The sequence below is a fragment of the Schistocerca nitens genome, chromosome 9 (assembly GCF_023898315.1).
Source record: "Schistocerca nitens isolate TAMUIC-IGC-003100 chromosome 9, iqSchNite1.1, whole genome shotgun sequence".
Taxonomy (NCBI): domain Eukaryota; kingdom Metazoa; phylum Arthropoda; class Insecta; order Orthoptera; family Acrididae; genus Schistocerca; species Schistocerca nitens.
In genome coordinates this window covers 380,582,174-381,158,889 of record NC_064622.1, presented here as the reverse complement: position 1 = coordinate 381,158,889, position 576,716 = coordinate 380,582,174, and the positions used below count along the sequence as shown (strand labels likewise).

Below are 576,716 nucleotides of genomic sequence, written 5' to 3'. Positions count from 1 at the left end.
AACTGTCCAGAATTTTCTTCAAACCAATCACGAACAGTTGTAGCCCTGTGTCATGGTGCATAGTCATCTACAACAATTCCATCGTTGTTTGGGAACGTGAAGTCCATGAATGGCTGAAAATTACCTGCAAGTAGCCGAACATAATCATTTCCAGACGATGTTCAGGAGGACCAGAGGACTCGGTCCATTCCGTGAAAACACTGCCCATACCATTATGGGGCCACCATGAGCTTGAATATTGTCTTGTTGACAGCTTGGATCGATGGCCTCGTGGGATCAGCGCGACACTCGAACGCTACCATCGGCTCGTACCAACTGAAATCGGGAGTCACCTGACCAGGCCACGGTTTTCCAGTCGTCCAGGGCCCAACCCCAAGAGAAGCGTTGCAGTCGATCATGTGCTGTTAGCAAAGCCACTTGTCGTTCGCCTGCTGACATAGGCCATTAACACCAAATATAGCCGTCGGCCACAACAGTATTTGTTCGTGGCTAGAGCTAATTCCCAAAATTTGCTATTAACGGCCCTCTCGTGGCACTGTGGATCTCGGAATAATGAATGCCCTAACGATTTTCCAAATTGAATGTCACATGTGTCTGGCTCCAGCCACCATTCGGTGTTCAAAATCTCTTTATTCACGTCGTGCGGCCATAATCACGTCGGAAACCTTTTCACATGGATCGCCTGAGTACAAATGATAGCTACACCAATGCACTGCCCTTTTGTACCCTGTGTACCCTATACTACCGCCATCGTTATAAGTGAATAATGCTATCCCATGAATTTTGACACCTCAGTGGATATCGCTTGCTGGTAAACTAATTCACCTTCTAAACTGTAAGTTGCTTATAAACGGAATGAAATAAAAGTCGGGATATTGCTGTTCCTGCTTCCGGGTAATTAAATATGATGGGTCATCTTTCGTCCTTGTACCAATATGGTACTTCAAATCCAATTCGAGTGCGCACCCATTATTGTGAGATTTGCGCACCGTCAGTTTCCACTCGTCTGCTTTGACACATAACTTCTTACTCGGAATGAACAGCATAGTACGAGTTGCCGAGGGAAACACAAATAACCTTTAATAACAGGCTCTAAATAATTTCAGTACTTGGATGTATAATAAGAGTAGATGGCGCTGAAGACATACGCTATAAACTGCATTGAAGCCAGTGCCACAATATTAGTAGGCCCTAAACATTACAATTGATTGCAGTTATTACTTTACAATTGATTGCAGTTATTAAAGTTTATCATGTTCACGCAAAAGTTGTTTTAAATAGTAAATACTACAGTCCTTTCGTGGTCTAATCGGCGTAATTGATCCAGTAATACGACGCATTTTTGCCTGGTTAGTGTAAATTTATTTTTGTTACACGTTTAGAATAACCAAGGACCGAACTGCGTTATGTGAAATGGCTGTTTTCGTAATCAGTATTTTCCTTAACTAAGAATAACGAAAATGGTGTTCCGTCTATTTACTCTTCCTGAAAATGCTGAGAACATATTTCGCTATGTCTTTACGGTTTACAACATTCACAGCATTCATCCAGAGCACTCTTCGAGTTCTATAGATACGAAATCTATGAACAATTTACACAAATGAAATCACTGATGGAAAAAGTAACCACCGCAATAGCAATTCATATACATACAAGAAAATATAATTTCGACGAGTCCACTTGCGAATGAAACTTGCTTCCTTTACACCTTAAACTATAACCACAAGAATTGAAAAGTATTTTCAATTTGCGTTTCGTGGCAGACATATGGTAACTGGGCAAGAAACGAAATACGGACATCTTTGTCACGTTGAGACGACTGGGTTCGACAGTCAGATACTATGGAGATCACGTCATGCCGCTTACACGTTTCAAGATGGTGACCAGAAGATAGAGCACTACGACCGCAAACGAACGTAAGAAACACGCGAAATATTTGTCACCGAAAGAAATGAAACCAACGGTCAACCGAGGCAGTTACATGTTTTCTGACGTGGCCACACCAAAAATACTATAATAAGACTATCGTTATTCCAAAGCAGCCTCATAATCGAAAAGCATAACAATTCCTCCACAATATACCGAAAAAAAGAAGCAGTTGGAATCGAATATTCCACTAGAAGTATATAACTCAAACTCCGATGCGACTCCCCCCCCCCCCCACTCCCCCCCCCCCACCCCCCACGTCCACACTCTACAAAATAAAGAAACTACAGATTTGAAAATCCTCATCTCAAAGAAATTTCTCTTCCGTAAAGAAACTACAGTTTCACAATGAATAAAAAAAAATATACTATGGCAAGCAATCCTGGGCTTACATTTCAGCAAGGCGATGCCTCCTGCACATGGCGAGAGTTTCTGCTGCTTGTGTTGGTACTTTTCAAACCCTACCTTGGCCAGCACGACCACCGGATCTCCCCCCAATTGAGATTGTTTGGAACATTGGCAGGGCCGTCAAAGCAGCTCGGTATTTTGACAGTTTATCGCGCTAATTGTATAGAATTTGACACAGTCTCCCTCAGGAGCACAGTCAACCACTATATCAATCAATGTCAAGCCGAATAATTGCTTTCACAATGGCCAGAATTGAACCAACGCATTAATGACTAGCTCAAATTGTGAAGCTCGTTTCTCTTGAATAAATCATCCAGCTTTTCTTGAACTGTAATCATATTAACAAATTTGCGTCCGATTCGTTTCAGCTAAGTGCTTCTTGGCGCGTTTTTCTATCTTTTTTTTTTTTTTTTTTTTGCTTAGACTGTATATCGATTGCAAGCGATCTTGGAAAATACCAAATTCGTCTAAAATCGTTAGCATCGGCTATAAAAATGAATTAACTCTTATAATAATGTAAAATGTGTTGTTCAACTCACCACGCTGACGTACTGGATTTGTCGAACTATGCTTATACGAGCGAATATAGAGATTTCTTTGCATGGGAAATTGATAGGAGAACATATGATTTGTAGTAGTTTGACTTTTTTGCGATCCCAAGATTTGTGATGTTATTGCTCTTTCCACGAAAACTACTTCTGCCAAACTTTAATAAACAGATTAGATAACAGGATTGCAAAATCAAATTACCCTGATTATTACTGTATGTCAATGATTTCAGTATTCCTCAATTATACACGTCTATAAGAACTTATGTTATGCGTCCGCAGAAAGGTGCAATCGATGAATCCAGAGTTTGGAAGCCAATGAAATGCGGATCTCAGACTTTTGTTGATGTGTTTCCTTCTCACTGCTATCGTTGCTCAATGTTGTAACTGCGTTTCATGGTCTTTTAAGATTTTGCTGAGTGTGCACGGACTGATTGATGTTGCTAGCCTCCTCTCTTACTGTTGCTAAGCAACGGCGTGGGCTACTGCCGTGATTCGTGTATTGTGGAGAAATGCGCCAGGCGTACTGAAGTATAAATAAGGAGAACGATCGCCGCACTATGAAGTAAACTACCCAGCAGTAATAGTAGGGGCGTAACTGGGCTGGGCCGATCGTTGAAATGCCACAGGAGTAAGGCACTACTTCAGTTAAGAAAGAAATGAAAATAAAAAGAGGAATAAAATGTGGGAAAACTAAAATGGAAAGGAAACATGGAAAATTTAGTACAGCCAATTAATCAAGAAAAGTCTTATGCTATTTTAATATTATGAAAGATTGTTTTGGAAATCTTTTTGACTCAAGGATATTCGGAGCATACCCCTCCTATATCCAGTTTAAAGCTCAAAAAAAATGGTTCAAATGGCTCTGAGCACTATGGGACTCAACTGCTGAGGTCATTAGTCCCCTAGAACTTAGAACTAGTTAAACCTAACTAACCTAAGGACATCACAAACATCCATGCCCGAGACAGGATTCGAACCTGCGACCGTAGCGGTCTTGCGGTTCCAGACTGCAGCGCCTTTAACCGCACGGCCACTTCGGCCGGCTTTAAAGCTCAACCTGGATTGGGACACGAGTATCTGTTAATAGAATATACAGGACAAAAACGGCTAGACGGGAGGGTGGGTTTCGGTCAAGGTTATGACGGAAAATCCATCATTAATGGCGTACAGTACGGTGAGCAAGAAAGATTAAAGCCACAGTTTTAATTTAATCCTTAAAGGCTCTGTACATTATACGGGGCTTAGACTCTCCCAAAGTCGCCGCCATACTCACCGGCGACGTTCATCCGGAATAGTGCAGAGCTGCGATCTTTGCTGAACGTCACGTGACTCCATTCATCAACAGTCCATGCGGAGCGCGGTTGTTCGTATTGTGGCGTTAACGGAAACCTACGCATAGGGTCGTAATTCTCTACACTGCCTCTAACTAGCCTCCGACCAGTGGTCAGGGATAACATAAAATATTACATACAGTCCATATTTCTCCGATGGCAGACACAAATGTTCTTGGTGTACAATATGCCGATGTTCTGTTTTGGTGGTCAGATGTGGTCGACTGGAATCTTGATGATGAGTATGTCTAACCTCATGTTGCCCCGCAAATTTGGATATTGAACGACTAGAGCAACCGGCCAAATGGATAACTATAATCCTTTCATCATAAGAATAAACCTGATGTCGACAAACACAAACGCAATGATTGGTCAGAATCGTAGCACTGGTGTTGCTACACTCTTGGAAATAGGTCCTACTAATGTATTAGATATCTTATTACTAAGTTACGTTAAATGAAACTTTAGGATATTCAATTGTATTAAAAACCATCAACGTTTTTCTTAATCATGGTTTAGCTACGTTGTTTTTATTTCAAAAATCGTGTACAGTCACAGCCTCTGCAGCGTTGTGCCTGATCGTCGCGCTGTTAATGCGCAGTATGAAAATGGCTGAGGAAGCTTTCTGTTCCGTAGTGAAACACGTGCGTGGAACACGGTTAAAAAGTGCCGGGAAATAGTCTGTTCTTAATGTTTTTCACACATTTACGGAGATAATCGGCTCTGAAGTTTTCCCAGTGTTGTATATATTGCAGTTGATAAACTCACATACAACGCGCAGCGCAGGCGGTAGCGTCATGGAATATCTGTACCATAGATCCAGTCTCCCGAGTATCATATTTTTTTCTTGTGCAGTTTGAAATACCTATATCTCGTAATTATAAAACTCATCATCGTTTTTATGAATAATCCACGTCTTCTTGTTCCTGATTACATATTGGACGCGAAATTCCTGTTTCCATTTCAAATACAAATTCTTAATTGTCTATGTTTTATGAAAAACTATCCATGAATGTTGTTTAAGTTAATAAAACGTAACAATTTAATTTTTAAGGCAAAAATTAAAAACCAAATCCTCTTTATTTGGACTATGTCCATCGCCTTGTAGCACAGAGTTAGATAAGTATCGTAGAAACATGAAAAACATCGATTTCACAGCGTCGAGCACGTCATAGAAGTGCTGCATTTTTACATTTGCTACTGTAGCATTACAGTGTGAACCAAACAGAACTGATCTGGAGCCAAGCTGCGGGATTTGGCCCGAGAAGTATACAAAATGTTAAACTACCAGATGTACTGGAACTAACGCACGCAGCTTTTTGACATGTCCCTGCCGAACGCTGGCGGGATATAGAACGTCTCATCATAAAATAAGAAGAGAAATTGCTGCGCCTGGTTGGCTTAATGGATTCTGTTGTCAATAGGCTCGTTATCAACGCAGCAGGTTACTCTTCCAGAACTGGAATGTGTTTCTCGGACTCGGATAAGAAATGAGCTAAGAGAATACCAGACTGTAAGTAATTCTTTCTGTAACTTCAATATTCAACTATACCGTGAAATCCTTCAATACTCTCTTACGTTACAGGCAGCTTATGCAGTAAAATTACCGTCTGGTTAAGTCAGGAATTTTCATCATTCTTATATTTTAATTAGAATGGTACGTTAGCTAAAAATGATAACGTGTTGTGGTTTTCGTATAGTCGTCTAATGAGCGTATTGTGGGAGATCTGCAGGGTATTATTTCATTCTGCTTAAAAAATAAATGACAATCGAAGCTGTTTGGTCCTCTGCTTGTCTCTTTCTACGTGCGAACTGCAGCTGCCCAGGTCACCGCGGTCTAGTTGTACCAGCCGATCGGCCAGCGCTGTCCAAGTTAAATGCGCCGGTAAAGCTGTTGTCCCGTACTATTGCTAAGTTAATATGCGCGTAACGCAGAGCACAAAACGTACCCTTATTATGGTACTTGACAGTACTCGAGACAGCTAGGCTGCAGTCCCACGTGAAACGGAAATCCAGTGAGGTTCGAGAAAACGCGGAAGAATACATAGTGCAATGTTTACATCAGGTTTATTCTTATTATGAACTGATTATACAATTAGACACCTATGAAACTCTGTTAGATGCTGGTAAGGATGTCCATGCGAGTACGTGGTATCTCCGAGGTCTTCTCCTCAGTGTTCACTCAAAGTGTGATGCCGTCCACGCCCTAAAGGGTTATCTAGGTGGAGCGTCTTTGACTAGTAACTAGAACGTCCTGTGTCCTGGATTAGAACCCAGGCCTTGATTAAAATTTAAATAAAAAACACCACCAATAACACTATCGGCGTAAGAAATCATCCTCGTTCTGTCAAATGCTCTTGTCAAAGGTGGCGCGAGAACGGACAGAAGTTCAGGGCACTCTTTTTCCCTTGGGTAGGGAAACTGTCTCTTAACTCTGGGAAAAACAGGAATCGTCAAAGGCGTGAGGACGCTGACGGCAATGTAAATCACTTCATTAAAAACACATAACATGTAACTGAAAGAGTGTCATGATGATCTTTCCATTCGCAAAAGATTCTGGACTAGTTCTCCATTCGGATTTCTGGGAGGAGATTGCCAAGAGGGCGGTCACGTTGAGAAAAAGATTGAGTAACCAACGAAAGGGTACCTTTCTACGAGTCGGGGTGTGGAAGTCAGACGTTTGAAAGTGCTAACGAAACTAGAAAAAACTGAAGTGGCAAATCCTAAGACTCAGCCCAGATATAGTAGGGGGTCAGTGAAGTGAAATTGAAAGAAGACTAGGATTTCTCGTGAGGCGGGATAGTGTAATATCAACAGCAGCGGAAAAGGGTATAACCTGAGTAGGGTTCATTAAGAGTAGGGAGGTTAACCATAGAGTGAGTTACTGTGAACAGTTCAGTGATAGGGTTGTTCTCATCAAAAAAAAAAAAAAAAAAGAGCAGACAGCAATAGTATAGGTATATTTTCAGACGTCGCAAGCTGAAGAAGAGATAGTGAAAACGAATGTGGATACTGAACGGGTAACTCAGTACACGAAGGGAGACGAAAATCCAATAGTCATGGGGTATTGGAATAAAGTTGTGAGGGAAGAACCAGAAGAAAGGTTTTCGGAAAAACATGGGCTTAGTAGTTGGAATGGGAAAGGGTAAAGAGTAATTGGGTTATACAATAAATTTCATTTTATAATAGCGAATACCCTGTTCAAGGCTCACGAGAAGGGAAGGTGTACCTGGAAAAGGCCGAGGAATGTAGGAGGATCTCAGTTAAATTACATCATGGTCGGCACAGATTCCTAGATCAGATACTGAATTGCAAGACGTTCCCAGCGGCAGATATAGACTCATATCATAGTTTAGTAACGATGAGGAGTAGTTTTAAGATGAAGAAACTAGTCAGAAAGAGTCAGAGCACAAAGAAGTAGGGTACTGAAGTACTAAGGAATGAGCAGATAGGCTTGAGTTTCTCTGAGAATGTATGTACTTCCATAATGAACAATACAGTATATAGTTCTCTTGACGAGGAATGGACTTCTCTGAAACGGGTCATCACAGAAGTGGGAAATTCAGGAATACAGGAATACAAGTCACTTATGGATGAAAGGAGTACGAAACGTAAGGAAGCTAAGGATAATTTGTAGAATGAAAAATGTGAAACAATAAAAAAAAGAATAATTGTTGGAACGACATACCCAGTACATAAAAAAGTCAAACAGCTTTCGTTGAAATTAAAAGCAAGGCCGGAAACATTAAGAGCACAATGGGAATTGCACTGTTAAGTGCAGAGAAGAGAGCGGATAGGTGTAAAGAGTAAATCAAATGCATCTATGTACGGAAGGAGTTGACAGAAAAAGAAACAGGAGAAGTTAGGCAACAGACAGGGTATGCAGTATTATATCCAAAATTGAAAAGAGCATTGGAAAACTTAAGATCAAGTACGGCATAAGGGACAGACAACATTCCATCGGAACTTCTAAAATCACTGGGGGAAGTGGCAACAAAACGATTATTAACTTTAGTGTGTAGAATTATGAGACGCGATATACCACCAGACTTCAGGGAAAACATAATCGACTCAACTGAGTAACTTGTCGAAGTAATAGAATTATCACGGAAGACTGGGAAAGAAAATAGAGGATCTGTTTATGACGATAAATTTGAGTTTAGGAGAAGTAAGGCACGAGAGAGTCAGTTCTGACGTTGCGGCTGATAATGGAAGGAAGAAGAACAAAAATTGAGACATTTTCATAGGATTTATCGACATGGAAACAGCATTCGAGAATGTGAAATGGTGCAAGACGTTCGAAATGCTGAGAAAACTAGGGGTAACCTATAGGGAAACCAGGGTGATACACAAAATGCACAAGAACCAAGGGGGAAATGTAACCCTAGAAGACGAGGTACCAAGTGCTCGAATTAGAAGACTGTGGTGTAGCCTTTCGTCGCTATTGTTCAGTCTATACACAGAAGATGCGATGACACAAATAAAAGAAAAATTGAAGAGTGGGACTAAAATTCGAGGTGAGAGGACGTCGACGATACGATTAGCTGATGCTGTTGCTAACCTCAGCGAAAGTGATGAAGAATTACAGGATCTGTTGAATGGAATGCACAGCCTAATGGACGCAGTACATGAACTGAAAGTAAATCCAAGAAAGACGAAAATACTGAGAAGTAGCTGGAATAAGAACAGCGAGAAACTTAACATCGGAATTGGTGGTAACGATGTGGATTAATTTAAGGAATCCTGCTACCTACGAAGCAACATAACATGTGGCAGGTGGGCATGGACACAAAAAGCAGAGTAGCACTGATAAAAAAGGGCATTCCTGGCCAACAGACGTTTAGTGAAATAAAACATAGGTCTTAATTTGATGAAAAACTTTCTGAGAATATCCATTTGGAGTACTGCATTGCGTGGTTGCGAATCATAGGAAGTGCAGAAAACTGAAGAGTATCGCGACATCCGAGATGGGATGCTAGAGAAGAATGTTGAAAATTAGATGGACTGATAGGTTAAGGAATGAGAAGGTCCCCTGCAAAACCTGCGAGGAAAAGAATGTATGGAAAACTCTGACAAGAAGACGGGAGAGGATGATAAGGTATATGCTAGACATCTGGGGATAACTAAAGTGGTACTAGAGCGAGCTGTGGAGGATAAAAACTGTAGAGGAAAACAGAGACTAAAATATATCGACAAATGAAGGAGGACATAGGTTGCAAGTATTTTTGTGAGATTAAAAAGGTTGGCACAGGATTGGAATTCTTGGAGGGCCACATCAAACCATTCAGAAGTATAATGAACCAGAAAAAAATGTAAAAATAAACTATATTGGGTGAGGTGGCGTTTCTGCCTATCATAGAGAATTGCTGCTATTAATAATTTATAACACGGCGACGGTGCGTATGTGTACGAAGTTACTTTGACATATTGACATATTTGACGTCTTCTGAATTTTGTACTTTCTCAGCCAGGCGGTGTATCTGCAATAAATTTTTGAATCTAGCTACAAATCTTGTACGATATTCGATAAGCGCGCATTATATAATCACAAACCGTAAGAGCAGAACAGTAGTAAATGCTTTCCTGAATACAAGGAACACGGCATCAATCTATGCGCCCATGTCTACAGTGTACAGGATCTCATGCAAGAACAGAGCGAGCTCACTTTTGAAATATCTCTGTTTGCTTAATCGATATTGAATTTAAAGGAAGAGATTTTAATCCTCCAAACACGTCATAGTGTCTTCAGTCGGTTTCACGACCATCTTGAACAGTCGAAAAAATAGCCCACCAGGAGACGTAAATCGCATAACATCGATCTGACTTTTACCACGGTATGTCCCAAGAGACTCATCCAGTGGAACAGACAACTTTGCTGCGTATGGGATGTAGACGTAAGGGTTCGTTTCGTGAGTAGCCTGGTCTTCGGGGTTACTTGAATCAGATTTTGTTGTTTAGGATGTGTTGCGCAACTTCCACTTTAAACTGGTAAGTCAGTTGCTGTTATATTATCAGCATGTTGGTAAACACGAAACAACCTGCAGACAAAACGGTTTATATAATATTGCAGAGACTGATCTGTAAAGCGTGAGTAATATAAAAAAATCGTGGGAAGTCATTGCCGATCACAGTTTCCCTATCAGAAAGGTGGTACGAGTCATCTGCTAATCTGGTGCCATATAAAGTGGTTATTTCTTCACTTAGAAGATGTTTCAGAGCTTAGATGATTAATTTAAAGAAAAAGAGACATAGTGAAGGCTACAAACAATAAAAGCTAGCGAACTCAATTAATCATATATGTACTGCAGGAAGACAAAAAAATACGAGTTACCGTTTCGCAGTGTTATATGGGAGTCACCAACAGTTGTGATTGATTGGCTAAATGCTGACTACCGTACAATGGGCAATGAGACAAAAAAAGGACGTCAAACACAATGAAAACCTAAACGAGAATAGGCCCTACTGAGGAGAGAAATAGTAATTTTTACCTGAAACGTATCAAGAAACTAAGAGTTGCTAGCCATGAGTTGCTTCTTACGGGCACGTAGGCACGGGCGGAACGGCAGGACTTATCACATCGCCATCAGTGGAATAGCGAGGCCGGATTCTCAAGGTTGAAAATGGCGTGATAGCACGAAAGCAACCACTGTAATAGCAGCGCATTTCCTAAGCAGAAACGTGCTGACCAAACGGGACGGTCTTATCACAAGGTTGCTCCTATGGAGGTGGCAGGCAATGCTTGCGTACCAAAATTGCGTTAACCGGCGCACTTCTCTAATCTCTGTAATGTTTACTCGTCCAAGATCAGCAAACGAATAGCTGTGAAGAGGGGCTCACGGGTCTATATGTAAAACTGGACGCTGCTCACCAGTGTGCGTCCACAGTTAGTAAATAATTTCCCACAGCTAGATTGATACGAGGAAGGGGCCAACAGTTGGCGCAGTATCCCTCTGGCGGGTGGCTCGCTCTCACGGGCTCAAAGGTTGCGATACGTGTTTCGGTGCGAATGAGGGAGAAAATGATATGCCTACGACACTGGGTGGTTTCACCTCAAATTCATATACTGCGATTCAACTGCCCCTACCGATAGGGTTTATGCAAGCCACAACGTCTTAAAAAGCCACATCCGAGACTTTCCTTAGTCTCTCGCTCGCTACATGCCAACTATTAGTCTCCCAGAAAGCATGAACAGGACATTTTTGTAGGAAATTGATGTTCTTAAATTTTTACTGGGATACAGAGGCCAGGGTGTTCGTGTTATTCAAGAAAGACGCTTTTGAAGATAATTTTTGTACGATTTTCTTGAATGAATCGAAAACCATGGCCTCTAGCGAAAATGAAAGCGTGTAAAAATTTAATAACCTTAAATCTCCTGCAAAATGGTCCTGTTCATTTTTTTCTGAAGCGTAGCGAAAGAGAGAATGTGAGATTTTTTCACATGGTACTTTAAGGCGTTGCAGGTTGCATAAAACCTATGTACAGGGGCTGCTGGATGACCCAGTATGTAACGGCCGAAAACTACAAATGAAATCGCCAATTTCAGCATTTACTACATTACACATATAGAGTATATGGGCATTACTTCGCCCCTCCTCCATGCCTGCAATTCATCGGCGATACTCGTTGGCTGGGAAAAGTTAATCTAACTACATAAATTCATCGAATTAGGTTTGATGTATTATTAATTATTGATCAATCCGATAGGAGATTGTTATCAATAAGCTTGAAATTTTGTAGGCAATCCGAATGTGAGGTAGAAATTATCAAATTAATTTTATTTGGCTCCCATTCTTTATGGCAGGACCTTGCCCGGATAGCCTTTGTGACTGCTCAACGTACGTTGTATGACCTCGAAAAGTCTCCGCTTTACAATGTAAGAATGAGTGCACATTTTTTCCCGAGTTCTTCCAGGGCTTGTGATCAGTGCAGTTCGTTCCGTATATCAGTTTTGTAAGTGTTATAAAACAGCGTGGGTTGCACGATGTTCATTAAGGATATTTCCGCATTGCCTTCATTCAAGACATCATCTTTACCCCAAATTTTATAGGAACACATTTAGTCACTTAACTTCAGACAAGTTGGTGTCGTTATTTAAGCATTGCAATGCATATTTATGCAGATTCAGAGAGCCATATTTCTGTGGTCTATATCCCTCCGCAAGCACTAATGTTCCTGTCGTGAAAATGTGTGCTTAGCACTCGCCAAACTACATAATGGTGTAGCACTCCTTCTTCCATTTCGCTACCACGTAACGAAATGATAACCTGTGTATTTTAGTAATGGGACTCATAAAGTGAGTCAGTCTTATGTATTTGTCCTTCTCTGTGGGACTGTGAGTGTGAGAGATGTGACGGTAGAGCAGACTGTATCACATATGTATTTCATATTTTACCTTTTGAAACCTAAATCCAAAAATTTTAACCACATTTGTCACAAACGAGTTCAGTAATGACTCTGATGACTTTACTGTTAGGGACCCTAAAAATTCAACCACACAACTAGGATACAGTTACGAGTTGTTGGACCCAGTGTATACTCAATAAATTTAGACGTTTCTACGTTGTACGGATTTGGTAGATTGACCGAAAGTATTATAAATTTATGAATTAATTTTACTGTTTCAGTCACTTTTATTAATATTTATTAGTGAGATATGATTCGGCAACATGCTCCCGCGATTAAGTGCATTACAGTTATATTTGCATTTATCTTCAGAGTGATTAGATTCCTTTTCTGAGTGTAAAAGGAGGTAACGTCTGAAATTTAGTCCTGTGCAGAAAGATTCACTTATTTCAGCGTATACCTAAGTGAGCTGTGTGTTTACATCATCCCACTGATACCATTAATTAACATTTTTGCCGGATGTTTGTTTGTCTGGCACACAAGGCACAGTAATAAGCACAACACCACCACTTAACATTTTCGATTCAGTTATTTACTTTTAATAGAGTCATAACTGCTAAATGAACTGGTATTTGTTGCTAGGATAGTATGAAAGAATGAAAACATAATATTTTTTTGGACACGTCAAAAAATGCTTTACATCACCCCAGTTCCTAGAACTCCTGAAGATAGACGTTTGCTGTTGATATTGTATCACAGACACAGTCCCTTTGACTGTTAAGAGATGTCACTAACCCGCCCAAAGATGTAAACAACCATGCATGAGCAGCGCCTATTAGACGCAGGGGGTCCGACAGCCGATCAGTTCCACTCATTCCACCAGGAAGGAGGTACACGGCTTGTCTTGTCTGTAATTCAACCCTGCCTGGACGGTCAACATCGCGGTTCGATCGCGTCCGCATCGTTATTTTGTGCCAGGAAGGGCTCGCAACAAGAGAAGTGTCCAGGAGTCTTGGAGTGAACCAAAGCGATGTCGTCCGGACTTGTAGGAGATACGGAGAGACACGAACAGTCGATGAAATGCCTCCCTCAGGCCGCCCAAGGTCTACTACTGCTGTGGATGACCGCTACCTACGGATTATGGCGCGCAGGAAACCTGACGCCAAATGTTTAAAATGGCTCCAAGCACTATGAGACTTAGCATCCGAGGTCATCAGTCCCCTGGACTTAGAACTACTTAAACCTAACTAAACTAAAGACATCACACACATCCATGCCCGAACCAGGATTCGAACCTGCGATTGTAGCAGCAGCATGGTTCCAGACTGAAGCGTCTAGAACCGCTCGTCCACAGTGGCTGGCGAAACCTGACAGCAACGCTACAACGTTGAATAATGCTTTTCGTGCAGCTACAGGACGTCATGTTACAACTCAAACTGTGCGCAGTAGGCTGCATGATGCGCAACTCCACTTCTGACGTCCATAGCGACGTCCATCTTTGCAACCACGACACCATGCAGCGCGGTACAAATGGCCCCAACAATATGCCGAATGGACAGCTCACGATTGGCATCACGTTCTCTTCACCGATGAGGGTCGCATATGCTTTCAACCAGACAATCGTCGTAGATGTATTTAGAGGCAACCAAGTCAGGCTGAACGCCTTAAACACACTGTCCAACAAGTGCAGCAAGGTGGAGGTTTTTTGTTGTTTTGGGGTAGCATTATGTGGGGCACACGTACGCCGCTGGTGGTCATGGAAGGCGCCGTAATGGCTGTACGATACGTGAATGCCATCCTCCGATCGATAGTCCAACCATATCGGCAGTATGTTGACAAGGCATTAGTCTTAATGGGCGTCAATTCGCGCCCCTATCGTGCAGATGTTGTGAGTGATTTCCTTCTAGATAACGACATCGCTCGACTAGAATGGCCATCATGTTCTCCAGACATGATCAGTATCAAACGTACCTGGGATAGATTGGGAAAGGCTGTTTATGGACGACGTGACCCACCAACCACTCTGAGGGATCTACGCCGATTCTCCGTTGAGGAGTGAGACAATCTGGACCAACAGTGCCTTGATGAACTTGTGGATAGTATGCCACAACGAATACAGGCATGCATCAATGCAAGAGGACGTGCTACTGGGTATTAGATGTACCGGTGTGTACAGCAATCTGGACCGCCACCTCTGAAGGCCTCACTGTATGGTGGTAGCAACATGCAGTGTGTGATTTTCATGAGCAATAAAAAGATCGTAAATGATGTTTATGCCATTATCTATTCCAGTTTTCTGTAGAGGTTCCGTAACTCTCGGAACCGAAGTGGAGCAAAACATTTTTTCATGTGCATATAAGCTTGATGATACAAACATGTTTACACCACGGCGCATATGGTTATCCGGAAACGTTAGGAACAGTTTTTTTTTAACTCAGCACATTAAATTAATGCGACAAGCTGTATACATTGGAGAAATCTGTAATATGTTGTTACTTCCTCGCGTACCTCGCGCCTACGTAGCTGGCGCACTCATCTGCTCGAAGTGATACGGAGTGGTCAGGCGCCAGAGCTGCGATGGAGAGCCGCGTGTTGCATCTAACAAGGGACCGTATGTACTTGCCCTCATGTTGATAGGGTGTGAAGCGTATGGCTAAAACTTCATCGTACGTAAAGAAGAATTCGCAACTGTCAACCATTTTCGAAAAAACTATGTTTGAATGTTGTGTGGTCGCTAACAGGAAAGGATACGTAGATATAAAGCAATTACCACGGAATTGACGGCATACCGTATGAATTTTACAAACTATTCTGGTCGTAGAAACATGTAAAACATTAAATATTGTGGCATACAGCACACATAACGTGCGCCGAGTTTCAGCATCAGCATGGGTTTTTCAATGATTTTATTGAAAAAAAGGATGGCTTACGTTCATAAACGGTTCTCGGTCATCACACAGTTTTGCGGCGTACCACGAATTTGGGTACAGACAATTGATGGTGTACGATTGATTTCTGTGAAATCTTCTCTTGAAGTTGTCTCTCGGTTGTGCTTATGATGTAAGAGCAACTTTGCAGTCTCTTTACAAGGTTCTTCACCCGCCTGTATAAATAAGTGTCACACGGAGTACATTTTGGAGGAATTACTTTAATACTGGACGTTCGCAGATCCTCTCTATCTTGAAAAATTTCTTCGTCGTCGTCTGTCCTCCCCATGAATCGAGGAGCAAAGGAAATTGCTCTTCTCTCACGTATGGCTTCAAGATGTCAATTAGAAATTTCCTGTATAGTACTGTTGAGGGTTTGTCGGACACTGAAGATGTTATCATAATGTGTTTGTGTTACTGTGGGTACTTATCAGTTGCTTTTTGCACTCATGATCCAAATGAGAAAGCGCTCTCTTGCAAGCAAACGAAGGACGTTGGTAGTAATTTTCCGGACAAGTCGTATTTTGGTATAGGGATTCGAGTCTGCATTCGGAAATTTACTGCTCCATCAAGAACGTGTTGTAGTGAAGCGCTTGTCCTCTCGAATACAGACTTGGTGATTTTTCTCTGAGGCGTCCGATATTTTCTTTATAAGAGCACGACGCACGGGTCAGATGCTGAAAATTAAATCATGGAATTGGCTAACAACGGCAAGAGGGCTTCCTGCAAGATTTCTCGTCGTCACATGCTGATTACATTCTCGAGATTGTATGAAACGCTCATAGGTCCACGAATCAATAGTTTTGAAGTTTTTGACGCCTTGTTACACGTTGTGTTATATGCCCTTCCCGTATTTCGAAACCTTCAATGCTTTTGAACGACTCTACGAAGAGTGGCCAAACTCCATCCTGGATACTCTCTCTCTAGATTGGTGACCCTAATCCTGTGACGAGGCACAACGCAATCGCAGTCCATTTTCGACTGCTTCTCTTCGATCTCGCAATCTTCTGGTGAAGATGAAGCGACTTCTTCAGGTTCTTCAAATACACGTCCGTCATCGATGTCTTGTGGGCAACTAGTTCGTCTTGTACCTAGAATTCTTTCTCCGGTAGCATTCTGAACATTCTGCAAAATATTTCTTCGCCAGTTCCTCTGTTCTTGGGTTGTTACTGCATACTGTTTCGGAGCTATGGGACTGTTTTGTAGACGGAGCTGTTAACTGTACACAAGTGCCGTTTTAAAAGTACTTTTGAAACTTCATTGTAAAGCGATTCGGCTTCACAATCAGCTTCACGTTCCCTTGTCTTGCTGTCAAAGTACCAGACACGCCAATACATTTACTCGTAAAATCAAACATCCTGGAGCGTTGACATGTAACTATCCCGGAGGAAAATATACGAGATAAGTAGTCTTCGTGTTTGTAAACAATGTTCCCTTTCTCCCTCCGACAACCAAAAGTTATTTGTGCATATGCAGCTGTTTCTGGTGGGTAAAAATTAACTGCATGGTTTTCCGGAAAAATGAATTCATACGGTGAGTCGTACCATACGTGTACCTACACTGATAATACAAACGTTATGGCCACTGTTCACCGCAACGTTGGATACCACTTAGTGGCGTTGTGGGCACGTGACGCTGTAACACAGTCATGTAAGTGAAGCAGACATGGACAGAATATCACACTAGCGAAGATATGGGCTACAAATGGGGAAATATATTGAGGTGAACGACTTTGACTAAGGACACCTTATTTTACACAGTGCCTGTGAAGGAGTATCTCGAAAACGGCGGAGTCGGTCGAATGTTCACGTGCTACTGTCGTGAAAAGAGGTAAATGGACAGTGAAATAACCACCAGGCGTTAAATGGTAGTACGTCCACGACTTTCCACAGAACGTGGGGTTCGGAGACTTGTCAACTCTGTAAAGTAGGATACATCGTGATCTGTGGCATCTCTGCTGGAAGAGCACTATTCTAGTGCAAGCCCAAGTGTTTCAGAGCACACCACTCATCGTATATTGTTGAACATGAAGCTCTGCAGCAGCCCACCCTTACTTTCTCACCGGTTGAGGCAACGACATGGTCCATTACGATTGCGATGGGCATGGAACCGTCGGAATTCGGCCGTACATCATTGGAAATGTATTGGCTCCTTGGGTGAATCACATTTTTGTACACATGGTCTAGGTCGTCTCCACAAACGCCGTCATTGAGGTGAACGGTGGCTCGAAACATGCAGCGAAGCAAGGACGCAGGCCGATGGGAGCAGTGTTATGCAACGGGAAAGATTCTGCTGGGCTCGCATGGGACCTGCAGTAGTAATCGAAGACACGCTGACAGCGGATAGGTCCTGAATCCCATGCTTAATGTCTTCCCCCGCGTCCCTGTCAACTTTGACCAGTATAATTGTCCATGTCTGTTTTAAAGAAGTTGGAGGAGTATTATAGTGAACTGACGTTGATGTCTCGGCGACCAAATGCACCGGCTGTAAATCCTATGAAACTCATCTGGGTCTCTGTCGGACGCCGTCCGCAAATCAACCGCCCATTATTTATTGGAATTACATGACCTGTGAGAAGACATTTAATGCCACATATCTTTACATACCTATCGAAAAACTGTCTGATCCCTGATGCGCAGAATCAGTGAGGTATTTCGTTCCAAAGACGGACAAACAAGCTACTAGGCAGGGAGTCATCATATTTTGGCTCGTCATTATATATCAAGAAAATGAGCTTAAGGTGCGTTGAAACGTACCTGAGGAATACCGTTATAATGGTAAACTACTTCCAAAATGTTAGAGAAAAACCGGAATTTTCAAGGTGGAGATTACGTCAAAAATATTTCACTCCTTAGACACCGATAGTATGCAAAATCATGATCCGCACATCCTGTCACTTAGAATCAAATCATTGAGGGAAAGTAGGTACGGGCCCTAGTAAGAGACTTATCCTTAAAGATCAACATGGATCACAGCTATACAAACAACAACTTTACGTTTCACCTTTTCTTAAGATTTCGCCTGCCCCAAGGTGCTTGTCATCCATCGTTTTCTTCACGACGACGTTTCAATACCACCACAGCATCTCACTGGAATCGACCCGTCCATAGTTAATAGTACCGTGTACGTCAAGATGATTCACAGCGCAGCGTGTGAGAGGGGGCAACGGAAGGCCAAGAGTGAACTAATGTATTTTTCTGTCATTCCGTCTGCAACTTAGGGCACGCTACCGTCAATCACTTTGGTCTCGGCGTATGAACGATGCGGATATTCGAACTGCCGTTGGAACTACCCACGGACACCGTCATTCCCGAGCTCTGATCCTGCGACAACGTCCTGTAACAAGTCGCTGAGCGGTGGGTGCAGTCCTGAACACATCCCGTCTTAAATGGTATCAGGCATGTTCGTATCGATTTGCAGAGTGATGTATCCTCCTATCTTCGTATCATAGCCCGCATCTCGTGGTCGTGCGGTAGCGTTCTCGCTTCCCACGCACGGGTTCCCGGGTTCGATTCCCGACGGGGTCAGGGATTTTCTCTGCCTCGTGATGGCTGGGTGTTGTGTGCTGTCCTTAGGTTAGTTAGGTTTAAGTAGTTCTAAGTTCTAGGGGACTTATGACCACAGCAGTTGAGTCCCATAGTGCTCAGAGCCATTTGAACCATTTTTTTTCGTATCATATTGTATGACAGTTCGTCCCGCACCTGTTCTGGTTGCGGTCAGGGGGCCATTCGAAGTCTGACAGCGTCCAACGACGTATCGAGCAGCTCTATTGTCAGAAGCTTAAGTGTGACTCACGCTGACCGTCGTACCAGTGCCTTATGCAGTGGTCCTCGCCACGCCTGTGACTTCACCCAACCCATTGAATGGAGTCTCCGATGGGCACGTCTTGTCATCCCACCACACTTTGGACGGTGCTCGCTCCATCTCATGTCAAGGTAGCCACATAGCCTCCCACGGTGGGCGCCATGGAGGCAGGCGCCTCTCCACAACACCCGCTTGACTCTGTAACTCCACCGACGGATGCCTTTGAACCAGATCGACGTTCATCTCTTCCACTGTCCGACACCAAACTGCACATGCGTAAACAACGCTCACCGTGTTGGTGCAGATGTCGTCACTGCTCGCTCATGGGTCCTCACGACACTCTTAGCCAAAACAATTGAGATTCTGTCCAACCAGCCGACGGTCCATTACAGATGTCGGCAGATGGCACTAGTGATGACCAACACATTTTCACGGATGGGTAACTAGTCGAGGCCACCACAAACATAGTTAGGACAGGTGCGCAGGCTGAGGCGCCTGTCTTCCTGCGGACGCCTATTGATCTCTCTCACCAACACGACGTTCACGTAGGCATAGACCTCGCCGGCTCCAACTCGTTAGTATAGGAATAGACACATGATTGGCTCTTCTTGTGGCCCACACCCCACATCGCACCTGGCGTACCGAGGATTGGCCTTAGAATACACCGCTCAGAATATGGTCTTCAATTGGTCGCTCCATTACCGTTGAAACTTTGCAGGATATCCCAGCAGCGACTTCCTTGCTCTCCATTCCCATCTCCCCCTCCCCTGCCGCTGTGTATACAGAAGGGTGTTCAAAAATGGTTCTGGGCACTATGGTACTTAACTTCTAAGATCATCAGTCCCCTAGAACTTAGAACTACTTAAACCTAACTAACCTAAGAACGTTACACACATCCAAGCCCGAGGCAGGATTCGAACCTGCGACCGTAGAGGCCGCGCAGTTCCAGACTGTAGCGCCTAGAACCGCTCGGTCACCCCGGCCGGCTCACAGAAGGGTGTGCCCATGTCCCCATTTCATTACACATCCTTGATCACCTTCCACCGTAATGTGCCCCAACGTGTACAAGCCAACGACTGGATATAATACGAACACAAAAAACAATCCTTGTTTCATGGTTATAGGGATGTCGTATGACTCATTCCTATCGCACTTAAGGATTGGTCATCGAACGAGTGCCCCATTTTAGTTATCTTACTTTCCTTAGGTGGCGGCTAGATTTAGTTGTAGTTAACACTGTAACGCCTGAAAAGGGGTGAGATTATTTTTGTTTGGTAGGGAGGCAAGTTGCAGTGGCCCTGGGGATCAGTCTTCCTTCCTTTGTTTTCTTTTACTAGGTATTCTTAACGTACCAATCGAAAAATAATGTGTGGTAACCTCGCCCGACTGCAATGTGTGTGACGTGGGTTCAATTTCCGGTACTACTAGGGATTTTTGTTTGGTTGCTGGACTGGAACGATGTGCACTCAGCACTGTGAGGCCAACTGAAGAGCTAGTTTTCCGACCAGTAACGGTTCCAATGTGAAGAAACACGGCCGCGAGCAAGAGAGGTTCGTGCTGACCCCATGCCCTCCATACCACATCCAGGATGCACGTCGATCCGTCAGCCTCGATTGGCCCACGTATGGCGTTTACCTTCTAGCTTATCAATTAATAATCCGTTAGCATGTGTTGTACCATAAATAAAATTTTCTATTTCAAGTCGATTTAGTGTCAATTTCCACTTTCTTTTTAATTTAATTTATCTTCATTTTATTTTTTAAACTTTGACCGTGATATCCAGGAATGTGTTAACAGTATCCTGCTGCTGGTTTAGCACAGCTGTTTGTCTGACAGATATGTAGGTGATCGTAGTACTCGTTTTGGAATTGTCTCTCAGTTTTGCCTATTTAGGGTGTTACAAAAAGGTACGGCCAAACTTTCAGGAAACATTCCTTACACACAAACAAAGAAAATATGTTATGTGGACATGTGTCCGGAAACGCTTACTTTCCATGTTCGAGCTCATTTTATTACTTCTCTTCAAATCACATTAATCAGGGAATGGAAACACACAGCAACAGAACGTACCAGCGTGACTTCACTTTGTGACAGGCAATGTTCAAAATGTCCTCCGTTAGCGAGGATACTTGCATCCACCTTCCGTCGCACGGAATCCCTGATGCGCTGATGCAGTCCTGGAAAATGGCGTATTATATCACAGCCGTCCACAATACGAGCACGAAGAGTCTCTACATTTGGTACCGGGGTTGCGTAGACTAGAGCTTTCAAATGCCGCCATAAATGAAAGTCAAGAGGGTTGAGGTCAGGAGAGCATGGAGGCCATGGAATTGGTCCGCCTCTATCAATTCATCGGTCACCGAATCTGTTGTTGACAGTCGTAGGAACACTTCGACTGAAATGTGCAGGAGCTCCATCGTGCATTAACCACATGTTGTGTCGTACTTGTAAAGGCACATGTTCTAGCAGCACAGGTAGAGTATTCCGTATGAAATCATGATAACGTGCTCCATTGAGCGTAGATGGAAGAACATGGGGCCCAATCAACACATCACCAACAAAGCCTGCCTAAACGTTCACAGAAAATCTGTGTTGATGACGTGATTGCACAATTGCGTGCGGATTCTCGTCAACCCACACATGTTGATTGTAAAAATTTACAATTTGATCACGTTGGAATGAAGCCTCATCCGTAAAGAGAACATTTGCACTGAAAAGAGCATTGATACATTGTTGGACGAACCATTCGCAGAAGTTATCCGTGGAGGCCAGTCAGCTGCTGATAGTGCCTGCACACGCTGTACATGGTACGGAAACAACTGGTTCTCCCGTAGCACTCTCCATACAGTGACGTGGTCAGCGTTACCTTGTACAGCAGCAACTTCTCTGACGTTGACCTTAGGGCTATCGTCAACTGCACGAAGAATTGCCTCGTCCATTGCAGGTGTCCCCGTCGTTCTAGGTCTTCCCCCGTCGCGAGTAATAGGCTGGAATGTTCCGTGCTCCCTAAGATGCCGATCAATTGCTTCGAACGTCTTCCTGCCGGGACACCTGGAAATCTGTCTCAATACAAACGTACAGCCCGCATCTCGTGGTCGTGCGGTAGCGTTCTCGCTTCGCACGCCCGGGTTCCCGGGTTCGATTCCCGGCGGGGTCAGGGATTTTCTCTGCCTCGTGATGGCTGGGTGTTGTGTGCTGTCCTTAGGTTAGTTAGGTTTAAGTAGTTCTAAGTTCTAGGGGACTGATGACCATAGATGTTAAGTCCCATAGTGCTCAGAGCCATTTGAGCCATTTGAACAAACGTACCGCGCCACGGCTATTGCCCCGTGCTAATCCATACATCAAATGGGCATCTGCCAACTCCGCATTTGTAAACATTGCACTGACTGCAAAACCACGTTCGTGATGAACACTAACCTGTTGATGCTACGTACTGATGTGCTTGATGCTAGTACTGTAGAGCAATGAGTCGCATGTCAACACAAGCACCGAAGTCAGCATTACCTTCCTTCAATTGGGCCAAATGGCGGTGAATCGAGGACGTACAGTACATACTGACGAAACTAAAATGAGCTCTAACATGGAAATTAAGCGTTTCCGGACACATGTCCGCATAACATCTTTTCTTTATTTGTGTGTGAGGAATGTTTCCTGAAAGTTTGGCCGTACCTTTTTTTAACACCCTGTATAGTACAGTGCTTCGGCCACTGTAAACAGTAATACAGTACGGAGTTGTGCTGCAGCCTGATGTGGTACGCAGTGAGCGGGCTGAGCGCCTCGCAAACCGGCCCGCAGCAGGTGTGAAGTCACCGTGGAGAGGCTCGCCTTGACCGCTCCCGCTGGCCTGGCCCTACTCCGGCGTCCCTCTTATAACACGCTCTGCAGACCTGCGGCGCACAGACGGCAGCCGCTCACCACGCCGACATGACCCTCGACAACACATCCGCCGCCGCGTCGGCTCTGCTGCTGCTGCTTGTGTTCGCCGCGCACGCCTCGGCAGCCCCTGGAAAACTGCGTGAGTTATCTAAACTAGCCTCCAGTTCAACAGTGTTATATCAGCAGGACTTTTGCGTCTCCATTTCCTACGATCCATTACTCCCTTCTTAATGTTCCTGTACACTGGGGTTACGAAAGTAATGGGATGCCTCCTAATATCGTGTCAGATCTCCTTTTTTCTAGCATAGCGCAGCAACTTGGAGTGACATGGACTCCAAAAGTCGTTTTATGCCCCTGCAGAAATACTGAACAATGCTGTCTCTATAGGCGCCCATAAAGACGGCTGCCGGTGTAGAATTTTTTGCACGAACTGACCTCTCAATTACATGTTCGATGGATGGCCAAATTATTCGCTAGAACAGTCCAGAATGTTCTTCCGGCCTGTCTCAAACAACTGTGGCCCGGTGACACGGCGCTTTGCCATCCTAAAAAAATTTCATAGTTCTTTGGGAATATAAAGGCCATTATTGGCTGCAAAAGGTCTCAGGTAGCCGCACATAACCATTTGAAGTCAATAATCGATTCAGTTTTAGTGGACCCCGCCCATTCCACGTAATTGCAGCCCACACCATTAGGGAACCACTGCCATTCTACGACCTATTGAACCCTACCATCATCTCCTAACAGCTAAAATCTGAACTCATTTGACCAGGTCACAATTTTACTGTCGTCTAGGGTCCAACCGATACGATCACGTCCCAGGGGACGCGCTGTAGACGATATAGCGCTTTTAGCAAAGGCATTCATCCCATTCGTCTGCTGCCACATCCCATTAACGCCAAATTTCACTACACTTTCTAGACTGTCGTACGTCCCACATTGATTTCTACGGTTAACTCACGAAGTCTCGCTTGTCTTTTAAAACTGGCACCTCTAAGCTAAAATCGTTCGCCTCCATCGTTAAGTGAAGGCCATCATCCATTGTGTAAGTAGGCTGTTTATGTTTACGTATTGGCAACGTTACGTAGCGTTCTGTATGAAAATCACTGGCTGTGTTGTGTGCAGTCTGTGGCTAGTTTGCATTGTTGTCTGCCATTGTAGTGTTGGGCAGCTGGATGTGAACAGCGCATAGCGTTGCGCAGTTGGAGGTGAGCCGCCAGCAGTGGTGGATGTGGGGAGAGAGATGGCGGAGTTTTGAAATTTGTAATACCGGATATCATGAAGTGCTATGTATATATATTATGACTATTAACGTAAATACATTGTTTGTTCTCTATCAAAATCTTTCATTTGCTAACTATGCCTATCAGTAGTTTGAATCTTTTATTTAGCTGGCAGTAGTGGCGCTCGCTGTATTGCAGTAGTTCGAGTAACGAAGATTTTTGGTGAGGTAAGTGATTTGTGAAAGGTATAGGTTAATGTTAGTCAGGGCCATTCTTCTGTAGGGATTTTTGAAAGTCAGATTGCGTTGCGCTAAAAATATTGTGTATCAGTTTAAGCATAGTCTTGTATAATTGTTCAAAGGGGACGTTTTATATGGATCCTGGCAGGGTCGCCATATAAAACGTCCCCTTTAAACAATTATACAAGACTATGCTTAAGCTGACACACAATATTTTTAGCGTAACGCAATCTCACTTTCAAAAATCCCTACAGAAGAATGGCCCTGACTAACATTAACCTATACCTTTCACAAATCACTTACCTCACCAAAAATCTTCGTTACTCGAACTACTGCAATACAGCGAGCGCCACTACTGCCAGCTAAATAAAAGATTCAAACTACTGAAGGCACTAACTACTGATAGGCATAGTTAGCAAATGAAAGATTTTGATAGAGAACAAACAATGTATTTACCTTAATAGTCATAATATATATATAGCACTTCATGATATCCAGTATTACAAATTTCAAAACTCCGCCATCTCTCTCCCCACATCCACCACTGCTGGCGGCTCACCTCCAACTGCGCAACGCTACGCGCTGTCACATCCAGCTGCCCAACACTACAATGGCAGACAACAATGCAAACCAGCCACAGACTGCACACAGCACAGCCAGTGATTTTCATACAGAACGCTACGTAACGTTGCCAATAAGAAAACATAAACATCCTACTTACAGTTGAATTATACGTGCTGAAAGGTAATGCCTGAAATTTGGTATTTTTGGCCCTTTCTTGACACTTTGGATCTCGGAATACTGATTTCCCTAAGATTTCCGAAATGGAATGTATCATGCGAGTTGCTCCAAGTAAGTTTCGCGTTCAAAGACTCTTAATTCCCGTCGTCCGGCAGTAAGGACTTCTAAAACCTTTTCATACGATCACCTGAGGTAGCTCCGCCAATGCACTGCCAGTTTATGCCTTGTGTTTTCGATACTACCGCCATCTGTACAACGCTATCCCACGACTTCTGTCACCTCACTGTATATGCTTCATCGCCCGGGATGTAATATCTCTCCCACACTCGGTTCCTCTCTCTTTCCAAATATTCTTCTAAGACTCTTTGTGCAAGTCCCATTCTTTTTACGTTTCCGGACCTCAGTCGGTATTGATCACTTTTTATCTGCTGAGGCTCTGTTTTTCAGGAAAGGCTGTTTAACGCACTGAAGTCTACGGCACCTTTGCGTTGTAAGACTTTTACGTTTATAAATTAATGCAATGAAAAGATATGGTTATTTATGCCACATATTTTGATCCGCGCAATGTCATTTTTCAAAACCTAAAGGGTACTTCCCACTGGCCTGTAATCATGAAACTTGGCAAGAAGAACGATTTCACAATACAATTAAAGAAGAAAGTTGTAATATTGTCATTTGCTATGCTTCTGTATGTCCGTCCGTCTATTAAGACCCCTTATTCTCAGGGACGAGTGGAAATTCGATCCACGTACTACTGTCTATGGCTTCTCGGCGGTGTAAAATCTTTAAATCCTTACGTCAGTACAGTCAATCGAGATGGCCATATATGTAATTTTGATATGTCTCCAGTATTGATATCGATAACTGGCGAAAATCGTCGAAATTCTCCAGTCATGGGATGGATAAACTATCTACATACATAATTAATTTTGAACAGAACCATCTGTGCGGGAGTCCTACCCGTACTTGTACTGAAACTTTCTTAATGTACGTTAAATACAGTTTTATTTCCTTCTTCTTATTACATCCAGTACTCTATCTATCCAACTTATTCTTTCCATCCTCCTACATGTCCAAGACTTCAGTCTTGCTCTTTATTTCTTCCTCAGGGTCCACGTTTCAGCCCCATACACGAAGATACTCCGTACAAATCTCTTTAACTAGTATTTTCCTCAAATCAGCGACCACACTGCTGCAGAAATTTCTCATTTTCTTTCAAAATGCCTTTTTCGCAATCACTATTCCGGTTTACATTTCTGTGCTGCATTTCCAGTCTATTTTTCTCCTGCTGCTGAGGGATTTAAAGCTCTGCACATGTTCTAATGCTTCTCCATTCAGCGTTATCTTTACCTATTTATTTCCTCTTAGTGCCATAACTTTGGTTTCCTTTGCATTGATTTTCACTTCACAAATTTTTTCTTTAACTTCAATTTTATCCGCTATTCTTTAATGTTTTTTCACCTATCGGTAAGGTGATCATGTCGTGTGCAAACCTGAAACACCATGCTCTTCCTCCTCCAACATTTACCCGCTTAACACATAGAGGGCAGTGAGCAAATATTTTCTGAGTATAGATTCAAAAGGATTGGAGAGAAACAGCAAATTTGAAAGCTGTGTAAAGCACAACCCGGTGCCAGTATACGACTGAAGGTGGGAAGTCTCCCAAATTACCCTAAACTTTGCCAGTAAGACTCTCTTTTAAATCTCTTGGACTGAACCAGGGGCACTTTTTCTCAACTCAGTGTGACACGTTACTGAGTAGCCACACCAAACAGACTGCAGAATTCATAACTCTACGATTGTATACTGCTCTTTATTGCACTCCAAAGAGTACGAGAATCTCCCAATTTGTGGAGAAGACGTCTTTCCGCCCTTGAAATTTCACGTTTGTTGTCTTTCTTTTTTTTCTTTTTTTCCTTTCATTTTTTTTTTTTTTTGTAACACGCAACGTTGTATTTTATTTTTATCACTGGTGCATTTCGGTTCGTAGATTAAATGTGGATGTAGACATATGCAGCCCAACAGATCTGGTTTCACAAAACGAACGTCTTCTTCCCTTCAGGGACTTTGAGTTTTCCAAGTAAGTCCTTAATACTCGTGTATTGTTCGAACTTACCAATAACAAATATAGCAGTGGGTCTCTGAATTGCTTTCACGTCTTCCTTTAACCCGACCCGATGGGAATCGCTAGACCACGTCGACGATGCAACGCTACAAAAACTAGCTGAAGTGGTTGCAATGAGTTAAACATGCTAGAATGGAGACTTCGCTTGTGTGGACATATCGTACTGACGCCAGCTACTTCAATCGTCAGTTCAGCCTATCATCTCACTGTCAAAAGCCAGAGACAAAGTGGGAGACCTATATTACGTTGGCTAAGCACTTTAAAAGCAGATCTACTGTCAAGAAGCCTAAACACATACTATGAATTAGACCGAAGGAAATGGCGTGCATTCACCAAAAAAACGGAATACCGTTCGACTGGAATGGCACTAAGAAGAAGGAGATTAAGAAGAAGAAGGATATCCTAAAAACTCGTCCGAGGATTATTTAAACCGTTGGCGGCCATATTACGCTCTTCAGTTGATAGAGGCCGTATTACAATCTTCAGTAGTTAGAGGGCGTATTACGCCCTTCAGTTGCAGGCAACTGCTGTCCACCAGTGTAGTAGTGCATTGTCTCTGCCTACTAATGGAGCGATACACCTGGAGTGAGTACACCTGATATGGTTGGTGCGTACTACATAGCCTTACAGCGTGTTTATCAACAACAGTATCCTAATCGCTGTATACTGCATCATACGGACTTTGATGCTGTGTACCAACGTCTGCGTGAGACCAGGTCGTTTAGCAGATTACCTGGACAGGGATGCCGTCGCACGGTAAGAACGCTGCAATTTGAGGAAGCTGTCTTGCAGCATGTTCAGCGGGATCCTTAAATCAGAACTCGTGCAACTGCACGTCACATGGAGGACGAATCAAACGAATGTAAGAACAGTTCTTCGAGACCAATTGTTACGTCCATTTCACTTACAGCGTGTCCACAATCTGGAACCAGTTGATTATCCCCCCCAGAGCACAGTTTTCGCAGTGGTACCTGGAACAGTGTGAAATGCATCCTACATTTCTATCCTCTGTGTTGTTTACCGATGTAGCAACGTTCGGGCGTGATGGAGTCTTCAAAATGCACAATTCGCGTGTTTGGAGTGAGGAAACCCACATGCCACAGTTACTAGCGCTCATCAAGTGCGGTTCTTCGTTAATGTGTGGGTCGATGGTGTTGTAGACTGTTTAACTGGGCCGTATCTGCTACTTAGTTGTTGTCTCTTGGTCATAAAAAAATGAAAAAGTGTTTGTTGGTTTAATTAATTTGCCGCCAGAGAAATCTTCCTCTACCGGTTTAAATACTCCTAATAGGAAAAAATGACATTAGGGAAAAATATTTGTTTTGATGTCCCCTACAACCTCCCAGAGTTTGTCGGTGTAAATACATTTCACCCTGTATATGTGCCTCAATAAAATGAAGTGGATCATTCGTCTTCCCCTGTCTCCTTCCATTCCATGCCGCTTTGCAGTCTTACATCCAGATTGTTAACTGATGTCACTATGTCAAGCTGCACATCATTAACACTGTATTAGAACATTATAGGACTATTTCTTCTGCTAATCAGCATTTGTTTACATTTTTCGATGTTTAGAACACGCCGCCATTTTGTCCGCATCACCCTGTCTCCTCCTACACTCTTTCAGTGATGATACCTTCTGGTACAATATAATTCAATCAGTAAACACTTGTAGACTGCTGCTCACCTGTGTCATTTCCTGACGATGATGATCTCTCGCCGTCAAGCGAGAACTGAGACCAAGTCTACCGAAGACGGTACCACTGGAAACACTTACCACAAGCCGACATTCTCACGATGCTGTAGTTCAGTACTTAAATATTAGTACCTACTATTCTGCTACAATGGGAACAGAATTTCAAGATCTTTCTCTGTGTAGACCAGATACGATTCGTTGTGAGTGTAATTTGTTACATAACGGTGACGAGAAGAGTTCTGGAGTTCTCTATACATGTGATACAATGAGCATTCAGTTTGTGTGTAGTTTTACTTTTCCTTTCTGCTGTTGAGCGTCCGATAACGTGGCTTGTGACAGTGACCGCTTCAGCACAGTTCTTGGGATGCAAGTGTTGTGGCCATCCAGGGAACCGTATAGTGGAACGCTTCCGACGGAGCAAGTTTCTTCCTTCAAGGTCGAGAACGCCAGTGGTCAGGTTAGTTTCCGGTAAGAGGCGAGGGCCGACCACAGTAATCATGCGTGGCTGTAGCAATAGTATTATCTTACACAAAGCATATTCTCGCATTAAAATCAAATTTCTCTATACTGTTTGATTTAACATTTCCAGGTTTGACGTTTAATTACTCACCTTTAAATGACTTTCTGTTATTCTTCTCGGGCTGTTACAAATCAGGTTTCATGTTCTCACATCTCTGTCGGATCACTGAACTTCTCATTATAGAATGGATACCAGAGCTTTTCAGTTCAAGAGCGCAAAACAAGCTGAAGGACATTTTGAGACAAAATACGAGGGCCGTTCAGAAAGTAACCTCCGGTTGATTTAAAAAAATACACCAAGTTAAATAAAAATATTTTAATATATACATCTTACAACTAGATCTTTGCACTATTTTTCTACATAGTCTCCATAGCGATTGAGGCACTTATCGTATCTCTTCACAAGCTTTGAAATTCCTTCTGCATAAAAATCACCCGCTTGTGCCTGGAGCCAGCCTGTGACCGCATCTTTGAGCTCTTCGTCGTCATCAAACCGCTGTGACCCGAGCCATTTCTTCAAATGCATGAAGAGGTGATAATCACGTGGTGCCAGGTCTGGGCTGTAAGGTGGATGGTTGATAACGTCCAACTTGAAGGACTCAAGAAGGGCCGTTGTTCTGCGAGCAGAGTGAGGACGGGCGTTATCGTGCAAAGAAACGATACCGGAAGTCAGCGTTTGTTCTGTATAGCCCGTCGTAACTTTTTTATTGTTTCACAGTACACGTCTTGATTAATGGTCGTACCACGTTCCATGAATTCAACCAACAACACCCCTTTGGTATCCCAAAACACCGTTGCCATCAGTTCTCTGGCAGAAAAATCTTGCGAGGCTTTTCTTGGTTTGGTAGGCGAATTTGAATGTGCCCACATCTTTGATTGTTCTTTTGTCTCAGGGTTCACGTACTTAATCCAGGTTTCGTCACCGGTCACGATTCTGTTTAATAATGGTTCTCCTTCGTCCTCATAACGTGACAGAAAGTCTAATGCGGAGGCCATTCTTTGAGTTTTGTGGTGGTCGGTAAGAATTTTGGGCACCCATCGTGCACAGAACTTACGGTAACCCAATCTTGTTGTCACTATCTCGTACAAGAGAGTCTTAGAAATCTGTGGAAAACCAGTAGACAACTCCGACATTGAGAAACGTCGATTTTCACGAACTTTTGCATCAACTGTCTGAACGAGTTCGTCAGTCACCAATGATGGTCTACCATTCCTCTCTTCATCATGAACGTTTTCTCGTCCACTTTTAAATAAACGTACCCATTCACGGACAACTCCTTCACTCATAGCTCTTGGTCTGTACACGGCACAAAGCTCACGATGAATAGCTGCTGCAGAATATCCTTTGGCTGTAAAAAACCTTATGACAGCACGCACTTCACATTTGGCAGGGTTTTCTATTGCAGCACACATTTCAAACTGCCACAAAAACTAAACTAGCGCAGGTACGACGTTCACTCGACCACGGCTTGATGCCGACTGACCTGTTGAGTGCGTGAACGCACAGATGGCGTCGCTACTCCCCCTACAACCCGCACTGTGACCAATCGGAGGTTACTTTCTGAACCGCCCTCGTAGCTATTTAACTGCTTACGCGTGATATATCTTTCTTATTAATATGCCAGGATGTTCACACTTTTGTACAGTTATCCTTGGTGTCTCTTTGGTGTCTTTTTGAAAAGAGTCCACACCTTGTGCACCAGCAGTCAGATTTATATTATGCGGTGACTTTTAAGCAGATTCTCTTCAAATGGAAACGGACATTTTTGTTATGGCGCACATACATTGATGAGGCAAATCATTTTCAGTGCTCTCCACCGCGAGGCTGAGTGCTGCCACCTGACATTCCAGGTAATGTATCGCGTTATGAAAGTATGTCAGCGGAGCGTGCAAGAATGTTTTCGTTACTACATCGCAAGTAGTCCCAAGAATCCCGTGTCATGCTCATGGTGCACTAATATATAATTTTCAATGACTGGAAAATTGTTAACACCTCCGTACTCCTTTTGTCTAAATACAAAAAAAATGGCTCTGAGCACTATGGGACTCAACTGCTGAGGTCATTAGTCCCCTAGAACTTAGAACTAGTTAAACCTAACTAACCTAAGGACATCACAAACATCCATGCCCGAGGCAGGATTCGAACCTGCGACCGTAGCGGTCTTGCGGTTCCAGACTGCAGCACCTTTAACCGCACGGCCACTTCGACCGGCGTCTAAATACATTTGTTGGTTCCTGTGTAGAAGAGGGGTACTACATATTACAGTGAAGTACCAAACATCTTTGTCCCCCATTCCTCGTACTATCACCTATGACAGACACAGAAAGACACGCACACAGCACTCACTCACACACACACACACACACACACACACACACACACACACACACACACATACAAACACACACATCCGTACACAAATACATACACACATTTTTCAGATTTAAAAAAAAAGGGCACACTGATGAATAGCTATAAAGATTTTCCACAGGTGTTTGTACACTGAACGGTGAAACATAGTTTTTTGCTTTAAGATGTAGAACACAAAAGTAAAGCCATACCCCTAAACGAGTGGCGGTAACAATCGGAGGATACAGCACAACTATACAGGTGGTGTTTTGCCATTGTCTTCCCTCGAAGTACACAGATGAGTCAAATCAGTTGCTTTGATGTTTGGATGAAAGGTAACAGCTTGAAAGAGTAGCAATAGTGCCCTGTACTGATGAATGTGTGTCATCTGCCGATTGCTCACAATCAACCATCTTATGACCTCATACCAAAGACTTTGTCGGAACATTTTAACTTTAAACCACATCACTGACTTGCAATCCCGTTATCGAGAACTGCATGTAGTCACCTCTGTTACAGTTACCACCTGATTAAAGGTATCCCTTCCAACAGTATTGCAGCATGTTATATGCCGCTCAGCTGAATTATCCTACACACATTGAACGATGTAACTTCTTTTTTTTTTAATTGCACTCTTGTTAGGGCGTATACGTAATGAAATTCCTGGCATAAATTTACACTGTCAAATTATGAATGATTTTCTTCAAATAAATACGTTTTCAAGAGGAATCTATCTTCACAAATGAAGCTTTCTTGCTATTCACCCACATACGTTAGACCTATAAACCGTAATTCCAAAACTGTATATATTTTCCTGTACTTATACATGTTATTCGACACAAAATAAAATGAACCTACCGAAGATGGTAAAAATTCACCGAAACATGTATGAGTGAAACAAAAAAAGTTAGGTTTGCTATAGGAATAATACTTTTCGAAACCTTTTCATGTCAACGGAAGGTTAGTTCACGAGGAGAACATGCCAGCTGCCATAAACCGACTTCCCAGAAATTTCTTTCAGAGGAAGAGGAGTAAGCGAACCCGTGTTTAGGCTTATCCGTAGCTACTCGACCGTTTTTGAGAAAACAATAGTTAACGTTTAGTGCACGCCAGTCTCAGCCGAAATGGTGACACAACAGCCGGTATCACGATTTCTAACTTTTAGTATTCCATGTTCGAAAGTGGATTACTGTTCATTTAATATATTTTTTTTGTTTCGTTTCATTTAACTACTGATGTCCGTTGAAGACTACTAAAAGATTGTTGCTTCTCAAGTTAGAGGATACATTGGTTTTACGTTAATTATAAAACTACAACTGGGCTTCATAGGAAATGGCAACATATATCTTATTATACATGTCAGTATGGTATTTTCAGAGGTTGAAAAATTTCTGATTTTTCACGTTTTTATGTTTTATTCTTATGTCAGTTCTTATATTCCTACATTTTATTATCACGTTTATTCTTCAGGAATATACACTACAGAAATTTCACCGAAAATAATTTCAATTTTCTCATTCACTTATTGCTTTTGTTTAATTTATTCAGCAGACATAAACGTTAACGATAACGTTATTTCAATGCACACTGCAAAACATTAGTGTAGTAACCTTCTACGGAAGTGGGTCGATAAATGAAAAACAAGAATAAAATAATGATCGTGTTTCGAACACAGGCTGCAAAAGTGTGAATCAGTGACGTTAGCCACTGCGTGACACCTTCGATTGAATTATTTATTCGCTAGAAGGCACATAAAGTTCCTCGAAATCTGTGAGTGTTGCTTTGTCAGGAACAGTCGAGTATCCACGGATAATCCCAGACACACGTCCGCTTATATTGACCGCTTAACCACTGAGCGAATTTTCTCTGAAAATGGATTACGGCACTTGCCGTATTCCCTTGTCAGTAAGTAGTACGTTGCAGCAACACAACATGCTATCGGGAAGCACCGTTGAACACAGCTGCAACTGAGCGGGTTAGCCGACTTTCACTCTGTGAAAATGGTAGCGCCCTTCTTTGCGTGGTATTGGAATATCCTTGACGCTCTGGCAGATTTGCCGATCTCCTTGAAACAACACTATTAAACCTTACAAAACTTTCTTTAAAAGCCGGCCAGTGTGGCCGAGCGATTCTAGTCGCTTCAGTCTGGAACCACGCGACCGCTACGCTCGTAGGTTCGAATCCTGCCTCGGGCATGGATGTGTGTGATGTCCTTAGGTTAGTTAGTTTTAAGTAGTTCTAAGTTCTAGGGGACTGATGACCTCAGATGTTAAGTCCCATAGTGCTCAGAGCCATTTTTTTCTTTAAAATAGTGCTTGCAGACTCCTTTAAATCAATTCTTTGATAATACACTACTGGCCATTAAAATTGATGCACCACGAAGATGACGTTCTACAGACGCGAAATTTAACCGACGGGAAGAAGATGCTGTGATATGCAAAGGATTAGCTTTTCAGAGCATTCACACAAGGTTAGCGCCGGTGGCGACACCTACAGTGTGCTGACATGAGGAAAGTTTCCAACCGGTTTCTCATATACAAACAGCAGTTGACCGGCGTTGCCTGGTGAAACGTTGTGATGATGCCTCGTGTGAGGAGGAGAAATGCGTACCATCACGTTTCCGACTTTGATAGAAGTGGGATTGTAGCCTATCGCGATTGCGGATTATCGTATCGTGACATTGCTGCTCGAGTTGGTCGATATCCAATGAGTGTTAGCAAAATATGGAGTCGGTGGGTTCAGGAGGGTAATACGGAACGCCGTGCTGGATCCCAACGGCCTCGTATCACTAGCAGTCGAGATGACAGGCATCTTATCCACATGGCTGTAACGGATCGTGCAGGCACGTCTCGATCCCTGAGTCAGCAGATGGGGACGTTTGCAAGACAACAACGACCTGCACGAACAGTTCGACGACTTGCAGCAGCATGGACTATCAGCTCGGAGACCATGGCTGTGGTTAACCTTGACGCTGCATCACAGACAGGAGCGCCTGCGATGGTGTACTCAACGACGAACCTGGGTGCACGAATGCAAAACGTTATTTTTTCGGATGAATCCAAGTTCTGTTTACAGCATCATGATGGTCACGGTGAACTCACATTGGAAGCGTGTATTCGTCATCGCCATACTGGCGTATCACCCGGCGTGGTTACACGTCTCTGTCACCTCTTGTTGACATTGACGGCACTTTGAACAGTGGACGTTACATTTCAGATGTGTTACGACCCGTGGTTCTACCCTTCATTCGATCCCTGCGGAACACTACATGTCAGCAGGATAATGTACGACCGCGTGTTGCAGGTCCTGTACGGGCCTTTCTGGATACAGAAAATGTTCGACTGCTGCACTGGCCAACACATTCTCCAGATCTCTCACCAACTGAAAACGTGTGGTCAATGGTGGCCGAGCAACTGGCTCGTCACAATACGCTAGTCACTACCCTTGATGAACTGTGGTATCGTTCTGAAGCTGCTTGGGCTGCTGTACCTGTAGACGCCATACAAGCTCTGTTTGACACAATGGCCAGGCGTATCAAGGCCGTTATTACGGCCGGAGGTGGTTGTTCCAGGTACTGATTTCTCAGTTGCGTGAAAATGTAATCACATGTCAGTTCTAGTGTAATATATTTGTCCAATGAATACCCGTTTAACATCTGCATTTCTTCGTGGTGTTGCAATTTTAATGGCCGGTAGTGTATTATCGTAGAATAAAACTATTTAGTTAAAATTTTAATTTTTTTTACATTAAACCTAATTTTATGTCCTATAAATGCACCTAATTATGTACTGAAGGTTGCAATTAATTGTACAATATTAAAAGTTTATACCAACATATACCAGGTGAAAAAATTTGAGTTTCTTTATTTCCCTCGCCTCGCCTTTTTTAATTGAAATACTTATTCGAAGTCTTTGCAGTGGCATATCGTATGTTACAGAATCTTATATCTAATCTTAAAAAAATAGTAGTGGAATAACCGTATCCTGTCTCTTGTTACAGCATCGTCGTACAAGACGTGCAAGCAGAATGACCCAGACTTCAACGGCTGCCTCAGGGCAGCGCTCCAATATGCTGTTCCATCGCTCAAGAAAGGTACACTTCACGTCAATATGTCTCAATGGTGTTTCCAGAAAATGCTATAGTATTTACACATTTCTTGCGGAGTGAGTTTCAGGAGTAAACAACAAATTTCGTATAACATATATCCATTTCTTATTAGTTGCAGCGATGCAGGTGTTAGAATGTAACCCAAACAAATACTCACAAAAGATACTGCGTAAGGGTAAATGACAACTTTCTAAGTTTATTTTCATAGATTTCACCTCAGGCGTAATGCGCTTTTGAATACTTATCACAACACCACGTGTAGCTCGTCTTGTGTTATTTTACGGAAGCAGTACTGTTCACAATAGGAACGGTCAATTAGCCTCTTGATTTTTTCTTTGTACGGTTCGTTTCAACCACCACCACAGGCAAACATTTAAAATGCTAAGGTCTACGGACGTTGATGGCCAAGAAACGTGCGTATTACTATCGATCAATCTTCCGGGTTGTAATGTAAGTGCCGGCTGGGGTGGCCGATCAGTTCTAGGCGCTACAGTCTGGAACCGCGCGACCGCTACGGTCGCAGGTTCGAATCCTGCCTCGGGCATGGATGTGTGTGATGTCCTTAGGTTGGTTAGGTTTAAGTAGTTCTAGGGGACTAATGACCTCAGAAGTTACGTCCCATAGTGCCCACAGCCATTTTTTGTAATGTTAAGTGCAGACAATGTGTCATCTGATGACAAGGAAGTACAGGGGTCCTTAATGTTGGAAGAACATACCCATTCGTATAAAGGAACCTCATCCAGTACTGATAGAAGCACATTTTCGAGGAAGCCTAGGTAATACGGCCCCGTATTACAACACCGTAACCCAACAGGACCAGCCAACTGATTGTATTCTATCATATTACATGACATATTTACGGAGAAACGTTCCTCAAAATGCGTTTCTATACAGGAGCGTTGGTTTCGCGATTTAGGAGTGCCTTAAATACCGTGGGTCCGTCAATAAACGGTATTAAAGTGTTTATTTTGCGGTTTGCAACCTTCTGGTGTCAATACACCTGCGTCTCCTTTTCGAAAGTTTTGGATGCCCTGAATATTATACGCCGCTATGTTGCATGTGTAACGTCAGTATGTATAGAAATTTTGTGTGTGTTTGTTGAAGGACAGAGTTTTACCAACTGAATAATTTCTCCGCGTTTTTTTAATTTCTACAACATAACTGTTGGGTAGTGCCGCAATCTTACACGCAATATACTAATAACACAAGTAAACACTGCTGAATATGGCACTTTAAGGTTAGGAAATCGTCTCTTGTGTATACATCGGTATACTCAGCCCTTGTAAATACAAGCTGCGTGTTTAAACAACACAATAGAATTTGTCTAAAACTCGCAATTACAACCTCAGAACGTCCAACCACAAATAATAGTCGTTAAACAAGCCCTCAGCAATTGGAGAACGAATAAGCGAAATGGAAATTTATCTCAGTAACAGGCTGTTTGTCTGTAACACATAGAAATTAGATACTTGTTATATGGAATGTTTTATTCGAATTAATCTGTACTACACCTCCTAAATTATTTATTTAGTCTGAAAGTCTTTTTATATGATAATACTTTGGGGTTGTGTATTGTTTGCTATAGTGCGTTTCGCATTTATAAAAATTATAAGGCTTTGTCAGTGACTACGAGTTTCCTCATAAATTTATCGCAATCACTTTGTATTCGTTCATTCATAGGTTCACTCTCGACGGTTTGGTAACAACGGTGGTTCTAAAACTGACTTTAAGTAAAAAGTGTGAAAAAATTATGGTACGTAAAGTATGGAAAACCATTAGAAGGATTCACAGTCACCTCTCACGACCACTAGCACCAGCTGTATAGTATTGCCGGTGACTTCGAAAGACACCGAGTGACATCTCAAGGACACTGGCTGAAATTACTACCGTCTGCAATTTTGTCTCTCACTCGCTATCAGATGACAATGCATGAGGGTAGTCATAACATCTTCCAGCTGTTAGGTGGTCACTTTTATCAAAAAATTGTCACCTCACATGCTTCGGAATATTTTTATGCTTATTTCTCGCGTTCAAGTAGTCGATCATTAACACTGCATAGTAACTGCAATCGAGAATCAGTACCTCCAGTGACTGTATCTTGTTATTGCTTTCTGTTCACTTATCTGTTTAGGATGGGAAAGTGACTGCACGACTGGGAGCCTACAAGCTGGTTAGCAAAAGACGGAACTCGGAGTGGCTGTGACCACTGGCCGACGAGTTCCCCCTTTAGCGAAAAGCAGCCAAGATACAGAGCGCCCAGAAAGCACATGCTTCACTTTACGGAAGGTTAAGACTTCGCTATAGGCTATGGGAAAGTAATGACGGAGGCACCTGGAAAAGCTATGGCGTGAGCCTTGAGGTCACAGAGAATGAAGCTTCCATTCGAGTAATGGGGGCAGAGAGAGTCCTGAACTCAAGAATATCCAGCCACTACTGCCGTTGCCTTCTGCATCAAGCTAAAGAGTATGGTAAAATGCGACATCATTGCGATAACCGATTTAGTAGTTCACTCCCTTCAAAAGCTAGTTATTCCATTTTAATACTTCGCTCCTTCGTTTGCTTTCAATATATCCTTTAACCATCTCTCTGTGGTTCGAGCATATTTCCCTGTGGTTTTCCCATAGTTTACTAACCACGCTTACAGTCATTGGACGCAGCAGTGTGTTGCTCAGGTTATAGTTCACCGTTAAAATCAGTGCCCAAGTATTTAATGATCAATTGTTTGTTCAGTGCCTTACTTTGCAGTAAATGTGATTCCAATAGTGACCACTTGTTTCTGTTATAGATTAAGTGATCCCTTGTCTCTAATTAATTTCTGTATGTGCGCGGTGTCGTACCTGTATTGTTATGTTTGATTGGGTCACACCTGTTATTTATCGTACGGTACACTGTGTGATATTATTTCCTTTAATTAACTTGCAAAGTCATGTGAGGTGATTTCCTCCTCTCTAGGTGTACGCAAAACAGCACAACTCGATGCAGCATACCGAGGAGTAAAACCACCTATTTCTTCTGTAGGAGCTGTATCCTGCTTTTCCCTCAACTCGTGACACTGATGACATCGATCTCGCTAAAACGTTATAATCTGACTCTAATGAATTCCTCCAGCTGTTTGATGAATTTCGGCTGACTACCAGAGAAAAGCTAGACTGCTAGTCATTTCGGCGCAACCAAACAAAGTAAGCAGCAGTAACACAGTCTACAATGTGTATACAGGTTATGATAACGCAAATGATTTCTCATTAATAAACCACGTTTCAGTGTTGATATGTCAGAACTCGACAAATGCGTTGTTTGTGCCTACTGAAACGGCATTTTATTGTTCTCTGATGTTTCTGTACGTGCTGGTTTCGATTCCACGACTGTCGTGCTTATCTGGCAACGATGGGTTCAGGAAGGCGATACTCCGCGCCATTCATGATCTGCACGGCAATAAGTGAATTCTGCCTGCGCAGATAGGTGTATTGTTCACTTGGCAGCGTGGTATCATATTGCCACATGACGTCCCTTGTGAGGAACCGGCAAAGTGAGTACCCACATGGACCGATGACCACGCTGTCTGGTCTCCTTCCCCAAACAACCAACCAACCAACCAACCCACATGGACAGTACACCGACGTCTGAAGCACCAAGAACTGCCATCCTCACTGTTGCAGCTTTCCCTCATATGGCTGTGGGGAGAGGCAGCCAGACTTTGCACTGCCGGATGATCCCATCATCTTTTCAGATGAGTATCAGTTTTCCACATAGCATCACGATGGATGCCTCCATATGCAGAGGTTCCGAGACGAACGAATGTTATCAGATTGTTTTTGACAGTATCGTGATAGCCCAACACCTGACATAATGGTATTGGATGTCACTGGGATCAGCTTTGTCCCGCATAACCGCTAATTTGGAGGCCGACAGCAATATTTCTGACGTCTGAAGAGCAGTAGTCCTATCCCACCTTCGAGTCCTCCGTGACTTCACCTTGCAAAAAGACAACACTGGACCTCACACTGTTTGTGGCTTCCTGGTCTACCTTGACCCAGAAGGTGTTCGACCGCTGCCCTGGCCAGCGCTTCCTCCAGACACTGCTCCCACTGAAAATATCTCATCAGGCGTTTCTGAGAGCGTGGCATGCTACTACTCGCTAACTGCTGTGACTCATGAACTGTGGCATACATTTGAAGCAGCATGGTATCTCTGCTAATAATAACCATTGAAGCTCTTTGGAATTTTATGTCTAGATAGGTGAAAGCCATTATTACAGACAGAGTTGGCAGCTCTGTGAAACAAATTTTCGACTTTGCAAACTCCAAATGCACAAACAAATCTGGGGAACGTGGTCGCTACGTGTTCCGGATGTGAAAATTGGAGTGCGGGAGTGTGGTTCGCGCGACATGCCCGAGGTCGTCTGCATGACACTGTTGGTGTGGAAACATCTGTTGTCAGGATTTATACAATGTAAAATAGCTTGTCCTTGGAGTTGTCTAGCTGCGGGCAGGGCGGCAAGCATGTCTGAGATTTACTGATCCATACAACTCAGTAGACGTCGACGTTACGTTGAATGGTAAGAGACTGTGAAGTCGGCAAGCACTCACGCAGGATACCATCCCACGGGCCTGTAGGCGTTGCCCATTGTGCCGGGACACTAAGGGCTGGGCAAACTCTTCAACCAAGGTGCTCTGATGGTCGTCGCGGTCTGCATCCTAGTTGACGTCCAACAGTTCTGCACCTGTTGTCAGTACCTGCGTAGAAGTATGCTATGGCCTGCCAACAAGATAAGACACCAATAGCTGCTCACAGTATAGCGAAGGGTGGCTCAAATGCGCCTCTATAAGAGGCTGTGAGGTCGGCATGCCGTCGGTCATCCTCGACAGACCCCAGGGGTCACTGTGGAAGCCGCTCAAGTCTTCACTTCAGTGGCAGCAAAGGCTTCAGGGACGGAAATCCGCGGCAGATGAGTGGATCAGCTTGGCTGGCAGGTGTCTTGTAGTTGAAGTCATCATACGAACGACAAGCAGCTCATGACGGAACAGCTCTATCGTGGATTCACTGTAACTTGCAAGACTGTCATACCGGCTGAACCAGTGTTTGAGAAGTTCAAGTATTTATTCTGGATAGTTCGTACCTACGATGTTATCAAATCGTGGAGATAAGAGAACATTCTAGCAAAATCTTGTACATGGCTGCACGTTCAGAAACCGTGAATAGTTACAATTGAAAGAAAATCAGCCCTCGGTCACTATTTTTAATAAATTAACCTGGTTTCGACACTGCTAGGAGTGTCTTCCTCAGAATTTAAATCAAAGAATGGTCTACATTCTATAACATGGTCACAGAATTATGGCTAAAATCGTATGATAGAGTATATGTACGGAATCGTCGTAAAAGTCTGGCAGGACTTATATGTCATTTATGAAATAATAAATATGCCAAAAGGGCATTAGTCACAAAGATATTTAAGATAAATAAAACTGTGATGGCGAGCCACTAAGGGCTGCTCGTTACTTGCGTGGTGCAGGTTGCAAAACGGACTTTATAAATGACATATAAGTACTGCCAGTCTTTCACGACGATTCCGTACTTTATCATACGTTTTTAGTCATAATTCTGCGACCATGTTATAGAATATAGACCATTATTTGATTTAAATTCTGAGGAAAACACTCTAGTAGTGTCTAAACAAGGTTAATTTATTAAAAATAGTGACCGAGGGCTGATTTTATTTCAATTGAGAATATTCTAGGTTTCTAAGCGCTCTATACAGCACTGAGGTGCCCCAACTGTCGCTTCCAGATACCCGTTTGGCAATTGCTGCAACGTCTGGACGTTGTAGAGGCGTTCTTGCTTGTGCGTTCCGCGGTCTTAATTAACCTTGCGGTGCTGTAAGAATGACGCTATAATGTGGTCATTCCGCTGCTGTCGCAATCTCCACTCTCTGCTCTAGCTGGTGTGGCAATACGCTAGCGAGGTGCCTCGCAATTTGCAGCAGCAACTTTCGTTCCTAGTTTACATTCCGATTGAGACACTGCGTTCGGGCTTGTCTTATCTCGGCTATGTGCTTGCTGGAGCAACACTACTATGTGTACACATATAAGTAAACTGTCATAATATGCTATGCTACCTGTTGTTGCAGTTTGAATTGTTAGTCGTGCGTTATCGTGTACTCGTTATTGTTGATGCTGACATGAGTAAAAACAAAACTGATAGGTGACATTTTTCTGAGGAGGAAGAACAGTAGAGATGTACATTTCTTAAAGGGAAAATGAGCTAGCACAAATGAAATCATATTTCTTTTGTTTTGCATTTTTCAGATTTAACCTGAGGCACCCATTCGAATTTCCAGTACTAGAATTTCATAGGCTGTATGGATAGATATTAATTATCATGACGTTTAGTTGGCAGAACATGAGTGTATATGTTTCATCTCGTACAAGGCACTATGAAGTCCAACTAAAGAGTTACAGTTCTTTATTTTAATATTCAGCGAGTTCTCACGTTAATCTGAATATATAAAAAGTGCAAAAAACTTTTCAGAGAAGATATTATGCGAAGTACAGTTATGTGTGCTCTGCAGGAATTCAATGTGTGCGATGTAGGTGGATGGACCGCTCAGACCTCAAGAGTCATAGATTTTATTTATTTTAGCGTACAGCATCTACAGAGTGAAATTTCACACATACTATTAATTAATGTAATAAACGAAATAAAAATATATTATTAAATGATTGATTGCAAACAACAATGTGCGAAAGATTAGGGAGACAGCCACTGCAGCTATTACCAGTACACATCTAAGCAGGTCACCCACTGAACAGCACGAGAAGTAAGCATTCATGATATCCCTCCATTCTCCTTCAATCATCCTCGTAGGGCATTCGAAGATCGGGTGAGAGATTGCTTGTTCTTCTACACCAGAGTCGCATCGTGGATCATCAGTGAGTTTTTATTTGTGGAGAATGGCCTTACACCTGCAGTGGTTAGTCCTCACATGATTAAGTCTGCACCAAGTTCTTCTGGGCATTTGCATTCCTTCCACCGGTATCGAAGGATCAAAATCGGGGATGAGAGGATGGTGATTATTCAGCGACCAGTATTGCCTCCGTTCGCTTGTTATGTCGTACCTTTCTGGGAATATGAGGATTTCGTCTTCTCCTATAGGTTTCCTGGATTTTAGGCTGGTAGTTGGTAGATGGTCCAATATTTTTCGGGTAGGTATATTTTCAGAGACAGTGGGGTCATTAATTTTCTTCCATTCTCGGGTACCTGCTTGTTGCCTTCTGAGGGAGGGAGAAGCTATATTGCAAATGGCATGAAGCCAGGTAAGTGGAGTTGATTGCAGAGTTCCTGAGACAAGCCTCATGGTGGCATTAAGCTGGACATCTATTTTCTTCGTGTGTGTGCTCTTGCACCAGACTCGGGCGCAGTACTCTGGCACAGAGTAAACAAGAGATTGTGCTGCGGTGCGTAGGGTGTTAGCTTGAGCACCCCAGGGGGTTCCAGTCAGCTTTCTTAATATGTTATTTCGATTTTTTTAAATCTTTTGACTGGTTATTTCTAGGTGTTTTTATAGGTTAGATACTTTGAATGGCTGTTGTGCGTCAGTCACTCATTGCAGAATGTAATGAGTCATAGAATGTATCCCTGACGCAGCTGTGATAATTGTAAAAAAGATGATGATATATATTTTTGCCAGCGATAACGCTACAAGTTCAACACAAGGTGCATTCAAAGATGCTTTAATTTTCATAAAACAAAATGAGAGGGCTTTATACGAGAACTGGATGGAAATATCATGCAGTTGGAATCAAGTGCCAGCCCTTACGACAGTTTCGTTCTGCTGGTAAAAACTCACCAGGGAGTACATATCGGGCAGCTGCAGGTCTGGATACATTTCGTGCCTGGAATGAGGTTCTCAATAACCAGTAGGACAATTCCACTCGATGTACAATGACGATCCTTTCTCAGAAAATACTATTCAAGCATGCGAAGAGGTCCTGCAAACAGAATCAACAACGCGAACGGAAAGCTGGTACAAACTGCCAATGAATCTCGAAATGAAACAAAACAGCCAATGAGTGTCGAAGTTAGTAAACAAACGCTGCAACGATCCTAAAACTACAGCACCTGATGGAAAAACTTCCGCTACGATAGCTCTGTTAAATTGGAAAATCCCATGTAAACCTATCGAGCGTGCAATGTGCAGTCGTTTCCATGTTGTGGCTCACGACTACACAAAAGACACCTGTCGCGTGGGTTCTGAGACAATCCTCAGTTCGTACAGACAACTGGCGGCGATGGCGAAGGCTGTTGACCTCAAACGCGGGGCGCAAGCAGAGCTCGCAATTTGCTGCATCGTTCCCAGAGTTGATCGGGTTCCTTCGATTTGGATCCTACTGGAGAGTCTCAGCCAAAGGCTTCGTCGACTCTGTGACGATCTTGGCTGCAGATTTCTATACCTGCGTTACCGTGAGGTGATTTGTAGGACTCCCCTTGTTAGGCGAGGAGTGCACTACAAAAAGGAAGCAGCTACTTGGGTGGCAGAGTACTTGTGGAATGCACATGAGAGATTTTTAGATAATTTGGTAATTTTTGATAAGGTCTTAAGGGACCAAACTGCTGAGGTCAGCGCGGTCTAAGGCGCTGCAGTCATGGACTATGCGGCTGGTCCCGGCGGAGGTTCGAGTCCTCCTTTGAGCATGTGTGTGTGTGTGTGTGTGTGTGTGTGTGTGTGTGTGTGTTTGTCCTTAGGATAATTTAGATTAAGTAGTGTGTAAGCTTAGGGATTGATTACCTTAGCAGTTAAGTCCCATAAAATTTCACACACACTTGAACACTTTTTGCTGAAGTCACTGGTCCCTAAGCTTACACACTACTTAATCTAACTTAAACTAACTTACGTTAGCACGCACACCCATACCGAAGGAGGACTCCAATCTGCGACGGGGTGAGCCGCGCGGACTGAGACAAGGCGCCCCTGACCGTGCGGCAGAGATTTTTGGGCTAGCCTGTAGCTTGAGGTGCTCTGATGAACACTGGCCAGCCGATATGTAGCAAGTGAATTCAAACGGCACTCAGAATAAAGACACTTCGACTGTCAGAATTTTGTCAGTAAACTATCGAAGTATTCGTAATGAAGTTGCTGAATTTACTGCCCACGACGAAAGTTCTCGGTCTTAAACTATTTTTGGGACCGACAACTGGCTGAAACTCGAAGTGGAAAACTCTGAAACATTTTGCGAGTCGTGAAACGTATATCAGAAAGAGAGATTAAAGGCCATAGGACTGGAAGCGTTCATTTCAATTGACAAAAATATTGACCCTGTTGAAATCGAAGTTGTATAACAAGTGTAAGTGAAACCATGTTAATCTTGACATGGCTTAAAGCTACAAAAATCTGCACTTAATAATGGCCTAACGCCGAAATTGCAATCGTAAAATAAAGAAAGTGTTACTGCCACTGACGTAAATATGATGTCTTTTAGTTGTTGGATGTTTTTAACAGCCACCCGATTCCGCTGTGACAGTCCAAGGCTCATTCGAAGAAAGTCTACGGTTAATAGCGCGTAAATACCCAGATCATGCAATATGGGTTGGAGGCGACTGTAGTTTGCCGAGTATAGACTGGGATGTCTATGGATTCACTACGGTGGATACAGACAGACAGTCATGCGAAGTACATTTGAACACGTTTGCTGAAAACTGTCTTGCGCAAATAGTTCGGCGGCCCACGCGCAGTGGAAATATCTTAGACGTTGTAGCAACAAATAGGCTGGAACTTATCAACATTGTCAGTATTGAGATTGGGATCGGCGATCATGATGTCACTATAGGTATTATGACCACGAAAGTTAATAAATCAGTCAAGAAGGCTGGGAGAGTATTTCTACTAGACAGAGCAGATAAGCAGTTATTAAAATCTCACTTGCGTAGTCAACTGTCATCACTTAGTTCCAGTAAGATTGATGGAGAAGAATTGTGGGCAAAGTTTAAGCAGACTATAAATCATGGTCTGGAGAGCTATGTGCCTATTAAGTGGAAAATTTCCACCAAAGTTTAATAACGAAATTGGGTGGATGCGAGGAATCAGAGGCGGTTGCACTCTCAATTATAAAGAGAAAGCATAAATGACGTCAAATGAAGGTTACTAGAGACATGTGCTTCTCAGGAAGGATCTACGTGCGTAGCATACAATAACTACCATCGTCACACCTTAGCAAAAGATCTGGCAGAGAACCCGAAAAGTACTGGCAGTATGTAAAATCGCTAAGCGGACCTAAGACTTCCATTGAGTCCCTTGTTAGCCAGTTTGGAGTGGCAACAGAAGGTAGTAAAACGAAAGCTGAACTTTTCAATTTTATGTTCAAGAAATCGTTCACACAGGAGAACCGTACAAACATACCGCCATTTGACCATCGCACAGACTTCTAAATGGACGATGTAGTATGATAATAAACCTACCTGACGTAGAGAAGCAACTGAAAGATTTCAAGGCAAATAAATCACCAGGTCCGGATGGACCCCAATTCTGTTTTACAAAGGGTACTCTACTGGCTTTGGCCCCTTATCTGGCTTGCATTTATCCTGAATCTCTCACCTAGGGCAAAGTCCCAAGCGACTGGAAACATGCGCAGGTGACTCCAGTACATAAGAAAGATAAAAGAACGGACAGCCCAAGTTACAATCCAATATCCCGAACTTCTGTTTGCTACAGATTCCTTGAACATGTTCTCATATCGAATCAAATAAACTTTATTAAGAAGCTTATGTGCAAGAATCAGCATGGTGTTAGAAAGAATCGCTAGTTCGATACTCAGCTTGCCCTTTTCTCACGTGATATACTGAGACCTAAGGATGAAGGGTAACAGGCCGATTCCAAGATTGCATATTTGTAAATTTCCGGAAAGCATTTGACACGTTGTCTTATTACAGGCTTTTAACGAAGGTACGAGCATATGGAATAAGTTCAGAGATATTTGAGTGTCTCGAAGACTTCTTAAATAATAGAACCCAATATGTCGTCCTAGACGGCGACAAGGGCATCTTCAGGGCTGCCCCAGGGAAGTGTTCAAATGGTTCAAATGGCTCTGAGCACTATGGGACTTAACTTCTGAGGTCATCAGTCCCCTAGAACTTAGAACTACTTAAACCTAACTAAACTAAGGACATCACACACATCCATGCCCGAGGCAGGATTCGAACCTGCGACCGTAGTGGTCGCGCGGTTTCAGACTGTTGCGCCTAGAACCGCTCGGCCACTCCGGCAGGCCCAGGGAAGTGTGATTAGATCGCTACTGTTCTCTATATACATAAATAATTTGGCTGACAGGGTGGACAGCGAACTGAGATTGCTTGCTGATGGCGCTGTAGTGTACGGTAAAGAGTCGAAGTTGAATGACTGTAAGAACATACAAAACAACTTAGATAAAATTTCCAGTTAAGTGTGATGAATGGCAATTAGCCCTAAAAGTCGAAAATTGTTAATGCGGATAAGTTGGAAGATCGAGCTTGTAATGTTCAGATACGGTATTACTATGGTCTGCTTGACACAGTCAAGGTGTTTAAATATTTGGGCATAACGTTGCAAAGCGATGTGAAATGAAACTAGCATGTGAGGACTGTGGTAGGGAAGGCGAATGGTCGTATTCGGTTTACTGGAAAAGAGTGGTACATCCGTAAACGAAACCGCGTTTATGCTGGTGCGACTTATTCTTGAGTACTGCTCGAGTGGGATCTGTACCAGGTCGGATTGAAGGAAGAGATCGCAGCAGTTCAGAGGAGAGTTGCTTGATGTGTTACCGGTAGGTTCGAACAATACGTAATTGTTACAGAGATGCTTCGGGAACTTAAATGGGAATCCCTGGAGGGAAGGCGACGTTCTTTTCTAGAAACATTACTGACAAAATTTAGAGAACTGGCATTTGAAGCTGACTGCCAAACGATTCCACTGCCGCCCACATACATTGTGCGTAAGGACCACGAAAATAAGATACGGGAAATTAAACATGAAGGCATACAGATAGTGTTTTTTTCCCTAGCTCTATTTGCGAGTGGAACAGGAAAGGAGTAGTATTACAAGGTACCCTCCGCCACGCACCGTATGTTGGCTTGCGGAGTATCTACGTAGATGTATAAGTGAGTGAAAATCAGAGTGGTGTGACTAATGAAGTGATGAAGTGGACGCCCTAACCACACCAATCAGCACCGAAAAGATGATCGATCCACCAAATGAAGAAACACATAGCTTCTGATGTGGATTATATCAACACATAACAAATGAAGCATTTAAGGACCTTAGACCTAAAATGGATTGCACCGTTAATGAATTTTGTATCGCTACCACACTCATTCTGAAACTCTGGAAGAAAGCCACGGCTGTAGACCTGCTGAAACCAGAGAAAAAACCTATAGAGCCACAAAACTTCAGACGTATGCCACTTATGTCGTTCGCACAAGGAACTTGAAAGAATGGTTCTTGAAATAATTTTTGGCGCAATGGAGTCCAAAGCCATACCAGAACAAACAGCATTTATGACTGGTAAATCGTTTTGTGGCCAAATACTAGATGTCTGCCAACCCGTAGAGCCAGACGATAGCTATGAACGTTCTGCCAAGAGCCCACGAGGTTGAAGAGCTAGAAAACTGATGCTAGCGTCACACATGTAGAGTGACGTGGCAGTTGGTATTTGGACGCCTAGTTGGGGTTGAAGTTGCCTCCCACGCACAATGCAACTGCCCATCCAGGAAGAGAGGCTTAATCACCTCAGAGAAGGTCTGAACCACATGGCGCATATGTGTTGATGATCCTGACGATACCAAACGTGAGAGCCATACTTCTCACATCCGGGAGACAGGCAACTGTATCAGAGACGATACAATCACATAAGAGGATCATTATCTTACTAACACTGAGGCAGCATGTGAGACATGCGCCGTAAAGTCTAGTCGAGCACAAAAGCTGCAACATGAAACTCCTGAAGGAGGGCACTGTCAACATCAGCAGCACGTGTCATTTAATGGAGAAGACCAGTTTATGGAACATGTGAATGGCACTGACAATGACCACGGCAATGCAAAAAGTTTCTAAAGCTGCCATCACCAGATGTGCAAGCTATGCAAACACAGAGGAAGCACAGGAAACTCCCAATTCATGGAAGGATATATCACTGTGATGGAGGGGGAGATGACCCCTTCAAGGGGGTTCCATCATCCTGTATAACTCCAGAACGTCCATCCTAATATTGACGTCATCCACCTAAAAGACAGACATCGCATCAGAGCCGTTCAGTGGATTACTTTCAGAGGTGCACCCACAGGCAACGTTAGACACAGAAGGGAAGTAAAGCCATCAGTCGTAGGTTGGGAAACATCGTTGTCTGTACATGGGTGCTGACTGTACACGGTGGCAAGGAGAGACGCCGCATCGCCCAGTGAGAGTGCGTCGGAGTGCAGTGTAGCATCAGTGGGAGGGTCATCCACAAGTCCGATGGAGGCACTCATAAGAAGGAGTACAACGGGCCGGCCGAAGTGGCCGTGCGGTTAAAGGCGCTGCAGTCTGGAACCGCAAGACCGCTACGGTCGCAGGTTCGAATCCTGCCTCGGGCATGGATGTTTGTGATGTCCTTAGGTTAGTTAGGTTTAACTAGTTCTAAGTTCTAGGGGACTAATGACCTCAGCAGTTGAGTCCCATAGTGCTCAGCGCCATTTGAACCGTTTTTGAGTACAACGCTCTCTCTTCCGCTTCCTCGGCGACTGTTGCTTCCTAACATGCTGTTCCATGTCGGATGGTGGTTAGCTGTCGTCTGACATGCGGCCAGACAGCATAAAGCTGGAGGTGAGTACAGCTCCATGATCCACAACCATGGGGTCGGGACAGATGTCCTGCCATTTCTGACGGCCACCGTGGCAGCAGTGTAGGATAGACAGGGTAAATGTCCATCGCTTCGTCGAGAGCTGTCGACTCTGGTGTTGACTGGTTCAGCGTGGGTGCAGCAGGCAACCCCGCCATGCACGCACAAGATAGGGTTAAAACAGTGGGTGTCGTAGGGAGGGTTACATCTCCCATTAGCATCTGAACCAGTCTGCGTTGGAGACATCCTGAATGGACGTAGCCTTCTTGACCACAACCTGAACAAGTGCGCAGCTCACCATCGTATGCAATACCAGCCACACAGATGGTAGTAAACAAGTAAGAACAACCGTGTTTCATCAGATCAAGTTTGATCTGACTAACGCCATTGAGGAGACAGTAGGTTTCGAACGCCTTCCACGTTTCAGAAACTTGACGACCTTGTCGTAAAGTTCAAAGGCATCTGCCACAATTTCCGATGGTACCTGAAATGGGAGTTCGAAAGCCCCACAGAACGTTCGGAAGCTAAAACCATCATGACAGCCCTATATGGCCATCAGTATTGGAACCTGAGAGCGTGACCTTGGTGCCGCACAACGTTGACGCACAGCTCTTCATTTGACATCTTCGTATATACGGTGCTACTAATGACTGAGAAAGGAAACCTGAGAGCATCAAGTGGTGGTAGACGTATTTCGTCCTGTGTAAAACGTTCGACTTCATACGTGTTTGCCCTTGCATGACCCAAAGGAAACTAAAATTTGCGATAGGAAAAACGCCATGATGGTCGATGAATACAGACATAAAGATAAACCGCCAGTAAACAAAGGTACACTCGCTCTAAGCAGAACAAGACGTGCTCACCGCGTTACTACCGAAGGCAGACTGGACCATACACAGTGGTAACCACGCACACAGACTACCATAGACATGTCTGGAAGAACAGACATCGCATATGTCACTACAGGAATTTGCGACAAATGCTACAGCAATTTTTCTGACCCAAAAGTCATTACCCCTGCGACAGTGCCACCTGCTATAATCACCTCAATTAATCTGTAAAATTCTTTTTACAGCGCATAGCAGGTGGAAACATAATTTACGAGTGACACTATCAGCAGCTCTTTAAAAAAAATGTTACCAGAGGTCTTTAGTCCACAAGTACATTGTGGGGCTTATCAAAGGGTATCTCTCACGTAACCTCCAGGCTGTAATAACTCACTGAATTTTAACACCGCACACTATTTCCAACTACCTCTCCTCTATTCAGTGACTAAGAATCGTAGGAGTTCATAGAGAAACTGTATGTACTAATTTCACAGTCATCAGGTTCGACTGTTTTAATGCCTTTTTATATGAGCTTTGACATGGTTACAGTTATCTGCCGACCTCTGTGCATAAACTGGATTTTCCAGTTCGATGACTGATTGGTTGCCGAAAAATACAATAAATCTACATTTACGTAGTGTTTCAACAAATTTTGAACTAGCCCCACAGATATAAATGAATACCTTTCACTAGCTATTGCCTTTAATTCCTTTCCGCAGTGATATATTAGAAAAGTGATCATCATCAAATACCTGTTCTAGATCTGGATATCCTTCAGGTAGGAGCTACCACATGCTGAAAATTACACCTTTTTCAGTCTTTTATCTCGGAACACTTTGCATGCAGCACTGAATCACTGTAATGCATATGCGATTACAGCAAGCTTGGAGTCTTTAGGCAATTGTTGTCAACATTTTTTTCCAAAGGAATCACAAAACACTCCACAATACAAATTTTAACTTGGGTGAAGAAATTGCACACAGATTCTAGTAATATGAGTGAACCTATCAATAATCGTCGATTTACCGTGTCGAACAAAAGTAAGAATTCAATTTCAAAACTTGTTCAAAAAATTGCAGATTTGGCAGATTAGATGGAATGTTTCAGTTCCCTTTTCGTAAAAACGTGGTAGTATGCAATGAAAACTTAAAATACAACACAAGTCACAATTAGAAGGAAATAAAAAGTTGTTGAAATGAGATACCTAGCATTTTAGAATAATATACTTTCTACAAAGCTCTGATAGACGGCCATACAAATCAGCGCTCATATGTATACTGTAAACATGCGATATTTCTAAGGTATCTGCAGGGGAAACCATTTTTTTTTTGAAAAATAAAAGAAACATGGTTCAAGTAAGTGAAGAGTTCTCGGGCTTCCAGCCAAGTCGCTGTGTCTTCAGACTGTGACGTTTCGATCTTCGCCAGAAGATGATGAGTATGTCTCTCGTCGAAACGTCGCAGTTTGAAGACACCGCCACCCGGCTGGAAGCCCGAGATCTCTTCACCGGCTGTATACGCCGGGAAAGCATACATTCAGAATTATGGTTCAAGTATTCTAAATAGCGGGATTAGGTCAAACAGAGATAGTAATAAAATTTAAATCTACCTTCTTTCGAAGTTAGCAGGTTACTACGCTGTTGTGCGGCAGCTCGTTTCGGCCCATTCAACATCTGTCCTTCAAGTGTAAAGAGCGAGTAACGGAGTTTATATTTCATACCTGCCACAGCAAATTTGTGTTCGTGGGGTCTCTATTCCAATTCGAACGTTTGACTTACGCTATACGTATTCGTTTTGGAATATCGTTTCTACGTCTTCCGTTAACCATACGTGTTTAACATTATGAAGACAATTAGTAACATTTGTGAAATACAACTTTGTTTGCGGAAAACATAATGATGTTCGAAGTCGCCAGTTTTTCCACAACAAACGACGTTCAACAACTTATTATATGCATAATCGTTGCAACTGATTGCCGGGAATTATATATATATATATATATATATATATATATATATATATATATATATATATATATATATATATGTGTGTGTGTGTGTGTGTGTGTGTGTGTGTGTGTGTGTGTATATATACACATTTTATTTACAAAAAACAAATACTAAAAAAAAAGGTTGCGTGGCGTGTGAATCGATCCGGCGACCTTCGGATTACGAACCCAAGCGCTTACCGCTGTGCCACGACGCTGTAGAAAACTATCAACCGTAGAGAGTATTTCACCGCAACGGTTTCTTTTAACTGTCGATTTTCTCGACAACGGCTGAGAAGTGTATCTTGGTGCTTTGCCACATTACACCTCTGGCCATGAGCTTTTATTATGCGCAGTGTGAATCGAACCTGAATTTCACAATTGGCGGCCTCCCCTTGTTAAACGATACGATGTGCGATATGACACGTTGCAATAAAGATCGCGTAACTCGAGACTTATCGGTGCGGCACTCATGCCTCACAGAGTTGATAGGAGCGGCAACAGAGTACGCTATATATCTCGCTGTACGACAAGCAACAGTAGAGGACGAATGAAGTTTGTGTTCCAGTTACAATTGCAATCACGATCTCTTCTGAAGAGGACGTTATTGTGGCTTACTATTATTGAAAACTCAAGAAAAACTGAAACGAGAAAGAAGTACTGTGTGTACACGTACAGTAGGAATGCACACAGCCAGAAGGCTCAGTGTGGTGCAGACGTGTGAAGCAAGCAGGCAACCATGCTACAGAGATGCACTTGTGTTTCCTAGAACCAACTTAGCGACTTAGAAAGGGATCAAACTGTGACCTACGAATTGGTGGAATCGTCCCTTCGAAGTGCTGACACACAAGTTGGACGTGCTGCGTCAGTGTCACGATGCTGGAATCAGAGCTTACGTCAACATTCTCATATTAGTAGGCAACTTCCTGGACGTTCACATAGCACGTACTCTCTCCAGGATCGTCATATCGTAAGGGCAGATAATACTCCTACCAGATCGCTGATAAAAGGGCTCTTGAGTCCAGACGTGTCAATATGAACTCTTGTGAACAGCTTATTAGCAGTGGGGCTATGAACTCGCACACCCTTAGCCCATCTTTCACCCATGACAGATCATCGACGTGCACGGCTCTGCTTGTGCCGTCTGAGGATCACTTTGAAGATGGAATGGCGCGCCGTTGACTTCAGCGATGAAAACAGATTCTGGCAGCGCGTACAACGTAGGCCTGGTGAGCGCTTTCTCGTAGAGTATATCCGATCAAGACACTTTGGCCCCACCTAAGGCCTAGTTGTCTACGGTGCGATAAGCTACAACTAACGTTCACCTTTGTTGTTTCTGGATGGGACGCTAACAACAGCTGTTGTTAGCGCCTTTTTTTCCTTTTGCCGTTCTTACAGCATGAAGGTGTTGTTCCAACAGGATAATGTCGGCATACATACTGTCCAGGATACTCAGCGTGCTCCGCAAGACGTGCAGCAACTTCCCTGGCCGGCATAATCTCCGGAATTGTCTCCATTTGATCACGTCTGGGATGCGATGGGACGAGAAGTGATTCCTGTGACTCGTCAACCAACAAGTCTTACAGAACTACTTAAGCAGGTAGAACAGACGTTGCACAACGCGTCCCAGGAAAGTATTCGGATCTGTACGGACGACTAGTATTCGCCATCTGTACGGTCGACTAGATGTCAGAATCAGAGCCTCCATTGCCGTTCATGGAGACTACACCACGTGCTAATATGGGTGTTTCAGCATCGGTTGATCCCTGGTACCTCATAACCGATTGTGCTGTTGATCTGTAAATGCAATCATTTCATGTTATTCTGATGTACTGCTGCAACAATTAATCCTGAGTAAAATGCAAATCTTTAAAGGGGTGTACTAATTTTTTCTAGCAGCGTAAAATACACTGCTTAACAGACACTTGTTAGGTGCCCATTTAACTAAGTTTAATCTATTAATCTCCTTGCGCGATTGTATTTCTTTGAAAATAATGTTGCTTTTGAGTTGTGTATCCATTATTTCTCACAAAATGTAAAACTGATCAAAATATTTTTGTGTGTTGATATGCACCCCTGTACCTGCTGTAATTTCCAAGGTTATTTCTGATGTGAGTAAGTGACTTGTAAACTTACTCATAGACTCCAGCAAAAATCCACAATGTTTTGAAGATATCACCACAGTTCGAGCGATTACTAATTTCGTTACTATTAGTGTGGTATTTTCACTTAGTTTGAAAACTGTATCCATATTTGCAAATTTGTTCAGCAGAAAAATATTTCATATTTAATAATGAAGTATACAAACAAATAGAATGTCACTCCGAGACAGTTGCCCCTCCACCCCGATTATGGACTCGATGGGAATTACATGCCGATGACATTCTTTTCCCAAGTATTTTTGCGTGTTTACACCATTTTAACCGAGAGTCGATATTCATTGCTAATATTTTGTGTTAATAACGCAGAATACAGAAGTATAATGCACGTTGAATTTAACAGTGTCATTGTCTCTCTCCAAACTGAAATTTTTGGCTTTGGTTTTCTATTTATCAGTGTAACTCGGCCGGGTACATGCCAACTGCTATCTCTGCATTGTATCCTCTTGCTTTCTCAGAGCTTCATGTAACTTGTCATTAGCAAGGAGAGTTTTGTTCCGAAGGCTGAGATACTGGAAAAGGCTTTGATGTAACAGTAATAATCCTGACATGGTATCCTGAGGAACACCTAGGAACTACTGTATTAATATATTTTAGATTTCGGAAGTGTTGCTTTAAAAGTGTAGTATTTGGGGTTTGTGTTATCTATGCCCTTTTTACCGTAACTGCTATGTATGATCAGGATGAATCATTGTTAGTAATATTCCTATCATTAATCTTACTAACGTACGTTTGGAAATTTTAAAATTACTGAAAGTCGATTCAGGGACTAGTTTATCACAATATTCCAGCAGATATGTTATACATTGTCAGTTTTTAAGCACTTGATATTCGTGTAGACGGTGTGTTCTCAATTGACATACTGTAATGATTGGTTTTTGCACAGGTATTCCCAGTCTTGGTGTGCCGTCAATAGATCCGATGCCATTCGCTAGCATCAAGATCGAACACGAGAACAAGCAGAGACCAGTAGCAGCAGACCTCGAGTTCGACAACTTGCTCGTCTACGAGATGTCGCGCGGCTCCGTGGAATCCGTTGAGTAAGTATCTCTCTGACTGAAGCACTAACGTGTAAGGGATGGAGTACCTATACGTCTGGAAACGAATCATGATATTATTTTCGTTACTGAGCTTCACAAGGAAGAAGTTAGTTTACAGTAGTCTAGACTACCTACACTGGTAAAACAAAAAAATTTTGGTCATGACCAGTAGCGAGATTAAGTTTCGCGTGGTATATGAACGGAGCGCTGATGAATTGAAATCATTCGAGGGACGATACAGGCAGCAAACGAGGAAATCCACTAATATAAAGGACCTAGGCGCAGTGCAGCTTGTTACGGTCCGGACACTGGGAACGAGGATCTCGGAAACGGCGAAGCTGGTCGGATGTTTGCTGGCTACAGTCGAGAGGATTTGTATAAAATGGTGAGAACTTAGTGAAAAGATTAGCAGTTGACAAAGTGTTGAACGTATACGCCTCATCACTGAATCTAGAGGTTGTAGGCATACAAGCTCTCTGTAATGTAGAATAGGTAAAGATGTGTGGCTGATATGACTACCGATTACAATGCTATGTTCCCATATTCATCCAACGGCATCGTCACTGCGGTATCAAGGGTATCATCAAGCTTATGGCGTGGATCAATGGAAACTTGCCACCTGCTCGGATGAATAACCTTTCTTTCTAATACAAGGTCGATATTTTTCTCCAGATACGCCGTTATTCAGATGAACGGATCCTTGAAACTTGCACCGTACAGTGGATGGTGGCCATGGGGAACATCAATATGGGCTTCCTTTGGGCCTATGGTAGTAATCAAACACACCACAACGCCTATGTACTATGCGAAAATGTCTGCGGACCACGTGGATCACTTCTTCATATTGATGTCATCCCCGAGGGCGATGGCATCTCCCAGAAAGATAACTGTCCGTGGAAGAATCCCAGAATCGTACAACAGTGATTTAAGGAGCATGATAATGAACACACATTGATATCATAGCCAGGAAATAAGCCTCAGCTGAGCTAGATAGAGCACATCTGAGGACTGTCGGTTAGCAAATTAAATCCCACGACGCACCGGCCAGCTGTTTACGGTAACTGTTATCTGAGGGCAGACTTCTTGTGTCACTCACTATAGGACAAAAAGAAAAAAAAAACAGTGTACCATGAAGGAGTTATCTAAATTAGACAGAAATCGGTTGCTGTGATGTACACATACTGACAAACAAATGATTACAGTTTCAGAAAAATTGGACAATTTATTGAAGAGAAAGAGCTTCACAAACTGAGCAAGACAGTAACGTTACTGTCGAGCTGTGGATCTTATACGAGCAGTTATTCGGCTTGACATTAATTCATAGAGTCGTTGAATCTTCTCCTGGGAGATATAGTGCCAAATTCTGGGCAGTTGGCAAGTTAGTTCGTCAGAATCACGATACGGCTGAGGGGCCCTGCCCTTAATGCTCCAAACGATCTCAATTAGGGAGAGATCTGACTGCCCTGCTGCTCAAGGTAGGGCTTGGCAAGCATGACGAGAAGACAGATTTCCATCTCATTCATTTGAATAGAACGGTCGTTGGTGATGCTTAGAACCGAGTCCAGATTACCACCCCATATGTGTTCGGAAATGCATCGGATAGCGGTGGAATACCAAACTCACTGTTGACCGTTATATGACCTGAGAACCACGAGTGATGTTCTAGGGTACCGCTTCGTTTCACGGGTGGGCCCCTTTGTTCGTCATCCTCAGCACCCTGATAGCACAGCGGTACATCGATGATGTTACACGCCCCCATTTTGTAGCCCTCCTCGTCTTATGTTTCAGCAAGATTATGCGCGCCTGCAGTTGAGAGGAGTTTCTGATGCTTGTTCTTGTGCTTTCCAAACTCTACCTTCAGCAATATTGTCACAGAACCTCTCCCCCACTGAAAATGTTGGGAGAATTATGGCAGAGCCCTCCAGCAAATTCGGGATATTGATGATTTAACGCACCAGTTTCCATAATTTGGCACGACCTGTCTTAGGATGACATCTAACAGCTCTATGAATTAATATCAAGTTGAATAACAAGTTAAAATCTTCTGGGTTATTAGGCCGCGTCATATTTCTACTAAAATGATTAACGTTTCGGCCCCTCTGGTGGGATCTTCCCCAGGATCCCAGTGTTCTAGCAGTGTGGACACCATAGGATCCTGAGGAAGATCCCAGCAGAGGGACCGAAACGTCGATCATTTTAGTAGAAACATGACACGGCCTAATAACCCAGAAGATTTTAACTTCAGTAACAATGGCCACGAAAGGCTGCAGAATTACATAAGCCGAATAACTCCATGCATAAGTATCAGAGGAGGACCAATGTGTTATTGACTTGCTGAGTTTCTGAAAATCTTACTCTTAAATAAATAACCTATTTCTTACAAAACTATAATCACATGTTATCTGTATATGTTCACCGCACCTACCCACCGACTTCCGTCCCATTCGGATAATTCCTTCCTTCGCGGTGCCTCGTTTCTTTTTTTCTTAGACTGTACACCTGTAAACCCACTCATGACTTTACGAATGCGCGCTGCACACAATCGCGTCTCCATTGGTTTTTAATGGTGGAACAACAACACTGTTTGCAGGTTGTCATAATATTTTGGCTCATCAGCGTATTTTATAATGCGACCACTTAGTCTCTATACAAAGTAAAAAGCTAAACAGACCAAAGAGAAATTTGGAAAAGAAATTAAAGGAACGAAATTAAAATATTAAGATTGAAAGAGGTAGTTGTTAGACTGAGTCTGTCTTATTTGAATAAAAATAGGATCTTGCTTCGGGACTTTAGTTAGGAACGGACTCACAACATATGCAAATTCACAAGATTCAAATCACAGGCCCACCTTCATCTTAAATGTACTAGTGGTTGTTTCTTGTAGCAGCATAAAAACAAACTTGTATGCTATTCGGAAACAAAGAAATATTTTGAAGCGAACTGTATGACGCGCGCAGTAAACAGCACGCCAGGATAGTTAGGAGCCACATTCCGCTTTTAGTGAGAAGGGACAACGAGGGGTGGTGACCACTTACTGACCGAGGGCTGGCAGAGATTTATGTGATGTCCTGTTGCACCGTTATGTGAATTCCACAACTGGAAGAGCTTCCCATAGCGACCGCTTGCGAGATCATCCCAGCAGAAAGCGCAATTAGCTGTTGAACATTGCTACTGATTTTCGTGAGAGACACCGGAGATCACTACTGAGCACGCGAAATAAGGCCTCCAGTCTTTGAAAACCGAGGGATGTCACTGAATGGACCGCTCTTACAAAAAAAATCTGTTTAAAAACGAAAGAGACATGCACTTGGGTTCCTTTGGAACTCTTCGCAGGGCCACTGAGAGCACAGTAACGCCAAAAGGAAGTTCCTTTATTAGCTGAAGAAAGAGAGGAAGAGTGCAGAACAACTTTTTCCCGACGGAGTTGTTAGGAAGGATTTTGGCAACATAGGCAAGGGAAGAGGATCTTCGCTCTCAGAGACGCATCTTTAGCGGTTGGAGCTCGCAAGAAACAGCGCACTGCCAATTAGGTCTAATTTGTAACCAGAAACGCAGTAAAGTGAAGGTTCCTTGACAAATGCTGCCGCACAGTAAACCCGCGATTCATCTCCTCTTCTCTCCTTCTGGTAGTAAGGGCGTGTGTGTTTTTCTCATAGCACCAAATTACTCCTATTTGAAGCATATCCATTGACATACAAAGCCATCAGGCAAGGTATATGGATAATTTTTCAACCACTTGGTTATCAAAAGCAGGTACAGGTAACCATTAAATTTTCATGTACATGTGTCACGTTTTTCTAGTTGTCTGGGTAGAATAAATATTTCAGCCTGCTTGAAATGAATTTCAGTGTCACTGTTTCTCTGTTACCCAATCTATGTTTCATGGGATACGTCCTAATCGTTTTCGTTTGTACAATGTGTATGGACCCATTCATTTATTTTTTTTTATTAAGGGAAGAATCATTTCGTAAAGGGCTCTACCGAGGTATACATTGCATGTTTGATTAATGATAGATTCATAGGTCCAAAAGTACTAGTATTTTGAACGTCCACTATCTTTTATTAATAGACGATTTTCCTCTGCTTCTTAAATTTAAATTATCTATTCACGAGCTGGGGGAACCACATGGTGCTGGATATACTTTTAATCTTGAGTTTCAATCACCAATTGCACAACTGGCTCAGGTCAGTCAATTATTCAGAATTAAATCTATTGATCAGTGAATTAGTGTGCAAACCAACACTATGTACCAACGAGTATATTTTAATGGCGATCCTGAAGTAAATCTACAAGGGGCAACAAAAGTTTCCCTTGGAGCGCGTTGCTGAATCCTGCAGCACGTCTCCGACGATGGTGTATACGCACCGACTCATAGGCAAGGGATTTGAGTGGAATTTGTGTCTTCACGACCAGCGTTCTGTAAATACGGAAATCTAAATTATGCGACGTTATTACCAAACGCGATCAAACAGGGCCAAGATGCTGTTATTCTTTCCTTGACCGTGCAAGGACAAACGCCGGTAGACGGCTACCGGATAGTGAAGAATGTGTATGGGGCAGCAGGTCTGTTGAAAATAACCGTTGCGGAATGTTGTGGGACAAGGGGTGCTGCTGCTCCATGATAGCACACGTTCCCACATCGCTAATGTCGTAAAGCAGAACTTATGCCAACTCAAGTGAGATACATTCTACCACACACCCTATAGACCTGAACTCTACCCACGAGGTTATCACACATTTGGTCTCTTAAAAATGCCTTGAAGTCTGCAGCAGGCAGTCGGATTCTTCTTCACGCAGCAGGATGCGGTGTTTTACAAACTGGTATCTTGAGGCTGATGAGTCGGTGAGATGATTGCCTCAATACTCACGGCGATGTTGCGTACTTTGCATAAGGATTCTAGACGGTATGGTGTTCGGATGGAAACGTTTAAGGTCTTTCCTTATATACTGAGATGGATCTTTAATGAAGAAAGTCCTATAGCTACACATATCTTTCAATATTACACTAGTTTTGTGTGATTTTGGTCTAATAATTTGGTAATTGTTTAAAAGAAGTCAGAAAACTACATGGTAGTAGCAAGTGTAGCCAAAGCTGTTGTTGTTGTTGTTGTTGTTGTTTTTGTTGTTGTCTTCAGTCCTGAGACTGGTTTGATGCAGCTCTCCATGCTACTCTATCCTGTGCAAGCTGCTTCATCTCCCAGTAACTACTGCAACCTAAATCCTTCTGAATCTGCTTAGTGTATTCATCTCTTGGTCTCCCTCTACGATTTTTACCCTCCACGCTGCCCTCCAATACTAAATTGGTGATCCCTTGATGCCTCAGAACATGTCCTACCAACCGATCCCTTCTACTAGTCAAGTTGTGCCACAAAATTCTCCCCAATCCTATTCAATACCTCCTCATTAGTTATGTCACCTACCCATCTAATCTTCAGCATTCTTCTGTAGCACCACATTTCAAAAGCTTCTATTCTCTTCATGTCCAAACTATTTATAGTCCATGTTTCACTTCCATACATGGCTACACTCCATACAATTACTTTCAGAAACGACCTCCTGACATTTAAATCTATACTCGATGTTAACAAATTTCTCTTCTTCAGAAACGCTTTCCTTCCCATTGCCAGTCTACATTTTATATCCTCTCTACTTCAACCATCATCAGTTATTTTGCTCCCCAAATAGCAAAACTCCTTTACTACTTTAAGTGTCTCATTTCCTAATCTAATTCCCTCAGCATCACCCGACTTAATTCGACTACATTCCATTATCCTCGTTTTACGTTTGTTGATGTTCATCTTATATCCTCCTTTCAAGACACTATCCATTCCGTTCAACTGCTCTTCCAAGTCCTTTGCTGTCTGTGACAGAATTACAATGTCATCGGCAAACCTCAAAGTTTTTATTTCTTCTCCATGGATTTTAATACCTACTCCGAATTTTTCTTTTGTTTCCTTTACTGCTTGCTCAATATACAGACTGAATAACATCGGGGAGAGGCTACAACCCAGTCTCACTCCCTTCCCAATCACTGCTTCCCTTTCATGTCCCTCGACTCTTACAACTGCCATTTGGTTTCTATACAAATTGTAAGTAGCCTTTCGTTCCCTATATTTTACCCCTGCCACCTCCGGAATTTGAAAGAGAGTATTCCAGTCAACATTGTCAAAAGCTTTCTCTAAGTCTGCAAATGCTAGAAACGTAGGTTTGCCTTTCCTTAATCTAGCTTCTAAGATACGTCGTAGGGTCAATACTGCCTCACGTGTTCCTATATTTCTACGGAATACAAACTGATCTTCCCCAAGGTCGGCTTCTACTAGTTTTTCCATTCGTCTGTAAAGAATTCGTGTTAGTATTTTGCAGCCGTGACTTATTAAACTGATAGTTTGGTAATTTTCACATCTGTCAACACCTGCTTTCTTTGGGATTGGAATTATTATATTCTTCTTGAAGTCTGAGGGTATTTCGCCTGTTTCATATATCTTGTTCACCAGATGGTAGAGTTTTGTCAGGACTGGCTCTCCCAAGGCTGTCAGTAGTTCTAATGGAATGTTGTCTACTCCCGGGGCCTTGTTTCAACTCAGGTCTCTCAGTGATCTGTCAAACTCTTCACGCAGTATCACATGTCCCATTTCATCGTCATCTACATCCTCTTCCATTTCCATAATATTTTCCTCAAGTACATCGCCCTTGTATAGACCCTCTATATACTCCTTCCACCTTTCTGCTTTCCCTTCTTTGCTTAGAACTGGATTTCCATCTGAGCTCTTGATATTCATACAAGTGGTTCTCTTTTCTCCAAATGTCTCTCTAATTTTCCTGTAGGCAGTATCTATCTTACCCCTGGTGACACAAGCCTCTACATCCTTGAATTTGTCCTCTAGCCATCCCTGCTTAGCCATTTTGCACCTCCTGTGGATCTTATTTTTGAGACGTTTGTATTCCTTTTTGCCTGTTTCATTAACTGCATTTTTATATTTTCTCCTTTCATCAATTAAATTCAATATTTATTCTTTTACCCAAGAATTTCTACTAGCCCTTGTCTTTTACCTACTTGATCCTCTGCTGCCTTCACTACTTCGTCCCTCAAAGCTACCCCTTCTTCTTCTACTGTGTTTCTTTCTCCCATTCCCGTCAATTGTTCCCTTATGCTCTCCCTGAAACTCTGTACAACCTCTGGTTTAGTCAGTTTATCCAGGTCTCATCTCCTTAAATTCCCACCTTTTTGCAGTTTCTTCAGTTTTAATCTACAGTTCATAACCAATAGATTGTGGTCAGAGTCCACATCTGCCCCTGGAAACGTCTTACAATTTAAAACCTGGTTCCTAAATCTCTGTCTTACCATTACATAATCTATCTGAAACCTGTCAGTATCTCCAGGCTTCTCCCATGTATACAACAAAGCTATGTATCGAAAAACGAGCTGCAGCCCTTGCCCCTTCCACCCTTTCACCAACCTCTCTCCAGGGACTGGGTTCGTTGTTAATGATCGCACAGAGACCCTTACTAATTTACTCAGTACAACCTGTCGAGTTTGCAATGATAAGAAAATTATCTTCCGGACCCCCCCCCCCCTCTCATCCTCCTGTCGTTATAACTTTGAGTGTAACTTTGAATGTGGCTTAATCATCTAGTACCCTGAGTACATTAGAGGTATTTTCCTTTTGCTGCAGAATGGTGCCTGGAAGCTTCCGCCTGAAGGCACACTTGCGCGCCGATGACCCCATCTACATGATCGGTACATACAAGGTTGATGGCAAGGTGTTGGTCCTGCCCATCAAGGGAAAGGGCGCCTGCAACATCACCACCGGTAAGTTTCAGTTTGCTTAGCTGCGCACGCAGAATAAAGTAATTACTGTATACGGCAACAACCAACTTCATCAATTAACCGCCGCGCGGCGTCCCCCGTCGGAGGTTCAAGTCCTCCTTCCTCGGGCAGGGGTGTGTGTGTTGTCCTTAGCGTAATTTAGTTTAAGCTAAATTAAGTAGTGTGTAAGCCTACGGACCGATGCGCTTTGCAGTTTGGTCCCACAGGAACTCATCACCATCAATTAATCATTCATGCTGATTAATGAGGAGGCTCACTGTAGCGATACGGCCTTGTGTGTTTACATTTGGTCAGTACATAATATGCGAAATGCGTCTGCCAAACACGACTTTACGTGGTAATACATAATCACGCAGCACATGCTGAGCTGCAGTCACTATGACCTTGTACAACAAATTAAGTCTTACAGGAGAGAGGGACACCGTTAATCTTACAGCTGCATAAGCCTGTGAATCACATAGCGGTTCGACTGGTTGTAAATGAGTTTAACTCACTGAGCGCCAGGCCCGAAGATTCTACGGACCGCGCTCCTTCCAAAAGCGCAGAGCTCGTAGGTTCTACTTGCCAGTGTATTTTGTTGAGTAAAATACTTTGCGTGATGTTTTCGAGCCTCTGACTATAGGTATACGATGTCTATTCTGTTACTCATTAGTTGCAAAGACAGATGGCGTGAAAGTGCTTCTTGTTTTCGCGGTATTCCCTTCGTCATGAGCCATTGCTTTCGCCAGCGCACAGAGCACATCATTTGTACTCTGTGTAAGAAGATTAGCGCGCCATGGTTTATTTGATGAAGAAATTGCCGATTTGCTGAACTTTGGAGACATTGTCGATGCTCTAGGTAGCGAAGATGATTTGGACGATACAGGTGTCTTTGAAGGCAACTCCAGTACAATTTGTTCAGGCACAGGACTGTTACAATGATGGCGGAAACTGTTTTTGCACTGGCTCTTACTAGGAGTATCGAAGGCATTTTGGTTACACAATGCACTTCAGACCACGAAAAGAACAATAATTGATTTCGTTACCAGTCCTGACAACTGCTTCAAAAAACCAAAACGGACCTGTAGGGTGAGTGACACACATATTTCCTGCAACATTTACCACCCACAATCAAAGAATATGCCTCCCGTGTATGTTACACGGCTTTTCTAATTTTACGAAAACAATGCCACGTACAGTAATATAATTTATTCATGTTGTACCAGACAGGATTTTATTATAGTTGCATCTTAAATGAGGCAAAATGGGCTTGAAGTAGCGTTAATTTGGTATTTTTATGTCCCATATTTTCCTAGATATAAATTTTTTAACACAGCTAGAACAACCTGGATTCTGCAGACAGAGATAATTGTTGGGCCAGTAATGATAATGTTAACACACTGTATAGAGTACTGTCGTGTATGTACACAACGAAAAAAGAAATAATTTTGGAAAAAAATAAAGCAGTGATCTGTCCATTACCATCTTTCACTTTTCTATACTTTATACGACACAAGCACAGGAGCGCTTCACAACGGGGCAGTGCCGTATCTGATTTAGACAAGCCAATGATAATCTTCAACATGTCAGTAGATCAAAAGAATAGAAAATGAATCACTATGGAATCTGTAAAATCATCCCGGTAACTGGAAGAGGGGGAATGTCACAAGCTTTAATTGTCATTTCTTCACAAAATTCGTTTTCACCGCTTTTGTATTTTCAGTACTGTGTTGCCTGTCTCTAGCCTAGTTTCCAGTACCAGATCAGGGACAAACTGTTTCAAACATCCATTACCAGATGGCGCATAGCCTTAGTGCCATTCAGTGCATGCCTTCTGGATTTGTAAGTGCCATGTATCAAGTTCTCCACTTCGTTGACCCACATTTTGTGTGGTAAAGAGAGTGCGCGTAAACTTTTGTCTGTATCAGTAAAATGTCTTTGTAATGGAAGGGATAATTTGGCTTTCTAAAATAGTAAACAAAGCACGAAAAAAGATATGTGAAATAACGTGTGTAGTCCAGGCGTTTTTTCCTCAAGATTTAGTCAGCTGGAGCTATCAACCCACTCAATATAATTCGACTACATACAAATAATGTCTTTGATTTTAGAAGTGCTGCTGCAGGAGTATAAGATCTCCAAGTGAAGTATGGTCAAAGTGTCTCATACTCATCTATCTCAAATATTAAAATATTTTACTCTGAAACAGAAGAAACGAAAAATGTCAATGCACCCAAGGGAGGAAAGACGATGGTTGATGTGTGACATGCCGTGCTTCATCTGAGGGAGCACTCATGTTTATCAGTTGCTACACAGAACAGCCAGTTGATGATGTCGCCGTGTCTATCTGTACAGTAAATTTCGTAGCATCTGATTCAAGGAATGCAATTTTGTAAGAAACAAAATTCGATAGTAGTGATTTAATTTTAATATACCTTTAAAAAATTGAAAAGATATGGTAAATGGTTTTTGTTGACTAGCATATTTTTATACTAGTTAAAACTTTAATACTGTATTCTTGTACTTGTGTTATCATAATTAAAACGTACTGCCTCGGTGGTAACGGCACTTGAAAGAAAAGCTTTTTATTGACACTTGGAACCAGGTATTTCCCTAGTATGGCACCTAGTATTTATTATTGATAAAGTATTTATTTTCCATTTTGTCACATTATATTCTGTGGTGATGAGGTTAGTAGGATAATTGTGTGGTCTCATTTTTTCGGAACTCTTAAGTGCACAAAGAGCTACATTGTTTTTCGATTCTTTTGACAAATGGATGGTGCGGCACTTACAAAGTTTGACATTTCCACTCTTCACCTGAACATTAGCTTTACATCATTCACTGCAGAATGTATTTTTAGGTACACTTTTATTTTATTTGAACATTACGAAAATATCAACTTCGCATTGTAAAATGCTCATGCGATTTGTCCCGAATAGAATTTCGAAAAGTAAGGAAAATCATTCCTTCCAAATTACATATCAAATATGCTAGCAAAGTAAAAATCTTTGGCACAAAATGAAACACAATTGACACAAACACACACAAAAAAAAAACACTAAACGCTAATACGACGCTGAATAGCATCGTAGTCAGATAACGCAACACAGTTGAATCACATCATCTATAAAGCGGCAAACGGAGGGAGAAGATACGCTTTCTTTTACAGAAGTGAGTTAGCTAGACCTAGTGCATTCAGACTCACATAATATGACGGTCATAATGATCAGTGGAAATACATAAAGATGGAACAGTCGTGATTGTGCTAGTGTTAATCTACAATGTCAATAAGCTGCTTAGTGCAATTCAGAGAAACAGTATTTGAACAAATAAGATAGTGTGTAACGTCAGTGCTAACGAATATTTACAAATTTTCAACTTTCTTTTGTTAGTCGGTAACTGCAATGCAGATTACTTAATAATCTGGCCCACGACAATTAGTTTTACAAACGGAAGGAATATTAAGAAATTTTCAAATATCCTATGTGAGTCGGTAACTGCAATAGTGATTACTTAATTATCTCGCCCACGAGAATTTGTTTTACAAACAGAAACGAAGTAACAACTTCGAACACATGGATTTTACTGAGGCTCCAATGTATTCTCCAGAAGCATGGATACTGATTGAATGGATTAGGTTCACAGGCAATCTAGGGCTGGCCGGTGTGGCCGAGTGTTTCAGTCTGTAGCCGTGCGACCGCTACGGTCGCAGGAACGAATCCTGCCTCGAGCATGGATGTGTGTGATGTCCTTAGGTTAGTTAAGTTTAAGTAGTTTTAAGTTCCAGGGGACTGATTACCTCAGATGTTAAGTCCCACAGTGCTCAGAGCCATTTGAACCATTTTTGACAATCTAGGCCGTATCTAAAGCTGAAGATCGTATTGCAGATGGTATAGAGCCAATGCAGATCTTCACTTCAGTTTCAAAATTATTAGCAAGCCATTTAAACAATACGGAATAGCTTCTATCTTCGTGGACTACTATGACAGTCCGATGAGGATTTCTAGTGTGCTTGTCGCGGTGTTTGGACAGTAAAGTTACAGCCATCTGTTCTTGATAACTGGTGAAACTATAAATTGGCTCAAGAATCAGAATACAGAGTCGGCTACAGTTTTTACCCGGCCACGTACTGGAGGAATTTACAAATATATGGTCAATGTTTCACTTCATAATTTTACGTAGATCAAATCCGACAGTCTAATTTTGTAAAATAAATAAACAGCAATATTTTAGAATGCAGCATTGTGGACTGAATCATATTGTTCGTTAACACTCACTATTGTATATTCAGTTTATTGTATCTATTTTTAAACCCCATTGTCATATTCTTCAAGCAACTTACTCAGCTAATAGCTAAGACTAGTCATTAGCTTCGACAGTTATCATCTAGTCATCAGCGAATGGGGGAGAGTACTTTTTATCGTTGCCCATTGAAATTCTCATTAGACCAGATTTACCTATTTGTATATTTAATACTTCATCCTGATCATTTTTTAAAAACAATAGGCCCCAATGTACAATCCTTTTAACCCCTCTGCTAATTCGGAGTTCCTCTCATCACCCATGAAGCACCTCCATGGAGCTGGTAGAACCGCAGTTTATGGGTTTAACGGCATTAATGTAGGGCTTTGAGACACATTTTAAATATCTTGGTATAAGTATACCTGCGAATGGAAAGTTACTTAAAGAAATACTGGAAAAGTAAAATGTGTTATTCAACAATGAAACTAAATCCCTTGGTGAAACAATACAGCTATAAAAGCTAAAACTCCTGTGGCTGCATACAAAACAGCAGGAGGTCTTACTATAGAACAGAATAAGTCGTCTGTATTTAGAAGATAGTTAATGACATATCAACTATAGCAAGAATAAAGATTATTAGTGTCCATGTACACACTTGTTATCTCTCTACATCCTTCTTTCAAAATGAATCTTCATATCTTTCCAGTGTTCTTAGCTAGTGCAGCCTCCTTAAATTTCCTTTGCCCAGGATGCGCTATATCAGAAGACATCTATCTTACACACCTATAAATTTCTTATATATCTGCCACTGTCATTATTGTCATTGATATTAAACTTTATTATTATCAATACTATTACCACTATTAGTGACACCGAGAGAGGTTGTGTACACTGGACTCCCATTTGGAAGGACGAGGGTTCAAAACCGCGTCCGGCCATCCTCATTTGTGTTTTTCGTGATCTCCTTACATCACTCCATTCGAATGCTGGGCTGGTTCCTTTCCACAGCACTACTTGTTTCCCTCCCCATCTTCGAAACAATCAGAGCGATTGCTCTGTCTTTAATAATCTGAATGTCGACAGGACGTTAAACCCTGATCTTCCTTCCTTTCTTTGTTTACTATTAACAGCAGGTGTAGTAATACAAATAGTGCAAGTATTAACTTTATTAGTTCGTAGTCAATAATATTTACTCATATTACCACTTCAGACATTCAAACCATTTTAACACTATTTGTCATATTCAGATCGTTAGATCAGATTAATACAGTTATTAAGTGTATGTACATATTGGTTAGACGTTTGGGGAAAAAGCAAGAGTCTCAAGATTATACTACGTCAGAAATGAAGAGAACCGAAAAAAGAAATGGTGAAAGTGGAGGGTAACATAGTGGAAGAAACTGAAAGTTGATATTATTGTCATAGGGCCTTTTAGAACGAATGGACGAAAACAGATGAAGATGACGTGTAAGTGGATTTGAGAACGAAAAAGATATCCGGTCGATCGCCTAGAAGGTCGGGGGCAGTTGTCAAAGAAGCTGTGGTTTCCATAAAGCTGTAAGAGGATCATTGGGAAAACACCCGGTTTCAAGTGTAAAATTTGCAAGTAGTTTACAGCTAATGCCGATCCTCGCTTCTTAGCCGCCACAGTTACGCTCTTTCACAAATCTCTTTCTTAGAGATTCCTGGACCTCATAATTCCTTTAACAAGTACGAATTTGAATGAGTCACTTGCTTTTCATTCAGTGTTCTCGCTTCTGGTTCAGGTTATATTTTCGGGTATTCCGTTTTTCTGTGTCGTTATTTCAGTGCATCATAGCATCCACTTACGGCAGTAAATGACGCCCCTGTTCGTCCTTAAGTGTACATACCTTTCAGTGAGAAGGCAGCAATTAAAACATTTGGTGTAGACTGTTAATATTAGATATTATAAGTTCTAACAGATTGAGACGTATTTGAAATTGTACAGGTGACTTTATAAGACGATTATAAATAATAGAGTTGTTTTCTCTGAAGCTTCTGTGATGTGACAGTGTATGAAAATCATCACGGTGTATGATGGTGTGATATCTGCTTGAATAAGGCCGCAAGAGACCGGTATCACGATTCATGGAATGAAGAGATAGGAAATGTGACCAGATGTGCTGGGGAGAATGGGGTGAAGCCAGCATAAGTTCTCTTAGTTAAGGCTGGTAGAAAGCGTGTGTATGAGTATGGATTTAGTGGTGGTTGAGTGAGAATTGGCTGAAGTTTCAGAGGGATAAATGGATAAAGCATGGGGGTGAACAGAATGTGGATGATGGTGCAATGGTACAGCAGGATACATAGATGGCTTATTACTGGCTGGAATACGGAGTCGGGGCATTTTAGTCAAGGTTTCATGGCGCCTAAGTACGAGTAGAAGGCATGGGAAATGGATTTCTTAATATGGGTTACGATTTTAGATTGTAAGCATATGTGGTAAGGTAGACGAAGGACACAACTTGCTTTTGAATAAGTGACTTACGGAATCCTCAGAAATTATGGGTCAAGATCGCCTGACTGCGATGTTCATATCTTAACCATTGCACTACATTAAACTCTCGCTAATAAGGTCCTCAGTGGTCCGACCTTTCAGTAATCCGGCACACTTCCAGCTTCTATTCGTTCAACCTGAAATACGCCTACAAAAATGAAATTTCGTCTGCAACAATGTTGTTAGTTAATTACGATGTTTAACGTTCCTGTAAACTTTGAAATTGTGGCTTTCCTTGCGGATTATTATCATGGCTTCTAAAGGGAAACACGTTATTCTAGACCTCAAGCAGAAACTCGATATTAGATAGAAACTGAACTGAGGTTCGTCGCAGAATATCATTGTTGCTGGCAACTATTTACGACCAAACTTCAGCAGAAAAGAGGCATTCATAAGGTCAAAGGAAAGTTACGATGAAACTGATGAAGAAGATGACATAGGAGGAGAGAACATCAGGATATGTCAGACTGCTAGTGCTGGAGTCGTCTTCCTGGAGTAGATTATGCAACAGTCAGAAACATGGCAGGACCAATGAAATGCTTGTAAAGCCGTTGTGTAATAAAGCATACTACCGCCTCATATATCATCATGGTGACAACTAAAATTTTGGGACATGTTCCATAGTGAATGTCGAGTGAAACTAATATGCCTATACACACTCAAGGACTAAGTTTTCTGTAAAATTGAATGTATCTTTGATTTGATAAAGTACAATCTCTATGTGTTTAGATTAAATTTTAGACACCTTCAACAATCCGGCACTTCCACTAATCCGGCACCCATATGTGCGAGGAATGGCCGGTGTAGCATGAGTATAGGGTATTTTGTTTGGAGGGCATACACAATGATTTCCTGTCAGGAATGTCGCAGTTCGTAGTAATAGACGGAAAATCGAGTAAAACTGAAGTGATATCCGGTGTTCCCCAGGGAAGCGTTCTGGGACCTCTGCTGTTCCTGATCTATATAAATGACCTGGGTGACAATCTGAGCAGTCCTCTTAGGTTGTTCGCAGATGATGCTGTAATTTACCGTCTAGTAAGGTCATCCGAAGACCAGTGTCAGTTGCAAAGCGATTTAGAAAAGATTGCTGTATGGTGTGGCAGGTGGCAGTTGACGCTAAATAACGAAAAGTGTGAGGTGATCCACATGAGTTCCAAAAGAAATCCATTGGAATTCGATTACTCGGTAAATAGTACAATTCTCAAGGCTGTCAATTCAACTAAGTACCTGGGTGTTAAAATTACGAACAACTTCATTTGGAAAAACCACATAGGTAATATTGTGGGGAAGGCGAGCCAAAGGTTGCGTTTCATTGGCAGGACACTTAGAAGATGCAACAAGTCCACTAAAGAAATATCTTACGCTATACTCGTTCGTCCTCTGTTAGAATATTGCTGCGCGGTGTGGGATCCTTACCAGGTGGGATTGACGGAGGACATCGAAAGGGTGCAGAGAGAGGGGGGAGAGAGTGTGGCAGATATGGTACGCGAGTTGGGATGGAAGTCATTAAAGCAAAGACGTATTTCGTCGCGGCGAGATCTATTTACGAAATTTCAGTAATGCGAAAATATGTTGTTGAGCCCAATATACATAGGTAGGAATGATCATCAAAATAAAATAAGAGAAATCAGAGCTCGAACAGAAAGGTTTAGGTGTTCGATTTTCCCGTGCGCTGTTCGGGAGTGGAATGGTAGAGAAATAGTATGATTGTGGTTCGATGAAACCTCTGCCAAGCACTTAAATGTGAATTGAAGAGTAATCATGTAGATTTAGATGTACACGATGAAGTTTTCCAAACAGATTATAAGTGCAAAAATTAGTTGTCCCGAAGATTAACTTTCTAAAGATGGTCGAAACACCGGTTTTAATAGTGCTTTTAGTTTCAGAATTACAAAGCTCTGCACCCATAAGGGTGTTATTGAAATAGATGATAAGATGTGTCTAACATTATTGAATCGTGTGATATACTGTTTACAATTAGTGTAATTCCTTTTCAGTCATGTAGTTTCGATACCTTGTTCACCGTTTCTATAAATAGAGGGACCGATTTTGATCTCCTCTGCCATGGATAACGTAAATCACACTGCTTATACATATATAAGTAAGGAGACCTTCGTGGATATGAGGGATATCAAAAAATACAATAATATGTATCCTATGATTTAATTTTCATTCCTCAAAATGTTGGTGAAGAGGCCCTGAAGGATTTGAGACAAATAAACTCTAATTTTCGTCCGCAGTCGAATAAAATAGTCGCCACAAGCATGAAACAATATATGAGCAAATTAAATAACCTTACGGCTATTGCAGTCACACGTTGTCAAACGAAGAGAATTCTCAGTGGATACTGCTGAAATTAAAATGTTCAGAATCCAGATATAGCACGGAACTCACATTATGGTATTTTAAACAAAATTAGTCCATATAAGACTTTCGTTGTTAAAATGTAAGGAGCTGACCACAAATAAATCATTCAGTATCACTATAAATCGTAATTTATTATGGTCGCTAGCATTGTACTAAAAAAGTGTGCTCCTGAATGATGGACAATTCCTGTACTGAATTAAATTTATTTTCTATCCCGAAATAAAACTTCTTTAGTTTTAGTATTGTGTCTGTTAACTGAGGTCTAGAGTTGAAAATGGGAAGAATTATTAACGAATTTTTCCTTTAGGACTATAGACACTGATATGCAGTAGGCGGTATAGCCGGTTCTTTTGTACTTCATTGTTGAATTCACATCACAAATAAGGGGGCTTGGGAAATCGTTACCTTAGATGGAGGAGGTACCCAAAATTGACTATCGTTATGAAATTAAAATGAGCAAACAGAGTCACCTTTGTTTAGTTTCAAATCACCTGCTTCTATAAACTTCTGCACTGCAAATAAATGTTTCGTTAGCTGTTTTAGTAATTCCTTGGTACGTTCCACCCAAGTGAATTTACTATCAAATATTGCTCACAAAAACTCATAGTATCTACGTTTTCTTACATTCTACCGTATAATGCATGTGCTAGGAAAAAGCCACTCAACACCCCACCCACATATTCTCTCCAAGTCACGGTGAGAATGAATGAACTACAATATTTTGTTAATGTCAAAAAATTTTGTACCTGGCGCATGTAGTAATTTATCTTGATACTAATACTGACTGATGATGTAAATATGCAGAAAAAGGATGAAACCTAGTTAAAACAATCGTTCAGTTACTTAAGGCGATCACTTCGAACAACAATTCAGCTCAAGTAATTGGGCATTTCAAGTCCTACGTCAAATGTATCTTCTTACAATTACATTATTTTCTTGCAGTCGGTTTACAAGCTGATTTGGAGATGTGGGGAGAGCCTTTGGAGCGAGATGGAGAAGTGTACTGGAATATCACGAACTTCACAGTCAAGATGGATCTTCCAAAGGTCTACATACATCTTGACAACCTGTTCAACGGGGACAAAGTATTGGGTAAGTTGCCAATATTTACTTGTAAAATTACTTTCTGCAACTGTATTAATCGGTCAATAAAACGAAAACAAAATCGGTTTATTGAAAGAGTTACGTGTGGGATCATATCAGCACAAATTACGAACAACGACCGAACGTAATAGCATATTTCACCGATAATTAGTAATCAGTTGGATGTAATGTACTTTAATAAAGCGGGAAGCGATGAGCTAAATTACCATTGACTTATCGAAAAGCAAGGGTTGATTATAATGCATTAACGACGTGAAATGGAGAAGGACCAATTCCCTCTACTGGAACCCTCATTACTGTAACTCATTCCATGCGTTGACTGCACTGTGTACGGGTAACATCAGTAGATACGTAGTCAAACAAAACTGTCTGTACTGCACGCCGTTTCAAAGTTTCTGGCTAGCAAAACTACCTGTATTATCACCACGTTTAATATCACTACAACAATTATTTAGTAGTGGATTATTTAGTAGTGGATTCCGTAGAAATTTTGGAACACGTGAGGCAATACTAACCTTACGACTTATCTTAGAAGCTAGATTAAGAAAAGGCAAACCTACGTTTCTAGCATTTGTAGACTTAGAGAAAGCTTTTGACAATGTTAACTGGAATTCTCACTTTCAAATTCTGAAGGTGGCAGGGGTAAAATACAGGGAGCGGAAGGCTATTTACAATTTGTACAGAAACCAGATGGCAGTTATAAGAGTCGAGGGGCATGAAATGGAAGCAGTGGTTGGGAAAGGAGTGAGACAGGGTTGTAGCCTCTCCCCGACGTTATTCAATCTGTATATTGAGCAAGCAGTAAAGGAAACAAAAGAAAAATTCCGAGTAGGTATTAAAATTCATGGAGAAGAAGTAAAAACTTTGAGGTTTGCCGATGACATTGTAATTCTATCAGCGACAGCAATGGACTTGGAAGAGCAGTTGAAAGGAATGGACAGTGTCTTGAAAGGAGGATATAAGATGAACATCAACAAAAGCAAAACGAGGATAATGGAATGTAGTCAAATTAAATCTGGTGACGCTGAGGGAATTAGATTAGGAAATGAGACACTTAAAGTAGTAAAGGAGTTTTGCTATTTGGGGAGCAAAATAACTGATGATGGTCGAAGTAGAGAGGATATAAAATGTAGACTGGCAATGGCAAGGAAATCGTTTCTGAAGAAGAGAAATTTGTTAACATCGAGTATAGATTTAAGTGTCAGGAAGTCGTTTCTGAAAGTATTTGTATGGAGTGTAGCCATGTATGGAAGTGAAACATGGACGATAACTAGTTTGGACAAGAAGAGAATAGAAGCTTTCGAAATGTGGTGCTTTAGAAGAATGCTGAAGATAAGGTGGGTAGATCACGTAACTAATGAGGAGGTACTGAATAGGATTGGGGAGAAGAGAATTTTGTGGCACAACTTGACTAGAAGAAGGGATCGGTTGGTAGGACATGTCCTGAGGCATCAAGGGATCACAAATTTAGCATTGGAGGGCAGCGTGGAGGGTAAAAATCGTAGAGGGAGACCAAGAGATGAATACACTAAGCAGATTCAGAAGGATGTAGGTTGCAGTAGGTACTGGGAGATGAAGAAACTTGCACAGGATAGAGTAGCATGGAGAGCTGCATCAAACCAGTCTCAGGACTGAAGACCACAACAACAACAACAACAACAACAGTGTTAAATATTATCGGTGTACTTGTCGCATTAAATGCCTGTGAAAATCCAATCTCCGACAGTATCCACCATTGCCTGCGCTTCGAAATTGACTATTGGCGAAGAGTAACAGAATTACACAGACATAATGAAGTACTACCGGTACTAGTGCCTACTGAGATCACTGGTTACATGGGTGCTAAGGATGAAACATCATCCTTCACGATGTAAAGTCTGTGTACGTATATCTCTGGAATTAGCATTGCGTATTGTATGTTACAGCAACATTGGTTGTCAAACGTCTTCAGTATAATGTTCGAAGACTGTCTTTAACGTTACGTTTATTTGCCCTGTTTTCATATATTTATTTCAGTAACAGCAATGGTCAATAATTATTACAGATGCAAATTTAAAAACGTAAAACGAAGAAAATTTACTTTTCATAGATACATACCGCATAGGTCCCCTTATAGCTATCATTTACTTAAAATCTCTTGAAGAACTCGTGACACAATGTAATATAATTAATACTGTAAGAGTAATTTGTATGGCTGTATCATGAGATATTGATGAAACAAGTGTTAGATACGGTCGGTAGTGTAGGAGTATGTTGGCAATCTATGCGCTGAATGTGTCCCCGTTTCGAGCAGTTTTCAGTGTGGATGAAATTATATAGATACAGTGACAATAAAAGTGAAGCACGCAGAAGAGAAGGAGGAAATGAAACGGGACTGTACACGTTTAGAGGATATCTGACGTTAACTCAGTGATCGAGTGAAATTCTGCCAGTGTGAGCACACTTGTCAGTATAAAGTTGCGCCCCTTTCTGGCCTGCTTGTATGATCTGAGTCGTTTTGAGAGGGCGTCGTAAAGGCATTATATCCTCTCCTGAGCCTTTGCAATTTGTCCATGATATCATGGTGCACTGGGACAGAGTTGACATACAAACTGGTCCCACACATGCTGTATTGGGAAAATATCCGGGTATCTTGCTACAGTTCATAGAGACACGTGCCACGTGTGTACGACTATTGTCCTGTTGAAAAATGTCACCATGATACTGTCACATGGAAGGTAACACAGGATCATACCCGTGACGTGCGCTATACGAACAGTGTTCCATCTGTCACTACTGCCCTTGACCTAACGTCATACGCGTTGGCTTCCCACATCATGAAAGGAGGAGTAATAACGCTGTGCATTTTCAAAACATTAGTCGTTGACGATGGACATCCGGGGTAGTATATACCAGCACTTCCTTACTGGACGCTATGCAATGTCATTTATAAGCAGTCCATCCACCCTAAAATAGCGTAGACTATCCCTTCTTTCCCTGTAACAAAAAAGATTTGCCACATGTAACCTGTAACAATTGTGAAACGCAGGCAAAAGACCTTGCAGCTATATTCACAAAACTTAAGGCGAATTCATTGTACATGTTGAACCAAAGTGTTAAGATGTCTACGAAATTTATATACAGAACCCACAGAAGTTTTTATTGTGACCTGTGTGTGTGTGAGTGATGTAATGACAAAGCGCTAACGGTTACGCGAAAACCGTTCGATGTACTATTCTCAATTGAAGTGACAAACGTCATTGTATAGTTCTTAATATCGAGTTGGACCTCCTTTTACCCGGCGTAATGCAGCAATTTGACGTGGCCTCTATTCAACAAGTCGTTGGATTATTGAGGCATGCTGTCTTTATATAACCGTTCATTACTGCGAAAGTGCTTCAGGTACAGGATTTTGTGCAGGATCTGACCTCTCGGTTACATCCTGTTAATGATCGATAGGATTCTCGTTGGGCGATTTGGCTAGCCATCCATTCTCTCGAATTGTATAGAATATTCTTAAAACCCATCGAGAACTACTGTGGGCTGCTGACATGGCACATTGTAATCAGCAAATTTTGCATCTTTGTCTGGGAACATGAAGTTCATGAAAGGCTGCACATAGTCTACAAGTAGCTGAGCATAACTATTCTTAGTCAATTATCTGTTCAGTTTGACCAGAGGACCGGGTTCATTCCACGTAAACACAGCCCATTCCATTATGGGACCTCCACCAGCTTACACAGTGCCTTGTCAACAACCTGGGTCCATGACTTCGCGGGGTCTGCGCTATACTCTAACCTTAGCATGAGCTCTTACCAACTAAAATCCGGACTTACCTGACCAGGCCCTGGTTTAACAGTCGTCTACGGTGCAACCGATATGGTCATGAGTCCAGGAGAGGCGGTGCAGACGATGTCATGCTGTTAGCAGAGGCATTCGCACGTACTACATTGATTCCTGCGTTGTTTCCCTCACTGTTGCTTGGCTTTTACCACTGACACCTCTACACAAACGCCACTGCTCTCCGCCGTTTTGTGAAGGCCGTCGGCCACTCCGTTGTCCATAGTGAGAGGTAATGCAAGAAATGTGGTATTCTCGGCGCACTCTTGACACTGTGGATTTCGTAATATACTAACTTTCCTAATGATCTCCGAAATGGAATTTTCCAAGCGTCTACCTCCAACTGCCACTCAGCGTTCAAAGTCTATTAATTCCCTTCGTGCGGTCAGTAGTCACGTTGGAAACCTTTTCACTTGAATCATCTGACTACATATGTCAGGCCTCTCAAAGAACTGCCGTTTTATCCCTTGTACACACGATACTACCGCAATCTGTATACACTCCTGGAAATTGAAATAAGAACACCGTGAATTCATTGTCCCAGGAAGGGGAAACTTTATTGACACATTCCTGGGGTCAGATACATCACATGATCACAGTGACAGAACCACAGGCACATAGACACAGGCAACAGAGCATGCACAATGTCGGCACTAGTACAGTGTATATCCACCTTTCGCAGCAATGCAGGCTGCTATTCTCCCATGGAGACGATCGTAGAGATGCTGGATGTAGTCCTGTGGAACGGCTTGCCATGCCATTTCCACCTGGCGCCTCAGTTGGACCAGCGTTCGTGCTGGACGTGCAGACCGCGTGAGACGACGCTTCATCCAGTCCCAAACATGCTCAATGGGGGACAGATCCGGAGATCTTGCTGGCCAGGGTAGTTGACTTACACCTTCTAGAGCACGTTGGGTGTCACGGGATACATGCGGACGTGCATTGTCCTGTTGGAACAGCAAGTTCCCTTGCCGGTCTAGGAATGGTAGAACGATGGGTTCGATGACGGTTTGGATGTACCGTGCACTATTCAGTGTCCCCTCGACGATCACCAGTGGTGTACGGCCAGTGTAGGAGATCGCTCCCCACACCATGATGCCGGGTGTTGGCCCTGTGTGCCTCGGTCGTATGCAGTCCTGATTGTGGCGCTCACCTGCACGGCGCCAAACACGCATACGACCATCATTGGCACCAAGGCAGAAGCGACTCTCATCGCTGAAGACGACACGTCTCCATTCGTCCCTCGATTCACGCCTGTCGCGACACCACTGGAGGCGGGCTGCACGATGTTGGGGCGTGAGCGGAAGACGGCCTAACGGTGTGGGGGATCGTAGCCCAGCTTCATGGAGACGGTTGCGAATGGTACTGTGGAGACCTCACGCCCCACGTGTTGAGCAATTCGGCGGTACGTCCACCCGGCCTCCCGCATGCCCACTATACGCCCTCGCTCAAAGTCCGTCAACTGCACATACGGTTCACGTCCACGCTGTCGCGGCATGCTACCAGTGTTAAAGACTGCGATGGAGCTCCGTATGCCACGGCAAACTGGCTGACACTGACGGCGGCGGTGCACAAATGCTGCGCAGCTAGCGCCATTCGACGGCCAACACCGCGGTTCCTGGTGTGTCCGCTGTGCCGTGCGTGTGATCATTGCTTGTACAGCCCTCTCGCAGTGTCCGGAGCAAGTATGGTGGGTCTGACACACCGGTGTCAATGTGTTCTTTTTTCCATTTCCAGGAGTGTATGTACCTACTCGTATACCACGACTTTTGTCATTCCTTTGTATACTGCCAACAAAATTTCTGTTCTGTCCACATGAGGGCTCACTTAGTAGTCATTCCTATGCAAAGCGTATAATCCGGGAAATATTACTTTCCATTATCTATGTAACTGCGTTCCTCACATATCTGGCGTGCGATTTGAGGGTAAAGCCCAAGTACTTGTTATACGTACCTCCAAACTGTAGTGACGGAGAACGTGGATAACACACTAGCAAATTCTGAACAGCCGTCGAGACATCCCGAATATAAGCACATGGAGCACACTCGTTATCGGTGGGCATCCACAAAGCTGGTCTGTTCCTTCTGCAAATAATACTAGGTTGTTACTAAGCTATTATGCAAAATATCTTTTATACCAGGAAAGACAACCTAAAACGATAGTAGAAAGCGTCTACAAAGTTTCAAAGGTATATGAGAGGTCCTGGAAAGCATAAGACCTAAGTCACAAAGTGAAACTGTTGGTATGTCCCATTCGGTTGTCACTGCTCACAATGTTAAACGTGTTTAGATCCACATCTGGCAATCTTAATCTGGTAGTCTTAAGCTACATTTTGTTACAGAAGAAAGAAAGAGTCGTTCTAGTAGCACGACCTTGGAATCAAGACTATTGTAATCCTTTTTATATTCTTTCGAAGTTTATCTAACGTTCAGTAGGATTAGTAGTACGAAACTGCATATATATTAATTTTATCAAATCCTGATGGAGAATACGGCACACACTGAGTTTCTCATCATAACAACAATTTACATCTCAACTGTTGCTAGATTTATTTATCTCACATTTGTGATGTCGGCGTGTGTCCCTTTATCGAATGATAACGCTAATAACATACAATTCGCTAAAAATTATTTTAGTCTAGGAGACACAATACATTCTAATATTTCTTGAACAATGTTTTTTTTTTCAAGTTTACCTCTTCATACCTCAACAAGCAGTGTAGCAGTACATAGTTTTGTGGTAAATAGGACAAATTTCATTTCGTCTGTATAACAATAAATAAAGTTCTTGTCATTTGTATAAAGGGAGGTTCTGAAACGTCGCTACAAACAAGAAAAACTGAAAGTATTATATCTATAATAATTATTATTATTAGTCCGCAGCTCGTGGTCTTGCGGTAGCGTTCTCGCTTTCCGCGCACAGGGTCCCTGGTTCGATTCCGGGCGGGGCCAGTGATTTTCTCTGCCTCGTGAAGACTGGGTGTTGTGTGTCTTTCAACATCATTTCATCCCCATCGACACGCAAGCCGCCGAAGTGGCGCCAACTCGAAAGACTTGCACCAGGCGAGCGGTCTACCCGACGGAAGGCCCTAGCCACACGGCATTTCCATTGTTATTAATTTAGACGAAAAGGTAGTAGAAACAGAGCAGGAGGAAGATCAGTTTAGATTCCGAAAGAATGTAGCCACACACGAGCAATTCAGATTCTGCGACTTACTTTAGAAGACAGACTGAAGAGTGAGAAATCTGATTTCATGGCAGTTGCTGATTTAGAGAAACGTTTTAGACAATGTTTACCGTAATGCAAAGCCAGAAATTCGGAAACCAGCAGGGATAAAATTCAGAAAGCAGACTGCTGTTGTAAGAGTAGAAGGACACGAAAGAGAGGGGAGTGAGAAAGAGCTGTGGCCTATTCACGATGTTATTGGTTCTATACATTGGACAGACGGTGAATGGGACCAAGGATGATCTTATAAACGAAATAAAATTTCAGGGACAACAAATAAAACCTTTCAGGTTTACCGATGACAGTGCAATTCCGTTACAGACGGCAAAGCAGTTATAGAACAGCTGATGGTAGTAAGTAATTGTGTAGTCAGAAATTACAAGAATATCACCAAGAAAAGTGAAACCAGGATAATGGAATGTAGTCGAATTAAATCAGGTGATGCTCAGGGAATGAGACTAGTGATTAAAACACTGAAAGGAGTAGATTAGCTCTGCAAATTTGGCAGTAAAAAACTGTAAGTGGTCAAAGTAGAGAGAAAATAAAATGAAGACTGGCAATAGAGAGAAGCATACTTCTGGAGAAGACAAATCTGATAGTATAAAATGTAAATGTAAATCTGAAGTAGTCTTTTCTGTCGGTAGTTGTATAGCGTGGCCTTATATCGCAGTGAAGTGTGGATGGTAGACAGTTTATACAAAAAGAGAATAGAAGGTTTTGTAACATGATACGTAAAAAAAATGCTGAAACGTAGATGCACAGGTCGGGTAACCAATGAGGAAGTATCGCAGTAAATAGGGAAAGAAAAAAATTTCTGGTACAACCTGATAAAAAGAAAGGATTGGTTGACGGGACGCATTCTTATCTACATTTTCTCACATTCCCAGCAGCTGAGGTAATAAACACCATATTGTTGCTATTTGTCTTGTTTTGGTTACAATTTTGGGATATGTTTTTATTATGGTTCATTTTGTATGAAATACTTATTTTTTACTATATTAGCTATTTCAACGCGAGTTTTTTGTTCAATGTCGTTTGGTAATCCGTGAACCTGTAACTGCGTTACTTAATTTATTTATGTTACCATCTATACCTATTTTGTCAGAGAGCCTGCATGTTTCTGCTAGCGCCGGCCGGAGTGGTCGTGCGGTTCTGGGCGCTACAGTCTGGAACCGTGCGACCGCTGCGGTCGCAGGTTCGAATCCTGCCTCGGGCATGGATGTGTATGATGTCCTTAGGTTAGTTGGGCTTAAGTAGTTTTAAGTTCTAGGGGACTGATGACCTCAGCAGTTAAGTCCCATAGTGCTCAGAGCCATTTTGTTTCTGCTACCGTTTTTTGGTTAGTTTGTTTCATATTTTACGGTTAGGGGGTCCTACTGAATATGTTTAATGTGGATTGGACTGCCGTTTGTACTTCTATCGGTGGTTTAAGCTGGCATCTATTACTGCGTCTTTTGTTGTGGGAATCTGTGTATCTCAAAGACATGATCGTGATGGTCCGCTCTACTGGTTATACCCAGGAAGTTCAGTTTGTTTATTGTTCTACTGGTATTGTAAAAATTAATGTGTTTATATATTTCATGAATGTTTCTCCTTAGTTATTGTATCCGGGTTGTTTCACCTACTATGCGTATTATGTCTTCAGCGTATCTGTTTCAATAACGGATGTTATGCTGATACAACTTCTAGTACTAGTTATTCTACCTGATTAATGAACATACCGACTAATATTCATGTAAAGGAATAATCAGTTTCGTAGTGGTGGGAAGTGTGGGTGAGGAGGTCAAGCCTTGAGTACAGTAAGCAGGTTCAAGTAGAAGCAGGCTACAGGATATAGGCATAGATGAATAGGCTTGGAAAGGATGGAGTAGTATGGAGACGCACATCAAACCTATCTTTGTACTGAAGACCTCAACAACATTTCGCTTGGAAAGGGCACACACGTGTAAACTGTGAGATAAAAAAATGGCTTAGTAACAATCCAGGCGGAACACTTTGTTGTCTCTGAAACTGTTAAGACAATGTACACAAGTAATTAGAAGGTAATATTGATAGCTGTTACGTGTTCTATTGCAGGAGAGAACATGAACAAGTTTTTGAACGAGAACGTGGACCTGGTGGTGGAGGAACTGAAGCCGGCGATTGAAATGGCCCTGGCAGCCACGGATATGGACGTGGCGAGGCGGCTGTTCAGCAAGGTGCCCTACAACTCCATCTTCCCGCCTTCGTGAGCGCGATCAGCAGCGCGCCACCCAGTTACTGCTGGAGCAGTGCGGGGTGTCTCATTGCACTCACCACCACCAAAGCAATTCGCACTGTATGCTCTTGCACACTGGTTTTAATAAAGTCTTCACTCCAATTAACTGTTTTTATTAATGTTTTCTGAGCCTACCGAAAACAAATAAATACTTGACAATCACTTATCACCTTGCACATATTGTGAATACGGTTGAAAAGTAATTATCAACAGATTTTATAGCATACGACAGAAAGCTCTCATAGATGGAAATTTGAATCAAGTATTTTGCTATTCTGAGGTGAGTACTAGAGGACTGCAATCTCATGCCCTTCCTGTGTGAAGTTCACTCGGCTGCGGTGTGTGTGTGTGTGTGTGTGTGTGTGTGTGTGTGTGTGTGTGTGTGTGTGTGTCTGTGTGAGTGTGAGTGTGTTTGTTTTTGTGTGCGTGTGTGTGTGGGTGTGGGTGTGTGCAGAGAGAGAGAGAGAGAGAGAGAGAGAGAGAGAGAGAAGACGAACAGACTTCTCACAGCTTGGCGCAAGTTGCTGGAGATTGAAGCCGCTACCTTGCCACACGCGAACGGTTTCTTTGATGATCCAGAGCAGCACACCAGTTCCGCGGACATCTTTCACGGATTCTACCTATCGATTTGTTTCCGTCGATTTTAACTAGGTTAGTTAAAATCGAACAAATCGATAGGTAGAATCCGTGGAAGATGTCCGCGGAACTAGGTTAGTTAAAATCGACGGGAACAAATCGATAGGTAGAATCCGTGAAAGATGTCCGCGGAACTAGGTTAGTTAAAATCGACGGGAACAAATCGATAGGTAGAATCCGTGGAAGATGTCCGCGGAACTGGTGCGCTGCTCTGGACTATCAAAGAAACCGTTCGCGTGTGGCGAGGTAGCGGCTTCAGTCTCCAGCAACTTGCTCCAAGCTGTGCGAAGTCTGTTCGTCTTCTCTCTCTCATTCTCTCTCTCTCTCTCTTCACACACCCACACACACACTCACACACAGACACACACACCTGCAGTTTTCAGGCCCTACCGATCGGATCTAGTCCCCAGATGTGTCCGGAGAGTGGGTCGTATCGTGTGTGGGGCAAATCATCGGTGCTTTGCAAGTTATCCGCGGTTTCAGAATTGTACTGCATGCTTAACAGGGGAGTTGTCGCAGGAGACTGATTCCATCAGTTGCTACTCTGTCTCGTGGAAAGTAAGCTACAAAGCGCGGCGTTTCTAACCCTTTGCTGTAGTACATTTTCAGATATAGCGGATTTTGAAATACATTCCTATCTTGGAGAGAAAGTTAGTATGGGCATTGGCAGGAAACAATTGTGACAATCGCCAAATGATCATGCAATTTTCGAAAAAAAGTCATACAGAATGGTAAAGAAATTGATTGCTGAAAATCAACATTCCAATTGTATGAGTATCATTCAGGGGCTCACAGATCGGCGCCTGACGACTGAAAGGAATAGTTAAGAATGAGTTAGTAAAGTTCTAGGTGAGTACAATTCATTTTTGTCAGCACTCGGTAATCTACAAGAAATATGTACTACAGCATATGAGAATAGCACTCAAAGTAAAGGGTCAGTGAAATGAAAACGAGACAAATGAAATAAACGTAAGTAAAGTGTTTGTTATTTCATAAGTTATTTCTAAAAGACTTGGCAGGAATGTAGCCAGTGTACATGATTAATGGCAGCAGTGGTCACGAGAATGTACGGTCTCAAGAAGACCGGCCTCTGGATGGCCACTTGGGGCTACAGAGAGGGGAGACCATCGTGTTCGACACACCTGGCACACCGTAGTGCATAATGCGGCACCACTGTGACACAGTGAAATGTTACAAAACGGTGACTTCAAGGACAGCTTCGATCTGGATGGCCGTAGCGTGCATTCCACTGACAGCAAACCACTGTCATTCGCGACTTCAGTGGTGCCAAGTGAAAGCTCATTGGGGGGTAGGTTGGAGATCTGTTGTGTTTTCTGATGAAAGCTGCTGCAGCTTCGCTGTCAGCGATGGCCGTGTGTTGGTTAGAAGAAGGCCAGCTGAATGCCTACAATCAAACTGTCTGCGGGCTGGGCTCACTGGACCTACACATGGAGTCATGGTCATGGGTGCGATTACGTTTGCATGACTGTAGAAGCACTATCGTAACCATCCCATGTACCCTGACTGCGGATTTGTACGTCAAGCTGATGATTCGACCTGTTGTGCTGTCTAACATTATAACGCTCGCCAGGTAGTGCTGTTTTAACACAACATGCTCTACGTAGTGGCAACATGTTGCCTTGAGCTACTCGATCACCATCTCTGTCTCGAGTCCAACACATATGGGACGTCATCGAACGACAAATCAAGCGTCATCCACAGACAACATTAACTGCCCCGTTACTGATCGACATAATGCAACAGGCATGTACCACCTCCATCCCACCAACTGACCTCCAGCACATGTACAACACTGTGCATGTACGTTTGCATTTCGCGGTTTCATTAACCTGTCATCTTGCAGTATTAATCGCTTACATATTTCACCTAGACGTATGTACTACCGAAATTTCATTACTCTGCTTTAATAACTTTCTGGAGTTGTTATTTTTTCCCGTCATTATAGACTCGTGAAACTGTAATCAATGAATACGTCAAAATAAATCTACTTACCACTCAATGCTTGTCAGAAGGAAAATAAGTGCTGTTTTTACTTCCTGCTCTTTCGTCTAATTTCTCTTTACATCAAGATATCAAGTATTCCGTAGTTCGGCACTGTAATCGATCTAGTTTCCTTCTGACTTGCAGCACTGCCCGTTTTCTGGCGCAGAACGCAGATGAGTAGAGCATCGCTAACGTTTACTTACGTTCTTTGAATTAAACGTATGTTTTTGATTTTTGTGTGTGTAGAATCACCAATATTTGTTCGAGTCTGCTTTCCTGAAAAAAACATTTTCTTCATCTGTATGTTGCTACACCTGTACTATGCCGGTGTATTTGAATGGGGTCAAGATGTAGTGTCGAAGCTGATGACGGACGTACAAATGGAAGGGGGAAAGAGACGACTACAAAACCGTGAACACTGAACGCAAAAGAAATGAAAGTTACAGTTTAGATATGATGAAATGTTCGAGGGTGAAGTTAGACGTAATATATAAGGAAATAGCAGAGAGAGATACAGAGAGAGAGAGAGATAGAGAGGGAGAGGGAGAGGGAGAGAGAGAGAGAGAGAGAGAGAGAGAGGGGGGGGGGAGGGGGGAAAGAGAGAGTGAGGAGAGAGAGAGAGAGAGAGGGAAGGGGGAAAGAGAGAGAGTGAGAGAGAGACAGAGAAAGAGACAGATAGTAGAGAGGGAGTAACGATGCTCAATCAGGTAATATGTTCAATTATTTTGTATATTCTTGGATTCTCAACGTTTTTTCGTTCATTAGCCAGCCGTTTGTTGTGTTAACATTTTGTGTATATCGTACCTTTCGTGATATGTGAGATGTTTGCTTTTACCGATCCTTAGTGAGATCACAGTTTTTTCTGTTGTGCTTCTTCTTGGCTTGTGACGTTTCTATCTAAAGTCGTCTGCAAATGTAGAATGACTCGTAATGTATATCCATGCCCTGATGTGTTCCTTGTACCCTGTGTCAAAAGTACTGCCATTCATCCTTATGTAAATTTTCTCACATTCACAGCAGTTGAGGTAATAAGCACCGTATTGTCGCTATTTGTCTTGTTTTGTTACAATTTTGGGATGTGTTTTTGTTATGATCAGTTCATTTTGTATTAAATACTTATTTTTTACTATATCACCTATTTTATAGACGATTTTTTGTTGAATGTCGTTTGGTAATCTACGAACCTGTAACTGCGTCACTTGATTTATTTTTGTTACCATCTATAAGTATTTTGGCAGAGAGCCTGCATGTTTCTGCTAGCGTTTTTTGGTTAGTTTGTTTCACATTTTACGTTTAGGGGATCCTACTGAATATGTTTAATCGGGATTGGACTGCCGTTTGTACTTCTGTTGGTGGTTTAAACTTTCATCTATTACTGCGTCTTTTGTTGTGGGTTTCTGTATATCTCAAGGAAATGATTGTGATGGCCCACTCTACTGGTTATACCCACAAAGTTCAGTTTGTTTCTTGTTCTATTGGTATGTAAACATTGATGTGCTTATGTATTTCATGTAACGTTCTCCTTAGTTATTGTAGCCTGGTTGTTTCACCTACTATGCGTATTATGTCTTCACTGTATCTGTTTCAATAACGGATGTTATGCTGACACAGCTTCTAGTACTAGTTATTCTACCTGATTCATGAAGATACCGACTAATATTCATGTGAATTACTAGGAAGATCTTCATCTTTTTTGTACTTTTATATACTCCCTATCGAATTCAGTATAGTTATGCTGTGTTATTTACTGTATTGGTTTTAGTTCTTTCTTGATCACAAGATACTGAGCGAAAAAAATGCACCGGATTAATTTCAATTCTCTTCACAAGGTCTCATGGAATGAGGAGATGTGCCACTATTGGTAATGAAATGTTCTTGAGATGGGTGGGGTACGCTCGGCGCCATTTGTGCAACTTGAGAGCAATATGACATTTTCTGGAACGGAGTTTCATTATACAAGTACTTTTTCGTCCCTTAATTTGTGAAAATATGAGATACATACTTCACACTTTATGATACGTCAGATGGAGGTAACCGCAAACCACCTCCCTCCTAAGAGTTTAGAACACTTTCATACTGACTAAAAACTATACTTTTGTTGTAGAACACATTAGTAAATTTAGTTCCTTATTTCGAAACATGTGCCTTAAATTTCTAATAAACTGTTAATTTACATTGTTGTAATTGAGATGATTTGACATTAAGTTTTTCTTCTCCATATTTTCTCCATATTTCCACTGGAAAGCCATTCATTTCTAAGCCTCTCCACTGGTTACGTAGTTTACATTGACTGCGTATTCCGTCTGTACACATGTTTTCTGTTGTCACTCTTATTTAGAGTAATTCATCTTCATCAAGTTCCACCAACGACGTAATCTAAGGATTGTACGATATGTAATGTTCTGTACACCATTATCCTGCAATTATAGTAACCCGTAATCTGACGTACATTTTTTCCTGCTCTGAAATATCGTTCATCGTTGCTGATAAAACTGTCGTCTTTGTGTTTTTGTAATCATCTAGAAATTTTCACTCTTACGCTTTTGTTGCATTGATCTAAATACTGACGCTTTATTTCCTACATAATAGAGCATTATGTTTCGTTTTCTTCATTATGGTGAGTTGGTTACTTCAGATCTTTGCTCTCGGAAGCTGTTCCCTGTTTCTGTTAAAAAGTAGTCTGTGCAAACTTATTATTTCTGCTGTTCTCCCTCATTGATTCCACATACGAAAATAAAAGTGAAACTGAGACATTAGTCCACTGAATAAAGAAGATATCAAAACAATTACCAGTTCAATAAATTAAAAAGTAATGTTTAATAAAAGTTTAGAGAGCAACACCAACACCAATGTTAAATTGAAATGAGCCACGAGCGACAGAAAAGGTTTTGAGCTTAAATGCGTTTTCTAAGAGATTTATATTCAAGCAATGTCAATGACCAACGCCACATATTACGAAAATTTTCAAGGAGACTTTTGGGAATGTATGATGTGGATAGAATAGTGAGATCTGTAACATCAGAACGAAAAGGGAAAATGAGAAACGCAAAATTAAATCACAGAGAGAAATGAAGAAAAAGTCTTCACAGAAATGTGCAACGCCTTTAAAAGAAGCACTGGAAACAACATGAAAGATTCAGTGTATGTGTGGAAACCAGTTTTTTTTCCGAATGTAGGACTCCATTTCCTTTACTAAAACAACACATTTTTCAGTACTAAGGATTTTTCATATTTTATACATTGTTTAATGGCGAAATGTCTGAACGATATCTTGGTGAAAGATCATTATGTAAGCCAATCAAGATGTCAAAATTGGTTTATATATTGGAATTGTATCCAACATTCCATACTAGCGGTGACACTCTTGTGAAAAATATTATTTTCTCTTACTAACTGTATGTGATTGTATACAAACTGTTTAAAATTTCGCCTCATATTTTCACTCATTATGATGAGTAAACGGCAATGCAGAAAGTATTCGATTAGTAATGAATTCTTAGAAATACAGTACTTATATTGACTACAGTATATTGATTCAAAACATTGGAGTTACAGGAAAATGTGTACAGAAGAACGTTAGCAATGGTGCCAGGTGAGGAAGGAAGTAAGTTGCAGAACAACATAACTTTTATCTGTTGACTTATAGTTTGCAAAATCACATACATGAACAGTCAAAATCACATTGGATATTGACATGCAACTGGATACGTTCTCAGTATGTATGAGATGTTAAATACACCTAAAGAGATAATGTTCGTTATGTCTACCAGAACTTAAGCATAAGTTTCATTAGCTTTTCTTCCCATGTAATATTTTTTTGTGATCAAGAGATATCCAAAGCATTTCGTATTTTTCAGAGCTTTGGAATAATGATTATGATGCAAAACCACAACCAGTGAGGCAGTGTGCAAGCACTGACCTAAACCATATTTTCTCTCTGGTGAAAAATATTCCCTGTCGAATATGCAATAAATATATTTTGTGCGACAACAGATATATAACATATTGTCATCTTGTCAATAAGGATTGCTTTTATTTCACATCATTCTGCTAAGAAAGTAAATCAGTACTATTTAATCAAAGAAAGAGAACAAGGCAGACACTAAAACTGGTTTATTTTCCAATCAGCTTACCAAGGCAATGAGAAACTGATATGCCTGAGCTGTCTACATAAAGCATAAAAAAATCTAAACTTATGAGGCATATTAAACATTTATGAATATACATTTCAGAATTATAATGCCAGCTTCCAAAAAATACTTTCTCCACACTATGAAAACAGGTAACTTCTTTTTTGTCTTACTAAACTCACAAGAGTTACTAAAATTACTGTTACACATTTAAAATATATTTTATATTGTATGCTCATAAGTATAAATATACATCCAGGTGATTTTGTACACTGTGGGCATAACCTCTTACCCTCTATACAGAACAACATCACATATGAAAACTACACAAACTTGGTTGTATGTACAGTACATGAACATGAATTATCTCATTATACAGAGGACAGTTTTGTTTCAATTTCATTGGTACCTACAACATCAATTTTCACTGCAGTTCTGTATGGGATTATTCACTGAACTGTGGTTGCCTCATCAACGTGACACACTTTTAGAACTACTACTATGAGTTCTATAGATGCTCTTCAATCTATTCACAGGGAGGAGATCTGTGCGTATAGAGTCATATTATTTATGTTTAGAATTTTTTAAATCAGCGTCAGTGAATCAACCACATACAGTGTGTTTTATAAATAGAAGTATACTTACAAGGTCTTTGTTAGTACTTTACAACCTAAATCATTTTTAATGGGTACAGTTTTGGGGAAAATGTGAGACATATAACATTGTGGGTCATTCTGTAAGAAAACCTGAGCTATGTTCTGTTTAAAAAAAATTTTCGTTTAGTACATATATTTTATCTTTTCATACTTTAATGTCCATGCAAAGCATGAAGACAAACTTTTAGAGGCTTGAGATTTCATTTAGAAATAGATAAAGTGTCATTATTGATGTTGATCTGGCAGATGTTTGCAAACAAGAATTACGAAATATTTATTACTGGACTGAAATTAATTTAATGGGAGCCTGTTGACTTTCACTAAATGATGCACTTTCATTTTTCCCATAAGTGCGAATTTATGTTACGAAAAATGCTTTTGAAGCTTTCTATATTTTATCACTTATTCTCAATGTTTAATTTTCTTTGTGTTTTGGTCTTTATTGTTGCATTATCCAAATTATTTTTTTTCTTTTCAGAAGTTTATTTATTGTGTAAGTAGTTGAAATTCTTATTTTTGCTTTTCATGGACACTAAGTTAAAGATATTTGAAATATTCTGCTCTGGGAACTACACTTCTACAAAAACTAGATGAACAGCTTACTAGCTTTACACAGTTGAGCAAATATGTAAAAGATAGTAAAAAATCATTAACTGTAATTGGTATGTATAAAATTAAGTAATTCAACATATGCTACTCTCCTTATGGTAAGTTTTGTGTTTAGTTAAAGTATGCACATACTGAATGTGGATTACTTACAAAAAAAATGAACCAAGTAAGTTACATAAGTTATTTGAGATAACTGAACACATGCCTACTGTAGATTATTTGTGTATCCCCAGTTTGTTCTCTTGCTTTACAGTGAAATCAACAGTTAAGGAAAAACTATTAACGGCTCATAGGGAACATCAGATCAATACAAATAGCAACAGTGCATCAGATTAAGATAAAATGTTAGATAGTAAAATATTCACATATATAAAAGCAGCACAGAAAAGTCATGAATATCGTTAATGGATGGCATTCTAGCACAAATGCAAATTGCTGTTAAGTCACCAGAGAAATACAGCAGACACCTTATTGAAATATGCCTGTATAAGTTTCAAAACAAATTAGTATGTTTTAGCTGTATCAAGAAGGGCAATCTTTACATAAGTGAACAGAAGTATTTTTCTCGTTACAGAATTGTCTCACAAGAGAAAATAACTACAAATATTTAAAAATGTCGATCTTCACAATAATGAGCTAAGAACCATTCTCTCTGTGGCTACTAGCTACTGTATACACATACATGTCCTGTAAGTTTCCTTTTTGTTCTATTTATTTCCACAGTTTTGGACAACTCCGCTAGTAATCAATAGCTATGTGGAAAATTAGAATTTAAGCTGTTACTGATAGCACAGTAATTACATCAATTATGCCCACATTTAGTATTTGGGTATGGTTTGAATAACATTTACACATTTTAGCAGTTTTAAAAGCTAGTTATTCCACATTTAAACTTTTTACATACTAACAAATCACTACTAACACCCATTATCTAAAACACACACTCTTACAGAATGACCCAATTAACTTTTATGCTGACTATTCTACTTTACAAGTACATAGTCTTCTCTTCATGGTACTATGGCACAACATTTAATCTGTAACATTCAACAATAGGCACTACAATTTCATAGATTTTCATTTCAATCTACAAACTGCTCAATCCATATCAGTTGCTTCCATAAATCAAAAATCATCATTTAGTTACTAGGTTATTCACAGACTCTTCCTGTGTCTTGAAGTCGAATGGCTCATGTATTCTTTGACATTCTTGTGTAATTCAGAACTACGTTCTCTTTCTAATAACGACTAAAAGTTCACTTGTTATTGTTAATATGAAGCTGTATAGTAAAAACTCAGATGTAGTGTATACCTCTGAAGTTTTTGCAGTCAGAACATGGAAAGCTTGTCTTCATTACAAACCTCAGAACAATGATTATGTATATTGGTTTCTATAACAATGAAGATATTTTTGTTTTTGGGTTCATGTGCTGTAATTCTAAACAAAATATATCATATCAAATGATCAACAGTGATAATTATATGGCTGTACATGAAATAAGACCTATTCTGCAAATCTTTTCTAGTGCTGAAATTTTGAGCTTACTCTATGGCAGACACATACCGAAATAAAATACGTTATTTATATGTTCCACTAAATGCGACGTGTGGAGCTCATAAATTTAACAAATGAATTTTCCAAATTCTGAGGCCAGAAGAACAGGAAGGATTATTGTCATTTTTAAAAGCTTTTTTCAGGTCAGTACAATCAGTTTGTCATACTAAATCACAATTTAAAGAAAATAACATAAAAATTAAATGATATATGTTCTCACACTGCTAACATATAAAACATAGTGTCTTAGAAACATACAGTGAGGGCATTTAAGAGAGAAAGCCGCATAAATATGTAAGGTATAATGTAGAGAGAGAATAAAACTGAGTTTAGCTTTCTCATAATGAAGTTAAAAATTTACATACAAGAAGCATTAATAATATTGCTGTGTTCAGACTGACACAATGTGAATTAGATCACAAATGCAATTACTCTGCAATATGCAAATTGAAATCAGGATATTAGAAAGAAAATAATCTATGATGATAAATGCAGTTTTGGGGGAAAAGTTCTTGTGGGGCATTAATTTCTGAGATATGTTACACTTTGATGTAACTTTCTTGTGTTGTTTGGCATTGTTTGTGTATCTATTGGAAGTTAAATTCAATGAATCACTGATAAAATCCGCTGAAACTTGTGAAACAGATTATTATAACTTTTGTGGCCGTCTTCCAGCCTTGTGTATTACAGAAATAGCCATGATTATTTATTGTATGATATTAATATGGGCCATCATAATGTACTTATTGTAAAGCCTGTTATATACTAATATTATCTACTTCTTTTTTATGCCATTCCCTCTTCTTACTTGATGATTGAAAGTATTTAACTTGGTGCTGTAGGTGAGAATAATTTCGTTTTGTTCTTTGTGATGATATCATTAATATCGATTTTAGTCTGTTTATATTGCCAGGCCTCATTGATAATGCAACATATACTGCATGGTTACTGTGGGCATACACTACTCCCAGCGTCTGTGAATATTTCTAAAGTTATGGCCCTAAACCTCCTCCTACATTGTTCAAAGCTATATTCTTGTTTTTGACATGAAAAGTCTCACATGGGAATAAGGAAAAACTGTAAGAGAGTTATTGCTAAGATTGTGTTTTCTGTAGATAAAATAGAAGAGTGGATAAGCATGACTTGGAATACATGCTACATTGTTTCCATATCACAAATAAAAAGGTAGCTTTTAGTAAATAAGTATTGATAAAAATTATAATGCTATGAAATAACATTGCACTGAATTAAGATAGAGTTAACATGCTTTGCTTGTGAACACATTAGTACCTACAATATTTCTTTCATTGTTCTGTACAGGTAAGTCTATTAGCGTTTATTAACTAAAACACAGTTAATAAGAAGCGTTGAACTCAAGCACTATAGTAACTGATCAGCTTGATGCTTATAAAACATATTAAAGTTGCAATATGTATGAATTTTGAGACTGAGCTTATGTCACCTGAATTTTAAGACAGAGCTACAGCAAACCATAAACTTAAAAAATGTAATATTGTCAGGATAGAGAGTAACAGGCACATTCAATAATATCAGTGGGCAAGTCCTTTGAAGTTTCTGCAGTATACTGAAAGATGTACCAAATAAGGAAGAAACGTTTATTCCGAAATCACAGTCCAGCTTTATGCAGAATAATATAAGTTATTGGCCCCTCTAAAATTTGTTTGAAATAAGATTAAGTTGTTGTCTTATAATCTATACTCATGTGAAACACATGTTCTATACTTAGGTTATTTTATTCATTTTTTAAATATAGGACAGTAATAGCATACTGTTGTTACTATAATCATATCTATAAAACAGATCCTTTGGTGGCTAACAAAATTCGTAATTGGTTCATTACATCTGATAAAAATGCGACTTTTATACATCTACATGCATTAATCAAGTTCTGATTATCACAGAAATTTGTTCGATTGTAGTATAGTATTTTGAGATAAAGTCTATGGTAGTTGTCATTCCAACAATTCCAAGCTAATTATGAAATGAAATCTTAGATTTTTTCAGTGCAGGCGATAAGTAACATAATAAAACCAAAGTTCATATATTACTGATTTATGTGGAAAATTTTCACATTTGATTGATACCTCTTACAGTCTTTAATATATTCCGTACACTGGCTCTCATAGGTCACAGTAAACAAATAAAAGTACAGTCTAAAGATTTCACAAACAGCAACTTTTGCTCTTTTCAGAGACATTAAAATATTAGAAATTACATAGCCATCTCTTAGAAAATTAAGAAATAATTATTTATCAGCTGTGGAGTTATAGAACGATTCATAACAAGCCAGAATGTTAAATAGTCAAAGCTGAACAAATTATTCCCTGTGTATGTAAATGAGATATTTTAGAAAATGTCATATATGACTTTCATTTTCATACATCACATAAGTTACCTTCTTCTTTTTCAGAATCAATGTGTTACTCATACAAGATTATAGATAAATATGTTGCAGTAAATAAAATTTTTTGCTTTAACAGCAAATAATTGGAGAAAGCAAAAATGCTGTGGAAAGTAATATTCGTTTTCAAAAATATCTCAAACAGAATGTAGAATTCCTAAAATTCCAATCACTGTAATTAACAATTCCAGGATTACTAACTTTCATGCCAGGTATCGCATTTTAAGTTACGTGACGAAAATAAAGAAGTATTTTCGTTTGAGATATTGTCTACTGGATTACTGAAATGAATCAAAGGTTTATGATAACAGGATTGATTATTTGATTTTGCTCAATAGAACGTTATGACAATGAAGTTTTCTTACACTGACATGCAAGTTAAATAAACATTATGTACATTTTAACTGTAAGAAGCCTTACATTGAAATTAATTTTAAATATGTATAATTACATGTAGCACTTTTGTTGACAGACATTTATTATAAAAAATCTCTAACAATCAGATAAAAATGTACACAACAAGAAATATGTAACAATTTATGTGTTACATCACTTTTAATAATTTGTGGTAAACATAACTATGCAACTCAAATCAGATTGTATTCAGTTTTAACAATAATTGTCTCTGTGTTAATATTATCCCCAATATTCTCTTTCAGCTTTACTCTTCCTGCTATGTAATTTTTGCTGGTGTAATGATCACTTTTATGCTATATTTGAGAATTTATGTTAAAAGGGATACTCTCTTGAGAATACATGATTTTTTTCCAAAAAAGGGGAATTTTAAGGAGAGGGTCACAATTTGAGGGGCACATATACCTTCTTCAATAGATATTTAAAATACATAAATAAATAGTATTCCAGAAAAATTATTTCACACTACCATTACGCTACTTATTTGCTAATCTGGTTATGATACATCAGATAGACTATAAAATTTTCCACTTACTTGTAAACAGCATTACACTCATAGCTGATGATAATAATACAATGTCAGAGAGAGATCATGTATGTACATATCGAGCACAGAAGTATATGGTACAGTGGGATAAAATATGCTCCATTGTCAAGCATAAAAGGTTTTATAGTACTCCAGAGAAGCCAAAATAATTATGTGGCCTAAGAATAAAATTAACATGATATCAGTTCATGATATTAGTGGTATAACTATTAACACTGCAAGGTGTAGCAAAGGAATTACGTTTCGGACAGCTGAATAACAGATGATCAACAGATATATAAGCATGCAACTAGTCTTAGACACAGATGAGTATAGAGAGACTACATCATCATTTTATATGTACACATTTTTATAATTCTTACTTTATTTCCCAGTTCTCTACCGTATTTACTGCACAATATATTTGCTGTTGTGGTAAACAATTCCAAAATCAAACAGATATATGTACTAGCAACAGCGGGAACAATGGTATGGGAATGTTTATTACTGTGAATGGACCGACAGTGAAGTTTCCAAAGAGATCAGAGTTCATACTGAAACAAATTAAAACAATGTAACTGTAGCAGTATGGATTAAATTTTCTAAAAGAGAATTTCTTGGGCGACTATCAACGAATACATGTATGTAAATTACGCAGGAAGCAAACAATTACTCTTCATCAAGTCAGGAAGGACGTGACACAAAAAAATAGTAAATACGGTAGTGAAATACTGAACTACTGCCCTTATTCTGGTTTCAGTCGATGCCACTGTACAATTGTCTGTCGGGGTTTTGTAATCATGTCTTGCCAGTGTTTAGTCTCGGTTGCTCCAGAGCCATTTTTACCTAAAGATAATAACATTTCTTATTAGTTTCAAGATGATTAAGTTAATGACTGCATCTGCAAAGTGTTGAAAAAATAACTTACATTGAATAGTGTACAAAAACAATTAAATTATGTAAGGGTATAAGGAATTACGAACTACAATTTAAGATTACATTTCTATCCATACAAGGTAAAGGTAGTAGCTATGAAACATTCTCCTGTTTTATTTATTGAGTAAGTATTCTTAGGCAATCCGTTTCAGTATTCTATAGGCTTCATTATACCTTTTGCAACAAGCACAGAGATCAGACCAGACATGATAAACAACCTCCTGGTATATGAAACCCTGACAGGTCTACTGAAGTGATGTTACTGAAAGTGGTATTGTTGTTATAATGGAAATTGTTTTATCATAGCACAATCACATTATGCGTATACAGTAACAGGTTAACTCATTAATTAATTTTTTTTATACATCTCATTGAAATTTGTAACCATTCAGCACTACCAGTACTTTTATTCTCTTAAACTGTTAAACAGTAATTTTGTATAAACTAAATTGAATAGCAATCTCATTCATCCTAGACTGAATCATTGATATTCAACACCTTGCCTTTTTCATGAATCGTTTTCTTTTGATACATATCGATCACACGTATGGTAATGGTGTGACTAATACGTGACTCTGTCTGCATTATAGTATGGACAAGGTGTTCACTATCGCATCACTTACAAAAATAGCCAATACTGTGATGACAGATGTCATCATTAAGTTGAGACCTATATTTGAGAATAAATACCGTGTTAGGTTGATACACTAAACTTTTTTTACCTATCTCAACAACATGACTGATCAAAGGCTTTTTTTTTTTTTTTTTTTCCGCAAGAGTCCGTTCGTACCATGGATGACTGCCATGGCGAATCCCTCTCCCACGTTTTCAGTTTAACACTCCAAGACCGAGCAAGTTGGTAGTATGGTAAGAAATTAGAATCTTATTCGGAAGGACGGAGCTTCAAATGCACGTCCCACCTACTCTGTTGTTTCTTTAATCAGCTAAAGGCAAATGCCAGGATGGTTCCTCTGTAATGACCTTATCGGCGGTACACCTGAACGTCTTGTCCACAACGAGGACATTTGCGACGAGGACAGAACCTGCTTCGGAAAGAATTTCCGTCGGCTAAAACTGCTATAGAAAAGGTACTAATAGTGTTTGGAGTAACTTTCTGCAAATTGTGGAGGGTTCCTGCCAGTTACTTACCTTCAACAATAAATTTCTAGAGTAGTTCTTTTATCCGACCGCCATTAATCAGATTCTGTGGTTCAACAAAAGCGCTATTTTTAGTACAGTAATTTTACAGATGTTATCGCTCCAGACGTAATAGCCGCAGCACTTTAAGATGAGGGTACTTAAATTTAAACTCATCCAAACACCACAAACAGATCCTTTCGAAGTGTCAGTTAAGAAGTCGATATTAAGCTGTAAGGTACTACGCGGTCCTGTGACAGTAATGTGACCACCATCTATGATCGAAGTGAATGTGTAATATCAACTCACTGACGGCATGACGGCAGGCGAGAGCACTAGAAGTTGAGGCTATACAAAGCGTGACACGAGAGAGGGAGGGAGCTGCCGCGTACATGTCCAGAAGTGAATAATCATTCGCTTTCGCGCCATGTGTGAAAACATTTACGAAACTGCTACGTTTGTAAATTATTTGCATTCCATCGTGGTTGAAGTATACCGTTCAAGGAAAAACGACGCTATACAAATCGGGTGCTAATGCAAATATAGGGCATCGATGGTTAGTTGAACGATCGCTAAGGAAATATGTATAGGCGAACAAGCGAGCAAATGTTGAGCAATTGACCGCCCAGATGAAACAAGGGGCTACCTACAGTGTCTCGTTAGTGACCATTCAGCAAACTTTGTAGCATATGGGCCTCTGCTGCCTGCGCCTAGATTATGTACCCGTGCTGACTGCTCTTTATCGAAGATGAAAGCTGAATGTTGCACTCTGTACCGCGACTGGAAGTTTACTGGGTGACAACAGGAGGCCTCTTCAGATGAATTACGATGTTTGCTCTATAAGATAGATACCGTTAGTGTGTACGGCTCTGCAACAATCGTCGGAAGAGTCTAGACCAGAGCAGGGAGCATCGGGAATGTTTTTATGGTGTTCCCTGGGTGATGCCACTCTGGAAGGCACCAATGGATCAACACGAGTATGCATCTATCGTTGGGAACCACGTCCACCTGTACACGGAATTTGTTTTTCCTCGGCACAGTGATATCTACCAGCAAGACAATGGAATGTGACATCAGCTTGCGTTGTACGTCCAAAGTTCGAAGAGCACCAGGAGGCGTTTACTATACTCAGCCAGCCCAATCGAGGTTCTGTGGGACCGCATGGTTCGGTTTGTTCATGCTATGGATATTCAACTTAGAAACATAGCTCAGCTTGCTATGACACTAGAGTCGGTGTCGCTCCACATCCCCCTCGATACCTTCCATAACTTCTTTGACTCTCATCCTGAACGTCTAGCAGCTGCCCGAGTTGGAAGAAGTGGTTATTCACACTAATGTGATTGGACAGTGTACACTGCTTCCGTTTGTTATTGATGTAAAATGACTTCAAAAAGAATGAACGTGGAAATTTCCACGCAAAGGAAGTTAAGATGCACTGTACAGATTGGATAAAGAAGATTTCTTAAAGACATTCCTACCGAATTTGGTTTCAGAGTAGTTGCAAAGTATCCTCATTCCTCAGTCATAGACGTTATAGACGTAAATGTATGTCTATGAAATGCCACTGGCTACTGCCTAATTAAGCACTATCTTTTCGTCCGCAGACAGTGACGCCAGTGGTGATGGATTAGAAGAAATTAGCGTCCAATTTCAGGACACTTCGACATAGAGAAGGAAGACTTCAGCTGGATGAAATATTGTGTTCTTTTATCCAGCCGAATTATTACCGGTGAAACACTTGCGTTATCGTGCTCCTCATAACAAAAAGGAATCAGGCTCAAAAGAAATTCACTGTTAGCTTCAGTGTATTAAAATGACTGAATTATACAACACTTGGTCAATGTTTACATGAAAGCAATGTAAAATTTGTGTATTTAAATGAAAATAAATATAAGGTGCGTATAAAACGGTCACAGTTTCCTGTGAGATGAACCTGAAGTTCTACCAGATCAAGCATTCGGCTGATGAAAAACGAAGTATTCGAATACAACATCAAAAGATGGAGAAGTGAGTATCTGCCGAATTTTCGTATGTGAAGTGAAGGTGGCACCTCTAAACTATGACCAAATGAGAGGTAACGTCGGCCGCGGCGGGACAGACAGGATAACTATCAAATCCACAAGAGACATCGTTAGGTGTAAGACTCGAGACGTAGATAGAAAGTAAATAAATATTATTTTTCAGGCAGAAAAAATGTGTTTGAAATTGTGAAACGAGCAGTCTGGGTAATTAACTGACCTGGGTCCACAACACTAGCAACATCGCTATACTGGCACGACAAGTGGCTGATACGAAGGGGAAACTATAGCTGTGGTACAGTATACAGTGTGTAACGGGTGTAAGTGCAGTTGTTTTGTATGTGATACCTTAATATGTGCACATCAATGCGTTGGTTGTTGTTTTTCAGCGTCGAACAGGCTTTTCACAAACATGTCAAAGATTTTATGACTTGATATTTTCTATATGTTACTAACTGCACCAGCCTAAGTGAACTACGCTTTTCTGAGTGGACGACCCGTTTTGCGTCCGCGAAATCTCATTTCAACACCTTACCTGCTGCCTAGGGAAAAATAAGCATTAATGCCTTGCTCTTGCCATACGTACTGGGAGATTCTATCCAACCTAGACATATATGACTCGTGATAGGTATAACGATTAGTCTGAAAAGAAATACTTGCACTTACACCCATTAAATCCAGTAAAGTTGAAAGTACCAGAGCATCTATTCTGCCTTAGTGGCAGCTAGAATTCTGGGGAGATGTTTTCAATGAGGTGTCTAAGTATCTGTGGGGGAGTGGTGGTAAATTCATCCTTAAGTCCGAAACGGGAAACGGTAGTGATGTTGAACGATGGAGTCTGGAGTGAAGTGAAAGTTTTAACTGATACCAAAGGTATTCCACTGTGATCAGATGGGGACTCCGTGTAGGCGAGTTCATTCCACTGCTTTACGACACTGTAAAGTGGATCATGCTGATACAGTCATCGTCTTCTAACTACTGTACACAGTAGATGATGCCGTAAAGTGTGTTCATGTGCAACCGCATTTAGTGTTGCAATAAGGGGGTCACACCCTAACTTAACTACGAAACATACCTCCATATCTTAACATCACCTCCGGTGAGGGCAGGTAACGTAGTCCAGGCTTTTGCCAAACTCATACCCTTTCACCGGGTTGCCACGGGTATAGTGTGATTCAACACTCCAGATCCTTGATTTCTAGTCATCCATTACCCAGTGGCGTCGCTCTTTACACAATCTCAAAAGTTGCTTATCACTGACTGTAGACATGTGTTGCTTATGAGAAGGATCTCTACCGCCCCACTCCATTCTTATTAACTCATGACGCACAGTACTTTTGCCAGATGAATTGCTGACAGCACTTTAGAACTCACGAGTGCGTCGTTCGCCTGATTTCATGCGACATTTTACAGTCACCCTTTGCAACACTGGACGTTCCCTGCCTGTCAGCACCCAAGGTCTCAATGGTCTTGCTTTAGCTCTAGTTTTCCTTCGCGTTTCAACTAACAGTCGACGTAGGCAACTGTACAAGGGCTGAAGTGCCCTGGTGGATATGTTACTGAGGTGATAGACGATGCCTCGTCCCCTTTGGAGTCACTGAGCTCTCCTGTCCCACCCATTCTGATGTTACTGATTCTGACAAAAAAATTACTTTTGACCTTTCACCTGACAAGTCATGGTCAATTTCGCATTACCTTGTTGTGTCTGAATACTTTTAATCAGAATGTGCTTTTCCTATGGACAAGGATCTCCACTCATTGACAAGCGTGGAACGCTGCATCAAATCGGACTTCTTACTTAAATCCACAAGGAGAAGAACAACAACAACAATAACAACAAGAACGAAGACGACAACACTCAAGTAAGTACTTACTTGTCTGCTCGTAAAGTAATAATAATTACTGCATGTTGTTCATTGCCATCATTTTACTTACTATTATCATGACAATTATTTTTTCACTGTTAACGAGTGCTGAATATCCTTGTGGTCTTGTTAGAAGTAAGGAAGATATCATTTTAATTCGACTGACAATCAGTATACAGCTAATATCCGGACAAAGCAGTCCAGTCACAACTTACCAGCCAAGAGAATGCGGCCTATCAGTTCATTTCTTCCTATGTTGTCAAAGTCCATCACCATTACGTCCAGAGAACATTCCCTTATTTTTTCCCACGGCACGTTGAAGCTGAATGTCTCATTGAAGATAGGGTTCAAAGTGCATTTGAAGATGGGCGTCTTACGTTTCTCAATCCGTTTGTCTCCAAATTGCAACCATACTTTCACATAGGGATCTGAAACATATAAGGTAGTACATGTTATAATACTCTGCAATTGTTGAGGTGAACGTATCTGAAAATTGTTATGAAATCTAAATTTTGATAAAATACGAGTCATGTAAACATCTAATACACTATTTCAACTACATATCTATCAGATTTCCTTCATTACTTTATACGTATTTTACAATAGACTTACTGCGAAAAGTCGCAACACCAAGGAGGAGCAGCTGTGCGACATAAACGAAAGTTGACAGGTGTGTTTCTACATATGAAAAATGAAATCTGTTGAAATTTCACACCAGTCGCACAAGACTGATGCAAGTAGCGCCGTCATGAGGATGCAAATCAGATTTTCTTTACCAACACGGTGGAACGGACGTTATCTTTAGCTACCTTTGAGATTCGACGTGGTGAGTTTCTGTTAGTCAAGAATGCCTCAAAAGTGTTAAAGACGATATTACCAACACCTCGTTGAGTTTTAACGAGATCGTGTAATAGACCTATGAAAAGTTCGTTCTGCGGTACTGCAGAAAGACTTTGGCCGGAATGTAATCACTGCACATGACTGTTGGCAGCGGTGGACACGAGAATGTATGGTCTCAAGAACACCGGGGTCCAGACGGGCACTTGGCACTACCGGGAGGGAACACCGTCGTGTCCAACGAATGGCTCTGGTGCTCTGTACTGAATCCGCAGCAGCAATTTGGGCAGCAGTTGGCACCGCAATGACACGAAACACTGCCGCCCGTTGGTTACTTCAAGGACAGATTCGGACCAGACGTCCTGTGGCGGGTGTTCCACTGACCTCAAACCACCTCCATTTTAGACTTCAATGGTGTCAAGCAGCGCTCATTGGAGGGCAGGGCGATGGTTCGTTTTTTTCTGATGAAAGCTGGTTCTTCGTCGATACCAGTGATGGCCGTGTATTGTTTAAAAGGAGACTATTTGAGGGGCATCGACCAACCTGTTTGAGTGCTAAACACACTGGTCATACTCCTGGAGCTATAGTCTGAGGTGCTATTTCGTATGACAGCAGGAGCACTCTCGTTTTACCACACTCATTCTGACTTCAAAATTGTAGGTCAATCTCGCGATTTGGCCTGTCGCTCCGCCTTTCATGAATAACACTCAAGGGGGTAAGTTCTAAGAGGATAATGCTCGCCCACATACCACTGCAGTACACTTCCAACGAAACATGCTCTACAGAGTGTCGACGTTTTGCCTTGGTCTGCTAGATTATCAGATCCGTGTCCAACAGAGTACATATGGGACATCATCTGACGAAAACAACAGCGTCATTCACAAACAGCATTAATCGTCCGTCTATTGACAAAGCAAGTGCTACACCCATGGAATTCCATCCCAAAAACTGACGTCCAGTACCTGTGCAACATAATTTATGCACGTTTGCATAGCATGTTTGCACTCAACTATTTGCCGCTTATACTGGTTATTATTGTACCGCCATTTCACATTTGTTATGGCTTAACTTGCGCTTACATTGACCTGCGAAATTGCAGTGTTAATCACTTAAATATGTTATCTAGACAAATTTAGTCTCGAAATTTCATTACTCTGCATTAATCACTAATAGTGATTGCGAGATACGAATACTTCTGGAAGTACTCAAACTCCAATGAACCTACCGTTGACATCGTGAGCCTTTGGAAAAAGAAACAAATAGACGTATTCTGCAAGAGACTGTCCTGACTCTAGAGTTACCCCCTCCTCGTCTTGTGAACAAGTATGCCGCATTTGGGAAATAATTTTCAAATTTGTTACGTGTCTTCAGTGACAAATTACGCAGTGTAACTCTTGTTTTGCTTGACTACGATTTGGTAAATATTATGTAGCTCACAACATTTGCTAATTTGCTTGAGCCCTCCAACTACTACGTATAATTCTGTAGTTTGTTTCGACGTTTCTGTAGGCGACATTCCAACTACCTTTCATGCTAAGGTTGCATCAAGCTACATGTATTTCATTCTTTTTGTAGAGGAAAACGTATTCTGTCAAGGGCTATATTGCGATAATATCTTAATGTTTAATAACTATTAGGTTTCTGGAGAACTTGGGAGAAGTACATTTTATTTTTACTGTTTGAAGTACTATAGATCAAATAACCAGGGAAACCGGATAAAATCTTATATCGTGCTCACTGTGTAATCAAAGTACATAATAAAAATGAAGGTTTATCGTCGGTTCAGAAAATCTACTGCGACGCATTAAAAAAAAAAATCAGAGACCAACTTCGGGGAGGGATTACATTTTCGCTGTGAGAAATCTGATCTCGCAGCCTTATCGTTTATTTGTAGCATTGTTTTGCAACTCTCAAATGATAGTCATCTCTCCAGTTGAATTCATTTCTATGCATATGGAATTTGGAGTCTTGATCTATATTTCAATGTAGAGGTTACTTTTATAGCCAAAACTTGCTAGACTTCTGGCGATTCGTTAAATGTGTCAGAAGTTCGGCAGTTGGTCTATAACGAGCACTTCAACGGATACAAGCTGCTAAGTCATCATCGAATATCTTTGTTTTCTGTTGGGACCAGCAAACACAATCTGATTAAATTCAAGCGCCTGCAACGCACAGAGCAGAAAGAGAGTTTATCTGTTTACAAACTATTGTAACAGTGTATTGTGATGTTTATCAGCAAATTGAAGTTTGAAACCAATTTATAGACAAACAAAGACAGTCTAAAGAAAATAGACGCTAGTTGCTGCACACTGATGCCAGGTGCTACTCAAATTTGAGAAAATGCAGAATACCACTTGTAACATTATGTGATTGCCTTATCATTTTAAATCATTCACTAATCGAGCAGTCGCTCGGCAACAGCTACAGTTAGCAAATAATGTTGCGAGAATGTAAAAGGTGAACGACCTGTGACGTAACTTGTTTATTGTCGAAGCGCCGTCAGAGATGCAGTGAGTTATTGACTTTGAAAACCGCGGCGCGAAAAACGGACAGAAGAAGAACACTTCTACACATTTTTTTTTTTTTTTTTTTTTTTTTAAATGTAAGAGAGATTCTCGATGAACAGTTACTCATCCTTCTCTTGTCTCTTGTAACTTGTGTCGGACGCGCATGTCTTGCCGCCGTATTATTATCGTCATAAATAATATTGTTTTAGTGTAAAGAAAATGTGTAATACTAAAAGTGCCTAGCAGTAGATTTATTGTGCGACGTGTATGTGAAAACGTCAAAGGAATTGTTTTCATTACGAGAAGTGCCAGTCAAAACGGCATCCATGTTAAATCCTTCATTGCAGTGTAAGTTCGTCTATTAATTGCCATAAATTCAGAGTTAAATGGAACTGGTGTACGAACTATTTATTTAATATAGAATCTATGTCTCACTCCTTCATGAAGTTATTTAATTTTCTTTATGTTTCTGGCAAATAGAGAGTTCACAGTCACGCATTCTTTCGTCGAAATCGGACGGTAGTTGTATGCGGCGAAATATTTTCTCCGCGCCATATTCTACTGGTAAATGCATGATAAACTACGGTCCCTTAGGACCTATCCAAAAATAATTATATTTTGAATAGGCACTTACTCTCCTCTGCAATGCAACTACCGACTGATCAGACGATCAAACAAGAAACAGCCGCACACGGTCGGCGTTCGCAAATATGTTTCCACCGCTGATTATAGCTATATGTTACAGCACAAAAGTAAACATATTGTTATAATTAGCGTCTACGAACGGGGACATTTATAACTGTATGTTTATGTGTACACATTACGTAAACATATCGTTATAATTGGCGCCCGAACAGGGACGCGAATTAAAAAACAAAACAAAAAAATGAAAGGAATAAAAATTTATATAAGATACGCATTGTGGGAATATTCATGAAGAATTGTAGCTAATCTTGTGCTTTTTGTTTGTTACATGGCATCAAACACCATCCAATAAAATTTCCATTGAGCGAAAGAAACGAGATATTCAGAGTACATATAAGGAAGAGAGATTATTTTTTTTGGAACCGAATTTGTGCGAAAATCTAGTTGCAACGCCCAAGGCAGTCATCAGTAACGTAAGTTAAAATTTCGGTAGCCGTAGCCAAGCTTCCTTAATTTCAGCCGACATTAATCAATTTGTGACGATCTTTAGTAGTTGCAGTAAAATTTGCTTTGAATTCAGTAGATTGCATTTAGTAGATTGGTAATTTCTTTAAGTATTGTTTAAATTACATTGTTGTGTATTGCATATCATTTGTTTTTAAATGTCCGCTGCCTGTTCACGGAGCTGACCAGCCTTTAGTTTTCATTTGTTTTGAACAGTGTGCAGCCATACTTTCTTTACGGTCCAAAATAGTCTCTTGTTCTCGTGACGTGCATCTCCCGACATTCCGATCTTGTGACGTAGCAGTGACAACTGACTCGCAACCGATACATTACATCTCTGTCGACAGCTGACGGCCGTAGCTCAAACGAACTTCATTGACTTACTGTTTGTAAATAAGTGAGCTATGGCAGAGGATAAAATGTCATCACTAGATTCAAATGAACAGAATGAAATGAGTGAAGTGTCGCGTCGCTTACGGTCCCGCAGGGTAATTAGTAGGGCTGAGACACCAATCGAAACAATTGTAGAAAGTGAAGTGGGAAATCTTACGGACTTTAGTGCCTCACACCATAATGTTACTGGTACTGAACTAGACAATGCCAGCATAGTTTCTGCCACTAGTAGTCGTAGCCATATACCGGTTACAAGGGAGGCAGGTGGAAGCAATTCAGGGGTAGTGACAGACGATGTATTTAAACAGCTACTGAGTCAAATAAATCAAATGATGCAGGACGGAAATCGCCAAATGGTGAATTCCATTAAAATGATTTGAAAGACGAAAATAGACAAATGTTAGCCTCGCTTGAAGATAAACTGTCTACAATAAGCGAAGAAATAAAAACTGTTAGAGAAAACGAAGCCAAAGAAGTAGCAAAGCAAGTTAAGGATGCTGTTTCTCAAATGCGAAGTGGAATAATTTTCGAACTGAATGACACTTTAGTTACCATGCAAAGAGAGACAGCTGACATCCGAAACGCAACCAAGAATCTTGACTCCACCGTAACCATGGTTAATCACAGATTAGGCAGAGTAACTATGCAGGTAGAAAAACTAACCGAGGGAATGTCAAACTTGACTCTGGAAACGGAAACGAAAGTAAAGGAGAGGCTAGATAGTCATGAGAGAGAATTTAGAGAAAAGTATGAGAACTGGATTGCTGGAAAGGACTAATTTGTCGAAGATAAAATTAACAAAGACCTAGTAGAAACTGTGAAAGCAACCACTCTTGGTATCTTGTCAGCTCCTGGAAGCTCCGGAGATACCGTAATGTCTGAACTCGGTAGCATTAGGCGTACGCTTCAGCAAGAATTACCAAATTGGAAGCAAGAGGTAACGGAACAGCTAAATAACCTGAAGGCACAAGTGAGTAGTAGTTCCCGAATACAGAGACCGAATTATCCTACCTCTTTAACCTCAGAGGAAGAAGATGAATTATTTCAGCAATTCCGAATACCTGTTGCATCTAATGAACACACTTCACCACCACATATTCCAGTTAGTCACCGAAACCAAGAGTCTGACTCAGTAGTAAAAATGATGAAGGAAGAAAGCATGATAAAGCATCGAGTTTTTCAAACCTTTAACCCGGAAAAACGAAATATCCACCCAATTGTTTTTCTTCGTGGATTCTCTGGCATTTTTCCAAATTCGTGGACTGATAGACAGCGTATCCAATTTGTTACCTGATATATAGGTGGCGAATCGGCAATATGGGGAATCGAAATGGTTGATAAGTGTCGAACATATGAGGAGTTTGAGCACTGTTTCCTCAGCAAATTTTGGAGCGAAGGTGTTCAGAAGCGCCTTCGTAAAGAAGTCTATAATGCAGAACAATTTGACCCCAGGAATAGTTGCCTGAGAAAGTACTTGGCAAAGTACTTGGCAAAATCAGGTATTGGGATAACCCTATCAATAGTAAAGATGTAATTATGATTCTCAAGTCTAAATTACCCATTTCGATTCGTGAGAAGCTGATAGCCATACCAGATGATGATCCAGATACCTTTCTGTCGATATCAGATTCCCTAGACCTGATCTATGAGGACATGTGAGCTAACAAACCGCGGAATACTCCGCACAATGCTTGGCCACAACATTACGAGAGTAACGGCTACTATGAAAAGCCAGGGAACGGTTACAAAAATAGTAGCGATTGGCAAAACGGAAATAAAGGCAATGGGTATACGCACAAAAGGAATAGACATAATGAACACAACCGATTCAATCCCGTGTATAACACGACTGGTAACCAGTACGGCAATCAATCGTACAAGCAGAAGTTTGGAAACGGTTTCAGTCAAAAAGGTTGGCAACAGCAGAGCGGATCGCAATGGAATGCACCGTACTCGCGCAGCCAACACTCAAATTACGGGCAGCAACAAACAGCTGATAACGCCCACTCATACCAACACAACTCCGCGCCTAGTAAAAATCAAGCGCAGGGAATGCACAGAAACACACAGTTTAACGGCAAACCACAGTGTGAAGGTGGATTTCACAGTAACAATTCCGGAAATCATAAGATTTCTAAAAATCATCAGACCCCGCGAAGGCATTACAATCCCCCTGTATTTTTCGCAAACGCGGAAGACAGTAACACGTATTGGACACCAGAACAAACGCAGCAACATTTTGACACAAGGTTTGTGCATAACAGTAATTTTGTTCCTTAGTGTTCTCATAATGTCAGATTGGTCGAACTTTCTAATGATGAAGGCCAATCAAAACCACACAAACAGGAAAACTAAGTTCAGCATCTGAAAGCTCGCTAAGTGATGCTGTGAGACAGAATGGGGGCGACCACTTCGACGGAGAGACTAACCATGACGTACTTGTACTGAGATACAATGACGGGATTGACATGAGACAAGAATTATTACAAGAGAAAGGGACGACTGACGGTGATGAACCGATTGATGACCAAGTGCAAACTATGACAAAACTTCCTATAGCCGGAATTTTGACGACTGTAATCCTAGATACAGGTGCAAATATTAATGCTATGTCCTTATGTTTCTATAAGCAAATTAGTACATTAATTAAAATTCCAACATTACCCGTCCAAGGATGTTCAAGGTCAATTCAATTCCTAAGTGTAACAACACAAGTGCTAGTTTAGACGCCAGAATAAGACAAGCTCTAACAACGTTGACCACCCAAGCCAATTTACGCAAGAAGGCGTATGACAAACATATTAATAAGGTGTTAACTTATAAAGTAGGCGAAAAGGTCTTGCTAAAAACACACTTTAAACCATCGTTGCTCTTACACAAAAATCGAAAATGGCGAAGTCTTTTTGAGGGACCTTACGAGATCCTTCGTATACCGCATACAGGTTGTTATCTGATTTCTGATCCCGCAAATGGAAAAATAAAAGGGTTTTACCATCACTCTGATCTTAAAAAATATCGCGCTACAGAATACGTCAAAAGGAAAGCTTTATAATGGCAAGAGAAGGTTAGCCTCTAGTGACTAAGTGATCAACTGATCTGACTTCGTAAAAAAAAAAAAAAATAAATAAATGCTTACTTAGAATAAATTACACGACAGTGAGTCTATCTTGCTATACAGCAGAGAGTTTAAAATATGTTATCTTGAGCCATAATTTAAGTACAGACAAGCTGATAAATAATAAAAAAATAATTCTTGTTTAACAAAGAAAGTGATCAACTCCAAGAACTCTAGTTTTAAGATTTAGTTTTAAGGAGATAATATTTAAGAGAGAAAAATGAAATATAACGCGATTGATGTGCCTAACAAGCCGGTTTCTGCGATATGAAATGCTAAAGAAGTGAAAATAAAACATAGTATGTAAGAAATTCTTTTTTAAGTTCAAGGAGCAATGATCGAGAAATGAAATTTATTTTCGTCAAGGGCAAGGGTCGCTTGACAATTATTGGTTCCTGATCACACTAAATAGGAAAACAAGTAACTAGTTTATAAGTCAGCTACGTCTAGATTAAGTTCTAATGTACACAGAAATCAGGAACAGGTTCATCTCTGCATTAAAATAACGAAATGTTTACGAAGCATGTGAGTTACTTGTAAGTACCAACATGACCACGAAAGCGCTATCCTTCAGCTAGATAAACAAAGTAGCATTAATTGCAAGTGAAATACGCAGGTCAGATACATTCAAAGCCATAAGTGAAATAAATACCAAGTATAAGAGCGTAAGTGGCAAGGACAAAGCAATGATGACTTAAGGTCATATATAGAGGTCAATGCAGTGTAGCGCAAGCAGGCGTCAAGGCGAGAATAAAATGACAATGAAACAGCCGGCAAAACAACGCAACTAGTTCTTAATTGGAGCGCGTACGCAGACGTACGGCGCAAAGGTAAATTAATTTCTAAGTCATAAGGAACAAGGAGTTGTTTGCTTGATTTCTTCTTCTATGTGCTATTATATCTATGTCTTTCCTCTGAATTTGTGTAAATATCCTAACCCGCCTAAACCCGTCCCGTAGACTTGACGTCACAGATTGAGAAATGCGGTTGACGTGGAAGGCTGGTTTGGAATACGATTTTCAAAAGGAAACGCGTGAACGAAATCGGGAAAAGCTAGTTTTGAAATGTCTTTATTTTTCCTTTTAAAGTCAATCCGAGACGCAAACCGAGATCGCGATAAGGAATTTGAATATTTTCTTGAATGGTGTTCTGTTCTTATGCGAGAGGGCGATCACATGTGACTGATTGATCCTCACATCTAGTAAAGAGGAAATTTTTGTTGAAATGTCAGTGATAACCTTAATGAATCTCATAAATAAAAAGAGCGTTTCAAATGAATTAAAATAATAATAATAATTGCTAACACATCTGAGAAACTAACGTATTGTGACTGTGAACTAAAAGCATAATTAGTCTTAGAGAAAGATGATGAACAATGTAAAGCGAAATGTTAAAGATAGTTACCAACAAAGTAACAGAAATTGAAATGGACATGATAATCAAAGGTCTCAATTAGCAAGCTTCAAAGTGAGACAAACTATTTGATTATAAACTGTAAAAAAAATTGTGTACATAGTAGTGTATAAGTGAGGGCTTAAAATGTTGTGGAAGTCTGCCACAGACACGAAGCAATGCATCGTTGTTATAAGTAAGTGACAATTTCATTCACGATGAAGATAAAAAGTGTTAAACGTGCAGATAGGCCGACGGACAATGATAGTCCGGTTGTGTAACCGAAGGCGGTGATGTGATTGCGTGCAGTGCATCGGAAACCAAGTGTGTTAGCTGCTTTGCAAAGTGCGAGCGCTAGCCTACCTTAAAATCTTCAAAATCGGCTGTAAAATGTGGAGGCAGGGATGGTTTCAATGGAGTCTCTGTCCCTGATAATCCTCGTCCTTCCGCACGAGCTCAGCGAACCACAAAATACTACAACACCATCGACGCAACATGTTCGCTGAACCGTGCGTGGAAAAGGTGAAGTACCGCGTGGAGGCTAGTGAGCGCCTCGAGTTGCGATTCAGCTCTAACAATCAGCCTGTGTCAACGTCCATCGACGCAACAAGCGCGTTAAATTTAAAGTGATGTACTAGCACAGCACTCCCGCTGCAGTTCGACGAAACGGACTTTCCATGAAAGCCGCTCCCAAAATAAAAGACTCTTACATGAGTTCACAACATATCACATACTATGCTAATGTTATATCCCGTGAATGAAATGCGAACAGACAAACCACACGCGCATAGTGACCAAGTCAAATTCCTATGAATCCCAAGTCCTAAAATACGATTTAAGCTTAGTTCTTAGACTAATGGATATTTATATTTTTTGTTACATGTAACGTGAGTACATAACGTGCGAGTGAGACTCGCCCGCCAGAGCTGATGAAAAGTTTTCTACTCGGAGACCGCAAAGTAGCGATCCAACTTCTCAAGGGATAAGCTTCACCTGCAGAAGAATCAAATTTTATCTTACCTGTCAAATACACAAACAATGAAAGCGTAAAAATCATGACAACTAGTGAGCAATGGAAAATGGACACGTGTGAGAAATTCCATGTGTGAGAATTATGTGTGTATAAAAAGATGAATCCTATGTGTTTTCTTTCAGGAGCAAAGAGCCTATGAGCTCTGGACAGTAACTTGAGGCCACAAAGATGGTCGTTATGAACTCTGTAAAAAAAAGACTGTAAGGAGTATAATGTATAATCTCCATTGTAAACTTCGTAGATTTACTGTCTTAGTTTTTAAATTTTTTATGTATATTTACCTTAAGAACTGTCTTTGTCTATGAATGAGAGATCATCATATTTGTGTAATCCTAATAATCAAATGACAGGAATACTGTGTTTGATCAATGTAAATCTGTAAAGTACTCAATCCCATAATGTTAACGGCGACATGTGAATCTTGGTAATCTCCTTGATTTCCAAGATTCCCATGGAAGGCAATGTAACATTATGTGATTGCCTTATCATTTTAAATCATTCACTAATCGAGCAGTCGCTCGGCAACAGCTACAGTTAGCGAATAATGTTGCGAGAATGTAAAAGGTGAACGACCTGTGACATAACTTGTTTATTGTCGAAGCGCCGCGGCGCGAAAAACGGACAGAAGAAGAACACTTCTACACATTTTTTTTTTTTTTTTTTTTTTTTAAATGTAAGAGAGATTCTCGATGAACAGTTACTCATCCTTCTCTTGTCTCTTGTAACTTGTGTCGGACGCGCATGTCTTGCCGCCGTATTATTATCGTTAAAAATAATATTGTTTTAGTGTAAAGAAAATGTGTAATACTAAAAGTGCCTAGCAGTAGATTTATTGTGCGACGTGTATGTGAAAACGTCAAAGGAATTGTTTTCATTACGAGAAGTGTCAGTCAAAACGGCATCCATGTTAAATCCTTCATTGCAGTGTAAGTTCGTCTATTAATTGCCATAAATTCAGAGTTAAATGGAACTGGTGTATGGACTATTTATTTAATCTAGAATCTATGTCTCACTCCTTCATGAAGTTATTTAATTTTCTTTATGTTTCTGGCAAATAGAGAGTTCACAGTCACGAATTCTTTCGTCGAAATCGGACGGTAGTTGTATGCGGCGAAATATTTTCTCCGCGCCATATTCTACTGGTAAATGCATGATAAACTACGGTCCCTTAGGACCTATCCAAAAATAATTATATTTTGAATAGGCACTTACTCTCCTCTGCAATGCAACTTCCGACTGATCAGATGATCAAACAAGAAACAGCCGCACACGGTCGGCGTTCGCAAATATGTTTCCACCGCTGATTATAGCTATATGTTACAGCACAAAAGTAAACATATTGTTATAATTAGCGTCTACGAACGGGGACATTTATAACTGTATGTTTATGTGTACACATTACGTAAACATATCGTTATACACTCCACTGTAATTTGACAATTACTTCAGCTCCGCAATGTTTATATCAAAACGAACACTGTTCTAATAGTTTATTACCCATGGATGAAGTCTGTGTTATGATAAAGTTGCGGAATGTCAAGTTTCAGTATACTTTTAGGACTGCCTGAACATAAACACTACTATAGTCTTGAAATCATGAGACATAATTGTTACGCGAAAGCATTAAACACGAAGACAGTAACATTTCACAGTCATCTGAACTGCATAATCACTTTTCAATTGCAAAAATTTGTTACTGACTTGAGCCGTACGCCATGTCAGTTGCAAGTGAAGCAGGCGAATTACACGAACAAGTATTTACTATTTATACACACTATTTACTATTCGTAAAGAGGCCTACACTCTTTTCTCGTATTTGTCGTTTACATGAAACATGATTCCTGAGCCTTGATTTCAGAAATTTTACTTTATGTACATTTCCCATATAAATCGCGTTCCGTTCGGCGTATTACCTGAGATCAACAGAATGAAATGTTCCGTCTTGATTTTTTTTATTCAGAGTTAGTCTACACTTGCGTTTTGTATTAACTATGCAGTAAGAGAAAAATCATGAAGGAAATAAGTGATAATAAGAAACTGTTCTGTCCAAGCGATATAAAAACTGCAAATAAAAAAATAAATTTTATTTCTATTCTTATTACTTTATTACTTTTTTCTTTTTTTTTAGTACGAATGCATCATGGTTTCATTTGTCGGTCAGAGACAGTGATAAACATATAATTCATCAATACAAAGTCGTCAGTCATTTGTATTACAGTTATTACAATTTCTTTTCTTGTAAATTGATGTATCAGGACCTTATGACCACTGACAATCCGGACATCGAACGCCAAATGGTGACGCGGCGGACAAGTGACACGGTGAACAAGATGTATATGTGTGGAGCAGAGACGAATAGGTGATTGTTCCAGCTGTGATTCGAGCAGCAAATGGGGAGATTTATCATCGTAAGCGATTTTGCGAAGGTCAGTTCCTTATGGCCTACCACATGGGGACGAACATCTCGGAGCAAAGCTGATCAGCTATTGGCGTACTACTGTCGTGAACATCGATGGAAATTATTTGGCGGACAATAGAACCCAGAAAATGCGACAGAGAGTTAGTGATCTACATCTCGTTACAGAACGTGCGGTTGGGAGGCGTCTTCGCTCTGTCTGTGACAGGTATGACGGCAGTGTAAAATACTGGTGCAGACACAAGGGTTTCAGGACACAGCCTTCGGCGCACGTTGTTGAACATTGGGCTCCGATGTAGATGACCCACCGGCGTTGCCTAGTCAGATGTATGGCGTTTCTTGTTCCACCAGACCGAGCGATGTAGCATATTGGTTAGCACACTGGACTCGCATTCGGAAGAACGACGGTTGAAACCTGCGTCCGACCATCCTGATTTAGGTTTTCCTCTCTTTTCCCTAAGGAGCTTAAGGTAAATGCCGGGATAGTTCCTTCGAAAGCGTACGGCTGCTTTCCTTCCCCATTGTTCCCCAATTCGACCCTGTGCTCCGTCTCTAATGATCTCGTTGTTGACAGGACGTTAAACACTAATCTCATCCTGCTCTGTTACACCAGGACGACGGTTGTATACGGGTACGTCAAATGGGTACTCAGAAGATGCACCGCTCCGCGGATTCACGCTGGGAAATATGCTACATTCACCTGGACTTCTAAAGAATTTGTGTTATTAATCTAAGGCACCACGACAGATGCAGACAATACGAAAAATTTTTCTCTTCATGTTGGCCCTGACGGCACTGTCATCTTCCAACAGGGTAACTTTTCATGGCACAAAGACAGAATGGTACAACAGTGCTTTGAAGTGATGACAGCTAATTCACGTTCATGTCTTCGATACAAAATTCGAGTGATCCCGGCGTATCACATCTGGGACGCCATCAGGTACTGGTTCTGTGTCAAAAGCCCGTAATCTACGGGAAATGTGTGTACGGTGAGTAAGCTTTAGTGTCACGCCGAAAACCTACTAAGGACTTTCTAACCCTTGCGAAGCAGAATCATTGGAGCATTGGGTTCCGAAATTGGACCAACGGCGGTCGAAATATTTGATTCAAGTTTAATTTTTGACTCTTTTCGTCATGACATATTGAAGCAGTCATTGTTGAATAAGGTTATGTCGATATATAGGGTTATTCCACGATGATGTTAGAAACTTTCAGGGATGATGAAGAAGGGTTAAGGGGCTCCGGAAAGGCTCAAAATCATGAAAAGCTCAATTTTTACTTTTTTGCGTTTTCTGAATCTGCAAACTATTACCTTTTAATAGATATATAATTTATTCTATTCCGAAGACTACAACTATTTTTAAATTTTTTTTGAAATGTGTTCTACATGGGCGTGACCCACTGTGGCGCTGTTAAACTGCTGTCAAATGGTGTTATTATTAACGTCCGTGTTCATCAGGTACATTTTAGTGATGTGAGATAAAGGATGTGTTGTGGCTAACCTGTGATGGTTCAATATATATCGCTGGTGTGATTGTCGATTGTTTCATGTTTATTTACTCTGTCGTTATCTCGAAAATATTCGTAATTAATTCTGTTTCTTGAGTCTCTGTTTTGTTGAAGTATAATAATGAGTAAAAGTAAAGTTATTAGAAATCCTCTGAAGGCTTTTAAGAAAAGGAGAAATGTTGGAAAGCCAAAGGCATGTGTTATTACTGTAAATAATAAAGACGATGAAAATCCCCAACATAGCTTGTGTCCCAAAGAAGAAGACAGTTGGTGTAAATATAACAAAGGACTGCTAACTGGTGAAGTGTACACTCATAAGCATAGTCTGCCTCATATAATAATGGAGGTGATAAAACCTATTTTCAGAGACTTAGCAGCACCTGAACTTTTGAAAAAGTGTATTCACGGAAAAACTCAAAACTCCAATGAAAGTGTAAATAGTGTTATATGGTCGAGAATCCCCAAGACTGTATTTGTTGGAATAGAAACACTTCACTTTGGTGTGTATGATGCTGTTGCGACTTTCAATGATGGCAACATTGTAAGGTGCAAGGTATTTAGAAATATGGGAATGAAGATAGGTTCTAACATGGTACGAGCGATGCTTGCTTTAGACAAGGAACGCCTTCGGGCTGCAGACAGGGCTGTAAAGAGTCTAGAAATACAAGCAAGAGTAAACAGGAGGAGGAACAAGAGGAAGCTGGAGGAGGACTTTGCAGAGGATGAAGATAATTCATCCTATGGACCTGAAATGCATTAAAAAGTTAATCCAATCTTTGTCGCTCGATTCCCAAAACTTTTATTTTCTCATACTAATTACATGTTTTCTAAGGATCTTCCAAACATATTTGTTTCAAACTTTCAGTAAATGTTACACAGTACCTTCTGCATAATTTAACACAGCCTTTTTCCAAAAAACTGTATATTTTTGAATATATAAATAAAAAATTGCAAAAAAACGTTGTGAATTTTCATTACAATTGAAAAAAATCATCTTTAATAACTGAACTAAAATTTTGTAAAATCCCTATGTTAAGTTGTAGCCCATATTCCAATAAATAATCTGTAAAAAGTTCAACTTCCTACCTCAAATACTTTGTCAGGAAAGATGTAATTTATAAGCGTTATTTTAACATTGCAAGTATAGGGCGTTCCGGTGCCCCTTAAGTGTATAATGCGCAATCAAAAGGTTTCAGTTCGAAAGCCATTCAGTCCGGAATCTGTATGCCTATCAGGCAAACTCGCCGTCAGGGCTGAGGCAATCATTCCACGACGCACCAACTTGAAGATATCCGTTTAGTGAAGCACCACGTCCTGCTGCATCAAGTAGTCCATAATTTCCCGCAACTCATCCTAATCCGACAGGAATCGGGGACCCTTCAAGCGCTCTTTCAAGGGGCCGAAGGAGTGAATCTCATGGAGAGGAATCAAGATTATAGGGAGGGTGCTCGACTGTGTCCCACTTCAGTTGACGTAAGTTCTGCGTTACTACGTTTGCGGTATGAAGACTTGCGTTATCATGAAGCAGCACGCTCCTCATCGCAGTTTCCCTGGACGTTTAGCTTTAATTGCACGCCGTGATCTCTCCAGCGTCGCGCAGTACCGTTCCCCAATGATGGAGATATCAGATTCCTTGAAATCAATGATCAGTTGGTCCCGGTAATCGAAAAATAGGATGAGCATCACTTCAATAGCCACCAACGCAAAATCTCGTACACTGTTCCGCAACGGTGGTTTTCGACACAAATTCTGTCCCACAGTCGTCTTCGGTTCATTGGTAGAATTTTGGGAAGATGTGGTTCATCTGTAAAGGAGACCGCTTATAAAACACTGATACGACCTATTCTTGAGTACTGCTCGAGCGTTTGGGATCCCTATCAGGTCGGATTGAGGGAGGACATAGAAGCAATTCAGAGGCGGGCTGCTAGATTTGTTACTGGTAGGTTTGATCATCACGCGAGTGTTACGGAAATGCTTCAGGAACTCGGGTGGGAGTCTCTGGAGGAAAGGAGGCGTACTTTTCGTGAATCGCTACTGAGGAAATTTAGAGAACCAGCATTTTAGGCTGACTGCAGTACAATGTTACTGCCGCCAACTTATATTTTGCGGAAAGACCACAAAGATAAGATAAGAGAGATTAGGGCTCGTACAGAGGCATATAGGCAGCCATTTTTCCCTCGTTCTGTTTGGGAGTGGAACAGGGAGATAAGATGCTAGTTGTGGTACGAGGTACCCTCCGCCACGCACAGTATGGTGGATTGTGGAGTATGTATGTGGATGTAGATACACATCTTCATACTCCGATGGATGTATACTTTCGACAGCCAAGAAATGAACGTTAGTCCTATCTTGACGTATTTTGTAACCACGTCGTCATGGTTCACGTTTCCGCATTTACTGCTCGCTCGTAGAAAAGAAACGAATGCGACACTAATCCCTTGCCTATATATCAGTGCTTGTACACCTGCATCGGAATCGCGCCACATTGCGTGTACCCTGCAGCAACGACCTCAAACGGAAATCGTTTGATCACTCTTTACATCAATTTGAGATAAGGAGCCCTTGTCGAAAGATATAAGCGAATATCGTTCTGATACCTCTGATAGTGGAATGCATGACTCGGTACTGTTATTGCTAAGACTTCAGGGCAGGAAACTTTCAGAAGTTGTAATAACTGTATGCACGAAAACAAGAAAAAATATCTATCAAGCATATGCTCTACAACTCATACTTCAAGAGCTATGAGTAGTTGCTCATTATCGACACTGTGAAATACCTCTTCTGCTGCAAGCTTTTGGTTCCTATATTTTTGGGGTAGTAATATGGACCGAAACAAGAAACAAATACGGGCTTTAAAATGTATACCTTAAGCGATATAGGATCTTGTTCAATATAAGCGACGTGTTCCATAGTTGCGATTAAGGCATCTACTTCAGAGTCCATTTTCAATCGACAATTTTTTCTTGTTTCGGTCCATTCTACTATCTCTGAAAGTTGTCTATCTTGTAGTCTTAGAAACAACAGTACCGGTGCATGTATTGCGCTGTCAGATGTATCAGAACAATTTTAATTTTTCTCTTTCGACTCTGTCATTTCCTGACCGTGGTCTCCTGCTTCTAACTGATAAATTTACCTTTCTCCATTATCCCTGAAAGTTTGTAATATGATCACGGTATCACCCTGTACAAACAGAAATGGCCTATGAGCGCTAATGACAGAAACTACAGCACTTTAGAATTCTGCATTTGCTAGTGTACAGTTCACAGGCAGTCTGTGGTAACACCGACCTGTGTTGCTTGACTTTCAGTGAAACTCTGTAACACTGATGATGTAGCTTCCAATGCGAACTGCTTAAAACAGAAACATAGAAAGCTGATGAAATTTAACTGATAAAATGCACGACTAAAATGATGGGATACTACTTGCAATCTCACTTTTTGTGAAACTAACGTACACTGAGAATTCTTACCTGACTTTCCGTTGATATCCTTGGCTTTGAGGTTGCGAGCCTTGAGTAGAGTGAGGGTGAGGATGCTGTTGCTGGGGTGGTAGCACAGGGACGTCAGCAGCTCCCCACACTTGTCCTTGGCCGGCGGTTTCAACGCCTTCCAGAACGATGGCTTCTCTGACAAGTCCACCTGAAATGAGTCACAGGTCCTCTAGAGTCCATAAATCAACGCTAGTTGGTAGCTTAAGCAAAAGAAAAGAAGTCATAGTGTCACAATAAACTGCGAGGGAATGGAAACTGTATTGGAAGTACACAACTGCAAAGAATCATAGAGTATGTCTACCTGGGTCAACCCGTATATACGAAAGGAAGGTAAGACCAGAAACATTTCGACGTCTCAAACTGGGATGGCAAGTTTACGGAGGATGCTCTTCAGTTTTCAAGCCTAAGACGTCTGCTATGCTAAGAGATATAGTTTTTGACCAATGTATATTCTACCTGCAATTAAGGCTATGAGATACTGCGGACACCAGTCGGACAACAAAGGTCACTGACATAATGTAAATATTAATTAATCGCACTGGCCCGGTCATGTCACTCGAAGAAAGGTCAAGATCGGCAGAAGTGAAAGAACGTCTTAGGATTGCACTATGCACATCACTTCAGAGAGGCCACATTACCAAGTGAAAGAAGTGGCTGATGGCGATGACACTATTTGCGGCATTTGCTGATTTTAGCTTCTTCTCAGATGTTATTAATATGTACAACCGGCCGTAAAATGCGTAAGGAACTGCATCAGGACACCATCTGGAGGTGGAGTGGATTTTTCTTAATTTATCTATTTTACTTTATATCACATCTGAGTTCGGACCTACATCCACTAACAATGGACATACACCATTATTTCTTTATGACTGACATTAGTGGTTTAGAACGTATACGTCTAAGACGATATGAAGTAAGTAAAGGAAAATTGGGAAATGTACAACAGAGAATTTAAGGTTTGTAGATATCGTAGCGCTTGTACAAGTGTACAGGGAGGGTGGAAGGGAGCGGCAAAACAAAGCTTAACTGTAGGCCTCCCAACTTCCATTATCCGCACTCAAGAGTGGCTGATGTAAGTTGGGCTGCCTAGCTTAAGGTGCATGAAGTATTTTATGGGCCAGTTTTAATTGGCTTACAATGGAGTTAGGTGTGTGGACGACTTGGGAGACCTGTTGAAAGTAATCGGAAGTAATTGGAACAGAAGACAGCGTAAAGATAAACAAAGGTGATGGTGGTGAGTAGTACAACGGAGATGACGACTTGCTTATTGCCGAAATCGATACTGCCACAATATTGATATTTTCGGAAGAATTAAGGAAGAAGAAAGAGCAGTATTCAACGTCGTGTTGACAGCGAGTTCATTCGAGGCAGAATGGTAAGGGCCCGGATTAAGGAAAAATGGGGAAGGAATTCAGCCATGTCCTCCCAAAGGAAGCATCCCAGAAATTGCCTTAAGCGATTTAGGGCTACCACGAAAATCTAAAATGCGGTTAGGGGATCATTTCGTAGTTCTCTTGAATGAGAGTCCAGTGTGCTAAGCACTGTACCACTTCTTTCGGTGAGTTGTTAAGGAAATTATCTATTTAAAAACTACGGATTACCAAGGATGTCTGATGGAAGGAGGCATGCACAGACTAATTGGGTCAGGAAAGTAAGGCTTTCTTCTATAAAAGAACACTATTCGTATATTATATTGGTATGGAAATCAGGAAGAAGTTCCTTGGAAGTGTATGTCTGGAGCTCAGTCTTGTAGGGGAGTGAGACGTGCATCAGTGGACATCTGGAGAAGAATAAAATGGAAGCACGTGAATAATGCTAAAATTGTATAATGATGAAAATGATAAGGGCAGATCAATTACGAAATGAAGTAGTACTAAAAGGAATTGCTGGTGATTGCGGTAAAGAGACTATGGAAGTGTCGTACCACGAGAAGGGGCAGATTACTGGAGGACCGGTTTCAAAATAAAGAAATAGTTAACGCGGCGCTGAAGACGACACATTAGGATAACAATAGAAGATCTAGAGGGAGACTCGATTTGATAATAGATATTAATGGATATTTGCTGTAGCAGTTACGTACATGTGAATTTGTTAACACAAGATACGAAAAGATGGAGAACTGCTACAAATGAACAGAAGACCAACTGCTTACAGAGGAAAAGCTTGAAGAATAATAATATGTCCATCACTTCCAACGTGTTGCTTTAATGAACGGCTAAGTCAAGCCATTAAATGTGCAATAAGGGACAGGAAGGGATATAAAGAAAATTTACATACGGTGCATTTGACAACGTAGTAGTAAGAACAAATTATTAAATTTCCCACTAAACAGGTGGTGAAATATATTACATAAAAAATCCACCTATGACCAGATAAAAAGTACTAACCCAGCTTGCGGTTGAGTGGAACTGAGCTTGAATGGCAGACACATGTGCCCCAACACAAAATTATACAAATTTAGAAAAAAGTTCTATAAAACTTATTAGAATTTTAAACATATTTCCATGTATTGTCTCAATCGCATTTAACAAGAAATTTTTTTACAAATTGATGAACAGTTTTCGTACCTCAACTACATTTTCAAACGATATGTATTGTAAATGAAACTAGCAGTGTACAATACCGATCCATCATACGTGTTATATCAGTAATGCTATCTTTCATAGAAAATGAGACAAAGAGCCTGTATAGGGCGTAAAAATTTTTATACTTTGAAACGTCTCTAGATAAAACATTTCACGACGCTGTACTAGCTCTTTGTTGCAGTTGCTGGCTCAGATAAGGTGGCTGCAAGGAACGGATTTTATTTGAAGATCTAAAATAAGAATGTTATGGAATATGCAACGGTATTGCACACTGCTAGATTCGTTTATGGATGCTTGTGATATGAAAATGGTAGTTAAGTTGCTGGTAATTAATTTGTAAAAATTTTTTAATGTCGACTGCGACTGAGACAGTAGATAGAATTTTCTGAAAATTTTTGGAAAGTTTTAATAGAAAGTTTTTAAAACTTTTGTAATTTTATGTCTGATTATACACTCCTGGAAATTGAAATAAGAACACCGTGAATTCATTGTCCCAGAAAGGGGAAACTTTATTGACACATTCCTGGGGTCAGATACATCACATGATCACACTGACAGAACCACAGGCACATAGACACAGGCAACAGAGCATGCACAATGTCGGCACTAGTACAGTGTATATCCACCTTTCGCATCAATGCAGGCTGCTATTCTCCCTTGGAGACGATCGTAGAGATGCTGGATGTAGTCCTGTGGAACGGCTTGCCATGCCATTTCCACCTGGCGCCTCAGTTGGACCAGCGTTCGTGCTGGACGTGCAGACCGCGTGAGACGACGCTTCATCCAGTCCCAAACATGCTCAATGGGGGACAGATCTGGAGATCTTGCTGGCCAGGGTAGTTGACTTACACCTTCTAGAGCACGTTGGGTGTCACGGGATACATGCGGACGTGCATTGTCCTGTTGGAACAGCAAGTTCCCTTGCCGGTCTAGGAATGGTAGAACGATGGGTTCGATGACGGTTTGGATGTACCGTGCACTATTCAGTGTCCCCTCGACGATCACCAGTGGTGTACGGCCAGTGTAGGAGATCGCTCCCCACACCATGATGCCGGGTGTTGGCCCTGTGTGCCTCGGTCGTATGCAGTCCTGATTGTGGCGCTCACCTGCACGGCGCCAAACACGCATACGACCATCATTGGCACCAAGGCAGAAGCGACTCTCATCGCTGAAGACGACACGACTCCATTCGTCCCTCCATTCACGCCTGTCGCGACACCACTGGAGGCGGGCTGCACGATGTTGGGGCGTGAGCGGAAGACGGCCTAACGGTGTGCGGGACTGTAGCCCAGCTTCATGGAGACGGTTGCGAATGGTCCTCGCCGATACCCCAGGAGCACCAGTGTCCCTAATTTGCTGGGAAGTGGCGGTGCGGTCCCCTACGGCACTGCGTAGGATCCTACGGTCTTGGCGTGCATCCGTGCGTCGCTGCGGTCCGGTCCCAGGTCGACGGGCACGTGCACCTTCCGCCGACCACTGGCGACAACATCGATGTACTGGGGAGACCTCACGCCCCACGTGTTGAGCAATTTGGCGGTACGTCTACCCGGCCTCCCGCATGCCCACTATACACCCTCGCTCAAAGTCCGTCAACTGCACATACGGTTCACGTCCACGCTGTCGCGGCATGCTACCAGTGTTAAAGACTGCGATGGAGCTCCGTATGCCACGGCAAACTGGCTGACACTGACGGCGGCGGTGCACAAATGCTGCGCAGCTAGCGCCATTCGACGGCCAACACCGCGGTTCCTGGTGTGTCCGCTGTGCCGTGCGTGTGTTCATTGCTTGTACAGCCCTCTCGCAGTGTCCGGAGCAAGTATGGTGGGTCTGACACACCGGTGTCAATGTGTTCTTTTTTCCATTTCCAGGAGTGTATGTTTATGATAGTTTTCTCCTGTTCTGACAATGCCACATATATTCAGACACAAGTACGTTATTCCAAGTTGTTTCAGCTCTATGCCATTAATCGTAGTGGCTAGTGATTTATGCGTCTTCCAGCACTTAAGACTGCTTGTCTTCAGTGGACCAAACAGCACAGAAACTTCAGCGATTTTATAATTTTTCGGATTATGCAAATCGTACACTGCACCGATGACACAATGAGATGTTTAATCTGCTACGTTTGAAGGGTGTACCTTAGACTGTGGATGCTTCCATGATGTTATGGTGGTGTTTCTTGTAGCGTGACTTTGTCCCAGTCAATCAGGTTACCTATAACATAAAGCGAGGTGTTCCTGTCACCATTCTCGGTGACCAAGTGTTGCTCCTTGACCAAACTGTAGAAATACGTTCAGGTACGCCCTAGGCAAGTGTGTTGGGACTAGTACTCCCCATGACGTTTATTAATTGCTTTATACATATAATATGGTTATCTATAAAGAAATAGTGATTGAAATATACAAATAACCAGATCTTCACATATTTTCAAAGAATTGCGAGGAGTGGGAAATCACTTTAAATGTTCGCAGAGCCGAAGTGGCAGTGCGGTTAAAGGCGCTGCAGTCTGGAACCGCAAGACCGCTACGGTCGCAGGTTCGAATCCTGCCTCGGGCATGGATGTTTGTGATGTCCTTAGGTTGGTTAGGTTTAACTAGTTCTAAGTTCTAAGGGACTAATGACCTCAGAAGTTGAGTCCCATAGTACTCAGAGCCATTTGAACCATTTTTTTGTTCGCAGATGTAAAATATTGTTTTCGCTAAAATGGAAAGTGTAATATCGTGGAAGTACAATATCAGTTAACCACAACCGGGATCGGTCGGCTCCTGCAAATACCTGGGTGAAACAATAATTTGTATTGACACGAAATGGAGCAATTCATATGTAAAGCCAGCGGCAGACTATGAAGCTTTGGTGGAATACTAGGGAAACGCAATAAACCTTTACTTGCATCCTCCTTCAATCTCTCCAGGTTTACTGTCGTACAGATTTTGAAATGTATTGACCCTACCTAAAAATGACTGCTACAAAGTATTTGTGTGAGAGTCCTAGAATATTGCTCCATTTTGTGAAAGCCTCACCAAATGAAATAATAGAGCGTATTGAACGTATATGGAAATGGAAATGAAGTCCCATGCTTCTAGACAGAGCGTAGGGGAACGCACCGCCGTAATAGGCAAGGTCCTAATGGAGGTGGTTTGCCGTTGCTTTCCTTCGACCGTAATCGGGACGAATGATGATAATGAAGACGACACCGCATACCCAGTCATATCGGAGCAGGTGAAAATCCCTGACCCCGCCGGGAATCGAACCCGTGACCATGTGCTCGGAAAGCGAGAGCGCTACCGCGAGACCACGAGCTGCGGACATTGAACATATATAACAAAGTTTTTCTTGAACATATGTAAGTATGTTCAAGGAAAACCTCTTTGCGATGAATATGGCAATTCGTTACAACTTTCTACTTACAGAGATGGCGAAGACAAAATCAGACTAATTTAAGCTACAGAGGACCTGTAGCAATCGTGCTGTGCATTCTCTGTACGCTAATTGAACAGGGAGAAATCCAGATAACTTGTATAATGGGAAGAACACTCTCCCGTGTACTTCACAGTGGATGTACGGTAGATGCAACTCAATACGCTATGAACATTTCCATAATTTCGGATGTCCATAGCCATGTTTACAGGGCTGACGCACACATGCATTGTATGACGAACACTCATGCACAATAACGCAGCTCTACTTTACTGTTAAATCGTTCGATCATTAATCCGTAGAACAGTCAGTGAAACGTTTCTGTCAATATCACAGATATTTATTAATTTTAAGTGATCGTATCTACAAAAGTGGCCTCAACTGGATCTGGCTTACCAGAAGGAGTTACCTGACTCTCGGTCCCACTCAGCTGGGGACATCTTGACCGTGTTCCACACAATACGATTTTTCCGTCAAGTTGAAATGTATTTTCCCAGAAAATTACATAAAGAGTGAAACTTGCAGTATTTCTACATCCAAACGCAACACCGCAATATTTAATGGCTGTTACTCAATTAGAACTAAGTATATGCATCATCACATTTTGCAGCCCTTTGGCGTAACTAACCATTTTAATAACGATGTGGTGGTAGAGAAAGACAGAGGCCAAAGACATAGCCAAAGAAAGAGGTCGATAACTCAAGATTAAAATCTTTGACATTGATATCGTAATACGTAAGCAAAATTATAGATGTCTGATTGTGAAAGAAAATTGAGTCTCCGCACTAAAATAAAATTATGTCTCAAAATGAAAAGTCTAAGCATGAAATGTATGTGGTACTACTGTCTTAATTTAGTTGTTCTATAATATTTTTAAAAAGTTCACCCAGATCGCAACTGTGATACGTACGAATTCAGAAATTATTTTCGAATTATTTGGTATTACTCAGAATCATGTACTTTTTAAATTTCCCACCGTTACCATTTTGGATTTTACCGTTTTGGATTTTTAATTTCTCACCATTCGCCATCTTGATGATATCGTGTTCGAGGTCATTGATGGGGTCATCCCATATGTAGAAAACCTAATAAGCAGATGTATAGTGGACCAGAACATACGTAGCTATACTACTGAAATGGAATGAAAGCTAAATAATGCATTGCAGTTTTAAAGGAATAAGAATGTCTATAATTAGTGAATAAAGCAACTAAAGAAAATTTGGTTACTTATTTAACAATATCAAATGCCTAAGAGGTAGCTAAGTTAAATTTTAATGTCAGCTAAAGTGACCGTTACTTTTGTCATCTCCTGCTATACTATAGAATAATTTATCCTCGTAAATTATGGCTTACATATTCCAAAGAATAACATACTGATTTATGTTGACAACTAAATTTTTTGTGTTGTATGAGCTAATTTACAAATGATTAGTAAGCAAAAAAAATGGTTCAAATGGCTCTGAGCACTATGGGACTCAACTGCTGAGGTCATGAGTCCCCTAGAACTTAGAACTAGTTAAACCTAACTAACCCAAGGACATCACAAACATCCATGCCCGAGGCAGGATTCGAACCTGCGACCGTAGCGGTCTTGCGGTTCCAGACTGCAGCGCCTTTAACCGCACGACCACTTCGGCCGGCGATTAGTAAGCAATCAAAGTTATAATGTGTTACGTAGACTGTAAATTGATTCTTTCCACGAAGTTATGATACATCGTGCAAGACTCCTATGGAACACGCCATTAACCAATCAACCATATGTACGCCAATAAAATTATCCAATAACTTATCCAAAGTAGAATGACATGCACATACGGCGACGTATGCAGCGACTGGAAACAATAAAACCAAGATCACGTCGCAGTCTTGTCTTGCAGAACCATGACTGCTGAGATATATTTCTTCTCATTCTGTATACATTCATCACAGATCAGACAAATTACCATCCCCACAGTGTAAATGGATGGGATGTTCGATTCATAGCCCCAGGAATGAACAAAGTGCATGAACACACAGGTGTGCAGCGATGTGCGGTGTGCGCGTGCACACACACATTTACATACGTATATACACTCCTGGAAATGGAAAAAAGAACACATTGACACCGGTGTGTCAGACCCACCATACTTGCTCCGGACACTGCGAGAGGGCTGTACAAGCAATGAACACACGCACGGCACAGCGGACACACCAGGAACCGCGGTGTTGGCCGTCGAATGGCGCTAGCTGCGCAGCATTTGTGCACCGCCGCCGTCAGTGTCAGCCAGTTTGCCGTGGCATACGGAGCTCCATCGCAGTCTTTAACACTGGTAGCATGCCGCGACAGCGTGGACGTGAACCGTATGTGCAGTTGACGGACTTTGAGCGAGGGCGTATAGTGGGCATGCGGGAGGCCGGGTGGACGTACCGCCAAATTGCTCAACACGTGGGGCGTGAGGTCTCCCCAGTACATCGATGGTCGGCGGAAGGTGCACGTGCCCGTCGACCTGGGACCGGACCGCAGCGACGCACGGATGCACGCCAAGACCGTAGGATCCTACGCAGTGCCGTAGGGGACCGCACCGCCACTTCCCAGCAAATTAGGGACACTGGTGCTCCTGGGGTATCGGCGAGGACCATTCGCAACCGTCTCCATGAAGCTGGGCTACGGTCCCGCACACCGTTAGGCCGTCTTCCGCTCACGCCCCAACATCGTGCAGCCCGCCTCCAGTGGTGTCGCGACAGGCGTGAATGGAGGGACGAATGGAGACGTGTCGTCTTCAGCGATGAGAGTCGCTTCTGCCTTGGTGCCAATGATGGTCGTATGCGTGTTTGGCGCCGTGCAGGTGAGCGCCACAATCAGGACTGCATACGACCGAGGCACACAGGGCCAACACCCGGCATCATGGTGTGGGGAGCGATCTCCTACAGTGGCCGTACACCACTGGTGATCGTCGAGGGGATACTGAATAGTGCACGGTACATCCAAACCGTCATCGAACCCATCGTTCTACCATTCCTAGACCGGCAAGGGAACTTGCTGTTCCAACAGGACAATGCACGTCCGCATGTATCCCGTGCCACCCAACGTGCTCTAGAAGGTGTAAGTCAACTACCCTGGCCAGCAAGATCTCCAGATCTGTCCCCCATTGAGCATGTTTGGGACTGGATGAAGCGTCGTCTCACGCGGTCTGCACGTCCAGCACGAACGCTGGTCCAACTGAGGCGCCAGGTGGAAATGGCATGGCAAGCCGTTCCACAGGACTACATCCAGCATCTCTACGATCGTCTCCATGGGAGAATAGCAGCCTGCATTGCTGCGTAAGGTGGATATACACTGTACTAGTGCCGACATTGTGCATGCTCTGTTGCCTGTGTCTATGTGCCTGTGGTTCTGTCAGTGTGATCATGTGATGTATCTGACCCCAGGAATGTGTCAATAAAGTTTCCCCTTCCTGGGACAATGAATTCACGGTGTTCTTATTTCAATTTCCAGGAGTGTATAAACTTCAGGTTGCTGAAGACTATTGCTGGCTCCAACTGATACTAGCCAAATAAAGCCATGACACACCTTTCAGATTAATCATCAATACATGAGTGCATGAAACGAAAGAAATAAAATGCCGATAAGAAGGCTCATTCCACAGCACTTACTTCCCCATTTGCTAGGTACACAAACACTCGGCCTCTTCGGATAAAAGATGTCTCCACCTTCTCCAGACACTTCAGCATATAGCTTAGTAAGGACGTAAATAACTGGTACTCGTTATTACTCAGTTCATTGCAAGAGAATTGCGTCATTCATGACTTCAGAATGGGTTCTGGAGGTCACATAGTCGTAGAGTGATGTCGTAAGAATGAAGAAAATACTAAAAAGTGGTTTCAGTTGAAAGAAAGAATACATGCTTCCACTCGCGAAAAACTACAGACTGGTTTCACTTTAAAAGAATTAATCAGTAAACTTGTGTTTGTGTAAGATCATTCTTAAGCAAAGAAAACTTTTCCTTCCTTTACGTAGAAATGTTTTCTGGAACATCACGAGTGGGTTTGTTATTCTCTTTCCACTGCACCACAGGAAATTTGCACCTGTACATATACAAATTTTCACTTTTCAAGAAAAGTTTCCACAAATTCGAAATTAAACATTTTTTATATAGTCCTCGTGATAATTTTTGTAATTTTCTGTGTTTCGCGTTACATGTATTTTTCTTGTCGTATAGCACTGTAAATAATGGAGAAAGCTATTTATATAGAAAATCTACCACTGAGGATGTTATGGTTAGCATGATTGTATTCCATGCGGTGACGCATGTGCGTTCATATGTGTGTGTGTGTGTGTGTGTGTATGTGTGTGTGTGTGTGTGAGTAAAGATCTGTTTGTGATATGTGTATCTTTCATGTTTGTGTTGTTAAATTTGGGTATGATTGTATTCTATACATTCTCGACCGATATTTTTTTGGTTATCTATAGCTCATTTTTGAAGTTTGTTTCTCTGACTGGAGATTTATTCAATATGTGCCGCACATATTGAAAACCAGCATGTTTCTGCGTGATTATGTGGTTTGAGTTGTTGTGAGTGGCTTTGCCGGTGGTGGTGACTTACTCAATTATGAAAAATAGTTTTGGTTGTGTCTCTGTACTGTCAGGTCAAGAAAATTTTGGCGTTTTAATATTTTCTGTTTCTATGGCGAATTTTAGTTCTGACAGGACTATATTTATTAGATTGTGGATGCTACCGCGTGTTTCATCTAGGAGGCACATGGTATCATCTTCAGAGCAATGACAATGGACTACTACCCTATACTGTCTTATCCCTTCTACGGTTTCAAACATTTTGTTTTCAGAGTGAGTTCATTGACTGGTAACCCCATGGGAAGTCCATCTTGTTGTGAGTAGAACAGGTTGTCAAAGGAAAAAAATATATTTGCTCTGTAATTCACTGTAGAATGTTTGTTAGTTCTCTTATATAGGATTTTGAGATGCCTTTCTGTTGTTCTGATTACAGTTAGACGACCTTGATGTTTTCAGTGATGAGGATAGTCGTGTACATGGATGTGATCTCAAATGATGTGGTCACAGTTGCTGAGATTATGTTTGTATCGTATACTGAAGTCCCACTTCATTTTCTTATCACTGGAATAATAGACTGAAGTACCATTAAATGAATGTCTATGCCATATGTACAGACAAATAGCAATTACTCTGCCTTTCCTGCTGAAAGTTACTTGAGATGTGAATGAAAGAACAGATTCACAAGCGCATTCTGGATACCAATTGATACAACTTCGTGTATGAGTAATGCTAGCCTCTGTTAAGTAGTGTTGTTAGCATGCTTTACTGTTGTTTGAGGGTTACCAAATGTCAAAGAAAAAATTTGCCTGTACATAAATAATAGTTCAACTGTTTCTAATACTTGTAAACGCCATGTGCTGATGCATACACTATGATCTACCATTGAAAACCAGATTTTGTGTGTGTGTGTGTGTGTGTGTGTGTGTGTGTGTGTGTGTGTGTGTGTGAGTGAGTGAGTGAGTGAGAGATAGATAGATAGATAGATAGATAGAGAGAGAGAGAGAGAGAGAGAGAGAGAGAGATGGGGTAAAATTCGAAGTAATTTTGGTTTCTATAAATGGATTAGGAACAGACAGACTGAAGAGGGTGGTAACACCTTCAACGGAATAAAGACTGTAGAGATACTGGAGACACAGTTGAACTGAAATTATGTGGCTTCAAGAATAATTACATAGAACAAAGATATTTTTGTGTCTAGCAGTAGGAAATTTTATTTGTGGGAGCAGACATTTTGGGTGTGAGTACATTACAGACGTTGTACAAGAAGAGCCCAATGAAGCAGGGAAAGAACTGCTAAAAAACTCGACTTTTGGCCTGAGAAAGATTACGGTATGTGTTGCATCATGCATTAAGTTTGGACGAACTCTTCAGCAACGGACTGTGCAAAAGACTCAATTATGAAATTATGTCCAGTATTAATTGATGCTCATTCTTTTGTTACCTATGTACATTGAAGTGTCGTTGTTAAATGTTGACAACCGAAGGAGAATGCCAGATGTAAGAAAGGGAGAGTGAAATTGGCAATCAGCTCAGATAAAGGTTCTGTACCACGTAATGTGTGTTACGCTGTGTAGGGTACAAAGTGAACAGTTGTACTTAATATGTGGGCATTAGAATTAGGCTCTCTGGCATTTATAATTGACAGACTTTAGAGACCTATTTTTGCTAAGTCTAATGGTAACAGGACTGCTGAATACACAACACACTGCTATTACTTGCTGTTCTATCAGCAGAACTTCTGCATTTTCTATTGTGATATATCACAGAATGAACTTAAAATTGGTGAAAGAAAAAAGTCAATTAATTCCATGTTATATTTAGTAAATGAATTGTTAAACTTTCCACAAATTAGCCAAGTTGTTTTGCTTTCTCACTGTAATATCACAAGCCTGTGATGTCAAGAGAGTTATAAATTATATTGAAACTAATATCCTTTCACGTAACTTTGCTATTGAATAGTGGTAAATTATGAACACAGAAATTCGTGTTCCCAATAAAAGTAGAAAACTATTTTTATATCGGGCACTGAATTTTATAGGACGGTTTATTACTGCTGAATGCCTATGATAGCATTATGTTTTCTGCTGTACTTGAAGCTAAGTTAATGACTGTAATACTCATACTAGTCACAATACTAATGCCTTACACCTGTGGTTCTCAACAGGTGGTCCGCGGACCCCAAGGGGTCCGCGAGCTATGGCAGAGGGGTCCGAAAGATGCTATTACAATAAAATATATATTAAATATATTTCATATGATAATAGATATTTTGTTTTGGCCGCTTCCTGTATGAGCAGAGTTTTAGCGAACGCTAACTTCTGCGTCTAGCGTCTTCCTAGAGGGTAAAGAGATCGGCAGTGAGCATGAGCAACTTCTTATTCATACGGAAGTAAGATGGCTTTCTCGAGGTAGGATCTTGTCAAGATTTTTTGAACTTAGAGACGGGGTTCGTGTCTTCATTCTTGACAGAAAGTTCGCGGATTTTCTAACTAACTTCCTTTGGCTTTGCTCAGTTGCGTACTTAGCTGATGTGTTTGAACACTTGAATGTGTTAAACTTGAGTTTACAAGGAAAAATGTAGACATGTTCAATGTTGAGGATAAGATTAGTGCTATGGTCAAAGAGCGTCAGATCTGGGCGTCAAGGATAGACAACGAGTCACTAACTAACTTTTCTACTTTAAAACAATTCTTGGAGTCATCAGAGGAGAGTTTGCCTGACCAGATCAAGATCAATGTAGCCGAGCTCTACGCAGCCTAGCCACCACTTTTAGAGAGTATTTCAATGAACCTGACCCTGACGACAGATGTATTCGAAATCCTTTCGGCTGTGAAGAAATAGTCAAAATCCAAGGCCTCACTGACGAAGAGCAAGATGAACTTGTGGATCTGTCCAGCTGTGGTACGATTATAAACATTTTCATTGGTGACAAAATTACAGACTTCTGGGCATCAGCACGCGAGGACTACAAGAAGCTTGGAGATAAGGCAATGGAAAAGATCCCTTTATTTGCAACCACATGTCGGTGTAAGCAAGCATTTTCTTCCATGTGTTTAATGAAAAACAAATATAGGAGTCGGCTCGACATGCGGTCGGATTTCAGAATGAAAGTTTCAAGTTTGGAACCTGATATTTCAGAAATAATGGACTCAAAGGTCCGATTCAGCTCATCTCATTAAGAACTGAAAATGAAAACTAACTGTATACTGATGGAGTACTCTGTTGTCACTGTATTTTTTCAAATAAATAATACCTTGTATGAAATTAGTGTTTTATCATTTTTCACACATATCTATTCAATGGAATCTCAAGTGTAGTACACTTGAAAGACCAATACACTCAGTTTTAATTTTTTCCTGTCATTTTCAGTTCATACTCAATTTTCATTTTTTTAGGAGTTTGTTATACTGAACACCCAGATTTGAAGACAAAGATTTTGAGCAATACTCAAAAATTTAACAATAAAAACGATGGCTAAATTGAAAAAATTTAAGCTCAATATTTTTTCAGTAATAAATACGTCACTGTTTTTTCTAAGTCCCAAAATTACAAATCGTATAAAAAGACTCTTAACTTGGCTTTTTTAGGTACATGATACTGTGATATGTCAAAGGTACCAATCATGCTCGATGAGGGGGTCCTCGAGAAAATTTTGCTGGGAACCCCTGCCTTACACCATTATTTGTAATCTTAATATGATTTTCAGTCTGTAAACGTCGGTGGCACGAAATTCCTCACATTTCATTTTGAATAAGCTAAAAATCTTCTTAATGTAAGTATTGTTATATACAAATATTGATGTTTAGGAACTGTTGCTGCACAAGTAAGACTAGGAGTGGGAATTACACGTAGACAGACGTGATCTGTTGTTTCAGATCTTTGATGTTGTGTATGCTTTAGTTGTTTGTGTATACACGATGTTTTTGTAAGTACAGTTGTATTTTTCTGGATCGATGATATACAGGTACACTTCTTAGTTTACGACTTGGTATGTTGGTATATACTGCTTTGGGGAATGCTTTTTAGAAATATCTGTGTATTTTATGATAGCTTTATGTTCTATCACTGGTTACCTCCTACAAATACATGATGACATAAGGGTCATTATGCCCTATGATAAGCATCTTCCCGTGGTTATCATTTATTGTTATATAACCGTCAGCCGTCCGTCTATGTGACTCTCGAAGGTGTGTCAACACATCTGATTGCCTTTGGATTTGGTTACATGCATGTAACTGCATCATATTATGTGTTTACATTGTCGATGCGTGTGGACTACTAACTCAGTTATATGTACCGCAGTCCTTTGTCTTTATGGGGAATTAACCAAAAAAATGGCTCTGAGCTCTATGGGACTTAACATCTGTGGTCATCAGTCCCCTAGAACTTAGAACTACTTAAACCTAACTAAACTAAGGACATCACACACATCCATGCCCGAGGCAGGATTCGAACCTGCGACCGTAGCGGTCACGCGGTTCCAGACTGAAGCGCCTAGAACCGCACGGCCAAAACGGCCGGCGGGAATGAACCCCCATGAGGAAGTCGCTGTAGAAAAATGCAAAACACTTGTTTAAGTTGGAATGCAGCTTTGTGAATCTCGTTACGCATACATTAAGGTTTCAGTAGATTTAAGCTGCGAGTAAATGATAGGTCAATAGCATGTCTGCGCTTTCATAATAGGACTGCATTTCAATATAAACGGCGTCTTCACTCTACAAGAATCATTAATTGTGCCCCTATTCCAGCAGAGTTACAGAATAAAATGTACAGAACAGTTAATAAAGCAGACTGTCTGACATCAGCGTTACGGTCCAGATGTAGTGATTGCAGCTGCAACAGTGACATTGAGAGGAGAGCACCATTGATAGTGGTGTACTTGAAAAGTTCTGTGTTAGCGCCATCTTGTGACACTGGGCGAGATCCTATCATCGTTGGACCGATATGAAAGGCGCTTTTAAAGCAGATGATGTCGGTCCTGGTAAATCTGTTGTACGTATGAAGGATGCTATGTTACGTTACACACCGTCAGACTTTGCTTTAGTCGCTGCGGAAATTAATAAAAGAGCATCAGCTGCTCTGCCTCTAAAGACGTACTAAACCAGACGTTCACCACTCGACATTCGCAGGTAAATAATGACAGGAAAAGCGTCTTCTCTAACACATGAAATGGTGCACTGTGGTGCAATAATATCGAATGCCTTATGGTTTACTAAGTGGGAAAAGTGATAGAATGGTGGTCTCTTCTAAACGCACACATTTCTAGAAATATGATACTTTGTCTTGCTGATCTTCTGAAAATCACTTCATGTTCTGTAGTAGACGAAAGAATGAAAAATAAGAGGAATATCAGATGGCATTATGCAGGTGTAGAGAGAGTATTCAGAAGCCTACGGTAGAATATGATTATATGAGTTGTTACAAAAGAGAACTGGATTACAGTATCAATAAGAACGAAGTGGAAGCAATAAAAATGAAGGATCGAAGAAGATCTGTTCGCGATAATTGGGAGGTAATGTAACGCTGTACCTTATCTCTAGTGTTATCTAACTTGTATTTCGAAAAAGCGATGTACATAGTTGAAAAAAATTTTGTACCCGGGAAAATTTTGGAAGGTGAACATATATGAAATTAGGTCAACTGTTAGATGGAATATGCAGTTTACTTATCAGGAACATTAGTTAAAGAATTTTCACACTTGAAGTAATGAAACAAGGTCGATTAGATAGTCATGTCTGGCTTGACGTCAAAATTGTGGAACAGGAAGCAGATATTTCAGGTATGTTCATCGGTGTAGCACCCTTTCCAGATTTAATGAACAGGAGCGTTAAAACGAAGTGTTGTTCCCTTAACAAAGGCTTGCTTAGTCAACATGAGATCGGCAGATGTCACTTAGCCACGTAGAGTGGGGTACTTCACAGGAAAAGAGTTGTGCATCGTGCGAATCCGTTCCGTTTGAAACTTCTGGAACTTTCATGAAGACGTACTGATGGTTTTTTTCGGACCCATCTGTGTTGACTGGTATGTACTAAACATACTACATGGTACGGCTACACAGCGCATTGTACACTGCATGTGGTTGCTTGCATCGTAAACTTCCTTCGACGAATGAGCTCTAATGGAATCAAATATTGATGTTGGATTGAGGAAAAAACTCTTGAAACTCTAGGTTAAGATCATAAACAAATTATATCCGTAGACACGAACGAAATAAAGAGGTTTTGTAAGGACCAAGCAACGACAGATGTAATGGGAAACCTCTAACTGATGTTACATGGGTTAGTTAGGCAGATCATTTGGCATTCAAGGAGCAGAAGAGATGACAAATTATACGGACGTACAAATATCGCAGAAGGCATCGCAGATTATCGAGAATATTTGCGATGGTAGTCATGTAAACATGTCAAGCTTAAGCAACTTAGAACGAGATCGGCGACGGGATTACGATAGCGGAAAATGTTATGACAATTTATACTCCCTAATGCCGACGAAAAGTTTTACAGAAACCAATGAGTCTCACCTACGTCGTCGAAGTATAAAGGAATATTGTTGTTTATACTGTAGTCGAATCGTGGAATGAATGACAACGTATATGCATTAGTTACTACTGTTACAAAATATTTGTACGCCATAGTACGTTCATATTATTACTTCTTCTAGAAGCAAACATGAAGGCAAAAAGGAGGCCTTCAAAGCGATAAAGTATGAAATTATAGACAAGTGTACGTATTATTAGATGAAAAGTCAACGATTTCGTCACATTTACGGCTTAAAAGAAAATTAAAGCATTCAGTATTATTGCACGTTTGTTGACCATTTCCTGTTTTAGAAAACGCACTTGATACAGTGTCCGATTCTAACGGAAATAGTATTGATAATAAAACTTAGAGACATATTACATTTCAGGCATAAAATAAAATAAAAAGAAGTCAACTTGTAGCTAAAAGATGCGGTAGCAAGAAAACCTTGAAGATGAAAACGTAAGAACGAAGTAACCTTTAGAGATTCGCTCGAACTCTAGAGCTGAGAGAAAAGTTCTTTCTGAAGGGAGTTGTAAAATGAAATGAGAAATAACTACGCCGTTGTGATCCGTCGCGAGCAGGCAAGAAATATAGGAAAGAAGGCGGCGCAAGTTTTGATAGCCTCCTCGAAAAAACAATCCGAAATGTTGCCTCCCTGAACGGAAAACAAATAGATTGCCAGATGCAAATGTCGATCCTCCTTCTACTGAATGGGAAAAAGTTTAATTGAGATAAAAATTTGAAGGAAGAAAAACTAGTTTACTAGATGTGGCCGTAAATAAAACAGCAGAGACTATAAAGATGAATAGATAAGAAGGTTTATCGTGACTCTGCATAGTTGACCACGGAAGCATACGAGGGTGTCAGAATGTGTACAATTAGCAGCAAAAACTATGTAGAGCTTTAAGACATATTCATATCCTGCCGAGAGTTAGGATTAGGGAAAGTAGTTGTGTATAGCCCAGATGAAACAAAATAAATGTTTTTTCATGTCTCATCAATTAACATTTATTCATGCAATCTGCATTGTATAGGATACGTATGTTTTGAAAATAATACAACAGTGAAGTACGCAAGGCAGTTATCCATTTCGCAGAATGGGCTTTCATAGACAACAACTCGCATGGTGCAAAAATACGGTTTGCTAAAATATTAATTCAAAGAAGAATTCAATAATAACCTAGTTCATGAAATTCATACAGCTTCACGTTTTTACACACTCCAATATATGTATTAATAGAACTTGTTACCATTATCAAACTCAGAATTCGCAGTAACTGTCCGTCAATAGTTGTGTCTTGCGATTATGATACGAGGAAAAATGTGTTTTGTTGAAGTTGGTTATTTTGTACAATTTAACTACCATGAATTGAAATAGTAAACAACCGCATCTTCTCGCAAACATGTAGTCGGGGTAATACTGAAGAGCCAAAGAAACAGGACACCTGCCTAATACCGTGTAGGGCCCCCGCCAGCACGCAGAAGCGCAGCAACGCCACGCGGGGTAGCTGTGCCGTCTTAGGCGCCTTATCCCGGTGCGAGCGGCTCCCTCCGTTGGAGGTTCGAGTCCTCCCTCAAGCATGGGTATGTGTCTTCTCCTATGCCTAAGTTACTTTATGTTAGATTAAGTAGTGTGCAAGCCTAGGGACCGATGACCTCAGCAGGTTGGTCCCGTAGGAACTTACCACAAAAAGTGCCCAAACACGATGTGGCATGGACTCGACCAATGTCTGAGTGCTGGAGGGAACTGACACTATGAATCCTGCAGGGCTGTCCATAAGTCCATAAGAGTACGAGGGGGTGGAGATCTCTTCTGAACAGCACCTTACAAGGCATCCAAGATATGCTCAAAGATGTTCATGTCAGGGGAGTCTGGTGGCCAGCGGAAGTGTTTCAACTGAGAAGAGTGTTCCTGGAGCCACTCTGTAGCAATTTTGGACGTGTGGGATGTCGCATTGTCCTGCTGGAATTGCCCAAGTCCGTCGGAAAGCACAATGGACATTAACGGGTGCAGGTGATCAGACACGATGCTTACATACGTGTCACCTGTCAGATTCGTATCTAGACGTATCAAGGATCCCATATCGCTCCAGCTGTACGCTCCCCACACCATTACAGAGTCTCCACCAACTTGAACAGTCCTCTGCTGACGTGCAGGGTCTACAGATTAATGAGCTTCTCTCCTTAGCCGTACAAGTCCATTTGTTCGATTCAATTTGAAACGAGACTTGTTCGACCAGGCAACACGTTTCCAGTCATCAACAGTCTAATATCAACGTGGACGGGCCCAGGTGCGGCATAATGCATTGTGTTGTACAGTCATCAAGGGAATACGAGTGGGCCCTTGGCCCCTATAAAGGCCATTTAAGTGATGTTTCGTCGAATGGTTCGCAGGCTTACACTTGTTGACAGCCCAGCACTGAAATCTACAGCAACTTGCGGAAGGGCTGCACTTCTGTCGCGTTGAACGATCTCTTCAGTCGTCGTTGGTAGCGTTCTTGCAGGATCTCTTTCCGGCCGCAGTGATGCCGGAGATTTGATGTTTTACCAGATTCATGATATTCACGGTTGTTGTTGTTGTTGTTGTGGTCTTCAGTCCTGAGACCGCTTTGATGCAGCTCTCCATGCTACTCTACCCTGTGCGAGCTTTTTCATCTTCCAGTACCTACTGCAACGTACATCCTTCTGTATCTGCTTAGTATATTCATCTCTTGGTCTCCCTCTACGATTTTTACCCTCCACGCTGCCCTCCAATACTAAATTGGTGATCCCTTGATGCCTCAACACATGTCCTACCAACCGATCCCTTCTTCTAGCCAAGTTGTGCCACAAACTTCTCTTCTCCCCAATCCTATTCAATACTTCCTCATTAGTTATGTGATATTCACGGTATATATGTGAAATGGTTGTACGGAAAAATCCCCACTTCATCGCTACTTCGGAGATGCCGTGTCCCATCGCTCGTCCACCGACTGTAACACCACGTTCAAACTCACTTAAATGTTCATTATCTGCCATTGTAGCCGCAGTAACCGATCTAAGTACTACTCCAAGCACTTGCTGTCTTCTATAGGCGTTGCCGACCGCAGCGCTGTATTCTGCCTGTTTACCTATCTCTGTATTTGAATACGCAGTTTCTTTGGCGGTTCAGTATATTTTAGCTCTTTTGATATATATATATATATATATATATATATATATATATACAAGGTACCGTCCTGACTGATGCCTGACTCATCATCGTCCAGTCAGAACCACTGAGGAGAGAAACTTGAAATTTGAAGCGCGTGCTGCTGTTATACTGTAAGCATCGTTTAAGAAGGGACTTTTTTTAAATTTCACCGCTAAGACGGTGAAATAGGGGATGAAAAGTTTTTAAAAGTATGTCGCTATTAAGACAATTTTGAAGGTAGACCTACGACAATTGGTATTTGGTTTCTTGGTTGCTCACTGAACAACTAACTACATTGCTTACTAACGAATCAACGTACACTGGTGACACATTAGGAGGGTAGCAAGTTGCACATCTAGGATTCTGTCTGCTTTTATAGTTTACTTCTTCAGTCAGCCTTGCAAGGATGGTCAGGACGCGGATGAAGGAGGAGCTGGCAGCAGATCGCGAGCAGTTAAATGCGCTTTGGCTACGGTCAGTCACCTCTAGGCTGCTACCTGTGGGTGTAGCAGTGGACATGGGACACGTAAAGTGTCATTTATTTTTCCCATGGGCTCTGCTTCCGAGGCATGTCGTATTAATGGACGCGATGCAGTGGATCTGCCTTCATAGCAGGTGGTAATGCGTACGCATTGCTAGAGGCGGAGGGCCAACGTGAAAAATGGACTATTCACCCTGGCTAACAGGTGGCCGCACTTCAGCATGGTCCTAGCAGGCACATGGGGGAAGTATTTACTAGTTATCGGGTGCTCAAACGTTAGGGGTGTCATGGAGCCTCTTAGCCAGATAGCGTTCAGGGCTGGAAAGATAACCAATGTGCACTCGATATGTGAGCCAGGGAGCCTCAACCGAGATCAGGATGCGGTCCTGCGTTCGGTTATCGAGCTTGCAGGGTGCAGTCATCTGCAAGTTATGGCTCACGTCGGCACCAACGACTGTTGCATGGGTTCTGAGTCCATTAGTTCATACAGGTGGATGGCGGATATGGTGAAGACTTCAAGCCTAGCTCGTGATGCGCAAGCAAAGCTCACAGTTTGCAGCACTCTTCCCAGAGTTGATCGCGTTTGAAGTCGAGTAGGGGGTCATGGCGAAAGGCTTTTTTGACTCTGTGACGGTCTTAGCTGCAGATTTCTAGACCTACGTTATCGTGTGGGGATTTGTACGACTACCCATGACGCTACTCGAGTAGCAGAGTCACGTGGAGTGCCCGTGGAGGCATTTTAGGCTACACAGAAGGTTGAGGCGGTCTTATGAACACTCGCCAGTCAAAACGCAGTAAGAGAAGTGAGATGGCGTTCAGAATAAAGGCATTTTGTCTGTCAAAATCTTATCAGTAAACTGTCGAAGTACTCGTAATAAAGTTTCCAGAATTTACTGCCCACCAGAAAAGTTCTCGCTCTCAGATTATTCTTTGGACCGAGAGCTGGCTGAAACCCGAGGTGGAAAGCTCTGAGATATTTAGCGGGTGATGGATCGTATATCAGAATGACAGGTTTGGGACCATAGGAGGGGGCGTGTTCATTACAGCTGACAAATATATTGTCACTATTGAAGTCGAAGTTGAGTGTAACGGTAAACCTATCTGGTACCCTCAAACAAGTGTAGGTGCAACCAAGTTAATCGCAGATTGTTTTTTCTGGCCACCCGATTCCGCAGTGAAAGATCAAGAGTCATTCAAAGAAATTCTAGGGTCAGTAGCGCGTAAATACCCATATCACGAAATACTAGTTTGAAGCGATTCTAACCTACCTAGTCTGGCCTGGGCTGCCTATGGATGCATTGTGTGTGGGGGGGGGGGGGGGGTACAGAGAGATAATCATGCGAAATACTACTTGAGGAAATAGTTCGGCAACCCACACGCAATGTAAATATATTAGACCTTGTAGCTACAAATAGGTCAAACCTTGTCGACATTGTCAGTACAGAAACGAGGATTAGCGATCGTAATGTTATTATAGCATGTATGTTTACAAAAGTTAATAGATTTGTCAAGAACACAAAGGGAGAGTTTCTGCTAAACAGATCCGATAAACACTGTCTCTTAGACAGTGAACTGACATCACCTGGATCCAGTAAGATGAATGTAGAGGAATTATGGGCAAAGTTTAAGTAGAGTGTAACTCGTGGTCTGGAGAGAAACTGGATAAATGATGGAATAGATCTACCGTAGTCTAATTACAAAATTTGGAAGATGCAGAGTAAGCAGAGGCTGTTGCACTCCCCGTTTGAAATAGAAAGCGCAAATGACGACAGGCGAAGGTTATTAGAGGTTGAGAAATTGGGGCTCATATGGAAATACATCAGCATAGACCCATAAGAAACACACACGGTACACGATATCTTGCGAACAATGGATGCAATTGATCAGGTGGATTCCGCCTTCTTAAACAAATGTATAACATTCTACGCAGTACCACATGATCTGCTGCTAATCAGCGTACCATCAATGAAACAGGAATGCGGCACCCTTGTAGGATTGCACCAACATTGAGCAGCGGAGTGTCACTGGATTTCTGTCAGCTGTAGGGTTGAAAACAATCGAAATTCAGCGTCGGATGGCAGTGCAATATAGTGAAAGTCGTTTGACTCGAACCCAAGTGTACGAGTGCTGAGGTAAGTTCGAACCGGTTGTAACAAGTGTTGGAGTTTCACCACGCTCAGGATGCTCCGTCTGTGGAGTCACAGGGAACAACACTGTGAGAGTTGATGAGTTGATAAAGGAAAACAAGTGAATTACGTTGGGAGATATTGCAGACCCGATGAATATTAATGTCGGGTCAGTCAACCATATTGTTCATGACGTAGTGTGTGTGAGACGGGCTCCAAAAGATCTGACTTCGTAAATGAAAGAAAGGCTCATGGAGGTGTGCAGGGAGATTCTGCCGTAGTACCAGGCTGAAGGGGAGGCATTTCATGACCGTATCGTAACAGGGCTACACAACGCGTGGTCTAGGGGTAGAGTCTTTGATTAGATATCAAAGTTCGAAACCCGCCACCGCTTAAACTTTGATTAATTATCAGCATTCACCGCCGATGACTGCCGGCGTAAGAAATCGCCCTCATTCTGCCAACGGCCTTATCAAAGAGGGCGGAGGAGCGGACAGAGGTTTCAGGACACTCTCTTTTTCTTGGGGAAACAGCCACTAAGGCGGACGAATCAGCAATGATCAACGGAATAAGGATTCAGAAGGCAATTGAAACCACTGTATTAAAGACACATAATGTGTATTCACAGGTTGTGTGGTCTGTAGTTGAAAAACTGTCATGATAATCTCTCCATTGCCAAAAGATTCCAGAGTAGAATCTCCGGGACGGGACTGCCAAGGACGAGGTAACCAGGACAAAAGGATTGAATGAACAACGAAAGGATAACGTTCTATGAGTCGGGGCGCGGAATGTCAGGTGCTTGAACGTGGTAGGGAAGTTAGAAAATCTGAAAAAGGAAAATCAAAGGCTCATTCTCGTTATAGTGGGGGTCAGTAAGGTGAAATAGAAAGAAGATAAGTATTTCTGGTCAGATGAGTATAGGGTAATATTAACAGGAGCAGAAAATGGTATAAGGGGAATAGGATTCTTTATGAATAGGATGGTAGGGCAGAGAGTGTGTTACTGTGAACAATTCAGTGATTGTGCTGTTCTTACCAGAATCGAAAGCAAACCAACATCGACAACGATAGTTCAGTTGGATATGTCGACGTCACAAGCAGAAGATGAAGAGATAGAGGAAGTACCGGGTGATCAAAAAGTATAAATTTGAAAACTTAATAAACCACGGAATAATGTAGATAGAGAGGTAAAAATTGACACACATGCTTGGAATGACATGGGGTTTTATTAGAACCACAAAAAAACAAAGTTCACAAAATGTCCGACAGATACGCGTCTTTGGTGATGATCGTGTGCTCAGCCGCCACTTTCGTCATGCTTGGCCTCCCAGGTCACCAGACATAAGTCCGTGCGATTATTGGCTTTGGGCTTACCCGAAGTAGCAAGTGTATCGTGATCGACCGACATCTCTAGGGATGCTGAAAGACAACATCCGACGGCAATGCCTCACCACAACTCCGGACATACTTTACAGTGCTGTTCACAACATTATTCCTCGACTACAGCTATTGCTGAGGAATGATGGTGGACATATTGAGCATTTCCTGTAAAGAACACCATCTTTGCTTTGTCTTACTTTGTTATGCTAACTATTGCTATTCTGAGCAGATGAAGCGCCATCTGCCGGACATCTTTTGAACTTTTGTATTTTTTTTGGTTCTAATAAAACCCCATGTCATTCCAAGCATGTGTGTCAATTTGTACCTCTCTATCTACATTATTTCGTGATTTCTTCAGTTTTCAAATTTATACTGACTTTTTGATCACCCGGTATATGAGGGTGTTGAAAGAGTAATATAGTACATAAAGAGAAAAGAAATCTAATAGTCATGGGGCACTAGAATGCAGCTGTAGGGGAAACGATAGAAGAAAAGGTTACAGGAGCATATAGGTTTGAGAAAGGAATGAGAGAAGAGAAAGACTAATTGAGTTCTGTAACAAATTTCAGCCAGTAACAACGTAAACTCTGTTCAAGAATCACAAGAGGAGGAGGTATACCTGGTAAAGGCCGGGTGACACGGGAAGACTTCAATTAGATTGCACCATGGTCAGACAGTGATTTAGAAATCAGATACTGGATTGTAAGAAGTACCTAGGAGCAGATAAAAACTCATATCACAATGTAGTAGGCCGAAGGTTAAGAGATTAGTCATTAAAAATTAACACGGAAAGAAGTGGGATACGTAAGCACTAAGGAATGACGAGATACACTTGAAGTTCTCTAAGGCTACAGATACAGCAATAAGGAATTGCTCAGTAGGCATTACAGTTGAAGAGGAATGGACATCTCTAAAAAGGGCCATCACAGAATTTGCAAGGAAAAGAATAGGTCCAAAGAAGGTAACTGCGAAGAAACCATAGGTAACAGAAGAAATACGTCCGTTGATCGATTAAAGAAGGAAGTACAAAAAGGTTCAGGAAATTTCAAGAACACCGAAATACAAGTCGCTGAGGAATGAAATAAATAGGAAGTTCAGAGAAACTAAGACGAAATGGCTCCACGTAAAATGTCAAGAAATGGAAAAATAAATGACTGTCGGAGGGACTGACTGAGCATATAGGAAAGCCAAAGTAACCTTCGGTGATTTAAAAAGCAGGGGTAGTAACATTATAAGAATCGAAATCCCACTGTAAATTGTAAAGGAGAGAGGGGATAGGTACAAAGCGTACATTGAAGGCCTCTATGAAGGGGAACATTGGTCTGATGTGATAGAAGAAGAAACAGACGTCTATTTAGAAGAGATAGGGGATCCAGTATTAGAATCAAAATTTAAGAGAGCTTCGGAGGACTGGACATCAAACAACGGAGAAAGAGTAGATAACTTTCCATCAGAAATTCTAAAATCATTGGGGGAAGTGGCAACGAAACGACTATTCTCGTTGATGTGTAGATTTTATGAGTCTGACAACGTACCATCTGACTTTCCGAATATTGCAAGAGCAGACAAGTGTGAGAATTATCGCACAATCAGCCTAACAGCTCATGCATCAAAGTTGCTGACAAGAATAATATACAGAAGAATGGGAAAGAAAATTGAGGACGTGTTAGATAACGATCAGTTTGGTTTTAGGAAGGGTGCAGGCACCAGAGAGGCCATTCTGAAGATGCGGTTGTTAATGGAAGCAAGACTAAAGAACAATCAGGAAACGTTGATAGTATTTGTCGACCTGGAGAAAGCGTTCGACAATGTAAAGTGGTGCAAGATGTTCAGAGTACCTGAGGTAAATAGGGGTAAGCTACAGGGAGAGACAGGTAATATATAATATGTACAAGAGCCAAGAGGGTATAATAAGAGTGGAAAACCAAGAACGTAGTGCTCTGATTAGAAAAGTTGTAAGACAGGAAGGTAGTCTGTCATCCCTATTGTTCAATCGGTACTTCGAAAAAGCAAAAAAGAAATAAAGGAAAGGTTGAAGAATAGATTTAAAATTCAAAGTGAAAAGGTATCACTGATACGATTCACTGACGACACGGCTGTACTGAGTGAATGTGAAGAAGAATTACCTTATCTGCTGAATGCAATGAACAGTCTAATGATTGCAGTATACGGATTGAGAGTAAACCGAAGAAAGAGGAGAATAATGAGAAGTAGCACAAATGAGAACAGCGAGAAACTTAACATGAGGATTGACGGCCACGAAGTAGATGAAGTTAAGGAATTCTGCTACCTAGGCAGTAACATAACCAATGACGAACGCAGCAAGGAGGACATCAAATTCAGACTAGCACTGGCAAAAGGGGCATTCCTGGACAAGAGGGGTCTACTAGTATCAAACATAGCTCTTCATTTGTAAGTCTTAATTTGAGAAAGAAATTTCTGAGAAATTACGTTTGGAGCCCAGCTTTGTATGTTAGTGAAACGTGGACTGTGAGAAAACTGGAATAGAAGAGAATTGAAGCATTCGAAATGTGGCGCTACAGACAAATATTGAATATTAGATGGACTGATAAAGTAAGGAATGAGGAGGTTCTGTGCAGATTAGGAGAGGAAAGAAATATGGAAATGTGGAAAACACTGACAAGGAGAAGTGACAGGATCACAGAAAATCTGTTAAGGCGTCAGATAATGACTTCCATGGTATTAGAGGGACCTGTAGAGGGAAAAACCTGTGAAGGAAGACAAGAGACTGGAGTACATCCAGCAAATAATTGAGGACGTAGGTTGCAAACGCTACTCTGAGATGAAGAGATTGGCACAGGAGAGGAATTCGTGGTGGGCCGCATCAAACCAGTCAGAAGACTGATGACTCAAAACAGGAAACTGTAACAGGAGACGAAAGTTGGGAACATTTTTAATCCACTCTTAGTGGCTCTATGTTCGCTGATAATGAGAATGCCCAAGTGGCAGTGCTTAACTGGTTATGAACATATCTCCAAGAAATCTTTGCGCTTGTAATTAAGAAGCTTGTCCAGCACTTGCAGAAGTGCAGAGAATTTGAGGGGGATAACGTTGAAAAACAACTAAGTGTTGTATTCCATTCTCGTTTCCTTTCTTTTAAAAAATGACTTTTTTCTCATTGAATGGCTCTTACTACATCGGGTGGCCCAAGGGAAGCATAATTGGACCTCCGATGCTTCCAGACTCTATCAGCTGTACAATATATTGTTTGCTGATGTTGTAGCTTTTTACGGGAAAGCATCGTCGTTGGGAGATCGTAAGGAATTGCGGAAAGACTTGGACAAAATTTCCACTTCATTGAACAGTAGTCCTTTCTAAACGTGGATAGAGTTAAGGTGATGGCTGTACAAAGGCAAAGAACCATCCGCTATCTAAGTAAAATATCTCTTTTGTTGAAAATATTGAGCACGTCACATCCTATAAGGACTGAAGGGTAATATTAAGAAGCGGTATGAAACGAGACACTCGCGCTAAATCAGTGTTAGGAAAGACATATGGAAGAATTTTTGGATGTTTTCTCGGAACGGCTGGTGTAATAGAAAATCTCAGAGAATTTAAATAGAAATGTTTGGAAGAAATACGACGTGGTTCTCGGGAAAACCTGTTGGTGAAATTTAGAGAACCTGTATTTGAAGGCAGCTTTTAAACCACTACGCTTTCACCAACGTGCATCCCGCGCAGGCATCTTGAGAAGAAAATGTGGTAAGAAATTGGAGCACGTGCGAAGGCATATAGTTGTCTGTCCTTCAGTCAATACGCAATTGAAAGAGGAAGGAAAACTGATAATAGTGGTACAATGTATCCTCCACCAAAGAGGTAAGGTTTCCTCCAGAATGGCGCTCTACACACAGAGAGCGTACGACGCTTTCACATACTTTCAAGGGTCGCCATCATGGAACAATAGGCGCAGAGCTACCATAAACAACAAACACAATGCCTAGGAGAAAGTTTAGCAAGACTCTGTTTTCTATAGCAACCGTATAACAAAATGGATAAATAACCGAATGGTTTGTAAGTCCGTTGTTGGGGGTGTTGCTACGGATGGTACAAAATGAGCTAAACATAACTTTCAGGAGAGGAAATTGCGACATTTCGGCGTGGACTATGTGAGATATCATTGACTAATATAAATTATGCAGTTCAGAAAGGCGATGTTTGATAGATTAAAATGACAACAGCCACTTCAACACTGTCATGTTTAAGGGGAAGGCCGGCTGGAATGGCCGAGTGGTTCTAGGCACTACAGTCTGGAACCGCGCGACCGCTACGGTCGCAGGTTCGAGTCCTGCCTCGGGCATGGGTGTGTGTGGTGTCCTTATATTAGTTAGGTTCAAGTAGTTCTAAGCTCTAGGGGACTGATGACCTCAGAACGTAAGTCCCATAGCGCTCAGAGCCATTTGAACCATTTTTAAGGGGAAGGATGATCACTACTGGCCGATGTTAATACAATAATGATCTTCACAAAGTGGAACAGCATGCTCCCTCCCTATATAAAAGGAAGGTATCCATAGGATAATGGAGGACACAGTTTCACGATGAAGACTGGCTGAACACGAAAAAGTGAATGAGGGGACAAAAAAGTATGTACCCTTGTAACCTGAAACGTAAATTGAAATAAAACTATATACTTTCTAGATGTTGAATTTGTTCGTTATTACAGGTTCAAATACGCCCTTATGGGTCGCATGAAATACGGCCGACTGTGTAAAATTGCAATCTATTGTAGTAAAGAGAAGTCTGTTCATTCGTCTACGTGTTTCAGATGCACCGCTGTGGTTTAATTTTAGCTCCACCTGCCTTCGTTAGACATTAACGTTAACCGCACTGTAATTAATCCACGACCGACAAATGGATACAAACGACGGTATGTCTTGTTTCGAGATAATAAACGAGACATGTTGAACTTCAAAAGTGGAAAGTATCTCAACCTTGCTCTCCAGAATTATTTCAAGATCACCCTAGATTAGCTAATCTGTACCAGAATCCTATTACAAAATCAGGGTGAATTGAGGAAATCTGTACTGTCTACTGTTAGGAACTTACACTCGTGAGGTAAACACTAAGGCCACTGCCCACCGCGTAATTGACTGTCATCTACGGCACTGCGGATATGCGACATGGTAAGGAAAGTATGTAAGGGAAGTAGAGAGGAATGAGGAAATGTTCTAGCTATAATACGGGCCGCAAATGGGGAAATTCATAGAAACACGCGAGTTCGACAAAGGGCACACTGAAATGGCCCGGCGTCTAAGAGCGAGCAACTTGCATACGGCGAAGCTGGCCGACTGTCCGCGCGCTACTGTCGTAGTTGGACGACGGTGAAGCTATGAGCAGGCAACAAGTTTACCAGTGGAGTTCGCGAATCACCGAACGTGGAGGCCCGCTCTGATAAGCGCGATTGGTGGCGATGTGGGGTACATCTGACGAGGAAGCACAAATGTGGTCCATGCACAACTGTTTCGGAGCAGACGCCTCCTACGTGTTCACATGTTGACACGACGACGTGAGTTACGCCCGCAGTAGAAACTGGTTCATGTCGATACGTCTGTTGATCAATGTAAACGTGCAACCTGTTTGTATCACTCCTTTTTTTTGTTACTCCAGGTCGATCGTCGTTTACAGATAAGCCGTAATCTAGGCGAACGGCTGCTCGAAATATGCATCGCAGCATGAAAACAAGCCGGCGAGATCACTACTATGCTATAGGTATTTCCACGGGAGCGTTCATGAGATCTGACACCCGTAAACTACCTCATCACTATACTGTTCCCACTCCAGGTATTTGGGCGTCACTCTCGACCGTACACTGACCTACAAGGAACATTGTCTGAAGTTGAAGCAGAAAGCATCCTCCAGAAGCTGCATTCTTCGGAAACTGGTGGAATCGGACTGGGGTACATATCCACAAGCATTAAAAACGACAGCTCTTGCCTTATGCTATTCTGCAGGAGAGTTTGCTAGCCCAGTGTGGTACAATTTAGTACATGCAAAGCAGGTTGATGTAGCCTTAAATGACAGCTGTAGGATTGTTACAGGCTGCCTAAGGCCAACCCCCATGGACAAAGTTCAATGCCTCGCTAGGATTGCTCCATGTGAGATCAGAAGAGAGGTCTCCGCTAACATCGACAGGCTTAAATCAAATACAGTGACCTCACATCCACTCTTTGGACATAAACCTGCCAAGCCAAGACTGAAATCCAGGAAGAGTTTCCTAACAACTTCACAGACCTTAGAAGGATCGGATGAGGCTACCCGACTCACCAAGTGGAAAGAAAGAGGCCAACTCCTGTGAAACTGGATTACACCACAAGAATCCATGTCGCCTGGACACATGGAGAAGTGGGTCATCAGGAAGTCCTTGAACAGACTACGGACCGAAGTCTCAAGATCGAGGGACAATCTCCTTAAATGGAACTTCCAACTGCCAACTGTCAACACAACACTGTGCGAATGCGGTGAATTGCAGACAACCCAACACCTCTTCAAACGTAACTCATGCCCAACCAGCTGTAGCATGAAGGACTTAACGTCTGCAGCACCCAATGCTATCAAAGGTGCGCAATTCTTGGCGAATACTGTATCGTTTTCTTTGTATGTATTGTATGAGTGTTCATTTTAGTGTACCTCTGACACGAATAAACAAAGACCTCTTCACTGAAGACAACTTGGATCTCCACACGTCTTATGCCTTCAGCGAAGGCAACGGCGTGTTCCGGCAAGACAACTGTCTCCTTTCGAAGCCATAATTGTGTTACAGTGGAATGAGGGGCTTGGTACTGAACCACCTTGGTACCTTGACTACCAAATTAAGCTGATCAGAATCCACGTACACAAGCCATCGGCCCGTAACTTACGAGAACTGCCTCATTTATACGTATACACCTGGTGCCACATACCTCCGGAAATCTAGCAAGGACTTGTCGAATTCATGCCGCGTACAATCGATGCGGTATTAGGCTCCAGCCGTGGATAAAAACTATTAAGCATCACGATGTAGTCAAAATGCTTTGGTTCATCATTGTATATGACAACGAAAAAGAAGGAGGTATCAAATGGTTCAAATGGCTCTGAGCACTATGGGACTTAACTTCTGAGGTCATCTGTCCCCTAGAACTGAGAACTACTTAAACCTAACTAACGTAAGGACATCACGCACATCCATGCCCGAGGCAGGATTCGAACCTGCGACCGTAGCCACCGCGCGGTACCAGACTGTAGCGCCTAGAACCGCTCGGCCACTCCGGCCGGCGTTTGAGGTATCGCTTGAAGGAAGAGGTAGCTAACAGAGTTAACAAGAGCCCACACTCTCGTGAGTATAATTTTTTGTGATAATTCAATACAAAATCTATAAAGAAGAAACAAATCAAGCACACAAATTTACCGCAATAGCAAGCGAACTACTTCCGCATAAACGGAACCGTAAAAATTGCATAAATGTATGCGAATAAGTACCTTTTGAGACACACAGCCACACTCCTAATAATGATACCACAATGTCTTACTAACTTCCAACCTCTCACCATTCAAAATTATTATAATTACCGTTTACGCAGCTTCGTTCACAAATACTCTTTTCTAAGACACTGGTAGCCGCATTTTCCTTACTGTCTTTCAAATCGCAGTTTTTGTTAATGTTTTAGCGAACAATGCTTTGAAAAAAGTTACTCGTGGGAAAAACCAATGTTCTACTATATTAGCATTTTAATTACAACAGTTTCTCAGATTCGTGTACGTCTGTTCAAAAATCCGCTAGTTACATATATGCAATGCGGTTTTCAATTTTGATGTTAAAAACCGCACCACATGCAGCCGATGTGCACTTTTATACATTAAAAATTCCGGGACATATTAATTTTAATCCTTAAAGCGCTGGCTCTATCGAAAACGATAGTTTCTTGTTTCACATCACTGAATTTCATGTACTATGAATGGTCCATTTTATTTGATCTAAAAAGTTAAAAGAATATAAAAATGAACTACATTGTGCAGAGAAAAGAGCGCATCGAAATAAAATGATGCGCTTCATTGCTGAATACAAGAAACAAAATATCTGAAAAACTACTGAAATTCATTTGTCCCAGAGTATCTGCAGCATTTGACATTTTTGCTTTCAGAGGATTGGTTTCACATTGCATTATAGATCCTCAACTAGAAGGAAAATTTTATTTCCCTTGTATGTAAATAAAAAAAATCGCAAGAAATTTCATCATGTTAAGAGCATACGTCTTTCAAACGTATCTACTGATGTTGCAAACGTAAATCTACTACAAGTGTGTTTAAACTCTTCAAGCTACTCAAAAGAAGAATAATTTGTAGCATGCTCAGCAAATAAGCATGCAAAGGAAATTCAGAACGAGTTTCTTGCGTGGCCATGAAGTTCCTGTTTATTAAATTAGTGCAAGAAGTTGCAGCAAAAATGAAGAATTACGCGGCAAATTGCTGTTACATATTTATCTCTATTTTCTGTGTTGCTGATGAATATGCATCCCTTCTTACCTGGCAGAGAGGAAGAAAAACTTCGCCGATGGAATCATCTCGAGAGAAGCGATCGTAATCAAAGACGTGGAGGTGCAGTACTCTGCTCTGCAGCTTCTGAATGGGAAACCCTGAAAAAATAAGAAAATTCAGTTTTACTTTTGCATTCGTTGCCCAACCTGCCTCGTGTCTATTGTATAACTGGTGTGGTTTGACTCTGGTCTGTTTATTTTTTTAAAGTTATTGTCTTTCTGGAAGACCTAAATCTCTGTGCAGTAATAAGGTCAAACGATATTACGAGCAAATATGCCGAACATATATAAACAATGGCCTCCTGTTTACGTCACCTTGTTTCGCTGATTCACAGCATGACGACAAGCATTAAAATGTCACGTATTACACTGTTTTGGCTCAAATACAATGTAACAGTAAATTCTGAGGATTATTTATAAATTCTCATCGAATCTGACGGCTTGTGCATGCATAAAAGATCATAACTTGAAATACGTTATTGAAGTATAAATTTTAAACGTCTTACAATAACAAAGCGAAATTTGACACATGGGCGTGCATTCAGAATACCAAACAACGTAGTTTTATAGATAAATCCCTTAATTCATTACTCTATAATTTTCACGCTGCAATTGTTTAAAGATTTGTAATCTTGGGCATGAAGGAAATTTACACATATGGAGAAGGAAGTTACAATATGCGGTAAGCAGGACATAACAGTAACTTCTTGAAAGTTTGCAGTGCATCGTCCACAATATTCCTGGGTGCATTACAAGACCCCAACCCTTGTCATATGACAGTACGTAATGTACTGAGCAATATTCTGAAAAAAATATAGAAAAAAATAGTAAAAATTTCAATGATGCCCATAGAACCATTGTGTTTATTCTAATTCATTTTGTGGATGCCGCAGTTGGTACAATTTTTAGCGTTTTAACCTCACGAGCTGAATTTTACAACCTGACGAAGAGAGCATTGTCTCTTGAAACCCGTTGTAGAATTATGTGTAGGACAAAAGTTACGGTAGAATGCTACCAATTATTACTGTAAAAACGTAATTATCGCTACCTTATATCCCTGATGGACAATACATAAAATATGTTAAATGAAACTTGTCTGGGTCAGAAGGGCAAGGGACGAACCCTTCAGTCTACTTATCGAATCACGTCTCACAAAATCCAAAGTATACTGACGGAAATAGAAATCGTAACAGCAAGTGACATAAATGAAAGCTGGTACGTGTGTTTGTACATCTGAAAGATGATGTCTACTCAGATTCCGCACCAGTCGCATAAGTGTGGCGCTGGTAGCGCAAGTACGACGATGCAGATCAGGTTCGCTTTGAATAGAAAATAAAACGTGGTGAGCGTTAGTTACCGTTGAGGCTGGACGTGTCGAGTTGATGTTAGTCAAGAATTCCTTCAACACAATAGAGACGCAATTATCAACACCAGCAAGGTCTTGTAATAGAACTACGAGAAGCTGGATGTTCCTTCTGCGATGCTGTAGTTACACAGGAATGTAGCCATATTACAAGATAGTAGGCACGGTAGTTACGAGAATGTGTGGAAGGAAGAACACCAGGATCCAGATGGCCACGTGGCACTGAAGTGGTACTGTGAGTAAGCTTATGAAGCCCGCCCGGTTAGCCCGTCGATCTAGCACACGACTTTCCGGAGCGGCAAGGAGCGCCTGGTCCCCGGCACGGATGCGCCCGGAGGATTTGTGTCGAGGTCCGGTGAGCCGGCCAGTATTTGGATGGTTTTTACTCGTTTTTCCTTCTGCCTCGGCGAATGCGGGCTGGTTCTCCTTATTTCGCCTCAACTACACTATGTCGGCGATTGCTTCGCAAATAAGTTCTCCGCGTACGCGTACTCCACCACTACTCTACCAAGCAAACATACGGGTTACACTCGTCTGGTGTGAGACGTTCCCTGGTGGGCTCCACCGGGGCTGAACCGCACAGTAACTCTGGGTTCGGTGTGGGGCGGCGGAGGGGTGAAGTGTACTGCAGCAGGGGACGGAGCCTCTCCGTCGTTTCTAGGTCCCCAGTTAACATACAGCATACAACATACAACAAGCTTCATGAATAAACCAAGTAATGGTAAAAGGCAACAAGTATTTTATTTCAATTACTTTTTCAATGTGTCACACTTCCTTCTCCTCTCTTGTCCTTTCCAATATGTATGAGGGCATGTTGTGTGAATGTGTTGGGTTTACAAAGTTGAAGGGCTGTTTGATTGTCAGTAGAAGCGGTGGGTTTCTCGAAAGAGAAACTTGGAAAGCTAAAAACAGTCATTGCTTTGGACACTCCGGAAAGATCCGTTCTGAGGATTGTAGAGGTCGGAGGTTGGCCTTCAGTCAATAGCAATGTCACAGTTGGAACAACGGCCGGGGGTGGTCGGTGGGTAGCGTGGCGGGGAGATGGTAGCCGAGACGTGCTAAGGAGACGAATCAGGGTGGAGACGCTCCGTCTGGAAGGTGGTAGGATGTGAAATGCAATATATCATAGTAGATACAGTTCGATAACCTACTTCCGTTCTTTGGCTTGTCTCATGAGCGCACTTGAAAACTGTGTGCTCAAGCGACTCTGTGGATAGCTTCCCATCTATGTGCGCTTTTGCATTAATTCATCTAGTAGCGACATTTCGCGTAGTGCTTCGCGGTGTGATTCAGCTTCGCGACGCATGGAACGGTTGTGCCCTTGTGTGTGATAATGAACTTCCTTCAGCCTCCCTGTAGGGTGACCGTTGATAGGTTGATAATACGAAACAATTAGCTATTTCACTTCTTGTCAGCACCAATAATAGTATGCACCAATGACTCAAGATTATGTTCAATTATAACATCTAAATTTGTAATAAAATTTCAGTCACCTAAAGAAAACAGAGTCGGACTTTTCAGACAATTTCCTGTCGTCTCCCAAAGCTGAGATTCATAATTATGAGAGTAAGAACCCGATTTATTATCTTAGTAAACAACGCCAAATCAACTGACATGTCTCTCTCTTGATAACCCAATATGGGTGTAGGCCTGAAACAATGTTAGCGGGATCGCCCCCATTACTGGGTGCGTTGGTTTCGTGCGAGTGTCTTGTTATCCGTTGTGTGCACTAGGGTTTTATCAATAATTAAAATCTGGGTCGTAACCACACGAAATATTATCACGCACATTCAACCACAGCATCCAGTAGGGATAGCACAGGCTACTGGCGCAAAGAGGAAAGACAGTTATTGCGCAGCACTCACAAAAGGGAAGACCATCGTGTTCGTCGTATGCCTCTGGCACATTGTACTGCTTCTGCAGCACAGACCTGAGCAGCAACTGGCACAATACTGACACAACAAAATGTCACAAATCAGTAAATCCAAGGGCAGCTCCGAGCCAGACGCTCTGCGGCTTGCATTCCACGGACTCAAAACAACGACCGTATGCGATTTCATCTTCTTTGAACCATTATGGACCTCCAACCAACATTTTTTGCGGTCTAGACACACGGGAATTACACCTATGTCGCCTGGCCAACAGCTGTTGCATAACGATTTGATTCACGGATACAGTTATATGGCTCCTTCCATGTATAGAGTTTTTACGACTATGACGTGTGGGGCCAGAAGATGACATCAATGTAATGCCGAAACTAGTAGCACATAAGAAGTTCATAAAATAAATTTCTACAATACATACGGCTGTCGGTAAATTATTGCGTCAAGAAAATTTGAGATTTCAGTCGTGTCAAGCTAAAGCTCTGTGGATGGCGGGGTGGAGATACATCGTCCTTTTTTTATGACAACCGGTTACGCAACGGTGCCAGTGATGGCGATGTGTTGGTTAGAAAGATGCCAGGTGAGCACCTCCAATCAACGTGTTTGCGGTCTAGACACACGGGAATTAGTCCTGCAGCTATGACCTGCGATGCAGTTTCGTATGACAGCAGCAGCAATGTGTATCACTTAAATATGTTACACTATGTATTCCCGAAATATATTAATCAACATTATTAATTTTTTGTTTTTGTTATTTATTTCGTCATACGTAAAGGCTGCTACCTTTAAAGGTCGCAGGGGTAAAATACAGGGAGCGAAAGGCTATTTACAATTTGTACAGACACCAGATGGCAGTTATAACAGTCGAGTGGCATGAAAGGGAAGCAGTGGTTGGGAAGGGAGTGAGACAGAGTTGTAGCCTCTCCCCGATGTTATTCAATCTGTATATTGAGCAAGCAGTAAAGTTAACAAAAGAAAAATTCGGAGTAGGTATTAAAATCCATGGAGAAGAAAAAAAAAAACTTTGAGGTTCGCCGATGACACTGTAATTCTGTCAGAGACGACAAAGGACTGGAAAGAGCAGTTGAACGGAATGGCCAGTGTTTTGAAACAAGGATATAAGATGAACATCAACAAAAGCAAAACGAGGATGATGGAACGTAGTCGAATTAAGTCGGGTGATGCCGAGGGAATTAGTTTAGGAAATGAGACACTTAAAGTAGTAAAGGAGTGTTGCTATTTGGGGAGTAAAATAACTGGTTATGGTCGAAGTAGAGAAGATATAAAATGTTGACTGGCAATGGCAAGGAAAGAGTTTCTGAAGAAGAGAAATTTGTTAACATCGAGTATAGATTTAAGTGTCAGGAAGTCATTTTGAAAGTATTTGTATGGAATCTATCCATGTATGGAAGTGAAACATGGACGATAAATAGTTTGGACAAGAGGAGAATGGAAGCTTTCGAAATGTGGTGATATAGAGGAATGCTGAAGATTAGATGGGTAGATCACATAACTAATGAGGAGGTATTGAGTAGAATTGGTGGGAAGAGGAGTTTGTGGCACAACTTGACAAGAAGAAGGGACCGGTTGGTAGGACATGTTCTGAGTCAGATTCAGAAGGATGTAGGCTGCAGCAGGTACTGGGAGATGAAGAAGCTTGCACAGGATAGAGTAGCATAGAGAGCTGCATCAAACCAGTCTCTGGACTGAAGACCACAACAACAACGTAAAGGCTGTCGGTGGCACAAAATGTAATATTCAGACCCGTGAAATAAACAGAAACTTAAACTGAGAGTAGCAAAGCAAGAGTACAAATACTGAAGTGCAAGGTCTGGAGTACTAGAAGAAACCTCAGCGATCATGGATGCACTTCCCTGGCTGTTGTCAGCTTTCCCGAACTTTAAACCGCTATTTCATATCCAATTAGCTCCTGAGCTGGAATCACAAGACCGAGTGAACCCGTGGTCGTGCGGTAGCGTTCTCGCTTCCCACGCCCGGGTACCCGAGTTCGATTCCCGGCGGGGTCAGGGATTTTCTCTGCCTCGTGATAACTGGGTGTTGTGTGATGTCCTCAGGTTAGTTAGGTTTAAGTAGTCCTAAGTTCTAGGGGACTGATGACCATAGATGTTAAGTCCCATAAGGTCAGAGCCATTTTGAACCGAGTGAACCCCGCTCCAGTCCTCCCATCAAGGAAGAATCCCTGAAAGGAATGGGAACTGAAGCCGGGCCATCCGCTTGTGAGTCTGGCGCGCTAACCACTCAGCTACGGGGTGGACCAACCAAAGATTACTCTCTTAGTTTAACTCTCACACCACTGCACAGATGAGTGATACAAATATTTTCCGTGCCTCCCGCCGCGGGCAACTTTGGTCGCTGAGAGCCAGAGTAATTACACAGCTGTCGACTCGCGGTGACCTGCACAGTGTTCCCATACATCCATGTCAGGAGTTCGTGTTGAAAGGATGATCTTCATTAACGTGGACGTAGTTGACAGCCTCGCATACTACCAAAGGTCTGACGGCAGTCTAGATGAATGTCCCCACTACTGCTTGTAAAAGCCTGCGTCTGTGATGTGTTGCGTGTTTCGAGTAGTAACTTACCTGGATAGCGACATATCTTGACACGATCTAGTTTAACAGGATTCATATGACCAAGTGACGCGTTTCCATTGATCAACGGTCGAGACTCGATGACCCCCGTCCCTCTGCAGTCGTAACTGATGGTGTTGCTGGGCTGACATGGAAAAACTAATGGCTCGTCTAATACGGAGATCCATGTTCAACAATGTGGTCTGAACGGTTTCCTCCGAAATGCTCCTTCACCAGCACTATACTCTGTCAGATCTGCAACAGACAGCCTCTCAGACTGCGTCAGAGAGGGGGAGGAGGTGGGGAGGTGGTTGGGGGGGGGGAAAAGGAACCTGGGTGGGGGTGGGGGAAGAACCTCCGATCTACACATTACGTGCTGAGGCGTAGCTATAATTGTACCCTAGTCATGATTTAACCATCCTTCAACAACGTTTCATACATGCGGACAATAACAGCACGCTAACAGTCTATCAGTTTCGGAGTTTCCATGGTGCTCGTTCCTTATTGCCTTGCCACAACTTTCTGCGCTTTAAGAGAGTTACATAGATAGATGGATATCACTTTTCCAGCACATATCGTCAGTAGAAACATTTGTAATTCCTCGCTGTCCTGCTTACATATTTTACGTATGCATCATGTACCCGCATAAGGAAGTGTAATGCGAAGAAGCAACAACACGCTTGCAAAATACTCAACGTCTCTGTATATTTTTATGGACAGTGGCCACAAGTGGAAAAATTCTGCCATCGTTGCGACCCGAGTGATCATAATACATGATCGAAACAACAGAACCTCTTCTGAGAACAGAATAGCTTGCTGAGTTGATCCAACTGCTTATACATTATTCTTCAAAGCTTTCGGTAAGCGTACTTCGAGGCAGAGTGATTGTGTAGGTTTGATCAATATTTTCGGCAGAGGAGTGGAAAAAGAGACGCAATGAATTGAGATAAGTGCCGGAAAAGAACTAGTGCTATTGAATTTAAGTTGAGAACAATAAAAAAATGTTTAAGGGGAGTTGGAACGCCCTATCCCGGCAATGTTAAATTTAGTGACTTAGCTTCCCTGTATTTCAGGAATCACTGTAGCCTCTGACACGAGAAATTTACAAGACATTAAACTGTATGTTGTGTGTCTACTGAACTACAAGAATTGCATTTTAGCTACTACTTTCGGAAATACCATTTTTTAATTCCACTGTTAAAATGTGTACTTTTTTGTACGTTACTATAAATATAACATTATGTTCTTCTTTTAATTGCGTAGACTCAGGATATGTATGTTAATACTTCGTGAAAATCTGAATACTCTACTGGATGTTGTTTCTGAGATTTAGTGAAAAATGCAACAGGAAATTTAAATGATCAGGAACAGTTTCTAAAGTTTCAAAAGACTGTAACTCACTGAATATGTGCCAAATTTTTTTTAGTCACTCAGAAGCACCCTTGACTACACCGTATATCATCCTCATGATCTTTATGCAGGTTTTTTCTTCTTTCTGGTCTCCTTCGTGGCCAACTGTTCTATATACTCTGCTTTATCAATGCGAACCTTGTCAATCCGTTAAAGTTCTCTGATGCAACTTGCTCCAGGATTAATTCCCATATGCTGTAGCACTTTCACCCTACCAATGTTGCCATCATTAAAAACAATAACAACATCACTGACCCCCACTTTAGTGTCTTCATTCCAAGAAAACATTTTTTGGTAACCGAATCCATATAACATCATTGAATGACTCATTGGGATTTTGAGTCTCACCATGCAGACAGTTCTTCAGTAATTCAGCATTTGCCAGGTCTCTGTAAATAGATTTTATGATATCCATGACTGCTGATGGGATGGATTGTTTACTGCTGCGTGAAGTGTTTGAGTACTGGGCGTTGAGGTAATTGTACCATGAATCAGGTACAGGAAGGCAAAGATGGTGTCCTGGTTTCTCATCAGTTGACAGTCTGTGGAAAAAGGTACCCCATACTGTCTTATAAAGTCACATGGGAAGTATTTTATTTTATCTTTTAAATATAATCTACACAGGTTGAAAATGTTAAAAATTTTATGTGCATTACTTCAAAATGTAAGAAAATCCGTATTTTTTTTAAATATAAGGCATTGGATTGCTGTGTTATAAAGGTTAAATTAAATGCTTGTATTGGTCATGTCTCGAATAGGAAGGGCACTAGGTTGAGGAAGTTGAAACAAAGTTTGAGAGACAAGAAACTTCCTGATGGTAAAACCATAAGAGGCAGGCTGACAGACAAAATGATTGATGAACTACAGCAGTATTATAGGACAGCCATTAGAAATAAAACTGAGGGTTTGTAGAAAACGAAGCTTGCAGTAAGGGCTACCTTTTTCCACAGACTATCAACTAAGGAGTAATCAGTACACCATCTTTGCCTTTCTGGACCTGATTCATGGTGCAATTACCGCAATGCCCAGTACTCAAACAGTTCATACAGCAATAAACAATCCATCCCATCAGCAGTCATGGATATCATAAAATCTATTTACATCGCAAATTTGATAACGAGATAAAATCCGAAAATGTGAAAAAAATTCCTTTATAACTCCCCTTAAAAAGACGGTCAACCACTTTGTGAAACGATTTGTCTAAAGGAAAGAATTACTATAGGTTAGACAAACATCTGACGCACTTCATTTGCTGTACATGACTTTGAACATCATTCGAAGATGCGTCAAATGAATCTGGAATATATTTTATACTTTACTTCGAGACAAATCAATCAGATTGCCTTTCACCGATTATATTTTCAATAATATTTTCCCTTTCAAGTCTTCTTTCAAGAAGCGTAAAATATGTTTAACTGTCCATTCTATTATTATTAAGACCATATAGATCAAGAAAAGTCAGGGATGTTTCATTTTATCCTGGGTTTTATATTTTCGACAAACAATTGATTTAACTAGCAGCAGATGGTCGTGAAATATCTCAGTTTTGCTTCAGATCACTAAATCAAGGTTTTTCTTAATAATTGGAATTACTTTCACACAGTTAAATATTTTATTGCAAAAATAAACCCCACACTCGTCAATTGAATGCCTTGTTTGTCTTTTACCTCTCTTAGTTTCACTACGACAATTCGGACCGAAATGTTCTTTTAAGTCACTAAATTTTTCTTAATTAGTTTGATTGTTTTCAAACGATCAAAAATTTCTGTGATACGATCAGGATTGCTGCTGTAGGAGCTTAATGTTTTAATTGTGATGTATCCATTTCGGCTAGAGTGCTATTTTTAGACCATCTGCGAAATTGACACAATATTTTTGTGTTATTATAGTGTTGGTCAATCGTATTTCACAACATACATGTTCGATACTTACGTCCATATGTCATAGGTGGTCACTATCACCCTGTATTGTGTTGCAACGTGGTTTATGTTTAGGACTCTTATGCTATAAGCCGTTTTGTAGTTTTCTGCTGTTGCTCATCGTCGTTTCTTGTAATTTATTTTAAAATGTTTTATTTTATCGTTAAATTTTACACACTGACAGCTAAGATAGTTGTCCTAAATTCTATATGATTACACTAGCTATGTTGTGTTGATGTTACTATTTTGGGCTGTATGTATGATCTTTGTTACCAATGTACCTGCGAGTAGTTGTTTGTGTCTATCCGTTGTTTGGTTAGGAATTCAATGAAATTTTTTACGAAATGTTTATGTTTTAAATACCTTAGTTCATTCAGAATATTATCAGGGCGTTGTACTGTGTGTATGTAGATTTCTATCTCTTCAAGTACGTTCGTTGTTAAACCTTCTGCTAATATGTATAAAATTTTCATTGCAAACTCCATTCGTTCTGCATTGTTGTCGTAGCTGTTTATGTGGCTGAAGAATTTAGATGCATTATTTTCTCTAATTCTCGTGTGCCCTCGAAATCTTATGATGAAGTTACGTGCTAAAGATTTTACAGTGAATGTACTTGAAAAGATAGAAATATATATCCACACAATAGAGCGTCCTGATGAAATTTAAATGAATATATGGATTTAAAATACAAACATTTCATATAACATAGTGTTGACTTCCAAACCAAACATAACCGACAGACACAAACAACTACCCGCAGACACATCGATTACGAAATCATACATTTAGCCCAAAATGATAACATCAACGTACGATTGCTGCTGTAAGCATATTGCATTTTTGGCCAACTGGCATAACTGTCAATCTGTAAAATGTAAGGATAAAATGTTAAATTACAAAAATTACAGGAAAGGACGATCAATAACTGCAGAAAATCACAAAACAGCTTATACCATGAATATCCTAAAGCTACACCACGTTGTAATACAACACAGAATAACAGCGACCACCGGTGATATATGGACATAAGTGCCAAATATGTATATCCAGAAATACGATTAACCAACATTATAAAACAAAAAATTATTACGTAACTTTTGTAGATGGTTTGAAAATGGCAATATAACCGAACTGGATCCATTACAATCATAACACTGAACTACTACAACAGCAATCGGGATTTTATCACATAACGTCTCATATAGATAGACGCCTTCAACGCCGCGGTCCCATTGGACCGTAAATTAAGCCTTTTCTTTCTCTCTCTCTCTCTCTCTGTCTCTCTCTTTTTTTTTTTTTTTTTACGGGACCTTACAGTGCTTAGTTTTCTACTCCATTCGTCCTTTTCCTATTTTAGTTCGGGTATCAAATTTCGAACGGAAGTCCAGTGTGTAATTTTTCCTCAGATCACTAACTTTAACTTAACTACCCTTATTACTTTCAGGCAATTAAATATTCCTTTGTAAAATTTGTCCCCACGATGGTAAATTTAATACCGTATTTATCAATCCCGAGCTCTTTGTTTGGCTATTAATTTTCTGAAAATATCCATCGTGTGATTTCTAAGGTGTGGTTTTTTCGTTCCACTCAAGCTTTTGTCCAACAAGGAAATCATTCAGAATGCTTTCAAACAAATTGCTCAAACGCAAAAGAATTTGGTGATTATTATACGAAATTATACTTCAGTGTAAGTATCTGCTCGACAGTGGCTAACTGCCTTCTGTCGCTAAAGTGACGCACTTCTGCCTCGTGTCTCTTTTCGTACGGAAGTAGAGGGAGTTACGCAGGGCTTTAGAGGGCTAGAAATAGCAGGCCAACCAGCAGGTCTCCGTGGCAAGTGGTCTACGTGTCGTTGTCTCGGTGGCAAGAGCCTACGTGTCGTTGCGCATAGGTGGCGCACGGGTGGCTCGTTAGCGACGCTCTCTTGTTAACAGCGCAGCACTCGGCTGGCTTTTTCGGGCACAGGCTCGTGGCTGCGTGAGAGATGTCTCCCTGCGTACTTACTGCCGGCCGGAGACGCTCTGGACCCGTTCCCCGGGCTCTCCTGCTATTCCTGTGCCCCGTGTGCTTAACGTACCTCAAGTATTGAAGTGTCATGGGCAAACTAAATGGTTACAACAGCGTAGTACAGTTCTGTTGTGACAGAATAGTTTGGTTCTGTCACGTTTTCTGCGAAGACTGAAGTAACGCATGAATAAGGTATTAGTGTAGAGGTAATTGTGTCATAGAGGTAGGTACCCTGCAGGTAGGCACTCAACATCCCGGTCCGTTGCTCTGTCAGTGTACCAAGTGGCGTATTAGTTTGGCCAGAGAAATCAATCTGACGGCGGACACTGGTTATGTCTCCCGGAGGTATTGTGAACATGTGGGCACTGGACGCGCTTAGGAAAGACGAAGGAAGCGTTATAATGAAAATGCGGGCATCATATCCACTGACGTAAGGGACTCTGACAAAGGACAGATTTTTATAGCTCAGTGGCTGGGAACGAACTGTAGCAAACGGCGGAGCTGGTCGGCTGTTCGCGTGTTACGTAGTGAGCGAGTTTGGAAAGTGACTGAAGGACGCCGGAACCAAGAGTAGGGCTCAAGGTGCTGAATGCCTACACCTGATCACAGACTCTGGAGGTCAGAGGTTTTTCCGCTCTGTAAAGAAGGGTATGTGGTTATCTGTGGCACTTGCAACGGCATACAATACTGGGGTAGGCACACGTGTTTCGGACCCCACCATTCAGGACTCATTATTGAACATAGATCTGCGCAGAATATGACCGGAGTGTTCTCATGTTGACCTAACGAAACCGTCAGTAACGACTGCAGTGGGATTGGGATCATCGAGATTGGACGATGGATTAATGGAAACGTGTCGTCGGGTCGAAGGAATCTCGTTTCTTCTTAGATCAGGTCAGCGGCCGTGTCAAGGTATGCTGTCATCCAGGTGAACGTCTGCTGGAAACTTGCACTGCGCTACGGACGCAGGCTAGTGGATGCTCTATGACACGAATATTAGTGATCCACGTTGTGTACTGCGTCAAAATTATTGCGGACTATCTCCACTCCTACGTGCTCGACGTCTTCATTGTCGACAACTTTCTGTGTGTCAAGGCCAGGAAATAGCTACTGTGGTTTGAGAAGCATGATACTGGTTGCAAGTAGATAAATAAAAATTTTTGCACCACCGTAATGGTTAGAACACTTCAACTTTTTTTGCCTATTGAAAGGCGCCTCGTGGAACCACTTGCGACGTTTATGGCAGATAAAAAATTACTGCTTCTTATAAGAGTATTTCAGTAGTTTTCACTCTGTCCGAATTCGTGCAGCCGAGAGAGGTAGTACAATTGTAAGACATTTCACTAACAAAGTATTTGGAAGTCGCTAATCCTCATTCGAGTTTCCACATTTAGGTTTTCGGTTTACTTTACCAAATAACATTAAAGCAAATACCGCGCTGGTTCCTTTAAAGATGACGCGTCTATTATCCTTTCCCCATGCCTACTCAATGCAAACGCCGTCTTTAACAACTTATTTGCTGACGGGGTAGTAATTATCCTTCCTTCAAACTGTTAACGTGACAGTACAGCAAATGTTGCCCTCTTCAGTCTATCTATATGTCTCGCAGGCGCACTTCAAGATATGCGATGGGCCCAAGACAGATTGTCAGCGCAGAAACTTGTCCACCGAACTGATTTACATCTCAGCCATGACAGTTGACAATTCAGCCGATATTGTAGGACGTAAGCCGTTGACTGTCTGCCTCTTAGCGTCGCAAAGTATCAACAACACACGCTGATGACCGCTGCCTGCCATTTACTGCTGAAAAGTATCTCGAGGAAAGTACAACAGAGTTGCGCGCTGCTTATTTCGAATCAAGGTGCACAGCTGGTTTGGCCCACACTCGTACGCAACAGTGCAAACAGGACAGGATCTATTTGGCCTCAAAGCATTCTTTAGGAACGACAGTCCCGTGTTCCGTGAAGGGCGTGAACAGAGGAACACCTGGAGTAGGAAGTGGATCAGTGGCACTGGGGTCTACAGGATTTGAACGACTTTCGGGTGATCGTCGTAGAATACTGTGGAGACACCTAAGTAATCTTGACCTGTCATGAAAGTATTTTGATTTTTATTGAATTCTGCTTCAGTCATCAAACATAATGTCATAAGAGCCTTTCATGAATCTTTACTTTTCCTGAAGTTAAACTGACCCAAATATAACTGGCCCTTAATTTTATGCTTCATTATCCTTTTCTGGTCGCCAACTAGGTTACGTTAATTCTCAAGACGACTATACTATAGCTCTTTTTTTATTATTTATAGGTTTGAGAAATACGCACGTCTTATTTGATCTACCGTTAACTTGTGGAAGCATGGAAAAAAAATTCAAATTTAAAAGATCGCAAAAGCTCGAAATTTAGTGGGGATTTCAATTCGAGATGCCTTTAATAGTTTCCTCAACGGAACTGTCTCGAAATCAGGCAGATAAGCAAAGAGATTCTGGTTGTGCGTAACATAATCCAGCGACAAGGCACAAGCAATACCTTCGCTACAGGACAGCATTGCTAATGATAGTACCACTAAGGCAGAGTTAATAAACACGGTTTTCCAAAATTCCTTCAGCAAAGAAAATGAAATAAACGTTCCGGAATTCTAACCAAATACTGTTGCCAATATAACTTAGAAATAGTATCCTTGGAGTAGCGAAGCAGTTTAAGGGTACATTGTACGTGAAATTCGTTGAAATTTGACATTTTCTATTTTCTACTCCTTTCCTGAACATTGTGGTATATAATACATTAAAATGAGACAATTGTGAGACATTCAAATAATATTTTGAACGTTGACGTGTGACTATCAAGCACTGGGCTGTTGCTACACTGACGAAGACATAGATTATGGGCCAGGGCAATTCTAGTGCATGAAAGACGCAGAAATGTAAGTCTGTATAAGAACTAATAAAAAAAAGTTTTAAACCTCAATATCTCTGAACTACATGTTTTTCAATAAATGACCCGTTTTCTAAAACAGTACTAATGGTAGGGACATGAAGTTTTCACAGCAATTCAAGTGTGAGATTCAACGCATATGGAACTAGAATAATTAACATATCCTGAGTTGCTTTGTTTTTATGTTTATTGATTTACAAAATTCTGTCAAGAATTTGACTGTTTGAAAAAAAAAGAGATAACATACCCCACAATACAATGTTATTAATAAATCTAGTTCAGTGTATCTAGAAAGGTAGATTCAATAATTACGGAAAATTATAACTTGGTGTCTTAAAATGTTTCCAATATAATGGGTCACAAAATTCGATAATTTAACATTGTGTGGCATAGGACATACAATGTCCCCTAAAATCACTTAATAAAAGCAAGTTCTTCAGTCCATATTGTATACTAATTAGAAACCTTTCAGAGTATGCTAACACAATAGCTCAATGCTTAGCAATAACACACAGCCACGTGCTCGACTAAACATCCTTACTTAAAGATGGAACCTTGCACAGGTGACATCAATATTCAAGGAAGTAAATAGGAATAATCCACTGAATCACAGACTCATTTCACTGACGTCGATTGGCCGTGGGATTTTGGAACATATACTCTGTTGGAACATTATGAATTATTAGAAACTGTCAGCACGGTTTCAGCAAATATCATCCTTGTGAAATTCAACCAGCTCTTTATTCCCTGGAAGTAATGAACATTGTCGACAGAGGACAGTAATTGATTGCATGTATCTACATTCCCATGAGCCTTTTGACACCGTTCCTCACAAGCGACTTGAGTGTCTACGGAGTATCGTCTCGTGTCAGAAAGGTCAGAGTTCGTAGCAACTGACGGAAAGTCATCGAGTAAAACGGAAGTAATATCAGGCCCTCCGTGATTCTTCATACGTATAGACAACTTAGGACACAATCTGAACAGTGTTCTAAGCTTGTTTGTAGATGATGCAGTCATTTGCCGCATTCTAAAACCGTCACATGATCAAAACTCGTTGCAAAATGATTTAGACGAGGAATCTGTATAATTCGAAAAGCGGCTGTTCATCCAAAATAATGAAAAATGCGAAGTCATCTAATTGAGTACTTACACTTACACGGTAAGTCATTCAAATCTAAACGCTGTGACTTCAGCTAAATACTTAGGGATTACAGTTACGAGTAACTTAAACTAGACGGTGACATAGATAGTTTTGTGGGGGAATTCGAACGAAAGATTGCTATTTATTGGCAGAACACTTAGAAGATGCAACAGGTCCACTAAAGAGATTGCCTACGCTACGCTTGCACGTTCTCTTATGGAGTATTGCTGTTTTGTATGCGTCCCGCATCAGATAGGACTGACGGAGCACAATAAAAAAAAAACGAAAATTAAAGAAGGACAACTACTTTTGTGTTATCGAGAAATACTGGAGTGATTGTCACGGACATAATACGCGATCTGAGGTGTTAGTCGTTAAAACAAAGGTATTTTTCATAGCCAGAGGATAATTTTACGAAATTTCAATCACATGTTTTCTCCTCTGATTGCTAAATTACTTCGTTGGCGCCCATATCCATAGGAAGAAATGATGTGTATAGTAAAATAAGCGATATAAGAGCTCCCTCGGAGATATTTAAGCCTTAGTTTTTTCCGCGCGCTGTCAGAGAGTGGAACGGTAGAGAAATATCTTGAAGGTGATTCGATGGAACTGCAGAGTAATCATGTAGGTGAGGATCTATTGATATTTTGAAAAGAGGAGTCTTTATTTTTGTTTTAGATGTGAAGTTTAATTATATTCGCAGAAACGCAGAGGCCCACTTGCTACATAGTCATTCGATGTTTCTAGAAGAGAGAAAAATACTTCTAGGATAATGATTCCGCTGCGTGTTGTGTGATGTCCTTAGGTTAGTTAGGTTTAAGTAGTTCTAAGTACTTGGGGACTGATGACCATAGATGTTAAGTGCCACAGTGCTCAGAGCCATTTGAACCATTTGAACCATAATGATTCCGCGTGCGTGTTCCCTCCGTGGGTAAGCACGAGAACCCCCTAATTAAGTGAACACCAAGTTAACAGCAGAGGCTCGGATTGGCGAAGAAAATGGACCATGCTGTTCCGAAGGAGCCATCCCAGGCGTAGGTAAATCAGTCGGACAGAATTTTAACCACCGCCATCCTGAATACGTATCCAGTGTTTTACCATAGTACCAGATCACTCGGTAAATCTTTTGGCGTCACGGAAATGATACGGCAGTAAAGTGGTGTGTTTTAGCCAGTTGGTTATATGGAATCATCAATGTAAGATGGGTCGACGTAGGGATATGACAGGATGGTGGAAATGGGATATTGAGTTTGAATGTCACCGTAACCTCCCCGTGGATGAAGTTTCCTTGTTTATTGGTGTATCAACGTGTCTAAAAGAAAAGTAATGGTGTACTGTCATGCCCTGCCATTCATAGCTGTTTCAGGTCAGAAGTGCTGCTGTCAGTGAATGCAGACCTATCTCAATCGGTTTCGGAGCGAAGGTCATTGCTCCAGCGGCAAGGAAATCTACACGTCTCCAATGGATCATAGATCTGTATTTTACTACATAAACCATCTGACGGTGTAGGTGAGGGGATGGGGGTACATCTGGTACCACTAACTGATTTCGCCCCCCCCCCCTCCCCCCCGCCAATCCGGCCAACAGCAACCTGTTCTTCTCGCAAATGGCGGTTCGGAAGACTGAATGTCGATAAGCCTCTGTATTAGATAGAAGTTCTTGACGTTTCTCCTCGCGGTCGAATCGTTAGATGTACAAGTATGTGGGAGGAAGTAATATGCTGTCCGACTCTTTACGGAAGACGTTCTCTCGAAATATCAGTAGTAATCCAATCCGTGAGGCACAACATTTCACTTGCAACATCTGCCACTGCTGAGCATATCTGTAACGCCATCGCGGCGGCTAAACGAACCTGTGACGAAATGCGCCCCTCTTCGTCGGATCTTCTCCACCTCTTCCGTCAGTCGTACCTGGTAAGGGAGCCAGACTGGTGAACAATACTCAAGAATTGGTCGAATAAGCGCTCTATAAATCACTTCCTCCGTGGATGAGTTACTTTCCTTTGAGTTTCTTCCTATGAATCTCAATCTGGCATCGTGCTAGGTGTTTCATGTGGTCATTCCACTTAAGGTAGCTTTGGATAGTTACTCACAGATATTTTACGGTAGAAACCGTTTCCAACAGTTTTTCATCAATCGTGTGGCTGTAGAGTAGTGGATTTCTTTTTCTATGTACGCTCAATATGTTATATTTATTTACACTCATGGTCAACTGCCAGAGCCTGCACCATTCATCACTCCTTTGCAGGTAATTTTGCAAATGAATAGTATCTTCTGGCGTTGCTATTTTCTTATAGCCAATTGAATAATCTGGGGACAGTCTTACAGAGTTTCAGAAAAATTCTATTAGATTATTTATATACATTATACACAGTATCAGTCCTGTCACATTTCCTTGGGGTACTCCGGCAATTACCGATACATCTGTAGCTTCTGTTCCATTACGAGATACGTGTTGCGATACATTTGTAAGAAAGTCTCGGATTCAGTAGCGAATCCGGCCCTATACTCGGTAAGCTCATACGTTTTTCAATAAAGGACAGTGCGGGACGTTTTTAGAACCCTTCCTGAAGTCTAGGAACACGGCATCAACCTGAGCGTCGTTGTCAAGAGCGCTATGGTTCTCACTGAGGAACAGAGAGAGCTGAGATTTGCAATGTCTCTTTTTGCAGATTCCACGTTGATTTTTATAGAGGAGATTTTCGTTCTCCCAAACGTCTTGAGCATAAAACATGTTTCACAATTCTACAACAGATTCAGGCCTAAAATTATGAGCATTTGCCCTACGGTCCTTTTTGAAAACGGAAATAACCTGTGCTTTTTTCCAGTAGCTTGGGATCTTCCACCGATATAAGAGAAACTGCTGCTAGAAGAGGAGCATATTCTTTCGCATAATCTTTGTAGAATCTTATAATTATGTCATTAGCTCCTGATGCCTTTCCACTGCTAAGCGACTGTAGCAACTTACCTATTCCGCCATCGGTCATTTAAATAACTGCCATTTCAACGTTCGTAAAATGCTTCGAAGGAGGGACCGGTTACGATTTTCCAACGTAAAACAATTTCAGAAGACCAAATTCAGTATTTCGGCCTCGTCTCTGTTATTTTCCGTTCGGATGGCACGGTGGTCACTGAGAGAAGAGGGAGTTTTGAACCGATTACCGATTTTACGTAAGACCGAAAACTTTTTGGGATTTCAATCAGGTCGGTTGACAAAATTTTACTTTGAATGTCACTGTGGGCTTCTCTTATTGCTCTCCTCGGGTTCATTTTCGCTTCGTTCAGCTTTTGTTTGTCAACTAGGTTTTGACTTCTCTTGCATATGTGATGAAGCTCTCCTTGTTCACGTAGCAGTTTCCTAAGACGGCTATTAAACAGTGATGCGTCTCTCTCAGTCCTTAACACCCTACTTGGATCATTCTTGTCTAACGTATGTTGAACGATGCTTTTGAATCTTTTCCATTTGTGCTCGATATCTTCGTCCTCAGGGCTGAGTATTTGATGCTATTGCTGACTTTAGGCCTGTAACGTGGCCGGAGAGCACGAGTTTTGCTTCCTTTCCACTAATGAATAGCTTCATGAGAAATGATTTCCGTGTTGGTGTATAGTCCCCAGCGTGTAGAGGGTACAACTCAAAACAGAGAAGTTTTTCAGATCATTATTTGGGCGCAATCGTTCCTGCTATGATGAATGTCAACGACGATGTTTATTGCAACATTCTCAGTGACTAACTGCTTCCCTTTCCTCTACTTAATGATAAATATTCTGTAGAGATTCCCACCTTCCATTATGAGGACAGCGATTTTCAAACAATTGTATGCATATGTTCCTGATTTGAAGAATACTCAGCCACCCTAACGCACTAAGAATTGCGTGCTAAGTCAGCCGATCTTCCGTCCATTGAAATTATTTGGGACTATTGGGAACAACTGGTAACAATTGGCAATGGACACGGCCAGAATTTGATAGCACTACAGTATCTCACCGTCAATGAGCAGCTTCCACTGGATATAATGTATCTGGAAAAATTGCGAACTCTCTTCCCAGTCAAACTGAGGACAGTATCAAAACTGGAAACAGTGTTTCAAGGGATGAGCGTATTGCTTGTTAGTCATGCCTGATATGAATGAAGTGGACACAGAGAGCGTACTCACCTTCAAAGTAGAAAGTCTCGTTCCAGCGCGGGTTGAGGGTGCGCCTCTTGATCTTCGTCTCCAGCCGGTGTTTCTTGTCAGGCAGCAGCGTGACGCGGACGTAAGGGTCTGAAGTACCAGTGATGTCTTTGGCGGGCAAGTCCTTCGCCTGCCAACACAACAATAATTGACATCTTATATTATACGCAAAACATGAGCACATTCACAACGGGGAAACAAAAACGTCAGATCGTACTAAGCATTAGATAATTATTTGTTTTACATACAAACCTCTGTGAAGGTAGGGTACAGTACCCATACGGGAACACACGACGACATTATATTTTATGGTGACGCCTATAATGAAATTGCCGAACCAATAGAGATTGACGAGTCATTACACAATTTTTAAAAAATTACAAAATGAGGACAGCACTAGACAATTTCTCCAGCACCATTTTCTGGCCCTAAAAATACAGTTTTGCCAGGTTATGGCAATTACAAAATCCCTCCCCTACTCAGCAAGCATCACCATAGAAGCGTGGATGTGAATAACCAATCTATGTTGTAGAAAATGTGAATGCGAGTTTTGTGTTACAGAATGTGCTATGATGAGCACAGAACCACACGGGACAAAACCGACGGTAAAACATCAGCTCAACTTCAGCACAGTATCCAGTTTCACCTCGGCTGACTGTGACGAAGAAAGGAACGTCGGAGGCTGATTGTACTTTAACCTACCACTGTATATAACATGCAACAACTGAAAACTGCATCTACGGGACAAAACCGACGGTAAAACATCAGCTCAACTTCAGCACAGTATCCAGTTTCACCTCGGCTGACTGTGACGAAGAAAGGAACGTCGGAGGCTGATTGTACTTTAACCTACCACTGTATATAACATGCAACAACTGAAAACTGCATCTTGCGGATTAGCCCTTCCTTCCGCTAATCCCTTCACATAATGGTTTCGTTATTACCGTTGATAAAAAAAATTGTTCAGATGGCTCTGAGCACTACGGGACTTAACATCTGTGGTCATCAGTCCCCTAGAACTTAGAACTACTTAAACCTAACTAACCTAAGGACGTCACACACATCCATGCCCGAGGCAGGATTCGAACCTGCGACCGTAGCAGTCGCGCGGTTCCGGACTGAGCGCCTAGAACCGCGAGACCACCGCGGCCGGCCACGTCGGAGGGAGGTGCACAACACATGAAGAGTAATACAATGCCATAAGCCGTTCGATGCTTTTCCGATACCGTTCTCGAACACAAAAAACTGATTGTTAATGCAGCGATAGGACGGTACACTGCTCTGATGCCATTTCGGAGCACATACATTTTTATATACAAACTCAAATTTTTATAACGTGCAGTATACACTTTAACTGATTCTCTCTGCCCAGAGAAATCTTATTTAGACCCTGGTGTAAAATGGCTCTTACTACTCAATATATTCTCTCTAGTAGACACGCTTAATGACACAGTGTTCTCTTGTAAACTATTTACTCACAATCGGTTTCGCCATAAACCGTCCTCATGGTGCCGTAAAAACGAATGAAACGAGAAAAGAATCCATGAACAACGAAACAAAACATAATTTCCAAAGAAAACAGCAGTCTGAAACTTTACAGTGACACGAACACTTTACATTTATGGCACAGATATAAATGAACAACATGGTCGAGTCAAAAGGGTAATAACTTTTAATACACGAATCAAGTACTATAGCAATGGCTCAACCACACAACAAATGAAATAGTGGCAGTCTAGCATAGAAATACGATCCAGGTCACAAAGCTACGCGGAAGATCTTTCATCCAAAGACAATGTAAATATAAAGTATGAGGCTTCATAATGCCGTAACTTAATAAGCATAAAACAGTGAAAATATATGATGAAAATAATAATTTTATATACATAAAATTTTTCCACCAAACACAACCACAACGACTGACATCATAGGAACAGATACAGCCAAGTAACTTGAAAACATCACATAGTTGAATCTATGGTACATTCACATGCATTAGAAGTACAGTAAAGAGAACAAGCCTTCCATATCGTGCCTTAAAATAATTATATGAAAACAACTACATCGAAAAAGATTTCAATAAGTCATATACATTCCTGGAGTAAAGTACACATCAAAATTATACTACGTACGTCTTAGCTTGGATGTATACTCGGCCTACAGCTACAAATATTACCACTCGCCAACACACTTTAACAGAGTGACTATACCTTCGTGATTCGGGATGTATGTATAAATTTATGTTCTGCCCAATTCTGTTCAGTAGCTTTTTTTTAGTTATCCAATTCACTCCAGTAATCTACATCACGGTTTTGCAACAAAACTTCCTAGAAGCTTCCATTATCCTCTTGCGTATATCGTTTATTGTCAATTTTTCTCTGCGTTTTAGGCTATTCCCGGGACGAATGCATGCGAGAACATTTCCTACCTCTCCAATTTACATTAGGTAATTAAACATCTCTCTTTCTAAGAAAATCTTGTCTTGCTGTTACAAGTGTGCACTTCATATCCTCTCGACTCGTGCCATAGTCAGTTATTTATCTCGCCTAATAGCAAACTTGTATACTACTTTCAAGATGTTTATTACCTTATCTAATTGTAATACAGTCATTGAAAAAGATTTTACTTTATTATTTGACAAAAGGTAAGAATGAAACGAAAATAAACCGTCGTGTGATTGTCATTTATGGTTCACTCATTCCTAATTACTGCTCCATAATCTTGACAGTGAAAAGGAATTGATGGATATAAATATGCACTTTCCACCAAGAACGACTTTTTAACGCTGCAAATTCCTGCCTCTATGCTGAACACTACTTTTCTTTCTTACAGTTACAACTATTCAGCAGGGGAAGAGACTCTTAAACTGAAGGACTAGAGTTAGTTACATGTTAAATGGATAATTCGAAGAAAATTTTTAGAGGGTACATAGTGATTTTCACATCGATTTAAGAATCCGTTCTGTGATTTTAGGACAGCAGCCATCTGCCCTTTTTTCAGTCGCCTCGGGCTTGGGCTCGACGAAGGATTCACTAAGTAGGCCAGTGCCGAATAGTTATGTAAATGTAGTAGTTTAAGCCTCTGAAACATGGTGTTGCAGAGGAATGTCTAAGGACAACACGTTCTGCGACGAGTTGACAAAAATGTTGCCTAATAAAATATATAATGAGAGGGAGAGAAGGCTCCGGCCGCTGTTGCCGAGCGGTTCCAGGCGCTTCAGTCCGGAACCACGTGGCTGCTACTGACGCAGGTCCGAATCCTGCCTCGGACATCGATGTGTGTGATGTCCTTAGGTTAGTTAGGTTTAAGCAGTTCTAAGGGACTGATGACCTCAGGTGTTAAGTCCCATAGGACTTAGGGGCATTTTTGAGTGGAAGAGAAGCATTGGGCACATATCACAACATGAGTTGATAAAAACAGTAGTCGGCTCTGTGGCGGAAGAATAGTGTCACAACACGAGTCCTTAAAAATGAGCGCATGAGACACATCGATGACTCTGCACGGAGCAGCCGGTATGTCAGTAGAAGAGGACAGTTGGTAAGCTACAAAAGCAAAGTAGCGAATAAAACTGACAGCAGGGGACCGAACCATCAGGCTCTTACTCCAAGCAATAAATGTAATTGCACACTCTTTCAGTTAAAATTTCGATGTCTAAATTTGGACGAATTTCAAGATATAGCATTTTTCTCCTTTTTTAAAAACTTTTATATACACGTAATGAAGAAATACGTACTATAGACCAGATGCAACTTCTATCTGATAAGAATATCGTAAAATGAAACATTTAATAATGCGGTATAGTAAGAGATAGACATCTTTACGCAGCAAGCGGCGCCAGAGTATTACGGAATCCCAGGATAGACGGATGAGACGGCTTTGAGTGGTTCCTTTAGTTTTCGGCGGCAGCTGGCTTCAGGTCGGCGCGTGCCCCTAATCAGCATGCGGGCTACGTTCGGCCCCGGACGATAACGAAGTTCTTTCCTTTCTTTGGCGCATCTCCGGAATGCTTGGAGCCAGTTCACGAAATGAATTGAATCAACATGTCCCTCACTTTCGTTTTCTCTTCCTCTCTTCTTTGTACCTAACATCTGCAAACGACCGTTCCACGATGTAACTACGTATCTGCAGTTGATTATTTTTGTACCGGTCAGCTCTGTGGGCTCCACTCTACAGTTCACAACAGTCCTAATCTCAGGTAGCAGGTGTGGGTCCTTCTGTGTGTCGAGCTTTATTCATTTCATGCACCTCGTGGTCAGCATGTTGAAAGTATTAAACTGCTGCCTTTGCTTTTAAATAGCCTTCGTTACTGTGACTCTCGTATTGTTCCCTATCATCGTAGTCTGCTGTCTCTACAAACTGACGAAAACTCATCACATAGCTTTCAATTCCAGTCAAATTAACTTCCTTGGTACGGAAATCTCCAGTCAACAGATCAGCACCGTTTAAGGAGGTATCGCTCGTGCAAAACTCATCTTGCCTTTACGATATTGCAGTACCTGTTGTATTCCAAATTGAGATGCACTGGGTCTTCGGACATGAATGCACGGCCGAAGGAACAGGCACTGGGGCGACTCCAGCCGTTATGAAATACATGAAATGCTTTCGCAGTTGCGAATTTGGACAATCATCAGCTGCGTAGTGGAACAGCGACAATGGAAATTTTGCCGGCCTGGGACTCGAACCAGGATCTCCACCTCACCGCTAATGCTAGCCATACCATTAGGCTGTTCGATCAGGACTCACGGGCCGACTCAAACCTCCACATATCGTCAACCATGGAACAAGAAACACTGCATCGTAATTCGGAACAACATAGGCACTGTATTATCGTATTTATCTGCCGATATTGGCCAAGCGACTTTCAAGTAAAATGCCTCGCCTGTACAGGAATATACATGACGGATGTACAAGTACAGGTTGTAGACAAATGGTTGAAACCATGTGGTGATTTGAGTCTGACCGTGAGTCGTACTCGACTAGCCTATTGGTAAAGGGACCGCTAGCGATAAGCAGGAAATCCGGGTTCCAGTCCTGGTCTGAAACGAATATTCATTGTCGTCATTCCATTATACAGCTTATGGTTGTCTATATTCGCAACTGCGAATACATTTGATATACAGCTTGAAAACGTCTCACATGATATCGTACGTGCTGTAGATGAAGCGCAACAGCAGATTCAATATTCCTAAATCTCCGAAAAGCGTTTGGCACGGTGTCCCACTGCAGACCGTTAACGTATCTCCGAGCATAAGGACTGAGTTTCCAGACATGAGGGTTACTTTATGACTTCTTAAGTAATAGGACCCAGTGCGTAGTCATCGAAGGCGATTGTTCATTAGAGACAGGGGTATCGTCATGAATGCTTTAGGTAAGCATGATAGGAGCGCTGTTATTCTCTCTCTCTTGCCCGCATCTCGTGGTCGTGCGGTAGCGTTCTCGCTTCCCACGCCCGGGTTCCCGGGTTCGATTCCGGCGGGGTTAGGGATTTTCTCTGCCTCGTGATGGCTGGGTGTTGTGTGCTGTCCTTAGGTTAGTTAGGTTTAAGTAGTTCTAAGTTCTAGGGGACTGATGACCATAGATGTTAACTCCCATAGTGCTCAGAGCCATTTGAACCATTCTCTCTCTCTCTCTCTCTCTCTCTCTCTCTTTCTCTCTCTGGACAGGATGAGCAGTAATCTGCGGTTGTTAGCTGATTATTCTAGGGGTGTACCGACAGTTGAGTGACTCTGGAGGCTGCAAGATTACTTAGACAAAGTTCCTAATTGGAGATGAATGGGAGCTGTAGGGAAAATTTCTAATTGTTGTTATGAATGACACCTAGGTGTAAACTAGTAAAATGGAAGTTAACTCAAATGGTGGGAAAAACCGTTCCACATTATCCGAATACATCATTAATAGTTTACCACTTGACAGACAGGCCGATTAACTATCTAGGTGTAACGTTGAAAAGCAATAAGAAATGGAACGAACATGCAAGTATTGTAACAGGGAAGGCGAATTGTCGACTTCGGATTAATTGGGGAAGTTTTAGAAAAGTGTGGGTCACATGTAAATGAGACCGCATATAGGGAGAAAAGTGAGACACAGTCTTGAGTACTCGAGTGCTTGAGATCCCTACCGGGTTAGATTAAAGGAGGACATCAAAGCAATTCAGATGAGAGGTGCTAGGTTTGTTACTGATAGATTCGATCGAAACTTAAGTATTACGGAGATGCTTCGGGAACTCAAATGGGAATCCCTGGAGCGAAGGCCCGTTATTTTCGATGAACGCTGCTGAGAAAATTTAGAGAACTGACATTTACAGCTTACTGTATACCGGTAATGATTTTACTGCCGGCAACGTACATTTCGCATAAGGACCACGACCGCAAGAGAAACTGCGGTCCGTACGGAGTCGTACTTTCTGGTTACTGTACAATACAATCTGCTATTCCCAGTGAAACTGAACATATAGCTGAAGAAAATGAGCATACAATAATTATCATACGTCACACTCAACAAAAGGGCTAGGAATCAGAAGTTATATCGTCCAGGATGTAGAGCTTCGTCACAGGTAAAAGCTGTAACGACCATCTTCGATAACTGCATGTTTGCTAAAATACACTCACGCGCTAAACTCCACTTTAGAAACTGAACGAAACTGAGAGAAAAGAAGTATTAACGCTCTCTCTCCTTGTTTGAATGTATATTTACTATGTAAGTACGTAAATACAGGAAAAAAATTACAGGAGATAACAACGTTCAGTCTCAGTTTTAATAGCAAGAAAATACTATAATTTCTCTCATTAAAATTAATTCAGTTTGTTATAGAGTCTATGAATTATGATATCGTAACAATAACAGAATATCGGATCGTACTTAGCTATTACGTTCTCGTAATCATCAAAAACGAAAATTTCCCGAAGAAACTTTGCTGTCGCCTATGTAAATGGAAAGTGTATGTATTTTGTAGACCGAGCTAATCATGAAAATTCAAATTCGACAAAACTGCACTTTTAATGCAGCAAATTCCAGTTATGAATTTGACGCAATTTTACTGATAAATTCCATTATTTCATAACAGCTTCATGGCGTCTATGCCGAGAAAGTTGAAGACTATCATCTCATCACGTAGCTACCTCTCCGCAATGCATCGAATATGAGAAATACAAATTTCAGTGGAAGGTTATGTATGTCCTAGCTGTATTAATAATTTAATGTACAGACACGAAACGGCTTTCGCAAATACGGGAATATATAACACTTATCTTCGCAGAGGCAGCAATCTAAAACGTTTTATATACTTCTTATGTGTGACCCTGTTTTTTTTTCCTCCTATTACCATGGTTCTGTCATTACACACAGCAAGGAAGAAAATAATTACACCTTCCAAGACTCGTTATAATTATTAAATTGGTTTTGAGTTCAATTGCCTGTCATAACAACAATCATAAAAGCGGAAAATAAGTGAATAGATGTGTAATGAAGACGATGGAAAAGCAGTCCGAAGTTGCAAATTTTACTTATCTTATTCACTTTATCACTAGTATCGGGCCGAGACCCATTTTCAAATCATCGTGATATAGAAACGGTATTGCTGAAGATGTGAAAACATGTCATAAATGTGCAACGAGCAGCTACATGGTTTTCACATCTTCAGAAATACTATTTTTGACTATATTACGATGTTTTTAAATTGGATTTCACCCGAAACTGGACATCGATTGAATAAAAGAAGTGAAATTGGCAACTTTGGACTGGTTTGTCTTTGTGTTGATTAACAGAAGTTTCTGACCCACAGCTATTTCAGCATCATGGAAGTTCGTAGAAGTGTTATGGGTGGGATGCTGGGGAGAATGGTGTTGAACATTAGGAGGACTGATAAGAAATGTGGAGGTCCTATGTTGGATCGTCAACGACAGATATTTATTTGCAGTTGTTAGGAAATCAACTAGGGTGACCGGACCTGTGCTGAGAGATCAAAGGAAAACTTCCACGATCTAGAGGAAGCCGTAGAGGGAAAAACATTCCAGAGGAAGAGAGAGGATAAAATGAGCGCTCAAAATAAGGTGTGCCTTCTAAGGCGCATTTGCGGATAGATGTTGTACGTATCTCGCAAACTGACCACGAAAGTAAACTTAGAGGGACTCGGGGCCCGCATGTAGGCTTACCAGCAGTCGTTCTTCCCACGAGCCAATGGAACATGAAACACGGGAAGTTACAGTGAGGATAATGTACCTTCCACCGCACACCGTATGGTGGCTTGCGAAATCTACATCATACTCCGCAAGCCACCTAAAGGAGTGTGGTGGAGGGTACTTCTGGTACTACTAACTGATCCCGCTTCCCTGTTCTACTCGCTAATAGCGAGTGAAAATAGTAACTGTCGGTAAGCCTCTGTATTAGCTCTAGTTTCTCGAATTTTCCCAACATGGGCTTTCGCGAGATGTCAGTGTGAAGAATTAATACGTCGTCCGACTCCTCCCAGAAAGAGTTCTAGAAATTTCAATAAAAACCTCTCCGTGACACATAATGCCCCTTTTTTAACATGTGCTACTTGAGTTCGTGCAGTATCTTCGTAACGATCAGGCTCTGAGTAGACGCTTCCGTGGCGAAATGTTTCGCTCTTCGTTGTATCTTGTCTGTTTCTTCTATCAGTCCTATCTGGTAAGAAGCCCGAATTCATGAACAATACTCAATCAACAGACGCCCCGTGAGTCGCTTCCTTCATGGAAGATTCTTGATATGAATCTCACCCAGTCTTACATTTGCTTTTTTGTTTTATGTCCTCATTCCACTGACGGTCGTTTTGGGTAGCTACTATTAGTTTTTTATGGTAGATACTGTTCCCAGTAATTTCTCATCAATACTGCAGTTTTACTGTAGTGGATTTCTTTTCCTGTGTATGCGCAAAATGTTACATTTATTTACAGTCGACGAGAACTGTCAGTGCCTGCACCATTCATCAATCAGCTGCAGGTAAGTCTGCAAATAGATACTGTGTTCTGGATTTGCTAATTTCTTACTGACAAAAGCATCACCCGCTGTCAATAATGGCCCCATCACACTCCCTTAAGCACTCCGGAAATTATCTATACATGTGTCGATTTTTTCCGTAAAGAGTGACGTGTTGACTTATGTTTGCAGGGAAGTCTTGAATCCAGTCGGAGATGTGGTCCAGTATTTGTGAGCTCGAATTTGTTTCAGTACATGACGGTGCGGTACCATGTCAAATACCTTCTGGAGGTCATTAAACGCGGTATCAAACTGAGAGCCGTTGACTGCAACGCCATAGATCTCGTGGGGAAACAGAGAGAGTGGAGTTTCGTAAGATATCCGCTCGCGGAATCCATGTCGACTACTGTAGACGAGATTTTCGTTCTCCAAAATCGTTGTAATTCTAGAGCATAGAACGTGTTTCATAATTTCACAATATACTATCGTGAACTAAATGTGCACCTATCCGACGACCCTTCTTGAAAACTTGAATGACTTGTGCTTTTTTCGATTTGGTAGGTACCCTTCATTGCTCCAGCGGCCTAAGAAGAACTATTGATAGAAGGGGAGCAAGTTTCTTCACATTATCTAAAAAAAGAATGTATAGGTATCTCATCTGATCCGTGAGTGTTATTTTGTGTGGAAGAGATTCCTCTAGAAATAATGGGAATTATTTTGAGTGGAAAGAATCGTAGAAACGTTTTTTAGTGTTTGTGGTGGGCGATTAATTTATTTACGTTCTACGTCTCTGTTTGTTATGTGTCAGTGGCTATTATGATCAGTTATTTCTTATTTCCATTTATATAGTCGTTTATTACTTTCTTGTTCGTTGCAAGGTCTCTGTATTTGAATGTACGCTCGTAATGTTGGATGCTTTCTGTTGTAACTGTTGTTTTAAATACCTTTCACATCCCGTTATTTGCCCTGTTTCTACACATTTATTTACTAGTAACAGAAATGGTGGGTAATTGTTGCTGCTACGGATGGAAATGTAAATATTTCAATAGGTAAACAGTTATTTTTCACAGGTAAATGCTACAATGATTTAGTAGCAGTTACCATACATTAAAGAGGCGCTTGGTGTGATGATTAATATCGATACGTAGTATAATGAAAGGTCAGTACCGTAGCGATAATTTATGTGACCGTACGGCCATACATTTACGACAAAAGTGCTCGACAAATTCGCTAGTGTAGGAATCAACTGTCAGCCATTTGAGCCATTTTCACCAGCAGGTAAGATTTTTTGCGTCATTACCTTCAAAGCATTTTGCTTACTTTAGTCACTGTATCAGCCGCAGTATTACAACATACTTCGCCGGCCGCGGTGGTCTCGCGGTTCTAGGCGCGCAGTCAGGAACCGTGCGACTGCTACGGTCGCAGGTTCGAATCCTGCCTCGGGCATGGATGTGTGTGATGTCCTTAGGTTAGTTAGGTTTAAGTAGTTCTAAGTTCTAGGGGACTGATGACCACAGCAGTTGAGTCCCATAGTGCTCAGAGCCATTTGAACCATTTGAACAACGTACTTCTCACGGAAAATAAATGTATACGATTAATAATTTCCTGAAAAGTAAACGAAGCTTAAACCTGCGGCCCGAGAGGGGAGAATCAGAAAAAAATTCGTCCGGACAAATATTTCAGTCAGGTGGAAATCGCTAATTTCATGCAAGTCTTCTTCTTCTTTTGTTTAGCGTTTATCCTGTGCAGGGTGGTTCCCACTGTTTAATTCTGACAAATTTAATTTTATTTAACTTTATGGCCGGATGCCCTTCGCGATGCTCTATGGAAGTCACGTCCGCCATCTGTTTGTGAAACATGTAAACTTTGTTTTCCATGTTATCGTATTTTAACTATTCGTGTGTCGCATTTTCTGAGGTGAGTAGTTGGAACCATCGCAACATTTGCCTCAATGAGGGGACGAATCATCATAGGAACCACAGTCACGTATACTGTGCACCGTACAGGATCTAAGCCGCCGCAGTGATATGATGTGAGTATATCTCGCCATCCCGTCTCGCAAGAAAATGCGAAGAGCACTACGCTATACCATTATGTCTAAAATATTGGTATTAACTAACAGAGTATGATCAAGACGAATAACAAAGTTTTAATTTCGATGGAATGATAGGACGAATATGCTGCATTTTGAAATTATCTTTAATTTATAACAATGCTGTTCATTAACGTTTTAACGGGTGACAAATTGGTTAATACGTAAGCGGGAAATGATATATTATATATGAAGAATAATATGCATTTAAAGAACACGTTCAGCCATAGTGGTAAATTTTACGCGCGGAGACGATGTATTATTCCTACCGCAGACGCTTAACGTAAGATATTAAGACATATTTCATGGACTACGGCATTATAGGTTGTTATACTACAATAACGATGATTAACGACTATATAAGTAACGATGGAATAGAAAGATGAACGTAATTTACAATAAGTTATTCTGTAGCGAGAAAAATTTAGGTGTGTATTCGGCTGTAACTAGTGAAAAAAGAGACTCCAGTGCTCGAAAGTATACACAAAAGTCAAAGAAAAATCTTGCCCTACTAAACGTACATGGGATGGGTTATTACTGAATGCTGTGTTGTTGTTGTTGTTGTGGTCTTCAGTCCTGAGACTGGTTTGATGCAGCTCTCCACGCTACTCTATCCTGTGGAAGCTTCTTCATCTCCCAGTACGTACTGCAGCCTACATCCTTCTGAATCTGCTTAGTGTATTCATCCCTTGGTCTCCCTCTACGATTTTTACCCTCCACGCTGCCCTCCAATACTAAATTGGTGATCCCTTGATGCCTCAGAACATGTCCTACCAACCGATCCCTTCTTTTAGTCAAGTTGTGCCACAAATTCCTCTTCTCCCCAATCCTATTCAGTGCCTCCTCATTAGTTGTGTGATCTACCCATCTAATCTTCAGCATTCTTCTGTAGCACCACATTTCGAAAGCTTATATTCTCTTCTTGTCCAAACTATTTATCGTCCATGTTTTACTTCCATACATGGCTACACTTCCTGACACTTAAATCTATACTCGATGTTAACAAATTTCTCTTCTTCAGAAACGATTTCCTTGCCATTGCCAGTCTACATTTTATATCCTCTCTACTTCGACCATCATCAGTTATTTTACTCCCTAAATAGCAAAACTCCTTTACTACTTTAAGTGTCTCATTTCCTAATCTAATCCCCTCAACATCACCCGACTTAACTCGACTACGTTCCATTGCCCTCGTTTTGCTTTTGTTGATGTTCATCTTATATCCTCCTTTCAAGACACTGTCCATTCCGTTCAACTGCTCTTCCAAGTCCTTTGCTGTCTCTGACAGAATTACAATGTCATCGGCGAACCTCAAAGTTTTTATTTCTTCTCCATGGATTTTAATACCTACTCCGAATTTTTCTTTCGTTTCCTTTACTGCTTGCTCAATATACAGATTGAACAACATCGGGGAGAGGCTACAACCCTGTCTCACTCCCTTCCCAACCACTGCTTCCCTTTCATTTCCCTCGACTCTTATAACTGCCATCTGGTTCCTCTACAAATCGTAAATAGCCTTTCGCTCCCTGTATTTTACCTCTGCCACCTTCAGAATTTGAAAGAGAGTGTTCCAGTCAACATTGTCAAAAGCTATCTCTAAGTCTACAAATGCTAGAGACGTAAGTTTGCCTTCTCTTAATCTAGCTTCTAAAATAAGTCGTAGGGTCAGTATTGCCTCACGTGTTCCCATACTTCTACGGAATCCAAACTGATCTTCCCCAAGGTCGGCTTCTACCAGTTCTTCCATTCGTCTGTAAAGAATTCGCGTTAGTATTTGACAGCCGTGACTTATTAAACTGATAGTTCGGTAATTTTCACATCTGTCAACGCCTGCATTCTTTGGGATTGGAATTATTATATTCTTCCTGAAGTCTGAGGGTATTTCGCCCGTCTCATACATTTTGCTCACCAGATGGTAGAGTTTTGTCAGGACTGGCTCTCCCAAGGCCGTCTGTAATTCTAATGGAATGTTGTCTACTCCCAGGGCCTTGTTTCGACTTAGGTCTTTCAGTGCTCTATCAAACTCTTCACGCAGTATCATATTTCCCATTTCATCTTCATCTACATCCTCTTCCATTTCTATAACATTGCCCTCAAGTACATCGCCCTTGTATCGACCCTTTATATACTCCTTCCACCTTTCTGCTTTCCCTTCTTTGCTTAGAACTGGGTTCCCATCTGAGCTCTTGATATTCATACAAGTCGTTCTCTTTTCTCCAAAGGTCTCTTTAATTTTCCTGTAGGCAGTATCTGTCTTACCCCTAGTGAGATAAGCCTCTACATCCTTACATGTGTCCTGTAGCCATTACTGCTTAGCCATTTTGCACTTCCTGTCGATCTCATTTTTGAGACGTTTGTATTCCTTTTTGCCTGCTTCATTTACTGTATTTTTATATGCTGTAACACCTTAATACTCGATTTGTGAGACTTTGAGGAGATAAAACATAGTTGTTATGGATTATATGAAGTAATGATTAACATTGGATGTAGAAGAAGTTATATTTGTAGGAACTAAAGCGTGAATGTTGAGTGTAAAAGAAAAGTGATTCTATTTATACTGTACGAATTCAGATATTTGAGAGAGGGGTGGTTGGTCGATTATTTATGATAATAACTAAGCGTTTAAGATTAAGGTACAGAGTTACAGAAAACAGTTATATTCATGGGATTGTAAGACGTTGGTTTATTGGATTGGCCATATGTAGTAGTTGATAAATACGTAGCTTCATAATGGGAAGTATTATGAAACAAAAAGACACGGCCCACTGTTTACGATGAATATTGATACCAACATACTTGCATGAGGAGGGTTAACCTGTGATATAAGATTGTTTGCAATGTAATCAAAATGGGTAATTATGCACAACAGGGCATTTACCTAGTGCGAAAGAAAGATGGAGCCTACTTTCGTAGAGATATACTGTAGAATATCTGTTCCTTCCACACATGGTTTTCGTTCAGGATTACTGACAATGATCCAAGTGGAGTGGCTGGCCTGTTTTATCGACTCAGCAAGTCTAGTCTGAATTGTTTTCGTCCAGGAGGGAATATACACTCCTGGAAATGGAAAAAAGAACACATTGACACCGGTGTGTCAGACCCACCATACTTGCTCCGGACACTGCGAGAGGGCTGTACAAGCAATGATCAGACGCACGGCACAGCGGACACACCAGGACCCGCGGTGTTGGCCGTCGAATGGCGCTAGCTGCGCAGCATTTGTGCACCGCCGCCGTCAGTGTCAGCCAGTTTGCCGTGGCATACGGAGCTCCATCGCAGTCTTTAACACTGGTAGCATGCCGCGACAGCGTGGACGTGAACCGTATGTGCAGTTGACGGACTTTGAGCGAGGGCGTATAGTGGGCATGCGGGAGGCCGGGTGGACGTACCGCCGAATTACTCAACACATGGGGCGTGAGGTCTCCACAGTACATCGATGTTGTCGCCAGTGGTCGGCGGAAGGTGCACGTGCCCGTCGACCTGGGACCGGACCGCAGCGACGCACGGATGCACGCCAAGACCGTAGGATCCTACACAGTGCCGTAGGGGACCGCACCGCCACTTCCCAGCAAATTAGGGACACTGTTGCTCCTGGGGTATCGGCGAGGACCATTCGCAACCGTCTCCATGCAGCTGGGCTACGGTCCCGCACACCGTTAGGCCGTCTTCCGCTCACGCCCCAACATCGTGCAGCCCGCCTCCAGTGGTGTCGCGACAGGCGTGAATGGAGGGACGAATGGAGACGTGTCGTCTTCAGCGATGAGAGTCGCTTCTGCCTTGGTGCCAATGATGGTCGTATGCGTGTTTGGCGCCGTGCAGGTGAGCGCCACAATCAGGACTGCATACGACCGAGGCACACAGGGCCAACACCCGGCATCATGGTGTGGGGAGCGATCTCCTACACTGGCCGTACACCACTGGTGATCGTCGAGGGAACACTGAATAGTGCACGGTACATCCAAACCGTCATCGAACCCATCGTTCTACCATTCCTAGACCGGCAAGGGAACTTGCTGTTCCAACAGGACAATGCACGTCCGCATGTATCCCGTGCCACCCAACGTGTTCTAGAAGGTGTAAGTCAACTACCCTGGCCAGCAAGATCTCCGGATCTGTCCCCCATTGAGCATGTTTGGGACTGGATGAAGCGTCGTCTCACGCGGTCTGCACATCCAGCGCGAACGCTGGTCCAACTGAGGAGCCAGGTGGAAATGGCATGGCAAGCCGTTCCACAGGACTACATCCAGCATCTCTACGATCGTCTCCATGGGAGAATAGCAGCCTGCATTGCTGCGAAAGGTGGATATACACTGTACTAGTGCCGACATTGTGCATGCTCTGTTGCCTATGTCTATGTGCCTGTGGTTCTGTCAGTGTGATCATGTGATGTATCTGACCCCAGGAATGTGTCAATAAAGTTTCCCCTTCGTGGGACAATGAATTCACTGTGTTCTTATTTCAATTTCCAGGAGTGTATGTGACGGTCCTACTTGTATTTAAACTGCAACGGCGAGTGAAAATTTTGTATCAAATCTGGGAATCGAGCCCCGGTTTCCTTGGTACAAATTTTCACTCGCCGCTACAGTCCATACACACAAAATATACATAAAATCGTATCTGTATGAGACCAGTAGAGTCTATGAAATTGTGTCAATTCATTTGTATGGGCTATTAACTGTTCTTGAAAATCAGTTGCATGTGAATTTACTAGCTACCAGACAGTATTTTACCCGAGAACATCGATGAGCCGGATAGAGGAGCTATGAGTTATGGGGGAAAAAAACCGAAACTGTACTGACTGAAGAGAAGCTCACACCGAGGGAAAAGAAAAGAATTATAATCCCCAGTCTGTGGATTGTATTCCTTTCCGAACTGATTTAACTAATTTCCATGCGCCAGAACATGTTAATAGACATTGAATTTAATCTTGATTGAATCTCAGTTAAAGAATTATAGGTATTACGAGGTATAGTGATTGTGATCTTAGGTCAAAATATAGGAACTATTTGTTTATTCGGCAATACATTGATTTATTTTTGCAAGTTCAGTGATTACTTACTTCAGTTCATTAGAATGGAGTGCAGTCTTCATTAAGCGGGGAGAACTGTCTACTCTTTGCTTCAACGATGCGTTCTCTTTACTTGTGCGCAGAGCAGCGGAACTGTTATTACTTTAGGAAGTACTTGAGACTAGGCAGACAGATGAATACTTAGGGTCACAGCAGATCTATATATACTGGATCCGTTGCTACAATCTCGTATTTTTATGTTATCCGCTTACTACAGACGGTTCGGTCGAACCAGCTTATCAGAACTGATGTTTAGCTTAAAGTTATCGTTAGGAACCTGGACGCTGGATCCGTTGGCATTAAACACAGTCTTTGAGGCTGTAAATAAGAAGAACCACCACAATGTATTATTTATTTATTTATTTCCATGTCTAGTTCAGTAGGAGCAACTTATGAGCAAACCTCCAAGGTTATGGCACGCATCAGTACATGAAATTAAAACATAAAAGTAATAACAGATAAAATAAAATTTTTATGAGCCCAAAATGTCAAGCCATAGGTATAAGTAAACGCGATCAACAATATAACATAAGAATTAGCTTAATTTTTCAAGCAACTCCTCAACGTAATAGAAGGAGTGACCCATGAGGATACTTTTCAGTTTCTATTTGCTAATTCTTGGGAATAAGCTGACATTGTTAACGACGACAGTAATGAATATGTGTATTGAGAGTCCAGTGTCAAAATACCAAGACTAGTGAAGAGGGGTCGACAAAACTTTCGCAAACTTACACCACTCATTGCCCAAAATTCCCGTGTATGGGCCAGCCGCTGTGGCCGAATGGTTCTAGGTCCTTCAGTCTGGACCGTGTGACCGCTAGGTTTGCAGGTTCGAATCCTGTCTCCGGCATGGATGTGTGCGATATGCTTAGGTTAGTTAGGTTTTATTAGTTGTACGTCTAGGGCACTGATGACCTCAGATGTTAAGTTCGATAGTGTTCAGAGACATTATAGCCATTTGAGCCCGTCTATGAGACAAAAATATCTTTTTAGAATGGGAAGAGATACGCCAAAATATAATGCCATACGACATAAGCGAATGAAAATAAGCAAAGTGGAGTAATTTTCACGTCGTACGATCACTTACTTCAGATACTGTTGCAATAGTGAAAATGACAGGATTAAGTCTTTGCACAAGATCCTGAACGTGGGCTTTCCAGGACTGTTTACTATCTATCTGAACAAAGAAATTTGAACAGTTCAGTTTCACTAATCATATGCCCGTTCTGTGAAATTAAAACGTCGGTTGTTGCTGAATTGTGTGTTAGAAACTGTACAAACTGAGTCATACTGTGATTTGGCGTTAGTTTAGTTTCTACAAGTTATGAACGTATGACATGAACTGCAGCATTTGAAACAGAGACAATGTTGTACACAACATCCTTTACTACCAAGCTACTGTCATCAAAAAACAGAAATATTTTAGAATTACCAGTAATACTATGTATACGCGAGCCAGTGTTTGCTAGAGTGACCCATGTTAAGTGCGTACTGTGTAATGGTATCGCCAGTGATTGACACGTATCTGGAGGGTTCATGTTCGAGGAAAGCAGCGCCACAGGTAAATTCAATCAGACAATAATTTCTCCTTTTATTTCTAGACCGAAATGGATTCAGATAAATATATTTAAAGTATATCGACCCCGTACTGGCCGAATCATGAAGTAAGTATCTTCATCACATAGGATATAACCATTTATCGCACACCGCCTCTTTTAGTTATTTCTTCATTTTAAAACACTGGCCACAAATGGGAAAACCCAACAACACAAGCAACTTGGACAAAGGGCATCTTCTTACAGTCTCACACATGTGAACGAGTGTCTTTGGAACGGCGAAGATGGTCGGTTGTTTTAGTGCTACTGTCCTGAGGATGTGGATAGTCGTTGAAGGACAGCGAAAATGTGAGTAGACGAGAAAGTACTGCTGAGGTCTGAGGCTTACCCGCTCTGTAAAGCCGGCTACGCGTCCATCTGTGAAATATCTGACGACAGAGTACAATGCTAGTCCAGTCGTTAATGATTCGGAGAACATGGTCCAACTCACATGAGCCTCTGCAGAAGACGACGCATACACGCCTCGATGTTGAGTCAATGACGACTACAATGGGCACGGGTACATCAACACTGGACAGTGGAACAATCGAAACGCGTCATCTGGTCGGATTGATCGTGTTCCTTGTTACACCAGATTGTCGTGCGTAGGTACGCCTTCACCCAGGTGAACGGCTATTAGGAACATGAACCGAACCACTGATTCAGGGCGTTGGAATAGAATTACTCTACGGAGGACATTTACCTGGGCGTTCTTGAGACCTGTGGTAGTGTATCTACCAAGGAGTTCTTGAACTCAAGCTACGCTGCAAGCTCAGGACGCTTTTCTATACCTATATCGACAGAGTCCTTTGACTAAATGGCTCTGAGCACTATGGGACTCAACTGCTGAGGTCATTAGTCCCCTAGAACTTAGAACTAGTTAAACCTATCTAACCTAAGGACATCACAAACATCCATGCCCGAGGCAGGATTCGAACCTGCGACCGTAGCGGTCTTGCGGTTCCAGACTGCAGCGCCTTTAACCGCACGGCCACTTCGGCCGGCGACAGAGTTCTTTAACTACTATGTAACGTGCCTAACGCCAACAAAAGAAATGCAAGATTTAGCTATTGTACGTTCGGCACTACGACCAACGTGCTTCATTCTTAACCATAGCTCATAAGCAACTCATTAGAATGGGTATGTTTTTATACAAAAATGGTTGTCAATGTGACATATCGTATGTTGATGAGATTCGGAAATACACTGTGCATACGCCTACATGTTAATCTGTAAGCTAGTGTTGCAATATGTTCTCTGTAAGCTAGTGCTGCAATATGTTATCTGTAAGCTAGTGCTGCAATATGTTCGTAGCCAGCTTTGTCTTACATCATTCGAATTCTCTATACCCTCGGGCAAGATAGCTGCGGTCTGAATTTTTGTTTGCCTGACGCAAGCTATGTATTGTTTACGAACACTCATGTTCAGAACAACAAGAACAACTTGAATGACTAGAGACAGGGTGTTCCTATTCACACGACATTGACGTGTTCTGCAGGAATGATTAGCTTTTCAGTCAACATGTGTCCTGTTGCCTAGTAGGCAAAGGGTGCGTCATCGGCCCTGATAACTTGTTCGATGGACGATGGCATAGATGCATGATGGCATCGAATGGCGTCCTGTGGTGCAGCCATCGATGCCACATTCGCCTGGTTCCAAGGTTCATCTGTGGTGGTAGGCATTCGCTCACACACCCGTCTTTTCACCATATCCCATACATTTTCGATTAGCGACCAGTCTGGTGTTATGGCCGGCAGGGCAAAAGGCTGACATCCTTTGAAACCAAGAAGGCATTTGTTCGTGCAGCAATATGTCTTGCTGAAAAATGGGGTCTCAAGTGTTGTGCAGAAAGGGTATGGCTACGAGTCACCGGATGTAGTTCACGTACGCCACACTGATCGAAGCGTCCTGGGCATGCACCAGCTGTGATTTGTGGTTGTAACCAATAGTGCGCCACACCATAAGGCCTTGAGTTGGCGCTGTATGTTTTCTGCGACTGCAGTCACAGTGCTTCCGCTCCCCCTGTCTGCAGCGAACCAAATGCGACCATCAAATTCCAACAAACAGAATCTGGATTCGTCCGAAAACACTATGTGATGCCATTCCTTTCCCAAGTGACGTCGTTCCGTAGACCATTGCCGTCTAGCACACTTCTGCACATTCTTCAAAGGTAGGCGGAGAAGTGGACGGCGCGCACGTAACCCAAGCAGTGATAACTGCGACGGACTGTCATCCACTATAGTGTACGATGTGTTACACTGTTCCACTGACTCGCCAGAGCCGAGAAGGATGCCGATCTGTCCTGCAATGCCATTCGGATGAGGTGTCGATCTTCTCGGGAGGTGGCATGTGAGGTGGGACCTGACCCATCTCGCCGTGTTCTATGACCTTCGGTGAACCATTCTCAACACACCCGTTGCACTGCCGAAACACTTCGTCCCACTCGAGCATCAGTTTTCCGGATGGATGCATCACATTCTCTCATGACAAAAACGCCTCCTTCTCCAAACTCAATGATCTGACGGTGAGGATCGCGCATACGTCTTCAAGGCATCCTGCACGTCTTCTCAAGTCGCACTGATCCATTACCTTCAGTTTATGGCAACAACGAGAGCCTCACGCACATTTTACCGGGAGGCCGTATTGCGGAGCGATATCGATATTGATCTTGAACCTGCTGGCCGACGTGGTTCAAATGCTAATCATTTCTGCAGAATGTGCTACTGTCCATGCCTTGTGAGTATGGCCGTCCTATCTCTAGTCGTTCATGGTGTTCTCTGTCTTCTGAATGTGAGTGTATAACTTCCTTATGCCTAGACAAATTGTGTTTTAAATTTTCGTCTTATGTATTTTATATGAGTTACTAAATCTCTGTTAACTGTATTTTTTTACAGCTGAAAATTACTGTTATTTGTCAATTTATGTTCGTAGAAAAGTAAAACATTATTTAATCTACCACCTCTATCATTCATTGTTTTGTAAATGTATTCTTTTATTCTAAGTTTATACAGTGTAAATTTCATGGTGTACGTAGTCAAGTGCTACGCCAATCAGGTCAACTGTACCAGCTATTATCCACGCCTCCACTCGCATATCAGTGAAATGAAATGAAATCTATGAATGCCGTTACTGGCTTGGAGACCCCTTCAGGAAGTTCGGGCACTTAGAGCAAGTCTTTTTCTTTGAATCTCGTGTCTATGATTGAACAATTACAATGAGGACAACAGTCACACTTAGGCCCAAACGATAAAAATTGTAAACAGTTGGGAATCGAACTTGGGACTCCTTGGACGAGGGTCAAAACTGCTATAAACAAAACCGGGAACAACTGACGCATGTTGTTCTTCGTCTTAGAAACTATAAGAGATGCGTGACGCTCTACGGCTAAAATTAAGCTTGTTTGTGGTTGCTATTAGTATGGAAATACGCATTAAACACGTTTACAATTGTATAAGCACTGTATTCATTACGCTGAATCGTATTATACAGAAAACATCAGACAATAAAACCATTTTCACAAATGTAATGATGTCTAAGAGCATATAGCTCTTTTGAAGCGTAATCAGTTTTCCACATTTCGCATTATATTCTTCAACTCAATAAACGTGTTGTACTACACGCTTTCTAAAGTAGCCTATATTCTTCTTCAGCATTGTTTCTGCCTCAAAATTACAAAGGACGTAAGAGAAGAAGATCTCAAACACCGGAATATTCGCAAAATATTTATTCGAAGTGCAGTGATAATACAAATCTTAGATCTATGGAGATGACATTTCATCAAAAAAATAAAAAGTAAACAGAGCTCGAACTGAACAGTAGCTGATACAACTGGGAGGTGTCCATCAATTGTTTCACCGCTACCTCCTCCTTCAGCGATATTCTGCGGACAGCCGGCCGCACGGTATACATACGATGCAAACAAAACACGTCGCTTCAAAAGCGTCGGAGCATAATGTTTTTAAGCGCTCTTCCTCTCTGTGCGCTGTTTCCAGTTTTCAAAAATGTACCTCAGCGAGAAACGAGAGAGCAGGAATTCTTTGAGGTACCGCCCTTCTGTTTTCGCGTAAGCGACGCGAGTTTCTCATTGGGGCACGCTCCTACTACCACCACTGTACCGAGAAGCGGGGCAAAAAGCACGCCGTAGTCATCTCCTTACAACTGTACCCCGCTCCATTAAATACACAAAAAAGAAGTTAGAAATGGGTGCTTCACGTCAGACGCTGGGAAACACCGCTTCCTGGAGCTAAGTGTTTCGCATAGTATATAAAATAAAATAATGTAGTTGAATATTTTGTTTATGAATAGCAAGTTGATCACCGCTTCAGTAATCGCATATTAAGCTGTATAGTAGTAGGTTGGTGCAAAGATTCGTAGTGTTTTAATTTTGCATGTTGATATACCGGTTGTTACGGATTTATTTACCGATTGCCAGCTTTAATTTGTAGTTCACTGCTGCTGTTTGAGTTACATATTCTCATTTCGTCACTTGGAGATAGTAAGTGGAGCTGTGGAGGCTAGAAAATCGAAGTGGAAAAATCGGAACGTTTCCGACATTTTCTTCTGTTTGGGTGTTTAAGAGGAGTGACAGCAGCGGAAACTGTCAGAAACATTTGCACCGTGTAGGAAGATAATGCCATATGACAGAGCACGGCAAGAAAAAGATTTTCGCGTTTTAAGGGGCGATCGTTACGATATAAGGAACTCTCAACGTTCAGGAATACCATCCGGATTTGATGAAGATCGTTTAAACGTATTAATCCACTATGATCCACGTCCGTTTACTTGAAAACTGGCAAATGTGATGAACTGTGATAATTCCACCATTGAGTGACATATTCATGTGACGGGGAAGCGTTAAAAACCCGTTTTATGGGTACCGAAACCTCTAAACCAAGATCGCAAAAACTATATACATCGCTTCTTGCTCATCATCAATTGGCTGGTGTAAAACAGTGACCATCCCTACCTTGTATCGTTACCGGTAAAGAGAAATTGTGTCTTTATGCTAAAATAAAGGCCGTCCGCGGTGGCCGAGCGGTTCTAGACGCTTCAGTCCGGAACCATGCGACTGCAAGTTCGAATCATGCCTCATGCATTGATGTGTGCGATGTCCTTCGGTTAGTTAGGTTTAAGTAGTTCTGAGTTCTAGGGGACTGATGACCTCTGATGTTAGTGCTCAGAGCCATTTGAACCATTTACTAACATAAGGAAAAGAAAGGAATGGTTGACGCCAAACAAGGCAGCAACTCCCAGTACACAGACCTGCTCGCATCCACAGAGGATAATGTTATGCATGTGGTGGAATAGCAGCGGTGTAGTGTACTATGAACTGCTTCCCCGAGATGTACCCATCATAGCAGACGTCAGTTGTTAACAACTGAGACGCCTTCCAGGTGAAATCAAAGAACAACGACAGGGAAGACTGCGTGAAATGATGCTACTCCACGGTAACGTCTACTAGACTGACAAAAATTTCTGTACAGGAGTTGGTTAAACAGTCATTCCTCACCCAGCTTGTTCACCTGGTCTCGCACCTTCAATTTTTCACTTTTTCCGCTTTCTACCGAACAGCTCTCAAGGAACTTGTGCTCTGAACGTGGCTTGACGAGTTCGTTGCCTCAAAACCAAGCTGTTTCTACAGTCATGGAATCGGAAAGTAACCCCAATGTTGGTAAGCCGTTATAAATAGTGAAGGTGAATGTATTATTGATGACGGAAGTCTCCATTATGTTTATTTTTTGTGCTTATTAAACTTATAGGAAAGCGCTACGAACTTACGCACCGACACAAGAATATCACAAGCGATAATGGCAGCCATTTTCCAAAATGGATTTGATGTTCGCTGCCGCTGTTAAAAAGAGAGACAGCTCTACTCCTTTTTCCTGTGTATAGGGTCCAGTGAGTGATTTATCAGGGCACCTTTGTTTCTTATGTGCGTCTGTCCGATGAAGAGGAGATGAAAAAGTAAAGGAAGAATGATTCGTACACCATTGCTGACAGGGAGAGACTGAAATGTAGGTTCGGCAGCCGAATCGAGATGCGTTTTCTGCCTCTCTGCACAAAGGCATCTCCCCACACGGTGTGTGTGGGCTATCTCTTACGTGTAAGTGCTGCTTATAATTCATCTACGTATAGCGAGTCGTCCTGTTTATGGATTATTACCTCGTATTTACTTGCGTACATAAGCCTGCAGTATTTCAGAAAGGACAACGTTTCCCATCTGGACTGTTTATTTTTCACCACGATCGTGATTTCCGCCTATTATGCTTCTCTCAAGTGGTAGTTCACTAAGGAATGCGTCAATGCATAACATTTCCTCATAACAGTACACTGTCCTCGTGCCAACCATGTTTATATATTCTGTATCTATTATGAACAGGATTCTCTGTCATTTATGTAATTTATGGCTTCGATAGCAATTATTACGTGACGTACAATGTCTCTTTAACGTGTCAGAGCTAGGGAGCTGTAGAGGGTAAAATCTGCTGGGAAAGACAGATAATGGAATACATCCTACATGTAACTGAGAATGTAGGCCGCAGCTTCTTCTCTGAGATGAAGAGGTTGGCACAAGAAGGGAATTCGTGGTGGGCTTCATCCGAAAAGTCAAACTATTAAAATAACAAACAGAAAAATGATACTCTTCAACATAAATTTCAGTGACTATTTTTCTCACCCCCAAATTCTCAGGCATTATACATCTTCCGTCCGACACACTACATCTACATCTACATGATTACTCTGCAATTCACATTTAAGTGCTTGGCAGAGGGTTCATCGAACCACAATCATACTATCTCTCTACCATTTGACTTCCGAACAGCGCGCGGAAAAAACGAACACCTAAACCTTTCTGTTCGAGCTCTGATTTCTCTTATTTTATTTTGATGATCATTCGTACATATGTAGGTTGGGCTCAACAAAATATTTTCGCATTCGGAAGAGAAAGTTGGTGACTGAAATTTCGTCAATACATCTCGCCGCGACGAAAAACGTATTTGCTTTAATGACTTCCATCCCAACTCGCGTGTCATATCTGCCACACTCTCTCCCCTATTACGTGAAAATACAAAACGAGCTGCCCTTTTTTGCACCCTTTCGATGTCCTCCGTCAATCCCACCTGGTAAGGATCCCACACCGCGCAGCAATATTCTAACAGAGGACGAACGAGTGTAGTGTAAGCTGTCTCTTTAGTGGACTTACTGAATCTTCTAAGTGTCCTGCCAATGAAACGCAAGCTTTGGCTCGCCTTCCCCACAATATTATCTATGTGGTCTTTCCAACTGAAGTTGTTCGTAATTTTAACACCCAGGTACTTAGTTGAATTAACAGCCTTGAGAATTGTACTATTTATCGAGTAATCGAATTCCAACGGATTTCTTTTGGAACTCATGTGGATCACCTCACACTTTTCGTTATTTAGCGTCAACTTCCACCTGCCACGCCATACAGCAAGCTTTGCAACTGATACTGGTCTTCGGATGACCTTATTAGACGGTAAATTACAGCATCATCTGCGAACAACCTAAGAGAACTGCTCAGATTGTCACCCAGGTCATTTATATAGATCAGGAACAGCAGAGAACCCAGGACGTTTCCCTGGGTAACACCTGATATCACTTCAGTTTTACTCGATGTTTTGCCGTCTATTAATACGCTCTGCGACCTTCCTGAAAAGAAATCACGAATCCAGTCGCACAACTGAGACGATACCCCATAGGCCCGCAGCTTGATTAGAAGTCGCTTGTGAGGAACGGTGCCAAAAGCTTTCCGGAAATCTAGAAATACGGAAGCAACCTGAGATCCCCTGTCGATAGCGGCCATTACTTCGTGCGAATAAAGAGGTAGCTGCGTTGCACAAGAACGATGTTTTCTGAAACCATGCTGATTACGTATCAATAGAACGTTCCCTTCGAGGTGATTCATAATGTTTGAATACAGTATATGATCCAAATCCCTACTGCAAACCGACGTCAATGATATAGGTCTGTAGTTCAATGGATTACCCCTACTACCCTTGTTAAACACTGGTGCGACCTGCGCAATTTTCCAATCTGTAGGTACAGATCTATCGGTGAGCGAGCGGTTGTATATGATTGCTAAGTAGGGAGCTATTGTATCAGCGTAATCTGAAAGGAACCTAATCGGTTTACAATCTGGACCTAAAGACTTACCCGTATCAAGCGATTTGAGTTGCTTCGCAACCGCTAAGGTATCTACTTCTAAGAAACTCATGCTAGCAGCTGTTCGTGTTTCAAATTCTAGAATATTCCATTCGTCTTCCCTGGTGAAGGAATTTCGGAAAACTGCGTTCAATAACTCCGCTTTAGCGGCACAGTCGTCGGTAACAGTACCATCGGCACTGCGCAGCGAAGGTATTGACTGCGTCTTGCCGCTTGTGTACTTTACATACGACCAGAATTTCTTCGGATTTTCTACCAAATTTCGAGACAATGTTTCGTTGTGGAACCTATTAAATGCATCTCTCATTGAAATCCATGCAAAATTTCGCGCGTCTGTAAATTTTAGCCAATCTTCGGGATTTCGCGTTCTTCTGAACTTCGCATGCTTTTTCCGTTGCCCCTGCCACAGCGTTCGGACCTGTTTTGTGTACCAACGTATAAGCGACGACAGCGCAGTGACTGCGGTGGCATCTTGAACTAACAACTATAGACAACAGAAGTGCTTTCGACCAGTCAGTCGTTAGCGGGCAGTAATAAGTGGTAGGTGAAAGACCGTTGTATGTCAAGACATTCTCTAGAAAGTTCTGAATGAGAGAAAAGTGTGTGCGAAGTTTGTCCAGCACATCTTTACTCCTGAAGAAAAACAGAGATGCTTGGGTGGTGCCTGCCACGACTTCACTGAAATTGGAAACGCTTATAGTTCTATTCTGGAAAAAGATAATTACGGGTAATGAGATTTGGTGTTGTCGATACTAACCTACCACAAAACGACGCAGTGCAGAAATTCGTGTGAAGTGACACCATAACTGAAGTACAGGGCAATGTGACGTGCGAGCTGAACGACATCCCAAAGAATTACTTTTTTCACAATTTCATATAATTGTTTGAACTTTTTGTGCATTGTACTCAAGTGGGGAGAGACAATTTAGAACACATGAAACATTAAAATCACCATCTTAACGTATCTCTATTTCTCGTTAACCCATGCTCGACATCTGGGACTCATGTAGTATATTTGGATGCTTTCGTCGTATCTTTCTCCTTCACTTGCTCTACCTGCTTGACAGGACAACTTTGTCTCCCTCTTGAAGAGTCTCTCGCCCGAGTTTAACGTTTTCGCATCTAGTATGACCACCCAGTGCGCAAGCTATTGACATTTTTCTTATACATATTATATACATCATTTATCACTCGTCCAGCTTCATACAGTGCCCTCGTGATTTCTTGCACACTTAGGGCCGCTACTATTACGTCACCAGCGAATAAAGTTACTCTGCAGTGCTCATATTCTACGTCAAACCACTCCGATGTGTATAAAATCTTTTAGTTCCCTCATTACATCTTTAGAACATAAACAGCAGCAGTGACGATTACTAATTCTCGCTCTCACCTTCCTGATTTTAGGCTCTGCTATCTTTCAGTGTGTGTAGTCTGTTCCAGTGTGCAGCGCTAAAAGTGAATCGACTACCTTTCTATCCCTGTGGGTGATATCACGCCGCAACAGAAAAAATACAAATTATTCTTCATGACCAAAAACTTTTCTAAATTCATTAGTACTACGTATATTTGTCCATTTGAAATGCTAGAAATGCTTCTCAACTGTACTGACTTTTCCTAAAACCAAACTGGCCCTCACCTAATATGCCTGCAAATTTTCCTTATCATCCTTCGAATACTCCTGTTAACAGCTTTAATCCATGTGATATTCGATGGACTCTTTTAGTACTTTTACCTAAATCACTGTTACTCTCATAAGAACAAACTGAGATCTTCACATGCGAATACAGTCCGCAACATTCACTTTCTAAATGAATATTTTGAAGAAAGTTGAGGTATTCCTCACTAGCAATATTTCCACAATATCAGAAATGGATATAATTAAACATTGTTCATTTGAACAAGTAAACTTCGAACACAAATCGTCTGTTGTTTTAGATGCAATATAACAAAATAAAATAAACTTTCTCCAGAAATTCTTTCTAGTAATGTGAAGGAATAGTTCGCCACAGAAAATTGTTCTGCAACGAAACGAAAATAGATCTTTGAGAGCGTAGATTACGTTCTAATGACAATTGAGGTGTCTATCTTCAGTGCAAAGTCGTATTCAAAGTTATGTCTCAAGAGCAGCACGACTTGTCCACATAGCAGAATCACCCTGACTCAGAGCACAGGTCACGGTACCGCAGACGTCCAAGTGGCGAAAGCACCGTCCGATCCAGCGTGGTGTCTAAACGGTGCTGGAACATAAGTCGCTGGCTGGCGAAAACGGAACTGGCTCCAGCGGGCTCCGTGCGAGCAGAAATACATCTACATCTACATCCATACTCCGCAAGCCACCCGACAGTGTGTGGCGGAGGGTACATTGAGTACCTCTATACGGCTCTCCCTTCTATTCCAGTCTCTCGCGTGGCCAAAGATTACAATTTTCCAGTAGGCTATCGAAGTTGCGGAGGTTGCAGCAAGAGCTGTATGTTTGAATCGATCCCTCGTTTCCATCTTCTGCGCACTGTGGCTGGTTGCCGGGAGGCCCTCTGGGTCTGAGTCCGATACCGCAGATACATACCGGAATACTGTAGTTGAGCTGACGATAAACCGCGAAGAATAGATGCGTTGCGTGTCGGCGGCGTCGGAGGCGAAGCCGAGAGACACGCCGAAAGCCGTTAACGCGTGCGAACTCGAGATATTAACTCAGTAATAAAGAAGTTCCTACTGACTGCAGTTTCACGCCACGGGCTCCACTCTCGTGATCTCGCAGTTACTGTTCGATTCTATAGATGTTGCTAAATTATTATCATATTAGCTTTCGCTTAATTCGTACGTCCAGGGAACGGTGATGTATTTTAAAGAAATTTTCACTATATGATTATCGAGCAAAGGAAACATTTATCTGTACCATGGTGTATAGTCGACATTATCAGTACCTAACAAAAAGTAAGAACGGCCTGGAGCACTTGATGAATGGAGTGGGCAGTATAGGCAGTAGAGGATGTGCGGCCACTTAAGGATAGATAACTGTATGAGGAAAGGGATGAAGAGCGGTAGAAAAGAGAATAACAATTTGCTTAACATCAAAATTAGTGAAGCAGAGTAGTAATGGTAGGGAAAGTATTAATCCACCAAGAAAACAGTATTAAACAGGACAATAAAAGCCAAAACTACGTAATAAGAGTCATTAAAAGTATACATGGTTCACAGTAGAACATATATACTTTCAATGACAAACACACGACAAATATGTAATATTGTGCAATATTCATAAATGAACAATTCGGTTCTAGACCGTCATAAGACACATAGATACAGTTAAATTGTTGTGTACTAATTAGCCCCCTGCAGAATGTACAAGAATGTCGTCTGCTGGCGAAAAGTTATTTTTTTCAAAACACCTGTAACGGTGTAGACTAGGCATATGTTCATCTACATCAACATCTTCATCTATACTCCGCTCGCCACCCGACTGTGTGTGGCGGAGGGTACCTTGAGTACCTCTATCGGTTCTCCCTTCTAGTTCAGTCTCGTATTGTTCGTGGAAAGGAAGATTGTCGGTATGCCTCTGTGTCGGCTCTAATCTCTCTGATTTTATCCTCGTGGTCTCTTCGAGAGATATACATAGGAGGGAGGAATATACTGCTTGACTCCTCGGTGAAGGTATGTCCTCGAAACTTCAACAAAAGCCCGTACCGAGCTACTGAGCGTCTCTCTTGCAGAGTCTTCCACTGGAGGCGACCTATCATCTCCGTAACGCTTTCGCGATTACTAAATAATCCTGTAACGAAGCACGCTGTTCTCCGTTGGATCTTCTCTATCTCTTCTATCAACCCTTTCTGGTACGGATCCCACACCGGTGAGCAGTATTCAAGCAGTGGGGGAACAAGTGTACTGTAACCTACTTCCTTTGTTTGTTTTCGGACTGCATTTCCTTAGGATTCTTCCAATGAATCTCAGTCTGGGATCTGCTTTACCGACGATTAATTTTATATGTTCATTTCATTTTAGATCACTCCTAATGGCTACTTCCAAATAATTTATGGAATTAACTGCTTTCAGTTGCTATATTGTAGCTAAATGTAAGGATCTTTCTTTCTATGTATTAGCAGCACATTACAATTGCCTACATTGAGATTCAAGTGCCATTCTCTGCGCCATGCGTCAATTCGTTGCAGATCCTCCTGCATATCAGTACAATTTTCCATTGTTACAACCTCTCGATATACTACAGCATCATCCGCAAAAAGCCTCAGTGAACTTCCGATATTATCCACAAGGTCATTTATATATATTGTGAATAGCAACGGTCCTACGACACTCCCCTGTTGTTCCGATAGACATTCGTGAGTGTGTGCCCCTGCAAATTATGGAAACGAATCACATATCACGAGAAAAGTTGAGAGTAAGAAGCAGCTATTCAAAATTCAGTACTGTAAATTTATCTTAAAATTATGTTTACAGAGAAACCAAATACTCAGAGGTATTACAATGAACAGAGGGGGAAATAAGTCTTTAGAAATGTTATGAGAAGAAGCAACGGGCTAGATGGACGCCTCTCGCTTCAATGGTGCATAGTTACGTTAGCAACTGGTGGAACACTAAATCGCAAAAGTTCTATAGAAGAATAAAAATTTGAATATGAAAAGTCGATTGTAGAGAAAACTTTGTTCAACTGGTTTTTAGAGAACAATAACACGGTTAGTAAATTATGGTTATAAAACAAAGACAGACTGGGAGAATGTGGCTCGGGAAAGAACATATCAGGATCCGTAAAAATTCACAAACACGAGAGTCAATTTCGATCCAAAGGCTTAACTTAGAAGATCTCATGAAGAAAGATAAGGCAATATTTGCATATTCAGAGAAAATTTCTGATAATGTTGACACTATCTGAAATTCTAGAAACTGCGGAGATGAAATACCAATGACGAAAGTTTATCCTGATCTTGCATGGAATTCAGACTGCAGTTATAAAAGTTGCATGGAACACGCAAGGGAAGCATTGGTCCAGAAGTAAGTAACACAGGGTTGTAGATTATTCGGACTGATATTCGATGAGAACATTCAACGCGAAGTAAAGGAAACCAACGAAAAATTTGGAAAGACAAAGCTCAGGGAGAATAATTTAAAATTTGGAGGTTTATCAAGACAGTAAAATACTTGGAAGAACAATTCCTCGGACTGAATAGTGAGTTCAGAAGAGATTGTAAGATGAACATTCCGAAAATTAAAACAATAGTCATGGAATATCATGGAATTAGAGCAAATAATGTTAGGCATATTACATTAGAAAATGAGACACTTGAAGTAGTGATTAAGGTTTCTTTCCTGTACATAAATTAAGTGACTACGACAGATATATGGAGGTCATATAATGTAGACTGACAATAACAAAAAAATATCAGGAAAAGAAATATTTTTTACTGCAAATACAAATGTTAGTAAGTCTACCTTCATGGTGTTTGGCTGAAGTGTAACCTTGTACGGACGTGAAACATGGACAAGAAACGGTTCTGGCAAAAGAGGAATACAAGCTTCAAACATTTGGCGGTATATTTGAATGCTGAATTTCAGATGGGTATATCGAATAACTAATGATGAAGCAATGAACTGAATTGGGAGAAAAGTTCAAGGAGCAAACTGATTAAACCAAGAGACTTGTTGACAGTAAACATCTTCAGCCACCAAGAAATTGTCAGTTAGGTTATGGAGGGAATTGTCTGTGAGGGGGGGGCGGGGGGGGGGGTCGCAAAAGTTGCATAGAGAGATCAAAGCTTGACTGCAACTAAGTGGTTGAAATGTGTGTGCATTGCTGTAATTATAAAGACATGGAAGTGTTTGCACTGGATACACTATCGTGGGTAACTGCATCAAATCGCTCTTCCGGCTCAAGATCAAACACCAACAATACAGGAGGAGGTAAACGTCACAGGAAAAGGCAGAAATGAAAGAAATCGGAGTTGCAAGTTTCGTCGACGTGAACGTCATTAGAGATGGAGCAAAGTGGTGGAAGAAAATAAGTAGAGCCATTTTTAGTAAACCGTCCTACCATTTACCTTAAAGGCACCCTAAACCAGAACCGCTGGTCGGGAATTCGAACCTGCTCCTGTCTGGAGCGAGTATAGTTACTTCATATGTGTACTATCCTGTTCGATAATTGGTAAGAATTCTCTCATATTTCCTGTCACCTCGTGCTTTAGTAGCATGAAACCAAACATCTCAGTTTGATATACGTATATGACCAACTGATTTCGAGCAGTGGTTAGAGCGATCGATCAGTGTTAGTGAGCATTCTTTATGCAGTCTTCATGTAGTCTCTTAGTGAGGAAATACTCTAAGCTGTGGAACACTTAGAGATAGAAAAATACATAACTCATCGTATAAGAAGCAAACGATATGCTAAAGTTCCATACAAAATCCTTGAATACTGTTCGAGTGTTTGGTATCCCTACCAGGTCGGATTAATAGAGAGACATTGAAGAAATTTAGTGACTTGGTGCTAGGTTACTTACAGGCAGGTTCAATCAACACGTAAGTATTACGAAAGTGGTCCACGAACTCGAATTGGAATCCCTGGAGGAAGACGTTCTTCCCTTCCGAGAAAGTTTACAGAAGCGGCATTTGCGACGAACTGCAGAATGAACCTGCTGTCATCTACATACATCCCACCTTAGGTCCGCAGAGATCAGGGGAATCAATGTTTTTATAGGACCGTATAGCCAGTCGTTTTCTCCCTCTTTATTTTCGAGTGAAACGGGGAAGGAAATGGCTACTAGTGGTACAACGTACCCTTCGCCATGCGCCGTAAGGAGAAATGCAGTGGATCTATGTATGTAATTACGTATATGAAAATAATGATGACATAATTTCGGGATATCAACGGAGGGGCAGAGTTGGCTGATATCTCGATCAAATTTTAGGAATGAAATTCGCTAATAAAGCCTGCATTCCCACATTCAAAATGTGTGTTGCTGAATAATGGACATCTAAATGGATCGAAGTGAGTGACTTTCAGTCCGTGTGAAAACTATTATTTCTTAAGGTACTGATTCCACGAAGTTAGTTGCTAGCTAGGAACAGATAATAGTTTTGACAAATTTCGTTGAGGAATAAACTACTGTGGATTACTATTCAGCACTCCAAATTTTTTAAGCACGTTCTTTAATTCCCACCACAATTTATTCGTATTCCACGCATCTGGACCCGGAAAAACTTTGGTAGATCCGATTGGTAGAAGTAGTTAAGCCTGAAATGTTACAACGCAATCTCAGTGCAATATTGATTCGGTCCTCAACTGGATATGACTGCCAAGTCTTAACCAGTATTGATACAAACATAGTTTACCGATGTTTGACTCCAGAAAACTAATTTTATGTGGCATTATTCCACGGACAATAGATCAACTTCACAAATAAGGCGTCACTAAGCTTAACAATGTACTCTTTAATTAATTATGTTGGTAATTTACCATAACCACTGGCATTTGTTTATTTGTAAATGTTTTAATAGTCATTATGTCTTCTACATTGTTGCAGGTCTTTTTTTGTTACTGGACGTGTTTGTAAAGGCTGATTTTCATTATTCTAGAACAGCATTCACTACGTCTGACAACTACATTTGAACAAAATGATAAACAAATTTTCATAAGTTCCTTAACTAGAATTCCGGGATGGTTCCTTCTTTGATGATCCATACTGTTTCCGTCCTTGTTAACGTTCCAACTGTAAAGATCACGTCATGGAAAAGATTATAAACCCTAAACTCAATATTAGAAACTTTCATATCAACAGCTGCTTCCTCCTCAGTCCGGTTACAGGAGGGAGAGTAGTATGGTATCGACTTGTAATCGTAAATACAGTAACAAACTGACAGTTCTCTGCTTTGCAGTGTGTTACAATAATTTTACGGTTTCCATGACCTCAGAAACTAGTTAACAGTAAATCTAAACAATTTTCTTGAGGTTTTGCGTGGTAACGAAGTCCTACTTCGAAATAACAAATGAGTTCCAGCGACGACATGCTTACAAAACTGCGAAGTGGTTCTTAATCGCGGCATGTATTTGATAAAGCGTCCAGTTTCCTTTATGACCCGACATTAGCATTTCATGCCGCACGTTCTCCTTTGTTGTCGTTTCACGGAGTTGTTTCCGACGCATGGAGACATGATGGATGATCCACGTTTTTATCAACTGTGTTGCATTTCAGTTTCTTTCTTCCACACGAAATCCAGAATAGGGCTTCATGAAATCAAGGGTATGACATTATAATTTGACAACTTCGTGTCTCCTAACCGGCTGGGTTAAATATTTGTCCTTTTCCAGTGTTTAATCTATCAACCAATACCTTCTGTGTGATGAATGTTATTCGTCCCACTAGCTCTGGCCGATTACTCGTTACAGTTTTAAAACTGTGTATTGTCGTATGTTATACTGGGTTGTTTGGTTTTATATGGCCAGTATTTTGTTGTAATCTACCATTTAAGAACTTCTTTTTTGAATTGGCCGCGTAACGGATGAAAATTCAACAACAATTCAAATGACGTTTTAGTGATTCAGTGTTTATTATTATATGCAATACCAGACTTGGTGCAGATTGCGTGGTTATCTATGAGGACCGATGACCCCACGAAATTTGTAGCAATTTGCAGAAAGCATCGAAGATTACCCAGAAGAAATTTATGTAAAAAAAAAAATGTGTATTTTCGCAATTCACAATTTGTAAACAAAATGCAAGTTATACAAAAATCTGGAAATAATTAAGGTTAAATGATCAAATACTGTTAGTTACAGGTAAGCCAAGCGGTAGGCTTACCTTCGCTTGTAAGATATTGGTAAATCCACAAGCTGAAACAAGTGAACCTTGTCCATTTAAAGAAACGGGAGGAAATATGCCCCTGAAAATGTGGAAATTTACGTATAGTAAAACAAAGAACAAAAATGTACATGTAATGCCAAAACAGTATTAAGCTTGTGCAGCCCAAAGTATAGTCGTTGACATTATAGACTTTTCACGATAACTGCAAGGATCTTGTTACTGCCCAAAAAACTGCTTTCCATGCTTTTTTACCTTTTATTTATTTATTTATATATCTATTACTCAGTCTTTCATAACCAAAATATCTCAACAGGAATCAAAATGTCACAGTTTGTGTTCGTGCTATGAATGATAATCAACAGACAGATTGTTGTTCCGAACTCTGAAAGAGTAACAAGTGGTTATTTAGTTTCGTTTATTACATATATAACCAGATGCGCGAGTGACATCATTCAGGTGCGTCATCTGGGTATGTGTGGTGAGATAGAGTTTGAGCGCTCATTGAGTACACTGCAGAAGTTACGAAAATAGTTAGATTAGTGTATGTCATATAAAAATAAACGAGCCATTTTCCGAATGATATACTGCTACGTGGTGCAGTCCGCAGTGTTCCATATTATGACCAATTCATTTCGTGAGACACAGCAATGAATTGTAACCCACTGTGGCAGATTAAAACTGTTTAGTTTGTGGGTGGAAGAAGCTCACATGTTACTGACTCTTGAACGGACGGAAGGCTGTAAAGTGGCAGACATATTCTTGGCCATTTGAAGGCCTTTACGATTTAACCTGTTCTATAGTTAGCACCATTGGTTCACTGTGCGGTGTAGTTGACTATCGAAAGTCTAAGCAAGAGATCGACAACGGCAAAAATATCGTAATCCGTAAGCCAGTGCAGCGTCTGACGTGTGGTATAGGTTCTCGTGTCCACATAATATTCCTAGAAGTGTTCACAGTATAACTGTATGTTACAGTACTCTCTTCAAAGTATTCGGATTAACTGATTCTGAACAGTATACCTGTTAATCCGCGGCAGCGGCGTGGACTCGTCAGTCACCATTATCATTATGTACGTGAGAAAATTCGGCCAACAGCCACGAACTATTGTAAATCCACCCCCACAATACAGCCGGTGTGGTTAGTGAAAGTGGTCTTTAATCAATTACAAGTTTTCACTCTACTCTTAGATGGATTGGATACTGCAAGTTAGTCTTTAATTAATGTAGTGCTTTCTCGTTACTTGTGTGAACACTCACAGATGGAGCTATTTATGAAACTTATTCTTCAATTAATAAACAGCTCTTCCTTTACTTGTGTTAACTGTGTACACTGATTTCTCTCTTAAGCTCTCACACAACATCCAAGCAAAGTCCGCTCTAGAAGCTCTAGTAACCTACAGCAAAAGAATTCAAAAAGGGGTACGGTCACTTAAAATCTTAAATAAAAAAATATGTGTACTCAAAATGTCGGCGAATATGCCGCAGTAACATAAATGGCGGTTAATACAATCAAATGACAATGTTGCAATACTTAACATTAATGCAAGTTCTTGATTAAGAAGAGACCATATAGCAAGAAATTTTAGAAAAGACAATAATGGAGAAGGTCACTTTAACCTAACTGTAGAAAAGAAGTGACTGCAGTATTACACTAGCCTTTAGACACACAATAATGCAGACATCGTACGAATGAGCAACCTAGCAGACATCCATATATTTCATCAATCCAATAGCATTGTGACACTAACGAACAGAGCGCAAAGTGACTATAGAATTTCTGAGCATTCTACATATACATCACTCACTCTTGAGAGATTATGACTGAGACTCCTCAACTGTTATTAAGCCTGAGTGTATGTACTGGGGGAATGAAATGTGGCAGCAGTGTTCTCATGTAAAACGGAAACATCTCGTACCAGAGCAATCGGCGTACAGAAGTTCTATCAATGTAATTCAAAATCCTGTATCTGAAAATATTAATAAACTGTTTTCAAACAAGTTTCCGTAAATATTGATCGGCAGAGATTGAACATTTGTCGTTCCACAACGTCCAGAATATAAAACGGGACATAGTTTAACAGTTTATATTGCTTGGTCTGCCATCATAAGTTATTTGACTAGGGGAAGACATGAAAGCTACTCTAGGTCTCGCTAAGTAAGCGACGCTTGTGAAGTAAGCGATTTAGATGAAGAATGTTTCGAGTATCACTTCGAGACGTATAACCATCTATCAGAAGCAAATTATAAAGTGAGTACACTGCTACTGATTCCCCTTTAGGAGGAAAAGAACTGAAACTTCACTCTTTGAGAGGCCACGTGAAATTATTTCAGTGATAACAAAATCGAATCAAATTCACAAAGAACTTGGCAGTATGAACACACTTATCAGTATTATGTTGCCCACACTCTATCCTCGATTAATGAATTCAGCCAATGCGAGGGTACTGGATTAGAAAATTAAGCACTACAAGAAACGGTAGTCGATGAGTTTTGCTATTTGAAGAATAAAATTACCGATGGTAGCCAAAGCAGAGAGGATATAAACTACAGAAGCAATGTAAGAAAAAAGTTTCATAGGAAAAGAAAATTCGTCAAGTTCGAATATTGATTAAAATGTTAGGGAGTATTATCTGGAGGCATCTGTCTGAAGCGTAACCGTGCAAAATAATCAGTTAAGAGAAGAAGAGGATAGAAGTACCGGTATTAGAAATGTGGTGGCATAGAAGAAAGCTGAAGATGAGATACGTAGATAGTTCAATAGAACTGGAATGGAAAGTAATTTGAGGCTTAAATTGACTAATAGAAAGGATTAGTTGATAGGACACATTTTGAGAGATTACGATATCGTCAGTTTTGTACTGGAGGTAAGTGTTAAGAGCAAACATTTTCTTCGATGTAATTCATAATGTTCGAACACAGTATACGTACCAAAATCCGACTGCAACTGGACGTAAGTGGCGTGGATCCATATTTCAAATGATTAGTGCTATTTCTTTTCTTGGGCGTTGCTGTGACCTGTAAAACTTACCGGTCTTTAGGTCCGGATCTTTCGACAAGGGACCCATTTTTTACGATTGTTAAGTATCGAGCAATCGAATCACCAGACTCTGAAAGGAACCTGACTAATATACAATGTACACCGGAGGTCCTGTCTTCAGTAAGTGATCTAAACTTTTTTGCTACACCGAGGTTATCGACTTCTAAGTAACTCACGTTGCCAGTTGTTCTTGATTCGATTTCTCGAATATTTATTTCTTCTCCTTTGGAAAAGGGTTTCCGCAAACAGTGTTTAGTAACCACGCATTAGTGGCACTCTCATCGGTAGTATTACCATTGCTATCGTAAAGTGAAGGTACTGACTGCCACTTGCTCTCGTGTACTTTACTTAGCACAGAATCCCTTTCCGTTTTGCGGCATATTTCGAGACAGAATTTCGTTGTAGAAACTACTGGAAGTATCTTCCATTGAAGTTCGCGTTAAATTTCGAGTTTCTGTGAAACTTCGGCAATCTTGAGGATTTTGCATTTTTTAAATTTCGCCTTGCTTTTACCTTTGCTTCTGCAACAGTGTTCTGTCGTTTTGTGTACCGTGAGGGATCAGTGCCATCTCTTATCAATTTATTTGGTATAGATCTCTCATATTATATCGTGCTGTCAGACCAAGAAACTGCTGTGTTCGATTACATTTACATCTACGTGAATACTCAGCAAATCACATTTAAGTGCCTGGCAGAGGGTTTATCGAACCACCTTCACAATTCTCTATTATTCCAATCTCGTATAGCTCGCGTAAACAACGAATACCTATATCTTTCTGTACGAGCTCGGATTTCTCTTATTTTATTGTAGAGATCGTTTCTCCCCATGCAGGTCGGTGTCATCAAAATATTTTAGCATTCGAAGGGGAAAGTTGGTGATTGCAATTTCGTGAGAAGATTCCGTCGCAACGAAAAACGCTTTTCTTTTAATGATGACCAGCCCAAATCCTGCATCATTTCAGTGACATTCTCTCCCATATTTCGCGATAATACAAAACGTGCTGCCCTTCTTTGAACTTTTTCAATGTACTCCGTCAGTCCTATCTGGTAAGGATCCCACACCGCGCAGCAGTATTCTAAAAGAGGACGGACAAGCGTAGTGTACGCAGTCTCCTTAGTAAATCTGTTACATTTTCTAAGTGTCCTGCCAATAAAACGCAGTCTTTTGTTAGCCTTCTCCACAACATTTTCTATGTGTTCCTTCCAATTTGAGTTGTTCCTAATTGTAATTCCCACGTATTTCGTTGAATTTAGGGCCTTTAGATTTGACTGATTTATCATGTAACCAAAGGTAAACGAACTCCTTTTAGCACTCATGTGGATGTCCTCACATTTTTCGTTAATTAGAGTCAACTGCCAATTTTCTTACCATTCAGATACCTTTTATAAATCGTTTTGCAATTTGTTTTGATGTTGTAATGACTGTATTAGTCATAAACGACAGCGTCATCTGCAAACAACCTAAGACGGCTGCTCAGATTGTCTCCCAAATTGTTTATAAAGATAAGGAACAGCAAAGAGCCTATAATACTACCTTGGGGAACGCCAGAAATCACTTCTGTTTAACTAGAAACTGTTTTTTACTACTGTTTTTCAAGTACTGTTTAACTACAAACTACAAACTGTGACCTGTCCGACAGGAAATCACAAATCCAATCATATAACTGAGACGATATTCCATAAGCACGCAATTTCACTAGAAGCAGCTTATGTGGTACAGTGTCAAAAATCTTCTGTAAATCCGAAAGTACGGAATAAATCTGAAATCCCTTGTCAATAGCACTCAACTATTCTTGCGAATAAAGAGCTAGTTGTGTTTCACAAAAACTATGTTTTCTAAACACTTGTTGGTTGTGTGTCAATAGACAGTTTTCTTAGAGATAATTCATAATGTTCGAACACAACATATGTTCCAAAATCCTGCTGCAAATCGACGTTAATGATATGGGACTGGAATTAGGTGGATTACTCCTACTGGCCTGTGAAGATTTCCAGTCTTTGGGCACGGATCTTTCATCGAGCAAACGGTTGTATATGATTGTTAAGTATGGAGCTAATGCATCAGCATACTCCGAAAGGAACCTAATTGGTATACCAGAAGACTTGCTTTTATTAAGTGATTTAAGTTGCTTCACTACTCCGAGAATATTTACTTCTACGCTACTCTCGTTGGCAGCTGTTCTTCATTCGAATTGTGGAAGATTTACTTCGTCTTCTTTTGCGAAGGTATTGCGGAAGGCGGTGTTTACTAACTCTGCTTTGGCAGCGCTTTATTCGATAGTACTTCCATTGCTATCTCGGAGAGGAGGCATTGATTGTTTCTTACCGCTAACATACTTCATACACGACCAGAATGTCTTTGGATTTTCTGCCAGGTTTTGAGACAAAGTTTCTTTATGGAAACTGTTATAATTATCTCGCACTGAAGTCCGCCCTAAATTTGGCGCTTCTGTAAAAGATCGCCAATCTTGGGTATTTTGCTTCTGTTTAAATTGGGCATATTTGTTTCGTTGTTTCTGCAACAGCATTATGACCCGTTTTGTGTACCAAGGATGATCAGCTCCGTCGTTTTTTAATTTATTTGGTATAAATCTCTCAATTTCTGCCGATACTATTTCTTTGAATTCAAGTCACATCTGGTCTACACTTACATTATTAATATGGAAGGAGTGGAGATTGTCTCTCAGGAAGGCGTCAAGAGCATTTTTAACTGCTTTTTTGAATAGGTATAATTTTCGTTTATTTTTGGAGAATTTGGGGGTTACAATAATCAGTCTCGCTACGAAAACTCTGAGCCCACTAATCCCTGTACCCGTTTTGATGCTCATTATTAAGTCACGATTATTTGTTGCTAAGAGGTCAAGTGTGTTTTCACACCCGTTTACTATTCGCGTGGGCTCACGAACTAACTGCTCAAAATAATTTTCAGAGAATGCGTTTAGCACAATTTCGGATGTTTTTTCGTCACAATGGTCCTCGTTTGGCGTGATTTCCATCTTCAGATTATCTATGAAAATTACATACTTTTGTACAATATTTCAGATTTTTATGTAGATACTTTAACGTTTTATAGAATTAAGCTTTCCTTCGCACATAGGTGGTCTTGATATCCATATGACATTCATGTCTCTGTTGCTGTCGGTATCACACACGTTTGCTCCTACGATGTTGGTGAAACTGTAGTAGGTGTTGTAATATCCACGACTATATTTTATTCAGAACACTATTCACGACAGCATTGTGTGTGGAACTTGAGCGAATATTCTCGTGATATTAACAAGGAAGGACTTCATCCATACTAAAATAATGGTAAATAATTATTGTTAGTGACATAATTAATTTTTTTCTGAAAATCATATCTCAGACAATACTCATGGAAAAAGGTAATAGAAATCTTCATCCTTTGTTATATGCGATTCTTCTAGAATAACCTTTCTTCTTGTTCGAACTGTTAAAATGATCGGACGTGATTGATGTCTCGTAACACAGAGGTCTTTAAAAAATGGTGTTATTTTGTTCGTTAATATTTGAAAGATAGTGCATCTATGTGATTGAAATGAATTTTCTTTGTTGAAACTTTTACTTTATTGTAATTCTGTCCCTATATAAATGTTAGGTTCCATGTTCAGCTACAAAGGAGCGCAGCCATTACCGCTATTGATCTACAGCGCGGTTTATTGATAAATGCTGAATAATAAGCGATTAACATTTAGAAATATTTTCAAATGTTAATTCGTATAGTAAAGGTACAAAAAGATTTAGTATATATTATTTGTTAGTACCAAAACAGGGCCTGAAGCAGAATCGATAATTGATTGTCTTATGTTAGCTGCCATCTTAGTGAAATACTGCAGCGGCAGTTTTAAATTGATTTTCTATACGGACATAAATGTTGCTGGTAATAATTACGATAATAATTGTGTATTGGTGGCCCAGAAGCCACTTTCAGGATGTAAATTCGTCTTAGATAGTGAGTAATCATTAAATATAGTGCAAATAGCATCTTACGTGACATAAATTATTATATGCTGATGTATGAAGCCTGGTTATTTCGTAATAGCTTTTATGAAATATTTAGGCAGAAAGAATGCTATAGTGTTGTGTGCGTGTAGTGATGTGTGTCAAAAACTGTTCATTTTGCTTAAAGAAAAGATCTACCACCTCGAATAACAGTAGCATTAAATTCGGTAAGTGATCTGCAACTTAGTGCCAATTAAGCTGCTACACAGACAACATTGCTCACCTTCCCAGGGTGAGATTTCCATAACCAAATAATGATCACTAGGCGGGAAAAGCAGTGTTTATATAAAACCTCATGTTACATTGATAATAAGTAACTAGTTTTACTGTAATCTTGCTGAAGTTACATAATACGCAATCAAACCACAATATTCGCACGCCGCAGTGTTAAACTTTAGTTGCAGCAGTTATTTCTGAAGTTGTCGAAATATGGAAGTTTATTTCATAATGACGTTACTTGACAACTGCAATGACAATAGAGTCAGCGATGTTATATGGTTACACGGAGCCAATTAAAATCGCTGACTCAACTGTCAATACATTATATATGGATATCATCTAATGTACGTTGCAAAGCGTAATTCTATAAAACGTTAAATTATCTACTTCAAAGTCCTAGATATTGTACCAAAATATGTATTTTCTACAAATAACTTGAAATGGTAATCACGCAGAAAGTAGCCTATTACAATAATATATATATATATATATATATATATATATATATATATATATATATATATATAACCGAACACATCACATCTTGGTCTCATGGCGTAACATATAGTGTTATTGTATAACAAATATAACACAGTGGGCCAAAATGAGTACAAATATATCTCTTAACTGCCGTCGATACTACTTCCTTGAATTTAAACCACATCTGTTCGACGTTTCCATAGTCAGATGGTAAGAAGTGGAGAGTGTTCCTTAGGAAGACAAGTTAATATTTATCTCCTTTTTAGATAGATACGTAGGCTGTATCATACAGATTTATTCATGTAACCTACAGTCAATGTTTTGGTATCATTTTACACCAAAATGCATCAAGTCATTTTTACTTTATACGTAAGGAAGTTAGAAGTGATTTGGATTGTTTATGTGACATGCATCCTATCTGAAGCCGATTTCTTACCACACTCACTGCGGCACGGCAGGACGTGACTTGGTTGATTGCGAGCTACATTCTAGCTCTTAGCTCTGATGGAGAAGCTGGCAATGATGGAACAAGCGATGTACCCTTGATGACTCCGCAAACGGAAAAGTCAGGAGACCTCAACTACAGTGAAGGTGGGGGCCATGCCGTTAGCCCACCTCGGCCTATTCACTTGCTTAGGTTGTAAGGTACTTTTTGATACACGCTATATTTCGTGTAATGTTTTGGTGAATTTGGATGTTTGCAGGTATGTGTTGATAAGAAGCATCTTGAGGTTTCAGTTTGGTAAAAGTGGAAAGAGTAAAGGGCGTAAAGACTGTAGGAGGCGGCTACTGCTCAGGTACAATAGGAACATTCGAAGGGTTGTAGTGTGTGGGAGCTATGAATACCTGAAGCGACTTACACAGGGATCACTACCGTGAAGAGCTACATCAAGCCAGTGCTTCGGCTGATGGCCACCCAACAAATGTCTGCGGTACGTAGAGTCTCAGTCCCAACCGGAGTGCTTGTAGAGGTGTGCTGTGCTGACTCGGCGTAGTGACAAGTGAGTAACGCGAGCGGCGGGCAGGTGTGAGCCGCCGGCGAGGCTAATAAGGGTCTCGCCCGCGGCTGTGAGCCAATCAGGCGAGCCGGCCAGCCACGTGGATAATTGCCAGTTACCGTAAACCAGTCCCGGCCGGGCCGCGGGCACGTGTTGTTACCGACATGGCCGGCGGGTAACGGGCCGCCACCAAAAATTACCACGGCCTAAACTAATTGAGCCGTCAAATAAGCTCGTCAAGCCCCACCCCCCCCCTTTTTTTTACATCGCTCACATTTCCACAATGATATCGTTAGTAGTAGACCGTAACTGGCCGAGATTTAGGAAGCTTACAGATAGTAATGAGCGGAGATCTAAACTGCTACGCCTCGCAAAATACACAATTCTTTTCCGCAGGAGAAATGGCTGTTCTATTAGTCGACCACAGTGTTATTGCAGCCACGAATGAGGCCGCTTCGGTCGGCTTACCTTGAGTCAGCGAGTTGCGGAGGGCGTAACAACAGTAATGCAGTGAGAACGGCGCTAACCTTGGTTATGAAGTGAATGGTATGTCATATAAGAGGAAGATGCCATTTTCTTTAACTGTTGCAACTGTTTCACTGGAATACGTTCCTGTTTCATCCGCTGTGCATGCTTCCATACCACTTCGTAGCCAAGTGCTGCATATTCGTCTTCGCAGTTCAACACTGATTAATATATTCTCTATTCCAGAATGAGATTTTTACACTGCAGTGGAATGTGCGCTGACATGAAACTTTCTGGCAGATTAAATCTGCGTGACGGACCGAGACTCGAACTCGGGATCTATGCCATTCGCGGGCAAGTGCTCTATCACTTTTTTGTCTTACATTTTGTTCGTGATTGTTCGTTGTATTTGGTCGTAAGAGACTTCACGTGACATCCGTTGAAGTTCGTTGTAGATCCCTTCATTCAGTTTTTGTTTTTTGTTTTTTTAAATTATAGAGACCATCCAACTCTCTGACCGAACACACTGAACTGCCGTGCTGGCATACCACTGAGCTACCCAAGCACGACTCGTGACTCGTCCTCACAGCTTTGCTCTACAGGTTTCACAGCACCAACCTAACAACATAGATGTGTCTGCTTGACATCCCAACACTAGTTTGAGAAACATTCAGGAACCCTGTCGCAACTCGGCCTGTGGCGTAAATATTTTCGTTCTCCTTTTGGTATTCTGATGAAAGTGATTTTCTAGGGCGGTATCTCGTAGGGTGCAACAAAAAACTGTATATATGTCATTTGCTTGCTTTCTTTAAGAAACTTCAGTTACCTTTTGATTTATGTGTACCACCATGCGACGAGAGGCATTATTTTAATTGTAATATTAGTCACAAAATGCCTGTGTATATAGTCTATGTATTCTGGGAATCTTAGTCAAAGGAAAAAATGAATATTGTTACAAAAGTTTTACGAACGAAGAGGAATCAGTTGATGAGCAGGGTGGTTCAAAGTGGTACTGCCTTGTGAAGGACAGCCGCGCAGGATTAGCCGAGCGGTCTGGGGCGCTGCAGTCATGGACTGTGCGGCTGGTCCCGGCGGAGGTTCGAGTCCTCTCTCGGGCATGGGTGTGTGTGTTTGTCTCTAGGATAATTTAGGTTAAGTACTGTGTAAGCTTAGGGACTGATGACCTTAGCAGTTAAGTCCCATAATATTTCACACACATTTGAACTTTCTTTTTTTTTCTTTTTTGAAGGACTGAAAGTTGCGAGTTTCTCGCAAGTTTTAGAGGCGTCTGCTTGTTTCTGAAATGAAGAGCTGTTTTAATAATGTGTAGTTAAGGAACAATTTGTTGAAAAGTACTTCATCATGATTTACACTGAGTGGCAAACTGAGTTTTTCGTTAAATAAAAGGCGGACTTTGTTATTTTGAGTGACTGACGACTGAAAATTTTACTGCACTCATTCTGAGCACCAGGTTGTCCTTTACTTTGTACAAAACTGTGTTTAAAAATGCGATGGCCAAGCTTCCACTCGAAGGTTTTGTGTGAAATAATAATCCGGCGGCTAGATATCTTAATACGTAATCAAGCTGTCGTCATTATAAAAGAGCAATATCTGTGAATCAGGTTCTAATCCGATAAGATCCAGCCACACAACCGCTCTGAGAAAAAGTAATAGTTTATTTCCTTTGTGAGTTCTGGCGCTAATCGACGCGACGAGATAGCAGTAAATTATTATTTGAGGTTTGGTCATTTTTCAGTAATCATCAAGATCGCCACAGCCATCTTGCAGCAGATAAACGATTCACGAGAACAGTAGAGCGTCGGATCTAGAGTATATCCTTCACGGTAGCCTATACCATGGCGGAATAATAACGGGAGTTGTCATGACCTCACAACTGTGAAACTGACGCCCGCCGCACTAGTAGCCGCAAAAAATACCTTCTGGTGGAAGTCTTAAAAAAACTCCAGCTTGTCCCCTTACAGGTGTACTACTAGTACTGATTATAATCTGAACTGTAAAGGAATCACAGTTCATTCGTAAGTTTACTCGCTCAAGCGATATTTTCTTTTATACACAAGAATTTTAGTTGCGTTTGTTATCTTTACTGTAGTGGTTTTTATGTAATTTGACTTTAGATTTCCTATTAATAGAAGTTGGAGAGCGCTCTGGTGGAATGTTGTGAGAAGGAAATGGTGCTAACAGTCCAGACAGAGCAAAGTATGTGCTCAGCATTTTCAAGAAGAGGACACAGAAGGAAGATCAGTTTCGTCATTCCGTAATAAGAAAAACGTTGGATTACGAATTCAGACTTTTGAAATTACGTACTTCTGTTCTTGTTTACTCCAAACGTGAATAAAAAAAAGTTACATTAGCAAAGCAAAATTCGTGGTATTACTGGATCAAATATACCTTTCAGACCAAAGAAACATCTGAAGATGATTTCCTGAAATTGCGTTGTTGAAGAAAGCACTGTAATATACACTATTTAAATTACATGTTGCGTGTACACGACAAAAATTAAGAATAAGAGACAATTGTAGACAGCAGTCCGCTAATGTTTAGGGGCTATTAAAATGACGGCGCCGGCTTCAAATCGATGTAAAGCCTAATTCCATAGCGTCGCCTTCATTTACTACGCCTCCTTGGCTGATGCACAGGTTAGACAAGCGAATACATCTGTGACATCAAACCGGGTAAGAGAAATTTTCGTTTGGTTGATAGCTACTTTGAGTTGAAACTACACTAAGAGGTGTCATTATCGTTCACTACAGTGGAGTACTAACCACTATTACAATTAATCTGGGTCAAGTTAGGATTCAGATCGTTGGATGCCATTAGTACACGCAACATATGACACTTCGTTAAAAGAACTTTTGCTCTTTTGCTACGTTAATCTGACAACAGAGGTCGGCAAACTTACTCTGTTCACTTTTTCTATGTATAATCATGCCAGAAAACATGTTTGAGAACGTCTCCCCCACGTCTAATTTCATATCTTACGATTAACTGACAACAGTTATCCGTGCAGCAGCGACTATAATACTCTGTGTGTTTTATTTGTTATTTCTTTTAATACATTCCTTGTCGCAAGTGTGTATGTGAGTGTAGCTGTGGAACACCTGTGGACCGTATGGATCATATCATTCAGGTGTAGGGAATAAATTAGCTGCCAGTTATTTCAATGAATACATACAGTCAGGTTGGAAGCTTTTCGTATTAATTTGAATTTAAAATAAGAGAAATGGCTCCTTGAACTATATTTAGTGATGAATGTGTTGCGGAGAATACGAGGGTTTTGTGAAAAGTAATACTTCCTAATTTTTTGTGAAAACTCTTAAACTTTTTAAGTAAAACAAACTTTTTTATTATTCTTTATCTTTATTCTTGAAGCCTATATAGTTTTTCTCAATATAGCCACGCTGGCGACCATCACATTTCTCCCAACTAGACAGCAGTTGGTTTATACCGTCACTGTAAAATGTTTGACATCGTTGACTGACTGACTACCACACCACTGCTTATCACTATCAATCTGAAGTCCTCGAAAGTGTTAAGTTTTGGATAGAGATGAAACTCGGATGTGGCCAAGTCGGCAGTGTGTGGAGGATAATCGATGAAAAGTCAACCTGAGGTGTCATGTTGTTGCGGATGTCGCAGCGCTCTTGTAGGACCTGGCATTATCATGTTGATGTGCTCCATGTGTGGACGAACTCTTCAAATTCGAAACTCGAATTTCTCACGCACCGGCATAGTTACAACACACAACCGCCGTGTTATACCTCGCTCTGTCCAGAGGCAGAGGCTCGTAACTTGCGTCAAGGAAACGGGAAAGGGCTGGGTTTGGTTGTTTGCAGGAAGAGACCAAACAGCGAGGTCATGGGTCTCATCGGTTTGGGGAAGGATGTAGAAGGAAGTCGGCCGTGCCGTTGAAAGGAACCATCCTGGCATTTGCCTGGAACGATTTAGGGAAATCACGGAAAACCTAAATCAGGATGGTCGGACGCGGGATTGAACCGTCGGCCTCCCGAATGCGAGAAACGGGAAAGTCTGTTGAGTAATACGCATGATGTGTAATGCTTCAACCGATATTGAGAACGGAATAAAAAATTCAAAGGCATTACTTTCTAGGACGTCCTCGTGATTCTGTGCTGAGTTATTACATATTAGTGACAGTATACTGCGTAATTCATATCCAGTGTCTCCCCCGTCGGTGGTTCCAGTACTCCCTCGGGCATGGGTGTGTGTGTGTGGTCCTTAGCATAAATTAGTTTAAGTTAGGTTAAGTAGTGTGTAAGCTTGGGAACCGATGACCTCAGCATTTTGGTCCCATAAGACCTTACCACAAATTTCCAAATTTTCCATATCCAGTGTGGGAAGACTAGAGGCACCGTGTATATTTCTTGATCGCAGTGGAAGGATACTCTAAAAAATACCAATTGCGTACAAACTCTACAAAGTGTAATGAATCAGTTCTTACCCGAGGCTTGGTAGTTGATCAGTCAGCAGCCAAGTAAGTGAGAGACAGTTCGAATCGTTTTAGATGGCAGCGAGATCAACTGATTCTTATCATCCCTAAAATGTCTGGGACTACTAGCAACAACTGCTGAAACGAAGGACTTCATATCTCCGCAAAGTAGTTGCTGAATACGGCCAAATCATCACTTGTGGCTTCAGCTGGGTGCAACATACTTCAGAAAACTTGTACGCTCTTGCTCACTGAATTCAGACCGTTATAATGGGTGGAGGCGGTGTTATCTGGTATTCGTGGGATGTATCCGCAGGATGACAGATCCTTCACTCGGGGTTCTTATTTTCTAGACGCGAAGATAAATTATGGTAAAGAGTCGTATAAACCACCGAAGACCAAGGGGCCGCATCCACACCTACATCTACATCTGCACTCAGTAAGCTAGCTTAAAGTGTTTGGCGTGGAGTTCTTTGCGTGTACGACTGTTACTTCACTCCTTTCCCGTTCTGAAAGGTTCACGGGAAGAACGAATGTTAGCATCCCTCCGTTTCTCTAATTTTACCTTCAACATAATTCGCGAGAAATATGGAGATGAAACCAATATACATGATGACACCCTCTAGGAATGTATGGTCTCAGATCATTAACAGTAAAGCACACCGTAATGGAAAAAGCCTGCGAGTACATTTGGCTGAGAACATCCACATCGTTATCGCTCTTACTAAATAAACCTGTAACGAAACACGCTGTTCTTCTTTTAATCTTCTCTGCTTTCTCTATCAATCTGCAGGGTGTGACTGACGAGCAGCATTCGAGTATTGCTCGAACGAGGGTTTCTTAAGCTACCTCCTTTGTTGGTGAAATACACATACTGTGTAATGTTCTAATGAATCTTAGTCAGGCATCTGCCTTAGCTGAGACTGGTTTTGTATGGTCGTTCGACTTCAAATTGTTCCGTACGCATACTCCTAGATATTTATTAGGTGTGACTGCTGCCGATGATTTTTCTGCAGTTGTGTAGTCATACAATAAGGAGTACTTCTACCTATTTATGCGCAATACGATACCTTTGCTGATGCTGAGGGTCAACTCCCAATCGCTGCACCGATCGTTGATCCTCTGCAGGTCACCCTGTATGTGGCTACAATTTTCTAGCATTGCAACTTCTCGGTGCACAACAGCATCATCCGCACGAAACCACATGAAACATCCGAAGATATCGACTACGTCAATTATGCATAATATGAAACGAAACAGTCGCGTAACACTCCCTAGTGTGCACCCGAAATTATTTTTACGTCTGAAGATTTCTCTGCGTTGAGGAATGAGACGTTGTGTTTTGTTCCCTGGACACTCTTCGATCCAACCACACACCTGATCTGATATTCTACACGCTTGTATTAACACACATAAAAAAAGTTTTGCTTCGCCCCGGGTGACAGAACTACTGAAGATAGATGTTGACAATGGATATTGTATCACACACAGTCCCTTTGACCGTTCAGAGATGTCACTAAACCCGCCAAAAGATGTAAACAACCAAGCATTAGCAGCGCCTATTAGACGAAAGGGGTCCGCCAGCCGATCAGTTTCAGTCATTCCACCAGGAAATAGGTACACGGCTCGTATTGTATGTACAGGGTGTTTCAAAAATGACCGGTATATTTGAAACGGCAATAAAAACTAAACGAGCAGCGATAGAAATACACCGTTTGTTGCAATATGCTTGGAACAACAGTACATTTTCAGGCGGACAAACTTTCGAAATTACAGTAGTTACAATTTTCAACAACAGATGGCGCTGCAAGTGATGTGAAAGATATAGAAGACAACGCAGTCTGTGGGTGCGCCATTCTGTACGTCGTCTTTCTGCTGTAAGCGTGTGCTGTTCACAACGTGCAAGTGTGCTGTAGACAACATGGTTTATTCCTTAGAACAGAGGATTTTTCTGGTGTTGGAATTCCACCGCCTAGAACACAGTGTTGTTGCAACAAGACGAAGTTTTCAACGGAGGTTTAATGTAACCAAAGGACCGAAAAGCGATACAATAAAGGATCTGTTTGAAAAATTTCAACGGACTGGGAACGTGACGGATGAACGTGCTGGAAAGGTAGGGCGACCGCGTACGGCAACCACAGAGGGCAACGCGCAGCTAGTGCAACAGGTGATCCAACAGCGGCCTCGGGTTTCCGTTCGCCGTGTTGCATCTGCGGTCCAAATGACGCCAACGTCCACGTATCCTCTCATGCGCCGGAGTTTACACCTCTATCCATACAAAATTCAAACGCGACAACCCCTCAGCGCCGCTACCATTGCTGCACGAGAGACATTCGCTAACGATATAGTGCACAGGATTGATGACGGCGATATGCATGTGGGCAGCATTTGGTTAACTGACGAAGCTTATTTTTACCTCGACGGCTTCGTCAATAAACAGAACTGACGCATATGGGGAACCGAAAAGCCCGATGTTGCAGTCCCATCGTCCCTGCATCCTCAAAAAGTACTGGTCTGGGCCGCCATGTCTTCCAAAGGAATCATTGGCCCATTTTTCAGATCCGAAACGATTACTGCATCACGCTATCTGGACATTCTTCGTGAATTTGTGGCGGTACAAACTGCCTTAGACGAGACTGCGAACACCTCGTGGTTTATGCAAGGTGGTGCCCGGCCACATCGCACGGCCGACGTCTTTAATTTCCTGAATGAATATTTCGATGATCGTGTGATTGCTTTGGGCTATCCGAAACATACAGGAGGCGGCGTGGATTGGCCTCCCTATTCGCCAGACATGAACCCCTGTGACTTCTTTCTGTGGGGACACTTGAAAGACCAGGTGTACCGCCAGAATCCAGAAACAATTGAACAGCTGAATCAGTACATCTCATCTGCATGTGAAGCCATTCCGCCAGACACGTTGTCAAAGGTTTCGGGTAATTTCATTCAGAGACTACGCCATATTATTGCTACGCATGGTGGATATGTGGAAAATATCGTACTATAGAGTTTCCCAGACCGCAGCGCCATCTGTTGTTGAAAATTGTAACTACTGTAATTTCGAAAGTTTGTCTGCCTGAAAATGTACTGTTGTCCCAAGCATATTGCAACAAACGGTGTATTTCTATCGCTGCTCGTTATTTTTTATTGCCGTTTCAAATATACCGGTCATTTTTGAAACACCCTGTAGCTCAATCATGCCTAGACGGTCAATACACCGTTCGATCGCGTCCGCACTGTTACATTGTGCCAGGAAGGACTCTCAACAAGGGAAGTGTCCAGGCGCCTCGGAGTGAACCAAAGCGATGTTGTTCGGACATGGAGGAGATACAGAGAGACAGGAAATGTCTATGACATGCCTCGCTCAGCCCGCCCAAGGGCCACTAGTGCAATGGACGGCAGTAACCTACCGATTATGGCTTGGAGGAACATTGACAGCAACGCCACCAAGTTGAATAATGCTTTTCGCCGTGTTACGACTCAAACTGTACGCAATAGTCAGCATGAAGCGCAATTTCACTCCCGACGTCCATGGCGAGGTCCATCTTTCCAACATGCCGAATGGACCGCACAGGATTGGCATCACCGATGGGTGTCACATATACCTTCTACCAGACAATCGTCGGAGACGAGTTTGGAGGCAACCCGGTCAGGATGAACGCCTTCGACACACTGTCCAGCGAGTGGTGCAAGGTGGAGGTTTCCTGATGTTATTTTGTGGCATAATGTGGGGCCGGCGTACGCAGCTGGTGGTCATGGAAGGCGCCGCAACGGCTGTACGATACGTGAATGCCATCCTCCGACCGATAGTGCAACCATATCGGCAGCATATTGACGAGACATTCGTCTTCATGGACATCTTGTGAATGACTTCCTTCAGGATAACGACATCGCTCGACAGGAGTGGCCAGCACGTTCTCTAGACATGAACCCTACCGAACGTGCCTGGGATAGATTGAAAAGGGCTGTTTATGAACGACGTGACCCATCAACCACTTTGAGGGATCTACGCCGAGTCGCTGTTGAGGAGTGGGACAACCTGGACCAACAGTGTCGTGATGAACTTGTGGATAGTATGCCACGACGAATACAGGCATGCATCAGTGCAAGAGGACGTGCTACTGGGTGTTAGGGGTACCGGTGTGTACAGCAATCTGGACCACCACCTATGAAGGTCTCCCTGTACGGTGGTACAACATGCAATGTGTGGTTTTCATGAGCAACAAAAAGGACGGTAATGATGTTTATGTTGACCTCTATTCCAATTTTCTGTACAGGTTCCGGAACTCTCGGAACAGAGGTGATGCAAAACTTTTTGTGACGCACGTGTTTCATTAGACCACTCTGTGGCACGCCTCCGGGACGATGAGTAACACAGCAACACGTGAGCGCCGGTTTCTACTTTCTGGGCCCCTGGACGAAGACAGTGAGCTGGATTTTACACGATCACGGATTCGCATGACATTCCGTCACGTCCAGTGGACTTTCCTCTGTAAAGTGCTTCAAGTTGTTTCTTTCTGCCATGATCAGTTATGTCGATATCTGTCAATTTGGCATCCGTGCGACAATTTAGAGGAGGAATTACAGTGCTACCTTCCTCAGTGAAATAGTTTAGGAAAATAGGGTTTAGTATTTCGGCCTTGTGTCTCTCATCTTCTGTTTCCCTTGAACGAAGTTAGGCCATGTTCTGCAAAACTTCATGTGTACACAACACGCTGCCAGCGTACAGTTCGGCACTACACGGTATGTGTTGGGTTTGCTTTGTCCTTATACGTATAGCGGGATATTAAATTTAACAACGCGATACGACGCACCTCCTTCGGCATTCGGTGCGTTATTTTTCAGTAGATATGACATTCTTCACTTCAGCAGTACCTTGATGTGAGCTCTGTTATATTCCTCGCTGTTTGCAGATGCTATAAAGAAAGTTCACAGTTACAGTGGCTATTTGCACAAAAAGAGGCAGTCTAGCGATCTATTGTTACAATCCGTTAAGAACTAATGGAAATTATAGTTCTTTTTCAAAGCGAATGATGTTAATTCTCAATATCTATTTGGACTAAACGGTCGCAATATCCATATGTACTGCAAATTTGGTGTAGAGCGATATTAGTGATCATACGGAAGGAATTTATAGATTCAGTTGAGAAAAATAAAAATGTACAGCGATTCATAGACTTTTGAATGGTATTTACTGACGTGTTGGTATTTCGAAGAGTAAATTTTCTGAAATCACAACGTCAGCTGTAACGGTTTTTAGTGGAATTGAATGTAGAGTATGGACATCTTATATTGCTGCGAAGTGCGTTGCATAAGTCAAGGAGCATGCACATAGAGATTTTTCAGTTTAAGAGGCGCTACCTTTAAATTCCTGAAGGAAACTGGAAACCAGGAACCAAAAGTAGATGACCATAAGTAATTTCTAGACCCTGTATTTTAAGTGGGCTTCAGTGAACGTTGCCCTCAGTACAACGCAACAAGTTTACTAAACAACTTATTTTTGATTTGAATCGCAACGAATTCCTTCCATTTCCCTTATCTCACTGATGTTACAGAAAATAAGAGTTCTGAGGAATTCAGTGTGACATCGAAAGAATAATAGGAAATGTTCTCTAAAGTTTTTTAGGGCACTGTCAGTCTCACATCAGTTGTCGAGCTGTTTCCGAGACAGTTTCGGTTGAAAGAACCTCTGTGCATGAATAGGTGTACTGATGGATCGACAGTGTTTTTCCAATTTAAAACACAAATTCTTTTACCGTAAGGGTCTCCCTCGGGAAGTGTTTTCAGGTCCCTATATTGAGGTTCCAAACGTGATATCAATATTTCGCTCAACATACGTTTGTGAAAAGATTTATTCGATTATCAGTGTAAATAATCCACGATTACGAGACAATCTGAGCGTCGAACATTGGTGAAAATGACTGCATCTGTGCATCTGGCAATATAAATTTTAATAGGCCTACATATTGAGCGAGGCAAAGAAAATTAAGTAAAAGTTAAATTTGCTTTGTTTGTGATCTATATTGTCGATAAATAAGAAGTATGAAATAATGCCGTATGTGAGCTATTATTGTACGACTGCGTTGCCATCAGATGTGCGTTCGCAATTTCCCCATGTTTCCGTTCAGAAAACATGTCATGGAAGGAAGCCGGCAGTCACGCGAGAGATGTTGGCATGCGCCTTCCTGTTTTAAACCAAAATACTCACAAGATGTTGGCCAACAACCATCAAATTTTTTTGACGCAGTTTCTCTTCACTACTTACTTCTTGACCACGATATTATTGCACTTGGCCTCCTGTGGTCGTTACCGGAAACACGTAGTGACATTGGAATAAATAAGTAGAGGGGTGACTTAGGAAAACGTATCACATTGTGAATGCCTTTAGGTTAGTGTGCCTGTTGTATCGGATGGTTTCGCATGGCGTCGCGAAATACCCTGAGGTATTGCACAGTCTATTTCAGAAATCATTATAGAATTCAATATTCCGTGATCCACATCATCAGGAGTGTGCCGAGAATACCAGATTTAAAGCACTACCTCTCACCAGGGACAACGCAGTGGCCCCTCGGCCTTCACTTAACGACCGAGAGCAACGGTGTTTGCATAGAGTTGTCAGCGCTAAATGACAAGCAACACTGCGTGAAATAACAGCAGTGAAATAACACATGTGGTATGTACGACGAACGCATCTGTTAGGACTGTGGAACAAAATTTGGTGTTGACGGGCTATGGCACCAGATGGCCGACACGAGTGCCCTGTTAACAGCACGACATCGCTTGCAGCACCTCTCCCTGGCTCATGACCACATCGGTTGGCCCCAAGGTGACTGTAAAACAGTGGCCTGGTCGGATGAGTCCCGTTTCCAATTGGTAAGAGCTGATAGTGGCTTTGGAGTGTGGCGCACAGGCCACGAAACCATGGACCAACAAGGCACTGTGCAAGCATGTGGTGCTCCATAATGGTGTGTTTTTATGGAAAGGACTGGGTCGTCCGGTGGAAGTGAACCGATCATTGACTGGCAATGGTTATGTTCGACTTCATGGAGCCATTCACGAACCTGACGCTTGCAAACAGCAATGGATTTTTTGTTGGTGACAATGCGCCATCTCACTAAGCCACATTTCTTCGCTGCTGGTTTGAGGCACATTCTGGAGAATTCGAGATAATGATTTTGTCACCCAGACAGCCCGCCATGAATCCCATCGACCATTTATAGGACGTAATCTAGAGGTCAGTTGTGCACTTCGGCAATTATTGACGGCTGTAGAGGCAGCACATCTCAGTATTTATGCAGGGGCTTCCAACGGTTTGTTGAGTGTATGCCACATCGAGTTGCTGGACTACACCGGGCAAGCGGAAGTTGGAGACAGAATTAGGAGGTATCCCATGGCATTTTCCACCTCAGTGTTTCACGATGTGAAGTGCTCAAATGGCTCTGGCACTATGGGACTTAACATCTGAGGTCATCAGTCCCTAGAACTTAGAACTACTTAAACCTAAGTAACCTAAAGACATCACACACACCCATGCCTGAGGCAGGATTCGAACCTGCGACCGTAGCGGTCGCGCGATTCCAGACTGAAGCGCCTAGAACCCCTCGGCCACACCGGCCGGCTGATAAGAACTCACGGAAAGCTGACTGGAGCGTCCTTGATCCTTAGCTGCAATAATGTTGTGGTCGATTTAGACAGTTACTTTTTGTAACTATTGTGGCGTAATATCTGGGAACCTGAAGTACGCAGAAAGGTTTGTTCGTAGCGAACGGTAGGCGTCGGCGGAAGGGCCGGGCTCATAAAGCCAAAGCGTTCAGTGGGCCGAAGGCAGGCGCGGCTCACCGCAGCAAATCCTTGCGGTCACGCACACACACACACACACACACACACACACACACACACACTATGAGCTAAGACTGATGGCTGCGGCGTGGCGCTGGGTGCGGTAACATGACTGGAATCTCAACCAGCGCCGTATACAGCACAGTCTTCCTGCTGACAAAGGCTAACTATCTGCCCCAGGTGCATGCACGCCAGAATATTCTGCTAGGATTAGGCAAAGCATCTTAATTACCACCTCGACAAAAAAATATAGCTGAGAGCATTGTCTCTACCTATTCTTTCTTTAATACTACTCATTTTTCACAAGCTGGGTTAACTTGATGGATATATTTTTTGCAGGTATCTGCATGTCAGCTGTTCAGGATGCATGCCATATTGATAATAATCCTTATATTTACATCTGAATCTGCATGACCACGCTGCAATTCACACAGGCGTGTGGCGGAGGGTTCATAGACAGAATGAGACCCTCTCTCTGCAGCGGAGCGCGCGCTGATATGAAACTTTCTGGCAGATTAAAACCGTGTGCCCGACCGAGACTCGAACTCGGGACCTTTGCCTTTCACGGGCAAGTGCTCTACCATCTGAGCTACCGAAGCACGACTCACGCCCGGTACTCACAGCTTTACTTCTGCCAGTATCTCGTCTCCTGCCTTCCAAATTTTACAGAAGCTCTTCTGCGAACCTTGCAGAACTAGCACTCCTGAAAGAAAGGATACTGCGGAGACATGGCTTAGCCACAGCCTGGGGGATGTTTCCAGAATGAGACCCTCACTCTGCAGCGGAGCGCGGTGATATGAAACTTCCTGGCAGATTAAAACCGTGTGCCCGACCGAGACTCGAACTCGGGACCTTTGCCTTTCGCGGGCAAAGTTGGTAGAGCACTTGCCCGCGAAAGGCAAAGGTCCCGAGTTCGAGTCTCGGTCGGGCACAAGGTTTTAATCTGCCAGGAAGTTTCATAGAAACACTTTCACACTCTTTCTCTACCGTTCCACCCTCTAACAGCGTACGGGAAAAAACTAAGAATTAAATGTTTCTGTCTGAGCTCCCATTTCTCTTATTTTAGTACATGATCAGTTCTCTGTACGTAGATGAGTGTTAATAAAATAATTACGCGTTCAGAGCAGAACGCTGAAGACTGAAATTTCTTGAAAAGGTTTCGCTGGCCGCAAAGGAAGAAATCTTTGTTTTAATAATGCACAACTACAACTCGTGTGTCGTATCGATGGTGCTCTGCGTTCTGTTTCGCGATAATACAAAACGAGGTGCCCTTATTTGAACCTTTTCGATGTCCTCGGATAGTCCCTCCCGATAACGATGCCGTACTGCACAAAAATGCTCTAGCAGACGACGAACAAATTTAGTGTTTTCAGTCCCTTCACTAGACCTGTTGCATTTTCCAACTGCTCTGGCAACATTTTGTACGTGATCGTTTCAGTTTTAGTTATTTGTAATTGTAATTCTTAGGTGTTTAATTCAATTGACATGCTTTAGATGTGTGTGATTCATCGTGTATCCGAAATTTGTTGTTGTTGTTGTTGTGGTCTTCAGTCCTGAGACTGGTTTGATGCAGCTCTCCATGCTACTCTATCCTCTGCAAGCTTCTTCATCTCCCAGTACCTACTGCAATCCGAAATTTAACACTTTCATTTTAGTACTCATGTGCATAACCTCACACTTTTCGTCATTTATGGTCAATTGCCACTTTTAGCACAATAAATATATGATGTCTAGACCATTATGCGATTGGTTTTCATTTTATAATTACTTTACTAGAAGGTAAGTGCGTCCAACACTTGCAAACAGTCTCAGGTGGCTACTCAGATTGTCTCCTAAATAGTTCCTGTAGATTGGAAACAGCAGAAGCTTATAATACTGTTGGAGAACGCCTGATATTTGTTCTGCTTTACTCGATGGCTTTTCTTCAATTACTACAAGCTGTCACCTTTCTCACAGGAAATTACGAATCCAAAGGCAGAACTGAAACGATACTCCATAGCCACGAAACTTGATTACAAGCCGTTTGTGAGGAACGGTATCAAAAGCCTTTTGGAAATCTAGATATTTGGAATCAATCTGAGAAAATATCATTACTTCATGGTAATAAAGAGCTAATGGTGTGTTACAAGAACGGTATTTTCTGAATCATTGCCGACTGACATCGTTCTCCTCGAGCTAATTCACAATGTTCGAATACATCATGTGTTCCAAAATACTGCTGTAAGTCGAGGTTAGAGATATGGGTCTGCAACTCATCAGATTACTCATACTACATTCCTGGAGTATTGTTGTGACATGTGCAACATTTGATTAAACCAACTATGCTTGGGATTCGTCGGGATCCCCGTTTCGTTGACACCGAGGTACTGTTCCAATACAGTCGGAGAGCCTCTGCAATGCTGATCGAGTTGAGGGGAAATACCAAGTAGGTTGAGCAGTAAACGGATACCTGGACTGAGAAGGGAGGCTTACGAGGGGTGATGTATTGGTTAGTAAATGTACCTGTTGAGCAGGAGACCTCCTTCAGTCTGCACATGTACATTATAATGTTACGTGTACAGGAGCTAATGTATGCGGTTTTCATCCACAGACTTCTCCATTTTGCTCCATTTACTTTTACGTGGGGAGAAACGAGAATTTTGAATTTATTTTCTTTTTATTTGGTTATGCATTTTCTCTGACGGGTAAATAGCACAGCCCAGTCACATTAATGTGACCATCGACTTTGTTCGACGTCGAAGTGCAGTGACCTCTCACGGACGAAAGTGACAGCACTGCAGTGGAGCGTAGATAAACTGTGCAGTGGGGACGTGAAAAACAGTGCAGTCAGAGTCGCAGTGCGGATGCAGAACAATTTATCTTACATCGAAAAGTGGATGATAATTGGCCTTAGCGACAATGATATGACGGATATCCAAACTGATAAAATTTCTGAACTGCTCGTGTGCCACCATGATTAAATTGCAGCATGCCTAGCAAAATGGTGCTATCCAAAACCGCCGCAGTGGAAACGGTGATGTACCACGAAAATAAATTATTCGTACTCCCATTGTGTTAGTTTGAAACTGAAAATAAAATATCTTACACCGCAAAAATGTAAGAAAGTTTTCTGAAAATCATGCTGCACATCAACTACATGCTTCATGAATGCTCATCGGTTTGGATATAAAGGGAATAAACTTAACAAAAGCTTATTCAACTTTGGCGCCAACTATAAAACGTTGAAACAAACAAAACTTATCCGAATCTGCGGAAATAATTAATATTTGGGTCAACATTTGCAAAACTCTAATTCCTCTCTCTCAAACCCCTCCCTATGGGGAGAGAGGGAGAGTTTTAGTTTTAGTGAATCAAAATTTACGAGGTAAATAAGTACTTTTTATTTATCCGTAACCATTTTCCACGGAAAAATGAGAACATGGATTGTCTTGAATTACAGCGCCAACTACCAAGAATCAAAACAAATGTTTAAGACAAAATGTACGTAGTTTTTTATGTAGAATCTCATTCTGCAATAAAAAATGGGGGATCCCATTTGAAATTTTAAAGATGCCTCCTGCCCCACCTCGACGGGGCTGGGGTGGAGGAATAATTTTGGTACCAGAAGATGCCCCCTCGAAAATAATCATCTTTGGATTCTGCACATTTTTTCGTGTAAAGCCTATTTTTCGAGTTATTCTGGTTTCTCAACTTAAAATTTACAACCTGTATAGTGACTGTCGAAGCAGCAGGATTTCTCGTCCTGGTCGGCAATGTTAAATCTTCAGTTTAGTGAAGTTGCAGCAATAACTGCTAGAAAACGGAGAGAATTCTGTAATGAATAAAAGAGCTGTACCTAGATTCCATGATGAGGAATGTACACCCCTTGCGCCTTCTACTCTCAAGGCGCCCCTCTCCCCCCCCCCCCCCCCTTTCAATATCACATGTGCGGACGCCTACGGCTTCGTCAGTAGTAACGACTTCGGCTACGGCGACATGACTGTACAGTGTAATGTTGTTTTTATTTGTTTGTGTACAGTTGTGCTACTTTTGTGTAAACATCGTTGACGTTGACGATGCGGTGCGTCTAGCCCTTCAGTCTCTTAGTCGTGGTTACGCGGAACGACACCGGATAGAGTGAAATACCTGTCCGCACTTTGCGCAGCGAGGTGTACTGCCGCAAATAGCTCCCTGGTAGGTCTGCTGGCTGAGAGGAAAGCAGCCTGAGTTGTTCCACGCAGGCGGTACGGGGGTTGCTTAACTTGTTTACTCTGCCGCGGCCCGAGTGCTGTGGAGTGCGTGTGTACGGCGCTCCAAGTTGCACTAACGCTATTAAACTGGGGGACGGGCAGTCCGTTCATAGCTGCGCACTTCGTTTCCGGGCGCGCTATCGCCCGCACTTGGCCCAGAAGTTGCTGGGGGGAGCCTTCGTTCTGCCAGCTCCCAAGCGTCCCATGACGACACAGGCACAGGGAGATTGCGAAACAGGCCGCTAGGGGCCGGAAGAGCGTCTGTCTTATCACGTCCCCGACGGAGGACCGCGCCCGTCCGTCTGCAGATGACCGCCGGTCACCGGGGAAGGCCGTTCCGCTATCTCCGTGCGGTCGCCGTTGTCCCTGCTATCTGTCTTCACGACGACGCGGCGACAGCTCCACACTCGTGCTACGCAGACACAAGATGAATGCTGTGAATCACAGTCCAATAGGCACATAGCTGCGCGAGACATGTTCTCCTTCTCTGCAATAATGTAGCAACACCCTCTGTACTGTGAGCAACCACAGCTGTAAGAGTGCACTCTTGTTAACCTTAACATACCAAGCTAACTCGTTAATCTTGTTTACAAGTTCGGGTCTTCTGGGAACTCCATGTTTTCTTTTTCTCAATGTCTCAAAACATTAGTGTAGAAGTTTACTCAGGTTAAGTTCTGTGGACCTATTGGTGTATATTGCTCAAAATAGTTAGGGGAGCATGACTTTGGGCGCCTGCCATACTCCGTTGAGTAAAAATGAGGACTGCATATGTTACGATATTATACCTTGATCTGGCAAATTACTGTTAATTGTCCATTTATTTTACACAATCTCCATTTAGAGTTTGCAGCCAATCTCAGGTGCATACTGAACTGAAAATTAATAACGCCTACGTATCACATAGTACACGTCATAGAATCAAGAGGTTATTACGTATTTGGAGACATTAATTAGATGTTAAAATACGTCTCTCTTGTATGTGACACATCCTAAGCGAAAAAACGTGTTTTTGGTCATATAGACAAGTTGTAATATTAAAGAATTTGAAACATAAAGATTTTTAATAATAAGGCTCGCTTTTTGTGCAGCGAAATACCATTAACGCGTAGTATGGTGTACATAACTGCTAATATACTACTGGCCATTAAAATTGCTACACCACGAAGATGACGTGCTACAGACGCGAAATTTAACCGACAGGAAGAAGATGCTGTAATATACAAATGATTAGCTTTTCAGAGCATTCACACAAGATTGGCGTCGGTGGCGACACCTACAACGTGCTGACATGAGGAAAGTTTCCATCCGATTTCTCAAACACAAACAGCAGTTGACCGGCGTTGCCTGCTCTAACGTTGTTGGGATGCCTCGTGTAAGGAGGAGAAATGCGTACCATCACGTTTCCGACTTTGATAAAGGTCGCATTTAGCCTTTCGTGATTGCGGTTACGTATCGCGACATTGCTGCTCGCGTTGGTCGAGATCCAATGACTGTTAGCAGAATATGGAATCCGTGGGTTCAGGAGGGTAATACGGAACGGCATGCTGGATCCCAACGGCCTCGTATCACTAGCAGTCGAGAAGACAGGCATCTTATCCGTATGGCTGTAACGGATCGTGCAGCCACGTCTCGATGCCTGAGTCAACACATGGGAACGTTTGCAAGACAACAACCATCTGCACGAACAGTTCGACGATAATTGCAGCAGCATGGACTATCAGCTCGGAGACCATGGCTGTGGTTACCCTTCACGCTGCATCACAGCGATGGTGTAATCAACGACGAACCGGGGTGCACGAATGGCAAAATATCATTTTTTCGGATGAATCCTCGTTCTGTTTACAGCATCATGATGGTCACATCCGTGTTTGGCGACATCGCGGTGAACGCACATTGGAAGCGTGTATTCGTCATCGCCATACTGGCGTATCATCCGGCGCTATGATATGGGGTGCCATCACTTATTTCAGATGTGTTACGATCCTGAAGAGGAGCAGCAGCCTTTTCAGTAGTTGCAGGGGCAACAGTCTGGATGATTGACTGATATGGCCTTGTAACATTAACCAAAACGGTCGTGCTGTGCTGGTACTGCGAACGGTTGAAAGCAAGGGGAAACTACAGCCGTTATTTTTCCCGAGGGCATGCAGCTTTACTGTATGGTTAATGATGATGGCGTCCTCTTCGGTAAAATATTCCGGAGGTAAAATAGTCCCCCATTCGGATCTCCGGGCGGGGACTACTCAAGAGGATGTCATTATCAGGAGAAAGAAAACTTGCGTTCTACCGATCGGAGCGTGGAATGTCAGATCCCTTAATCGAGCAGGTAGGTTAGAAAATTTAAAAAGGGAAATGGATAGGTTAAAGTTAGATTTAGTGGGAATTAGTGAAGATCGGTGACTGGAGGAACAAGACTTCTGGTCAGGTGACTACAGGTTTATAAACACAAAATCAAATAGGGGTAATGCAGGAGTAGGTTTAATAATGAATAAAAAAATAGGAATGCGGGTAAGCTACTAGAAACAGCATAGTGAACGCATTATTGTGGTCAAGATACACACAAAGCCCACGCCTACTACAGTAGTACAAGTTTATATGCCAACTAGCTCTGCAGATGACGAAGAAATTGAAGAAATGTGTGATGAAATAAAAGAAATTATTCAGATAGTGAAGGGAGACGAAAATTTAATAGTCATGGGTGACTGGAATTCGGTAGTAGGAAAAAGGAGAGAAGGAAACGTAGTAGGTGAATATGGATTGGGGGTAAGAAATGAAAGAGGAAGCCGCCTGGTAGAATTTTGTGCAGAGCATAACTTAATCATAGCTAACGTTTGGTTCAAGAATCATAAAAGAAGGTTGTATACATGGAAGAAGCCTGGAGATACTGACACGTTTCAGACAGATTTTATGATGGTAAGACAGAGATTTAGGAACCAGGTTTTAAATTGTAAGACATTTCCAGGGGCAGATGTGGACTCTGACCACAATCTATTGGTTATGAACTGTAGATTGAAACTGAAGAAACTGCAAAAAGGTGGGAATTTAAGGAGATGGGACCTGGATAAACTGAAAGAACCAGAGGATGTACAGAGTTTCAGGGAGAGCGTAAGGGAACAATTGACAGGAATGGGGGAAAGAAATACAGTAGAAGAAGAATGGGTAGCTTCGAGAGATGAAGTAGTAAAGGCAGCAGGGGATCAAGTAGGTAAAAAGACGAGGGCTAGTTGAAATCTTTGGGTAACAGAAGAATTATTGAATTTAATTGATGAAAGGAAAAAAATAAAAATGCAGTAAATGAAGCAGGCTAAAAGGAATACCAACGTCTCAAAAATGAGATCGGAAGGAAGTGCAAAATGGCTAAGCAGGGATGGCTAGAGGATAAATGTAAGGATGTAGAGGCATATATCACTAGGGGCAAGATAGATACTGCCTACAGGAAGATTAAAGAGACCTTTGGAGAAAAGAGAACCACTTGTATGAACATCAAGAGCTCAGATGGAAACCCAGTTCTAAGCAAAGAAGGGAAAGCAGAAAGGTGGAAGGAGTATAAGGAGGGTCTATACAAGGGAGATGTACTTGAGGAAAATATTATGGAAATGGAAGAGAATGCAGATGAAGATGAAATGGGAGGTATGATACTGCGTGAAGAGTTCGACAGAGCACTGAAAGACCTGAGTCGAAACAAGGCCCCGGGAGTAGACAACATTCCACTAGAGCTACTGACGGTCTTGGGAGACCCAGTCCCGACAAAAATCTACCATCTGGTGAGCAAGATGTATGAGACAGGCGAAATACCCTCAGACTTCAAGAAGAATATAATAATCCCAATCCCAAAGAAAGCAGGTGTTGACAGATGTGAAAATTACCGAACTATCAGTTTAATAAGTCACGGCTGCAAAATACTAACGCGAATTCTTTACGGACGAATGGAAAAATTAGTAGAAGCCGACCTTGGGGAAGATCAGATTGGATTTCGTAGAAATATTGAAACACGTGAGGCAATACTGACCCTACGGCTTATCTTAGAAGCTAGATCAAGGAAAGGCAAACCTACGTTTCTAGCATTTGTAGACTTAGAGACAGCTTTTGACAATGTTGACTGGAATACTCTCTTCCAAATTCTGAAATCGGCAGGCGTAAAATATAGGCAGCGTAAGGCTATTTACAATTTGTATAGAAACCAAATGGCAGTTATAAGAGTTGAGGGGCATGAAAGGGAAGCAGTGGTTGGGAAGGGAGTGAGACAGGGTTGCAGCCTCTGTATATTGAGCAAGCAGTGAAGGAAACAAAAGAAAAATTAGGAGTAGGTGTTAATATCCATGGAGAAGAAATAAAAACTTTGAGGTTCGCCGATGACATTGTAATTCTGTCAGAGACAGCAAAGGACTTCGAAGAGCAGTTGAACGGAATGGATGGTGTCTTGAAGGGAGGATATAAGATGAACATCAACAAAACCAAAACGAGGATAATGGAATGTAGTGGAATTAAGTCGGGTGATGCTGAGGGAATTAGATTAGGAAATGAGACACTTAAAGTAGTAAAGGAGTTTTGCTATTTTAGGAGCAAAATAACTGATGATGGTTGAAGTAGACTGGCAATGGGAAGGAAAGCGTTTCTGAAGAAGAGAAATTTGTTAACATCGAGTATTGATTTAAGTATTAGGAAGTCGTTTCTGAAAGCATTTGTATGGAGTGTAGCTATGTATGGAAGTGAAACATGGACGATAAATAGTTTGGACAAGAAGAGAATAGAAGCTTTCGAAATGTGGTGCTACAGAAGAATGCTGAAGATTAGATGGGTAGATCACATAACTAATGAGGAGGTGATGAATAGGATTGGGGAGAAGAGAAGTTTGTGGCACAACTTGACTAAAAGAAGGGATCAGTTGGTAGGACATGTTCTGAGGCATCAAGGAATCACCCATTTAGTATTGGAGGGCAGCGTGGAGGGTAGAAATCGTAGAGGGAGACCAAGAGATGAATACACCAAGCAGATTCAGAATGATGTAGGTTGAAGTAGGTATTGGGAGATGAAGAAGTTTGCACAGGATAGAGTAGCATGGAGAGCTGCATCAAACCAGTCTCAGGACTGAAGACCACAACAACAACAACGACCCGTGGCTCTACCTCTGATTCGATCCTTCATTTCAGCAGGCTAATGAACGAAGCAAGTTGCAGGTCTTGTATGGGCCTTTCTGGATACAGAAAATGTTTGACTGCTGGCCTGGTCAGCACATTCTCCAGATCTCTCACCAATTGAAAACGTCTGGCCAATGGTGGCCGAGCAACTGGCTCGTCACAATACGCCAGTCACTACTCTTGATGAACTGTGGTATCGTGTTGAAGGTGCATGGGCAGCTGTACCTGTACACGCCATCCAAGCTCTGTTTGACTCAATGCCCAGGCGTATCAAGGCTGTTATTACGGCCAGCGGTGGTTGTTCTGGGTACTGATTTCTCAGGATCTATGCACCCAAATTGCGTGGAAATGTAATCACAAATGGTTCAAATGGCTCTGAGCACTATGGGACTTAACATCTGTGGTCATCGGTCCCTAGAACTTAGAACTACTTAAACCTAACTAACCTAAGGACATCACACAACACCCAGTCATCACGAGGCAGAGAAAAATGGTTAACATCTAATTGTAATACACGTTTTTGACAGCCCATTAAGGGTATAAATTGTAATAATCCATACTCAGAGAGTGAATATAATCGGTTTAGATGCACAATAAAATTTTGGTCTTGCAACGATCACGTGGCTGGAATATTATAAAATTGGAACGCACTGATTAGTGGAGACTCTCATAACACACGTCACCTCCGTGCAGCACGTGTTCACGTGGGTCGACCAAGTTGTTACATCGAAGTGACGTTTTTTATGTATGACCCCACTGATCAGTGAATTACGGTTTTATCATACTGCAGCCACGCGATCGTCATAAGATCACAATTTCATTGTGCACCTGAAAGGATTATGTTTATGCTCTGAGTATGGATTATTACAATGTGCACCTGTAAAATGCTGTTATGATTGTGTATTGCAAGGAAATGTTAAGCACTTAACTAAACAGGTGTACACCTTCCAATTTCTGGTAATTCCTCTGGTAAAGCAGAGATCATGTGCCTAATTAAGTGGTGATGCTTTGTTACGAAGTATGCCATTGTTTCGACACATGTTAACTTTATCGTACGAACAGAACTGACGAATGCAGATCACAGGAATGTATTAACTGTTGAACACTCCATAGTGTATGTCAACGGTTTTTCACAGAGCACAATGTCTGCCAGCCTATATACGTTCGATATGTACTCGTATCCTTTAATACAATTGATCTAAAAAACGAAAAATACCTTCTTTTGACGTAAATTGTTACATTCAGGTCAGAAATTTTTGTATCATGTAAATAATTACTACTTGTTTTTGTGACCAGCACGGTACGATACATATGCGTCATTAATTTTCAATTGAACATGTACCTGAGAATGGTTATAAAGCCGAAATCATGAGTGTATAAAAATTCTATGTGACTGTGGCCACCCACGAAGGGAAGATTATTACACTTCAATCTTCCACAAATCAAGTACACAACAAAACATCATTACATGCTCGACTGTTTGCATAAAAAGTAGTGATATGTCAGACAGATGTCAGAAGCAAAGTGACAGTCATTCATGCCATTACCATGAGTACTTTTCATTGGAATTTGAGAGCGTCAGTAAGGCGTATACCCTCCGTGAACGTTCACCACTGCCTGACATTTACGTCTACAGAGGCCATCCTATGATATCCGTTCCAATTCTTCAATTAAAACCCACCAGACCTCTTGGAGAATCTGTGATGGAACAGGATGATTACGAATACGTCTCTCAGGCATGCCCTACATACACACGATGGCTTTTTGGTCGTGATTCAACTCAGGCTAGTCCATTACTTCAATGTCTAGGCCTTAAAAACATCCCTGCTGACGTCCACCGCATGGGCCCTGGCATTAGAAAAAATTCTGAGAAACAAGCGTATGCAGCACCTGCAACACTGTCCAACAGGATTTGGCCGAGATACCGTCTGGAGGTAACGTGTGCGTGGACAACGACAAAATCTGTATGTCTGTGAACACTGAAGCCTACCCATGACATCACTGAACTTTGCAAATGTGTAGATTTCCAGGACAACATGTGGCAGGTACGGCTCACCACTCATCTCCGCACATGAACACGGCTATCACCTAGTGTCAGAGGATATGTGTACTCGGTTGTGAATAGCACATGTTCCCAGTGATGAAGTTGCCACTTCACATGGGAATGGCAGAACTGAAGGTGAGAAGCAAGACGATGTGATAAGAGGGATACTCGAAGAGGACGTCTGGGTGTACGATCCTTTCTCGTAACCTGTTTCTTACAGTCTCATCTGAGACATCGACTCCAGTAGCCCTTCTGATATCGTCTTGCACTACTCTGACAGTATTAGTACAACACCGCAACACAGAGATGGCCGGATTCCAGTCTGCACGTGAGGCTGTAATGCGTAGGCGACCTTGTCCAACTCGCCTTGTGTACTGTTCTGCCTCCCTGCAGGGTGTCCGTAATCTATGGGTGACACATTGAGAGGCATTGGCATCTGCAGTATCACGCCCTAAAGTCCATCGTTTCTGGATCAACCGGACTGCCCTTGCAACATGCACTGCATTATGATTTCGCTTTGCACGTGACTGGTTGAATACAACGTCCATAAACGACACTTGACATCTGTGCCGTACTAGAAGACGAGTGGACACCGGTACTCATTTTCGTCTGTGGGGTCACATTACACTGTAATGCATAACACAGCCAATAAATGGCCAATAAATTTAATTGTTGATGGTTGCATACAATGAAAATGAAGATCTTATGCAACGTGCTGATACCACAGGTACTACCTGCATAAAAGAGGTTTAACATACTGGACGCTGGTACACGTACTCCCCAATTCTTTTTAAAAACGGATATTATCTATTTGTTGCTTTGTCGTCAAACGTGATAAACTGACAAATATGAGCAAATCAGTTCAGTGCTATGGCAGAAGTAGAAACTGCATGCCGAATATCTTCGGCTGTTGTCAGCATTTCAGAAACTGATTTCCTTTGGCAGCGAGAACTCCAGAAACCAGTGGCACTCCAAAAAACAATTTCAATTTGGCAGAATCTACATCTGTCCTAATTCTCATTCTGTTCGTAGTAGTGCTACGCTGAACAACAGGTAGCGCTTCACAATTCGCGAAGGTGCTTATACTATCTAAAATCCGGTCATCAAAGAACATTTGAAAACTTCGGACATTGTAGGTGCAAGATCAGTAGCATTCCTTGGGCCGTGAGATCCTCTGACAACCTTATATTGATGACAGCGAGTCACGGGGACACTAAACGTGTCCGTTTTCGTCCTCACTTTGTAATAAACTCATCTCCTTCATCTAAATCACCATCAGAATTTCCACTGGCAGTGTTACCTCTTTCTCAATTCCCTTCAGGGTTTTCTTCTGATATCCGGCCGGAGTGGCCGAGCGGTTCTAGGCGCTACAGTCTGGAACCACGCGACCGCTATGGACGCAGGTTCGAATCCGGCCTCGGGCATGTCTGTGATGTCCTTAGGTTAGCTAGGTTTAAGTAGTTCTAAGTTCTAAGGGACTTATGACCTCAGAAGTTAAGTCCCATAGTGCTCAGAGCCATTTGAACCATTTTTCTTCTGATACTGACGCATTTGTTCTATATTAAAGTCCTCATCAGGTTCGCTCCAAACATCTTCTGCATCGCTGAGATCACATTCCTCCAGCATCGAAAGGATGTCATCATCTGATTTGTGCTTGAGGGCTGTTTTTCTATGGCTTTCACATTATGATTAATAACAAAAAAACAAATAAATCGTTATTAACATGTACCTTAGCATACGAAGCAGGTACTGGCAGGAAGGAAGTGTGTTTTCATTTTTTATATATTTTTAACGAACGCATAATCGATCTAATTTCGTGGTACTCATCTTAAAGAGATGCAGGACACACATGAAAATCAAGAATAAATTGGTTCTTACACTTGCAGCAGCATCATCGAGAGTCACTGTCTGTGGTTTCTAGCAGACACTGCTTGGTATGGGATTAAACAAAACCGCAGCTGCTGTTGAGGAAATCATTTATTAGTACAACGGGTTTCGCAACAAGAAAGTTGCATCATCACGAAGATAATGAAACCATTTGCAGTGAGACGTAGAGAACTTTGGACGGCCCTGTCACTCTCATATACCTGATAATGCAACTTTAAGAGTTGCAAAACCGGTTGTACTGATAAAGGATTATTCGAAAGCTGCTGCAGTTTTATTTAGCAAGATTGTAATAATGTAGCATAATGTAGCTTAGTTAGTACGAGAGCTAGACTTCTTTACGACAAAGAAATGGAAATAGATAGCAGTGAAAAAGAATTTTCAAAATTTAGCTACACTTGCAGCTAGCTCTCTTCATAGACGCCGCTCTGACTTAAACACTTGTCGTAGCGCGCAGTCAGCTTCCCAAAATGTTTGTCCTAGAAGCAGACGCATGTGCTTTCAAGCAATTCTCTACACTTGTCTGCAGCTCGTTGTCCGCTCCAAAAGCTGTCCTCATAGCTAGCGGTTCATCTCAAAAAGAGAGATGAAAATCAGATGAAGCCAAGTCGGGTCTGTTGGGACCATTGTCAAGAAGAATGGCAACGCGCAACATTCCTCTTCTCTTGTTTTGAATACCCCACTGCAGACAATTTTCTCGAATCTCGCAGGCCACTGTAACCGAGCGGTTCTAGGCAGTTCAGTCCGTAACCGCGCTGCTGCTACGGTCGCAGGTTCGAATCCTGCCTCGGGCATGGACGTGTGTGATGTCCCTATGTTAGTTAAGTTTACGTAGTTCTAAGTCTAGGGGACTGATGATCTCAGATGTTAAGTGCCATAGTGCTTAGAGCCATTGGAACCATCTCGAATCGTCGGATCCATTCCTTCAACAAGATGATAAGTTGTCACTCGCTTCCTTCACCTGCATCATGAACCTCTGTAAGTCTTGCTTCAAAGTTACCGCACCATTGCCGCTCTTTGCTACCACGTGACAGTTACGTTATGTGGGCAGCATGAAATCAGCACGCACTTCACGATTGGCGGGTGACTATTGTTCCCGGTATCATTGCGTACTAACTCTCCTCTCAGAACTGAAACGTGGACAAGACGCGATCGACGGGCATTCTAGACACACTGCGCAACATATCTACGTAGAGTTTCATCGGATTTTTATTGTGGGTTTGATTTCGCGACCGATCAGAACTTGAAAGATACCCATCTTATGAAGAAAAGGCCTGGTGGCGAGCAAAGGCTTCAGATCCAGAAAACGTGGATCACACTTGTAAGGCATCATAAAATATGGAGAAATAAACTTCACTCAACATAACGCCGCACCTGTGCAGAAATGCATTCTCGTTCTGATTGCTGGATGATTCCATCCCGTTCTTCCGGAAGGGCGGCCATCTCTGTTGACAGTATACATATTTGATCCTTCATGTTGCAACGATCAACTCTGAAGTGTACTATGCTACCCTCATGAAACTGCAGAAACAACATCAGTGTGATCGCTGTCGCAAAAGTTGAAAGTAACTACTTTTTCTGCACGAACGTATGGCCTCACATAAGTCTGCGCAAACAAGAGGAGCTCATAGTTCTTCATTCGACTTGTCTTCGTCATCCCGGATATCACATCTTCCAACTGCCAACTGTTTGGCTCAATGAGGGAGGCACTTCGCCGGAAACAGTACGTGGATGATTGGAAGGGTATTCATGCAGCAAGACGTTGGCTCCTACATGGATATAGAGTGGTATCATGCGGGCATACAGGCTCTCAAAGTAAGGTTTCATCAGTCAGCCGCACTGACCGAAGGTTATGTTGGAAGATGGGATTTTGTAGCCGAAATACGTTTTACGCCCTCAAATCACCAACAAGTTTACTCATGTGGTCTTTCTACTGAATTGGAAGTCGGAAGTTGCGATATCCAGGCTGAAAAGTGCTTCATTATTTGCTGTCTTTTCAACGGTTGAAATTTTAATGGCTAGCAGTTCGTATTTCTCCCTTCCCTGATTTTTATCTGGCTTTATTTCGGATGCTCCTTTTTCCACAGTTCCGTGCACTGATCATAAGAAATGAATTCTATTTTTTTTAATTGTCAATAACTGTACGAAAATGACCAGTGAGAACACGGGCTGAGAATTTAGGAAACATGATTTAAACCTGTGCTGCATTACTTTCTTTGTAGTGGGCAGCTTTTAATGGCCGCTTGCTTTCCATGTGGCTGCAAAAGCATGCAATACACAGCACCAGATAGGTCGGTTCACACTAGGCCAGTAATTTAGTCAAGTAACAAGCGATTTAGTAGCTCTGCTTGACGACGAACGGCAAGTACGTAAGAACGCGTTCACGCGTAATCTAGATCGTAGTCATGTGTTGGCTGTTGTCTAGTGTCCATTACAGCACATTGCGGCAGTGGTTACATTCGAAGAGGTGGCAGAAGAGTTTCAAACTGTAAGGAAGTGAAAGAGAAAATCGAAACTCAAATAGATTGTCTGAAGAACTTTGCACGGAGGATCCAATGTGATCGTCGAAGAACCCGCATCTAAAAACCCGAAAGTATACTTTTCACCACTTCAGATGTCGAAAAGTTGCTTAAATTTGCTACGAGAAAAAGTGGATGGTAAAGTCCATTGTACTGACCGTCATCTAAGAGAAGACACACCTGTAGTACGTGAACTTCAGGCAGTGTTGTACAGTCTTGCTGCTAGAAGTTTAAGGGCCCTGACACACCTCTTTCGACTAAGGAAGTCTACTAGACTGAAGCGTCAAAGACACTGTTATAGGAAGGACTTATTCAAATAAAGAGACACTTAAACATGTAGAATCCGGCACTATGCTAGGCAATACCTTTACAAGACAACAAGATCGATTACTGCTTCTACGACGACAGGTAATCAAGATGTAAGGGAATGTTAACATGGTGTTATAGTCGGCGCACGAGCGATGGGACACGGCAAGTCCGACATAGCGATGAAGTGGCGATTGTCCCGTAAGATTATTTCACGAATGTACTGTGAATATTAGAAATCCGTTAAACACCTAGTCTCCGACAGCACTGCGGCCGGAAAGAGATCCGGCAAGAACAGGACCAACGGCGACTGCAGATAAACGTTCAATGTGATGGAAATGCAACCACACAGTAAATTGCTCCAGATTTCAGTGCTGGGCCATCAACAAGTGTCAGAGTGCAAACCAGTCACCGAAACCTCATCGATATGGACTTTCGGAAGGCCCACTCGTGTACCCTTGATGACTGCACGACACAAAGCTTTACGACTAGCCAAGGCCCTTCGCCACCGGCATCGGACCATTGATGACTGGAAACATGTTGCTTGGTCGGAAGAGTCTCGATTGCACCGAGCGGATGGACGTGTACGGGTATGGAGACAATCTCATGAATCCATGGACCTTTCATGTCAACAGGGGACTGTTCTAGCTGGTGGAGGCCCTGTAATGGTGTGGATCTTGTGCAGTTGGAGTGATATTGGATCCCTGATACGTCTAGATACGACTCTGGTAGGTGATACGTATGTACGCATTCTGTCTCATCACCTGCTTTCATTGATGTCCATTGTTCCTTCCGACGGACTTGGGCAATTCCAATAGGACAATGCAACCTCCACACTTTATAATTGCTACAGAGTGGCTCCAGGAACACTCTTCTGAGTTTAAACACTTCCACTGGGCACCACATTCCCCAGACATGAACATTACTGAGCATATCAGGGATGCCTTCAAAGTAGTGTTCAGAAGAGATCTCCACCCCTCGTACTTTACGGATTTATTGACAGCCCTGCAGGATTCATGGTGTCAGTTCCCTCCAGCACTACTTCAGACAATAGTCGAGTCCATGCGACGTCTTGTTGCGACACTACTGCACGCATGCGGAGGCCCCATACGGTATTAGGCAGGTGTACCTGTTCCTTTGGACCTTCAGTGTATTTGTTTATTGCTTCGAAAAGTTTGCGAGCTATTTACGAAGTGCTGAAGGATTTCATCAAGCTAAGGACTGAATAATAATCTCATATTGTGTTATACGTGTACTATTTTATTTATTTTAGTACTGTATGTTTTTGAAGGACAGTGCTCGACAGTTGATAAGGAGTAGATACATTCATGGACAGGAATAATCACAGGCAATTTTGGACGACTTGATACACAGCACGTACGCTGTGTAGTGGTAGTGGTGTATTTGTAACGAAAAATAGTACAGATTTCATCACATGAGAAAGCAGGTTAACAGACATAGTAACGTTCGTGTTTGACACAGGTAAGAATCCCGACTAAAGGTCGATATCGAACTCTCAGTAAGCAATATGCCATCCTCGATCACACACGGACATTTTGCACCCGTTATTCATACTGCCTACGAAACTGTCGCCCACTACTTAGGGAATATTATCACTCTCCTCTCTCAAGGCAGTTTTCAGTTCTTCCACGGTTCGGAGAGTATGCTAATAGTATCCCAGGCATACTCTATAGGGATTAGGTCCGGGTGATACGTAGACCATTGTGTACGTTCAAGTTATTCACTTTTCACCATGTCCGACATACTGTGGTCCTATGTGGGCGCAAATTGTCACCCACAAACAGAAAGTCAGGACCCACTGCATTTCTAAACAGACAGGCGCGATCGAAAATCCTCCTGAAACCTCGGTACTCCTATCATCTTTTCCAGCTCTGTGGTTGATGTTGCCTTCGTTCATTTATTTTTACGCTGAGGTAATTTCGCGTTCCACGAGCACTCTTATTCCACGTGAGGCAAAACGAGATTAACAGTCGTCACTCCAGTAATCCATGTTGCTGACCCACAACACACAGGTGACAGAGAAAAGAGAGTGAATGTAAAGACTATAAGTGAAGTGACAACAGTCGTGAGATGGCGATATGCACATATACAGGTGGCGATAGTATCGCACCGCGCTAGTGGTCTTCCTGATAGCATGACAGCGCCTATAGCGCCTCACGTGGGCTCATGACCGTTTCGATTGGTCCCTAGTCAACTGAAAAACCGTGGTCTAGTCAGATGAGTTCCGATTTCAGTTGATAAGAGCTAGTGGTAGGGTTCAAGTGTGGTGCCGACCTCACGAAGCCATGGCACTGTGCAAGCTGATCGTTCCTCCATAATGATGTGGGCTGTTTTTACATGGAATGGACTGTTCCTCTAGATGTTCGGCTAATTGGAGACTATTTGCAGCCATTCATGGACTTCATGTTCCCAAAGAACGACGGAATTTTTATGGATGATGATGCGCCCCGTAACCCGTCCTTAACTGTTCGTTATTGGTCTGAAGAACAATCTGGACAGCTTGAGCGAATGATTTGACTACCCACATTTCCCGTCGTGAATCCTATCTAACAAGCATGGAACTTAATACAGAGGTCAGTTAGTGGACAAAATCCAGTACCGGCAACTATTTCGCAATTGTGGACGACTTTAGCCTGGCTCAATATTTCTACAGGGGACTTCCAACGACATGTAGAGTCAATGCGACGTCGAGCTGCTGCACTACTCCGGGCAGGAGGAGGTCCAGCAAGATATTAGGAGGTATCCTACACCTTTTGATACCACTAAACAGAAGGTGTTGACGCAGGCCCAGTTACGTGCCATTTGTAAGTGAGTTGTGATCGGGAGGGGTTCTTCCAACGACTCGTAGATTCCATGCCACGTCGAGTTGCTAGACCACACCGGCCAGAAGGATGTTCAACACGACATCCGGAAGTATCCCATGCCTTTGTCACCTCACTGTAATACACGTCACGAAACAGATCGTGTTCACACGTGTCCAGTTGCGTGCCAGTTGTATGTGACCTGAGGCGAGGAAATTAGCTAGTATTCAGCTTTATATATGAAAATAGTATCTGTTCTTTGGGACATGTCACGAAATTCCGTGGCCGTGCAGCTTGTTAGAACGAAATTACAATTAAATCAGTACAATGAAGTGAATACCCTTAGCTGCCTACAGGCATTGATATACGTGAACGACGACAGTTGAAAATTTGTGCCCCAACCGGAACTCGAACCCGGGATCTCCTGTTTACAAGATGGTTCAAATGGCTCTGAGCACTATGGGACTTAACATCTGCGATTATCAGTCCTCTAGAACTTAGAAATACTTAAACCTAACTAACAAAAGGACATCACACACATCCATGCCCCAGGCAAGATTCGAACCTGCGACCGTAGCGATCACGCGGTTCCAGACTGAAGTGCCTAGAACCGCTCGGTCACCACGGCCGGGTCCTGCTTACATGGCAGACGGTCTACGCATCTGAGCCACCGAGGACACAGAGGATTGTGCGACTGCAGGGACTTATCTCTGGCACGCCTCCCGTAAGACACACATTCCCTAGTTATTGTCCAGCTCTACATTCGTAGTGCCCCTGCCCATTACACTCATTACTCGTGGCTTTACCGATTCCCGTAAGAGTTCGGGCACTGTTTGTGCATTCGCACAGATGACGGTCAAATGGCCGGTGAGCCTTAACTATATATATATGAAGACAGTACCTGTTTCTTCGGACATGCCCGATCTGTTTAAGCCGCGAGTAATGAGTTTAATGGGCAGGGGCACTACGAATATAGTGCGGGAGAATAAGTTGGGAATGTGGGTCTCACGGGAGGCGCGCCATAGATAAGTCCCTGCAGTGGCTCTATCCTCTGTGTCCTCGGTGTAATAATAATAATAAAAAAATTATAAAAAAACTGAGTTAATCGATCAGCAACGAACTTAAACGGGTGTCTTACGACGTCCGCCCCGAGCAGATACAACGAGCGAATGAAATGAGTTAAAAAAAAGATCGATAGAGAGAGGGTCTACCATGTAAGCAGGAGATTCCGGGTTCGAGTCCCGGTTGGGGCACATATATTCAACTGTCCCCGTTGACGTATATCAACGCCTGAATGCAGCTAAGGGTATTTATTTCATTGTATTGATTTTATTGTAACTATTAAGCGTACTGTAGCAGCCCGACTAAACCGTTTGACCTAACAACTTTACAAAACAGATGAATTCAGAAATATTTAGTTTGTAAATCACTTTCCAGTAACCTAAATTATTGGCCCAATATGAACCGGGCTATAGGGAGTACCCACTGCAGTGGACTGTGTGCTATTGCAGCCTCAGATCTGACTGAAAACGCCAAAGAGGCGACCGTTATCAGTTATCCACTCTCATTGGGCCGGCCGATGTGGACGAGTGGTTCTAGGCGCTTCAGTCCAAAACCGTACTGCTGCTACAGCCGCAAAAGTTCGAATCCTGCCTCGGGTATGGATGTGTGTGATGTCCTTAGGTTAATTAGGTTTAAGTAGTTTTAAGTCTCGGGGACTGATGACCTCAAATGTTAAGTCCCATAGTGCTTAGACCCATTTTGAACTCTCAGTGGACACGGCGCACCATAGGTTTACCCCTGCAGGCATCCCGAACCTACTCTGCTCTCGGTCTCGGGCAGCACTTTGCTTTGCTAGCAGAAACATTTCCGGTGTGCGGAACTTGCAGCCGGTGCGTTTAGCGCTCGCCGTTAGCTGGGACGCGATCGAAGCTGCAGCACGACGACACCTGTTACCGGGGCCCACGCGCAAGCTGCACAGAACAGCTGCCGACGCACGAGCCCCCTACTTCTGCACAACAGTCGCCGTGCACTGTTTGCGTTCTATAAGGACAAGCGTTTAGCTACCAGTCGGAAAACATTGTAATTCGACGCTCCGTGGGAGTTCATGAATATGCAGCGGCGAATAAGGAGCGAATTCAGCCGCGCGCTACGTTTATTGGGAAATGGGTGTAGGAGTTAGTCTACGATACGCTACCGGAATGAGAATAGGTTCCGGTGTTGAAGAGCTCGCAGACGGTTCCTTCCACACATTGCATTTGGCGAGTTACTGCCGTCTGAGAATTATGCCTCACATTCTTCCTTTACTAGCGTACAATAGAGTATCTGCCTGTTTTCTAGCAATCGTCTTGAAAAATGTCTCTGAGCACTATGGGACTTAACATCTGAGGTCATCAGTCCCCTAGAACTAGTTAAACCTAACTAACCTAAGGACATCACACACATCCATGCCCGAGGCAGGATTCGAACCTGCGACCGTAGCAGTCGCGCTGTTCCGGACTGCGCGCCTAGAACCGCTAGACCACCGCGGCCGGGAGCAATCGTCTTCAATGATTAATTATTTTATGCTTCTAATGTGATTTTTCCTCCCATGACTCGCAGTATTTAAAAAAGCACAAATGAAATTCAAAAAATCTCAAAGCCCTGTAAAAAGCTCCATCTGAATGAAGTGACGCCTTGACGTCACTGGGTAGCACACTGCCCCTACTGTCGGAAGTGTCTTGTTTTGAAATTTAAGTTTCGGAAAATGGATGACGAATGATGTGTACTGTTACATTTACAAAATGTCCTGAACAATCTTTTTAGTGTTCCAAACAATGAGAACATGAAGAAAATGTGGCTTCCAGTCGGTCGTAGAGACCTATACGAGATAGTGGTCACTAGGTATCTTTATTTCTGTGAGAATTATTCTAATGGTAAATAAACATTCCTTTTTAACATGTTGCCGCTTGTAGCGTAGTAGTTAGCGTACTGGGCTTCTACTTGCAACGTTCACAAAATCGGTCCCGATTTTGAATATTTTCTTCTACATCTACATCTATTTCTTCTAAATCTACACATATACGCCGCAAACTACCGTACGGTGATGGCGTTGGGTGCGCTTTACCACTGCTTGTTATTTCCTTTCCTGTCCAGATGGCCGGTGAGGCCGAGCGGTTCTAGGCGCTTCAGTCTGGAACCGCGCGACCGCTACGGTCGCAGGTTCGAATCCTGCCTCGGGCATGGATGTGTGTGATGTCCTTAGGTTAGTTAGGTTTAAGTAGTTCTAAGGTCTAGGGGACTGATGACCCAGAACTTAAGTCCCATAGTGCTCAGAGCCGTTTGAACCATTTTTTACTGTCCACTTTCAAACAGAACGAAGGAAAAACAACTCTCTGTATGCGTCCGTATGAGCTCTAATTGCTCGTATATCATATTCGTGGCCCTTACGCGCAGTATATGGAAAACTGTTTCTCAAAAGAACGTCGCCTTCCCTCCAGGGATTACCATTTGAGTTCCCGATGCATCTCCATAACACTTACATGCTGTTCGAACTTACAGGTGACGCGCGGGATTAGCCAAGCGGTCTGATGCGCTGCAGTCATGGACTGTGCGGCTGGTCACGGCGGAGTTTCGAGTCCTCCCTCCGGCATGGGTGTGTGTGTTTGTCCTTAGGATAGTTTAGGTTAAGTAGTGTGTAAGCTTAGGGACTGATGACGTTATCAGTTAAGTCCCATAAGATTTCACACACATTTGATTTGAACTTACAGGTAACAAATCTAGCAGCCCGTCTCTGAATTGTTTCGATGTCTACCTTCAGTTCGACCTAGTATGGATGCAAAACAATCGAGCAGTACCCAAGAATATGTCGCACCAGCGTCATGTATGCGGTCTCCTCTATAGGTGAACGAGACTTTTCTAAAGTTCCCTCAATAGGCCAAAGTGTACCACAATTCTCAGATGCTCGACCCACCTTATATCGCTTTACATCGTTATGCCCAGATATTTAAATTACTTGACTGTGTGAAGGAGGACACTGGTAAATATCTGAAAATTACAGATTTAATCTTCAAATGGTTCAAATGGCTCTGAGCACTATGGGACTTAACATCTATGGTCATCAGTCCCCTAGAACTTAGAACTACTTAAACCTAACTAACCTAAGGACAACACACAACACCCAATCATCAAGAGGCAGAGAAAATCCCTGACCCCGCCGGGAATCGAACCCGGGAACCCGGGCGTGGGAAGCGAGAACGCTACCGCACGACCACGAGCTGCGGACATTTAATCTTCGTACTCATCCGCATTAACTTACATTCTTCCACATTTAGGGCTAGCTGCCGTTGGTCACAGCAACAGTAAATTTTTTAAAGTCGTCTTAAATCTTGCTACAGTCACTCAATGTCGACACCATGGCATAATCAGCAAAGAACCGAAGATTGCTGTCCACCCTGTCCGCCAAATCATTTATTTGTACAGAGAACAACAGCGGACCTCCCACACTTGCCTGGGGCACTCCTGATGATAGCCTTGTGTCTGATAAACACTCGCCGTCGAGGACAACATACTGGGTTCTATTATTTACGGAGTCTTCAAGTCACTCACATATCTGTGAACTTATTCCATATTCTCGTACCTTCCTTAACAAATGGTTCAAATGGCTCTGAGCACTATGGGACGCAACTGCTGTGGTTATCAGTCCCCTAGAACTTAGAACTACTTAAACCTAACTAACCTAAGGACATCACACACATCCATGCCCGAGGCAGGATTCGAACCTGCGACCGGAGCAGTCGCACGGTTCCGGACTGCGCGCCTAGAACCGCGAGACCACCGCGGCCGGCCCCTTCCTTAACAGCCTGCAACGGCGTCCCGTGTCAAATGCTTTCCGGAAATCTAGGAATATGCAATCTGCCTCTTGCCCTTCATCCATACTTCTCAGTATACCATGTGAGTAAAGGGTAGTGCTGATTAGTGAGCATAGGCTTCTAAGTCTCAAGAAAATTTATTATATTCGAACTGAGAATATGTTCAAGGATTCTGCATCAAACAGAAGTCAGGGACATTGGTGTGTAATTTTGTGGGTGCGTTCTTTTACGTTTCTCATATACAGGCGTCACCTGCACTTCTTTCCAGTTGGTTGGGACTTTGCGCTGGGTGAGAGATTCACAATAAATATAAGCTACGTAAGGGGCCAATGCCGTAGAGTAATCCTTGAAAAATCGAAGTGGGGTTCAGTTCTGACGTGTTGATTTATTTGCTTTCAAATCCTTCAGTTGTCTTTCTGCGCCAGGTATGCTTATTACTATGTCGTCCGTACTGGAAGTCTGTCCGATGGTCAAATGACGGTATATTTATATGACTGACCTATGTGACGATTTCTTGATCTTGAAACTTCCACTCATCTGTTCGCTCAATAGTACTATCTTGTTAAGTTTATTTTGTTCGTAATACGGTTATGTAGGAGCTTTAAATTCTGTATCATATCACATTTTGATACCTTTTTTTCGTTTATTAGCTTCATTTTTCAACTGAAAAATTTGAAATGAATCGCAAGTATCGCTATAAGAAGCTATGTTCCATGCTTGGTGCAGCTCTTATTCTGAAAAATCTGAAAAACCATATGACAATTTCCGGCAACATTATTCAAAAATGGCTCTGAGCACTATGGGACTCAACATCTTAGGTCATAAGTCCCCTAGAACTTAGAACTACTTAAACCTAACTAACCTAAGGACATCACACACACCCATGCCCGAGGCGGGATTCGAACCCGCGACCGTAGCAGTCCCGCGGCTCCGGACTGCAGCGCCAGAACCGCTAGACCACCGCGGCCGGCAACAACATTATTCTTCCCGAACAAGTCGTTAAAGACAATAATTAGCAACTTTCAATTGTCTTCACTGAGCTTCTTGTAAAGCTGTGTAATTTTGACAAAGAGGCATATTTAACATTGTTTGGACCTATACGGAAGTGTAATAAGACAAGGGTATTACTATAAAATGAAAATCGGCCCAGCTTACCCGCTTTTAAATGACAGTGTTTCAGCAGTAGTTAAATATGTGGTAGAACAACAAATAATTGAAAGTTCTTTGCGTCAGCTGTATATTTTATAGACATTATTTTTCTGTTGTTTAAATTAATGACCTGTAGGAACAGAAGAACTGCAATGTGTCATGCTGTTCGAGGCCACAAGAGGATGCTCTGCAGTTTCCCCACCTGTCGCATTACACTGTCTGGAAATTTGAAAATTGAGAAAAGAGGTCCCTGCAAATCAGTAGCAGTTCTGGCAATAACGCCAGCAATTAACAATCAGACACACCTTCTGAATTAAAATGTTTCTACTGTGTTTTATCCTGCAGATTTTCAAACGTTGCCCTCGAAAACCTTCCCAGCATGGTCCGTGCAAGTAATCCACTTCCAGATTCCCTCAGTTTCAATACAATTCAGCAATTTATTACTCTATCACAGTACTTTCGTCCCAGTTGACATGCACTGCAGTTTTTACGTTTCTTATTTCTGGAATATTAATTTTGCGTTGTTTTTAGAATTAAGAAACCATAAACGCATCAACTTTCTGAAAGTTTCCATTATCAGCCTTAACATAATTCCTTTCACTTGTTACTTAAATGTTATAAACGTATTTTAAGTAATTAAATAACTAAAGAGTTTGCAGAAAAAGTACGGAATACACTAGTAAATTCGGCTAACATTTACGTATATTTCACATTTATAGTTTCATCTTGTTCCTAGCGTCTGGCGTCACCAGAACTGCTCACAATGACACGACGTTTTTGGTCAAATTATGAAATTTAATTATGTTTAAGCCTTTATTACACAAAAATGAATGAAATTTTCTGAGAATATTGACCGAAAATGCCGTTAGAACGTTATATCAGTTCAAAAAAACAGCAATAGGAACCATATTTTTAACAGACAAAATAGTTTATTTGCATGTAACGTTTTTGATGCACCAATCTCTTTATCTAACAACAAATATATTTGCCATGACATTCTCGGACACAATTTTACGGGTTTTATTGGCGTTTTAGGTTTAAATAAGCAGCAAAAGTAAAAATTTACTTCTTCTTTATCCCCCTAAGAGTCCCCATTTCCGCCGCATAAGTTTCAAAATGGCTCTAAGCACTATGGGACTCAACATCTGAGGTCATCAGTCCTCTAGAACTTAGAACTACTTGAACCTAACTAACCTAAGGACATCACATACATCCATGCCCGAGGCAGGATTCGAACCTGCGACCGGAGCGGTCGCCCGGTTCCAGAGTGAAGCGCCTAGAACCGCTCGACCACACCGGCCGGCTCATAAGTTTCAAGTTTGGCTTAAGCACGCTTACAGGCATCCTCAAATAGCAAGGTGTAGACACAGGCGAAAAAGGGTCCAAAACTCTCAAGATTATCTGAGCCTTAAGGCAAGTTATTGATGTCACATTGGTGTCAAATTTCACCACAGTTCTGCCCAACGCCACCGTGAAAGTATCACATCATGGGGAATCGTCACACCAACTCTACATTTCACCCTTTCTTTCGACGCCTTTGCGATGGAATTCGGAACCGCTACACCCAGCGTAGAAATCAATCGGTGCAGTAAGATTGTAGAGGAGACGTTTTCATCGAACCTATCTCAGGGCATGCAGTTGGAATGACTGCTGCCCTGCCCCGCTTCCAGACAAAGAGAAAGTGATTAAATAAAATGTAATTTTAACTTCCGATTGCAGATTCGTATTATTACCGTAACTGATTCAAGCGGATGGAGGGTGAAGCTGCTACTCAGACGCAGAATAGACTAACGTGGACAGCTACATCAAATCTGTCATTGTACTGAAGATCTTAAATACACTCTGTTAACTTAGGTTTCTTGACACCTATTTGTAACTACTTAAAAGTGTTATGTAGCCCTGTCATTCCTATTCGATTACCCTCTCTTCTCCTTCTTCTTCTTCTTCTTCTTCTGCTTGTTTTGATTTTGTTATGTTAACTCTTTGGTTTTAAATTGTTTGCCAAGGAAATTTCACTCTTGTGTTAAAATTTTATCGATACACTGTGTGACTGGTGAACAGTTAGAAGTATATGCGATTTTCAGCTGTAGGTCGCAGCGTTTGTACTGTTCTTGCGCTGTAAGTTAGGGGCGAAGAAAATGGCTCGGAAAATATTTACAAATAGTCTGGCACTATGGCACTGACTCTATGTTTTATGGTGTTCTAACAGTTTTCTAGACGGTTACGGGTTTTGCAACGTAGCCTTAGTCGCTTCATTTGCCCAATAAGTTTGGCATTGCAAACTTCGCTGGAGGTGTCGCTAAAACATTTCTCGTCTTAAACTGTTGCGTAAACGTTTCCCATGACATGCACATCTTTAACAACCGACAATTAACGACTGGTGTTTTATACTGCTTACGACTTTGTTATATTCAACTAGTCAGCAAGTACGTTTCCTCCTCTGACTCTCGCATATGTGATGACAAAGAGAAGTCCTCGGGACGGGCAAGCGCAGTCATATGACACAATCGACTGGTGTATCGAAATGACAAAGCCCTTCATTTTCTGTGATGGAAGCTTTCCAATTCATTAACAAGGATCGATTCCGCACCAGCCCTATGAATAATTTCCGCGCCAGTTCTACTTTGCCCATTGTGTACTTTATGTAGCTATAAATCATTTGCTATGCCACATCTATAAGTTCTGTGACTAATTCAGTTAATTATAACCAACGCAAGTGGCTACACCTCGAACACGTCACAAACTTCTGCACAAAATTGCTGATGATTGCTACTAAGAACAGCCATGTACAAAATTCCTTGTACTGATGTTGAACCAACGAACTGTATAGGGAATTCCGTACAATTTTTGTGACATAGCAACGTTTAGGGTATCTCACTTAAAACTTGCACCACAAATATTGAGACAATACAAACTGCCAGTGATATGAGGTATTCACAGAATGGATTGGTAGGCAAGGGCTCGTATTGTTAGCCAATAAACAGATTGTAAAAATATTTGGAAACTGTATATTTTGTGTAAACATACCCTCTTTTAAATGGAACAATGCATACTGATACTAACATACTAATCTGAAGAGGTAAAGAGACTGGTACACCTGCCTAATATCGTGTAGGGCCCCGCTAGCAAGCGGAAGTGCGAAACGACGTAGCATGGACTCAACTAATGTCTGAAGTAGTTCTGCCCATAAATTCTTAAGATTACGAGAAGGTAGAGACCTCTTCTGAAAATAATGTTCCAAGGTGTCCCAGATATGTTCGAGAATGTACATGTCTGGGGAGTTTGGTGGCCAGCGGAAAAGTTTAAACACAGAAGAGTATTCCTGGAGCCACGCTCTAGCAATTCTGTATGTGTGGGGAGTCGCACTGTCCTGTTGGAATTGACCAAATCCGTCGGAATGTACAATGGACATTAATGGATGCAGGTGATCAGACAGGACGCGTACGTACGTGTCACCTGTCAGAGTCCTATCTAGACGTATCAGAACCCAATATCACTCCAACTGCACACGCTCTACACCATTAAAGATCCTCCACCAGTTAGAACAGCCCTTCGCTGACATGCCGGGTCCTTGGATCCATGAGATTGTCTCCATATCCGTACAACACCACCCGTTCCATACAATGTGAAACGAGACTCGTCCGACCATGCAACAAGTTTCCAGTCATCGACAGTCCAACGTCGCTGTTGACGGACCGAGGTGAAGCGTAAAGCTTTGCGTCGTGCTGTCATCAAGGGTACACGAATGTGCCTTCGGCTCCGAAAGCCCATATCGATGATGTTTCATTGAATGGTTCGCACGCTGACACTTGTTGATGTCCCAGCATTGAAATGTGCAGTAATTTGCGGTAGGATAGCATTTCTGTGATTCTGAACGATTCTCTTCAGTCGTCGTTTGTGGTCCCGTTCTTGTAGGCTCTTTTCCCGGCCGCAGCGATGCCGAAGATTTAATGTTAACCGTATTTCTGATGTTCACGATACACTCGTGAAATAGGCGTGCGGGAGAATCCTTAGTTCATCGCCACCTCGGAGATGCTGTGTCCCATCTTTCGTACGGTGACTATAACACCACGTTCAAACTACCGTTGTAGCAGCAGTAACCGACCTATCACCTGCCCCAGACACTTGTTGTCTTATATAGGCTTTGCCGACGGCAGCGCCGTACTCTGCCTATTTACATATCTCTGTATTTAATACGCATGCCTATAGCAGTTTCTTTGGCACTTCAGTGCAAAAGCAGGGTAAACTAGAATGTCAGTGGTTTTTTTGCAGGATTTTATTCCGAGTCGTTTATGAGATATCGTCTTTTGGAAAATTCCCACACTGACATTAGTACAATACCTGCAGTAGTACACGCCAGAGAATAACACAAGTGCATACACTAGCTATGTGGTTTCTGTCCAGTATGGAGACAATTGACCAACACAGTTGTGTTCAAAATCCGGCTAAGCGGCCAGCCAACACAGTAGGTCGTCTGCGCCTAATTCAATGTTTGTAAACTATTCCTGAAGACATGCTGTACTACTTCGTGCACTATGAGCTGAACAGGTTCCTCATAGTCTGTAGAGGAACGTCCTCTAGTATTCGTGGGAGATCTATTAGGAGGCTGCGGTACTTGTGCACTTTCAGTGTTCTGTCTACGAAAGGCTGGCCTGTGAGCTGATGGTTTACTACACCATACCACACTTTTACGCTCCAAGGATGCTGATGTTCCACGTGCGAGCCAACAGGAAGTGTCAAATGGTTCAAATGGCTCTGAGCACTATGCGACTTAACTTCTGAGGTCATCAGTCGCCTAGAACTTAGAACTAATTAAACCTAACTAACCTAAGGACATCACACACATCCATGACCGAGGCAGGATTCGAACCTGCGACCGTAGCGGTCGATCGGTTCCAGACTAAAGCGCCTAGAACCGAACGGCCACTCTGGCCGGCAGGTAGTGTCCTCAGACTAATAGTGAATGTTTCGGAGGATTAGCTGGCCATCATTGGTAAATTTGGCATCATCACTAAACAAGACACACGATACATTGGGAGTATCTCGTCTTACTGCCCTTGTACAGAACGATTCTCACAATCGTTTCTATGCAACTCTTCATGGGGAGAGACGTGACAGGTATTGAAACTATGTCGACGGCGAATTCATGGGACACTTGCCTGATCCAACGCAACTCCCTGGGGCGATGCGTGGGTGTCAACTGCAACAGTAGCAAGAAAATTAATTTGCGCCTCGTCTGTCGTCACCTGATTCCTTCTGTTTCGTTGTCTAAGTGTTACACTACCATCTTCACGTAATTAGTTGAAGAAATTGATTAATAACTGATTGATTGGTTGATGTCCCGTGGGATACATTGCCACATACACCGTACACGAACGAACTGGATTCTACCTAAACTGTCGGCCCGAGTTGCCGAGCGGTTCCAGGCGCTACAGTCTGGAACCGCGCGACCGCTGCGGTCGCAGGTGCGAATCCTGCCTCGGGCATGGGTGTGTGTGATGTTCTTAGGTTAGTTATGTTTAAGTAGTTCTAAGTTCTAGGGGACTGATGATCTCAGAAGTTAAGTCCCATAGTGCTCAGAACCATTTGAATCATTTTTCTTCCTAAAGTCTTCATACACCATGAGCACCCCTGAATATGAAAATGAATCAGTCTTTTGCGTTAGTAAATCCCTTCGGCCACTCACGACCTACTGCTTGGGCTGTCACACAGTAACTGTCTAGGAAGTCGCAATGCATTCAAGGAACACACAGGTACACTGTAAGGAAAATGGTTCAAATGGCTCTGAGCACTATGGGACTCAACTGCTGAGGTCATAAGTCCCCTAGAACTTAGAACTACTTAAACCTAACTAACCTAAGGACAACACACACATCCATGCTCGAGGCAGGATTCGAACCTGCGACCGTAGCGGTCGCGCGGTTCCAGACTGTAGCGCCAGAACCGCTCGGCCACCAGCGGCCGGCACTGTAAGGAAACATATCATACCTAGCAACTACGCAAGCTAAATGGTACAACCAAGTGTCGACGTGGAAAGTTTTCAAAGTACGGTATCCCGTATACAATTTGTACTAGAATCCTGGAACGGACACCACTGACATTTTGATTTACCCGACTTTATGTTTGTTAATGTTAACAGTCAGTGTTCCATCTAAAAAGTGTAGGTTTGCACAAAGGGACACTTCCTATGTATTATTACAACCTGTTTATGGGCTAACAATACGAGCGTCTGGCTACCAATCCACTATGTGAAAATCGCTTATCAACAGCACATTACATTTCAGAAATCATTGCGGTGCAAATTTTAGTTGTTGCACACTATGATTTACCCTCTAGACCGTCATTTAGTTCTTACATAATTAGCAGTCGCAGTCGTCCCAACGTAGTTGGTAATCAATTTAATTGACCTGAATCACACGAATCTCCAGACTGAAGGCCATAAAACGGACACTGTTAAGCCTGCGTGTTCTTAAGTTTCTCTGGCGGACAGAATACTACATCCTCTTTGAACGGACCATCAGGGACAGAAAAATGAAGAATCATAAGGTGGACGTGATCTTCCTCCTTCCGCTCAAGGTGGCAGTTGTTTTGGAATCCGTGGAAGATAGTCTGCGTCTACAAAAAGAGGATATTTAAGGAACTGTACAGCGACAGTGTATTGAACACCATCGACGTACCCACATTCTAAACCCCACCAGCTCTACTGTCACGGAAGACTGTATATCTGCTAGGCATTCCATGCGTTACGGGAATGTTCAGACACTCCTTTCAGCCTCATCCCATTGAGAATCACTGACCAAGAAATCCGCGGAAATACAACTGGCAGCCAATCTGTTCAACCGAGGCGGGAATTTCCATTTCGACAAATAATGAAAACCACTAAATCACGTCTGCACTCTCAGAGGAGTTGTTCTGAGTCTTAGGTATCTGGGGTTCCTACGTATGATATCCATTTTTATAAGTAAAAACGTAATTCAGAAGCCACTGTGGATTTACTGACACGGCGTTTCCTACGTTTTATTCTCGAACGCATAGATTTTTATGTATGATTAACGCCCGTTTTGCCAAATGTCATATCTCTAATCTACCCACATTCACAGCATTCTTTTACATCAAGTGATTTGAAACCCGTAAACGATTCACCTTGAATACAACTGTGCACTTATCAACTGATATATCGGAAGAAGAAATAATAACGTCGAGTATGTCGCTTCTTCTGCCTCAAGCATCAGCCCTATAATTCCACTGTGATTTCTTGATCAATCCATCTTCACTTGTGTCTGCCAACCTTTCTTCTTCGTTTAGGGATCTGCTCTAGTAGGTATTTTGGAACACGTACATCTCCCATTCTTTCTATGTCCTTTCCGTTCTTTTTTACATTTCTTAACGCCTTCGTTTAAGCTATACATTCCTACTTAATTCTGGAAGATCTGAAATTTCATCTGTCTTTTTTTCATAGCCCCGGGAATCTCAACAACCTCCACTCGGCTGCCTGGAGTCTCGTATGTGTCTCAAGAGTTCATATTCCAGTTTTCACTTCCATATCATCCACGAGGAAATGATACAGCTTTATAAAATTTTAATATTATTGCCCTGAGAGTTCTTTTAATGGAGCCAAACTTCATATTGAATCTCTAAAACACTTTTGCAGTATCGAAACATCTAGATATGTCAAAGACCAATAATATGAAGTTATTAACTTGTGCAATAGCTTTGTTTTCTAATACGAATTTACATCTTAAACTTAGTGAGTCTTGCAACGCCAAGTACATGGTCATATCTGTCAATGCTCTTCAGTGGTGCCTCCTGCCGGTATTATATTGTCCCAGGCGCACGCTCAAAATTTTATCGAACGTCACCACAACGTACACATTATCAGTTTCAGCATTTGACTGCGGTCTTCACATGTGCTTAAACCGCTAAAACGTTCGTCAAGATATATGACAATTCAAGTTGAGTGAGTTACCACTGAGAAATGTTCGTTTTATACTAATTTCTGTGTACCATCCTTTACGCATTACAATAACAGAAATTGTTCTACAGAATAAATGGCGTTGTCAAGGAAAACATTATTCGGTTTGTATTCAAATTTTACAGATATGCTCTGAAACAGTAATCACAATTCCTAACTCTTTAACGAGATGTCTTCAAGATGATACTGGGTGAGCACTACATATTATTCTTAAAGTTTAACTATTGACTAAGTTTAACAATTGCAAAATTTGCTTTCCCCATTTTAAATTCTCATAAATATCGACTCCAAGAAATTTGAAGTTTCCGCACTAGTTACTATTTTCTCAGCATGTATTGAACTTACCATGTGGTGTCTTCTTAAAATTGAGAGAGAAATCATTCACAGGAAACCAGTTAATGACACTTCTAAGAATACTGTTTATCATTTCTTCAGTTGCTTTGTATATGGTTGGGTTACAATACTAGTACCATTCACAAAAGGAACTAATGCTGCTTGTTGTGTATTACACGGAACATCGTTTACATGTATAGGAAACAGTATCGGAACTGAGCCTTGGGTCTTTTCTCCACAGACAATCTCCCTTGTTACATTATTAGGTATAACTTTCTGCATTCTTTTGGTTAGATATTACGTTATCCATTGTTTAGAATACCATCAGGCCCATAAAGCCTCTGCTTATCTAGGAGAATATTGTTTGTTTTGTTTTAGGGCGCAAAAACAACTAGTGTCATACTCGCCGATGTCAGAACAGTAGAACACGAAGACCAAGAGAGGAGTAATAAACGACCACATGTTAATCCCAGTCGACGGAAGATAAGACAGCTAAGAACAGGGACGTGGAGAAATGTCTATTCGAAACACCCATAGTCTAGCTTCCAATGGACAAGGGACCGGTACAAACAGAGGAGGATGGATCGATGTGCTCCCTAGGAAGTACCACTGAGGACACGTTGGAGGTTGAGGGACCGTATACTGCGGATTGCCAGGTATTATAAGTGGTACGACCAAGAAAGTTTCCTAACGAGCATCAGGCCCAGGAATTTCGTAGTTTCAACTAATGGAAGAGTAACAAGGTCAACACGTATAGACGGTGAAAGAAACCAATTGCGCCGCCAGAAATTCATACAAACAGTTTTGTCATAGGAAAAACGAAAGCCATTGTCATAACTCCATGAGTAATGACGCTCGAGACGTTGTTGAAGAGGCCAATCAATGAGAGAAATCCGTGGAGAACTGCAATAGACAGCAAAATCGACAAAGAAGAGCGAGCCGGGGATACCGCTGGTAGACAGGCCATTGTAGGGTTAATGGCGATAGTAAAGAGGACCTCTCTCAAGGCGGAACCCTACGACACACCGTTTTCCTGGATTAAGGTGTCCGATAAGGAAAAACCCACACGTACCTTGAAAACTCAGTCTTATTCCTGAAGTAAACGGACATGTGTCCGCGGAAGCGCAACGGGCAAAGATTATGGAAGATACCAGTCCCATAGTAGGTGTTGTAAGCCTTCTCCAAACCGAAAAACACGACCACAGTCTGGGATTTCAGCATAAAACCACTCATGATATGGGTGGACAAAGTGACGAGATGGTTAACTGCAAACCGGCGCCTTCGAAATCAACACTATGCTGTGGTTAGTAAATTGCGAGGCAGGGTAGCTAGATGGTAGGTGTTTGTCTTTACCGGCCTTAGGTATGAATATGACAGTGGCTTCGGCTTCACGCCAGTGTCTGGGAAACGTAACCTCTGCCCAGATGCAGTTGTACATATGAAGAAGAAAGTGCTTGCCGGCAAGACAGAGATGCTGCTACATGTGAATGTGAACATCGTCTGGCCCTGAGGCGAAGGGTACGGATGAAGTGACAGTGTGATCCAGCTCCCTCATAGTAAAGACGGCATTGTAGCACTCGTAATTCTGAGAAGAGAAGGGTATCGCCCGAGCCTCCTCCGCTCGTTTCCGGTGGAGGAAGGCAGAGCGATAGTGGGAGGAGCTCGAAATATCCGCAGTATGGAGGCCCAAGTTGTTGGAGATGGCGATAGGGTCTACTACGACATTGTCTGATACTATCACACCGGAAACTGGGGAATGGACCTTGGTCCCAGAGAGCCGTCGGAGGTTGGCCCACAAAATGGAAGATTTAAAGAACTAGTGAATGAAATACAGCTGGCTGTTTAGCTGTCCCAAAGAACGCGACAACACTGAGCACGCTACTGTTTATAATAAATGCAGTTTGCCATCGTAGGATGACGGTTTAAAACGCGGAGAGGACATCTCCGAGCGCGGTACACCAGTTGTTCGTCTAAGGGTAAAGCCTCCAGTTATCATCAGTAAGTTGCCAGTGCTCATAGGTAGGGTAGGAGTCAGAAAACGGAGATGACATAGGAAATGGTCGCTCGAGTATGTGTCAGAGATAACGGATTACTCGAGATGATGGGCAAGCTACGCAGTGCAGAAGCATTGGTCCAAATGGGAACAGGTGTGCTTGGTGTCTGAAAGGAACGTACGTGCTCCTGTGTTAAGGCTGACGAAGTTAAGTTGATTGATAAGGCAGGCCTAAAGGGCACCTCTCGGACACGTTCTGCAAGAACCCCAAAAGGGGATGGTGAGCATTAAATCCACCGAACAGCGGAAAGGAGTGCAGTAGCTGTCCAATAAACTGGAAGAAGTCTGCCCTAGTGACAACGAATGATGGAGAGAAGTAAACGGTACAAAGGGAAAAGGTCACATGAGGAAGGAAAATGTCGACTGCAACAGCTTAAAGGCGGTTAGGCAGGGTGATGGGTTGACTATGCGCAGCGTGACTGCCCCATGAGACGGCATGCCGTCCTCAGGGGGAAGATCAAAACGCACCGCGATGAAACGTGAGAGCCCAAAGGGATCGTGAGGATGCAAGTTCGTTTCGTGGAGACAGAGAACAAGCAGACGCTGAGAGACTAAGGGCAGCAGTAAATCCCCTTTCTTTGAACTTAGGCCACGAACGTTCCACTGAAGGAGAGTCATAACGAGGAAAGGGGAGGAGGGAAAAAAGAATGGGTATCAATTCGGCGGCTGTCGAGTGCTAGCCTTCAAAAATTCGCTGCTGCAGGGCACAGAGGGTGGAGTGACCTGCTCCATGAGATCTGCAGAGGCGTCAGAATTCTCTCTCTCTCTCGATCTGCGGAGTCCAGGGTAGAAAAACATTTAGCGGTGCACACCGGCGACACAGGGTTAGGCCAGGCGAGAGTATCACGTGGCGACACCATCAAAAAGGATCTCCGAGTCGCTGAAGGAGAAAACAGCTTGCCTTTGTTCGATATCTTGGAGCCTTTCCGTTTGGAAGAGGAAGACTCAGATGTTTGTTGACGAGAGGGACGTAGGAAATCTTCACGGGAGTATTCCTTCTGTCCTTTCTGTCCTGCCAGTTGTATAGCATGTGACTTTCCCCCTTGAGGCGAAAGTGTGGTGCCTTATGGGCGAGCTGGACGAGGAGACGGCGAAGCTACCATAGCACTGGACAATTTCACAGCTGCACTGCTGAATTTGAGATCACATCTCTGCGTGGCCATGTCCTTCATGGAGTGAGCTGTAGCAAGAACAGTGCTGTAAGTGCCGGCTGGTAGAACTCAGGGTTTATGACTATCCAACAATAGCAAGCGACTGGGTAAGGCACGTTTTCCTTCGCCCAAATCTCCTGGACAGCCTGCTGATCGAGATACATGAGACAATCTCGTGAGGAGATGGCGTGGTCGCCATTGAAATTGACACAGTGGGGAGAAGGAAGCGAAAAGCCGTCCTCGTGAGCATGCCTGCCACAGGTTACACATTCGGCTGGGTGTCGACAGGACATTCGAGCGTGGTTGAAACGATAACACTGGTATCAGCGCAACGGGTTTGGAATGTACGGTGGGACTGTGATAACTTCACAGCCTGCTTTGATCTCGGACGGAAGTACCACTCTCACAAATGTGAGAAAAAGAGTGCGTGTGGACACTATGGATGCATCTACCTTTTTCATCACCCAATGGAAAGAAATGACACCCTGATCAGAGAGGTACGTTAGGATTTCTGACCATTGAGCAGCCTAGTGTAAATAACACCACGGGAAGAATTTAGAGTTCTATGGGCCTCGACACAAACAGGATAGCTGTGGAAAAGCGAAGCAGCGAGCAGTGTTTGTGACTGATAATTCGAATTAGTCTCCGAAAGCAAAGTGCCACTGCGTAAGCAAGAGCAGGATTTCACAGGTCCGGCAGTTGCATCCGTACCTTTCTGAATACCGTTGCAGAGAACTGACCGTCTTCAGTACATAAATCCACGACGAACTATGGTGCAGCTGAGAGGGTCTTCGAATCAGGAGCACTGTTCCGTTTCCCTTTAGTAGACATTGACTGCGTAGGTAATGATTGGCTCATTGCGAGAGAAACCCCCATGATTGCCAGAGTCTCCAATGGCACCCTTTTCACAATTGAGCCTCTCCTCCGTCAGATTGGGGTTCGTCAGCCTTAGGTGATGGTTCACACCTCCCAACACCTGACAGAGGGACCAATCGGCAATTTGGAAAGGTAGCAGCCCAGGCGATCACCACTCCACGGGCCTGGCCTGTACCAGGCGAGCCCTACCTGTCGACTGGGGATTACGCGCTACCCAGTCACCTGTTACACGTCAGACGCGTGGGAAGGCCATCAGGAGTGAACAGCCAAAAGAACAGAAAGAGGAACCTCAAACGTGAAAATGGAGAAAGGGTAGGTGAAGATGAACTGAGAAAGTAAAAAGTAATGAAAAACAGTGGTGAGACTGTTCTAGTGTCAGTCATAAAAAATGCGGAACACATTCCGAAAAATACCCCAGATATGTTCCCCAAGGGAGGGGAAAAAGAACAGCAAGAGGATAGACATGCAGCACGGAAGGGAAAAGATGCTGCAAAGGCTGGGGCCTCATGGTAGCCAAGCACGAACCTGCCAAAGGGAGAATATTGTGATTCACTTAGGGAAATGACTTAGATAGGTCGCAGAAAATACCAACTAGTGCAATTTTGTTATTTAGTGCTTGCAAAGTTAGGTGAGTACATGTGTATGTGACTTCTCAGTACAGCAACTCTTTTGACACATACTATGATTTACTGAGGATATTAATGTTCCTTAGGTGGGACACTGTAGTAGAATCCATTAATTTCTCAAAAATTTTGGATAATGGTATCAGTATTGAAAGAGGCTGGTAGTTACTAACGTTTCTTCTATAACTTCTCTTATAGAAGGTTTTAGAATGGCATATTTTAATATTTCTAAAAAATCCTTGAATTAGTGATGAATTACACATTTTACATAAAGCAGCGATTTATATATATATATATATATATATATATATATATATATATATATATATATATATATATATATATATATCAGCAAATTTTCAAGACTGTTGGAAACAACATTCAATGCATATGAACTTTTACTTTTGAGAGAATGTGTTCTTTTCGTAAATTCAGAAGCAGGTGACACATTCACATGACTGAATTTTATGAGAGTTTCATTTTAAACTTATTACCATGATTTCTCTCTACAACTGTTTGGCTCTATGTCTTGAAGTATATTTAACATATTATTACTAAACATATTTCCTACTACCTGTGACTATGCATTAATAGCCCTACCATTTAATTCAACAGTGATAGTATCCTGTCCTGTGGCCAGTTGTCCTGTCTCTTGTTTCACTACGTTCAATATGGCCATAAGTCTGATTTCTAACAATATGTGCAGGTCTTTGCCTTTTTAATGATTTTTATGAGTAATTTTAAGCAGTTCCATTAGGGAGCAACTACTGCTGGATCTTTCCTGGTTCTTGGCTACAGATACATTTTTTTCTACTCATTTTCTTTCTCCTTTGACAAGGAACGTTAATCACTCTAGTGATCCATGGTTGCTTACATAGCTGTTTAATGTCTTTTCTGATTACCTTATGCTATTTTCAAATAATGATATGAACTTATCATGGATGTGACAGAATTATATGTCAGCATTTGGCTCATTATAAATTTAATACCAGGTCATCTCCTGTAAACTATAGATAAGAATATTTTTTCTCAAATTATTAAATATTCTAACTTATTTCCACTGCGCGGTATCAACACTCTAAGGCACGATCTAGTTTATCCAGATTAACTGTGAATCACGGTCAGAGAGAGTATTTGTTACTGGGTAAACAATTATTGTATTGCCTTGAGTGTCATAAAAGAAGACATTAATAACTATGCTCTTCTATCTTTCTCTACACATGTTGGTAAGTTACTTACTGTGATAAGGTTGAAGGATCCAAATAAGGTTTCCGGATCATTTTTCCTTTCACAAACATAAACAGTTCAAACTTTCCCAGTGCAGATCTGTGTACAGTTATAACTGAAAGTGAACTATTTCTCAATATACTTATAAAACGTCAATGAAACCCATCATATCGACACATACTACAAAAAGTGTTATTTAACATGGTAGAATCATCTCATATGAAAACAGTCTGTTTTAAAATGTGACGATCTGACGAAGTCATTTACATTTTGCAAATGCTTGACTGGAGTTGTTATACAGAGTTTGTTGATGATGATTGCTTTGTGGGGCGCTCAACTGATTGGTCATAAGCGCCTGTACAAAGTCGCAATTTTTACACAGTCCAAATTTTTACACAATCCAATCGAGCCACTGTCACGAATGAGGATGGTGATGATGACATGATTAGGACAGCACAAACACCCAGTCCCCAGGCAGAGAAAATCCTCAACCTGGCCAGGAATGAAACCCGGAACCCTGTGATCCAGAGGCAGCAACGCTATTTACACAGTGTGAGTCAGCTGCCTATACCGATAGATTTTATGCAATCTGCAACATCTTTAGAAACGATGCAAAGGCTTTCATATTCTTTCGTTCGCTTAATGCAAATTTTTAGTCCTATGGAAAAAATGAACAGAAACTTCTTGTAGGGAATTTAATGTAGTTATATTTTGCACTGGGTTACTTTTCCCTGGAGCTATTGTTTCCGAGTTATCGAAGAAAAACATGTTTGAAGGTCCCTCATTTCTGTTCAGTAATTCGAAAACTACGGCTGTTGGCGAAAACATATCCCTGTACAAACTTTAACTAAGATACCTACCCTCAAAAAGACCATTTCACTTTTATGTGTAGAGCTAATACTTTGTGCACAGCGAACGAGAGAATATGAAAATTTTGTCGTTGGTACTTAAAGGCATTGTAGGTTGCATACACCCATTGGTAGGGGCAGCTGAATTACTTTATATGTCTTCACGATGCCGTCAGTGGATTGGAAATACCTCAAAATGGCAGTGGCAATCAAGTGCTTAATCCAGTAATGTGGACGTCGTAATTTTTAAGGGATCTTGGGTCTAGTAAATTGTGATGAGAATTATTACGCAAGTATTTAAAAAGGTTACATAATTCCGTTTAGTTATATGTCAAATTTTAAGTAGAAAATTGTCACACTGGTTTGTAACTAGTAAATCAGGATATGTAGCTCCAAAAAGCAGCTCAACCACCACCCTTTATTTCCAACCATTCGTCTCCCGACCTCTCTACCTCTTCAGGACCATCGATGTAATCACGCTGATATCACGGTAAGAATCTCCGAGTGAGAATCAGCAACTCTGAGGGCAGACGTCAGAGAGGAGCCCCAGCGGTGCAGTGATTTTTCACGTTGCCCTGCCTGAGGGGCAGGTGACTTTGCGCGCCGCGGCTGCACTGTTAATATGCTAATGTGGCGGCGGTGCCGGCGCCGCCAGCGGAATTTCCCACGGCGTATTTTTACTGCTAATTTTCCGCCGCTCCGTCGCACAGTGCATAATAGCTTCATGCGGGCGTCGCAGCCGGCGGCCCCGTGTTTTGCGTGTAAATAAAGACGAAATTATACCACGCACTGCTGCGATATCGCCCAGGGCGCCGCCAGGCATAAGGCTGGCGTCGACGCGAACTGCCTGCTGGCGTGTCTCTCATTTTCTTGAGGCCGCAAAATCTCCTGCACAACATTGTAGGCTATTTGCGTCTCTACTGAAACGCACGAAGACCTGATATTTTGTGGTAGTCTGAAAATTAATCACTGAACCATATCAGTCGCTGAGATTTTCGGCGTCCTAAGGCTGAAAATTAAGTGGACCGATAAGGTAATGAATCAGGGGTTATCAGCAGAATCGGTCGGGAAAGGAAAATATGGAAAACATTGATAAGAAGAGGAGATAGAATGATAGGACGAGTTTTACGACCCGGGAATACCTGCTATGGTACTAGAGCAAGGTGCAAAATTGTTCAAATGGCTCTGAGTACTATGGGACTTAATTTCTAAGGTCATCAGTCCCCTAGAACTTAGAACTACTTAAACCTAACTAACCTAATGACATCACACACACCCATGCCCGAGGCAGGATTCGAACCTGCGACCGTGGCCGTCGCGCGGTTCCAGACTGTAGCGCCTAGAACCACTCGGCCATCCCGGCCGGCAGAGGAAGGTGCAGAGAGATAGAAGACCGTAGAGGAAGACAGACTGGAATACATCCAGCAAGTAATCGAACACACAGTTTCCAGTTGCTGCTGTGAGATGAAAAGGTTGTAACAGGAGGAATTCGTGGCGAGCTGTATCAAACCAGTCAGAAGATCGATGACTCAAAGAAACAGAAACTATCCGGAGGAATATGGTTGTGGTTTAACTGATGGACTCGATTTTGAAAGGAAACGGATTGTATGACTTATTCACACACCTTATTTAAGATTTCTCTTGCATGGTAACTAACCAGTTCAGTGACAAGAGACAGCCAATTAACGCCGAGTGAGGTGAATTTGCCACACCTGCGTTGGTCGCCAGATTGCAGCAAGTGTGAATAACCAGACAACTCAACAACTTAATGCCGATGCCACACTGGCGCCAGTTTCCCCATTGGTCCCACCACAAGGAAGGCATACAGCGTTTTTTCTGTCGCCAAAGTACGTCGGTTACCAGTTTTATACAAAATGGGCATATCACAACTTATGTTGTGTTTGTTCTCTTCACTGTAAAAAATGTTTATTAGACTAACTGCAATTGGTCCAAGGTGGTCTTTTTTCCAGAATGTCATCGGCGGAGACTTTTTTCTCTTATCCAACGTGCATTTGATATAAAAATAATGGTAAAGGCTTGAGCAGAGCGCAGGAAGGTACCAGCTCTTGATTGGTTAACACAACCGCAGGTCGTGCGAGCATGCCTGGAAATGTGGAGTTCGAGAAACACTTCCTGTTGGTTTCTCGCTAGTGCTCGGAACTACAGGGGACGAAGTCTGCAATAGGCTTGGGTGAAGGGATGTGCAACATACAGGAGACCTTACACCTCCACTCCTGTCCTCGTTCGGCATTGTATTGTCTCCAAACCATCAAACTGTTGCTTTGCACTTTGAAAGGAGCGACTAGTTTAAAAATTGTTTACCAGCTGACGAACGGTCCACGCTCCGCCTGCCAAGGTTTGCTGCCTTATTTTAGATGCTATATTATAAACGGACGCTGTTAGTTATGGGCAGCATATACCTATTTGTAAAGTGAGCTGTTTGTAAACGACTCATGTCCATTTGTCATTGTTCCCGCATAGCACATCACATTACGCGCATTTTAATTCACCAGTTCGTTTCCTACATAAAGTGAGTACCTGTCATGATGTACATCCACAGTTGTTTGACTTCTGTTACAATCGAATGTCATTCCGTATGAGGCGATGGACTTCCGTAATCGACTTGTTTGACAACAGATTTGTCCTTGTAAGAAACCGGCCGATAGACTGTTCATAATCTTCTACAGTGCACTGAGTCATTAATAACAGGTCATTGGCGTCTACCAAGACTGCACTGACATCGTCAGCGTATGCCAGTACTGTAATTCTCTTGTCGTACACTGTTCCCACAACACGAATTCCTGACTGAATCTCTGTAGAGTAGATGTTATAGTCAGAAACATTACCAGACGCACTGTGCACCACAGCTGCAGTTGTACATGCTGGCTGTATACCTGTTCCACACTATAGACAACTGAAAATTACTGAAGGCGCTCCGCAGCACGTATCACTGATCTTATTCGACGCTGTGGTACTATGTTGCAAATCTTTCTGTACTCTAGGAAGAGAATTTACTGTTTAATCTGCACCTACTGTTTGCAACACATTTCTTATCCTTTTGTTTCGTATATGACGGTTTCTGAATGTATTGGTTTCTGAATGTATTATTTTCGCAAAATATTTGTAGTCATAGTACATTTTCCATCTAATAACTATGTTTACTGCATTGCACAAGAAGATCCATGGTTATCACACGATAACTAGTTTTTATAATGTAATGCCACTACCCAGTTTTAGCTAAAAGATGAGAAGTCGTGAGAAAGACGCCGTGAACCACTGCACTAGCAGCTGCTGTCACATAGCTCCCATTGTGGCGACATGTGAGTCAGAATAACACACACGAAAGCAGACTTCGAGACAAGGACAGTCGAACTAGTTGAAAAGTGCAATGTACAGCAGTAGAAGTGTAGAAAGTCAGTTAAAGTTACCACACCAGTGCAATTCTCTTTTTATGGGAGACGTGACTTCGTACCGGGTTTAAGCGAAACAAACGCACCTCAGGGCAGAGTTTTGAAGCAGAATCACTTCCCATCCATGGCGTCCAACAGCACCACAACGACACCAAGGCAGCGAGACGACTGAGCATCTCCCGCAGCAGACATGGGTTCGACACGAGGCCACCACTAAGAGCAAGTTCCCCACAGGACTCGATGCCACAATACCGCCAACCTGCTACCGGTACCTACTGGTGCCAGCCCTAAGTTCTTAGATGGACATAGTGCCTCAGCGCCAGTAGATGACAAAACTGTCGCCAGAGGGCAGCGGGCCAATCACTCAAACAGCTGTCTTCACGTACCGAGCACCGTGGGAAATGAGTGTGGTCGGAGGTAGGATACCACTGACGTCACAGCCATAGCCTCCAGAGGCTTCTGGCCTTCCACGGGCCTCCTGTCAGCATGAATGGGTGTCTATGCAGCATCAAGAGTGGAAACTGCCGCCAATACATCAACCCAGAAGATGGATAACAGAGTCAGGCGTGTTTGCCTTACGATAGAAAGGAGATATACAGGGTGATTCAAAAAGAATACCACAACTTTAGGAATTTAAAACTCTGCAACGACAAAAGGCAGAGCTAAGCACTATCTGTCGGCGAATTAAGGAGCTATAAAGTTTCATTTAGTTGTACATTTGTTCGCTTGAGGCGAGATTTCTGTGATTTTATCCTTGCTCAAATGGAAACAGATGAATCTTTCGTTTCAAAGATTGTGTTTAGTGATGAAGCAACTTTCCACACTAACGGGAAAGTCAACCGTCACAATGTCTGTATATGGGGCACTGAGAATCCGCGGGAAACAACTCAGTATGAACGTGACTCGCCTAAGGTGAACGTTTTCTGTGCCATTTCAGCCAATAAAGTTTTTGGTCCCTTTTTCTTCGAAGGTGCTACTGTAACTGGACTACAGTAACTGGAGATGTTAGAGAATTGGCTGTTCCCTCAGCTGAACAAGAAGCACAACAATTCATATTTCAGCAGGATGGAGCGCCACCACATTGGCACTTATCTGTCCGTAACTACCTGAACGTCAACTACCCGAGGCGATGGATCGGCCGCCAGGCAGCCCGTGACAGAGCACTTCATCACTGGCCTCCAAGAAGCCCTGATCTTACCCCTTGCGATTTTTTCTTATGGGGGTATGTTAAGGATATGGTGTTTCGGCCACCTCTCCCAGCCACCATTGATGATTTGAAACGAGATATAACAGCAGCTATCCAAACTGTTACGCCTGATATGCTACAGAGAGTGTGGAACGAGTTGGAGTATCGGGTTGATATTCCTCGAGTGTCTGGAGTGGGCCATATTGAACATCTCTGAACTTGTTTTTGAGTGAAAAAAACCTTTTTAAATACTCTTTGTAATGATGTATAACAGAAGGTTATATTATGTTTCTTTCATTAAATACACATTTTTAAAGTTGTGGTATTCTTTTTGAATCACCCTGTATATACTGATATATTGGAATTAAACAAATGCATTTTTTCCTGTCAGAAGTGTTACCAGTGGACCCAGCTGTCAACACGATTCACTCGCCCCCCTTCCCCCCCCCCCCCCCACCCGCGTCCTCACCGACCACGCCACCCCTCAGCAGTGCAGTAATATAACCAGACATTAGATCAGTCAAATTTTAAAAGAATATACTGGCAGCTTTGGAACGCTGTACACGTGTTAGAAATAGTATCGGGCGCTGACATGGACCTCCAACATTGATACAAATCATGTCATTGATGTGATATGCCACTATCAGTTGTATGGAATCAGCGCTGTAAGACTGGTCGATGGGGAGACAAGAGAGAACGATACAGATTAGCTATTGTTTTTCAACGTGACCTCGATTACACTGTGGACAGTGAGGCCTAATGTATTGTGTAACAGCGTGGACTGTCCGGCTTGCCTACTTCGCATTCATGAAGGCGGGTAACGCGGCATAAGAACGGCGGTCTTGAAAAAATCCTAATCGGTTGGGACCGGAGACGAATATCACACCTTCCCAATGAAAATTGCTTTCGAACACAACAGCAATTGATGCTGTCAGTGAATTAATGTACACCTCAACAAATTTCCGCGGAAACTCTGCGAAGAGAACTGCGTGAATGGACATTTGGAGTCGAGGACATTCCAGACGGCAGTTCCTCGCAGCAGCATCTTCAGCGGCACAAGCAACACAAAAACTCTACTGCAGTTGACTGAAGTATTAGAGCGTATTGTAGTGCGATCCGAAAAGTTACGATGTGACTCTTATCAAATGATGCACGATACCGAGCGCATCGACGCCCCTGTGGTGTGTTTAATCCGCCGTTTATGAGGCTGCAGTTCAGGGTGCAAGTGTTGCGGCTCTTTTTTTATTGCCCACTCATTAATATTCGTGTGCTTCAAAATTCTCGGTGAGCAAGTACCGCTGTTTCCCTAAAACATTCACGACGAATGTGCTGTGGACACTCCTGTCATCCAAGCAGTCGCATTTTCAGGGCTGCGCACCTTTCTTTTCTGATGAACACCCAGGCGCCTTGACCGCTAATACTCCTGAGCTTAGTCCATAAAACGGCTAGTACTGTTTTGATTGGCGGATACAGTGCAGCAAAAAACATCCCAAAAATTTGGTATCTCGGCAGCGCGTAATCATCAATCAAGGACGTAGCCAAAAGGGTTCTCCATAGGGTCATGACCTCCCCTGTCACCTAAATGAAATTACAACAACCTAGTTGGAGTTTAGTGAAACCGATAGATATTTATATATTCTAACATGCGACGGAAAAAAAATGCACCATCGATAGTCAAGAAGGCCATGAATAGGTTCAAACTACCGATAGCACTGTCGGCTATCATCCATCTCTACTTCAGGCTGTACATTATTGACCGTAGCTGCATTCAGTAGTTGTTTGGTTAATCTGTTCAATTCTTACGTGCTGTGAGATATATAAAAGAAACACCAGCACCTACGTTAAATGTCACTGCCAGTAAGAATTGAACAGAATAACCAAACAACTATTGAGTTGTGTGTGTGTGTGGGTGGGTGGGTGTGTGTGTGTGTCTGTGTGCTGCAGTAATAGTTTCCAATTACGGGTAAGTTTGTAGCAAGAGGGAAGAGGAAAACTGATTCTGCTTCGTCCAATAACGTTACAGTAAGTAAAGAACTACTACAGTAGTAGTATGTAAAGAACTACTATAGTAGCCTAATTAATTGTCTATAGTAATTTAATGTTAGAACTTCAATCCTTATTTGGAGACTGCCAAAACTTTGGGGGTGCTACATTTCAGCATTTCACAAGGCAATGGAGCGGTAAATATCATTACAAATTACATTAAATGAAAACCAGAGCTGCCGGCCTCGGTGGCCGAGCGGTTCTAGGCGCTTCAGTCCGGAACCCCGCGACTGCTACGGTCGCAGGTTCGAATCCTGCCTCGGTCGTGGATGTGTGTGATGTCTTTAGGTAAGTTAGGTTTAAGTAGTTCTAGGGACTGATGAACTCAGATGTTGTCCCATACTGCTCGGAGCCATTTGAACCAGTTTTGAAAATCATTGCATGAAAATACATTTTGATTTTCCTGTGATACCCAAAAATCACCGAAATATCAGCCGAATGGGGATGGTTACGTTTCTTTAAAAACTTTTATTAAGCTTCTGTCAAATTCTAATGGCTCTGAGCACTATGGGACTTAACATCTATGGTCATCAGTCCCCTAGAACGTAGAGCTACTTAAACCTAACTAACCTAAGGAGATCACACACATCCATGCCCGAGGCAGAATTCGAACCTGCGACCGTAGCGGTCACGCGGTTCCAGACTGAAGCGCTTAGAACCGCACGTAAGCTTCTGTCATTGTTAGCCCAAATGGCAAAATATCGCTCAGGCTGGTCAACCACGCGGTACTCAGTTATGAAAAACAGGTCCGATACAGAACAATGGGGAGGGATCTGTAGAGAGTAGAAGGGGTAGGGGATGACAGCACATTCTATAGGTTTTCGTTTCTGAAAGATTTATTTGGGTGGCTGCATCAATTTTTCCAAGCCAATTGCTCCCTGCATTCCAACTCTACTATTTCCTAATCTATTTACGCTTTTGTAATACGGTACTATAATCATTGAAGCCAAGAATTCCATGCCTAATTAAATTTTAAAATACGCAAGCATTCACGCACTATCAGGTGACCGAATATGCACACGTAGAGGAAAAACATGACATATCAGCATTCCATGTTGGTTGTGATGCACTTTATTTTATCTTAAACAATTTTCAAATTCTCCACCGACCAGGATAGCTCTGCGCGTTTAGGTGCTGACAAGGGAAGCGAGCGCATCACTCTCACCGATTCTGTTCATATAGACAGGGATTATAGGACACGATTAGGACTCCAACATACGTAAACATGAATACGCAACTCTCAGCTGCTTTTGAGAACATCAGGTTTCAAAATTTTGAGCACGTTTATGACCTTTGTACGGTCGCTAGTATTCAAGCAGCCTGCAGCTGAGGCAGTAATTACTTAGGCGCATAACCACGAGGTTGTCGAATCGAGTCTCTCTAGTAGCACAGTTTCTTTTTTCTATTTTTTTTTCACCCCCACTTCATTCCAACAACAGTTTTGCTATGACTGTGCCAATTACCAAACTCCATTCTGGATGCTTTTATCACTATACTCACGACCATAATGTTGGTAATTCTGTGGACTATAATCGCTGTCCACTTTCTTATGTTTAAAAAAACCTAGAAAGTCACTTCGTCTTCAATTACGCGTCCGAAGAGAAGCAAACCTCCTTCGTCGATATCGTGCTGGACAATTAGTTCTTTTTGTAACACGTGTTGTTTCTCTGCTACCATTTCAAAAGCGTAGAAAATATTCCTTCTTAAATATCCACGTGTTCCTGGGCTTTACTGCAGAGGGATTCGAAGCGATGAGATTGTTTTGTAGATAGATCTGTACACGACTGTCGTTTCTAATCCCACATTTGAAACTTCACTGTAAAACGAATCGGCTTCACAATCGGATTCACTTTATGTTGCTGATGAAGTACCACACACACCACTATATCTACACATCAAATTAGACATTTCGGTGCGCTGGGCTGCAACTAACTCGCCAGATAAATACAGATGAAGTATTATCTGGGTTTATGAATACTGCTCCCTTCTCCCTCTACCAACCGAAAGTCTTTTGCGTACATGCAGCTCTTTCTGATGGCTCAAAACTACGTGCAGAAATACTTGAGAAATGGGTACATACTGTGAGGCACAGGCCTAATGAATCTATTGGTAGAATTATGTGGGAATTTAAAATAACAACACGTAGGATATTCGCTCTACAGACTTCGCGGATTTGAGATTAGGCGTTTATCCGTTCGGCTACGGACTCCTTGAATATAAGTTACCATACAAACGTTATAAATGAGCATAAAATTTACCATCTTGATCTCCTCGAAAACAGTTGAGAGTTACGTTTTTCTGTTTGCACCTTCTGCAAATGTGAATCAGATCGGCGAGAGGAAGTTCGTACGGCCCCCTTGTAAGCTAGCAATCCATGGTTTCAGGAGGCGAGGTGGTTCGATTCCATCTGCCGGCGACATTAAAAGATCGTTTTAGCTGATTCCCATTTTCAATTTAGTCAAATGTCGGTGTTGGTGCACAGTCAACCATTCCGAAATCCTTTCTTTCCTAACAGATTCCAATTCTCTTAAAGATGTAGCGTCTGTGTTTAAATAAAAACAGCTGTATAGAAGACTCGAAGGCAAGCATCTCTTCGGCGACTCCCGTCACTAAAAGTCATACATTACACAAAAAATTAAGCGAATTTTCCTTATTTAGGCTGATACGTTAGTCTGATGGGACGCTTTTTAATGTGAAAATAATCTTTATACAGTGACAGATTCATACGTAAACGAGGCAACTGTACAGGAAAGTGTAAGATAAAATAATTCCAGATCCTTTACATTTTCGCCACTAAAAACTGTTATAAATTCTCTGTCTAAGAGAACAACTTCATTAATACTATAGGAGGCAAATATTAGTTTTACAAAGGCCTCCAGAAAGAAATTAAATTATGTACCTAAAATCGAAAGTAAACGTTTTTTCAGAATAAATGGAAAACATGAACCTTCCTAAGTTTCACTTTAGAGAATCGGACAAGCCCACTCTCCTTTTTTTGACAAGATCCTGGCTACGCCTCTGGATCAATGAGCGGTTTCAGCTGGATATAGCAAAATGGTTCAAATGGCTCTGAGCACTTTGGGACTTACTGGAAACCACAAGTAGGCAAAATCTTTATTGGTAATCTGAGGTGTTAATTATAACCTCGAAAAGTTGTCAGTTGAGAAGGATGGAGTATCTGAGGTCATCAGTCCCATAGAACTTAGATCTATTTAAACCTAACTAACCTAAGATCATCACACACATCCATGCCCGAGGCAGGATTCGAACCTGCGACAAAGCACTCGCGTGGTTCCGGACTGAAGCACCTAGAACCGCTCGGCCACTGCGGCCGGCCGGATATAGCATACCTAAAGAAATATTTGGAATCTCTTCGTCGCAGAATTCGTTCAGTTACCAAAGTTGGGAAAGGGGGGGGGGGGGGGTGGCGTCTTATAGAGTACTAGTGTGGTCCCGGTCGTGACTTATTTGTTGCCCGCTGTACTAAAATGATTTAAAAGAACACTAGTACAAGATCTAGTCAACAAATAATTGGAAAAGTGGTATAAGAAGAAGGTTGTGCAACTTCATTAATTACTAGTGGTGTCCTAGAACTATTACCAGATGAGCCTCGCACGCCTGCCTCGGGAAGTGGACGCTGTAAATCCGTGAAACAAGATGGCGGCACCCTTGCAGGTTGGCACCAACGTTGAATATGGGAGGGTTCAAAATGGTTCAAATGGCTCTGAGCACTATGGGACTCAACATCTGTGGTCATAAGTCCCCTAGAACTTAGAACTACTTAAACCTAACTAACCTAAGGAAATCACAAACATCCATGCCCGAGGCAGGATTCGAACCTGCGACCGTAGCAGTCGCGCGGTTCCTGACTGAGCGCCTAGAACCGCTAGACCACCGCGGCCGGCGATGGGAGGGTCGTCAGATTTCAGTTTACAGAGGGGTTGAAACCAATCGAAATTCATCGTAAAAAAAAAAAAAAATAAATAAATAAAATAATAATAATAAAGTTCAAATGTGTGTGAAATGTTATGGAATTTAACTGCTTAGATCAGCAGTCGCTAAGCTTACTCACTACTTAACCTAAATTATCCTAAGGACAAACACACACGCCCATGCCCAAGGGAGGACTCGAACCTCCGCCGAGACCAGCCGCACTGTCCATGACTGTAACGCCCCAGACCGCTCGGCTAATCCCGCGCGGCTTCATCGTCAGATGGTAGCGAAATGTGGGGAAATTTGCCTGAATCGAACAAAAGTGTACTGGTGGGCAAATAATTTCAAATGGGGTGTAACGCGTTGGACTTTTTGCACGCCCTAGACGGTTTGCGTGTGTAGTCATGGAGAGAGTTGACGAGTTGATGCAGGAGAACACGCGTATTACGGAAAGCGATATTCCAGCAGCGGTGAACATTACGTAGTGTCGGACCATTGCACCATATTATACACGGCGCACAGGAGTTTACCGAAGTATGTATGAGGTGGGTTCCAGATCACTTGACATCATAAATAAAAGAAAGGCGCATGGATGTGAGGAGGGAACTTTTGCGACAGTACGAGCCTGAAGGGGATGCGTTGCTTCAAAGCAATGTAACTGCAAATGAAAGTTGGGTGCAATTTAAGCCACTGAAACAAGAACTTACTGGTTATATGTTAGCTGATGATGAGGAAGTGCAGGCAGCAGGACATAATTATTTATAGACACGCCCCCAATAATTCTTTGCATGTGGAATTGAGAAGCTCGTCCATTTCTGTCATAGGTGCATAGAACTTGAGGGGAATTGTGAGGGAAAATAAATATGTGCCGTATTCACTTCTCGTAACAGAGTTTTTAAGAGAAATTCCGGTTTTATATTGAATACCTTTTGTAATTCAATCGAGGCAGATAGGCATTTCATTTTCTGAACATCCGATTTTATTTTTTAAATTGTGTTTGAAAAATGTTGGCTACAGTACACACAACGCGGTGTGCGCCACGTATCATTCGGTATAATGGCGGCGTGTAATCGGACGACAGAGGGCCTCGCCCACACGTATAATTAGGCAGCTCACACGCTGTGATCCATTGTAGTGCGCACCACCTGTTTGATGATCCGGCCTGGCGTAATCACTCCGTGTAATGAGCCGCACATTGTCCGGCGTTTATCCGCTCATCAGTCGTCGCGAAATGGCGGCTGCGCGACCACCGAAAAGAGAGGTCACTACTCAACGGAGCGCGTGGCTCATTCGTTTTGCACAGTACTGCCGACCGTTCAGTGGGAACAGACAAATTTCGGTTTTGATACCACGTGCCAAATACTCTGCCACGGGGAAAAATTTCCAATACGCATTAGTTCTGTGTAAGTATTGGGATAAACAGTATTGTGAGTCATGAAATGAACTGTACATATACAGTACATTGGAATACAGGAGGACGCACTAAAACTTCCACACCAAATACTTCTACATATTGTACTATTTATAAGCTGCTGTCACACAGACGCCGTGCAGGCAATGGCCCACATTTGCAGCCAAAGCACAGATTTGAACAATCACCATAATTGGTCCGTGTACTACAGAGTCCGGTACTAATCTGTTCCAAAACGAGGGGCGTAAAAATGTGATTTTTGGGCGGGTTATATCTCGGTTTCTATTAATCACAAAGATAAAGAGTCAAGTGTTTTGGGTAGCCCTTGACGTAGCGACCGTTTGTATACCAATAGGAAGCTCGGGCACACTGTAGATATTCTTCAGTTAAGGGTAAATATTTAAACATTAAGTACTTAACACCAGCTCAAGACAAATTGATAAAATCGGTTGGTTATTTTTCATTAGATGTGGTCTACCGTGCACCTTAGAGAGCTTTAAAAGCACCATTTGTTTATGAGCGGTTGTTCAGAATATTCCGAGAAACCACGATGTTTGGGTACGAAGAGTACCATTTATGTGGATGACCACTTCTATAATTCCTATTAATGGTAAATCATGGGAATGTTTACCATATGTTCTTAAGGTGATGATCTCGGGGAATCTTGAAGCTTTTTTATGTGTCATTATTTGTTACCGAGAACCGTAAGTTAAAATTACCTAAAATGCCTACAGAATATCTGGTATGAGGCGTAAACGTAGTTTTAACTGACGTAGTGAACACATGGCAAGGCTTTATGGTAATCTAAATCCTTGGAGGTCATTAGGCTATGATTTCAGTCACCATTTTCTTCACAAGTAAAATTTTATGATGTGCTGACTGTGAACTGAGCAGTTCACGCCTAAACTACGTCCAAAGTGGCGCTGTAGTGACAAAAATTCGTTAAAAAGGGTAATAACATGTCTGAAAAGAACTTAAAATGACTGTAAAAAATTATGTAAACCTGGAAAGACTGCCAATTCAATAAAAATCACATTTTTAGTTTTATAAGACACAAATTCCAGTGATGTGTGCGCGTATCTACAAAAGGCCACGAGGGCAGCAGCGCTATGTCGTCCACAGAGGGAGCCTCAGACTTGTGTGTATGCGTGTGTGTGTGTGTGTGTGTGTGTGTGTGTGTGTGTGTGTGTGTGTGTGTGTGTGTGTGTGTGTGTTTTTTTTGTGGTTGTCGGGCGCACAACTTCAGTGGTCATTAGCGCCCTGACTACTCTAAGAATGCACCGCGAGGCACAAGTTGACAACAACAACTAAAAGGGAAAACACAATAAAAGACAGACTGACAGGCATAGGATTAAAAAACATCATCAAATGTCCTTAGCGAGGTTTGTCAAATTGATAAAACAAAGTACACGAGCAGCTGCTCGTGGGTCATCCGCTAAAATGGCATCTAAAGTAGTAGGCAGGTTAAGATCGAGGCGCAGTGTTTTAAGATCGGGACAGGACATTAAAATGTGACGAACTGTCAGCAAGTGCCCACATGGGCAGAACGGCGCCGGCGCAGCCGTCAGCAGATGGCGATGGCTGAACCGGCAGTGTCCAATTCTTAACCTTGCTAAAACGACCTCCTCCCGCCGAGAAGGGCGTGAGGAGGACGTCCAAGCCACGGGAAGAGGTTTTAAGGCCCGAAGCTTGTTGTCGGTAAGTGCAGCCCAATCGGCATGCCACAGCGACACAACGCGCCGACAAATGACCCTGCTAAAATCGGACGAAGGGACACAACAAGAAGCTGTCCGAGGCTGGAGGACCGCAGCCTTGGCCGCGGCATCTGCAGCTTCGTTCCCAGGGATACCGACATGGCCAGGAACCCACATAAAGCTAACCGGCGTACCGACGTCCACCAGCTGCTGAAGAGAGCGTTGGATCCGGTGTACGAAAGGGTGAACCGGGTACGGATCACTGAGGCTCTGGATGGCGCTCAGGGAATCTGAGCAGATGACATAAGCAGAATGTCGGTGGCGGCAGATGTACAGAACAGCCTGGTAGAGGGCAAAGAGCTCAGCTGTGAAGACCGAACAATGGCCATGGAGCCGGTATTGGAAACTTTGTGCCCCGACAATAAAGGAACACCCGACCCCGTCATTGGTCTTAGAGCCATCTGTATAAATGAAAGTCATGTTGTTGAACTTCGAACGAAGTTCCAAAAAACGGGAGTGGTAGACCGAACCGGGGGTGACCTCTTTTGGGAGCGAGCTGAGGTCGAGGTGAACGCGGACCTGAGCCTGGAGCCAAGGTGGCGTGCGGCTCTCGCCCACTCGAAAGGTTGCAGGGAGTGAAAAATGAAGGTGTTGAAGGAGGCGACGAAAGCGAACTCCAGGGGGTAGCAAGGCAGAGACATACAACCCGTATTGAAGGTCAAGAGAGTCGTCAAAAAAGGAACGATAAGAAGGATGGTCGGGCATTGACAGTAGCCGACAGGCATACCGACAAAGCAGTATATCGCGCCGGTAGGTGAGGGGCAATTCGCCAGCGTCAGCATGAAGACTCTCTACGGGACTGGTATAAAATGCTCCGATCGCAAGTCGTAAACCCCGATGTTGTATGGAGTTGAGGCGGCGTAAGATGGATGGCCGTGCAGAGGAGTATACGAAGCTCCCATAATCCAGCTTGGAGCGGACGATCGACCGATATAGACGAAGTAGGACGGTTCGATCCGCTCCCCACGACATACCACTGAGAACACGGAGGACATTTAAAGAACGGGTACAACGGGCGGCCAAATATGACACATGTGGAGACCAGCTAAGTTTCCTGTCAAAGGTAAGGCCTAAAAATTTGATTGTCTCCACGAGTGGGAGAGCAACGGGACCGAGTCGTAGGGACGGTGGGAGAAACTCTTTGTAGCGCCAGAAGTTAATACAGACCGTCTTCTCGGCAGAAAAACGGAAGCCATTGGCGACACTCCAGGAGTAAAGACGGTCAAGAGAACGCTGAAGACAGCGCTCCAAGACACGTGGACACTGCGCGCTGCAATAGATGGTAAAATCGTCCACGAAAAGGGAGCCTGATACATCAGCTGGGAGGCAATCCATTATTGGATTGATCGCGATGGCGAAGAGAGCGACGCTCAAAACTGAGCCCTGTGGCACCCCATTCTCCTGGCGAAAGGTGTCGGACAGGACAGAACCCACACGTACCCGAAACTGTCGATCCATTAAAAAGGAACGAATAAAAAGAGGGAGGCGACCGCGAAAGCCCCACGTATGCATGGTGCGGAGAATGCCCGCCCTCCAACAGGTGTCGTAAGCCTTCTCCAAATCAAAGAACACAGCCGCGGTCGGGCGCTTCCGCAAGAAGTTATTCATGATGAAGGTCGACAAGGTAACCAGATGGTCGACAGCAGAGCGGCGCCTTCGAAATCCACATTGTACATTGGTAAGTAGGCGTCGAGACTCGAGCAGCCAAACCAATCGAGAGTTAACCATTCGCTCCATCACTTTACAGACACAGCTGGTAAGCGAGATAGGTCGATAACTGGAAGGCAAGTGCTTGTCCTTCCCAGGCTTAGGAATCGGGACAACAATAGACTCGCGCCAGCATGCGGGAACATGTCCCTCAATCCAGATGCGATTGTATGTACGAAGAAGAAAACCTTTACCCGCAGGAGAAAGGTTCTTCAGCATCTGAATATGAATAGAATCAGGCCCTGGAGCGGAGGACCGTGATCGGCCAAGTGCGGTTTCGAGTTCCCGCATGGTGAATGGGGCATTATAACTTTCACAATTCGAGGAGCGGAAGTCACGTGGCCTAGACTCCTCGGCCTGTTTGCGGGGGAGGAAGGCAGGGTGGTAATGAGCGGAGCTCGAAACCTCGGCGAAAAAGCGGCCGAAGGCATTGGAGACAGCCTCAGGGGCCACAAGGACTTCATTCGCGACCTTCAAGCCAGAAATTGGGGAGTGGACCTTAGTGCCAGATAGCCGGCGCAGGCTACCCCAGACAACAGAAGAAGGAGTAGAACTGTTGAAGGTGCTGGTGAAAGCAGCCCAGCTGGCTTTCTTGCTTTCTTTAATAATACGACGACACTGAGCACGTAATCGTTTATAATTAATACAATTCGCCACTGTAGGGTGGCGTTGAAAGGTGCGTAAAGCACGTCGACGAGCACGTATAGCGTCCCTACATGCTGCGGTCCACCAGGGGACCGGTACGCGACGTGGAGAAGAGGTAGGGTGAGGGATGGAATATTCAGCAGCAGCGAGAATGACTTCCGTGAGGTGTGCGACCTGACGATCGCAGCTTGTGAAGGTTTGATCCTGAAAGGTCGCCCTGGAAGAGAAGAGCCCCCAGTCTGCCTTGGAGATGGTCCAACGAGAGGAGCACGGAGAGGGAGTATGCTGCAGGAGATGGATAATACACGGGAAGTGGTCGCTCGAATATGTATCAGCAAGGGCATACCACTCAAACCGGCGTGCAAGTTGGGGAGTACATATAGAGAGGTCTAAATGGGAATAGGTATGAGATGTGTCCGAAAGAAAAGTAGGGGCGCCAGTATTGAGGCAGACAAGATTGAGCTGGTTGAAAAGGTCTGCTAACAAGGAGCCCCTCGGGCAGGATGCTGGAGAGCCCCAAAGAGGATGGTGGGCATTGAAGTCTCCAGTTAACAAAAATGGTGCAGGTAGCTGAGCAACAAGTTGCGTCATGTCTGCCCTGGTAACGGCAGATGACGATGGAGCGTAAACGGTACAAAAGGAAAACGTAAAAGTGGGGAGAGTAATGCGGATGGCAACTGCCTGCAGGCCGGTGTGCAACGTGATGGGATCGTAGTAAATATCATCCCGGACCAGCAACATAACCCCTCCATGAGCTGGGATACCTACCACAGGGGGTAGGTCAAAACGCACAGAGGTGTAGTGTGCCAAGGCAATTTGATCGCATGGGCGTAGCTTCGTTTCCTGGAGGGCTACGACGAGCGGACGATGCGAGCGGAGCAGCAACTTCAAGTCCTCTCGGTTGGAACGAACGCTGCGAATATTCCAGTTAATAAGTGCCATCGGAAGAAAAGGAAGATGAGAGAAGGGGTCACCTCGAAGGCCGCTGAGGGCCTGGCTTCGAGCGAGCACTGCCGCCGCTATCAGTAGGCGGACAGTCATCGTCCATTGGTTCTATAGGTTCATCGGCCATCTTGGGAAGATGGCCGGGAGGGGGAGCTTCCTCCGCCGGTGAACGGCCAGATGTTCGGCTACCAGCGGTGCGGCCAGGCGAAAGGGATGACGGCCTGGGGCGGCAACCGCTGGGTGGCGCAGGAGAAGAAATGCGCCGTGGCGGAGAAGGAGAACTGTGCTTCCTATTAGCCTTCTTGGATGGTCGTTTGGTGGAAGTACCGGACGAAGGCTGGGAGGTCGAGGTACGTAGGAAGTCTGCACGGGACGGTTCCTTCTTGAAGGCCCGTGCATCTGACTTCTGGGTCTTCGTCTTAGCAGAAGCTGATGAAGGGGCTGGTGTCTGTGGGGTGATGGGACGAAGAGGAGACGTCGACCGCGCGATCTTAGCACTGGCCGAACGGACGACCGTGGTGCTGAAGGTCAGATCGCATGTCTGGGTTGCTACCTCCCGGGTAGTCCGAGGAGAGGCGAGGACAGTGCTGTATTTCCCCGCTGGGAGCAGCGTGGGCTTCCTACTAGCCAATAGCTTGCGAGCAGCCGAGGTGGACACTTTCTCTTTGACTCGAATTTCCTGGATACAGCGTTCTTCCTTATAGACAGGACAGTCGCGGGAGGATGCGGCATGGTCACCCTGACAGTTCACACAACGAGGAGACGGAGGTGGACAGTCACCCTCATGGGCATCCCTGCCACAAGTGACACATTTAGCCGCATTGGAACAAGACTGTCGAGTGTGATTGAAACGCTGACACTGGTAGCAGCGCGTAGGTGTCGGGACATAGGGGCGAACAGAAATAACCTCGTAGCCCGCCTTGATGCGCGATGGCAGCTTAACACTATCGAAGGTTAAGAAAAGTGTCCGGGTCGGTACAAGGTCATTGTTGACCTTTTTCATGACCCGATGGACAGCCGTCACGCCCTGCTCAGCGAGGAAAGATTGAATCTCCTCGTCAGTCAAGCCGTCGAGGGATCGAGTATAGACCACACCACGAGATGAATTCAAAGTTCGGTGAGCCTCCACCCTGACAGGAAATGTGTACAGGAGTGTGGCTCGAAGCAGTTTCTGTGCCTGAAATGCGTTCTCAGTTTCTAGTAACAAGGTACCATTACGCAACCTGGTACACGACTTGACAGATCCGGCTATGGCATCTACGCCCTTCTGGATAGCGAAAGGGTTGACAGAGGAAAAATCCTTTCCGTCCTCAGATCGAGAAACTACGAGGAACTGTGGGGCAGGCGGTAGTATTTTGGTCACTGTTGGCTGGTCACGTTTCCGTTTGTGGGTCGAAGTCGAAAGCGATGGAGTAGAATCCATTGCGGAGGAATCCCCCATGATTGCCAGCGTCTCCGATGGCGCGCTCCTTCCTTGTGGGGACCCTCTCAGAGGGCACTCCCGCCTTAGGTGAATGTTTACACCTCAGGTCACACCTCCCGAGAAACAGACGGAGGGACCAATCGGCATGGTCAGAAGGTATCAGCTCAGGCAATCACCCCTCCCCGGGCCTGGCCTTTACCAGGGGGTACGCGCGTGCCTTACATGTCTACCCAGGGCGGGGACTTACGCGTTACCCCGTCACCGGCTACGCGTGCGAACGCGTGGGTCGGCCTTCAGACACGCACAGGGAGGAAGGAAGAAGAGGAAAAAGAAGAGAGAGGGAGAAAGAGGACAGACTGTCTCAAACGTCGAGGCGGAGACCAGAGAAGGCAAGGAGAAGAAGGCAATGAGAAAGCAAGGAGAAGGAGGCAAGGAGGAGGCAAGGAGAAGAAGGCAATGAGAAGGCAAGGAGAAAAAGGCAATGAGAAGGCAAGGAGGAGTCAAGGGAAAGAGTAAGGAAGACAGTGAAGTGGAGAAGAGCAAAGAAAGGAACCTACAAAAGGAAGGAAGAAACGAGAAGTGAAAAACCAAAGAGACCACGATTATAGGTCGTGAAACCGTCCGTCTCCGGACGCAGGCGCTAACTACCCCCGTGAGGGGGATGGACTCCTTTTAGTCGCCTCTTACGACAGGCAGGAATACCTCGGGCCTATTCTAATCCCCGGACCCGCAGGGTGTGTGTGTGTGTGTGTGTGTGTGTGTGTAAGAGAGAGAGAGAGAGAGAGAGAGAGAGAGAGAGAGATTAACGGCAGAGAAAAATGTTTCAAATGGCTCTGAGCAATATGGGACTTAACATATGAGGTCATCAGTGCGCTAGAGTTAAAACTACTTAAACCTAACTAACCTAAGAACATCACACACATCCATGCCCGAGACAGGATTCGAACCTGGGACCGTAGCAGTCGCGCGGTTCCGGACTGAAGCGCCTACAACGGCTCTGCCACAGCAGCCGGCTACCGCCACAGCCCCTCCACGGGCGTCAGTGTATTTAAGGCTGTCCGACCAACGCTCGGCCTCAGTTCTTTGTGTGCGTTGCTACAGCTCTATGAGTATGTAATTGGTTCCTGCTGAATGTTACTTCAATACTGCATTCATGCTGTTAATGCTTCAGTGGAATAAAGTTCTGGTCTTGTACTTATACCTAATTACAACACAAATCATAAGCCGAAAGTTTTCTATGAATTGCGATCGATGTACAAAGTACCCAGAAAAAAAGTGTGACGATTTTGTGTTAACCAAGAAAGAGAGAGGAGGCACCGATGGTGCAGGAGATTAAGTGGAAGTGAAGAAGAAGGAGAGATCGGTGTAGGCAATTGCAGTGGGAGCCAAACAGTGGTGAGATATTTATGTTCAAAGAGACAGTGACAGGAAAAGATAAAGAGAGATGGTGGAGATAGAAGCAGTGAGAGCAAAATGGAGAGGGGGCAGTGGAAATGAAAAGTACAGTTGAGTGGAGGTTATACATAGGCTTGGGTGTCTTGATCTCCCAAGACCGGTGACATTTAACACGTAGTTATTGGGGAGTACGAATTTTGGGCCGAAATTTTAAAGACGTGGTTGTTGGGGTAAAAGTAAGTTATATCTTCCTAAATTTTTGAGTTGCCGAAGTTTGATGGAGACAGTGAAGAACCAGTAAGCCAATAGGCTAGAAAGTAGACTGTGGGATATGGTGACATATGTAGACAGTAGCAGTGAGAAGGATATGCTGAATACGTGGACTTAACTACAAAAAGTGACTAAGTGAAAGGATTCAAAATGTTTCGTGTCAAGAGAGAGCGCATAAGTTTCCATGAAAAAATTTTTCGCGAGGAAGGGCACATAAGTATTAAGAAAGATCGTTCCTCACATTTTTGTCGACTCTTTTAAAGAGAAACATATTCGCCATTTTTGTTCTCCGACAGGAGCATTTTCCATCTGGTATCTATGTAACCTACAAAGCCATATTTAAAACATAGTTAACGACGCCCATTGACGTTAAGGAATGGAATAAATCAGGATCCAAGTTTGAGAATTGTAAATATCGGCAGTTGTCTGCTCCATGTGTCAGCATCGACACTGGCCTAATCCTGTGTCGGCATTCTATTCTGGGCTTGGCAGTAATACTGGTAGATGATCCCCAGATCGCCTTCCTGTCATCTGTCGCCATATCCTAGCCCCCCACCATCCCTCTCCACGGGAAGAAAGCTATGTACCCCATTTGTTACCAGCTGCCGGCCTGTGTGGCCGAACGGTTCTAGACGCTTCAGTCTGGAACCGCACGACCGCTACGGTCGCATGTTCGAATTCTGCCTCGGGCATGGATGTGTGTAATGTCCTTAGGTTAGTTAGGTTTAAGTAGTTCTAAGGTCTAGGTGACTGATGCCTTGCGATGTTAAGTCCCATAGTGCTCAGAGCCATTTGAACAATTTGAACCATTTTGAACCGGCTAGTGTTATCCCACGTGAATCATGTGAAACTGTGAGAACGTTTACTAAATTTTTGCAGATTGTTTCAGTGAGGTGGGAGTGGGCATCCGGCCAGTTTTCACCTAGTCGGATGTGGGCAACCGCGTGTAAACCACATCCAGACTGCACGGCACACCCAGCCCCGTATCCACGATGCCGTTTCGATCCGGGGCCGACGTACCTCCACGAATCGCGGAAGATTCATACTAACGTGCGCGGCTATGCGGGCGGTTCCCAAGATAGAAAAAATAAATAGGCAAATACTCTGTGGTCTACTAAACAAAATTAGAAACGGCATTCAAAATGCCTACCAGCAGCTTCAATAGAAATTTTCAGTCTGTCATGTGAAAAATGATCTACATGTTCCCACATTTCATCAGAAAGTTTGACACAGGCGATAGTGATAATTCGCTTTATATCACCGAGCGTACTCTTGCACGTTGTTGCAAACAGTCTCTGGATCTACAATAATATTCTGCAGTTCATACCCACATAGTTGGTAAGGTGTTCATAGAACCACTTTTACGGTATTTCTGCACCGTTCCATTCTCAAAGAGCACGTGGGAAGAATGAACACCTAAATGTTTACGTGACAGCTCTGATTTCTCTTGCGTTATTACGACGGTAATTTGTCTCTATATAGGAGGGATTCAAGAAAATATTTTGACTCTCTGAGGAAAAAGTGTGTTGCTGTAATTTTGTGAAAAGAGGTCACCGCAATTATTGCCATTCCAAATGACATATCGAATCCATTACACTCTCAATGCTATTTCAGGATAACACAAAACGATCTAACCTTGTTTGAACTCTTTTAATATCCTCCATCAACCATATCTGATGAGGATCCAATACCGCAGAGAAATACTGCAGAAGAGAACGGCAAACAGTAGTGAAGGCAGCCTGTTTAGTAGATTGTCGTACCTTCTCAGTGTCCTGCTAATAAAAGACAGTGTTTGGTTCGCCTTATCCTCAATATTCCCTTTGTAATTCTTCCAGTTTAAGTTCCTTGTAACTGTAATGCGTTGATATTTAGCTGAATCGACAACTTTTAAATCTGTGTGAAACCGAAACCTAAAAATCTTCTTTAATGCGCACGTAGACCTCACAAATTTTACTATTCAAAGGCAATTGCCACTTTGTCTGAATTAGTTTGTAATTAATTTTGATCGTCTGATGACTTTAGTTGATAGAAAACGACAGCATCATCTGCAAACAGTCTAAGAGGGCTGTTCAGATTGCTTTCTAAATTGTTTATGTAGATTAAAAACAGCAACTGAGCTCTTACTATTATTTAGAGGAACCCGAGATATAACAGGTTTCATTAGATGACTTGCAATTAGTTGCTGCAAACTGTAAACTTTCTGACAGTAAGTCACGAATTCAGTTGGAAAAATAAGATGGTACTTCATAGGCATATAATATAATTAGAAGCCGCTTATGGCGAAAGGTGTCAAAAGCCTGCTGCAAAACTAAAAATATAGAATCAACCTCCGATCACTTGTCGATAGCACTCATTACTTAGTGTGAATAAAGAGCCGGTTGTGTTTCACAAAAACTGTATTTTCAGCTTCCTTGCTGCATACGTGTCGATACATTCTTTCCTTCGACGTATTTAATAATGTAATACGGCGTGTATTCCAAAATCCTACTACACCATTATATCAGTGATAGAGATCTATGATTCAGTGGATTGCTTTTATTTCCTTTCTTTCGTGTTCTTGTAATTTGGGAAACTTCCCGGTTCTTAGATACGGACCTTTCGACGAGCGAGCGGTTGAATACGGTTGCTAAAAACGGATCTATTTCATCGTCGTATTCCGAAAGGAACCTAAATGGTGTACAGTTTGTACGGAAGACATACGTTTATGAAGGGATTTAAATTGTTTCGCTACGCTGAAGGTATTTGTTTCCAAATTAATAATGTTGGCAGGCACTGTTGATTGGAATTCTGTCATATCTCCTACAGCCTTAGTAAAAACAATCGAAAAAAAAGATGTTTAGTATCTCAATATTACTGCCGCTGTCGTTGGTAACATTATCAGTGCCACCAAGCAATGACGTTCGTTTACTTTCGATACGATCAAATTGTGTCTCGGATTTCTAGACAGAATGATATAGTAGAAAATGACAAAAGCTGCATGAGGCTTTCTGCAGCAGATGTTGTTGTCTACAGTTAGGTGTAAAAGCTGTGCGTTAAACAAAATCATTTATTTTTCCGTTATTTGTTTCATTAATATTCATTTCGCCAATTAGGATTCACGTTATTGGCCAATTTTCAAATGTTTCTGACTTTGGTGGTTTTGTGCGTAGTAATATGGACACAGAGAGTAGAGTATTTTCCATTGGCGTAGATATTTGGTAGCATTATTTTGTATTTTTAGTATTAACAAAATAATTTCTTTGATGACTGCAAATTATTTCCTTTTCTCTGTAATGCTGTGACATGGGCTAGTTGCCTGACAAATTTGTGGTAAAAATAATTAATGAATGAAAAACATGCAAAAATGGATTTTTTTTCAACGTCTTAGTTCATTCATCATTGGAACTGAGAGTGCGTTAAATGTTTGCAGTGATATTACTGCCTAATGGACTATAAAAATAGTTGGGACAAAAATATGGAAACACTTTGTTAAATGCATGCTTGACCATAAATGCAGACGCTATAAAAAAAAGACTGTATGTTTAGCACGAATGGTATCTGTGTCATGTCTTCAGGACGTTGCAACCGTAAGTCTTTTATGAGTTAGTGAGTGCTTTATCGGAGCTAAATGACTTCGAACATAGACAAACTGTTGGTTCTCGGATGGCGGGTGTTCTCCCCAACTACGGTGGGCGAAGTGTTCGGTGTTTCAAGAGGCACCGTATCGAGGACTTACTGCGCATAAAGAGATAAAAGAAAAACATCATCCGCTAAATCACGATGCGGACGTAATTGTGTGTTGGGTGGTCCTGAAAGACCTTCATTGAGGAGAACTGAAACGAAAAATAAGAGGACGACAGCTGCAAAAGAAACTGTAGAACTGAAAGTGGAACTCGCGAACGTTTTTGGCACCAAAAAGAAACGAAGGGAACTCCTTAAGCAGCTAGTTTCAAGGTGAGCTGGAATTGCGTAACCTCTGATTATTGATGCAAATGCCTGTAACAGAAGACGTGATGCCGAGGTCATAAAACACAGACTATGGAGCAACGGAATAATGTTGTTTGGTTAGATGAGTCTTTCATGTCTGCTCGTGTCGTCGATGGCTGGTTTTATGAGTACGAGGATGACTTGTCGCACCTTTCCTGGCCACACAGTTACCAAACAGACCTTGTGGTCTACTTTGGAGAGAAGGCCGCATGATCGCTATCCACCTCCATCTATGCTACCTGAACTTTCCGCTATTTTGCAGGAAGAATGGTGTAAGATTTTCTTGGAAACAATACAGAATCTGTATTTATTCATTCCGAGACGACTGGAAACTTTTTTGAAAACTAGCGAATTTCCTGCACTCAATTCGACTAGGTAATTTTTTTTCCACTCTCTGCAACAATGATTTAAGACTGTAAAGACGAAAAGTTTTTTGGTTACGTATTTAGAAACACAAAAGCTGAAGATGATGTGGTACTTGCTCTGATGTGGGTGACGATGGTGCTTGTGGTTTGTAGTCCATGGATATTCTCTTCCATCACAGTAAGTTCCCAGTAGGTGTGTTCCTTGTGGGTAAATTCTGTCTGTCCTAATTTTTATTTTGGCCACGCAACAATTCGGCAAGTTAGTTCGACAGCGGAAACGTTATTTGAAATATTTTATCCTCTTGTGGTAACTGTCCAAAGGAAAGTAATCACTCTTGTCTTTTGGAGATGCCTCCGCTGCATCCATCGCATGCACATATACAGGGTGTGAAAACCAAGTATCAGTCTTGCCGTGGAAGTATTGCTAGAAATGATTCAGCTGTCCCTGCCGATTCGTTTTATGCAACTTGCACTATGTCTGTATCAGGAACGGTATCCAGTGGCCGACAGCCACGTAATCGATGTAAATGCCCTCTCAGAGCTTTGGGCGACTGTTGGCAAACCGAATCATATTCTAAAAGTTACGACTGAGAATTGTCCATTAGTTACACGGTATTTTTGGCCCAAGATATACCTTCGTTCCCCCAGTCGTATCCTACGGTTTCCAATCCTTCTTTGCGTAATTAGCAATGTAGTCACACAGCCTTTGGACTGCTCTGTAAACTTATTCCATTTAGAGTACTTAACCTTTAGTAAATGGTTCAGAGGTTATACACCAAAAAGTTGCTGCTTCCGTACTCCTCACATTGATCTTATCAGTTAAGTAGATTGTTTCTGATGGTGAAAAAGATGAAACTTTGTAACGCAAAATTTCTGATCCTTTTACTGAAGATTAAGCACTATAAACGGAATGGAAATGGAAACGAGCGTTTGGCGTCATTGGCCGGGAAGCCCCGTGCCGTGCAGGTCCGGCTGCCTTGGTGCAGGTCTTATTACGTTCGACGCCACATCGGGCAACCTGCGCGCCGGATGGGGTTGATATGATGATGAAGACAACACAACACCCAGTCCCTGAGCGGAGTAAATCTCCCACCCAGCATGGAATGAAGCCCGGGCCTGTAGGACGGCAATCCGTCACGCCCACTCAGCTATCGGGGCGGACCATAAACGGAATAGACTTACAGAGGTATCCTAAAACTGCACGACTACAGAGATAATTAAACAAAGAATGATTAGTGACACTAGGATAAGTAGGGAAGAGGTAAAGTATACCTTCTTTCAAAAATCCTTTGTAAATCATGATTCCGTTTGCTAACTGTCGCCGAAATCTCGGAGAGTGAACTTATATCGATTACGTGGCTGTGCCTGTCTGGGTATATTTCCGATACGCAAGTGGTGCAGGTTGCATAAGACGAATCGATAGGGACAGCTGAATCACCCTGTGTAAGGAAACCAACACCTTTTGAGATTTGAGCCAATCTGTTCCCTGATTCCCATCTGTCTGCTGCGCAGACGTAGACACTAAAGGCATTCTTCCATGGGGTTATTACGCATTCTGTAATGTCCTAGAAACTCTTTCAGATACAACTGGTTTCACTCGGACTACATGAGATGCATTGTTCTCAGGCTCTTGTCTCGTCTGCACATTGTCAATGCTTTGGGTATACACCATTGCTTTCAAATGTCCCGATAGCCATCAACTCATCTTCAGGTTCGGTTAATAGGGAGGTTACGCTACCAGACCTTGTCGACCAATTTATCGTCCATGAAACATTGCGATGACGCAATGTCACACGATCCGTCGAAGAAAAGGTGTTGGACTGTCGTGCATAGACCACCGTCGTTTTCCTTCCGCAACAGCGCTGGTAATTCTTCGAGCAGAATCCGATGATACACAGCACCGGTTATTCTCTTCGATAAAGTGTGTGGCCTTACGAGTTTATCACCGAAAATTAATGTCCTAACCCTGATGCTGAAGCGAACCTGATGGCTCACCTGCATTACTGGTCGAGGATTTGCACATGCCCACACTTGTGTATTGTGGTAACTGACTATGCTGCTCCTTGTGAGTACTGTCTCATCTGTAAACAGTTCAGGCCATGAATTGTGGATCTTCGACGGTCAACCGGTACTGGCTTCCGGAGGTATAAATATAGGAAATTTTCTTCCAGTTTTGACCAGTACTACCTCATGTAGGAATATCTGATACTTTGTTGACACTCTTTATATCCTGTAATCTTTGAATAGCTTGTACGGCCGGCCGTCGTGGCCGAGCGGTTCTAGACGTTTCAGTGTGGAACCACGTGACCGCTGCAGTCGCTGGTTCGAATCCTGCCTCGGGCATGGAAGTGTGTGAGGTCCTTAGGTTAGTTAGGTTTAAGTAGTTCTAAGTTATAGGGCACTGATGACCTCAGATGTTAAGTCTCATAGTGCTCAGAGCAATTTGAACCATTTTTTAACTTCTTGTACGGGTAGATAAGTAGTAACGTTACTTATAAAATCCTCTTAATTGTGGGAGTGCTATTTTGCTGGATGCTTCCCGCATGTTTTGTGCACCGTTGTGTGTAGACCCTGTCAGTCGCGTCTCGGTAGTGAACTACTGTGAGGGATAACTGGCCAGCTGGGGGAGACGCATGACAGCCAAGAAGATTAAGGCCACAGTCCTCAGTTGAGGTAAGTTTGCATTATGTGGGAAGTGACGTCAATATTTCTGGGGTACGCGGGCACAGTTGTGGGTAAAGGTGCGAAATAGGTACTCTGACTAAAGATGAGTTTAACGCTGACCATCAAAGTGTAATTAGTAGTTGTATTCATTACGTATCGAGACGAAGGTGATTCATGGTTTATGCCAATGGGGGCGCTGGTAATCGAACAGTGTGACAGCGGCGTGGGTTTATTATGCGTTTCATCAGTCGAATATAAAACATTCTTTTACATGGCATTACCTGCATCATGCAATAAAATTACAGTTGATAACAGTACTTATGTTATGATTCTGTGTTAGGCATTCATTAATTAACCAAACTTGATAAGAACTTAGTTTCACTTCATCTGATCCGAGTCGGTATTTTGGGCAACCACCAGTGGGACTGAGATGGTGGACATGAACCATATGTTCTTGGCTTTCTGCAAAAAAACAAAGCTAATTAATATACTGAAAAACTGAGGAAGTCAGGAAGCCGCATGCCTTTTGATATAACCAGGATATTGTTCGGAATATCTGTACACGTTCACTATAAGTATACAAATTTACTGCTTATCAAGTCGGCCTGTAGCAGTTCATGTATTCTATTTAATCTTATGGCTAGAGACCCCCGTCGGGCAGACCGTGCGCCGCGTGCCTGTCTTTCAATTTGATGCCACTTCGGTGACCTACAGTCGGTGAGGAGGATAGGATGATGATGAGGACAACACAACACCCAATCCCTAGGCGGAGAAAATTCCACGACCCTGCCGGGAATAGAACCCGTGCTCAGAGGATTAAGAATCCGTCACGCTGACCATTCAGCTATCGGGGGCGGACAGTTTGTGTACTCTCAGTGAGCTATTCAATTTAGCACATAGGTAATCTGAATTTACGAATGTGTGAAGTTAAAATGTCCGCTATGGAGAGAATTTTGGTGTATTTCTACACTCCTGGAAATGGAAAAAAGAACACATTGACACCGGTGTGTCAGACCCACCATACTTGCTCCGGACACTGCGAGAGGGCTGTACAAGCAATGATCACACGCACGGCACAGAGGACACACCAGGAACCGCGGTGTTGGCCGTCGAATGGCGCTAGCTGCGCAGCATTTGTGCACCGCCGCCGTCAGTGTCAGCCAGTTTGCCGTGGCACACGGAGCTCCATCGCAGTCTTTAACACTGGTAGCATGCCGCGACAGCGTGGATGTGAACCGTATGTGCAGCTGACGGACTTTGAGCGAGGGCGTATAGTGGGCATGCGGGAGGCCGGGTGGACGTACCGCCGAATTGCTCAACACGTGGGGCGTGAGGTCTCCACAGTACATCGATGTTGTCGCCAGTGGTCGGCGGAAGGTGCACGTGCCCGTCGACCTGGGACCGGACCGCAGCGACGCACGGATGCACGCCAAGACCGTAGGATCCTACGCAGTGCCGTAGGGGACCGCACAGCCACTTCCCAGCAAGTTAGGGACACTGTTGCTCCTGGGGTATCGGCGAGGACCATTCGCAACCGTCTCCATGAAGCTGGGCTACGGTCCCGCACACCGTTAGGCCGTCTTCCGCTCACGCCCCAACATCGTGCAGCCCGCCTCCAGTGGTGTCGCGACAGGCGTGAATGGAGGGACGAATGGAGACGTGTCGTCTTCAGCGATGAGAGTCGCTTCTGCCTTGGTGCCAATGATGGTCGTATGCGTGTTGGGCGCCGTGCAGGTGAGCGCCACAATCAGGACTGCATACGACCGAGGCACACAGGGCCAACACCCGGCATCATGGTGTGGGGAGCGATCTCCTACACTGGCCGTACACCACTGGTGATCGTCGAGGGGACACTGAATAGTGCACGGTACATCCAAACCGTCATCGAACCCATCGCTCTACCATTCCTAGACCGGCAAAGGAACTTGCTGTTCCAACAGGACAATGCACGTCCGCATGTATCCCGTGCCACCCAACGTGCTCTCGAAGGTGTAAGTCAACTACCCTGACCAGCAAGATCTCCGGATCTGTCCCCCATTGAGCATGTTTGGGACTGGATGAAGCGTCGTCTCACGCGGTCTGCACGTCCAGCACGAACGCTGGTCCAACTGAGGCGCCAGGTGGAAATGGCATGGCAAGCCGTTCCACAGGACTACATCCAGCATCTCTACGATCGTCTCCATGGGAGAATAGCAGCCTGCATTGCTGCGAAAGGTGGATATACACTGTACTAGTGCCGACATTGTGCATGCTCTGTTGCCTGTGTCTATGTGCCTGTGGTTCTGTCAGTGTGATCATGTGATGTATCTGACCCCAGGAATGTGTCAATAAAGTTTCCCCTTCCTGGGACAATGAATTCACGGTGTTCTTATTTCAATTTCCAGGAGTGTATATTAGGCTTACCGTAAGAAATATCATTCACCCTCTCAAAGGAGCGCGTTGGTCGCTTTAAAGCGCTGGTCATAGCTGGCATGTGACCCTCCACCTCTGGCCTAAGTTACGGGCCTAACTTCCGGCGGTGAAGTTGTGTGTATGTGCCAGTCGGTTACTTGGATTCAAAACAGTGAACGTCATAGTGGAGACGACAAAGAATGGCAGTTCGGAACTAGAGTTTTTTTCGGAAAACTTTTATGACCAACCATGAATGAAGTTGCTTCAATTGTTCGTCTATCGAAGCTGACTATCCGTCTTGTCTACAGGCAAAGGTTTGCAACTCGCTACTGTTTACTACGGCATAAGAACAATGCTCGTAAGAAGAATTTAACACATACGGGCCAGAGACGAAAGTCACTCCTTCTCAATCACAATAGGATCTAAACCCGACATGAATTACGGTTGTCCACTTTCCGACCTGACATTGCGAAGGGAACATCATGTGATGGACCCTTGCAGTCTTCAGTAGGCCAGACAACACGAGAGCTGGACAGTAGATAAGTGAATATCTGTAGTATGGTCCGGAGAGTCGCGGTTTTGCGTCTTTACAAATGATCGAAGTCGTCCACTGCACAGACAGCGCTGTAAGATGTTTAACACGCACTGTATATAGGCTAAAGGAAATTATGGAGGAAATTATGGATTTGTTAGATGACGATCAGTTTGACTTCAGAGACAGTAAAGGTACCGTAGAGGTGGTCCTGAATTTGCGCTGGGTAATTGAGGCAAGACTGAAGAAAAATTAGGATATGCTAAGACAATTTGTCAAACTAGAACAACCAGCGTAAAATGGTGCAAGATGTCCCAAATTCTGAGAAAAACAGACGTAAATTACAGGGAAAGGCCAGTGATACACAGTATAAACATTGATGAGTACAACATATGGACTGCAAGTAAACAGGAAAAAGTCTAAAGTGATGAGAAACAGAGAAATGAGAACAGCGAGAAACTTTATATCAAGATTGGAGGTCAAGAACTTAAGAACTCTGTTATCTTGGAAGCAAAAGACCATGGCGGACGAAGCAAGGAGGGCATAAGAAGCAGAGTAGCATAGGGAAAGAGAGAATTCACCGGCAAAAGAAGTCTACTGGTATCAAACATACGCCTTATTTTGAGAAAGAAGTTTCTGCGAATGTACGTCTGGAGTGCAGCACTGTGTGGCTGTGAATCATGTACAGTTGGAAAACAGGAACACAGGTGGATTAATAAGGACTGAGGAGGTTCCCCGCAGAAACAGCGAAGAAAAGAACGTATGGAAAACACTGACAAGAAGGGGGGACAGGACGACAGGACATACGTTAAGGCATCAGGGAATAACTTTCATGGTACTACGGGAAGCTGTAGAGGGTACTAACTGTAGAGTAAGACAGATGGGACCAGGAAATAATTGTGAACGTAGAGTGAATGGACTGCTTTGGAATGAAGAGATTGTAGCAGGAGAGGAATTCGCGGCGGGCCGTATCAAACCAGTCAGAAGATGAATGAAAACCATGTGGAATGCAGTACAAAAATTGTTAAAATGGATCTAAGCACTATGGGACTTAACATATGAGGTCATCAGTCCCCTAGACAGAACTACTTAAACATAACTAACCTAAGGACATCACATAGATCCATGTCCGAGGCTGGATTCGAACCTGCGACCGTAGCAGCCGTGTGGTTCCTATTCCTGACAATGACCGGCTAAATAATCCTATCATAACCCCATAGATTACGTCTGGGATAATTGGAACAGAAAGTGAGATGTAGCAGACATCCCAGCAATTTTTTTTTAATTAGTCGATTTTAACCATTAATAAATGGCGTTAGATGTATATGACATACATGAACAAACTTGAGGATTCTCTTCCTCCACGAACTGAACAATTATGAAATTCAGCGGCGGTGTTAAACGATATACATGGGAGTGGCTAATATTTTGTCCAGTGTAGCTATAAAGGAATTTTAACTGTATTGTGCCCTAAATATCTAACTCAAAATACGAGAAAAAAATGTGAAAAATATGTAAATAAGACCAATCAGCGCATTGCCGTTTTTCTGTGTCTGCCAATGATCAAACAATAGAAAGCTATAGATTTGTGAGAGAAAAACTAGATCACTAATAATGAACCCTCCCAGATAGTTGGGAAAAGTTTGGAGCAGATTTACTACATGATGTGTATCGCAGAGAAGACTTCACTTTCAAAATATTAAGACACTAACATTCTTCTGAGAAAGACGTTCCGCAAATAAATGTAATAAATGCATCACATTAGAACGAACTGTGGTACAATCCTAAGGTAAGTACTTATTATGAAAGTATGACTGGTTATGCTAACACAGATTTGATGACCTTACAAGATTTCGAAGATCTGATTAAAGAACAAAAGTGCAACAAAGTCCCATGTCCTGAACAGATTAATGCAGAGTTAACCAAACATGATGGATTAATGCTTATGTGTAAAGTCTTACATCTCCTGAATACTGTTGACTAAATACTTAAGTTCCACAATTGCCTTAAAGCAGAACGGGGGCGCAAAAACGCTTCAAATTATATAGGACTCAGCACGCTAAACATTGTTGCCGTGCTAAATTCTTTTCTTTTCTCTGTTACTTCACTCACAATGAATATATAATCCGACATGATCTTTCTGTTATGAAGCTGCTTTACTCTTCTAGAAGTACACCACAAAGATGACGTGCTACAGACGCGAAATTTAACCGACAGGAGGAAGATGCTGGGACATGCAAGTGATTAACTTTCCAGAGCATTCACACAAGGGTGGCGCCGGTGGCGACTCCTACAACGTGCTGACATGAGGAAAGTTTCCAACCGATTTCTCACACACGAACAGCAGTTGACCGGCGTTGCCTGGTGAAACGTTGTTGTGATGCCTCGTGTAAGAAGGAGAAATGCGTACCATCACGTTTCCGACGTTGATAAAGTTCGGATTGTAGCCTATTGCGATTGCGGTTTATCGTATGGCGACATTGCTACTCGCGTTGGTCGAGATCCAATGACTGTTAGCAGAATATGGAATCGGTGGGTTCAGGAGGGTAATACGGAACGCCGTGCTGGATCCCAACGGCCTTGTATCACTAGCAGTCGAGATGACAGGCATCCTATACGCATGGCTGTAACGGATCGTGCAGCCACGTCTAGATCCATGAGTCAACAGATAGGGACGTTTGCAAGACAACAACCATCTGCACGAACAGTTCGATGACGTTTGCAGCAGCATGAACTATCAGCTCGGAGACCATGGCTGCGGTTACCCTTGACGCGCACGGAGGCTTTCAGACAGTCGTTCTTCCCGCGAACCATACGCGACTGGAACAGAAAAGGAAGATAATGACAGTGGCACGTAAAGTGCCCTCCACCACACACCGTTGGGTGGCTTGCGGAGTATAAATGTAGATGTAGATGTAGATGTAGAATGTAGATGTAGATCACAGACAGGAGCACCTGCGATGGTGTACTCAACGACGAACCTAGGTGCACGAATGGCAAAACGTCTTTTTATTTTCGGATGAATCCAGGTTCTGTTTACAGCATCATGATGGTCGCATCCGTGTTTGGAGACATCGCGGTAAACGCACTTTGGAAGCGTGTATTCGTCATCGCCATACTGGCGCTTCACCCGGCGTGATGCTATGGGTGCCATCGGTTACACGTCTCGGTCACCTCTTGTTCGCACTGACGGCACTTTGAACAGTGGACGTTACATGTCAAATGTGTTACGACCCGTTGCTCTACCTTTCATTCGATCCCTGCGAAACCCTACATTTCAGCAGGATAATGCACGACTGCTTGTTGCAGGTCCTGTACGGGGCCTTCCTAGATACAGAAAATGTTCGACTGTTGCCCTGGCCAGCACATTCTCCAGATCTCTCACCAACTGAAAACCTCTGGTCAATGGTGGCCGAGCAACTGGCTCGTCACAATACGCAAGTCACTACTCTTGATGAACTGTGGTATCATGTTGAAGCTCCGTGGGCAGCTGTACGTGTACAAACCATCGAAGCCCTGTTTTACTCAATGCCCAGGAGTATCAAGCCCGTTATTACTGGGTTCTGGGTACTGATTTCTCAGGACCTATGCACCCAAATTGAGTGAAAATTTAATCACATGTCAGTTCAAGTATAACATATTTGTCCATTGAATACCCATTTATCATCTGCATTTCTCCTTGGTGTAGTAATTTCAAGGGCCAGTAGTGTAACAATTCTGTAACAACGTGTAACTTTTTATTAATGGGAATATACAAGGTATTCAGTGCAGTCACTGACTTCAAAATTAAATATCTCAAAAAAAAAAAAAAATATCGATACACGGGTGTAGCAAACGGTGTATTTGTTGTGAAAGGCGTACGGTACGAAATTTGTACAGATGTTACACAGAACGTTCGAAACAGTTCGATAAGCTGCAAACTGATAGCGTTGTAATTGTAATAAGTGGACCTGTAAATACTGCACCTCAGTCCAGAGTTATTAGTTCCACCGTTGAAACATGAAAGGACGTGAGCGTGCCGAAGGAAGGGATTGAAACCATGTATTCCATTCAATATCGTGTTTGTATGTTACTGGATTACCACCGGTTGCGACACTGTCCTACGGTAACACAGCGCCGTTTTCGAAGGCAATATAATATCCCTAAATTATCCAGTGTGAACAGCCATTGGCAATTCCGACGGACAGGCAGCGTGGCTGATGATCTGGCGGAGACTATTGGCCCCAGACAAACTGTAGCTACTCCTGGAAATGTCTCCCGGCTTTCTGGAATTATTCACCAAAATCAAAGTACCTTCGTCCTAAGAATTGTAGGGACTGGTTTGAAGCGTACCAGCACCCAGGAAATTCAAAATTCTGAGGCAGGGTGTACAGATGTTGCCATTCACAATCCAAATCAACAATCCATGCCGGTACGTGCTGTGCAACCGATACCTGACTTTGCGAAGAAGATTCTCACAATGATTGGTAATGAAGGACTTCACGTTGGCTGCAACTGGTTCACAGATGAAGCATACTTCCAACCGAATGGAGTAGTGAATAAAGAAAACTGGCGATTTCAGGGCTCCGATAATAACCCATTTGTGTCAAGTGACACCAATGTATTCTCCAAAAGCTCCTCTTTGGGCTGCGGTATGTAGCGGAGGCACTATTGGGCCTTTTCTCACGTGCGAAACGACTGTAGTGAACGTTAGGTTGCAATTTTGGAACAATCTGTCAGCACACAGATAGGCTGGAGGGTCGTCCAGGTACCTAATACTTCATGCAAGACGGGCCAGACCACGTGGCAGCACCGAACAGGTGTTTCGTTTTCTTGATGGGGATGGGTTGGCCTCCATCTTTGCTCAGTCTGTCTCAATGTGGTTAGTTTTTGTGGGGCACATTGAAATACACTGCCTTCCAGCACCATTTCACCACTCTGGAAAAGCTGAAATGGCCAGTATGTTCGGCATCTGAATCCATTTCATTTAAGGCACTACAGGATGCGAAGGAAAATTGCATTGTTCATTTTTGCCGTATCCGTACTGCGATGGTGGCATTTCAGAAAGACTGTGATGTGTTCACAAAGACTGCTTCCACAGGTCGTCTTTAATTACGGACGCTGACAATCCACGAGTTGCCACAAAGTACAGAGCCATTCTTAGCAGCCTTCCTAAATGTTCCGATACTTCTGTACAAATTGCGTATAATATTCTTACAGCTTTCACTATAAAAATACATTAGGTTTGCACTCGTCAATCGATCTTCTTTTTCGAGTTATTTGATTTTGAAAACAGAGGCTAATTCACTGGACACCCAGTATATTCGTGTTAACAAAAGATTACAGGTTGCTACAGTACTGTTCCTTCTAGAAGAGCAAAGAAGTTTTATAACAGAAAGGTAATGCAGCGATCAATTATTTAGTGTGTCATAAGTAATAGAGAAAACGAAGGAATCTAATACAGCAACCTACTTGACTGTCACCGATTAACAGGGTTGATAGAGAAAGCCCGTTGAATATTATGGTAAAGCGTGGATACCGAAATCAGTTTAGAACTGCATCAAGATTCTGTATGACGGAACATGTATTATACTTGACATTCCCAATTACACAGGGGAAACAGATTTTTTGTATCTACATGTGAGACATGCGTGTGTACTTCATCGACTGCCCCTTTTAACATTTCTATAGTCACCACAATCCGGAAATGGACATAAAAAACACGAGAAGTGATCAGTATAAACAAGAATAGGTATATTAACTTTCCATTATATGATGACGACATTTTACTAACGACGAACTGCGAATTTGAACTTCAAATGTCAATCCACCTTTTAAACATGATTGGAATGGTTTATAACTTTAAGACAGCACTAAATAAAACCAAGGCAATGGCATTCTATGACAATTAGCAGCTCGAAACAGAATTGTAACTGAATACATGATTTTGGAACAAGTTAAGCGTTTTAACTGCCGAGAGACTGAGATAAAGCTGTAGATAACGAATTACAGAGGTGCCAGAGTATACTTGGCAGTATAAGGAGACCATTAAAAATACATGAGGAAGCAGAAAAATTAAATTCTGTAAGAGAAAGTCTGTACCTGTTTCACTGTATGGTAGTGAAACAACTAGTGCATGAAGGGAAAAGTTTCAAACAGTTTTAATGATACTTTCACGAGCAGTCTACGATTTGACTAAGGTAGACCGGATTCCTAATGAAAACATTCAGCAGAAAATGAATATTTTTGCAGTAAATAACAAAACAGAAGAGCATAAACAAAACTGGGTGAAATATCAAGAACGAATAGTAGAAACAACAATTCCAAATATGACCTTTCAATAGAAACCAAAATAAAATAAAAATGGTTCAAATGGCTTTGAGCACTATGGGACTTAACATCTATGGTCATCAGTCCCCTAGAACTTAGAACTACTTAAACATAACCAACCTAAGGAAATCACACACATCCATGACCGAGGCACGATTCGAACCTGCGACCGTAGCAGTCGCGCGGCTCCGGACTGAGCGCCTAGAACCGCTAAACCACCGCGGCCGGCAAAATAAAATAAAGTCATAAGAATGTCAGTTATAAGCTGGAACTGAGGCCAGATCAAATCGAAAGTCCTAATCAAGGTAGAAGAAAAGAACATCGCACCAACAGCTTGACTGACTACGATTTTATAGTCAAAATGGTGAATTTGGGGGAAGCGTAGCTGCACTGTGCAATGAACGAGACTTCAATACGCAGCTTCGGCCTTACAAATGGTGTAACTGCCCACGACGTCATGAAGGCAGAACTTACTCCGGAGAAGTCGACGAAGGACGTAAGAGGAACGCCTGACGGACGCTATAAGACCAACGGAGATGAAGTGCGGTTGAGGTACAATGGGCTTAATCCACGCCGGTGTCGCTGATGCCGGCCGCGGATGAAGGCGCAGAGCGTGCTCTGATGTCACGGCGAGTACTCCGCGGTAGCGGGCGCAACACGTGGCCGCGTGGACGGCGGCGGCAGCGGGCAGCCGCCCAAAGGTCAGCACTCGGCTAATTGCGAGCTGGGCGCGCATGCGCACTGAGCCGGGTCACTGTAGTCCCGGAGCCACAGCACAGCCACAGGTCACTGCGGCCTGCGACGCCGGACACACACGCACACACACACACAAGTGATCTATGCGCAGCGGGCATCTGGCGGGGTAGCGCGTAAATTGAACTGGACAATGTCGAACAGGTCGCCTGCCACGTATTGTTGTCTCTGACGCCAATGAAGCACCGTTCACCTCATTTTGGGCCTAGCACTGTTTCTTCTTTCTCTCGGTGTGTAACTCGATATCTGTTTGTTCATTTTTTCTTCTGGCGTACTGCCAGTATGCGCTTTTCAATTGTTTCTACATTTCTCTATTGTGTTGTTTATGAGTATCACATTTCGTTCTTCTCTAACTTATTCATTTCCATTTCGTGTGCAACCGTTTACTGCTTTTAGAAATCTCGTTTCAACGGGCCATATTTTGGTCTCATCCATTTTTATGAGAACCCAATTTCACTCCCATTCAGCAGAGACCTCACAGTTTTGTTTTCTTTCTAACTTCCTTCTTTTTCTATTAACAGTTATTGATGGTTACAATGTATGTGTTTAAAAATGTCTACATCTTAACAACACAATGTCCTTCAGATACGCATGTATGTCTAAAAAGGACGTTATGTTGTGAAGATACAGGTACTGTATAAAACCAGGAATTGTAACCATTAATGCTGTAATCTATGGCTCGATAGGCTACATGTAATGTTTGCCTTTATGTGCGGAAATTACGAACTGTGTGAGCATAAGTGTTGTTTTTATCTGTTAATAGGGCTCGTTGTCGCCGGGCGGGGTGGCCGAGCGGTTCTAGGCTCTACAGTCTGCAACCACGCGACCGCTGCGGTCGCAGGTTCGAATCCTGCCTCAGACATGGATGTGTGTGATTTCCATAGGTTAGTTAGGTTTAAGTAGTTATAAGTTCTAGGGGACTGATGACCTCAGAAGTGAAGTCCCATAGTGCTCAGAGCCATTTGAACCATTTTTTGAAGCTCATCGTCATCTGTAGTATTACCTCCGTTTCATCAGTTTTGTTTTCCTTATTGTATTCTTTGTCTAGCGTGTGCAAATTATTTATTTATTGCCACTCTGGTCAAAGATGGCTAGTTGGACCGACTGACCGTAGGGTCATCCCGCGTCAATGGCATCATTTGGATGCGGATGGGCGTCAGCACAGCTGTTTTCCAGCCATTGTGGGATTAGTAGATTTTGGAGTCGCTACTGCTCCGTCAAGCAGCTGATCAACTGCTATCACGAGGCTGGGAGCATCCCACTTCAGTTCGCCCATCTAGACAAAATCCATGTTTGTACTGAGAATCGAACTTGGGGCCTCCATATGGCTATCAGTCACACTAAATACTAAGTTATGGAGGCAGACAACTTATCTACGGCGCATAGTAAGTTCTTTTCATCGTCAAATACAATAAACTGATCGTCTGCAAGACGGCAAGTATTTATGATGTCTGTAATCCAGAGCGAACTACGTGTTTCCATGTTGGTAAAACGTCGTCACTCTATATATTAAATAAAGTCTTTGATATACTGCACCTTGTCTTATGCTTGATTCATAGGTATTATGTCTGAAATATTGCACCTGTTCCAATCTATGGCTGTGTACATACACTGATCAGCCGGAACATTATGACCACAGATCTACTGTCGTTATAAATCCGGTCACGCGACAGCAACGTCACCTAGCGAGGAATGACTGCTAATCAGACACACCCACGGTGCATGTAGTATCAGAGGGGCTGCTGTCGGTTTGTAGAACGGGGAAGGCGCCCCATCTGCTGATTTTCACCGAGGCAGATTGTGATGGCCCAGAGGCTCAGCACCGAGCATTGTGGAAACTGCACAACTCGTCGAATGTTCGAGGAGTACTGTGATGAGTGTCTCCAGCAGGTGGCGAAACCATGGTTAAACTACATCCATAGGTCGTGGGATTGGGCAGGCATCCCTAATTTCAGATACTGGACGTCGTGGTTTGGGCAGACTGGTAAAACACGGCAGGTGGCGAACTGTGGTACAAGTAACATCAGACTTTAGTGCTGGGCAGAGTGCAAGTGTGTCTGAACACTCAGTGCACCCAACACTCATAGCGATTGTCCTCTACAAAAAAATGGCTCTGAGCACTATGGGACTCAACTGCTGAGGTCATTAGTCCCCTAGAACTTAGAACTAGTTAAACCTAACTAACCTAAGGACATCACAAACATCCATGCCCGAGGCAGGATTCGAACCTGCGACCGTAGCGGTCTTGCGGTTCCTTTGCACACCTGGGAATCACTACTTGTCATTTAAGCAGCTTTTCAATTGAGATCCGAGGGTCAGAGGCTCGTTTTGTAGCTGTCCCACCAAGGAAAAATTCCTGGTACTACTGGTAATGAACCTGGATCCTCCACAGAACAGTCAGCCCACTGCTCACAGTTACGGAGTCGGACGTAGGAGGGTAATCTATAAGGGCTATATCCATTTAGTATTAAATTCGCATCTATTTTCCTATTAGCAATTTTATAATGAATACACTATTTTCGGACGACGTTCCTTCCTGAAATATTTACGATCTTCAAAATGAGTGTTTCACTTATGGCCTGTAGTCAGTTGGCAATTATTCTAACACATAACTCATAAGCTTCGGTTTTTGAAACTCCTCCCTTCATAATTACCATAGTTACCCAGTTTGGTTTTTTAAAAAGAAGGATGATATTTAAGCTGTTGAATTATAAGTAAGCTTGGTATATGTTCATTCTTCCAGGAGATGTTAAACTGGTGTAAACTGGTGAAGCATTCTAAATTTTTGCAAGGAACACCATTTCTGTGATATCAATTTCTTTTGCAGGTTATACAACGAATGCTCACAAAGGAAGAACGATTCACTGTTGTTTGTAACCTTCTGCCTATGGTGACACACTATGAGGAACGTTCTGGTAGACCGTCCATAAACCAGGAAATGGACGGCCCCAGAGAGGATGTGGTCGCACGGAAACCCTCTGCCATCCACCAGGAGACTCTGTCGGAATCTAGGCAGTCCACAGCCCAATAGTTAGGAAACTCTGCGATATACATTAAAGATACGTGCGTGCTACCTCCAGATTCTGCATAATCTGAAACTGAGGATCTAGCAGCACCGCATGCTATGGTTTCTATTACAGGTTCTGTATAATGAGGCTCTCGTTGCACATGTATTGTTCAGTGATGAAGCAACACTTCACTCCTGCAGGCATGTGCAATAGAACCAGGCAAAATAACATCACTCACGTACTGCAGGGGTGTCAACGAGACACCTCCAAAAGTGAATGTGCAGTTGGCGATATCAAGCACTACCCTATATGGACCCTGTGTTTTCAAGGAGAGAACACTCGTCGTATGTTTGAAATATTTCTGGCACGAGTGCTTGTACGAGACGGAATTAATAGCTTAGCTATTTGACAAAAACCCATTTTGCCTTAGATGTCCGAAACTACCTGAGTGTACATGTAGTAATCAAAGGCTTTGAATCCCTTGCTGCCGGCCGGAGTGGCCGTGCGGTTCTAGGCGCTACAGTCTGGATCCCGCGCGATCGATAGTAGTAGTTCTAAGTTCTAGGGTACTGATGACCTCACAACATAAGTTCCATAGTGCTCAGAGCCATTTGAACCATTTGATTTGAATCTCTTGCTCTACTGACCTGATTCCCTAAAATTTCTTTCCTGGAGGATTTTATAAGTGAAGCAATTAATCTACTAGAGGTCTTTAACAGATCCCGCAATATAATAACTGGAATAGTTACGCCTTACATAGGTCTTATTCTCCATCCTCTGATATGTAGTGGTCTCTTTGGTATCGAATACACTAGTTACAACGTCTCTTACGCTCTTGAAACCCATCCCCGAAATTTCCCTTTATTAAGGTGTTCAGTATCATCAGCGATTCCGATCTAATCTCCTCCTCAGAATCAAATCTTCATCCTTTCAAAAAAAATTTCATCTTGGAGAAAGTAGACGACTTCACACAGAACTAATATGGGTAGCGAACAAGTCATTTTGTTTCTAGTGAAACAATTCTAAGTAGTGCAGGCCAAATAAGGTCGTTCGTTGTCACGGTGGAGTACCCTGTCGTTTGAAACCAACGTCTGTGGACGTTCTCTCCCCACTTTCTCTGCTAAACGTGTTAGAACATCGAGAAAGGTCTCTTTATTGACCGTCTGACCAGAACAAACTCTGTATGAAGAATTTCAGCAATTACAAAAAAAGGTAACCAGATAAACTAGGTCTTTTACTGCAGACTTTTCCAGCTGTTTTTGGTGACGTGAAGAAGAAATCATCAACTGCGACGATTGCTGCTTAGGCTGAAGATGACAGCCACAAGCCAAATTTCCACCACCAGCGGCAACCTTTGGAAGGAAGATCGTCTTGAAACATTTGTTTAACTTCCCTGCAGACTTTTACGCGCATGTTCCTTCTGATTCATCTTGGAACAATTGTGACAGCTTCGTGTTCAATTATTCTGACTTAATACGTTCACATGTACCACAACTTATTATCAAGGAATTTCTGGGGTCTTGGATGATTTGTACACAATCTTGCAGAATCCTGTCCCTCAGTTTTTGAGATCTTTCTAATGTGAGGCGGCATCGTTGCCAACTGGTATGGTCGTCGTCATTTGCATCGTGTTCCCCACTTTTTGAACCACTTATAACAGATGATGGATGGCTCTGAGCACTATGGGACTTAACATCTGTTGTCATCAGTCCCCTAGAACTTAGAACTACTTAAACCTAACTAACCTAAGGACATCACACAACACCCAGTCATCACGAGGCAGAGAAAATCCCTGACCCCGCCGGGAATCGAACCCGGGAACCCGGGCGCGGGAAGCGAGAACGCTACCGCACGACCACGAGCTGCGGACCCACTTATAACAGTCGTAAGCCTACTTGACCTAAATTGATGACACCAAAAGCTTGGTTCTTCATTTAGAGCGTTTGGGCAGCACTGTTTCCCACCTTGAAGCAAAATTTCATACTGGCGCGCTACTCTTCTAGTAAGCAATCGCGGTCCAAAACCTGCAGGTAACACGTCAGTGGAAAAATACTCACCAACAACTAACGAAAGCTCTCAGCTCGCAGCAACATTCCACAGACTCAAGAACAATGTGTTTTATCAAGGTATCCGTGGACATAGATCGATTTTCACGTCACCTTTCTTTTCACTAAATCGAATTATGGCTATTATAAAATATATAGCATTAATATCCTGCTCCTTGTGAATGTGCAGTGTCGTAAATCCACTTGGTTCAGTAGAAGACTTTTGTATTTGCTATCCATAAGTTTTCGACTATGTTCTGAATAAGAATTGAGGTTAGCTTGAAATCTCTCACGAATTACTTTCCTCCCCAACTTACTTTTTAATTTTACGGATGTTCTTGTTGAAGTCTACGTGTGCTCGGTTGATCTTTGTCCTCAACAGTGGCTGGTGCGAGTAAAACTTAATGCAAGTCATCTGCCTTCGGTAGAATTCACACTTACACGTACTGCGTTCAGCAATCAGAATATTTTCTCGTCTTAAATGTAATTTTTCAGCCGATCAAATCAAGTAGCGAGATACAGAGAACTCAAAGACACGTGATGCAGTCATGAATATATCGGGACTTTGTACTACAGTGATTCATTCTCCTTATTGAGAAGTATAAGGCATAAAAAAGTGTTGTCACTTATCCATTTCCCTCATAAGTATAAATTCGTCTCTTAGAGTAGATAATATAAGTTGAATTAGGACGGTCGGAGTAATATTGCCTCACTTAAACAAGTGTTGAAATTTCGTTGTGTAACAAAAGCTTTGCTGGCTATGTCATATTTCAATAAACGTACACAGATCGTGTTGCTCATACAAGGGTAAAATTTTCTCAACGGTGGAGTATTTTCAGGCATTAGACCGAAGTCATAACTTACTTGCACTCTGTGGTGAACTGTAAACTATAAAGAGATTCCGTCGAGCAGTATTTCAGTGTATTCGTAATCATTTGCGTACACAGTTCAAATTTCGAGGCAGCTGTATACATGTCCAGGCGAAAGCCTGTTGGGCCCCTGAAATGTTGCAGGGGAATCAGTATTACATGTTACTTTCACGACATGTAATAGGAGTCAACCAACGTCCTGTCGATTCGCTGGCTTTTCTGACCGGGCACCTAAGTCCGTTACGGTACCCCATGCAACGAAATGCAGCAACATTAACAGAACCGGGAGCTTGACACGTGCAGGGGGCTCTGCAAGCCGCCGTCGAAGAGCTACAAACTACAGAACTACAAACAGCAGATGCTACTTACCGTTAGGATCCTGAGAATAAGCGTGGTGTTCTGGAAATCGTACTCCAGGCTGAAGTGTATCTGGCCGACGTTCTCCGACGGCTCCGAGTTGTCAATGTACATGTCCACCAGCGAGATAGACCGGTTCTGCAGGAAGGCCATCTGCGGGACCAAGAGACGAGTATTAGCCGGCTGCAAGAGGCCAACAGGCAGGACTCGCCCCTGGGTTATGGCCGCAGGCAACGACCGCGAGGGAGATAACCCCAGATTGTCGGAATGGGCGTTTGATAGCACACCCCGTCTCGATTACGCTGTCAAGCTACCACCAGCCCTCGGTCCTACAGTGTTTCATGACGCCTTACGACCCGTACCACCCTCCAACCACGATCATTGTGTTATACGGCAGAGCCATCCCGTGAAATATCTTGTTACCCCTGTTAAAGTAAGACATATTCAGGTTAACTCACGCCCTTAAAATTTCTACTTACCTGCGGTACTTATTCTTTAGTGCACAACTTGGGCTAGATGCAGAAAGAATGTACCTGCACGTCTCTCCTGCAAATCGATTGTAAAAGTTACTTTAAGCTTTCTGATCTGTTAAACTGCCCGAAACTGACGCCACCGATTAGTATATTTTCAGTATCTAGGTGACCAAACCCAAGGGCATGAATAACTCTGCCATACTGAGGACGATGGGAAACTGCAACGATTTACATCAGTACATATTAGGAAGAAATAAATGACAATTATAAAGCACTGTTAAAATGTATACAATGTTAATGTTAAATTACTGGCCCACAAAAAGACATAAATTTTGAAAGAATTTCACTCTATACATGCTTCTAATCTACGCTAGGCTACTGTAGACAAGCACTCTTTAATTTACTGGCGAATCGAGGCCTCATACTGTTTGTGAAAATTGCAACACCAAGAAGATATGCCCTGAATCACTCCAATATTGGAGAACTGGTGTAAACAGTGACTACCATCTCAGGTGGACGGCGTGAAAGAAGGTGATACACCACCCTATTTTGTGGGACCGGACATATATGAACTACGCCTCTCAGTAGGCGCAGAGCCATCAAACGAAGTGTAAACGAGTAAGAAAGTACCGGTATAACTTATCGACGTCAAAGCGCTCAATATTAACATGCGAATGAATCCGAACCGGACAGAATGTCTGGTCTCCTGCAAATGGATTTGTTGTACCGTGACATTTCGGTTCGTACTGGGCACGCTACTTCGACACTAATGGATGTGTTGGAAGAGGGTCGCACACAGTGATGAGTGCGTAAAAGACCACACATGAGACCGAAGTGCGGGGTGACCACCATCTTATGTTCATGGACGCAGAACAGTGTCGTCCGCATTGATGGCTTACATGTCTACTTCGACAGTACGGCGCCGTCTGCTTAGGGTCGGACTAGTGGCAGCATTTCACTGTGCCAGAATCCGTTGACTACGGAGCACCAACGCTTCAGACTGCAGTGGGCATGTGAATGCCGTCGCTGTCACGTTGAATGTAGTGCCCTGCGTGAACTTGCACCTCAGTGATATCACAGGTTGGTGTTAGATGCTACTGTGGTGACCGCATTTTTGCAGACTGCGTTGTTGAGTGGCATAGCACACAAACTTAAAGTGCGATGGTTTGTGGCGCCATTAGCTTTAGCAAGGTATTTCGCCTGTTGCGTCTTAATAATAAAGGGTCACTTTTTTCGAAACCCCGTAATTGTCTCCCACTGCAACGCAGAAGTTTGAAATTTGGTTTTATTTATTTATTCGTATGGCTAGGGCCCCCCGTCGGGCACACCGTTCGCCGGGTGCCGGTCTTTCAATTTGACGCCACTTCGGCTACCTGCAGTTGATGAGGATGTTAGGATGATGGTGCGGACAGCACAACACCCAGTCCCCTGGCGGAGAAAATTCCCGGACGCAGCCGGGAATCGAACCCGAGCCCAGAGGATTGACAATCCGTCACGCTGACCATTCAGCTACCGGGAACGTACGAAACCTGATTGAAACGCGCCTACAAACCTTTGTGAAATGTAGAAGCGTGACACCCTGTGACGTTAGCCTCGGGCAAGGAAAAGCTTCAAACAGCAAAGTGTCGACAAATATGAAATAAAGGCGAGAGCCCAGCTCATGTGGGGTATAAAGTGGGTTAATTATGTCATATGGGCACCTAATTTCACCACATTTATGCCCCATGACTCAGTGCACGTGTCACACTATAGGAAGGTTGTCACACCCACTCTTACCCACATTTCACCCCTTCTTTTGACACGTCTACAAAGGAGGTTAGAAGCACGACTCCCAGCAACAAAATCATGTAGTTTTCTTATGGTTGGCTGAGCAAAATATTTCAGACATGCTGCAACCCAGTATCGAGGAAGAAAGAAAAAAAAGTCTCAGGGGACTGCATTAAGAGTGTCACTGACGCTACTCCTTTCCTTTGCGTGTAGGTTAAAGGGCAGTTAGCAAAGCAGTCATGAAATAGTGGCATTCTCCACAACCTTTGACACTGATTACATCCCCCCCCCCCCCCCCCGGGAAATTCAGCTCTTCTCGAAGGACATCATGAGCCTTCTGCCCCATTGAAAGTGATTGTATCCGTGTGGAGTGCTGTACGACTCTTTTTGTGTCGTGGTATGCAGGGTGGAACCTCTGGGAGCCGTTCAAAATCACTCGACGAAATTTGAAAGTGATTTGAAACAGTAAAAAATATTAAATTATTTATGATTTTTCATCTTTCCCTTTGTCACCCCCCTGTGGCATGATGTGGGGGTTGAGGGTTGAGTGCTACATTGACACAGGCATAAAGAAAAAATCCCAGCGAAGGGTTTCTCTAAGACTCCCCAGTTTGAGAAATAACCTCGACGCCAACCACATAGCTTTATAGAGCGCAATCAAAATGTGCTTGTTCAGAGACAGCCAGTCACTGACTAGGCACCGTGACAGTCAAGCATTTGGAAGCGCTAATCGGAATGGAGCTGTGTTGCTGAGTTACAGCCTGCTGATCACATGCGAAATCTAATGGATGTCAAAGGGGATGCCTGTTGCGCCGGCACCTACTGACCCTGTGACTGGCAGTCTCCGTACAGATACGTTTCCAAAGTGCTCAATGAAGCTGCATGGACAGCACCAAGAGGTTGCCCAAATAGCAGATTTAAGAGGGACACTTCCCCGTTTCTTTCACACCTCTGTCAATGTCGCCGCCCCCTGAGATCTAGCTACAGTAGGGCGCGAACATGAGGGCTATAAAAACCTTTGATACTTCCGATCACGTTCAGATTTCGTCGAGTGATTGTGAACTATCGCAGAGGCGACGCGCTCTTGCGCCATTAATGAGGAGGACTGTTGTAAACACATTTGACCCAAATGTCAGACTTCTGAGCTGTAAAGAGAGACCATTACAGGATTTCGAAAGAGTGACCCTTTATGTGTGGTTAATGAGTCAGGATTGGCCAGGAGGGGAAAGCAGTAGGCACCCGTTGAGGTGAAGAATAAAACAAAGTTTAAACTGTATGAAGTTTTAATGCTGTAAAAGGAAAGGCAGGCCTGGAGAAGCCGCCGAGACCGAATGGGCAGCCGCCCAACAGAGCAGGTGCGGAGGGCGTCTGATCGGTTTGGAAGCTACCAGCAGAAGAGAGCGAACGGTGTGTCCGCTCCCGGCAGCTGAGTGCGGTTCCACCCCCACTTGACCACCTCCAAGGCTCTCTATTGGTCGGTGAGATCACAAGACGTGTAGTTCAGTAGCGTCACCTCGTCAGAAACAGGTGAGTTTATCTGCTGATGGTTCAACACGTGAATTTCCAAGTGAAAAAATAAAAATCAAACTTTATACTAATACGAGAAAATTGAAAAACTGACAACATCCTTTAAAAAGAGAAGACTGAGTTTCTATGGGCATGTCAAAAGAATGGCACCAGAAAGAACGGCAAAGAAAATCCTGGAATACATGGAAAGCAGAAAGACACAAATTAACTGGCTGAAAGAAGTAAAAGAAGACATTGCAGAAATGAACATTATACCAGAGACAGTTTACAACAGAATGGAATATAGGAATGCCATCAACAAAATACAGGGATTCAAAGACCGAACGCAATCAAAGAAGACGGGAACAACCTGGTCGCAAGAACGTAAAGAAGCCCACTCAGAAAAAATGAAGAAGTACTGGGAAGAACGCAAGAAAAAGCACAAGAAATGACTGATGCTTAGCGTAGTCCAAAGTTGACTGTAACGAATAATAAAAAAAAAAAAAAAAAAATCCATTCAGTATCGGCCCCCACTGTACACCGTGTTACGCAGTGTGCACTGCCGCTTCTGAAGGCAGTCCCTTAAGCCGCATTTTGGGAAGACAATGCCCAGCCACGCGTGTCGAATAATGTGCGAATTTTCCGGGATGAAAGTTGGATACCATTGCTTCCCTGGCCTGCAAGCTCTCCTGACATGTTGCCCGTGGAACATTTCTCGGATGTGGTCGTCGGCAACGTGTTCGTTTGGTTCTCCTGCACCCAGTGTCAGTGCTAAGAGGATGGGCCTACAAACCAGGCGGCATTGCATTCCCCAGAAGCACATCCAGGACCATTTGGTGTCCAAGCCCCGACGTCTAAATTCTCTGATTGTAGCACTTCGCGATTTCGCACCGTGCTGAAGTATCACGGTCAGAGTGCGAGTACAGTTCTGTAACTCTAACCGTTTGCGAACAGTCATGTCTCTAATATGTGGAATAAATTTCATTGTAATCACAAGTCTCCTTCTTTGTGCTGCAATTTTCACAAACAATAGTGTGTATTATTATGGTATCAGACATGCAGTTCTTGGAACAAATAGATAACTGAGATTATAGCGACAGGCGCCCGTATCTATCCTCTAGTAAATTAAGTCAGGATTGAATGGCGTATGTCCCACATTTGCGTGTTACCTTGTCGTCAGTTATAAGTGTATGATTAAACTAATGTTTTGTAAGATTAGAGCAGCACTGTTCGTTCAACCAGAAGTGTAGTAGAATTATGGGTCCGCTAGAGTCTATCCCCGTCACGATAATGCACGATACGAATGGCTTTGTCTCCCCGTAAGCAGTTCTCAGCCCAAACTATGGTCTGAACACAAGAGTATTTCACTACGTACGGTCCTGTTTGTGATGGTATACCAGCTCTTCCACGTAACGTAGTTCACACTATACAGGGTGTTACAAAAAGGTTTTGTTGTAGTGGTCTTCAGTCCTGAGACTGGTTTGATGCAGCTCTCTACGCTACTCTATCCTTTGCAAGCTTCTTCATCTCCCAGTACGTACTGCAGCCTACATCCTTCTGAATCTGCTTAGTGTATTCATCCCTTGGTCTCCCTCTACGATTTTTACCCTCCACGCTGCCCTCCAATACTAAATTGGTGATCCCTTGATGCCTCAGAACATGTCCTACCAACCGATCCCTTCTTTTAGTCAAGTTGTGCCACAAATTCCTCTTCTCCCCAATCCTATTCAGTACCTCCTCATTAGTTATGTGGTCTACCCATCTAATCTTCAGCATTCTTCTGTAGCACCACATTTCGAAAGCTTCCATTCTCTTCTTGTCCAAACTAGTTATCGTCCATGTTTCACTTCCATACATGGCTACACTCCATACATATACTTTCAGAAACGACTTCCTAACACTTAAATCTAAACTCGATGTTAGCAAAATTCCTCTTCTTCAGAAACGCTTTCCTTGCCATTGCCAGTCTACATTTAATATCCTCTCTACTTCGACCATCATCAGTTATTTTGGTCCCCAAATAGCAAAACTCCTTTACTACTTTAAGTGTCTCATTTGCTAATTTAATTCCCTCAGCATCACCCGACTTAATTCGACTACATTCCATTATCCTCGTTTTGCTTTTGTTGATGTTCATCTTATGTCCTCCTTTCAAGACACTGTCCATTCCGTTCAACTGCTCTTCCAAGTCCTTTGCTGTCTTTGACAGAATTACAATGTCATCGGCAAACCTGAAAGTTTTTATTTCTTCTCCATGGATTTTAATACCTACTCTGAATTTTGGTACGGCCAAACTGTTAGGAAACATTCCTCACACACAAATAAAGAAAAGATATTATGTGGGCATGTGTCCGGAAACGGTTAGTTTCCATGTCAGAGCTCATTTCAATTTCGTCAGTATGTACTGTACTTCCTCAATTCACCGCCAGTTGGCCCAATTGAAGGAAGGTAACGTTGACTTCGGTGCTTGTGTTGACATGCGACTCATTGCTCTACAGTACTAGCATCAAGCACATCAATACGTAGCATCAACAGGTTAGTGTTCATCACGAACGTGGTTTTGCAGTCAGTGCAATGTTTGCAAATGCGGAGTTGGCAGATGCCCATTTGATGTATGGATTAGCAGGGGGCAATAGCCGTGGCGCGGTACGTTTGTTTCGAGACAGATTTCCAGAACGAAGGTGTCCCGACAGGAAGACGTTCGAAGCAGTTGACCGGCGTCTTAGGGAGCACGGAACATTCCAGCCTATGACTCGCGACTGGGGAAGACCTCGAACGACGAGGACACCTGCAATGAACGAGGCAATTCTTCGTGCAGTTGATGATAACCATAATGTCAGCGTCAGAAAAGTTTGCAGCTGTACAAGGCAACGTTGACCACGTCAATGTATGGAGAGTGCTACGGGAGAACCAGTTGTTTCCGTACCATGTACAGCGTGTGCAGGCACTATCAGCAGCTGATTGGCCTCCACGCGAATGGTTCATCCAACAATGTGTCAATCCTCATTTCAGTGCAAATGTTCTCTTTACGGATGAGGCTTCATTCCAACGTGATCAAATTGTAAATTTTCACAATCAGCATGTGTGGGCTGACGAGAATCCGCACGCAATTGTGCAATCACGTCATCAACACAGATTTTCTGTGAACGTTTGGGCATACATTGTTGGTGATGTCTCTATTGGGCCCCATGTTCTTCCACCTACGCTCAATGGTGCACGCTAGCATGATTTCATACGGGATACTCTACCTGTGCTGCTAGAACATGTGCCTTTACACGTGCGACACAACATGTGGTGCATGCACGATGGAGCTCCTGCACATTTCAGTCGAAGTGTTCGTACGCTTCTCAACAACAGATTCGGTGACCGATGGATTGGTAGAGGCGGACCAATTCCATGGCCTCCACGCTCTCCTGACCTCAACCCTCTTGACTTTCATTTATGGGGGCATTTGAAAGCTCTTGTCTACGCAACCCCGGTACCAAATGTAGAGAATCTTTGTGCTCGTATTGTGGACGGCTGTGATACAATACGCCATTCTCCAGGGCTGCATCAGCGCATCAGGGATTCCATGCGACGGAGGGTGGATGCATGTATCCTCGATAACGGAGGACATTTTGAACATTTCCTGTAACAAAGTGTTTGAAGTCACGCTGGTACGTTCTGTTGAAATGTGTTTCCATTCCATGATTAATGTGATTTGAAGTAATAAAATGAGCTCTAACACGGAAAGCAAGCGTTTCCGGACACATGTCCACGTAACATATTTTCTTTCTTTGTGTGTGAGGAATGTTTCCTGAAAGTTTGGCCGTACCTTTTTGTAACACCCTGTATAGAGGGTGCACAATCTAGAGCGGCATCTGACGAAGATCACAAGTTGGCATATTCCACATTAGTACAGCATTGCCAGTTGTGATGAAAGAATCAACGACAGCAAAGAAACTAAGGATATTATAAGCATCGAACCCTCGAGATGTCTATTTGTAGTCCGGAAGTCAGCCACTTGGAAAACAAGCCACGAGGTAGCCGAGAGCAAGGCAAAGAAAAAGAAAACAATGTTACATCCTTTGTAATTGTCTCTTTTAATTTGTGGACAACTTCTCCGAACGTAGCCAGGCAGTTGTTGAGAATATGACCTTTTTTCAGTTGGTAATCACGCAATAACGTAGAGCAGAAAATGCTGTGTCCTCCTCACGGCAGAGAGAAATTGTGTCAGACGGAAGGTGTCTTTCACAAACTTCTCACGGAAAGGCACGTCTTTCTACTTACAGCAACTACGAATTTATTTTCGAATAAAGGCTCCGAGTTTGCGTCAATATTTCTGTGGTTCTTGTCCCTGGAAATTAACTTACGCCCTTTTACGCTCCGGAGATGGGGTAAACAGGAAATGAATTCCTCGCGCTATCTGTACCGGGCGGACTGTTCTGTTGAAGGAGCGCTCAACTTCGCTTATTTGGGACACAGCTCAGTGGAAAATTGAGTAACATTTTACGAGAGACGGCGGTCATTTCAGTACAGCTGTACGAAAAGAAAGCAATGCCCCTACCCACACTCTTTAATAATCTTGGTTTTTTCATTCGTGCATACACAAAAGATGGATGTTAACTACCAACAAAAACTTATAATGCTCTTTTTGTGAGGTTAGCTGTGTGACGTTGTGTTCCAAACACATGGCCTACACTTAGCCTACCTGCAATCAAGTAACTAGTTACTGTTCTTTCAAGGCCAACCTCCTACCATCTACATACTTTGCAGCACACTTATGTAAGACGTGTAATTCATAATTCACGGATAACGGCATGCTCTGAGTGAAATGTTAGCGATCACCTTTACTTGGAGTCTGTACAAAAATGGAATGGTCATTTCAGTTAGAATCCACGGACGGTTTGTGTCACATGATTGTCAGGGATGTAGACGCAGTCTACCGTCGTGTGTAGTGCTCGTATTGTGTGCCTCCTTCGAGATTCGCATGGGCTTGTTTGCTTGTAGTCGCTGAAGCTGTGCGTCTACCACACACTACCGCATAAATTAAACGAAACATCTTGTGGTCTTGATTCAGTAGCTAATCACAAATGTGGCACCCAGGCAAAGGTGAACACACAACTCGTTTGAAGAGTGTAAACATGTTTTATTCTGAAACGCCTATAGGTTCTATAAAACTGAAATACGGAGTGTTGAAGGGCTTGAAATTAAAGAAATACACTACCCAGTGACACACCTTTGTATTAATTAAAATTTGCTACGTATCTGATGCAACTGCGTACACTATCTTATACATTGTTCCACATATTTGCTTTAGCAGTTTTTTTTATTTCATTTACTATAGCGTACGCCTCAGCATATGAAAATGCTTCATTACAGAGTTAGAATATTTAATTGTTTTGCCTCTAAACAATTACACACAAGAAATAATTCATAGATCGATAGTGCAAGTGTTCATTTAAACGGGCTAGTGTTAGGTTAATATTGGCAAAGTGTAAGCTCTACACACCACACATAAAGATATTCATTTGTGGTTTCTTGTGATCAAAGCAGAAGTGTAGTTACTAGGGATGTCAATACATACAAAAATTTTGCTACTTTTCAATAACTTCAACAACAAAGTGGGATTATCTTTCATGGATTTCTTTTACCCAGTAGTGAATGTGCCCTGTTAAACTAACAAGCAGCGAAAACACCAAAATGAGAACTACTTTATTTAGCCTCAGTTTTACTCAGTACTTCTATGAAGTTGCAAATATTCTCGTTAACATACAGTATAATGAACGCTACGGCAGACATGAATAAAGAAACTGCTCGCTGAATACACAGAAATAACTACTGCTTATAACTGCAAATTAATTCACCGTAGAGTAACGGCTAAACATTGATATGCTAACATATTGTAATTATGTGTACCGTGTTTATATTGCCACCTACTTGGATATATACAAACACGTATCATTTCTTTTCATGCAATGCCATGCTAGAAGTACAGGCACTAAAATTCAGGAAAAATGAACATTAAAATACATTCACTAAGTCATGCATCAAAGAAGATGAAAAAAGAAGATGGTGTACCAAAAAAGAACGTACCCGTATGTTCGAAGAAACAGTTGAGTCGGAAGAAAACAGAAAAGAGAAAAAACAGACATTGTTGAAAGGAAAAAATGAGCTCATTTTGATACAAGCACAGACATATGCTAGTCTCTCTCTATAGTAACATCCATGTATCATACGCATGTCACACACTCCACATCAACATCCACATTCACCTTGCAGGAAACAAATTTAGTTCTTTGCAGACAGGTATTGGCGCACATGTTGCTGTTGAAGAAGGGTATCGTGCGGATAAGGAATGTGGTTAACATACATGCTCTGTACAAAGGAACTGAAAGGAGTGCAAGGTACACATCTCGAAAAAAAGACATATATTTCTTCAAGACTGACACAACAACATCAATTCAAACTTCGATTATTGAAGCAATAATGATCACAACCATGCGGGATTAGTCCGTGACAGGGGCCCGTGAAAAACTCGTACCAAGCAGTCCAACATTCGGGCCGAAAGCTCCCATATCAGATGGGAAACAACTGAACACAAAACTTCTTAAATTCGGTAACATTGCTATCCGTCTAAGACATTCGCACACTGAATCACACATGCATTACAAAAACAGCGAATAGTGATACAAACAGAAATCAAAAGTACATTAATTACACATTTGCGTCATAAGTGCAAATCAAACAATTGATTAAATTAATTTTTTATAGAGGAAACATAAGTTATTGTAATTCATCACTATGCTAGACAGAACTATTTATTTCACGTCAACCCGGCTTTCGTTGTATGTTCGGTCTGTTATTACTTATTATAAGAAATGTTTACAGGATAGAGCAGACTTTGCAAATGCATATTTCAGGTAAAGAATCGTTTTTTCCAAAACCAGGAACAGTGTACATATTTACCTACAAACATGTAATATCTGTAAGACATATTTTGATTTAATAAATACCCGAATCAGTTATAGAAAACTTCTTTGCTCTGTCACATGACCGGTTTTAGCCATAATACCGAAGCGGTTTACAGATTGCACTAGAAAAGAGCGTCAATACAAAAGTTAAAACCAGCCGTGGAGTAGACTAAAGAAGTTTTTAACAAGCAGAGTGGTTGTTTCAATAGAACAACACACAGTTGTGGAGCAGCGACAGCTCCCAAAAATGGAGAAACTAAAGTTTATTTGGTTGTTAGGATGTGCTACTTTAAGGTTGTTTCAAATGATATCGAATGTTATTGCTAGAAATCTGACTAGAGAACTCTCAACATCAAGACAACAAAAACTCACATTAATATAGCCAAAGTACAGATTATGGAATATCATAAGAAAATAGTCTGTGAATTTTTTTCTACCTAATACAAAGTTAAAAATGCTTTTACACGTGTAAACCTGAAACAAAGATTTTTTTTACGGTGTTCTCTTCTTGCGAAACAACATTTATTGTTCCATTCTGATAATTCTAAGTTGCTAGTCCCCCATCGTGCGCCTCCCCAGATGGCAGATAGGGGAAAGCCTCCCAGATATTGGTGGTACCGGGGAAATCAAATACACGGGGCGGATCAAAACTAGGGGTAAGGGCGGCGTCTGTACTCCAAAGGGGCGCCCAGTCACTGGCCTCTGTACCCGAAGTTAGGGGCGGCCACAAAATAATATTGCCAATGCGTTCTGAAGCAAGCGTGGCGATTTTGCTTCAAACCTTTAAGACTTATTATTATGATGAGTACCGCTCATGTAAAAGATTCCGGGATAGTACCCCAATTATCGGATCTCCGGGAGGGGACTGCTTTAGCGTCACACATACAGAAAACCATTAAAGAGGAAAACACCAGATCTCTGTACATCATGTAACTGCCGGTCGCTTGTGGGTGAATACAAACTAAGTGAAACTGAAGGAGAATTGAAGAAAATAAAATGGACTGTACTTAATCTGAATGAAGTACGTCGTAAACGGGAACAATGTGTAACTCTGAAGTCAGTATCACTTCGGAGAAGAAGATGGTAGAACAAAGGGTGGGGGTTTCCTAATAAATAAAGATGTAAAGGACAAAGTACCAATAACGGAAGGAACATGAAACAGTGTAGCAAGGCTTGTTATTAAAATATCGAAGAGATAAAAACTACAAATAGTTCAAGTACTTGCTCCTACAACACGCTATTCGGATGATGAAAATGAAGTATTTTACGAAGAAGTAAAAAACGCACATAACAAAGGACAAGACTGTCACTTGAAACTGGTAAATGGGGACTTAAATTCCAAGGCTGGTATCAAAATACAGGGTGATGTCTCAGTAGGCTGCCATGGAATCGATGAGAGGAAGGAAAGGGGTGAAAGGCTAGTTCAATTGTGGAAGAAAATAAATTATTCAACATGAACACCTTTTTTAAGAAACACCATAACACGAAATTGACATGGAGAAGCCCAAATCATGAGATCCACAATGAAATAGATTTTATCATCTCAAATAACACCAAAATAATCAAAGATGTTTGAGTCTTAAATAAATTTAATACTGGTAGTGACCATAAACTGGTAAGAGCGAAAAAAACATTAATATTCTACATGAACTAAGAAAACTAAAATCAGAGAAAAAAGGAATTATAGATATGGATAAATTAAACGAAAGGAAAATGGATTTTCAGTATGTCCTTCGAGTGAGATTAGAAGAGTCAACAGAAGAAAATCTAGCTGAAACGATAATGGAAACTGCAAAAAAATAAGTAGACCGACAACAATTACTAAACAACGAGGAAAGGTAAGGACGAAAACCAAAGTTTTACTTGTAAAAGGATGGGAGATGAAAATGAAAACTTCTTGTCACAACATAGAATATTCAGAACTGTGTAAGTGTATAAGGAAGAAGAATATGAAAGCCGACATACAAAAATACAATGAAAACACCATAAAATTAGCATTAGACAATAGAAGGAGCTGCAAGAAAGCTTAACAAAACCTTGTGATTATTAAAAACGAAATCATAGCAATTGACGGTGATAATGGGCGCATAATGGAAAAGGAACAAATTCTTAAGCATATAAAGAATTTCTGAAGTACATTATATAAAAGATCACATGAAACACTAGGAAAACCTTAAGCAAATGATGATGAAGTCCCCAAAATCCTCTCGAAAGAAATAAGAAAAGCTATAAACTAGAAGCAGAATGGCAAAGCAGGGGGTCTTGATGGTGTGACAATTGACATACTCAAGCTTACAGCGGAGGAAACAGAGAAACATCTGGCTAAAGTCTTTAATTTGTGTATACAGAATGGCAGCATGCCAACCTGCTGGAACGAAGCAAACACAATCTTACTACATAAGAAGGGAAGTATCCCCGATCTGAAGAACTACCGCCCCATTAGCTTACTTTCTGTTATATATAAAGTGTTTACTAATGTCCTGATAAATCGCATTAAATGGTAGTGGAGACTGCACAGCACATAGAACAAGCTGGTTGGTTCAAATGGCTCTGAGCACTATGGGACTCAACTGCTGAGGTCATAAGCCCCCTAGAACTTAGAACTACTTAAACCTAACTAACCTAAGGACAACACACACATCCATGCCCGAGGCAGGATTCGAACCTGCGACCGTAGCGGTCGCGCGGTTCCAGACTGTAGCGCCAGAACCGCTCGAACAAGCTGGATCACGCAGTGGTTTCAGTACAATTGACCATATAAACACACTGCGTGAGGTAATCAGTCGAGCCAATGAGTATGAAATGCCACTATGCGGCATTTAATTGACACAAAAGGGGATTTGAAATCTGAAATTTTTCGTCGAATTAAAATGGGTTGTTGGGATTACGGAAGGAATGCAACAGTTTTCAAATATGACTTGCCAGTCTACTTAAAGAAGACAGTTTTTGATCAGTGTGTCTTACCGGTTTTAACTTACAGGTGTGAAACTTGGACTTAGAATGAATTTTTCAAAAGAAAGCTAAGAACTGCTCAGAAAGCTATGGAAAGGCCTATGTTAGGTCTCACTAAGAAAGAACGGCAGATAAGTGAAGACATACGATAAATCAAAGGAGTAAAAGATATTATAGAACGAGTTAAGACTCTAAAAGGGCAGTGGGCAGGACATATTGCACGAACGAAGGATGGAAGGGGGACAAAACCAGTTTTAGAGTGGAGTTCCAGACAAAAACGAAGACCACCTGATCGCTGGAAGAAGAAACTCAGGAAAGTTAAGGGCATCAACTGGCAGAAGAGACCAGAGTACATTGTTGCATGGAAACACCTCTTAAAAATGTATTTAATAACGTAAAGAGGCAACATGTTGTATAGATTGAATTAGCTGAACAATAAATAAATAAATAACAATTCTAATAACATATTTCTTAAATCAGTTTTCGTAAATAATGGACAAAGTTGACGAAATTTTTTCACCAACTGGAAATAGTTTTTCAGGTGGCGCAACTAAATACCGAAACGTACGTCCCCATCACTAGCTTCCCTATATAGAATGGAACGACCTACAATATATCTAGTTTTCACAGCGTATTAGTGTAGTACCAGAACAATCCATTCGTATGGCTAGTACTTGGAGTCCGACGGAAACAATATTTCGGCGACCAACCATGTCGCCACTACTAGATGCGCTGGTAAAGAGAATGATGATGGTGGTGGTGCTGACACGTATGCTCGCCAAAATATTGTGTCCGTTGGACATCGAGAATCGAAAGTGTCCATTGGACTGCACTGTCAACAGGTACATGAGCTGAAGCTAAAGACTCGCAGTTCATTTACATATTCGCGGAGTCTCATCGAAAACAGAGTGCTAAGACAACTTGCAATATATTCTTCGGGGGCACTATACCTGCACATAGTGACATCAAGCAAATACCTAGTGCAATATATCTTGAAATTATATATATGTAAGTATATACATGTTTTAAGAGTATAAGTTTAAATATTTCTTGGTTCAAATGGCTCTCAGCACTATGGAATTTATCATCTGAGGTCATCAGTCCCCTAGAACTTAGAACTAATTAAACTTAATTAACCTAAGGACATCACACACATCCATGCCCGAGGCTGGATTCGAACCTGCGACCGTAGCGGTCGCGCGGTTCCAGACTGAAGCGCCTAGAACCGCTCGGCCACCCCGGCCGCCCCTGCAAGTGTTTCTATTAGTGACTGAGAACGGTGTATTGATGAACAATACATTAGTGTCTACGAATACTTCATTTGAAAACTAATAGTTATATTTTTCACAAATCATATATAGCACCCGCCAGGTTAGCCGAGAGCAATAATACGCTGCTTTCTGGACTCGGGTAGGTGCCCCGGCCACAGATCGAATCCGCCCGGCGGATTAACGATGACGGCCGGTGTGCCGGCCAGCCTGGATGTGGTTTTTAGGCGGTTTTACAAATCCCACTAGGTGAATACCGGGCTGGTCTTCACGTCCCGCCTCAGTTACACGACTCGGAGACTTTTGAAGACGTTCGCACTATTTCATGACTTCCACTGGACGCAGACAGCTGGGGTAACTCATTCCGTCCCGGGGGTACGGGGTGGTGACAGGAAGGGCACCTGGTCACCCTCTGCAACTAACATCGCCACATCCATAGTAGCTAGGCCGACCCCGCGTCGAAGTGGACGAAGGTCCAACGTAAATGAATGACATGTCATATGTAGTACCTTTAAGCACAATGACCAAGAGCAAGTCATTAATGCAAATTTTCCCCAGGGCAGCAGGTCAGGTGTTGAAGAGTGGAAGTTTGGACGCAAAACGGTTAGCCTGCAGAGATTGGTGTTCTCTGCTTGTGGTGCAGTTACGACCGTGCAGAAAACATCACATAGTAAATTATGTGATGTGTGTACAGGACGACTGTTACATACAGAGAAAAAACAAACAACATGCTGAAGTGTGTACATATTAAAGTAGCACACTTAAAAATATCTGCAGTTACACCCATTGCATTCTGTATGTACAACATTTCCCACTAAACAAATCTTTCAGTTTCAACCAAACATGGTAAATACATGACTTGTCGTTTAGAAAGAAGCATTGTGTAAGAAAGACCTACCTTCCACTGTATTCGGGTTGGGGATGGAAATGAGATGATGTAGGAGATGGAGAAACGAAAACGGAGGGAGAGACGGGTAGAGAATGGGTGCAAGAGAAGATGGGCAGAGAGAGTGGGGAAGGATATTGCAAATATAGATACGGAGGAAGAGGAGGTAGACAGTGAGAGAGGGGAGGAGGTGGACAAAGAATGGGAGGAGTGGGAGGTAGTGGAGGCAGGTGGAAGATGGAGAGGGGTAAAACAGCAGGTAAAAAAATGAAGGGGTTTGAGGAGGCAGCAGGAAGATGGACAAGGTATAGGTAGGTAGGCGGAAAAGGACAGGGGGTGCCGAAGCGAGTGGAAGAAGGGAAGAAGAACTAGAAGGGAAAAACTAACTTAGGACAGAAGTTTACATGTTTCCTGATCATTCTAATGAAAGCATCTCAATAAAATTTATTACGTACATGACTCATTTGTTTGTTATAAAGTAAGGTATGCCTAATACTCCTACGGATGTGGATGATGATATTTAAAAACAGCGTAATACTCTCCACTGATATGTCCTTCCTCTACTTAGTTGAGGTGGAATACTTTAAGAGTATGAAGTGAAATTTGTATCTTAGTTGTGGTGTTCAGTGTGCCAACCAGGTCGGTAGAACGAGCACTACAGCGAGCCAATGCTTTTGTTAACGTGTTTCTAGACTAAAGATCATGGCACACTGATAAATTTAACATCCTCTCTGGAGTCAGATGGTGCAAAACAGCACAGATTCAGATATATGTACAATATACGAGACATACACATATGGCTTCGCTCGCATTTCCGTATGTCACATGTATTGCACACACACACACACACACACACACACACACAATCAACACACAGTGGTAATTTATGCATGAACTTGTTCTACCATGTCTGAGGTCACTCGGCAGAGCACTTTGACACTCATACTATTATCAATCTTTATGTTAATGTTTACTTCTACTAGTGTGTGCTTTTAGGTCAGTCCCTCAGGAAGATGCCTGGAAACGTTAGATCTGGAGAATGTGTCGACCATAATATTTTAGAGACGATTCAATCACCAAAAAATTCGTGTAAGGAAAGAACAGCTTCATTAGATCTGTGACAGGTTGCACTATCCCACTGCAACCAACAGTGTCGTTTATCTGCCTCAAGACGCGAAATGAACTGTACAATGATTTCTTTATTTCTTGGTGCACAACACTAATTATTGTAGTACTTTTTTTTTTAAAAAAAGGGACACATTATTCAACGATGCCAGTTTGCTAACATGTTGTCAGCACCTTCCTGTAGTGCAACTATGCTGTTTTCACATAGTTGTCTTTTGGTACTCCACAAATACTTAAGAATATCTCTGTGTATCTACCGTGCCCACAGATTTTTAATGCGAAATCTTATATCAACGTAACGAATCTTGGTGGGTAAGTAAGTTTATGGGGGGTGACTGGACACGTTTTAAGTCCACGTGGCAGTTTATGCATAAGCTGAATATGCAGTTACACTGCGTGTAACGGATATAGCTGAAGTTTTTTTTCATATGTAGTACCGAATTAGGTACCCACATCAGTGTATTGACTTACTTCTCTGTATCGAACAGTCTTCCAACAAACACATCACATAATTCATTACCTGATGTTTCCTGGACCAGTAAGAGGACTACACCGGTCAGTATAGGCTAACCCCTTTGCGTCCACAGATCCACATTTCAACAGCTGACCTGCTGCCCAAGAGAAAACAAGCATGAAAGTCTTGCCCTTGCCAGATGTACTTCAAGGTACTAACCAACCTAAAAATATACACCTTGCAATAATTGTGCTGATTAGTTAGCAAGTGAAGTACTCGTGAACAATGACGTAATGTTGTTCAGTGCACTTTTCTCAGTCGCCAACAAAAATACCTGCTCTTTTTCCCATTACAACCTGTATGTAAGCTAACAATAGTTGAATAGTATCAGGCAGACGTAGTGACGAGCCTGCTGTTATAGTTAGAGAGAATCAAGTAAATATATGGAACTATTACGACCTAACTGGGCAGAGAGATAATTTTACTAAATTATATTCTCCTGTAATGAAGTGGGTGTTATGTTTTTTAAGTAACAGAGGTGTAGTAGCTGTGAGCAGACAAATTGGGTATCAGAGAGTCACAACGATATGAAGATTTTTGATGAACATGTTTTGTATTCGTCGAGTTTTTTGATTCACAATTTTATGAGGTGACTTAATTTTGTAAGTGTAAATCATCAAACGTAGAAGAACGCGCGATTTTGGTAAGCCAGTTAAAGCATTTTTTTTACGAAGGCATTGTACAGGGAATCGTGTGACATATCAAACTGACAGAGAAATTCTCGAGAAAGCAATGACGTCTTTCATTTGATAATAAGCTTTACACTATCAGGATGCCTCTGAAGTTTCTTCCTTACAGGTGATGTGGAAGCTGGTGGCGTTAACGGGTGCAGAATGTGTCGGCAAACACCTAACATCTGGAGAGAGTAGTACCCCTGTTATCGTAGAAGATGTCTACCATCGACATCCAGACAGACCACATATTACTCTAAATGCGGTAGTGAAATTTTCTGTTGAGTTCTGTGTAACTGTCTCTATCGTAGACAATCGACAGCTGAACTATCGGAAACCGCAAGGGACGAAACAAATTGTACCGATGTTCAGACATCGAACGGCAAGTGTCCTGGCCGCCATACTCAACTCATCTCGCAGAGAAGTGGTATTACCCTGCAGTTAAAGAGACTTTTGCAGCGCTGGATGAAAATCATCGTTTCCCCTATGACGTACTACTTACAGATGATAATTTTATCTAAATAGGCAGCTAAGCAAACAGAATCACAGACTCTACCTATGTTTTAACATGCGGTGAAGTTCGGAATCGAGTAAAAATAACCTTGCATAGTAGCAGATAACACATTGAGGACGTCCTGTAGCATTCACTTTTCATTATCAGCACTTGACTTGTTTTACACAATATGTATCGCAGAATGCAATGCTCAAATAAAAAGAAACAGCACTAATTATGTGCTGTAAGTTAGAAACAGTTTGTATGCAATTCTCAAACGAAATACAACTTTAATCTTGGCGTGTAAGATGAATGCTGTTTGTTAGAAACATCTTTCATACTATGTATCAGTCCGCCAATTGCGAATCACTTGCATGTTGCAAGGACACATTGTCTAAGCTTACATCTCCTAGTACAGTCTCATTTTTGGTCGTGCAACATATCAGTAACCAAAACTTCGAAGACAGAGCCTTGTCAGCTAATCATTTCGCTCGGCGGTTAGATTCAAGTATGCTTGGCTCTCCTGTGTGCGGACATAGAACACTTTCACTCTCGCTACACTCTGAGATCGAGATGCTCTTCACACTGAAATGGCAGAAGTCGCGTGATATCGGTATGCACATACAATGAAGAGCCAAAGGAACTGTTATAGGCATGCATATTTCAATACAGAGATACGCAAAAAGGCAGAATACGGCGCTGTGGTCGGCAATATCTATATAAGACAACAAGTGTCTGGACCAGTTTTTAGATCGGTTACTACTGCTGCAATGATTAAGATTTAAGTGAGTTTGAACGTGGTACTACAGTGGGCGCACGACCGATAGGACACAGCATCCCCGAGGTAGCAATGAAGTGGCGATTTTCCCGTACGACAAATTCACAAGTGTACGGTGAACATCAAAAACCGGTAAAACATCAAATCCCCAAATTCACATCGGCCGGAAAAAGATCCTACAATAACCGGACGAGAATCGTTTAACGTGATAGAAGTGCAATCCGTAGGCAAATAGGTGCAGATTTCAATGCTGGACCATCAGCAAGCGTCAGCATGCGAACCACTCAACGAAACATCATCGATACGGGCTTTCGGAGCCGAAGGCCACTCGTGAAAGCTTTCTGAGTGCACAACACAAACCTTTATGCCTCAGCTGGGCGCGTCAGTAAAGACACTGGACTATTGATGATTGGAAACATATTGCCTGATCGGACGAGTCTCGTTTCAAATTTTATCGAGCGGATGGACCTGTACGGGTACGGAGACGACCTCATGAATCCATGGACCACGCATGTCAGCAGGAGACTGTTCAAGGTGGTGGAGGCTATGTAATGGTATGGGGTGTGTGTAGCTGGAGTGATACCTCTACATACGACTCTGACACGTGACACGTACGTAAGCATCCTGTCTGATCACCTACATCCATTCATGTCCATTGTGCATTCCGACGGCCGTGGGAAATTCCAGCAGGACAATGGGACACCCCATACGTCCATAGTTGCTACAGAGAGGCTGCAGAAACACTCATCTCGGTTTAAACACTTCTGCTGGCCACCATACTCCCCAGACATGAACATTATTGAGCATATCTGGGATGGCTTGTAACGTTCACTTCAGAAGAGCTCTGCAGCCACTTGTACGCTTACGGGTTTATGAGCAGCCGAGTAGGATTCGTTGTGTCAGCATTACTTCAGACATTAGTCGAGTCCTTGCCATGTCGTGTTGCGGCACTTCTGCGTGCTCACGGTGGCCCAGCACGATATTAGGCAGATGTAGCACTTTCTTTTCTCTTCGGTGTAATTAAGCTTGCTACATGGTCATTCTTCCAGCAAACGTTAAACTGGTGGAATGTTCTAAATTTTCAGAAGGTAACACCACTTCTGTGATATTGTCATTTTTGTTCCAGGTTGTACGACATAATGCTCACAACGGAAGAACGATCCGCTTTTGGTTGTAACCGTTTGCCTACGATGTATACAGTTGGCGATAGTATCGCATTGCAATGTTTAAACTGACAGTACATTGGCGGAACTGTCATTCATACTCAGCTGATTCACGTGAAAAGGCTTCCGACGTAATTATGGCTACACGACTGGAAATAAAAGACTCTGAAAGCAGAATGGTAGTAGAAATTAGACTCATGGGGCATCCCGTTTTGGAAATCGACAGGGAATTCAGTATTCCGCTATCAACAGTGTCAAGAGTGTGACGGGAATACGAAACTTCAGGCATTAGTTTTCACCACGGACAACGCAGTGGCCGACGGCTTCGCTTGAGAACGAGAGGAGCGGCGTTTGCGTAGATATCTTTGCTAACAGACAGGCAACACTGTGAGATATACCTAGAGATATCAATGTGGGACCGTCGACGTGTGTATCTGCTAGTAAAGTGCGATGGAAACTGGCGGTAATGGGCTATGTCAGAAGACGACCTACGCGGGTGCCTCTGCTAAAGGCACAACATCGCCTGTTGCGCCTATACTAGCACGTGACTATATCGGTTGGATCCAAGACGACCGGGAAACCGTAGCCTATGAAACTTCCTGGCAGATTAAAACTGTGTGCCCGACCGAGACTCGAACTCGGGACCTTTGCCTTTCGCGGGCTAGTGCTCTACCGTCTGAGCTACCGAAGCACGACTCACGCCCGGTCCTCACAGCTTTACTTCGGCAAGTATCTCGTCTCCTACCTTCCAAACTTTACAGAAGCTCTCCTGCGAACCTTGCAGAACTAGCACTCCTAAAAGAAAGGATACAGCGGAGACATGGCTTAGCCACAGCCTGGGGGATGTTTCCAGAATGAGATTTTCACTCTGCAGCGGAGTGTGCGCTGAGGACCGGTCGTGAGTCGTGCTTCGGTAGCTCAGACGGTAGAGCACTTGAACGCGAAAGACAAAGGTCCCGAGTTCGAGTCTCGGTCATGCACACAGTTTTAATCTGCCAGGAAGTTTGATATCAGCGCACACTCCACTGCAGAGTGAAAATTCATTCTGGAAACATCCCCCAGGCTGTGGCTAAGCCGTGTCTCCGCTGTATCCTTCCTTTCAGGAGTGCTAGTTCTGCAAGGTTCGCAGGAGGGCTTCTGTAAAGTTTGGAAGTTAGGAGACGAGATACTGGCAGAAGTAAAGCTGTGAGGACCGGGCGTGAGTCGTGCTTCGGTAGCTCAGACGGTAGAGCACTTGCCCACGAAAGGCAAAGGTCCCGAGTTCGAGTCTCGGTCGGTCACACAGTTTTAATCTGCCAGGAAGTTTCATATCAGCGCACACTCCGCTGCAGAGTGAAAATCTCGTTCTGGAACCGTAGCCTAGTCAGATGATTCTAGATTTCAGTTGGCAAGAGCTGATGGGAGGGTAAGAGTGTGGAGCAGAGCCCATGGAGCCATGAACCAAAGTTGTCAACCAAGGCATTGTGCAAACTGGTGGCAGGTTCATAATGGTATCGACTGTGTTTACTGGAAATGTACTGGGTCCTCTGGCCCCATTGCGCCGAAAATTTACTGTAAATCGGTATGTTCGGCTGCTTGGAGATCATTTGCCGCTGATTCACGGACTTTATTATCCCAAACTAAGATGGAATTTTTATGGGTGTCAATGCTCAATGTTACTGGACTACAATTGTTCGCGACTGGTTTGAAGAACATTCTAGACAATTTGAGCGAACGCTGTAGCCATCCAAGTTGCCCAAAGTAAAACACATCGAAGATTTAAGGGGCATAGTACAGTTTCGAATTACTGACTGAATTACAGAGGTAGCATGGATCAATATTTCTGATTTCTGCAGAGTACTTCCAAAGACATGTTGATTCGATGCCACGTCGAGTCGTTGCATGATACCGGGCGAAAGGAGGTCCTACACAATTTTAGCATCTATGCCATAACTTTTGTCACCATAATTGTGGTGTCACCGCTAGATACCACACTTGCTAGGTGGTAGCCTTTAAATCGGCCGTATCCGGTAGTATACGTCGGACCCGCGTGTCCTCACTGTCAGTGATTGCAGACCGAGCGCCGCCTCACGGCAGGTCTAGAGAGACTTCCTAGCACTCGTCCCCAGTTGTACAGCCGACTTTGCTAGCGATGGTTCACTGACAAATTACGTGCTCATTTGACGAGATGATAGTTAGCATAGCCTTCAGCGACGTCATTTGCTACGACCTAGCAAGGCGCCATTATCATTTGTTATTTATCTTGGGATGCATGTACAGTCAGACCGATGTTCACCAATTATGGATTAAAGTTAAGTATTCCACCAGCTACGTACTTTTCTTGATAGTATAATTACTTTACCTGTTTCAGACCTCACGCCAGCCTGCGTGAGCTTAAACGCGTGCCTTTCGGCTTCCTCCAAACCCCGTGAATTGGCTCCTGCCAATTCACAACATAATGAATACTGCGCTACACGCTGATTAGTTGTAAAAGTTGAGAAATGTCTTCTTGCATATCATTTGAGATATCCATAACTTAGTTGCACATTCCAAGAATTCTGGTGAAAATGTTGCATACTTGTACTACAATGATATGTTAACGCCTTATATCGTTTTTCTGGGAGAAGTTGTGTATTCTGTAGCATATGGGTCGGTTCGTTTGTTGCGATCGAGGCAGTGCCAAAAGATGACGAGATCAACATCGTCCTTTTATTAATTCTTCCGTGAATATACGCTGAATTTCCTGTTCCTTTCCCAGTTATTTAATGGTATATCGGGGAATTGACAGTATACTGTACTCTATTCCGACCACCGGACCACCACGCGTTAGCACTCCACTTCCGGGATTCGGGGATGTGCGATGGCGGTGGATCGAAAACCTCCGACTCCTTAACAATGAGGGCCGACGCGACTGGCAGACTAAAATAGTCGTTAAGCGGTTTCCCACATTTGACTAGGTGAATATCGTGTTGGTTCCCACGCTCCGTCTTAGTTACGCAATCCGTAAGCATTTCTAAAGCATTTTCACACACATGGGCTAACACTACACGCAGACAGACAGGATTCAGATATTCCGTTCAGTGGGACAACGGGTTGCCACACCCACTGCCATGAACATTCCCAAATCCACACCGACGTGCTGACCCAGTGAGGTTGCGGGATAAAGCCGGAAAAAGAAGAAAATTATGTTCTGTTCTGCTTTTGTAAATGTGTGGTATTTGTACAGCAAAATGGCCCGATTGTGCACATCTGTACTTATGATTAAAACATTACCATATAGACTTTCAGTAATAATTGAAATTAACTTGAAATCTATAATGTATAACTTTCTCCTAAATGTATTGTTTAAGTATACGTGCCACTAACGTCGTTGGCACGTGTGGTCGTTTAGCGTTTGTTCTGATTAGAAGCAGGTGAGAAGAAAACCTGCAGTACACGATCTATCTTTAGAAGAAACAATGCCACTATAAACCGCCTTCGGTAAATTAGGTATTTGTAAGTTTTCTAGATTTTTACTCCAGTTAAGGTACGTCGCGAGTAGCAGAGTACTTCGAGAGATGTGATACAGTAATAATGATTTCGTGATACTACATTTAATCAGTTCATTCTTTTTCTATAAAACATTAAGCCAAACGAAAGGCAGTCTCACTCGCATTAAACGTGTCTTTTTTACGAGAGCATGCTTGAAAGTAATTCGTCAAATTATTCTGATTCTGTTCTCAACATCATTTGAGGCATTACATACCATGCGTATTACTCGATAGACTTTCTAACTTCGCTGACACGAGTCGTAACCCAGTAGAGGGCGAGTGGCAGTGTGTACTGCAACACTATGTGATCAAAGGTATCCGGACACCTGGCTGAAAATGACTTACTAGTCCCTCCATCGGTAATGCTGGAATTCAGTATGGTGTTGGCCCACCCTTAGCCTTGATGAAACTTTCCAGTCTCGGACCCACACGTTCAATCAGGTGCTAGAAGGCTTCTTGGGGAATGGCAACCCATCCTTCATGGAGTGCTGCACTGAGAAGAGGTAACGTTGTCGGTCGGTGAGGTCTGGCACGAAGTCGGCGTTCCAAAACATTCCTAAGATCTTCTATAGGATTCAGAACAGGACTCGGTGCAGGCCGCTCCATTACAGGGATTTTACTGTCGTGTAACCACCCCGCCACGGGCCGTGCATTATGAACAGGTGGTCGATCGTGTTGAAACAAGCAACCCCCATTCTCGAATTGCTCTTCAACAGTGGGAAGCAAGAAGGTTTTTAAAACATCAATGTAGTTAATAGGATCTTCCGTCGGTTCTTGGTAGAACCGAACTATAATAAATGAAAAGCATGAGTTTGCTTTTGAAAAGCAAACTGGTACATCAGCGTAGGTCTCCTCTGTGATAGTGCCAAGCAAATCAAGTAGGAGGGCAAGCCTCCTCTATGGAAAACAATACCACACCACAATACCACCGCCTCCGAATTTTACTGTTGGCACTACACAAGGTGGTAGGTGACGTCCTCCGGACATTCGCCATACCCACACCCTGTCATCGGGTCACCACATTGTGTACCGTGACAACTCACTCCACACAACGTTTTCCCATTGGTCAGTCGTCCAATGTTTACGCTCCTTATACCATAACGAGGCGTCGTTTGGCGTTTACCGGCGTGATGTGCGGCTTATGAGCAGCCACTCTACCACGAAATCCATGTTTTCTCATCTCTCGCTTAACTGTCATAGTACTTGCTGTGGATTCTGATGCAGTTTGGACTTTGTGTGTGATGTTCCGTAGAGATGTCTACCTATTACACATTACCACCCTTTTCAATTGTCAGCGGTCTTTGTCAGTCAGCAGACGAGGTCGGCCTGTACGCTTTTTTGCTGTTCGTGCCCCTTCACGTTTCCACTTCACTATCACATCGGAAGCAGTGGGAATAGGGATGTTTATGAGTGGGAAATGTCACGTACAGAAGTATCACACAAGTGACACCCAATCACCTGACAATATTCGACGACCGTGAGTTCCGCTGAGCGCTCTATTCTGCTCTCTCACGATGTCTAATGACTATTGATATGGAGTACCCGGCAGTAGGTTGCAGCACAATGCACCTGTTATGTTTTTGTGGGTATCCGGATACTTTCGAGCACATAGTTTATATCGACGAGTGTGAGGCCCTGAGAATACTACAAGTATGAAACCAAAGAGTTCATCCACACAAGGAGAACCATCTCCTTCAGCATGGAGATGCCAGATCACGCTCAAGCGCTGCGACATCTGCAACAGTCCGACGCCTTTACATTACAGTCATCGATCATCCTCAATACAGTCCCGACTTGGCCTAGCATTCGATTTTAATCTGTCTCCAAAACTTAAATACCTCATTGAAGGAGACAATTTTGACAGTTATGAAGTGGTGCAAGCTGAGATGAGGCTGTGTCTCCGTCAACAAAGTCAAACGTTCATCAATAAACTAGTAGCTCGTTGTGAGAAATGTGTTCCTTGCCACAGTGACTATGTTGAGAAATAAAAAGTAAATATGAAGAATTAAGATGCATGGAATGTAGTCGAATTAAGTCGGGTGAGTCTGAGGGAATTAGATTAAGGAATGAGACACTTAAAGTAGTAAAGGAGTTTTGCTATTTAGGGAGCAAAATAACTGATGATGGTCGAAGTAGAGAGGATATAAAATGTAGACTGGCAATGGCAAGGAAAGAATTTCCGAAGAAGAGAAATTTGTTAACATCGAGTATCAGGAAGTTGTTTCTGAAAGTATTTGTATGGTGTGTAGCCATATATGGAAGTGAAACATGGACGATAAATAGTTTTGACAAGAAGAGAATATAAGCTTTCGAAATGTGGTGCTACAGAAGAATGCTGAAGATTAGATGGGTAGATCACATAACTAATGAGGAGGTATTGAATAGAATTGAGGACAAGAGGAGTTTGTGGCAGAACTTGACTAGAAGAAGGGATCGGTTGGTAGGACATGTTCTGAGGCATCAAGGGATCACCAATTTAGTATTGGAGGGCAGCGTGGAGGGTATAAATCGTAGAGGGAGACCAAGAGCTGAATACAGTAAGTAGATTCAGAAGGATGTAGGTTGCAGTAGACTGGGAGATGAAGAAGCTTGCATAGGATAGAGTAGCATGGAGAGCTGCATCAAACCAGTCTCAGGACTGAAGACCACAACAACAAATATATTAATGAAGTTTGTTTTCTTTAAAAATGTCAAAAACTTTACCCATAACAGATCCGGAGACACTGCTTTCCTGCATTCTCACGTATAAGAAAAGACGCATTCGCACATACAGGTTGTATTAGGGCGGTTGAAGAGCTGGGATACTATACTGCGCTGCTAAAATTTGCTCACTACTAAATATTTCATTAAGTCTAGCCATGTGGTGTTATTTGTCCAACCATGGATGAAATCTTATAAAAAGAGGAAAATTTTTCGAACTTAATACCGCATCATAAGTTATATACACTCTTAGATAGCTAATAACGTGTGGTGGCAAAAGCTTTACAAGTGTAACTCTGCTACATCGCCCCCTTTAGTTTTAGAAATTGCCGGTTGCAACGAAAATGGTGGCTTCCAAAGAGCTCTACATGTTGATAACGTAGACAGACAGGTTTCCTGCCGCTTCCTCTGTCGTACTACGTTACTTTAAATTTTTGTTCCTCCACACATTTTTAGAAGGCAGAATGTCATCTACGGTCTCCCCTGTATGTGTGGTAGAATTACGTATACAAAGCATTCGCTGTCAGAGGAACTTGCCAGCGTGTGGATTCGCAGAAACGATTCTCCATTTGCTAATCGAGTTGTTTAAGGTCAGACGAGACTGTTTACACCAGCAATTAGTGGCCACTGGTATGCCGAGAACAAACGTAACTGCACGCACGCAGACACTTGAAGGACATCCTATAGCGCCTCGCATGATAGGCCACACACACAACGGCACAGCGCTGCGGTCCGTGACGTTACAGGCGTCACGTCAGTCCGCGATGGATGAACGCCGGCACAGCAGCACGAATATAAGCGGTGCGAGGCTACTGGCGCCACGCTAATTTGTTAATGGGTCCGCGCAGTCAGCGCCAATTAGCTGTGCGCGTTAATATCAATCTGGCGCCGCGCCGGCGCTGGCCTGCGATTACCGAGATGAGCGCAGCGCCAAGGATGCGCCGCTACGCGAAGCTCTATGTCACTGCCCAAATGTTAACACGGTACCGTTTATTTCCAGTTCTCTTGGGACGAGAGAACGTAACCTTGATAAAGACGTAACTAATCCATCATCGGCTTCAGTCCACACGATTCTGACTACTCGTGTTTTCAGGAAGATGAATCCTATACTATACTACTTATTTGAATGGCACTACATAGAGAAAACAATCTACTGTTGGACAACACGTCCATTAGCTGTGGACTGATGTGTGTCCACTGCTTAGCAGGCCTCATATTGAAAAGGCTTCCAGCAGTACTGATGAAATTTGGAGAATAGAACACGACTATTGAAATCTAAATGAAATTGTAATGTTATTCTGGTTTTATATATTTCTTTCACTCTCTATCACATCAGCATTCCGTAGTTTTGTAACTGTCTCTGGAGTGCAATGTAACTTGAGATTAATGGGACATGCTGCAAGCGGTTTCCTCTGCATTGTGAACAATACTATCAGTTAATTTACAAGAGAGAAAATGTCGTAGGTTACCTATCACAATCCATTTGTATTCCGTTACTTAGGTAGTTGCTTTTGTATATAAATTTTTTATTCCGACTTCTGTAAACTATGTTCTGACGCGTTCCATCACTAATTAGGCTCTACATCTGTATCTGCATAAATATACAGTGCATGGAGAGGCGGTGGCGTAATGTCATTGACGACCGGCCTTTGCGCCAATGTTCTACGGTTAAATCCTAATCTCTTCACAGTTTGTATTGTAGTGGAATGTGATACTCGAGAAATTGATTCTTGCGTCGCCTGGGATCTGTAAGCACGACGGTTCCGGTGGCGTTATTCGAGTAGAGTTGGCTATGTTCATTCACTACGTTTCACCTTCACCCTTCCCTTCGTCATAACATAAACGCACTGTTCAAGCGTTCATCAAAGTCTCCACACGTTTGACGGAACGGATCGGAGGATTAACAACGGCAAACCTCCTCCTGTACGAAGTCGCCTAGAGCAGTAATGCTGGATTCCTGCATCTCCTCTTCTATACTCATTCCTTGGGTTCGCGACTACTTACAGATTTTAGCTTTGGAAAGGTCTATACAGGGTGTTACAAAAAGGTACGGCCAAACTTTCAGGAAACATCCCTCACACACAAATAAAGAATAGATGTTATGTGGACATGTGTCCGGAAACGTTTAATTTCCATGTTAGAGCTCATTTTAGTTTCGTCAGTGTGTACTGTACTTCCTCGATTCACCGCCATGATACTCTACCTGTGCTGCTAAAACATGTGCCTTTACAAGTACGACACAACATGTGGTTCATGCACGATGGAGCTCCTGCACATATCAGTCGAAGTGTTCGTACGCTTCTCAACAACAGATTCGGTGACCGATGGATTGGTAGAAGCATTTATGGGGGCATTTATGGAGGCATTTATGGGGGCATTTGAAAGCTCTTGTCTACGCAACCCGGTACCAAATATAGAGACTCTTCCTGCTCGTATTGTGGACGGCTGTGATACAATACGCCATTCTCGAGGGCTGCATCTGCGCATCAGGGATTCCATGCGATGGATTTTGGATGCATGTATCCTCGCTAACGGAGGACATTTTGAATATTTCCCGTAACAAAGTGTTTGCAGTCACGCTGGTACGTTCTGTTACAGCGTTTCCAGACACATGTCCACTCAACATATTTTCTTTCTTTGTGTGTGAGGAATGTTTCCTGAAAGTTTGGCCGTACCTTTCTGTATCACCCTGTATGTGTCCTAATCACACTTGTCCTCTTATCATGATCGCTGTACGGGATTTTCGTTGATGGCACCAGAACTGTCGCGAAGTCATCTTCCAATACAGCTTCTCTTAATTCAACAAACATAGTTTCGTTGGAAATACACCGTCTTTCTGCCACGTATTCCCATTTAAGCTTGTCCGAGCTTTGCCGTTACACATTTATACGGGCTTAACCGTCCTGCTCACATTTTACTGGCTTAGCCGGTCTGTTACTATCCTAATAGCGCGTTTCTGAATTCGTTAGACATTTATTCCTTGCCTCCTTCATGAGGAATCCAGAGACCAGACATTACTCTTGAATTGGACGCATTAGTTTACTGTATGCCACTTACAGTGCAATAAAATCCAAGACTTCCATTCAACTTCCCTAGTACTTACGTGATCGTTCCGTTTCCATTCACTTCTTAGTACCACCCCCAAATATTTATAGGACGAGACGTGATCATGTTGTTCACCACCAGTCTTGTAGTAGATGCTACACACTGCTTCCGCTTCATCATAGGTACTGTGTGTGTGAAATCTTATGGCACTTAACTGCTAAGGTCATCAGTCCCTAACCTTACACACTACTTAACCTAAATTATTCTAAGGGCAAACACACACACCCATGCGCGAGGGGGACACGAACCTCCGCCAGGACCAGCCGCACAGTCCTTGACTACAGCACCGTAGACCGCAGGGCTAATCCCGCGCGTCCATCATAGGTATTATCATACATTTATCTACATCTGAGGAGACGTGACATCAACTAGAGATTTTGTCCTTGTTTTTTTGCGATTTGTCATGAGCTTCAAAGAATCCGGCATTACACACCATCGTCAGCTAACATCCGTACACAAGGGGTGGATGGAAGTATGGAAACTCCAAAAACACAGCACTTTACCATAACTAATACGGTACCATTCAAAAGAGTTTAAAATCATCTGGGAATTGATAAAGAAAGGTTCTGTTTAGTTTCACGGAAATTTTATACCATTCTTGCTGCGGAACACTGTCAAGTTCTGGTAATGATGATGGAGGTGGATAGCTATCACGCACAGTTCTCCCCAACACAAACCACAATAATATTGTGATCTGGTAATTCTATTGGCTACGAGAGATACGTTATTTCATCTTCTTGTTCAGAAAACAGGAGCTCTGTCTTACTGGATCACAGCACCAACAATGGGAAACAAATCATTGTTGTATGGGGTGGACCTGGTCAGCCAAGGTAACTTTGTTACGGAAACACTCACCATACTAACACCAAAAATTTGCCAATTTTTGAATTCACTTAGCTCCAACATGATGCACTCATAACTATACAGCACAGTTTTGACCACGACTGACACTTTAAACGTATTGAGGACGTTGCAGAGGTGCCCTTCGTCGTCAAATGTATTTGACCATGAACAGCCACATTGGCTAGCATCTGCATCTATGTTCAAGCGTGACTTTCTAGCGGTTTTTCTATATACAGGGTGATCAAAAAGTCAATATAAATTTGAAAACATAATAAACCACGGAATAATGTAGATAGAGAGGTAAAAATTGACACATATACTTGGAATGACATGGGGTTTTATTAGAACAAAAAGAAACAAAGTTCACAAATGTCCGGCTTGTGGCGCTGGACAGTAAAACTGCTACCGTGACGAATGAGAGGTACGCTGATATGTTTCAGAATCGCATCATAAACACCTGCTGGAACGTACGATGTTTATGCAGGATGGCGCTCCACCCCATATTGCTAGACGCGTGAAAGATCTCTTAAGCGCATCGTTTGGTGATGATCGTGTGCTCAGCCACCACTTTCGTCATGTTTGGCCTCCCAGGTTCCCAGACCTCAGTCCGTGCGATTATTGGCTTTGGGGTTACCTGAAGTCGCAAGTGTATCGTGATCGACCGACATCTCTAGGGATGCTGAAAGACAACATCCGACGCCAATGCCTCACCATAACTCCGGACATGCTTTACAGTGCTGTTGACAACATTATCCTCGACTACAGCTATTGTTGAGGAATGATGGTGGACATATTGAGCATTTGCTGTAAAGAACATCATCTTTGCTTTGTCTTACTTTGTTATGCTAATTATTGCTATTCTGATCAGATGAAGCGCCATCTGTCGGACATTTCTTGAACGTTTGTATTTTTTTGGTTCTAATAAAACCCCATGTCATTCCAAGCATGTGTGTCAATTTGTACCTCTCTGTCTACATTTTTCCGTGATTTATTCAGTTGCCACATTTATACTGACTTTTTGATCACCCGGTATTTGCCCAAGACCTATAGTATTGTTTGTTCTATGTGGTAAATAGTTTTATAGGAATTAATAACACTGGAGGCTCTATCATAATTCCTCGAGAAACGCCCAACGTCAATTTCGTTTCTGCGGAAAATTCGTTGTCCAGTAAAACGTGATACGTTTTGCCAGTCAAATATTCGTCAAGCGCGTCACATACATCCTATTTCATAAATCTGTTTAGGATTTGCAGGAATTTGGCGGCTCTGTTATCCTCCTTTGAAGCACATTAATTTCCGTAGTACTTTCGTCGGTCGTCCAGTACAACAGTGCACGAGGATCTGCAACGAATTGACGCATGGTGCAGGGAATGGCAGTTGAATCTCAATGTAGACAAGTGTAATGTGCTGCGAATACATAGAAAGATAGATCCCTTATCATTTAGCTACAATATAGCAGGTCAGCAACTGGAAACAGTTAATTCCATAAATTATCTGGGAGTACGCATTAGGAGTGATTTAAAATAGAATGATCATATAAAGTTGATCGTCGGTAAAGCAGATGCCAGACTGAGATTCATCGGATGAATCCTAAGGAAATTCCGTCCGAAAACAAAGGAAGTAGGTTACAGTACACTTGTTCGCCCACTGGTTGAATACTGCTCACCAGTGTGGGATCCATACCAGACAGTATTGATAGAAGAGGTAGAGAAGATCCAACACAGAGCAGCGCGCTTCGTTACAGTATCATTTAGTAATCCAGAAAGCGTCCAGGAGATGGTAGATAAACTCCAGTGGAAGATTCCGCAAGAGAGATGCTCAGTAGCTCGGTACGGGCTTTTGTTGAAGTTTCGAGAACATACCTTCACCGAGGAGTCCCTCCTACGTATATCTCGCGAAGAGACCATGAGGATAAAATCAGGGAGATTAGAGCCTACACAGAAGCATACGGACAATCTTTCTTTCCACGAACAATATGAGACTGGAATAGAAGGGAGACCGGATAAAGGTACTCAAGGTACCCTCCGCCACACACCGTCAGGTGGCTTGCGGAGTATGGACGTAGATGTAGGTGTAGATGTATAAACTCGGTGCTGTTAGTCAAATGCAGGGTGGATCCAAAAGACGGACACAATTTCAGTTTGCTATAGTTACTGAATTAAACGTTATATTTTCTGTAAGTTATATTTGATTTCTTTGTTGAAAGTTTACAGATGTTCAATTTGCATTCTTCCCGCGACACAGTAACATGTAGACGGCAACTGAATTCATCATACATTCGATGACAAATATCTTACGTCACTGAGTACACCGCAGCTTTGGCATGTTTCCTTAGGTCATTCAAATCTGTGGGGAGAGGTGATACGGATACTGTATCTCCCAAAAAGCCAGGAGAAAATATCGCAGGGTGTGGGCCGGAATTGAGGTGCTAAGTCTACATTCCTCATGCCACCTGTCCATTGTTGAGGAACAGATTCGCTGAGGAAATGTCGAACATTGAGATGCTAATGGAAATGAGCCACGTCCTGTTGGAAAATATGATTCCATGAATCATCTGTAGTTCGAGGAATAAGATCACTCGAATGCGTTCCACGTGTTCCATCGATGCAATTGACAGGCCTGATGATTTACTTTTTTTACAGAGGTCCAGTTTCGTTAAATTTTTTATCCCAGCGATATATGCTCTTCCTAGTTGTGACTTCAACGTTAAACGTACGCCGAAATGCACGTTGTAAGGCAGTCAAATTTACTGACTTCAGCAATGCAAAAAAGTCTTTTATACGAAATGTATCCGCCTTTGCGAATATGGACAATCATTATCTATATAATGGAACTACGTCAATTGAAATTTGGGCCGGAATGGGACTCGAACCCGCATTTCCCACTTATCGCGAGCGGTCGCCTCCCCATTGCGTTATACGTGCATGTTTCATGGCCGAACGATGTGTCTACAACCTCCATTGGTACATCCATTACTTGTATATCTGTACAAGGGACACATTTTAATTGAACATCGTTTGCCCAGTACCGGGGATAAATACGATACTGAATTGCCTGTGTTATTCAGAAGTACGATGAAATATTTCTTCGGACATACAAGCATGCGTAGTCTAGCATAGTAGCCATCTCGCTTAAAACTGACGCTGTGTACGCTACCGGCAGTACGGTGCTGGAGTGCTCTAACGGTAGTATTGAAAATTTTACAACATGCTCTTTCGAATGTACTCGACAGAATTCATTTAGAATGTAAAATGATGAGTCAGTACATTGTGACCATTGCTCAGCCGGCCGGTGTGGCCAAGCGGCTCTGGACACTACAGTCTGGAACCGCGCGATCTCTACGATCGCAGGTTCGAATGCTGCCTCGGGCATGGATGTGTGTGATGTCCATACGTTAGTTAGGCTTCAGTAGCTCTAAGTTCTAGGGGACTGATGACCTCAGAAGTTAAGTCCCATAGTGCTCAGAGCCATTTGAACCATTTGAACCACTGCCCGTCACGACGTTGGATGCCGCCTGGTTGCGTTGCGCTCACTTGACACGGTAACAAAAATATGTAAGCGCAGCAGACACGGTGGGGAAATAACCGTAGCGAAGATATGGGCTGCAAATGAGGAAGTCTACGCAGAGAAGCGACTTTGACAAAGGGCAGATTATTACTACGCATAGCCTGTGAACTACGAGTAGTACCACGAAAACGGCGAAGTAGTTGGAATGTTCATGTGCTGCTGTCGTGAGCATCTACGGAAAGAGAGAGAAAAGGACACTGAAACGGCTCTTCGCAAAACGTGGGATTCGGAGGCTTGTCTGCAGTGTAAAGTAGGTTAGGTGGTGATCTGTTGCATCTTTAAGCAAAAAGCACAATGCTGGCGAACTCACATGCATTTCGGAGCACACTGTTTATCGTACACTGTTGAACATGAAGCTCCGCAGCAGACCACCCCTACGTGATCGCATTTTGGCCCAACGACATCGTTAATTACGATTGCAGTGGGCACGGGACCATATGGATTTGACCATCTATACATGGAAACATGTCTGCTCTTCGTATGAATTACCTTTTTGTTACGTCGATGGTCATCTCCACAAACACCGTCATCGACGTGAACGGCTGCTCGAAACGTGCAGCGCGCCACGGACGCAGGCTGGTCAGAGCAGTATTATGCTATGGGAGACGTTCTACTGCACTTGCTTGGAACTTGTGGTAGTAATCTAACGCATGCTGTCACCTGCGAATCACCTGCGCTTGATGACTTTCCCAGCTGTGATATCATCTCTCAGCAGGATAACCGTCCGTGTCTTGGAGCCATAACCGTGCTACAAAGGTTTGAGGAGCATTACAACGAAGTCTCGTTGATGTCTCCGGAACCAAATTCGCCTGTTGTAAATCCTAGGGAACCCATCTGAGTCGCTATCGGGCGCCATCGCTTCGTACTGAGTCGACGGCCAGTCATTTACACGAATTACATGACCTGTGTGTAGACACCTAATGCCACATACCAGGTGCGGCTAGAAAAAAACCGGACTGATGCTGGAAAAAACATTTATTTACAATTATTTACAATTTCATGTTATCTCCTTCAATGTACTCTCCTCCTCGGTCTCTACACCGCTCCATACGAATTTTCCACTGTTCATAGCAATGCTGCAGATCATTTTCGGTAAGTCCATACATTACTTCCGTCGCTTTTTCTTTTACTGCTTCAACAGTCTCAAATCTAGTTCCTTTCAAAGCTGACTTGACTTTAGGGAAAAGAAAAAAGTCACAGGGGGCCAAATCAGGTGAGTAGGGTGGATGATCTAAGATGGGAATGTTGTGTTTTGCCAAAAACGTCTTCACTGACAACGCACTGTGAGCTGGGGCATTGTCTTGGTGAAGGATCCATGACTTTTTTCTCCACAAATCGTTCCGTTTTCTCCGTACTCGCTCACGTAGGGTAGCCAGGACGCTAATGTAGTAATGCTGATTCACTGTTTGTCCCTCTGCTACCCAATCAATGTGCACAATCCCTTTGATGTCAAAAAAAAAAAAAAACAATCATCATTGCCTTGAATTTCGATTTTGACATTCGTGCTTTTTTTTGTCGTGGAGAACCAGGAGTTTTCCAATGCATCGATTGGCGTTTAGTTTCGGGATCGTAAGTAAAAAACCACGATTCATCGCAAGTAATAACATTTTGTAAGAAGGTGGGATCACTTTCAATGTTTTCCAGGATGTCAGAACAAATCATTCTTCGGCGTTCCTTCTGTTCAATTGTGAGACACTTTGGAACCATTTTTGAACACACTTTGTTCATGTTGAAATTTTCATGAAGAATCTGCCTAACACTTTCCTTGTCAACTCCTGTTAACTCAGACACTGCTCTGATTGTTAAACGGCGATCTTGTCGAACAGGTTTACCGATTTTTTCAATGTTTGCATCAGTTTTTGCTGACAATGGTCTGCCAGTGCGAGTGTCATCACTGGTGTCTTCGCGGCCATCTTTAAATCGTTTAAACCACTCAAACACTTGTGTTCGCGATAAACAATCATCGCTGTACACTTGTTGTAACATTACAAACGTTTCACCTGCAGATTTTCCTAGTTTGAAACAAAATTTGATGTTAACACGCTGTTCTTTCTGTACACTCAACATTTTCCGACGCACAGATAAAACGTCAACTACTTAAAACAGACGCCACGGGCAGACTGAGTGCAGGAGGCAGATGAAACTCGAGCAGTAGGCGGAGCGAGAGTCACGTGACAGGCCACGCGACTTTCAGCCTTATTGCATTCGTTTTATTGTTTCACCAGTACTAGTCCGGTTTTTTTCTAGCCACACCTCGTATCTCCATAAACCTACCAAGAAACTGTCAGAATCAGTTACGTGTATCGTAGCGTTGTACCAACTTTCCCATACCCTCGCTATAGAAGGCAGCCGCCAGTGCTCTCCGCCAATTCTCTACGCTGGCCTACGGCTCGTTGTCTTGTGCCGAAATGTTGTCTTCATAACCAGCGGTTCATGTGACCTGAGCTGAAACTCAGAGGGAGACAATTACGGGCTGTATTGTGGGTAATCTCACATTTCCATTTGAAAACGATGCAGGAGCATCTTCATTGCCCCTGCAGAATGCGGCTGAGAATTGTCTTGAAGACGAAACAGCACGACAGTTATGTAATGTTAGCTGCATAGCTTCAGGGGAAATTTCTCACCAGGCCCCCGTACTTGGCGGCAGACACTATTTTCTAGACATCTTTACGCACTCACTGCGAGCTCAGAAATGAGAAGAGCGACGTGATGCTAACTGGGGTTATACTAGAGACACTACCCAACACATCTGTGCAAAGCTTTATCGGATGTTCATAGTCGTTTCCATTTCGTGACCGATCGGACCTTACTTTCGGAATAGCCCTCGTACATTGCCAATCACCTTGCAGGAATGTAAGACAGACGGAATCTAACTAACTCACTTGTATTTATTGTTTGGAAGACGTCATATGCGAAGAACGTAGGCTGTGTTTCTCATGAGTGATTTTCTCTGCATCCGTGCTCACGTAATAAAATTTGGAAAATAATGATCTATGTGTTGACGCATACAGGAGCTGCACATATATGTGGAAACAGCGCGAGAAATACAGGCTTAAGCATAAATTCAGATGCTAGACAAGCCTGCTGGTTACGCTGTTGTACTTGACCACAAATAGCACCTGTGCAGTGTCCTCAATAATCTCACCTGTACAGTGTCCTCAATAATCTGCAAGTGTCAACCGAGCTCGAAACAGTTTTCTCCTTAGTTGGGAGTGCATTAAGAATTATGACTAATTTGGCGCATTTGGTCCATTGAATGGTACAGTGTATATCCCCCTATGGTGTTGCTGTGTTCCAAGGGTACAGGGCACCTGTTCACACAGCTCTCATCGTCCAGGACTGGTTTTGTAAACACGAAGATGAGCTGTCGCACCTCTCTTGGCCATGGAAATCACCAGATCTCAGTATTATTGACTTTTTGTGGTCTATTTTGAGAGACGATTACGTGACCGCTATTCACTTCCATCATCGTTATCTAAACTTGCTGCTGTTCTGCAGGAAGCATGGTATAAGATTCCTTTGAAAACCGTACAGGAACTGGCTATCATTTCCGACACGACTGAAAGCGGCTTTTTTCCTACGCTCAGTTAGGTAAGGTAAGATATTTGCGGTGTTTCCATATTTCTGTTCACCTCCTGTACGCTGAAGTAGGCTGGTCATTAACTAAGAAGAAAACTACACACTTGACTGCCTCTTTCAGCTATTATTCATCTTCCCAGGACCCAAAGTCAGATAAGGCTCATAAATTGTTCGTAAATTTACTTGAGCTTATAAAGGAAAAAAAAAGTAATGCCTTTTAACGAGATGCCTTTCTCCATTCCTTTTATTTTGTGCGAGTATTTTCGTCTATACAGGAATACTACAATTAAACTCCGAGATAATAAAAAAAAAATGGTTCAAATGGCTCTGAGCACTATGGGACTCAACATCTTAGGTCATAAGTCCCCTAGAACTTAGAACTACTTAAACCTAACTAACCTAAGGACATCACACACATCCATGCCCGAGGCAGGATTCGAACCTGCGACCGTAGCAGCCCCGCGGTTCCGGACTGCAGCGCCAGAACCGCACGGCCACCGCGGCCGGCCGAGATAATCACCTCTCATGTTTCTAAACTGTGCCTATCGTTACAGTTGTTCCCTTCTCTTGTTCTACCACCACCATGGTAACAATTCCTTGATATGGCAGGAGATTTTCGATCATTTCCTCCATCCTTGGTCTCTCCTCTCCTATTCTTCTTTTCTTCTTCTTTTTTTAAGATACTTGGAGTCTCCAAGTGAGCCGCGTGCGTTAGTGCTTAGCCTCCGGGATTCGTGTAGGCGAACCGGTACAGGATCGATTTTTCACTGTGGATTACGACATGGGCCGCAGTGCTAGCAGACCCGAACGTTTCTTTTTTAGGCGGTTTCACGCACCCGACTGGGTGGATACCGAGCTGATACCAACGTACCACCTCAGTTACACGATTTGCAAACATTTCAGAAAGCGTTGACACAGCTTCTCATGGATAACATTGGACGCAGACTGAAGAGGTACAAGAATTCCGTACTTGGTGGGATGGGATGGGAGTTCGAGGGGGAGGAGATTGACGGGAGTGGCACCCATTCACCTTCTACCTCCAACATTTCCAAATTTAAAATAACATGCTGCCCCGAGAAAAGACGGAATAAGGCTAGGAGAAGTACGAAAGCATTTTCACATTCTTCGGTAGCCAAACATTTTAAAATGCTTCCACTTCTTAATGTCTACCTGTAAGAGTCGTTAAAGTTTCTCTTAAGAGAATGCAGAACTGAATTCCTCACTTAACGTACGAGTGATTCATTTTACTCGTCCTTTCGGAAATGACCTGTGTCGGGTCACTCAGAAATGTTAGACGGCGCACCCTCATATTAAAGATATTTAATTCCAAAGTGGCATCATGTGTGGTAAGTATTCAGCAAATATGAATATCGTACATTATTCCTGGTAATTATCTTCCAGCAACCGATGAAACTAACTGTGAACCAAAACAGAAGCGGCCTCGATGGCATTAAAACTGACAGGCAAATAACAGCCAGTGCGACAAAATGTAAACTCGCTTATGAGTAGTCTTGGTGCTTCACCAATTACAGTTTCAGTGAAGGTAACTGTATTGTATTAATTAGTTTATTTTGGTTCAAATGGCTCTCGCCACTATGGGGCTTAACGTATGAGGTCATTAGTCGCCTAGAACTTAGAACTAATTAAACCTAACTAACCTAAGGACATCACACACATCCGTGCCCGAGGCAGAATTTGAACCTGTGACTGTAGCGGTTGCGCGGTTCCAGATTGAAGGGCCTACAACCGCTCGGCCACTCCGGCCGTCTTTAGTTTCTTTTACTACTTCGTTGTCCTGTTCATGTGATTAGTTTTGCACACATAAGAAGATTCTCATCCTAACAAGTGTGCGCCTACATAGCTTCCGAATAAGGAGAAGAAAATATGATTTAATTTTAATTACACAAAGATCAACTTAGTGAAACCATACAGTATGTGATCAGAATATGACATAGTTAAATTCTTGCTCCCTGCATATCTAACTCGTAGAGACTCTGCAGATAAAATCAGGCAAACATATCTCGCATCAGGGCGAAAATGTAGTCATTCATAGCATGCTCCATCCAAGTCTGAAGCGGAAAAGACATTAACACGAGGTAAAATAAAAAGTACATTCCACGAAATGTTTCAGAATCATCCGTAGAATATAGCTGAACGCATATATAAGTGTTTTTTACATTTAACATCATGATTATTAACTGACACTATTACGTATACATACGTATGAAGTATAGAGGCGAAGCATTATCTCACGTCAGCGCGTATGTTGAGGAAGAGGAGTGACTTGGGACCTGCTTGAGAGCTCTCCTGGCATTCGCCTGAAATTATTTGGGAAAAAACGAAGAAAACCTAAATTGGCATGTGATTTTCTCAATATGCTAGGCTACTCAGCCTGTGAGTAAAAGAAAATCGTAACAGGGGATAACGAGTATAGGGTGGTGGTTGTGACATTTATTTCACATAGCTATTGTGCTTCGTAAAATTACCATCCTTTGTATTCCTCTTTCTTGGAAAACTAATAAAGAATGTCGGTTCACGGCCCATGTGTGCTACATTCTAACATTTACTTGGGTGATCCTAGAATCCTTGTCAGATCATAATTGCCGAAGGAGGAGCGCTTATCTCGTTGTGTGAGGTCCGCCGTTTTCTTAACAAATTTATTTTATTTTAGCTCATGTGACCTGATGATCTCCCTGTAACCGGACTTGAAATTTAACCTAAGGAAGGGAAGAAGTGTGCGGCCTGTCTCTGTGTATCGTGTGACCTTTTCTCGGTGTGTCATGGTCCTTTAACTGTCTGCGTATCGTGTTTCCTGACGCGGAGATGAAGGACAATCTCAACATTTGCTGAGACGAGCCTGCAACGAAGACTAAAAACCACATTTAGCCTGGACGGTGTACGAGGCCTGTTGCCGTTAATGTGCTGCGGGGATTCCATCTGTATGTAGAAAACCTTACCTGACTTGTAGGCTAGCGCGCTGTGCGTTAAACTACACGAGCAGATCATTTTCCTGTGTCTCTAGCCAAAGGTAAAAGGCCAATTAGTCAATAACGAAAAGAACTGACAAGTCACACATCGTCTCAGTCCACGTCCGAATGGTTTTAGCGGCAGGCCTACAATCTCCGTCCAATCACAAACATTTCCGTTTTCCACAGTTTCCTTAAAACACTGCCTGGGTAGCAGGTTCACAAACCCTGTATCACACTTGCAAGCCCATCCTTGGTCAAGCCAACGGATGGCACATTGGAACACACTGTCAGGGTGTTAAGTTCAAATCAACTTGTGCCCTTTAATGGATCATTTACGTGCACAGCTTTCGCGATGATTATTAATAATGTGGACAACAATAATCCACTCAGAATTAGTTTTAATTGCGAAGGTAAGAAAAAAGGTCTGAATTCAAAGAAAGCTGTATTAGACGAAACGTCGTTTTTTCAAATCCATATAGAATACTTTATTTACCCATGACGACAGGGATGTAACTACGAACAGAGAACCTGCCATGTTGTTGTTGTGGTCTTCAGTCCTGAGACTGGTTTGATGCAGCTCTCCATGCTACTCTATCCTGTGCAAGCTTCTTCATCTCCCAGTACCTACTGCAACCTACATCCTTCTGAATCTGCTTAGTGTATTCATCTCTTGGTCTCCCTCTACGATTTTTACCCTCCACGCTGCCCTTCAATGCTAAAATTGTGATCCCTTGATGCCTCAAAACATGTCCTACCAACCGATCCCTTCTTCTAGTCAAGTTGTGCCACAAACTTCTCTTCTCCCCAATCCTATTCAATACCTCCTCATTAGTTACGTGATCTACCCACCTTATCTTCAGCATTCTTCTGTAGCACCACATTTCGAAAGCTTCTATTCTCTTCTTGTCCAAACTGGTTATCGTCCATGTTTCACTTCCATACATGGCTACACTCCATACAAATACTTTCAGAAACTACTTCCTGACACTTAAATCTATACTCGATGTTAACAAATTTCTCTTCTTCAGAAACGCTTTCCTTGCCATTGCCAGTCTACGTTTTATATCCTCTCTACTTCGACCATCATCAGTTATTTTGCTCCCCAAATAGCAAAACTCCTTTACTACTTTAAGTGTCTCATTTACTAATCTAATTCCCTCAGCATCACCCGACTTAATTCGACTACATTCCATGATGCTCGTTTTGCTTTTGTTGATGTTCATCTTATATTCTCCTTTCATGACACTGTCCATTCCGTTCAACTGCTCTTCCAAGTCCTTTGCTGTCTCTGACAGAATTACAATGTCATCGGCGAACCTGCCATTCACTACATATATCTGCTTCAACAACACGTGACGCAGCTAAACGCGAACACCACAGGGGTCTGGGAGAAAAATCAACCTCATAAGTTCCTCGTTCGTTTTAAGAGGCAGACGTGATATGCAGAGAGGAAAGTGGAACCTATGGTTTTGCAACACTGCTAGTCAGACTTGCATGACTAAAGAGATGTCCGTATTGCAAAGGGACTCTTTAAGTCCAGTAGCAACAGAAAATGGTTGTTGTCGAGAAGAAAAGAAGAACCGCACTATCGCAGTATGCTAATTATGGATCTAACGATAGGTAACCAAACTTACGTCTTCCACCCTGTGAAAGTATGATGTAAGTTGTGTTACCTATCCTAAGGTGCATGAAATATTTTCTGGGCAGTTGCATTTGGCTCCGCCTGCAGAGAATGCGTGCCCTTGGCAGGGAGAGGTATGCTGCACGAAACAGCTGCTCAACGTGGTCCACTCCGAATCTCTTAACAATTTTGTTTCGTACATCTCTGCTCTTTTCCATTTACGTTCCCTCCAATTCATGCCCTACTTCTTTTCTTATTGTTCCTCCTTCCTCTCTCCATCGCCACGTTTCCTTTCACTCTTCCTGAATTTGTTTGCCCGTCACAAGGGTGCGCCCACTTAAGCTGCCCTCTTGTCGTGTTCACTGGTCACCCTATTCTAATTACGCCAATGCTTAGTTGAGTTACACAAGAGCAGTTATTCGATAGACTTCATCAATTAAGTAAGTGACTGAAAACTACTAAGGGCTTTCGCAGATGACACTGGATTATTGTCACAACGTCAGCACAAAGTAGTTCAGACCAATCATTCTTAAACTAGTAGTTAAGTAACAGGTCCACCTTTTGAGCTGACTGGCCAGTATGAGGGGGAGAAATGGGTGTGCAAACTAATAAAATTATAAAATTATAAGCCCAATGGAAATGTAATATGGTATTTAAGTATAAACGTGCACGTAAATGAATTGTGACGATTGGAGAAAATGCTGCTATCCATGGTTTTATGCTATATTCAGCCACACAGCGGATATTTTAACTCCGTCAACAGGTAACTAACAAGAGTGGCAGGAAATCGTCGTATTTTTGCAAACACGAAAATACGAGTGCATTATTGAAATGAGAAAAGTGTTATTTTCAGAGTACAAATAAATAGCCACTCGTTCATTACGTATAACACGTGGTTCTTGCTGGAATAGTGTAATGTGGAATCAAGAAATGAGTAACGAAAATTAGCTAAATCTAAGCTTATTTTAAGTTGAGTATTAAACAAACAAGTGCAACATTCACAGAGTACCAAAAGCAACTACAGAAATCGCCACATACATTTGCTACGAAGGCCATGGTTTTGCAGAATCAAAATAAAAATGCAAACTTGTCAGAACTAAATCAGGCAAATGAACATTCATATCTCGTGAATAATCGCTAAATCCTACTCTCTATAATCAGATCAAACAAAACGGCTGAAGGTCTCTAGGCACCACGTGGTACGCAAATCCTGGATATTTGCAGTGTGCGCTGATATTACACTTGCGGGTGGATTAAGACTTTGTGCCAGACCGAGTCTCGAACTCCTGACATTTGCCTTTGCCGTAGGTTGTCAACTTTCAATTAATTTAGAAAACCTGTAGAGATAACGAAAAAAAGAAGGGATATGAAACACATCCAAGAGGTAAATTCTCGCTGTGAGGCGAGCAAGCAGAATGTCGGCCACGTATTGCAACTCCAACTGAGATGAAGTCAGTGGCAGGCTCCGTACCAGCAAACAGTCTCACTCTCGGGAGACAGGACACGGAGTAAACACGCCAGCCACGAGCCACACAACCTCCCAACGACTAGCCCCTCTCTAGGCAGTTACCACACCAAATGCCCAACACCGAATGTCGCAAGGTACCCAAGAGACAGACGGTACAAACCGCCAAAGAGATTGATAAGAAAATGTCACATAAAATGCAGAGATAATAACTACCCTCTGGTTGTACCCTTTCCATTGGAACGTGGAGGACCCGAATTCGATTCCCGGTACTGCCAGCGATTTTCTCCTCCGTAGAAGGACTAGAACGGTGTGCACTTAATCTCGTGATGCCATTTGAGGAGCTGTTTGACGCAGTAGTAGCGGCTACTGGCCACGAATACTGACAACGGTCAGGAGAGCGGTGTGCTGACCCGACGTTCCTCCAGACTGCATCCAATTACGCCATTGGCAGAGGATGACATGGCGATCGGTCGGTACCGATGAGCGCATCAGGGCCTGTGGATATGGTTCACATTTACGGTTAAATAGCGTGCAGCACAAAAACCTCGCAGACGCGACGCAGGCTGTACAGGTGTTTGTTCCCTCATGCGAGTCCGACTGTCAAGCAGAGCCTACCTTCGGGTGGCTGACGTGGCGTGCGGCGTGACAGGACAGGGCGCCGATAAGCCGACACGAGCACAAAGGCGGTGCTGCTGCGCGATAGCCGCAGCCCCACTACCTGCTGCTGCTACCGCCAGCTGCTGCCACGAAGTTCGTTGACGCCTGTAGACGTTTCGAGCCATACGCAACTCGCTGTTGTCCCAGGTCCTCAACCCCCCCCCCATCCCCCCCCATACTTAAACGTGCATTCACTGCTTGTATAGACTTTTACGGGTCTCACTGCATATCCATTATCACGGCAGCCTCTGGCACTAACACAGATTTTTGCATCATAAACTACTAAATTCAATGTTTGTTCCTGAGGTGGAACCCAATATCTATTCAGCGTATAATGTGTTACAAAAAAAATTAGCGTTTATTAAGAGGTGGTACCACTCATCTAAATAAGAGTAACAAGTACAGGAAACACAGGTCTAGAAACGTGTACTTTCTGAGATAGGAAAACTTGCTCATAGGAGGGTCAAAGAAAAGTGTTTGCTGATATGATTACAATCGTATTGCCCCTCGCTCTACACCGCTAACAGAGTGTTTGAAGCTCGTCAGTGCTACAGAATCTTATGCACATGTCATTCTGAGCATCATCGAGTCTGGAATGATTTTAAAAATGTATGAAGAAACAGACACTAGGACAGTCTTGCGGCTGTAATACATTTATGAAATTACGGTGAATGGTCGCCTTAACCACTTTGGCTGTCGAGCATACTTCCGGGACCGACTCAAATGAGCACACTATCAAGTTCATTGCTTACGTAAACAAATTTTCACAACACTAATGATTCACCTTGAGTTACTAATGAAAAGAACTCGTTCGTCCTGGCGGACAGGCCGGATATTTAACTAAAGGATGGAAGTGCTGCTTATACACTGTGGTATTGGGAACAAACGAGTAGAAAGTAACCGCCAAGCAATTTCGAAAATGAACAGGCTGCATTCGATGTATTCGGGATAAAGATAATAGGTATTGGTGGGACATGCAAATTTGTGCGAGACCTGGACTCGAACGAGGAATACCCACTTGTCGCGACAGGTCACCTTAAAAGGTTTGGCTGTTAGAACACGCTTCCGGGACCGACCCAACACTTTTTCAGTAGGTGCCCTACAGGTACTATTTTCATACCTATTGCAGCAACTGTCAGAAAGATACCGCATTTGCGAATAAATTTCATGAAGTTAGTAGAGCTTCAATATTGTTTTGCCTCGGGCATGGATGTGTGTGATGTCCTTAGGTTAGTTCGGTTTAAGTAGTTCTCAGTTCTAGGGGACTGATGACCTCAGAAGTTGAGTCCCATAGTGGTCAGAGTCATTTTAACCATTTTTTGCAATATTGTTTCCATTACCTGTTTCTTCAGACATTGCTAAAGATAAGCATTACAAGCCCCGACATGCAGAATGACGATCACAATGCTAACTTTGAAAACGTTTGGCTCTTTGAAACCTTGCGGCAGGAATCCCAGTAAAGTTGCGAGCTATGGGGTCGCGCGCAGTATGATAAATGGCAGTTTGAGTCGGTCCCGGAAGTATGCTCGACATCCAAAGTGGTTAAGGCGACCATTCGCGGCAAATGGAAATCCGGACAGAGTCCTTATCCGGCATAAATTTTCATGTGGCATCAATAGGTACCGTCTTCATACCTAATGCAGCTAATATCATAATGATTCCGCAATTGCTGGCCGCTGTGGCCGAGCGTTTCTACGCGCTTCAGTCTTAAACCGCGTGACCGCTACGGTCGCAGGTTCGAATCCTGCCTCGGGCATGTGTGTGATGTCCGTAGGTTAGTTAGGTTTAAGTAGTTTTAAGTTCTAGGGGACTGACGACCTCAGATGTTAAGTCCCATAGTGCTCAGAGCCATTTGAACCCTTTTTTTTTCTTTCTTTTGATTCCGCAATTGCGAATAAATTTCGTAGTCTGCAGCCAGTTTTGTAGTTCGAGATGTAGCTGCAGCTTTGCGGCAACTAAATGTGTTATACACGATTACTTCTTAGGCGTGCGGACTGAAAGAGGATTCAGCTTCCGGAAAGCTAGAGAATGTGTGTTCACGAGACGGTGGAAAAGTCAGTCGAACAGTTTATATGTATGATACTCTGCGTGTTCGCTTTTGCTAAACCACAGCGGAAATCATTTCAGAAATATGGCTTGTTGAGTAGCAGGTTTCCAACGCGCAAAAAGGGATGTGAAAGAGAGAAAAAAAGCTACGAACAAAGAGAAAAGTCACAGCAAACATGGAAGCAATGGGAGTTTTGTTAGTAGTACCACATTGTGATACATATCCAGAATCAGAAGGAATTTACCATAGGATAAAACAGACTAACACGTCTGAAACTACAACAGAACACAACTTGAACCACGCTACTGACTGCGAGCTGCCTAGCGTTCAGACTAATGTATACCTAGAATTGTGTGGTACAAAAAAATGGTTCAAATGGCTCTGAGCACTATGGGACTCAACATCTTAGGTCATCAGTCCCCTAGAACGTAGAACTACTTAAACCTAACTGACCTAAGGACATCACACACGTCCATGCCCGAGGCAGGATACGAACCTGCGACCGTAGCGGCCGCGCGTTTCCAGACTGTAGCGCCTATAACCGCATGGCCACACCGGCCGGCTGTGTGGTACAGACAGACATCAAAATACGTGCTTGATACTATTGACCGAGTGTCAATGCAACGGTTATGCTCGTATCAGCAACCAAACGTCTTTCAACCCTTCCAGTGTCAGACAGTATGCGTTTCTCGATTCATGTTCAACGGACTCTCTTTCTTGTTTTGAGGAGTACTACCACCCCTGAAATTAATGAATTCTTTCTGATATAATAGCGCTGAAGAGTTCGCTTACGTTGCTGGCGATGAACCATTAGAAACAGTAAAAACTGTAAGATACCTCGCAGTAACCGTCTGAAGGGATCACCATGTAGGAAAAGCAGCAGTACGGTTGGATCCATTCCGAATAGGTTAAGAAAATGCAGTCGATTGAGTTAAAAGAATGTAATCTTAATTTTTTTTCACAAAATTGTTCTATACCATCATAATATGCAACGAATAAGAAAAGTACTTGGTAAAAAATAAGCACTGAATTATTTTGAGGAAGTGATTCCATTTTGGAATGTACTTTTAAAAATTTTTCACGAAATTAACCAGTATTATTATAGTAGGCAACGAATACAAGAATAGTTTGGCAAACAATAAACAATCAATTTTTTTCAGGAGGTAATTTCGCTTTGGAACCGCTGGGTCCAACAGCTTTTAACATCCCTTTATTTCATGAGATGTCTCTGAAAGTAATTTCGCAGTTTTTATAGACAAAATCCTACATCTGAAAACTTCCATAGGCGCATAATCCCTAAAACAAATAGTAGTTCTAAGAAACAATTAAAAATGGATTAAAATTTAATAAATTAAAATCAAAAGCTCATACAGTACTAGAGGTTTCAATTGGAATCACTCGTAGCAGCAGCAGTAGAAATTCAAGGTTATGTTACAATCACTTACTTTCAGTGGCAATGATCTCTCAAAATCACGTAGCACAATCTACTTTACGATTGTTGCTTTGAACGCTGTGAGTGACTGCTAAAATCCACCACATTCGTAGAAGTACACCACTGTACCACTAAATGTTTCTGGCTTGCAGTAACGTCGGTAGTTTCATGCGAAAGGCGATCATACTTAAGAAAAATGGTGGTTTCATACAGAAAGAACTGGCTTTCAAACGGACACTTCAGTCACCAATGAAGTAGCGTCTAGAACACGTCGGCCGATCCTTGATTGTCGTTTATAAGTCTGCGGCAGAGATGAGAATGAATTACTGTCTGGAATTGTGAAGATTCTACGAAGACTGATGAATTTCGTTATGGGATAATTGAATAAAAGCGACATCAAAAGAAACGGACTAACTGGTATTTATGAGTATTCAAATGGGACATACATGCTTCGCGAACTTAGTAGGCATAAAACGCCTAATTAATGAATCGTTTAGTAGCATGTGCCATACTGAATTTGAACTGACACGGGTGGAGGTACAAGAGAAGATAATCAAACAAGTTCCGTTAAACACAGATCCATAAACGAGCCGTTTTCAAGGTGTTAGCGGACGTGTTGTTACGTAATTATTTACAGTAAAGTAACTTTTCCTGCTCGAGTTTTGAATCATATCAGCGCTTACGCTGTAGACTTTGTTTTTGAGGTAAAATACAGTGCTAGGGTCAGTGAATTTCGAATGCCGAGGTACAGATCGAGTTCGATCTATTCGTCCACGAGACTCAGAGGGCCACAGACAGCGGTTCCTAGGTAGATGCCGTGTTTCTTGACTTCCGCAAGGTGTTTGATACAGTTCCCCACAGTCGTTTAATGAAGAAAGTAGGAACATATGGACTATCAGAAAAACTGTGTGATTGGATAGAAGAGTTCCTAGATAACAGAACGCAGCATGTCATTTTTAATGGAGAGAAGTTTTCCGAAGTAGGAGTGATTTCAGGTGTGCCGCAGGGGAGTGTCGTAGGACCGTTGCTATTCACAGTATATATAAACGACCTTGTGGATAACATCGGAAGTTCACTGAGGCTTTTTGCGGATGATGCTGTAGTATATCGAGAGGTTGTAACAATGGAAAATTGTACTGGAATTCAGGAGGATCTGAATCTAATTGACGCATGATGCATAGAATGGCAGTTGAATCTCAATGTAGACAAGTGTAATGTGCTACGAATATATAGAAAGAAAGATACTTTATCATTTAGCTACAATATAGCAGGTCAGCAACTGGAAGCAGTTAATTCCATAAATTATCTGGGAGTAGGCAATTGGGGTGATTTAAAATGGAAGGAACATATAAAATTAATCATTGGTAAAGAATGAGATCCATTGGAAGTATCATAAGGAAATGCAATCCGAAAACAAAGGAAGTAGGTTACAGTACACTTGTTCGCCCACTGCTTGAATAATGCTTTCCGGTGTGGGATCCGTACCAGGTGGGGTTGATAGAAGAGATAGAGAAGATCCAACGGAGAGCAGCGCGTTTCGTTACAGGATCATTTAGTAACCGGGAAAGCCTTATGGAGATGATAGATAACCTCCAGTGGAAGACTCTTCAAGACAGACGCTCATTACGGTACGTGCTTTTGTTGAAGTTTCGAGAACATACCTTCACTGAGGAATCAAGCAGTATATTGCTCCCTCCTACGTATATCTCGCGAAGAGACCATGAGGATAAAATCAGAGACATTAGAGCCCACACATAGGCATACCGAGAATCCTTCTTTCCACGAACAATACGAGACTGGAATAGAAGTGAGAACCGATAGAGGTACTCAGGGTACGCTCCGCCACACACCGTCAGGTGGCTTGCGGAGTCTGGATGTATATGTAGATTCCACCTCAATTTCCCTATGTCAGTTTTCACTGTTAATTAACACACATATCGTGCATTTTTACATCTTATCTATTTTTTTTCTGTGAGAAGTGTAAGCATTACACAATATCAAGGAAAAATGTGTGTCAATATTAGGTAATTTCGGAGAGCAGTCATTGAGTTCTGCTTAATCGACGTAGTTGTAAACGATGATGCTTGTACTGGCGGAGTTGGTTTCACCTGTTGGAGAGCCAACAGGCTAGCACGCAACAAGCTAGGGAGACGGAGGTGGCCGCCTGGAACTGTTCCAAGCCGGCCCGTGCTCACAGCAACAAGTGTGTCCGCGCAGTCCCGTCTGCAAGACGAACAACACCCACCCTTCCAACCACCACAAATCGTGGCACTCGCTGACAATAATCCTCAAGGACAGGTGGTCAAGTACAGGGGGCACCCTGCAGTGCCATACGATGGGGAGACACCAGGGCATCAACAAATGCTGCTCTCAAGGTCCATGCGCCTCCTCAGATACAACGAGATTTTAGGCAATGTACTTGTGACAGATCTGTAGTCATTGGCCTTTCGACTGATTTCCTAATTCCTCAAGTTTGTCCTATTCCACGTAAGTCGTCTCATTTCTGTACATATTTATTCAACTCAACAACACTACTGGCCATTTCAATTGCTACACCAAGAAGGAGTGCAGATGATAAACGGGTATTCATTGGACAAATATATTACACTAGAAATGAAATGTGATTACATTTTCACGCAATTTGGGTGCATAGATCCTGAGAAATGAGTACTGAGAACAACCACCTCTGGCCATAATAACGGCATTGATATATCTGGGCATTGAGTCAAACAGAGCTTGGATAGCGTCTACAGGTACAGCTGCTCATGCAGCTTCAACACGACACCACAGTTCATTACGAGTAGTGACTGGCGTATTGAGACGAGCCAGTTGCTCGGCCACCATTGCCCAGACGTTTTCAATTGGTGAGAGATCTGGAGAATGTGCTGGCCAGGGCAGGAGTCGAACATATTCTGTATCCAGAAAGGCCCGTACAGGACCTGCAACATGCGGTCGTGCATTATCCTGCTGAAATGTAGGGTTTCGCAGGGATCGAATGAAGGGTAGAGCCACGGGTTGCAACACATCTTAAACGTAGCGTCCACTGTTCAAAGTGCCGTCAATGCGAACAGAAGATGACCGAGACGTGTAACCAATGGAACCCCTTACCATCACGCCTTGTGACACGCGAGTATGGCGATGACGAATACACGCTTCGAATGTGCGTTCACCGTGATGTCGTCAAACACGGATGCGACCATTATGATGCTGTAAACACAACCGGGATTCATCCGAAACAATGACGTTTAGCCATTCGTGCACCCACGTTCCTCGTTGAGTACACCATCGCAAGCGCTCCTGTCTGTGATGCAGCGTCAAGGGTAACCGAGCTGATAATCCATGCTGCTGCAAACGTCGTCGAACTGTTCGTGCAGATGGTAGTTTTCTTGCAAACGCCCACATCTGATGTCTCAGAGATCGAGACGTGGCTGCACGATCCGTTACAGCCATGCGGATAAGATGCCCGTCATCTCGACTGCTAGTGATACGAGGCCGTTGGGATCCAGCATGGCGTTCCGTATTACCCTCCTGAACCCACCGATTCCTTATTCTGCTTACAGTCATTGGATCTCGACCAACGTGAGCAGCAATGTAGCGATAGGATAAACCGCAATCGCGATAGGCTGTATTCCGACCTTTATGAAAGTCGCAAACGTGATGGTACACATTTCTCCTCCTTACACGAGGCATCACAACAACGTTTCACCAGGCAACGCCGGTCAACTGTTGTTTGTGTATGGGAAATCGGTTGGAAACTTTCCTCATGTCAGCACCTTGTAGGTGTCGCCACCGGCGCCAGTCTTGTGTGAATGCTCTGAAAAGCTAATAATTTGCATATCACAGCATCTTCTTCCTGTCGGTTACATTTCGCGTCTGTAGCACGTCATCTTAAATTTAGAATATGACTTCGTAAATTACCTAGTAAGTATCTAAAGGAAGGCTTCCACAGACATACTGCCACGCATTCAAATTTCGTTGAATGGCTCTGAGCACTATGGGACTTATCATCTGAGGTCATCAGTCCCCTAGAACTTAGAACTACTTAAACCTAACTAACCTAAGGACATCACACACATCCATGCCCGAGGCAGGATTCGAACCTGCGACCGTAGCAGTCACGCCGTTCTGAACTGAAGTGCCTAGAACCGCTCGGCCACATCGGCCGGCTTCATATTTCGAAACAAAACTGATTAGTAATGGTTTCACGTGGAAATGAAAGAGTGGAAGATATTTATTCGATGAGTAAAACGCAGTTTACTGTCTATTTTCAATGTTTCCTTTTTTCTCCTGTGCGTATTTCGGAGAGAAAGCGCTTCTATCCATACTCCAAAGCATCATATCGTTCGGTGGAATGTTCGTACCTTCATATTGCTACCATTTTCATCACTGTATATTCATGACTATATTTATCTGTGTGCTTGTCATAATATCAGTTTATTATGGCGTTACGTCTATAACGCAAATCAAACAACACACAAGAGTTTCTCCATGGACTAATACTGAAGCAAATCATCACGCTATGTGGGTGCGATTGTTTCACCAGGTCATGACGAAAACCCTCAAGTGAATAGTGTAAATTCTGATGATGTAGCATACACTCGGATATACGTATAGGAAATAATAAATACATAACACTATTCGTAAGATACACATAGTACGGACAAATGTGTTTGCTCCCCTTCTTATTAATTTGCACGTTTTAATACTACACAGAACAATGTAATAAATACATAACTACTTAAAATTCGTTTTCACTTATACATAATGGCTTATTGCTGCTAAAATCTTACTTTACTTTTCGCCTGTACTCAAGTCCTCTTGATTTCTTTAGAAGTTCGTCTATCAAACGCTGTCTTGATTCTTTTTTTAAATTACAGCCTTCATTCTTGCGCTTCTAAGCAAGAAGGTCAATTTGAGTTCCGTCTCATAATAGAAATCGACTTTTTTAGCTGTTTCCCAGCTGCGAGACGGGCAGATAGGTCCCAATTATGTCTACTTTGGAGGGGGGGGGGGGGATCGGGCTTACCAGTACTCTCATTTGTCTCCCACCCTAGGGAAAGCGTGGTCTTGCATATGTGTGTGTGTGTGTGTGTGTGTGTGTGATTACAGTATCGAGTGCAATTTTCAAGGTAATTGGCAGTGGAAGCAGTCCTACCAGTTGAAGGAAAATTCTAGTGATGTTCATAGGATGTTTTGACCTACCAAAACCGTTGTAAAATGGTGCAATATGTTAGAAAGTCTGAGAAAAATAGGATTGAGCCATACGGAAAAGCGGGTAATATACAGTATGTATAAGAATCAAGAGGAAACAATAGGAGTGGACGATCAAGAATGAAGTGCTTGAATTAAAAAGGATGTAAGAGAGGGATGTAGTCTTTCGTCTATACTGTTCAATCTCTACACCGAAGAAGCAATGATTGAAATAAAAGCAAGGTTCAGGAGTTGAATTAAAATTCAAGTTGAAACGATGTCAAAGATAAGATTCGCTGACGACATTGCTATGCAGAGTGAAATTCAAGAAGAATTACATGATGTGCTCAATGGAATGAACAATCTAATGCATGCAGAATACTGACAGAGTATATCGAAGAAAGACGAAAGTAAGTAGCAGAAAAAAGAACAGCGAGAAATTTAACATCAGGATTGATGGTCATGTAGTAGATGAAGGAATTCTGCTAGCTAGGCAGCGAAATAATTGATGATGAATGGATCAAGGAGGAGATCAAAAGCAGGCATAAAGGACTTCCCTGGCCAAGATAAGTCTACTAGTATCAGACGTAGGCTATAATTTGAGGAGGAAGTTCAAGAGAATGTACGCTGGGAGCACAGCATTGTGTGGTAGTGAACCATGGACTGTGGGGAAACAGGAACAGAAGCGAATCGAAGCATTTGAGATGAGATGCTACAGACGAATATTGAAAATCAGGTGGACTGATAAGGTAAGGAAAGAGGAAATTCTGCGAAGAATCGGAGAGGAAAGGAATATGTGGAAAACACTGCAAAGGAGAAGGGACAGAATGGTAGGACATCTATTAAGACATCAGGGGATGACTTCCATAGTACTAAAGGGAGCTGTAGAGGGCAAAACTGTAGAGAGGAAGACAGAGATTGGAACACATCCAGCAAATAATTGAGAAAATCGGCTGCAAGTGCAAGTCTGAGATGAAAAGGCTGGCAGAGGAGAGGAATTGAGGAATTCGTGGCGGTCCGCATAAAAAAAAGTTATAATGTTGCACCCCTCTGCCCTGGGTGAACAAGTGATTCGCTTCAGCAGGTATCACAAAGCCGTTGTAGCCTCTTCTCAGGCAACCTGGCCTCTTACAGTTGTATCTTCTCCTGTAGGTCCTGGGTATTCGCACTGGGAGGGATCTCAAGTCCGAGGTGGTCGAATACACGTTCTATCAGGGACAGGTCTGGGGACCTTACTGGCCATGAAAACGGTTAATAGAGATACATGTCATGTATGAGCGAGCATTGTCGTGTTGAAAAATAGCTCAAAGTTACTGTCGCTTTGGAGGTAACACATGAGGACGCAGGATGTCCGTGACGCATCGTTGTGCCATTTGAATTCCCTCTACCACTATCAGCCGTGACCAGGAGTCATATACGATGACTCCCCGCACCGTGAGTATCACGACTGTGTTTCTCTAAAGCGTAAGTAAAATCGGACCTCTCCCCAGGTCACCACTATACTCGTCGACGATGGTCGTTCTGACAAGGGAACCTCCCCATCGCACCCCCCTCAGATTTAGTTATAAGTTGGCACAGTGGATAGGCCTTGACAAACTAAACACATATCAATCGAGAAAACAGGAAGAAGTTGTGTGGAACTATGAAAAAACTAAGCAAAATATATAAACTGAGTAGTCCACGTGCAAGATAGGCAACATCTAGGAAAGTACGAGTTCAGGAGCGCCGTGGTCCCGTGGTTAGCGTGAGCAACTGCGGAACGAGAGGTTCTTGGTTCAAATCTTCCCTAGAGTGTGAAGTTTACTTTCTTTATTTTTGCAAAGTTATGATCTGTCCGTTCGTTCATTGACGTCTCTGTTCAGTGTAATAAGTTTAGCGTCTGTGTTTTGCGACCGCACCGCAAAACCGTGCGATTAGTAGCCGAAAGGACGTGCCTGTCCAATGTAAACCGAAAACATTTGATTGCAAGGTCATAGGTCAACCGATTCCTCCACAGGAAAACACGTCTGATATATTCTATACGACACTGGCGACGGCATGTGCGTCACATGACAGGAATATGTTGCCGACCCACCTAACTTGTACACTTGGTGAATCGGTAAAAAGATTCTTCTACCTTGCCCAATTTAGGTTTTCTTGTGGATGTGATAATCACTCCCAAAAAAGTGTGAAAACATAAGAGTTTGTCACATTAACTGCAACAAATGAATGCAACAGTTTCACAGTCGCACAGTTTTGTCTGTGCTCTGTCAAAACGTATGTTTTTAACGTTTTCAAATTTTTCCGTGTGTAGACCGTCAAATCCTGCATCTGTCCAAGCAAATCTGAACATGTCCTGGAATTTTGGAGAGCGAAGTTGATTATATGTGAGTGCCTGAACTTTGATAATTGTCTGAAAACAAAAAATTAAAATTTTCTCCCGAGGAAAGACTTGAACCAAGGACCTCTCGTTCCGCAGCTGCACACGCTAACCACGGGACCACGGCGCGCATGGGTTCATACCCACCTGGATGTTGCCTATGTTACACATGGACTACTCATTTGTATATTTTGCTTATTTTTTCATAGTTCCACACAACTTCTTCCTGTTTTCTCGATTGATCTGTGTTCAGTTTTTCAAGGCCTATCCACTGTACCAACTTATAACTAATTCTGAGGGGGGTGCGATGGGGAGGTTCCCTTGTGAGTAGCACAGAACGGCGATTCATTGCGGAACAGAATGCAACGCATTTTATTTCTGGTGACGGCAAAATTGCAGATGCACTCGTTTGTGTTCAGTTGTTAATGGTAGCCTACGCATGGGTCGGTAATTCCCTAGTGTGGCTGCTGCTTGTCTTTGACCCACTGTATGGATTGACACAGGAAGTTTCAGGTAGTCCACCACTTGTGCTCGGATGGCAAGCGCGTATCTGGAGGGGCTACGACATACTTGGTACACAATAGGATAATACTCTCTTTTGGTGGTCAGACGTAGCTGAAGAATACCTTCACAACGAGTATGTCTGCAGTCACGTTCCTACGTTGTCTATTAGAGGGCCACTGTCTTGTCCGAATACCCCGCAAATCTCGATAGTGCACCATTCGACCAGCCGATGAAATGAAGATACTCAGTGAGGTCCTTTGTTATTGTGCCAGGTGCTGATATCTCTGCCTCAAACGGGTACACTGTCTCTGCATGTCCTTCATAGTTATCAGTAAAGATCTGATGCTGTTCACGCTCCTTATACTTGCTAACAGGCCAGATAACAAAACTAATATCAACAACGCTAGCGCACTCTGGTGACCGTTCTACTTGTCTACTCTTATAATTTACATAGCTTCCGACGGTACGAATGTTTAGGGAGCAGCACCAACATCCGACCACACTCTCCGGAGGCTTCACTTTCGCCGCGCTGGATAGCCGCGCGGCCTTGGGAGCCTTGTCACGGTCCGTGCGGCTTTCCCCGTCGGGGGTTCGAGTCTTCCCTCGGACATGGGTGTGTGTGTATTGTCGTTAGCGTAACTTAGTTTAAGTTAGATTAAGTAGTGTGTAAGCTTAGGGACCGATGACCTAAGTAGTTTGGACCCATAAGACCTTACCACAAATTTCCAAAATGCTTCACATTCTTCGTCGGGCAGTTTATGTAGGGCGTACTCCTGACGACTTTTATCTTTCTCTGTAATTATAAAAATTCTGTTCCTTCCGTCACGTCTTTTGTGTACGAAGCGAAATGTAGTTTCTCTTCTTCTTGCTCTTTGCTGACTTCCATTTCACTCCCTTCCCGCTCTTAAGTTAACACTTAGGGAAAACAAATGGCAAACCCATCTTGATTTTCATTCTTCTTATCTCTCTGCATTTTCTTATGGATTAAATATTAGGTTTTAATTTCTATACGGTAGTTAATGGTCATTTTCGTCCATATCTCAAGTATATCGGTTCGTATAACACCGAAAAAGCTATACAAATCACGATTAAGTATGATGATTTCTTTTTTCACAACGTTTTATATCATTATTAACTATAAGTTCTCAAGCTGTGTTGTACGTCGATACTAGTTAATTTCGTTTCTGTTACCTGTAGCCGGCCGGAGTGGCCGTGCGGTTCTGGGCGCTACAGTCTGGAACCGAGCGACCGCTACGGTCGCAGGTTCGAATCCTGCCTCGGGCATGGATGTGTGTGATGTCCTTAGGTTAGTTAGTTTTAATTAGTTCTAAGTTCTAGGCGACTGATGGCCTCAGAAGTTAAGTCGCATAGTGCTCAGAGCCATTTGAACCATTTTTTTGTTACCTGTCACTTATATAACAGCTGTTTTAAAAATTTCTCTTGGGAATACCTGTTTACTGCCAGCACACGTTATCGTCTTGCCTGACACTTGATTGAACCTCAAGTATACCCACAATTTACGCAAATCTGAAGTGGAGACAATTTTATCTGATTACCCGGAAACCATGTTACCATCTGGTATTTCGTACACAATATTATTTAATATCCTGATGACTTAACCTTATCTACTAACAGACAGTTCGTTACTAAAATGGAAATGCCGTGTGGCTAGGGCCTCCCGTCGCGTAGACCGTTCGCCTGGTGTAAGTCTTTCGAGTTGACGCCACTTCGGTGGCTTGCATGTCGATGTGCATGAAATGATGGTGATAAGGACAACACAACACCCAGTCTCTGAGCGAAGAAATTCTCCGACCCAGCCGGGAATCGAACCCGGGCCGTTAGGCATGACATTCTGTCGCGCTAACGACTCAGCTACCAGGGGCGGACAGTTACTTACTTATTCACTAGTAACGTGCTACATATGTTATAAAACTGTGACGTACGTACTACACAGCACTGTCTGTGCAGATGCAAATCAAAAAATGTTTCAAGCAAATGTTCTTTAGCCGTCAGGGGGACATCAATAAGCATGACTGCCTTCGTTGTGGCTTTGTTTTTTACAAAGATATGAAGAGCGGTGTGACTTGTTTAAATGACACCCTGTATTTTTTATTCGATAATTCATTTCCTCTCTTAAAGACCTATTCAAAAATGTATCACAGTGTACCATTCACTGAAACACAACGTTATTAATTACATACCACAGCATTAACTTTGAGCCCGGGATCACAAACTTGTCCACTTGCTGGAGTTGTCAGAAAACAAATTAAAACCAAGAAAAAACATAACACAAAATTGGCTTTGACACTCCTGTACCATTACCTTGGAGTAGAACATTCAAAAGTGCTCAAGGTAGTAATCCTGGATACTGGTTCACTCGTTGAATGAAAGAATTATTTACTGTTTCCAGTGTTGCCAGCTAAAGAGAATTACAAGCAAGCGCGACACGTTCCTGCATGTCCTCTGGAGTCGTTGGAATATCGCTATAGACAACGTCTTTAATGAATCCCCAAAGAAAAGAGTCCAGAGGACTTAAATCCGGAGACCTAGCAGACCAAGTAACTTTTCCTTCTCGACCAATCCATCTGGCAGGATACCTTCGGTTCAGAACACAACGTGCACGCAAGGCATTATGTGCTAGACATCCATCATGTTGATACCACATAAACATTCTGGTTCTTTGCGACACTTCGTCCAGAAGAGGAGGAAGAATTCGTCTGAGGAAGTTGGCATACGCTGTGACGTTTAGAGTACCATTGATGAAATAAGGGCCAATAATTGTAGTACCAAGCATCCCAGACCAGACGTTAACTCTCCCCTGACGCAGATTTTCCATCTGTCTAAGCGATCGTGGGTTGTCGCTGGACGAATAATGCATGTTCCTTGCATTTATCTGTCCTTGGTTTGAGAAGGAACAATCATCGGTAAATGGAACATTGGAGATGAAGTTCGGGTTGGCGAGGATTTGCTGCTGTGCCCACTGACAGAAATGTGCACTATTCTGGAAATCATTCCCATGCAATTCTTGGCGTAGATGTACATGGTAGGGATGGAACCGGTGACGTGTAAGAATACGATGTACACTGGTTTTAATAATGCCAATCTCGTGTTCAAGCTGTCGTGTGCTCACATCTGAATTCATAGCAACGGAAGCAAGAACAGTAATTTCGGCAGATTCGTCTGTGCGAGTGCTACGACAATTGCGTTGTCGTGGGTTGAAACTTCCCGTTCCCTGAAGCGTCAGAACAAGAAGAGAAAACATCCGTCGGGAAGGCTGGTTCTTGTCAGGATATCGTTCTCAGTACAGTTCCGCAGCCGGCATAGCATTTCGCCTACCTTCAACAACAACAACAACAACAACAACAATAAAAGAAACGTTAAGTCGATGCAGTTTGTAGGAAGGGCAGCCTTTACTGTATGCCTACTCTACACAACGGTATTTAAAAGGACTAAACTACTGAACTAAATGTACCCGAACATAAGAAAACAGTATTGCAATTACTGTTCTGCTAACTTACATTCCCCATAGATGAGTAGCATTTCTACCTTCTCTTCGTTGGTGTTAATTCTGCTCACACAACCCTTCAACTGAGATGGTTGACTGAATGACGGGTGTGCATTCTACTTATGTTTACATTTGTCATCTGTCTACGTCAGCACGTAGATGTGTTCCATTACCCCGAGTACCTGCACTAAGCACTGGGAGTATCAACGCCAGTGTTGTGTTACGTAATTATTAACGTTGTGTTTAAGTGAATGGTACACTGTGATACATTTTTTAATAGGTCTTTAGGAGAGGAAATGAATTACCGAATAAAAAATAAATGGTGCCATTTAAAAATGTCATACGGCGTTCATATCTTTGTAAAGAACAAAGCTACAACGAAGGCAATCATGCTGATTTATGTCTCCCTGACGGCTAAAGAAGTTGCTTAAAAAGTTTTGTAATCTGCATCTGGTCAAACTGTTATTTAAGGTGGTCAAGATAAATGGAACACCCTGTTTATGTTTGAGATTATGAAATAGCTGTACCGGTATCTGAAAGTCTAATCTCTGCAGAAATAAACATTTCACACTGGTCCTCAGAGTAGTGAGGAAATTTATTTTGAGATGCCTGCTGATTTATTAATACGAGAATGTAAATTTGACGTAAATTATGCAAAATTAGACCTGCAGTTTATCACATTCACAAGCCATATGTCATTTCCATCATTGTCAGTAATTTTCAACGTAAATCGATGACAAAAAACTATTTTTGTACTCGTCACTGATCCCATCCAAAATTCCCAACGCACATCAATGTACCATTCCACATGAAGTGAATTATGTTAACACATTTGCATAATACGACTTTTCTAGGTACAGTGTAGTGTCAGAACGTCGGACATACTTGTCAGAACACTTGTCATATGTTTCACAGTTTTCCACACACTATGTCTCACCTTATCTTAACAACTAGCGTTTGTACATAAAGCAACACTAGATCAAAAGTATTTCGGTGCGAGATACGTAAAAAAACGATCTGAATGAGTCTTGGTCGACAGTTGCTGTACTGCATATATATATATTTTTTAAGTCTACTGAATGAAGGAGTTCGATAGAAGTTATATAGACTCACATCGACACTTCTTGATGGTATTTCAATCTGTATGTTTAGACTATGATTAAATAAACTATTTGCTGAAAACGCAAATAAAAAAGCGGTACATTCCGCGTTGCTCTCTACATGGAACTTAACCTACCAGCGAGTGTTTGCAAACTGGCCCGCAGTGCGTTTGTGAAGCGGCGGATGGACTTTGCAAACAACCGGCTAATGATAAACACTGAAATGTAACCCAAAGTACATATAGATATACTTTATCGCTGTTGTAATTCTTGTATTGATCAAATGCACACACAGTCGCCATACTAACACGCTAACAGCGTACACACTTGTACATTTGGCGAGTAAATCAACAACAGATTGGACACATCATATAATCGTGAACTACACTTAGCCCCACACGCAAATAAATTTTATGTTGCTGCCTTAACAATGGTGTGACGCTATACCAGTTTTTTCGGGTAGTTCTTCAAACAGATACTTAAAAAAAAGTGGGACATGTAAAATAAATTGGAACATCGAAATTAACATTCTCGCCAATTACTTAACTGCTAGTGGATTCATTTCAAGCTCTTCATGTTTATGAAAAAGCACTTGTCAGTAACTCCAAGGACATGGACACCTGAAATTAGTTTTCTTTCCTCATAGAGAGTGTCTTGCCAAAAAGGAAAGTGAGTTCAACTATTTGAAGTCATTATCTTTCTCCTCGAAAAAAAAAAAAAAAAAAGGAGTACAGAATCAGTCCCTCAGGTGATAAAAATATAACAGAGAAATTTTGTATCCATAACTTTGGACGTACTGAAAGTTGCACGATACAGTTTTTAAAAAGATATAGTATCAGATATGGGTCTCTTTTGTAAAATTAACGAAACTTTTTTTTAGAAAGCTATGTTTCTCACAGAAAATGGCGATATATCTGTCCCGAAACAGCTGTTGATTTTTTTCAAGTGAGTTTTGAAGGAAAATAATGAAGACTTGTTATACACAGTTCCGCACAAATGTGACGCTGTTAGGTGACACAATTTTAACGATGATATTGTTACTGCAATAATTTGGTGCTGTGAATAATAGTTTTCACTGCCCTCTCACTGCGATACGTTAAATTAACAGAGCTTCTTTCAGATTAGTGAGAGGAACTTTCTAAAGTCTTTCTTCATTAAGATAATGTTCATCAAAATATTACAGGACTGCAGTAAAAGTACTGTTACTGATATATGTTTGTGTTTGTGATACACGAATGGGGCTACGTTCGACTACTACCAGTCTCTTTTCGTGAAACGTAATTAATAGTAAAAACGAATTATTGAATTTTCAGTTTACACTGTAGTTCTAATCACAATACAGACGCGTTGTTTCCTCTGTGAGTAGGAGAACCACAATGAGAAAGTGTATATGGAAACCTCAGTTCTTCACTGTTAATGATTTTGCGATACAACAATGTCTATAGGCCATCTTGCTCATAACCGGTGTGATGGGACTGAATCATTATGATTAACTGAGTACGTAAAACTTTTTTCAAGTTACTGTTATTTTGAAGACAAAGTAACTGTAAATGCTTCCTATCTTTTAAACGACTCGCTTAAACCTCAGCTGAGACAGAAATTATTTTTAATTAAAATAGTGAAATGCGTCTTAACGTCATGTATACAGGCACGTTTAAAATCACTACGGTACAGCACATAGTAACTGAACAACAAGGTGCGAAACAGCAAATAAAAGTAATTTTAACCATCAGTAAATTAGACAGTAATAGTCAAATCCGAGAACGTCATTCTGAAAAAAACCTTTCTTAATTTTATTTGTACTTAATTTTCTTCGTATGACAAAGTGAAAATGTTAAGAATGCAGCCGACACACAGATGGCGGACAAGAAGTTGTGGATTTGAAAAAGTTAAAAATGAACCTGGTTATTGCACAAATAGAATGATACGGCAACACCAAACAATGATTAACTAGAGTAACGAAATTTCGGGAATACACTTGTCTAGGTAACATTCCAATTATTTACAGTCCAAGACCACAGGTTAATGTAAGCACGAGGAACGCCATTGCAAATGTGATATTCTCGTGCACTAATAACCGCTGTAGCAGTCAGAGTGTTGAATGCAAGCATGAAAACGTGCATGCATCTTTCTGTAGAGGTGCTAGTTGTCAGTTCGTGTGATGGAGTTTTATGCGCTTTGCTCTCGATCGTTCAATACAGGATCTGTTATTGCTTTTTTTGGATGACGCTGGAGTTGTAGTCTAATGACGCCCGATATGTGATCGATTGCAGGCACATACGGTGATCGAAGTGGCCAAGGCAACATGTCGACACTCTTTAGAGCATGTTGGGTTACATCAGCGGTATGTGGGCGAGCGTTACCCGTTGGAAAATACCTCTGGAATGCGAATCAACAGACTGACGTACAGATTTACAGTCAGGTTGAGTGGGATAGCCATTAGAGTAGTCCCGCTCTCATAAGAAATCGCACCCCAGATCATAACTGAAGGTGTAGGTCTAGTGTGTCTAGCATGCAGACAGACTTGTCGCAGTCCTTCAACTACCTCCTTCTTGGAAAATACCTCTGGAATGCTGTTCATTAATGGAAGCACAACAGGTAGAATCAACAGACTGACGTACAGATTTACAGTCAGGTTGAGTGGGATAGCCATTAGAGTAGTCCCGCTCTCATAAGAAATCGCACCCCAGATCATAACTGAAGGTGTAGGTCTAGTGCGTCTAGCATGCAGACAGACTTGTCGCAGTCCTTCAACTACCTCCTTCTTGGAAAATACCTCTGGAATGCTGTTCATTAATGGGAGCACAACAGGTAGAATCAACAGACTGACGTACAGATTTACAGTCAGGTTGAGTGGGATAGCCATTAGAGTAGTCCCGCTCTCATAAGAAATCGCACCCCAGATCATAACTGAAGGTGTAGGTCTAGTGCGTCTAGCATGCAGACAGACTTGTCGCAGTCCTTCAACTACCTCCTTCTTGGAAAATACCTCTGGAATGCTGTTCATTAATGGGAGCACAACAGGTAGAATCAACAGACTGACGTACAGATTTACAGTCAGGTTGAGTGGGATAGCCATTAGAGTAGTCCCGCTCTCATAAGAAATCGCACCCCAGATCATAACTGAAGGTGTAGGTCTAGTGCGTCTAGCATGCAGACAGACTTGTCGCAGTCCTTCAACTACCTCCTTCTTGGAAAATACCTCTGGAATGCTGTTCATTAATGGAAGCACAACAGGTAGAATCAACAGACTGACGTACAGATTTACAGTCAGGTTGAGTGGGATAGCCACTAGAGTAGTCCCGCTCTCATAAGAAATCGCACCCCAGATCATAACTGAAGGTGTAGGTCTAGCGTGTCTAGCATGCAGACAGACTTGTCGCAGTCCTTCAACTACCTCCTTCTGACCACCGACCGACCATCACTGGCACCGACGCGGAATCAGTTTTCATCAGAAAACACAACAGACCTACACTCTGCCCTTCAATGAGCTCTTGCTTGACACCACTAAAGTTGCAAATGGGGGTGGTTTGAGGACAGTGAAATTCAAACTACAGGGCGCCTGGCTCGGAGCTGCCTTTGAAATTATCGATTTGTAACGGTTTGTTGTGTCATTATGGTGCCAAATACTACTCACATTGCTGCTTCTGAAGTAGAGCGATCTGCCAGACCCATACGCCGAACACAATGGTTCAAATGGCTCTGAGCACTATGGGACTTAGCATCTGTGGTCATTAGTCCCCTGGAACTTAGAACTACTTTAACTTAACTAACCTAAGGACATCGCACACATCCATGCCCGAGGCAGGATTCGAACCTGCAACCGTAGCGGTCACGCGGTTCCAAACTGAAGCGCGTACACAACCGCACGGCCACACCGGCCGGCGAAAACAATGACCTTCCATTTGGCAGTGCCACATGGAATCCATATCCCGCTCTTCTTGCGACCATACGTTCTCATGATCACTGCTGCCAACCATCATGTGCAGTGGTTCTATTCCTCTCTAGTCCTTTTGCAATATCGCAAAGGAAAATTCAGCCTCGCATAACTCTAATACATTACCTCATTCAAATTTATTGTGGTGTTGACAATGGCATCTTTGTCGCTTTAAGGGCATTCTTGACTAACATCAACTCACCATGTCCAATTTCAAAGGTAACTAAAGCTCACGACAGCTACTGCGTGTATTTAAAGCGCACCTGATTTGCTTCCTCAAGGTAGTTCTCCTACTGTCACTTTTATGCGACTGGCGAGAAATTTGAATAGACATCTTTCATATGTAGAAATCCACCTACCAACATTCCATTATGTCGTTCTTGGTGTTCCGATTTTTTTCCCGTTAATCTATATTTATCAAGTACTTTAACTAACAGCTACAGTGCTCACTTCAGCATTGTCATAGATAATGAGTCACGTTGAACACAGTTAAAGAGCATGGAATAGCTATTTAAAAGAGTTTAATTTAAATTTCTCCTGCTGAAAATGTCTATTACGTGTTTCTGCTAAACTGCATCACATAAGAATTTTAAAGAACGAGGATATGTATGACTAATGTCACTCGAGATACAATTTATTCAACCAGTTGCCGATTTTTCTGAAATGATCTGGTTACTCTCTGTCTACAAATCGTCCAATTATCTTTTATTTCGTATTAGTCAAGGACCAATCTTCCTCTGGCTCTGAATTAAGCTTCAGCAAAATTTCTATGTCCTCTTTAGATTACGTTTTCTGTCGATTTGCACAAGAAGTCGTTCATTTTAAATATATCTTTCAAATTAATTTGTATTTTGAAACACATTATCACAGCATACGTTTCGACAGTATTTTTGTTCCTGTACCACTGTCACAAGATTATCCGCAGCTTCCTTAGGAATTAAACAATTGTTAAGCACTTCCAAACTGTACAGCATCACTTGGCAGAATTAGTTTTGGCGGAGGAAATGTTGCAGCGTTTCCCTGCTGCCTATATCATACCCTAAGATTGGAACGTTCAAGAGAAACTATCGAAACAGCTGACAGAAAATCTTGGAGTTTTTTTTTTTTTTATAAATAGTGTACAAGGAATATATGCCAACGTCTCCTACTGACAACTTTCCCTTCTGTTTCACGTAATGATGTGTTATTTTAAGTCTTTATTCAGATAATAATGTCACTTGAGTAGAGTAGAGATAGGAAGAGAATAGAAACATTAAAAATACTAGAACAGAAGACTGCTGAAATTTGATTGGTCGATTGAACAAATAATGCAGAGGGACTGAATCAAATACTAATGCTACAGCCCGGCTACCAGAAGGGTAGGCTGATAAGACACATGCTGAGCTGTCAAGGAACAGTTAATTTGATGTCTCATGAAAGTGTGTGAGGTGAAAATTGTGTTGACGAACCAAGGTATGTTCAAATAAATGTAGTCTGCAGAGATAAAGAAGCCTGCACAGGACAGACAGGCGCGAACAGCTTCATCAGACAAGATTGGAAACTACAATAACAACAACAGCAAGCTACACAAATCAAACGAGTGAGAATTCCCATTTTGATGTTTCTGGTATCTGCATAATTCAGTAGAACATTACTGCATCTCAGACAGTTTGAATCGTTTTATTTATGCAAAATGTAGCAAGAAACACGCACGACTGAAGGTGTGTTAGCAAACCCCGAATGGGGGCTTGAATTGAGACCTCCGATCATTGCTCTAACGAAACTTCCAAGCAGAGTAAATGGTGTTTCGGACTGGACCTCGAATCCAGTACCTTGCCTTTCTCGAATAATATCTTTTCCCACTAGGCTACTAAGGCACTACTTACAATTGCCTTCACATCTTTAGTTCTGGTAATACCTATGACGTACTTCTGAAATTTCCGTACTTCAAAAACTGTTATGTTGCAAATACAGTTAGGAACAAATCACGTCTGATGCTGAAGTATTACTACATGAACAGTGAAAAAATTGAAATCGATAAACTTTTTCTTCTCGTTATCCTGTGTAGGGGATCAGACAGAAAAAGTTTCGAAATAGCTTGAAATGATGTGTTAAGATTGTAGGAAGACGTTAATTGCTATCCTTCTAAAAAAAATACAAAAAACTAGAAAACTTAGTACTTCTGGAAAGACGACGTGGAATTTGATCCAATATCGGCACATTGCGCGCTTAACATCTATATTACTGATATGGCAGTCATCCCGCACTTCTACCTGGAGCATTAAGCCGACGATATGGCGCTCTATATAACCGGCTGCAACGCCGACCAACTCCTTGTTCCTCTCCTGAGGCAAGTGGACGCAACGGTCACCGGGTACCGATTAAACTAGATTGCCCTCGACGCCGCCAAAACTGCGGCAGTCTACTTCACCAAACGGCGCCCTATCCTCCACCACAACATCATGTGCGTCGCATCCCATGGTCCCCAGACACCAAATGCCATGGTGTCCGGATGGATAAAAAGCTGCTCTTCCTCGATATGCGGAATACCTCACACCAAAGGGGCAGAAGCTGATAAAACCACTGTGCCTCTATTGAACAGCAGGGAACAGACCATTGACACCGACCTCTGACTGGACCCGACGGTTCTCCACCATTCCCTTCTCTGCGTGGGACACGATTAGTGCCTGCCGGTTGCAGACCACCCAGCGCCTGCAAAATAACGTCCTTCCGTGGAGCCTGCATGGCCCTCCACTCACGAGTATTGTAAGCCTACACAAGGAGACCGTCATGAATCCTCTACAAACTTGCATTCGAGAGAAGGCGAGGAGCCTTTATAACAAAGTGGACACCCTGCACGACACGGTCAACGTATTGCAACGCATTGTCACCACGACTCCGCGGCACTGGCACTGCCATCCTGTTCCTCTTACGATTCGCGAGGACTCGGATTCAGACCATGGCTAACGATATCCTGGTGCGGCCACTAATAATGTGTGTTTTAACAGGGCCACACATTCTGTGCAATTCTTAGAGCGACCAGCATCACTCTACCTCTGTAGCTGTGACACACCTTACCGGAGTCCTTGAACTTACACCGTTGGAGAGTGGTACCGGACTTCAAGTCCCACCGCCACATCTTCAACGTGCAATACAATGATGTCATAGTGATGCCGTCATTTTAACATCGGAAAACATTACTCCGTCCCAAAACAGTTACACCGCTCTACATCGATGACGCTGTACAGCGATAAAGAAAAAAAAAAGGAAATAAAGAGTCGGATGCTACCTGGGGAATAGTAGATGTAGATGTGGTGCAGTGGCATAGCTGCCGGAGCGCCACCTGTGTCTTCCCTTTAATAGGGAATTCTGACAGCCAAAACGTTTAGTGTGGTGCTAACGCTTGCAACGCATGTGCCAACACCATATTCAATTGCAGCGTTACCCATCGACGATGCCACGAGTTGCGATTTGTAAGTCGTTTTCTGCCACGGAGACTCACTCGCACTTCTTACAGCCAACTACTCGAGTTGGAAATTTTGCCTTCCGTGAGGCGGAATGGTCCTTCGAAGAACTGCCAAAGAAGTTGTACGTGCCGCTACAGTTGTGCAAGGATGCTGGTATGAGTGGTCACGTGAAAATATTCTCACACCCCTATAGAAGGTTCTGGACGTCGACGCAGCACAAAAATGGTTCAAATGGCTCTGAGCACTATGGGACTTAACAACTTAACATCTGAGGTCATCAGTCCCCTAGAACGTAGAACTACTTAAACATAACTAACCTAAGGGCATCACACACAACCATGCCCGAGGCAGGATTCGAACCAGCGGTCGTAGCGGTCGCGCGGTTCCAGACTGAAGTGCCTAGAACCGCTCGGCCACATCGGCCGGTGACGCAGCACAGGCGCCCATCAGAGTCAAAAAATGGTTCAAATGGCTCTGAGCACTATGGGACTCAACTGCTGAGGTCATTAGTCCCCTAGAACTTAGAACTAGTTAAACCTAACTAACCTAAGGACATCACAAACATCCATGCCCGAGGCAGGATTCGAACCTGCGACCGTAGCGGTCTTGCGGTTCCAGACTGCAGCGCCTTTAACCGCACGGCCACTTCGGCCGGCCCCATCAGAGTCGTCATGTTGTAAGGACAAAGTGGTTGATCGTACAACACAGCACAGCTACACTGTGATCAAAAGTATCCGGACACCTGGCAGGCCCGCAGCTCGTGGTCGTGCGGTAGCGTTCTCGCATCCCGCGTCCGGGTTCCCTTGTTCGATTCCCGGCGGGGTCAGGGATTTTCTCTGCCTCGTAATGACTGGGTGTTGTGTGATGTCCTTAGGTTAGTTAGGTTTAAGTAGTTCTAAGTTCTAGGGGACTGATGACCATAGCTGTTCAGTCCCGTAGTGCTCAGGGCCATTTGAACCATTTGAACACCTGGCAGAAAATGACTTACAAGTTCGTGGCGCCCTCCATGGGTAAGGCTGCAATTGAATATGGTGTTGGCACACCCTTAGCCATGATGACAGCTTCCACTCTCGCAGACTCACATTCAGTCAGGTGCTGGAATGTTTCTTGGGGAATGGCAGCCGGCGTAGTTCTGTAATGGAACTGTCGGAAGACAATCGAACTGATATCGATGGGGCAATTTTTACCACGGAGGACGCGCGGCGCAGCAGAATCGAACGCGTCAAGTAGTGCACGCGTAACACCACGTGAATCCTACAGGCATGTGCCGACGGGGCCTTAAATACCGGAGCTCAGAGCGCGTTCGCCAATATCACCTGAAGATGGCCGGAAGACACTGCGCCGACATATTGTGGCAGGAAGTTGCGAAATCCGGTAGTTCTCCTGAAATTTTGTGGAAAAATATGTACGCCGTAAAAGTTTTAAATCTCGCATTTCTATTGTTTTCATTACATGAAAATAAGTTTCTGTAACAAGTGGAAGAACGTGACACATAACGTTTCAAAAGCGACTGCAATAATACCGCAGTAATCTGTAACCAATATACACTGTGGTCACGTAGGCCTTTGCATACAGATATGAGCCTCTACGGTGGCGATGATACCGCGTACACGAAGTACAAAGAGGCAGTGGATTGGTGGAGCTGTCATTTTTATTGAGGTGATTCATGACGAAAAGTTTCCGACAGGATTATGGCCTTACGACGCGTATTGATAGTCACTGAATGTGGAATGTTAGTTGGAGCCAGACGCATGGGACATTCCATTCTGGACATCGGTACTGAATTTAGCATTCTGAGTACCACAGTCTCAAGAGTGTTTCGAGAATACGAAATGTCCGGCATTACATCTTACAACGGACAATGCAGTGGCCAGCAGTCTTCACTTAACGGCCGACAGCAGCAGTGCTAGCATAGAAATTAACCACATACATCAGTGGTACGCACGGCGAAAGTATCCGTTAAGACAGTGCGGCGAAATCTGGTATTAACGGGCTATGGCAGCTGACAACCAATGCCAGTGCCTTTGCTGACAGCACGATATCGCCTGCATCGACTCTCCTGGGCTCGTGCTCATATCGGCTGTACCCAAGACGACTGTGAAACCGTGGCCCGTTCAGATGAGTCCAGATTCCAACTGGTTAAAGCTGATGGTAAGGTTCGAGTGTGGCGCAGATTCCACGAAGCCATGACAAAAGTTGTCAACAAGTCACTCTGCAAGCTGCTGGCGGCTCCATAATGGTATGGTCTGTGTTTACGTGGGATGGCCTGGGACCTCTTGTACAACTGAAATGATCACTGACGGGAAATGTCTACGTTCGGCTACTTCAAGACCATTTCCAATCATAGACTTCATGTTCACGAGAAACGATATCACCGGGCGACAATTTATCTTGATTGATTTGAAGAACAATCTGGACAATTCTAGAGAATGATTTGGCCACCCACATCGCCGGACATGAATTCTGTCGAACATGTATGGGACACAGTTCAAGATGTCCTTTCGTGCACAAAATCCTGCTCCGGCAATACTTTCGCAATTATGGACACATGGCTCAGTAATTCTGAAAGGGGGGTTCTATCGACCTGTTGAGTCGAATTGCTGCACAAAAGCTGGGACGGGGGAGATACGACACGACGTTAAGAGATGTCTTACGACTTTTGTCACTTCAGTGTATAGGAAAAAGAAGGCAGTGTAAATTGACTATGAAATAATAGAACTACACTCCTGGAAATGGAAAAAAGAACACATTGACACCGGTGTGTCAGACCCACCATACTTGCTCCGGACACTGCGAGAGGGCTGTACAAGCAATGATCACACGCACGGCACAGCGGACACACCAGGAACCGCGGTGTTGGCCGTCGAATGGCGCTAGCTGCGCAGCATTTGTGCACCGCCGCCGTCAGTGTCAGCCAGTTTGCCGTGGCATACGGAGCTCCATCGCAGTTTTTAACACTGGTAGCATGCCGCGACAGCGTGGACGTGAACCGTATGTGCAGTTGACGGACTTTGAGCGAGGGCGTATAGTGGGCATGCGGGAGGCCGGGTGGACGTACCGCCGAATTGCTCAACACGTGGGGCGTGAGGTCTCCACAGTACATCGATGTTGTCGCCAGTGGTCGGCGGAAGGTGCACGTGCCCGTCGACCTGGGACCGGACCGCAGCGACGCACGGATGCACGCCAAGACCGTAGGATCCTACGCAGTGCCGTAGGGGACCGCACCGCCACTTCCCAGCAAATTAGGGACACTGTTGCTCCTGGGGTATCGGCGAGGACCATTCGCAACCGTCTCCATGAAGCTGGGCTACGGTCCCGCACACCGTTAGGCCGTCTTCCGCTCACGCCCCAACATCGTGCAGCCCGCCTCCAGTGGTGTCGCGACAGGCGTGAATGGAGGGACGAATGGAGACGTGTCGTCTTCAGCGATGAGAGTCGCTTCTGCCTTGGTGCCAATGATGGTCGTATGCGTGTTTGGCGCCGTGCAGGTGAGCGCCACAATCAGGACTGCATACGACCGAGGCACACAGGGCCAACACCCGGCATCATGGTGTGGGGAGCGATCTCCTACACTGGCCGTACACCACTGGTGATCGTCGAGGGGACACTGAATAGTGCACGGTACATCCAAACCGTCATCGAACCCATCGTTCTACCATTCCTAGACCGGCAAGGGAACTTGCTGTTCCAACAGGACAATGCACGTCCGCATGTATCCCGTGCCACCCAACGTGCTCTAGAAGGTGTAAGTCAACTACCCTGGCCAGCAAGATCTGCGGATCTGTCCCCCATTGAGCATGTTTGGGACTGGATGAAGCGTCGTCTGACGCGGTCTGCACGTCCAGCACGAACGCTGGTCCAACTGAGGCGCCAGGTGGAAATGGCATGGCAAGCCGTTCCACAGGACTACATCCAGCATCTCTACGATCGTCTCCATGGGAGAATAGCAGACTGCATTGCTGCGAAAGGTGGATATACACTGTATTAGTGCCGACATTGTGCATGCTCTGTTGCCTGTGTCTATGTGCCTGTGGTTCTGTCAGTGTGATCATGTGATGTATCTGACCCCAGGAATGTGTCAATAAAGTTTCCCCTTCCTGGGACAATGAATTCACGGTGTTCTTATTTCAATTTCCAGGAGTGTAGTTTGTGTGTTTTCTATTTAGATCAGTTGCAAACAATGACCAGTTGGAGAGGAAACAAGTATACATGAGTAACTGGTGTGCATTTTTAATATAGACAAAATTCTTAAAAATAAGCGTTCAGTGTGTCATGTATGAAACGCTTAAGATCAGTACACAGGGATTTTCAGATAAAGCTTTCTTCTCAGTAACATACAAAGTAGTAAGTGAGAAGATTATTGGTTACCAAAGGAGAACATAAGAAAATTTAACTTTCCTACTGACTTACTAATATAGTTTATTTCAACTTTTTAAGAGTTAGAGCAACGAGTTTTAATTTTTAAATGTAATCTTATTTTTTCCGCAAAGTAGTGAATTAATTTAAACCAACTATGTACAAATCAGTTTAAATCTACTTTCTATCAATTTTCGTTAGGGAGCTAAAAACTTTCAAAGATTGGTAGGTAACCAGATGACTGCTGAAAACATGTACGAGTTGCTTGTGTATAACTGAAGAACCAGTCGAAAAGTCCAGTGAAGAACTTTATCCAACAGCAAATGTCGAATGGCTGGGAATTAACTCATGATGATGTTTCACCCTTGTCTAAGTCCTTTGTTTGCGGTTACAGGCTGTGTGACAGTAAAATTAATACATAAAATTGGAGTCCTGTGTTTTTACAGACTCTTTAAAGTGCTTATCTGGCAACCTGAATAACTTCTTTTTTCTTGTAATTTCAAAGGGTTTCCCTCTGTTATCATTACCGAATGATTTAATACTCGTAAAATCATGTAGTGGTAAATACGTTTCCCTATTATAATGTGTCTGAATCTAGATTAATTTTTAATTATAAATTCTGCATTGGTTGTCTACAGGCCCGTGCGAAATTCCGTCTGATTTTCGCTTAATTCGACCCTTTCCTAATTATTTTTGGGTAAACTTCGTATGCGGTATCCAGCAAGATACTTTTTCTGTAGACGTGATAGGGAAATCATCAATAAACGTTTGTTGCTTGGCAGTCTTCGGGCAGCGTAGTGGTGATAGCTACTTTCAGCTGATATATCCTACACATATTTAGAGCAGAGATATAGCATTATGGAGAGTGTAAATGCAGATACACATATAATAACCAGTTAGACGAAAGATGCGGATCAACCAGGTGAACGGATGTGTAGACCTAATACAGGGAGATTGTCAGACCGGAATGAATGACTGATTTTTCATTCTAAATTGTAGACACTTTCTTTTTCACAGTACGAAAAGGCCTTCAGGGAGCAACAGTACAAAACGGCCCCCATGTCAGCGTCAGCCGTTAGGTGTCACCGGAAGCGGACACAGACGAGTATGTAGTCAACACACCCCTCCCACATCCATTGCCCATTTTTGGGACCGGTGTCGCTACTTCCTAACCACGTAGCTCCTCAATTGGCCTCACAAGGGCTGAATGCACCCCATAGCCAATACCACTCTTCAGACCCGCTCGGTGACCCAACCAAATCCTAGCCAAGCCCGACAGCGCTTAATTTCGGTGATCTGACGGCAACCGGTGTTAACACTGCGGCAAGGTAATTGGAACTTACATTTTTACCTCTACCCAATTTAAGTCAACGGATTTTTTCCAGCGTTTTTTTTTATAATGAATGGGTTCCATCCTTGCAGCGTGATTTATAAAAATTCGCGATAAACAAAGAATTTAATGAAAGCACGGCATTGTCGTTTATATAGATAAACTAAAACACGCTCAACAAAATAGTTTGAGAAAGATTTGTGTAAAAATGAGTCCTTCCCATATCAAGTAGCTGCTTACATCAAAGTGTAACATGGTGGAAAACAGATAATTCATTTTTTCTAGCGCGACCTCTATATCAGCTCATCTTGCTTATGTTAGATAATCTTATCATACACTCCTGGAAATTGAAATAAGAACACCGTGAATTCATTGTCCCAGGAAGGGGAAACTTTATTGACACATTCCTGGGGTCAGATACATCACATGATCACACTGACAGAACCACAGGCACATAGACACAGGCAACAGAGCATGCACAATGTCGGCACTAGTACAGTGTATATCCACCTTTCGCAGCAATGCAGGCTGCTATTCTCCCATGGAGACGATCGTAGAGATGCTGGATGTAGTCCTGTGGAACGGCTTGCCATGCCATTTCCACCTGGCGCCTCAGTTGGACCAGCGTTCGTGCTGGACGTGCAGACCGCGTCAGACGACGCTTCATCCAGTCCCAAACATGCTCAATGGGGGACAGATCCGCAGATCTTGCTGGCCAGGGTAGTTGACTTACACCTTCTAGAGCACGTTGGGTGGCACGGGATACATGCGGACGTGCATTGTCCTGTTGGAACAGCAAGTTCCCTTGCCGGTCTAGGAATGGTAGAACGATGGGTTCGATGACGGTTTGGATGTACCGTGCACTATTCAGTGTCCCCTCGACGATCACCAGTGGTGTATGGCCAGTGTAGGAGATCGCTCCCCAAACCATGATGCCGGGTGTTGGCCCTGTGTGCCTCGGTCGTATGCAGTCCTGATTGTGGCGCTCACCTGCACGGCGCCAAACACGCATACGACCATCATTGGCACCAAGGGAGAAGCGACTCTCATCGCTGAAGACGACACGTCTCCATTCGTCCCTCCATTCACGCCTGTCGCGACACCACTGGAGGCGGGCTGCACGATGTTGGGGCGTGAGCGGAAGACGGCCTAACGGTGTGCGGGACCGTAGCCCAGCTTCATGGAGACGGTTGCGAATGGTCCTCGCCGATACCCCAGGAGCAACAGTGTCCCTAATTTGCTGGGAAGTGGCGGTGCGGTCCCCTACGGCACTGCGTAGGATCCTACGGTCTTGGCGTGCATCCGTGCGTCGCTGCGGTCCGGTCCCAGGTCGACGGGCACGTGCACCTTCCGCCGACCACTGGCGACAACATCGATGTACTGTGGAGACCTCACGCCCCACGTGTTGAGCAATTCGGCGGTACGTCCACCCGGCCTCCCGCATGCCCACTATACGCCCTCGCTCAAAGTCCGTCAACTGCACATACGGTTCACGTCCACGCTGTCGCGGCATGCTACCAGTGTTAAAAACTGCGATGGAGCTCCGTATGCCACGGGAAACTGGCTGACACTGACGGCGGCGGTGCACAAATGCTGCGCAGCTAGCGCCATTCGACGGTCAACACCGCGGTTCCTGGTGTGTCCGCTGTGCCGTGCGTGTGATCATTGCTTGTACAGCCCTCTCGCAGTGTCCGGAGCAAGTATGGTGGGTCTGACACACCGGTGTCAATGTGTTCTTTTTTCCATTTCCAGGAGTGTATATACGGAAGAAAGATTAATGTGAATGTTAATGACATTTGCTGTTATTTACTGCAGTAGCTTAGTACCCGTAATTGGATGGCTGCATACATTGCCTGACAAAAAGCACCCAGAAGTCAAGGTCAGACGTTAATGTAGCTTCATACACGTACACACTATGGGCGAACATGGTGCAGGTAGCATCTAAACCGACCAACAGACTGAAGTAGTCTTGTTCGTGTTTAGTATTCTTATCATGTCTGGTAGTGTATGTAATGGGCGTGAGCCGCATCAGATGCTGAGTGATGACTGTGGAGGACGTGGAGACGTCAAGTTCTCAAGTGGGCAGAGTTACTAGCACCTAATAGTGATTCAAAGGAGCCTAATTGTTGGTCTACATTTGGCCAGCTCGTGGAATCTCAAATTTCTGAATTTGTGGGGCATTCAGATGTGACGGTGGACCAACTCTGGACTGCATGGGAACATATGGTATATGACTCGTCGTGAAGATTCCGGTAGACCACGTCTGACTGCCGAAAAGGATGATCGCCGTATTGTGCAGCTAACACATCGTAACTGTTCACATCTGTGCTCGGCATTCAAGACTGAAATACTGAATTTGGACTTCCGGAGTTGTTTCACGACGGAAGATCTAACACCGTCCCTCCTCTCAATCGTCGTACGAACGGGCGAGTTGACAGACATTGAGATAACCGATCGCGGAACTGAAATGTAGCTACAATCGCTTAGTGGTGAAAGGCGTCAGTACCAGATGAGATACCTATAAGATTATATAAAAATTATAAGAAAGAGCTTGCTCCTATTCTAGCTGTAATTTATTGTAGATCGCTTGAGCAACGAAAGCTACCTAACGACTGGTAAAAAGCGCAGGTCGTTCCAGTTTTTCAAGAAAGGCCGTAAGACAGATCCACACAATTATAGACCTATATCTTTGACGTCAATCTGTTTTACGCTCAAGAATTATGACGTTTTTGGAAAATGACATCTCCTCTATAAAATAAACATGGATTCCGCAAACAGAGATCTGTTCCTCCACGAGATCCACAGCGCAGTGGACAACGGAGCTAAGGTTGATGCCATCTTCCTTGATTTCAGTAAGGCATTTGACACCGTGCCGCATTGTCGTTTAATGGAAAAAATACGAGCTTACGGAGTATTGGCGCAGAGTTGCTATTGGATTCAAGACTTTCTTGCAAGTAGAACTTAACACGTCGCTCTTAACGGAACTAAATCGACAGATGTAGAATTAACATCCGGAGCACCACAGGGAAGTGTGATAAGACCGTTGCTCTTTGCAGTATATATAAATGATCAAGTAGAAAGCTTCGGATGCTCTTTAAGGCTATTCAGAGATGACGCAGTCGTCAAAAAAAAAAAGAAAAAAAAAGAAAAGGAGCGGCGCCAGAAGATAGTAAGAATGTGCGGAAAGGCCTGTAGAGAATTTATGAATGGTGCAGGCTCTAGCACTTGACCCTGGATGTAAATTAATGAATCATATTGCGCATACATAGGAAAAGAAATCTACCATTGTATAGCTACACTATTGATGACAAACAGCTCGCGACAGTGTCTGCCGTAAAATATCTAGGCGTAATTATCCAGAGTGACGTTAAGTGGAATGACCACATGAAACAGATAGTGGGATAAGCAGACACCAGACTCAGATTCATCGGAAGAACCTTAAGGAAATGTAACTCATCCACGAAAATAGTGGCTTTTCAGGAGCTTTATCTCCCGATTCTTGAGTACTGTTCACCTATCTGGGATACCTATCAGGTGCGACTGATAGAGGAGATAGAGAAGATCCAACGAAGAGCGGCGGGTTTCGTCACGGAATCGCTTAGCTGGCGAGAGAGCATTACGGAGATGCTAAACAGACTCCACTGACAGACGTTACAAGAGAGGCCTTGTGCATCACGGAGGGATTTACTATTAAAATTTCGGAACGTCACTTTTTAGGTGGAGTCGGACAACACATTACTTCCCCCGACATAAATCTCGTGTATTGACCACGAGGAGAAAATTCGGTAAATTGGAGCCAGTACAAAGGCTTAACGACAATCATCCTTCCCACGCACTATTCGCGAGTGGAACAGGTTTGGAGGGATCAGATAGTGGTAACGAAAGTACCCTCCGCCACACCGTTAGGTAGCTGGCGGAGTATGATGTAGATGCAGATGTGAACAAGTAATGGAATCGCAGCAACATTCTGTGTCATCCCACAACATTGGTCGGATACTAGCAGCAACCGAAATATTTAATTACCACGCGTAGTCCGTTGTCAAGACAACAATACTGGTGGCTGCATTTTGAATGGTGTCGTATCCGGTAAGTATGGGCTGCTAGTAAGCAGTGTCGCATGCTGTTCAGTGATGGATCGTGATTCTGCGTTATCCAGAATGACAGTGCCAGCGAGTATCACAGCTGCTTAGAGGGAGGCATTGCGGCGTCATGGTGTGGGAAGCCATCGGGTGTGACTCCAAGTCACATTAATAATGACTGAGGGAACTCTCACTGTACAAAAGTAAGACATGGATAACCTGCGTCTTCATTTGTTACCTCTGAGGCGGTGATATCATGATGTCATTTTTCAACACGACGATTCTCATTCCTATATGGCACCTGTGTCTATGAAGTGGATCCGTGATGTTAAGGTACTCCCATGGCCAGCCAAATCCTTGTACCCTGTTTCCGGTAGGAGGTGTGCGGACTGAGATAAGTCGTCAACTCCTTTCCAGCGTAAGGATCTCAAAGCCGGTTACAACAATAGTGATGTAGCTTGCTACAGGCGAGAGTATGGCTCGGTGAAACCCTTCACAACATAATCACCATATGCATCCCGGCACATAGAGTGCTACGCCATACTTCTAAGTTGCTGGTAAATTCTCTGTATTTTGTAACCAGTGTAATACAATTAGGTGCTTTCTCAACGCGTGAAACTTCATGTCGTTCTCTCCTCCCCTGGTAGAGTGCATGGAAAGCTTTCTCACGCAGTATATACACTTTGTTTGGAACTGTCTACATCGAACGTCTATAGGTGATCGATCACGCCGTGGGAAAGAATTTTCATTCCACACAAAATATTCTCGCTGAAGCTTTCGGGCGACTCTAAGTGTACTTTTGTATTGGTTAGGCCACAGAGAGGCACTCTGTTGCCACCGTATGCAATGTCTTTGCCCATTATAAGTCATCTGCTTTGCGTGATCGATGATGCGTCGAGCTAAATTAATGTTCGTGAGTTACTTCGAAAACATCTTTTTCCGCTTAGGGACGTTCATTCAGAGTTTTTCTTAGGTTTTTTAATTTGCAGAACATCTGGTTGGTAGACCGTGCTAGTACAGCGAAGTCTCGTCGACCCAGGACTGTCGGAGCCCGTGTTTACCGGACATTTTTTCTTGCTGTGGTTCATTGAACTACCTCTGAAAGTTGCCCGCTCTACAGTCTTAGCAACAACAGTACCGGTAGATGCATTCCAGTGCCAGAAATAGCACAACGATTTTCGCTTACAACGTTTCCGGCCCAGGACCTCTTACCACACATTGATACATTTATCATTCTTCGTCATCCCTGAAAGTTTGTAACATCATTACGCAATCACCCTGTTTGTACATACATACACAGACGCCGGTGTCTATTGCTTCGATGCTCTGTAGTGTCGTTGGATGACGTTTCCAGACACGCCTTCCTATCCTCATTTTGTTGCTCAAGACACCATCTACATACCCTAAAAGTTTATAGGTACAAATTTGAAACACCCTGTACATATTTGGATGTAGCAGCAGATGGGTGGTGCTAACAGTGTACTGAAAATATAAATGGATTAATGTACTTCTCGTCATAGACTGACATTTCTGTAAATAAAACGAAAGCGGTAGCATTTAAACAGTGGAAAGCAAGGTTCCCGAAGAGAAGTACCATAGAGAACGTAGGCTACAGTTCGGTAAGTAGCGAACTGTAGCCTACCTTATCTCTGGGATGTACGTTTATTCTGTCGTCATCTATAGTTACTTCAGCCTACAAGCAGAATGTAAACAATGGATAACCTACTGTACTGACATGTGAGTGAATATGCAGGAAAAATAAATATTAGAGTTGCAGTTTCTAATATAGAGTACGCCAGTGGAGTATGATTTATAGGAAATTCTGCTACTAATCTCTCCTATCCTAATGGTTTCACGAAAAAAAGATTACATTAATATTCCAGCAGTGACTATATAATGGACTTTCTGCGCTTCTATTTACGAGGACTCATTGTTGTTACCTCTCTCATGTGTTGTATGTTCTAATATCGATTAATTTAGATTTATTTATTTCATATTTTTCTTAGATAAAATCTATGTGCGAAATTTTTCACATTGTTTTCATTTTTTAGGGATATACCTGCGCTGCACATCCTTCAGACTTAGTGCGATACATTAGTTTCTGTTTCACATTTCCTTTGCATTTTGACACATGCAAAAAAAAATTTTCAGTATTTCTGAGTACTGCACGTTTATTTGTTTGTCTTTGCGAAGCTTGTTCAAATGGCTCTGAGCACTATGGGACTTAACATCTGAGGTCACCATTCCCCTAGAACGTAGAACTACTTAAACCTAACTAACCTAAGGACATCACACACATCCATGCCCGAGGGAGGATTCGAACCTGTGACCGTAGCGGTCGCGCGGTGCCAGACTGAAGCGCCTAGAACCGCTCGGCCACACTGGCCGGCGCGAAGCTTGTGTCGGCGCATATAATACACTAAAGCCGCAAGGAAACTGGTATAGAGATATGTAAACACGCAGAACATGGCGCTGCGCTCGGCAACGCCTATATAAGAAAATGTCTGGCAAAGTTAGATCAACTACTGCTGCTACAATGGCAGATTATCAAAATTAAGTGAGTCTGAACGTGATGTTATTTTCGGCGTGCCAGCGATTGAAGACAGCATCTCCGAGGTAGCGGTGATGTAATTTTCCCGAGTGTACCGCGAATATTAGGAATTCGATAGAACATCAAATCGACATCGCTGAGGCCGGAAAAAGATCCGACAAGAACAGTACAAACGACGACTGAAGAATATCGTTGAACGTGACAGAAGAGCAATCCTTCCACAAATTGCTTCAGATTTCAATGTTGGGCTATCAACAAGTATCACCGTGCGAACCATTCGACGAAACATCATCGATATGGGCTTTCGGAACCAAAGGCTGGCTTGTGTACCCTTGATGACTGTACGACAAAAAGCTTTACGCCTCGCCTGGGCCCGTCAACACCGACATTCGATTGTTCATAACTGGAAATATGTTGCCTGGTCCGACGAGTCTCGTTTCAAACATATTCTAGCAGATGAACCGGTACGGGTATGGAGAACAAGCTCATGAATCCATTGATACTGTATGTCAGAAGGGGACTGTTGAAGCTGGTAGAGGCTCTGTAATGGTGTCGGGCGTGAGCAGCTGGAGTGATGTGGGACCCCTGATACGTCTAGATACGACTCTGTCTGATCACATGCATCCATTCATGTCAATTGTACATTCAGACGGACTTGGGCAATTCCAGCGGGACAATGCAACACCCCACACGTCCAGAATTGCTACAGAGCGGCTCCATGAATACTCTTCTGAGTTTAAACAATTCCGCTGGCCAACACACTCCCTAGACATCAACGTTATTGTTCATATGTGGGATGGCTTGCAACGTGCTTTCAGATGTGATCGGCAACCCATCTTACTCTTACGGATTTATGGACAGTCCTGCCGGATTAATGGCGTCTGTTCCCTCCAGCACTACTTCAGACACTAGTCTTGTCCATGCCACGTCGTGTTGCGGCACTTCTGCGTACTCGCGGTGCCCTATACGATATTACGTAGGTGTACCCGTTTCTTTGGCTCTTCATTGTATTTCGTGCAGTTTGTTGGTGAAGTACAGTGGTTGCTGAAAAATGCTGGAGCTCCTCGAGAAATGAAGGCTTGAACATAAACGCAGATGCTTGCCAATCGCCGGCCGGAGTGGCCGTGCGGTTCTAGGCGCTGCAGTCTGGAACTGAGCGACCGCTCCGGTCGCAGGTTCGAATCCTGCCTCGGGCATGGATGTGTGTGATGTCCTTAGGTTAGTTAGGTTTAATTAGTTCTAAGTTCTAGGCGACTGATGACCTCAGAAGTTAAGTCGCATAGTGCTCAGAGCCATTTGAACCAAGCTAGCCAAGCCTGCAGGTTGCTTTGTTATATATGAACATTAACGGTATATGTACCACTTCCTCAATACGTTGCAACTGGCTGTCGTGTTCAGATCAGTTTTCTGTGTAGTTGTATGTCATGTATGGGTTAAGTGCATTCGACCGTGTGCAAATTGTAAGTACTCGTACAGTGGGTTCTTCCGTAACGGAAGTAGCCGAAGTGTTTGGCGTTTCAAGAGGTACCATATCGAGGAAATATTTCGCGTACAGGGAAAGCGAAAAAAAATCATCCCAAGTCACAATGCGGACGAAAGTTCGTGCTGAGTGTCCATGACAAACGGTCATTGATTATTGTGGCGACAACTGCAGAACTGCAGAACTGAATGACGTACTCGCGAAACCTGTCAGAACGAAAAAGGGAATTACAGGGAGAGCAGGTATTCGAGAACCAGTCATCAGTGATTTAAATGCCAGTAACAAGACACCGCGGAGCCGAAGTACACTATTGCGCAATGGAATTTCTTCGTACGAGTCTTGTTTCACAGTTTTTCCAACTTCTGGTGCGTTTACGTCCCAAAAGTGAAATATGGCGGGGGTTCCATGACGTGTTGGGCAGGCATCATGTGTTATTCCACGTGCCCATGTTTCCTCTGCCAAGGCTTGTGTGTCTATTTCGGCTGATCAAATCCATTCCATGATACAAAGTTTCCGAATGCTGCTGCTGCTGTGTTCCAAGACGACAATGGGCCTTTTCTCACAGTTCACATCGTCCAGCATTGGGTTTGTGAGCACAACGGTGAACTGTCGCAATTGCCCTCACCAGCGCAGTCACCGGATATCAAAATTCTTGAAGTTTTGTGGTCTACTTTGGAGAGAAAGATACGACCTGTCTTTATCTCCATCATTGTTAACCTGAACATTCGACTATCTTGTTGGAAGAATAGTATAATAATAGAGGACCGATGTTGATCCATTCTCAAACGATTGGAAGCTCTTTTGAAGGCCTACGGTTTTCTTGTATCGTATTAGCCATTGTAATGTGTTGAGTTCTTGATGCCCCTCCCCTTCCCCCCCCTTTCCCTGCCACACTATGTGTGCATCATATTGACTCACTCATTAAGCTGGCTAGCTTCTACCTAACAGGAAAAATTATAAGTAAATGTCGTGTCATTCACTGTTTTATAATAATAAAAACTCAGTATTTAAAAATCCAGTGTTCTTCAACTTGTATGTACTTAGTACACTCTTTCAGTTAATAATGATACGGAGCTATATTTTCAATGGCACTGATTGCACTATTCAGTCTATGTCGTAACTACTATGACAAGCAATATGTTTCCTTTTTCTTTTTGCGTTATGAACTTGTAGATCCGATAAAAATTTCTATCACTGCAAATCTAGCTGGGCTCAATGAAGCAATTTGTGAAAGAACTAAGATGGAGGTCGTTTCACGAATATGTACAAAACGTTACCTTGCCTATTAGAAGCAGAATTCAAAGAAGACATGTTCATTAAATCTAAAATTCAAAAACTCTTGTTCCAGTCCATGTTACAACAAAAAATTATTTAGACCAAGATTTGTCTATGACGCAGTGGAGTTATTACAAAGTTTCTTGGCAACAGAAATGACCCACAGTATGTGTATGTCAGTAAGATAGACGTTTAGATGTTTCACAATATTCACTTTGTAACCACCTTTCTATTCTCCCTCTAAATAAAGGTGTTGTCCGTGAGGAACGTTATGCTTTCTTTTGGCAGGACATCATAGTGAAGGTAGGACAGTTTCAGGGCCTACGAAGAACCATTAGGGTCGAAGAATACTGTTGGTCACTGTGACAGTATCGTTCCCACAGTCCAGTCAACAAAAACATTGTGATTTAAATGAAACCTTTTAATCTCTTCAGCCGAACTTTCTGTTTCGTGAATGCTAAACAGAATGTGATGGGAAACGGTACTGCGGAATATCAGTTTCTGTGAAGATTCTGTAATAATCTGAATAACATTTAATACTCATCTTGATTCATCGAAGCATCTGCTGCTCAGCTCGTCGAGTAATTTGTCTTAGGATATGATTCTTGAGGTCTGGGTTTGTAAAGAATCAGTGAAGACATTAATTCACAGTATAAAAATGTAAGTCAGTGATTCACGAGCTGATGATACTGCAATGGGTTTCAGTTCCATGTTTCATTGATAGCTGTAGAATTAGGTAAAAGTGACTCTCAGTTCTCAGTTATCAGACGAAAAGTGTAGATCCACTTCATAACATCGACAAGAGAAACTTATCCAGTGATATATTTCTGCAGCATTAATGTCTACATCTTTCGTAAACTAACAAATAGTCAAAATAAGTCGTATACATGTTTTTTTCTGTATGATTGCGTTAACAATTACCAAGAAAAAATGGCTCAGGTTTTAAATAAACTTAACAGAAATAAAATAATTTATGTACATTTTTGTACATAATTTTGAAATGAAATCTCAGTGACCAAAACATTTCACAACACAACGTAGGTGGCAATTACAAACGAAACAAGCAAATTGAATTTAGAGAACTTTTTTAAAGTTAGAGGTAAAAATTTAATCCCAAAATATTGCATAAAACATGAAGAAAAATGAAATTACCAACTATTTTTCTCATACAAACCATGGATTAGTCTGTAGATCACATCAGCAGTTTTCGAGAGAACTCTTTTGAAAAATGAATGGAATCGCAAGTTTCGTTAACCAGGATTGATATCGTAATCAGCTATTGAACAAAGGTCCCTAAGGTGTACATTCGCTGTGTCACTCGAGAGAGAGAGAGAGACAACAGGCAGTTCGTCGGTCAAAAAGATATATAAGATAGAAGACACAACACAGGAGACGAGAAAACTAAAATTTAAACTGATGTGCACATAATTCCTTCGTTTTCGATTTTCTGTTTCAGTAAAACCGTCGCTCATACTAAAAATTAAATTATCTTTCATTACAGTTACATGTGTTTTGCTAATATTCCACAGGCTGGGAAAAATAAATAAGGCCTAGTAAACACTTCAAACATCTCAAGATAGCCAAGCCAACTTACATCAGCCGTCAGAGTTTAAAATGTTGTAAGCCGGGTCGTCTGTCTTAAGGTGCGTGAAATATTTACCAGGCCAGGCCAGTTTTGCGATCCTATAGCTCATAACGTAGTCTCATAGTGAAAAAACTACACGTGAATGTCCAAAAATCGATGAGATTACGCTGTTATAAAACAAAATTGGCATGTGAAATAGACTGTGGCATTTTCAATGGGAACATTGGTCTTGATTCTAAATCTGGTCTACAGGGATTTTTTCAGTTGTCCTCTCGCTTGTGAGTTCCAAGATCTGGCAATGAGAGACGTATATCGGTCTTGAAAGAAAAGACCTCCTGCAATTACATCGACGTCAACAGGTAGTACAACTAACTTCCGTTCCGAAAATTTCTTCTATGACTATTTCTTCTATGACTATCTCACTGCATGCTCAGCCATAGGATACAGGGCGCTGCTGCAACCCTACGGAGGCGGAACCCCTCGGACAGTCATGTCGAGGAAATTGGCTTCACCGACGGTCCATTAGCGGACATCCCGGTGCTGGATTGAGGCGCTGATTGTTAGCGGTCGGCGGTGCAACGCGATCACCGCATCGATTCCCGACGATGCCACAATTAGTGCGCACGGCTACGCGCTAATTAATCGCACTCCAGTAACGGCATTACGCCAGTCGGCACGTGGCCTCCACGTGCGACCCGGGCGACCAACCTTTCCCCAAGGTTACGAAGAGCAGACGCATTCTGCAGTACGGAGTAAAATCTAACCTCCACTTACGGCAGTTTTCATCCGGAACATTCTTGTCAGTGTATCTGAGTATTGTATCGGTTTTCGAGAGGGGAGTGACATAGGGTTGCAGCACCGACGTACAGTATCTGATCAAATGTATCCGGACGCCTCTGCGAAAAGCGGAATTGACCACCAGATGGCAGGAGAGGTGGACTCGGCAGTATAACAGGATACAGAGAGTTCTGAGTTGTTGGTAGGGAAGCAGAATGAGTCTGTGAGGAAAGCTCAGTGACATAGGACGTGAACCAATCTTTGGATGTCACGTGCGAAATAAACCTGTCATGGATATTTAAACCTTTCTGAAGCAGCTCAAGTCGACTGATGTGATGAGAATGTAAATTGGAAACGCGATGGAACAACCTCTGCTCAACCAAGACCAGGTGAATCTCCTCTGCTGACGGACAGGGAACGTCAGGCAAGGCCAAGGTCTCATGAAATCAGCGGAACGAATCACTCGAGTGTCCTGGGTACTACCAGCAGTCCAGCTAGCGCGAAAACTGTGCATAAGGATTTAAATAGAATAAGTTTCGGTAGTAGAACAGCTCTTCATCAGGGACACAGTCCTGTAGCGAGTGCTAAGCGGCACTTGGGGTGACGTAGAGAGCAACGCCATTGGACAGTGGATGACTGGAAACGTGTGATTTGGAGTCCACATGTGATTTGGAGTCCCCATGGCAATCCAATGGAAGAGTTTTGGTTTGGAGAACGTTATCTGCCAAGATGAATAGTGTCAGCAGTGAAGTACAGGAAATGCAAATGAGCACATGGCATCGTTGACCGGGAGGTCCCATCCGGGGAAGTTCGGCCGCCAAGTGCAAGTCTTATTTGAGTCGACGCCACATTGGGCGACTTGCGCGCCGGTGATGAGGATAAAATGATGATGGGGATAACACAACATCCAGTCCCCGAGGGGAAAATATCTTCAAACCGGCCAGGAGTGAAACCCGTGCGCGCTTGCATGGGAGGCGAGCAAGTTACTGCCCAGATAAGCAGATGGACAGTGAAGTACAGGAGAGGTAGTGTTACGGAATGGGGCTGTTAGACGTGGTTAGCGTTTGGCCCACTTATTGCGTTCATGAAGACGCGGAAGGGCACTGCGTGTAGTATAGTAACAGTTCAACAATCGCTGATTGTACCTGCATGAGAAACCTGGAGGTTAGCTGCATTTGTGAGACACATGTTCGTGGACAGGAACATTCTTGAAACGGACTGACCTGCCACGTGACCCAGCCTGAATCCAATCGAACACCTTTGAGATTAGTTAAAAGGTCGATTTTCAGCATCCAACATCTCTACCTCCTCTAGTTTTGGCTCCTGAGGAAAAGATTCACAGACACCTCATTGAATGTGCCCCAGTAGAAACTGTCGTAAAGACGAAGGATGTTGAAATAGTACTGCCGCGCGGTGTGGAATCAGCATCAGGTTATCGACGGAGATCGTCGGAAAAGTTCAAAGAAGGGTAGTTCGTTGTGTATTATCGTGAAATTTGGAAGAGTGTGACGCAGATATGATACACGAATTGGGGTTACAGTCATTAAAACAAAGGAGATCTTCGTTGCTCCAGCCTCTTCTCATGAAATTACAATCGCCAGCTTTCTCCAACGAATGCAAAATATTTAGTTGAGACCTATCTACATATGGAAAACTGATCATCATAATAACTTATGAGACATCAGAGCCCGCAAAGAAAGATTTAAGTATTGGTTCTTCCCGCTCCCATTTGGAGAGTGTAGCAGTAAGGAAATAGGTTGAAGGTAGTTCTATGAGGTTTCTTCCAGGCAATTATTGTGATTTGCAAAACAACCAGGTAGATGTACAGGAATTAATGTCCAATAATAGGTGGCCGGATACTTTTGATGAGATAGTCTAATTCAATCTGTACAGTTATCATATTGTGAAGAAAACCAATAATATATCAGGAAGAGCAGTGAAAGGCTAGAGAGAGAAAATAATACTTATACGTTTACCGACGACTCCCTCATTCTGTCAGAGGCGGCAAACGGAGGAGCAGCTAAAAGCGTTGGATAATGTCTTCAAATAAGTTTATAAAATGAACACCAATAAAAGTAAAACAAGGGCAATGGCATTTTATTAGTTTAGACGATTGTAAAGGAATTACCTTACGATATGAGAAATTAAAAATGAAAGATTGATGACTTCAGAGGCAACAAGGTATAAAACGTAGACGATACTCTACAGAGAAAGATCGGAACTACATTGGGTTGTGAGACAATACAAGTATTAGATACAAGTTTTGTTGCTTGAGGAGTAAATTAAGAGAAGATTGTAGAATAACAGAGAAAACGTAATGAAATCTGGCGATATCAGGTTTGTGTGTGTGTGTGTGTGTGTGTGTGTGTGTGTGTGTTTGTGTTTGTGTTTGTGTTTGTGTTTGTGTGTGTGTGTGTGTGTGTGTGCGTTTCTCTTTGTGCGCTCCCTCTAGGAAGAGTAAAAGTGCTCGAAAGCTGGATTTAACTGTTCAAATGGTTCAAATGGCTCTGAGCACTATGGGACTCAACTGCTGTGGTCATAAGTCCCCTAGAACTTAGAACTACTTAAACCTAACTAACCTAAGGACATCACACACATCCATGCCCGAGGCAGGATTCGAACCTGTGACTGTAGCGGTTGTGCGGTTCCAGACTGAAGCGCCTTTAACCGCGCGGCCACTCCGGCCGGCCGATTTAACTGTTTCCCATACGTATTTCTGTACATGAAACACCATTTCTTTGCTTAGGTATGAATATTTTCCAAAGATAAACTGAGGTGACAAAAGTCATGGGGTACCTCCCAATATCCTGTCGTTCCTCTTTCTCACGGAGTAGTGCAGCAACTCGACGTGGCATGTATTCAACAAGTCATCAAATGTCCCCTGCTGAAATTTTGAGCCATGCTGCCTCTATAGCCGATCTTAATTGTAAAGTGTTGCAGGCGCAGGATTTTGTGTGAAAAAAAAAATAAAATAAATAAAACTCTCAACTAAGTCCCATGAATGTTCGATGGGATTCATGGTGGGCAGTCTGGGCGGCTAAATAATTTGCTTAACTGTCCAGAATGTTATTGAAACGAAATGCGAGAAACTGGTGGACTGCAGCCATAAATATTCTACCGTTGTTTGGGAACATGAATTCTACGAATGGCTGCAAATAAACTCCAGGTAGCCCAGCATAAACATTTCCGTCAGTTATCTGTTCAGTTCGATGTAGACACATCCAGCATCATTATGGGGCCACCACTAGCTCGTACAGTGCCTTGTTGACAAACTGCGGCCATTGCTTCGTGGGGTCTGCGCCAAACTCTTACCAACTGAAGTCGGGCCTCATCTGACCAGGACACGATTCCCCAATTGTCTAGGGTCCGTCACGAGCGCAGGACAGGCTCTGCAGGCGATGTCTTGCTGTTAGCAAAGGCAATCTCGTCGGACGTCTGCTGCCATTGAAAATTAACGGCCGCACTGTTCTAACGGATACGTTCATCCTGCGTCCCACGTTGATGTCTGCCGTTATTTCACGCAGTTACAGTTCTACGCAAACGCCTCTCCTCTTGGTCGTTGACTGAAGGTCTTCGGTGACTGCGTTGTCCATGGGGAGAGGTAACGCCAGAAATTTCGAATTTACGGTACACTCTTGACATTGTGGATCTCGGAGGGCTAAATTCCCTAACGATTTCCGGAATGGAATCTCCCAAGCATCTAGCTCCAGCTACCAATCCGTTCAAAATCTGTTAATTCTCGTCCTGCGGCATAATCACGTCAGAAACCTTTTCACATAAATCACCTGAGTACAAGTTACAGTTCCGACAATTCACTGCCCTTTTATCACTTGTGTGCGTGAAAGAAAAAAAAAAATATTCAAATGGCCCTGAGCACTATAGGACTTAACTTCTGAGGTCATCAGTCCCCTAGAACTTAGAACTACTTAAACCTAACTAACCTAAGGATATCACACACACCCATGCGCGAGGCAAGATTCGAACCTGTGGTAGCGGTCGCGCGGTTCCAGACTGTAGCGCCGAGAACCGCTCAGCCACCCCGGCTGGCTGTGTACGTGACACTAAAGCCATCTGTACATGTGCATATGGCTATCTTATAACTTTTCTCGCCTCAGGGTATTTGCCTGCAGTGTAGCCTGGTACAGAAGTAAAACGAGAACGATAAGGACTTTACACAAACACGGAATAGAAGATTCTGAAATGTTGAGCTGAGGAAGTATGCTCAAGATTTAATAAATATATCGGATTAATATCACGAGGAAGGGAGGAAGGACTGGATCGGATTTATGACACAGCTTGCCTAAAAGAGGGGATCGGTAATAGGACACATTGTGAGACATTTAGGAATTGTCATTTCCTTTATGGAAGTGAGTGTGAGCTGTAAAATTTGTATAGGTAGCCCGACGGTTAGCAACAGTAATCAGGTTCAAATTGATGTGGGATGATGGTACTACGGAGAGATGTAGAGTCTGCCACACTGTTATTCTTTCTGCACATTGTGGAGCTAAATGAGGGTACTGTTAACACACTCGACGCGCATTGTGGAAGACGACGCTTCAAACACGCGTTCGGCCATCCTGATTTATGTCTTCGTGATTTCCCTAAATCGGTTAAGTCAAATGTCGCAATGGTTCCTCCTGTGAAAGGGCGCGGTCGATTTCCTTCCCCGTCTTTCCCTAATTCAATGGGACCGATGACCTCGCTGTTTGGTCCCCTTCCCAAAATCAATCAATCAACTGAAAATCTTATATAGTTAAAAATGACATTTTTCTATCATTACTGTGCAAAATACACAATCTGATTCTTGTGGAGAAGAAAACAGCCACCAGTCACAGATGCTAATGCTGTTGATTTACACAAATAGCACCGATAATTTTATCTCGAATCGACCCGTTCATCTTAAGACTGCTGTTGAAGGTTAATTACATTTGGTGTTGTTTACATTTTTTGTCGGCTCTGTTTCCGCCTAGTGGTGAAAGTTCCTTGCGGTGGTGCCGCCCTACGCCAGGGGGCGATCTGACTGCCTGTATAACCTTAAATGTACTCAATAACGAACAAAAAGAAAGCCAACAGATCTCTAAAGTTGAAACGGATTTGCTTGTATTCACGAAATGGTAAAAAAAATATATATACACCGACAGAAAGAAGTCTCAACGCAAAAAATAATGTATGTAGAGTACTGAAATTTCGGGACAACATTTTTGTAGGTAACATATTTAAGTGAACAGGTTAATGCAAATGAGAGATAAGCAATTGCAAATGGGCTGGATGTCAGTTTGTGGGATAGTGTTCCATCCTGTTGCACTAGATCGGTCGGTACAGGGACGGTTACTGCTGGTTGTGGATAACACTCAACAGAACAAATCACTCAACAGAACTCCTCTCTACCCTCCAACGAGTTCTTGCTTGACATCTCTGAAGTATCAAGAGGCGGCGGTTTCGCGTCAGTGCAATGTTCGCTAGAAGGCTTCTGGCTTTGAGCTGTCATTGAAGTAACTGATTTGTATCAGTTCATTACATCAATGTAGGGCCAACTCCCGCTCAAATTGCTGCTGCAGACGCCGTACGATGAACCAGAGCCATGCGCGGAACACGAAGATCTTCTTTCTCGATAGTGCAACGTGGCCGTTCATGGTCGGGTCTTCTTGTGAACGTATATTCTTGTGACTGCAGCAGCTAACAATAATGTACAGTGGCTACATTCCTGTCACGTCTTTCTGCAGTATCTCAGAAGGAACGTCCAGCTTCTCGTAGCCCTATTACACGGCCTCGTTCAGCTTTACTGGTGTGTTATAACAGCATCTTTGTCGACTTTAACGCATTCTTGACTTACATCAGCTCACCACGTCCAGCTCAAAGCTAAGTAACGTTATAGCCTGTATTTAAAGCAAAACTGATCTGCATAGACATAGTGGTGGTACTTGTGACATTCTTATGGAACTGGCGTAAAGATTGAATATGCATCATCTTTCAGATGTAGAAACGCGCCTGCCGACTTCTTGGTGTGATTTTTTTCCATCGGTGTATATAAAATTTTGGTGACGTATATGCTGGTATGCAGAGTAGGGAACGGTATACAGGGTGAGTCACCTAACATTACCGCTGGATATATTTCGTAAACCACATCAAATACTGACGAACCGATTCCACAGACCGGACGTGAGGAGAGGGGCTAGTGTAATTGTTTAATACATACCGTAAAAAAATGCACGGAAGTATGTTTTTTAACACAAACTTACGCTTTTTTAAATGGAACCCCGTTAGTTTTGTTAGCACATCTGAAGGTATAAACAAATACGTAATCAGTGCCGTTTGTTGCATTGTAAAATGTTAATTACATCCGGAGATATTGTAACCTAAATTTGACGCTTGAGTACCACTTCTCCGCTGTTCAATCGTGTGTATCGGAGAGCACCGAATTACGTAGGGATCCAAAGGGAACGGTGATGGACCTTAGGTACAGAAGAGCCTGGAACAGCACATTACGTCCACATGCTAACACCTTTTTATTGGTCTTTTTCACTGACGCACATGTATATTACCATGAGGGGTGAGGTACACGTACACACGTGGTTTCCGTTTTCAATTACGGAGTGGAATAGAGTGTGTCCCGACATGTCAGGCCAATAGATGTTCAATGTGGTGGCCATCATTTGCTGCACACAATTGCAATCTCTGGCGTAATGAATGTCGTACACGCCGCAGTAGATCTGGTGTAATGTCACCGCAGGCTGTCACAATGCGTTGTTTCATATCCTCTGGGGTTGTAGGCACATCACGGTACACATTCTCCTTTAACGTACCTCACAGAAAGAAGTCCAGAGGTGTCAGATCAGGAGAACGGGCTGGCCAATTTATGCGTCCTCCACGCCCTATGAAACGCCCGTCGAACATCCTGTCAAGGGTCAGCCTAGTGTTAATTCCGGAATGTGCAGGTGCACCATCATGCTGATACCACATACGTCGACGCGTTTCCAGTGGGACATTTTCGAGCAACGTTGGCAGATCATTCTGTAGAAACGCGATGTATGTTGCAGTGCTCTCCGATACACACGATCGAACAGCGGAGTGGTACTCAAGCGTCAACTTGAGGTTACAATATCTCCGGATGTAATTAACATTTTACAATGCAACAAATGGCACTGATTACGTATTTGTTTATATGTTCAGATGTGCTAACAAAACTAACGTGGTTCCTTTTAAAATACGTAGGTTTGTGTTAAAAAACATACTTCCGTGCATTTTTGTATGGTTTGTATTAAACAATTACACTAGCCCCTCTCCTCACGTCCGGTCTGTGGAATCGGTTCGTCAGTATTTGATGTGGTTTACGAAATATATCCAGCGGTAACGTTAGGTGACTCACCCTGTATACACACCTCTGGTACTAGAACGAGCTCTACAGCAGAAAACTACTGAAAGCGGAGCAAGTTAGGTATAAGTAGAAGTTTTACTACGTTAGGTGTAACAACCACCCTGAGATGAATAGTACAGGAGAAAACAAAGTCAGGCCACGCGAAAATCTGGTGGTGTTTTAGAGGGTAGGACCTGCTTCCCGTGGCGGTACGGAATCCAGTGGATGTGCACTGCGGACGACGACCAGTCGCCGGACGTACCTCTATTTATCCCAGGTGTGAACGTGCGGTGGACAAAGCATAGCAAGGCAGGCTTACTTCCCTCAGCGTCGCTCTGTCCGAGTGCTCCGCAGACGAGCAATTTCTGGAGCCGCCGACTGACTACAAACGCGCACCGCCCGCCCCCAACTGACGAGTGGAGGACGGCGAGGCTTACTGGCTTTTCCATCATCCCCGGGGCGAGCTGCGCGCGCCACTTACTCAACGGTTTTACCGGTGCTGGCACTGCCGTAAAGTTCTAGCAGCTCTGGCGTAGAGAGAGAGAGAGAAAGAGAGAGAGATTCAGTCAGACTGATACAGACGACGCACTCCTGGGGTTCCAAATTTGCCCATCACGGCGGACTGTAAAAGCGGCGACCGCAGTGGTTGGCCCGGTTCGCATGTTTATTAGTGGCTGCACCCGGTCCTGAGCACGCCTCTTCCAGGGGCTTACGTCACCACCGGCGTGTGCTAGAACGACCGCCGTAAAGCGACGCCTCATCTGGGTGGCGTCGGCGGCGGCGTCGTTGCAGTCGGCGACGACTCTCTGCACCGTAAAGCCTACCGGCGCCGCCTCCAAGTGCAGACGCTATACACGGCGTTTACACGGGTGCTCGGCGCGAGATGGCCAGGTAGTAGCGCCACGGAGGTTGTGTGCAATGGGCACTTTGTCCAAGCTGTTACCACCCCGTACGGCTTGTAAATCAGTAAACGGCTGCTAGCCAGTACTGATTTTAAAATGTGGCTGTCTTCTAAACATTCTGCCTTCATTCGTTTATGTCGTGAAACTCCTTCTTCGTGTTGCCATTTTTTCCGGTCAGTGTATATCAGGTTATTAATTTCGTTCCGTTATGACCATCCTCAAATCCGTGGAGTGCGTAAGGTGATTATCGCTGAAACAACCGGTTTTCTCTTTTTCTTTCTTTATCAGCAGACAATTTAACCGGTCTGCCGAAACCGCTCAAAGTAAAAGTTTTCCGAAATAACCATTCTTCGGTTTTTTTATTCTGTTATTTCCAGTATTAAACTCTGACTTCAAACAGAAAAGGAAAAATTTTAATAAAAAAATCATCTCCGTGTTTCCAGCAAAGACGATGAAGGTGTAGGCCACAGGCGCCACGACTTCTAGAGACAGGTCAGAATTTCATGATTTTCCTTCTTGTTCACTTTTGGATGATATCAGTTTTTCACTAGTATGCAACCATAAAACTGGTCTAGTTATTGTTTGTAGCATGCCACTGAAACTGTGGGCATATATAGCAGATTTAACTTCTCTTCCGAGGAACATTATAGATGTCGCATTCTATCATTTTTCATTTTCTAAAGAGGCGCCATGTCACGTATTGCGTGGTCCCTCTTGCCGGAGGTTCGAGTCCTCCCTCGGACATGCGTGTGTGTGTGTTGTTCTTAGCATATATTAGATTAAGTAATGTGTAAGTCTAGGGACCGACGACCTCAGAAGTTTGGTCCCTTAGGAATTCACATGCATATGAACATATTTTTTTGAAAGAAATTGGAGCACAGCACTTCATAGCTACTGCATTATATAAAATGCTTCCGAAGTTGGGATGGTCCAATTCTGCACTACAATCGACGTCTGAGGACAAGAACAAGAAACTACCGAGTAGACCAGCTGTGGACAAGTGTTTCACGCTGCGCAAACATGCGTACCGTCTAACAAACCACACAACACTGTAACAGATATAATACTGTCTCTGCAATGTATATCGATTCTTGTGCCATGTGTTGGTGCAAGTTCCAAACTGTCAATGTTGTTGTTAAGACAGCACAGATTGCTTTTCCCATTTTTATAATAACACTATAAGACAGAGCAATGTAAATTTTACGAATAAATAGCTATTCGTTTATAGGAAAATTTTTATTTGAAAACAACAAATTTTGTCATTGCTTCTACGGCAAATTGAAAAGCCGGTTTTTTTAGCCGATTATGATTAAAATGGGAAAACCTGTTATAATCGAGACCAAAATTACAAGTCATTCAAAACTATAATACCGGTATCGGTTTTAGCCAGTGGGGTTTTCCCACCCGCAACATTCAGTGTGCCAATAATGTCGGGTCGACATGTGCAAAATGTAACAGTTACTATAATGAGGAACAAGCTTTGTCGTATACATATAAGTAACACATGCACAGTGTTGTAATAGACCTTCTTACACAGTGAACAAACATTTTCCACTGTCTCAAGATATTTATCACCACATTTTTGCCAATACCCTGGATAAAATTCCAGACCTCCCCACAGTGTCTTACGAAGTGAGCGCACGCATCATTCGTGAGGCTGTGTCCAGTTCGGAGAAACCGTTTGTGCTATTTGAGAAGAGTAGGCTATGAGCCAGCACCGGATTTCACCTCTCCCGTCTCTCAACGTCATCACATAACACAAACGTAACACTACTCTACTTATGCTCACCTACACTCCACAAACATAGATACGATACAGCTCTCACATATCCCCAAGGAAAGGGATCACGAGACGCGGAGGACGAACACCCTTCCTGCTAGGCGGCTCCACACATTCCTTGAGATTTACGAGCCGGCAATAACGTAAAATAAATATAATTTTTGTCATGATTATAGGAACTTCCGTGAAGCCTGGACCGCTGGCTAAGAGGAGTTTAAGAAAGAGGAACTATACCAAATGTTATGCTACAAAACTACGAGTACATTAAAAGTAAATACAAACAAAATCGAAAGGGCAGAAGAGTAAGATGTAAGAAGCGAAGAAGAGGCAGGTTGATCGCTGATCTTCAGAATCATGGAGGAATTTTAACGTGGTGTTGAATCAGTAAGCAGAATAGAAGATGTGACTTACGATAACTGTGCACGTTCGTTCAGTTCTGGAGCTGAGAAGATAGAACGAAACTGTTTAGGACTGGTTCACAGTAGCGCAGTAACATAGAAGCGTTCCGTAAGTATAACGTTACGCATCTGTACTATCTCAGCTGTTATATTATCAACAGCTGTTAAACGAAATTCGGAAGTCTCTACAATAATAAGACAGCAAACATGTTAGCTGTTGATTTAGGCCACACATATTCGACTCACTGCGGAATGTAATATGCTAAACGTATCTCGAAAAGACCAATCAGATGTCGTCGACAGAAGGGATATCGAGGTACATTTAGCGGATAAGATACAGCCGGCCGCTGTGGCTGAGCGGTTCTGGGAGCTTCAGTCCGAAACCGCCCTGCTACTATGGTCGTAGTTTCGAATCCTGCCTCGTGCAAGGATGTGTGTGATGTCCTTAGCTTAGTTAGGTAAGTAGTTCTAAGTCTAGGGGACTGATGACCTCAGATGTTGAGTCCCATAGTGCTTAGAGCCATTTGAACTATTTTTTTGAAAAGATACAAATCAGAGGCAGATTACTTCCCTCAAAATCCGGGAACGTATTTTGCTACAGTTACGAGAGCGTCTGACAGGCGCCGAATAACTTCCGCCAAAATATAAAAGTAGAATCGTTAGAACACCGACCAGGGCGGATGTATTCCTCTTTGAAATTAGTTCTATGACGTCGGAAACTACAAGACTTGCATGTATCGTCTGAACCGGAGGTTAAAATCTCGATGTTCCAACATTCTAGGTCACGAAGACTGGATTCATTTCATTCATACCCAAGAGCTGGTCGAAAATTATATACATGGAAAAATCGCAAGTTTCACGTCTTTCTCAAGTGTTGGACAGTCGGTAGAGACGTCAGCATGAGAAACGAAAGACGGCAGTGGAATCCTTCATCTTCAAACGCTGGTTCTCCAAGTTTTTTCACTAAGTGTTCCGAGTAAAGAGCGTCGTCTTCCCGACCCTCCCACCTGAGTTCCCGAAGCAGCTCCGCAATACACGCGTGGGGATCGAAGTTTCCTGTAATAGATCTAAGAGCCTGGCTCTAAATTTCTTCGATGTCTTCCTTCTATTCGATGTGGTGGAGATCCGAAACACTCGAGCAGTACCAAGAATGGACCGCGCTAGTGTTCTATATGTTGTCTCGTTTACAGATGAGACATAGTTTCCTAAAATGTTCCCAATTACCTAAGTCAACCATTCGCCTTCCCTAATGCCTCCCTAACGTGCTTGTTCCATTTCATATCGCTTTGCAACGTTACGCCTCGATATTTAAGCGGCGTGGCTGTGTCAAGCAGCACTCCAGTAATACTGTAGTTGAACATGCAGTATTGTCTTTCCTATTTTTTTTTCATTTAGAGCCACCTGCCATTAATTACACAAAATGGAAATTTTGTCTAAGTCATCCTATATTCTTCCATCCTCACTGAACGACGATTCTCTCCTTGTACTACAGCTTCATCAGGAAATAGGTACTGGTTCCGAGACAATTGACTCCACATCCATTTTTACTTTCGAAGAACACTACCGTCTGTAGAAATAAATGATTTTTTTTTTTTTTTTGACAATTGGCCCTTGGGGAACATTTCGCAGACGATGCATTTTTATCACGGGAGCAGAAACCAGCTATGAAATGGGGAGAGACTTCTTGATGATTAGTGTTTCGGGCGAAGGTTTCCGGCTGGCCCTCAACATCAATAAATGTAAAGTAGGAGGGAGGGTGCGATATCATTTGAATACGATATTACCAATCGATCGCTAGAATCGGTCACAACCTTCAATTATCTAGGAGTTTTTGCACAAAGTTTTGCATCGTGGTGTAAGAGCGACTCGTGTGGTCGCGACACCACTGCCGGTAGCCGTCCCTCTTGAAACCCGAGTTCCGCGGGGCAGCGTACATGGCAGGCGGAACGATACCGCTAGGAATTCGAGCAGCCGAGAACTCAGCATGCCAGCATAACAGGAACAATGTAGATCGTCAGCAGTAGCTTGGAAACTAGGATACAAGCTACGTTCAGGGCTTAACGGCGAGTTTCAGATGTAACCAAGCTCAGTAGTTCCATCGCTGCTCACCTGCTGATGAGCGTCGACCTCTTCGCTGAAGGAATCGTCGTGCTTACCGACGACGAGTTGAGGGAAATCAGCAGCCTAGTGACAACTCAAGACATCGCCACGGAACAGTGTCTATGTCGAAGGGGAGTGGAATACCTGTACAACGCCCACATGAAAGTTGAGTATTTGTGTTACTGAATAAACCAATTATTTGCACATAGGCGCGTATTTATTTCAGTGCTGATATACTTATGGGGGCATATGCCTGATACTGTTTGTTGGGATTAGTGCCTCTGTTGACACTCTAGACGTATCGATGGCATCTCGTAAGCTGCTTTCAACGTACAGAATGTACAATAGTTACATACACTCCTGGAAATGGAAAAAAGAACACATTGACACCGGTGTGTCAGACCCACCATACTTGCTCCGGACACTGCGAGAGGGCTGTACAAGCAATGATCACACGCACGGCACAGCGGACACACCGGGAACCGCGGTGTTGGCCGTCGAATGGCGCTAGCTGCGCAGCATTTGTGCACCGCCGCCGTCAGTGTCAGCCAGTTTGCCGTGGCATACGGAGCTCCATCGCAGTCTTTAACACTGGTAGCATGCCACGACAGCGTGGACGTGAACCGTATGTGCAGTTGACGGACTTTGAGCGAGGGCGTATAGTGGGCATGCGGGAGGCCGGGTGGACGTACCGCCGAATTGCTCAACACGTGGGGCGTGAGGTCTCCACAGTACATCGATGTTGTCGCCAGTGGTCGGCGGAAGGTGCACGTGCCCGTCGACCTGGGACCGGACCGCAGCGACGCACGGATGCACGCCAAGACCGTAGGATCCTACGCAGTGCCGTAGGGGACCGCACCGCCACTTCCCAGCAAATTAGGGACACTGTTGCTCCTGGGGTATCGGCGAGGACCATTCGCAACCGTCTCCATGAAGCTGGGCTACGGTCCCGCACACCGTTAGGCCGTCTTCCGCTCACGCCCCAACATCGTGCAGCCCGCCTCCAGTGGTGTCGCGACAGGCGTGAATGGAGGGACGAATGGAGACGTGTCGTCCTCAGCGATGAGAGTCGCTTCTGCCTTGGTGCCAATGATGGTCGTATGCGTGTTTGGCGCCGTGCAGGTGAGCGCCACAATCAGGACTGCATACGACCGAGGCACACAGGGCCAACACCCGGCATCATGGTGTGGGAGCGATCTCCTACACTGGCCGTACACCACTGGTGATCGTCGAGGGGACACTGAATAGTGCACGGTACATCCAAACCGTCATCGAACCCATCGTTCTACCATTCCTAGACCGGCAAGGGAACTTGCTGTTCCAACAGGACAATGCACGTCCGCATGTATCCCGTGCCACCCAACGTGCTCTAGAAGGTGTAAGTCAACTGCCCTGGCCAGCAAGATCTCCGGATCTGTCCCCCATTGAGCATGTTTGGGACTGGATGAAGCGTCGTCTCACGCGGTCTGCACGTCCAGCACGAACGCTGGTCCAACTGAGGCGCCAGGTGGAAATGGCATGGCAAGCCGTTCCACAGGACTACATCCAGCATCTCTACGATCGTCTCCATGGGAGAATAGCAGCCTGCATTGCTGCGAAAGGTGGATGTGCACTGTACTAGTGCCGACATTGTGCATGCTCTGTTGCCTGTGTCTATGTGCCTGTGGTTCTGTCAGTGTGATCATGTGATGTATCTGACCCCAGGAATGTGTCAATAAAGTTTCCCCTTTCTGGGACAATGAATTCACGGTGTTCTTATTTCAATTTCCAGGAGTGTATATTGCTGACGAAGTGAGGTCGCAGTAGTCGGTACGACTATGGAAATTTAACCATTAGGAAGACAGGTTCCATACTTACATTTATTGGAAGAAACCTAAGAATCGCAAAGGAAGTCACCTCAAACCAATGATGTCGGAAAGACTTGGGGACTACAAATATGGCAGGCAATACCGACACCATTGTTTTTCTTACGTGAGTAACGCTGTAGTTAGTGAGGTATAGTGTTGCAGCATAACGGACAATGGCAGAAGTTGGGTGCAGAGGTAATGTGTCGTTGTGGTGCTAAAACTTATTTGTTGTTGAATTATGATGTTATTTTCGGTTAATGCTTAAGTTTAGGTATGCGTTTCAATATATTTCTAAGAGTTATAACTATAATCTCTTCTAATGCATCTTTTAGCGTCTCTTTTGCAAGTTTTAGACCATTAGAAAGGCCATTAAAGCCTGCTTTCCGAACAATATCAGAATGGGATAATACTGACAGACCAATGTCAATAGGGTGTCAATATATCCTCATACTCTAAACTTCAGAGAATTTTGTTTACACTTAAGTAATTTCTTATATCTAATTTCAGACGGCGAGGGCAAGGCAAAGAAAATCAGACAGGCCTAAACGAAATGAAGAAACCTTAAAACGGGCATTAAGTTCAGTGGATTCAGGGAGATCACTGATGATTTTATCAAAGTAGCCCATAATACCACAATTACGATTTACGATAGATTAGAATCAAATTCAGACAAGAAACTTTCTTTCGTGATAAGACTTTTTCTTACTCCAGAAGAACAAGAATTATTAAGATTTGAAACTATACTGGTACAGTTATTCTAAAATTATACTATGGCAATTCCCTCGTTCAGCTGCGGCAAACTGCCTGTGACCTTCCAGAAAACTAGGCCTATGCGCAATTTCAACAAAATTACCAAAATCTGTTTTTGCTTTTAAAAAGAGAAATCCTAAAATAAGCTCGAGGAAATCATCAGCAACAAGCATTAACAGAGCTCTAGGTTTCAAAAAGCTGAAGTTGATCTTTTTTTTTTTTCAACTTGAACTCCTTTTTCGATAAATATGCTGTGCACGTATTTTGATAAATGACGAGGTAATGAAATGCGTTGCTGTCTCACTGTTGGTATTACTATGTAAGGTCGTTGATATTAACAGATAGTGGAATATTAATGACAGTTTGGAGATCAGAAAATAATATTTATATAGCTCCGAAGGTGTTCAACGTTTTTAGATTTTTCTGGTACAGCTATACGTTTAACTTCCTGGGTGAAACAGGCTGCAATGAATTTTTCCCTAGAAGCAACAGAATCTAAAACAGAACGAAAATATCATAAGTGGCGATATTCCTTCGGATCCTATATCGTTCATCGGTTTGGTATCCTTACAAAAAAGAGAATACTGTAAGAAGAGCTGCACATTGCGCCAAAGAATTGTTTAATCGGGGCGAATGTGTCATACAAACGTACAATAAAATGCAGTGCAAGACATTCCAAGAGAGATGTTTAGGTCGAGGACAGCTTTACTCACAAAATTCCAATAGTTCACAATCCGAAAAAAGCGAAGAAACGTTGCATTCACGAGGAGTACTTGCTACTGAAAATGATGAAGCCTACTACACTCTTTGCCCGCAGGCTTACACACATTACTGTTCGTATCTGTCTCGGGTTTGTATTACCGGCGATGTTAATAGCTCAAGAACAGTGATGCACAGCTGTATGGATTGGCTGACTGCGTTGGACGATATGTGCCTTGTGAATGAATTCATTGCGCTGTACAGTATGCTGATCCGGCAAGTTGAACACACTGTGATAAAGTCTATCTGTTTTGTCTCAGCGTTCTTGCATTAAACTTTGTTTCGTGTATAATGCATTTTGGGGTTTTCATATTACTGATTTTATTTTTCACTTTTGTATAAGTACTTTTGAAGAAACAAAGGTAACTGGAGGTACCAATACGAACTAATCATTATTATGATATTAATGTGTAGAAGGCCACCAAAACCTACATGGTCATGGCTCCTTCTTTCTTTATTTTCCTGCCGGACTCTGCCTTACGCCTTACTTTCAAACGATCTGCAATGTTTGTGCAATATTGCGCTACGTATTTCTATTGCTTATCTTGTCACTCGGCGGCTGGGTACTGTGATGAAGAAAGCATTATGCTGTCACCGGGTCAGTAGCCCGTAATAACGTTAAACAGAGATGTTTCGGTTATCTGAGTATGGTGTTTTCGAAACGAGTGTTGGGTAATGTTGTGTTACTGACCATTATTAGTAATCTTACGACAATGAGTATTAGTGTTGTGTTGCACTTGTACCATTACGAAGGTGCGATTTAGGTGATTAGTTCAGGAGATTACTGGATAAATTTATCCTTGAATGGGAAAGTTTGTGTGCTCTCTCTACTACTGCTTTTGTACATTTTATAGGAAAATTTTGATGCACAATAGTTTTGTTGTGTGCAGGTCTAAGAGAAGTTCAGTCTCGTTCCCCATTACAGGATATTGATTTGAGTACTGTTGACTGCTGAGCGTTAAGTGCATTCCGTACATCGGTCAATTGTCAACTGCTGGTTTCTGTTCAAATGGTTCAAATGGCGCTGAGCACTATGGGACTGAACTTCTGAGGTCATCAGTCCCCTAGAACTTAGAACTACTTATACCTAACTAACCTAAGGACATCTCACACATTCATGCCCGAGGCAGGATTCGAAGCTGCGACCGTAGCAGTCGCGCGGTTCCGGACTGTAGCGCCTATAACCGCTCGGCCACCCCGGCCGGCGCTGGTTTCTGTACACGGAAAACTGGCGTAAAAGCAAACTGCAAGAAATACCATTCTGGTTTTTCTTAAAATTTGGACGTCTCTCGCAAATGCTTTTGGCCTGTTCAGACAGAAAGAGGAGGGCAGGAAAGCGTGAGTCACAATTAGGAAATGATTTATGCACTTATAAAGCGACTGAAGTATACAAACTTCATACGAAGCTAGGCGTGGACAAGTAATACGATGGTTATGATCAGTTTCCCATAGTGACTGACATCTTCTCACGATGACCATCTAAATTTAAGTACTGAAATAGCAGCACTGAAACGAAGTTCATACCGTTCAACCAGTATCTCTGTCTTGCTACGGTAAAGGACTGTTTGAAACTCTTTCACAGACAGCATCATGTTTTCGCTCCACAAAAGCTACAAATTTGCTACGATTAAAATCTATGTACCATGAAATATGTTGAAAACTGTATAACATTTTGTGACGAAATAAAAAGAGAATAACAACAAGCTTTTATTACTGTTTCTCATAATATTGAATACGTTACAACATCTCAGACGTCAATTAAGTTGAAATGAAAGCTGACCTGCAGGATACTGCAAATGTTTCTATCAATAAATTTTTACAGCAAAACTTTTGTACTCCTATGTCGCTCTCCAATATGCCGAAATAATCAGAGAATTCATCACAACTCACCACTTTCCTTTTTTTCCCCAAAGTGTTGTGAGTAGAAAGAGATACAAGAAAATACTCAGAAAATATATCTGGACGATCTCTGAAATTTTTTCGATGGAGTTCAGTCGGTGTTTCCGCTCTCAGCTGCTCATTTCTAATTATCTAGAACAACTTAACGAAGACCAATGTTGCGTCCACTGAATGATTAAAACTGAAGTGCAGAACAACACAAGTTACGTGTTACAAACGGCCAAACTGAACAGACTGTTAACGGTTAGAATGCTGTCCGCTGAATTCTTAGTGAAGGTTCTGAGCGCCATTGCGGTGCAGTAAGAATACCGAGGCGATATTTCGTGGCTAACAAGAGTTAGAGGGGAGCGTTGGTAGCTGTCCAGGAACAGGGTAATCGATGCGAAGGAAGCGGCTAGCTGCCAAGTTTCCCAGCTATAATGGTTAAGTTCGCCGCGGCAGTTTATCAGCGGGGTAAGCACCGTCTTGCGGGCACCCCGGGGTGTGGTACCAACAGACCGTGCCAGGTGACTGACCCATCCAGCACGCCGCCAAGGAAACCGCGGCGACTTGGCCTTCATAGCGATCGTCGTTGTCTGAAAACTATTCTGGTCATTTGTCGCACAAGGTCAGATGTAGTTTGCCAAACATAAATTTTCCATCGAAATAATCTTCTATCTATAGACATATAAATTTATGTACACCGCAGTGGTTTCTGTCTGTATGTGAAGGCTAATACCAGGAACTGCTGTAGGGATGTTGATACAGTTTTCACTGATAAACACGACAGCGAAAGTTTTGCGTCAACCCGATATGTAGTGCATGTGTATTTTCATCGTGGCTGTTCATGTACCAATCGGAAGGTGCAACGTCATACTGATACGTGGGCTCTGACTTGTTCGTAAATTTGACTGGATTTTGTAGTGACTGAAATGAAATCGCATATGCTCTCAACACGTGAAATTTTATTTCGTTTCCTCCTCCGCTTCCAGAATGAGATTTTCATTCTGCAGCGGAATGTGCGCTGATATGAAACTTCCTGGCAGATTAAAACTGTGTGCCGAACCGAGACTCGAACTCAGGACCTTTGCCAGGAAGTTTCATATCAGTGCACACTCCGCTGCTGAGTGAAAATCTCATTCTGGAAATATCCCCCAGGCTGTGGCTAAGCCATTTATCCGCAATATGCTTTCTTTCAGGAGTGCTAGTCCTGTAAGGTTCGCAGGAGAGCTTCTGTAAAGTTTGGAAGGTGAGAGACGAGGTACTGGCGGAAGTAAAGCTGTGAGGACGGGGCGCGAATCGTGCTTGGGTAGCTCAGATGGTAGAGCACTTACCCGCGAGAGGCACAGGTCCCGACTTCGAGTCTCGGTCCGGCACACAGTTTTAATCTGCCAGGAAGTTTCTCCTCCGCTTCTTTGTGCTTTTGTTTTTTGCCAGCAGTTTATGTATTCATACTTTCCACAAATCCGCTGTGCACATGGTTGGATAATGTCTATAACAAAGACACAGCGCGTTTTCCTTGGGATGTTATACCCAGAGTTTCATTTCTGGCTTCTGTTGTCGTGTTCGACGGTGGTGGTGGAGGTGTGGCGGAGTAGAGTGCAGTTTAAAAATGTGTTTACTTCCAAAGTAAGAAAGGTTACTCGTGTGTCAAATTTCCTTGACTGTCCGTGGCCAATTGTATATATTTAGGGGTTCTGGCGGAACACTTCTTTCAGCCTACTGCATTTGCATCGATCTATTTTCGACAATGACATATTCGTTCCGGTATTGGACACAAAAAACTTCAGCAAGTTTGACAAAAACTCTCAGAATCTAACACACTCGGGCAGTACTTGTAGCAAGATGCTACAAACTATTTCCACTAAAAAAGTTGCGGGAAGCTATGTCTGGTAGTTGAGGCAACGTGCGGAAGTCGATTTGTTGGATATGTTTCCGGGTCAAAGAACTTACAGAAATAGCTTCTGCAAACGACTTGCGAAAATATACTTGTCAGTGTACAGAAGTCTCAAGATTTCATAGCTCGTCGGAGACGAGTTTCTGAGAGATAGAACATTAAGTTGGATGGTAGCATAACGCTGAAGGGATTCGAATACTTACATCACCACTACGTTCGCTTTATATTGATTAGGAAAGCCATGGGAAAACTTGCTACCGATGGCTTGATGGCTTGAACTCAACTTCCTCCCCAAAATACTGCATTAATTCACTCGTTTGAGTGAACTCATTTGATTGCGAAGGTGTTCCACTACATTAGCACAAAGATTCCTTCAGATTAAACTAGCGCATTGCTTACGGCTTGAAAACGAATCTAGTAATACTCAGAACACTGACAAAACTCTAAGCCAAAGGAGAAGAAGAATTTCATTGATATAATTCGGTAAACTGTGCCTGTCAGGCAAAGAAAATTGTTTCAACAATGAAAATACGGTATGACCTTTCGGAAAATCCCAGTCGGCACAGAGCAGGGTAGTTTATGAGCGCACAGAAACTACGGGCGACCAGACATGAGAAACGATACCCCAGGGCAGCTGCTAGCCGAAGTTACTGTCCTATCAGTAAGAGGTTCACAAAACCGCCTGCCTAGGGGGAAAAAGAGGCGCGCACGCAATATACATTGAGGCGAGAGGCGGCGACGGGGCTGGAATGAAATATGGCCGCTATCGGCGGGAAGCTGGAAATCACTCGTGTCCAGATAAGCGCCGGAGGAACGACTTCCGACCGCCAGGTGGCTCTGTGGTATGGGGAGGGCGCAGTCTGACCGCTACGCAGTGGCCACGGTGGCAGTGCGTGAGTTGTTCAGGGCAGCCGTCACAGCCGGAACTCAGCCCCCGTAGTGATAATCTACGTATGTTTATTAGTTAGTAAAAAAAAGAGACCTGCTCCCGTAGCAGAGACCGCTAGCGCACGTCTGTGCAGGGGCACTCTTCTCGGAGGTAAGCCGGTTAGAATCCTGCTGTTGGATTAAACCTTCACTCGCAGTATTTGCCCATTGGGGGAAAGAGAGGTGATGGCGTAAAGTTTCTGATCACCATTTCTGACTCCAGTGTCCTAGATTGAATTCACGTCTCCGCAGTGCCTCATGAAGTAGGTATATGTGACACTGATGATGATGATGATGATGATGATGATGATGATGATCCGTCCACCATGTGCGGTCGTTAAACTCGGTGGCCGTTTACTTTTATTTGTGAGAAGTAGGCTATGTGCCGGCACCCGCCTTCACCCTCTCTCTTCTCTAATCATCATCATACAACAAAAACGTAATACTACGCTATGCACGCATCCATCACAGTAATCTACATTCTACAACTGCACATACCACACAAATCTCATATGTTCAGAAGGACAGTGACCAATGTGCTCCCAGGAACGGCAACTATTTTGACGGGTGAATGAGCCTCATCCGGTGACATATCTTAGCCGACAATGCCTTTTGACATTTATATGTTTTAGTGAAAAACTCTATTACTCCATTCGCAGGAACCACGAGGGCGTGCAGAAAAGTAATGTCTCCGAAATTTTTTATTCTGGTCTTAATATTACATGTAATGCAAGTTACTTGGTCCACTTCCACGCTGCGCTGACCCAAGTTGCAGCCCAGATTCCAGAGGTTAGCAAATTTTGGTAGTTAACATAGCACTGTGTAACTTAACCACACTACTGGCCATTAAAATTACTACACCACGAAGATGACGTGCTACAGACACGAAATTTAACCGACAGGAAGAAGATGCTGTGATATGCAAATGATTAGCTTTTCAGAGCATTCACTCAATGTTGGCGCCGGTGGCGACACCTACAACGTGCTGACATGAGGAAAGCCTCCAAACGATTTCTCATACACAAATAGAAGTTGACCGGCGTTGCTTGCTGAAACGTTGTTGTGATGCCTCGTGTAAGGAGGAGAAATGCGTACCATCACGTTTCTGATTTTGATAAAGGTCGGATTGTAGCCTATGGCGATTGCGGTTTATCGTATCGCGAGATTGCTGCTCGCATTGGTCGAGATCCAATGACTGTTAGCAGAATACGGAATCGGTGGGTTCAGGAGGGTAATACGGAATGCCGTGCTGGATCCCAACGGCCTCGTATCACTAGCAGTTGCGATGACAGGCATCTTGTCCGCATGGCTGTAACGGATCGTGCAGCCACGTCTCGAACTCTGAGTCAACAGATGGGGACGTTTGCAAGACAACAACCATCTGCACGAACAGTTCGATGATATTTGCAGGAGCATGGACTATCAGCTCGGAGACTATGGCTGCGGTTACCCTTGACGCTGCATCACAGACAGGAGCGCCAGCGATGGTGTACTCAAGGACGAACCTGGGTGCACGAATGGCAAAACGTCATTTTTTCGGATGAATCCAGCCTCTGCTTACAGTATTATGATGGTTGCATCCGTGTTTGGCGACACCGCGGTGAACGCACATTGGAAGCGTGTATTCGCCATCGCCATACTGGTGTATCACCCGGCCTGACGGTATGGGATGCCATTGGTTACACGTCACTGTCACCTCTTGTTTGCACTGACGGCACTTTGAACAGTGGACGTTACATTTCAGATGTGTTACGACCCGTGGCTCCACCCTTTATTCGATCTCTGCGAAACCCTACATTTCAGCAGTATAATGCTCGACCGCAAGTTGCAGGTTCTGTACGGGCCTTTCTGGATATAGAAAATGTTCGACTGCAGCACTGGCCAGCACATTCTCCATATGTCTCACCAACTGAAAACGTCTGGTCAATGGTGGCCGAGCAACTGGCTCCTCACAATGCGCCAGTCACTACTCTTGATGAACTGTGGTATCGTGTTGAATCTGCATGGGCAGCTGTACCTGTACACGCCATCCAAGCTCTGTTTGACTCAATACCCAGGCGTGTCAAGGCCGTTATTACGACCAGAGGTGGTTGTTCTGGGTACTGATTTCTCAGGATCTATGCACCCAAATTACGTGACAATGTAATCACATGTCAGTTCTACTATAATATATTTGTGCAATGAACACCTGTTTTTCATCTGCATTTGTTCTTGGTGTAGCAATTTTAATGGCCAGTAGTGTTTATCGGTACTTGAGAAACTGCGAGCTGTAATCGAGTTTCTAACCGCATAAAACTTTGCGCTCACTTGCAGCACCATCTCATTTAGCATGACATTGCCAAACAACACAAGATCGTTGCGACATCTCCTCCAGTCTGACGCGTTATGTTCGCTGCCACCGGTTGTCCTGCATACAGTTCCGACGTGGTCCCATCCAGTTGCCAGTTGTTTCTAAAATTTGAAGAACACCTTCGAGGACTTGGCTTTGGTAGCGACAAAGCGGTGAAAGTGGGTGTGAGCTCGTGTCTTTGTCAGCAAAGTTACATATTCTACAGTAACGGTAGCAGAAACCTTGTTTCTCGTCGGTACAAAAGTGCTCGTCGTCCGGGTGCCCTTGTTGAGAAATAAATATCTAGACGTGAAGTATGAAGACGTTACCAGAGTTCTCCATATCTGAAAATATTTAAGAGATTTCACATGGAAAATTCGGAAGCGTTACTTTACTATACGCTACGTCCTAATGTTTTGGCTCACAGGAAGCGCATCAGTGAAAATACGAGGCCTGTTCAGAAAGTAAGCTCCGATTGATTGCCAAATTGAAACCACAGTGAACATCAGAAATGTTTTACTTGTAACAATTAGCTACACCTTTCAGCTACTTCTCTACGTAGTCGCCGTTCTGACTTAGACTTTTGTCATAGCGTTGTACCAACTTTTCAATAGCCTCATCATAGAAGGCAGCCGCCAGTGCTTTCCGCCAATTCTCCACGCTGGCCTACACCTCGTTGTCTGTGTCAAAATGTTGTCTTCAAAGACAGCGGTTCATGTGACCAGAGATGAAACTCAGGGGGAGACAATTGCGGACTGTATTGTGGGTAATCTAACATTTCCATTTGAAAACGATGCAGGAGCATCTTCATTGCCCCTGCAGAATGCGGCTGAGAATTGTCTTGAAGAAGAAACAGCACGACAGTTATGTTATGTTAGCTGCATAGCTTCAGGCGAAATTTCTCACCAGGCCCTCGTACTTGGCGGCAGACACTATTTTCTAGACATCTTTACGCACTCACTGCGAGCTCAGAAATGAGAAGAGCGACGTGATGCTAACTGGGGTTATACTAGAGACACTACCCAACACATCTGTGCAAAGCTTTATCGGATTTTCATAGTCGTTTCCATTACGCGACCGATCGGAGCTTACTTTCTGAACGGCCCTCGTACTACTCTACCCCTTAGAAGACCACATTGCTTCCTTTGGAGGGTTGTAGTTTGTGTTAATGTGGTACCACGCTGTCATGTTACTCTTCTCCCCTGTGTTAAATAATAAAACCGCAGCGGTGTGACTGCCAATTCTTCGTCCGTAATTAGTCCAGTAAAGAGGGTCGGCGTGGAGACGTAACAGAACGATGGAAAGCAGCTATTGTGTTTTCTAAATTTGTTGGTGTATCAAGATGTACCTTCCAATCTATTGCTGTGTCCTGAAAAAGTTCTGAGCTCAAGTTGGTGAATTTTTTAAGCCTTATTCCTACTGAGGCCAAGCAGTAGAGGCCAGCGCAGCCGATGAGCTAATCAATAACTCACTAGACGGTACGAAAAAACACTCCTGGTAGTCGGATGTTTGTGACACTCGTCAACGGTTGAACACTTCCAGCAGCTTATACCATGTTATTAAGAGTGAAGTAATATTTAGCAACTTAGGCACTTGCGTGCTACTGAGAAACTCACACGGTACAAATTTAACGAGGCTTAGTGAGCTAGGAAAAGCTGACAGGACAACTAATATGAGCCTACTCGTTCCAGTCCAGTAGGCCTGCGTCAGAACCGTAGCTGTAATGCCATTAATGATCAAGTTTATGAGCTCAGAACATTCAGTTGTGCCGCCATTCGGTCTGCTTCTTGAATCAGAGAGAATTACGGTGTTTTGAGTTTCAGACACCTCGATCCATCATTCTTGGTGATGAAGATCGGCTGACCACCTGGCACTGACTCACTCATCCAGATCCGTCGAGGCGCGTCTACACGTGGCGTAGCTGTAGCGGGAGTTGAGAAACTTCGCTGATGTGGGGAGCTGGTGTGTGGCCAGCTTCCGCCCTCTGAGGGACAGCGGCCGACTGACTGCCAGATGTCTATGATCCAGCTGGGGAAGGTGCGTCCTTTCAGTCTTATAGTCACACAGACATCACCGTCCATTGCCCTGGTCGGTCCCTGGAGCATTTCTGCCTGGAAATGGACGTCGGTGTCGGCTTCTACTCTCGTGCACGATACGGTGACCACGAGCAGGTGTGAGGGTGTGTAGCCGGCAAGGCTCCAGAGGACATGGTCGGGCCACGTCCGTTGTCCACCACTGACAGCACACACGGTAACGCCTGACGGTGGTCCTGCCCACAACCAAAAAATGGTTCAAATGGCTCTGAGCACTATGGGACTCAACTGCTGTGGTCATAAGTCCCCTAGAACTTAGAACTACTTAAACCTAACTAACCTAAGGACAGAACACAACACCCAGCCATCACGAGGCAGAGAAAATCCCTGACCCCGCCGGGAATCGAACCCGGGAACCCGGGCGTGGGAAGCGAGAACGCTACCGCACGACCACGAGATGCGGGCTGCCCACAACCCAGGACTTTGTACGTCACAGGGGGTTCGGAGCGTCAGTGCATTCTGCGATCGGCAGCGTTAGCAAGCGCGCATTGCGGCCGCGAGGACGGCCGGAATGCTCTATAGGGCCGCTTGAATAAACGCCTGTCAATACTATCACTATTTGACTTTACGCCTCAGCCTAAATCTACCCTCTCCCTCACCAGTTCTCTCACCCAGCCTAATGTGTGTTGGTACGGAAGAGGACAGGATCTGGCAGTGTCTTCAAGGAATGGTGCACCACTCACATCCATGTAACGCAGCGGAGTAGCCGTACAGTGATCCTGACTGCCAGGGACTAGAGAGCCAGTCAAGCATTGCCAACGACAGTTGGCTTCAAACCCAATAGTAATTATCGCAGTCAGTCACTGCAGGTACATGTGAAGCAGCTTACGAGTGAACAATGCCAAGGATGGCTCTGAGCACTATGGGACTTAACAGCTATGGTCATGAGTCCCCTAGAACTTAGAACTACTTAAACCTAACTAACCTAAGGACAACACACAACACCCAGTCATCACGAGGCCGAGAAAATCCCTGACCCCGCCGGGAATCGAACCCGGGACCCCGACAATGCCAAGGAAAACGCATGCAATGGACATTTAGAGTGGGGCCCCTCGCAGAAGGCCGTTGCTCAAATTTACGCGTTAGGGAGCACGTTTTCATTGGGCAAACAAAATAAAAAGCTTGAGAGTAGCTTACTGGAGGCAGGTAATATGATCAAACGAATCGCGAACTGGCCTCTATGCAATTAATGGAAGGCATCTAGCTCACCACTGGCCCAATCAGGCATTTACCCTGGTGCATGTGGAGGAGGTATTGCAGGACACAGGTGTTCTGTGCAGTTTTGGGGGCTTTCTTGGTACCATGGCTTGGGAAATCCCTCAGATGACAGTGAACATATACATCTACATCTATACCCCGAAACCACCTCGCGATATGTGGCAGAGGGTAGTATGTATAACATTGTCACATGCTCTACTTCCTGTTCCAGTCGCGCACGTGATCAGAGGATCTTCCATTCGTTCAAATGGTTCAAATGGCTCTGAGCACTATGGGACTAAACATCTATGGTCATCAGTCCCCTAGAACTTAGAACTACTTAAACCTAACTAACCTAAGGACATCACACAACACCCAGCCATTACGAGGCAGAGAAAATCCCTGACCCCGCCGGAAATGGAACACGGGAACCCGAGCGTGGGAAGCGTCTTCCATTCGTCAGCGTCATGTACTGTGGTAGCGATCCATATCGGACACATCTTTATGGGGTCTTTTCTCCTCCACGTCCAGTCAGGTATCCGTAAATGCAATTTGTCGGTTTCATTTATGTTCATCCTGTATAATTAAAGTGATGTGATGTTTGCTGCATGATAATACGTTGGATACGACGTTCTTGACGTCTGATATGGCATCCCGTGAGACCCAATACTACAAAGTAAAGGGGAATCACTTGTAACTGGCTATGGGACCAAAATTCCAATAGTACTCTAAAGGAAGTAAAAGAACAGAAAAATGGCGAAACAATTATTGCTGTGTCTTCTCGAAGATACGGGACACAGTCTGTACAGAAGAGCGCAGAGCTGCCTACGAATCAGGTGGAACACAGGTGAAGTCACACTCCGCAAATGGTGAACACAATAATGACTATATTAATCGTGCGCCTTAATCACACAAACAGTTCCCAAGTGTACATCCACACGGAAGACGTCGGCAAAAGCAGACACAAGGCTCCACTAAGCAGTTAGTGAGTACTTCAAGATAGTGACTCAGCAGACCAACGCGTCTCAGTGAGTGTGTTAAGACTCATCTACAGTTACGGCCAAGAAGTGTCATACCAGAAATTGTACAAGCAGTGTTCTTGATTGTTCACTGGATCCAGAAGAGATAAGTGCAAGTTGTTGTTGTTGTGGTCTCCAGTACTGAGACTGGTCTGATGCAGCTCTCCACACCACACAGTAAAGCTGCATGCCCTCGGGAAAAATTATGGCTGTAGTTTCCCCTTGCTTTCAGCCGTTTGCACTACCAGCACAGCAAGGCCGTTTTGGTTGGTGTTACAAGGCCAGATCAGTCAATCATCCAGACTGTTGCCCGTGCAACTACTGAAAAGGCTGCTGCCCCTCTTCAGGAACCACACGTTTGTCTGGCCTCTCAACAGATAACCATCCGTTGTGGTTGCACCCACGGTACGGTCATCTGTATCGCTGAGGCACGCAAGCCTCCCCACCAACGGTAAAGTCCATGGTTCATACTACAGTGAAGTGAATTTTATCCGTAATGGATGCTGCAGAACTCCGGGAGTGTTCCTTTAAAGAGTGTAGAATAATATCTGCCACCAGTCACAACTGAAGGTTATTTGCTGAAGACACGGCCGGTTTCGGAATTGTGCTCACCTTCGGGTGATAGTACTTTCATCATATGTTTCCACATTCAGCTCAATATAGCTGCAGTATCCAAGTCGTAATCGAATATTTGTCACACTTTTTGCAAACATAGTAGTTAAAAATGTAAGACCTAAAATAGCAATTCAAATAACCGGTCGTGACTTAAATAGGTCACTTTCAATTGCGAATGGTAGCAAATCTAATTTTACACCCTACTTTAGATAAGTAGTTTCATATGTGAATATTTGTAAATTTTTGCTAACCTGTATTACGACCTGTTTTTGTTTTAGCTGTTCGTCAACTATAATTAGTTCTGCAACAAGGATGCATAACTGTTACATTTACACAGGGCGACAATTATTGAACTACATGGGAAAAACGTAAATTAGTTACAAACTACGGCGTGCACAGACTTTATTCAACATGTAAAGGTCACTACAAATATTTGTGTTTAGGTTATGCCATGTTCGATATGTCTGTCTTCATTAACGACGATGTGGCGCAGACGAATAGCGAAATTTTTCATGATCCGCTGAAGTATCGGAACATCGATGCTGTCTATGACCTCCTGAATTGCTGTTTTCAGCTCATAAATGGTTTTGGAGCTATTGACGTACACCTTGTCTTTAATATAGTCTCACAAAAAGGGGTCACACGTGTTCATATCCGGAGAATACGGCGACCAATCAAAGCCAATGCCAGTGGCCTCCGGGTACCCAGAGCAAGAATCCGGCCCCCAAAGTGCTCCTTCAGGACACCAAACACTCTTCGGCCTCGATGGGGTCGAGTTCCTTCTTATATGAACTACATCTTGTCATAATCAGGGTCACTCTGGATGATGGGAATGAGATATTGTTCCAAAATCTTCACGTACCGTTCGGTAGTTACTTTATCAGGAATACCGCACCGATTATTCGGTGACTGGACATTTCGCCCATTGACGTTGAAGAGACTACTCAATCGCAAAATGCGGATTCTCAGTCCGCCAAATGCGTCAATTTTGCATATTGACGAAACCATCCATTCATGTAGTTCCGTAATTGCCACCCTGTATATTCAGTAGCAAGTGCATTTGCTGAACATATCAGTTGACATTTAGTAATTTTTTTTCTAGTTTCAGATAACACCCCTCTGCTAAACTTCCCCTTCTTCTCGGAAATGAATGAGAATACTGTTGTCATCTTTTGTCAACAGAAACTGCCAAACGGAGGAACTTTGAAAACAGTATGATGGAGCTACCTGTTGAGAAAGAAAAATCTAAATCGCAATAAAAACTCTTTCAACTAACTATTACGTGTAATGTAAATTATTTGTCAATATGTACAGTTGCACCTTTTCCGCGAATTTTGAATGTCCTTATCTGAAGCGGTTCTCAGAAACATTGGTGCAGTAGTTCCACTGCGAAGTCGCTCTGTCAGTCTGACTTAATACTCAGGAAAAATTGAGTTAGACGGAAGAGTGATTTTCCGTGGGTTTCCGGCAGCAGAATGCACGGCGACAGCGCGGAGACACCCGTGGGAATCTCGACAACTGCTTGTGGTGAGGGCGGAGAGCGACAGAGACAGGGACTGGGTCTTGGACGTGGGGGCAGAGCTGGAACTGGAACCCGAAGTCCCGCCGCGGTGTGGAAGTCGGCGGCTGCGGGAGGCAGAGCGCCCGGAACTCGCCCCACTTAGCATGCGGCTCCGCTCCGGAAGCCAACGGCGCGGCGCATGCGCGGTGAGGCAGACGGCGGACGGCTCTGACAGCTATGGCGTCGACTCGTCTCCTGGTAGACACATCCTCCTGCCCGGATAGTCTATTTGATTACGACAGAATGGCTACACTCCATACAAATACTTTCAGAATAGACTTCCTGACACGTTCATCTATACTCGATGTTAAGAAGTTTCTCTTCCTCAGAAACGTTTTCATTGCCATTACCAGTCCACATTTTTCTTCTTCTCTGCTTCGACCATCATCCGTTATTTTGCTCCCTAAATGTCAAACGCATCTACTACTTTAAGTCTGTCATTTCCTAATCTAATTCAATCAGCATCACCTAATTTAATTCGACTACGTTCCATTATCCTCGTTTTGCTTCTGTTGATGTTCATCTTATATCCTCCTTTCAAGGCATTGTTAATTCCGTTCAACTGCTCTCCCAGATCCCTTGCTGTCCCTGCTAGAATTACAATGTCATCGGCAAACCTCAAAGTTTTTATTTCTTCTCCATGGATTTTAATTCCTTCTCTAAATTTTTCATTTGTTTCCTTTACTGCTTGATCAATATACAGATTGAGTAACATCTGTCTCACTCCCTTCTCTACCACTGCTTCCCTTTCATGCCCCTCGATTCTTATAACTCCCATAGAGTTTCTGTATAAATTGTAAATAATATTTCACTCCCTGTGTTTGACAGCTGCCACCTTCAGAATTTGAAAGAGAGTATTCCAGTCAACATTGCCAAAAGCTTTCCATAAGTCTACAAAAGCTAGAAATGTAGGTTTATCTTTCCTTCTTCCAAGATAAGTGTAGGGTCAGTATTGCCTCAGGTGTTACAACATTTCTACGGAATCCAAACTGGTGTTCACCGAGGTCGGCCTCAACCAGCTTTTCCATTCGTCAGTAAAGAATTCGTGTTAGCCGTGAATTACTAAACTGATAGTTCTGTAGTTTTCACACCTGTCAACACCTGCTTTCCTTGGGACTGAAATTATTCTATTCTTCTTAAAGTCTGAGGGTACTTCCCCTGTCTCATACGTCTTGTTCACCAGATGGTAAAGCTTTGTCAAGGTTGGCCCTCCCATAGTTATCCGTAGTTCAAACGGAATGTTGTCTACTCCCGGTGCCTCTTTTTGACTTCGGTCTTTCAGTGCTCTGTCAAACTCTTCTCGCAGTATCATATCTCCCATTTCATCTTTATCTACGTCCACTTTCATTTCAATAATATTGCCCTCAAGTACATTGCCCTTGTATAGACACTCAACGTACTCATTCCACCTTTCTGCTTTCCCTTCTTCGCTTAGAACTGGTTTTCCATCTGAGCCCTTGATATTCAAACAAGTCCTTCTCTTTTCTCCAAAGGTCTCTTCAATGTTGCTGCAGGCAGTATCTATCTTACCTGTAGTGATATATTCCTCCACATTCTTACAGCTGTCCTCTAGCCATCCCTGCTTAGCCATTTTGCACTTCCTGTTGATCTCATTTTTGAGGCGTTTGTATTCCTTTTTGCCTGCTTCATTTACGGCAGTTTTATACTTTCTCCTTTCATCAATTAAATTCAATATCTTTTCCGTTACCCAAGGGTTTCTATTAGCCATCGTCTCTTTACCTACTAGATCCTCTGGTGCCTTCAGTATTTCATGTCTCAAGGCTACCCATTCTTCTTGTACTGTGTTTCTTTCCCCCTTTTTTGTCAATCATTCCCTAATGCTCTCACTGAAACTCTCCACAACCTCTGGTTCTTTCAGTTTATCCAGTGCCCATATCCCTGAATTCCCATCTTTTTCTTAGTTTCTTCAGTTTTAATCTACAGTTCATAACCAATAGATTGTGGTCAGAGTCCACATCCGCCCCTGGAAACGTCGTACAGTTTAAAACCTTGTTCCTAAATCTCTGTCTTGCCATTATAAAATCTATTTGAAACCTTCCAGTGTCTCGAGGCCTCCTCCACGTATACAACCTCCTTTCAAAGTTGTTAAACTTATTGTTAGCTGTGATGAAGTTATGTTCTGCAAAAATTTACCAGGCAGTCTCCTCTTTCATTGCTTACCCTATTCCATATTCACCTACTACTTTTCTTTCTCTTCCTTTTCCTACATCGAATTCCAGTCCCCAATGACTATTAAATTTTCGTCTCCCTTCACTATCTGAATAATTTCTTTTACCTCACCATATATTTCTTCAATCTCTTCGTCATCTGCGGAGCTAGTTGGCATACAAATTTGTACTACTGTGGTAGGCGTTGGCTTCGTGTCTATCTTGGCTACAATAATACGTTCAGTATGCTGTTCGTAGTGGTTTACCCGTCATCCTATTTTTTACATTCATTATTGAACCTACGTTTAGAAATTATCATCTCTCCGCCACCGTGGATGATACTGTTTTAACCACGTGTGGCGTTCATGCTCTTTAGTACGTACTTTTACAATCATTACCATTTATAAAAGGAAAATTCGAGAAGCGTCAGAAATTCCCAAGAACGAATGTGATTTCAATAGAGAAGATGTCTGTGGGTTTGCAGCTTAATGATCTCCCGCCATCAAGGAGACTAGTTTGATAAACATTGTACGTCTCTCGTTCTGCCTGTTTCGCTTCCTAGCCATTGACGCTAGTCCACCAATAGCAGAAGGAAGAATTTTATGCGACAATCCTATTTCATTAGAAAATCATAGGAAACTCCATTTTATACTTGAAGACAACACTGATCTTTGACAACGTTCAGGTAACCATGATCATCAAAAGATCCTGAAGAAAACTGCAGCAGAGGACTCCAAACGTTGAACAAGTAGAAGAAATTGAAGAGGACCATGGCGTAGCCTAACATCTTAAAAGTTTTACCTTTGTATCTTACTACTTATTACTTGTTGAATAAGTTGGCAAATAGAAATTAGCATAATTTCGAACGGTCCTTCATAAATGTAATCATTAGGAAGGACTAGTGCAAGTAATCTTACAATAATATCTGAAACACAATAAATGCTATGAATATTTCAAATCACTTTATGCGTTGTCATATTGTCACTAAAGATGCTCGGGGAGAGCAGTCCGTGATGGCTGGGAGGTGAGTTGTGGCTGTGAGTGAATCTGTGTATTGGCTGACTAGGCAGAGTAATGATGTTTTTCGTGCCAATTGTTTTCGAGCAATGGAGATCAATTACGTTTTAGAGAAGTTTTATTCATTCATTTGTGCATGAAAAGGATATCAACTGCGTTTGTGGCTTAGTTTTGTTTGTGGATTTGGAGGCCGCCCTATCGATGACAGCACATCAGATGTAATGTTATGTTTTTGTTTCTTCTTCCAACGCTAACGACATGTGTGAAATAAACGGCATCCCTTTTGTATCTTCACTTCTCACATACTAGTCTGCCAGAGCCTAAACATTCGAGTAACGTACGGGCAATCAATTTCAACTAACACTACTGATCGGTATCCGATACCTTGCCTTTAACTGCGCTGGGACATTAACTTGGTTGAATATGCCAGGTCAAAGGAATGCACAGTACTTTGCGATCATTTCCGACTCGTTAAGAACCAGCTACGATCCCCATGCAGACTGCAGTGTCAGTACAAATGAGGTCACAACCGTGGAACCCTGAGAACATTTTTAGGAGAAAATTTATACTTAAACACCAGCAAATAAGGTGTCGTCACAGCTCGTGACATACAGCAGTGCCACCACGAGCTATCGGCTGAAGTGCTTCGTCTTACATCGCTCCTGCAGCGGGTCTGCACTGCCCCGAGCGACGGTCTTTGGTGAGTATCCCAGTGACGTGCGGAGAGGTCCTGTTTTTCCAATGTTTGGAGAGGGTCAACGATGTTTCATATGGAGCCATGGTGTGAGGTGTCATCGGGTATCTCTTGAAGTTGCTTAGTTGACTTAGGGAACTCTGACGGCACAAAGGCACGTCACGGGCAACTTACGTCCTCGTGGATTACAGCTGATGCAACAATATCGTGGTGCCATATTTCAATAGGACAATGCTCGTCGAAATATGGAACTTGTCTCTATGAACAGTCTGCGTAACGTTGAGAAACTCCTGTCGCCGCCACCAACGTCCTCAGACCTTTACGCGATCGGCTCGAAAGTCAGCTACCTCTCAGTGCCACTGTCCCTGATACAGGGACCAGTTGCAGGATCTATTGGCCACGATGAAGATGGAAGCTGAAGAAATTAATAAAGATTTGTACCACGGCCGGGACTCGAGCCCGTGGGTTTTCACTTAAAAGGCAGAATTTCCACCGCTGCCCTATCGTCAACATTACTGCACGAACTACCCAAGTTGAACGCTCGTGCAGCAATATTGTCCATAGTGCTCCGGTGGCGTAATGAGCAGCATTTCTTCCTAGTAAGTAAAAAAAACACGGGCTCGAGTTCCGCCCGTGGCACAAATTTTAATTCATTTCTTCAGCTTCCATCATTATCCTAGATAAAGGTGAGACTTAAATGTCTCGGGGAAAATTTAATTGTAAGAGCTATTGGCCAGTCTGCCTCAAGAGAGAATTCGACGGCACTACGACACAATTATCTATAGACTCATTGCCTATATCACTGGAATAGGTTAAAGGCGCTGCAGTCTGGAACCGCAAGACCGCTACGGTCGCAGGTTCGAATCCTGCCTCGGGCATGGATGATTGTGATGTCCTTAGGTTAGTTAGGTTTAACTAGTTCTAAGTTCTAGGGGACTAATGACCTCAGCAGTTGAGTCCCATAGTGCTCAGAGCCAGCCATCACTGGAATAACACCACACACACTTTCCTTTTTTCTTTCTTTCGGTTACGCCATAGTCCCGTAGCAATCGCAGGGTCGGCGTGGCGGCGTGGTTACAACGGATTTGGCAACCTTAGTGCTAGGGATGGCAGGATGCCCTTCCTGCCGCAACCCGGTACCCCCCCCCCACCCCCGCCCCCACTGACGGAATCACTGTACCCCAACTGTGTTCGTCGAGTGTAAATCCTGAAATAGTACGGACGTGGTGGCTGCCGGAGTGGCCGAGCGGTTCTAAGCGCTACAGTCTGGAACCGCGTGACCGCTACGGTCGCAGGTTCGAACCCTGCCTCGGGTATGGATGTGTGTGCTGTCCTTAGGTTAGTTAGGTTTAAGTAGTTTTACGTTCTAGGAGACTGATGACCTCAGAAGTTGAGTCCCATAGTTCTCAGAGCCATTTGAACCATCTGAACCAAGTGCGGACGTGTTTCAAATGTCTGCGGCGCGTGTAACTGAGGCGGAATGTGGGAATGGGAACCAGCCCAGTATTCACCTAGCGGGATGTGGAAAACCGCCTTAAACCCAGATACAGGCTGGCCGACACACCGGCCCTCATCGTTAATCCGCCGGGCGGATTCGAATAACATCAGACACACTCTACAGCCAGAACTTCCGTGTCGGCGAATTTTGTAGAGAAGCACTGTCACATGCGCTTGTTCAGAGAAGCTGTAGAAATCCAAAAACACGCGAACAGTTTCAACAAGAAAGAGGAGAGCCTTAAGGTAAACGGATCCTGGCTTCCCGTACTGCAGCGAACGACCGTCGCAGGTAGCAAGAGGAGAACCGCACCGGAAATGACCGCGGAGAAGCCCTCGGACGTTGGCGCGCCAGGTACATATAGTCTGTGGCCGCGATCTCGCCTCCAGTTCACCACCGGCAGTGGAGGGTGAAGCTTTGACAATGCCAGCCACTCGTGCTGGCGAAACGTCAGAAAAATCATTAGATGAACGTCGGCCGAAGAACCCGAGACAGAAGCCAATAGGAAGTTTGTCAACAAGTGGCCACGAAAGCCTTAACAATTTTGTAAGATAAATTTTGTTAGTAACTGGCTTAACGCTAGTGCTTATGATATTAGGAGCAATGTATTTTAGAGCATAGTTAACGTTATGAAAGTCAAAGTAGTCCGACGCTGTGTAACGTAGGGGTGCAGAGCTAGGTATCCTGCATCGCCGCTCTGGACTTGGTCCTAGGAAAGTGGTTTGCCGTTGCCTTTCTCCGACCTGCCATAGCCTGTCAGATGTGTAGCTGTTCGTGTGGATATCAGTGATGAGTGAGTCTCCAGTGTAGTATCGGATGTGTGTTACTATGGATAAAGGCAAAGGAACGGGTAAAATCCGGTTTCGGCATACAGTCTATTCCTTTCAAATAGCACCAAGAGGACTGCTGGGCATAGCATCTCTGTCCGACGGCCAGATCATTATCAACATGCCGCCATGTCCTCACTTCATGACTACTGCGAAGATTAAGAAATTTAATCCACGTTGTTGGCGCAGTAAGTGATGACCAGGGACATATTGCGACATCACCAAACTTCTCAGTGAAAATATTCTACCACCAATAGTTCTGAAAACAAAAACGTGTAGTAATATCAGACAATCAAAATAAGTCGTCTTACAATATGCTCTGTGTGTTACCGACTCTCAAGACAAGGTAAAGGCAACTCGATAATTGGAGTAAGTGTAAAACGTGCATGTTTCAAGAAAATCTACAATTGCTTTAAGAAATAATATCTCCGTTGTCATCTGTCTCACACTGCTTCGTTTGTGAAACTGTTTACTCGTGCATTTACACAAATGTTCTTCATAGATATTTCGCGTGAAATGTTTCTTCTAAGACAAAAATTTATTTATTTTGGAATATTAATGTATTTTCATATTCCTGCTGCATTTAATTAGCACCAGCAGCTTTAAGGCTTATGCAGTTAATTAATTACACAATGTGCATTATAGACTTAAGAACTTCCTAGACTTGAGCCATTGAAACTTTAAGACGTAATATACAGGAAAGCTGAAGGATTTTTAAGAATAAAAAACTTTACACAACCTGTAGTATTAGACAAGGTTATTTATGTTAGACTTTTGGAATATTTAGCCACCGTGTGGTAGATATCTTTTTAAGGAGAATATCAGGATTCTTTCCGGAAAGGGACATGCACTGAGGCTTCGAGCAGAGTTCTTCTAAGCTGAAGAACGCACAAACTGGTACAGAATTCCGTGTGACTTTTAAGGGCATAACGTTAAAAATCGGTGCAAATGGGTCTGAGCACTATGGGACTTAACTTCTGAGGTCATCAGTCCCCTAGAACTTAGAACTACTTAAACCTAACCAACCTAAGGACACCACACACATCCATCGCCGAGGCAGGATTCGAACCTGCGACCGTAGCAGCAGCGCGGTTCCAGACTGAAGTGCCTAGAACCGCTAGGCCACAGCGGCCGGCTTTTTGATCGCATACCTGCTCCAATGCACAAATATTCTGTAGCACCACAATACTATATTATTATTTTACATTATTGTCACTGTTATTACTAATATATTCGTTATTTTCATACAGTTCCGTGTTAAGTAATTCTCGTGGTTAGCACACTGGACTCGCAACCGGGAGGACGACGTTTCAAATACTAGTCGAGCGATGCAGACCTAGGCTTTCCATGATTTCCCTAGATCGGTTAAGGTACATACTGGGATGGTTCCATTGAAAAGCACGACCGATTTCTCTCCTCATCCTTACCTAATCGGTGCCTGTATTCCTTCTCTAATGTACTCGTTGTCGACGGGAGTTAAATCTCTAATCATCCTTCCTTACTTCCTTCACCCACTTCTGGTGCTCATAATTTCCCGAATGCATGCACGGAGAAAAATTGTAGAAATAAATACTGAACAGGTTGGAAGGAACTTTTCACTCTTTCATATCATTCGTTTATAGAGTTTATCTGTCGTACAAGAACCGGTGTTTTCATTATTTGCGGGTGCGGGGTGGAGGTGAAAATTGAGTGCGCAATTGGCCTATGAATCGTGTTAACTCCGCTATTGTCCTACGAATCGTCTTAACATTGCGGTGTGTAGCGTCTTGTTTAACAAATTGTATCTAACCTCCTCAGAAACAACAACTAACAAGTCCGGCATGGGTACTAAATGCCATTTAAATACATCTAAAACCATATTCGTGTTGGCCCAAGTATCAGGCCAGTTAATCCGTCGAGCTACAGTGCTCGCGAGTTAACACATATGAACGAGTTTTTTTCCTCTTTTCGTACGTCAATATAAAACTTAAACACACAGATATCACTTAGTAATCCATATGCGGTTTCTGCCGGACGATACAGCGAATTTATTGGCCATTCGAAAAGAATTTTTATCGTTTTTAGTGGCAGAATTACGACACGGACTTCGTTTCTTTTTCTCGAATGCAAGTATACTCGTATACTTTTTTCTAAGGTATTTGAAAGAAGCTTCTAAGAGAACCTCTGCGAGTTAAAGTGTATCGGACTTGATCAAACAGTATCAAGATTACAGCACCGCAAACCACTGTCCTGGTGCCAGGAGAAGACGTTTGCCCTCTTATGTCAAGTGTAAGCAAGCACCTAACTGAGGTACAGATCGTCGGTTTATTTTCGCGGCTGTAATGCCAAGTGCTCAAAATGTTGATTTGAGCATTGTCCACACTATAAAGTGATCCTGGAGAGACCATACTGCACGTTGAATTTCATCTGGAGTTAACGGCAGCATAGGCACGTGTTGCAAGACATTTCATGCCTTAGGCGCTGTCGTCGCTGTTTCCTACCAGACGTCGTGTTTCAATTTTCGTGAAAGAATCTGTATAGAAGTGTTAAGTTTGTTGAGTGCTGAGACCCTTTTGGGTCTGCTGAACGACCGTTTCTCACCAAATGTTCTCTTAATGAGGTCAGTCTTTCAGTTTGCAGACTGGAATGGACATCTGTAATGTTGGTGCCACTCTGCTTGCCTTATGTCCAGTGAGATGTCTTCTAATAACTGCGGCTGCAGCATATCTTATGAACTCGAGACAACTGAGTGTGTTTCGATTCGTATCAAGAAAACAGGGACCAATGAGACAGGCCTTGAGAAACAAGTTATATACATTGATAGATCATGAACGTTGTTTTTATCCACTTCTTTGAGTCAACATGGATTTACAACAGACGATTCAGTACATTTTCCGAAGATTGATTTACCCATCGTTTGTAAACGATGCTTCATTCTTAAACAAATTTTTCCATAGACATACAGCATCGCTTAGCACTTTTCGTACTTACGTGCGGAGAACTGTAACCAATTTTGGAAGGCAGTGCCATAAAGCTGCAAGTGCAGCGAAATGTGAAGAAAATTAAAGACGAGGGAATGTAGTTTTCGCAAAACACACACTTCACTGATCCCTCTCGTATTTCCGACATCCTCTCAGTGACATTTACATTGAGTGATACTGTTGCTAAAATGTTAGTTGCACTCCTTTCATCAGTTACTGTTCTTTATTCTTGGCATTCTTTATTGTCCACACTTACAGTTCCTAAAACTTTTTATAATTTTTTCAAATAAATATCGTGACTACTAAGCACGAACTAGACACTCTTCAGTAAAAAGTCGCACCGAATCTCAAAAACAGTTGATGTCATTTGCTATAAAAGATACTCATCTTTTCCACTGTGGTATTCATTGTGAATATTTCAATAGCCTTACGAGCAAGTTATCTAACCGCTGCAACAGCAGACCGCAGACTGATGGGCTTCAAGCGCATAGGTTAACACAAGAACAATACCTGAGTTTCACTATGTGATAAAAAATATCCGGACACCCGGCTGAAAATGACTTACAATTTCGAGGCGCCCTCCATCCTTAGCATTGATGACAGCTTCCACTCTCGCAGGTATACGTTGAATGAGGTGCGGCAAGGTATCTTGGGGAATGGCAGTCCATTCTACACGGACTGCTGCAATGAGGAGAGGTATCGATGTCGGTCTGTGAGACCTGGCACGAAGTCGTCGTTTCAAAACATCCCAAAGGTGTTCTGTAGGATTCAGGTGAGGAGTCTGTGCAGGCTAATCCGTTACAGGGATGTTATTGTCGTGTAACCATTCCGCCACACGACGTGCATTACGAACAGGTGTTCGATCGTGTTGAAAGGTGCAATCGCCATCCCAGAATTGCTCTTGAGCAGTGGGAAACAAGATGGTGCTTAAAACATCAATGTGCTGTGATAGTGCCAGGCAAAACAACAAGGGGTGCAAGTCCCCTCCATGAAAATCATGACCATACCATAACACCACCGCCTCCGATTTTTATTGTTGGCACTACACACACTGGCAGATGACGTTCACCGGTCATTCTCCACACCCATACCCTGCCCATCGGATCGCCACATTGTGTACCGTGATTCGTCACTCCACAAAACGTTTTTCCACTGTTCAATCGTCCAATGATTAAGCTCCTTACACCAAGCGAGGTGTCGTTTGGCATTTACCAGCGTGATGTGTGGCTTATGCACAGCCGCTCTGCTATAAAATCCAAGTTTTCTCACCTCCCGCCTAACTGTCATAGTACTTGCAGTGGATCCTGATGCAGTTTGTAATTCCTGTGTGATGGTCTGGATGGATGTTACGTTAGGACCCTCAACAGTCGGCGGTCTCTGTCAGTCAACAGACGAGGTCGGCCTGTACGCTTTTGTGCTGTACGTGCCCCTTCACGTTTCAACTTCACTGTCACATCGTCACATCGGAAACAGTGGACCTAGGGACGTTAAGGAGTGTGGAAATCTCGCGTACAGACGTATGACACAATTGACACCCACTCACCTGACCACGTTCGAAGTCCGTGAGTTCCGCGGAGAACCCCATTCAGCTCTCTCACTACGTCTAATGAATGATGAGGTCGCTAATATGGAATACCTGGCAGAAGGGTGCAGCACAATGCACCTAATATAAAAATCGTACGTTTTGGGGGGTGTCCGAATACTTTTGATCACATAGTCTACGTGTCTACTTACATCTGGTATAAGTTGTCAACAGATTTTTGGAACCGCTAGTCCTGACGGCGGGCCAGTGGTTCAAGGCGTTGTTATCTTGATACTATTGGATCAAGTCCTATACATGTTATGTCACTGACGTTCTGTTAGCTTCTTTCAAATACCACAGAAAAAATATTCATTCCATTAGAAAAAACAAATTTGGTGTCATAATTCGGCGTCTATGAACGATGAAAGTTGATTGCCATATGGTCTGCTATAACTAGCTGAAAACAGCACCTCGATATGTTTATTCATTCTAGAGATACCTAGGGTAGCATGACTTAGCTGCTTCATCCTGTATACTCACATCATACCAGAAATTCTTTTACGAACAATGACTGTGGACCGCTCATTCCAAAACAAGAAATAAAGGTTGTATGATGGTGGCGCATTTGTGTGTTAATACTGTATTTCAATAAACGTTGTAGGCAGGGTAAAATAATACAAGGCACGATAACATGGAGTGACGTTCAGCGTGGTTTTATTGTATTGTATCTTATATTTTTGGCAGTAAATATTCTCTGTTGGCTTATCTGCACATTCGATAAAAGTATTAAAGTTACTCTGTTCCGAGTGACTGCTGTAGCAACAACAGCCGTAGCAGCTGTCGACGCATTGCGCGCAGGGGCAGTTTGCGGAAACATAAACTCCGACGTTTTACGATACACCATTCTTCTCATCCTGCATTTAACAACGTACTATATTATATGCAGTCATCATGAGTAGTCACAATTTTCCCTATTTTCTGATCTGTATTTCTGGCGGCTGTATCCGGCTTCTACAAAAGGCTGTCTCATCACTTTAGACATGAAATCTTTTATGGGCTTTGCGAATATGTTAGGTACTAATGAATTACACTTGGTTGTTGAAAATTTTGCATTAATTTTCACTTCTCATGGCGTGTATCGGCATCGGCACCGTCGGATCTGTCATACAAACTGTACCTCAAGATAAAATATACACTCCTGGAAATTGAAATAAGAACACCGTGAATTCATTGTCCCAGGAAGGGGAAACTTTATTGACACATTCATGGGGTCAGATACATCACATGATCACACTGACAGAACCACAGGCACATAGACACAGGCAACAGAGCATGCACAATGTCGGCACTAGTACAGTGTATATCCACCTTTCGCAGCAATTCAGGCTGCTATTCTCCCATGGAGACGATCGTAGAGATGCTGGACGTAGTCCTGTGGAACGACTTGCCATGCCATTTCCACCTGGCGCCTCAGTTGGACCAGCGTTCGTGCTGGACGTGCAGACCGCGTGAGACGACGCTTCATCCAGTCCCAAACATGCTCAATGGGGGACAGATCCGGAGATCTTGCTGGCCAGGGTAGTTGACTTACACCTTCTAGAGCACGTTGGGTGGCACGGGATACATGCGGACGTGCATTGTCCTGTTGGAACAGCAAGTTCCCTTGCCGGTCTAGGAATGGTAGAACGATGGGTTCGATGACGGTTTGGATGTACCGTGCACTATTCAGTGTCCCCTCGACGATCACCAGTGGTGTACGGCCAGTGTAGGAGATCGCTCCCCACACCATGATGCCGGGTGTTGGCCCTGTGTGCCTCGGTCGTATGCAGTCCTGATTGTGGCGCTCACCGGCACGGCGCCAAACACGCATACGACCATCATTGGCACCGAGGCAGAAGCGACTCTCATCGCTGAAGACGACACGTCTCCATTCGTCCCTCCATTCACGCCTGTCGCGACACCACTGGAGGCGGGCTGCACGATGTTGGGGCGTGAGCGGAAGACGGCCTAACGGTGTGCGGGACCGTAGCCCAGCTTCATGGAGACGGTTGCGAATGGTCCTCGCCGATACCCCAGGAGCAACGGTGTCCCTAATTTGCTGGGAAGTGGCGGTGCGGTCCCCTACGGCACTGCGTAGGATCCTACGGTCTTGGCGTGCATCCGTGCGTCGCTGCGGTCCTGTCCCAGGTCGACGGGCACGTGCACCCTCCGCCGACCACTGGCGACAACATCGATGTACTGTGGAGACCTCACGCCCCACGTGTTGAGCAATTCGGCGGTACGTCCACCCGGCCTCCCGCATGCCCACTATACGCCCTCGCTCAAAGTCCGTCAACTGCACATACGGTTCACGTCCACGCTGTCGCGGCATGCTACCAGTGTTAAAGACTGCGATGGAGCTCCGTATGCCACGGCAAACTGGCTGACACTGACGGCGGCGGTGCACAAATGCTGCGCAGCTAGCGCCATTCGACGGCCAACACCGCGGTTCCTGGTGTGTCCGCTGTGCCGTGCGTGTGATCATTGCTTGTACAGCCCTCTCGCAGTGTCCGGAGCAAGTATGGTGGGTCTGACACACCGGTGTCAATGTGTTCTTTTTTCCATTTCCAGGAGTGTAGAAAAGTTCATTTCAAAGAAAATCTTACATTGAAACACAGTATCTTGTCAAGAATAAACATTCTTTTATAACATCAGTGCGCAAACTAGCACAAGTCGTCTAGTAAATTACAAAGTAAATATATTGGCCGCTAGGGGGGCGTTAGAGGTATTACTGAAACGCCAGTAACAACAGATGCCTCTGTGACACACAAACACTTAATATTAAAGATATGTAATCATCAAAACAACTTGTATACAGTACACCAAGTCAAAAAGAACAATGTGTTGCGACCGAAGAAAGTTTTAGTACATAAATGCAATACTTTTTACTATATTATGTTCAGCGAAATGTGCATGGAGTTCTACACATACGTAATAGCTACAATCAATTAGACACTTTTGTTGGTTTCTAATTTTCTTATCATGTACGATCAAACCTGTAACTGATAAAATGATCATAATATCATAGGGTAACTATGTCGCTTATTTGAGATAAAGAGGCATAATCCTTGATAGAATCGTTTCAATCTCCAGTTGAGTTACTAAAATTTTATAACGTGACTGTCAAGTACTAATATGTTAAGTGATTATCTAAAGTGCGCAGGATTTCAGTCTTGCGGCTCACTTCCATTGACCTTGAAGAAGTTGTGCAGCTGTATCTAAGGTCAAAAAACAGCTCTTTTCAGTAACTCATTATGCTTGCCGCCTCATAAACATACCTGTGTTTTAAATGTATGCTACGTTATAGGCCGACTCAAGTTTGACTCAGCATACAGAGAAGTCGAAAGAAACGTTGGTAAAATTAAAAGCAAGTGCGATAACATTAGGACTACAGTGGAAATCAAACTGTTAGATGCATAGGAGACACGGGATAGGTGGAACGAGTACATTGAAGGCATCTATGTCGGGGAGGGCTTGTCTGATGATGTGATAGAAGAAGGAACAAGAACCGACAGGGAAGATGTAGGGGATTCAGTATTAGAATCAAAATTTAAAAGAGCTTTGGAAGACTTAATGTCGAATAAGGCACAAGGGATACATAACATTCCATACGAATTTCTAAAATTATTTCGTGAATTGGAAACAAACCAACTATTCACGTTAGTGTGAAGATTGTATGAGACTAGCGACATGCCAGCAGACCTTCGGAAAAACGCCATACATACAGTTAAGAAGATAGCAAGAGCCAAAAAAGGGCGAGAATTATAGCACAATCAGCTTAACAGCTCTTGAATCCCAGTTGCTGACAAGAATAATACGGAAAAGAATTGAAAATAGAATTGAGGATGTATTAAATGACGATGAGTTTGAGTTTAGGAAATGCAAAGCCACCAGAGAGGCCACTTCTTACGTTGCGGTTGATAATGGAAGCAAGACTAAAGAAAAATAAAAATACGTTCATAGGAGTTGTCGACCTGAAAATAATACAACGCGTACAAGTACTGAGAGGGGCAAATAAGAATGGAAGACCAAGAACTAAGTGTTCGGATTAAAAAATACGTAAGGCAGGGATGTAGTCCTTCGCACCCTACATTTCAGTATATACATCGAAGAAGCAATGACGGAAACGAAACAAAGGTGAAAGCATATCAATGACCAGATTCGCTGATGACATTGTTATCATCAGTAAAAGTGAAGAACTATTACAAGATCTTTGGAATGGAATGAACAGTCTAGTGAGCACAGAATATGGACAGAGTAAATCGAAGAGAGACGAAAATAATTAGCAGTAGCACAAATGAGAACAATAAGAAACTTAGCATCAGAATTGCGAATCACGAAGCAGGTGAAGTTAATGAATTTTCCTACGTAGGGAGCAAAATAACTTTTGAAGGATTTAGGAAAAGAGGACACATAAAGCGGACCAGCACTTGGAAAAAGGGCATTCCTGTCCAAGGGAAACCTTTATTATCAAATGTAGATCTAAACTTGAGGAACAAAATTTCTGAGAATGTAAGTTTAGAACACAGCATTGTATGGTAGTGAAACATGGACAAGGGAGAAACAGAACAGAAGAGAATCGAAGCATTTGAGATATGATGCTACACGAGGTTTCTGAAAATTAGGTGGGCTGATAAGATTAAGAATGATGAGATTCTCGGCCGAATAGACGCAGAAAGGGATAAATGGAAAACACTGACAAGAAGAAGGGACAGGATGATAGGACATCTTATTAGACATCAGGGAATAACTTCCATGGTACTAGAGGGAGCTATGTGGGATAACAACAGTAGAGAAAGACAGAGATTGGAATACATCCAGGAAATAATTGAAGACATAGTTTGCAACTGCTGCTCTGAGATGAAAACGTTGGCACAGGAGAGGAATTTGTGGTGGGTCGAATCAAACCAGTCGGAAGGTAGATGACGAAACACAGTACGTTTTAGATCTAGCAGCGGTTATTCTGCAAATCTAAAACATGCATGTCATTCTGTACAAGATATGGCACTCCGGATGAGGCTGTCTGTGAACATTGAGGAGAGTCATGAATTTCAAAGACATTAATACGGTAAGCAACTGATTTTTAACTGTGTTTATTTATCTATATGTCTGAAGGAACATGGGATGCCATATGCGCCGCACTCCATCCAGTTTTTATCATAATAAAAGCCAATACTCCCTCTTTCCATATCTTACAGTTGACTCGGCGATATGCGCTGTATTTTATGATATATGATGACACAGATGAAGCTAAATCTTGTTTCATGGAACAGGCACGTCATTTCGGTAAGAAATGCATCGTGTTGACTGCCCATAAAATGTGTTCTCAAAAAAATTGCGTATGTTTCTCACATACATCTGGCTCCTTTCCAAATGAAGTACCGGAATCCAATTTTGTTGCCACGATAAACGCCCCTGCTCGCTCCTTCCCATTTTTATAATTATATCTTGTCATTCACTGTCAATTATATGAGTTGTTACAGAATTGGGCTCGCTCTTTTTAGTACCTAGTGGTAGATGATTTGGTACTTAATTTGTGCAGCATTGCATTACATATTTCCTGGAAAGTAATGTAAAACAAAAATGCATTCTATTCGTTTGGTAAAATTGCAATGTAATACCGAGGCAGCCACACGAGTACTCTGCAAATTTAAAACTAAGTGTCTGGAAGAGGTGTCGCCGAATGAAAAAGAAAAAAAAATTAAAACTTTCCGTGTGAGCTCAGATTTCTGTTATTTTATTATCAGTCATTTCTCTTATGTAGGCGGGTACTAATAAAATACTTTCGCACCCGGAGGAGAACGTTGGTGATTCAAATTTCATGAGACGGTTTTGTTTTAATGACTGTCACCTCAACTTTCTTATCATATTTGTGTCACTCTCTTCCTACTTCGCAAAAATACAAAACGAGCCGCCCTCTTTGAACTTTTTCGATTTTCTCTGTCAATCCTATCTGATGTGTATACCTAAACTCACAGTAATACTCCAGAAGGGTGCGGACACGTGTAGTGTAAGCTGTCTCTTTAGCAGACTTCAATTTTCTATGTGTTCTGCGAGTAAATCGCAGTCTTTGGATGGATTTCCCCGTATCATTGTGTATGTGGTCATTCCACTGTGAGTTATTCGTCATTGTAATCAGCAAGTATTATGATGAATTTATACGTTCAGATTTGTGTGAATTATAGTGTAACCGAAATTTAGTAGATTCCCTTTAGGTCTCATTTGGATGACTTCACATTTATTATTATTTAGGTTCGATTGCCACTTTTCGCACTATACATACATCTCGCTTAAATCATTTTGCAAGTTGTGTGGGTCATCTGATGACTTTACGAGATGGTAAATAACAGCATCATCCGCAAACATTCAAAGAGGGCTGCTTAGATTGTCTTCTAAATTATATGTAGATTAGGAACGTCAGAGGGCCTATGACGCTTCCTTCGGGAATGCGATATTATTTCCGTTTTTCTCAATGATTTTCCGTCAGTTAGTACGAACTGAGACCTTTCTGACACGGAATCACTAATGTTGTGTCACAACTAAGAGGATACTCCATATCCAGGCAAATTCAATAGAAATCGTTGATGAGGAACGATGCATTTTCGGTTGCGGTGTGTTAATCTTTTGTAATTTGATGTAACGCATATTAGTTGCTTCAAATCTTTAGGGATCGGTAGGAACTGCGTCTTGAGTACCGTAAACGTACATATATTTCTCGCACATGCGCCTCACTTCATTTCAAATACAGAAGCGGTATCTCACTGACTTGTAGTGATAGAGGTTCGTTTTTCCCAGACTTTGTGTTTGTTATATTTCGTCCGTCATTGTCATGCACGATTCATTATAATGGCTTGTTAAATGAAGCACTGTTTGCATTACTTTTAAGTATCTGGTGTTAAACGTTTCTTGGTCAGATTAAGTAAAATTGCACACATATTTCTCTGAACATAACTTAGTTAAAAACATATTGCAGTTGGACAAATGTTAATGCAAATAGAAAGATAGTTTACATACTACATTATTTCCGTCTTAATGCATCATTCTTTCTAAACTGATGTACCATGTGGAAGTAACTTTTCAGATTACGTGTACTTGATTTAAGAGCTGAAATGTCACACATACATCTGTTGTTACTGGCTTTGGATAATGTTTCTATCGTCGTCTTGTGGCAAAGGTATTTACACTGTAATATACTTTATGGCATGAGTCACTTTGCGCAGTGATGCCATGGGGGTACGTAGGTTCTCGCGACCAAGAGAAGTGTAATTCATTAGTGGAAAACTGATATATTTATTACAAAATTAATTTGTATCATGCGAATCCGGATTGACATCAGCTGTTTGTGACAGATGAAAATTTGTGCCGAATTCGGATTCGACACTTAACACGGGTGGTCGCCTTGACAACTTCGGCTACCCAAGTAGGCGTCCAAAACCGACCCAAACGTCCATATGTGACCAGCCCAAAACCCTAACGCTCGCACATTTCATGACTCCCGCACTGGGAGAGACGAATACTTTATCGTCACTTTTGTCCTTTGAGGCAAGGATATGTAAATTATGGTTATAATGGCTGTATTTATACAGCATTAAGCATAATAATCGTATATGCTCCCTCAGACATGCCTTAATGTCACCATGCGTTTATAGTATCTGTACATCCAAATTACAGTTCGTCGCGCGAATTGCGAATTTTTAAATGTTTATTTCTACCGCCCTCTGACAGCTGAGGCCAGTCCTGCCGATATGCTAATCACACAAGCCACCGGGCAGTATTGTTGATGTTACGACAAAACACTCCAGACAGACAGGAGTTTGCGACACCGGTTAGTGGTACAGCGTATAGAACATTTAACATGGTATTATGGAGAGTGAAGTAAATTATTGTAACTACGGCACTTGTGTGCTACCGAGAAACTGACATGTTGCAAATATGACTGTGCCTAACAATCGGGCCAGCCGTAGTGGCCGAGCGGTTCTAGGCGCTACATTCTGGAATCACACGACCGCTACGGTCGCAGGTTCGAATCCTGCCTCGGCCATGGATGTGTGTGATCTCCTTAGTTATGTTTAAGTAGTTCTATGTTCTAGGGGACTGATGTCTTTAGAAGTTAAGTCCCATAGCACTCAGAGCCATTTGAACCTAGCAGTCGGTGCTTTGGTTACAGCGAGCTAGGAAATGCTCACTGGACAAGTAATAAAAAGTAAACCTACTCATTATCCTCCAGGAGGGCTACGTCAGACGTGTGGCTATAAGGATGTAAGAAATATTGCTTAAGGAGTCAAAGCATTCAGTCTTATCACCGTTCTGCATAAGTTTTGAATCCGGGAGAATGATGGGCTTTTGAGTTTCAGAGAAACCACAACCCACACTTGGTAATGAAGGTCAATTTACTTGCCGCTGATTAACTCACGAGTTCTTGAGAGCCGCGCCTACCTGGGCTTCACGGCTGCGGGACTTGAGAAACTTCACCGATGTGGGGAGCTGGAGTGCAGCCAACATCCACCCTCTGAGGAACATCGGCCAACGGTGTGCAAGCTGTCTACGGTACTTCTAGAGGAGGCGCGCCCTTACAGCTCGTAGCCTACTACACGTCACTGGCCAACGTCCTGGTCGATCCCATGGAGGGAGACTGCGGCATTGCTGGTAGGAAACGGACATCTGGTGACGCCTATTGCACACAAACGCACAACATGGGCACTACGACTAAGCGAGGGGTGCGTAGCCGGTAAGGCTCTGGAGGACGTGGGCGGATCACGTTGGCTCTTCACTGCTGTGGCAGCATCGCGGAACACAACCGTCAGGGACTCAGGACAACGAACGTCACCGACAGTTCGGGGCGCCAGCACATTCCGGGATAGGCTGCGTTTACAAGCATATATCTTGTAGTGAAGTAGAAGTGGATAGTTCCTGTGAATTATTATGGGTGGAGGTTACACTCAACAACCGAGCTAGGTTATCAGTTAGCTCCTTTTACCTACCTCCCGACTCAGCAGCATTAGTGGCAGAACAACTGAGAGAAAATTCGGAATACATTTCATATAAATTTTCTCAGCAGGTTATAATCTTAGGTGGAGATTTCAATTTACCAGATATAGACTGGGACACTCAGATGTTTAGGACGGGTGGTAGGGACAGAGCATCGAGTGACATTATACTGAGTGCACTATCCGAAAATTACCTCGAGCAATTAAACAGAGAACCGGCTCGTGGAGATAACATCTTGGACCTACTGATAACAAACAGACCCAAACTTTACTACTCTGTAAGTGCAGAACAGGGAATCAGTGATCATAAGGCCGTTTGCAGCATCCCTGAATATGGAAGTTAATAGGAAAATAAAAAAAATGGAGGAAGGTTTATCTGTTTAGCAAGAGTAATAGAAGGCACATTTCAGACTACCTAACAGATCAAAACGAAAATTTCTGTTCCGACACTGACAATGTTGAGTGTTTATTGAAAAAGTTAATGGCAATCGTAAAAAGCGTTTTAGACAGGTACGTGCCGAGTAAAACTGTGAGGGACGGGAAAAACCTACCGTGGTTCAACAACAAAGTTAGGAAACTACCGCGAAAGCAAAGAGAGCATCATTCCAAGTTTAAACGCATCCAAAACCTCTCAGAAAACAAAAGCTAAACGATGTCAAAGTTAGCGTAAGGAGGGCTATGCGTGAAGCGTTCAGTGAATGCGAAAGTAAAATTCTATGTACCGACTTGACAGATAATCCTAGGAAGTTCTGGTCTTACGTTAAATCAGTAAGTGGCTCGAAGCAGCATATACAGACACTCCGGGATGATGATGGCATTGAAACAGAGGATGACACGCGTAAAGCTGAAATACTAAACACCTTTTTCCAAAGCTGTTTCACAGAGGGAGACCGCACTGCAGTTCCTTGTCTAAATCCTCGCACAAACGAAAAAATGGCTGACATCGAAATAAGTGTCCAAGGAATAGAAAAGCAACTTGAATCACTCAACAGAGGAAAGTTCACTGGATCTGACGGGATACCAATTCGATTCTGCACAGAGTACGCGAAAGAACTTGTCCCCCTTCTAACAGCCGTGTACGCAAGTCTCTAGAGGAACGGAAGGTTCCAAATGATTGGAAAAGAGCACAGGTAGTCCCAGTCTTCAAGAAGGGTCGTCGAGCAGATGCGCAAAACTATAGATCTATATCTCTGACGTCGATTTGTTGTAGAATATTAGAACATGTTTTTAGCTCGCGTATCATGTCGTTTCTGGAAACCCAGAATCTACTCTGTGGGAACCAACATGGATTCCGGAAACAGCGATCGTTATTTGTTCATGAGATCCAGAAAATATTGGATACAAGTTCCCAGGTAGATGCTATTTTCCTTGACTTCCGGAAGGCGTTCGATACAGTTCCGCACTGTCGCCTGCTAAACAAAGTAAGAGCCTACGGAATATCAGAACAGCTGTGTGGCTGGATTGAAGACTTTTTAGCAAACAGAACACAGCATGTTGTTATCAATGGAGAGACGTCTATAGACGTTAAGGTAACCTCTGGCGTGCCACAGGGAAGTGTTATGGGACCATTGCTTTTCACATAGTGTCGGAAGTTCCATGCGGCTTTTCGCGGATGATGCTGTAGTATACAGAGAAGTTGCAGCATTAGAGAATTGTAGCGAAATGCAGGAAGATCTGCAGCGGATAGGCACTTGGTGCAGGGAGTGGCAACTACTCTTAACATAGATAAATGTAATGTATTGCGAATACATAGAAAGAAGGATCCTGTATTGTATGATTACATGATAGCGGAACAAACAGTGGTAGCAGTTACTTCTGTAAAATATCTGGGAGTATGCGTGCGGAACGATTTGAAGTGGAATGATCACATAAAATTAATTGTTGGTAAGGCGGGTACCAGGTTGAGATTCATTGGGAGAGTCCTTAGAAAATGTAGTCCATCAACAAAGGAGGTGGCTTACAAAACACTCGTTCGACCTATACATGAGTATTGCTCATCAGTGTGGGATCCGTACCAGATCGGGTTGACGGAGGAGATAGAGAAGATCCAAAGAAGAGCGGCGTGTTTCGCCACAGGGTTATTTGGTAAGCGTGATAGCGTTACAGAGATGTTTAGCAAACTGCAAGAGAGGCGCTCTGCATCGCGGTGTAGCTTGCTCGCCAGGTTTCGAGAGGGTGCTTTTCTGGATGAGGTATCGAATATATTGCTTCCCCCCACTTATACCTCCCGAGGAGATCACGAATGAAAAATTAGAGAGATTCGAGCCCGCACGGAGGCTTTCAGACAGTCGTTCCTCCCGCGAACCAAACGCGACTGGAACAGAAAAGGGAGGTAATGACAGTGGCACGTAAAGTGCCCTCCGCCACACACCGTTGGGTGGCTTGCGGAGTATAAATGTAGATGTAGGTGTTTGTCCGTGGTCGGCTGGGGTACCGTGTAAGGCTGCTTGAATAAACGCTTGTTGATGCTACCACTGTTAACAACCCAACGTAAACCTGCTGTCTCACTATTTCTCTCACCGGTTCTAATGCGTATATGCCTGGAGTAGGCCAGGTCGTCACATACAGTAACTACATGCAAATAAACTAGACAGCAGCAGCTACATGCTACAGAAGAATCTTATATGCCTAAATGGCATAGGGTCGAATTCGATTAAAGAAATATTAGATGCTCTTAGTCTCCTTTTTACGTTATCTTGAGATATAATGTAATAATATATTCCACAGTGCATCGTGCACGTGTTTTTGAAATAGAAAATGATCGCTTTATAAGTTAACGTACGGTACTGTTTATTCTAACATCATACGAGTATACACTGAAGCGCCAAAGAAACGGTTATACGCATGCTATTCAAAAAAACAGTGTTATGTGAATAGGCATAATACGGCGCTGCGGTCGGCAAGCCTATATAAGACGATAAGATTTAAGTGAGTTTGAATGTGGTGTTATAGTAGCCGCACGAGCAACAGCGCCCAGCATCTCGAGGTAACTGTGAAGCAGGACTTTCCAGTACGATCTTTTTATGAGTGTATCATGAATATCAGGAATGCGGTAAAACATCAGATCTCCGAAACTGCTGCGGCTGGAAAAAGATTCAGCAAGAACGGGACCAACGACGACTGAAGGGAATCGTTCAAAGTGACAGAAGTGCAACACTTCCGCAAATGGCTGCACATTTCAATGCTGGGCCATCATCAAGTGTCAGAGTGTGAAACTTTCAACGAAACATCATCGATATGGGCTTTCGGAAACGAAGGCCCACTCGTGTACCCTTAATGACTGCATGACACAACTGCCTCGCCTGGGCCAGGCAACACCGACATTTGACTATTGATGATTGGAAACACGCTGCCTTGTCTGACGGGTCTTGTTTCACATTATATGGAGCGGATGAATGTGCACGGCTATGGAGACAACCTCTTGAATCCATGGACGCTGCATGTCAGCAGGGGACTGTTCAAGCTGGTGGAGGCTTTGTGTGTGGGGCGTGTGAAGTTGGAGTGATATGGGACCCCTGACCCGGCTAGATGCGACTCTAAAGCCGTCGGCACACGGACCGTGCATCCGAACGTTGAGCGTTGAGCGTGCCGAGTTTCTGACGTCACAGCATGGAATAGCACGCTCGGGAGTCTTTCCGAACGTGCAGAGCAATATCTGCCATGTCAGATATTCTCAGCGTGCGTCTGAGCGTTGACCAATGACATGGCACAACGCCACCTACGTCACACGCACGCCGTCTCCCTTCAGTACAGAGTTGTGACGCGCCATATTGTCATTCATTTCAAGCCTATACGTATATATGCCGTTCCGAGCACCAGCAAATTGAGAATCACTGCAAAACTCATTGTTAACTGTGTGATTCGTTCCAATAAAATAATAAGAAACATCATATTCGCGGCAAAATAATTATTGTAACTTGCGTATAATGAGAGTAGGCTATTTGAAGGCAGCGACACACTGAAGATCCACCCAAAACGCATTGTTCTTGGTACAATGTGTTATAATTAAAGTTCAGTTAGTAAAATATCCACGATTAAAGTTTTTGGCAAGAGGTAAAGTATTATCATTAGATACAGCAGACGTGATGTTGGTATAGCGTAATGAATAGCTTCATTGTGTACTAATGAGGTTTTTTTGTTGGGGCGGTGGTTCGCGTCCTGACACGACAAATTTTTTTTCTTAACATTCGCGTTTTTATTAGGTTCTGATACTTTATTATTAGTTTAATATAAGTATAGACTGTAATGTTTGATTTTATATAAATACAAGTTCACCTTTTTTTTGAGGGGTGACTTTGTTCGATTGGCTTAATCTAAAGGACAGCTTACGCTACTTGTATAAAGGTATTTTTTCTCCTTTTTCTTTTACGCTTCGTAATTGACATGTTGTAAAGATTCTGCTACTGGGTACGAACAGTGATCAAGTAAGGCTGACCTTGGGGTTTTACTAAAATGTGGGAATGATGAAATAATGTTTATCTTATGCGGAAAGTATTCCAATTTTGTAACGCACTGCTTGTAATGGAACTTTTATAAGCCTATGTCCTTATTGATTGGACATGGTACTTTCCTTTTCGTGGACGATGGAAGAAATGTGCATTTTAATAGAGCTAACGTGGGAATTTTACGCGCTCGTTGAGTAAACAGTGTGATTAACGAACTAGAAACATCCCTCAACTGTCGCTTGAGTGCGTTGCGATCGCGTGTACCACGTTGGGGTCCACGTACCGTATGCACAAGTCGCATCATTCCTGAGCGTTGAGCAGCACGTTGAACTGGGCACGCTCAACGTTAACGTTCGGCAGCACGGTCCGTGTGCCGACGGCTTAACAGGCGACACTTTCATAAGCATCCTGCCTGATCACCTGCGTCCATTCATGCCCATTCTTCATTCTGACGGACGTGGACAGTTCCAGAAGGACGATGCGACACCCCAAGCGTCCAGAATTCCTACACAGTGGCTCCAGAAACACTCTTCTGCGTTCAAAAGCGCTTCCGCTTGCCACCTAATTCCCAGATATGAACATTATTCACCGTATCTGGGATGCCTTGCAACGTGCTGTTCGGAAGAGATCTCGACCCCCTTGCACTCTTACGGATTTATGTACAGTTCTGCAGAATGCTTGGTATCAGTTCTCTCAAGCATACTTCAGACATTAGTCGAATGCATGACACGTAGTGTTGCGGCACTTCTGTGTGCTGCTGGCGGCGGGGCCTACACCAGATTAGGCTGGAGTACCAGTTTCTTTGGCTCTTCAGCGTGTTATAATTTAAAAATGAAATGACAATAATGAGTCGTGAATTTTGCACATATACTGTGTTTAAAATTACGTAGTGACTTCATCTGATAAATATTTTTCTTTGTTTTCATTCCTGCTTAATTTTGTACCTGCTCCTCTTTCCAATACTTAAAATATTGAAGAGAAGATTACCCACTTACCTTACAAATTTTGCACAAATTTAATACACTGTTATGTGTGTTAAGAGGAAAGACAGCATATAAACGTCGCGTGACGAGTCTAGTTTCGTAACTTGAAGATGATTAGAGTAAAGTAACTAGATATTTTTTTCCAGAAAGCTAATAATAAAGATATGATATCAGTGGAAGATTAATTGTTGATACATATATCAATCGTAGATTTTCAATTTGTGCCGTAATGCTACTGAGTGATTTTGAGCAGTACGGAGATAAACAAGGAGATAAGGAACAAATAAGGTGTAATGAAGAAATGCCATGGGATTGGAACGTTTCTATAATACATGTCATTTTATAGAGAGCACAAACCGCTGCATGCCATATACGAGGTGCGGCTAGAAAAAAAACCGGACTGATGCTGGAAAAAACATTTATTTACAATTATTTACAATTTCATGTTATCTCCTTCAATGTACTCTCCTCCTCGGTCTCTACACCGCTCCATACGAATTTCCCACTGTTCATAGCAATGCTGCAGATCATTTTCGGTAAGTCCATACATTACTTCCGTCGCTTTTTCTTTTACTGCTTCAACAGTCTCAAATCTAGTTCCTTTCAAAGCTGACTTGACTTTAGGGAAAAGAAAAAAGTCACAGGGGGCCAAATCAGGTGAGTAGGGTGGATGATCTAAGATGGGAATGTTGTGTTTTGCCAAAAACGTCTTCACTGACAACGCACTGTGAGCTGGGGCATTGTCTTGGTGAAGGATCCATGACTTTTTTCTCCACAAATCGTTCCGTCTTCTCCGTACTCGCTCACGTAGGGTAGCCAGGACGCTAATGTAGTAATGCTGATTCACTGTTTGTCCCTCTGGTACCCAATAAATGTGCACAATCCCTTTGATGTCAAAAAAAAAACAATCATCATTGCCTTGAATTTCGATTTTGACATTCGTGCTTTTCTTGTCGTGGAGAACCAGGAGTTTTCCAATGCATCGATTGGCGTTTAGTTTCGGGATCGTAAGTAAAAAACCACGATTCATCACAAGTAATAACATTTTGTAAGAAGGTGGGATCACTTTCAATGTTTTCCAGGATGTCAGAACAAATCATTCTTCGGCGTTCCTTCTGTTCAATTGTGAGACACTTTGGAACCATTTTTGAACACACTTTGTTTATGTTGAAACTTTCATGAAGAATCTGCCTAACACTTTCCTTGTCAACTCCTGTTAACTCAGACACTGCTCTGATTGTTAAACGGCGATCTTGTCGAACAAGTTTACCGATTTTTTCAATGTTTGTATCAGTTTTTGCTGACAATGGTCTGCCAGTGCGAGTGTCATCACTGGTGTCTTCGCGGCGATCTTTAAATCGTTTAAACCACTCAAACCCTTTGTTCGCGGTAAACAATCATCGCCGTACACTTGTTGTAACATCACAAACGTTTCACTTGCAGATTTTCCTGGTTTGAAACAAAATTTGATGTTAACACGCTGTTCTTTCTGTACACTCAACATTTTCCGACGCACAGACAAAACGTCAACTACTTAAAACAGACGCCACGGGCAGACTGAGTGCAGGAGGCAGATGAAACTCGAGCAGTAGGCGGAGCGAGAGTCACGTGACAGGCCACGCGACTTTCAGCCTTATTGCATTCGTTTTATTGTTTCACCAGTACTAGTCCGGTTTTTTTCTAGCCACACCTCGTATTCCAGTGGACGATGCACAGTTTTTATATGGTAAACAGCGTAATTGAGTTGGACTACTATTAAACTTCGACGACATGTGTTCTAGTAGGAGACGTAGTAGGTCACACAAGAAGTGATGACGTATTTGGACTGTGAAAGCTCCTCAAACTTGAAACGGCCTTTTGCTTTCAAAGCAGCCAAGAGCTTGCAACAAACTGTCTATACAACAGCCTTTGTACCAAGATGACTGTCGTGGATTAAAACATGTTTATTTTAACTGCACAGTTGTGACCATTGAAAATGATTACTTAAGTACAAAAGTGAACATCCCTGGGTTAGAAGTTAGAATTATCAACTCACGTAATGATGCGGAAAAAAATGTCGGCTGGCATTATCGGACTTCATAATATACATCACTGCATAATTTTAAGAAATCTTAGAATTTAACAGATACATGCCCAAAGAAAGTCTCTTTTTCATAGCATCACTGTTTGCCATTATGCTAATCTGTTTTATTATCCTCTGGTAAGATGAAATTTATTCCTGCTGTTCGTATGCCATCATTATTGCTGTGGTGTCAGTAACAAAAAGAAAATAACAGAAGGTAACTGTCATTTTAATACTGATTCATCAGAGGAATTCCGTCGCGTAGGATTCAATAAGAAGTTTTACCTTGTCTGATGACGATGGTCAGGTATACTGAAACTGGCAGCGGAGAGTTTTTTTCTTAGCAGATAATCGTGTTATACAAGAGTGATTGTCTCTACATGTTTTACAGCTGTGAGATGCCCGCCCAACAAATATTTTGATGAGCTGTGCTTACAGAAAAATTTGAACAAGATTTCAAAACCGAAACTGTGCTGTAATAATAACAAAAAAAGGAATATTTTATTCCAAACAATGATAGTCATTGTGATAAAATGTGTTTTATTGCACCGAATATAGTTAGTTAATAACGACATAGCGTGCTGTATGAGAATCAGTCTCTGTCCCCAACGGAAAGCAACGTATTGGGTACTATACACGGTCAATAAAAAGGCCCCTACCATTGATGCCTTGTTTGTTCCTTGCCTACTCGGTTACCATCAACTTCAGTTCCTCCATTTGTTAAAATTCACCGTGCAGAAAGTTTTCTTACAACATCAATTTAAGTTTTACTAAAAGGCAGCTCCAACTGGAGCACAACTTTTTTACACGTCCGTTTCATGCCATTAAGTCATTTTCCCAGTGTTCAAAATTGAGCGAAGGGAGCCCTCTGTCGGTTGCAGTGCTCAAGATACTGATGTTCATTTGTGGACACTTGAGACTGCCCAGCCGGCCAGAAGCGTTCGCGTAACAATTTTATTGTGTCACTAGAAGCGCCATTCGCTAAAACTAGTACTGTATCTTGTGAATGCCTCTCAAAGAAAATTTCTGGACGACGAAATGTATCAAAAGCGTTCCATGAAGTAATGGGATTGCAGCCTGATGATGTTGATTCCTCGCCACGATAATCTGGCTGACAACCCATTCACCCATCTTCTAGTGAGGCTCTTGCACTGGAAATTGCTAGTTCACATGGCTAACTTCTTGCCAGAAACTGGCGCGAAGACGCATGCGCAAAGTCAGCCGCTTCGTGAGCGACCTCTTTAGTTTCGCGCCGTCAACCAACATTGCGCCATCTGTGGCACACAGGCGAATGTATAATGGTTATACGGCATGTGCGCTCTGTGTCAGAATGTTGGTTTGCGGAGTTAAAAATTCAAATGCCACATTTAAAAAAAATTATTGTTGGTAGACATGTGGCAAGCTATAAAAGGTTCGCTTTTCGTGGATATTAATGGAATCACCGGGTCCCACGACTTACCCAGTTGAAAGCTGCTTTTGTGATTAATATGATCATCCGCCACATGTATTTCAACTGAGTCTTTAGTAACTGATTCCCAAAAAGATCTTGTGGAGGCCAAGATTTCCGGTAGAAAACATTTTCATTGAAGACTTTGAGAAGGGGGAAACTGATTCGGCAGCACTTAAACCAAATGTATTCTGGCGATATGTAGATGAGACATTTGCAGTGTGGCCCCACGGTGAAGGACAACTGTAAGACTTTTTGCAGAATCTGAATTCAATCCACGAGAGTATCTAATTTACGATGGAAGTACAGAAGGGCAGTTGTCAGCCGTTTCTGGACGTTTTGATCAGTCGGAAAGTAGATGGATCCTCGAGGTATTCCGCCTACCCAACACCGACACGTAGAGACTTGTGTATTTGTCGGCATCTATCTGCTATCGCTCATCACAAACTATGGGTGGCCTTCGAAGGTTAGTGCACTGGACACATGTTGTCTCCGACAGAGGCAGCCTTCCAAAGGCACTGGAACACCTGCAATCTATGCTCAAAAATAATGTGTTTTCTATGTATCAGGTCGTCAACGCCTTAATGAGCAGAAGGAGCTGTTCAAGACTAGGGCGTTTTTTTTTCCATTTGTCGGCAACAGTTCGTCGGAAACAGGCAGAATACTAAGGAAACATTGTGTCAAAGTAGCCTTCTGGAAACCCACTAAGAGCTGGGGTCTTCTCGTTTCGGTAAAGGATGATCTAAGATTGTGGAAGATTAAAATATACAAAAAAAATTTCAAATATGTGTGAAATCTTACGGGACATAACTGCTAAGGTTATCAGTCCCTAAGCTTACACACTACTTAACCTAAATTATCCTTAGGACAAACACACACACCCATGCCCGAGGGAGGACTCGAACCTTCCCTGGGATCAGCCGCACAGCCCATGACTCCAACGCCTTAGACCGCTCGGCTAATCCCGCGCGGCTAAAATATATACAAAATAGCTTGCTAGTAAGGCAAAGTTACGTTGGTCAGACAACATACAGAGTACGTGAAAAGTGCGTTGTACGTGATCGGCAAACTCGACTTTCACAGCCTATTCAGTGAGCCGCAGCTGAGCATTATATTTCCACACAATATACTATATGCATTTTCTGCCACGGAAGCCTTAACCTCGATGAGATCCTTCTGGGATTCCGTTATTAACGAATCGCTAGAAATATATCTGGCAGATGATCATATTAACCAGGAAGGCGACTTTGAACTGGATAAGGCGTGAGTTACGGAGATTTCGTTAATGTGCACAGAAAGGAAACTTTTGTGCCTAGTGACACGTCCCGTGACTATTAATTTTATTAATTTGACATCTTAATGTTAGCTCTGCAAGGCCGCATTCCGACAGAAGAGCGAGTATAGTATCACAATTACGCATGTGCCTGCGCACCATAGGTGAACAGCGAACGAACTCGACAGCGGTCGCTCAAGTAGGGGCTGTTGTTGCGCATGCGATTCAGCGCAAATTTTTGGTATACAGTTAGCGATGTGAACTAGTAGTCTCTAATGCGAAACATCGACCTAAGACGGTTGATGTTTCAGCGGTTACAAAACTAGTCTCTATATGTCGTTTACCGCTTAAAGTGTCAGTTTGTCACCAGCATGAGCCAGGGTGGGAGCCGTGATTTGGGGTCTGCAGGTGTGGTGGGACGGGAGGCATGCGTCACTCACCGAGGGGTGCTGGTCGCCTTTGACGCCGGCGAGCGCCTTGTTGTGGGGCGCAGGGGGCGACTTGGCGTCTCCGTGGAGGCCGCTGCCGCCGCCGCCGCCCCCGCAGCCGCTGCCGCCCGCCGCACCGCCACCGCCGCCCGCCCCCGATCCAGCCGCCCCCGCACCCGACTTGGGACTCGGGCTGGCTCCTGTTGTCCTGCAACAACATCAACAGCAGCACCATAAGAACTACAAAACAGGCATCGCAACAGTAGGATATGATACCCTACTGAACGCACGTGAAACATTAAAATAATCGTGTTTACTGATACATATGTTACGTTTCCAAGTTTATCGACAGTTACATAATTGACGCAATTTCTTAGGAGTAATGAACTTCGTAGAGAAACAGAGCAGGCTAGGAAAAAGTGTCTGAAAGAGAAATGTGAGTCAAATGAAGAACTGGAGAGAAAGGGAAGATATGATACAATGTGCAGTGGAGTAATGACCACAACATAGGATCAAAAAAGAACAGGAAGTGTTGCTACAGAAATTGTCAGTAATGACGGAAATGTAGTGAACAAAGATCGGCAGGACGTCCTACAGAGATGAGAAGACTATTTGAAAGAACTATGTGAAACAGTCACAAACGAGCAACTCTGGAACTACAATCTTTGAACACTGTAAATGAGTATTATAAAGGACCAATAATCACAATAGAAGAAGCAAAGGGCGCAACACCTGCAATGAAAAATGGGAAAGCAGTAGGTAGATACAATACCAGGAGAGGTACTAAAGTGCTTGAACCAAGAATATATAAGAGAAATATTGAAGATATGCAACACAATATATAACGGTGCTGAATAGCCAGAGGACTTTTTGAAAACAGTAATGATTGCAGAACCAAAGAAACAAGGTAAGAAGTAATACAGTGAGCACAGGACAGTTAGTTTCATTTCGTGTACAACGGAATTATGTTAAGAATCATTAATAAAAGATTGCAAAAGGTAATGGAAGAGAATTTGGCTGGCTTTAGACGGAATGCGGCACAAGTGATGGAATAGGACCCTAGTGAAATTTGCGAGAGAGGTTCACCGAAAGGGGAAGAGACCTATTTATATCTTCTATAGACCTGGAAAAGGTTTTTGATTATATGGCTTGGGATAAGCTTGCTACCGTAAGGAGAGAAAAGAGAGCAGACAGGAAAACCAGACGAATTGTAAACTCATTATACTTAAATCAAAAATCATCAGTCAAAGCGTGAACAGAAGGTGGAAACTGGATAGAACTAGGAAAAATAGTAAGACAAGACTATTGTCTCTTTCTTACCCACTTCCATGTACACACAGGAAATATGACTGACTACTGTCCAGTAGTTGACAAGAGGGTAAAAATTGGAGGAAGGAGAATATAGTGTTCGAGATTTTCAGAAGACATTGTCCTCTTTGCAACATGTCAAAAACAAGTACAGATTATAGAGGATGCTACTGAATCTAAAGGAAAGAGGTAAAGCTAAAGCTGAATGTAGAAGTTTACGAACATTTGTAAAGCATAAAATACCTTGGAACCAGCATAAAAACGGACTGAAAGGGCAACACACCAGAATAGCAATGGCGAAAGATACATTTTATAAGAAAATAAGCATCTTGTACAGCTTATATGGAGAAATATTTAAGGAAAAGGCTGGTAAATCGTTTGATATGGCGTGTGCTCTTGTCTGGTGCTGAAACGTGGACACCCAGGAAAATAGACAGAGAAAGGCTGGAGGCTTTGGAAATGCGGACATGGTGGAGGTAGGAAAGAATAAGTTTAATCGATTGAGTGAGAAGTACAGATAAGAATAGGAGACCAAAGACAGTTACTGGATGTAATAAAAAGAAGGAAATAATAGTATACTGGACATATACTAAGAATGAAGGAGGGGATTATAAAAACAGTCTTACAAGGCTATGTGGAAGGAAAGAGTAGGCGAAGAAGGAAGATATTTCAGATGATGTATGATTTGATGGACGGAAGTACGCATACACCAGTATTAAGAAAGAAGCAATGGTTCGCATGAAATGGAGACAGAAAAGACCTCCTATAGAAGAAAACTGATGATAATGCTGCTTAGGAACCTGGTCTCACTTGGTACAATAAATGAAGGGACAGTGCCTGAAACACAACTTCTATTATTATAGACTGTCGATTTCTATCTGCCTTGTACTTCATCTTCAGGTCCTGCGACGAAAGGTGTAGTTGGTTCACTACAGCTGTATGAATGACACAGTAATATAAAAGATATTATGAGCCAGACACTGGTTCTTCATTTACTGAACAAAAGTGATTACTCGCACCGCAGTGTTGAGAATGGGTGCTGATCAACTCACTGCTTAGCGCCGACAATAAAATCCATACATCCGTCCATCGACCTATTCATTCATATACGACAAAGTAGCCCTCTGCATCAGCACTGTCGAACGTGGAAAATATGGAATAAAATTTAGGGCTTAACGTCCCATCGACAGTGTATGTAGTATGTCCTGTATCTTTTCATTTCGTGATACATTTTACGCAAATTATCTGCATTTTTGACTTGGAAATTACAGTTTGATATGTATGTTAATTACATTTCAATTAATCCAATAGAAACTGTGGTGACTGTGGTGACTTTCCTATATAACAACGGCGATTGCCTTTTTGCCGACTCTGCATTTCCTTGCATGTGTACTGGGTGTAGGTTAAGACGATACCGGTGATCCGCGTCGGCCTCAGAGCAACAACACATTTCAACAGAACCATCCTAACCTCCCCTCCACCATTCCCACTGGTATAGGAGATATGGAAAGCATATAGGCATCAGGTGCTGTGCTTATGTAGGAAACATGGCGCCTGGACCACCTACAACACTTTGAGTGCGCACGCTTCCTGGAGAGTCGTCGCTGGTCAGGCAGCATCTGCTAGAATTCGTTCAAATGGCTCTGAGCACCGTGGGACTTAAAATCTGAGGTCATCAGTGGCCTAGAACTTAGAACTACTTAAACCTAACTAACCTAAGGACATCACACACATCCATGCCCGGGGCAGGATTCGAACCTGCGACCGTAGCGGTCGCCCGGTTCCAGGCTGAAGCGCCTAGAACCGCTCGGCTACACCGGCCGGCTCTGCTAGAATGTTGACAGACTTGGACATCTGCGAACCGTTTCTTTGGTGGAAGGAGCATTCTTAAACAGCACGACCACTTGTTTGAGACATTCTTAGGAGAAACTTTCTAGGTGAGATGGCTGTCTTTTGGGTCACACACTTCCTGGAGAGTCACTGCTGGTCAGGCGCTCTCTGCTAAAATTTTTACTCCTACGAACACCCGGAAAGATTATCTGGTGCAAGGCAGATTTTTAAAATGATAGCCAGCTTTTCGAGCCATTCTTAAGAGGAATTCTCTTGGAGGAACGCAGGTCACGAAACCTTTCTAATAAGACTTGGGCACTACTTGGAAATGATGATGACACGATTCGGCCGGCTGTTCAGCTCCTTTCAATTTCCATGCGATTCTAAGCACTATAGTCCAGAACCGCGGGACTGCTACGGTCGCAGGTTCGAATCCTGCCTTGGGCATGGATGTGTGTGATGTGCTTAGGTTAGGTAGGTTTAAGTAGTTCTAAGTTCTAGGGGACTGATGACCTAAGATGTTAAGTCCCATAGTGCACAGAGCCATTTGACTCCTTTCAATTTCCCATGCTACTAAACAGCGTTTGACAGGCCCTACACACAAGATATTTGGACTGGCAGATGCATCATGACGTAAAAATTTTATATTCAAGTTTCTGGAAGTGGGACAACACTGTAATAGATAGGGATGATCGTTTTTCCCTACTTTGATGGAAATACATTGGCGTCAGTTGAATTTTTTCATTGGCGGGACACCAAACGTAGCGTTTTTGATTGGCAATTGCAACATGAGGCGTAGTAGTTATCAGCAGGACAGACGCGCCCTAAGCACTCTCCACACTTCGGATTCTGCTCTCAGTAGAGAGACTTCAGGCTCTGCTCCTGGCAGGACATCTCGGCCTTTGCTTGCAACAGGGTAACTTAATGTCTTACACTCTGTAGAGATATGAACAGCAGCAGACTATGGTGTAGCGGGAGTCCGACCGTTACAAATGGGAAGGTAGGGTAGAGAGTATGTTACAGTGAACGATTCAATGATGAATTCGTCCTCGTTAGAATCGACAGTAAAACCAATACCAACAGCAAGAGTACAAGTATACATGCCGACGTCTCAAACATAAATAAAGAGATAGAGAAAGTATATGAGGATAGTGAACGGGGAATTCAGTGTGTAAAGGCAGATGAAAATGTAGTAGTCAAGTGGTATTGGAATGCAGCTGTAGGGAATGGAGCAGAAGAAACCCTTACGGGGGGATATGGGCTTGGTAGTAGGAATGAGAAAGGAGAAATTCTAATTGAGTTCTGCAGTAAATTTCAGTATGTAATAGCGAATGCTCTGTTCAGAAATCACAAGAGCAGGAGGTACACTTGAGAAAGGCTGGGAGATACAGGAAGATTCCAGTTACACTGCGTCATGATGAATCAGAGATCCCCAATTCAGATATTGAATTGTAAGTCATGCCCAGGAGCAGATATAGACTCAGCTTAGAATTTAGTGATGCCGAAGAGTGTACAGAAGTTTGAGAGACAAGTCAGGAACAATAAATGCGCAAAGAAAGGGTGTGCGTAGAAGTTGGAAGGAAAACCGTAGATACAAGGAAGGTAACTGTAAAGAAATGATGGGTAACAGCAGAAATGCGTCAGCTTAGGGACGAAAGAAGGAAATACAGAAATATTCAGGAAATTTCAGGAATGCAGAAATACGAGTCATTTAGGAATGAAATAAACAGGAAGTGCTCGGAAGCTATGGCGAAATGGCTGCAAGAAGGATCTGGCGATATCGAAAAACAAACGATTGTTCGAAGGACTAACACGTATATACAAAGTTCAAGACAATATTTGGTGAATTTAAAGGCAAGGAAGGTAATATAAAGAGTGCAATGGAAATTGCATGGTTAAACGCAGGAGAGAGGGCGAATGGTTGTAAAGAGTACACTGAAAGCTCTTATAAGGGGGAGAACTTGTCTGATGACGTGGTGCGAGAAGAAACAGGAGTCGACAGGGACGAAATAGGGGATTTACTTTTGGAATCATATTTGAAAAGTGTTTAGGAAGAAGGCATTAAGGTCAGATAACATTCAATTGGGATTTCGAAAATCATTCAGGGAAGTGGCAACAAAACGACTATTCTCGTTATTATGAAGAATGTATGAAAATAGCGATATATTATCAGACTTTCGGAGCAACATAATTCCCAAGATTGTAAGATCCGACTAGTACGAGATTTAGCGCATAGTTAGTTTAACAGCTCATGCATCCAAGTTGCTGACAAGAATTATATACAGAACAATGGAAAAAAATACTGAAAATTTTGTTTGATGACGATTTCTTTGGCTTCAGGAAAGGTAAAGACAACAGAGTGTCAGTTATGACGTTGCTCAAATGGTTCAAATGGCTCTGAGCACTATGGGACTTAACAGCTAAGATCGTAAGTACCCTAGAACTTAAAACTACCTAAACCTAACTAACCTAAGGACGTCACACACATCCATGCCCGAGGCAGGATCCGAACAAGCGACAGTAGCGGTCGCGGGGTTCCAGACTGAAGCGCCTAGAACCACTCGGCCACACCGGCCTGCATGACGTTGCAAGTTGACAATGTAAGCAAGGCTGAATGAAAATATAAACACGTTCATAGGAATTTGTGACCTGGAAAAAGCGATAGGTAATGTTAAAGGGTTCAAGTTGTTCGAAATTCTGAGAGAAAGGGGGATACGTTATAGGGAAGAACGGATAATACACAGTAAGTAAAAGAACCGCAAGAGAACAGTAAGACTGGAAGACGAACAGAGGAATATATGCTATGATTAAAAAGAGTGTAAGACGAGAACGTATTCTTTCACTCCTACAGCTTAATGTATACGTCGAAGAAACACTGGCGAAAATACAACAAAGTTTCAATAGTGGGATTAAAATTCAAGGTGAAATGATAACAATGATAAGACTGGTTGATGACATGGTTACACTCAGTGAAAGTGAAGAAGGATTACAGGGTCTTTTAAATGGAATGAGTAATTTAATGACTACAGAATATGGATTGAGGGTAAACGGAAGAATGACAAAAGTAATGGGAAGTTGCAGAAATAAGAACAGCGAAAAGCTTAACATCAGAATTGGTGATCACGAATTAGATGAAGTTAAGTGACTTTGCTTTCTAGACAGCAAAGTAATCCATAACGGATGAAGCAAGGAAGACATAAAAAGGGGACTAGCTCTAGCAAAATTGGCATTTCTGGCCAAAAGAAGTCGATTGGTATCAATCACTGGCTTTAAATTGAGGGAGAAATATCTGAGAACTGGTAGTGAAACATGGAATGTGAGAAAATCAGAACAGACAATCCAAGCATCTGAGATGTGGTACTAGCCCAGAATGTTAAAAATTAGGTGGACTGGGAAGGTAACGGATGAAGAGATTCTGTGCAGAGTCTGTGATGAAAGTAATCTATGGAAAACACTGACAAGAAGAAGCCGACAGACTGATAAGGCATCTGTTAGAACGTCAGAGAATAACTTCTATGGTACTAGAGGGAGCTATAGATTTTAGAAACTCTAGACGAAGACAAGTATTGGAATAAATCCAACTAATAGTTCAGGATTTCGTTTTTAAGTCCTACTCTGGGGTGAAGAAGTCGGTACATCCGCGTAATACACGGCGCGACGCTTCAACGCAGTCCGAAGACGGTAAAAAGGATACGCGTCAGTTTCCATATGCGGGTGGAACGCACTTCGGTCAGGACATTTGAGATGGTGCAGTAGTAACGCACACGCATGCCCATTTAGCGATTCATCGGCACCACTAGCAGTCAGCCCATTCACACTTCAATGATGGAGAAATTTATGAGCAGCACTAGCAAGATAGGTTGCGTTGAGTTTAGTAAAGCTCCATAATTTCGTAGTAATGTTCTGCTTGGCTCAGTTAAAGAACTGCTTCACTCCTGTTCCAATCATTATAAGCATTCACTGTTGTCGATTCGTGTTTTTGGGTCGGTTAAGATTTAATATTTAAGGGAATTGAACACGCCATCATATGCTTCCATTTCTAAACTTTTCCAATCATAGTTCATTCAATTTTATGGTTACTATTACTGTTGTTAGAACTGGAGTAAGCTTTTACTGAATTGCTGGATGATGTTTAAGGGAAATCAGTATGTGCCAATAAAATCAGCGAATTACCTTACCTTTGAATTTCATTTCGTAGTTAGTCAGCCCCACGCACAATTAAAGTTTATGATCACCCCCCACCCAATAATCCATTGCAGGACCGAAAATTAGCGTTTATTAATTCCGTCGTCCTCTGTTTAATTAGCAAGGTTCTTTGGGCAGATATCTGGATAGGCAACTAACTGGCATCATTAATCCATGCTAATTCTCTTTAACAGGGCGGTTCTAGGCGCTACAGTCTGGAACCGCGTGATCGCTACGGTCGCAGGTTCGAATCCTGCCTCGGGCATGGATGTGTGTGATGTCCTTAGGTTAGTTAGGTTTAAGTAGTTCTAAGCTCTAGGGGACTGATGACCTGAGTAGTTAAGTCCCATAGTGCTCACAGCCATTTGAACCATTTTTTAACACGGCGGGGTATTTCGCACATTTCCTGGTAGTTTGTTTACATTTCTACAATTCTGTAAGTTAATGAACCTATGATTAGTCATTTATATCACACAATTTTAAAAATTCATTTAATTTTTTCTTTGTTGTAGCAATATTTTCCAAATTTGTGTCTGGAGCCCGCAGAAGTCATGTTCTGTATTTTTGGATAATAATTCTCAGTGTCTTTAACTGCCTATTGAAGATGGCCGCCGAATAAGTGACGCCAGAAACTATTTCCAGAAAGTTAAGTGATTTAGACAGAAATATAATTTAGTTTATCACCGACAACAAATTAAATACGTGCATTAGTGTATCGTTTAGTCTTGCCGTTAAAGGTTTCACTTTTCTTTGCGTATTTTTTCAGAAAACACGAAAAGATCGTAACTTCGCGAAGTCGCGTTTAGACTTAAATTTTGTAAACGTGTTTGTTTGTTGTTTCACGGTAATTTGACTAGTTTCTCGGTAACAAATAAGTAAACTACCGCAAATAGCGTATAACTTAATTGTTTTAATACAGATTTCAGGAAAACAGCGTAACTTTATATCAGAAACTTGCTTGTATAGGCCTACATTTGTTTATAGGCCTAATTCTCGTAACGTTTTTGGAGAATCAAACTTAAAATATCTCGTTTAATTGTCCTTTTTTTTTATTCCATCGAGTGAAATATATAATAAATAGCGTATACCTTCTTTGTTTTAATACAGATCTCAGAAAAACAGCGGAATTTTAAATCAGAAACTTGCTTATATACATTTGTGAATACGCTTCATTCTTGTAATGTCTTTTTTGACTTTCGGTAATTTAATTGATTTATTCTAGCTAAAGTATTATTTTTGCCATGAGTGAGAAGTGCCTGACTTGCCGTAGAATTGTTAGTTCCGGGTTTGGTGTGATGAATGCAGTAGTTTTTTTCACTGGGGGGACTGCAGTGGCGTGGGTGTCGGGAAAGTGGATCAGGCTCATCAGTGGTTATGTAGAATTTGCAGCAGAGATAGGGAGATAGTGGAACAGGAGGGGAAAATTTTTGCCCTTCAGGCTGAGCTAGATCAGGTTAGCGAAGATCTCGACAGGTTAAGGTGGGAGAAGGGCAAAGAGAGGTGGGAAGTGGCAACAGGTAACAGAAGGAACAGGCCTAGAACTAAGTCTGACAGTTTCGTGGTGAATGTCAAAAATAAATTTGACCTGTTGCTTCAGTTAGAAACTGATGAGCCTCAAGCAGAGGTAGGTGTAGACAGGACACAACAAACTTTTAATAGGAAATTCAAAAAGAATGTAGGAAAGTCATCGAAAAGGAAGAAGGTTTTGTCGTTAGGCAGTTCTCATGCCAGAGGTGTAGGCCAACTTCTGCAGGAGGAATTAGGACCAGAATACCAGGTCACAAAGTTTTGCAAACCAAGTGCTAGTCTGGATCAAGTGACAGAGGATTTAGGTTCAATCTGTAAAGGATTTACCAGGGAAGACATCGTGGTTATTGTGGGAGGGCCAGGGAACGGTATCGACAGAGATCCTGTGTACAGTATAGAGTGTGACCTGGTAAAGATTGCGTCGGCATCGAGACTAACCAATTTTGAGTTTGTATCTGTCCTGAGACGCCATGACCGGCCTCATTTGAACTCTTCTGTTGGGAGAGTTAATTTGGAGTTGGAACGGCTGCTTGGGTCAGGTGCGGGGACTCATATTGGTGTGGTTCCTGTTAATTCTCTCAGTAGGTGGGACTATACCAGGCACGGCCTACATCTCAACAGGAAAGGGAAGGGTAAACTGGCTGGTGTAATTTAAGGGGGGGAGGCACTGCAATGAATGGTAAAATACCAGTGGTTACAGGTGTTGGAGCAGTGCCTTTTTAGGATAGGTAAGACAGAAAGATGTCAAGTTCTACGAGAGGTCAGGATTGAAACAAACCTTCAGTTTACGAAAGAAATTAAACAGCACAATTGTAGCACATTGGATCACCAATCACAGCTGTCAACTATAAATTTTCACCAATCACCAGAAATTTTATCTCCACCAAGTTGTATCTCAGTCCTAGGTAATTGCATTGATGAATTAAAGTCACCCAACGCAGTTAACATAATCTTCCTCTCTGAACACCCTGTGACCACTGGTATAGGAACTAGGCCTAAGCACAATGCGAAACTCAGACAGGAGAGTACTGCTAATGTTAGAATAAGGAAATGTTCTCATAAAAGTATAATTAACAATAATGTAAGTATATTTCATCAAAATATTGGGAGTTTAAAGAATAAAATAGATGAGCGTCTGGTTTGTTTAGAAGATTTAGAAGTTGAGGATGAAATAGATATACTATGCCTGTCTGAGCATCACATTGTTACTGATATGGATAAGGTAAATGTAAGTGGATATAAGCTCTCTGCACATGTAATTAGAGAAAATATGAAGAAAGGAGGAATTGTCATATATGTCAAAAGTTATCATTCCGCAAAAAGTATAGAAACAAAAAAGTTTTGTGTAGAGAAACATATAGAAGCTTGTGCCTGTGAGCTTAAATTAAATAAAGGCACATTTATAATTGTAACTGTATATAGGTCCCCATCGGGAAATTTTCATCTATTTCTGAAAAATTTGGACTCCTTGTTGTGCTATCTGTCAGACAGGGGGAAGCAAATTATTATTTGTGGGGACTTCAATGTAGATTCTCGGAAAGAGGGTAATAGGAAAAATGACCTTTAAGTATTACTCGGTTCATTCAATTTGACACCCGTTATTGATTTTCCTACTCGGGTGGTAAAGGATAGCAGCTCACTGATAGATAACTTCTTTATAGACCAAGATAAGTTTATCCAGATAAATGCTCAGCCTGTTGGGAATGGTCTTTCTGATTATGGTGCACAGCTAGTTACAATATATGACATAGCTCAATTCAGCAGTACTAAACAGTCCTCCAAAGTAGTACGTTCAGTCAACGATTTAACAATTGCAAATTTCAGGGAAAGCCTCCAGCAGTTAGACTGGGATGAGGTGTACCGTGTACCTGATGCCAATTTAAAATGTAATTTATTTCATGACACTTTTGTAAATGCATTTGAAAACTGCTTCCCCAAGAAAATAGTTAAACATACTCGTAAGAAACCATGTAACACACCATGGCTTACTAAGGGTATAAAAATATCTTGTAACCGGAAAAGGGAAATGTATCTGACAGCAAGAAAGAGTAGTGACCCAGAAACTATCAAACATTATAAAAACTACTGTGCTATATTAAGAAAAGTTATTAAAAAATCCAGAAGTATGTGTATCATGTCTGAAATCAGCAACTCCAACAGTAAAATTAAAACAATTTGGAATATTATTAAAAGAGAAACAGGTCAACCAAGAACACAGGAAGACATTATTACCATCAAATTGAATGAAAACTTTACGAACAAAAAGTCAGAAGTTGAAAATATTTTTAATAATAATTTTCTAAATGTTGTGGATATAATAGGATCCAGGCGTTCATTAGAAGATGCTAGGCTGTTAATGGAAGAGGCCATACCTATGCAATTTGATACAATTGAAATCTCACCCACTTCTCCCTCTGAAATTAGGAAAATAATAAACCTGCTTAAAAGCAAAACCTCACATGGAATTGATGGCATTTCCAGCAAAATACTAAGAGCTTGTTCTCAACAGATAAGTAAGATTCTCAGCCACCTGTGTAATAGCTCTCTGGAACAGGGCATTTTCCCTGATAGACTGAAATATGCTATTGTTATACCTTTGCATAAAAAAGGGGATATATCTGATGTCAACAATTACTGTCCAATCTCCCTTCTAACAGCTTTATCCAAAATTTTTGAGAATGTAATGTATTCAAGAGTAGTTTCACATATCTGTAAAAATGAAGTACCAACAAAACGTCAGTTTGGTTTCCAGAAAGGTTTTTCAACAGAAAATGCCATATATGCTTTCACCAATCAAATTTTGAATGATCTGAATAACCGAACACCACCCATTGGGATTTTTTGTGATCTCTCAAAGGCTTTTAATTGTGTAATTCATGAAATTCTGCTAGACAAGCTCAAGTATTGTGGCATGAGTGGGACAGTGCACAAATGGTTTAATTCGTACCTAACTGGAAGAGTGCAGAAAGTTGAAATAAGCAGTTCTCATAATATGCAAAGATCAGCACATTCCTAAAACTGGGGAACTATCAAGAATGGGGTTCCACAAGGGTCAGTCTTGGGTCCTTTGTTGTTCTTAATATATATTAATGACTTGCCATTCTATATTTATGAAGAGGCAAAGTTAGTTCTCTTTGCTGATGATACAAGTATAGTAATCACACCTTACAAACAAGAATTAACTGATGAAATTGTCAATAATGTCTTTCATAAAATTACTAAGTGGTTCCTTGTAAACAGACTCTCACTGAATTTTGATAAGACACAGTCCATACAGTTCCGTACAGCAAATGGTATGACGCCATTAATAAATATAGACCTTAATCAGAAGCAGATAGCTAAAGTAGAATATTTGAAATTTTTAGGTGTGTCCATTGATGAGAGATTAAATTGGAAGAAACACATTGATGATCTGCTGAAACGTTTGAGTTCAGCTACTTACACAATAAGGGTCACTGCAAATTTTGGTGATAAATATCTTAGTAAATTAGGTTACTACGCCTATTTTCACTCATTGCTAGCATATGGCATCATATTTTGGGGTAATTCATCATTGAGGAATAAAGTATTTATTGCACAAAAGCGTGTAATCAGAATAATAGCTGGAGTCCACCCAAGATCATCTTGCAGACATTTATTTAAGGATCTAGGGACATTCACAGTAGCTTCTCAGTATATACACTCTCTTATGAAATTTGTTAATAACAACCAAACCAAATTCAAAAGTAATAGCAGTGTGCATAACTACAATACTAGGAGAAAGGATGATCTTCACTATTCGAGATTAAATCTAACTTTGGCACAGAAAGGGGTGAATTATACTGCCACTAAAGTCTTTGGTCACTTACCAAATAGTATCAAAAGTCTGACAGATAACCAACAAGTATTTAAGAAGAAATTAAAAGAATTTCTGAATGACAACTCCTTCTACTCTATAAAGGAATTTTAGATATAAATTAAGAAGTAAAAAGAAAAAAAAATTATTTAAAAAATTAAAAAAACAAAAAATTAAAAAGTTGTTATATTAACTAATTATGTTGTTAAAGTAACTTAATTATGTCATGTAATGGAAAATTTGACTCGTTCCACATCATTACGAAATATCGTATTCATGATCCATGGAACTAGTATTAATCTAATCTAATCTAATCTAACTACTGATATTTTCTCATTAAGAGTCCTTTTATAAACGTCATAAGCATATTGTGTTTTGGATTTATTGTATTACTAACAGGATCATGTAGTTTTACAAGTTTCTTTGACTCTTTTTGAGAAACCACTGTGTCCTATTTGTTTTGTTCTGAAGCTGTACAATTCATGTACCAGTTGTTCCTTGAGCTGCTGCTTCAATCCTTTCTTTGATTTCCTACCATCCCTGATCCACGTTATTGTCGGCGGATTTTTTTTTCTGCGTCAATCGTTTCGAAAACAAAATTGTTATAGATTCATTCCATGGGGACTATGCCAATTTTTTTCTGCGCTAATCGTTTCGAAAACAAAACTTTTATAGATTCTTTCCATGGGGACTATGCCTGCATGCAACCTGATTTTTGCCAATCATAGCTTACGACGACACTCTATGGTGGCAGAGTTTAGCGCCCTAACATATATCTTACTGGCTATCCTGGAACCCAATATCAGTTGCATGCTGATTTTCTAAAGGATTCCAGGGGCAACAAAAATAAATTGTCAACCAATCTTAAAATGCCGTCATAATCTAATCATTAAGAGATAGCTCTTACTTTAAAGTTTTTCACAGTAAGACAAGTGTTACAATTGGAAACGGAGTCTTTGTCTTGAGGTGGTGTAAATAATGGCATAGTGTCTGAGATGGAGCACTTAGTGACTTGCAACAAACTTTACACATAAGTTCCAATCTCTACGAAACTCTTTCTCACTGACACCCCACACAAAATGGTGAAAGGAAAAACGTGTATCGCTTGCTACATTTACGTTGAACATGCAGCAAAACTTCAGCATCGGACATACCGTTTTATTTTATTACAGCTTTACTATCGACTCTATTCTCAACAAACTTAGCAGACATTGTCTTTGTATTCCACTGAACATACCTGCAAAACTATTTTATTGTGGGACACGTATTTCATCAGTTACGGCATTATAAACATGGAAATGAGTGAGAAAGTTCCTTTTGCTTAAAATGGAGCGTAAATTACCCAGACTATATTTACATTGTGTTTCATGATGAGAGCATTCAGGGAGTTAGATCTCAATTCATGCCTGATTTCAAAATTTTCTCAATTTTTTCTCACTTGCATGGTTAATATACGATATTTAGCGTATTAACTAATTTTTAAGGTATGCAGACGTTTGAAGGTGTCTCACACACGTTACTTATATTCTTTTTCACTGCTTCGGATGTGCTCTCTACCTTTCGTGCTGAGGTATGATTTTTTATTACTGTACTGCTCGTTAAATGCTGGTACCTGTGATGAGGAACAGCGTTCTGCCCGATATGAAATACTTACCGTCCGATTGTTCGAAATCTTTTAGGTGAACAAACTTGATTTTTGCACATCTTACCGTCTGACGTCTTCACTAGATGAAGAAGTGAATTTCTTTTCTTTGTATTCCATAGCTACCTTGCTACATCAAGTTAAGCAAAGCACTGCATGAAATTTTAAAGATTTTGCAGAGGTAAAAATGTATTTCGTAAATTTTGCGTATGACTGATTTTTTGCTCACATACTGAAGTGAACGAAGCGTAGATAAGAGACAAATTTTATTTAAAATTGAGAACAGAGTGTTTTTTAGTTCTCGAGTCATCGGGTTTTATATCCAAAGGACGGGTGGACAGTATGTGCCCATTCACATCCTTGCGCATCGCGAATCATGTGGCCAATATCTTACAAGCGATTAGAAATATCGAAAGGATTTTGAAATGGTAGCATACAAGAAGCACACGTGATGTAGAACAAATAATCGAAACTTTATTATTCCCCGGGATACGGAAGTAACTCGTCCGCAGCAGCTCAGTACGCATACAGACGTCCATAGCACTCTGCAGGAAAACCCAAACGGCGTGTGTATACACGTCCACCAAAACTGAGGAACGGCGTAGCCGGACGTGTACACACGCCCACAGCAGCGAAAGAGTTAAGGAATCGGCATTTTTTGATATGGTACTGACTGGGGACGGGCGTTTCTCTTTGTAAGAATGTGATCTACTGTAGATTTATGATCTATCGTATTCTGAAGAACTTACTTATACTGGTCTTTGTATGTGTGGAAGACATTATTTAGTGTCAGTGTGGTGATCACAGTAAGATGATCATAATCTCACCTACATCATTTGGAACGGTTTTATTAAATCGTCGTTTAATTCCAGTAATGACCCTATTTCCAGTACAGGCATTATCACTGCTGGTTCGTTTGAAGGTGTCGTACTGATAACCCCTTGCAGTACCTCATAAAATGGCGCTGGTTTACAATCCTGTGAGCTGTACAGAAATATAAAGTTCAATTGTTGGTTCTCCAGGATCAGTTTTAATAAAGCTATTCATTCAGAGATGCGTTGAACTTGTTTTATAAGATCCCTTTATTTCTTGTAGTTAAGTATATCTGCCCTTGCCTTAGTTCTCGTCTCCTTTTCGACAGCACTGTTAAGTGAATAGGTAGCGTTCATCTTCTGCCCCCAGGAAAACACGAAAACTGGTTATAAATATGTATCGTAGCAGACGGCGTCAGTTTCTATGATACCGAGAACATAAAATAAAGGAAACACTAGATAGATTTTATGTGCCAGTCCTCTGGTAAACTTTTCGGCCGTACTGCCTAAAAAAAAAAGAATTCTTCTTCTTCTTCTTTCGCGTCTTCACAAAGTAGGGAAACTTCACAAAGCAGGGATACCTTTGGAAGCACTTGTAGCTATGCTTCACCTCCATCATTACTTCCAACGTTTCTGCCTAAAAAATAAAGAAATCTTCTTCCGCGTCTTCACAAACTAGGGAAACTTCACAAAGCAGGGATACCTTTGAAAGCAGTTGTAGCTATGCTTCACCTCCATCCTTACTTTCGACGTTTCTTAATTCTCTTTACTAAACGACTGGAATAGCTGGCGATTCCTCATACCCTGTCAACCACTTTTACTCAGCTTTTCGCTTCCACGTTTGGCTCTTGGCATTTAATAGATTCACACGTGGTTGATTATGTAGAACATACGCTAAAGGTATGGTGCGCGAAGACTGTACTACCGTGGCACGTAGTACAAAGACTCCAGCGAGAACGTTCTAAGAGTGCAGGTTGTCTGGTTGGTGGCGGTCAACTCAGATCGACGCCACTTGGGTGCATCGGGATGGCAGTGCCCAACCCTCAGAACGAGAATACGCTCCTCCGGCTGTGGCAGGACATTTTGCGCCAACTCTAGTGTTAAATATTTTCCACTCACAAGAACATTTCTCCCACAATGGTTCCTTGAGATGGATTACGAAATGAGAGTAGGGTATCACACTCCTAACTGCCATGATAACAGTTCTTTCGCTAATTTTTCGGCCATTTCTTTTCCATTAAGGACGTAAAGAAATTTTAACAATATTCAAAAAATAAATTGTTGCTCTCTAGCTAGTATCCAAACAAGTTGGATTATCTTACACAGATGGGTATTGTCATAGCTTGTTTTTAGGTGGTATTTCAGTACATGTAGTGCTGCTTGAGATTGAGAGAGTACACTTGTCTTCAGAACAACGTGTTGAGAAGTGTGCATCAGCGCTACCAAAATTTCTGTTTATTCCGCTGTGATGACCAACATTTCTGGGAGCAATTAATATCGCCCAGGGTCTCGCGTGGCAGAGTCGACGTGAGCGCTGTCCGTATCCGTGGACCTCCTTCACAGACAGAAAGGAATAAATCAACTATGGAAAAAATAAGCCGACCTTCTGCACAGGAGAACAGTGGAGCCATTGCTTGAGAGGCAGGGGGAGGTCGAGATGATATCGTGCTGCGAACGGAAATCTTCGATCAGGCAAGTCACTTTTATAGCGGGGCACTTTCTGGAATTGATCCAGGGCACGGTGTAAAAAGCGCAGATACTGCAGTTACCCCGTTGGCAACGTTTCGCTGCGATATCTGAGGCAGTGGTGCTCTCTGAGAAATTGAAACTTGATCTTGCGAGAGATACATGGACAATCTGGAAGGCATTTCTTAGAGATAAACGGCCAGCGGAAACAAGTACCATACTGGTCTCAATTCCTCATGTTAATGGATTCGTTCCGTTCGTTTCAATAAACGATTTGCTATTGAAGAATGGAGACCATTCACTCCACTAAAGCAAATAAAGGTTGTGAATCTACTATAGATACGTCACTGGTTTGATCGTGAAAAATTCATATGAAATAGCAAGAATTATATTAATAAACTTGACTGTTGATCGGCTAATTTAAGCAGTCAGTATCACACGGATGGTAGAGAAATAATGGGCAGTGATAAAACACTTAGAAAGCCTGCCTTCCTTTACTTGTCTATAACCTGAGAGTCTTTATGACATTATAACTTTGATTTTATGCCCTGAAATATTAAATCTGACGCATATGAAAGTAAATTCATTTAGAATGAGGCGACTACAGTTTCGGACTAGCAAGCACTTCTGCAAAGCGCAATGAAAGAAAGATTTTACCAAGGCAAAACTGAAGTCAGTCCTAACTGTACGCCTATGCATCTACTGACAGTGTACCTAGAGAAATAGTATCTTATAGCCACATTAACTGAGTACCAGTCGTCTCTTCTATTATTCCACCTCCTCTTTCCACGACTCTGTCCATCTCAGCCTCTTCCCTGTTTCCGTCCATCTTCTTCTCCTATCATTTTCTGACCATTCCCTCTTCCACCTCTATTAGTTTATCCCCTCCACCTCCCTTTCTGTTCCCACCTCCTCCTCTCTACCCTTTCTGTCCATCTGCTCCTTTTCTCTTTCTGTCTAGAAGTCACCCTCTCCTCTGTCTATCTCCTCCTCTTCCCTTTCTGTCCATTTCCCCCTCCTGGTACCTCTGTTAATCTCCTCCTATTTCCTATCTCTATTCACCACCTCCTCCACTCTTTCTGACTGTCCATCTTTTCCCTCTCCTATCTTTCTGTACGTTATCGTGCACACCACAAGAGGAGGTTGCTGGTTCTTATTCTGGCAGTACTTCTTTCCAGATACTAAGTAATCCGTGTGCTTTTACCCTTGTCTTTGTCTCCATACGTGCATGTGATATATGTTTCAAATGTATTCAACATATATCAGTAATATTCATATACATATTTCAACCTTTATGTCTAGAAAATTTCTCTCTCTAGTTTGGCTTTCATGCAGGTCACTGTGTCGACTCCAAACAATGTTCCATGCAGTTCCCTGCGCAACGTTCGCTAGGAAACTGGTCGAAATATACTGGCAGCAATAGCATCAGCTGTCGGGTGTGAAACCGCTTGTTACTACCATGGTTTGGCATTTGCCGCTCGGCCCCCAGTTTTCATCGGGAAGATCGTCTTATGAGCACTGTTCTTATACCAAGTCATCGTGTTTTAGGACAGCGAGTTGCACAGCAGTCTTTGGTATCACGTTGGACAGGCCGGGGTCAGTACATCAGGGGAACAGCGATCAACGAGGAATCGTGGGCAGCAAAAGTTTCCACTACTCTCTAACAATCCATCGTTGACTTTTTTTTACTTACGTATGGTTTTATGTGACCCGCCACGAATTCCTCTCCTATGCCTATCTTTTTAGTCTGAAGGTGATAATTACTATTTACGTCCTCAATTATTTTCCGGGTGTATTACAATCGCTGTCTTCCTATACAGCTCCCCATAGTGACATGGAAGTTATTCCTTAGTGCCCCTTGTTCTTGTCGGAATTTTCCATATATTCCTCTCCTCGCCGATTCTACGGAGCACCTAATATTCTTTACCTTATCAGACCAACTAATTTTCAACATCCTTCTATAGCATCACGTCTCAAATGCTTCGAGTCTCTTCTCCCCCGGTTTCCCTACAGCCTATGATGCACTGTCACACAATGGTGTGCTTGGAGATTACTATCTGAAGTGAAGGCCTATGTTCAATACTAATAGACTTCTATCGAAAGAAATTCCTTTTTTTCCAATGCTGGTCTGCTTTTTATGTTCTCCTTGCTCTATCCATACCGGGTCACTCCTGTACTTCGTCTGCTTCGTGATTCCCAATTTTGATGTTAAGTCTCACGCTGTTCTCTTTGCTGTTACTTCTCAGTACCTTCACGATTCTTCGACTTACTGTCAATCCGTATACTGCACTCATTAGGCTGTTGCTTCCATTCAACAGGTAATGTAATTGTTCTTGCCGTTTAACGTGGATAGCAACGTCATTAGTGAATCTTGTCATTGATATCCGTTCACCCTAAGTGTTAATCTCACTCTTTAGATTGTATAGTAGGGCAAAAGACTACATGCCTCTCTTACACCCTTTTTAATCGGAACACTTCGTTCTAGATCTTCCGGTCTTTTTGTTCCTTCTTGGATCTTGTATCTATCCTATATTACCCGTCTGCCCCTACAGCTTACACTAATTTGTCTCAGAATCTGTCGAACGCTTTTCCAAGGTCGACAAACGCTAGGAACCTTTCTGTATATTTCTTCATTCTTGCTTCCTTTATTAACCGCCACGTCAGAGTTGCCTCCCTGGTTACTTCCTTAGTTTTCTTTTGCGTTTATTTGTATATTATTCTTGCCAGCAACTACGGTGCATTACGTGTTAAACTGACTTTGTGTTAATTCTCGCACTTGTAGGCTCATGCTATGTTATCAGTCGTTTTGTTGCCACTTCCCCCAATGATTTTAGAAATTCCGATGGAATGTTATCTGTGCCTTCTGCCTTATTTGCTCTTACATCGTCCATAGCTGTTTTTAATTCCGATTCTAACATTGGATTCCCTATGTTTTCCTTATAGACACTTTTTCTTCTTCTATCACATTATCAGACAAGTCATCATAAAAACCTCTCACCTATCAACCCTCTCCTCTGCATTTGACAGTGGAATTTTCATTGCAATTTTAATGTTACTACCCTTGCTTTTAATTTCAATGAAGGTTGTTTTGACTTTTCTGTAAGCGATTCAGTCCTGACAATAATTTTTTTCTCTACTTCTTAACAGTTTTCATGCAGCCATCTCGCCTTAGCGTCTGTGTACCTCCTTTTTATATCATTCTTAAGCGACCTGTTTTTCTATATTTCTGAGTTTCTCTGAACATTTTTGTACTTCCTTCTTGTTCGTCAATGAAATGAAGTATTTCGTCCGCTCCCATAATTTTTTAGCAGTTACATTCTTTGTACCTCCGTTTTTCCTTCCAATTTCGGTGACTGCACATTTTAGAGATGTTCATTCCTCTTCAACACAATGCCTACTGTGCTGCATCTATAGCATCAGAGAACTTCAAGCATGATTCTTCGTTAATACTTTGTATCCCACTTCTTCGCACATTATCCTTCCTAACTACTCTCTTAGACGAAAGCGTAGTCTCCTTCATTACTAAATTGTGATCCGAGCCTATATATGTTATTGGGCACAACTTACAATCCAATATATGAAGACCATGATGGAATCTAACAGGATTCATCCCTGTGTCTTCCGGCCATTTCTCAATATATCTTCTAGTCTTGTGATTTCTCGAACAGAACATTCACCAATTGAAGTTTATTGTAGAACTCAGTTAGTCCTTCTGCTGTCTCATTCGTCCTACGAAGCCCATATTCTCCCATAACCGTTTCTTTTCCTCTTTCCCATACAACAGTATTCCAGTCCGCTATGACTATTAGATTTTCATTTCCGTTGTTGTAATGAATTACGCATTCATTATCTTCATATACTTTCACTGTCTCTTCATGTTCTGCGTGCGAAGGCATGTATAGCGTAGCGGAACTACTGTTGTCAGTATAAGTTTGCTGTCGAGTCTCATGTGAACAACCCTGCCATTGTACTGTTCGCAGTAACGCACTCTCTTGCCTACCGTTATGTTCATAACGAATCCTACTCAAGTTATAGAATTTTCTGCGGCTGTTGAGCTAATCTGAGCAGGTATCCTTGTCTTCTTTCCATTTCACTTCACTCCCACGACATCTAGATTCAGCCTCAACATTTCCCTTTCCATCGTGTATATTCCCTACTACGTCCCGATACGTGGAACGTTACTCTTTCGTTGTTCATTTAATATTTTTCTCATGTTCACCTACCCCTTGGAAATTACCTCCCAGATGTCAGAATGGGAGACTAATCGGGAATCTTTTGCCAAGTGGGAAAACATAATGACACCTTTTCAGTTACAGGCACAGTACAGGTCTTTGGCACAACGAGGGTGATTTCTTATGCCAGTATTCTTGGGGCGCCATTGTTGCTGAATTTAGTCAGTGGCGATATTCGATCCCGTGACTAAGGACTTTTCGATGATTAATCAGAGACGCTACCCATAGACCACGAATGCCCGTCACTGAACTACTCCCATATAGTCAGCTGGCAACTCGTTCATCCGTGGTGCGTCCCATGATGGTTCCGCACAAGTTTATACAATCTACGGCGCTCCAAAGCAACAAATCTGCTGATTTAAGGTCAAAAGGTGAAGTTCCGTCTCCCAATCACGCCCTGTCATCCGCCGTGACATCCTCTGCCACGAGCGACCCTGGATACCGTATAGAGTGACATATGGGCAGAACATCGCTCTCCCGGCTGTTGTCTGGTTTCTTGACCTTGGAACCACTACTAATCGGTCAAGTAGCTCCTCGGTTACCCTTTCAAGGCTGAGGGTACGCTGTTCCAATCCTTCCACGAAGGATGGTGTGGTGGCGGGGTAAGTGTGCAGCAAGACACGGACCATGAGCCGAAATCTTGGTCGCCACTTGTCTCCATTCATAGCTCTTGAAACAATTCTCACGAGACATACACAGAACATATTTTTGTTAAGTCAGAACAGTAGTCATTAATGTGGACTGAATTGGAAATATCCAAAATGTGTATCAACAGTGATTTATCGTTTCTTATTGGGTTACGAGTTGAATTTTCATACTATACTACCACTACGCACCCTGTGTTCCATTTTTGTCTTGTTTACTCGTTTTCGTATACTCTGATAGAAAGTCCTGTTTTATGTCGAATTAGTCCTTTCTTAATCATATACTACAAAATGCCAGGGTACGACTTAAAATAATGTCTACCATGAATATTCAAAACTAGTTGTGACGTAAGGCTTCCTATGAAATGATGCCTGTATGGACACATTCTGGAAGCTAACATATAAAAAAAAATAATAAAGAAAGCTGTACGTTTTGCAAGGTGTACATTACGCAAAAAATTTATAACTTTTGAACCTGGTTTACGTTCACTGATGTTAAAAACATGCTCCACTTCCTGATTGACCCTCTCAGGGTTCGAGGTTTTCCCCCTTTTTTTTTTTTTTTTTGCTTTCTAAATTACTATTTGTTCTGCCTCAGGGTTCATAGTGTCACCATAGCGAATTTCAGCGGAAGTGGTTCAGTGGTTTAACCATGGAAACGAAACAGGTAAACTTACCTTTTCATTTATAGTATTAACACTGATTTCTAAATTGTAGGTAATGTTTAATGCAGATTAATCGTGTGATTCTAATTAGTTTATTTGTTTTCTTTTGTCCCGAAAGTGTTGACTTTTAAGTCTTTCCTGCTACGTAACATGGTTATGATTCTATATCCATACTTTATTTCTTTCGGTTTTTCGTCAGAGTCGTCGTTCTCTCTCTCTCTCTCTCTCTCTCTCTCTCTCTCTCTCTCTCTCTCTCTCTCTATGGACAAAAATATGTTTCTTCCACCTAAATCTAAATTTCTTATACTGTCCCGGCAATACTTCTGGATACAAACATTAAATGCATTTGGACCAATATTAATTAGTATTACTAGTTGCACTCAATATAACCATAGTTAGGTTCTGTTAGATAATTCGAAACAACGGAGTAATCGGCAGACATAGAGCAAAGTTTTTAACATCGTGCTATCTTTCAGCATCTTAAAAATCGAACAGCATGTATCAGAAGGTTATTTTTCCTTTCATTATTCCGTATTTCGTGCTCAGATTTAACCAGAAATTTTAAAACGTTGCTCACTTCACTCTTTTCACAACAAATGTAGTTTACGGTGCCAGTGATAGTGATTTCTGGGCGGTGCATATGGTCAGTGGTAAAGTCGATAAAAATACGGAACTGGGCCAAAGTTTGTTGTAATGCTGCATTTCTGAGCACAGCTGTACCAGAGCTACTGACTATCTGAAACAATGTTTTGCAATGTTCACCATAGCTCGATCAACGTCACAAAATTAAATGCATTTACAATTTGTTTTAATCTTTAAATTATGTATTTGCTCTTTTACGGACAAGGTACTTTCCCTCGAATGTTCAGTAGCTCGCAAAGTGGCATATGGCCCAACATGAAGGAAGTAGGGGACAAATACGAACATCACTGTGGCTTTAATTAAAAACGCTTTACGACAGAGAAGGGCATTAATTAACATGAATTTCCGAGCTCTTCAAATTAAGCTGAGCTGCAGTAGGGTCCCAATTAAGGACAGGTTGGCGCTTTTCTTTTCAACTACATTATTCCGTCCATACATGGTGCGAGCGCTAATTAATCTCATAATTTGTCATTTCGGTGAACTGCTGTCCCGTTCGTTAGTCGAAATGTTGACGGAAGCACAGAAAGGGACAACTCATCGTTTTCAATCGTGCCTAATTTAGCGTAAATGAGGAAATGAAAGTTATCTAAGAGAATAATGAAACTGCTCTCGAGAAAATTAGAGATAACTCTACTTAGTAGTTTCGCAGTTGTAATATAAATATGACATGGCGTTTTCTGGAAATACGTACGGATGTATTATGGGTTTTAAATAGGCTACTGGTATTTTCCAGCATGTGTTCCATCGAGGAGTCTTCAAACGACAAACTTACTGTACTTTCTGAATTGTCTTGTACTAGATTTTCGTCCTCTGGATAAATCGAAGATTTATAAATGATAAGTAAAACAGAAACTTCGTTACTCTTTCAGATTTACAGGACAGTTTCTCTCATTATCCAGTTACTTGATATATAACCATAAAAATAGGTGTATGTGCTTATCATCATAATCATCATCCTCATCATCATCAAGACCATCATAATCATCCGTGAACTACGGGATTAGCCGTTTCTACTTCTTTGCCCAGCATTACAATTCGTGAGTGTTCCTACTAAGTTTAGTTTCATTCCGTCAAAATGTCATCGGCAAACATGAAAGTTGTTATTTCTACTGAAAGTTCTTGATGATGACGTTATCCTCAGTAGTCCCATCCCGTAGATCCAAATGAATGACTATTTCACCTCCAGAATATTTCACCCAAGAGGGTGCCGCGATCATACTCTATAGTAGCACACACTAAAGTAGCATGCCCACGGTGAAACAATGGTTCTAGATTCCACTTACTTCCAGCCGTTCACACTGACACCACACCAAAGCTACACTGGCTAACGTTACAAGGCCATGTAAGTCCAGTCACCTTGACTGATGCATCTGCAACAACTGAAACGATTGCTGCCCCTCTTCAAGAATCACAGATTAGTCTGGCCTCTGAACAGATGCCAATCCGTTATGACTCGACAATGTTTGCCACAGGGCCGATGATATTCTAATTCTGCCAGAGACGGAGAACGGCTCCGATGATCACTTGAACGGAACACATAGTTATATGACGAATGTGAACAGAAGTGCGACTGATTGCTGCTCTATCTAACCCAGAAGTAACATAATTGTACTTCGTACTAGAACGCAGTCAAATTAAATAAGGCGATGTAGAGGGAATGAGAGTAGAAAACGAGACACTAAACTCTGCAGACAGGTTTTTCTATTTTGGCAGCAAAATAACTGACGATGCCTGAGGCAGTGGATATTAAATGATAATTAATTCTAAAGCATATTTAAAGAAGAGTGATTTGTTGACATCTAATACAGATTTAATTTCTAGGAGGTATTTTCTCCTAATATTTGTTTCGAGTGAAACCTTGATGACATGCAGTTCAGAAAAGAGAATAGAAGCTTTTGAAACATGATGTTACAGAACATTACTGAAGTTCAGATGGGTAGATCGAACAGCTAATTGGATCGAACTGAGAAAAAAAGAAATTTATGTCACAACTTCACTTAAGCAAGGGGTCGTTTGACAGGGCCCATCCTTCGGTGTTAAGGAATGGTCAGGTCGGTAATGGGAAGAAGTGGGGATGGTAACAAATCTGCAGGGAGACAGAGGCATAGTAAGCAAATGTGCTATATGTTATTTGTAGTAGTTATGCATAGATGAAGAGGCTTGTAGACGATAAAATATCGTGAAGGGCTTCTATCTCAAGGCATCTGTTTCGTAATATATCAGATATTCGATGCCCCCAGGGAACTGTAATGCGGCACAAATTTTGTATTTTTTGAAACAAAGCTTTCAACTGACACTGAACAAACGAATGAGAATTTTTCTGTACCTAATTCTCGAAACTTTTTGTGTACTAAGATAGAGAGGAAGCAATTCTTTCGTAGAAAATGTCTTCCTTCGATACTATTTAACTGTTGAGAAATTTAGTACGCTAATAAAGGGTATATTAACATTTTCCGTGTAGCTTTCAAAACTGACATCTAGAGGTGTGACAATTATGAACGAGAACCACCAATTTACACGTAGTACTTCGATGATCACGTGACAACAAAAGGAAATCTGCAGTGCTGAGTATGCGACGTCTGTAGTATACAATATAACTCTTGGCTTCTTGTGCAGAAATATTTCGCTGCAAAATAGGTATAGTCATAATTAGGCATCAGATTTTTTACATGTTTGCCATACTTTAAATTTGAGGAACACATTCTTTCTGGATACCGATCATTTGAATTATCTGTCAGTTTTCTTGTTCTCAGAGCCAATACAAACAAGACACTGTTTATGAAAAGTAAGTAGCTACACTATACACTTGACGCAGCCGCATATTTGTGTCCTGAAAACGTGTGTAGCCTAATAAGAGAGTTGTGTTATTCAATATTGGATGCGAACTACCACTGTTGCGGTGACTTGCTATTTCTTCGATATATGAGTAACTATTTTGGTCTAGTGTGATCCACGAAATTGGATACTTTGGTTAGTTCCTTCATACACTTACTTGCGGTTTGCAAACGCGTGGAAAGACTTAATAAAAACTAATGTTACAATTGGATGAAACAGATATAGCTTTAACCATAAACAAAGTATTTAACGACAAGGGATAAACTCGTTATTTAATAATGATGTTTAGATTTAGCAGTTGAATACTCCCCATTTTCGGATTGCATTAATGTACACCTCAGTCCGAATCGCTTACGGAAGGCGTTATCAGTTTACGCTGCTCATACTTACATCACCGTATGTCGGAAATAGATAGAAAAATTATTTCCATCACCAACTATATTTAGAAATGGAACTGGTACCCTAAATACTTAAACAATAATATATTCTGAAAGCGTCTGTGCTGAGAACTCGCATCGGCAAACATATCCTCGATGAAAATGAACAATGAGGTTCTTGGGTTACTATTTTAATTTCTTGCAGTGAATATCAAATCGTCACCTAATCATTAGACGTCTGTACTCCTTATTTATAGACGTTTCAGGTATGTTTGGTAACTGTACGTCGTAGAGTTTATAAATATACAACCTATTTGCTTGAGGAATTACAGAGCGTAAGTTGTTAGTGCTCATTACACTAGGAAGCAATCCCGGATTTGTGTGAAAGTCCAAACGCTTACTTTACCATTTCCATCTACAAAGAATGTTTTAAAGATCCTCTTACATAGAGGTATAGGGGACTCCATACATACAGGGGTTTCAATCAGAGCCTCAATTAGGAGACTTTTCACTTCCGTCTACAGAAATAATATGTAAAACAATGTGTGTTATTATGTCGAGGCTGTTGAGTGATATACTGATGATAAGTTACCGTGACTTCGGTAATTCTATTTGTAAAAGACTGAGTAACGTGATAATAATGATCACTACGAGCCACTAACGGTACTGAAACGTAGTTTGTACTGTCACTGGACTGCACCAGGTGCATAGCAACATCATCAGCGGCAACAACAAATACATTATTATTATTATTCCCATTTTCATTAACTTAGAGATCTTTCCATTTGTTGCTACTTTAATAATGATTGTAATGTTTGTATGTTGTGTTGGGTTTTCCCTCACTCCGGAACACCCTAGGACGAGACTCATACACCGTCACTGATAACCATGCATCACTGATCTGCTCTACAGTACCTTACGTCTGCTGTTTTATAAATTAGATCGCGTACGTCGAGCGATTGGTGGATGTTTTCGCGACGTAATGAGATTCTCTCCATCAGTCCCACAGCTTATCGGAGAAATGGCATATCCGATGTCCTCCTTATACAGATTTTTATTACTATTTATGACTGATCATTCAATAAATCGCGACTATTAGTACCACTGTAGTCTTGTTCAATTTCAGCTTTACTTTCTCTTTCATCCTTCACTATTTACTGTTTTTCTTGTTGCAACAACAGTTGTGCAAGGATTTCTCGGTTTTGTATTTCTATCACCTTCCTGAAAAGACAAAGTGTATAACCAAGGTTAATTTGTCCACCTACTAGATGCTGCATTACGAATAATATATTGGAAGCGACCTTGTGATAAAACACAAATAGAAAATTTATTTTACTCTCAGAGAGATTTACAAATCATACAATTCCCACACTTCTGAAACTAAAATGGAGGTAGCTATCACGTACTGTCTGAGATTTAAAGGATTACTTGATCGGCCGCAGCTAGCGTCACTACTACACAATCACAGGCGAAGTGTTTACATATTGCCTTCCAGTCTCCGAAGATACTGTGCAGTCACTAATGAAATAAAGCTATTTAAAAACGATTTTCTCGTCGAATTACCGTATTCACACATTCTGAAATGATTTCCCTGAACTCTTCTTGCCATGATTGAGCCTGACCTTCATGCTTTTTTTTTCAGCATATATGTAAGATTAGGGATGGAATTTTCACTCGGCTGCGGAGTGTGCGCTGATATGAAACTTCCTGGCACATTAAAACTGGGTGCCGAACCGGCAAGTATTCGGGCAAGTGTAAAAGTCCCGAATTCGAGTTTCGGTGCGGCACACAGTTCTAATCGGCCAGTAAAATATATGGGACTCTTCGTCCAAGGACAATTATCTAAAAATACCGCGTTAGCACTTTATCTAAGGCTTTAATGGTATTAAGTCGACTCTTGTGTTTTCTTCTTCTCAAACAAATCTTACATTACATTACTAAGCGGAAAGCGACAGAGATACTGAATATTTGTTAGTTGGTTATGAATTTAGCTACGAGAGCAGAGTGAATTACTACAGGCACTTCGTTGAGCAGACAAAGAGGAGATAAATGCATTCTCTTAGAAGTGTGTTGACGTACATTGGAAACAGCTTATTTGTCCTCACAAGTTGCCATTGACATCACTGTCCGCGGCACTTTACAAACTTTGAGAGGTTTTGAAAGGTATTTTAGCTCCACTTTGTATTTGAATTATTACAGTGTTCACTTTGAATTGAAAACCATGTAAGTTATTATACCTCAATCCTATGATGATTTGTAGAATAAGCACAGCAGGTTGTGAGATTCAAGGAATAACTTTCTATCTTCCTCACTGATTAGTGTTTATATCAATGTACAACGACGTTGTTAAAATATAGAACCGTTTCTTCAGGCAGACAAGCGTACTCTAAAGGCACAGTCTGATAAATTTGAAGATGCAGATAGGAATCTTTAGATTGCAACTTTACAACTGAAAATTCCCAGGATTGATGTGAAGATAGTGATCTGACCTTCAGTCCGTCAAGGTGCTAGTGACGGCACCCCACTGGCGAAACAGAGAATCTGGAAAGAATCCGAGCACTTCCTTCAAAAGACCCAGTGATTAATTTACCTAGTTAACACTCTTGATGGGTCCTTCATCTTCAGGAACCACTCTGGAAAATAGAAACATAAGATCCAGACGAGAAACAGTAAACTCCGAAAACTGTGGTCCTCACGGAGAGCATGCCACTCATGCGTGTTATTGTCAGCTTTAGCGCTGTTCTACTCCGCAGCTGAATATGCTTTTCCCGTAAGGAGAGGCCCAGCCTATGCGAAGAATGTTCACTCTGCATTAAACGACAGTTGCAGGATTTTCACTGCCTTATTCCCACCTCACTTGATGAATTTTATCTTTCAGTACGAAATGCCCGAAAAATACGATGCCGAATACGCTAAATGTGTGGAAGACGTAGGCGCTCATTCCATAGGTACGATTACGTCTTTCACAAATTCGGTTAAGAAAGGGTTACTAAAGAAAGCCAACTAGCTTACACAGCAAACAGAGCAACATAGTGTGGATCATTGGACAGCCGCGTCAACCGTGATTAACGTCTTGATGAAACCTTCTGAAGAAACTGCTCCAGGATATTACTATGGCTGGGTTGCCTAACGAACCTATCCTGAGAACTGAAGTACAGATATACAAAGACAGTTTACACAGCCAACACAAAAACTGAAGAACACAGAAGACATGACTAGATGTGAATACAGCTTCGTACACACGCACACACACATCATTGTCGGAATCTCAATTCTCTGCGACAGGTAGAACGGTCGTCAGAATATATTAGTATCGCTCGTGTTTAGCCTTATTCCAGGTCCAGTAAGAAGCGTTAAAGGTTCAGATGATGCGTGATCACTCTGAAAGACGTGGAGATATCGCGTATTTGTATGAGACATCGTTACCAGCACATGAGTTTGAAAAGGGCCTTATTGCTGGTCCCCACATGCCCGGCTGCTCGAATCGTGCCTTATCCAGATGTGCAGGGCTCTCGAATGTGACAGTATCCTGATGTTGGGCGGCATGTGCACTGCAGTCATTATATTAACATGACTGCTGACAGCAGTTTGGAACTCACGAGTGATTCCTTCCGGGGAACTGATGCATTTTTTTTACAATCACCCTCCACAATGACCCACTGTCCACGTCAGTCAGAACATGAGGTCTACCTGGTCTTGGTTTACCTGCGATCGTTTCTTCGCTTTTCCACTTCGCAGTTACATTACCAACAGACACCTGTGTAGCTTTAGAAGGAGTGAAATATCACTGATGGATTCGTTGTTCAGGTTACATCCAACGGCTAGTCCAGATTCGAATGACATATTCTACTGACAACACAACACTCCCCGAGTCTTTTCATACTGGACCGTCTGACTCTTGTGAGACCTAGCGGTCAATTCCACGTTACGTAGGAGTGTCCGGACGCTTTTTGTAAGATATTGTACATACATACATAAGGCTACAACGGAATTTCGTACACAACTACACTAATGGCCATTAAAATTTCTACACCAAGAAGAATTGCAGGTGATAAAGGGGTATTCATTGGACAAATACATTATACTAGAACTGATATGTTATTACATTTTCACGCAATTTGGGTGCATAGATCCTGAGAAATCAGTACTCAGAACAACCACCTCTGGCCGTAATAACGGCCTTGATACGCCTGGGCATTGAGTCAAACACAGCTAGGATGGAGTGTACAGGTACAGCTGCCCATGCAGATTCAACACGATACCACAGTTCATCAAGTGAAGTGATTGGCGTATTGTGACGAACCAGTTCCTCGGCCACCATTGACCAGACGTTTTCAGTTGGTAAGAGATCTGGAGAATGTGCTGGCCAGAGCAGCTGTCGAACATTTTCTGTATCCAGAAAGGCCCGTACAGGACCTGCAACACGCGGTCGTGCATTATCCTACTGAAATGTAGGGTTTCACAGGGATCGAATGAAGGGTAGAGTCACGGGTCGTAACATATCTGAAACGTAACGTCCACTGTTCAAAATGCCGTCAATGTGGACAAGAGGTGACCGAGACGTGTAACCAATGGAACCCTATACCATCACGCCTGGTGCTACGCCAGTATGGCGATGACGAATACACGCTTCCAATGTGCGTTCGCCGCGATGTCGCCAAACACGGATGCGACCATCATAATGCTGTAAACACAACCTGGATTCATCCGAAAAAATGACGTTATGCCATCCGTGCACCCAGGTTCGTCGTTGGGTGCACCAACGCAGGCGCTCCTGTCTGTGATGCAGCGTCAACGGTAACCGCAGCCATGGTCTCCGAGCTGATACTCCATGCTGCTACAACAGTCGTCGAACTGTTCGTGCAGATGGTTGTTGTCTTGCAAACGTCACCATCTGTTGACTCAGGGATGGAGACGTGGCTGCACGATCCGTTACAGCCATGCGGATAAGATGCCTGTCATCTCGACTGCTAGTGATACGAGGCCGTTGGGATCCAGCACGGCGTTCCGTATTACCCTCCTGTACCCACCGATTCCATATTCTGCTAACAGTCATTGGATCTCAACCAACGCGAGCAGCAATGTCGTGATACGATAAACAGCAATCGAGATAGGCTACATTCCGATCTTTATCAAAGTCGAAAACGTGATGGTACGCATTTCTCCTCCTTACACGAGGCATCACAACAACGTTTCACCAGACAACGCAGGTCAACTGCTTTTTGTGTATGAGAAATCGGTTGGAAACTTTCCTCATGGCAGCACGTTGTAGGTATTCTCACCGGCGCAAACCTTGTGTAACTGCTCTGAAAAGCTGAATATTTGCATATTACAGCATCTTATTCCTGTCGGTTAAATTTCGCGTCTGTAGCACGTCATCTTCGTGGTGAAGCAATTTTAATGGCCAGTAGTGTACATACATAAGACTACAACGATATCTCGTACGCAACTATATATTCGAAGTTATGTATCAAGCAAGGAGGCGAAATATCGATTATTCCAAACAGCAAATGATGTATTGCAAGGGGACACCGTTTGCTGTTTTCGGAACTAATATCTCTCCTTTTTTGAGGTAGCCATTAAGTTGCAATCATAAAGGTTTGGAATGGTAGGACGGAATGCGAATGGGAGGAGCACGGAGAGTACAACACCGCTTACCGAGCAGTTTTATAGAGTTTCGCTTACCACGGGAAGAGCGAAATCTGTGCTTTGTTTCCGAGTACTAATATTAAGTACGATAGTAACACCTTCTTATCTGGCGCCAACTGTCTGTGAAAAATTTTCTAATTAGCGTTGTATTTAGTGCTCGACACGTATAGAAGGATCCTACATTATCAAAATATAATTCAGAGTACCGACTATGAAGTAACGCCTTATACGAAGCTCCACATAAAATTTGCTTTCTACAGCTTTCCCAGTTCATCTCTTTTCTGTCTTAAATATCAAAAACAGTAGGATAAGTAAGTAATTCATACAAATAACAATCATATTTGGCTTTTTTCACAGTAAAACCGACACCAGCATAGAATGCGTTACGCATAACTACATCGCAAATATGTTGCCATTGTCTTGAAATAATTCTCAAGATACGTATTATCTGTTCAGTACAATAAGCTTTGATACTCAAATAACGTCTTGGTAAAATCTATAGCAGATGTAGGCTTTATAAAACGGTGGCTATTCCTCTTGTATTACTTAGCGACTGGAACGAGATGTTTGAATTACATGCGGAAACGCCTCTGGAATCTAATTGGACCAATAGTCAAAGATATGGAAAAATCTCAAAATGACTCGATATGTTGTAAGAGCAAGGTATAACACCCTGAGGTAGATGAGCCTTGAGCGGTGGTAATGTTGCCTCCTAAAGCTGTTACGGTAGGCAGTTTCTGCGAGTCGGTACCTCCTTCCTCGATTTTTCGTGGCAACCGTGCAGGAGAGCGGCGTCTTCTGCTTCTTTAAATGCGGAAATTACATTTTCTTCGCAACGACGCCAGAGAGGAAAAGCTACCGCGGTGGCAGGCCTCAAATTCGCGTCCCGGCGTAATGGCTAGAAACCGTCCGAGACAGGCACAAAAGGAACCCTCACGCGCGCACGTGTGTGTGTGTGTGTGTGTGTGTGTGTGTGTGTGTGTGTGTGAGCGAGTCAGCAACTTATCTGTCGGGGGGTCCGCTGCACCAGCGAGATTGCCCGTTTCGCGGCCTCGGAGCGTCAGCTCTAGGTGAAATTAGATGAAGTCAAAATGTGATTTATTACGCTGCTGCTTTCTCCTGTGTCACAACTAATTGCTTAGCAAGAAAATCGCAAACAAAGTTTTGTGAAGGAGCTTCGTATGCCAGAAAATTAGTACAGGGGGTGGAAAAACACATTACCATGCCTAAACGGTGTAGAAAATGCATTGACATCCAAAACAGGCTCCACTCGTCTCTGACTGGCTAAATGCATGTCCTGTTTCAAATATCAATGGAATCTTATACCATTATTCCTGAAAAGGAAAGTTCAGATAACGACAGTGGAGGTTGATAGCAATCACACAACTTCTCTCCAAACCAGACCACAAAGACTCAATAATATTGCGATCTGGTTGATTTGGTGGCATGGCGAGATGCGGCTCAGAAAACCAGTTGCGGCTGATGTGAGCTGTGTGAAAGGGATCCTGTAGTGTCAGAAGACCACGTCAATAATGGAATACAAACATTCTCCCGTGAGAAAGACCTAATCATTCAAAATGGTCAGATAATCCTTCGCGGTAATGCGATCTTGCAGAATAATCATGGCGCCCATGGAATGCCACGATATACGGGGCTATTCGGAAAGTAAGCAACGGTAGGTCGCGAAATGGAAACCACACTGAAAATCAAAACTGTTTTATTTGGAACGGTTAGCTCCAGCTTCCGGCTACTTCTCTACACAGTCGCCGCTCAGACTTACACATCTGTCTAGCGTTGTACCAACTTTTAAATTCCCTCGTTATAGAAGGCAGACGCCAGTGCTTTTCGACAATTTTCTACTCTGGAATGCAGCTCGTTGTCTCTGTCAAAATATTGTCTTCATAGCCAGCGGTTCATTTGAGCAGAGATGAACCTCAGGGGCAGCCAATTACGGGCTGTATTGTGGGTGATCAAACACTTCCCACTGAAAAGGCAGCAGTAGCATCTTCATTACCATTGCAGAGTGCGGCCGAGAATTGTCGTGTAGAACTCATCGCACGACAGTTCTGTTATGTGGATTACATAGCTTCAGGCGAAATCTTTTTCCAGGATCTCATACTTGGCGGGAGACGCTAATTTCTAGCCGTCTTTAAGTTCTCACTGTGAGCTCAGAACTGAAAAGAGCGACATGATGCGAGCGACGAGCGTACTAAACACAGTGCCTAAGAGCTTCATCAGGTTTTCAGTGTATTTTCCATTTCGCGACCGATTGTTCCTTACTTTCCGAATAACCCTCGTAGCTGCCTAAATCATCGTCGTAACGCCGCCACCTTTCACTCTTGGGACTTGAGATTGGCCAGAAGTGGGAAAGCGTGGAAAACAAGACTTTTATCACCGAATAACTTTATTCCATCGCTCCATACTCTAGGTTTCTTGGCTTCGGCACCATGTTTTCCTGTTATGTTCATTTGCAGCACTGGAGTGTAGTTTTGAGGTTACAGGTCGTCCTGAAATTCTCAGCTTATGGAGCACCTTTCGTGTTGTTTTGATACTGACAAGGTTCGCAAGTGCGACATTTAGTTATTCAGTTTCTTCTGCAGCTGTCATCCTCTTATTTTTTGTGACATTCTTCTTCAATGGCCGTGTGTCACGATGACTCGACGAGTTATGAAGTGCTGCTAAATTCTGTAACACGAAGGTTACTCGACTGAAGCAGGCGTGAAGATGACGTAGTGTATCCTCGAAAGTAGTAGCCTAGAAATAAACCTAAATAACGGCGACTGGTATTTTTTATTGGGTACTAGTACATGTGTTCAGACCATGTTCACGCAGTTACATAATGCCTCCGTTGACACCACTGAACACTTTGTCTTAGCTAAGCTAGCTGGCTGTCTAAGAATATATGATTTTATGCAAATCGTTCAAGCGTTTGACATTCCGTTTTCTCATTCGCTAATCATCTGCTTAGTCCCCGAGGAACCGCTTAAGAGTATACTAAGGTCCCTTTATTTCCTATCTTTTCACACCGTAATTTTCTCAACTGGTTTCGTGTTAATCTTTTCACCGTTGTTTAACTGTTATAGACAACATGGTCTGTAACCTATTTTGTAAATTCTAGTCTTGGTCTGCCTCTCCTTGTTCCCCCTCAGTTGTTCCTTCCAGCACCAGGTCTATTAACCCTGGAACAGGTTTGCCGAAGTTTCACTAACCCGTCAATTCTCTTAGAAATGTTTTCGATTCAATCGTATCCTCACTTATGCTTTTTGATATTTCTACTTTTAGAGCTTTATCTGCCCACCCGCTTCGTTTCCTCAATGCTCACAACCTTTTAAAAATTACAATGAAACGAGAAAATCTTGCAGTTTGGCCGCTGCCACAGTGTGTCGTAACTGCTGTAGGTTCTGGAAAATTAGGCTGCCCGCGGTACAGAAGAGTCACACGGGTTGCCGGGGCACTAGGCGTCCACGGCGAGTCGATGCAATAGGATCGGACTGGCGTATGGAAGGCGTGCTGTCCTGCCCACAATTATTTCCAGCCCCGTCGCGTGGGAAGAATTAGGGAACTGCATCCACCCTGCGGGTATTTAGTAGCTGCACGGCCCCATGACAGGAAGGTGAAGTGGAGAGACGACTGGAGTTCAACCGGAGGGTGGGCGGGTCCGACGTTCTGCCAGCTTGTACAATGAGTGCCACCATCAGTCTTAGACGATCACTGGCCGTCCGAGAGATAAAAGCGTTGTTTGGAAAGGGTATAATCCAGATTAGTGTATACCTTAATCCACTTGCATAAATATTGGAACAGATTAAATGTGAACGACGGGAATGAGAGGTAAGGCAGAAATTCTGGGCATATAGGAGACAAGTTTTCTATCTTAATGTAGAGCTAATAATGTAATGATCGGTATCCTGTGCAAAGAGCACAAGCTTAGGTAAAAATAGAGAAGCAAATGATGGGTAGTATGTGATTTTTCATATCGGATGCCAAAAATTTTTAAAAATTACTGTTGCATTTTCCGCCCTGGTTGTTATACAGTCACCGTCACTTGTATCACACGATCAGTTGATTTCGGCGAGGTGCTGTTTCCAAGTGTTACTCACATCGTCTTAAGTGCTGGAATGTAATGCCTTCCGACATTCTTATGTGAAAAGTATTAAAACCTTTAAAATGCAAGAAACGCTATTAATTCCTGATTTCTACATACTTTCAGCCGTCCGCCTCTAGAGGGCTCCGCATCGTAAAGTGTAACATGGTGATGTGTACGTAGATATGTGTGACACATTGTGTGCCGGCCGCTGGTGGCCGAGCGGTTCCTGCGCTACAGTCTGGAACCGCGCGACCGCTACGGTCGCAGTTTCGAATCCTGCCTCGGGCATGGATGTGTGTGTTGTCCTTAGGTTAGTTAGGTTTAAGTAGTTCTAAGTTCTAGGGGACTTATGACCTCAGCAGTTGAGTCCCATAGTGCTCAAAGCCATTTGAACCATTTTGACACATTGTGCTGTAACCGAGTTTCGCATTCAAAGAGTTCGTCCACACATGGAACAACCTCTCCTTCAGCATGAAAATCCCCTGCCACACACGAACGACGCGATATATGCAACAATCCGATGCTTTGTGTCCTCTGTCATCGATCATCCTCCTCAAATTCTTTATTTGGCACCATTCGGTTTTCATCTGTTCCCAAAACTTCGAAGAACTGCTTCGAGGACTTCACTTTGATAGTGATGAAGCGGCGCAAGCAGAGGTGACATTGTGGCTTCGTTGAGGAAGTGTAACATTCTACAGTGATGGTATCAACAAACCAGTCTTTCGTTGGGGAAATGTGTTTGTATCCAGTGTTACTTTGTCGAAAAATAAAAATGTAAACATGAGGAATAAAAGTGTCGAATGTCAATAAATCTTGTTATATTGAAAGAAATCTTTAAGAGTAACACATAAGAAATTCGAAGGAATTACTTTTCAGCACGACCTAGTATAAATGTGCGTCTTTCATTCAATATACAACCGCTGTCGGAGCAGACTCAAGCGAGGACAACATTCTGTACTCGTCAACTATTGTAGTACCGTTACTTTAAACCGTTGAAGCGTCTGAAAAGCCGTTCTTGTTCGAGTGTACTACGATCACTATTACATATTTCAATGCCAGACGCACATTGTAAAGCAGCTCTTAAAAACGGCACAACACCGAAATAATGTAAATGACATAGACTGTATAAAAACCAAGACAGAAATGGAATTACCTTCTGATGGAAGTTATCTCAAAGGAGAACCCTCCGACATTACAGACGTGAATTTCGATAACAGAAGAAAGAGAGTCCAAGTGAAACACGAACTTTTATTGCGTCAAAGGCTGCCATTGAGGCCAAGTGATGAAGAAACGTTATTTTGAGCAATGAAGTAAATACAAACAGAAGTATGTGAAAGAATTTTACGTTTATATTGACAGGACACTGACACTGAAAGGACTGTTAAGGATAGAAATAAAACGAAGAAGGATTTTTGCACCAAAGGCCGACAGGAACTAGTTAAAAAGTCATCTGAGACACATTACCTGCAGTGGTTGCCAATGCAGAAGGTGAAAGCAGCATGGGCCATCAGAGGTGTCTTTACTTGCATCAGCAAGTATAGCAGAAAGTATGGCTAACAATGAAGAACAGTACAAGAACTGATGAACGGTATGAACAGTCGAATGAGTAGCAAAATAACGCGTGACAGACAAATGATGGATGACTTTAAAAGCAGACTAGCACAAGAAAAGACAGCATTCCTGGCTACAAGAACACTACTAGAATCAAATATCGGCCTGAATTTAAGAAAGAAATTTCAGAGGATGTACATTCAGAGCACACTGTAGTGTGTAAGTGATTCGTGGGCTGTAGAAAAACCGAAAAAGATGAGAATCGAAGGATTTGAGATGTGGTGCTACAGAAGGAAGTTAAAAATGATGTGGGCAGAGGAGCGGGAAGGTTCTCCGCACAATCACTGACATGGACAATCGCGGAGGAAAGAAAAACGTGGAGAAGATTGAGAAGAAGAAGAAGGGATTGGATGATGGGACATGTGTTGAGATATCAGAGAATAACTTCCATAGTACTTCAAGGAGCTGTAGAGTATAGACACTGTAGAGGAAGGCAAATATTAGAATACATGTAAACCACAATTGTGGGAGTGCGGTGCAAGCGCTACTCTGAGAAGAAGAGTATGGCACAGAAGAGGAAATCGTTGCGGACTGCATGAAACCAGTCAGAAATTGGTGAATAAAAAATACATAAATAAAAAAGAGCTAGTAATGGGACAGCTGAGGTAGAAACAATGTAAAAATAAATCTAAATCCATATTAAATTCGTCCATGGACGGGTCGTTGAAATAATTTGTCGACCAAAAATCTATTGGGATACCATCCTCTACATCAGGGGCAGTCAACATGTATACCTAACGCCCACCCTTCTACTCTTAGTAGTAAAATTCTTTAACGCCGACCAGTTATACAACAATAGTGGTTTATAAAGTAAGAAAATAACTTGATGTTACGAAATTTATAATGCAGAGTTGCAGCAAGTTAACGAGTATAACAATAGTTACTTACGAGATACTTTATTTTAAAATCTTATGAAGACCTAAAGAAAATATCTTTAAGCCAACCACCCAACCAACCACCGTGAAAGCTGGGACCACGTTGACTGGTGTACGTGAATCAGGAGCAAAGAGCTGATGTATCTGATACGACAACGTTCGGGTCCTCTGGGTGCTCGAAATAGTAAAAAGCGTTAAATACGATGTAGAGGGGAAAATGATACGTTCAAAATCATATCATCTGATGAAGTGACTCCCACTTTGTGGACGCCACGAAGTTTTTATCTAACGACAACTGTATGTAGAGATGTGGAGCGTGCTTCAATCCGCGAAATTATTTCTGCCTCGTGGCATAGCCGCTTAGCAAGATAAGGTGAGTTATGTGCGGCTGACGTACGCAGGTGGTGAGAACGACTGCTGGCGGACATACGACGGTTCAGCGGTTCTCCACCGCAGTTTTACGGCTCCGGTCCGATAAGCCTAACGACCACGGACGCCATGACTGGCCGGGGGGACGTCTCGCGGTATCTGGTGGGAGGGAAATGAACTCATTCGATACCAAGCTGCGCTCCTTTAATTACATTTTTCTCCGCACGAAGTGATAGGCTACACGCCACGGAGAGGTTTTGACGACCTGGATTTAATTGTGCACCCAGTAAGCGACGACACGAGTACGGGAAACATTAGAAATCGACCCAATCCTTACATCGAAAACGGCCTTCGCTCATAACGAGCAGTATTACCAGCCAGCGTTAATGACAGATTTTTCTGCATGATACGAGTTTCATTTTAACTTTCAGATGGCGTGTATCATGGAGCTACGTATTAGTAGACTTGCACTCCATTTCTGATCAGTTTCTGCTGCTAATTTCTTCCTAGACAACACTTTCGGTGTAATTTGACTTTATACAGAAAGATGGCCATGGACTTTTAAGTATAGAAGAAAGGAAGAAAGAAAAGGTTTTCGTGTTCCGACGAAGACGAGGTCATCACAAAAGCAGTAAAAGCTCAGTTTGGGGAAGTAAAGTGGAGCGTGTGGTTTCCAGAGGAACCGTCGCAGTATCTACCCAAACCGGTTAAGAGATTTGCATTTATTAACTACCAAATATGAACACGGCATCTTAACATCAGCGACGACAACTCACCTCGGTGGTGGCTGTCTCTGAGCACTATGGGACTTAACTTCTGAGGTCATCAGTCCCCTAGAACATAGAACTACTTAAACCTTACTAACCTTAGGACATCACACACATTCATGCCCAAGGCAGGATTCGAACCTGCGACCGTAGTGGTTGCGCGGTTCCAGACTGTAGCGCCTAGAACCGCTCGGCCATCACTTCGGTTGTAATTACAAATAAACAGTCTGAGATAGTCTCTGATAGCTACCAGTAGCTCACTGTTCTGGAATAGATTGTAACGGTCCTCATTCAACACAAGTCATGAACCTCGAACATGACGCTCTTCTCCAGCAGCCTTGGTCCAAAATTTCGATAGAAGGGGAGAGTGTTGTACCTAGAGGACAGTGTACCAAGGCGTATATGACGATTTTTGGTTAGCATTTCAGTCTATGAATGGTTTTAGAACTGCATGAATGAATGTGGATCAGAGAGAGCCCCATGCGCAGTTTGTGTCATTTTCTACAGTGTTGTTGCTGGAATTGATGTTGTGTTTATTTAGCCCTTGAAAATATTGGCGTTCTACACATTTAAATTCAGATAATACGAGTATATTACCGCTATGTTGAAGATACTGTTAATTCTTAAGGTGCGGAATATTATGGCAAGTGAAAAGCTGTATATTTTTAACACGATTTATATAAGATGTCGGCAGTTAAACGATACTTCGTTGCTCGTGCCCCACTATGAACCACGAAAAAGGTCTTTTACCAAGGAACATGTCATAGCTGCAAGTGAACTGAGTTTCTGTAATATTTTTACCATTCAATCTGTCTCGATAACAGAAACAAATTGTGTTGGATAGCAACAGCTCTATTTCAAAGCGCTTTTAACTTTTAGTTAGTTGCTGATAATACTTCTGCTTCTTTTGAATTAACGTACTGTTTAAGTCTTTATAATGCAGTAATAATGTATAAGACTGAATGCAGTAATGACAAGACTTTCTTCATTGCTCTGACTTTAAATTTTAGTCGACTGTTTGTTACTATATACATGACCCTGTTGCACCTTCCAACATGTTTTCGCGTTTGGAAAAACGTTATTCCTCGGAGTAATTTTTTTCGTTCAGAATATGATTGCAGCAATTCAAATGCGAATGAAATCGTTTAAAAATGTAATACGAAAATATATTAAATGTTCATTATAGGGTTAGCTAAAGGCGATAATCTGAAAAAGTAAAAAGGTACAACGGACCCACTTACTCTAGTGTTACTCAAATATCAGTGATTCAAACGTAATTGCGGTATGTAGGAAATTTATACTGAGGAGACGAAATGTATGGGATACCGCTAATAACGCTCCGGACATCCTTTTGCCTGGTGTATTGCATCAGCTCGATGTGTCACGCAATCAACAAGTTGTTGAAAATCCCCTGCAGCAATACTCAGCCATGCTGCATCTATAGCCGTCCACAATGACAAAAGTGTTGACACTGCGCCGGCCGTAGTGGCCGAGCTGTTCTGGGCGCTACAGTCTGGAACCGCGCGACCGCTAGGTTGCAGGTTTGAATCCTGCCTCGGGCATGGATGTGTGTGATATCCTTAGGTTAATTAGTAGTTTTTTTTTGCACTGCAGGATTTTGGGCAGGAATGGACTTCGCGAATACGTGGATTTGCGTCGCCATATCAATCGTTCAAATTGTCCAAAATGTCCTTCAGACCAGTCGCCAACAGTTGTGACCCGGTGACTTGCCGCATTCTCATCCAGAAAAATTCCATCGTTGTTTGGGTAAACGAAGCCCATGAATGGCTGCAATTGATCACCAAGAAGCCGAACATGTGCATTTGCAGTCAATGATCGGTCCAGCTGGATCCGAGGATCCAGTCCATTCTGTGTAAACACAGCCCAAACCGTCATGAAGTCACAACCAACTTGCACATTGTCTAATTAACAACTTAGGTCCATGGCGCCGTAGAGTCCACGCCACACTCCAACTCCACCATTAGCTCTTACCAACTGAAATCGGAACTCATCGGCCAAGGTCATGGTTTTCCAGTAGTCCAAAGAGTATCCGATATGGTCAAGAGCGCAGGACAGGCGCTGTAAGCGATGTGATGCTATTAGCCAAGGCAGTCGTGTCGGTCGTCTGCTGCCATAGCCTATTAACGCCAAATTTCGCTACACTGTTCTAACGGATACGTTCGTCGAACCTCCCATATTGATGTCTTCGGTTATTTCATGCACTGCTGCTTGTCTGTTAGCACTGGTAACATTACGAAAACGTCACTGCTCCCGGTTGTTAAGTGAAGGCCGTCGGCCACTGCGTTGTCTGTGACGAGGCGTAACGACAGAAATTTGGTATTCTCAACACACTCTTGACACTGTGGATCTCGGAATAACGAATTCCCGAATTATTTCAGAAACGGAATGTCCTATGCGTCTAGCTCCAACTAACATGCTGCGTTCAGTCTTAATCCCGTATTTTGGCCATAATAATGTCGGAAATCTTTTCACGTGAGTCAGCTAAATATAAATGACAGCTCCGCCGATGCACTGCACTTTTATTCTTTGTGTACTGGATACTACCCTCGTTTGTACATGTGCATATCGCTATTCCATGTACTTTTTTTTCACCTCAGTGTGTACGTATATAGTCTAAAACTAATCAAGATGTTCCCTCTAGTCTCACTATCGGCTCGAATGCTTCCAGGCGTTTATTTTTCTCACAGTTACTTTATGGCTATCTGTATCGTTGAGGCACGGAAGCCTCCCCACCAACGGCAAGGTCCATGGTTCATGGGGGGAGGGGGATATAGCTACATATTAAAATTTTCGGATCTTGTTGCTTCACTTTATTGTTAAAACTTGTTTCTGGCTCAATTTCATGATTCTGGGTCTACGCAAATTAAGATTTTGATGAGTCAGTTTGCGAGTATCAAAATATGTGACGCATGGTTGTGCATTTTGACTGCGTTGACTTACAAGCTTACATTATTACACCACCAAGCGACCACAAACCTTAGTAGCTGACATACATTCCACCTTTATACGTCTACCTGTTACTTCAAAAAAAGGGACTTAACAGACCGACAGACAGATAGCTGGAAAACAGACGAGCTACACTTGTTTTTCGTGGAATATAATTACAAATTTACAGATTCTGGATTTTTCCTTTATTTTTACTATGAAACCTTGCTTCCTGCCACATTTCATGATTCTACGTCAACGGTTTCTGAGTAGGGATGGGATAAACCGACCGGTTAAAACGAATACCGGAGTTTCAGTTAGGAATAACCGGAGCTTTTCGCTTTTTGTGTGGTCTCAGATATATTCGCTATTTTTATTTTTTAACTAACAATTGGATAAAAATTCGATATATCGATTCGTCATAGCAGCGGTGTTAAGATTTTTTGTTTTTAAATCCAAATCTTTTTAAAACGGGTAATGCTGTCCCGTACAATGTCAATCGCTTTGAAACAGAAACAAAAATAGAAAAAGTGAACAGTGCTGTTTTAATATGAACACTGAGATTTATAAAAGGGCAACACACAGATGACATCCGAATCGGTACAGTATTGCTGAGCCAATACTGTACCTGTTGCCTTTTGCTACCGACAAGCATTGATTCATTCCTTTCCTTTTTTCATCATTTAACGTTGTTAAGAAGTTCTGTTGTTTCTGAAACTTTGGTATCATCTTTGAATGATATTGTTTCTGATAAAAGGAGTCGATAAACCATTGTAGGACGAGTATTTACGAAAAGACTGGACAATAAATACTGGCTACGGCATTAATTCATTATTGCAGAAATATTAACCTCTGTCTCATTTTTCTCCTGGTTATCGTTTTATTTCAACTTCTGAGTTATTCATTTGAGTATTTGAACGATCATTCATAGTTTTGCCAGCAAAAAATTAATTTTATTTGAACTCCTGTAAAAAAAGTTAATAATTATATTTGATTACAATACGGGTATTTCGCTCAAAATAATTAAAGAGAGAAAAAGCTACAAATTCTGTACAACTGTGTTTCTGTAGGCCGTTTTCACTGAATAATAAAAGAGAAAGACATTAAGACAACAGTAATAAATTAAAAAGTTAACAATCAATTTACAGTTTATAATGAAAATACAAAGTAACTTATCCGGTGCATGTGATTACATAACATGGCTTTACCTCCTTGTAGTCCTTAGAATCAGGGCAACTTTAAATGAAAAATAGGGTTCTGCAGCCTCAGTTTTCACCTTTTAGCACTGACTATTCGTATTACTCGAACAGCGATACGATCCTCGATTACAATGTGATTTTGAGCACAGTTTTATATAGTTGGAATCAGTAGCAGAATACTGGTGTTTTTCCTTATTTTTTTGTAGTATCCAACATCTCGCTACTTTTCTTGAAAAGCAGCGAACAGCAGATGGACGTACTTTTTTTATATACTTTTTTGATATTTTGATTCTACATATTATCTAGAAATGTATAATACAAAAGTCTCGGAAGTGTCAGTATTTTTGAATCTTTGTTCCAGGACCACATTTATCATCGGAAACAAAAGCAAGAAAATAACCGAAAATCGGTTATTTCAGAAACCTGTTACAATGAGCTGTTTTAACAGTCATATTAAAGTGGAGACGGAAAAATATATAACCGATAACCGGTTCTTTCAGCGATTTCGACCGTCCCTTCACCCCTCCGATGTCGTCTGCGTCTATTAGGGATGGCTGTTATCGCTGAAACAGTCAGGTTTCGGTTATATCGCTGTTTCTCTTCCACGGCAGTTTAAGCAGACTGTTAAAACCCCTCGAAATAACCGGTTAATGAAATAACCGATATTTTTATTTTTATTTCTACTAGTTCCTGTAGTAAACGTAGAAATCGAACAAATATTGAACAGTTTTCACTCTCTTACTCTCAAGATATACAGAATGAAAATATTAAATGAAATGAACGAATAAAAGAAAACTTAATCCATCCACCGTTCACTACTTTTCCCGAAAAATGATAAGTGGTTGATTACTACGCAAAATTCGCAAGTTTTGTCCTATTTCTTCTAGTTTTTTGAAACTCTGCTGAAAAATCTTGTTGTAATCAGGGATCATACCGGTATTTGAACGTTACGAACAGTCAGTGCTAAGGAAGTTGAGGACCTATCTTTAGTGTTAATTTGTTTCTTTTCAAGGACCACATGCAGGGGAATGTTACGTGGACACAAGCAGCAGATCATCTGCTATCTGTTTTTATTGTAACCATGAATGAACAATGAAGTTTTACGTTGTCTCCTTATAATATACATACTCCTCCCATATGTAATCTTCTGAAGCAAACGGAGCACTGTATTTCATTGATACCGCACTTCGTGAAATACTCTCAGACTAGGGATTGTGCCATGCTGTAATCTAACTGATGTCTGGCGACGTCAGTGAGCAACTACCATGCAGTGCAGATGAGGCAAGTCTTGCACGTCTCATGTACACGCGGACCGTCTGAGTGGCCACACCACACGGTTACAGGTACCTTCTTGCCGCAGTAGTGCCGTACGAATTCTGATGTCATAGGTTCGTTGCTTGTTTCTGGCGTCATTGTTATTAAAATAGCGCTTTCTGTAGTAACGCAATATTTCAAAGCAACTGAGATTTTAAGAATAAAAGTTACTCATACCTTTAAAATCGAAAACAATTAGCACTGCTACTATGGCTGATCGATGGTTCAGTTTTTACCCAGTTATCAGCAAAAAGTAAAGATGTCTATTATAACAGATACCAAACAAGTATCGAAAAATCAAGGTTACTCAGTCCTAAACTACCGGTGTTGATTTCAACCAGTGGTTCTTTTTCATTGCTAGCAGCTGCTTGCAACAATGACGTCTATGGTCGCTTTCTCATTAGTGCCCAGCATATGGCTCTGCTGCAGTCCTGCGGCACTTATGCCCACTGTGTGACATATCGAGTCGAATGGAACGGGTTTACGCAGCATCAGTTTGACAAAAAGGCTTTGATTTGCGGCCGTCCGGACGGTGCCAGCTGAGCACAGCGCCTGGAGGGGTGGATAGAGTGTGTGTGAAAGCGGAGTGGGGTTGAGGGAGGGGCGAGGGGGGCAGCCTTGCGCGCGCGTGCCGGGTCACGGGCGGCAATTTGCAGGGCTGCCACCACTGCGGCCGCCGTCAGCGGATCTGCAATGCAAATTTCCCACCGGCGTCGCCCACCCGATTATTTCAGCCCCGTGCCGCCATTTGCAATTAATTTAAACTCTATGTGCGCAAGTCGTTAAACAAAATGGGCCGAAGAGGGTGTTTGATCTCAGGCTCATGTGCATGCGCGCATATGTGCATATGTGTGCGTGTGTGTGTGTGTGTGTGTGTGTGTGTGTGTGTGTGTGTGTGTGTAAATGTGCACACGCGCATGCACCTCCGTGTGTGGCCACAGGTTTCCGGGCGCGATGACGTGTGATAGAAGGTATTAGCTTCGCACGGGATGTTAGTGGGAGATAACCGATCACTAAATACATATAAATGTGGCGCGTTTGTGGATATGTCGTGATATGTGGCAATGGGTACTTTTGGTTCCCCTTCCGCTCTGTGTTCTCAAGAGGCGTGTAGCGTGTGGTCCTGTTTGCAAAGTCTCGCGTTTTCCAAACTGCTGTGGCAATGGCGCAATTCAGTTAATTGTTCGACCGTCCGAATCATATTTACTTAAAGAATTTCTTGGCCCTTCAAATGGAACGTAATACCGAAGTTAGTCACATGAAGTATTTATCGTCAGAGAATAACTGCAACAAGGTTAGTTTCTTTCGTTCTTCAGTTACATCATATTCCCGAATAAAATCAACATGGTGGCCTTGTATGGGAAGCAAAGTTGACTGCATTCATTTCTCCCCAAATTGCCTGCCAGGCAAGGAGTGAAATCTCATGAGGAAAACTGGAGAAGTAAATAATGGATATGCCCTATGACTGAAAAACGTCCTAAAATAGTTTAAATGACCTTGAGGGTATGGCAGCACTGTCACGTTTAAAATTACAAAGTTTATCGTGCAGTTTGCCCACTGCTAGCAATATATCGACCTTCAATCTGTGATCCCTAATTTATTGTTAGATAATATTCATTTGTGTATCTTATTGAATGACAGTTTTCCCAAACGATTTTGCTAGAGATCGTTTTAATTAAGTATGGTAAAAGACCTACATGTCTCAAATATATCCACAGCAAGTAAACACATTTTTGATGTACGCACAAAATTCTTAAAGATAACTATTGTTGGTAACTATAGTTACCAAACTAAAACAGAGAGCCGCGCAGGATTAGCCGAGCGGTCTGGGGCGCTGCAATCCTGGACTGTGCGGCTGGTCCCGGCGGAGGTTCGAGTCCTCCCTCGGGCATGGGTGTGTGTCTTAGTCCTTAGGATGATTTAGGTTAAGCAGTGTGTAAGCTTAGGGACTGATGGCCTTCGCAGTTAAGTTCGATAAGATTTCACACACATTTGAACATTTTTTTCTAAAACAGAGAGTTAAGAGATCAGAGATGCAATAACTCGCGTCACAACACTTGCTGTACAATTTTTCTTAGGAGATAGACTAAAATGGGGAAACTCCACAGCCATATCACTTGAAAATTCCCAGAAAAAGTTTTGATAAAAATTTGAAGGTGGCGATATTTTTGAAAAATCACGATACGGCAAAATAGATGAACGTCACATCATTCCAAAGTATCAGTTTTGTTCAAGCAGGAGGTCGTACTCAGGTATCGGTATGCAATTAAAAAGTGAGTAAGTTTGATTATTTACTTAGTTAAATTCGTTTTTATTGGATACACACTGCCTCAAAAAAAGGTGACGCAACCTAAAGGGAATGAGAAAAGTAAATCGAACTTCACGGTTGAGATAGTATGTGATGTTATTTCAGTGATTATAAATTCGAGTTTAATTTACAAAGAACTTGACAGTGTGGTCTTACTCAGAAAGTCGTAGTTGAACCCCATCTCGAAGGGGTATCATGAAGCAGTAGTACCCTTTCTCGAGGCCTGATGTCTCACCACTGCTGTAACTGGTCATTAATATCCTGGATGTTGTCACAGAGTCGACGTCCGAACTAGTGCGACACATCTGCTATTGGGCTGAGATCTGGGAATCTTGCTGGTCACGGAGTACCTCAACATAACGTAGACATTTCATAGAGACACGTGGCACCTGAGGACGGGCATTGCCATGTTGAAAAATGGCACCACGGTATTGCCACATGAGAGTCAACACATGGGGACGCGAAATGTCCGTGACGTACGCCTGTGTCGTCACAGCTCCTTCAGTCACTACCAGCTGTGATCTGGTCATGCATGGTGGTTTTTCACCCCGTGGCGCCAGAATTAATGTCGCTGCGCCCCTGCAAAACATTGAAGAATGGGACCTGTCCCCAAGCGCTGTGTCATACGGGTTCGCAGCATATCTATGCCATTCACTGTGATTACTCAATATCCGTCGCTGTTCACGCCCCATTGCGTACCCTACTATGCCTTTCAACAATACACAACACGAACAACAGTAATAAACTCTGGTGGTCCTTCTAGCTGTCACAGAGATTTGCATTTCTAATCATTTACGTACATGTCGATGGGGTTTACGTGTACCGAGCTACATTGACGTCCGACCATGTCTTATGGGTGTCTCACTTTTTGGTTACACTTGAGTTTAGCTGCGTCATTGAAAGTGGTAGTTTTTAATCTGGTGACATGCAACGTCTCAAATAGTTGAAAATAAATTGTAATTCTATCCAAGACAGTACAGAGGGGATACTTTGGGACGGTTTACTGAAAGTGAGGAACATATTGATATACACTGACGGAAAAAAATCGCAACACCAAGGAGCTGTGTGTTGGCGTATTTCTACACCTGCAAGAAGGTATCTACTCGATTTTGCGTCAAGATGCAAATCAGGTGAGCTATAAATACACACTGTAACAATAGTGAGCGTCACGCACCTTTGAGATTCAACATTTTGAGTTGATATTTGTCAAGAATGGCTTAAAGGCGACAAAAGGCCATTGGCAGCACCTAATTGAGTTTGATTTGGGGTTGTGTCAGAAGAATCTCGACGTTCCTTCTGCGATATTGCAGAAGGACTTGGCAGGAATGTAGCGCTCTAAATGACTGCTGGCAGTGACTGTCACGAGAATGTACGGTCTCAAAAAGACTGGGCTCTACTGAGAAGTAAGGCCTTAGTGTTCGGCGTATGACTCTGAAGCACCGTACTGCATTTGCAGCAACAATTTTAGCAGCAGGTGGTATCACAGTGAAGCAACTAACTATTACAAATCGTATGATTTAATTAAAGGGGGAGGGAGGAGAAAGGAACGGAAAGGGAAGGGGTTAATGACATCAGCAGCATCAGGACACTGTGCGGCATAAGCGGTGAAGAGTGAAAATGTGTGCCGGACCAGTATTGGAAAGCTGAAATTGCTGCTTAATAGGAACGTTGCGATAACCACTGCGTCACATGGGACGCAGTGTCTATCAGAACAGCGCGGACGATGGCTGTACGCCTTACGGCCGACCCACACTCTCACCGAGCGCCACCTATCGCAGTGTCAGTCCACTTCTTCCATGCTCGCTAGTCCGAGATTACCGCAGACAATCTGACGTAATTCTGCATCCACGCTCCAGAAGTTGGATCCATTGCCCATCTTGGTAAATCAACTGTATGAGTGAGTGGATTGTCATACATAGACAACAATGAATCCACCTTCAGTGCGGATGCACAATTACGTGCGACCTTCTGCTGGAATCTCAGAGTAGGCAGCATGGAGGAAGTGGACAAAGACTACGAATAGGTGAGACACGGTGGAAGTGTGGATCGACCTTAAGGCGTACCACGATAATCAGCGAAGCTGTGATCAAAGTAGTGTTCCGGGTGGCACAGTGATAATGTAACTGCCTAGTGAGTAGGAGATCCCGAGCTCGAGAGCCGGTCCGGCACACATATTCACTCGTCGCCGCGGAGGCCGCAGAAAGTCCAGATGCACCTGATATCACTAATGTTTTTTTCCTTTCCGTTCCTTTCTCCTGCCTGCCTCTTCAATTGAACCACATTTTTCAGAGCTGCGGAGCCAGCGTAAGGTCAGCTCTGACGCACATATCCGATAGAACAGACGCCACGCAATCACGTAATATTATACTTCATACACAATCAAAAAAAGTTTTGAATCACCTCGATTCCAAGAGTTCCAGAAACTGTACAGAAAATTGGAATAGAGGTCAACATATGCATCATATCCGCCTTCTTCATTGCTCATGAAAACCACACATTGCATGTTGTACCACAATACAGAGAGACCTTCAGAGGCGGTGGTCCAGATTACTGTACACACCGGTACCTTAAATACCCAGTTGCACGTCTTCTTGCATTGATGCATGCCTGTATTCGTCGTGGCATACTATCCGCATGTTCATCAAGGCACTGCTGGTCCAGATTGTCCCTCTCCTCAACGCCGATTCGGCATAGATCCCTCAAAGTGGTTGGTGGCTCAGGTAGTCCATAAACAGCCCCTTTCAATCTATCCCAGAAATGATCGACGGGGTTCATGTCTGGAGAACATGCTAGCACCGGCCGGGGTGGCCGAGCGGTTCTAGGCGCTACAGTCTGGAACCGCGCGACCGCTACGGTCGTAGGTTCGAATCCTGTCTCGGGCATGAATGTGTGTGATGTCCTTAGGTTAGTTAGGTTTAAGTAGTTCTAAGTTCTAGAGGACTGATGACCTCAGAAGTTAAGTCCCATAGTGCTCAGAGCCGTTTGAACCATTTGAACATGCTGGCCGCTCTAGTCGAGCGATGTCGTTATCCTGAAAGAAGTCATTCACAAGATGTGCACGATGGGAGCGCGAATTCTTTTCCATGGAGACCAATGTCTCATCAGTATGCTGCCGATATGTTTGCACTATCGATCGGAGGATGGCATTCACGTATAGTACAGCCGTTACTACTCCTTCCATGACCACCAGCGGCTTACGTCGGCCCCGGATACTGCCACCTCAAGACATCATGGCTCCCCAACCTTTCTGCAGTCGCTGTACAGAGTCTGTAAGGCGTTCAGCCTGACCGGGTTGCCTCCAAACACATCTCAGACTATTGTCTGGTTGAAAGCATAGAGGCAAGAGAACGTGATGCCAATCGTGAGTGGTCCATTCGTCATGTTGGGCCCGTGTGTACCGTGCTGCATGGTGTCGTGGTTGCAAAGACGGACCTCGCCATGGACGTCGGGAGTGAAGTTGCGCATCATGCTCCCTATTGTGCACAGTTAAAGTCGTAACATGGCGTCCTGTGGCTGCAGGAAAAGCATTATTCAACAAGGTGCCGTTGCTGTCATTGTTCTTCCGAGTCATAATGCGTAGGTAGCGGTCATCCACGTAGTAGTAGCCATTGGGCGGCCTGAACGAGGCACGTCATCGACAGTTCCTGCCTCTTTGTGTCTCCTCCCTGTCCGAAGAACATCGCTACCGTTTACTCCGAGCTTGGACACCTTCCTTGTTGAGAGCCCTTCCTGGCACAAAATAAACAAAGCGGACGCGATAGAGCCGCGGTATTGACCGTCTAGGCTTTGTAGAACTACAGAAAACACCTGCCGTGTACCTGCTTCCTGGTGTAATGACTGCAAATGATCGGCTGTCGGACCCCTCCGTGTAATAGGCGCTGCTCATGCATGGTTGTTTACATGTTTGGCCGGGTTTGGTGATATCTCTGAACAGTCATAGGGACTGTGTCTGTGATACAACATCCACAGTCAACGTGTACCTTTAGGAACTCTGGGTACAGGGGTGAAGCAACACTTTTTTATGTATGTATAAATCGGTTATTTCAAGGACAGCTCCGAACAAAAGGCCCTGTAGCGTGCATTCCAGTTACTCAACTCACCATTACTTGCGACTTCAGTGGCATCAAGTGAGAGCTCATTGGAGGGCAGGGTGAATATTTGTTGCGTATTGTGATCAAAGCTGGCTCTATCGGTGCCAGTAACGGCCATGTGTTGGTGTGGAGGAGGACAGTTGAGGGCCTGCAACCAACCTGTCCGCATGCTAGAGACACTGGAGCCACGCCTTGAGTTATGTTCAGGTCTACACTCCTGATTATTCCACGGACCCTGTATGTAAAATAGTACGTCAGTGCGGTGATTCAACGTGTTGTGCTGTCAATAATGAACAGCGTGAAAGGGGGTGTATTTCCAACAGCAAACTGCTCAACCAAAAAAGTGGTTCAAATGCCTCTTAGCACTATGGGACTTAACATCTGAGGTCATCAGTCTCCTAGAACTTAGAACTACTTAAACCTGACGAACCTAAGGACATCACACACACCCATGTCCGAGGCAGGATTCGAACCTGCGGCGGTACCTGTCAGGCGGTTCCAGTCTGAAGCGCCTAGAACCGCTCGGCCACCGCGGCCGGCTGCTCATCCACATACCACTGTTGTAACCGAACATGCTCTTCAGATTGTTGACATACTGCCTTTGCATGCTCGATCAGTAGAACTGTGTGCAATTGAGCACATAGTGGGCATCATCGGACGACACCTCAAGCATCATTCACAGTCAGAATTAAGCGTCCCTGTATTGATCGACCATCTGCAACAGGCATTGACCTCCATCCCACAAAATGACATGCGGCAGCTGAGCAACACAACGCATGCATCTTCGCATGCTTGCACTAAACATGCTGGCTGTTGCATTAGTTTTTAATGTACCAGCTTTTCACAGTTGGAATGTCTTTCCTGCGCTTACATTAGCCTGTTGATTATTGAAATATGTTACCTGGACAAATGTATTCCCAAAATTTCATTAGTCTACATGAAGTATTATTTTGCGATTTTTTCCCGTAAGTGTAGTTTGGTAAGCTTCAATGAAAAAAGGCATATGCTGATATATAATACAAATTAAACATTAAAAACAATTTCTTGGAAGAGTATCTGTGGAGTGGACCTTTATATGGAAGTGAAATTTGGGCAAAAAGACTGGAGACAAGAAGAAAGTAGCTTTTGATATGAGGTGCTACAGAAGTGTCTGCCTCCGCATCTTAGCGGTCAGCTCGGTTGCCTGGCCTGGCATGCGACTGCACGTATTGCGGGGGATTTTCCGTGCTAGGGGCCTGGAAGGGGTGCACCACCCAGCCGGAGGTACTACTTGAGTAGCTACATGACCGAGTGGTAGCTACTCCAAGAAAGAAAACAGAACGAATGGGACAATGGTGTGCTGAGCCCACGCACCTCCATACCGCATCCAGTAGCGCCATTGGCAGAAGATGACAGGGCGGACGGTCGTTACCGAAGGGCCAGCGAGGACGGAGTTTACATTTTACGCTGCACAATGATGCTGAGGATAAATGAAGAGGTACTGAATCAATCGTAAAGAAAAGAAACGAGTAGCACTGATTCACAAAAGAAGCGATGCGTGAAAATTGTATAACTCACTTAGACAAGCATTCAGTAACTAGATTCACGTGTATCTAGGCTACATTCTTCGAGTGACCACCAAAACGACATCAGCAACAGTACTTATGGAATAAACTAAATGCCCACACTGTGTAGAGGCTTGTGAAAACTAACAAAACCAAGTAAGAACAGTAAAATAAATGTGACGAACTGAGTGGTGACTGATTACGGAAAAAAAGTGATAACCTAAGTAGTGATTGGATACGGAAAAATCCTTCGTCAATGAAGATCTTTTCTTTGTTTTTGGTAGAAACTGCTTACGATACATAATTTCTCTTCCAACTTGTGAAACTATATGGCTCATTTCAGTATTGTCACGTACACCAGCGGTATGTAACACTGGGAAATCGGTCTCGTGATCCTCCTGGTAACCTATGTTGTATGTGACCATGTAGACATGACAAACCGGAAGATAACATCTTTTATGTTTAAACTCTCGAGTTTTCAGCTCCTCAGTGACTTCAAATGATCTAATTTCGAAATTGCAGATGCGGGAATTACAACAAATATCACAGTCAACGGCGAACATGAGACAATTTAAGAAATTCTACCGGACTGTGATTCCTAAAGAAATACAATTGAAGAGTGAAAGTGGAAAGTTTCTAAGTCGCATTTTTTCACAAAACGCGTTCGCAGTGCTGTTACGTTTTCGGTACTCGGTCACTTGTTCCTAGATTTGATCCAGGGGCCAAAAGATGGAGACAGTCTTTCAAACGTGTTAACAGATGGCGCATGGTCTTCGTGACAAGCTGTGCTTCCATCTGAGGTTCCAAAGGTTGAAACTACATGGGAAGTGAGTTTTGTGGACTACAGCTCTATCAGTAAAAATCCTAATGCGGCATTTCTGTACTTAACTGTCACAAATAACACTAGGTGCCTCTTTAATAAGGTCACTTCGAACAAAAGCTTGCTTCCTGCTACTGTTTGAACAACTGACAATTTTGAGAATATGACAACTTATAAAATAAAACCTGCAGTCAGCCACTGTGAGAGATGTTATTTATTTGCATTAGTAGCGCCCTTACCGCTCTCCGGCTGACAGGTTCGTCTTCAGACTGCTGTTCACTTTTATATTACATATGTTCTTATTTACGTTAATTGTTGAAGAAAAAACGTATAATAACATAAACGACCCCAAATTTAATACAAAAGTTAACAGTTCCCTGCAGATGAACCTGTCGGTTTGAAAGTGGCAACAATGCTATTTGTGGCCGTGCGGTTCTAGGCGCTACAGTCTGGAGCCGAGCGACCGCTCCGCTCGCAGGTTCGAATCCTGCCTCGGGCTTGGATGTGTGTGATGTCCTTACGTTAGTTAGGTTTAATTAGTTCTAAGTTCTAGGCGACTGATGACCTCAGAAGTTAAGTCGCATAGTGTTCAGAGCCATTTGAACCATTTTTTGAACCAATGCTATTTGTGTAGGTCTATAGCATTACTAAGAGTGGATGGTTGCTCTTTTCTTCGTAATAAGATACGACTTGTAAAATTTTTCTGATACATTATGTGATCAAAAGTATCCGGATACCTGGCTGAAAATGACTTACATGTTCGTGGCACGCTGCACAGGTAATGATGGAATTAAATATGGTGTTGGCCCTTCCTTAGCCTTGATGACAGCTTCGCTTCTCGCAGGCATACGTTCATTCAGCTGCTGGAAGGTTTCTTGGGGAATGCCAGTCCATTCTTCACGGTGTGCAGCACTGAGGACAGTTATCGAGGTCGGTCGGTGAGGCCTGGCACGCAGTCGGCGTTCGAAAACAACCCAAAGGCGTTCTATAGGATTCAGGTGAGGACTCAGCGCAGGCCAGTCCATTACAGGGATGTTACGGCCGTGTAACTTCTCCGCCACAAACCGTGCATTATGAACAGTTCGATCATATTGAAAGATGCAATGACCGTCTCCGAATTGCTCTTCAACAGGGGGAAGCAGGAAGGTGCTAAAAAATCAGTGTAGGCCAGTGCTGTGATAGTGCCACGCAAAATAACAAGAGGTTAACCCCCCTCCAGGAAAAACTCAACCACACATAACACCACCGCCTCCGACTGTTACTGTTGGCACTACACACGCTGGTAGATGATGTTCACCGGGCATTCGCCATACCCACACACTGGCATCGGATCGCGACATTGTGTTCCGGGGTCATCACTCCACAAAACGTTTTTTCCACTGTTCAATCATCCAATTTTTACGCTCCTTACTCCAAGCGAGGGGTCGTTTGGCATTTACCGGCGTAATGTAGAAGAGTATTTGAGCCAATTTCTTTGTCAGTGATGTTTTTATTACAGAGTCTCCGTGCGAGGGGGAACAGTAAGACGCATTTGCAATGATGCACTACCAGTTACTCAAGTGGTAACATTAGAACCACATGAACTTACGGCCCATGCGACTGTGTGCCACCGCTACTTGTTGCAGAACGTGGAATCGGCAGAGACACTTTCCTGGATCAACAGGAGCGCGTGATTTATCCCACAGAACGGAGTAAGCGCCCGCGAATAAAACAGCACCCGCCTGCATGCATCGACAGATTTATGTCGCAAATAACAAGTGGCGCCGGGAGGAACTTGGCGCTCGGCGCAGAGTACAGCCTAGCAGGTAATTTATGTTGGCGCAAATTTGCTTTGGGGAGTAGCAGAGGGTGCAGGCAGAGCGGAACCGGAGGCGAACTTGGCCCGGTATGAGCAGTAGCACAGGCTAGGGCGTGGTGTGAGCGGGTTAAGGGGAGGTGGAGGGGGAGGGTCGGAGGCTAGCAGTGTGTTTGCTCAGAGTAGCGCGGCTAAAAGCGGGCCCGTTTTATCGCAATCCGCAGGTAGCCACGCCGGAGGCCGAGGTGATGAAATTCAGCTCCATCAGACGTACGCCCTCCTGGATCTCCAAGTGGCCCCATCTCAGTGAGGTTGCTACCCGTCGTTCCAAAAGTCACGACCGATTAAATCCCCAGTTGGAAGTACTGAATCATCCAGAAGTAACGTGGTAAACGAAATTTCAGTTCGGCAGGAGAGATCAAATTTTTTGCACATATGCACAAAATAGGTGAGATATTTTAGCAATAAAAACGTAATATTTCATCTTTTCATAGACCGGCGGAGCTGAAGTTGGGACAGTAAATTGAGTTTTGGCATACTATTATTAGATATGTCCTGTTACACTAGCATTAATCAAAGTTCCAACTTATTTATCAGGACTACGTTCAACATTTTCCACCGTTTTCTCTTATCTGTCAGTTAATACCGTTCTCCATAGCTGACATCACTGACTCGAGGTATGAATTTTGCTAGTTCCATCAGTATCAACACGAAAAAGGATTCAGTTCCTTGCCCAGGCGTTGCGTACCCAAAAGAATTCGACCGCCCACGTGTCATTACCTGCCTCGTGGCATTATATGGATGTGGTACAGAAGGGCATGTCCTGGCCAATTCGCTTACGTACTAGACCGTGGAGCCAGTGCTTCTCATTTAAGTAGCTTTCAAGTTGTTGTCACAAAGCTGAGTGCACCCCATACCAATCCTTCCACAAAGGAAATATTCTTAGCCGTGCTGGGAATAGAAGCCGAGTGCTCCACATGGCAGCCATTTATACTGACGACCCAGCTACGCAGGCCCACCTTTCCGGAGTATAGGCTGTGTGCGAATTATCTTCTGACCAAAAATGTGTATATCATTTGCCTTTTGGTAGCGACTAAAATTTTATTCGTTTTGTAACAATGCCAGCCAGTGTACCTACTGTTGCCACAGTCATACTGTAAAAAATAGAGCAATATTTCGCAACTGCAGCCATACTCGGAATGTTGGTATGATCACTGGGTTAGCAACCAGCAGTATTACTAAAATCTTGGTCGCCGTTTTATATTACAACAAGGGATCTACATAATTACTGCGACATCTGCCCACTTGACTCCGGAACTTGTAAATAATGGCCACTAGACAGGCAAGAGGCATCGAATCGGGGACCGCTTTAGAGTGGGTAGGAGCAGCACCATTGCTCTGCCACCCTTAACTGGCGCAGACATCATTGTCCGTCACCCTACAGGACTGCCCGCCGTACAGTCCACCATCAGCTCTGATGGACCGAGCGTTGAAATGGGATCCTTCTAGCCACTGACCCACTCTGCACCTAGGCTCCGCTACACATTCGTCAGATGCAATCACTTCTATCATCTTCAGCTGCTGGGGTTTGTAACCAGCGTACCTAGCTACCAGAACAGGCTTGTTAGTCTCCAACGCAAGCGCCTGATGTAGCTCTGTTGCTGTACAGGAATCTCTACCCCGAAAGATCACTTTTCTCCCAGGCCACCGTGATCTGTGGTGGTCGCAGATAACAATCTGACTGTAGCAGACAGGGCATCAGAGGAACATTTCCTGATGCCAAATTTGTAGGAGCCCGCTAGATGCAGCCTCCTACATGAGTGCGGGAGAGACAAGCGAAGGTGGACTGGTGGGGTCCTGTCAAGCACCGAGGCGCTAATGAGGCATTACTCAATTAACATCATTTATTAGCAGGAATTTTACATTCACTCTTTTTCCTAGCGCTGCCTAGCAGCGCACATGCTGAGCCCGCACTGCATGAACGCACAGACTAGCACGTCAGCGCACAGTGAGGAATCCGCAGGCACTGGCATTCTAAGGGATTAGAGGTGCGTCCCCATCGTAGGAAGGTCTGGTCTTGTCGCCGAGCACCATGGGTGCGACGTGCGCTCCCAGTCTGCTGGTCGTGATATGGTAATCTCCGTTCTATGCTAAACCTAATAACTATATCAGCTGCTTTGAAAGTGACTGGATTTGCCTCTTGCTACCAAATAGAGAACCCTATGTTGTTACTGTATCCTTCTGAAAGCCAATTTTTTGTGAAGTGGCGTAATATAGTACGCAAGATATAGCATGTTGTTGCCGGTCTTCAACATAAGAAGTTGCTATTTATTCACTGACAGTGAAGTAACTAGGATATTGAGGCTGTGGTGTATCTGGCTTATTTTATTAGACAAAGAAGAAGTTGCCTTGCTAATTAAAAGGCATAATATTTAGTGTCTACTCATGTTACACTTCCCGATATGTTGATCGCCATGCAACTGACATGGAATGACATATCAACAAACTCCATCCTACAATACGTAAGATAAATAACAACGTGAATGCTATGTATTGCATTGACTGGACAGACGATTCTCGGACACTCTTACATCTGTACAAACAGAGTAATAGGAGGCAAGATGGAATTTTGATGTACTCTCAGTTTGTAACTGAAGAGTCTTAAACCATACAAAATCTGCACACAGATTCTATACCAAGACGGCATCAATATTTGGAATGCAAACGAAATCGGCAATTCTCCCACTCGTTACGAAGCGAAAGTCAAACGAAGAAAACCTTACTAGCCCATTATATTAGTATATAGTTGAATTCCATAATAGAAATCCTTAACACTCTCACAATTTTTACAAAGTTAGTCCAGACGGATCTCTAGGAAGACTGTTAAATCGACCCAATAATTTTGTCACAAATGAGAAAGTAGAACCGAATCCAAAATGTCTCAGCGTAGCCGGCTCGGATCGCCAAATGGACGTTGGTTTTGAGTCTGACCTTCGCGAGACGCGAGATTGAAAGCGAACATGGTGATGTTGGTGGCACATGAAGCGGTAAGTAAAGTGTTTAAGGGGATCAGCGACGAATGTGAAATAACTCTGGCGACAACCTTGGCCGCAGATGAGGTACTTCACTTAATTAGGCGACTTTGACAAGGGCACTTCCATATGGCATGGAACGTGGGAACGAGTACGGCGAGACTGATCGGCTGATCAGATATGCTACTGTGGTCAGAATCTGTGGAAAGCCGTTGCACAACGGTGAAGCCACGAGTAGGCGACAAGCTGTAGGACGTCAATATCTCATCACAAAACGAGGAACTCGAAAGCTAGACAGCTCTGAAAGCGGTATAGATGGCTATATGTGCACGATATAACTACAGAGTAGAAGTGTGATGCTCGCACAATTTAGCGAATATCTCTAAATGCGCAGTGCTCTTGTGTTTTTTCACACCGAAGGAGTGGGTGTTCCATCTGTGGACGAACTCTTCGATTACAGAACGCTGTTTCTCACAGATCAACATAGTCACTTTACACACCGTCATATTACACGCAACAATTCGGAGCCTTCTAGTGGCACAGGGCTCCAAACATGTAGACATGAAGGATGAAGGTCTTCAATGTTAATAAACGTTGTTTTACTTAAAAAGCTTTAAGAATGTCCATGTAAAAAATTTGGAGGCACTACTTTTCAGCACGCTCATGGTACAGTATCCTCAGACTTTTCGTAGGTGAAACATTTACGTATTATGTCGTACTATTTGACAGACGGTGCATAAATGTTCAGTCAGATCTTGATAGGACTTGAAAATTGTGGAAAGATCGACAACTTGTTTTAAATGCTTAAAAATATAAATCTGTGCACTTCGAGAAAAAGAGAAAACATGGTCTCTTGTGACTATAATATCAACAACGCAAAGTTCGATTGCGTCAAGCCATACAAACACTTGGGTGAAGCAGTTTATAGGCATATGACATACAATAATCATACAGATTCAGTTATGGGTAAACCTCAGTTCATTGGTAAAATACTAAGCTAATGCAATCGGTCTGCTGTCTGCTTTCAAAAAACTTTTGCGACCGGTCCTACGAGGGCCACACAAAAACTGAAGCACACATTTTTTTATCGGCCAGCTTCAGTTGAAAACATTCGGTATTTGTTGTTAGGCATCGTTGAATATTCCCACTTTAGTCCCTATAGTTCCGATTGCTGACAGCGTGACCTCAAAATGGTGCTGTAGCGGAGATGCGTTCTAACCAGGGAGCTATAATTGAGTCTCTTTTGGAGAAAAACCAGAGCATCGCAGAGTCATAGGTGTATGGAGAATGTATATGGAGACCTGGCAGTGAGTAAAAGCACGGTGAGTCGTTGGGCGAGGCGTCTGTCATTACCGCAACTAGGTCGCACAGACCTCTCTGGTATCCCGCGTACCGGCCAACCACCCACAGCTGTGATTCTTATAACGCTGGAGTGTGCGGGCACTTTAACTGGATGCGATCAAGGATCACAATCAAATACCTCGGTGCTCTACAGGACGTCTTGGCTGGTAGTGTTCATAAGCACGTCCACGAGTTGAGGCACTCAGTGGTGTGTAACTGTTGGGTTCCTCGCTGCGTTACAGAATACCATATTTTAAAGAGCAACGAAGGACCATCTGTTGGAGAAATTCTTGCGAGTTGCGAGACTGACCGTGATAACATTTTTGTCAGACATTGTCACAGGCAATGAAACATGGGTTCACTACATCGAACCGGAAACAAAACGGCCATCCATGGAGTGATGCTCCACCTCTCCAAAGAATAAAATTTCAAAGCCACAACCTTAGCTGGTAATTTGGAAATTTGTGGTAAAATCTTATGGGACCAAACTGCTAAGGTCATCGGTCCCAAAGGCTTACACACTACAGGGCTATTACAAATGATTGAAGCGAATTCATAAATTCACTGTAGCTCCATTCATTGACATATGGTCACGACACACTACAGATACGTAGAAAAACTCAAAGTTTTGTTCGGATGAAGCCGCACTTCAGGTTTATGCCGCCAGAGCGCTCGAGAGCGCAGTGAGACAAAATGGCGACAGGAGCTGAGAGAGCGTATGTCGTGCTTGAAATGCACTCACATCAGTCAGTCATAAGAGTGCAACGACACTTCAGGACGAAGTCCAACATAGATCCACCAACTGATAACTCCATTCGGCGATGGTATACTCAGTTTAAAGCTTCTGGATGCCTCTGTAAGGGGAAATCAACGGGTCGGCCTGCAGTGAGCGAAGAAACGGATGAACGCGTGCGGGCAAGTTTCGCGTGTAGCCCGCGGAAGTCGACGAATAAAGCAAGCAGGGAGCTAAACGTACCACAGCCGACGGTTTGGAAAATCTTACGGAAAACGCTAAAACAGAAGCCTTACCGTTTACAATTGCTACAAGCCCTGACACCCGATGACAAAGTCAAACGCTTTGAATTTTCGGCGCGGTTGCAACAGCTCATGGAAGAGGATGCGTTCAGTGCGAAACTTGTTTTCAGTGATGAAGCAACATTTTTTCTTAATGGTGAAGTGAACAGACACGATGTGCGAATCTGGGCAGTAGAGAATCCTCGCGCATTCGTGCAGCAAATTCGCAATTCACCAAAAGTTAACGTGTTTTGTGCAATCTCACGGTTTAAAGTGCGGCCCCTTTTTCTTCTGCGAAAAAAACGTTACAGGACACGTGTATCTGCACATGCTGGAAAATTGGCTCATGCCACAACTGGAGACCGACAGCGCCGACTTCATCTTTCAACAGGATGGTGCTCCACCGCACTTCCATCATGATGTTCGGCACTTCTTAAACAGGAGATTGGAAAACCGATGGATCGGTCGTGGTGGAGATCATGATCAGAAATTCATGTCATGGCCTCCACGCTCTCCCGACTTAACCCAATGCGATTTCTTTCTGTGGGGTTATGTGAAAGATTCAGTGTTCCAACCTCCTCTACCAAGAAACGTGCCAGAACTGCGAGCTCGCATCAACGATGCTTTCGAACACATTGATGGGGACATGTTGCGCCGAGTGTGGGAGGAACTTGATTATCGGCTTGATGTCTGCCGAATCACTAAAGGGGCACATATCGAACATTTGTGAATGCCTAAAAATACTTTTTGAGTTTTTGTATGTGTGTGCAAAGCATTGTGAAAATATCTCAAATAATAGTTATTGTAGAGCTGTGAAATCGCTTCAATCATTTGTAATAACCCTGTACTTAATCTAACGTAAACTAACTTACACTAAGGACAATACACACACACACACCCATGCCAGAGGGAGGACTCGAGCCTCCGACGGAGGGAGCCACGCGGACCGTGACAAGACGCCTAACACCGCGCGGCTACCCCGCGAGGCCTCAGCCGGTAATGTCATAAGGACGGTATTCCGGGACTATAAAGCGGCTATTCTGTTTCATGATCTCTCTCATGGCGCAATGATCAATACTAAAATGTATCGGGCTGCCCTAAGAAACTGAAGAAAAGTCTGGAGCGTGTTCGTCGCCAAATAAATGCACACGAATTTCTCCTTCGTCCTGAGATCGCAAAGCCTCACAACAGACTGCGAACCCGAGAGGAGCTTACAGAACTTCATTGCATTGTTATTCCTCACCAACTCTACAGCTCGAATCTCGCACCTTCTGAGTTCCATATGTTTGATCCAGTGAAAGATGCTCTCTGCAGATAGCAGTACGTTGACGGTGGGGAGTTTACTGATACAGCAAGACGTTGGCTCCGATGTCTAGCAGTAGAGTGGTACGATGCGAGCATGCAGGCCTCCCCAGTAAAGCGGATTTAGGCCGTCCCATTAAACGGAAATTATATCGAAAAATAGAGTTTTGTAGCCGAAAGTGTATGTATATATGGTGTATTTAAATCCTGCATAATACCAACATGCTTGCAGAAGAAAAGTAAGTTGTATAACTTATTGAACGCTTCTGGTGGACTATTCTTCTGGGTGTGTGGGATCCTTACGAAATAGGACAAATAAGGAATAATGAACGTATGCCAAGAAAGGCAACACGAACCGTCACATTTTCGTTTGACCCATGGGAGAGCGCCATAAAGACGCTGAAAAAAAAAAAATAAACTGGGCGCTCTTAGACCGTCCCCTGAAAGCCTGCTTAAAAAGTTCCAGGAAAAATTTCAGTAACTATAAATGTACTATATTCCCCGTTCCATGAGGAGCGAGAACAGAATTATAGCAATTGCGACGGGTACAGAAGCGTTTAAATCACTATTCTTCTGACGGTCCATACGTGAGTGGATGAGTGGAAGGGGAGAAAGCCATAATAATTTGTACAGCGGGAAGTACCTCCGTCAAGCACTTATTTAAATCCATCTGCCATAGGTACCTTTCGTGCTATGTATTCATGAGTGCCTAAGTAATCACTCGTTCGTCTCGAAGAACGTGTTGTCACTTGTCCGCCTCCCACAGTGGTTTGTTTTCGTTTGGGAACAGCAAAGCATATCTTAAGCAATGAAGCTGATTACTGAGGTGAAGCGGCCAGATGGGCAGATTCGGTTAGCGAGGGCGGCACGGCGAGTGGACAAAGCGATGCACATTGCTCTTCTGCTTATTGCTGTAAGCCTACTATGTTCTTCCACCTGACAGCGTGAAATTATGCTGATCGCTTCAGTATAGACGCTTTGCCTTGTGATAAGTAAATGGGCACCAAAGTGACATCGCTCTGGAATACAGTGAGATGGTTGTTGATTGTAGAACATTGGAAGTATTTATGAGAGATTCTTTGCAGCGTATTCGACGCGGGCACTATTAGTTCTTTGTTCGAGTTCACAGATTCCTTAGAGCACGTGAAAATGTACATGCAGTTTCTACTCAGTCGCCCAGTGTTGCGACTTGCTTACACAATTACTTTTACACTTCTCCAATCATTAAATAATATAATGGATATTAATGTGAGCAGAGTCTAATTTACCTCCATCTTTTGCAACTGTATGGCAATGTAACGTCAGGCTTTTCGTTGAAGGGCACTTAAACGTGAAATATGAGATTCTGTATTCATTTTCTGAACAATACAACAATGTGTCTTCAGTGAACATACAATGCGGTATTCTTAAGAGCCGACCGCGGTGGTCTAGCGGTTCTAGGCGCGCAGTCCGGAACCGCGCGACTGCTACGGTCGCAGGTTCGAATCCTGCCTCGAGCGTGGATGTGTGTGATGTCCTTAGGTTAGTTAGGTTTAAGTAGTTCTAAGTTCTAGGGGACTGATGACCACAGATGTTAAGTCCCATAGTGCACAGAACCATTTGAACCATTTTATTCTTAAGAAGTTATTTTTCACTCCTCTGATTTCTATTCAATCTTTACATGTGCACAGTTAAGAATTACATTCTCGAAGGAACTACTTATCGCTGTCAATATATTTCAGACAGAGAGAGAATCAATTGCCTTCAGCAGTGACAGCCTAGAACTTTCTTATTTTTAGTGAAATTTTGAGCTAGCCAGGTAAGTTAGTGTTGAAGCGAACGTCGAGGCACTCTGTTGCAGTGAAAGAGACTTCGATATTTTGCTATTACGCAAGTTAAAAACTTCTCAATATATAAAAGGCCGTAACTGCGTGAGATCTGTTGTAATGATTACAGTCCCAGTTTTGTCTTATTTTAGGTGATGTTAAAAAGCCCATTCTTATTATTCCTCCGCGCCTTAAGAAAGATCCTTGGCAATCTAAAATAAAGTTGGTCGGATTTTTGTTCACCTGTTATTACACCTCACATTATGGAGTCATTCAAATTCGCAGGTTAAAGCAGCGAAATCGTTAGCGTCGCTGTCGGGTTTGATTTCCAGTACCTCCTCAGCACTTTTTCTTTTGTGTTCCGGAGGTCTGATACGGGATCCGCTTAGCCTTTGTGGTGTCAAATGAGGATCTGCTTGAATAAAAAAGTAGCGGAATCGTCAGGATTCAGCTAATGGCAGTAACGGATGGAGGGACTGTTTACCTGCTGGTCACATGTCCCACGATCGTAGATCGCTTCTCGTAATGCCTCGTAGGCAGAAGACGGACAGCCTTAAGCCGTAACCATTGTGGTGATTGCGAACTCTAAAATACTGACGGACTCTCGACGTGAACCGCAAATTTTTGGAGCACTGTCGCACAACATACAACTATATCTATATTCCGCATGCCACCTTACGCGGTATGGCGTATTCCGTCTAAAAGTGTTAGTTCCGCCTTCTTTTTGTTCCATTCCTGTGTGGTTCGTAGGATGCGTGACTGCTGGTAAGCCTACATGTGGGTTCGAATCTCTCTTATTTCATCTTCGTGGTCTGGTCGTGAGATATACATACGAGAAACAATTTATTGGCTGACTCTTCTGCGAATGTACGCTCTCGGAACTTTTGCAGCAGAACATAACGCGATGCTGAACGCCTCTGTTATAGATTCTGCCACTGGAGTTTTCTGAGCTATTCCGTGACGCTTTCGCAGTCACTAAGTGAAACTCTACCGAAACGCGCTGCTCTTCTTTGAATCTTCTCTATTTCCTCTATCAGCCCTATATAGGAAGGATTCAGTACTGACGAGCAGTATTGATGTATTGGTCGAAAGATTATTTTGTAAAGTACTTCCTTCTATGATACAGAATATTTCCTTAGGATTCTTCCAACGTATGTCGGTCTGGCATCTGCCTTCCCTGTGATTTGTTTTATGCAGTCGTTCAACTCCAAATAGCTCAGCACGCATATTACTACGTATGTTATGTATATGTATTCGCATTACGTTACGTTTATCTGTGTTGTACGTTAATCAGAATATCCTGCCTCAAGCGTCGGTCCTCGGAAGGTCGTCTTGCATTTGGCTACAATTTTATAGCTTCGCGGCTTCTGTGTATACAACAGTATCATCGATGAAATGCCTGATGGAATTTTCGACAGTATCTAATACGTAATTATATCATTTACACTTATTATGTAAAATAATGATCCTATAATACTCTCCTGGGGGACGCCAGAAGTCACTTTTACGTGTGAAGACTTCTCTCCATTCAGAATGACATGCTGTGTGTTTGCTAGAAGCCGTTCAGTCCAGATTGCGCGGTCCCTTCCGTCGGAGTTTCGAGTCTTCCCTCGGGCATGGGATGTGTGCTGCTCTTAGCTTAAGTTAGTTTAAGTAGTGTGTAAGCCTAGGGACCGATGACCTGAACAGTTTGGTCCCTTAAGAATTAACACACATTTGAACATGGAGTTGACTGGAGGGATAGACGGCTAATTAGGAATTTATATATGAACCAGAGAGCAATAGTAAGAATAGGAGGTGTGGTGAGTGAAGAAATTGAACTGGGAAGAGGTGTAAGACAAGGTTTTTGTTTATCAACAAGAGTGTTCAATATATATCTGGAGGAAATTATTAGTGAATGTTTTGATGGAAGGAGAGGAGTTTGTACAGGTGGTCGGAAAGTGGAGTGTATAAGATTTGCAGACGACATGGCTGCGAGGGCAGAGAGTGCAAGAGAGATGGAACAAATGTTAGATGATGTAAACACAAAATTAGAAGAGTATGGAATGAAGATTAACAAGAAGAAAAAGGAAAGCATGGTAACCGGAGGAAAGGGGGGAAAATGCCGTATGAAAATAGGGGGAGAGGAAATAGAGCAAGTGAGTAACTTCAATTACTTGCGAAGTGTAATAATGGAGGATATGTATTTCCCAACAGAAATTAGGAAAAGAATTGCAATAGCAAAAGTAGGATTCAAGAGGAAACGGAAATTAATTTGTGGACCACTAAACAAGTTACATCTTGAGCGTTGCACTATATGGTGCAGAGATCTGGACATTGAGGAAGGAAGATGAAAGAAGATTGGAGGAACTAGAGATGTGGATATGGAGAAGGATGGAAAAAGTGAAATGGGAAGACCGAGTAAGGAATGAAGACGTTTAAGAAGGGTTGAAGAAGAAATAAATATTCTGAAAGTCATCAAAAGAGAAAACGGGACTGGATTGGACATTGTTTGAGGAGGGACTTTTTGTTGAAGGAAGGAATAGAAGGAATGGTGGAGGGGAAAAAGGGGAAGAGGAAAAGGAAGATATCAAATGCTGGACAATGTCAAAGAAGGCAAATATTCAGAAATGAAAAGACTTGATATGGACAGACAAAAGCGAAAGAGGCTTAACCCATGACAAGACCTGCCGTAAGGCAGAACACCACACATACATACATGAACATTTGAACGTTCAGTCCAAGCACAAACTCTATACGCTGGTAGGTTGTTCATTGGGCGGCAGCGCTGGACTGATTAAATTCCTAAACTTCGCTTCGAGTAGAAAGCGGGCACGACATAGCTGCGGAAGGATCTCGTACCGAAACCTTCACCCACCGCTCTCTGTCGCTACAAATCACCGCTGCTGACGGGACGCCAAACTGAGGGCTCGGTTGCAGCGTGTAGGGAGGTCTAGAGACACGTGTGGAGATGGGCTGCAGACGTTCCTGTGCTGAGGTGGCTGCATGTGACACAGCCTCCCCTTGTCGGTTCCGCCGCGACAGCTTAACAGGGCTGCGCCTTTCCCCTTGCCTCGTAGCGGGTGGGGGCTTGTCTCGGCGGGCGGCTGGGGGTATCCCGGAGCCCCTGCGTCAGCGCCGGCAGCGACAGCCGCCTGCACGTCCTCCTGTTCGCCGACACTGCTCTCTTGCGCCGAGTCCTCCGCGTCTTTGAAAGTGCTAGCACAGGATTCCAACAATACTCACGATGTACAGCGGTGGTTAAGAGCCTGGAGGGTAATTACGCCTGAGGGGTAAAGTGAATTTTTCTGTGCTGTAAAAACTGAACGATTCGATTGGATTACAGCCAAGAAACTAAATTATTTTCTAAATATCATTACTATTACCACAACTTAGTAAGATTATAATACTGTTTATATAGTTTATCAATAATTTCTTTTTCTCGGTTAGTAGCATTAATGTGGTGGAGATTACAGGTTCCTCACATAGTCCATCCACTACACATACATGTTGCGCTTTGTTCCGTACATCCCGACACTACTAGCTAGGACATAATCATCTAGGGCGAGCTGACATACACCCACAAGCGGCAACCTCGGCAAGCCCCTGCAAATCAGCAGCATTGAATGGGTATCCCAGCTGCCATTAAAGCCGACCAACCGGCTACAGCAGGGAAGCCGACAAGCCGGCACACTAACGCACAAAGAAACTTACCCTACACTGTGAATCCGATATATGACCTATCGGAACCCAACTGTTGTTGGCAAGATGATGCTGACTGAGAAGCCAACACCGGTACCCATACGCAGCCGCCGAGTACCACCGCATCATAACGTCAAAGGTATCGGCCTGCATGATACTTACTACTAACAAAGCCTACATCTGCATGACCTACATCTGCATGACCTGTCGCAGGCAGCAGGAAGACCGCTACTGCTCTTACAGCCCGACCAAACTATCGCAGTGGTTTTCTTCCCTTGGCTCTTGCCTTGGCACATTTTTTCCTCTGTCAGTAAAACGCTACCCCTCCTTTAACTTTCGACCCAATCTATCTCAGGATGAGCGGGTATTAATGGCTAATTATAACCAGACGCAAACAAACATCGCATTACCCACATCTTGCAAGACCTCGCTTAGTGACAACTAACAAATATGCAGAGATGGCAGTAGACGTTTTGTGTTGGCCATCAAGCACGTGTGGGCGTGGAGGGGCTCCATCCTATATTTAGAATAAAAAAAAAGTATATCGCTGATAATAACAGCGAGACGTACAGGTAACAAATGCTAAATATCTCAAGAAAATGTCTTCTCAAAGTTGTAGATAATACGTGTAGTCCAGAAATTGTTTCATTATTAGCTTCGAATAAGATAGATGAATTATTTTCCGACATATCAGTAAGTATATAAAGGATGCTGCAGTGCTGTACACAGTATTATCAAAATTATTATTATTGTTGCTATTAGTATTACTTGTTGTGGGTAGACACAGAAAGTTAATAGCCTAAAGTCCTCCAATTTCTGCTAGTTCATAAGTAAGTAGTGCGACAGTGAAGCGACTTCCGAACAGTAAGAATGGTGCAAACATTTTAACTTGTTTGATTTTAAGTAGGGTTGCAATGTGCAAGCCAAGCAAATGCCACACTGGAGAGGAGTAATGCAGGCGCAGTATGTTTTGTAACAAGTGTGTACCCTGACTGGGGATAGCTACCTTTCCTAACTGTGAAAGAGTTGTGGGTAGCACTTAGGATGCACCACGAATTCCTTCGCCATTCATTCTAACGTCCCCTCCTCCCACCCTCACACACACACACACACACAAACTATATATCATTCATCTTCCGTAATTTTAGAGGTAATAGTATTCCAATAAAAGTATTTCATTCTCCAGGTTAGTTAGATGCTAAAATTGGTTATAATGGGGGAAGAGTGAGAGGGCAACAGACGTCAGGCGGCAGGGAGGCTGGCGGTACTATCTAATATCGGATTGCACTCATGGGTAATGGTCTAAGAAATGTTGGAAACCATTGATGTAAAGGGTGGGCAAAATCACCTGACGCAGAAAGCAGACTGTCTGCAAAACGTAAGTACGATGTTGATAAAGTAACATATTATATACTGGGTACAAATAAACGAATGTATGGGATCATGTTGCCAGATATGCTGCACACGCGCATAGAAAGTTGGGCGTCATCCGGCGTGAAGTTAGCGCGACTGTAGCACCAAACGGGGCTGGCCCCAGAACACGAGACAGTTGCAGCAACGGGAAATGATAACTGTGTGTACCTGTCAGTGATCTGTTACGGTGAACACTGGTGGTGTTGTTCGCTACAACATGACCCAGAGACAACATCTGGGTGATTACACTCAGTGAAATGGAAGAGGGTCAAAGTGTGACGATCGTAATCCAGGAGTTTACACAGGTCGAGGTGGCGCATTGGTTAGCACACTCGACTCGCAGCTGGGAGGACGACTTTTCAAACCCACGTCCGGCCATCTTGATTTAGATTTTCCTTGATTTTCCTAAATCAATTCAGGCAGATGCCGGGATGGTTACTTTGAAAGGGCACGGCCGACTTTTTTCTCCATCCTTCCCTAATCCGATGAGAGCAATGACCTCGCTATTTGGTCCCTATCCACAAATCAATTAATCAACCAGGACTTTGGTTTTGCTCGCAGAATTGTTTCAGGAGTGTGGGGAGTATCCCGAACCACAGACACCGCTGCCGGAAGGAGTGACGTTGTGCGAGTATGGACAACTACAGCAGCAGATGACCGCTACATTTTGCTACAGGCCAGAAGGGAATCACATCAGACAGCGGAGGCAACTGCAATCACATTTAACAGGAATGCGAGGAACGCGATCACGTGCTCCACAGTTCCAGGGCGGCTGTATGGGTGGTTCAAATGGCTCTGAACACTATGGGACTTAACATCTGAGGTCATCAGTCCCCTAGAACCTAGAACTACTTAAACCTACCTAACCTAAGGACGTCACCCACATTCATGCCATAGGCAGGATTCGAACTTGCGACTGTAGCAGTCGCGTGGTTGCAGACTGTAGCGCCTAGAACCGCTCGGCCACCGCTGCCGGCACGGCTGTGTGGGGATTGTCTCTTTACTCAATAACCAGTAAGCTGGTGTTCCATTCACACACCCACATTGCTGGCACCGACTGTCAAGGACATAGAGACTGGTCCAGCGAGGAATGTTTCGTGTGGTATTCTCTACTGAAAGCAGATTGTGTCTCAGTAACGATTGTGAACGTAGGCTTATAGTCGTATGGCGACGTGTGAGAACAAGTAATGCACCCAGAAACTTTGGGAAAGAAGTTTTGGAGGCCCAGGTGTTATAATTTGGGGAGGGACAAATCTTTGATCACAGTACAGTCACCAGTCAGTGTTATTGTGACTCTGTTCTCTTTCCCTAGAGGTGCGTTTATTGCTGACTTCTTTTTTAAGGATGACAACGCGCGATCGCATTTAATTGCGCAGGTGGAGGAGCTCTTGCAACCAGAGGAATTTTGGTGAGCGGATTAGCCCACCCGTTCCCAGACTTAACGACATGGAACACGTTAGCATGCGTTTGGGAGGCATGTTCCAGCACCTCTACATACACAAACGTCCATCCAGCAGATGTCAACGGCACTAGGGGAGGAATTAAATACAATAACACTTTAATTCCTTACCGACGCTGCGGTCAGCCCGGGAGCACATTGAAGAGCTGCATTACCGTCGGTGGTGACCACACACCCAACTAAGAACATTTCCTTCCCTTTGTGATGTCCTTGGAACCCTTGTCAATCGCGGTGACTTCTGTGAAATTATTGTCTTTTAATAAAAGCGTCATTTCTGTTCGTCTCATTGCATAATTCTTATAGGTACCTTCCGTATTATAATGCAGCAGTTCTTTCTGTGTATGATCCAAGTGTCGTCGAGAAACGTCACTTAGAACTGGCACATCATGCGAAAGTTCTTTTCTTCCTTGTGTTTTGTACATCAGAGTAAATTGCATGACTGCTGCATTTATCACACATTACTGAAAGTTCCATGTTCCCTTTTTAAAAGCTGTTGATTTATCCACTACTGGCAGTTAGATGTATGGGAGGCAACGGCAGCACAATATGGAATGCATTTCTCTGCAAAGAAAAGTGAAATATTTGTCACAACAAGGAAGAAGAATAGGCCAAATGTGGATATAACTTGTGGAGGGGAAAAACTACAAGTGGTAGAGAACTTCAAGTACCTGGGAAGCATGATTGAAAGTAAGGGGGGAAACGCAATGGAAACAAATGAAAGGTGCAGAAAAGCAGGGCAGTTCTACAAATGCATTAGGGGGCTTATTTGGAGCAAGGAGGTGCCACAGAAATCCAAGGGAATTATATACCGAACCTACTTTGTCCCCTTATTGGCATACGGAAGTGAGACATGGGTAATGCACAAAAGCGACAAAAGTAGAATACAGGCTAGTGAAATGAAGTTCCAGAGGAGCAGGTTGAGTGTAACAAGACGAGACAGATTGCGAAATGTGTATGTGAGGGAATGACTAAAGGAGGAACCAGTACAGGACAGAATAGAAAAATCAAGACTGCAGTGGTATGGACACTTGAAGAGAATGGATGAGGGAAGAATTCCAAAGAGGATGTTTGATCTGCAACTGGAGGGGAAGAGGCCCAGAGGAAGACCAAGAGATAGATGGGTGAAGGGAGTGAAGGAATGTGTGACGAGAAGAGGAGAGAACTGGACGAAGGTGGAAGAGGGGGAATGGTGGAGAGACAGAACACGATGGAGAGGCTTGTGTTCCCGACAGACCCAGCCAGTGGCTGGAAACTGTCCAAGATGATGATGATGATGATGACTAAAAGTTCCAGTGTCTCTACCATGTCGTCCTTGAGTTCCCCATCGCCTAAATTCAGTATGGATGTAATCAATGGGAAACGAAATTTTAACATTATTATGAGACTACATCTATATCTACATCATGGCTCTGCAAACTAGTGTGAAGTGCATGGTAGATGGTACTTTTCAATAGCAATTATAACGCAACTGGCTCTTGTAGCATTACCAACCTCATTATCGTTCAAAGAATCCTACATCCTGTAGCTGGCAGCTGATCAGAAAATACTGACCGGTATGTGAGAGCACAGAACGCAGTACACGTCATCTACACGGCGCACGGTCATTTCGTCAGCGTATTAATTAGATGACGTGGCACGTGATTTACGCCCTAATTGGCTAATGAAGAACTGTAAGGGTGCCAAACAATATTTCATTACTAATTATTTGTCAAATAAAATGCGAAATAGAAATTTGTATGGATATAAAGGGTCTCTCATCAGTGTATCCATTCTGATGCACTAACGAAAATAACGTGGCAATAACATTTATAACATCAGAAAAGTTATGGACAGGTCAATAACGTCGTAGATTTTCTTTTTGTTACAAATGATGGCGTTGCGGAGGCGAGTGAGGTTCTGCATTGGATTTCTATTTGTTGGGTGTTCTGTAGAAATGTGTATCGCAACTCCAGGGATTTTAATCCGTAATGGGAAATAAATAGGGACAGACATAAGATACAGCTAAATGCCTTAGATAAAACGTGTACGTGGCAAAGAGAGTGGAGCACTGCTACTAATGGCCGTGGTTTTCAAGGTGACTAGGAGGTTCAAATGATTTTTTAAAATGGGAACTCTGATATTTGATTCAAGATTTGAAACGAGCGGAAAATTTTAAATATAGAATGATTCATAATTCCCTGACATGGTAAAGATTAGTCAAGGTTAAACAATCAAATATGTTTCAAGTTCTAGTACGGATTAACTCTTAACAGAGGAAGCATACAGCAAAATACAAAGTTATGTGCAGATTGGAAATGTCATAAGAGATCAAGCAACATTCACAATAAAAATTATGTTAGAGGTAATTATCGAAGGTTGAGCTTTGTCTCATATAAATCCGTATCTGTGTCGGCGGATTTGGAAAGAGCAAACACAGATCTGAACTTAAATTTTTAATTAAAACAAATACATCACAGAGCATACATTTTGTGGCAAGTCAGAAAAAACATAAATAAAACGCAGACCATCAATTTACGAGTCGTTGAATGAGTCCTCTCGCCTCTCATTCCTCCGGTGCACATTCCAGTTCGCATCTAACATTGTAATTTGTATTATCCCTCCTCAGTACTAACTCAATCCATACTAGAATTAAAACATATTTGCTTACTTGACTTCTAGGCGCGCAGTCCGGAACCGTGCGACTGCTACGGTCGCAGGTTCGAATCCTGCCTCGGGAATGGATGTGTGTGATGTCCTTAGGTTAGTTAGGTTTAAGTAGTTCTAAGTTCTAGGGGACTGATGACCACAGCAGTTGAGTCCCATAGTTCTCAGAGCCATTTGAACCATTTTTTTGCTTACTTGACCTTCATTGAACTAGCATAAAGTGAATAATGTATTTTTTATACTTGAAATTTGCCGCTCTTTCCAAATCTTGAATCAAATATTAGGGTTCCCATTTTAAAAAATCACTTTTACCTTCTAATCACGTTGGAGATCACAGCCATTAGTAGCAATATGTACGCCTCTTTGTCACCTACAACTTTTATCTAGGACATTTTGCTGTACGTCATTTCGATTCCGTGTCATCCCCCATTATGGATGAAAATAATTGACTTTGTGTGTGTGTGTGTATGTGTGTGTGTGTGTGTGTGTGTGTGTGTGTCAAACATACAATTTCCAGAAAAGTGTATGGCTTTCCTGTAATTCATAACATATTAAGGAACAGGAAAATACATAGGACTACACATATACGGTGGTCCACTGTGCTTATCGAAAAATGGTTCAAATGGCTCTAAGCAACATCTAGGGTCATCAGTCCCCGAGACTTAGAACTACTTAAACCTAACTAACCTAAGAACATCACACACATCCATGTCCGAAGCACGATTCGAATCTGCGACCGTAGCAGCAGCCCGGTTCCGGACTGAAGAGCCTAGAACCACTCGGCCACAGCGGCCGAATGCTTACCAAACATGAAGTGAAAACTCTTAAGGATTTTTAAACGAAACCAACGCTTTTAGCATTCTATATCTGTATTTCTCATGTCTATGTCTTTTACAACATACTCACCCTAGCGACCAACACACTACTTCCAACGAAAAATAGTTTTCTTGATACCGTCACTGTAGAATATCTGACTTTCCTGATAGTGCTGCAACCTCACTTTTGCTTGTACCGCTTCATTACTATGAAAGTGAAGTCTTCGAAGGTGTTCTTTAAGTTTCGGAAACAGATGAATGTCGTATAGGGCCAAAGTTGGACTTTATGGAGGATTATCGATGATGGTGAAACCAAGGTGTTGGGTTGTTGCAGATCTCAGCGTTCTTGTGTCGTCTGGCATTCTCATATTGAAGGAAACAGCTCTAAACTTTTGTACGGCCAGTTCAAAATCGGACTTTCAGTTTTCTCGGGGTCTCTCACGCACCAAAATTACGTTACAAAATGCCACATTACACACTACACTTCGGTGCCCTCTAGCTGCAGGGGGTTGCAACTCGAATCACCAAAGCGGGAAAGTCAACCAAGTAATATGCATGTCGTGTAATACCTAAACCGACATTGAGAACAGAATAAAACGTTCCGATACCCTACTTTTCAGTACGCCCTCGGTTATATCTTTCAGTTGAGTAGACCTGTGGGAGTTAAGAAACTTGAACATGAGAGATGCTGGTGATTAAGAAAGAGAGATTCAATTTTTTCCGATCATATTCCAACACAAAACCACTCGTATGACTCATATCATTCTTTCCACTCTTGAGGAGAGCAGAAACATGTCCCTACAGGATATATTCGATTTTAACAAAAACATGACATGGAATGTTGGCTTAGTATTAAATCAAGAGACTCAAGTTTCTTTTTTTCCCCCGTCTTAAAGAAAGATTTTGTTACAAATGCCGGATTAAAATTATAAACTCAACTTCATTTTTTCATTCATGGGCAGGTAAATATCCACACACATAAATTTGTGTGTTGAAGAAGAAGTAACATTTTCCTACATAAGAAATTTACATGTCATCATTTCTGTGTCATTCCTACTGTCTGTATTAATACCTTTGGTGTAAGTTGTACGTCATTTCATCTGATTCTTCGATGTTCACTTGTTACCAGGCTGTGGCATAAGAAGCTAAAATCGATTTTGTGGCAACATAAGTAAAATTTTATAAGAGTCTAGCCTTTTCCCCACATCTTCGCTGAAATATGTGTTCGACACACATATTGAACACACCTCTTCCTCGCCGTCTCTGTGTCCACCTTTTCTTCATACTGTCTCTCCACTTCATCCTCCCACCTCTATCTGTCTCCACCTCCTGCCTGTCCACTTGTCGCCGGCCGGGGTGGCCGAGCGGTTCTAGGCTCTACAGTCTGGAACCGTGCGACCGCTACAGTCGCAGGTTCAAATCCTGCCTCGGGCATGGATGTGTGTGATGTCCTTCGGTTAGTTAGGTTTACGTAATTCTAAGTTCTAGGAGGCTGATGACCTCAGAAGTTTAGTCCCATAGTGCTCAGAGCCATTTGAACCATTTTTGTCCACTTGTCCACTTCCTCCAGCCCCCTCTCTTGCCAAATCTGCCTTCCCAATCACTCTGACAATATTCTTCTCCTTCTCTCTCTTTACATCTCTGCCTCCCACTCTTCGTTTTTCACCTGCTTACTACTCCTCTATATCTTACACGCACCTCATGAATCTTTCCCTCCTAACCTCTCTCTGTCCATATCCCTCTCCCCCTAAATCTGGCCATCGCCTCTGAACATATCTCTAGCCATGCTCGTTGGCAATAAAGCACAGAACCATAAAGCAGACTGATACAGTTCCCACAACATATCTGTCATGCACAGGCTACATATCAGGGTTATGAAAACCATTTATATGCTCCTGATGTACAGGTCACCATTCAGAGAGGACTGATGAAGCAGGTCAATGCTACTCCAAAATGATATGCCTCTCATGTGTCTCAGCCTTCGTATCGATGCTCTGAAAACCGTTTCTTGTACCTCTGACATGTAGGCCACCCTGCAAGGTAGGTTCACTTGACAGGCCTACACTGTTTCTACTCAACATTCCTGTCATAAATGGTAACCTAATCGCCAGAATCTGAAAAAAATACTTTTTACCTGAATATCTACTTCTGATGGTGCTATCAGGTTATTAACCCCACAGTGCTGATAATCTTGAGGCCTGCTTTTCCTCTGCCAAATATGATTGAAACCTATCAAGTAGTTTATGAGGAGATCCCAGACAGCTACACATACTCTGCTTTATACACTCCTGGAAATGGAAAAAAGAACACATTGACACCGGTGTGTCAGACCCACCATACTTGCTCCGGACACTGCGAGAGGGCTGTACAAACAATGATCACACGCACGGCACAGCGGACACACCAGGAACCGCGGTGTTGGCCGTCGAATGGCGCTAGCTGCGCAGCATTTGTGCACCGCCGCCGTCAGTGTCAGCCAGTTTGCCGTGGCATACGGAGCTCCATCGCAGTCTTTAACACTGGTAGCATGCCGCGACACCGTGGACGTGAACCGTATGTGCAGTTGACGGACTTTGAGCGAGGGCGTATAGTGGGCATGCGGGAGGCCGGGTGGACGTACCGCCGAATTGCTCAACACGTGGGGCGTGAGGTCTCCACAGTACATCGATGTTGTCGCCAGTGGTCGGCGGAAGGTGCACGTGCCCGTCGACCTGGGACCGGACCGCAGCGACGCACGGATGCACGCCAAGACCGTAGGATCCTACGCAGTGCCGTAGGGGACCGCACCGCCACTTCCCAGCAAATTAGGGACACTGTTGCTCCTGGGGTATCGGCGAGGACCATTCGCAACCGTCTCCATGAAGCTGGGCTACGGTCCCGCACACCGTTAGGCCGTCTTCCGCTCACGCCCCAACATCGTGCAGCCCGCCTCCAGTGGTGTCGCGACAGGCGTGAATGGAGGGACGAATGGAGACGTGTCGTCTTCAGCGATGAGAGTCGCTTCTGCCTTGGTGCCAATGATGGTCGTATGCGTGTTTGGCGCCGTGCAGGTGAGCGCCACAATCAGGACTGCATACGACCGAGGCACACAGGGCCAACACCCGGCATCATGGTGTGGGGAGCGATCTCCTACACTGGCCGTACACCACTGGTGATCGTCGAGGGGACACTGAATAGTGCACGGTACATCCAAACCGTCATCGAACCCATCTTTCTACCATTCCTAGACCGGCAAGAGAACTTGCTGTTCCAACAGGACAATGCACGTCCGCATGTATCCCGTGCCACCCAACGTGCTCTAGAAGGTGTAAGTCAACTACCCTGGCCAGCAAGATCTCCGGATCTGTCCCCCATTGAGCATGTTTGGGACTGGATGAAGCGTCGTCTCACGCGGTCTGCACGTCCAGCACGAACGCTGGTCCAACTGAGGCGCCAGGTGGAAATGGCATGGCAAGCCGTTCCACAGGACTACATCCAGCATCTCTACGATCGTCTCCATGGGAGAATAGCAGCCTGCATTGCTGCGAAAGGTGGATATACACTGTACTAGTGCCGACATTGTGCATGCTCTGTTGCCTGTGTCTATGTGCCTGTGGTTCTGTCAGTGTGATCATGTGATGTATCTGACCCCAGGAATGTGTCAATAAAGTTTCCCCTTCCTGGGACAATGAATTCACGGTGTTCTTATTTCAATTTCCAGGAGTGTATATACAACATATTAAGAAATGTTTCCTATATAATTTTATTTAATGATGTTTAGAATCAAAGGATTAAAATGCCTCTTAAAAGTGTTTGTTGTGCCTTCCACTGGGTACATAACAAACATTCAGACCATACTCAGATTCGCCCCATAGTTGTACCCACAGTTCTGGAGTCTGTATAGACACTTTTTTTGTTATACATGGTAGTATTTCATCCAGTGTTGCAAGAGGAGATACATAGAGGGGACTTTCACAAAAAGGAAAGAAAGGAAGAGGAAACACTAAGATTGGGAGATCTTAAACGTCTGGTGCCACACTTATAGTGTCACATAGTTGAAGCTCAGTTCCACCTGTTGAAAGGGAGAAATAAAAATTTCTTGACAATGTTAATGGACGAGAAAGCGATATAGTGAGCTCAATTACCTGAACCAGCAACTTACAAGTGGTGCCATTGAAAACTTTTTGTTTCCAAAACTAAGTAAAAATCTAGTTCCTTTCTTCATATTGGTTTCTGAACCGTTGGAAGATAAGGCCAAATCTTCTGTCTAAGCTTGCATACATAGTCTATAACGTCAATTTTTCTTTTTTTTCAAAATTTGCCTGTCATTCTCCCTTGAGTGAAACGAATCTGTGACCATTTGTGATGGCCTTTTCTGTGTAGATTCAATATCATCAGTTAATCCTATTTTGTATGGGCCTCACCCAGTTATTGAATAAGCTAGGAAGACCAAAACTGTGTTGCGTGAATATCTTTTTTGTAGAAATTCATCTTCTTTTCCCAATATCATATCAATAAACCTAACACAGCTCCTTACTTCATTAATGGCTGCACTTCCGTGAACATTCGCTTTCATTTTCCCACACCCAGGTATTTGTACGAGTTGAGTAATTCAAACTATAATTCTTTGACAGAGAGGTCATGGAATGCTACTTTTTTCATTTTATGAAGTGCACTATTTTACATTTATGAACATATAACCAGAGTTGAAAAACTTCACGCTACTGTGCAATCATATCAAGACACCATCTGAATTTTTGTGCAGCTTCGTATCAGAAAACAGCTCATTATAGATAACTGCATCGTCTGAGAAAAATGTGAGGTTACTGTTAAGGTGGTCTAGAACATCATTAATAAACAACATGAATAGCAGGGGCCCCAGCATGCTTTCCTTGGACACACCTGAAGCTCAAACGATATTAGATATTTTCACCTACTTATAGACATTGCATTACATTTATTTCTTCTTATCTGCATCCGGAGTTGGCACAAGACACTGATCTTCTTCACTTTTTTTTCTTTATTGTTATTTTGAAACCTTTTTACATGCAGGCCTGCAGCAGCATACTACGCCGCTCTTTGGCCGCAGAGAAACACAAAGATACAAATGAAGACAATTAGAGAAAAAAAGATGTTGGACATATAAACAGAGACAAACACTTTTTAAAATACAAGGTGCCGTTCACGGGCGTAGAGCCCAAGATAAAATTGTTCAGACACTTGGACACAGACAGAGACGAAAATTGTCACACGTGAACATGGGTGCACAAAACGAATAACACTGAACCACTTAAGCACAAACAACGGCACACACAAAACACGAGGCGTTGATCTCTGGCGCGCGAATGTCCGGGGACCTGCCAAGAGAGGAGGAGGGGGGTGGGAGAGGGAGAGGGGAAAGCAGATGCCATGGGCAGGGGAGATAGGGGGAAGGGAGGAAGGGGGAGGGGAGGTCCGGGGGAAGAGGGGTGGAGGGAGGGGACGGGGGAAAGGAAAGAGAAAGGAGGGAGGGTGCCTAAAGGAAAGGACACAGGAAGTGGGGGGGAGGATCAAAGTTGATAGGAGGGATAGATGGAGGGGAGGAGGACATCATCAGGGAGGGGGACCTGGCGGAGGCCACCTTGGGAGAGGGTAAGGAGGGTGGAGAGATGGAGACCGGGTGGGATGTGGGAATAGAGGCGCGGCAGCGGGCGGGGGTGGGAGAGGATGGGTTAGATAAGCGGATGAGGAGGATAGAGTTTGCGGGAGGTGTACAGGATACATATCCTTTCAAGGAAAAGGAGGAGGTGGGGGATACAAATGAAGACAATTAGAGAAAAAAAGATGTTGGACATATAAACAGAGACAAACACTTTTTAAAATACAAGGTGCCGTTCACGGGCGTAGAGCCCAAGATAAAATTGTTCAGACACTTGGACACAGACAGAGACGAAAATTGTCACACGTGAACATGGGTGCACAAAACGAATAACACTGAACCACTTAAGCACAAACAACGGCACACACAAAACACGAGGTCATACAGGATCCGCACGGGGGAGGGGAGACGGATGCGATAGGTGAGGTGGAGAGCATGGCGTTCAAGGATTTGGAGGGATTTATAAAAGGTAGGGGGGGGCGGAGATCCAGGCCGAATGGGCATAACAAAGGATAGGGCGGATGAGGGATTTATAGGTGTGGAGGATGGTGGAGGGGTCCAGACGCCACGTACGGCCGGAAAGGAGCTTGAGGAGACGGAGTCGGGAGCGTGCCTAAGCTTGGATTGTCCGGAGATGTGGAGTCCAGGAGAGGCGACGGTCGAGGATGACGCCAAGGTACTTAAGGGTGGGAGTGAGGGCGATAGGACGGCCATACATGGTGAGATAGAAATCAAGGAGGCGGAAGGAAGGGATGGTTTTGCCTACAATGATCGCCTGGGTTTTGGAGGGATTGACCTTGAGCAACCACTGGTTGCACCAAGCGGTGAACCGGTCAAGATGGGATTGGAGATGGTGTTGGGAGCACTGCAGGATGGGGGAAAGGGCAAGGAAGGCGGTGTCATCGGCAAACTTGAGAAGGAGGACGGGGGGTGACGGCGGCGGCATGTCCGCCGTATACAAAAGGCACAGAAGGGGGGAGAGGACGGAGCCTTGGGACACACCGGCGGAGGGGAAAAAGGTGTAGGAGTCTGTGTTAGCCGGCCGGAGTGGCCGTGCGGTTAAAGGCGCTACAGTCTGGAACCGCGTGACCGCTACGGTCGCAGGTTCGACTCCTGCCTCGGGCATGGATGTGTGTGATGTCCTTAGGTTAGTCAGGTTTAAGTAGTTCTAAGTTCTAGGGGACTGATGGCCATAAATGTTAAGTCCCATAGTGCTCAGAGCCATTTGAACCATTTTTTGAGTCTGTGTTATGGATGGTGACTTAGGAAGGGCGGTGGGAGAGAAAGGAGTCGATCAGACGGACGTAGTTAATGGGAAGGGCGAAGGTTTGGGGCTTGAAGAGGAGACCGGAATGCCATACGCGGTCATAAGCTCGTTCGAGGTCCAGCGAGAGGAAGATTGCGGAGCGACGGGAATTAAGCTGGTCGGAAATGAGATGAGTGAGGTGAAGGAGAAGGTCGTCGGAAGAGAAGGACGGCCGAAATCCACACTGGGTAACGGGAAGGAGGCGGTGCTGGCGGAGATGCTGGTGGATGCGTTGGGTGAGGATAGATTCCAGGACCTTGCTGAAGACCGAGGTAAGGCTGATGGGACGGTAGGAGAAGACGGCGGACGGCGGTTTGCCAGGTTTAAGGAACATCAGGATACGGGAGGTTTTCCAAAGGTCGGGGTAGTAACCGGTGGACAGGACTACATTGTAGAGCCTGGCCAGGGTGGAGAGAAAAGAGGCAGGAGCTTCACGAAGGTGATGGTAGGTGACACGATCGTGACCAGGAGCGGTGTTGCGTTTTGTCCGGAGTGTAGCAATGAGATCCTGTGTAGTGATAGGGGCATTGAGTTCCGTATCTTCGTTACGTCTCACCTCATTTCATAACAAATTTATAACGGCGTCGCCTCGGAGAATACGACCGCTTAGACTGAGAAAAGCCTCTTAGGTCTATGAAACACATTCACTAAGTTATTTACTTGCATCCCGAGCTACAGAGGCAGAATTACACAACCTTGGGGTACTCCAGCTGCTACCTTTTAGTATGAGTTCTCGTTATTGTTAGATATGCGACAGAGATTATCTACGCCGTATTAGCGCTGGTGCTGCCCTCTACAAGATGCGGTAGCACGATTTACGGGTGAAATATAATTTAGCTACAGGTTACGAGCTTCAGCAGCAAACTGCATCGCTAAAAGCTTGAAAGCTGTTAATTACTGTTAATTTCATTAAGACTAAAGTCGTGTTGCGAGTGGCAAAGGAATTTATTACACTCCGAATACTCATAAAAACAGTGTATGACGGACACATCGCGACGGCTTGACTGTGTAGCGAGAAGGAAATTAAAATGCGAACAGTTTATTGAAATCACTTTATTTACTGTCTGAATACGCAGACTGTATTAAACAGTGATTAGCGACTGTGATTTACCAGTGCATCTCCCTCTGAGATATACAGCTAACTGCAGGCATTGGATTGCAGGAGCAGCGCCTGCGCGCTTACAGGAACGCGGACCATAGGCGCTCGGTCGGTTAATTAATCATACACCTACTAGTAAAGGGACCTTCATGGTCATCAGTATAGACAGGAACCTATAAATCAGTTTGCGTTGGCAGCAGGATCCTATTAATATCCTGCTGCTAGGACCGTGAGGATGTTTACGAGAAAGAGACTGTTGTGTAGTGTGGCGAAACAGTGTAAAATATTGTCACGAACGCACACAAGTTCCAAACCGAAAGCAGAGTCACTAATGAAGTACAACAGTTAGCATATTTATTATGGACACCAATGTACATTCGGAACAGAAATAAACTTGTGAATGGGGAGTGCTGCTATTTATGGGAACACTCAATATTCCAGATTGCTGCTTAAGTAAAATCATCGAATATTCCAGAATATACAAAGGTAAGATATTTCGAGATTCTTCCAGAAATAACTGAGAATAAATAATTGCTGGTGATCATGTTTGAACGGGAGACCCACAAATCGGCAACGATTGACGCTGACCCTCCTCCGCAGAGCTTACGGCAATGTGTGGCAATTCGATGGATGTTTGTGGACCAGTCAGTTAGTTTGATAAAGAGACCGACATGATTTATGAAATCAGCTAGCACTATTTCGTACTAAACTGAAGAATTTCACTGTTACAAACATTTTCTAAATTTGGCAGTGCGCCATGTTGCAAAATACCTATCACTGGATGGAACCGGCGTTTCGGCCACGGTTACAGTGGTCTCCGTCTAGTTCTACTGGTCAATATGACGAGCGACCATATCCAGGAAACGTTTATGTCTACTGACTAAGTCCACGATAGTGTACAAGGCTATACTTCAGTTGACTAAAATGTAAAATGTCAACTTTGGTGGCGTCGGATTTACACAAAAAAAAGAAAAAAAATATTATTTCGTACTGATGACGGGTCATATGCCCATCTTCAGATACGCAGTATAAACATAGTTATGCCAAACGTAACAAATTTAAAAGAAATCCTATGCTGCCAAAATTGATGGTTTAGTCATCAAAGATGAATTTCTTGAGATTAACACTGTTTCAACTCGTTTGAATACAAACATTCTCCTGCAGTTGATGGGATAGTGAACGCTGGTGCTTACGGAAACGTTTGAGACCATTGCGTGTCTCCACACTTCGACTGTCGTTTTTTATGCAGACGTCATCAATATCCGCACGATAAAACTCTTGTCCAGAAAGTAAGTATTAGTGCCTTGTTATGTCAAAAAAACGGGTTTTTTTGCTGTACGGCATTTCTCTAAAAGTGAAGTGAACCACAAAGAATATCTTTGGCACAAGATATTATAACAAAGGCGTGCCTCAGCAACTTATCGGGGCAAACTCTATTCGTGGTCGTGCAGGAATATCGAAACAAACTCTGCCTTCTACTTCTTGCTCTATTCTCTGTAAACAACCTTAAGGTACAAGGCTTAGAGCACCTTCGTTGCCGCTATTAATTTCCATTTTCTCTGTTGCATTCGCAAATGACGTATGGGAAGAACGGCTGTAGATAAACTTACGCATGAGTTCTGATTTCTGAGATTACCTCACAGCGATCATTTCGTGAAAGGTATGTGGGAGTAAGTAAAATGCTTTCGATTCTTCTTGGAAAATACACTCTCAGAATTTCATTAGTAAGTCTCTCGAAGATGTACAATGCCTCTCTTGTAGCGACTGACAGTGAAATTTGTTGATTTTGTTGAATTTCTTGGTAACTCTCTCGCACCCAAGGATCATGCTGCTCTTCGTTGATTCCATGACGGAGGAACAGTAATCAAGAATCGGTCGAAAAATTATTAGGAAACCACTTCTTTCGCGGACGAATTACATTTTCCCTTCGAGAGTGGGATTAAAAGTCTAGGTTAGAGGATTTCAGTGATAGCATACGCTGACGACATTGCAGTCCTCAGTGGAAGTGAAGTACATGATCTGTTGACTGTAATGAACAGTGTAACGAATACAGAATATGGATAGAGAGTAAACCGAAGAAAGACTAAAGTAATGCGAAATATCAGAAATGAGTAGAGAGAGAAATTTAACGTGAGAATTGGGGATCACGAAGTAGACGAAATTGAGGAATTCTGCTACCTAGGCAGTAAAATAGCCCATGATGGACGGAGCAAGCGGGACATCTAAAGTAGCATCAAACCTGCTCTTAACTTGAGGAAGAAATATTTGAGAAGGTACGTCTGGAGATCAGCATTGTACGGTAGTGAAACATGAACTGTGGGAAAACCAGAACAAAAGAGAATCGAAGCATTTGACTTGTACTACAGAGTAATGTAGAAAATTAGATTGAGTCATGAGGTAAGAAATGAGGAGGTTCTCCGCAGTGTCAGCGAGGAGAGAACTGAATGGGAAACACTAGCAAGAAGAAGGGAAACGATGAAAGGACATGTGTTAGAACATCAGGGAAAATCTTTCATAGTACTGAAGAGAGCTGTAGAGAAAGAGGGAGACTGGAATACGTCCAACATATAATTGAGGACGTAGGCTGCAAGTGCTACTCTGAGATGAAAATGTTGGCGCACGGGAGGAATTCATGGCGGGCGGCGTCAAACCAGTCAGAAGACTGATGAAAAAATCCATTCGTACAATTATACTCAAGGGAAGATCCGTCTTTCTGCAATTGGCTCTATGTTGCCGTTCCAATTAGAACACTCCGGACGGAGTGGAGTGGGGTGGCAATTCAGCACCCGCGGCACGGCCGTACTAGTGGTTGCGCTTCTGTCGTCCCAAATCAATGTGCCACAAACTGAATCCTGTGCATTGTTAAAATGCGCTCCAGTTAAACTACACTGCTGGCCACCGTAAGTGCAACACCCTGAAGGAAGCATCTGAATCAAGTGAAATTTACACCACGAGTTTGCAGCGATGAGATATGCAACTGATTAGAATTTCAGTGCAGATGCACATCACGCGCGCCTGTGGCGCCACCTCATAGCGCCATTTAAGGCTTGGCGATTTCGACGAGTGTACGTTCGGCACGTGTGTTTACCTTGTGGTTGTTTCACAAGACGATCAGTTATGCCTCGTAGACAACAGCGAACATCTTTTGATCAAGTATCCGAGTTCGACAGAGGAAGGATAGTGGCTTACCGAGATTGTGGATTATCATACAGAGAAATCGCTAGTCGTGTTGGACGAAACCAAACAACTGTAATGCGGATATGTGACCGTTGGATGCAGGAGGGTACGATGGACCGACGTGGTCGATCGCATTCACCTCGGTGCACCACTGCACGTGCTGATAGGCAAACTGTGCGCATGGCAGTGACGGATCGCTCAGTGACATCCCGAACCATAGCACAGCACATTGCGTCTGTAACGCATCATCCAGTGTCTGCGCGTACCATTCGACGCCGTTTACAGCAGAGTGGTCAGTCCGCAAGACGTCCATTGCTTCGTCTGCCATTGACGCAGAACCACAGACGTCTCCGTCGCCAATGGTGTGATGACAGACGGATGTGGACGGCAGAATGGAATGACGTTGTCTTTACTGACGAGGCACGCTTCTGTCTTCAGCACCACGATGGTCGGATTCGAGTGTGGAGACACCGTGGAGAGAGGATGCTGGACAGCTGCATTATGCACCGCCACACTGGTCTTGCACCGGGTATTATGGTATGGGGCGGTATTGGATATTACTCTAGCACGCCTCTAGTACGCATTGCCGGTACTTTAAATAGCCGGCGCTACATATCCGAGGTGCTGGAGCCAGTTGTCCTTCCTTACCTTCAGGGCTCGGCCACAGCCATATTTCAACAGGATAATGCGCGACCACACGTGGCACGCATTGTCCAAAGGTTCTTCGTAAATAACCAGATTGAATTGCTTCCCTGGCCGGCTCGCTCTCCGGATCTTCCGCCGATAGAAAACATATGGTCCATGGTTGGTCAACGAGTGACCCAAATTACATCCCCAGCTACCACACCAGATGATCTTTGGCAACGTGTGGAAGCTGCTTGGGCTGCTGTACCCCAGGAACACATCCAACGTCTCTTTGACTCAATGCCGAGACGTGTGGCAGCGGTGATCTCCAACAATGGCGTCTACTCTGGCTACTGATTCTGGCAGGAACCACATGTCACAGACGTCTGTAAACGTAATCATTTGATACTTGGTCAAAATGTTATCTACAAAATAAATTGTGTTGTGCTACCTCTTGTCTTTCTTGGTGTTGCATTTACGGTGGCCAGCAGTGTAATTTGTAAAGAGGGAAAAGCTAAGAACTATAATAACTGTTGTACCAGTATTTATTCCATAACCTCTGACATCTAGTTGCTTGTTGGGTTGGTTTTCCCTTGTTGAAACTGAGTGAATAATGATTCTGCATTAACGTCCCACAAACTGAGCCCTGAGCGCAGTTACATCGTCCTCCACACTAACTCGCTCGTTAAGGGGAAGAAGAGAAGAGGTACAATACCTGTTGTACTATTATTTGCTATGTCATCTTCAAACATCTTATTAGATATTGTGCTGCCTTTCCTCTTCTGAAATGGAATTTATAAGGAATTTGATTTGCATCCCATATCTTTATATGAAAAACTGAGCCCTGTGGATAGTTATGACCTCCAGCTAAACTCGCTATGAGTTATAAAGACTGTGCAAACATTCATTGTCCTACCATCCTCAAACATCCAATGGCGTCTTGTCTTTCTTTTACTTTCCTGAAACATTTTTAATAACGATACATTCTGTGAGGTTCGTCTTGTTTCAGGTACCATTTATTCTCCGTTCTTAGCATTATAGGTATGCGTATGCTAGGTGTAAGCTGGATGAGGTACTACTGTGAGCAGTACTACAGAGCCCTGCTGCAACACAGAAGGAGGCGATACCTACATTCAGCAAGGAGCCGACGAGCTCTGTCGCGTCGTATGTCCCTGTAGGTCGACTAGTTGGGACAGGAGCCGACCGACGCATCAGATTCTGTTGACAACCTGACATTCACGCGTACTTTTTTGTGTATAAATTTTATTATTAGAATCCAATTTTAACGTAATAACCGATATGTAACAGTGTAAGTATCAACGAAGATTCTGTACAATTTTTACACTATGCAGTAAACTGGAGTAAAACTCAAACGGTGGTAGAGACGGTACCGATATGGATGCCGTATGTCGTAGCCTATAACGTCGGCTAGTGATTCTTGTTGGGTGCAAAGTGCGTCCAAAGCCGTCAGGACGTTCTCTTGGCCTGAAGTATGCGTCAGTCATGCTCCCTGTTTTCAGTAACGTACTAAACTATGTGTGTTATACTAAGTAATTGTATATCACGTTATGGAGTTTATCAATGAGCCACCGTAATTGCCTTCTGAAGTATTTTTTAATGTAAAAGAGTTGGACAAAGGAAAGTAGGCAAGCCTGTAGTTTGCCGTGTTGATTTGACCATGAACGGCGCCTGGGTGATGTTCTCAATACGTTGCAAGATTCAGTCGTCGTCAGACCAGAGTTCTTGGTAGTTGTGAGTGTGTTATGTGGGAGCTAAACGAATTTGGACGAGGGAAAAGTATTGGTGCTTGTATGGTGGGTATTTCTGTAACCAATATGACTCAAGTGTTAAATGTTTCAAGAGGCATCGCATGGAAGATTCATACCGCATAAAGGAAAGCAGAAGAGCACAACTTGACGAAAGCGTGATCTTTACGGGCGGTCATCGAAAAATAAGACCACGACACTTTTTAAACTCAATGCAGAACCGAATGTGGCACACGCGAACCTTTTGTGAGCAACAAAACAAACGCAGGGAATTTCAGGGAGAGCTGAAATTCCATAAACAGTCAACAATGACGCAAATGTTCGCAACAGGTAAACGTGGTGTCGAACCCATGAAACCTGGACTACACAGCGATAGAAGAAAGTTATTCGGTCGGTTGAGTATTGTTTCAAACTGTTTACGACTTCTGGCCGTGTTTACATCCCGCGAGTGAAACATAACGGAGCTTCGGTGATGATCTGGGCAGCCATACAGTACAATTCAAAGGGTTCAAATGGCTGTATGCACTGTAGGACTTAATATATGAGTTCATCAGTCCCCTAGAACTTAGAACTACTTAAACCTAACTAACCTAAGGACATCACACACACCCATGCCCGAGGCAGCATTGGAACTTAACGACCGTAGCAGTCTCACGCTTCCGGACTGAAGCGCTTAGAACCGCTCGGCCACAGCGGCCGGAAATAGTACAATTCCAAGTGCTCTGTGGTTACTCTGCAAGCTCGCTTTACCACCAGTTATAATTTGACAATTTTTTTCATAGTACACTTTTCTTTCCCAATGGCGATGCTGTGTACCAAGAGGACAGGGTCCCTGTTGACACAGCTCGAATAGTCCAGGACTGGTTTCGTGATCACGAGGTTGAATTTTCACGTTTCCCTGGGACTCCACAGAGACCATGTCTCAATATTATTGAGCCGTTATAGTCTAATTTGGAGTGAGCTGTGCATGATCGCTATCGACCTTCAACATCGTTCCCAAAAGTAGCTACCATTTTACAAGAATAATGGTCATCTATCCGTTCAGAGATGAGTAGATGCCGTTTCGAATGCCAAAAGGTTTCCTACAACATGGTAGACACGGTAATTTTTTCCTATGTTTGTCCACTGCGTGAAAAACTGCTAAGCGCAAAAACCTTCTCTAGCCACACTAGCAGAATTTATCCAGGCCAGATGTGCAATTTTGTCTGCTGCGAGGGACGACATCAACAAGTGGACAACACAGGATATGTAGGAGGGTGCATTTCGCGTCGACTTACGAAGTTAATCGGAGAACGGAATATTGTTTCCTTGCAGTTTCTGATGCAAAGGCAATCTAAGAGAAACTAAACAACTCCCTTGTCACCGATTAAGGAGTCGTGCCTATAATGAGGAATACACTGCTGAAGTTTAGTTCACGAGGGGACCTTGCTAGTGTTAACGTCCCAAATCATGGGACCACGAAGTTCCAGGGCATCCTCCGGTTCAAGTCATACTTTGCGAGCACAAGGCGCGGAGTTGGGTGAACACCCCACGCTCCCTCCCACTATGCTCCGTGGCGCGGATCGGCTGGCTGTGCGCCGGCGAGGCACAGACGGCGCGTGTGCTGCCAGCCGTGAAGCCGCCGCGCGTGTTGGAGACGCAGCCGTCCGGAAAACAGCGGCGCCAACTTCCGCTGCCGAGTCGCAGCCAGCAGCAGCAGCACAACCAGCCGCCCTTATCTGCCCCTCACAGGTTCTCGGGCCCGTGGTTCTGCACGTCCCACTCTCCAGCCAGCTGCTTCACTGGGATCCTCCATTGTCGCTCAACCTGCGCTCGTATGTCGCGAGGGTCACCATCTCCAAGGCGTCAGGATCTCTTCATTCCGGGCCGTAACGCACAACCCGGGCTTCATTCTTTATCTTCCTCCACGGTCGCAGTAGCTTCCAGCACACATCATGGTCTACGTAAGAAACTCTCATCCTGACGGTAGAGATCTTTTGAAAACTCGGTTATTAGTTTTAAGTTTTTCTGCGGTCTGACAGCGTCAGTGTGTTCTTCTCATATGTAAACAGTTCCCCCTTTTTTTAAGAAGTTTTTATTAGGTCAATTTCTTTGTATTTTGTCCGGTACAAATTCTGCAACCGATACTAACTTCCCTATGAGCTAGAGATTTGAAACTTTCAGCACAACTCAGAAGCGGATAATTGCGCAGTATTAGCTCACTTTCTTGTCTGGTGTTTGGCGGAGTTTACCTTGTTTACCAATATCATTTCACTATGAGCTAGAGGCTAGAAACTGTAGCTCATAACCGGAGGACAGTGTTATATTAACTTGCTTTCTTGTCTGATGTGTGGCGGAGGGTAGTTTCTTTACTACTAGCACTACCCAAGTATTTGGAGGCTTCAAATTTTCACCGTATTTCAGAACTTAATGACAAAATACTATTAACTTTGTTTCGTGTCTCGTGGGCGACGGAGGGTACTTTCTGTACCACTACTACTTTTCCCTTTTCCTATTCCACTAGCGAATGCTTTGTAGTAAGACCTATTACTGGTAAGTTTCTATGTGACCTCAGTTCTCTCTAATTTTTGCTTCCGGCGTATTTTAGAGAGATAATCATAAGAGGAAAAATGTGTTGGTTGATACAGATGAAATGAAACTGAAAGAATTCTCAAATTTACCACATATCTTTGTTATTATCTCTTCAAAATTTTTGAAATTGATTGCAAAATAGCCGGCCGCGGTGGTCTCGCGGTTCTAGGCGCGCAGTCCGGAACCGCGCGACTGCTACGGTCGCAGGTTCGAATCCTGCCTCGGGCATGGATGTGTGTGATGTGCTTAGGTTAGTTAGGTTTAAGTAGTTCTAAGTTATAGGGGACTGATGACCACAGCTGTTAAGTCCCATAGTGCTCAGAGCCATTTTGATTGCAAAATATGACACACAAGACTAAAAAGGCAGAAATCAATTTTTTAAATAAAAAGTTTTTTAATGTAACACGCTTTTAAAATGGATTAAACACTACAAAAGAATTTCCCCAGCCCCATACCAATTCCTAACCCCATATGAATAGTACTGAAAATACGTGTTTATAAATTTTTAACAGCTGTTAAAATACTTGTAGAACTTAAAACGGGAAACTTTTAGAGCTTGCAATACATAATATAATATGTATAATAGGTCACCACGTTGCTATCATCTGTATAATTAGCCCCACCTTTTTCGTTTTCAGTTCTACCAGTATTTTCATAGTTATTAAAACTTCTTCTTTTTCCTTTTTTTCTCGGCTTAAGCCTGTTTCCTTCATTACTCCTCAGTCTACCTCAAGGTACTCCTTCCATCTTTACCGTGGACGGCCAATACTTTTTCTTACCATCTGGTGAATTATTTCTTATGGCTTTCATAGTCTTCCTTTTATCCATTCTGTCAATGTGTTCGTTCCATTCATGGTTTCTCTTATGTACGCACTCTTCAATGGAACCCACTTTACATCTTTTTCCGATGCTTGCACTTCTCCATCCATTTCTCAGTGTCTTACCTGTGATCCTCTGCAGAATTTTCACTTCCGTGATCACCAAAAGACCTTTTGTTTTTTAATTTTCCGGTCTTGTCTCTGCTGATTGTGTCATCATTGGTGCCACTATTGTTTTGTATATTCTTGCCTTTGCCTCTTTCCCTCCATGCTTATTGTTTCAATTAGTGTCATTTATAAACACCCTGCAGCTTTGCTTGCTTTTACTACTTGTTCTCCATCTTCCTTTCCGACACTTTTACTGCTGGAGAGTTCAACAGCAAGATAATTAATATGATGAATATGGTGATTACTTTTCCCATCCCCTTCCATTTGGCATTTCCACAGATACTGCGATTTTGTCATAAATTTGATTTCTTCGGTAGATATGACCAGATTTAGGTTTTCCGCTATCACGTTGAATATATGCAAAATTTCTGCTGGTTATTTTCACTGTTTCCAGGCAGAACACCATTCTAAGCCTAAAATATTATGTTTATTTCTTTGTGTCCCCTTCTGTGACCACTACCAGGCAATACCTGCTTTACCTCCTCGTCGATGACTATATTAAAAAGTAGCGGGCTCAAAGAGTCACTATATCCTAACATCATTATTAAATACTATGGACCTAGTAAACCCGGAATCAATATGTTCACGTGAGCTCTAATACAAGAATCGTGTCACAACTGACGCAGCACGTCTAACTTGTGTGGCGATTCTCTGAAAGTAACATCCAGCCACTCGGAAGGTGACGATTTCAACCTGCATCAGTTGACCATAGGAATCAGGAGTGCATCGCCGTGGTAATGATACCTGCTTGCTTTACGCATGGTAATGAGTCTTCCAGCTATGAGAATTCTCTAGTTAATTGTAGACGCAGATGTCTGTCTGTCATCTATGCAACTATATAATCTCTTGGAAGACAACACTGAAACCCGTATTACACTACTGGCCATTAAAATTGCTGCACCACGAAGATGACGTGTTACAGGCGCGAGATTTAACCGTCAGGAAGAAGATGCTGTGATATACAAATATTCAGCTTTTCAGAGCATTCACACAAGGTTGGCGCCGGTGGTGACACCTACAACGTGCTGAGGAAAGTTCCCAACCGATTTCTCATACACAAACAGCAGTTGACCGGCGTTGCCTGGTGAAATGTTGTTGTGATACCTCGAGTAAGGAGGAGAAATGCGTACCATCACGTTTCCGACTTTGATAAAGGTCGTATTGTAGCCTATAGCGATTGCGGTTTATCGTATCGCGACATTGCTGATCGCGTTGGTCGAGATCCAATGACTGTTAGCAGAATATGGAATCGGTGGGTTCAGGAAGGTAATACGGAACGCCGTGCTGGATCCCAACGGCCTCGAATCACTAGTAGTCGAGATGACACGCATCTTATTCCGCATGGCTGTAACGGATCGTGCAGCCACGTCTCAATCCTTGAGTCAACAGATGGTGACGTTTGCAAGACAACAACCATCTGCACGAACAGTTCGACGTTTGCAGCAGCATGGAATATGAGCTCGGAGACCATGACTGCGGTTACCCTTGACGCTTCATTACAGACAGGAGCGCCTGCGATGGTGTACTCAACGACAAACCTGGGTGCACCAATGGCAAAACGTCATTTTTTCGGATGAATCCGGGTTCTGTTTACAGCATAATGATGGTCGCATGCGTGTCTGTCGGCATTGCGGTGAACGCACATTGGAAGCGTGTATTCGCCATCGCCATACTGGCATGTCACCTAGCGTGATGGTATGGGATGTCATTGGTTACATGTCTCGGTCACCTCTCGTTCGCATTGACGGCTCTTTGAACAGTGGACGTTACATTTCAGAAGTGTTACGACCCGTGGCTCTATCCTTCATTCAATCCCCGCGAAACCCTACATTTCAGCAGGATAATTCACGACCGCATGTTGCAGGTCCTGTACGGGCCTTTCTGGATACGGAAAATGTTCGACTGCTGCCCTGGCTTGCACATTCGCCAGATCTCTCACCAATTGAAAACGTCTGGTGAATGGTGACCGAGCAACTGGCTCTTCACAATACGCCAGTGAGTATTGATGAACTGTGATATCGTGTTGAAGCTGCATGGGCAGCTGTACGTGTACACGCAATCCGAGCTCTGACTCAATGCCCAGGCGTATCAAGGCCGTTATTACTGCCAGAGGTGGTTGTTCTGGGTACTGATTTCTCAGGATCTATGCACCCAAATGGGGCGAAAATGTAATCACATATCAGTTCTAGTATAATCTATTTGTCCAATGAATACCGGTTTATCATGACCAGTAGTGTAGTACATCTACTATTCCTCAGGTGGCATGTGACGACATCACATCAATATCGACGTCGTCTTCCTTGGTATATTAGTTTTTTTCTCCGTCTTGCAAAATGACAGTATCGAGAGAGTTTTAGAAATTAGAGCTAATATGGACATTTACCGACAGTCATTCTTCCCACGTACAATTGGCTAGAGAAATAAAGTGCAAGAAAGAGATAGTCGTATAAGAAGGACACTCCATCACCCTGTATGAGAGGTCTTGTTAAATATAGATGCAGATGTTGATGTGGCTTGTGCAGTACACAAGGCTCCTGATGAGGACACTGTATGTGGCTTAACCGCTTTGACCCTGTACTTGCATTTCTCTGTGGCACGTGTGTGGTCAGAACGGCTACCTGTTGTAGCAGAGCGCGGGCGGCGAGTTTCCGCTTAGCTGAAGGCGCCTCGCCTTCGTGTGAAGCGACACGTGAGGGCCAGTGCGAGACGCCTGGGCCCGGGGCGAGCGCTGCTTTGACACACGGCTAATTCCCCGGCGAGTCCAGCCGCTAATGAGCGCCGCCTAATGAGGCAGTCCGGCCTGCGTGCGCTCCCTGCCCAAATGAGGCGCACCCTCGCGACGAGGCGAGCCGAGGCGGGCAGGCCGCGCCGCCTGAAGCGGGGCGCCAGGCACGCGGCGGCGCCCCCCACACTTGTCGCGGACGAGCCCCCTCTTGTGAACCTCGACACCGCGTTTTGTTCCGCTCCCATCCAAGCGAGCCTTCGTCCTCTTTGTCACTTCAAGGTTCAGCAGAGTATCTGACGCACAAGAAGAGCCCACACCCTACGACGTTTCAATTTCGATGAGCTTCAACTCACGATTTGGGACCTGAAGAGTGGGGAGTTCAGGGAGAGACGCAAGGGCTTCCAATCTGGAAGTGTCTGACGCACAAGAAGAGCCCAGATCCTACGACGTGTCAATTTCGATGAGCTTCAACTCACGATTTGGTTCCTGAAGAGTGTGGAGTTCAGGGAGAGGCGCAAGGGCTTCTAATCTGTAAGTGTTTGATGTACAAAAAGAGCCCAGACCTTATGATGTGTCAGTTTCGATGAGCTTTAACTCACGATTTGGGACGTGAAGAGTGGGGAGTTGAGGGAGAGGCGCAAAAGCTTCTAATCGAAGTGTCTGACGCACAAGAAGAGCCCAGACCCTACGACGTGTCAATTTCGATGAGCTTCAACTCGCGATTTGGGACCTGAAGATTGGGGAGTTGAGGGAGAGGCGCAAGAGCTTCTAATCTGGAAGTGTCTGACGCACAAGAAGAGCCCAGACCCTACGACGTGTCAATTTCGATTAGCTTCAACTCGCGATTTGGGACCTGAAGATTGGGGAGTTGAGGGAGAGGCGCAAGAGCTTCTAATCTGGAAGTGTCTGACGCACAAGAAGAGCCCAGACCCTACGATGTGTCAATTTCGATGAGCTTCAACTCACGATTTGGGACCTGAAGAGTGTGGAGTTCAGGGAGAGGCGCAGGGGCTTCCAATCTGGAAGTGTCTGATGTACAAAAAGAGCCCAGACCTTATGATGTGTCAGTTTCGATGAGCTTTAACTCACGATTTGGGACCTGAAGAGTGTGGAGTTGAGGGAGAGGTGCAAGGGCTTCTAATCTGGAAGTGTCTGATGTACAAGAAGTGCCCAGACCCTACGATCCGTCAATTTCTATGAGCTTCAACTCACGGTTTGGGGCCTGAAGAGTAAGGAGTTGAAGGGTAGCCGGAAGGGCTTCTAATCTGGGAGCTCGAGTTCCTCTGAGGGCAATGGATATGGTGCAGTGGGACCTCCTGACACTTGTGTTACACATTTCTCGTGGTTAAAAATGTCAAGGACTCTGTCATCTGCAGTTTCATCTCCAGTTCATTGATTACCGTTCCCAGCGTTACAGCATGCCATAATAATGTTCTCTACCCCACAAAGCGGCTGTATTTCATCAGTCACTACAGTAAGTGCGTCATATGTGAAAACTACCGGTCTTCACCCCAGCTCTTCCTCACACTCCATTTGTACACGACAACACCTCGCTCGTGTTGCCAGTACTGTACTAGCTAGAGTGCACTACTGGCTGAATGTCTCGATGTTGCTTTGTAAATGGGAGAGAGAACAATAATCGCAATGCCGACAGTGAATATTGTTCCTGATGGCGCTGTGTTGAGTGAACTCTTGTATTTCTGCAGACAAGCCAATTTCCTGATTTACGGTAAGTGATGTGGCTAAACAGCTCTGTGCAGCCGAGCAAATAATTGATATCTGACTTAGTTGGCTAAATCTAATAACATACTATTAAAGCTCTTTCATCACAGCGCTGGTAATGCATCAATCTTCAGCATACGGATTATTTGTTGAGACAAAAATATCTTGATGTAGGCCATATACATGAAAAAAAATTTCAAATATGTGTGAATTCTTAAGTGACCAAACTGCGTAGGTCATCGGTCCCTAGACATACACACTACTTAAACTAAGTTAAACTAGCTTATGCTAAGAACAACACACACACATCCATGCCCGAGGGAGGATTCGAACCTCCACCGGGAGTAGCCGCGCAGCCTGAGACGGTATACATGAAACAAGAAAAATTTGTGGTTGGTTGGTTGGTTGTTTGGGGAAGGAGACCAGACAGCGTGGTCATCGGTCTCATCGGATTAGGGAAGGAAGTCGGCCGTGCCCTTTCAGAGGAACCATCCCGGCATTTGCCTGGAATGATTTAGGGAAATCACGGAAAACCTAAATCAGGATGGCCAGACGCGGGATTGAACCGTCGTCCTCCCGAATGCGAGTCCAGTGTCTAACCACTGCGCCACCTCGCTCGGTGAAAAATTTGTGCCTGAGGCACAGATGTGTTACTTTGATTTCTTTGGTCGTTGGTCAGGGAACGTGCTGTCAACTTTCGTAAGTGCAGAGGCAGGTAGCACAACCTTCAGCGGACGAAATATTTCTTGAAGCAAAGGTATCTTGATATAATCGATATATCTGAAGTGAGAAAATATTTCTGACTGAGCCACACAACTGTTACTTTTCTATTGTGACGCCGGTCAGGGAACACGACGTCTATTTCCGTTCCTGCAAAGGCAGGTAGAACTCTCTATATGAGTGTACACTTCCCTGCTGAGCATTGGACAGAGATAACGAGCGTGTCACATGGGTAATGCTGCAAGCAACGGAATTGATAACGGAAACCTCCACTGTTCTTCTAGATCCTTTGAAAGGCCTTCAGCCTGTCTCATTATTTAATAAAAGTGTCTGAATGCCAGGATGTTAATGGTATGAATTTTCAATTTATATAAACTAGTAAGTAGATTTATGGTAATCATTTGGTGCTACAGCACGGAACTACCATTTTGTGGGACCAGTATCCCCTTTAATCAGTTTTGTTATTAAATAAAGATTCATTTTGTGCATATTGTGGACGCAGAAATTCGATTAGTTAATTTTTATTCGTACTTGAATCCTATCGATTAATGTTCAGGTCCCAATGAATGTTCCTCGTTCCCATATTCATGATTTGCCTCTCATATTGCCTTTTGAAATCTTCTCCTCCGTAGCGTTGTGGTTAGTGTGTCTAGCTGCTATGCAGAGGTGCCGGGTGTGATTCTCAAAGCTGTCAGAGGTTTTTCCATGTTGGTACTCAGACTCTTGTGACCAAATGAGTATCAGCGATTACTTTTGAAGCAATGACTAGTTTACCTCTTTTTTTTGCATCCGTCTCGTTTCCATTTGACTGCCCGTTATACAGGGTGTCGCGAAAATCGTGCTACAAACTTCGGAAGCATGTGGAGGATGTCTTGAGGAACAGACTGAGGATAGGAACCCTTGCCCGAAAACGTATTCCAATGGCGCTATAGAGCGTCCAAATTATAAACGCTAGCGACTGCCACTTCGTTAGCAAACCTGAATTTGTACCCCTGCGAACTGTATGTGGAACGTGTCGCGATGTTGTTTGTTAATGACTCCTTGCGACTAACTTCCACGATGGTCACTGGAGAAGATAGAGCTAGATGCTTCGTACAAAGGCCTTGTCCCCTATGAATGTGATGCTCTATTACCTTGATAGATGACTGTTTCGGACAATTGTTTCAATCAGCGTTTTTTTCCCTCCTAGATCTCTATAAAATCTCCTAATTTTGTCGTTACACAGCAGAAAAATAAACTACAGATACAAGCCCGCATCCTCCAAGGTAGCAGAACATTCCATTCACAAGAGGAAAGCCCTGTCTATTCATCAACTAGCTCTATATACTTCACTAGTTACTGCAGCAAACAGTCGCAAACACTAAATAAGTAACGTCATTACGAGACATTTCGCCCACCATGCGTCAGCGTACAAAGTCACTTTAGTTGCAGGAAAGGCAGACGCCGTCGCCTATAGCTTAGTCGCACTGTAGGATCATTACAAGATGTGCCTAGACACGGGTTCCTATGTTACATTTGTTCTTGGAGACACCCTCAACCACCCTCGAAGCTTGTCTCAACATTTCTGGGACGCCCTGTATATACAGATGTAGATAACAACGAATCACAAATGAGGAGGTATATAAGTTCTAAGTAATCATTCATGTAGCGTCGCTTATGTCACAGTCTTTAGTATGTTCCTAAGTTAGTGCGCTGGAGAGACTCGGTATCTCTTTACACGCCACTGTCACCTACAGCTTCAGGTAGTAATAACTGTCAGCTGTGTGAGATTACTACCTCGGGGATGAATCCCCCGTGGCAAGTGGAGTATCGCATTATGGAACAGGACAGGCGTCGCATTCCTCTGGGATAAGGACTGCTCTGCTGCTGTAATGGACCCCTTGCAAGAGGCGCCAGAGGTAATTTTCTGACACAATTTTTTAAAATTAAATTAAAGTTTAGGTGAAGGAGGAACTCGAGACACATTTGTAGGTCTGCGGCAGAAAGAACTCTCCCGTTGAAGTGCAGTCGGAATATGTAACGGGATCAGACACAAGAAAAATATGCACTTTGCTCTTTTCTTATCACAACTCAGGGGCCAATAAATAAACACCACAGGGAGCTGCACGCTCAGTAAACATTCATAGCTTTGATATCTTACCAGAAACTTATATTGCGAGGAACATGGGAGAATTAGTGTCACATGCTGCGAAATAATTACCTGCCATCTACATCTATGTGTAACTGCAAGGTAGGGTACGACAATTATATCGGATGGTAAAACGTAACAGTGAAGTTTTACCACTGTCTTATCGGTAGCATATTTTGCTCGCCGCTGTACATTTCAAAGCAGAGCTTCATCTTCAGACCCTCAGTTGGTGTTCTGTGGGTCCTCACTGCAATATCAACACGCTGGCGACACATTACTGGGAGGGAGGGAGGAAGAAGGTGGAGACGAGGAAAGTTGTTCCGTTTTAGGCTTCGTGTGCATAGTTTTGTGAAAAGTAATAAAACGTCCCCCCATTCCCGAATCTTTAAAGAATCTGAGTCCTACATATAAATGCTCAGACTCCCGATTCCTCTACAAATAGATTAATGTGTTAAATATCTGCCGTTAACCATGCAATGCATAACGATTGAAGACGCAAAATCCTAGTTGTTCACTTATCTACGGATGAATAATCCGAAACTAATAAAACCAGCATAAGTCAAGACCAACGTTTAGGATGTCATACATCGTAAAGTATGCGCCGTACAATATCAGTTTGTATGTACATTCAATGTATAAATGGATACTGTCTACTATTAAATGTGTAGTAAATAGGATTCGTAATGAAGAAGTTATATCGTTAGTTAAATAATAAAATTTTACTCCGGTTACGGCTTTCCATGCGTAGCACCACATGTTTCCAGAATTTATCAGCATTATGAAGCGCATATATTTACAATGATGTTTTATATAATGTTTACATGCGTGGTGCTTTGCCTCTCTCGCCCTGCAGTCCTCAGGCACAACACCACATATGCAAACATCACATATTAAGCGAATGAAAATATTTGCAGTTGATAATGAGACAAAATTCAAAATCGTGTCATGCCATACATGAAAAAACTTAACTGGTGCAATGATTTACTAATTATTTTCTGTATACATAAACGACTATACGAATAGGGTGAGCAGTAACTTACGGCTGTTTGCTGATGATGCTGCGCTGTACGGAGAGGTGTTGTCGTTGACTGACTGTAGAAGGATGCAAAACTCCTTAGAATTTCTAGATCGCAGGACCAAAGAATGCTTGCTCCAAGGTAGAAAAATGTAAGTTAATGCGGATGAGTAGAAAAAACAATCCGGTAGCGTTGGAATACAGCATTAGTTTGTTGCTTCTTGACACAGTCACATCAACTAAACTATCTGGGCGTAACGTGGCAGAGCTATATGACATGGAATGAGCACAGCAAGGTGGTCGTAGGGAAGGCGAATGCTCGACTTCGTTTTATAGGGAGAATTCTGCGAAAGTGTAGCTCATCGAGGAAGTCGACGGCGTACAGGAAGTAGTGCGATCCATTCTTGAGTACTGTTCGAGTGTTTGGCATTCTCGCTAGATCCTATTTAAAGCAAATCAAAGCAACTGTGTGAAGTGCCACCAGGTTTGTTACCGGTTGGTTTGATCAGCGGCTAAATACGACTCGTGGACTCAAATGCGAATCCCTGGGTCGAAGACGATGCTCTTTTCACGAGGCACTATTGAAAAAATCTAAAGAATCGGCATTTGAGGCCAACTGGAGAACGACTGCGCAACTGCCAGCATATATTTCACGTAAGGACCGCGAAGATAAAATGCAAGATGTTAGGGCCCGTACGGAAGCTGTTGGACATTCTTTTTTCCCTCGATCTGATTGAGAGTCGAACAGGAAGGCAATGACTAACAGTGGTACGTGGTGCCCTACGCCATCCAACGTACGGTGTATTGCGGAGTATGTTTGTAGACGTAGAATGCTACTGTTAGAGTCTATCGAAAGTATTGATGACAATGAATGAAACTGAGGACAGTAGTAATAAATTAAGTCATCATGCCTGCTGCACAAGTCTTACCGCACGAAAATTAAAAAGGTAGTGAGCTTTAAGATTTTTATTCTTTTTATTGTTTGTTGAGCGGCGTTAGCGTAAAATTTTTCGTAGAAGCTCAAAATGATGTACAGGGTGACCACAAAGTCTTGCCTTGATTATAAAAATTTATAACAGAATAACTGTTTGACATAATGAGTTACATTTGATGCCGTTACATAGGTTAGTGTCACTAGTTTTTTAAGACCACTTACGTTAATAAACCTCAACAAGTATTCCCTTGGTGCCGGCCGCTGTGGCCGAGCGGTTCTAAGCACTTCAGTTCGGAACCCGCGCTGCTGCTACGGTCGCAGGTTCGAATCCTGCCTCGGGCATGGATGTGTGTGATGTCGTTAGGTTTAAGTAGTTCTAAGTCTAGGGGACTGATGACCTAAGATGCCAAGTCCCATAGTGCTTAGGGCCATTTGAACCATTTTTATTCCCTTGGTAGCTCAGAGAATGTCGAGTCGGTACTCTAGTTCCCACTAAATGTTTCATAATATGTGTGCTGTCACGGTACCCACACCAGCTTGTACCCTAGCCCTAAGTTCGTCTTGTCAGCAAGTGGTGTGACGAAGACTCTGTCTTAGATACAGCTCCAGAAAAAAAAGTCAAGGGTCGTAATGTCTGGAGAGCGAGGTGGCCAGGGTGTTGGACCGTTCTGTCCAATCCACCGATCCGGACAGTACTACCCTCTCCAGTCATTACGCCCCTTGACATTTTTTTCTAGTGTTATATCATTGACAGAGTCTCCGTCACACCATTGCTGACGTCGACGAACTGAAGGCTAGGATACAAGCTGCTGTGGGTACTGTGACAGAACACATATTACGAAACACCTGGCGGGAGCTGGAATACCACCTCGACTTTCTCCGAGCTACCAAGAGAGCACACGTGTAGGTTTACTAACGTAAGTGGTCTTAAAAAAATAAACCTGTACTGCTAACCTATGTAATGGCATCAGATGTAAGTTATTATGTCAAACGGTTATTCTGTAATAAATTGTTATAATCAGGGCGAGACTTTGTGCTCACCCTGATATAGCAAAGGTGGTGTTATTACGAAGTGCTCTTGCACTTAAATAGTAAATGAATAGACTGAGGTGACAGAAGTTATGAGACAGAGATCGTTATGCAGATACACCGCTGGTGGTAGTATGACGTACAGAAGGTATAAAACGGTACTGCATTGGCCGAGCTGTCATTTACACTCACTTGATTCATGTGAGAACGTTCCTGATTTGATTATGGTCTCACGACGCGCTTTAACGGATTCTGAATGCGCAATGGTAGTTGGAGCTAGACGCATGGGACAATCCAGTTCGGAAGCCGTTAGGGAATCCATTTTTCAGTAATCCACAGTGTCAAGAGTGTGCAGAGAAAAAAAAATTATCAGGCCTTGCCTTTCAACACGGATAACGCAATGGGTGACGGCTTTCACTTAACGACCTAGGGCAGTGGCATTTGCGTAGAGTTGTCATTGCAAACAGACAAGCAAAACTGCGTGAAATAATGGGTTTGAAATAAATGTGGGATGCACGACTAATGTATCGGTTAGGTCAGTATGGAGCAATCTGGCGTTTATGGGCCACTGCACCACACTGTCGATGCGAGTGCCTTTGCTAACACTATATCACCTGCCGCGTCCTTCCTGGGCTCGCGGCCACGTCGGTTGGACCTTGGATGGCTGGACAAACGTGGCCTGGTCAGATGAGTTCCGACTTCCGCTGCTTGGAGCAGATGTTAGGTTCCCTGTGTGGCGGAGAAACCACGAAGCCATGGGCACAAGCTGTCAACAAAGCATTGTGCAATCTGTTGATGACTCCATAATCGTGTGAGCTGTGTTTACAAGGAAAGGACTGGTTCCTCTGGTCCAAAGGAACCGATCATTGACTCATTGCAAACATACATGGACTTCATGTTCCCAAACAACAATGACATGTCATTGGGCTACAATTGTTCACGATTGGTTTGAAGAACATTCTGGATAATTCCAGCGAATGATTTGTCCACCTAGATGGCCTGACAATAGTCCCATCGAACATTAATGCGCCGTAACCGAGAGGTCAGTTCGTGCACAACATCTTGTACCGGCGACACTTTTGTTATTATGTACAGCTACACATGCAGCACGCCGCAGTACCTCTGCAGAGGATTCCCAACGACTTGTTGAGTGCATGCCACATCGAGTTGCTGCACTACGCTGGGCAAAAGGAGGCCCGACACTATACTGGGAGGTACCAAATGACTTTTGTTACCTCAGTGTACGTGCTGTTTGTTTTGTTCACTGTAAGATAGGCTACCTTATGATATGTACAGTTTCTACCTTTAATACTTGGTTTACGGTGTTAAATCTGTTGTTGCTGCGGTGTTCGATTCTATGACTGGTTTAATGCAGCTCACCTTGGTATTGTATCCTGGGCGAGCCTGTTTATCTCCGAATAAATACTTCGACCTAGATCCTTCTGAATCTCCTTACTGTATTAATCTCTTACTCTCCGTCTACTATCTCTTCCCTCCAACACTGCCGGCCGCGGTGGTCTCGCGATTCTAGGCGCGCAGTCCGGAACCGTGCGACTGCTACGGTCGCAGGTTCGAATCCTGCCTCGGGCATGGATGTGTGTGATGTCCTTAGGTTAGTTAGGTTTAAGTAGTTCTAAGTTCTAGGGGACTGATGACCACAGCAGTTGAGTCCCATAGTGCTCAGAGCCATTTGAACCATTTGAACCCTCCAACACTAAATTGGTGAGCCCTTGATGTCTCAGCATGTTTACTGACAACCGATCCCTTCTTCTGGTGGACTTGTACCACAAGTATCTTTTCTCACTATTTTCAACATTCTTCTCTAGCACCACATTTCAAAATCTTCTATTCTCTTACTGACTAAACTGTTTATCGTCCATGTTTCACTTGTATACACAACTACACTCCAGACAAATACCTTCGAAAAAGGCTTCCTAACACGTAAATCTATATTCGATGTTAATAAACTTCTCGCTTTCAGAAATGCTTTTCTTGCCATTGCTAGTCTACATTTTTTATCCTCTCCACTCCCGCCAGAATGAACTATTTTGCTTTACATATAGAAAAACTGATCCACTATTTTAAGTGTCTCGCTTGTGAAAATAATTGCATTACCATCACCCTTTTCTTTAATTCTACTACATTCCATTATCCTTGTTTTGTTTTTGTTGATGTTCTTCCCAATTCTTTGCTGTCTGTGACACAGTTACAGTGTCATCGGCTAACTCAAAACTTTTATTTTTTCTCCCTGAACTTTAATTCCTACTCGAAATTTTTCTTTCGTATCCTTTACTGCTTGTTCAATGTGCAGACTGAGTAACACCGGGGAAAGGCTGCGACCCTGTCTCACTTGCTTCTCAACCACTGCTTTCATTTCATTCCCCTTGACTCCTATAACTGCCTTCTAATTCCTGTACAATTTGCAAATAATCTTTTGCTTCATGTGTTTTATTCTACCTCCCTATCAAAAGCTTTCTGTCTACAAATTCTATAAACGTAGGTTTTCCTTTTCTTAAAAATTACGACTAAAATATGTCGTAGGGTCAGTATTGCCTCTCATGTTCCTATATTTTCCGGAATTGTATGTTATCTTCCCAGAGGTTGGCGTCTAGAATTCGTATTGGTATTTGTCAACCTATAAAATATTATAATAACTCTTTATGAGTAGATTATGACAGTGTTTTGAAGTTTTCAGTTTCGGTAAAAAAATACATTAAATACTTTTATGTTACTGTGTGATGGTTTTCGGAGTTTAATGATGAGCGTTGTTGTCGTGCTTGACTACGCGATGCCCTGGCATGAAGTCGTATCAGCCAAAAATACTCTGTTATCACTGATAAGTCAGAAGTTACTAAAGCGAGGGAACTAACTGGATATCTTATGTAAATCCTATGTGAATAGACAATAAATGGCATAGGAATTTATCCCATAGTTAAAAGAGAAAGGAATGTTATTACTTGACGAGTCATGCCACAAAAGATGAGCTACATTCTGTCTTTCAGGAAAGCTGTTTCCTCATTCAAAAATTGGATTTGAATCTAGTTTGCATGTGACAAGGCAGTGTTGTACAATAACGCGTGGAAGACGGTGAAACTTCTGTTATCAGAGGTTGGAAGTCGACATGTGTAGGATCATGCCCTGGCGAGGATGCAGTTAAATCGTCTAGTGCAGACGATGTTCGCATTGCTCAGGATCACACGACTGGCGAGCGGATATTCACTCCAATACGCCAGTCCAGATTCCAACGGCGTCAAGTGAGTAGCGCCCGAGAGGATACACTGTTCCTCGGTCGTGCAAGATGGTCACACGTAGTGCGTCAGGAAACCACTGATTGTAGCAGTAAAAGTATCTCTACGGAGAGTGTGGTGACATACGGTATGTAGCACCAGGGACTGCCAGAGCAGCGATCGTAAGTGTGGGCAGCATGACAGTGGCTCAGGCAACAACTCGGTCTACACATTGTTTATTCAGGCGAAACCCAGTTTTGCGAACATGGACTGATCTGTATGAGCAGACTGCAAGGAGCACGAGAGTTAGGCAGAGGGCATTCGTCGTCGTCCTACATTACCAGCATTTGATATGTTGATAGAGGATGCTACTGGGCACACGACACTATCACTTCTAGTTCAGTCAACTGGTAATTTTAATATAATCTTTTAAATTAAGGCCGGTGATTGTGCCCTATTTTCGAGGTCTCCGTCACGTTGATTTTCGACAAGATAATGTAAGACTGCATCTAGCCCGTGCTGTCCTGACCTGCCTCGATACAGAGGGTGTGCTATCGTTATCCTGTCCAGCATGCTCTCTAGATCTCCAACCCTTCATGGGTTTCCGAGAGACTGGTACGCCACCACTCACCACAGACAGCAATTAATGAACTTAAGCACATACTTTGAGTAGTATTGTAATGTCACAACTGTATTTGTCATCGAAGTTCAGATCTACTCCAAGCCGAGCCAGATTGAGACCGTCGTTGCTGTGAGAGGCATTAAGTTTCGCACCCGTTATATACCCAGATCAGCAACAATTTAATCATGCATTCCTACTATACAGTATATGCCTCAATAAGTTAAATACCGTTATTTGTTGTCCTACAAAATGTTGCAATTTTAATGGTCAGCTATGTACTTCCGAAGAAGGTGTTAACGTACGTGTTGCACAACGGAATCTGTCAGAGAGTTTTCTTAGAAAAAGGAAGAGTAATGTTAAACGTCACGTTAACGTCGAGGTCGTTAGAGACGGAGCGCAACTCAGAATGACTCAAGGATGGGGAAGGAAATCAGCCGCATCTATATAAAAGAACCATCACGGCATTGCTCTTGAATGATTTAGGCAAATCTCGGAAAACTAAATTTGGGTAGTCCGACGTGGAATTGGACTACCATCCTCCCGAATGGGACTCCAGTGTTCTAACCACTCCTCTTTCCACTTACAAGAGGACGGTGCCTACTGGTCATCACCGATGACCTCCAAATTTATGGTATACGCGGATCTTGGCCGGAAATGAAAATTATAGAAGATGGAGCTGCAGATGGCCAAGGGTTTAGAAAAAATCAGCATGTCTGGCGCTGGTCGAGTGAAACATGAGTATTTTACGTTAACGTAACTTACAGGTAATGTTTGGTGCCCCGGAAAGAGTGCAGAACGGTAACAGACGGGCGTGCGTTCGAGTCCATCCGCGTAAACTGCTACTTATTTTCAGTTTTTACGTTACTTGCACTTCAGATAAACCTAAATAATGGTCAATATATTGTATATATTAAATTTTTCATGAAATGCATGAAAACGAAAGGGAAAGGAAAATTCGGTGGATGAGGAAGCGACATTTCTTCAACAGAATCTTTAAAACTTTTTGATGCCTTACGTGAAGGAGAACAAATTTCTTCTGTTAATTGGCTCTCCGGTAAGGTAAGCAAATCTAAGACGAGATTTTTCAAGATGAACCACTGCGATCATGTAGTATTAAAGAGATTCTCCTACAAAAACACGCTCAAGTGGATCACTGCGATGTCAGTTTTAATCGTCAGAGAAATAATTTGATCAAAAAACTTCAAGACTGCTCTTATCTCGTCTATAAAGTAACTAAAATCACATCCCGGAAAGACTGCATCAAACTATACACTGCGGAGCCAAAGAAACTGGCACATCTGACCCATATCATGTAGGGCCCCCACGAGCACACAGAACTGCTGGAACCGACGTATTGACTACGCTAATAATTGAAGTAGTGCTCTAGGAAATTGACACCATGAATCCTGCAGGGCCGTCTATACATCTAGAAGAGTACGAGGGGTGGAGATCTCTTCTGAATAGCTCGTTGCAAGGCATCACAGATGTGCTCAATAACGTTCGTATCTGCGGAATTTGGTGGCCAGCGAAAGTGTTTAAGCTCGGAAGGGTGTTCCTGGAACCACTCTGCAGCAAATCTGTACGTGTGCGGCGTCGCATTATCCTGCTGGAATTGCCCAAGTCCGTCGCAATGCACAATAGACATGAATGAATGAATGAATGCAAGTGGTCAGACAGTATGCTTATGTACGTGTCACCTGTAACACGGGTCTCATATCACTCAATTGCACATGCCCCAAACCATTACAGGGCCTCCACCAGCTTGAACAGTACTCTGCTCATATGCAGGGTCAATGGATTTATAAGTTTGCCACCATACCCGTACACGTCCATCCGCTCGATACAATTTCAAACATGACTCGTCCCACCAGCGACATGTTTCCAGTCATCAACAGCCCAATGTCGGTATTGAAGATCCCACGCGAGGCATACAGCTTTGTGTCGTACAGTCCTAAGAGTACACGGGTGGGCCTTCGGCTCCGAAAGCCCACATCGATGTTATTTCGTCGGATCGTTCGCACGCTGAGACTTGTTGGTGGCCTACCATTGAAACCTGCCACAATTTGCGGAAGCGTTGCACTTCTGTCACGCTGAACTATTCTCTTCAGTCGTCGTTGGTCCCGTTCTTGCAGTATCTTTTTTCGGCAGCAGCTATGGTGGAGATTTGATGTTTTACCGGCTTCCTGATATTCTTCGTACACTCATGAAATGGTCGTACGGGAAGCTCCCCACTTCATTGTTACCTCGGAGAAGCTGTGTCCCATCGCTCGTGCGCCAACTATAGCACCACGTTGAAACTCACTCAATCTGCCATTGTAGCGGCAGTAACCGATCGAATAACTGCGCCTAACACTTGTTCTCTTATATAGCCGTTGTCGACCACAGCACCGTGTTCTGCCTGTTTACATACCTCTGTATTTCAATACGCAAGCTTCTATCAGTTTCTTTGGCGCTTCAGTGCATATCAAGGCGAAGATTTGGTGAAATGATGTGTCGCGCCTTGCTTGGTTCCAAATTGTGGTATGTGAGAGAATCTTTCATGAATGTAAACTTAGTTTTTTTATCCATATACAGATTAAAACAAACATGTAACTGAAAAAATAGGGCGATTACAACGTGTGCAAGACATCAAAAATTAATACTTACCCTGTGTTGCGAAATCACCCCAGCACATGTCAGCCATTGACTTTAAGGGAGTAAATGTATGTAATTTTACGTAAGAAGCTCTTTTGTACGCTTTGTAATACGTTCCTGAGAATTTATTTCTAATACCTTCGTGAGAACTTGTTTGCAAATACCAAATTTTTGTTTTCATGCCTCTTGTGAAAATATGCAGAAATGCAGTACTTTGAGCATTATGTAAGTTTATTTGCAGTGTGGGTATAGAAACAACTGAAAATAAAAAGAAACAAGGTTTCGCATAGATATTCGACCTAGAATTAACACTTACGTAGTCTTTCGTTTGGGTCAAATTTTGCCTTGGAACTGCGGTACTATTTATGTCTTAGGTCTCTCAAGTCACTTGCCAAAAAGTGCTTTTTTTTCTAAACGTTTGACCATATGGTGCTCCCACTTTACTGACTTTCAGTTCCGTCCAATCCCTTCACATACAATTTGTTTGGATGAAATCGTTGATGGCGAGTAGGCGAGGTCCCATTGCTGGAGAAAGATATCCAATTATCGCAATATTGTTTCGACGCGGGCCGTTCATAAGGAGCGCTGTGAGACAGTACCTGATACCCCGATATTTTCTTTCATTTTGAATCGACGACGAAGTCATTCCAGATGGAGCCCGTTCACGATTTGGGAAACTTTGGAGAAGAAAATGGGCCCAGTTCTTTTCAAAGAAAAGCCTGAAGAGATGTAAGGAAACCATATAAGAATCTGGGTGGCCGGTTGTGAATTTGATCCCCGGTGCTACCGAATTGGATCCATGTCATTAGCATAACGCCTGCTTGCTCAATCTGTGATTTGAAACAGGTCTTTAGTAACAAGTAAAATATGTGATAACTCTTGTAACTGTGTTTCGTTCCATATTCTCGGTGGGCTTCACGTATTTACGTAGTCTTGCAGGGAAAGAATGGCGTGGCGTGTTGACAATAATATCGGGTGCCCCTCTGAAGATATAGTGAGATGGTGTTTCGGAGTTGAGGTCGCGTTTCGGCCCGTAATGCACCTCCGTTACATCAAAGCCAAGCTCAATAAGGAGCTCACGGAGGGTGAAAGCCGATACTGCAGTTGGCAAGGCGTCTGGCGTTTATGGCGGCCCTCCACTCGCAGAAGGTAAGGGTCCTTGGGAGGCGCCTTTGAGCCGCCGTCTACCACCCTGCCCAAAGATCGCCGTCGCAGCCCACCTCTCGCCGCTCACGCATTCAGTCGTTTCCCTCATTTCCACGCTCGCGACATAGCGCTCAATGGGAATCACTGATCAAGTATCCAAGACGAGGAGGAGAGAGTTCAGTTCCTCCCTTATCTGATCACTGCATGACATGTGGCACGACTGTTAGATACAAAACTAATAAAACGATAGCTTATGTATACCTGAATGTAAACTGCTAAATTTTATTAATATTTATATACATTATATTCCCGGCTTTGCTTTTCTGTCGCTCAGTCTGGTTAAATGTAAAATAAAGGAAAGAGAAAACACACGTTTCTAATATGTATAGTAAGCTGACATACGACCTGACCTCCTGCCCCTCACCCGCCCACCTTCATCTGTCCATTTCCTGCTCCCACTCTTTCTGCTCATCTCTCCTTCTTCCCCCTCTCACTGTCCAACTGTCCATCAGCTCCTCCCCTTTTCTGTCCATCCTCCCCTCTTCCCTCTCTCTACATCCCTTCCTGCCCCCTCTCTCGTTCCATTTTCTCCATTCTGCTGTCTATGAAAATTTCTTCTCACCGTTTTGTCTGTCTCTTCTGCTCCTGTCCCTGACCTTGACGCTCGTCTGTTGTTATTGCAAACTCATATTCTGTAGTAGTATTCTAATCATGAGGCAATAAACCATTAATACAACATCTCTATTGGCAACGACATTTCACGTGTGTGTACGTACGCCCTACATCAATCCGAATATTCATTAGAGTACTACGTCAAAATGTGAAGTAAGTTGGTCAACAACTTTTCGAGACTTTTGGTAATCGGATTTGACCTTTCTGTGTTACATATTCATTTCTATATTCCTTGTATTAAAATAGGTATATAAAACATTCGTGTATTCGAATGCAACGTTGTGCAAAAATTTAAAAGCAATCGCTGAAGAACAGTCAGAGCTTCACGATTTTGAAGAAACGGAGGTTTACATTTTTACTTATATAGATTTGTAACGTCGATACCCTGTAATCATGGTACTCATTCCGCTGCTACTTGTACAGGCTGACCCGAACTCTGTCGAAAAAATTCTGTTCAAGGGTATATCAGAAATGGTTCAAATGGCTCTGAGCACTATGCGACTTAACTTCTAAGGTCATCAGTCGCCTTGAACTTAGAACTAATTAAACCTAACTAACCTAGGGACATCACACACATACATGCCCGAGGCAGGATTCGAATCTGCGACCGTAGCGGTCGCCCGGTTCCAGACTGTAGCGCCCAGAACCGCACGGCCATTCCGGCTGGCTCAAGGGTATTTCCTGTGTATTTCGGTACAGGGGTCTGGTGGTCTCCGTTGGTTCATCACTGAGTAACTGCATCTCCTTTGATATTCATCCTCCCTTTGTCTTCGTAAAACTATAGCAATTAAATCAGTTGTCAAAGAGTAGAGATATCAATGGAAAATGCCGATTGTCTCTTTTAGAAACGAACTCAATCCATTTTCTCGGGTCACTTGCTGTCGACAACAGTAATTTCACTGCTCTCTTTGCTTTCAAACTTGCGTTAAGTACTGCTCGGTTGTTTGTAGGGTTTTATTTGCCCTGCAGTTTTACTTTTGTGTTGACGCTGATAAACAACAGTGTGGATAGGATTACTGACGGAGATTTGGCCCATACCCACCTCATGTACGGGTCTGCTGAACGTAATGGACTAGTGGCATAATACGATAGCATGAGCTGTTGTCACAGCACCGGAAACTCATCCCAGTACGTTTACACCTGTTCACAGGCACTTTAACTAAATGATTTATGAAATGAAATATTTCCAGTAGCGGTTTAATAAGCATCATCATGGCATAGAAGTTCATACCTGACAGAAAAGGTGAGGAGCCTGTAAGACAAAGTCGGATGTAAATATAATTTCGTAGACATTGGCGGGTACCTAAATGATTAAAACGGTGGAACCACCACCATAGTCCATTAGTGCTGTTCACGTTTAGTTGTTGAGGAACACGGAAATGCCATTACGTTCAGCACACGAATGAAACACGTTTGTTATCACGAGACAGACTTGGAAAAGGCCTCCGTTCGGCCGGCCAGTCGCATCGTGCAACATCTACATTTGTGGGGCAATCGGACGTGACAGTGGCTCGATAGTGGACTGCATGGGAAAATGAGGGCATGCTTCTCGTCGTAAAGATTCTAGTTGACCACGACTGACCACCCCAAGGGAGGACCGCCTTATTGTGTACTAAACATATCGTAGCCTCTTCACACCTGCACATGTCATCCTAGAACAAGTAACGAGCTGCCTGCAACGTTGTGTCATCCCAAACCATTATACGGAGATTAGCAGCAGCCAAACAGCAGCGTTGCGATTGGTGCATGATCGGGAATCGTGGACTACTGATGACTGGTGTCGCATTGTTTTCTTTGATGAACCATCGTTAACGTTTATTGTACGAATACGTGGTGCCTGTTCTTTCGGATATGTCCGAAAGAACAGACCCACGCATTCACATACCGTTACTGTTGTTTTGATGCGACAGTTCTAAGAGTATAGCCCTGCTCACCTCGTCCAGACCCAAGTTGACTGCCTGCGACTGTAATGCACAGTGATGCTTGTGTTTCACCCTAGCGTAGACGAACCAGAACCGGCGCCTAACGACAAGTTGGGAGACTAATATACTAACGACAGAAGTCTTGCAGTGCACAGCCTGTTCTACATCAACATCTACATTTATACTCCGCAAGCCACCCAACGGTATGTGGCGGAGGGCCACTGTCATTACCTCCCTTTCCTGTTCCAGTCGCGTATGGTTCGCGGGAAGAACGACTGTCTGAAAGCCTCCGTGCGCGCTCTAATCTCTCTAATTTTACATTCGTGATCTCCTCGGGAGGTATAAGTAGGGGGAAGCAATATATTCGATACCTCATCCAGAAACGCACCCTCTCGAAACCTGGCGAGCAAGCTACACCGCGATGCAGAGCGCCTCTCTTGCAGAGTCTGCCACTTGAGTGTATTAAACATCTCCGTAACGCTATCACGGTTGCTAAATAACCCTGTGACGAAACGCGCCGCTCTTCTTTGGATCTTCTCTATCTCCTCCGTCAACCCGATCTGGTACGGATCCCACACTGATGAGCAATACTCTAGTATAGGTCAAACGAGTGTTTTGTAAGCCACCTCCTTTGTTGATGGACTACATTTTCTAAGCACTCTCCCAATGAATCTCAACCTGGTACCCGCCTTACCAACAATTAATTTTATATGATCATTCCACTTCAAATCGTTCCGCACGCATACTCCCAGATATTTTACAGAATTAACTGCTACCAGTGTTTGTTCCGCTATCATATAATCATACTATAAAGGATCCTTCTTTCTGTGTATTCGCAATACATTACATTTGTCTATGTTAAGGGACAGTTGCCACTCCCTGCACCAAGTGCCTATCCGCTGCAGATCTTCCTGCATTTCGCTACAATTTTCTAATGTATACTACAGCATCATCCGCGAAAAGCCGCATGGAACTTCCGACACTATCTACTAGGTCATTTATATATATTGTGAAAAGCAATGGTCCCATAACACTCCCCTGTGGCACGCCAGAGGTTACTTTAACGTCTGTAGACGTCTCTCCATTAATAACAACATGCTGTGTTCTGTTTGCTAAAAACTCTTCAATCCAGCCACACAGCTGGTCTGATATTCCGTAGGCTCTTACTTTGTTTATCAGGCGACAGTGCGGAACTGTATCGAACGCCTTCCGGAAGTCATCATTATAGGATTATTGCGTATCCATACGTCAAACAGTTGCCTATTTACACTGGCTCAAGAAGCGTAAGTAAATTTATAACCACCCTGCACTTTCCTTACCGCGTTATGTGCCCGCAACGCAAGCAGGCGACATTCAGTATCGTGATGACAGCGGACTAAATTTGGAAATTGGTGGTATGATCTTATGGGACCAAACTGCTGAGGTCATCGTTCCCTAAGCTTACACAATCTAACTTACGGTAAGGACAACACACACACCCATGCCCGAGGGAGGACTCGTACCTCCGATGGGTGTGTGTGTGGGGGGGCGGGGGGGGGGGTGGTAGCCGCGCGGACAGCGGACACTTCTGTCTGACACATTAGTGTACGCCATTATCCACACTACAGTCCCGAGCAGGAAGCTGACGGCAGAAATATTCCGTGTCACGAACCGCTGTTTCACTCACACCTCCCGAGACCGACCGCCTAACATAAGGCGAGAGAAGCTGGAGCGTGTTGCAATTCTGACTTCATTACTAACGCTGAGAAACTGCTGTTGCCATTGTTTTCCATACGGGTTATAATCCATGCTGCTGCTTGATAGTCGGTTTGCTAGGCTCAGGTGGCTCTGAATTGCTGGATCCTGTTCTGAATCTTTTGATTAAATGCCAGAAAGTGTGCATCCATCTTTACGTAACAGACTGGAAGCTTTCACCGAAGCTTGGGATCGGTATTTTGAACACCACCTTTGAAGGACATTTCTGATCAAAAGACGAAGCGTTCGTCCAATCCCCCTGTCTTCCCTCAAGTTTGGACTGACGCACGGTTTAATGTGGATTATTGTGCTAGATTCACGAAAAAATACCGCTGATATTCTAATTTACTTTAGTCTCATTTTGTTAATGTCTATAGATGTTGTTCTACATAAAACGTAGATTTATAAAATAAATAAACTCTGTAGCTCTATTAAAATGGCTCTGAGCACTATAGGACTTAACATCAGTGGTCATCAGTCCCCTAGAACTTAGAACTACTTAAACCTAACTAACCTAAGGACATCACACACATCCATGCCCGAGGCAGGATTCGAACCTGCGACCGTAGCAGTCGCCCAGCTCCGGACTGAGCGCCTAGAATCTATTAAAATATAAGTGCGTCTCATTGGGATTGTGAACCTCTGGTGGGGTTGACAATCAGCAATTTATGTGATGGCCTACACGTTCTCCCGACCTAGCCCCAAGCGATTTTGTTGCGTGGTCTTGTATGGAAGATTCAGGTTTTACACATCCTCTACCAACAAACCTACCAAAACTGCGAGCTCGTCTCAACAGTGCTTTTGAACGGATTAATAGAGACGTGCTGCGCCGAATAAGGCAAAAATTTGATTATAGACTTGATATCTGCAGAATCAGTACGTGGGCACAGATTGACCACATGTGATACATTGAAAAGTAATTTTTTGAGTTTTTTTCAGTGTTTACAACGCTCTGTGACAATACGTAAAATAGTATAGCTAGAACAAATCTGTGAAATTACTTCATTCATAATATTAGGAGCGTTCAGTATGTAATGCAACACATTTTTTTTCTGAAATCAGATTCGTTTTACTCAGGATTTATTTGGCTACAAAACCCTATTGTTTACTGTAAACAGCGTTGAATACGACAGCCTCACGCCACCTCAGTGGCAGGGTCTGCATGCCAGAATGGCGTCTCTTTACCGATCGGTATCGGAGGCCACTTTTTGTGGCATTAATAATCTCGCCATCATCCACATAATGCTTCCCGCTGAATGAATTCTTCATTGGGACACATATAATCATACAAGAAGGTGCGAGATACGGGCAGTAGAGTGATGAAGAAGAAGAGTTCAGTGAAGTTTTGTGAGCTCCTCTCAGGCGCTTAGAACTGTGGGACAAGTTGCTTTGTCACGGGGAATTAGTCCACTCGCATTTTTGCGGAAGCCATCTCTTCAGTTCCCTGAGGGTAGCACAGTTCACTTGAGAGTTGCCGAGCGGTTCTAGGCGCTTCAGTCTGCCCGACCGCTACGGTGGCAGGTTCGAATCCTGCCTCGGGCATGAATGTGTGTGATGTCCTTAGGTTAGTTAGTTTTAAGTAGTTCTAAGTTCTAGGGGACTGATGACCTCAGATGTTAAGTCCCACAGTGTTCAGAGCCATCTGAACCATGTTGAACTTGAGAGTTGATAGTAGCATCACGAGGAAGCACTTCAAAAACGATGATCCCTTCAGAGTGTCAGAAGACCGTCATCATGACTTTATCGGCTATGGGTGCAGCTTTGAACTTTTTCTTAGGAGGAGAGGTGGTGCGGTGCTACTCCAAGTATTGCCGTTTTGTTTCCGTTTCGAAGTGACGAACCCAGGTTTCATCGCCTGTGACTGTTCGACCAAAATTGTCGCGGACAGCCTCGTAACACGCAAGCAACTCAGCACAGATGTTCGTTCGTTACTCTTTATGGTTTTCTGTTAGGCCGCTTGGAGCCCAGCGGGAACGCGCCCCTGAGTGCTCCAACTGGAGGACGAGTGTGTCAGCAGTGCCAACAGAAATGTCCAGTTGTCCAGCGAGGTGTTTGATTGTTACCTCCAGATCACTTCGAATGAGAGTGTGCGCACGTCCCTAACATTGCAAGAGTCACAACCGTGTGTGGCCGACCGGTAAGCAGGAGATCAGAAAGGTTTGATTATGATAGACCCCTCGACTAACAACTAACCATGCTTTTGTTCACTGCCAGATCTCCGTAGACGTTGCACAAGCGCCTGAGAGTATCTGCGATGCTCTGGCCTTCTGCCAGAAGCAGCTCAATATCAGAGCTCTGCTTCGAACGCACCTACGTTGCAGTCGCGGTTTTCAAGTCTACGTATAGCGGCGCCACACATCGGAACTTTATGAAGCTATACGGGCTGAAGCATGAATATGTCACTATATCTCAAAACGAATTTCGTATTTTTTTTTAATTTTCTCATAACCTGGTAAGTCGGGTTGCTTATTTCAAGGTTTCCGGGAAACTTTTATTTTGCCCCCCCCCCCCTTTAGTTACAGACGAATAAGAAGTGTATTGACCAAAGTATCAACAATACAATGTACTTCGAAGGCTTTCCTTGTGTTTTTTTCCCGCCTACGCGTCGTCCTCGAACAGCGGTAGTCCAGTCAGCAGGGCAGCTGAACGCCCTTTTCATTGGGCGGTGCTCGACTGGAGCAGGGTTCCTTCCGGTGAGGTCGGCATTAGGCGGCGCGCCCCAGTCAGCAGTCGGCAGAAGACTCGAGATAAACCGGGACAAAGACGGCAGGCAGTGGCGGGAAGCGCGCGCGGTCGATACGTGCTTCGATGCCCGGGTCTGAGACTCGCGCTCTGGTCGCAAATGGCCCTCAGGCCGTCCTTGTCCCTGTCCTGTCCTCACCTCCCTCTGTGAGCCATGCGGGTCTTAGCACGCCGCTGCTTACTTGCTGTCAACACGACACTAGCTCACTCAGAGCGTACACGGGCTGGATAAACAGCGGCATCGCTTCGGGGCCTTCGAGGGTTAGGAGTTCTGGCGTCTGAAGGTAGGAAACGGAAATGAAAAAAATTTAAAAACGATAAAATACTTTTTGAAATAATTTGTCGAAAATTAAGAAATAAAGTAGATTGGAGAGACGTATGACATGTCATTAAATTCTGCTCGAAATCATGTACATATAATGAGGTGCCCACAGAGAATTTGAAGATGAATGTTCAACTTTGAACCCTACGATCTTAAAGATTACTAGGGGATATTTCACAGGTGGACTACGTACGCCACGCATTCTGCTGTTGTGTCAAATCTTCCTCGAATACGTTTTATTTATTACTCTTAGACAAACCATTTCACAAGACATTTGACTGTTTCGTCTTTTCAGTTATTTCCTGATTCCAAATTTTTTGGCAGTTAAATATCACAGAAGTGCTACTTTTTATGTGCAAAATAATTAGGTTTTGCATGGACTGACCTATTGATACTTCTTTTACACAACTAGCTGCAACTGTTTGTGAAATTATTCACTTCTCCTTCAAATCACTAATGAACTTTTCCTACGTTATTTTGATTACTTTTAAGCACCTGAATCTCTTTGTTGAAAAACTGGACCTCACCCTGTTCGGTTTGATACCCCACTTGTACACTTCTCACTCTTTCCTTCCCTACGAAAAATTGGTCAAAAATTCACCCTGGATAATAACTTCTACATTTTATTAATTACCTCATTACTTTCAATCCCTGACCCCTCTCTGTTCAAAGTTATACATCAAGCTGGACAGTATGGTATGTCATTAGTCCATGCTTTACTCTTAATTTAGCCACGTAAATTCGAACAAGAATTCACTGTGTTACTTCCCCTAAATTATCAATTAACTTTATTACTATGCTAATTATTTTCAAGGAATTAAATATTTTTCTTGCAGAACAGACATAACGTTCGTCAGTTTCATACCCCATTTGTCTATTTTTCACTCTTTGTTTGGCAATGAAATTTCGGATAATAGCTTTCTCTCAAGTCGCTAATTAAGTTTTTCTTAACTTCGGTAATTATTTTCAAGCAGTTAAATCTTCAGTTTACAAAAACAGGTCTTACGTTGGTCAATTTTACACCCCATTAATCCGTTTACTACTCTTTGTTTGTCTACGAAAGTTCGGACAAGAATCGATTGTGTAATTTCTAGGGATTTCTGTTCTCCCTTCTCTCAAGTATTCGACAAGAAATCGAATAGTAAAATGGAAATAAAACATGGAGAAGTAGTAAAATTACTCAATCTAGTGAGGTATTTATCTAGACATATAATAAAGTATGTTCAAATAATGAAAACTGGTTTTGGAAATAGTTCAGACGGAGATAGACAAATCATTTACCTTCTGTACTCGAATCAAATTTAATTCTCATTAGGACTCATTTATCAGTTAATTAGACCTATCGAGTTTAAGGTACTACTCATAAGTTAAGTTTGTGCTGAACGCTAAGATCTAATTTTGGAGATGTATTATCCAAACTGGGGCTAGAGTGATCTGCACTATTTCTAACATAATCGGAAGAATACGGGATTTGAAAATAGTTGTTCTAAGAAATTAATGTGTGTAAGTGGATTAAATGGTATTAAATCTCAGGCTAGAAGTAGAATCAGACACTTATGTGGAATACACGCCCATTTAAAAATTACATTACAAATTTAATTATGACATTCTGAGCAAAATCATTATAGAATCAAGATTAGGTGTTTAGAGGTGGAGCGAAATCCCATTGGGGAAGAAATCTGAGAGTGACCTTTGAAAGGAACCATTATGGTATTCCCCCAAAACGATTTAGAGGACAGAGGAGTCACAAAAAATCTAAATATAGGTGGTCGATGGTATTTCAAACCGCCGTTGTCCTGAATGCAAGTACAGCACTTTACCACGACAAGTATTTTGAAGGAAAAGTGAATTATGTAAGCAAGAACTTAAAATTAATATGGAAGGTAGTAAAAATAGAGGCAGGTTATTGGGATCAGGAGAACGAGATCATTTAAGGATAATTGCGAAATGATCAGAAAGAATCCGTAAACAATTAACACAACCAATAAGGCATTTTCAAGCATTTGATAACTTTATTCGGAACATTTCGTTACTGGACGGATTTCAATATCAAACCAAAAATTTCCGAAAACAAGAGTAACTGTTTACAACTGGTTGTCTTACGAGTGTACCAGGCATACCAGACGTGCCAGGTAATCTTTGATACCAAAACTTGCTGACATAGTAACGGCCTACCAGACATATCAGACATGCCAGATAGTATTTGATAAGAAAACTTGCTGACATAGTAGAGGTCGATATACTGGTAAAAACAGTGTAGTAAATCGCTCTAGTATGAAAATGTCAGGCAATAATTGCTCGCGTCATTCGCAGCCATACATCGCCCAGAGTTGGGCCGCTTAATGACGTCGTCGATAACTGAACTAATTGAGTGTCAGACCAAGGGGCACACAACGGCGTAGGGGGTCACGTCTGAATGATACTCACTGCAGTAAATTACGTGTTACTTAAACGGAACACAGCAGTAAGCAACGAAGACTATAGCGTCTAGTCTATGCGGTACATTATGACTTGACTGAGAAAACTATCGATGAGAGTAATCAGCTTATTAGTAGCTCAAATTGAGTGAGCTCTACCGATTCAGCATTACTGAGACGGGAAATCAAGGACACGTCGGCACTAAGGGTACGAACTGCGCTCACCGCTAGACGGTATAGATTATCCATCTTGTTAGCCATGCGTAAGCACAGACAACAATTTCATATACCATTTCACTGCATTAACAAGACATATGATTTAAAATACAAATTATTTCAATGACAAAAATATAGCTCAAAGCATGAAATCATAGTGAGTTATAAATTCTTACAGAAATATATTTTTTTACGATGAGTGCACGGATAACGTGCATTTCTAGACGCGGTGGTGATATACTCAATATAGTGAACATTATCTATAAGAGGGAATACAGAAACCACTTGGCATAACAGCTTCGTAAGAGCAATTGTAATTTACTGTTTTCTGAAATTGCTGTAGTTATAAGATTAAGAAAATTCATGTTTCTCCTGCACGTATTGTCTCCGGAAAGTCATTCTA

At 42.8% G+C, this 576,716-nt stretch overlaps 2 protein-coding genes across 2 annotated transcripts; one reads left to right on the top strand and one right to left on the bottom strand.

Moving 5' to 3' along the window:
• The first annotated feature begins 23,148 nt into the window (after positions 1 to 23,148).
• Positions 23,149 to 83,452, top strand: LOC126203642 (protein takeout-like). The gene is made up of 6 exons (XM_049938021.1): positions 23,149 to 23,305; positions 36,056 to 36,148; positions 55,860 to 56,013; positions 63,688 to 63,824; positions 73,888 to 74,037; positions 83,170 to 83,452. Exons 1-6 carry the CDS (start codon positions 23,215 to 23,217, stop codon positions 83,322 to 83,324), a joined length of 780 nt encoding a protein of 259 aa, XP_049793978.1. The 5' UTR covers positions 23,149 to 23,214; the 3' UTR covers positions 83,325 to 83,452.
• Positions 83,453 to 95,853: 12,401 nt separating this feature from the next.
• LOC126203901 (synaptotagmin-7) lies at positions 95,854 to 457,268 on the bottom strand. Its single transcript, XM_049938289.1, has 7 exons — positions 457,156 to 457,268; positions 311,883 to 312,023; positions 172,255 to 172,402; positions 152,850 to 152,959; positions 120,079 to 120,247; positions 102,474 to 102,686; positions 95,854 to 97,148 (listed from the first exon to the last, which is right to left on the bottom strand). The coding sequence occupies exons 2-7, from the start codon at positions 312,021 to 312,023 to the stop codon at positions 97,048 to 97,050; spliced, it is 882 nt and encodes a 293-aa protein (XP_049794246.1). The 5' UTR covers positions 457,156 to 457,268; the 3' UTR covers positions 95,854 to 97,047.
• Positions 457,269 to 576,716: the final 119,448 nt, after the last annotated feature.

Coding starts and splice junctions, on each gene's coding strand:
- LOC126203642 (XM_049938021.1), top strand. CDS start 23,215: ATGACCCTCGACAACACATCCGCCGCCGCGTCGGCTCTGCTGCTGCTG. Junction 23,306..36,055: donor GGCAGCCCCTGGAAAACTGC/GTGAGTTATCTA, acceptor CTCTTGTTACAG/CATCGTCGTACAAGACGTGC. Junction 74,038..83,169: donor CAACGGGGACAAAGTATTGG/GTAAGTTGCCAA, acceptor GTTCTATTGCAG/GAGAGAACATGAACAAGTTT.
- LOC126203901 (XM_049938289.1), bottom strand. CDS start 312,023: ATGGCCTTCCTGCAGAACCGGTCTATCTCGCTGGTGGACATGTACATT. Junction 172,403..311,882: donor TTATTCTCAGGATCCTAACG/GTAAGTAGCATC, acceptor TTGTGTTGGCAG/GCGAAGGACTTGCCCGCCAA. Junction 97,149..102,473: donor AGGCCGCATTCTCTTGGCTG/GTAAGTTGTGAC, acceptor TATTATCTTTAG/GTAAAAATGGCTCTGGAGCA.